A 503032-nucleotide genomic window follows, 5' to 3' on the forward strand; every position below is an offset into this window, starting at 1 on the left:
ACAAAGCAAATGCCTAGTTTCTGTTAGTTTTAGTGGGTACACAATTTTAAGCACCTTTGGAAATCTGGATTCATGTATCTAGATCAAAATGTCTAATCATATACAGTGCTTCTGACTCTGATCATACCAGAGAGGCTTATGGGACCTGATACTGTACTCAGAACCACCTGAGTGATCCAGTAAGAGTCAGTATAGCAGAATATATTTTCCGTTTAGTTGCAATAGTTCCTAGCAGTGATTCTCTACACCGTGAAAAAAATTGAAGTTCCTCCTGTTTGATCAAAATACCCGTGGTCCCAAAAATGATTGTAGTGGTTGTGCTTCTGGTGCTCTGTCAGATTGTTTTTTTATTATAGCCTGCTCCAGCTAAATATTGCAATTTACTTTATACAATGCTGTTCTTCTGCAATCAGACATATTAATATGATGGCAAGAGAGCAAAAAAATAATATCCAGTAGAAACTGCTACACAGTAAAATTTGAGAAGCCCTAGCTGTTCGTCGTATTTTATGCTGAGCACAAAAGTATCCATAAAAAGCTGTATGATTAAAAGAAGCTACTTACTAGAAAGAACCAAAATACGGCTTTCAGCCTGAAGCTTGGCTTTCCCAAAACACTTGGTGGATCTGCCAGATGTGATTTCTCCTTCAGACTTCTATCATCAGTGAAACTCAAGACATTGTTTAAAGTCTGTTTGTATATTTGAGTCTTTCCTCCAGAAATATTTAGAGAAGTCAAACAGGAAAAATGGAAAACATAGGCTATCTGCAGAACAACAAAAAAATATTATTGTTTGTGACTAAAATGTATACAGTCTACAGGTACAATAATGTGTTCCTGATATCTCATTGTGTGGCTATGGGAGACAAAATATGTGCTGGCGAAAGTTTTATGCTGATTCAGTGGCTCACTTTAAATGTGCTATGAGGAAGATAAGGCAAAAATGCTGTTAGCACCAAGGAGTGTTCAAGTTCTATTTCACTGTGTCTTTTGATACCCAATATATGTAAAATGTCTCCTCCCCACAATAATTTCTTTTTGTTGCCTTGCACATTGAGGCTAGAATTTCATAAGGGCAATTTTGTGATTCATCATTACACTGGTTCTGTTTGAGAGGATTGTGAAGAGAGTGTTAACTGTAAATCAGGAAAACAAATGAGATTTTCTGAGGTCATGTAATTGGGACAACTGCTTCAATGTGGCTAGCAGCAGTTGTCATTAAATTATTTCAAGTTTATGTATTTTTCTTTATCAAATTAATTTCTTGGCAACTCAAAATTCTTGCCAAATGTCCTCAAAGCATGGTTGAATTGGTTAGAGTGTCTCAGGTTTTTGTTCATTTTTGTTACATTAATTCAATTAGTTGTCTTGTTTTGCTTCAATATGCTTATTTTTCTAGATACTTAGCAAACAGACTGGAAGTGATAGGATGCTGCACACTCACCATATAAAATACAGTTAATAAAAGAGATAATATTGGAAACAATTTTTAATACAAGGCCACCTGGGAATTCTAGGCAGCACATCTGCACGTACAGAGACGACTCCAGATACACACATGAGTTCATTGAATATGGAATTGTAGAAGGTGCACATACACAATACAGTCAAAACATTTGGGCCACTATTTTCATACAACTTAAAGAAGGTAAAAGGTTCAGTTTTCTGGTAGAGTGAAGAAATTGGTGTGGAGTGAATGAAAACAAACAAACAAATTATTATGCATCATAAACTGCATCTATGATCCATTTACAGTGTATTTCAAATAAGACGTGGCCCATACCCTAACGCTCTGTAGACTTAAAACTCACATCAAGAACAAAGAGGCACTGCAGCAGTGCCAACTTTATAGCATGCGAATTAAGATCCCTCATAGACACAAGGGTATGTGATTTTAATATCCTATATGCAGTTTGGGGCCTTGACTAGAAGGAAGAGCGTGAATGAGAGTGCAGCCCTGTAGGTGATTCTGAATCATGCTCCTGAGCATGATTCCCATAAGCAGTTCCACTTCCCTTCCTTTATTTGCCAAGAGCAAATTGAAGCCTCTGCATACAAGCAGCAGCACCACAGGCAATCCAATCAATACAATTGGCAGCATTTGCTACATTGCTTGAAGATTTTGAAAACCATCTATAATTTAAAAGTCATCTTCCGGTCATTCTGTTCCTGAATTTCTCTACTCTCACAGAGTGTAAGGCCTAGTATTTCTCCCACTCTTACAAGAGTATGAAATTAAGATTAAAACACAAATAGCAATTCTCTCTAGGCTTGAATGCTGCAGCTCTTCTGCCCTCTCTCAGCCTGCACACATGGGAGACTATTGTCTAGTATAGACACTTTTTGAAGAAGTGACTGCTAGGTATTTCTCCCTGCGTTTGTACCATTCGCTGAATTTCATTTAGCATGTATAACAAATATCTAGCACATACCTCATTTTTGATCCCATATGGACTTGCTCTGTGATTTCAGGATACAGAAGTCCTAGTCCTGTTGAGCTAAAACGTGTTTGGAACTTCTGGAACACATTCAACTTGATCTCACTTCTGAAGAAAGGGTGTCTTTTGATTCATGCTCTAGATTGGGGCTTAGAAAATTAGAGGTTAAATATTTTTGTTGTGTTCAGGCAAGCTGCATGACTTCGAGAAAATAGTTTATACTCCTCTGTTCCTAAAAGCATGTATTTTGTAAAAATGTGGGAAACCAGTACTTTCATAGCTGACAAAGCCCTTATCTGGAGGTGCTCAAATACACTGGTGACAGACACCACAGGAAAATGGATTTGTAACTCAGGAATCCTATCCTTTAGAGCACTAAATATCCTGGACATAGTGGAATAAAACATTTTAAGGACAATTGCTCTATGTATAGACATAGAATAGTTAACTGTTCGCACCATTTCAGCCTAAACTATATGTATCTAACTATGTATAATGAATATTTTTCAGTTCCAGAAGCACTTGGAGCCAAACCACAGTGTACAAGTGGGATTAAATAAACAACAAACGTGTATAAATACATTCTTCTCCCTTTTTTAATCTCCAGTGGTATTTTGGATGCTATGTTGCAGGGGTTTTGTGGGGTTTTTTTGTGTGTTTTTTGTTTTGTTTTGCTCTTTTTTTTTTTTTTCTTTGCGGGGGGGGAGTATGTTTTCTTTGTTTGGGGTTTTTTTTAGTGAAAGGTTCTACTGAGTTTTAGTTGTTTAAAGTTGGGATGTTAGAACAGCTTTCTGTTGCTTTCAAGAAGCTTTTCTAGATTTAAAGTTGGATATGATCAGTCCTGATCTGAAATTACAGAATATTGGTTCCTGTAGCACTTTGGAACAACAATCTAATCTTATTTTTCTAGAAATTCTGGGCTGTCAGTTAAAGTTTCAGGTGCATTTAAAAAACAAATGAGGCACAAAGCAATACTAGTTATTCCTAGCAAAAGTTATAGGTGCCAATTCTGATTCAACAACGCTCGTGCTTCACATCAACTTCTACTAGATACATACTGAGGCCACTGGCTTTCTCTTAAACCACTTATAGATACCTGGCATACTGCTATTACAGCACAGGGAGAAAAGGGGTTTGGGTAGTCATGAGATGTAAGAGGTGCGTAACAGCACCTGTAGCTATTTGAGAGTTGAAGCTACTGCTGTACCTGTAAAACCATGCCCTCGCTAACTGAGAGTATAATATTTTGATTGCTAGAAACACTGAGATCTGCAAGCAAGATGTTCTGTCACCATAAAGGAGAAAGCACAGGTTACTAAAATGATAGTTGTGCTTGTAAGGTACAGTACAATGTTGGTAAATGCAAGAGATGGTGGACAAAGTGGTTCTTGGAGCAAGAAAAGAATACAACACAGATTAGATTGACCCCAGGGCTGTTTGAGTTGGCTTTACGCGGCAGTCTTATAAAATTCGAAGAAATTATGTGTCAGTTTCCACTGCTAATGGAGTATATTGCACTTAATATTTTTCAAAGCTGTGTTCTTGCTTTTCCTGAGACACTAGAATTATGCTAATGAAGAATACTTGTCTGTTCAGTCTTGTCTCCACCTCTAGCTTAATCTAGCATGATACCGTTTCAACTAAAGATAATTCAAAGTTCACATGGATCTTTTCTGGGAAGAATATTGGAGAAAATGCGTCAAAATGTTGAATTTGTTTTATCATTGTCAACAAACCACTTCCAAGATCTCAGTAACACTAAAATAATAGAATAAAAGGAAATGGAGTGCAAAGAGGCACAAGGGATATACACATGAAAAGTCAACAGAAAAGAAGCTTGAAAAAATTTATTTAAGGCTATCATTTAATATCCTTACAGCTTAGCCTTTTTATAACAAAGGTTTTAAGAGGGATATTCACTTCTCAGGCATTTGTAACCGCTAGCAATTGGTGATTGAATCCTTTATGTGTAGAAGTCAACTTTTTAGAAAAATAAATTTATCATTAAATATAAATGGAGTTACTTCAGTCCTAATAAATGGAAAATATGAAGATATGGAACTTCATAGTCTTAAAGCTGTTAAGATAACTATCCCTTAGACAATAGGTTTTCCATATATAAACCTTTGGCAACACTAAACTATAATACAATTATTTCCTGGCATGCAAGGTGACATAGCTTTGTTACACCCAATATGAATGACAGAATACAAATTTCAGAATCTCTTAGTAACTGGCAGTTGATGCAATGAAGATCTTCATTTATTCCAGTTTTATTCTGCATTTTTACTGATATCCTCCCAAAAGGTCCCTGGAAAAAAAAAAAAAAAAAAGCAGCAGCAATCAGGACATATTATAAATCTCCAAAGATTTATGAATATGTGTGGAACATATTTTTTCAGTTTAAGAACTTCCAGATGTTAGTTCTACAGACCCCTCAATGCCTCTCGCTAATAACAATTGAAAACAGTAATTCCTAAAGGAAGAGCTTTTTAATAGTTTCTAATAGGTTATTTTCCTATATTGTTTGTTTCAATGTGGAACTGCAAACAAACACAAAAATATTAAAATCTTAATAAAAACTCTATTTTAACTATAGCTTCTAGGGACTTTTTGAGACGATATTGATTGTTTCAGATTTCCAAGATCAACTAGTTATTTTCAGTACTTGAGTAGTCCGAAGACTAAAATTAATTTTTACAGAGTGGACATCAAACATTTTAAAAAATCTACCCACTCACGTGTGCCTTGAGTTGGCATTTCTGTATTTTTGAAATGCTTTGTCAATGTTAACAAATAATTCTTAAATATTAACCTGTTCACAGAGCTCGGAATGAAAATGTTGCTTTGCCAGTGGAATTTGCCTATGTACAAGCAAACTAAAGCAGGATTCTTTAATAATTACCTATCAGGAATGCACATTACACTAACCTATTCCCTAATGACAAGCCACAATTTAAGGCAGTGTTTTATATCATGGTCTTTAAAGAATAATCAATTTGATGTAATTTTACGAATAAATATTTCTGATTTTATAATGCCTATGCAAAGGAGAGTCTTAGTTTCCTATTTGAGAGGAGTTTTGCCAATGAATGTTACCAGAAGTAAGGTCATATTAAATTACTGAAAAATATTAAGTAGGTTCACCACTGATGCAAAACACAAATTATATTTGGGATGAGTTCTGTTTAGTGTCTTGTCCGTGTTCATTACTGTCTGTAGCAAAGTTTGTAACACAGTTGCAGATATGTCAATAGTTAAGAGAAAAATTAGCAGTATTTTCTCTATTTGTGATGAATACATTTAAAATACCAGTATATTAAGAATAACACAATCAAAATTCAGGCACCTTTGGGTAACTTTTGTGTTAATCAGCCATTTTAGGAAATCTTTGGTAGCCATGTCATCAAGGACTTTGTTGATATCACTCGTGAAAGTGCCATCTGCATGTCTTCGGCCCATTTCTTCAGCCACAAGAGCTTCTTCTGGGAAACTTCAGAGGGAAGAAATTATCAAACAATTTGCAGATCAAAATAAACAAACCATTTAAAAGGTCCTCGTTACACAGCACGTTTCCTGTGATTTTTAAGGAGTTAAAGGTTGAGCCCGATGTTATGGCTCAGTGTAGCACAATGTATATCAGAACATCTTTTGAGGCATTATTTGCATGACAGAATAAACCATGGAAGTCTCCCTGTACCAGATGATGACTGTTCCTTCAGGTGAGTCTAAATTTCTCTCCGGCATTTTCAAAAAAGCCATGCGTGCAAAAACATGTCAGTCTGCAATGTCTATGCCAAGGAGACTAGGCATCAATAAAGCTCACAGGAGACTTACTAAGAATCATTATTTAAGAAATATCACTACTAAAACATTATAGTCAATTTTTCATACTTTTTTTCTGTTTTAATTGGATTTAAGTCTTAATTAGATACTTATATTGCATAAGTATCTAGGTATCAAGAGCAGCACCTTATTTGGGATGTAAAATAACTCAGTTAAAACACTTTGCTTTTCTGCTGTACAATAGCATTTTATATTTGGAATCAGATCCTGATTCTTGCTCTATCCTTTTTTGACCACTGGAAAACTTACGCCAAGAGCCTGATTTAGAAAACTTTCCTCCTGTTTCATCTCATCAACTATAGGAAGATTTCAGTGGGTTCCATTAAGGTGGGCTGGTGCTGAAGCACACAGTCCTCTGGGATCAATGACAGGCAGACTGTTTTTTTTCATGCAATAATTTCACGGAAGGCTATATACAAATTTGACTACAAATAATACTAAATATTGGAAACAGAAGAGTATTCTACATTTGATTGTCTATCCAGGTTTCTAAGCTCAGTTAATCACAGCTAGGTTGTATTTCTCTCGTACAGATACTAAAATACCCTATTTCTACTCATGAAAATAAAACACGACAGAAAAACAACGGCAAATCTGAACATCACTGTGAAGTGCCACCAGCCTTTCTTTTCTGTATAGAGCTGACCTTGTTTATTTAACTTGTTGTTGTTGTTGTTTTCAGGAAATCATCATTATTTACAAAATTTACTTTACCTATTTAGTCTTCCTTGACTACAACACACAATCTTGTCTTACAGATTATATTTTATTATTATATTATTTATTATTTTTATATAGTGCGAGAAGCTTACATTTTACTTTACAGCTGGTAGAATATATAATCAGAGGATGGACTTAAATCCCTGCCCCGAAGAGCTTACATTCTAAAGGCACAAATACGTACAGAACAGTCAGCATGTGGGGAATGGCATGTGCATTGTGCAGCTCCTAACTATGGAGAGTTGGAAGTACAATGAGATAGAAGGTGCCTGCAGGAGATTGAAGGTAAGGCCATTCTAAGTGTAGGACTATAATGAAAAAAGATATAAAGTCATGAGTGAATAGATGAAGTGAGAAAGCTTAAGAAATCTGCAATGAATACATAGAGAGCAAGGTATTAATGAAAGAAATCAGAGACATGGGTGGTTGAAACTGTGGAGCACTACATCCAGGAAACTGTGAACCATAGCAAAAGCAGTAGTGGTGTCTTTAGAAGGAAAATAACTCATAGTTGTAGGAAATGATAGTTATTTTGGCAGCAGCAACTTGGGGGGAGTTTGTGGAGCATGGGAAGAGGAAAAAAAAGATCAGTTACTGCTGGGAATGATCACCAGTGCATGGTGATCACCAGCTGATGACACTGGTAAAAATTTAATCTTGGAAATATTGAAGAGAAAAAGGTTGACTGTGAAAGAGAAAAAAAAGAGAAAGTATTTTAAGATGACAATGGTTTGAATCATCTTGATGATAGTTAAGGAGACCATAAGCAATGATATATGAAGGGGGAAAAGTAGTAGTTAGAGGAAGGTTTGGTTTAGTTTTAAATATCTTGACCTTAAATATAACTTGACCTTTTAGAGTGTAACAGCATACTGAACAGGCTTGTTTTAATCTGTATTTGAACTTAATAGTTTAAAGTGGCAGTCTAATACCCACAGAATATCTTCTAGTACAAAATTAAAATATGAAGTACAGCAAGAATGATCAAAAATATGTCAGGGTTTCATCAGACTTGATTTCTAACCCCAAAAGCAAGGCAAAATTTAATAATAGGAATGGATGGATTCTTACTCTCTTCTTCCTCGTCCATTCACTAACCAAGCAATGAACTCTTTGGCAGCTTGGCCTTCCAAATAAGAGGTGATATCACTGGTGTAGGTTCCTTCGGCATGTCTCTCGAATTCAGTATGACGCTTGGAGATCGCATTGCTGAAAGAAGGGCCATATTTTAGGACGAGACTGCATAAGGACATATTTTTTTTCCTAACCTTTATTGGTTTATATTTCTCACCCACCAGACTAGGGGAAGTTTTTTTCCCTTCTCAAATTATTCTTGATTTTTTTTTTTTTTTTTATTTGATATCTTTCAGTTCTAAAGGCATTGCCTATGCTATGCAATACAGTTTTGTGCAGAGATGCCTGAACTAGTTCTGAAAAAGTCAAATCAGGTGCTGAAATCAAATATAGCTGCACTGGAATGGTCTTCTGCTAGATTCATTAGCTATGAGCAACAAACTGTATTGTATTTTACAGACATACTTTTTGTTACCTTTTGTGTTAACCTAGAATTTTCCGTTAAGCCACTCCTCCTGCCTTCATCTTCATTATTTCTTAGCCAAACTGTTCAGACTCAATTCCTTTCAAATTTACATCTTGAATTGTTTTGTGAATACTCCTTTAATTGCCATTCTGACCAAGTGATAATCTTGAAACTATTTCAAACCTGATCACTTGCAGCTTAATAGAGAAATACAATTGCTTACTCTCTTCCTACACCTCACTGCGCTTCTTTCTCACAAAATTATGACACGCTGGCCCTTAGGAAGGCAAGGTGCACTGAGAAGTAGCCATATCATGGAATATTTTCTGTGAATAAGTTCTCTAGCATTTTTATTTCAGAATTCACTAATTTCCACACAATTCTTAGGGCCTCTAGCTCTTTCTATTGTTTTTTATATTCTTGGGATTTCACCATTCCTTCTAATTTAGTACCATCTGCACATTTCATCAGCATGCTAACTAGAGTTGTTTGGAACGTTTTTAATGAAATGTTAATTTTGTTGAGATATGCTGCTTCATTGAAGCTGAAACATTGTTACAGATTTGTTACTGATATTGACAATGTTTTGAACAAAAGGATCTTTGTGGTCTGGGCTATCCTCTTTGGAATGTCTGTCAAAAGGAAGAATTAATATAGGTATTTACTGGATTTTTGTTTTAGTTATTTCAAATCTCTAACCCTCCCAACCCTCTCCCAAAAACAGTGTCAAGAAACAAAACTGGCTTCCAGCAGGTCTTGTGTTCTTTCCTGTAATGAGTGGTTTATGTAACATGGGACTGAGTTCTTAGGGCTGAGCATTGGTATCGTGTTTTATTAGGTCTCTGCAAATTGGTGCCTGGCCATTTTCCTTTTGTTAGTCTTCCCACTGATTTTCTTATCAGATTTTTTTATTTTTTTCTTCAGCCTTTTTCTATATGAAATTTTTCTTCCTGTCTTATTCTGTAACTCTCCCTTATTATTTGAAATATCCTTTCCTGAAATCTGTGCCATTGCATGTCGCTATAGAACACAGGTGCAGGAATAAATAACATGGAGATATTTCCTGTTTCCTTGTGAAAAGCAGGTGTGAGATAATTTCTTTTGATAAGTATTTCTTGGATTATTGTAACATTGTAAAAACTACTAGTTGTTTTCTTTCTTGTTGAACAGAAAATGAGCTCAAACTGTTTTTGAAAAACAAGTTGTGGTAACTAGAATACCTTGAGAGCTGGTCTGGGAATTTGTCCTTTTCTTTGTCCTCCTGTCCTTGTTGGCTGTAGTGGAATTCCACAATCATTAGATCATTATTACCAGTACATTGCAGAGCATGCATGAACTGATAAGATTTTATTGGTTATTATTTAAATATTATTATAAGCAACTATGACTAATAGACAAATATTATAAATAATTTCAGGCTTATGAATTTAAATTAATACAATATCTAGAAATTGTTTCAAGACTTCCACAGGTATTTAAAAGCATTAATATCATAGATTTTTTGATTCTGTAGACACATTGCTAGAACACAGAGCATAGACTTACACTCCTTTATGTTATTCTTGCTCTCAGCTTGTGTTTAATCAAATTATATTTTCAAAAAAACATGCCAACGCATGCCTTAACAGTATACTTACGATACTGGTAGAATATCCAGTGGTCAAGAAAAGTTAAACCTTAGCTCCCTTTTCACAAATGAAACTTCAGGATTAGAGTACCCATAGAAAAAAGTTTTCTTATGGCTCAGAAATTTACATTATATTTCCATATCTTATTCCCATTGAACGTAATTCATTCACTGAAACAATCTGTCCCAAAGAGGTTGAGATTGTCTTTTTGGTAGCATATCAGGTAATGTACTGATACTACACTTGATTTATTCAAATATTTTTAATTGATTTTTCTCATATTCCCTATTTCTAATAACATATTAACATATATACATTTTCCTTAAGAACTTTACTTATTTGAGGATGATATACATGGTCTGTGATGGCAAGCTGGAATCAAGAATCTGAATTCAGGTAGATTTTTGCTTGTTTCTGTATATAGAGATCTATAGCAATGTGACCAAAATGCTTACCCATTTCTTTTAGTGCTCATTAACCATTGCACAAAGTCCTGAGCTCGTCTAGTGTCCAAGTACTTGCTGTAGTCACTAGTGAATGTGCCTTGTGAGTGACGTTTCACTTCATTCAGCTGTCTAGACTCATCTAATGGTTCAGACTGGGAAGCTTTGAATGATCTGTGAAAAGTTTAGAACTCATTAACTGGCAATGGTTATAGTACAGGTGCATTGACTTTTCTTTAAAACCCCACTATTTTATACTCTCAGAAAGAAAAGGCAAGTGGCATATTGATCACTAGCTGGTTAGTGAATAAATCGACATAGCAGATTGGATATGGCACAAGGTCTTCTTGGATAACTAGGTCAGCTATTGTTTGTATTTCCAAAAACTTTCATGCTATACTTTGCAATATAATAAACTTTCGCCAATTCCAATGGTAGATTAAGTACCATGTAACAGTATTTTAAAAAATAAATTTAAGTCACAGTATGTTTTACTTCAAACTATAAGAAAAAAATGTTCAGGTCAAGTGTTTCTAGAACTTTGATCTAAAGAATTTACCTTGTTTTCTCTTCTGTATCCTGAAGAGGATTTTGCCAGCTGCCATGAGCTATCATTAAAAGGAGCCCAGCAACAAAATAAACACTTTTCATTTTCATTTCCTGTCAAAACAGAAATAAGGCAACAAAGAAAAATGTAAACATCTTATGTCTTACATCCAATAGAGACATCCTTAATACTGATCTAAACTTGAAGGTATTGAGACCTCATGAGGATGTGGTCCATGTCCAGTGGATGGAGACTGTAGTGCCTTGGGTAGGCATTAAAAAGTCATAGTCCCTGTTCTTGTCTTTAGGCTCTAGCCTCTGTTCTAGAATGCAAAGTTAGCTGAGAGCACCTGCATCTTCACTTTCTTTTGTAATATGAGGATAAAGGTCTATATCTACTTTGCTCTGTGTTCTGATGATGGAAACCATTAGATATGTTTCTATAATATTGTTTTAATGCAGAACTAGGGTACTGGTGTGACTTTTATTTTTTCCACCTCATTCACTAGAGTAAAAACAAAGCAAATCTTTGTCAAGAATACTGTCACATTAGCAGCTCCCCATTCTTTCCTCCTGGCTCTCCACTTTTCAGATTTTTTTTAATACCAAATGTTGCAGCAGTAGGCCTCTGGAGTTAATAATGACTTAATACATATGACTCCTTAGAAAAAAACCAAAACACTGAACCACACATTGGCTTGTGTTCAATTCATGACACAATATGTCAAATTTTGCTTGAGGCACTATAGACGTAATACTTAATTTCAGCTTAAGGGCTTCCATTATGGGGCTATATATGGTATATAAGATATGGGGCATATACTTCATATTAATGGTAATAAATGAAACCAGAAGATATTGCCTCCCAGTTGTAATTCTTGCTGTTACAGGTCGTTCTATTGGCTTCAACCATGTAACAGAAATGGCTACATTATTATATGTGTCTTCCTCACACACACTGTAATAACTTGAGCAGTCTCACCAACGTTAATGTGAGATAATTCCCTGTAAACTAGAGTATTACAGTCTGTACAAATGCTTTGGTGATCCACAGCCAAGCTGTGATTCCCTTACTTGCATTAGTGAACTGGTTTACTTATGCAAGTAGTACAGTTACAACTTTTAGTGAATAGTCACCAATGGGAATAAGGCATTCTCTAATCCCCTAATTCTATGTGGTACAATTTCCATTATTTAATGTAGTATTATTAGTCTGTTGACACATGATCCCCTAAAGGATAAGCTATGTTGAAGAAAGAAATGCAATTCATTTTAAGCTCACAAAACCCTATGCAAAAGGAACTTTGAGCAGCTAGTGGCTAATATTCTCAAAAGTTATTTGCATAAACAGCAAATGAGAGGAAATCTACTTACAAAATCAACTAGTATTTATTATTTTTAATTATTAATATTCTGGATCACTTAATTTTATGGAATAAAAGTATAAAAAAAGAGAAAGAATTTAAGATTTGGACCGTGACAAAGAAATGGAATAGGCCATTAGTTCAATAGCTAAGTTCTCCTACATGGAATGATGGATAGTAAATGCTCATTCATTCTAACTTTAAAATCAGTATGGATCACAATATTAATCTGCTGTAAAGCAACAGAAGTTGCAATGAGTTCGCATCAGCAAAATGTCACTGGAAAGAATTTCGTCATGTACTTGGACTGATGCTTGTGTATTTGAAAGAGCCCTTCTGCCACCCATGACACGTTCCTATGGAAGTTTATGTTACAGTCTGAAAAACAAAGGGAAATAGGAAAGATGAGTGCACGGAAGTAAAGTGGTAGGTGGCAAAATAAGACCAAGCCAAAAAACACCCTCCCTGCTAAATGTAACCTGCAATGAACTCCTCCAGCTCCACTGCAGGAGTCATATATTGAAATTCAACGATTTAAAAAATAAGTCTGAGTGAAAACATACCTATGCTTTATCATAATTCCTTGTCACAATAAGCTGAATTTAAATATACCATGGCCTGGTGGAAGTCATAAGAAAGTTAGGAAGGAATGATGTGTGGAGAAGGTGCAGACTACTCTGTGTTGAGATTCAGAGTTGGCTCTGTACTGAGCAGTGCAAATTGGGGGACACTATATGAACATTTCTGAACAAGTAAACTGCATCAAAAACCTTACTGCTACAGGAGTTCTACTCTGCTCCAGTGATCTGCCCAACCTCAGAGCAGATCTTTAATGATATCTACCTATTCCATCTATTATGAAATAACTTCTAGTTGGAGATACAAAGCCTGACTGTTGGCAGGTTAGGAAGAATGTATTGCTTCTGGTACATTGTAAGGCTTAATTTTTAAGATAATCTTAATTATTAATATAAATATTTTACTAGAATACCTCAGTGTCAGTATCAAAATATTTAAGTAAATAAAAATCAAATCTCAATCAAACCCAGGAAAATAAATTGATAAATATAAGATTTTTTTTGTGGATTGTACTATTAAGCAATGGAGTTAATTTCCCTTTCCACCAGAAGACACTGCCAATGTTGCTCACTTTTTCATCAGTGTGTACGGAGACTCTTTTCTGCATTTTGTAATGCCTTGATACATGAGACACATATCCAGCTATAGTACCAGCGAATACCATAATAGCCATGCAGTGAGTCCTATTATAACCATAACTAGAGAACTGAACTCCCTTTTCAACGTTTCATTTGGAGCTGTAATTTGGTGGTGCAACACTGACATCCAATGTTTATCCCAAGGAATGCATAATTTCACATTTCATAGGCTTCCAACAATGGAACAAAAGCTCTGCCTGTTCTTTGGGAGAAAACTGCTGTCGTCACAAAAATGGTGTGGATACAATGTAGCGGCCCTCATATTAGCTGATATAGCTGTAAATGCGTTAACTTAGACACGAAATAAAATCATTTTTTGTACCACACATAAGTAAATTTGCCCAGCTTAATGGTATGCTACCAGTTTGGTATACTTTTACTTAATCTGAAAAAAATAAGAAAAATATTTTACAGCTGCTTGTAGCTTTGTTAAACCATGATTCAGATTGGACATAAACCTAAGTCACTCAGGTGGAATGAAAGAAATATTCTAGTCATTAATGCAGCCTCCTTATAGTAATATCGGACACTAAAAGCTATTCTTCTATATAAAACTTATTAAAATAACCTCAAACCAACAAACAAATTAATTCAAAGCCCTTTGCAGTCAGCAAACAGATTTTCAGTCATTTCAATATATCTTGGACCTTTTATGCCTCAGTCCTGTAGAGCTTTCAGATGTGAACAGTCCCACTGGCTACTTTATGCCTTCAGAACAGGCTTAATGTTAAATACTTGTTTAGCATATTTTTCAGAATTAAAATCTGGGGAGATTACTAAAAAGAAAGATACAAAAATGCATTTTTTTGAAATTAATACAATTTTAAACTAAGACAATCCTTATGAATAAATAAACATTTTCAAAAGCTTCTAAACCTCTGTCAGATATGTTTTTTGAACATATCTATGTTCTAGAATCAGTTATATTTGTTCATTGTTTAGTACTTGCTATTGGTAATGCAAACCAGTAACAGCAGTTTTTGGCAAGTTAAAGAAGCTACAGTTTTTAAAGAAGAAATTATTTTATACTTGGAAACACAAACATGTTTTGTAGAAAAAAAGAGATGATCAGCAAAAGAATTTCTTTCCAGTTTATTCCTGCTAATCAATTAATTTCCTGATCAGAAGAAGGGTTTATTTTCTCTATGTTATTTAGGTCACCAATAGATACTGCGAAAACCCATACAATCTTAATTTCTTACACAGAAATTTTTTGTTCCTATGCATATTAGACTAATGGAAATGTTTTAATTTCTTTCTGATTGGAGATGAAAAACTTAACACATCTGAGTTTGAACCACTAGAAAGTGTGCAATGAATTTAACTCTCAAATCTTGATCAGAAACTTATTTGAATATTATTTCCTTGATCAACCTGATTTTGCTAGTTTTCCCAATATATTTTAGTGCAGATGTCTTTAGTGCCCTGTGTGCAATTTTAACTAGCTTAGTGTTTTGATTTTTTTTTTTTTTTTAATACGAGTATTTTGAGAGTCAGTTGTGTATCTATTTCCAGTTTAAAAATACAAATTATGGAGTTACAGTAGTAAAAAAGGGAATATTTTAATATGAAAATATGAATGGATAAATTAGATTTCTACTGACGTGAAACTGTTTGCAAATAGCAATTATTTCTAGTGATAAATAAATTATTTTTTATGGTAGATATGGTTTACATCTAACTTACCTGTCATGCTATAATGCCTGTGGAAAGTTCTGTAAAATATAATGGTTCTAGTCTATGGAAATCCATGGTAGGATGGAAGACTAAATTACAATTTTATACAATAACAAAAATAATTGTTGAAAGGCTTTAATTTTTACTTTTGTGCTATAAAATTTCTTTTTCAGATATTACAGTGATATGAAAATAATAGTTATTTGAGACAAACTAATGTAAAAGTAGGGCAGTGAGTGGTAATCTGTAGGGCTATGGAGTGACACTGCCTTGGACAGTTTTATATCAGCATCTATGTAAACCCACTTAATTTTTTTACATTTTGCTACTTTAATCCCCATTGATGCATATTTAGGCAGTATCTAGGAGTGAATATTTTTAAAGTCATGTTCATTAAATATATCTAGAGAAGATACTAAAGGAGAAAAAAAATATAAAAATCAATGATTATATATTTCACATTTAAATTCTTACTACAGTGCCGGTCTTTCATGTTCTCATGGTTGATGTTCCTTCTTTCAATTGCTCTGCAAGCCAAAGAGCTGATTTCCCTTTTTCAGATAATTCTCTGTTGAACTAATTCAATACATGAAAATATTTAAATGATGATGTCATTAATTCCAAACACCAATGAGTAGAACCACAGAAGAAAACACAGATTTGCTGAAAGATCCTACACCTCTTTTGCAAACTTTGGGCAATACAATTCAGATATGCACTCAGCTTTCTCAAACAAATTGTACTGGTAATTCATATAAATCTTACCTTTTTATACTTTGAAGTGATATGTAGCAGTTACAGAAAGAGCTGCCACACTCTCTTCTGGAACTATGGCAAGCCTTGAGGATGCTGAGATCTGCCTAGCTGCCTCTTTTGCACAGACTTTTATATACAGTGTTCAGCTCTAGTAAGCATTACGGGAGTGCATCATTGCTGACAGTTTCCTTATTCAACTTAACAAAAAAAAGAAGTCATCATATTTGCTATTCATTTCATTTGATAATTTTACAAGCAATTTCACACATTCATTCTGCTTACTTTATGACATCAGTGCTAACATGGATTTGCAGAAGGAGTGAGGTAGCAATGTCTAAAGAAGTAAATATCAAACAGAAGGGCATTAGGATGACAAACAGTGGGCTAAAGGTGCTTGGGATCAAGGTGGCAATTTCTACAAATTCTGACTTGCCACATTTAACATTTAGTATTGAGCAAAATTGCGGTCCTGTTGACATCAATAGCATCAACTTCACCTATCAATTTAAAATAAAGGTTTATAAATGAATACACTGTTAACAATAACCAACACAACTCCCCCAAAACCCTTGAATGATTCTTCAAGTAATCTTGTGGCAATATAATGAACATGAAGAGATGTGAAGTACTGCAGCAATGGCTACCTATTATGCAAAGACTAGCACTGGTCAAATGTGGTCAAACCTTTAGATGTAAAAAGCCAACTTTGTAAATTCTGCTGTATGAAAATTCATACTCACTTGAGAACATCAATTATAAATTGCATTTCATACTGTGACCTACAGATTTATGCAAGACAAGCCTATTGTTCACATGTCTGCATTCCCTACAAGGGAAAAAAAAACCACAACAAACCAGATCTGAGCTTTGTAGCTGTGTATGTTCAATGCAGCTATTGTCAAGGTCCTAAACCATTCAGTAATAGGGCCAATTTCATAGCTGTGTTTTGGCAGGATTGCCAAAGACTATTTTCAGCCATCTGGTGACCATCTATGAAGCAACAAGTGAGATATGCCCCTTCAAGAAATTCCTGGAGAAGTTTTCCTTTACAGACTTTTTTCATACATCATGATAATTCCTTGTAAAAGGCAAAAGGGCATCCAAAATAAAATATGATTATTATGTATGTAAGGGGCCCGGCAGTCCAGGAGAGACATTACACATGAAGGATTGCACCTTGACTTTCAGTTCTGCTCAGCAGGGGGAAGGGTCTGGAATCACAGAGGACATTTCACTGAACACTACTGACAACCTGTGCTCCAGTCTGGAGTGGCCCGTGGTCTAATTTGTGGCACAAAGCACACATATTACAGCAGCCCCTCTTATTCCCCTAACACTGCTCCATGAAGACAGTAAAGAATCTTCCTCAGTGAGGTAATTCTCTGTTGGCTGACCACAGCCAGATTGGCAGAGCCCATGTGATACAATTGAGGCAGTGTATAAACTTAATAACCCTAGTGTCAGGGTGGCAAACCAAATTTAATGGATCCTTCCTACAGCTCTATGCTAAACACCCTGCTGTGATGCCACAGTATAGGGTTTAGTGAAACATTAAATCTCACTACACAGTCCACATAATCAATTTTAAATAATGTTTTTATTTTGTTAGTATAATTTTCCTCTGCTCTCAGAGGAATCTCAGAATTCTTTTTAAATCTACTTTCTACTTAAACGTTATAAGCATCACATAGGGGATGCAAAATCACACTTAAAATGTAAGTCCAGCACCCAGAATGAGAAGGTACTGTCTCTCCCTGAAGGTGGTGGCTGCCCAGGCCTGCAGTATCCCGACAGGACAGCAGGTGGTGATCAAAGGGCCGTTCAGACTTTTTTTACACCAGGATGACACGCGCACACTTGTTGAAATGGTTTGCTACAGATAATTATCTCACTGCATGTTGAGTTGAAGATACATAGCTTTCTAAACAGGCAATACGGAATGTAAGACAATATCATCTCCTCCAGGAAACAGGCAGTTCATTGCTTTCTGTTTACTTTCTTTTGCCATATAAAGTTCCTTGTTTACAGTAGGATGATTTCAGAAAAAAATATACGAGACAGAGCAGCTCAGTGCACCTGGTTGTGCAGGTTGTTACACAGACTATATCATCTAACAGGTCATCAAGCATCTAGAAGGTGACTGATTGATTTCCAAGTGATAGGCAGACAATAAAAATACAGGAAAGAAGTGAACTGCCATCAACAACTGTGTAACCTTCAATTGCCATAACTGAATCTATAGTGACAGATATTTCAGGAGCACAGGAAACAAGAGTTACCAAAGAGAAGCAGAAAATTGTGACTGTACGTATGAAATGTGCATATGTACTCAGTTTTTTTCCTCTGACATTGTAAAATACAATAGTTAGATGGCACCTTTTGGCAAAAGTCAAGGGCAACCTCACTCTCTTCTATATTATGGATCACATATGAGACTGTATTTCAACTGAGTCAGACTAGGAGGCAGAACCTGAAAGTGATCTGCCTTCAGGAAAGTTTCATCTTAATGTTTTTCATCGTTCACTTGGAGTCATTAAAAAATCTGTATCTTGAGTTCACTGTATTTGGAGTGGATAAAAGTTTCCTGAACCATCATTTTAGCACTGGGTAAAGGTTACTATTAAGGACAGTGTACTGCACTCACTGGGCAAAAAATCTCAGGGGAAAGTACAGATGATGAGAAGCAGATTTCTTACCAGCTGCACACTGAACCTGATGCTCTAGCAGTGATAATTCCAGCTGGCATGGCTTTTTAGAAAAATAGGAGCCATGTATTTGTTATAACTGGCTAGCATTCTCTAAATACCATAATTTTCTAGGATGTTTCAATTCTTTAACTGTTGGTACAAGAAAAAAAACCAAACAAGTGAAGTTCTGAACACTTCAATGAATTAGGAAGTTGCTGACTTTTGAAAGTAAAAAAAGTAAAAAAACCCCACCCAAACCAACAAATGCTTTCAAAAAAAGTGAAACTCCCACATTTTTCTGTGTATTTCTTCATTACATATTTATTGTTACTATATTTTTATATCCATTTCTAAAGAACGTGGGTGGGGTATGACTACAGGCCCACACCCTTTTGTCTCTTCTGTCGCACAGAAAGCATTCTTCTCTCCATAACCTTGTCAAGCATGAGTTCAGAGATTTGGCTATGCAGCCCCTTTTATTTTCCTATCCTTACTACATGATAACCAGACAAAAAAGCCCTGTACTTCTCTTCTGGGAATCAGTGCAACATACACAGGAAGAACATATGTGTAAACACATACATAACTGTATGTGCATACATGCATGATGTTACATACATACATGTGTACATCTACACAAAACACACAAATGTGTGCATCTGTATGTATAAAAGTCCATGGCTACACTTTGGAGAGCAAGAATGGCTTTCTGAAATGGTGGATTAGTTTAAGCCTTTTTATAGCATGCAACTCCATGATCACTGCCGTAGATGCCAATGGGTTTGTACCTCAGGAGAGAAGAGCTATTGTAAGTATGCTGTATCCCACACTGTCTACTCACATAAATTGGAATCGCTTCATTTGAAGTCAATGGAGCTGCATCAATTTGCGCAAGCAGAAGAGCTGTCCAAGTATGTACTAGTTACTTTACATTCTGAGAAGACAATGTTCATAATTGAAAGTAATACCAAATGCTCTTAGCAAATACTATGAATTATTCATATTAAATATAGAGTCTTCAAATGACTCTATAAAATGTACTAAACAGCTGTGCCTTCTAATTGGGACTGACTGGCAAACTGGAAAGTATTGAATGTAGTCTGAATTTGACTTGATATCTGAGTAAGATGAGTATAACACTAACCATATTCTGGAGCCTGGTGGGGGTTATACATGATTTGCTAGTAATGCTGTTTTCTCCGTAGGCCTTTTCTTCTTTGCAGCTGCAGTAATTCTAAGTGAAGCAAAGTATGTAGCTACACATTTGACGTATGAGGATTGCATGTTCATTCCTATGTACAGGTCACACATCATGAATGAGGGAGACAATGAAAACAGGTGTTGAAGAATGAATGGTTTGGAATGGAAACAGTGGCTTTCTACTATTTGTCTATACTTCAGTTTCTAGGATAAAACAGTTTTTTGCTTTGCACCTTTAGCTTTACTTTGTAAAAGCTAAATTGCATTCATAGTAGAAACCAACTTGTAATCAGCTATATCTCTAGCTGTTTATCAAGGGCCTGTCTACTTAATTTGGAACAAATATGTTCCATCTTCAGAGGCTTGTACACCTTGTTAAAATGACAGGTATTTGAAGACTAAGTTTCGTTGACTGAATTGGTATTTTTGGGTATCTGAAGTGTGAGATACTAATTCAAACATTTGAAAATGGGAAGCAAAGCTTTGAAGATATTCATTCATCAGCTTAGAAAATCTCATCATAAAAGCTATCATTTCTTAGCACATTCTATGCCTGCAGTATATATACTTTTTATTCATATATAACAGCTTCAGACTGATTCCTCAGGACAAGCCCTTTTATCTTGAACTATGCTGAAGCTCTATTGCAGAAGAGCCTACACTGTAGCCTAGCTTAAAAAGGAATGGGGCAAATAACTCTCCAGTGAATATCTGTGGTGATGGTTATAACATGGATTGTGACTGTAGGCAGCAATGCAGAATGGAGAGTTTCTCTTTCTAAAGAAGAACAGGCTTAGGAAGATCTCATCACAGGATATAAATATTGGAAGGGATGGTGCAAAGAAGATGGAGCCAGGCACTTTGCAGTGGTGCCCAGTGACAGATCAAGAGGCAAAAGGCACAAACTGAAACACTGAAGGTTCTGTCCAAACATAAGGAAACACTTTTGTACTATTAGGTTGACCAAGCACTGGCAGAGGCAGCCCAGAGAGGTTGTGGAGTCTCCATGCTTTTGGACATTCAAAACTAATCTGGACATAGTCCTGGACTACCGGCTGTAGATGGTCCTGCTTGAACAGGGAGGTGGGACATGGCATCCAAAGTTCCCTTCCAACCACAGCCATTCTGTGATTCTGTGATACTGTGACAGTGCGATGGTAGGTTTGAAGTGCTCTGCACCATTTCTAATGAATGACTGCAACATTACCTGTTATTAGCACAGGCCAGCTATTTGATGTTTTGTATGTTTTTAAGAGGCTTTTTTTGACATTCACAGCATCCTAGGACATTTTCCGCCAGGTCACCAAAATACATGATTGCTCAGTCCTAAAGTTTTCAGATTAGACATTATTCCAGGAGCTCAATGTAAATGTCACACTCTGCTAAAGACATATTCTTATTCTCTGGCAAGAATACTAAAGTAAATAAATTATCAACATGAAAAACAATGAAGCAAAACTGACAGCAGCATAATGCACTTATTTTTTCAGGTTTTATCCCCACAACTGCTTCCTACAAGCCAGGGTATATGGTGGACAGTTTGGAAGATGTGCCCTTTGATTGCCTTAGAAAACAAACATAAAGGCAGATTAATAATGAAATGGCTAATGCATCCCTTGGGAAAGAGGTACCTTCTGTTATTTTACTTGATACATTTTCCTGAAATTTCCCTTATTCCAAATACTTCCAGAAGCTTCTGACTACAGACCTGTGGGCAGGGTGTGAAGAAGACATTGCATCACTTTATTACTTATAGTATTCACAAAGGGCCAATTTAGCTGGCCAAATTTCCAGAGCTTCAAGGATTTTCAAAAGTCTAAATAAAAGTAAAGGTGCAGAAATTTAAAGAGAACTTAATATATTGACATTTATATGAGATTGATACCATGCTTTTTTAAAAAAATTGCTCTAGGCTCCTATTGACATATTCAGGTATCTAACGGTATCTATCCTAGCATCTGGCATAAGACCTTGCTTTTTTCTCTTTCACCACAATTTTGCAATGGTTTCTGTGTTGTTGTATCAATATAAGAAATGGAGAGTTAAATCCCAGTAATTTCAACTGAATTGTATTCCTTATTCGTAAAATAACCACATTACTGAGACTACTGTTGTGTGCAGCAAATGCACATAGGACGATATAATCAAAATCTAATTAGCCCCACTTCGTGTTATATTTGCTTAATGTTAACTTTCTTAGAGCTATAATTTTATCCTTTAACCATTATAGCAGTTGAATTTTAATTACATTACCAACAAAAAGCTCATTAACGTCACATAATTGGCAGCGTTTCCAAAAAAACCTGAACTAATTGAGTATTTTCTGAAGAGTTCCCATCAAAGTATAATTTAACCATTACAAACAGCTTGGCAACTACATTTACATAAAGATGTGCCTGAGGAATGTTCTCATGTGTGGAAAATCAGATTTGATATTGCCATTAACAAAATGAAGGAAGCTGTTACATAGCAAATCACTTCCACATTTTAATGATTTTGGCTAAACCCCATGTTTTTGTCAAGAGGGTCAAATGAAACCGTTCACTTTTCCACAAAGAAGCAGCAACAGATTTGAGAGTTTGGAAGCAGTTTGCTTTGCAGTAAGGCCATTCCACACTCTTTTCCAGGTTATTTTGTATTGTAACCAGCTAATAGCAGGGATGGGATACTGTGTTAGATAGACCACAGTTCTTATGCAGTAGGCTAGCAGAATTTTTTAAACACAGGACCAAGGAATAATTTAGTCCACAGTGGATCTCTCGCCAATTATCTTGTTCATACTCTTCTATTATGACAGGACTGATTTAATTTCTACTCGAATACAAGTATTCCAATCATGACTGACCTCTTGCATTTTTAAAAGACACCCTAAAATAGTTTCACTGGAAACAAAACAAAGAAAGCCTGCACAATCCTTTGATCCTTTTCCTCCAATCTGGGATGAATGACATTGAGATTAGTTTGAATGCTGAGGTAATGACTGGAGATTAAAAACACACTAATATGGCTCATGTATTCTGAATACAAGGACAAAACTCACTGAGATAAAATAGCTATCATCAATGTCCTGCTTTCAAATTTAAACATGAACACTGACAGTTTTGCAGAATCAAGGTTTCAGAAAAGAGTTGAATAAAATTTAAGAACAGCATTCAATATTCTGGATAATTATACAGACTTCAGCTTTAAATATTGTGTGTTTCCAACCCTGCTTGGATTCCTTCCAAGAAATTGGAAATAAATTTTGAGAAACCAGTTCTTGTTAGGATGCTAATTAGGTACTTGCACTGCTGGCTTTGTCCTTTCCCATTTTACAGTTGTAGTTAACAAATGCAAGCATATTCATTTGGCAGTGTGCCTTTGCAATGGACCACCTATCTTTGGATTGCAGAATCTAAGTTTAAGCAAGATGGCAATAAATGCACATGGTATTTTACATTCTGATTTTATTTTTTCTATGAAACAGGTCTTAAATGTGCCAAAATATGTATTAGCATAACATTTGCTAATACACAATATCAAAAGTATATGTAAACATCATGTTTAAAACTTCAAAGTTGCTGTTATCAATTCACCTGAGAACTGTATAACCTTGCGTTCTCCCAGAGATACATCAGATGCCTTAGCATGCTCTGAATAGCCTACTTATTCTGACAAAGAAAAACATTGTTTGAGGAAGTGGGTCATATGTGTGTAGAGATGTTTGCTGGAAAGGCCTGGAATTCCATGGTTCTGGTCAGTATACCACTGAAAAGGAAAAAAAAAAAAACATAAACATATTCAATTCTGCAACAGTTAAATAACACAAAAATTTATTTTATTAACATATAGAAGAAAGTTGATGCCTCAAGAAGACGGAGGGACTCGCTAATATATATATGTATTTTCTTAATCAGTTTCCACTATATTCATATTCTTGCTGAAAAAAGTTTCTAAATGTTCTGTAATCTAGGAGTAAGCATTACTGACTCAGTACTGACAAGTCACTTGTATCAAGTCAGGCAAAAGAGCTTTGAGATGCCCTTAGGGATGAAATGCCCTGGACCTGCTACATGGCCTTGGCAATAGGGGTCCCAGTTTTGTGGGCTTTAAGAAACAAACTTTCAGCTAAATATTGTGAAATTCTGTTCAAAACATCCTTCATTACAGCAGAGCCATGAACATTATGAATGGTATACTCCAAATAAAATACACATATGAATTATGCTCTTACAAATAAATAGCTGAACTAGAATTACTATAACTCGATAAAGTATTCTGGAAACTTGAGAAATAACCTGTGTTTGCTAAATATCAGTGAAGGAGGCAGAAAATGCAGAATACACAAAAGGGTCTACAAACCCCAAGTACTGGGGGATTCCTGCGAGGTTGCTTTTTGGGGATTTTATGGCACTCAGAAACTGAACTCAGGCAGAAGGCCAGCATGTTTGATAGCAGGCAAACACTTTGGTCATTAGCCCCAAGAAAAAAGTTTCAAAAGCAGAGCTTAGCATGTAATTCCAAACTACTTTTCCCCTGCTCATTTCTCATTTATACCTTCTAACCTCTTGCCTATGTGTTTCTCTTTTTGCCTGCACCTGCTACTCCAAGCAAGTTTTGTGGCTTTTTTTTTTTTTTTTCTGATACTGGATATATACTACTTGGATATCTTATATCCTTTTATCATTTTTGCTTGTTTCACCTCATGCCCGTGGCAGGCATGTCCAGTTCAAGATAGAATCCATCAGAACAAGAGATGGTTTTGGCTCCAGATGCCAGCGCCTTCATCTTCCTCTCTTTTCCTAGCTACCAGGAACTTTCATAAGGTGGCTAGATTCTCATTCTTCTCCCTGGCTCATTTTAAAAGTCTCTAAATTATTCTTGACAAGAAAGAAATTCTGCTAGAGTCCAAAAGGCAAGAAGGGGAAAAAAAAAAAAAAAGGCAGGCAAATCCTTTGAGGAAGAAGTTCTTTATGAAAAGTAACAAATGCATTAGCAATTGCAAGATTTTGAAGCATGTTCAGTTGAACTGGGTTCTTAAAAAACATTGGCAAAGGTCAGATAAGCTTCTTGATAAAGCCATAAACTGCTGTTAAAAATGAAAATTAGTCTGTTATTTACCATTGCCTGGAAATCCACCTGTGCATTAACCAGAGCTTTTGCAATTTGTGCTGAGTTCTGAAAATGCACATTATCTGAAAAAGGAAAACAAGAGATTGACTATTGAAACATGTAAATACCACAAAGCATAAAGTTACAGTGCATTAAGATGTGTCCACTAATTATCAAGTGATACAGTTGACATTACTAAGAATGAGTACGCATCTTAATATGTTATATGGAAATCTACAAAAGATCCAAGTACTGACCCAAATCAAAAGCATAAAAAGATGCTTAATGTTTTTCAAACAAAGTGATACTGACTCTGTATTTGTACTGCCATTTGCAAACCTCACCATCTGCTGTTCCATGGATGAGAAGATATTCCACGTTTTGGAAATTCTTTGCTCTTGCCATCACAGTTGAATTCTGTTGAGAGGAAAAATGAACAGTTCAGCAGCTTAAATTTAAACCACTCAGTCACAGAGCTGAAAGGCTTTCATTAGCTAGTAGAACAACAATCAAACAGTTGGAAACGCATAATAATGACAGCAGTGACTTCATATCAATCTGAGATTGTAACAGAAGCCATATATATTTAGTGGCTTTTCTAATGGCCAGTGCACGAAAAGTACAGCGCTTGCCATGTTTCATTCCCTGAACACTATAATTCCTGACTATGCTATTGAGCATTTCTGTTCTTTGAGCCATGATGGAGAGTAGGTAATGAGAACATGTCCCAAAATCTTTAATAGGAGTCTTTGCGCTAACTTCTTTGGCTGTTAATTCAGGCCTTTCTATATTCAGAGCTTGTATGTGTGCTGCTAGGGGAAGCTACAGGCTTCCTATCAATGTAAAAAAAAGAAGAAAGGCAACCTGTTCCAGGTAGGGGAAGCTGATCTGACCGTTTAGCATGCTTATGAACTTATTATCAGAGAGCTAAATTTGCATGAAGCAGTTTGCATACCACAGCTAACAGCATCAACATTTTAACCTCTCTCATGTGAGTTCTTTCCTAGGCTGCTGGTTTGAACTGGCAGAACTGTCTGACTTGTCCAAGTGAGAAAATAAAGATCCTTCAATTTACCATATTTAGGATTGATAAATACAAAACCACAAGTAACTATGGAGATATTAATTTTACAGCAGTAGCTTAGCTGCTACAGGACTTCCACTTTGAGATCTGGTGGGTCGTTTTCTTTCTTCACAGTTCTACTTGTCCATGGAAGTGTGATTCAGGTTTAAGGCAGATCAATACAGAAAGAGAATTCTCACCTTGTAGTGCTCAAGATTATCAGATTCTACAGGAAGACCCATAAATCGTTCAGTGTAGATAGATGCTGCAATATTAAAGAAGAAAAAAGCTATAAAGAATGTACAGATATTTTTGTGTCTCCAGTGACATGTAGCAAATTAAATTTTGTTTATTTTAACTATATATCTGTTCTGCTCGGTTTCCTCATAATGCACCAAATGTAAACATATTTTTGAAAAATAAACTATTAAGGGTAATGAATAAATGTCTTCCAAATGGTCCTTATAGAAATAGTGGTTTGATATTCATCTGTGGAACCAACAGAAGGTTTTGTGGATAAAGGTAATTAACTGATGCTGTTTTATGCAATTGGGTTGAACTCCAGAAATGAGCTGAATGAGCCAGTGAGCTAATAAAGGTCCATGGTGGAAAGATGACACAGACTATTTTTGACACTGTAAAAAGAGAAACTGAGCAGAATTCTAACCTGAGATGTGTATGTGTATATACAGCTAATATGGATATATATGTTGCCCCTTTCCTATTGAATGAATATATGCACCAATTAGGGGGAACAGACTTGCACTGAAAAAGTGATGCAATTGCTATTCAGGTGTCTGTTGAATTCCTTTTTCTAACTACAGCAAAGAATGTTAACAGATTTGACAAAACAAATATGAATAACTGAACAGTATCTATCACCAAGAAATTAGTAGGAACAGCCATCTTTGAGCTGCCTGGGTATTTGTGGAAAACTGATGCAGCAGCTGTCACTACCAGACCATTACTTTCTTTATGAACTTGCCTTGAAAGAGTAACTAACACATATTGAGCAGTCAAGCTGCAGTATTACAATAATTCTATTTATTTAACAGAGTCAAAGCTTTCTGACAAAGAAGAGCTGGCATCTTTCCCTTCCATAAGAGAAGTGATGGCCATTGTACTCAGTAAGGAACTGGGATTCTCTACCTTGTTGTTCAGTTTGGTACACTGTATTAGAATAATTTTGTTTAAAAATAGAAATGAGAATCTTCCCAGGAAAGGAAAATTACTCAATATACTTATGTTCCCTTGGTTTACTATGTATTCTTTACACATATTACAACTGAGCGCTAAAGATGTGTACTGTGTCTCAGATCAGCGAGGTAAGGTTCCTGAAGATAATTTGTAATAAGTATCAAAAATATCTAGTAGCCTGCCTTTTATCAAAATCCTTCATCATTCAACAAAAACAGAAAATGTGCAATATCTGTTGTCAACACAGTGTCAAAGAACCATATTGGGCTTAAGTTTTCAATAAAATAGACTCTTTCTGAATGGCTGGCATTTCTACAGCATTCTGAGCCAAATTCTCCACTCTTTTCTACCAGTATAACTACAACATGTCCACAGAGGTCAGGAGAATTGTATTATAATGACTAAGTGGAAGATTTGGCTTGTCAATTACTGAGGAAGAAAAAGGAGATAAATTGCAAATTTTACTAAGACAGTCACAGATCTAATGATTTTAACTACACATTGTCCCTGAATGCAGTTTTCCTTGCCATCTTAGAACTGTTCAGCTGTTATTTACTCTGACACAAAAAGGTGAGTGGGAGGACTTCAGAGTAAAGATTATGGCCCAGACTCTAATCTGTGCATCTAAAAAAGGGTGGGACAAGATTTAGAAGCTCTAGGGGCCAGTACATCCTATGACATACTGGTACTACTTAGAGACTCAAATAGGTAGCATCCTGTAGTTTGGCCCCTAACACAATGCACTCTAATGTTAATCTAATGTTAATCTGTTTGCCAAACCTGATGACTCATGACTTCCTTCTGTTTCCTTCCTTCCTTCCTTCCTTAGTGGAGGTACATTTGCCTGTTTGGATTTTACAATGTGTTTTTAGCAATACCCTTTAACTCCCTCCTGAAAATTCATCTAAAGGAAAGATTGCAATAGTGTGGTTCTAATCTACTTTAATTTAAAAACTTCATTCAATTTTTAATGCTTGGGCAAATGTTTATATCTCTTTTTTATTGAAGGACTTCTGCAAAAATACTGCTTTATGCCTGCATTCTGGAAATAATTTTGCAATCATGAGTGAAAATGTCTTAAAAAAACCTTGATGCTAGTGAAAACATGAAGACTATGCTTCCTGTGTCATACAAATGTTTTCCCCTTTGTTTGCAAAACACCATAAATACAAGGAATGTCTGTGCTAGCAGTCAGGGAAGGAATCTTTTCCATTTAACCAAAAATTTTTCTCATAACCAAGACTTCTTAGCAAAGACCATATGCTAAGTAAATGTGTTCAAAGTGCTATGTTTTGCTCATTGAAAACATGCATACCACGATTCTTTTTTACACTAAGGTTTGTCTACACCATGCCAAAAGCTTAACAGGTCTGCAAGTAAGTATGAGTATGTGCCTGCTTTATTCACACAGTAAGGCCCTGGGAGTATACTCCTGGAGTTGTTTCCTCCTAACAGTTTGGAGCTTCAGTCAATGAACATAAAAATATGTCTAGTAACACAATAACACAGGAGGTGTGGCTGAGAAACATCTAAGGGGAAGAATATTTAATCTAAGAAAAATGTCAGACACAGCTAATCCCTCTCTTTTCCACTGCATTTGGGAAACAACTTTGCAATCATCAGAGATGCTGATTTCTGACAGAGATCATCTGCAGTATCTAAAGTTGAAGTGCACTATGATTCCACTACTGGCAGAAAAATAATTTCAATTGTTTCTGAATTTAGTGGGACTGTTTTAACAGGATTTTTAGGGAGATCATTCCTGGGTATAGCTGATTATCAAGAGGGCTTTACACACTTACTGTTACAGATATGCACATGGCATTATCCAGGTGTATCTTCTTTGGTGTTACAAAGTGTGTTCCGAACTGCCAATTACAGTCAGTTATTTTCAGTAAGGAAAGCTTTAAACTCAAGGTCTTAAGAGTTTCATTGTCTAGGTAACTGCAATGTCTCTAAGTTTCATATTGCCAGTCTCCTGCAATGATTTAATTTAGAAAGTCATTAAATGCTACATCTTGCTTTCCAAGTCAGTATTTATGGCAAGTTTCCATACCATAATACTCCCAGCTGGAAACAGGAGCCACAGCCATTCCACATTTAAATACTCCACTGCCAGATCCAAGTGCCAAAGAAGTCACGTAACCACCATAGGACTAGGGAGAAATCACAGACAGTTTAAAATTATTGGTGAAGTACTGCTTTTTTTTCTGAATCAAACTCATATACATTAATTCCAAAGTAAGTATTTTACTTTGAATGCATGGAGGACAAATCAGCAAAAGCTTTTTATTTTTTATTTTTTAGTTATTTCTTTCAAATGGAATTGATGTGGTTTCTTGTGAGAAAGATCAGACAATTTTATTGAATCACTTCTTTTTTGCTGTTTCTTCAATGCTTATCACTGATACTGCTCTTATTACCACGTGGAATCATAGAAAAATTTAAGTTGGTAGGATCCTTCAAGGTAATCTAGTGCAACCTCAATCCCAAAGATGGGTAACTTCAGATTTAAATGAGGCTGATCAGAGTCACATCCACATTACACAGCCTCTCTACTCAATCTGTTTCAACTCTGATCAATGTCTCTGGAATTTTGTTTTCTTAAAACCCAAACAAGACTTCCCTTGTGGCAACTTGTGTTCATTGCCTCTCATCCTTTTAGTGTACACCTCCAAGAAGAGTTACAGGCTTTTCCTTAACAAACTACTCAGCTTTTGCTAGTGATCAGCATATTGAACTAACACCATCATCACTACTAATAGGCTCAGTTACTTGAGAACTTGAGGTTGGAGCAATTCCTCCCTACTGCCTGCCACTGCAATTTTGTGGCCTGATTCCTCAAACTGGGGCCCAGCATGAAAGAATAAGTTCATAGCTAGAAGTTAGGTAAAGTAGTAAGAAAGACTGGATATCAGACTAGATCTGTGCAACTGTACAGGGCTAGTTGCCAAGATGGGAAAATACTGTAAATAAAAAGCTTTTGGTTTGGCTGTCTATACGATGTGGAACTGGGGTTGGAAAATACGTATAATGTCTTTGGGAAATAATAATTTGATTGGCTATTTGATCTTTTGGAAAATCAGTCCACAAGGCTAAAAAGTAAAGGATTAGTATCAGGCAGAAAAATCTATGCACTGTAACTGGCACAGAGATAGGAGTTCAAAACCTGAATTGCTGTAGTGGTTATTCAAGAGCTTTTGCCATCCAGAAGAGTTTGGTGAGTCTGAAAGTATGATGAGCTGCATAGTTCATGCATACCTGCCAAGCTGCTGGTTATAAATAAGAACACACCTTTCAAAGTTTATAGACCAGGAATTGGTATAATAAATATAAAAAAAATGAAAATAAAAGACGGATAGGTTTGGCAATAGGGCCATTATTTGAATATTATATCTGCTACTGGGATACAATGCTTTAGATGTGTGAAATCTCTTAATTTGTTCTGGAAACACTATGGTGAAATAAAATATGATGTGATTAAAAAATAAAATATTTTCCTGTGGCCTTAACTTAATATCACTTTAGAATTACTCATTTGTAAATGTCTCTGTTACTTAATTTCTCTGTATGGTACCCCATTTTATCCTGGTGTTCTAGCAGTGTCTGACCAATTTAATTTAAATATTAGTTGGTAGAAGCTTCATAGAAAGCTTTTAGCAACTCTGCTCATGTGCTATCTAAGATCAGGCAACTTCTAGTGTTACAGTTGAACTGAATCTTACAAGATCCATCCTCTACAATGTCAGAGGCAAGCCTCTGACAATGACACTGGGCCAATGAAAACAAACAAAACCCAGCAAAAAAATAAAAAACCCCAAACAGTAACAGATCAGAAGAATGCTTCTGGCAAAGACAGACAGTTAAAGAGAATGAAATAAAAGGTCTTTCTGAATGGTGATCAGCGAAAAATCAGTATGTACAAAGAGAAAAATATTGAAAAATGCTAATGAGTGGCTAACATATGAGTTTATTCTGTAAGGTTTTTTAGTCTGGGCAGCCTGTTACTGCTGAGTAGCTGATACTGATTTACTCAGACAAGGAATAAGGACAGGTCTGGTCTCCAACCCCCTTTAGCATTCCTTACACTACTATCCCTAATCCCTGAGAACCTCAGGAGTTGCCTATCAGCTCGTTCTCCTGCATAGCATAATTCTGTTATGCTGAAGCTGGGTAGGATGCAGGGCTTCAGTTCTGTCTATGCATTCTGGATCCAGCCACTCATGATGAACATGAGCAACTGAGTCAGATAACCTAAACATCTTTAAGATCTCTATAAAGGTGCTGTGTGGTGTTTGTGCTGCCACTGAAGTTGGCTTCAGCTTCTCCATTAACACCACTAATAGGTCTGCATCTCATTTCTATGAATGGTCCTACTTTGAAGCTGACAGCACAGGAAAAAGAACTCCAAAAATTCCAATAATTTATTTTTCTCCTATTAGAATGCAGTGCTATCCTAAAATTTGTACTTGAGGTATGCTACGCTATTTCTCAGTGCCTAAGGGTAGTGGAAACTGGCCATTTAATAATGAAGAAATGCAATGCATCTGGCTTTAAGAGGTACTGAGAGTGTTACAAAGCAAAGTACATTAAAAAGTTGAAGATGAAAAACAGACTAGCTAATGATTTGGAATTATTTCTATACTGTCCAATTTTTCCACTTCTTGGTGCAGCTGTCAATGTGGTACACCCCTCAGACCGACATGCATCCCTACTGACCATTTCAAAGCCAACCAAATATAAAGTGATTCAGAATGATGCAAGGGTCACGTTTTCTAATGAGAGATATTCATAGGACTTATCTCATTATTTTAATCTTGGATTAAAAAAGACAATACGTGAATTTTGACACCATGTCAGTAAGCTCCTAAGTAAAAAGTAAAGCCAATTAAAATGTCTCAATTTTGTTTAACTTCAAGTCCAAACAATGTATTAGATATAAGCTTTTCAAAATTCCCTCTTCAGCTGCCAAAGATCGCTTTCTGGGGGCTTGCATTGTTGCAGTTGCATGTATGTAGGCACAAATGGGAACTATTCCCTTTGGCAATACCATCAAACACTGGTAGAAGAAACTTTATACAGATTTAGGACAGAATAAGGAAGAATTTAAAACGTTACATTGCAGGATTGCTTAAAGATAGAGGCAAAAATACTGACTACTCACCCAACCCCATATTGCTATTCGTTTCTCATCAATAAAACCCATTTCTATAAATTTCCTGTGGAAAAGAAAATAATGGAAACAAATGCATTATTAAAAAAATTGCTAATACTGAAACAAATTAACAAAAATAATTTTTCTTTCACTTTTTCCCACACATACGACCAATTTCAGCAAAACAACAATCAGCATAGCATGTCTTATTTCTACAAAGCATTAATTATTCAATTCATAGACATTTCAAAGGAAAAGGAAGAATTTGTCTTGAAAGAATAAAAATGCTTAAATTAATAACTTCTTCATAACGATATTTGTTCCAGTGCGACTCTGCTGAACTGGCTTCTTGGCAAAAAAAGTTGTTTTTTTTTTTCTTTTACTTAGAATCCACCTGGATATTTAGTTTAGGCTAGATTAAACATCATACATTATCCTCATGCTGTTCACATGCGCATATATACATGTATGTATGCATATGTACAGCATACAGACACATGCAGAGAAAAAATTTCAAAAAGTCTACTCCTACTAATAAGCAAATTTCATTTCCCATAGGCCTACCTTATCACAGGCTATTATTGCTTCATTATTTTAATGCTAAAGGTGCTGAATTACCATTAACATTCAGACCTTATCCTGCAAGATGCTCACGATACTAATTTTACAACAAGCTGATACTCTGATCTGTCAAGAGGCACATTATCAACCTCTGAGATTAGGGATTCCCTGGAGCAATAACCTTTCTTTTTCACATGCCTGGAAAGTGAAGAGCGCATACTGCTACTATAATAAAAATAATGAGGAAAATATCTTCCCAATGCTCCAAGTTCGTAATAAGCTTGCAGTGAATGAAAGGTATACCTTGCTTATGTACTCAGCAGTCAAACAGGTCAAAGAGAATCATGAATATTAGGTGTCCTACAAAAATACTGCATCAGAGTCTGAAGGCTGTATTTTCAGAGCTGTATTAGCAACAGCAAAGAAAAGGTGATGAGGCAAAAGACAATGTAGGTTTGAGAGTGTCTGTTAAACAAACCAGGTTCAGATACACCCTAGGACACGTACCAGCAGCTGCTAGCCTTATTTTACTAGGACAAGCAGGAGGGACTGACAACACCCAAAATGGAGGACATTATCTGGGTGGGACAAAGTTAGAAAAGCCAAAAATGATTCAGTTTTGTCACATTTTGAGTTAATCCCTGGAGTTCCTTCTACCCTCCAATAACTTCCCACTAGAGTATAGGATCCTCTCTAAAAATCATGTATCTTAAATCATATGTTACATCATGAAGGTGGAATGCAATATATTTAAATGAATAAAAATTTAGTCTAGGTGCTGACAGAAAACTGGGAAGTGTGAAGTCTGAGGTAATTTCTCCACTGCCTGTCTCAGCAGATTTTGCAACTGCAGAATCAGTTGAAGTTCCCTCTGTCTCTTATATCTTATGTCTGAGTGAGGATGTAGAGTAATTAAGAAACATTCTCTCTCGTGATATTTTGAAGTATGGCATTGCCGCTAAAATTTCAAGGAAGAAAATAAAATAATAGATTAATAGAAAACCCTGACATGATATACAGCTATTCTGATTCATTTATCCCTGAAGAGGATAATGGTGCGTTTATATAATTGAGTACAGAATGAATTACCACAAAGCAGGAAGAGGAAGGAACAGGTACCCTCCTCACACACACTTGTACATACAGACATTCTCAAACAAGTAGAGAAAGCTGTGGAAACCTGGACTGCTACATCCAATTTCTAACTAAGCTTTCCAGAATCTTGTCTATCTACTGTTGCACCTGGAAATCTATCCATGCTCTGATGGGCTGAATTCCAGACCAAAGGCTAGATTAAATTCCTAATTCCTGCCTTGCACTCATCTCTGTGCGATTCAAACACTTCATTAAATGCCCATTTTAGCAGTGCTGCTGCATCTGTAAGCTTAACAGGCAGCCTTTCTTTAGAAAACCTCAGCTTTCAGTCCCTCCAAAACTTCCACTTGGAACACTTCAAGTGTCTCAGTGCTAAGGAGAAACTCTTGGGGAACAACTACCAGAGGACCGCAAACACTTTCTGTTTTTCATAATTACCCTAAAAAAAGCGTGGAAGGCAAGTTTATGACTAGCTGACGTCCACAAGGCTTATGTCAAGATTCAGTTTTGCTACAAACTTCACACTTGACCTTTAGCTAATCACCGTCATACATCACTGTGGATCTTCGGCTAATTGCTGTAATCACTGAGGTAGGTTTCCCCTACAGGGAAAATTTCAGAATAATGGATAAAACATTGGCTTACCTCTCACCACTGGCACTTATATCTCCTCAAGCCTAGGAGCAAAGCACCTGATGATACTCTCATAAAATGGAAGTGGTGAGGTCCAAATGTGGACTTAGACTATGAACTTAACATACCTAACATACCACACCAAACCTCACTGACATCAAGAACCTCAGTAATATTTCTACAAGTTGTCTTATTTCCTGGAGATGGCAGCTCTCCAGAAGAAAGGCTGAGAAGTATATTTAATATTTTTTCACATTACTTCTTGTAGGGATGTAAATACAATAGTTATACAGGGAGATATTCTACTTACTTCACTGCTGAGATTTGATCCTCAACTTCATAGACTCCTAGTCTTCGATATACTGCATGCAAAATCTTGTCACCTTGGTAAGCTGTCCCTCTGCCGTCCACAAGAGCAACAATAATTCCCTCTTTGCTTGCAAGATAGGTTATCCAACTAATACTAAATGTTTCCTTTACATTCTGGCTGCAAGGTCCTCCATACCTGAGGAGGAAAATTCAAACATTTTCATCTCATATTTATAAATTTATAAGTGATTTGCAGATATAGATACTTCCCACATTTTATCCCCAAATATTTTGCTATATAGCTGTGTTTCAGAGAGCTCAGTGGATAAACAGTTCAACTACAATTTTGATGTATTCGTGAGATTTCCCTATCTAAAATGCATTTTAATCCTTTAGGTTTTATGCCTAAGGCAAATCATTAGTTTTAGCTCAGACTAAGGGGTGCAGCGTCAGGTACCTGTCCTAAGGGGAATCCTTGGAAAAATGCCCTACATGCTTTTATCCTTTTTCTTTCTCTGGGGAACTAATCGTTCCCATGCTAAGATTAACATTAAAAACCTCATTGATTTCCATTGGGTTCAATTTCTATTCCAGAAATATATTAAAAAACCCACCACAACAAACAAAACAAAACTAAGTGATTTTCCTTTTGCTTCATAAAATGTTGTAAATGTCCTAGGTTTTGTTAAATTGTAAGAACTATGTTTTCTGTCAAAACAACATTCAAAGAAAGGAAATGTTACATACACCTGTATAAGCAGAGGGTACTTCTTGGATCTATCAAACTGTGGGGGTAGAAGCATTTTGTACCACAAAGCTAGAAAAGACATATTGAAATTATATTGTTAATGGTTAAAATGACTCCTCCAAGCATAATCCAGAGTTTGGTGTAATAGTACATAAAAATGAAACATCAGAAACTACACAATGCGTGAACTGTGAACCACAGAACTGATGCAAGTAACTGTTTATATTGACCTCTTGAAGAAGAGCATTGAAGAAATAAGTGCCTGCTTTTATTCTGATTTAGCTATGCATAAAATTATTATTTCACATAACTCCAGGTTTTCAGTTTTCCAGGTGCCTAAAAAAATACAACTAGGAATATAACTGTTTGTTAACATCATGAGAAATGTGTTTTGGAAATTTTGCACTGATTCACTACCATGGAATGTTTTTGCAGAGTCACTAGTGAAAACAACAATATATGCAAGTCAATATAACCTGTAATACATGAACAGCAGTTTACATTTCACATTTTATTACCACCATACTATAATGTTTTAACATGATATTTAAACACTTTACTAATAGTATTAGAGATTCTTTTTTAATTGCATTGTGAAGCGGAGATGTATTTTAACTACTATTTTACTGAGGTACTCTGAGGCATAGACAAACTGGTAGTTATCAAATAGGGCAGAACCAGGCCTCTTCTTCCCAATGTGACAGGTTAACAAGTTTGTTCTACAGAAAGACGATACTTACTATAACAAAATGAAGGCAAAATATTAAAATGATAGGAATAAAAGTATAATGAAAATTTGTAATTCTTACTTATACCATCCACTTCAAGTTTATTAATTTCTTCTTTTGGCAGCTTGATCTCTTGCAAAGCAGATTGCAATTCCCTATTGTCTTCCAATACTCTGAGTTCTAAGTAAAAGAAATGCCTGAATTATTAACTAATTTTTTGTTAATCCCTCTTCATTAATTGAGATTCCTTTATTTTGCGCTATTAGAACAGAAAGAAAATCCATGGCATTTTACAAGCAGATGTTACGAAGAAATTCCTTTCTCCTGCAGAGCCTTCATCCCAGTTTTGTAATATGGTGGGAGCCAGAAATGCAAAATTCATTCCATCATGCAAAACACAGTCCTGTATCTCCTCTCTTGCTTACCATAGTAACATCAGTTTAACCTCTGAGACGCTTTGGCAGTGTGGTTAAGCATATAAATGTTTGGGAATATCTTGTTTCTGGACTAACACAGGAAATTCATTTTCTTAAGGGGTTGTGGCAAACCCTTGCTTAACCACTGTACAATATATTTCTACACTAAGATACCAGACTTACTGTAACTGTCCTTAGTAATATACTACTGCACACTTAGTGAACCTCTTTTTTTAAATTGAAAAAGTATTTAAAATTTTTGTTTTACTTGCTTTAGACCCAATTTACAGTTATATAATTTTAAAATTGCTATTTAAAATTTAGTTAATTTCCAGCATAGACTGTAGGAATCCACTGGGTGTTACTTGTTTACTCCTGTTTATTTATTTGTTTTCCCATGAGTAGTGATGAAGAATATCAGACATAATGGAAACCAGTGACTTTGAGCTTCACTTTCAAAATGAAAGAAGCTTTTAAGACTGCAGAAGACTTGTCTTTGTTAGTTAAGCTTTTTTTTTTTTTTTAATGGCAACTACTTTCTGTTTCTAGAAATGCTCAAAAATACAAGAAATACTGAGGTTTTTTTACAGGATCATGCTAATTTGCATGGCATTTCAGGACTGAGGGCTTTAAGTTGGAGAAGACTTTTTAGGGAAAAACAAGGGACAGAGAGAGAAAACTCACTGTAGAGTAATTAGTAAGTTCATGGTTAGCAAATTCCTGCTCGGCCTGGTTCCAAACAGTCTTCACTAACAAACTACTTAAAGAATGAGGACTCTAAATGTTTCTTGCTGGAGTTCTCATTTCGTATTAATAATAAAACCTTGTCTGAAACAGTTATTTGAACTGATCATCTGAAAGAGCTTCTGCTCTTCCCTGACATCTCTACCGATAGCTGAAGAGCAAGTCACTGATGCAAATTCTAACTAGTACAATACAATAACTCAAACTGCAAACTCAAAATAGCACACTGTTGCCATTTGTATAGAGTAGGTTTGCTTCATGAAAAACTCAGAAAGTCTTGTGTTCATCCAAATGTGAAAATGAATAGTCTGGAAATCACAATAAGGTTTTCTACAAAGTTCGACTCAATATTTGATAGACAAAGAGTAACCAATGTTCATTGCATCTATAGCACGTAAACAGGAAAAACATCAGAATGCTTTAAAAGTGCTGGACTCAGGAATGAAAAGAAAGGCATGAGTGTATTCATTAATATTTGCATTCTACTAATTAAGACACTAGATATTTTCATAACAAAAAAGATGAGAGGCTTCTTGATCACAATCCTGTATGTTCTATTAGATGTTCTGCATAGTGAAGATCAATGAGAAAAGAAAATTGCTCAGAAATAGGCAGGATCTTTGTAGTACCTCTATCACCACGGTTCTCAAAAAGAGTAGAAATAGGAATCCCAGGACCTGTCATAAGAATGATAAGAAGGTAGCTTATAGTTTGAAGCTGGAATTTTGTGGTGGTGCATATAACATTAACATTGGTAACTGACAGGTGTTACAAGAGCTCAAAGTTGATACACAAATCTGAATCTTCTCTGCTGTATAATCCACTAGTCCCTGCTGCACAAAATACATAATGTGTGTACTTACACTTGTACACATACAGGCATTGCTCAGCATCATAATCGAAGTAACTTTAAATCTCCTAACTCTTTGTCCCTAGAGGTGAAGTGACATCTAGTTAATACCTGAGATGTGATTACATAAGGTGAAAGCAGAATTAACAATGTGAAACATTCTTCTGAGAACATGTCACATCATATTTATGAAGGTGAGTGGCTTTCATATGGTGATGACCTTACTGACTATTTTGTGCAAGAATGATTGAAAGGTGTTATTATTTGCTTCTCTGCTCAACAGAACTTCTAAAGAACTCTTTAGCTGATCAGTCAGTGCAGAATCAGAAGAGCAAACTTTATATGAAATATGCAAAAGGAAAATCTTGGATATTTTTTTCTTTTTTAGATTGTGACTTCACTTGCTCCTGAAACCTCAGATCACTGAAATCACCTAAGTTATTTCAACAGAGCTAAGACTTGATTTAATGCTTCTGTGTTGCAAGTGGTTTCAGCGATAATCCATCTTGATGAACTGTTGTTTTCTTAGTTTCATTATTAAAAATGTTCTCAGGTAGTAAGTATCCAACACTGTGGCTAGCACAGGTTTTTATAATTTCAATTGGGACACATTTGGGATAATCAATACTATCTATGCCTCTGATAAATTTGAAAGAACAACTGATTATATGTCTACTCCCATGCTATACATACCATAACAGATCAAGGCATAATATTTAGAACGTTCACTGAACCTTGCTGTATAATACTGGCATCTCTCTTTCCTTAAATTGCAAGTAATGCATTGTTTTCTGATAGGTTTACTTCCAATAGTGATTCTAGGAGAGAAATAAAGTAAAGCATTATTATTTTGCTACAACGAACTTCACATGTGTCTGCCTCACATTCTAGAACACAGGCACTGTACTTTCAGAATGGTTCCATTTAAAAATAAATATTTCCCCTTTTTATCTTCCCCCCTCCCCACCCGATTATATTTAAAAGTTAGATGCTATTTCTCCTCAATTCTCATGTATAATCTGAGGTCAAGATTTAATTAAAATAGCTTGTGAAATTACACTTTAAACATCTTGAAACTAAATGATTTTATTGACAAATCCAGATCTATCTTTTATCAACCTAGTGTCATTAAGATAATGTTGATAACACTTACTTGTAAATATTCCTTCTTCCTGGATAGCCTTCAAATTCATTGCTTGAATAGAAACTGTAAATTCATGTATATGTTAATAAATAATCCATAAAGTGATGACCTATGAACGAGCATCAACATGAAAAGCCATCTTGGAAGTTAACTTAGACTTTTTGAGATTTCTGCATGTGATGGAAGAGTAAATTAAGCTTGTATACTTTTCATCTTAATAAATCTTTGCTCAAACTCGGATTAGATGAGAAATAAATAATAAAAATAGGAGTTCTATCTTGATTTTATGAGCTAATCACTTCAGTTATGTAAACTGGATGTATCTATAAGTAACCTGAATGTAAACCATAAAACAGAGATGATTGAAGTAATTGCAAATTGTATGAGGGCTAATCACATGCTTAAAGTTAAGTATTTCTAGATAAATCTAAGAGGGATGATTGAAAATAGATAGAAAATTGAGGCCAATTTGAAAAGGATGTCCCATAAGTAAACCAAGTTTGCAAACCTGTGCAGTGCCTTTAAATACAAATTTGTCACGGATGCATTCAGATAAAAAACAAATTATAACTAGTTATAACTTGATGAGTTAACAAATGGTGTTCCAAGGATTAAGTGTTGCTTTTACTGACAACACTCAAAACCTGTTCTCTTGGTCATGATACTTACATTGCATCATTTGTTACTCTGAAAATGTATATTGCCTCCCATTCTCCACTTGTAATTTGAATTGCATTTTCCTGTGAAGCAAGACATATGTTACCGAATATTGTAGAATTATTTTGGGAACTTACAGTACATCAATGTAGAACACTTTGTTTGACTTACCACAGAGCCATTGATGTAATGAATATGCTTATAACCATTTCTGTCACTAAAAATTTTGTAGTATGAAGTGCTGTCTGATGTAAAATATGGTGCAGAAACGAAGAACTGAAACAATGGAAGAAAAATGGTAGGGGAGATGTAAGTAAGAGTGTCCAAGCTGTTTAGTAGATTATAGTGGACATACTAGAAGTAACAAGACTATTCAATCTGTTCATGTGGGACAAAGCACTTCGCACAAGTGTTCACCTGTGATATTCAATCTCCCAGTCAGTACACATTATAGTTTCTAACCTGTCATGTTAGATTTCTTAAGCTGATAACACAGATACCTCAAGTATCCCACAAATGCAAGCTGCTACTTATAAATGGAATAATTTGTTTGTATATTTTGAGTGACCTTTAGCTATTCAAAAATAGGTAGAATTGACTTCTAAAAAATAAGACTCTGAATAAAGCTAATGTTCGCGAATGGTGCTAGACTCATACAATTTCCTTCAAGTTTTGTTTTTACTGTGAGTTCCCAGAGATTGCTGTTATATCTCTTCCATGACAAAGGTTACTGGGTAGAGAAAACTTCTTTTCCTCAGGGGTAACTGCAGAGAAGTATCAACTACTCTTGTAACTGGGGTGTCTTACCTTGAAGGTTCGTTTCTAGCTGAAGCTGTGCACCACTTGGCACTAAAACTGTGTTCTAAATGGAGAGGTTTTATTCTTAAAATGCTATGGTATGGCCAAATCTTATCTCTTGCCCAAGTGACATCAGAGGAATTTTACATCTGTTCTTTGCCTCCAGGATGTTTTTAAGAATTACATCTCAGCATGATTCCCCTCCCTGCAGTATAATGCCTAATAATTTGGTCTAAGATTTGCAAAAGGAGATAGAAAAAGGGGTTTTAAACTCAGAAAGCAGGTAGTCAGACACTATGCCTAACACAGAATTAAAAGTCTCAATCCTACAGTGCAACAGGTTTAAGTAGTAGTGTTGTATGACTCAGAATGGTGTTTCATGTTCCAAAACGCTGCTGTGAAGATGCAGAAAGATGTAGCTTTTCATTAAATCAAAATAGAGTACAGTAAGGAAACCTACTCCGCCTGCCCATCCTGTTTGACTCTCTTCTATGTGTTGTTGATTCTGAAAAACAAAATCAAATGTAAACTCTTTTAACAAGTTCAAGAATGAGTTTACAGAGGTTCAAAGTCTTCAAATAAAAAATGTGTGGCTGTCTGTAAGAGAATTTTACATACCTTCAGGATTGTCTGAGGAAAATCATGCTGTACTAATACCATTCAGTTAGTTAAAATTTTATTATTTAACAGCTGTCACCAAAGCTAAATAAAATCTGAAGTAATTGTTTTAACCTTATGCAACATATTCACTGGAAGCAAGATCCAACAACTACTTAGTGTCATGAATTTTTCAGTTAAAAAAAAAAAGTAAAAAAAATTCAGGAATAATAATATTAAAAATCTGTGTTTGATTCTCAGCTGGTTCATTTGACATATTTCCTTTCATTTCAAAGCTGTGATGTTGCTTTATTACAATGGATAATGTGACAAGTAGGTACATCTTATAAATGTAAATCTTAAAAATAGAAGCCAAATACTTTAACTAAGTAAAGTTCATATTAATAGAAACCAAGGGTCCCTATATTGGGTGTTCAGTGACATATTAAAGGGTCTGATATTCAACACTTAGGTATCACACATAACACATTTAGAAAGAATTAAGTGTTGGCAAAGATAATGTAGGCATCAAAAATCACCCAGATTGTCCTAACCTAAGACTATAAATTTAGCAGGTCTTAAGTCCTGGCAACATTCTTAAAGCTGATTTTAAAAAAGACTTATACTGAACAATTAACCTCCTGCAGCTGAAGGCGCTTTAACTTTTTAATTTTTTTTTTTTTAATGTTTTACTTATAAAGTTTCTAGTGTATTTTCACTATGTTTCTAAGACTTTTTCATTGAAGAGCATAATATCTTGCTTGTTGGATGGAGCAAGGGATTTAATTTTTAACAATTCTGCATTTCGTCAATATATTTCATTTTTTTTAAATCTTGCAAGCTTTTCTTTATGCTGTTCATTTAATAGACTATTTCTTTACACCCTGAAATAAGTTCAACAAATGTGCTTTCTTAAGAAGATGGTTTGTATTTGCTATCCTCAATATAATCTCATTAACATTCAGAATCATGCTTTCTCCCTTTCAACTTAGTCTCTTAGAAGTGACTTGTCTGAGCGAAAGTTGCAGGTATTTGCCTATTAGAAGACTGTTTAGCACTGTGTGAGGGCTCTATCAAGCTATTAAATCAGAAGATGGATTTTATATCTTTTAAGATAAGAAAAATGGGATGTATAATTTTATATCTTCATCACAAGTTTATTTTCCTTTATTTAAATTTAGGCTCAGATCTTGATGATATAGTACATTTAGGATATATTTAACTCCTCTCTTATGCGGAGTCCCATTGACTTATATGGTATTTTTCTGTGTATTAAAGTACTTACAGAACTTAATTAGAGAACTGGCATGTTTATAGGAAATCCCAATTTTACAAATACATGCTCAGCTTTCACTCACATGAATAGTTCCACTGAAGTCATATTGGTTTCTATGGTCTTTTTACATGAGCAAGACTTGAATACATGAACATTTTGGATGAATTAACACTTTAGGAACATCTTGTAGATTATATTTTGTTATTATTTTCAAGTAGATAAATCCTAGCACATTTATTGTACATTAGAGTCTCAGTTTAATCTGAAATCAACAAGAGAATGATTTTTGCCAATGGAAACATACAGAGATATACTTTCTAACTGCAAATAGAGCTAATGCAGCACTCCCATCTGTTCACACTCCTTCAATTGGCCATTTGTGCAAACTTTAATGTGATAAAAGCATTGTATCACTGTATAAATATAGAATTATAGAAACGTCAGTAGTGATTCCATAAATAAGGTTTCATGGAGAAATGCAATTAAGCAAGGATCATGAACAGAGACCTGCAAGATGCTAATTGTTCTGGTCTGGTTCCAGCAAAGCAATTAAGCACATGCTTAATTTAAAACACATAAATAGACCTACAGAAATAAATAAAATTGCTTACATGCTTAAAGTTAAGCTCGTGTTAAACTACTTAGGCAGATTGTTGTAGAAACCTAGAACCCTTGATATTTTTTTTTTGCATTAAAATAATTAGTCATTAAAATGCAGGTTACTTCAAGGTGAGATAGAGATTCAGTGTTAATGTACTTATAAAGCGGAACAATTACTTAGGAGACATATCAAATGCTGCAGTAAATATGTATTTTGTCCAAATAAATTCAAATATTTGTCTGTGGAAATGTACTTACATGATAAAGTTTTAAAAGAACAGAACCTTAAATTCCTTTTAATTTTGTGACACTTGTCATATCATAGAGGAATAAGAATTATTTTCAGCTTCTAAAGGCTGTATTAATAAACTCTGAATTTACAATTTATCAGTTACACAGAACACTTACAAATATTCTTGCCTTTTCTTTTCTATTAGTTCAAGGTATCAGCCTAATGCTAGTTTTTATACATGTTCTGTACCATAGACAAGACATGCAAACAGCATCAATACTAAAAGACAATAGATGAGACTTCTGTACTGGAGTCACTGAAATTCAGGTATCCTTTCCTTCAAGATCTATATGAATTTATCAGTGTCTACAGCCTTAAGCTTTACAGGGACTTTTAAAGAAAACATTATTTTCAGAAAAGTTTCTGTACAGAAGATCTATAACTATCTACATATAGATATAGATAGCTGGGCCATCAAAGCTATCCTTCTGCTCAGCAGAGCACGGTTTCCCCTCCGAACTCTCTTAATGATAGAATGACATTTTAAAACAAAATGTAGAGCTACTGTTGCAATTGGCCTGAAGTTTTATTTTCAGATTTGAAAAGGGGATTGTGTTTCTAAAAACTTGCCTGCTTTCTCCAACTGTATGAGGCAATAAGACAGAAAATTTTCTCCCTCTTGAAAACCTGCTTCTTCATCTAATTTAACATTAATCATAAAGGACATGATTCAGTCAGACTTAGTATGTAATTTAAATGTAGTATAATAAGGTTTTTTTTTTTTAATTTTTAATAAGATTTTATTTAAAAATCAATAAAGATCCTATATGGTCCCAGGAAGCAGGAAGGAACTAAACAACAGTATTGAAAGCTGCTCAGTAACATTTTTCTTATTTTTGTTGCTTTGATTGCTATTTAGGCCTCCCTAAAAAATATTTAGGTGCGATTAAATTTTTTCACCCCTCTCTCAGGAATTAAAATATTGAAAAAGGTATAACTAGTAGATACAAGATGAATGTGATCAAACATTGGAAAATTCAATTATGGCAGGCACAAAATTGTTTTCTTAAAGAATTTAGGGCAAGCTTAAATATATTTGTGCAAGTAAGTCAGAGCAAGCTGTGCATTACCAGTTGGTGTTAAAATAGGCATGCGGATTAGCCAATGTCAACTTCGGCAATGTTAAATTTATATTTCCAACTTTATTACCTCTGGACAGTCCCAAGTATTTGAATTTTCTTTGAAGTCACAAATAGCTAGGACTGAAAAATTCTGGATTCTCCTTAGCCATTGCACACAGATCCGACTATCTGTTACCCAAGTAAGCCAAGTAAAATAGTGATCACTAAAAAATAAAACAAAAAAAGAAGAGAGGGGTTATTAAAGAACAGCAATGTGGAAGCATTGTTACAGACTGTACCCCCTATATTGTTCTGTGTGAGAAAATAGCAAAGCTTCATTGTCTTAGGGATGGTATTTTTGATCTTTCGTAACAACATATCATATGGACAGACAGAATCAAAACACATTTCTGGTTAGCTTCTGATTCATCTAGGAGATGAATATGGCACTCTACTGTTAGAAACAGAAAACAACACAGAGGTTCAAGCACTGAAAACAAATAGACAAAAACTTTTTTAAAAAAGAGAAGACATATTTGCAGGCACACTACCTGGATGCTATGACTGCAGGAACTGGCACCTCCTTAGGACCAAATGCTTCAATGTTAATAGTATCAACAATAAATACTTTAACAGTAGGATTTTTAGCGCCAGCCTTTGAAGGAAATGCATCAAGTTATTCAAACAGGTTCTTTAGATTTCAGATCGTAGAAAATTACAATACTTTTTGCAGAAAAGGAGGTAAATTACAAAGTATGCATTCGGTTGGGTATAACAGGGCAAATGTGGCCATGTAAGTATGCCACTTAGCTCTGTATCATTTCATATATAAAGAAGAAAACCTTTTAAACAGTCAATTTTAGTGCATCTCTATACAGAAAACATGCTTGATGGGAACCAGCACTCTATTTGCAGTGTGGATCTTTGCAGCACACACTAGACTTACTTTGGCATAAAACTCCAGGAATATGTTCACATGATTGTAAATGGTCTTTGACATCCCAGCTGTGAAATAAACTGGTTTAGCTTAAAATGATTTCATGCTTGCTTATTCATTGCATACATTATCAGTTTTTTAATTCTCCTCCATGTGTGGTCTAAACCATTTAGCTTTACATTAGAATTGTAATCCAGCCGACAGGCAACTTCTTAAGACACATTAACATGATCACTTGCAATCATATGAACATGACAGGAGTCAGGAGAGCTTTCTAATACATGCTAAAGAAATGGCAATCCAAAACCTCCATGCCTTAGATCTGGCACTTGAAAGTAGTTAAAATCCAAAGCCCCTTGAGATCAAAAAACACTATGAAGTGTGTAAATAAACTGAAGCTATCATAGCCTTTATTTTTCATAATAAAAAGGTCTCATAATTCGTTTACTGTAATGAAAAATAACAACTGCATAGTTAACACATCACAATAAGCAAACCAAACTGAAAAAAGCAAGGCTTGATCATGCAAGCATGCACTTTTGCACATACTTTTTACTTACAGGAGTAATTCCATTTATTTCACTTATATTATGACATATCTACAGTTTTGAATGTACCTATACCCTTTCAGAACTTGGCCTAAATTTGTTTTCTTGCTTTAATTTAGGCTACAATGGATTTAACCACTGTAATATAACTATTTTTTTAAGCACAGTTACTTTTATCATTGTCATAACTGATTTTTCAACAGAAAGTAAAAAGAATGAGAATACATACCTTTGGGTATGGGATAATTATTTTTCTAGGATACTGGTCCTCACCAAAATATGAATATTCAATCACTGGTATGTCAGAATCATTAAATTGTACGTATGCTAAATATTTTCCACTTGGAGACCACCACAGTGCATATTTTGTCGCTAGCATCTCCTCTGAGGATAAGAAAATAATTCATAATAGTTTATCATTGTAATCTATGTATCTTCTAATCTATTTTAACACTTTACTATTAGCAACCTAGACATGTAAAGAGAGTTGTACTAAATAAATAACACCAAATATAGTGCAAAACATCTCAATTCTGAAAGGCCTTAAGAAGTCTTGAAACAGGCACACAGATCCCATTTCACTCAGTTGGGTTTTTCATATTTGTGTGTGCATTTTTTTTTTTTTTAATGCACAAAAATGCTGAATTTTCACCAAAATAAAAACTTCCATTAAAACTTATTTTCCAACTGCTGCCTGTGCAGCAGCAGGAAGCCCAGTTTGTAAAGTTCTGATATAGTTTCAGTAGCAAAAGACTCAGGATTTTGGTTACACACTATGAATACAAAACACAGTCATTGTATGGCAAATAAAATATGGAAATGAAGTAACCCATAGGGCTCTAAAAATAATGTATCATCACAGGCATTTTAGAATGGATTGTGAGAACCAGGTAATCTAAACGAAGCATTTAACATGTTAGTTGCACTTCAAGATTTACTTGCCTTCATAGACCCAATCAGGAATCCCATTAAATATTTCATTCTGTTTTCCATCACTAGTTATTTTAATTGGTGCCTCTCTTGGACTTTGCTTCAAATAAATGTTATTCTGATACACATACACCTAAAGACAAGGAAGTATTTCTTATGAATATAGGCATCACTAACAGAGGTTAGAGTAAGATCTTCTGCAGTCAATGCTCTTACATTATACCAAATAGAAAATATAATGAATAGAAAATAGAACATAAATGCTACACTAAAAGCCCTTGAAAATTCTGCAACAGTAGGTACCTCAGTAAATAAATTATACATTACAGACCAAATTCTATGTTCAGTTATGTTAGAATAAATCCTGAACAACTCCTTTGATTTTCATAAGCTTCAGAGGATTCTGTGTCTCACTTTGGTGTGGAAAGTCATTAAACAAAAAAAAACTAAAGCTTTGAAACTCACTAAAATTGCTGTGATTTTTTTAAGAGACACTCAGACAAAGTGTTTTGTGACTCTTCCTTCTGGTTCCCCCAAAAGTAGAAGACAAAAACAAGTACAGAAAGACTAAAAAGAAAATTATTTAACTTTTCTAAGCCTGTCTCGGTGATGTGAGATGAGACAAAAAAAAAGTTATACTCTGTCTCGGCTGATTTGTTCCTTTCTAGTAAATTAGTTATCAGAAGAGAGTTCTTGCAAGAAATGCTTGCAGGCCTTCATTATCTCTAAATTTCAATCATGGACATGTGGTTAAGAAACAAGCACCAAAACCATCACTTTCTGAGAAAATAATGCCTTTTGAATCTATAACCATTTGTTAGCAACATCAATGTAACATTTTAACTACTTCGTGCTTTAAATTAAAAACAAAGCAACTCCCAAAACTCTCAGATGAAATACGAGTACTATTGTATAAAAACATCACAGACTATCAGTACTAGGAAGGCTGGAAACCATCTTCATTGTGTTCTGTCTTCAGAATTCTTTGGAATTTGGAACCAAGAATAAAAAAAGTTTATAAGTGTGTTACAATATGCAATAGGTCTGTCATAATTACTGAGAAAAGCATACTTAGCTATCAAGTAGCTATTAAATAAAAAGAAGAAAATAACATATTTTGTAACAAGACTTTGGCAGAAATCTCCTAGAATAAAAATTTTAGAAAATATTTTAAATACTGCATCTCTAAATCTCCATAGTTAACTTATGTGTTATACAGTGTCAAAGAAAATCACATTGGTTTTCAGGCCTGGAAACTACATATAAGTCTATATGCAATTATGTTGGTCAGTTCATGATAAGTGACTGGCTAGTAAACTGAAACACATGTATTTATGTTTATGCACATAACACAATCTAGCTGAGAACATGGATTCTTCTATTGAGACACAGACAAGTTAAACTTTAACAAGTTAAAACTGTTTTCCTTGCCACTCTTGCTTACAACCAAGGCTAGTACAAACAGACCTGTCAAAAATCTGGCCTAACAAAATAACAACAAAGGGTAAATAAATGTCTTCTAGCCACACAAAGCAAAATTATTCTAGCACTTGGTTATCTTTACTGACCAATTTGTGTCCAACGGGTGACCAGGATATATACTGAATTTTATGTGGAAGTTGATTTTCTGTTACAAAACCACTAAAAAAAGGAAAGAAGTTGAGATGGCTTTTTGAGCACAGTGCAAATGGATCATTATACTCTAGATTAATCTAAAATTCATGAAGGGCTATATTTTCTAACAGCTTTTTGTTTCTTGAGCAATGCAAAATTTAGCCAGGCAGTGAGACATGCAGCAATGTGATGGCGTGCACCAGTGCTGGCAAAGACTTGCAACTTGACCTGTTGAAAACATATTCAGCAGCCTAAGACGACAGCCTTATCTCTTCCAAAATGCTGCACAAGCACCTATAGTCATCTACTTGATCTGAAATCTGCATTAGAGTCTCAGCAAATTATTGGGAAATGTGAATTCAGGATATAGCATGCTGAGGCAAGCAGGACAACAGCATTAATACCATTTGTGAAGGATTATGAGCCACATGCAGTACCTCTCTACTCACATTAGCTTGCAGAAATCTTTTCCTTTTGAGCCAACAGCTTTCCAAGAATGGAGCAGCTCAGTGCAGCTTCTGTTGCACAAAACTAAGAAGCACTGGTCATGCTGCTACTTGGCATAAAAAGGTAACTGGGGAGGCAGATGGCCTCCTTCAAATTCGGGTGGAAAGAGAAGTGGTTTGAGGAAGATCTTGGTAAAGAGAGCAAATGCCGTAGGAGAAGCTGTAAACTTTTGAACCACCCAAGATGGACTGTCACAAGATCACTGGAGGGCTAAAGGACATGTGAGAGTTTTAGGAAAGCCAAAGATTAGATCACACATTAAAAGGATGAATTAGACAATAGAAGGGCATGAAAGCTTAAGGTGTGAAACTGAAGTAGACTCAAGCAGCCAAGACAGGGTGGGAGAAAATTATGCAAAGAAGGAAAAAAGATGAGAATTTTGAGCAGTGAAAGTTCAAGGGATGAAATATGAACCAGTCCAGATACCTTGATGAGTAGATGAAAGGCCTGTATGATTTTCTTAGAGGTAATTTTTTGTCAAGCAAATAATTAACCTGACAGATTCAGGCAAAAGCAAAGCAGGGTGTTAGTCACATTACTATACAGTTTTTCAGAGGAAATGCTTGCAAGCACATCACTACAGAGTATTCACCAGAGCTCTCTGTAAGAAATATGAGGCCTTACCCATATATCAGATCATAAATGTGGTATGATGCTGTATAAGAGTATCTCCACAGCTGCAAAAATTAAGCAAGAAAATAGTGTTATTAACTTGAAAAAACATTATATAATTGAAAATAATTAGCTGCCTTTTCATAGCCTATCCCTTTATCAAGAAAGTACCAAGAAACATTTATCCACAGTGAGCACAATCAACAAAATACTAAATGAAACCAAGCGTTTCATTGAGTGATAGATTAAAACAATTACCTTTGAATAATTGCTTTCCAAAGCTATGAAATATTTGTCTGATGACAACACATAATTTGAAGCATTAACTTGTTTCTGAAAGATTAAGAAGTAGATTAGATTATAGCAAAAAAACTTTATATATGGATTTGATGAGTCAGGTTTTAATCCACTCACTTTTAAACAGGTACTTGAACTGCAAATGCATTTCGCTGCCTTTTTATTAATTGAAAATATACATACCATTGTGCTGTTAGTCATGATGGTAGTTGGGTAGTTCATTTCAACATTGTAAAGAATAATATCATCTTCTGCAGACTGATGAAGATATTCATTATCTTTATAAACAAGACAAAAGGGCTGTCACCTTGCACAGAAGATACTATAGAACAGAAATATTTATCAAAATATTCACACTCCTGTCAGTGAATAGATTTTGAGCAAATGTATTTTGGCATCCACATTAAAAATGTTTTTCTTCTAATGATGCCAAGGTACAGACTTATCAACAAACTGTCTTCAGGGTTCTGGAGTATGTTCTCAAGATTACACACTGCACACAGAATCAGCTAGTTAACTGTATAATTAAATGCCAGATTTGATTCTCAGTAATGTCTGATCAAGAATACCAGGGATAGATCTGATCTTTGCTTATAATTTCACCAGAACATTCTCATTTACACAGATTCAGCAGGTAACAGTAGAACCATGTAATTGACCTTACATAAATGATACCACACTTTCTCACACAGGTCCCACGAAGTGAGGGTCAGTGGCCTTCAATGAGAGTGGAATTTAACCCTACCTGTGCTCAAGACCTGAGTCATAGTTTGGTAAAGAATGAAGATCAGAATTTTAGTTTCACATCATTATTTTTACTGCTATAAACAGAGAGAAAGAATTACATACTTGGTGTAGGTAAAGAGAGAGAGACTTCAACAGGTTAAAAGCAGCCTGAAAAATTGTAAAAGGTGTTAATTTTTAGGAAATTAGCTCACTGGTGGATCTTTTGAGCACAATTCTACGATAAGTGTAACAACATTTGTGGTGATCTCAGGCCTTCTAAGGAAGAGATATTAAATTTTAACTCCTTGCTTCAGAAGGAAAGTAGGCATTCAGAATGCTGTAGGCATGGCTATCTATGGAATCTATGGCATGACTTTCGCATGAGTTTTGTGACTGTTAAGAGGAAAGATAACTCTAAGTGAGAAGGATATGAAGGGGAAAGGACAATGCTGGGTTTAGGTGATATGCTGCCTACATACTTCAGACAGAATTCTAACAAATGGTGACCCAAGTTTTAAATCATACAAGTTATGCCAACATACTTCAAATTGTTAATTGTAAAACCTGAACTGCTGCTGGCAATATCCTGGAACACTTCAGTTCAGTTCTAAATTCGTGGGTTGAAATTAACTTGGTAAGACTCCATGTGAACAGTACTATGTTTCTTGTCCCTAGTCAAAGAACATTAATTGCTTGAGGCAGCACATAACAGGAGTGGAAATAGTGCGTGTACTTGAATGCAATCCACTCCAGCTCAAGCCTTCTGGTGCTGCTGCGATTCAATGATAACAAGGCTCGTACTTCAGCCAGCCACAGACACATATTATCAGCAGCAATTAAGTTCATGTCTTTATCTTCTACTTTAAGGAACTTGCTTAGAAACCCAACCTTATTTTCCATGCAATGCATTGGAACTCAGGAATTTCAGTAGTGTCAGCATTTCCTTAAACAAGATAAGAACAGTTGGACTCATTGCAGAGCTAGGTACTACTGAAAACAAAGAAAGGAACCTGTAAGACAGGCTATCTCAATTATTACAAATGGTACATGAAAAAGTTATGTGACAAACAGCAGATTGCTTAAAAAATTACTGGCACATTGACATATTTCTTTCACTTGCTGCAATGAACATGACAGTAAAATAAATAAAACACTGAAGGCCTCTATAAAATTATAGTTTATACTTGACTCAGACATGTCTGTTGAAACATCAAATACCTGGAACTTCTAGAATGATTGACAAAAGTATAAATTTCAACTGTAAATTTTGACTAGCAGGTTGTTTAATTTCATAGTTATCATTCATTCACAGTAGAGCTAGAAGAAAAATACGTTTCTGAGTTGTGTAAACTAGTCTGAAAATACATATTAGCAAGGCCTATGTATGTTTGAAAAAAACTTTACTTACCTGACACCCAATATGGAAAAAATGTTTTATATTGGAAGTTTCCATTCAGATAATCCTCCAATGTAAGAGCTCTGGGACCATCATCTGTGCTGACAACTAAGAATAAGACAGAAAGTTTTTGTTAATGCAATGCTGTTAAATTGGAAAAAAAAAAAAAAAAAAGAAAAGAGAGAGAAAAAGAAGTAATCACTAGTCATAGACTTTCTTTCTTTTTTTTTTTTTTTTTTCCCTTCTCAATATTTAACACCAGGGAACATCAAGGACATCATGATCCTGGAGTTATGCACACAGTAGGTATAGCAGAAAGGAAACTTCTCTGTTACTGGTCTGATAAGGTGCTTCAGCCTCTGAAGGATGCACTTTTAGGAATAAAAAATTAGAAAATAGACTATTTTACCCAGTTATTTATTCATTCAAACATATTTACTTGTAGAATCTGTGAGTGCAAGAAAAGCATTTTCCAAATATTTTTAAAGCAAGGGTTTAATGAACTTGTGCGGTATGGAGAGACAACTATTTTAATAAGAACCTGAACATATTCAGTAGAGAGTCCAAGAACAGGATGTGCATACAAACTCCTTCTGACAAATCTCATAAATGCCTCATCAAACAGTGTTAGAAGGTGGATATAAGGCTTGCTAAATAATCATCCTCCACATATATTTCCTAGTAGCCACATGAAAGGAATAGATGAAGGCATGTTGGTAAAAATAATGCTGAAAAGTAATGAATGAGTGAATGTAAACTTTCACTTTTTAACTTAATGCTGCAAAAGAAAATTGGTAATGATTCTGGAGAGACAACAGGTATTTTGATATTTGATTTCTAAGTAGATCAGATACTTGAACAGAAATAATACACAAAGTCGTGGCTGGTTTTGTGGTTCTCCTCTTACTATTTCTCCCCAAAGTGAAACATCTTAAGCTAGGGCAGAATTTAAAAGAAAATTTAAGGACAACCAGCTGGATGAGGAGAGGGTAATGCTGAAAAGGCTGCCTTGCTAAGTGCATGGAAATTAAAAATTCCATTATAAAAATGTAATAATAATAATTAAAAAAAAAAAAAAAACAAAAAAACAAAAAAAGAAGAATTGTGTAGTTTACAAGAGAAAGAATACTCAAAACATTTAATCCTCGAAAGACACAGGAACATTTGTTAAAGGCCAGTTTTTAATGTTTGGTACCATAATAATAGCAGTGTTTATGTCTAGGCATTCTGGATTCTATGCTTTTCTCCTTAAAATCAAGGGGACTTTTGCCATGGTCTTCAGTGGTAGTAAGGATGTCACTCTGCAGCCTAGTAGCTTTCTGCCACTTCCCGTTTGTTCCTTCAGAGCTCTCAGATAACAGCCAGATAGTCAAGATGACTCATTGCCCTCAGGTTTCATATCATGCTCCATCACTTCTTCATTACGGTCCCTCTCTGTTAAGATCACACTGACTTCCTGAGAAATGTTTCTTCATAGTCTCTTCTATGGTACTTTCTAATGCTAAAATATGTTTTCTTCTGCTAAGCGAGTATTACTTACTGTAGAATACACATGTCCAGCTGACTGTTGACACTAGCCTTGTCTGCACTAATGCAGAAGAAAGCTGTCATGAGAAATAAAACTGAATGCCAATCCATAGGCAAAAGCTTATCAGTATAAACTCTGAGCTAGCAATATGTTCAGAAAATATTAGTATCCAAGAAGTTCAATAAGAAGTTAATTCCTTTTGCTAGTATCACGACTGTGAATTAGAGATCCTTGATACATTAATGATAAGCACAGAAGATGGAAAATGCATAGAAAACAGTTCCTAAAAACACTCCACTTCTGTTTATATTGTGATGATTACTTATCACTAGCTTTCAGTTTAAATTATTTAAGTAAACATGCCTGCTATCAAAAGAAGTCCATGGTTCAGATCTATGACCATGGTTGTGTGTATGGGAAGTCTAAATTTGCAGTCCTGTTTGATACCTTAATCTGGTAAGATTTCCTGGTTTCTTCTCTCAGTTTAAGATGATTTTTCACTAAAAAGACAAGTAATATCACAAATGCCTCATCTGTGGTCTAATTTTCACAGCTCTAATTTAAACCTTTACTCTGTTAGCCATCTCATCCTTACGTACTTAATATTCTGTGATAATTTCTTGTGACCGGTAATTATTTTTAAATGTGTCCACTCCTATCTGAATTTCTACCAGTGGACTGCAAAAAATCTAAACATAACTATTTCTTACTTGATTACTTATAATTTTGAATGCTTGTTTCTAGGCAACAGAAAATATATTTAAATGTTTTAATTAAAAGCAGCATCTTTAATTGTTTTCTATAATTGTTGCTGATTCTTTCTTCTGTAACCAAAGACTGGTTCAATAATAGTATTCAAGATGTTTGCTCACAGAACAGAACCTACCATGAAAATTACTTTACATGTCTGCAGCACTATTTAGATGTTGATTTGGATGGCTGTTGGTAGGCTTGGTTTTTTTTTGTTGTGTTTTATTTCTCTGTGAAATAACAAAGATTTAAAAAGATGCCCAGGGACAAAAAGGAAGCAAATAGCAGAGCCAGCCACAGAAATGAAAGCTTACCAAGTTTTAGCTTTGCTCTTTTCACTTTACCATCCCACTGTCTTAGTTTTAATCCTTTGTGGTCCACTTGCATTCATTTAAAGGGTGCAGTTACTCATTAAAAATAGCAGAAGATTAATTTGGAGCCTAAGCAATACTTTCAGTTAATTTTAACTCTGCTTGTGGTTCCACTGTTGCTTTCGACTGCAGGCAAGTGTTTTCTTTCTTGTCATGCTGCAGAAGAGCAGGACTAGGTACACCAGTGTACAAGTGAAAAAAACCTTGCTGAACTTTTTAGAGTTGGGTTATTATAGCTGAGTTATCATAGTAAGGTAATCTCGGAGCATATTCCTAACTCAAAGAAATATAAAAAAACCCCAATAATTTCTTAGGCATAGAAGTCACTCACTATATTGAAATTGCCTGCCCTGCTCTTCTCAGCCCACAGAAATTGTGTAATAACTGCAACTAAGTATTTCTCCCTTATCCTCTCCAAACATAAAAATATTTTCCAGTATAACTTTTGAAATTTTTTCACATTTTTATACTCTTCCATGTGTAAAATAAAACCAGTTATCATATTTTGAGAAGTTTGAAGAACATTAAATTACTAGAAACTTAGCAGACGAAACCGGAACTAAGTATTTCTTCCAGTTCATTCAGAATTACAGAAGACATTTCTCTTTGCTGATTCCTTAAGCAGAAATTTAGTCTGTCTATGTCTATACATTTTTCATATGCAATTAATTGTCTTTCTAGATTGCCACAACCTTCTAGTTAAGTAGTAGTAAAGGTAGGATACACAAAGAACATTGCATCTCTGTAGCTACTTCCTGCCTGTCTTCAACTTGCAAAATTTGGAACTGCAACATTTATTTATATTTTTTCCTTTTACAACTGATCAGTAGACCACTAAGAACTCAAAAAGGTTTAGGCGTTTAAGGCGATAACTGCAGCACTTGCAGTTCCACCTGAGAATAAGAAGCCATAATCAGAATTATTCAACATAATTGTGTGCTCAAGATAATTGTGTGTTCCACAATTATCTAAAATGCTACTTCAAAAGCATTCTGTAAAGTAAGATAAATTCTTTATCATTCTACTGGATGTAAATGTCATGTCTGATATGACCGGTCACCAAGCATTATTCCAAGAAAACACAGAGATGTGAAAAGAGTTCTTTGTAATGTCTCAGTTACTGAAGAGGCTCAGGCTAACACCAGTGAGCTGGTATGTGATGAATTCAGAAGGGAAAAATACATTCACTTCCTTCTACAGTACCTTCCAAGATTTTTACCAACTTTTTTGGGCTGCCAAACCAGTCCTTGGTCTTCAGCCTCTTTTGTTTCCTCAATGACTCTTTTGTTTCCTCAGTGCTCTTTTTTATTTAAATCCCATAAAAATATTTTGCCTTGTCTTAACAGGCAGACTTGTTATGTGTAAGTCTGACTCGATATCATACATATATCTAGTAATGACAGCTCAGGTTTGACCGTGTTTAAACTAGCCAAAAAATCTGGCACCCCATCATTGACAGTAAAAGTCAAACCTACCTCTCTGAGGTGCTTTCTCTTCCCAGCATTGCCCCTCCCACCTTGATACAATCTATCCTCACATTCACATGCTGCATAACAGAATCAACCACAACTGCTTCAGAAACCTCCAACCCCTCTCCCAATGAAACAGCCCATGATAATCATATTTCACAGAAATATTTGGTAGGAAAGAGATTTCACCTTTCACAAAACACCCATATTAACTACACGACTTAACTTTCACAAGACTTAAGCAGATAGCTGATTTAAAACATTTAGTTGTAAATGCAAAATTGATTTCTTCATCTCAGTCACCCTGCCAACACATGAAAAAAGAATAATAATAGAATCCCTTTAACTAGATACTGTTACTGCTTTTTGTAACTATTTTAATTATTTCAGAGGCATTCAATTCATCTGCTGTAGTGTACTTAAAGTGCCTTTACCACACCTCTCATAGGAAAAAAATTACCATCAATTCAGTGCCACTCATGCTTTAAATTTTAAACCACACTCAATTCGAACTTTACCAGAGGACTCAGCAGACCACACTGTATTGATTTACCTAGAGCTGGCATAATAATACTAGAGCAAACTAGGTATCCCTATTTATACAATGCTGAGTTTAACTTTCACATGCAATCTCAAATATGTTCACAAACAATTCCTTATACCCTAACCTGTAACAAAATGTTTAACTTGTAATTGGGTAGAGAACTTCTGTAATTATTACACAACCATTTAAAACTAAATACAAGCTCACCAAACTAAGAGTTTGTGAGACTCTCCTAAACTCTAATCCACTACCCCCCCCCCCCCGCCCCGCATAATATAAAGAGATCTGAGAATTATTTTTGCAGTCCTGTTTAAGAACATTATATATCATACATAATAAAGTTAATTCAGGTGCTTTTCACTTCAAGGAGTTCCTTGTTTCAACATCTGCTGGCATTTCAGTTGGATCTTTAGGATATTTTAGCTGTCAGTACATTTCTGTAAAGTGATATAGATAAAGCCATAACAATTCTGACAGGACAATCCTAAAGATTATTTCACAAACTTTTGTGATTTTAGAAGCCATAGTGACATATTACGTTTTACACTTCACTAGATTATAAATGCCTTACCTCTTGATGGAAGCAGTATAATACACATAAGTAATAAGGAAAGCAAAAGGCATATAACCACGCCAAATATTATTTTTAGCCGGGTCTGCAAAACAGAAACAAACAATAACTACATTTCTAATATTATCTGAAGCACACTTCCATGGCTTCTAAATAAATAAAGCCTCCCACTCTCTCTAACTGCTGTCCAAGCAACAAACAACAAATGTTCCTGCGGTACATTTGAAAAGACTTCCCTTTCCTTTTTCTTTAAAACAAACACCTTCAGATCAGTGCCCAGCCTTGTGCAATAGCAGACAGTTTAAAACAGCAGATGTAAATTTTACCAAAAGCTGAGTTCAGCAGCATACAAACCTTCATTTTCCTGCTGTATTCTAAAAGAATGTAAATTCTCTTCTGGGTGTTGGTCAGTGAAGAGGAGTTTGAAAAGGCAGTGTCTGTTCTCACAGTTGGAGACCAAACCTCTGGCAGCCTTTTTTTTTTCCCCTACATACTTTTGAAAACTGTGCCAAATTTCAGTGTTTTTCCATAAAATTAGAAACAGGCTTTCAGGGAAGTTCTTCAACGAGAAGTGGGCAGTGGGTGCCTATAGGGGTGGTGATGAAATACTTCGCATGGACGTGAGCTGTAACCAACATCTGCTTACACTAACTTTACGGTTTTATGACTCAACAGTTACTTGATATGTACTGCTTTTCACTGAAAAGTATCTACTGTGTATTTTGGCAATCCTCACATTCTGGGGACACAGTCATGACCTTTTTTCTACTTTCTACAGAAAAAAGAAAATCCAATAGCTTTATAGTTTATATATAATTCATGTATGTTTATATTCTAAAATAATAAACAATGGCGTAAGTATGCAAAACAAGAAGCAGAAAGAGATACCGTTAATGTCTTCCACACGTAAGGAGAATTACATTTTTCTCATAAAACCGAAAACTTCTATAGGCTATGTAACAGAGCTTAGATAAGTAAATATTTACTGGCCCAGTGCAAATTCCAACACAGTGCTTAAACCACCAATTGCACGTTATTTTATTTAGCTCACTGAAATGAGGTCAACTGAAAACAGGGAAAATTTCCCTTGAGACCACGGTGTCAAGTTACATAAGAGATCCCTCAGCAGAGAAAAGAAACCCTCGGAGAAGATGAAGTAAAAGAATGGTGTGCTCATTAGACTAACTTTACCCAAATGGTCTAACTACTAGTCTGCTTCACAGCCCCTCTGTGTTGTGCTAGCGAAGGAGGGCAGCCGCCGGCAGCCCGCACGACGCTCCTTCCCCTCAGCTACGTCTCCACAGCGGCCACCGCCGGTACCGCGCGGGGGGAGGGGAGTAACGGTCGGGCGCGCGGGGGAGGTGGTAACGGTCGGCGGTGAGCAGACACGCTGCCCCCTGGCGGCCGCGCGCCCCGCAGCGCCGCAATCCGGGCTGAACAGAGACAGAAACGTTTAAACGAGGCAGCACATTGTGGGCTGGTAGCGCAGTTTAGCCGGCCGATGCACGGTCCGGTATCCCGCTGGTATCCAGCTTCCCCAGGGGCACCTTGCCTTGTTGCCTCCTTTCTTCGCTGCTCGTTGCTCTTTCCCAGGACCCCCCGTGCTTCCAGGCGTCCCAGCATCACTTGGGGTTGGTTACTCTTTAGAGCATCTCCACATACTCTGCAACGCACAACTGCTTGTTAGCAATGTCGAGGTCTCAGAAAAATGATCTCAAAAAGGAAATCCTTGCAGTGCTTCTACCACAGAGCCAGTAATCATTCTTTCAGATGATTAACCTAAGCATGCGACTGGGCCAGACATTTCCGGTGTTATTAAGGGAAGAAAAAAAAAGTACTCTTGCACCCTTCATAGTCTTCTTCCACCCTTCATAGTCTTCTTCCACACAGGGTACTGGGAGGAAACACCAACCAAGGGCCTGTGCAAATGCTCTGTCCCGCAGACATGGGGTTCAAGGCTCTGATGGCAGCAGCCAAACTGAGCTACAAAACAAAGCCTGTCATCTACTTACAGTCTGTAGCTTCCCAGCTGTTTCACCTGGTGCTCCCGCCAGAGGAGGTGGCAGTGCCTGGCGCTGCTGGGGGACCTTGCTCTGCTTGTCCTTCATAGCCTGCTTGGGCAGCCAGGCCCAGCCACAGCCCCAGCTGCAGCTAGGCTTTCTTCTTGCTGCCACCTTAGCCCGTGTGGTAGATGTCAACTATCAAAGAAGGCCACAAATTGACAGAATATTCACTAGGTTTGACATGAAACTCAGAGGCTGGTGACTGGAAGTTGCAGGCTGGACTTACGTGTGGCTGATTTTGCGTGTGGAGTCTGTTGAATCACCTCATCTTTTTCCCTGCACCAGGCTTGTATTTCTCTCCTGTGCTTAACACTAACAAGGGCAAAAGAAGGGGGTAGGGAAAGGAGTCCAGAATGGTGGTGCCTCTATGTGGAAGTTTGGCACAGGGACTGATTTTTCAGAGGAGGTTAGCAAGGACTGAATACCCAAATCTTACTGAAATTCAGCAGTAGCTGGCTTATTTGAAAATTGAAAGTGTAGTAGATGAGGTACTGTCACACAAAACTGTCCAGCAGACCTTGGGCTAATGTTCTACATGTAACAAACCTGCAGTGTATTACCACCAAAGGTAGTCAAGTGACCACCTTAGCCTAGCAGTATGGGCTGAATTTGAACCCTAACCCTTACACCAGCCTTGGTGAGGCAGCAGCTGATCTGAGCAGTGTTTTGGCAATATTCGTTATGTAAGTCTTGGTGGGGGGATTTTTGAAAAGACATTCAAATTAATTGTCCAGAAAAAAAACTGATATGAAACATGCCTTATTTTCCCATAAACTCAGTTCATCTCTCTCCCTGGTTCTTGTCACAACAGCAAACTACAAGTTACACAAGATACAGTTTCTGAATATCTATCCTGTTGACATCAGCCATGCAGGAAAAAAGGCTGAGAAGGCTAAAATACACTGTTCCTGAAAGGAGGTTGTAGCTAGGTGAGTGTCTCTTTTTTCCCAGGCGACAAGTGACATGATGAGACTAAAGGGCCTCAAGTTGTGCTGGGGAGATTTAGATTGAATATTAGGAAAAACTTCTACACCAAAAAGGTTGTCAAGCACTGGAACAGGCTGCCCAGGTAAGTGGTTGAGTCACCATCCTGGAGGTATTTAAAAGACATGTAGACATGGCACTTAGGGACATAGTTTAGTGGTGGACTTGGCAGGGTTGGGTTAATGGTTGGACTCCATTATCATAAAGGTATTTTCCAACATAAATGATTCTATGATTCTATGATTCCATGACATAAGTCATGCTGGAAAAAAAAAAGGCTGAAAAGGCTAAAACACATTGCTTCTGATCCACTGTAAATGAAGGGCAGAATTGAGCTCAAAACCAAATAGTGTTTCCTAACAAGATAAAACCACAGCTACTCAAAATTTCCAAACCAAAAAAGGATTGTGACAAAAGAATTTTTTCCTCATGTAACTCGTGCTGCTTATTCATAATTCCCAAACTGTTACTTATTTCCCTAACATTCTGTGGTTAATACCGTATGTATTTTCAGTAACACATTTCAGATAAATTAATTATTTTCCTATCAACATCGGTTATTTCTGACAACCAGAATATCGCAAAATTGCAAATGCAGGTTTTTATCAGGCTTGTTTTCATTTCCAAATATGCAGCTCCCTCTAATCAATGCATACTCGTGGAATGTCTTAAAGGAAATGATTCAAACTTACATGATCCAGAAGACTTTGCAAAATAACTTTAAACTGTATACATGTATTTGTCTAATTTGGAAGTCTAATTACTTAGGCATGTGCTGTAGTAAGATTCACAAAAGCTGCAGCATTAGAAGCACAATTAAATTTACTTGGCAGGGAATGATCTTTACAAGCTTTGTAGATCTGTTGCTCCTAACACCTGAACTCCCGTCTCTGGACTGTTTACACTACTGCCAGCAAATAAGCAAACAGCAATTCTTTCAACAGCCAAAACTCTTCCTAATTTCTGCAACATCAGAACCCCATAATGTAAGATACAAGTAAAAGCATAAGGAAGCTATAAAGGGGGTGAATCAGTTGGAGAAATGGACAAATTGTGGAGCAGAAAACATATTCAGTTTGTACTGCAACTACCCAACTGCTTATACAACTACTTTAAGGTTACTGAAGTATTTACATTTCCCTGATAAGGAAATGCAGATTTACAGATGTAGGTTGTGCATGACATCAGACCAAAAGTAGAAGAAAAATGAAAATGCAACTAAAGCCAAACCAGTTCTCAAGCAGCCACATGCATAGCTAGGTAAATCCCCAGTGACTAACAGTTTTTCTTCTTTCCACATTTGTGAACAAATAAAAGCTGTAAGTAGAAAATACAATCAGGATTTGTCACACTCCCTGGAGGACTTTGGGTCTATAAAGGCAATAAATGCAGAAGTAACTAGCAGATAAAATATGGCAATTTAGCTTTTTTTTTTTCTTTTACAACTTCACACTTCCTGGATGAATGATATGGGCACGTTTTACAACCCCATTCAGAGACAATAACTTGAAGTAGAAATTCCTTATCCTACACGCCAGCAGGATTCATTTGAGGTTCATTACACAGTATGCTGAAGTGAGATTGTGCAAACACTTTTTAAGCTTTGGTGACGATGTGGCTGAGTCATGCTAGGAACTGGGAGTATAACAGCAGCACACAGGTGAGCTATGAGAAACCCAGGCATGTTTATGGTATGGCCCTTTCGAACCTAACTGTAAAAGAACAAAGAAATCCAGCTGCATATGCTCTTGTTGCTTCAATAAAGGAAAGTATCAAAAGCTCGGTTTTCAGAAAATTTACTCAGCATGGAAAATTATTTGATTGAGGACCCAGCATCAAGCTATGTAATGATATAATCTTTTTTAAGCAGAAATCCAGAGATGAACTGGATGATGATTATTTACTGAGAAACTAATCTAGTTAATATTTAGTATATTTCATAGCATCTCATCAGATACTGAGCACATGAACAAATACATCTTAAGTTACAATTGTGCGATCTATCAGTCTCCAACATTTTTAAATAGTCAGATTCTCAGATCAATGTGTAAAAAGTGTAAAATTTATTCTGCTCTTAATGCTACGTCAGCAGATTCTAGAAGTAGCCAAAGCTTCAGTATTAAGCAAAATACTACAATACAAGAAAGATAATAACTTCAGAGTTTCTAAGAACCATAGGTTAGGGGAATGGTTTAATATCTCTTAACTAATGAAGTATCTACTGTTAAATAAAGAAATTGGTGAAAATTTCTAACTTGTTTTGCCCTGCACAATACATAGAAGTAAGAATAGCATTATATAAAGATCTACACAAATATAAACCACATACACTACAAACTGTTTACATTCTCTATCTCCCAGTGGCCTTTCCTGGTTTAGTTGTATTAATGTCATTCAAAAATACCTGTGGAATTGCTGTGTCTGAAATATTATTGCATATATAATCTCTTAACATCCAAAACGCCTGAGTTTTATACAGCCCTAAGGTAGTAGCTTATTGGTATAAATCACTGTTGAGGAATAATTTCAACCTATAAATAAAACCACAATTTCTGTAGTTTAAGCACATTCTGATCTACAAATCTGCTATAGTGAAATCTCATCGGTGTGCATATTTATTTCATAATGCTATAATTTGTTCACAAGTAAGTAGCTAATCCCAAAATGGCCTATATCAGTCTGGTGTTATCTGAAATGTGCTGCTCTTCTCAGTCAGAAATTAGATTTTTTCCTCTACCCCTGAAGCAAGGCCAGAAATATGAAAACCAACCAACCAAACAAATCCAAATCCAGTCCTGATGCAAACCTGAAATTTTAAAAAGTGCACAATATTTATATCCCTTTAAAAAATGTAGAGCAATTACAAATCTAGCCATAACAATATTCTTTTTTGCTGGGATATACTTTTCAGCTGTACTGTAACTTAGAAATTTTACTTGGGGTTCCTGGGGTGTTTACATGTCCATGCCAGTAAACATACCACTTTATCCTGAATTTGCAAAGCTGACTGTTACAACAAACAGACCTTCTTTCCACTCTCCAATATCTTACTTGCAAATAGGAGGGAAAAAAATCTGTCAATGACATAAATAATGAGACACATTATGCTATTTTTACAGTCAGAATATCACCATTCTTTAAATTTATAGACTGAAAGTGTGATATTTTTATTGTCAAAATACTCACAGTGAAAGGAAATAAAAAGTATGATAGTTGACAAAGGTTAATCATTATAGTAATTTATTGAAAAAAATCACATACCTCATTATATAGCCAGTTTAAAATCCTATGAAACTAACACACAGAAAGTCACTTGTCATTGTGCTTCTTGGACATTACAATAATCAATTTCAAGTCAGGTTAAGGGCTTGATTCTTCGAAATGTCTTTTAATGTAAACTTAAGTTTAGTCTGTCAAGATGTATGAGCTTACAGCTAAAGATTAGAGGGCAAGAACTCAGTCATGAAAACACTGACAAAGCAAGAATTATTCAGAAAAATACACTCAGCTCATCTTTTTCTTTTCATGGCTCCTCTTTCGAGATACTTTATCTTCAAAAGGTTTATAGTGGGAAAAAAACCAGAAAATAATCACAATGGCATATCTCAAAATGTTGGTCCTATGTTCTGTGCTTGATGACAGGTCACCTAGCACACTTTTGACACTGTTGTCACCCCATGATGGGCTGTAGTGAGTAGACACAGGAATTTGTTCCATGGATACACATGACTGCAATGTGTTGGGTCATCTTCTTTGTTGTGGTGTACCACTGCAAATCTGAGTTCAGACAGTACCCATATGACTTTATCCTTCTCCTTCCTTGGGTTTTTTAATCTTCATCACTTGAAGGGCAATGAGCTGCATAATTAAAATTAGGGAACCTGATGGGCAGTTCTCCCCATTTCTTAAACATTTGCTTTGGTGTTTTCTTGTCTTCAAACACAACCACAAAATTTCTAATTTTAAGACAAGGCAGGTCAAGACCTCTGTGAACCATCATGTTTCCCCAAGCCTGCAAGTGTAAGAAAATTATGTTTCAGATAAAATAGACAAGATCATTAGACAGAAATAAATACAGACAACAACATGAAAGTAAGAAAAGAAGTTGTTCCTCACTTGTCCACAGTCTTTACATATAATTTCCCCATTTGTCTGGTAATCAGCATGCTTATCTTGCAGTGTCTTATTTTCTCTTATATGGTAAAGACTTCTGAAAAACAGACAGCATGCATCAGAATACACTGGCCATACAGTGCTACATACAGGCTAAAACACCATGACTACTATTGCTGAAGTCAGACACGACACCTAAAAGCTCATAAACTCTCTGACTGTTGTACACATTCATGAGCTGGAGAAAATGCAAGGTCATACTTCATGCTCCTATGCAATGGTGAAATACAAGTTTGCTCCATGCCTCCTTTCATAGCATTTCAGGAGCTGCATCCTCCCTCACACATCTTAAAGTAGGAGCAGCACGTTCTCCATTACAATAGGGGATAAATCTAGCTTGTTTTTTACAGCTGCCATGGAGCTGTCAAAAAAATAATACCTGAAAGTTTTATTTTTATTCCTTGTAGTACAACTTACGCCTTAACAGAATCATTTGCTTCTGACTATCCAGACATGCACGGTATGTGCACATTGTTACATCATCTGGTTTAGGGAGTACTTGATCTGGAGGGCTGCTATTAGCCTGTGCAGAGGGACTATAAGAATTATAACCCTGTAGTCTGAACTGATGGATAAGAATATGCTGAGAAGACAATTTTACAGTAAAAGCAGTTCAATATTAAGGACTTAAACTCAATTTTATTTTTTTCAACATAGGGGTACTAATTTTGCAAATTACACCAGTGATATGCATCAAAGAAACAAGAGCTTTGGAGGGCAGTAACTTGGTTGTATGGTGAGGTAGTGAGGTGGACTGTGAACTGGCTGAAGAAAAGAAGCCAGAGAGTTGTGGTCAATAGGGCAGAGCCTAGTTGGAGGCTTGTATCTGGTGAAGTGCCTCAAAGGTTGGTACTGGGACCAGTACCATTCGATATATTCATCAGTGACTTGGATGAGGGAATAGAGTGCATTGTCAGCAAGCTTGCTGTTGACACCAAGCCGAGAGGGGTGGCTGACATGCCAGAAGGCTGTGCTGCCATCCAGAGACCTGGACAGGCTGGAGAGTTGGGCAGGGAAAAATTTAATGAAATATAACAAGGGAAAGTGTAGAGTATTGCATCTGGGCAGGAACAATCCCAGGTTCCAGTATAAGTTGGGGAATGACCTATTAGAGAGCAGTGTAGGGGAAAGGGACCTGGGGTTCCTGGTGGACAGCAGGATGACCATGAGCCAGCACTGTGCCCTTGTGGCCAAGAAGGCCAATGGCATCCTGGGCTGTATCAGAAGGGGGGTGGTTAGTAGGTCGAGAGAGGTTCTCTTGCCCCTCTACTCTGCCCTGGTGAGACCACACCTGGAATATTGTGTCCAGTTCTGGGCCCCTCAGTTCAAGGAGGACAGGGAACTGCTGGAGAGAGTCCAGTGCAGGGCAATAAAGATGATTAAGGGAGCAGAGCATCTCCCTTATGAGGAAAAGCTGAGGGAGCTGGGTCTCTTTAGCTTGGAGAAAAGGAGTCTGAGGGGTGACCTCATTAATGTTTATAAATATGTAAAGGGTGAGTGTCATGAGGATGAAGCCAGGCTCTTCTTGGTGACAACCAATTACAGGACAAGGGGCAGTGGGTTCAAACTGGAACACAGGAGGCTCCACTTAAATATGAGAAGAAACTTCACAGTGAGGTTGACAGAACACTGAAACAGGTTGCCCAGGGAGGCTGTGGAGATATTCAAAACCCACCTGGACACCTCCCTGTGTAACCTCATCTAGGTGTTCCCGCTCCGGCAGGGGGGATTGGACTAGATGATCTTTCGAGGTCCTTTCCAATCCCTAACATTCTGTGATTCTGTGACTGCCGTATAATTAGCAAAGCATGATTGATCTGTCATGTACAATACCCATTACAAATTTACTGTAGTAAGCAAATGCAATTTAAGTTGAATTAAAATATTTTCTTGGACTCTTAATTTCCATTATAAATAGCTAGAGAAAGTCACCTTCTGCTGCCATGAGACTGAAAAGTTAAACACAGTTTAACATAACTGTTTACCAAACTAGATGGCATCTCTTGCAATTGAGATAAGAAGGAGCAAGACACTAGAAGAACTAAAAAGGGTGTGTCACCTGTATGAACATCTTCTAAATACACAATTGTCAAGGCACAGCTCATGGCCAATATATTGTTTGAGTCCCTGCTCATAGCCAAGCTCTTATCCTCGGTCTGTCACTGGTGTAAGTATGGAGGTAACTGGTATTCATCTTTGGTTAGAGTTACACTGTGTAATACATATCACATTATATAATAAGAGACTTAGTTAATATTACCGCAGAAGCTGTATCTTTTTACAAACTTTCAAACTCTGGTCACCTTAAAGTCAGGGGTAAGAACCAACATTTCTTTCAAACTCATTAACTGTCAATTCCATAGAGCCTAGGACTTGACAATATTGGAATAATCTCTGTTTTTCTCCGACGGCCTAGAGGGTTACCGGCCCTGTACAGGCCTGCTGAAAATATAGTCTGTTTCTGCTTGAAATAGATAAAGTAGTTCATAAACACTTACTGGAAATCTTTTTTTACACTGACATGATGCATGTTTCCAATAACTTGTATGTCTTCTCCAGAACATATCAGCTTGTGGCAATTTTTGCATAGGAATGTTATTAGTGAAGGATTTTTCTTGCATGTCTTGCACTGATCTCTCTTTGTCTTCATTTTTTTTTCCACTATACTTTGCAACTGGAAATCCTGAATCTAAAAACAGAGCAGTAAGAGCACTGTAACATTCTGGTTGAATGACAGTAATAGTTTTCTCTTTCAATTATTTTACTGAGTTCACAGACAACATGACTTCTAGTCAATTTTCCCAACTTGGGTCTTTCCCCACTTACCAATAGAAAAGCAGGCTTGTCTAAAGGCACAGAAAACATAGACTATAAAACAAATATTAGCAGAAGAATCCAAGGCCATATGTAGCAACTAATATTAAGTTTTCCTCCCCTAAGTAGATTTCAAATAGAAAGTATTCCTTACAACATAAATCAGCCTTCTTTGAAGGGAATGCACAGAGTTGCAGTAAATACCTTATTTAAATACTCTTCCCGTGGCATCTTCTGGACACGCTGAATGGCCTTATACATCATTTCCTCACGGAAAATATTAACATCTTCACGTTCAACAGCTCCTGAGCCACTTGACACCACAAGTGCATAGGTGCTCTCATCAGCACGAGCTCGACCACGAGCCTACAATTTGCAAGGAATACAACGTAAACAGTACCATGTTCCCTGCAACACTGCACAACATTTTTTCCTAGTTTTGTAATGGAAGACATGTACTGTTCCTTACGCAGTGTCCCCACAGAGCATTTTTTCGCACTTAACTCAGATAAACCAGTGAATAACAGATACTATTTCAGCATTGTCATCAAAGATACCTGTGACAATAGTACTCAGGAGATTTGTGATTAGCGCAACATTTTGCAAAGCAGAAACTGTATTTTGTCATGAAAAAATAAGCATGCATTTAAATATTAGATATATAAATATTTGTGTTCACAAATTAAGTGAAAACATGGACAAACTGGTATTCTGATACGCAATTCTCTCTTTTTAGCTGTTGGTGGTACAAATGTCTTTTTTATCAACCAGTATGCTGACTATATTCTCATAGCTTTTCCAATAAAAGACTCCACTGTTTGTGTAGAGCTTTAAATGGCTATTACACCATTACACATGGAGGCAAATTTTATATTGCATGCAAACTGACGATGGCAACTGGAAATGAACCTTGTTGCAAGAGCATTTTCTCTTTTAGCATGCAACTATTTTCAAAATTATCTCCGAACCCCAGGTATGTGATTCACCATTTGCATATTCCAAACAGAAACATACTTTTAAAAATAAGTTATACATGCAGTAAACTTATACCTGCACCATAGCAATTTCATTGGTGACGAGGCCATAGCGAATAACGATGTTACATTCTTTGATGTCTAGGCCTTCTTCAGCTACAGTAGTAGCAATAAGTAAATTTACATTACCACCTCGGAATTTATCAATAACTTCCCTTTGCTCATTCTGCAAGTCAAAAAAAAAAAAATTTAAAAAATCGGTATACCAATTTTCAGTATTCATTTCTGTCTTCAGTTTCTTCTGATTAAGAAGTTTAAGGAATTACAGTCCAGTCATTTCAGAGTGGAGTGCCAAACATCAAGTGGCTTCAACAAGTGCCTTTAAGCGCCTCTCAAGATCCCAAACAAGGCATTCATATTGAATATAACAGCTGCTTAGTGCCTTTTTTGAGGGAAGAGGGAGCAGAAGCCAATCTTTCTAAGGGAACTGCAGCTGGAACTTCGTAGCCCATTTCAAAGGTGCTAGGAGTTTCCATAGCTGTTCTATCATTTTCAATTAATTTTACGAAGTTATTCAGAGGTTCTGGATTTAAACAATTTAGTAATTTCAGCTTAAGTTATAGACTTCCACACTTCCAAGTTAAGTTCCAAAGCACTTAAATTCCCCATAATAAAAAGGGGACAGTAAATTTAGTGACTTGGGGAGAACCAAGAAGCAAAATGATAAAAAAACATCCAAACCACAGACTTCTGAATTAGCTGGATATTTCAAACAAGCTTGAACAGAGGAACAGAAACTTCCTATTTGCTATATTCAGTTTCAAAATTTAGAGGCTATTTATTTTGTGCATTGCGGTGCACAGATTAAATACCAGATTTTCATGGAAAACAAGCAATTCCTAACTTTTTTTTTTTTTTTTTGTAAACTGAGAGCAGCTGAAGGAAATGGACTCTGCCCAGCAGCAAACCACACAATTTCCGCTTAAATGCTCAAGTGGCAATTTTATGGGGAGTAAAAAGCAGCACAGAAGAGAGGTTTTAGGATACTGAAGTGCTTTGTTTTGAAAATGTTTAATTTGGAAGTATAAATCATCAGAGAGATGTGTATGAAGTCAACACAGTGGTACAAGATGGACTGTTAAGTGATCAGTTGTGGTATTTTCATTGCTAATTTTGGCAAATTCTCTTTCAATGATTATGCGTCAGTGTGAAGTATGTATATAAATTGGTATAAGTTGATTAAACAATGATATCAGAAAAAGGCATAATCAACATTGCATTTTATTTTTCAACTCTGCAAGTAAAATATAATCTGAATTACTGTTGTACCAATAAGTTTAAACTCATTTAACTATTGTGATTTTGCTATTACTGTTTTTGTTCACTTTTTCTTCCTATGTCTCACTACAACCTTTGTCCCTTTTTGACCATATCCTCCCTTTGGAAATGGCTGCCTGTTACTCCTATTGCCATAGAATTCATAACCAAAAAAGCTTGTTTCTTTTCCAAATAAAGTTATTCTGACATTGTTATTCACCTGTCCTGAAGCTTATGAAGGTAAATTGCTGGCAGGTATGAAACCAGAACTCTGGACTCCAAACTTCAGTCCATTGTTCTAGTACTAAAACAAGCTGTTTTCTCAAATCATGAACAAGATTTTAGCACTACAGTGCATAATTCTGTACCTGAGTCATGGGTTTCATTTCACTGTTATGTCCAGCACCAATAAGATAATGGGCCTTAATTCCCACTTCTTCAAATTTTGGGTTATCTTTAATCCACTGGAATAGAGCAAAGGCACTTAGCCGAGTCTTTGTGAAAATAATTCCTCTAGGTTCCTCAGTCTTCGTGAACTCCTCCATTAAAGTGTTTCGCAACTGTATTAGCTTCTCATTTTCATATTCTGGCTTTCTAGCCAACTCTTTCAGCTGCTTCTTTTTTGCTTTAAAAATAGCAGATGTAAATTAAGAAAAAGTAACCCTGTAAAATAACAGCTCTAGGAAAACAAAACAAAACAAAACAAAACAAAACAAAACAAAACAAAAACAAAACAAAAACAAAACAAAACAAAAACAAAACAAAACAAAACAAAACAAAACAAAACAAAGCAAAACAAAGCAAAACAAAGCAAAGAGCAGTTTTCTGCACAATTCTCCCAGCATGGCTAATGCATATCCAGTTTGAAGAGCTGTGGCATACCAACTATTTTTCAAGTGAGTTTACATTCATTTAAAACATCCTAATCAATCAAAATAAATCACCATCAACTTTTTAACATACACTCTGCCTGTATTTCATGGTAAGAATAAGCAAAAGAAAAAAACTGTCTGTACACCAGAAGTGGTACAGAGTTAAGTGCACTGTATTAGGGAGCTAAATCACAGCTTGTAATATTTGCAAATCAGTTTTAAAATAATGGAAGAAGTCTTACATCTGTAGAAACAGATTAATATGCACAGCCCTCAGAGCTGATAATTTTTTAATAAATTTAGACATAAATTGTTGCTGGGACATTCATTAAAGTAGGAATTCTCACTAGAAACATGCAATGTAATGAACACCAGGATGGGTGCATTGTTACTGGTATTGCATCTTTTGAAGGCATTTCAAAATGCTCAGTGAAATGTTAGATGAATTACTCCCTTCACCAGGCACTTCTGACCATGACCAGGGAGGATTCCTCATGTATTTTATTTTTTCAAAAAACTTTTAACATTTAAAAGGCTACATCATTGTCAGATGACCATACAAACACAATAATAACATTTTTAGGTGGGGGCTCTGTATATTAAGGTATTACAATCACTCTGAGGTGATTATAAAGCAGATTATTGCACTGCACCTTGTCCAATGCAATGGTAGTCAGTGTGTCACAGAGTACCACACCACTTACGCAGTGGCTTTCTGACTACAGTCTGATTCATAATTTAGAAGGTAATCAAACACATACAAACATATAAAAAAAAATTAAGTAGATGTAACAAACTCCCACAATTTCCCCCCTTAGTTAAACCTACACTAAGGGCTGCAGTGAGTTTATCATCCAAAGATGAACCCTGCTCTTTAAAGCTGGAAAGAGAAATTTTAGATTTTCTTCCATTACTCTTGGCACATTCAGCAGTAAAATCAAAACAAATTGGAACATAACTTATTTTTCACTAACAGGTTCCTTGAACTTAATTTGCCTGTAGGAATGAAAGCAATCTAGAAAACTCAGTTTCATTTTGTAGTTAGTTTAACGTTTTGTTTCTCAGCAACAGCCCAGTACCGAAATTCTAAACAAGGGGGCATAAAGACAGGTATGAAGAGGCATTAAAAACCACAATGATATTATCTAACTAATCTATTTTTCTAAAAGTTTTTTTAACATTTCCTGCATTACTTAAAAATCGCATTCTATATTCGCAGTTCATAGGATATAGGAAGTTGGCATACAAGCTGCTGTAAAATCTATTTTCATTTGCCTCGCCCATGAGTCATAGGCAAAGGCAGCAAACTCATCTACCTTCTCTTCATTGTAAAGGCAGGAAGGGAAGATGCAAAGATTAGTGTGTCAAGGACTAAATGAATTATAGTTCCAAGGTGAGTGATCAGAATAAAAGGCAACCAATTCTGATCTTTCCAATTTAATCCTCTATTTAATTCTCTCACTAATTGCTCTTTACCTGAAACTTACTCAGGGTCATCACTCCCATCTCTTAGTATACAGACAAACAAACTTTGGTAGAAAGGGCTGGTTAAGAACCTGTCATTTCACGACTTTTGTATTCCATCTGCTCTACTTTTTACCCCTCAAGAGTGTCTACTGGAATACATGTTCTATGTGTCCATCAGTGTCCTCAGGGACACTTTATTGGAGAAAAGCAGAGAACAGTTTTCACGTGCTATCAGCAAAAATCAAGTGTCTTGGGGCCAAAGCTGACAAACTTCTACTACGTATTGGGACATGATCACACTATGGTGTTGTTTAACGTACTCCATACTGTATGAACTAGGACACCCAGATACTGTCATGATAAACGACACAGCAGTCTCTAGGATGGAATAATTCATGGGCATGTTATTGCACAAGCTATGGATTTCAAGTATTAAATATCACAATGTATTTCAAACTTACCATGAAATAAACCTATTAGAAATTCATCTGTTTCATCCTGTTTTGATACTGCTGGTTCATCATCACCATCATCATCATCATCATTCCTTACTGTCTTCTTACTTTTCTCCTCCTTATAAAAGTTCTTTAGGTGATTGTACGCATCCACCATTCGGATGGTGTCATTTATCTGGAGAGCATCGTTATATTTCTTCAGGTGTTCTGCACAGACACGTTCCTTGCGTTTTTCTTCTTTTGCAGCTAAAAGTGGACAAAAAATACAAGAACATGCCTGGATACAGAATGACCCAAAGAATTCCAAAGCTGGGATATTTCTGCTATGCAGTTACCTTTTTTCTCTTCTCTAATCACCCACTGTTCATATGGCTGAGTTCCAAACTCAGATTTTGGATGGAGCTGGCAATAGTTTTGAATATCGGTCATGATCTCAGTAATTCTCTCTCTAAATGGATCCTAGAAATAAATTGATTACCAAAGTAAGTAAGCACCTTTTGGCAACAAAAACATTGGCTAGTACCACACTAAGTAATTTTTTTAAAACATTAAGTTAAAAAACAGGTCAGGTGGCTAAGTGCATTTAGAGTTGTGAAAATAAATAGTTCAGAATATTACAAAAATTACACTGTGAACTAATGTATGGTTTTAGTGAATATAATGTCACTCCAATACAAACATTTCAACGGTGGCTCAGAAGGTCTTTTGACCAGATACCTCAAAAATATAACTAATATAAGTAAAAATCAGTTCTATTTGACTTTACTGATACTCTTCCATACAAAGGAAAGCAGCAGGTAAATACACACATGTTCAAATTAGTGCTATGGGTCACAATAAATCTATAGAAAAAGAGCATTAGCCAAAAGTTCTGGATACCACACAACACACTTTTAAAGGGCCATATAACTTCAATGCTGATTTGTTTGAAAAAACATACCCTTCTTTTGTCATCTGCAATCACAGTCTTCTTATATGGTTCCTTCACTTGATTCTTCAATTGGGAGGCATGCTCTTCAACAGTCATGATTCTACATGCATCAAGATTAGCACAGATCTGGGAGAAGAAAATATGTTATTTCTCTTAACATTTAATGAGTTATTCCACACAAAAAGTGAATTAATGCAACAGAGCTTCTTATTTAGATATTTTATATAATTTTGTTTTCTTGCTATAAAAATTGGATACAGACATCATCAGCATAACAAAGGCCAAATCTTTGAAAAGCATTTGACATAAGCTCAACAAATTACCTTTTAGGCCAGAAGTGATTCTTGCATGCAGGTAAAAACTTGTAGATCAAAGTGCAAAACAGGTATTTTGAAAAAGAAAATCTACCTTCAATACTTTGGAAGAGCAGATTTTAGAGCACAAAAGAAATAAACAAAAACAATGGTGAAATAGAAAAAAGAAAATTATGTTAGGGTGTAATTATAACAAGGTAATGAGAGTAGAAAATAATTTGAAATTATCTTTCTTGGAACAGGGAGAGAGAAAATTTCTGTGCTAACTTCATGACTGGACTTTTCTGCTTTTGATCTCTTCTGAGAAGAAAATACGTACATTTTTGTCACTAAGTCTAAAGTAATAAGGAGAAATCTTAAAATTTGTATGAGCAGAGAAAACAGGAAAAGAAGTCTGGCAGGTAACCTTTTTAATGTCTTCAGCAGCAGTTAACTGCATATTTGGATTACAGTTCTTTAGATACAAACCCCAGCATCTCATTGTTAAGATTTCAGAGCTGATGAAAATGAATTCTCTGCTTTTTCCATTGCCAGAAAATCTTTTCTGTTAAAATACCTTGCAATTCTATCTACTTCAATACAGCATAAAAGCTTCTTGCAGGCCTTGCCTATTCAATACCAGATTCTGGTTTTGTGCAGTTTGCTAGTCAGGAGTTTTCCCTGGACTACTGGGCTAAATTCTACTGTTGTATTGCTAATGTAAATCCATTGAATTTCAAGTATAATGATTTCTTTAAGTATAGAATTTAACCAATTAGCTCCAGTCAGGTATTTATCCAACTACACAATACTTCTATCTCAATAAGTAACTCTGCTCTCAAAAAAACCATTTACATGCTACCTGTATCTCACAAGTGGTTTCTCCTTTTTTAAGCATTCAACTTTGTTTTTCACTTTCTCGGATCCACAAAAAAGACCCGCTTAGTCATTCTAGAAATACAGATATCAATTACCATGATCTCTCTAGGATTTATGAATACACAGCAAATTCTAATCTATCAATGGAAAAGTAAGATTTTTATTAAATACAAAACCTCCCTATTTTGTGGATATCTTGCCTCTGATCTTAACCTGATAATTTTTTCAAATGTGGCAATCTTTTTACTTCCCTTTTCAGTAACCCTGCTTCCCAGTCAAGTAACTTTTATTTTCCATTAATTTGTAGTGGGTCAATTTGGTGAATGGCTTTCAGCTGAAACCCAATCTACACATGAAAATAATAAACCAGATTATATACTTGGAAACTAACACTGACTTTAAAAGTTTTACTTGAACCCATCAATATCCCTTTGATGGTTTGCAAATATGGAGGCTATTTACTTTCAGAATATGTTCTTCAGCCTTTGAGTTGGACGTTGCACCTCCTACACCAGGTGAGGCTGTAAGTCCCAGAATCTGAGGCTGTGGGGTCAGTGGTTTGTTTTCTTTTGCTAGCTTCCTGTTCTTCATCTTTTCTTTTAAGTAACGTCGCATTATATTATTGTAGACACCTTCCTTCTGAGTGTGATGACATTCATCGATAATGATGAGTGAAAAATCTGAAAAAAACCCAAACAAACCATGAAATGATTAATTTTCTTTCAAATGCAGAATTTGTGTGACTAAATGTTCTTACAGGTAAGGATACTTTCGAAGAGAACCAGTCAGTTTGTTTGAGCCCAAACGTATTAGGAAATTTGTAGTGCTGGAGGAAGGTGTGGATGGAAGCTGTGTATGGAATATGGACTTTGGAATCTTTGCTGCAGTCCTCATGTGTCAAGTAGTTTTACATTTCTTGTAGTATAAAAAGCTTTTCTATCTTTGCAATAAAACCAATCTGATGGTATAAAAAATTTCAGTGAGATATTTTTAATAAACTATTATATGTTTTTACCACTGCTTAAGTCAATCTTGCCGTTTATATCCATAACTGTATCTGACAAACTACATACTGTTTGTTTATGAGAAGATACATAACATGTTAGAAGCCTTTTAGACATCCGAGAAAGCCCTGTCCTGATAAAAATTTGCTTCCATTTTACAGCAACACAGAGATTTCCTCCCTATTCCTGTCCAATTAAAAGATTTATGTTACTTTATGGATCTGTCACTGGAAAGAACAAACAGATGGTGGTAGCACTACCAATCATCTCTCTTTTGTAGCAGAGGAAACCGCTGAAGATTCAGACAGGTATTATGTGCTTTTTAGTCAGATCACATTTACATACAACAAGTAAAGTACTATATGATAAGGAAAATTAATATTATTTTTGGTTTGTTTTACATTTGTTTAAATTTGTCACAAACATGGAAAACATCCCTTTAATTTATCTACATATGCAACCAGTGACATGTATTTCAAGATTCTGGTTTGAAAGATTCATGAACATTTCTCCATTTCTCTAACAGCAAAGCTGGTTTATGGAGCTCCCACTCTTCCTGTAGCTGGTCAATAACTCTCTATTTTGACATTGTTTCTTACAATTCGACAAAAGGTTGTGGAAATGTGGTCTTGTTTTCACATTAGTGTGCTCAAACTGATGCATCACTACAATGAGTTTGCAACAACTGGCAGCAGAAGGTGGAAACTAACACAGAGCTAGAACACTCAGTTGGCCTTTCTGCTGGAGAATACATCATGCAGCTTCATTTTTGAAGAACCAAAGAAAGGTGGAGATTGAACAAGGGAAAATTTTATTCAAAGGCTAAACAAAAGACTACTGCTAGTAAAGCAAGCTAGTCACTCGGGAAATCTGATTATCTTCACACAAGTGGTTCAGGAAGCCAGTTTGGACTGGAGTAAAGTGATTTCAAACCTAAATTCCCATTTACTGCTAAGATGTCTATATATTGCAAAACTTCAGAAGCAGTGCTGGCACTTTCTCAGTTATTTTGCCAACATGAAATTACTCCCTCTTATTTTGACCATCTTCTCGGTAACACATATTCCTATCATTACTCAGGAAGAACCTAATCCACCAAAAGAGATGTGCTTCTACTACGGAAGTGACACACAGCTTTTAGAAAGTCCACACAGTCACCTAAGCCCTTGGTAGAGGGGGTAAATGTGGTAAAATGCAATTAAGATAGTCTCCTCTGTTTCACTGAAGCTGAAATTCCATGTTACATGTAATACAGACCTCTGTGAAAACAGATGAAAAAAGTATGAACAGAAATTAGACATAAAAAACTTATAACTAATTAGGATTGTTTAATATAGGCTGTGAGCTAACCAAGTCACAGCCATAAAAATGGAGCTGCCTCCATTCAGGCTTGCTTGGCTTTGGTCCAGCTGAACCTACTATTCATTTCATAGGTGTAATAGCAAGGCCCGCTTTGTAGGGCCACCTCAGTTCTAGAAAAAATACAGCTCCTTAGGAAGGAAACTTTGCAAGGTGTGAAACCCATGAAGAAAACCACTTCTTTACATAAGCTGGCTGGGACTCAGCCCAATTCCAATCCGGTCAGCAGTTCCTGTAGAAATGTTCAGGTGCCTCTATATGGCATTCCCAAATGATTCACATTGGTGAGGGTTTATTAACTTAGCTGCAGTGGAAAGGAAGTAAGTATAAGAAAATGTCTGGTACTGCAATTCTGAGGTATCCAAGTGGTTCTGCAGGAGTTAGTTTGCATCAAGCAGTACTCCAGTCAGCAGCAGGCACTGACACACACACTGACCCCTCAGGTTTCTCTGCTGTCCAGATAACACCCAGACAAGTGCTTCTTTCATCTCAGATCCATTAGTTTGAATATGACAGCTCTGCCATCAGCTACATCCTGCCCCATCCAAAAAAAAGAGTTGACTGCATGCAGATAGAGGGAGAAGTTAACATCTCTCAAAGGAGAGTCACTGCAGCCCAAATCCTGCAGCAGAAGTCACGAGCTGTTCCATTTGTTTTTTAATAGCAGATAATTCCATTTCCTTTCTGATCTCCCATAGTTATCTGCCACTTCAGTATTCTGGGCAAACAATTTTACTGCATCTCATCTTGTATCTTGTTTTCTCCAGCTTCCTTAATCTGTTGTGAGAGGTCATTATATCTGCCAACCTTAGAGAGACAGTTGTAAGTAACCGTTCCTCTGTATGTTAGCAAAATGATGAGAGTTTCAAGAATAAAACCTTGTAACAGATTGATTTTATCTTGTGTTCCATTGTATTTCTCAAACTACCAAATGCATTTAAGTTTTTATATTTTTTTCTCATTCTGTTCATGGCTTCTATGTGATATAACTCAATGCTCTACCAAGCTTGGAAAGTGGAATCAGTATGGCTGCATTTGCATGAAGTTTTGCTTGAGCTAGATAAAATAGGAAGCATAACAAATATTTAGTACAAATGAACCGTAATAGTCTAATTTGGCTTGAAAAAATTGCGTGCTTACTAGGATCTGGTTTTGACTCTCAGCTTGCATTTATAAAACCAGTCAACTGAAAAAAACATTAACTACTGAACATGGCACATTTTTATTCTGCATTTTTCGAAGATAGAGACACACTTTTAGCCCTTGTCTAAAAATTTCAGAATTAAAAACTTGCCTGATAAGTGGACACCTTCTTCATCTTCTTTGGCTGCATCTAACAGTGAATTCTCAAGGATCTGTGCTGTACTGATGATGACATCATTTCTTCTGACAACTTCAGGAAATGAGATTTTCAGCTGAGAATCACCACTTAAACCAATAACCCGATACCAATGCTTCAGGAATGGATTAAACTCCTTTCGTAAATGTTGTTCTACCAATGGTACCTGAATAAAAGTTTCCAAATAATTTACACCAGAGCATACATAGGATTAAAAATACATGCCTGTTTGCCAGAAATGTTGTTAGGTGAAATGCACTTCATACAAAATATACTTTTTAAAAAAACCCAAATATCTCCTTATTCACTGCAGGGTAGGATTAAAAAAACACAACCTACAAAGGAGAAAAAACAAAACCAAACACTAAAAATCCCCAAACCAACCCCTCCCCTCCAATTGCTCCTATGAAATCTTTTTGTCCCAAGAACTTTGCCTTAACTGTATCTTAGAAAGAATGAACAAAACATGGACCCTCTCGCTCTTCAACTGATTTTATAACATGCTATCAATTTTATATATGTCAATATTACATGTGATAAATTTAACTATAAAAAAGAAAACAATTATCAGAAAAATCTGACAGAATATTCCCTATCTAGTGTGAAACTCATTAGGTGGCCTTCATTACCAAATCCAAACACAGAATGTAAAAAGTATTTTAATTTTTAAATAATATGATATTAGTTCTATTCATTCTAACATGCAGTTGTACTTTTTCCAACAATGTGGTTATTCTGGCACACCTAAATTTGTACTTGCGCTGGGGCAATCTAAAATCATTCATGCATGCACCATGATGATGGTGCAATGTAGATGACAGTCTAGAGCTATATGTCTTTAAACATAGATAGAGCTGGAGAAGCCAAGTAATGTGTTTATTTTCATTTTACAAGTTCTATATTAACAGTACATGAGGTTTGAAAAATGCCATTTTGTTTTTTTTTAATGGACCAACATACCTTATTAACAAGTACTATAACTTTTCCAGGCTCTGATGCTTTTTTCTTCTTATCCAAGTGATCTTTGGTAATGTAAACAGCCACTCTGGTTTTACCACTGCCTGTAGGGAGACATATTATAATATTCTCTCCATTCAGTGCTGGTTTTGCAACTTCCATCTGGTAATCTCTCAGGATCAGATCTGGCTCAGGTGAAGATCTGCTCTCCATTTCACCTTCATCTAAGGGTACAAAGAAATTAAAATATCAAACACGAGGCACAGAACATTTATCAGAATATTGAACAAGTGTCAAAGGGAAAAATATTAATTTACTAACAGAAGCATCTCCTGAATAAATAGAAACAAGGCATATTAGCATAGGTAATGGTGCTCTGTGGACCTTTACATCTCTGGATCCGAACTGCTTACATCCAGTCACCAAGAAGGGTAGGTAGAATATAACATAACGTGTCTTTATTCATCTATATTGACATGTCTTTTATTAGGTATGAACTTAAGAGATTCAGGTCAGTAGCGCTGGGACCAACAAAGGTGGTGTTCAGAGCTGCTGTATTTATGATCTAGCCAATCATATGTGACATTCTATTTCATCACTACTGAAATTTATTTGATTACAAGTGAGCTACCTTTGTAGATACTTCCCAGAAGATGGAAAAAAGGATGGAGCCATAGGAAGAAAAAGAGATAGGGACCACTTAAGAAATGATGGAGTTATAAAGTAGGACAGCCAAAGAGATAAGAAAATCCAATTGCCCATACAAGATAGACCTAACTGCAGAATGTATCACACCTATTCATGATAGATTGTGCTGCTTCCAGACTGACTCATACATAATGCAATCAAGTCATTCACTAAAAAGCCATATACATTTGCCACCTGAAGGCCAGATCCTTCCATCCATCATATAAAATACAATGGCAAGGAGTTCAAATCTGGCTCACAGGTGAAATAAACAACATTCAAAAGTTAAAAGTAGAAAAATGCTGTTGCGTTTTTTCAGGCAGTAACAAAATGGTATCAAGTCTTTTGAGTTTTTACATGTATTAGGAAGTAAAAAATTATATATATTAATATCAGAAAGATTTATTTCAATGGAGTTTTGGGCTTTTTTTCCCCCTACAGATATGTTTGAATCACAGTCAAAGCATTAACTGTCCTCAGCGAAGAAAAGGCACAAATCCACCTTACTAGACTAAACATGAGGGCACAACCCCTTTAGTTTTATTTCCTGGTGATATCATTAAATGAAGAATCACAAGGATTTTATTATCACTGATACATTACATACAAAATATTATTCTGGTATCCCTGATTCCATTAAATAAAATTAAACTAACAAAAAGTAATGAAGCTTGCTAAAATACTGCTGATGGAAACATCAGAATGCCATTCGTAAGTGTTTTTTGCTTGTTTTACCTTTCAGTGTGAGTGCAGTACTACCTGGAACACAGGGAAATTCACACCAGAGAGTACTTGCTGTTACTTATCTTGACTTCTACTACTCTCTTTGAGGAAGAACGTTGTTTGCTTTCTGGTTGGCTAAATTCAATAGTTCAATCACATTGAAACTAGCACTTTATCACCCATCTGTTTGGTTAAATTTCAGTTCCTTAACATCCTCACTTAACTGTCCAGGCCTAAAAAATATTTAACTTTGCTCTCTCCTTGGTTCCTCAGCCCCTGTTTTGACAAAGCCTAACACAGGAATCTCTTCATAGGATATGGTTCCATTACAGAATTTTCACTGTGAAAAATGTAACTTTAGGGAAGTTGTCTGCCTTCATACAAGGCTCATAAGAATTGCTGCTCTGAGGTAAAATAAACACGGTAATTATTCTTGTCATCCTAATTCCACCATTTGTCTTAAATGTAAAATGATCCTTGCACAGTAAACTGCTACTAAATCCACATGATTATTTTAATTAAAATGCAAATAATGTCAGTCCTTTAAGGCACTATCCAAATATTCCTGTTAATACAACAGCCTTACTACAAAATTTCAAATGATAAAAATCCATAAATATCACAAAGTCCATCTGTACCTCCTTAGCTTGTTTTCTCATAGTTGCTCTCACTGAACTGACTAGGCATGATGAAAGAGCATGAATGATTTCTGAAACATTTTAACTAGTTGTTTTTAAATCACACATGTAAAAAGAACATAGAGCAAGTAAACATTGGAAAAAAAAAATATTCTGCATTCTTCACATAACTGTAGTGATTTATTTTTTTCTACTTGAGTAGTAGCCAATGCCCAGTTTACTTAATGGCAGATTTTTCGTGAATCTTAAAGGATCAGGTCATATATATATATGTGCTGCCACATACCAGTAGTCTACATCAGCCTGACCAACTAGTGTGACTGTCCACAGAACAGAGAAGTTTCTGTGCCCAGACATTTCATGTGATGCAGTGAGGAAAAAAATACAATGTGACTGATGAGTCACCTCAGTCGACGCAGAAGTGCAAAGTATATTCTTCACAGTTAGGAATACACAGACTAAAATCCTAGCTAAAGGGTAGCAATTTACATCTGAGATATTCTGAATTTTCTGTGTGCTCAAAAAATACATGGATTTTAATATTTAAAAATATTAAAACTATTCTAAAAGCATTTATAGTAAACACTTTGCAGGCATATGATATATAAAATTTAAATTGATTTTACTAATTTAATACTAGCTTTATTAGGCAGAGCTGGCCTGAAAGGTACCAAGATTGTTTCTAGCCCTTGCACAAGACACAGTCCCTGCACAGACTTTGTAAAGGCTAGATTCCAAGGGGCGGCTGGTTTCTGCTGAATTCTGTGTAGGTAAACACAGGCTGTTCACCACGGTAGACAGCTGCAAACTTATTTTGCCTGAGGTCTACGATTAAAAAGAATAATAAAAAAAAATAAAATAAAAAGGTGATGTATTTTACAACAGCAGTGCTTAATTGGGCTCAGAGGCTATATATAGCAAGTTTATATCTGTCTGCAAAGTATTATCTAAACACAGTCCAATATTTAAACTATATTTAGAACTTGCACATATGTTTAAATGTGAGATTTGCAAAGGTCTTCAGATAGTAACCTCCATTGGTTACACTGCTTTTACAAACAGGGCTAAATTACTTAGGTCCAAAGTGGACCTTCATTACTGTTCTGTAGGTACCCGGGGGATGCTTCTTGTCACCTTTAGATGCCTCTAAAACATGTCCGGTTCCCTCTCACATACCCTATGCAGGGGTCACACACAATCTAACTCCTCTCTGAGAGCAAAAGAAGTACATACATACGGCAGCATTATGAATATCTGTACAGGTGACTGCACTGGATGACTTCTGGAAGTCCCTTCCAGCCTATGTGATTCTATCATTCTACATCACTGACCATTTTGTATGATGATGATGTATAGAGAACTATTCAGATGATCTCAGTAAATCAGCTCTTTCGGGGCTTGGACTTAAGTCCAGATCCATGAAAGTGGCATCTGTTTTCCAACAAAATAAGAGGAAGCCTGGCATCTAAATACTGTGAACTAGAGTTCGCAGTGAAAAGCTTCCACTGATCTTTGTTCCAGCCCATTCAAAGAGTGCTTACCCTCCACAGCTTATTTTGCAATTATTAAATAATGGAAGGAAAACATACCTGAATCACTGGTTGTGCAGCTGTGTCCCAAGTTTTCTTTCAAGTTACTGACACTTCCATCTCCTATGGAGACATCTGACTCTATGAAAAACACAAACAAACGTAGCATAGTGTATTTGCTATATATAGCAAAATCATATTGTTTGCTCTCTTGCCAAGTTGTTAAAATAGGCTAGACAAACGTCTGGCAGGGATGGCTGAGGTATAATTTCCTTTATTAGACTTCTTAGGTAAACAAAATACTGGGAACAATATAATTCATTTTCATATGAAAGAAAATACGGAGTTGAAGATGGAAATCTAAATGGCAGAGGTAAGGCAATGTGGATTATGATTTATTGTTGTCAGCTATGTTCTGTTCGCTTGAAAGTAAAGGTGCAGACATGATCGTCTGCATGATCCTCTCTAGCCGTTTTACTGTATCCTTTCAGAGGGGTGAACGGCCAAGAAAGAAAAACATGTTGGTCTACTGGGTACACAGCACTGCTGGCAAACTGAAGAGATTCTCTTTTACTCCCTGTAAGCCATGTGAGTTACATCTGTTGTAGAAAAAAGTAAAAAACAGAACTGTGATTTTTTTTTAAGGGTTTCCTCGCATAACATGAAAAAGAGTAAACATTATTTCCCAGGGAAATAAAAGCAGAGAGGAATTATTAAATCTTCCAAACTGCAAGTAAAAGCAGTGACCGATAATCCTGTTACATTGCGACAGAAATCTGGGAAGCTTACTGTAGATATTCTCATACTAAGCTCTCCCTCTGCTGGGCAATCAACGTATTACACTGACTCTTTTTCAGTCACAAATGTAGCTTATATCGCTAGATTTTCCAAAACTCAGGCCTTTTAATATCTGAAGAGATACACAGTTCTTCTGGAAAAATCTGCTGCAAGCAGCCTCACCCTGCAGTCACCTTACCTGCAGCACTGTGCAACTGAGCTCATAGTGTGCATTAGAAATCAGTCAGAATAACTGAGCTGTTTTTCTTAGTTATCTTGTGAACTTGGGTCCTATCAAGTTTTTAATCCTTTTTTTCCAATGAATATCCCATTATGGTCCATATCTGTATTGTCCTCAACTTATTGTCTCTCAAAATATTTAACAAAGCAAAACAGATGCTGTGAATGAGAGTTTAGAAATGAACAGAAGTTACAGTCTTTTTGAATGGTACTCCTGAAATACACACTACAAAATCTTGGTAAGTGAGGTGGAAATTATACCTAGTCTGTGTTCAGTAAGAACATGAAGCTTTGACTTTCCTTTATGCAAGTTCTGCTTTCCTCGAAAGGTGAATGAATAACACAAACTGCTATTTCTCAGACAAGTTATAATATAGACAACTGAAATGAAGCTACCTTAGCTACCACCAGCAGTCAGGTATTTATGTCTTTATTTCTATTTTTTTCTAACTTAACCATGAAAAGTGATGCAAACATTTGTCTTGCTGTCCTACAGTTTTCATCATTTATTTCATACAGACCTCAGGATGTGATCCAACTAAGAATCACCAGCATCTGTAGGAAGTGTTATGATAGGCAAGGCCATTAAAGACTTTAAGCACCTAGACTCCTAGAAATCACTGCAATCAACAGAAAACAGTTAAAAATATATTCACATCAGAAGGCTGATTCATCTAAAATTTCCCAATTATTTTATAATAGCAAGCATTTAATACCATGTTAAAAGATGGCATTGTCCTTGAAAAAAGAAGGAAACCTCACCAGTTCCACGCTCAAAGACCTGCAACAAACTATTAAGTAGCATTAGTGGGAATTCCAGCTACAAAAATGACACTGCTGTCTCTTGTTTTCACTTTCTAGCAATCCATGCGGATAGTAAAGAGAGGATGAAATTAAAATTCTGTGTATCTATTCCATGTGGTCTCCCATCTAAAATGATCTACTGAAAGATGTATATGCAGCAAAGAATATGCATTCACAAAATACTTTGTACATAACTAGCTGAATTACAATGTGCAGCATACATTACAAAATAATCTGTCAACAGAAAACATCAGTGGTGAAGTGAAATGCAAAATACTCATCTTCCAGATTAAAGGTAAATAGAATAATGTCCTCCTTTTTCAACTGTGGCAACTTCCTTTAATTATTTTAAAATACAATTAAAAAAAAAAAACAAACAACAATCAAACAAACAACACACTGGGTCTTTCCAAAACAATGAAGATAAAAGAGTTGGTATTCTAACCGCTGTTTTCACCACTTACACTAGTTTTCCTTTACAGTGCTACTTGCATATTGTAATGCAGCATATTCCACAGAAACATTTTTAGTAACTTTGCACTGATTAATAAGTATAAATACAGTAGAATGTAATGAAAAAAAAATCTATGAAACATTAATGAAAAAAGTCTTCCTAAAAAGTCTTCCTTTCCTGTCCTGTGCTACATTGTATCATAGAGTAAGTTTCAAACACCTGAACGTATAAATGAGGGACCAAAATATAAACAGGCTATTAGAATTGGTCCTACTTTCATATTAATGGGCGTTTTTTTTCTAATCTGAAGTATTAAGGGACATTTTGTGAGACATTAATGGAATCTCCAGTTACAGTGTAATTATTAGTTCCAATCAACTTTTTTTTTTTTTTTTAATGAAACAGACCTTGAAAAACAGAGCTGCTATTTATTTCAATTCCTGTTTATATAGGTAACTTTAGCCTTAATACCAGTGTTTAACTTCCGACCTTGCAAACTTTCTGCTTTTGTGTTGATTTTTTGCATGTGCAATTTCTCTCTAGTTTTCTCTTTGGCTAAATGATCTATCTCTACTTTTGTCTTTATGACCCTACTGCCCTCATACCAAAGGGTCAGAGGAGGCTTTAGATACAATGCAATTGCAGTAATTTCAAGTGACTTGAAAAAGCTTTTTTCTCCTTGAAATCTGTCCTTCCCAATACATGAAGGAATGGTGGGAGTGTACTGCAAAACTGACAACACTTGACAGAATTAAATTGCAAATTAGGTGGGTTCCCAGCCTACTTAGAAGTAGAATCTGGGCTCCAGTTGTATTTTCAGCTGCCTGGTATAAAAATACAGTTTTTTGAGATCATGAGAAAAGATGAAAATGGAAAAAAGACTTGAGTGCAAGCCTGTGTGTACAAGTACATAGAGATCAAAGCTTCACGATGGCTCAATGTGAGCCAGTTCCTCTACAACCATCTTCATGCAGCACTGTCTCCTGGCAGCTGTTGCTACATTGCATCTACACTGCTGGTTTAGTTCAACTCAGAAGTGCACATTTACAGTAAATCTGTCAATTGTTCCCATTTACACTACTACTACTTATCACAGAGCTGGTTTGGATCACAAGAAATGAAACCAAATGAGCTTCCAGCCACTGTCAGTCCGCATGAGACTGAAGTCAGTCTGAACCCAACTGCCAGAATTCAGGTAGTATGGACACCCGTAGCACCATTTCATTGAATAGATCTGCTCAACTATGCAAAATGGCGATTTCCACTGTCTACTAATTTCGGTACAGTTCAGTGCTGAGGAAACTATAGTTTTCAGGCTGGAATCACCTTGTGGCAGGCTAGTTAATAGCTAATAGATCTAAGTTTTCTATAACCCTCAATCTGATAAAGGGTAAAAGATAAATTAACAGCAATGAAAACCTTCTCTCAGTAAGGCTACAATTAAGACCCTCAGCCTTGCCCTGAAAGGATCCTAACTAAGTGTGAGGATAACTCAGTCTGATCCATTCTGAATCATCATTAAATAGCTGTCACCTCTTATTTATACAGCCAAATTAAGTTCTAATCCAGGAAAACCAAGTTGATATTTTTGTTGTAATTAATAATTCACTACTTGCTACAAAGCATTGCAATATGCTGTTAATATCATGCTAAATGAGAAATAGGCTACTACTGTTGCACACTGAAAGGCTACAGTTTTCAGAGCCAACTTTTTTTTTTTTTTTTTAAACTTATTCATGTTTGATAAAAAAGAGCAGCTTTAGCTGTTTTACTCCTTTGGCTAAGTAAGCCCACTAAAATAATTTCAGGCAGGATTTATCTCAGTTGTAACTATTGTTTGAGCTCCATCTGAACTTGTAACACATATGAATGGTTCCTTAATCATACAGCATATGTTTGAATCATTGGTTTGCAGCTATGTCTGGGAACTGTTGCTGCTAATTGCTGTTGCTCATAATCAACTCCCAAGGCATGTTTTTAAAAGTGGATCCATGTAATCAACAGGCCACAACAATTTCTAAAAATTTCTACTAAAAATGTACTTGTGAGCATGTGATGTGACGAAGGTTTTTTGATGCTCTGTAGATACTAATCTGTAAAATAAACAGAAAAATTACTTGTTGGACAGCACTAAAGAACTTACCAAAACAAAAAATGTTTTCCAATATAGAACTACCAGCCTTCTAGAAAGAAGTACTTAATACAGCTGCAGTTATAACGGTACAGAAACATTCTTGATTGAAACTTTGCCAATACTGGGAGGAGTTAACATTTTCATTGGATTGCATAAACCTACCATGAAGAGGTCTGAAATAAAGTATTCATTTAACAATATTAGTATTTTTAATTAACAATATTAAATATGATACTACAAAGTTGTTAGAAGTGCCATTTAAGAGGAATGGGAGATCGTGAATGTTGCTCAATTATAAGAAAATCAAGCAGCCTATAGTAGATAAAACATCATCACTATAACCAGGATACAGAAAATGTCTACATGAAGGCTACACCATCGGGTACTACAGATAAGCCATACTGTGCTAGCAAATTGGTTTCTGAACCAGCTCTTACCTTTCAGATTAAGAATAGAATCATAGGATCATAGAACAGTTTGGGTTGCAAGGGACCTTCAAAGGTCATCTAGTCCAACCACCCTGCAATGAGCAGGGACATCTTCAATTACATCAGGTTGCTCAGGCCTTGAATATTTCCGGGGATGAGGCACCTACCACCTCTCTGGGGAACCTGTTCCAGTGGTTCACCACCCTCATTGTAAAAAATTTCCTCCCCATGTCTAGCCTGAATTCCTGCTCTTTTAGTTTAAAACCATTACCCCTTTTCTTATTGTAACAGGCCCTGCTAAAAAGTCTGTCCCCATCTTTCTTTAAGTACTGAAAGGCCACAGTAAGTTCTTTCTGGAGCCTTCTCCAGGCTGAACAACTCCAACTGTCTCAGCCTGTCTTCATAGGAGAGGTGTTCCACCCCTCTGATCATCTTGGTGGCCTCCTCTGGACCCTCTCCAACAGGTCCATGTCTTTCCTGTGCTGAAGGCTCCAGAGCTGGACACAGTAGTCCAGGTGGGGTCTCACCAGAGTATAGGGGCAGAATCACCTCCCTCGATGTGCTGGACATGGTCCTTTTGGTGCAGCCCAAGATATGATTTGCCTTCTGGGCTGCAAGTGCACACTGCCGGCTCATGTCCAATCTTTCATCCACCAGTACCCCCAAGTCCTTCATGACAGGGCTGCTCTCAATCCCTCCATCCCCAGCTTGTATTGATACCAGGGGTTGCCCTGACTCAGGTGCAGACCTTGCACTTGGCCTCGTTGAACCTCATGAGGTTCACATGGGCACACTACTCAAGCTTGCCCAGGTCAGGTAGGACAACATATTCTTGTCCTGGAGCAACTCTTTGAACTGAAGTGAACAGATTTGTAGATCTGACCACTAAAATTGCTATTTCTGTTAATTCATAGGAAGAAATGGAATTTACTGCTTCCAAAAAAATCAAGTTTTACTTTTTCCATTCATTCCCATCACCTCAGCAGTACTGTATGTTCCTGAATTTCTGAGCAAGACAGGAGCTAATGCATCAAGAATGTTCTCTCTGTTACTTGCAGTTACTGAAGTTTAACTGGTACCAGCACAAAATACCAGTTAGTGGACATACCAGAAACTACAGAATTCCTTCCAGTAGATGTTTCCAGTACACTGTTCTCACTGCTGAAACTATCATTCACATTTTCTTGCTGTTTCAAATCCTCCACAATGTCATATCCTGGTTGGCTTATAACTTCTCTTACTTCATTTGCACTGTTCTTCATCCCATTCTGTCCATTCTCTGTTCCTAGAAAATAAATAGAAATTCCACAGCAATATAAAACATTCAATCTCTTTAAGTGTGGGGCACAGAAAACATAGAACTAACCTGCATTCATCGTTCACATAACAGCATAATGTATGGCTTTGGTCTTGACTTAAACGTTATAGTTTGGAATTTTGATGTTTTTATAAATATTTATTAAGAAGGTTGTCGGTCACAAATCTCAAATATTTGCAGTGACCATAAAGACCTGAAAATTCAATTTGTGGACTATACCATGTTTCCTACCTTTTCAATTCCATTGGTCCTATAAGCTCATAAATGGACATACCTTACAACAGGACTTCAAAACTTGGTCATAAAACAGACAACCTGAGAGAGCTTTCAGAAAATGTTTTCCCTTCTTCCACTTATTCATCTTGTTTCAAATACAGAAATAATTTCTCTTTGACTTCTCTGTTATTAATATTTTATTTTTATTAGAGTCACATAGAACCAGGCATGCTCCAAAGACAAAACATAATCTTCAATAAATTATAAACATTTTTTAGAAAAACTATGCATCACTGAATTCCAGAGTTTTCCCGATTTGGAACTCAATTACTCTGCAATTAGAAATTGAATTTATAGAAATTAATAGAGTCCATTTATTTCAAGAATTATTCTTTATAAAGTTCTCAATTTCTATGTATAAGTGTCTGATAATAACAACGTATTTTACTGTAACAAATCATTGAGGATGAATCTGGAGTGATAAAATGTAGCACCACTCTTCTTCCAAGGTATCCAAGGAACCTGTTCTTAGTGTTTCCCATCTATGACCTTATATGTGGATGCTTCAGCAATCATACACTTTACATACCTACACATATACAGGACTGTGTACATGGAAAATTTCTTATCCTTTGGTAAAAGCCACAAAATTTATGCTTTATATATTAATCTGTACCATTTTTGTAGGACCTACCTTGCCCAAGATTACTGAGAAACTGTGGAATAAATGCATTCATTCAGTATTGCATCAAACAACTGAATTAAACTTAAGTTTTACCTTGTATGGTCTGCACTACACTGAAATCTCAGAAATGCAAAGTTTGAAAAGAACAGAAAATAAAAATATGAAAATAATTGTAATAATTTGCATATTTGCTAAATATTAATTACTTTGTTTACCTTACTGGTAGTGAGGTAATGAAGTTTAAGTCTGACAAAGCTGCAACACAAGATGGAAATTAGGACCACAATAGCTGCTGAGATCCTCCCAGCACCTGACTTTCATTCAGAACTATCTTCTGAGGCTCTAACTCAGTTGATTTTGTCCTGCAGACTGAAGCAATCAACCACCTTTGAACTGCACACTCAAATATGGCAGCTGCTTATCTGTGTCTGGCAGAAGGCAGTCTGATTCCTTTCCTCAACTGGAAGAGACACTTTCATGCCCCTCTTATACCCATCTTGATGCGTTGTCCCACATGCAGCAAATAGAAGTACAGAGACTCCTCAAGCAAGTACAGTATGCTCCTCAAGCAAGAAGGCTGGAGCTGCTATATGGGAAATCTATTAAAAAACTTCAGTCGCAAAAATCTTATAAAACATATGTGGACCCCAGAAAAAAATGGGAGATTTGGGGGCTGCTTCCTTTTTCATATTTTAGAATCCAGGGGAGGACTGGGATAATTTTATAATACCATAATCATTGTTCAGGAATAAAAAGTAGCAGCCAAAAGCCTATAGCTTTTTTAGTTTCATTTCTGTAAATAATCTCTTTACTAGTTTATTCTATTATTTATAGTAAATTTTATACAATGTCTTGAGACTTAGGAATGTCTTATTCCCAAGGAGACACAGTGTAGTGTTCTTTAAAATGCCATATATATTTGTAAACCATTCTATAAAGGAAACACTAATCCTTGTGTTGAAGGAGAAATCCAGAAAAGGTTTGTTTTGTTAGCTTAATCTTCAGAATATTTTTATGAAACATTACAAAAATATCACATTGAAAACCAATGGGCTATAGAAGTAAGAATTCAGTTTAATTACAACTACATACATATTATTGTATTTCTGACATGGCTTAGTAAGGATTTTTAGGGTTTAAGAATCTATTGAATAAGCTGTTAAACAACTTGATTTTGAAATCCCTGGACAAGTGGAAGCATTAGTGTCAGTGTAACAGCAAAATCAATATGGTAAGAACCCTGCATTGTTTCGTAAGTAACAGTACAAAAGATAGATGTTAAAACCCCACACATAAGTACTAGTGAAATAAGATGATTACCTCCTCTATTTCCACTTAGATCATCTGCAAGGTCTCCATGTTGGGTTTCACGCAGAGCAATCAAAAAAGGAGAGAACCAATCTTTCTTCTGAACTATTCTGCTCAGTAGCTCCCTTGCACCATCTCTGTTCCCATGATTGTCAGTAACAGTGTGGATCTGGTGAAAATTAAAAAAAAAATAAAAATCCTGAGACAGACTTTGGAAATGGTTCAGGGAAGTTAACAAGACTAGTATAGGTACTAAATAATTTTCCTCTGTCATCATTAAAACATACTTAAAAATGCTGCCCAGGGAAGTGGTGGAGTCACCATTCCTGGAGGTGTTTAAAAGGCATTCAGATGAGGTTCTTAGGGACACGGTTTAGTGCTAGAATTGGGCTAGGTTACGGCTGGACTTGATGATCCTGAGTGTCTCTTCCAACTGAAATGATTCTATGATTCTATAAAGTGGGCCTGCCACTCATCAGAAGAGACTTACTACAGTTTTGTCCAACCTCATGTTTATCCCATATGGTTTTGGGTAGGATATACAAAACTTGGGAGACATGAAATTTAATTGGAGACACTGGCAGTACTGGACAATGGTTATAATACATCACTCTATTATTATTGTTATTATTGTTGTTATTATTATTATTATTGAATAATAATTGGTCTTCACACTGGTTTAGGGAATAACCAGCCTTGATTAAGGAGCAGTGATGTTATACAGCTTACTAGAGCTTAATCTGTAGCATGACCTCATACACAAAAGGAACATTTCCCTTCTTAAACTCTGGCTTTATCATAAATGTAGGGGTAGTTGCATTAATACAGTCCTAAAATTACATTTGGCCCTTCGAAGGCAACTGCAAGGCTGATGTGGCCCCCGGTGAAAACGAGTTTGACACCCCTGCTCTAGAAAGTGGCTATTGCCCTCAAAGAAGCTTTGGAAAAATGTCCCAAGGCTGTCACAAGCAGAACTTGACACACGGTCACGTGAGGAACAAAATGACCATCCCAAAAGTAAGAGAGAGGTGTTTAGTCCTCAAAGACAATCTTCTCAAGGCTCGAGAATCACCCATCCTGATATGCAAGAAAATAGGCAGGCATAGCATTGGGAAGCCCTGACTGAGGTGAACACTAAAGGAAGTGCATGGGAAGAGGGAGCAGGGAGAGGCAAACAAAAAGTAATATAGAAATGCATTAAGAAAGCCTTGGCACAGTTGGAGCTGAAACTGGCAGGCTTGTGAAGGGTAATGAGGAGCTCAATGGAAATACCAGCAGCAAAAAGATGACCTGCGGGAACATGTGGACCCATTAGGAATGGAGCCAATAACTTCCTAAAAAGCCCCTACCTCTGCCTGCTGTTACCATGCTTGGCTCCTCATCCATGGGGCGCAGCTGGCCTTTACTGCTACATGCCAGTCACTAGATAAAATTACACATATGATTGTCATTTAACTGAGATACAAAAGCTCAAAAGGCAAATATGATGAAGCTCCACACTCAGTTTGGCAGTTTTCCCCCTATTGATAAGGCAAATATTATTCTAATTTCTTCTTCTAACACCGTTTCATACTATCCATTTTTTGGGCTTCCAAATAAGTTTCACATCAGTCCAGGCAAGTCATTCTTAGCCAAATGGAGTAAACACTGGCCAATGTTTTCAGCAAAGGCTAACACTTCTCTTTTTTGTCAAACCGGTATTTCTGCTCAGCTTCACTGCCTAGTATGATACTCCTTAGTGAACCTATGGCAAAAAAGGAAGGTCTTGCTTTGTTTTAACTCAAGTATTCTCTAGGACTTTATAGGCCATCACTAATTCCTGGTATGGTGCAGGGGCCAGAAGACACTTAGTGATGTTCTGAGCCTAAAGTCTGTGGCAAAATGGTAAGTAACAGTAAAGCCATCCATATTCCTTCCACTTAAACACTGGCTTAGTCTAACCGGCCAGTTCATGGCATTTTCTTTCCCTGGTTCTTAGCAGGCATCCCACCTGCTGGTCTACTGCCAACAGTCTTCGCTGGCTTACTTGGAGTACTATTTCTCTCTTCCCCCAAGTTTGGGTACTGCCCTTTCATTTTTTGCACTTACAAGGCCATTTCTAGTTGTGGCTTCCCATCTGCCCCACAGCTCTTGGGACTGGCCAGTGTCTGGCACTGTCTGGTGCCTGGCCTGACGGGTGGGCCACTTACCCGATCCAGGTCCTCCTCTTGGAAGATGCCCATCTGCAGGCACTTCTCGGCCACCTGCACGGTCTGCATTCTATCCACCAGCGTGCTGTGGAGCAGCTGCACCAAGTGCACGCAGAGGTCATGGTCGGCCTCCTCGGCCGGCGATGGCAGCTGGCTGAGGCTGGGGTTCACGTAGCAGGCAGCCAGGCTGCAGCCACTGTGCTCCAGCGCCTGCAGGAACTCGTGGAACCAGCCGCACCCGCGGGGTCCCCGCTCCACGGCCCGCAGCAGCTCCTCCGCCCCCTCCACCTCGCCCCGCTGACGGGCGGCCGCCCGCACCTTCTCCCTGTCCTCCGCGCTCAGCGAGGGAAGCCGGTCCAGCACCGGCTCCACCCGGATGAACTGCTTCAGCCGCGGCCTGAAGCAGGAGATCATGTACAGGAAGCGTTCGTCTCGGGACTCTTCTCCCATCGCTGCGCTGGCGGCGTCCGCGACACCCCTGCTGCCGCTGGAGAACGACGGCGGGCACGGGGGAATGTGCCCGCAGGGGCGGCCGAGGAAGCCCAGCCGCGCAGCACCCGCAGTCTCCGCAGGCCGGTGTGCGGATGTCCGGGGGTCGGGCCCGGTGTGAGTGAGGAGCGCGTCTCCCGTCCCGCTCCGCGCCGCCTCAGCTGCCGCCGAGCCTTCCCCGCTTCATCCCGGCCCCGGCACCTCTTTCGGTTTCACTTGCGAGTTCGGTGTGTGACGGCATCGGCCAGAACGGGCCGCGCCTGGCACCTGGATCCAAGGGCGCGGCTCTGTGTTACTCGTGAATATCTAAAACGAAACTTTAACAGGAGTCAAGAGCTTAAAAAAACAACCTGAAGCGTATCTTTCACTTTCCAGCTGATGCGTTTCTGGGGCCAGTCAGTAGCCTCTCGGGGTTTTCTGCACCAGTGGCTTTCCAGGTGTGCAGTGACCCACAAACGGGACACTGTGGAGGTGGTAACCCCAGGTGATCAGAGAGGTCTGCCTTCATTTGCAGGATGTGCCTTTTTGCAGAAAACAGACCCACAAAAGGCCATAATGGAAGTAAAGCAGACTTGTATATTGTAATGGTTTACTTTGGGTATAAAAGAGATTTTTTTTTTTCCAGTTTGAAGAATCCCACATTGTATACAGAGCAGGAGGTTGTAACGCATGTGATAATCTTCCTAGAGAAGCTTATTAGATAGTTTCTGAGATTGTTGGGACAGTCTCTTCCTGAGATGCGGTTTCACCCATATGGATGTCACTGAGCTTCAGGAGCACGCTAGGTTTCCATCGTGGCGTTTTATGGAAACTCAGTGTGATTCTGAGATTAGGCAACAGATCCTTGACTCAGTTTCATATTTTGTAGCAAAACGATAGAGTAAATAGAGAGTACCTTGACTACTGTGTTCTGTTTTGGTCGTGGGCAGTTCAAGAGAGAGAGTGAAAAATCGGAGGATCCAGTGAAGGGCCAACACGATGCTTATGGGGTTGGAGAGCTTGGCAAATGTTTGAAGGAACTGGGTCTATTCAGCCTAGAGAAAAGCAAGCTCAGGGGAGATCCAACCACAGTTCTCTAGCTCCTAAAAGTTGGATCCCTCTCCACAGGGGTACACAGGACAAGGGGCAACTGGAACACGTTCTTTCAGGGGAAGTTGTCCCGCTATAAGAAAAAATATTCTCCACTGTAAAAACAATTAGATGCTGGAATATATTGCCCAGAGAAGTAGTGGGAGTTTGCTCAATAGAAATATTCAAGACTTGGCTTGACAGGGCCCTTGATTTAATGCCTTGTTTCTAAAAGGAAGCCAGGTATCTCCAGAGGTCCTTTCCCAGCCTAAAATTTCATGTAATTCAAATCATGTCCTCAACTGCTTGTCATGCTGAGGCATGCTACAGCATTCTGCTCAGTGGAGTTTCTTTCAGTTGGAGGCTTCTTTGCAGAGGAACTTGTTTTGTTTTACTTTAATTTCATTGTGTCCTGTCTGCTTATCTCAGGTTTCACTCTCATTGTCATTACCTTTTAATTACAGCATTACCCTTTTATTTATGCAAATTTCCTTCAAAAGATTTCTGAAGAAAGTCTACTGCTTTCCCCCCCACCCCCCTTTTTCTTCTGTCTTCAGCACCTTATTTGGGTGGTGCATCAGACTTTCTCCTAAGGCCTCAGGAGCCTGCAGGAGTTCCTAGGGTGCAGCATGTATAGACAGATTGTTTGCTTCATTTCCCAAGTTTGTATATGTAGCAGTGGTAAATCAGGCCCAGTGCATTTATACCACAACAACCCTTCACAGGTTCTAAGAGCCTTCAGATATTAAAAGGACACTCGTAACTTACAGAGGGGGGGAATAAAAAAAAATCAATGCTACTCTGTTACTCCAGCTGTCTCCAGGTTGCGTGGATGATGGCCGAGCTCCTACTGTCCATTGATGATGCAAATATGCTGACTCTAGAGCTTACACTCCTCATAAACTCAAGCGATTTTTTTGAGGCCTTTGTCTCTTTCAGATACGGCTGAACTCGTCACAGAGTTCCCAAGCGGCGGCTCTAGCAGGGGCGGAGCACACGGCCTGTTCTGCTGCGCACCGCCGGCTCCCGGCCCCGCCGCGTACCCAACACCCTCCCTCCCCGCACGGTCAAAGTCCGCGCGTACAGCTGGTCGGTCAGGCGCAAGAGCTGAAGCACACGCATTTACACGCCGCGGTCTCCGGTACCCGCGGGCGCTGCCCGCCGCTCCAGCTCCATCGCAGCCGAACTGCCCGGGCGGCGCCGCGCGCGCGCTCAACCCCAACGGTCGCTCTGGGCCCGTGCGCCCAGCGGGTGGGTGGGGTTTCTGCGACCAATAGCAGGGCCGGGGCGGGCGCGGCGTTGCTGGGGTGACGGCGCTGCGGCCCTTGCGGCCCGGCCGCTGCTCCCCGGGATCTCGCCGGGCCGGGGGTTCCTTTGAAATTGCCTCGCGGTGCTATAGCCGCCAATTACTGTTGTTACAAAGCTGGCACAGATGGTACCAGCGGCAGAGATGGCTGGCAGGGCTTTGCGTCTTTCAGGGCTACAGATCTGGGGTTGTTTCTGCAATGTGATGAAGATGCTTTTTTACGTGTGGTCTGCAGGAACCATATGCAGCTATGCTGAGGAGGAACACTGGCATCTTGGGACAAAAAACATTCCGCTTTTTCTGTTTTCCCAGACTTACTGATCTATCCAGTTGCAGTGTTTATTTGCACAAGGTTGCGGGTGTGTGCTCTGTCAGGCCCCTGTTGGTTGCTGTCAGTCGGATGTTCCTCTTGGCTGATTGTGTGCTCAACAAGGTCTGCATTGCTGCACCTGGAAAACTTCACCTGTGTGACTGTATTTTATTTTTCTTAGTAACTTCGATGCTTGGATTAAACATCCGTTGTTTAAGTGTAGGTAAATTAAGTTTACTTTGCTGTTATAAGTAAGGACAACTTGTCAGCACAGTAAAATCTATAAGCTGCTCATAAAATAGTAGCTCTCAGATATTTGAAGCCACTTCAAATATATTTATTCCTGTGGTGTTGTGAATACGATAAATGTCATTAGTTTTTTTTTCCTCAATATTTTTGATATAGAGATCTATTCAACCTTTGTGGATCCCTGTTAATGGTGTTTGCATTACAGTAACTAAATTCAAGTCAGTCACAAACGAAATGTTCACATACTGTTGCTTATGACTGACACAAGTGCATTACATTTATTTGAGCATATTTAGATTTCTTGAAATTAAGTTTTCATGGTGATATAAAATACTGAATATATCTACATTGTACAAGTGCTTTTATTTGTACAGTAAACAATTTTCCAGGAGATCTTTTCTGAAAGTAAAACGATAACTTCTCTTAACTGCATTATACAAAAAACTGTTATACAAGCAGGATTTGCTACAGCTCATAGTAGTGAAATATTTAGCTAGATTAAGTTTTCAAAACTTTCTTTGTATTTCCAACTTTACAATATCATAAAGCTTCATTATAGAAAATAATGCATAAAAGGGACAAATGCCTCTTGTGGGAGGCTTTAATTTAGTCCATCCAATTTCCATTCTAAAGAGAATAACCATATTCTCTATTCATTAATAAGCAAAGAACTTGCCAAGTGGGCATTAAAAAACCCCCAAGAAGCTAGATGGAGAAAAATGTTTCTTCAATAATAATGAAGTTCTATCTACTGCCCATACACAGAGGTACAGTGAAGAAAAGTAAGCTTGCCAGAGTGATGCCTTCATGCAAGTACAAGCTCTGGGACATTCTCCTTTAGAATCACTCATAAAACTCAGTGTTGTCTTGATTTTTCACGTGATCTATTCTGTGTATCTTGTTTTTTCTCCCATTAAGCTATTTGCTGTTTAACTTCTAATATACTCCTTTTCAAGTCTAGAGAAAGAAAAAATATGGATAGAGGAGACGTAGTATGTAAGTGAGACCGGGACTGCTGTATGATATAGGTGTGTATCATTCCTAATAAAACTGAAGGAAATTTTAGCTTCAGAGTAATCACGTTAAAGGACTTTCTGCACGCTTCTTTTATTCCAAGTAAGTAACAAGCTACTTAAAAATTAATTTTGTGTCTGGACAACTGTTGAAAATGTGCTAATGGCTGCATATCAAGTCTGTCCCCAGTCTGAATCAATTTTACCATTTACCAGTGTTTTCATTAAAAATTTGATGCTAAATTTGAAAGGGAGACTAGGTTCTTTGCTATTTGTGCATGGCTGCTAGATACTACAGATCAACATGTCCTGTGTTTTAGGGGGGTGTGTTGCGGTGGTAATGAGGTAAAAGGAGACTAATAGGGAACACTGAGGTTGCATTTTTGCCTGTGTGGAAAAAAGGAGGGAGGAAAAAAACCCCACCCAATTCTGGAAACTTTATTAAATGCGTAATTGCAACCATTTAGAGCAACTGCAAGTAATGATGTGGGTTTGAATAAAGTGTCACAAATTACTCATAGTTTAGAAACAAAATAAAAACCAACCAAACAAAACCTAACCAAAACCGAACCAACAACAAAAACCCACCCCACACAACCAGAAAACCCCAAACCCACAAACCAGTAGCCTCAGCACACAGATCCTGCTTATTAGACCCATTTTAATTCTCTTTTTACTTGCTCCTGTTTGTGAATACAGGTGCCAGGTTAGTGTTCCCTGCTTTTTTGGTCACTGTAATGCCCTTAGTACATTATTGTTGACTCCCACTGAATCTGGAAGCTCTGTTTGTGGAGAAGTGAAGGGCAGCTAACTCTGACTTGAACAGAATTAATGTGTAAATCTGTGCATGTAGATAGACATGCTCATGCAAATGGTGCAAGTTGCTGCACAGCTTAAATATTGGAAAGGTTCACAATCTACTGTTTGCTTTAAACACTGAACTAGAACCATAGCTGGTGGAAGATAATGAACTTCATTAAGAGCTCTGCTGATTTGTACTCTCTCACGTCTCACATTTGGAGCCATTGTCCCAATTGCTTTGATACTTCAGCTACATTAGCTGTTGTTGAATTTCCAGGGTGTTTCTCTGTATTTACAAGTTATAATTTATATGTATTTTTAGCCACAGGTTTTAAATGTAAATAGCCAAGTGTTCGTAAGCTCAAGCAAGACCAAAACTTAGATTTGAACAGGGTTTGCGGTTTCTAATTGGATTTCTAATTGCTATCTGAGGAGAGAGGCTATTTTAGCAGAAGTGAGATGGAGGAGGGGTAGCCATAGCCTCAGTGCATAACAGCTAAACCCCTGGTGGGAGAACTTTCAGCAAGCTTTTGGGGAAATTGTGATTGGTCTAAATACACTGAGATGAAGGTTCCACAGTCCAGAGTCTGCTTCCTAAGCCATCCTGCAGTGTGGCTGGGGCGATTGCCTTGACTGGCCTTGCCACTGCTGCTCCTGCCTCTGAGGCTGAGACAGTGAGCACATTCCCATTAGGAAGGGGAATGGGATTATCTCAGTGTTATCCATGATCTATTCTCAGCCTTTTTTCCCCCCTAAGCATTCCCTAATTTTTTTAAATACTCTTGTAATGGCATCTGACTCTCTTCACTAATACCTGTCTGAAAGGCTCTATGGATATGTTACAGCTGTGTATTGTGATGTGTGGGTATGCAACCCTTACGTTATTCTCAGCTTGATTTGGGTAACACAGACCCATTCCTATCAAGTTAGAAACAGACTGAGCTTAAAGGGAACCCTGCCCAGAGAAGCAAACAAACAAACAGACAAACCACCATCACCAAAATGCACCCCCCCAACAAAAATGACAAAAAATCCACAAAAATAACAGAGACAACATTTGCTGTTTAGAAAATTATCATGTTTCCAAAAGCAGTGGTTTGTACCTGTCTTGAGAAGAAAATTTTCAAGAAGAAAATTTTCTAGAAGAAAATTCTGATCCTGTCAACCTGATCCAAGGTGAACCTGCTTTAGCAGGGAAGTTGGACTAAATGATCTCCAGAGCTCCCTTCCAACCCAGATAATTCTGTGATTCTGTGAAAAAAGCTTGAAGCAGTGGGTCTTCATGTGCTTCAACAAGAAAATAAGGTATCTGAGAAGACAAATCTTTCTCTGGCCCCTGCCAAAAGCGGCAGCTAGAGGATTGCCAGCCAAGTTGTCGTCTATCATGTTGTGTTTCACCATTCATTGGCAAATGTCCAGGGAGCTTAGAATCTCCATAACTTTGTAAAGTCTTCCTTAGTTTGTCCTCATTTGAGATTTTTCTTGATAAATGCAGGCAGAAGAGAAGGAACAAAGCCTCTGAGCCCAGAAAAGGAACAAGGGATGGAGATTTTCCTTCACTTGGACAAACTGAAATATGTAGTTGTCACTTTCTTCTTCTTCAATACTCCTTCCCCAGTCCACTTGTGTTGCTCAGTCTGTTTGCATTCATGTGAAATACCAACTGATTAAACTGGACAAAATATTTTTGTAAAGCAATGCTCATGCATTATATTTTTAAAATTAATTTTACTCTTAATTTATAGCAGACTTTTAAATGTAGCATAACCACAAATACTTTTTTTAGAAAATGTGCTAACTTTTTCTTTGTAATAGACATTAATATTAGTTATTAGATTGAGATAGAGCAGAAGTTGTTAATGCTTGTTATTAAAAAAAAACCCCAAACAACAAAAAAACCCAGTGAAAAAACCCAAACCCCAAACTACCCACCAAATCCCAAAGCAGAAGCTATTTCACTTCGCTATTCAGCACTCCTGTTTCAGTGGAGTATATGCAGGCAGAGGTTCTGACTGGCCCAAAGGTGCTGCCACCTGGGATCTGATCCTGCAGGGCACCAAGCAGTGCAGACCTCCTGTCGTCATGGCAGAAGTAAGAGCAGTCAGCACGTCGTAGCATTTGGATCTTCTAACAATCAAGAGTAGCACAAGGCAGGAGGAAAAATGATCCTGGGTGGGAAGGGCTGGTTTCTCTTTTCACTGATGGAGGTATTCAGTTAATTAATTTTTGTGCAAAGGTAAAGCAGAGCCTTGTTCAGTAGCTCAACACGCACACTAATTTTAAATGAGAAAAGATTCAGCCACTTTGGGTTATTCTACTGACTGTGTATGACTAGAAGTGTTATGCAGCATTCTGACCCAAATGTATAATATATGTGTATATTAATGTGAGGGTTGACCCCTATAGCATTGACTCTATAGCATTGGTTTAGAACAGAGGGTTTAATTTGGCTTTAGTTATAATTTCACTGCTCCCCCAGTAACTGGGTTACATGCTTTTCTGAAACCAGTTCTCTTCCTAGAGGAATTTCGCATTAAAGCTTTAAGATTAGAAAATCATGTGAACATTTAAAAATATTTTAAAACAGTAATAAAAAAGTCAGTTTCTTCTAAAATAAACACAACATTTGAAGCAGAATAATATTTTAATAAAATTAAATCTAAGTATTCACAAAGCATTATGCAGATACAGTACGTACTGTATTTAAAGCCTACAGACCTTAATTAATTTTATTCTAATGTAGTCAGCTTTGGACACAAGCTAAGCTTACTCATTTTGTAATAAGAAAGTTTACAATTGTTCCTGAAAGTGGTTTTACATATATACATATATATATATATCTATATCTATACTCCTACATATAAGTGTAGGTATATACACACACTTGTGTGTATATAAGTATATACACACATATGTACACACATATGTACATATATAAAATACACACATGCACACATACAGGAATGTGTGTGTAGTGTGTGTGTCCACATACATATGTACCCTATCTAGGATTGTGGTAGAGAGGCCAGTCATTAAAAACAGACAATTGCAAACAACCACCCTAATAATTATAAAACAAAAATGTATAAAGTATTTTGTAATTAACCAGATTGTTAATAATTTATATTGAACAAAAGGAACACAGTCTTCTCTATCATTTAGAAATTAGATTTATTGCGTTTGATTATGTTTGAGTGACAGATGAAGAGGGCCTGTCTGCTCATGGCAGCTAATTTCTATAATGTATTTTATTTTCTTTTTTTTTTTTTTTTTTGAGGGGGATGCACTGGAAGCAAATTATTCAATTAATGCAGTTTTGTGGATGTGAGATACTTTCCAGCATGTGGCAGAGTTTTCCTGTCTCCTAAAATACTGCCCTTCTTCAACTGGTTTGGAAGGAGGCTGGTTTCTCTGTCCTAATTGTTTCAAACTCAGAAGACCTGGTTACCTTATTCTTTCTCTAGATTCAGAATCACTCTGATTTATTGTAAAAAGTTCACTATAAGAAAGATAAATCAGTTTTCAAAAGTGAGCTAGAAGTAGTTTTTGCTTGAATTTTAGCTTGGTCAGGTAGGAGTTTTTTCTATTGAATTACTGTTATTGGTCGCCTATTTGCTCTGAAGACATATCCATGATAAAATACTATTTCCATGACAGCAGCAAATGGTAATCTCCATGCAACGTAAACTGTAATTTCAGAACATGCATGTTATTTAAAAAAAATAGAAATATAAGGTGCCTTGAGAATGCTGGCAGTTTTACATTGGGAACATACAGTTAATGTGTATATATATATTTACATCAGATCTGCTCAACTTTACCTTACAAGCTTCAGATTTAGGAAAATATACAGTACTTTTGCATATAATGGTATATTCCTTGTAGCCCCTGAGTCAAGTATAGAGGATTTAAATTAAAAAAAAAAAAAAAAAAGGAAAAACAGCCATTAAAAGCACTTACATTTTTATGTGAAGTAATAGTATAAAAGTATTATTTCCCAGGAAGACCAGGATCGGAAACATGCCTATGAAGACTCAAGATTCCTACAGTGCTTAGTGAAGATTCTGGCAAGGAAGGGTGCCTGACTGGCTGGAGATAAGTTTTACAATGCTGCGAGGGATGCTCTACAGACTGGTCGTGTTCTTGATCTAAAAAAGAAGCCAGGTTGTCTTCTGAGGCTGTGTTAAGATGCACTCCACTTGAGAGGGATTCTTTGGATTTAAGTTTCCCTTTACCAAGGTCTGGAAATTCAGGACACTGGAAAGGAGGAGAAGAAACAAGATGGTATTAATTAAATCAGACTCTTCCAGGCTCTTGTTCTGCTCAAAATTAGCATATTCAATGGTTGCTGGAAAACCATGTTTGAAAATTAAGCAGTATACTGAAATATTTTTGCATGGTATTGCGTTTGATTTAATATAATTGAATGCAATTCTGTTGATTAATTGTAGAAGCCTGGATATCTTGTCCCCTTCTCGTACTTGCTCATGTGACATCAAGATACGGACCTGCACCCATGCAGGCAGGTCTGATGCTTGGAAACTGCTTGCGTTTTGCAGCTGTGTCTGGTATTTGTCATTTTTGCTAACTTCTGTGAAGAGCATGATAATAAAGTGAATCAGTCTGACTATAAGACCATTGCGTTGATTTGTACAATCCTCACAGAAAATTTTCCCTCTGAAACTGTGGAGGCGCTAGGTCAAAATAATAATATCTTATTCCCTAAACTAGTGAACAAGCATCTAGATCGATATGCGCTTCTTCTATCATAAGCTAAAAAGGTTAGTGAACCTCTTTTGATCTTATTGGATATGTACACACCTGAGATGAAGGACTGAAAGTTCTGTCTGTTTTAATTGATGCTGCAGGCTGAAGCTTTTGTATCACACGGATTGCTGGCTGCTGGTACTCTGCACCTGCAGTCACCATGCTGTAGGCGGGCGGGATGAGTGTTGACTGCCTTTGCAGGAGCTGCAGGATGGTTTGGATATCAGCAGTCATTTGGGATTCAAGCCTAGAGAAATAACATCAGTTAACTCATTGTCAGGAATAGGTATATTTTAACCTACTGATAACAGATGCATTAAGGAGAGACCTGCAGCTTATTAATAAAGACAACTATTGCTTGTTATGACAATAACCATGTCTTAAATAGGAAAGAACAGAAGAGGGAGTACTGCGCCCTTCCAAAGCTTCTTGGCTCTCCCTTTCCTTTGCAGAACGCACCTGTGTGCCTGTCTCTGATCTTTTTGCTGCATTCAGAATGAGTTCAATACTGTCCCTTATGTTTGCAACAAAAAGTAACATGGGGCACCAGGTGTTTGGTTGAAATTAACTGGAATAAATGTACTGTCTTCATTGTAACTAAATTGATTTGTGCTGGCTGAGGATGGGGCACTCTTTCTGATGCATTTGACGATTAATTCTGACATGTCCAATGCTAATACAATGCACTGAAATAAGCAGAAAGTCACATTCATGTTTTTCCATAGTTAGACAATGAAAGATGTGTTCAAGATCATTAAAAAACCTAACAGCCCAAGCCTTCTTACTGTGAAAATTTATGCAGACTTATTCAGGCCTCAGAATTAATGTCAACATTTTTGATGTTCAAATTTAGTGGCTTTTTTTCTCTTTTTTTCTCTTTTCATAAGTTTGTATATGACTTCAGAAACACTTGAGCTGCTTATGTTGTTCATACTAAGAATTCTGTAATACTGAAATGATTTTTGAATGGTCTTGCCAAGGTCTGTGACAAACTCAGCAGTAGGTAATGCCTGTAGTGCCTCCCAAGCTGCTGGAAGGCTATGGAAGGTGCTATGACAGACTGTAATATGGATAGGCAGCCTTCTGTATTGCAACTCATCTCCTGACAGAGTAAACAAATCTTCTTCAACAGCCTTTAATGTTGTGAATGTTACCACTTGGGCTTCCTACAGCAGCAGAATTGATCCTATGCTGACAGATTTTTGCTTTCAGCAGGTGCTTCACTGTTTGGTATTATTTTTTATCATGTTGGAGTTGTCCATTGCTCATGTCATTTATTTATAAAAGCATCTATGAAAGAAATCTGAAAGGTATGCCAAAGGATATTTAAGATGCTTGTTTCTTCCTTTATCAGGAGAAGCTGGTTTTGTCACATCAGATCTCATAAAGAAAGGCCCAGACCCAGAGGTAACAGTTAATTATGCCCTACTCACCCTCTTGTTCAGCTCCCTTGGGTACCTTGCCACTTGCAAATGTGCTGATCTTACACAAGCAGGATGCTGAAGCCACGGGGGAAAAAATACCGCAGCAGCAGCAGCATCATGCCACCATCCAGAGAGCTTCCATCTGCTAAACCTGGGCCTTAACATCTCAGCACTGGAGGACTTGCATCAATTATTGTCTTTGGCTTTGAATTAACTTTAAAATTGCTCCCTTCTTTTTGTCAGCACTTGATGGGAGTTTCCTGGTACTTCAAATCAAAGAGTGACTCTGGTAGTCCTTATTCATCATCATTGCACATATATCTTCTCCTTTCTCCAAAATTGTCATGTCACCCAAGGATGAACAATTAGGAGAACCTTAGATGCCTGGCCCACAGCATCCATGAAATTCCAGTTACTCAAAGAGGTGAAACAGAGAAAGCTCTAGGGACATATTCTTCCCAGAATGGTCTTCCAGCCTTCTATATAGATTTATTAATTTGAGTGTTATGCCAAGCCTCTAGCTTGGCATAGAAAAGATCAGAAAGAACTGACTCTGCTTTTTAGTCCAGCAGGTCGGATCTGACATAAGCAGGATAGAATATTGTCTTCTACATTCATAGAAGACCCATCAAGACCCAAAATTCTGAAAGCATGAAAAGCTTTAAAAACATGAGAAGAATTAAAGAATAAAATTATTTAATAAAATCCATACCAATTTAAATCTTACTTTATCAGCAATAGTGATGTTTTCTCTCCTAAAAATACGGAGAACTTGCATAAGAATTTGATGAAACTGTGGGTAAATTTGAGATATAACTTCAGTTCAAGAACTTAAGATTTCAGGAGAAGAAATATAACTGAAAGACTACTCACTGTGGACTGGGAACATGCAGCTGTTTAGTTACGTGACATTTACAGTCACTTAGATTACTCAACTTCAGTGCAATTAGAAATTACAGCAATTTAGGCTTCCGTGTTAAACATTTCTTTTGCTGTACTATATAGTATTCAGAAATGAAAAATATTATGTTTTGATTGGTTTATGGTAGATGAAGGAAGTAATATGGCTTTAAACTGCTTGCTAAAATGTACAGCACAGAATGCCAATGAAGAGCTACTAAAGTATAATTAGGGCTGAGTGCGTGTCATAGCATTTGTCATGGAAAAATATTGAAATTAGTGGAATTGCAGAGTGAAAATCATAAAAAAGCCACAGACCTGAACTTAGGGCAATTTAAAATTAAGTGAAATTACATGGTAAATTATAGTGTAGGATGGATCAAAATTCAGTAACCATATTTTTAAGATGCTATAAACTATGCTGCCTAGCTGCCAGCACAGTAGTATATCAGAGAGCAAAAGACAGAAGGAAGAGACATGTTATTAAGCAAAGGTAATAATAGATTCTGACAAAGAAGGCATCTGTTTTCTGTTGGAACAGCTATAAGTATTTTGCCTTTGCATACTACCATGTCTTATTATAATTACAGTTGCAAAATAAGTCAATGCATCAAAAAGGGAATTTGTCTTTTTAAACAAGACAACTGTTTTACTTTGGGTCTCCAGGAAAGAAAACGTACTTCAGACATTGAAGATACTGAAAACTGTCATTTTGTGGACGTGTAAATATCTAGGAGTTACTGCTAATGGACCAGCATTCTGGGTGAGGTGAGATTTAAATTTAACAAGTTGGGATGACTCACTGCAGTTTCTTTGTTAAAAAGTTGGTGTCCTAAACAGTCAATTGGGGAGAAAGGCTCTTCTGCAAGGCAATTCAGAATAGCTAATGCAGGTACCGACAGGTAAGTGACATGAATATTCTCACAATGGATTAAAAATTTTGTACTGAGCCTTCCCAGAGTAGGTTTTTCCAAGAATCTGGAAGACTGAATTTAGGTGATATTTAGGCTCCTCAGAATACATATAGACAACAAAGTGATATTCCCATCAGGCATATTTTTGTACTTTTGAGCTTCTGACAATCTGAATGCTTTTGTAAACTTCCTGTGCAAATTCATTCCTCCTGTAGTGTCATTAATATCAGTTGCACAATGTACTCTTTCATGCATATCTTTCTTTTGGTCATATCTCTGTTTTTACCTGTTGAGTTGTTCTTGAAGTAAATCTAACCGATTCTCCACTTCCCCATATATAAAGTCACTTTCAGTTTCACAGATGCCCCATGTAACATGGGGTAATGCTGACTGAGTTGGGGAGTCCTGGTACTCCTGGATGTTCTCCTGCTCCCAGTCTCTTTTATCAGCAATATCTGATGAAAAACAAACCATATAAAAATACAGTTTCATATAGATGCTGTTAGAGAGGGCTTGGTACCCCTCAAGCATCCCACTTACAAGTGTTTCTCAGAACCTTGAAAGTCAAATGGTTATGCTGGCACACTGCCTGATCAACTCTGTTTGTGCCAGTTCATTTTGTTTAGTAACTTGTGAATCCTAAAATAATGAAATACGCAGCATAGCTGGGTCAGTCAGAGATCACTTTAATAGTAAATGAAGCTTTGTGGTAATTTTTTTTCTTTTTTTCTTTTTTTTTCTCCTCTTTGAACTACAGGTAAGATTCTGGATTAAGTTAGAGAAAATAATTTTATTTCAAGCTAAAAAGGGCCCAGTTGCATAATTAGGATCTTGCTTCAGAGCTTCAGTTAGCTTGCAGTATTTAGTTCCCCTTCTCATCCATACATATTGCATATACAATTTATAAAGAATATAAAAACATACTCTTTGTATGAGTTACATTTATTTGTTTATCTCCAGCCCTTTGTAAAAAAATGATGACGACTACTCCAGGCCCCATCCTGTACCTGCAGTGGCCGAATTCCATCCCTCTTGTCCCTCCCAATTCTTGGATCTCTGTGATTACACACTGCACTGTATCACCCAAACTGAACTCAGGGACAGTCCTTCTTTTTGCTTGGATCTGTGGTTTAAGCTATTTTTCCTTCCTCTTTCAATTTGCTTAATTTACACCTCTGTGCGCTTGTTAATTACGTTCCTGGCTCTAGGTTGTTTCTTCTGTTCACCAAGCTGGTGGAAGGTTTACAAATAATTTATCGTGGGATTTATTAGTTGCACATACCAGTATCTGATATAGAATGAAGATCTTTCTGTGAGCTTTTCAGAGGCTCTAGGTGACGTATTTAGGGTGAACAGTACTTTTTTCTACATATACCCCCACCTGCCTCGAGCCTTTATTACTTTGAGTGAATCTGTTGTCACGCAGTCAAAAATGGCTCAGTATCACTCAGATTCTCCTCTGCTGTGATAAAAAGGCTGTTAAAACTTTAACATCTGTTCAGTATGGCTCCCATTAGGGTTGTATTTGTAATTACTTAACTACGTGAATTTACAGAATGTATAAAAAGTTCTTACTGCGCTCAGGCTGCGGCTTCAAAATACAGCTGGACAGAATGGTTGACTGCTTATAAGGTGTCAGCCTCTAAGGTATGAACGGTTGGATTTGAATCTCCCCTGAATTGTTTGCTCAGAGCTTCTCCTAACACATCTCTTGACTCTGCATGTTGATAACTCAGCATAGGTTACATTCATTTCACACTCGTGAAATTTTTCTAAGCAACCATAGCTGCAAGAGCAATGTTTCAAAGAGAAAAAAACCCCAAAACAGTGTGGGTGACATGTGAGTGGCTTGTCCAAGTCTGTTATCTAATCCTTTTCAAACACATCTTTGAGCAGTGTTGCTCTAAGTAAAGAAATAATAATAATAGAAAAAAAAACCCAAAACCTTCCTGCTCATGTTTAGTATTTCAAGCATATTTAACCAGGAAGGGGAGCTCTCACTATGTGACTCCAAGTGAAGGAGAGTTGTTTCTCTTTTTTATCAGAGAAAGGCGCGTCCCGCATTACCTGGTCTTTGGTTAGCAGGTGGGAGAAGGTTTCCTGGAGCTGTAGAGAGGTTTGAATTTCATGTGACATGACCTGTAACCGATTTTATGCACTGAGCAGAAGGAAAGGGAAGGAGATTTCATCTTGGCTACACAGAAACCTATTCAGCATCTCATCCACTTAAACCAACAGGATAGGAAAACAGTGTCAGAGAAGCATGTAATTTGGCTTTAGCAGGCACACATGGCACAGTTAGAAAGGTCTCAGCAAAGTGAAGGGAACAGACTATGAAAAATTCAGGAGTAAAATTTTAAACTATGGGTGTAGGTGCAATGGATATTGTAAATCCAGTGAACTTAATTTTACACAGTCAGTTTCAAGAGTAGAAACTAAAAATATGGGCCATACATTTAACTGCTTTGTAACGTCCTTTAAAAAAATAGGTGTTGGTTATTTTACACAAGGAATCATTTAATAAAATAATGTATTTTTCAATGTTGTGGATTATCCCAGGAAAATCAAAGCTGCTTTTGTATTTGTGGACTATGTGTAGCCTACATATAGTAGACTTTCGTATTTGTAGATTATATGTATTTGTAGACTGTTATAATGAACATTTAATTTGTGGCAAAGGAAATGAATTGCCATTCAAATTATAAAATAAATTCCTACACTATAAGCAAGTTAATAAATACACTATAAGATGAGGTATTGTACTCTTCTAAGAATCTTTACAGGTACTTTCACATACACGAGTAACCCAAGAAAAATCCAACAGCAGTTGAAAGTTTATAATCAGCTATGGTCTTCCAGGGCTTGAAGAATCCTAGACTGAGAACTAAATGAATAAATGTGTAACTTGGTTCACTTGAACAATTCAAGAGTCAATCTTATAGTCCAAATAGTGACAAAGTGAAAATAGAGAATACCATTTACCCACAATATGTAGATAGCCAGTTAGAGGAAAATTATCAGGTCTTCTCAAAAGAGCCAGATATTTTAACATTGGGATGCATTTTGATATTATGAGAGAGAAGTTTATGCATTTTCTGCCCACATTATCCAATACATTATTAACAGTTTTTCCATTCATGGAGAGTAATGACCAAAGCTTAAAACAACTAAAGATAATTAAATATGTATCAGCCACAGTGGTAATGAATTTCAATAGCTTTTACAAGTGCATTTGTATTCAAGATTTATAAGGTACCATAATATATGTGGATTATAAACACACATACATACAAGCAGAGTTTATTTCAAAATTTCATTATGTTTGTAACTCCTTTTATGGTAAGTTATAATCAATCTCTAATTAATAACAGGAGTAAGAATTTAGTTTAGAACATATATTAAAGCTGATCTTATTTTATTCACCTTGAAGTTTTCATGAAAGTTGCAAGAAAGATAATGAACTTTTATACACATTACCAGAAGTGCTAGATTACAAAGCAGAAAAAAGAATGTGGTCTTAATCAAAATATATAACCTTCAGACATGCTAAATTTAGCTCAAAATCTGCTACAGGTTGCCTTGGAAAATGTTGCTATAGCTGCAAAGACACATTTCTGGCTAGTGGTAGGGGAAAGGTAAGCTTTCAAATTACAGTATGTATGCAACAAGTTTATGTGGTGCAGATTTATACAGCCTTAACCTGGGGAGACCAGGCTTCACAGATTTGTACCTTGGAAATGTAAAAATTACATTGTTTGGCCTGATTAATCTTCAAGTTCATTTAAAATTATGCTGTAAATCCTAAAGTTTATTGAATGGTGGCTAAATGTTTAAATTGCCCCAATGGAAACAAACTGCTGGGGAAAACAGCATTAAACCGTAAATATGTAATTCTTCCCTTCAGACTGAAAGAATTACAAATGAACATTTAGCAATATTTAAATTGTATATTAATCCAGGGCTTTTCATTGATTTCCCTTCATATCACTGAAAAAAAATACTATATTAGATGTGACTTTAATTATGTGATCTAACTTTATGTAAAATTAAGTAAGATTGCTAGATAGTTTTGATCATTTTTCATATACAAAAGGCCAAATCTTTGTTGTGTTTTACTCATGGAAGTCAGGATTTGGTGTGTGTGATGTAGTGGCACTCCTTTTAACCAACATGTGGAGCAAAATGCGATAGCATCTTTTCAAGCTGTTATGATTTTTTTTTTTTTACTTAAATTTAGTTGTACCTTGTCAATGCAGATTATGAAACTAGTTACCTGAAAACGTTCTTCTTTTTTTTTTGTCCATGTGCAACCATTACTAGGTTTATCTAGCTCTTATTATCTGGGATTTTTTACTGTCACCCAACCCTGGCATATCAAACACCCTTTGAGGGATTCTTTACTGCTTTTGATGCAGTTTTCATCCATCAGCATTCAATGAAATCCAATAGCAGCTGGCATTTTTAAAGAGTTGGTTTAAATGACTTTCCTAAGGCAGTTCAGTTAGAATATGATTTATTAACAAAGCCTGGAATAGTCTTTTGGTGTGTCTGTAATCCAGTCCCACGGCCAGTGTACTAAACTATGTTAGCCCTCATGAGAAGTAATAATTTTTGATCTAAAATATTTTTTCTTGCTAACCTTTCAGGAATCACAATATTAAATATTAGGCAAAGAATTAATAGAACCATTCCGATTTTTTTTTTTTTAAATAATTAGACTAAAGAGATGTCTACTCAAACTTTACAAAATAGCTAGATTACCTTTGCAAGGACTGCTTTTGTCTATTAGAACTTCTTCTGTGGCATGAACCATTTCTTCAAAGTCGACCTCTGTGTTTTTCTCTGTTACAGGTGGGTAATCAGCTATCCCAGAGAACAGGGGCTTTTGCTCATCTTCAGTGGAGGACACAAAAGACGATGACGCGCTTTTTTTCTCCTCAAAGTGTTTCTTAATAGATTGGTAGTATGTGGTGGTGTCCCCTGAGGGTTCAGGATCACTCTGGTCATTCTCTTTGAAATAATCTGTTAAATACAAATAATTGTGGACAGTTCATGAAACTGTATTCGAGTTTATTCTGGTCTGAGGATGGAGATGATAATTATGTCAGTTAGGAAGTTCACTGCCTATTAGAATAAATTAAAGTCTTTTTTGATACCTCTATCAGAGAAGATTTATATTTCTTTTGAAGTCCTAGAAGACATTTGTATGTATGTAGTAAGTACTCAGAGTCCCTAAACCATAACTCATTATGCAAAAAGTTGCTTATATCAAAACAGCAAAGGTTTTGTCCAACACAGTCCTCTTGTTTACTCTATTTTTTTTTCTGGGTGAGATTTGAGAAACCCTTATATTCCATAGTTAAAAACCTCCCAGTTTATTATTTCATTATCTCTTCCAATTTCTCACATTCTTGTACATTTCTCGCAGCCTTGACAGGCTAACAGTCATGGATGTTGGACTCCGTATCAGAACTACCCATTTATGTTTTGCCCACATAAAGAACATCTTTGCTGGTTATTTTTTTCCCAGAAAAGATAAATATATTAATCAACCACTCAACTTCAAAATGTCTGGGCATGCATAAACAGAGGGAATATTCTCCATGCTCATTACTGCGAAACCTATGTTTAGGATTGATAGGGTATAGAGGAACCCTATTGATAAAAAAAGAAGGAAGTTCCTTTCCTGTTTTTGTGGGATGCTCTCAAAACAACTTTCCAAAGTAGCCCAAATTCATTAGCCTTTAGAATTAATTCAAATTCTCTGAACATTCAGTCTTTTGAATAAGTACACAACATGCTGTGATGTATATGGTAGCAGAGTACCAATCAAGCTGAGAATGTATCTTTCGTTAAACACATTCGAGGTCTGTAGTGAGGAACAGCAGACTCAGACCTCTTAAGAAGTGGCTAATAAAACTAGATTTAAAGCAGATGCCTTTAAAAACACATTGTAAAAATGAAATAGGATTTAAACCTAAGAATGATCATTCATTAACATAGAGAACTCCTGATCTCTTTTCAGCATAAACTTGAAGCTAATTTCCAATTTAATATTTGGTCTTACCTATTTTAAACTGAAATGTCAAGATAATTCCAGTTCTGCTATTTATTTAAAACACATTTTAGCAGGGTAGTCTCAACAACATATAAATACTCTAACTGGTTTGCATTAACTTCCTGGGGAGACAGCATGATTTCCCATCTGCTTTGTGCTAATTACTAATCAACACAGCTCTGGAATGTCTGTAGTCTTTACAGCCCACAGCAGTGGTTAACACAACATTTAGTATATTCCCTAGGTTTCTTCTTTGTTTTCTGGTCACTATAAGGAAATGAAACTGTGGCCTCATCTAATCCTCTTTATCTGCAAATAAAGAGAATGCAGTATCTGTACAGAGCACGCTGCAGGAGTCCAGGCATCTGGGAGCAGTGAGGGCAGGTAATGGCCAACAAAATAAAACCATCACTAAAACAGACCTCCTGTAGCTGTACCCTCTAGAATCTTCAAGGGCAGTTAACACAGCCCTGGACTGAAGTGACTTTATTTGGCTCCTGTTAGCAGGATTACCTGCTGTAAGTGATGTGGGTGATACTCTGATACTATGAAGGCATCAACGCAAACACAAATCGCCTGGCACTGTGAAGCTCTTGGGGAATGCTCAGAGTGGAGAGTCAAGTACCATGTTCTCTGCAATCTCTTCTCCAAAGTAGTACAGAAGCAAAAGAAAGCTTAATAAGAAAATTCTGATGTAGATGTCTCGCATGGCTTTTATTGTGGGAATATATAGTGAAATACATACAGTCACACTACAGTAAATTGCCTTAATTACTTACTGCTTGACTGACTTCAACCTGTGAAAAAGACGTTCGAATGAAAGCTTGAAATTACCATTTTTTAGGGTAATTTTTTATGTTCATGGGATTTTGTGCACTAATGGTAGCTGTAATGAGCACCCTGTGGAATACAAATCAATCAGTGGACTAATTTTAAGAGGAAGTCATTGAGACTCTAATGAAAAAAGTTGTATAGGAGATGAAGTATAGCAAGCTATCTTATCTGTCATATTCATAGAATACTAAAATATCTAGAAACAATAAGCCAGGTTCTGCTAACAATTACACTGCTGTAAAACCACAGTAATTCAGTCAATATCCCTGCATTTAGTCTCCATCTATGTCAGAGCGACAGAACATATTGTTTTCCAAATACTATCTGGGTAAAATGAACTCACTAGCATTAGAAGAAAGTGGAGGTCTGTTGAATGCGAGGTCTTGCCTATTGAAATAATGAAAGGTTTGTTCATCAGCTGATCTATTTCAAAGTATGTATCTTTGGCTTTACTGCTGTTGCTTTCTCTGCTAGCCATCTGGTTACATTCAGAGAGTCAAAAGTTGTTTTCCTTTTAAAAGGCTCTTATTTAATGCTAAACATTCTTCTGCCTGGAGAATAATTCAGTGATATTCTGCATCTAGAGTAGGAATTAAAATGGGAACTGCGTTTTTATTTGGCTCTTTGGGACCTGATCATGGTGCAAACTCTGTATCCTGTGCCTTTGTAGCTCAGTAAATATAAATTACAAATAATATCTATGTAGCGCTTCATTCAGACTGTGAATTTTTCCAAAATCTCCTTCCTTTTGTAAGGAAAAACAGTCATTGGTTTGGAATTAATTTTCCAGAAAAGAAGAGTTTCCATCTGTGAATGTATATGTATGGATAAGTTCATTTTCTATCACACAGACCCAATGTTTCAAGAAGTTTCTCTTCTCCTTTCTCTTCTGTTTCCCAAATACATGTAATCATTAAAAAAACCCCCTCATCCTCGTGCTTCCTCCTTCCTTTTCCAGTTAGACAAGTTTTACTTTCTGATTCCGATTGCTAGAAACTATGTTTTGCTGAAGATGAGTATTTCTGCTTTACCAAACATGTACAAACATCATTTAAGTCTTTCTGGGACTTGTTTTAGCCTGTTATGTTATTGCTGTCTGCAAATTCCAAAATCTTCTAGTAATTCTCAGAAGGTTTGTCTCCTGCTTTTTGCACTTTCACTGGCAAAGGAAGGGAAGAAATGAAGTTGTCATGAGGGCAATGAAGTATAGCTATGACATAGACTCACAGAAATACTGGCATAAAATCCAGCTTGGTGAGATGGTTACAAGACATCAAAGAAGTTTCTTTTGTGTGCCACAGTCAGCCTGTAGTATTGAAGATTTGCTTTATTCAGATAGTGGCAGTCTGCATGATCTGGACATTTTTCTCTTAACATATTAGTTTGCTGTAAACAATATTGGTGAAAGTGTAATTAACATACATGGAGCAGCATTGTTTAATATCACTGTAATTTTGTTAATTGGAATTTGTCATACTTAATCAGGCTAGCGTAGTGCTCCAGAAGGTGGCAAATATTTACTCCCTTTTTCAGCCACCCAATAAAAGCCCCATAATATGCCTAGACAAATTCAATTTTGTGCAGGAAATGAGGTGAATGACTTCCTTACCCTCAGAGAAAGCATTTTATATCCCAAACCACAAATGTATCATTCACATGATCTGCATAACTATAAATCTGTTCAGTGGACATGACATCTCCTCTTTCCTTTGAAAAAACCTACCATATTATTTTATGCAACACCAAGTATGTTCCTTGGTAAGGAGAAATGCGCACTGTGCCTTGAAAGGAGGGATGCTTGATTGCTTACAAGGTCTGCAGATCCTCAGATTCCCAGCAAGTATTTTGGTTCAACTATTATTAGCACTTTCTTATGTATTATTCACAAATATTCCTGTGGTGGTCATTCTGTCTTTCCTACACATGAACAAAATATTTGCCAGTCATCTTGACTATTTTTTATCTGTTATTTAATCTAAAAATGTCCATTACCTTCTCAGAGAGCAGAAAAATGCCTTATGTGCCCCACCCATACACCATGGGCAGCAAATATTTGAAACAGAAAGTCAGTGACCAAGGATTTCAGATAGTGTGTTAAATACAATACCATAAACAGGATTGAAAAAGTGTAAAATCTCAAAAACATCAAATAATCAAAAGTCGTTGATGCATAGTTTGAACACTGATGCTTAAACCCCGCCTATGTTTTCTAACATATAGATGGGGAGTAGCATAAAGTCAGACAGGGAAAACGGTAATCCTAATTTCTGAAATCACCGCTTTTCACTTAGTGGTGGAAGAATGATATAATGGATACATAATATTTATGTAATATCAAAAATTACTGGTACTGGGGAGCATGACCTATATATAATGAGTGGTGTTTCCAGAGAAGTCTACTCAATTTGTATGCAGTCTAAACTACTCTCTTGAATGCCAATCAGGGACTTCAGGATTATTAAACTGCTAATTAAAATGCTCTTATTTGTTTTTCCTTGCTGGTTGCTTCATAGTTGAATGCGACTGGTTTGGAGCGCGTTGCTAAATATAACTGAGCACCTTCTGACAGAATAGGTAATGGAAGAATATCAAAAAGGAGGAAGCTGATTGCCCATGAACATGAAAATGAAAAACAACTCAGTTTCTGGTCATTCAGTATGTAACAGTTGCTATGGTGAAGATATACCTTTTTGCCATATTTTTCATATATCTAAGAAGAAAAAAAATAAGTAATAAAGTAAGATATTATAACAATGAAATCCATGGGCAAAGTGTCTGACATTTTTGTACCTGTTGCCATCCTTTCTTTTAATTGGGTCTTTTGGATTGGGTGTCTGAACCCAAACTGTAATTAATATTTTTACTTGAAAACTATGTTTGTACAGGAGCATCCAGTGACAGGTTTTTAAATTTACAAGTTGTATTACATGTTTAATTTTAGTGAATTTAAATTCTTCAGAGAGAAAACTCTACTGATTTGCAAACAGTCTTATGGGAAACAGTAGGAACTTTAGTGGATTTATTTTCTACTGGGACAAAGACATGATCCCCACAGTCTTTACAAATGCATGACAAACAATAGAAAGAATTCTGGACTTCATTTTGTATGCAACATTTCAAAGGAGAGCACCTTTGCTACCAGAAAATTTCTATGAAAACTGATTTTGGTTTTGTCTATAGAGATATTCAAGCCTTCTCAAACATCAGAAAGTACTGTAAATTACCCTGAATTCACTTAAACATACTAAGGCATTTAAAAATCTCGAATTTTAGTGCTTGAGCTCTTATCTCTCAGAATCAACTTGGCCTGCCCTCAGCCTCAGAGCCTTAATGCTGCATTTCATGAACGTCTGGATGTTTGTCAAAACCAGCCTCAACTCATGTCCTGACAAGGAACATGTACCAGGAAAGGTCATCTGAAAGCCCATTCCAGAAGATGAACAACTTGAACAAAGCACTCTACCATTTTTCAGCTGAAGAGAAATTTGTCCGTTGTCAGGACAGTCTTCTATTGCCGTCATGATCATCTCAGGTCATGACTGGTGATCGGGGAAACTGAGAAGTGCTGCCTTCATAAACATTTTTGAGTGCCTGCTGAAAGCATAGCTTGCTCCAACATCTGCACATTACCAATACATCCCTGAGGACAAAATAGTACAGAAAAAAAAGCAAAAAAAATTTAAGGAAAGTTTAATCATAAATTCCTTATAACTAATAACTTGAAAAGATAAGAAAGCATAAATTAGTATCTCTAGACTTTTTCTTGCTCCTTGGTGAAATGTCATTGATGATTATAGCACTGTTCAAGTTAACCGAGTGTCTAGAAAAATTACCTACTTTTTGAATGGGTTTTAATGCATTAAAATTTAATCTGCATGAAAAAAAGAAAAGTAGCTTGAAAGCTGTGAAAAATGTCTACTGGACAGTCTGAGAAGTTAATTTCTAAATATTTTCCAAATTATTTCAACTGAAAAAATCAAAGTTGGTATGGTCAGGAGAAGCAGTTGGTCCTAAATCTCTGAAAACAAACTGTACTGTTGAAATCTGCAGTGCAGTTTGTATAGCAAGGGTCTCTGAACAGAAAAACTATTTATATATCACATACAATATAGTAATAATGCTTAGTACAGTGAGGCAACATAAAAGCTGCCTTTCACATACACTTTATTTTATTTTGTAAATCTAAATGATCACATAGTATTTTGATGGTTAGTTGCACTAGAATTCACTTTTAAAAGTGGAAAGTTACATTTGCAGCTTTTTAGTTACAATTAGAAGTAGTAAAGCACACAATGCCTATTCAGTGATAAAGATATTTTTTCACATTTGAGAACCACAGGATTATAAATTTTAGAAATAAAAAAGAGCAAGGTAATGAACCCTGAAGTTATCACATATTCATTAGTAATTCAATTTAGCAACAGTGCCAGATTTTTATGATAAGACAAGGACTGGCTACATTAGTACAATTTTTCCTTCTGTGAACATCATTTACAGTTATGCCCTTCTACAGCATAATATCCAGCTAAACTTAGGTGAAATAAAGAAGAAGTGAAAATAAATTCTTTTCATCAGAGATTTTTTGGCTTAAAAATAATATTTTGAAACAGATACAGTTCTATCAAAGCTTGGCAATTTTCAGAACATGGCAGAGACAAGAGTTTTAAAAATGTACACACATTTCTTGAGGCATTTCTTAAGTTGTTAGAAAGAATTTATCTGAAGTTCCACCAGGCACAAGGGTTTGTGTATCTGTATGTCCTTGTTCAGCACCTTGGTACAGTAGATGTCTGTAGACCTGTCAGACCTCTAAATCTGAAATAATGCCAAAGACTCACAATGGCCCCGGAAATGTGAGGTTAGGAAATCTCTAGCACACGTTTGTTTTCCTCCTTCTTCCTCACTTCTACTCATTATGTTTCCCTTCGAATTTCCCACCTATCTTTAGGATCCCTTACTTACAAAAAGTACTGTCAGATATGTGTGTGGCATTTGACCAAAACCAAGGAACAATGATGTCTGTCTAGAAACTGAGGCAGGAAGATTCCTGTTCCTAGGAAAAGTAGGTTACTGATCGTAATTTAGAAAAGTTAAAATATTTTCTCCTCTCAGTAGTAAAAAGGTTTAAAGCTTTTATTGTTCTGTGGCTGGTTTTAATGATAGAATAGTCCTTTAACTTCAGTTGCATTCATATTTTGGAAACTCCTAAGTCTTCACTGGGGAATGTAAAGATACACACTAGTGAAATTCCATCATTAGAGCAGGTGCTGGCAACTTTGCTGAAAGGTTCCAATAGATTGGATAGTGATCGTGGAGAAAATGAACTGTACTGAGCTCTTTGATTTACTGTTCTGTCTCAGTGCTGCTTGCCAGAGTTTGGTAAGTTAATGTGTCCTTTGCAGTGTTTAATCTCTGAGATATGAAGGTTTGGATGATTCTGGAAATAGGGAACAGCAGAAGATACTGACACCTCCCATCATGATCCTGCACTAAAGACTGGGTAACTTTTCTATAAAGATCAATGATCCTTTTTTTTTTTTTTTTTTTTTTTGAATGGACTAAGAAGGGAACTAGGTTTGAATAACTACATTTGAAACACTTAAAAAGCCAAGGATTCCAACACTGAAATGGGTATGTGATCCTTCATATATTCCTTTGAGCCATTTTCAGTACAATGAGAAAAGTTAGGGATGGAGTGACAGCCTTATCTCTGAACTTTTTTTGCTCTGTCTGGCCTTGTATCAACTTTAATGCTTATCAGATAATAATGGAAGGACAATTATTGATTTATACTTCAGGAAACAGTATTATACTTAAAAAATCAGAAACAAAGAATTATTAACATACACCTCAGAATGGATTCAGGACAAAGGCCAAAGCAGTTCTCCTATCAAGTCTGGAATTCTCTTATCTTCTACAAGGAATTCAGCTTTAACTGTAGTATTATTTTTATTATTATTATTATTTTTTTTAAAAGGATGACTATGGGTATGTGTGACTGCATACAACATTTTAATCAGATTTGGTCTCTGGAAACAGCCCCTCTAGGAGCAGCACTTGGAAACAAGACTCTTCTATGGAAGCTCCCCAAGGTGGCTCCTGGGCACAGTGGTAACACAATAACAACAATAATAGAAGCAAATGGAAAGCTGCAGTTCTGGGCTCCCTGATGACCATGCAGTTTTTGTTAGGGGTTTCATGCTGAAGGTAAGATTTTGGGAACATGAGGTCTTGTTTTAAGCCATATCCTGCCTGCCAAGATATTAGTTGTTCTCTGGTCACTTAACCACTTGACGCTCTGGCTGAGTGTTAGAAGCTCTAGCCCATTAAGCCCAAGCAAACTTCATCAGCGTAATACTAACAGTTTAACACAGCAAACTTCAATTTTTGTGCAGATTCTTAAACTGCTTCCTTGCTGGGGACATGGCACGGTGCTTGATGAGTCATCTATTCATAAAGTAAGCGTTTAAACAAATGAAGGAGGCAAGAACAGGAGAGAGTGGGAGCAGGAGCGTGTTTCCCCATTCTCTTGGCACTGCTTCACCTCATACTTTTAGGTAGGAGAATCAGTTCCTGAAAAATTTCCTTGTCTTCTATGTTGCCAGCCATGGCCTCTGGATACCCTGTGTAATGAAGCTACGTTCATAAGTTTTGGCTTCTTAGCCTGGATAGTACCTACAAGCACTGCACACTTGAGGTATCTATACGAATCAAGACTCAATTAGAAGTCTACTAGAGCTCTAGCTTCTGTGCTTACTTTGAGAACAGATCAGTAGATAGTTTTGGAAAAGTCTCGTCAAGAAGCATAGATCTTCAAATTAAAATTAAGTACTGTTTAAGTTTTCTTAGTCAACAATATGCTAAAAATAAAATGCTGCAAAACGCATTTTATATACCACTTGACTATTACAGTCTGTGTCAACATAGGCAAGTGCATGCAATAATTGTGTAACAAGATTTTGTAAGAACTTTGTTTTGTGGCCTTTTGAAGTCACGTCCATGGAAATAAAAATTCCTTGTTATGAATTCCCTGGTCCAGCTGACAAAAGTTAAAGATTAAGTATTGGTAGCCACCTGAACCTCTCGTTACTAATTTAGCAATACAACTCCGTTGGAGTTCTTGTCATCCTCACAGCTAGAGTCCCTGGGGTGATGTTATTGGTTTTGGATCACAGCTAAAAATCCAGGATAAGGATTTATTTTGGTGAGGTTACCATTACATTTCCAGTTAGTATGTCCATGCTGGTTTATTTAGCCAATATTTTAAGTATCCTGGATATGATCAGAAGATTTTTAAAGCCCTGTCAAAAGAACAAAGGATGACTATGATTTGGCTATGTAGCAAGTGCAGTTTTAGCCCCAAATCACTTTTCTCCTTGGAAAGGATTTTTATACTGATTACTTTTAGAGCTTCAAGAAAATTATGTGTGAGTGCCCAGAACAGGTCCAGAATTTTGACAGCTTTCAGATAAGGGTTATGTGAGCTAAAGTTAAATGCAAATAATATCTTTAATGAGAATAATTGTACACTGGAACAGGCCCAGGAAGGTTAATGTTTTAGAGCCAGCGATAACAAAAAGTTAAATAAGATGCTAGCAAAAGTAATGATGCTTGAACTCCAGAAAAGTCTTTTCAGAGACTCAAGTTTTTGAACTCTCAGTGAGCTTACCTACACTCTGCCTGTAACTTTTGCATTTTTCACCTGTATGTTTCTATTTCATATTGACGTAACCATCTCTAGTGATGCCCTGTTCAGCATGGGATAATAGATCTGCACTCAGAACTAGCAGAACAAAACACACTTCTTGACCCTATGTATTTCCCTTGAACTCCTACAGAACTACTAGAGGAAAATGAGAAATTGGCAAGAAAGGTTTATATTCTGCTCTGCTGAAAGTGACAACTGAATGCAGATGGATAAACTCATCCCTTGGTTTTCAACTGGAGGCTAACTTCCCAACCCAACTGAGAGATTTGTTTGGAACTGCCAGGCAGGAATATTGCTTATTTTAAGCAGCCATGGAGAGAACTTCTTGGCTGACTGTCAAGCATCTATGGCAACTGGCTAAGGCTGCACCTGCACCTGTGCAAGGAGTATCATTCATTTTTCTGAAAGACCTGCAATGAATTTCTTTCAGATGAGAGCAAGAATAAGCCGCTCTGTAGTGTGTTAATTTTTGCAGGGGACTTCTTGTGGTATTGCAGTCCTTTCTGGAAACCAGAGAACAAGCTGGTCCTGCAAGCAGCCTTTTACTCTTTAAAATCAAATTATGGCAGAGCCCAATGTATGAGCTAAGATCAATTTTTGTTGACACGGGTAAGAAATGGTGGAAATATGTATAGGTGGAGTGAAAAGTTCTTGCATGGAATTGGAAAAGCAGTGGTACTAACTGCAGATGCATAACCCAGAGCTGCGTTGATTTTGTTTAACTCCTGATAAAACTCGTGCAGGAAGAGTTACCACGGCAACAAGGTCCAAATCAGGCTAGCATGAACTAAAGGCTGAGATAACACAATCCCAATTTTAGTACTCCAAAGAGAGAAAATTGCTGATGATCACACTAAAGATGGAAGCAATACCATCTCAAGCATCATAATGTGCTGGTAGGTAACAACTGAAAGTAAAGAATGTCATCAAGAAGACTGTTTCATGAGCAACCTCCCTCACTCCCCAGTTCTTACAAATGAATAAGAATTTAGTGAGATGTAAAATATCAAAATATAAAAGTAAGAATTCTGTGTGTCTCTATCCTGCCCAACGTGTAGTTCTGAAATCAAAATATCATTGTTGAAAGTTGTCATACAGCCAGCTAAATGTTCAGGAACTCTGTCTTTTCTACACTGGTTCTTCTGAGGCTTTCTGCAGGATCATCCCCAAATAGATTATCCTTATAGATTATCCTTATCCTTATCCTTATCCTTATCCTTATCCTTATCCTTATCCTTATCCTTATAGATTATCCTTATAGATTAACTATGCTGGATCAAAACATGAAGCCACTCCCTCTTATGTCTAAAGTGTTGAAATCAATAGAATATTACTTTACAAGCCAGTGGTACTCTACAGCCTCATACAGGATGTAGGATGTGCCACAGAAAAGTGACATTGAAAGTCTATGACTATGAGGTATCTGCTGCAGCCATGGCAGCATATAGACAATCTGAAAAAGGACCAGAGGGGCAGTAAGATAATGGGCCAAAAGTATACTCAGTTCTTGGCAAAGGACTCTTACGGTTGGATCTTCTCCTCAAATGGACTTCCAATATACCACACTTCTGTCTAACTCAGACATTACCAGATACTATACAGTCTTTGCCAGGACTAAAAAACTTGTTGCTTGTCTTGTCTCTTCTTTCTCAATGGTGCAAGTGTTTTTTTTTTTTTTTTTTTTTTCTCTCCAAAGACAAAACTGTGGTAGATTTTATTCTTTCAAAAGAAATGCAAGTAAATATCTCCAAGAGGATGTTGAGTATAATCCACTAGGCAAGAATCATAAAAGCCTATGGGTCTTGATGCCACATCGACACCTGAGAAGCCTGTTTGTAATTCTGCAGCAGGCACAACATGAAAGATCACTTCCATCTTGTCTAGGTGGCAGCATATGTTTTCTCATAAGAAATGTGAAGGTTATTCAGGCAAAGCACCTCTGTCACCAGATTCTTTGTGAAGAGCAGATTGAATATTTCATGGGAACATTTTCCTGACAGATTTGTTGTCAGTCTTGGCTTCCTGCCCTAAAGATGCTTCTCTGATCGAACAGCAATGTCATTGTTCTGAGTAGCCACACTGTATTAAAGTGTCTTCCTTCACTGAGCATTATACCTGCTCTGTATGCTTAAAGTGTTCTCATTTATTATGAAATACTCTGCAACTCTAGAATTGGTATTATGCTGCATTTAGGATTGGGGTTTAACTGTGGAGTATGAGAGACAGGCATACCAGAAATAGTAATTTGTCAAACAAAACACTGGATCATTAAAGTGCATTGTTCAAGGAACCGTGCTTTCCCTACATGAAAATGAAAATCCTGCAAGTATCAGTTTAGATGTCTTCTTGATTGTTGCTGCCTGACCACGGCTACTATCTACAGTTCCTGGTATTTTGCAGTACTAAATAGTGGTGAAATAGTTTAATTTTTCACTGGATTTTCCTTCATTAAGATTACTCCCAAGAGCCTCTAAGGTGAATGTAAGCACAGAAATAGTTACCTGATCTCTTGCCAGGACAATCATTTTCACATTACCATATGATTCAAAACCTATGGTGAACCTATTGTGTCCTGAAAACAAAATATTTTGATCCAGGGAGAAACACTACCTAACATCGAGTTCAACAAAGCACTTTGCTGAGGAAATAAAATCAACACTGCTAATAAATAATCCGATAGACTAGCTTCTCCCACCAGTTTAAAACACAGTGCCTCAGAAAACAGAAATTTTTTAATAGATAACTTACACACATATATGTATATCTCAAGGACAATAAGGTAGCTTAGTGCTTAAACAGCTCTGTACTGACAGGTGTGAAGTTGTGGAAAGGTGAAACTGATATCCTCTAGTCGTATATAACCAGATATAACCAGACAATGCACAAACTTTTTACTGCTCAGCTGCGTTCTCAAGAACTGCTTTAGTAACAGCCAACATGGGACCCTAATGTGCCCAGCATTACCAAGTGAAATACCAATGAATAATGAAGCAGTGCTGTCTAATGTAAGAAATGAAGTTAATTACCTTTCTCTATTTCACTTTGAAAGGACAATTTCCGTCTTCTTAGTTTGCAGTTATCTCCATCCGTATCATTAGTAGTTTGTGATCTTATTACGAGGTCAGACTTGATTAATGAAATATGAAACATAATGACAGATTAGTCCCATCTAAAGAGAGCAAGTTTTCAATAGGTGTTTTACTATTAATCATGTTCAAGCTTTAAGAAAGGTGATATTACACAAGTGAATCTGCATGAACCTCTTCATCCCCAGCAAATGGTATTGCTCAATGCTAACATTAAAAAATACATGCAGATTGAGCAAAACCAACAATGTTGCCACATGATGATGAAGTAAAAGTATAATAATAAGATTATATGGAAAAAACATGTATTCCTGTGTTATCAGCTTCCTAAAGTTGCACGGATGTGGTTTAAGTAATCTTAGATAAATTAATGAAAAAAATAAAATAACCTCTAACAGAGAATGTTTACTATTGCAAGTAGTAATGTGGTAACTGATTATAATTAGATTATAAAGGTTACATTTTACAACAATAGACATAAGGCTGGCAAACACCAGACACTTTACTCCTCATTATTTTATCTTTCTAGGCTCTCCCTCTCTGTCAAATTAATTTCATTCAGATACTTATTTCCATAGGAGAACATGATATTGTCTTTTTCTATCCATCTTATGTAAGATGGATGAGCTTTTTTCTTTTTTTTTTCTTTTTGTCCCCCCCATAATAAATACAAGATGCATTTAACTCTTCTTTCTACTTATTTACAACCAAGAAATTTACAAATAAGCAAATGTAACACCAGTCATGCTCTTTGTGTATACACCCATGGCACTGGCTTCAGCCGCTTCCCTTCCCTGTGCTAGTGAGGTTTCCCATGCCACTCAAGTAAGCATATTTGCATGTGGGAGAAGGGCAGAGGGAAATAAGCATAAAGTATTTAAATATTTCTTTATTTCCTTCATTGTAAACCTGGTGGGTAAGGTGTTCCAGTGGTGGCCCACTGGTAGAAAAACTGCTGGAAGAAGAAGGCACTTTTACATAAATAAGAGAACAGGAGCAGAAGATGAGGCAGAAGCACCTATTATTCAGATAACAACTCTGGATCTGAGTGACGTTTTGAAGATCAGAATGTGCTCATCACATCTTTTGGGGATGATTTTCTGGATTGCAATAGACAGTGGAAGGAAAGGGAAATTGCTAGAGAAAACTAATTTTGCAAGCTCAAAGGCATGAGTGAGCCTGTCCCCCCTTCCCTGTCTCTGTGAAGTCGAGTAGATTTTTTTTTCATGGATGGCACAGCAGTAAGAAATAACAACCAAAAAATTCCTAAAAAACATGAGGAGCAAGGAATTTCTTTGTGTATTCTACACCACAACACAGGAGATGGAATTTTGTTTCAACTGTCTCAGATTTAAGGAAAAAATAATGTTAAAACATCAATGACAATGTAATTGCAGGAAATAATTGTTCAGACTAAAATAATTAATAAGAATTTATCCTTGATGATTTTTTTCAACTATGTGGACTTTCAGTTTTAACTTATATTTATCACTAGACTATAAATTCATGGTATTGTATTTCACTTGTAATTCATAATGATGACCTTTTCAATACACACAAAAGGTTGACTTTGAAAATAAATAGTAGAATTTCTTTTTGGAATGATCTTTTATTAGAAAAAAGGTTCAGCATAAAAATAAGTGACATTTATTGTCAGAAGTTAGATTTGTTTTGATTTTAAAGCTAAAGATCCATATGTGATTAGCAAGGATGTCCCTATTATTTACAGCCCAAAACTTGGCATTTTTTGTCTCCTTGTTTCTCAGAAAGCCTTTGAGGCCAAATTATGCTAGTGTCTCCTCACTGAACCTCTGTTTTTCCTTAAAAGTATGGTCAGAAATCACAAAACGGTGGTATCTCAGAAATAATGAAATGTAGACTAGTCATTCTATGGGTGGCGTAGTCCATGTTTTGTGGCCAGTGCGCACATATCCTGCAACTTTCTAGGGAAAGCTTTTGCCCCTGTAGCATGAGCTAGGCAACAGTCTTCCACTCTCCCCTTTTGACCAAACCTCTCCTTTCTTTCCTAATTCAGACTGACTCCAGCAGTCCAAGGTAAAGAGACACTGGTCATTTTTCTGCTTCCTTGAAGATGCAATCTGTGCAAAAGGGGACACTTAAGAGAGCCACTGTGTGAAAAAGAGGCCAAGAAATCCTGCGAATCTGAAGACTGACAAAAATTTGAAAAGTCTCTTGTATGCTTTTAGTCTCCTAGGAGGCGGAGTGCACTCCAAGATAAGAGAATTAACAATCCATGTTCAAAAGGCAATTAGATATTTTCTTTTGTTAGACACAGAATGAGTCAGGATAATCCAATTTATCTTTATTTTATGGCTGTGACCCAGGCTATAGTCATGTGAAATAAACATATTTACCATGGCTTTAACAAAACATCCAAAATCACCCTGTCTGAAACTTTGATAATCTTAAAATATGGTACCAACTTCTGTTAGATTGACATCATCTGAATAATCTAATTGCGTCCTGCTGAGTTCAACTGACTTTGGTAGGAGCAATCAGCTGAGTATATATTTTTAAAACGAGAATTGGCCTCAGGCTTTTAGCCTTTAATTTTGCTAACCTTGGCGTTTCAATTTTTATTTTCAACTTTTGCTACTGTGGGACAGATTCGGCTCAATATTAAGAAAAAAAAATATTTTATGTACCTTTGTGGTTTCATCTCTCAGATTAAAAGTCAGTTCTAAATTGGTGAGGAAGAGATCAGAAAATTCAGGGTACATGTCCAAAACTTCTAGCAGATCTTCTCGCTGGATCTTATGCAAGTCACAATAAGTTAAAGCTCTCACATCTGCATTTGACTTTCCTGGTTTTGCATAAAGATGTACCATCTCTCCAAAAATATCATTTTTCCCTGCAGAAAGAAAATTAGAGACAGATTATTATTTTAAATCTGAATAAACCGTTACATCGAATTATATATTTCTTTAATGGTGCAGAATACTTGATTTGACCTGAAGTGATACAATCAGATTACCATTGCACATACGTTTTTGTAAATAAAAAGTATTATTATTAAATAGTAAAAGTAGAATTATTAAAATCAATGAAATTACAAAGACATGTAACTGGAGTAGGGGAAAGGAAAATCTAGTTTCACCACAATTTTTCCTCAGTTCCATCCAAATAGCATGACTAGAAGATGTTCCTTTGTACTTTATCATAAAAACATTATTTGCTGATTTAAATCATGTTCTTATGACAAAGATATAAATTCTGTTGTTCAGTAGAGTCCAATACCTATATGGCCTGGAATCTCATTTAGTTAAGAATTACACAAACAAACAGACCATACTTGCAATGTATTTTAGTAGAAAATGGCTTAGTTTTTATATTTTTCAGAGGGAATGGAAAACTTCCAAGATGCAGAAGTTTTTTCAAAGAAGCTTTTTAAACGTAGCTTTTTCCATTTTGATACTCCTACAATTCTTTCCACCAATGCTGACACATTTGCAGTACCTGTGCTGAAATTGTCATCTCTATTCAATTGCTTGTTTCCCCCAAATCTGCACCTAACCTTCATAAATGCAGAGCAGCTGCCGCAACAGCCATGTGCGAAATATGCTCTAAACTACGGGTTGTAGGACTTACCTGCATGAAAACTGGGAAAAAAATTTGTGGGAAAGAATTGTGGTCATAGCAACTGAGAAACAGCAGACTGGCAAAAAAGAATACAGGTATGATTTGACTTTTATATTAGGTTACTGCAAGTTGTTCTGGTTTCTCCATTTTCTAAAAAGGAAGCTGAAAACTGGGTGACCAAACAGCTAAAAGATGTAAAAACTAATTTAAGGTTGATTTACAGTGAGGATTGTAAGAGAAGCCTGTTTAGTTTATCAACAGGAAGATTAAGAGATAACCTGATTATTTTGCAAATATCCTTATAGAGAGGAAAAATTACTTGGTACTAAATGCCTATAGAATATAACAAGGAATGCACAGCAAGAACTAATGGAAAGAAATTGAAGCAAGATGATTTTATACTGGAAATAAAACATACATTTTTAACAATACAAATTATTAATTTGAAATAAACTGCCAAGTAAAATGATCCCTTTTTCATAGTGTTATATCTTAAGGTGAAAAGAGGTTGCTTTTCTTTCATCAAACACAGTTCATTAGGCACAACAGACAGTTAAAGGCAAGAAATGTAGCAGAAGTCAGTGATGAAACAGTAGTTGGCCAGTATAATCTAATAGTCCTTCTGGTCTTAATGTTTATGAATGCAGAGGTCCCTACACCAGGCATATAATACCTTCTCTGCAATATGACTATTGATATGATTGCAGTATTTTTATATCTTGTCTGCAAAGCTTAAAGAGGCAGTAGGTTCTACTAGGTCCACAGCCACTGAATTTTCTAAGGATTTGACACAGCATTGCTGTTTTCAGGGCAGTACCAGACAGTGCTGACAGGTTAAGGAAAACTTGGGGGTAAACCCAACATTTCTCAGAATTCTTTGATTTCTGTAATGAAGTTGCAATACTTATTAAGGATGGAAACTTCATCCCCGCTACCTCTGTTTGACTGAAGTCTTTTCAACTCCAGAGGACAAAGCTTTGAGTGTTTTTTATGTCCATTTCTGTGTGTAGGTTTTTTTCAGAAAGAGGAATTAACTAAAAATGTTTGGCTAGGTACTGATAATCTTTGTTATCCTTCTGTTTGATTTCATTGCAGAATCATGTTAATTTGTATCACATTCTGTTATTTTTTTGGCAGATTCTTCAAGACCCAGTAGACTCATTGACTGGAGCCAGCTGCCAGGCAGGCTCCTGCCTCATGGATGGTGCAGCAGATGTGGGCCCACAGACCAGTTCCTTTTGGCTGAAGTTGTTTACAACTCTCCCTCTTTCTGTCTGGACCACCACGTTCTGAGAGAGTGAGGCTCCAGACTATGACCCGAGTGTGAGGAGCTGTAGGCTGGAAGAGATGCAGTGGCATTGCCCTGCAAATACCCAAGTTTCTGGCTGCAGTGTGAGAGCACAGGGATCCGATGTGCATCCGATGTGTCTACATCTTTGCTCCAGAAGAAATTAATGAGTTCACAAACTTGACAGTTTTTCTTGATTGTGAGTGCCATAGAAATTTAGACTTTTTTTTTTTTATATAAACAGTGAAATCCTTGATGAGCCACAGTGTTAATAATCAGGGGAAGGCACTCACACAGGGAAGTAAAGACATCAGTGTTATACATGTGTGTGCCCTACATTGCTTGTGCCTGAAGCTGGCGCAGCTGATGAGGTGTAACAGCATGAGATGACGAATTATCTTGATAACACCATCTAAACCTAGGGGGGGATTGCTGTAGGCACACCTTTATACTTCTGCTCATGTATCCACCCTGCAAAGTACTAGCAGAATAATTAGTCACAAGTGAATTAATAGCAATATAGTGCTACCAGTCCACATTTTGCTTCATCTAGTTTTCTGGCTGTAAGTTCCTACAGTGGAAGACAAGCAGAAAGGAGAACGTATGAATGATGTTACAGCTAGTGTTGGTTTCTGTACAGCAAAATCCTTACTCATCTACTCAATTACTCTTTGTGTTCTTATTACCTGATAGTAAATTGGAGAAACGAATCAGTGGTCTTGTGTAGGTAGAGTTTTAGTTATTTTACTTTTAAAATTGCTGTAGCTAATTAAGTTTTATTGGTTCCAGAGAAGAGCCATCACCAGCTGCAAGTGAGCTCCCAGCTGGATTGAACATTACTCTGAGACATCTTCATTGGGAAAGAAAACAATCCATGTGATGCAAACAAGAATGTGCTAATAGGAAACATAGGCGGAACACTGGTGTTACTACACTTCGGTATTAACCTAGATCAGATTAATCTGTTACTTTCTTCATTTTCTATATGCTCAGTGGGAAGAACAGACACTTCTGCATGCTGTCGAAGGTGTTTTGAATGCTTAAAGCAGATAAATGACTTCTTTTCCAGTTAGTATATAGGTGGTCTATGTGTCTCAGTACCCTGACACACTGTTCAAGAAAAGGCTATACTTGACTTTGGTTCTTGCAGCATAATCAAAACTGAAGTAATTTGATATCTGTTTGGCTCACCTTGCAGCTTACCACTTAGCCAGGGATAAATCTGACTAACTGCCGCTGTTATATTTTAGATATTCAAGGATGTGGGCAAGAATTATTGCAGTAGTGTAGACTTTGCTCCTTAAACAAATATTTCTCTGCTTGATTATAAATAACGCTAGGTAAAACATTTACAAATTTCCTTCCCCAGGATAAACAAGGCATATTTCTTTTCAATCCCCTGACTTTTTTTTTTTAACATGACTTGTAGTAATCTACTTACCAAGAATGGCTACAACAATGTCACTCTTAAGGATTTCAATGGAGCCTCTTGACACAAAGTAAAGAGCAGTGAGAACATCTCCACAGTGCACTAAAGTGTCTCCAGGAGGTGCATGTGTTGTCTTAAATTTCATAGCCAAAGCTCGAAGACAGCCTTTACTGGCCCCCCGGAAAGCTTTGCAATTCTGAAGCAAATTTTGGTTGAGGTGCAGACAAATGTCAGCTTGTAAGCATTCTGGAAATCCCTTCAGGACCTGGGAAGACAAGCATAAGGATTTCATGTGAATGCTATGAGATTTGCGTCTTATAATTTTTATGTTTTCTTCCTGGACAGAAAGAAAGAAGTGACAAACAAACAGAGGTGGCCTCGAGAGCTGTCGGAGTATTACAATTCAACAAGTGCCTAGTGTAATCTACATTGCAAAGCTTATACAGTCTGAATATTAATGCACATACTAATGTATGTAGCGCTTACAAGATTTGTTATTAAGATTCCTTTCATTGCAAGGAATGGTATCAAGGTATATGAATGAATATACTGCAGTAAAATAACAAATAAGACAGCTAAAGGAAGAGTCTTAACTGAATTTCACCTATTTGGACTAATATGTCTACTTCATTTTAATCAATTATAAAAGTACTACATTTAATATAAGAAAGATTTTTGCTGAAATAAACATGACACCTGTAAAATGAGATCTGTTTGAACAAAGTCAGATATTTTTCAGAGAGAGGCCATTTTAATGGGATATTCATGTTAAATATATTCTGCTTGAAAGTGTAGGACTTAGATTTTTATCAGAAAAAGCGACACATGCCACTGAAACAATGATGTTTTGAAGCTTTACATAGGCAGATGATTAGTTCAGCAAAGCACGGGGCTAGTTGCTAAGGTCCTTGCTCATCTCTTACTCAGAACAATGGGAATTTGCCCAAAGTAGAACCATGGGATTCCTCTTGGGTACCATAGTAACATGTTAATTTTGTTTAGAAGACAGAAAGTCATTCTGTGTGAACTTTAAAAAATTGTCTAGGATCATCTTACCTCTGCTTCTTTTAGAGTCAATAAACATGTCTGCTACTGAGTTCTATGGGAGTACAGCTCACTTCGTGACTCTGCCTGCTGTGTCGAGGACCTGACACATTATCATGTACAACCCTGTCTTTCCATTAAATCTTGTTACCTGTTGACAATGATGTTAATAGGTCATATACTTTCTCTGGGACCAGCTACATCTGTTGCATATTTCTGAGGGCAAAACATGAATTGATGCTACTATTGTTATGAATATATGTGCAGGATCTGTCTTTTTTGTTATTAGAGCAGTCTATTAATTCATTCCTGCTTATGCTCTGAACTGTTTTTCTACAAACATATAAATATTCCTGTAAAGAAAAAAATATACAAAATGCATTCACTTTTTGCTATATTAATTCTTACTTCAGCACAATAAAGGTCTGTGCACTCTTATTCCATAAAGATATTCACAACTCATATCCCTTACTAGCGGAGAAGATGAACACTTTTCTGATATGAAGCTTCTGTCCACACAAGCCAAGCTATGATTTACAAACGACGTATTAGTACCTTTAATTGAGTTGAAATGTTTCTATGATTGCTAATGGAAATCAATGCTGTGAAATAACAAACAATGTTTTTACACACATATATACAAAAGTTTTCCTCAGAAAAAGCCAGCATTCAACAACAATGAGCAAAAGAAAACATGGTAAATGAAAAGCTTCTTTGGTGCCACTCTCTTTTCAGTATCAATCACACCACTGGAAATAGCTTAGTACGCAATTACTCTTTTTAATTGAATCTAATTATATTGAAATAAAAATATTCTGGGTTTTAGCAACTTATTTACTAAATGATACTGAGAATCTGATTGATAGCCAAATATATCCAATTAATTATACAGGTGGACAAAACTTGCAGGTTTTTATTTTGAAATTTTTTCTAGTCATATGAGTAAAAAAGACCTGTGGATGCTTTGCTGTATGACTGTCTGAATAGAATTTAGAAGAGCTCCATTTTTTTATTGGGTGCAAAATAAGAAAAAATATTTTCCATTCAGAGGTACACAAAGGTATTTGAATTGTTAGAAAGTCAAGAGCAGAGCCTTAGGATAAATTGTATTAACTTTTCACATCAGCTTCTGTTTATCTCATTTATGAAGGGATTGTGCTTTACCATTAAGCAAAACCCATGCAGACGACACGTGTTGGTTTATATTTCTGAAGATACTTTGGGGATTTCTTTAAAGAAACAATTATCTTGGTCATTAATTTATACTTAACATGAAACTGCTGTAAAATCATTGCATATTAGTTAATAGTTAGTTATATGCGAATAACATCAGAAAAATACTGTTCAAGTAACTGTGATTTTTAAAGTCCCTGCCCCACAGAGCTTACAGTCTAAAATAGTTGTTCTACATCAGAGGGGAAGAACAGTTGCTCTTTATACCACATTTGTCAAATGTCTGGAAGGAAGACAGGTGCCCAAACAACATTGATTTCCAATGGAGTTTTGGAGATTTCTCACACAGCTTTAGAAATGCAAGAAAGAAGCTGATTTGAAGATCCATTTGTGAAAACATTACTATACACTACAGTACTAGAAGGAGTTTACCGTGTTGTGGACATGTTATGTAGTGAGGTATTTAATCCAAGTCCAGTGACTGACTCTATGCAGAATTTGATGTTTCCAAACTAAGTTTTAAGTTTTGCAGTATGGACAACATCTTGCCAACCCAAGCCTCCATGTACATTTCTGTATTCAGATTTTTCTTACTTTGAGAAAATGTTTCTTATTCATAAATTTTTAGCTTGTGGAAATAAGGAGGTATATGATTCTCACAGATATCTTTGATTATGTAGATCAGGAACAATTGTATTGAAGTTCATGTTCTTATAATGTGGCAATTAACATCAATACACTATGTGTACACTTACTGACAACTCTACATTTTAGAAAATCATCCATGCAGTCTTAAAAATAATGAAATTAGCTTAAAAATAAAAACTTCTAAATATTGCATTTCACTTCTTTGCATTTACTGTGAGCTTTTGGAGTCAAAACACATTAAAGTCACACTCCAATGTGACAACAAAAATTCAAAATACACTTTTCTAAACAACTAAAAGCCAGCATAATCTTGCAATTATATGAATGTGAGACTAGGTAATAAAAAAAAATCCAAAATAAAATTTTGAAAACATTGAAGCTAGAATTGCTCTTTAAATAACATTATTCTCAAAGACAAATTCAAAATTAATAAATCATTTGAATACACATTTGGATTTCAGTTGCTCCATTCTTTCCTGATGTGTATCTATTGTTACACACAATATCTCCTCAACAGCCATTCCACTGAGGCCTGGTGAGAAAAATCTTGGATTCTCATGGTTAGAATAATAGTTAGAATCAGAACTCATACATAATTCAATAGATGGAGATCTTCTAAACAAGAAATGCAACAAGACATAAGATCAGCCTCAACGCTTCCCCCTTTCAAAAAGAAAAAAAAAAAGGGAAAGTAAAACCAGTTATGATGCTGTGACCATAGGCTCCAGTTGTCACTCTTTGATGGTTATCAACTCCAAGTTCAGTCTTCTCTTCCTGTCTGGAATAAAACTTATTCCAGGTTGAATAACATTGGTTTATCTATTTGGCATGCTTAGAGAGGAAGAAAGCATCATTCAGTGAGAAGTTAAACATTTTATGTGGAATAAGCAATTGAAGCTCATGGAGGAGTAAGTGAGGATAGTAGGTACACAATTCAAATTGCCTTGACAAACGTGGTCTTTCATAAGTGGAGAGGGAGTCTGGCTTCATTAACTTATTTTTTCCAAAATTACATTAGGGTATCACTCATACATGTATCAGACACCTTTGTGACCATAGAATTGGAGAAATCCATGTGCTGTAACTTCAAACAAGTAGTAAATGTTTGGGGCAATGATAACTTTGGTTTGTTTGGATGAATGATAAGATTCATGACAATTTTTAGATTTTTTTCGCCTCAGTTCCAGAAGAGGTGTTGATATCTGTCCCACGGAAAATATTTAGAAGCATCCAAGTTGAAGCAAATAATTATATTAGCTATAATAATTCTTATTAAACATGGAAATATCCTCACATTCTATATCAACAGAATCACAGAATGGTTGAGACTGGAAGGGATCTGTGGAAGTCATGTTGTCCAAACTCCCTGCTCAAGCAGGGCTGTCTAGAGTTGGTAGTCCAGGATGATGTCCAGATGGCTTTCAAACACCTCCAAGGCTGGAGATGCCACAACCTCTCCGGGCAACTTGTGCCAGTGCTCAGTCATCCTCACAGTAAAAAAGTGTTTCCTGATGTTTGGATGGAACCTCCTGTTTCAGTTTGTGGCCATTGCCTCTGGTCCTGTCACAGAGCACCACTGAAAAGAGTCTGGTTCCATCTTCTTTACACTCTCCTTTCAAGTTCTTGTTCATATTGATGAGATCCCCTGTAAGCCTTCTCTTCTCCAGGCTGAACAGTCCCAGCTCTCTCAGCCTTTCCTAGTATGAGAGATCCTCCAGTCCCTGCAGTCTGGCAGTCTAAGATATTTCTTGAATTCTGCATATAATCTTCTATCATATGTTTTCTCTATTGAAATATAGGTGAGATAAAGCACTCAATGGCAGGCAGTAGTTAAAGAGAGCACAAGAGAGCTCTTGTGTGTTGTGGATCTGTTTGGGGTGTGTTGAAACTCATTTTGACTAAAGTTTTATTGTCCTAGAATCAGATTCAGACTTATTTATGAGTGGCAAGTATCCAGCATATAGAAGGAAAGATAAAGGTAGACCCTCTAGTTAATCTGACAGTTTACACTGGCATAACATGAAAGAGGAATTCTGGTCCTTCTTCACGCTACCTGTGTATTCCTGCCCTGTCCTGATCTCTCCCTGTGGAATGGTTTAAGAAACTGATACACACAAAAACTAATCCAGCAAAATATCTGAGCAGCTGAAGGTGCAAAGAGACTGGAATAAATAGACTTTGTGTCGTAGACAACACATACTTAATCTTTATTTGGATCTTATCTGTGTAATATAGATCTCAGGATAAATAGACATTGGCATCACTAAATGCTGAATAAAACTTCTCAAACAATTTGAACAACAAATGTTGAACTCATTACGGGGAGTATAACCCATGCCTTGGAGAGTTCACTTTAGTGAACTTTATTTATATTCAAAATTAACTGTCTTAGTTTGTTGTGTAAGAATGAGTCAAATTAGTTCATAGTAAGTCATATATTTTGTGAAATAATTTGTCTTTAATTTTTATTTTTCTGCCACCTAATTTTAGCACTAATCTAATACACTTCAGCTGCACAAATCCCACTGCATAGATTTTGAATTAGGGTTTGTCCCCCACTAGCTGTTCCCTATGATGGTAAGAGTAGTGTGGGATTGAGTTCTGTCACAAACATTTGACTCTTAGATTTCAATAATATCTTAATTCAGGATAAACCTTTCTGTGATTCAGCCTAGTTCCATCTTTAGAAAGAATTTAGAATGTACGATTTATGTGACAGTTAATTACAGAAATTAACTATTGCTATTAGCAGAAGGTCAAAAACATTTCCAAGAGCTTTCACCACTTAGAAAAGAATGAACAAGGTGGTGATAATTCTGCTCCAGCAGCTCTTGAGCTCCATATAGAATAAGGATTATTTGTGATCATTCATCCTTTTCATACAGGAAAATTTTGCAGTCAGATTTGTTCGTTTGGTTGTTTTCCTGTTGTTTGGAGGACATGAAGGAGGTCCTTACAATGGTTGAGAGAGAACAGAAGCAGTGAGTGATGATGAGTTAATTCATCTTTCAATGAGATTTAAAGTCTGACAACCTAATCAAGAAATTAGGATCTTGTTCTTTCAGTCATTGCCATGACACAGATTGTGTGACATTTTAATGTTGAAACTAGTGGAGCTGCAGTGGATAATTCATCATCTATAACCTTATTACAGTTTCCAAGTACATCTGAAAGGTGATCTCTCAGATACGTTACATTGCTGGGTGAGTAGGACAGAAATTATTTTGGTTTCTTGGACTATTTATTGACTTCCTCATCCACAATAAAGTTTGTTGCCTGTAGAAGTTTGAAGCTGACCAGTTCTGTGTCTTTCCAAAAGTATAATGATAATTGGAAAATTGTTAATTACTCTTGTTTTTGAGACGTTAGATTACTACACACAAATCAGTGAGAAACTGATAAAGAATCACTTTGCAATTAGATTGACATTCTTTAAAGTATTTTTTTTTCCTGAGACGTCCTCTTTTCTGTAACTTGATTAAATGTAGACATTTGTGCTTTTTAAGTGGTTTTATTATGGAAAATAAAAGAACAGCTTTACAGCTGATCATATCTGAGGTACTTTCTGATAGGTTTATATGTCTTATGATTTCCATTATGACATACAGACAAACAGCAGTACCAGTTCCCACGATGATTACGTATTCTCTCTCTTCAACCAATTACTACTAGTTTTTCTCCCAAACACTTCTAATTTGGATTACCCTTCTGATGGTATAAGGAACTCGTTGCTATTCTTGAAATTTTAATTTACTTTTCTCATTTTCTGGTTCAAAGAGTATTACTGGCAATAGTTCTATTGATGATAGAAATTTTTTGGTCATAAGAAATCATCACAGCCGAAGGAAGAGCAAGAGTGACAAATGTAGTGGTGTAATCCAGTGACCAGGGCTCAGTTGCTCCAGTTGCTCACAAAAGAAATTTACCAAAGCAATGATGAACCTGGCCTTTATTTGATATAGCAGCATTGCTGGTTCTGCACCTTCAAGTTAGGTGTGCTCTCTGCTCTATTTGCATGATCAGTGTGACCAAGAAAACTTATCGCAGGTGTGAAATCAACAATTTGCTTGAATGCTCACAGGAGAAGGTTCCATAAATTTATATATGAAAATTCTGACTTGCTCTCTTCTTTCATAGTACTGGATAAAACCCAGACTAAAAAGGAATCTATCCCACATCCAAAATTTTAATTAACATGTACAGTTGGCTAAACACTTTCCAAAGCTTGTCCCACTTATCTACTTCTTTAGACTCTTTATTCAGATGCACAGAAGATCCATGGAAAGAAGGGGGGAAGAGGAAGAGGGAGGACAGGGATAGTAAAAAATACATGCATAACTTAAAAAAGGATCTCAAACACTAAATATGTCATCTTCTTAGGTTAAGCATCACAGGCATGCTGTTATCAGTGCTGGACTGATATCATTGAAATGAAGTGTGGAAAAGAAGGCAAAGAGAGTTTAGGAAAAACAGAACAGGATAGTTTTAAAAATACAAATAATATCTTTGAATCTTCAGGACCAGTGACATCTTTCATGAAACAATGTACACTGTAAATATTTTTTCTATAATTTAACTTTGTCAGTGTATACCACAGGGATATGATTTAAATTATGCTTATTCTATAGACTCAAGATTTTTATCCAGATTAAAATAAATCCCAAATCCTGTTTATCCAATCTGTGCATAATTATGTGGAACTATTTATATCAAAATACATTATGCAATGAAACATAATCAAAGACATGTAGAAATGAAGCAAAGGGGAACAAATAAACAATGTTCTCAGCATTTCACCAGCAGATCTTTAAAGCTAATTTTATGTTTAGCCATTTCAGATGAACATAAAGCACTATCTTCTGGTTTTTCATTAAAAGTGTAGGATTTGTTTAGGAAATCAAGTTTATTTCGTCTTAGTGCAGTATTATTCCTGAAGTTAAAATCTTTTTTTTTTATTATTTCACTTTTCCTGAATTCTTAAGTATATTACTTATGATAATTAAAAGCATCTTTTGAAACATTCCCTAATATTCTTTATATATATATATATGTATGAGTGTGTATATATTGCATGTACATATATATATGTAAAATGTAAATTGTTCATGCATTTCATATTTCAAAAGAGAAAGAGGACTGAGTTTTTGAATTTTATTCAGTTTTCAGTCATGAAATTAAAAAGAAAGACATGGGATCATAATCTGCCTTCAGACATTTGCAGAAAACTCCCAGTAAATACTGGCAGGAGTCAAACACATTTGTCTGAGGACAGTATTAGCCCTTTGGTGTGTAAATGCAAATATTTCATGCAAAATTAAGTTAATACTGCATGCAAGTCCATCTCATATGCAGATGGCTTTTAGCCAAGAAAACGGCATTGGTGCTTGTGCTAACATGCATATACGGTTTGAACTAAGAGCATTCACGCAAAGGAAAATGCAGAATGATCAGCATGGCAACTTTGTCAGAGTGACATTCCTGCGGAGCAACTATCTAATGCAAACCAATATGCACATGACCTTTTTTGGGCAGAGAAGCATGATTTGAGTTGTGGGGTAAAACAGTGATTAATAAATGTGGTTAGTTTAGCATTTCTTAATGTCTAATTTTTAGTAACTGTTTTGCCCCACATCTTATTCTACTTGGATTATTTCCCTTTGCTATCTATCCCTTCATCATGCAAAAAGTTGCAATTAAAATTAGAAAGCATTGACCAAGCTCTAAACCCAACAGATAACATGGATATTCTCCACACTTTATATTGGAATTAAATTTGATATAAATACCTCCTGCTCTTACCAGTGGGTGGTGTTATTCCATGTATTAAGGTATGAAGCAGACAGGAAAGAGATAAATCTTTCATAAGTACAACATAAATCACACAATTCTTATATTATCCTTGCACTAAGTGTAATAAACTTGCTTTTAAAGAAAATTAAGCAACTGCCATGAAACTTGAGGGACAGAATTGTGAACTGAATAAGAAATAAAATATAATAAAATGAGATACTAAACTCGGGTTTTTTTTACGTTTTATTTAAAACAAAACCTCCATACTGCCTCACAATCATATCGCAGAATATGGGCTGTTTAATCCATTTAATTAGTATTTCATGTTAATGACAAAACCAAGACTAATTCCAGAGCACCAATTCCTGCATTATGCAAATTTTACCCTGACAATATCCGGTTTTATTTAATATTTTGTGCAAAATAGGTTTCTTAGTACATCCGTTACTGATAATGAATTAGTTAAGGAATACATGGTTTTGTAATATCTTCAGAAATCATTCAATGAGCTACCTTAGGCTTAAGCTGCACCCACCTGCAGCTTAAGGGCCTGATCCTGCAAAGCACTGAGTACCCCACAGTCCCATTGCCATCGGGGGGAGATAGAGCCATTCAGTGCCACGCAGGATGAAGCTGCTGATGCTGGATCCACTGCGGTAATCCCTGGCAGAGGTTTACACAAGTGCCCTTGTCCTGCACTGAGCATAATATCCCTTTGGAGGGGACACTCGTGGAAGAGAGACATAAAGCCCAATATATTTAGTTTGCTGTCTTACTGTTAAGATCTGCTTTACTTAATGGTGACCATAAAGTCAAGCTGTCAGTGATTCAGCATTATACGAGCTTCTAATCAAGACCGTTATTTCTGCTTACTGCATTAAAGTGTACCACTCTGTCAGTCATTCACAAATGTATGTGTAGATACCACATGAAAGCTGTTTGAATTTATGTCAAAATTTTGACAGTTCATTTCCAGTTAAATCGTTACAAAAATGTATAATTTTCTTCTTCTTGCTAACTTTATGGAAAGCTCTGCAAAGTCTCTAATCTATAACTCAGGATAGCTCTGGAAAGCATCCCTTTAGAGACAGATTCACAGATCCTTAAGATGCACAACGCTCTCAGTGTCTTCAAACCTGTGTCAGCTTTTCAGAAAAAACGTTGCGGTCTCCAGACTATAAACCAGAGAGATAGATGCTTACTTTTGCTCATTAGCAGATTGTTATTCCTTGTTAGCTGGCCACGTAATATATTTTTCTATAAGGAACATCTACACTTTATTTGTTTCTTTGCTTTGGATTTTTTTTGTTAGTTTTTTCCCTTTTTTTTTTTTTTTTTTTTAAATCGAAACCAGAAAATATGGGTGTTGTACCTTGCCACCTAGAAATGACATTCTGTGGTTTGCTAAACAGTTAGCAGTACTGGGTTGACTTTCAGTGACGAAATATGTGGTTGTGAATGGAAGTGAACTAATTTTCAGACTATCATATGACTAGAACATTTAATTCTGAAAAGTGCTAATCCACCCTCCTGCTCCTCAATTTACCCACTCCTAGTACAGGATTTTGAAAAAGAATTAATCTCCACAGGTTTCATAGAAGAGTAACTCTGTAGATACCAACAAAGGTACTCTTGTTTGATACTGGAAGTGTGAAATGAGGTGGAGGAGCAAACAAAATTCTGGAACAGCTGTGGCTGAAATAAGAAACCTATGTGTTTTTGTGTGTGGTTTTTTTTTTTTTTTTAATTTTTTATTTATTGATTTGTTTGTTTATTTTTTCTTTGTTGTTGTTGTTTTTGTTTTGTTTTTTACCTTTTCTTTAACTTATAAAAGTCAACTGCAGTTCTCAAGCTTTCCCACGCACAGTGAGAGTTTAGATTTCTGATGTAGCTTCATTAATCTAGGCAGCTGTTTTGATGCCAAGCTTGTAATGGCTTGGTTTTCAATAATTGCTATGTATCCACCTTCTGAATCTTGTTCTTTTACAGATCATAAATAATGAAGATTTTTAATCTCTCATGCATTTATCTATTCCTCCATATCTATGCCTGAAAAATAAAACAACATACCATGTTCATGTCAATGCCATTGGTGTATGTCCATGCATGCTGGAAGTATTCCTCAAGTCTCTGCCGCAGAGGGTTGGGGATTTGATGAAAGCGTATAAACTCCTTTACTCGCAGCATCTGCATGTGATAACGTGCAGTTCCCGAGTAGAGTCTTTGGATTATTGCAGATACGTTTCCAAAAATACTAGCGTACATTAATGCTGGATTAAATAGAAACAAAACTTACTGAAGTCATATCATTAGGTTTTAGGGGTGATACAACTGTTCTTATATTGCACCTTGTATGCAAAAGAGCTAAGATGAGACTAGTAACATCTTCAGAGATATGGTATTGATTTACTTGAAGATTTTTGTTGGTTGATTGTATCAGTATCAACTGATCGTAATCGAGTTGGTAATATTTATCTTTGGAGATTTGTAGTCCTCAATTTAGTGTTGTAAGTTAGGTTCATCTAATTTTATGGGCTTCGGTTGCACTAAGAACTAGGAACTCAGATTAAGTACAAGTTAAGAACAAAGCACAGAGTTAAGAAGGTGCACATACATTTATAGCTTCAGGGTTTAAATCAACAAATAAAATATGATTATCCAAAAATGATGGGCTATAGTTTCCTAAATCCACTCAAAACTCAGCCTCCTGCTCTACACAGGATTTGATTACAGACACTGATACATAATGCAAAACTTCTGACAGTTTGGAAAACAGATTTTGAGTAGTCAAGCAACTTGACTACGTCCTGACACTGCATGAGTCACGACACATTTTTGCATATAACATTGCTTTCTCTGGGAATTTGCCCTTCCAGCTGCATGCTTATAATCTTGCTAGCTTAGACTGTTAAGTCATTTGTTCAAACACTGAGAAAAAAAGAAAAAAATAATCAGATAAGACTACTTACAGCCAATCAACATGACACAGATGGAAAAGATTTTCTCTGAGTTGGTGTTTGGAGACACATTTCCAAATCCTACACTTGTCAGACTGCTGAAGGTAAAATAAAGTGCTGTAACATATTTGTCCTTGATGGATGGTCCAGAGCTTGCATCGCTCTTGTTGTACTGCTTTCCTAATTGCTCTCCTAAAGAATCCAACCAGCCAATCTTGTGAGCCAAGTAAGGTCTTTCTACATTTCCAATGGCATACCAAATGCAAGCAAGCCAGTGTGCAATTAGTGCAAATATGCACATAAGGAGCATCAGAACTGCAGCACCATATTCTGAATATCTGTCCAATTTCCGTGCTACCCTCACCAAACGCAGCAGTCTAGCTGTCTTCAGAAGACCAATTAATGTTGTTGTCTGTAAAAATAAGATATAAAGAGAAATTGATTTTCTCTGTTAGCAAATGTATTTCTTGAATAGCCAGTATAAATAAACCAGTGCAAATTCCACTATTTTGGGGATCCAACAAAACCAGTAGATTAACCCATTTCAATGTAATCTTAATTTCATTTTTTAAAAACTGTCAAATTTATTATGAAAACAGTGAAGAAAACAATAAGAAATGAGCATTTTAAATTAAGATATATTAAAGTTTTCCTCTGCTGAATACTCTTTCATTTTGAATAGTATTCTTGATCTGGACTCTTCAATCCACCCTAATGGGCTTAAACGATCCATTAGATTAATGATGTTTTGGCATGCTTAAGTCTGTAAGTTATTGGAACTACTCGTAATTATGCGACTGGTCTTGTAAGTAATAAGTATTTATGATGTTTGAACAAAGCTGTGTGACTATATTCAATCCTTAGAGACTCTTTGCAGTGCTGTGGCACGTGTTCTAGAAAACAGAAGGAATAGGGCAGAAATACCTCAAAGAGTAAGTATCTTATTCTGCAAATATTTCCACACTTTTTAATGATCAGAATACTCTATACAGCCAAAAGATGTATAGAAAATCATGGGAAAGTTACTGTTACTGTTACCAGATGTGAGATTAATCTTTTTGAATCTTTCAGAAAGAAAAGTACTATACCATTAAAAAAAATATGGGTCAGTTATAAACCAGGAACAAATGTCAAGCTTTTTAGTGCAGACCTGCCCTACGATTCATTGCAGCCTCTTTGAGGCTCTGATCTCTGATTTTTAAAGGAATCTGAAGTTTATTAATGTAAATTTACAATTTTCAATCAGTAAATCATTTTCATACTTGTTAATTCCTTATCAAAGAGACTGACAACATTGTAAATAGTCATGACTCAATTTCAAAAAGAACATAGCTATCTTTTTCCCTCCATTAAGTCTGAACATATATTAAAGCATTCAGTAAACGTCAAGACTGAATAAGATTTAATATTAATAAGTTTTTCTTCCTTTTTTTTTTCTTTCTTTTTAATACGCGTGTATATTATATAACACTTAACTGGAAATGTTTTCTGAGCCTTACAAACCACGCTAATGGTAGTACATGTCACATTAGAGCTTTCTTTCAACAAGTACTGGACTAGTTTTTATGTTTATAGCCTTGCATTTACCATGTTTCTGAGTAAAATCCCAAAGTCCTTCAAACAAAAGAGGAAGCTTTCTTGGCTGCATGTGTCAGCAGACAGCTCAATATGTTGTTCATATTTTCTGAGTAAATGAGCAAGAGGATAACGTAGGGTAACACTGGCTAACACTCCTTGGTTCGACTTAATATCACAGTGAATAATTTCAGGGTGAATTTCTCATTTCCATATAAAGAAGGCTATTTCATTGATTGTGACCTCAACAGTTTGAAAGACCATATCCTCTAAAAAGCTATACTGAGGCTGAGCTTCAGCATGTGAATATTGCCACTGGCTGCTTGCCTTTTTTTTGGTTTTCTTTTTTTTCTTTTTTCTTTTTTCTTTTTTTTGGTTGTTGTTGTTCCTGTTTTGTTTTGTTCGTTGTTGTTGTTCAGTCTTAAATATCTATTTTCCTTCAAGGAAAAGAGCAATCTTCTGAAAAGTTAACGTTTGTTCTTAGTGGGTGTCAGAACCATTCTATTACAGAGTTAGTCATATCTCTACACCATGGAAGAGGCAACATATTCTTACAGTGCCCCTTAAACAGATCAGAAGGTAGATCATGAATTGAAAATATGTCAACAGTGTTCCACCCCATTCCTAAATAGGGCCTGCTTATATTATGCATCTTCAGTGTTGATTCCTTGCTTAGATACTGCATCAGTGTGAGCTCTGGGGTCTGTTGGAGGTGTAGAATACAAACCGACTCCATCTCTTCAGGGTGAAATCAGCATACGTGAGACTAGATATGCTTTAAACCACCAAGAAACACATCCTGAGTTGGAATTTTCTATGACACAATGGAGAGGCTTTGACATTACAATACAGCTGGCAGCAGAGGTGGAAAGCATGATCCCTAGGTTTTGGTGTAGTTTTACATTCTGTCCACCTCTCAGTGTAGATGTGGCCTTCACAGAGTCACAGTCCACCTCCCATGTGTCACTTGGCCAGGGACAGAAGTACTTAGTGTCAGAACTATGCCTCATGCAATGTAATTTCCTTGGTTTGCTGGAATACTTTGGTTAGCACAGCACCCAAGGAGGCAGAGGTCCTACTCTATCAGTTACCCACCTCACCCTATCCGCTGACCATCTGGTTTACTATTAGCCATAATCATTTTGTGTTGAGTCTGCTTAAAAGAAAAAAAATAATTCAAAATTACATTAGTTCCCTATTTTAGAAATTGGAAAGTTAACTGTCTTATTCTGTTGCTTTTCTGTGGCTGACAAAATATGGCTCAAATGGAAACATTCAGATAGTGCTGTATGTGGTATTTGGATTATTATCTCCTGCCTTTTCTAGACTCAGTTTGATATCAAGGTGTTTTAAAGCTGGATGAGCACACATGGAGCTCTCTTTGGAGCTTATGTTGGTTAATAGAAAGTCTCTTCAATACAATCATTTGTAGGGGATCTTATCTAAAGAGTTTCTGGACAACAAAGAAGGGCTATTTCAGAAAAAAGATAACCCTTATGACTTAAAAAAAAATCTATTAAATGAAAAATGCTCCATTCTAACAGTTTTATGATTGCTTCTTCTTGCTAAACTGTCACAAAGGGATCATTGGAGAAATATTATAGTTAGCAATGTAGGAAGCAAACCTGCAGTAAGTACCAGCTTAGTAAAAGTGACTGACACATTCAATACTATGAATGAGAGAGAAAGGTCATGATAGCATGATGAACTGGTCATAATCTATATAGTTTAATTGCTGCCTAGATAAACAAACTAGTTTTTCCAGATAGTGAAACTGTTCAATAAGTTTCAAGAGAATAAAGAATTAATTTAGTTACATCTACAATACTGAAAAAGTCATTACGTGGTCCAGTAATTTCTGTTCCAGGTTCCATGCTTTTGTATATGCGTACTCACCTGCCAGAATGTACTTGTTTGCTAGTAATCTGTAACATTATCTTATGTTAAAGTTATTCCTTTAGCATCACTTTAGCACCTGGCACTTTATTCTTAAGGACGTCTGTAACAGGGAAGGTGTGTAAGAATGGTGTTCAGGGTCAAATACAAAGGGCACTCCTTCAATGAACTTTGGAATTGGTCCCTGTTGTAATTTTTGATGTTCCACATTTCAAATCACTGAACATAATTTTTAGCAGTGACGAGTGCTCAGTGATCAGAAAGGGGTGCAGACCACACCTGAAGGGGAATGATGTGATCCAAGTTAGAAGTAATGCCATTGTCCAAATGTTTGTCTTTCATCTGTCTGTGCTATCAAAACCACAGGAAAAAAAATCTGCAGAAGGACTGAGACCTACAACAGATAATGAATGCAAAAGGTGATCAAAGATTCCTTTTGAACCTCTGAGCTTTTTAGCCACCTACTGAATAGAAAAGTTATCTTTTGGTTAGAGAACTATTAACATGTTCTGTCTGTCCTTTATCTTAATCTCTCTCTTCTTACTGCATTCCTTTAAAACCAATTATTTCTACTGTGTGCTATTACATAACTGTTTCTCTAGATTCCTCATTTACCTTGAGTTTGTACAGTCATCCAAATTAGTAGGAATATCACTATTGATTCGGAATACTACTACTGATTTCTATGACAGCTGAATTAGACAGCATTATTATAATGATTTTTCAGAAGTATGGGAGACATGAAAACATTTTCATCATATGAAGACTAAGAAAATGAGTTTCAGAAAAGTGTGACTGACATTCAACATACTTCTGAAATTTTCAAGACACCCAAGGTGCATGTAGGAGTGTGCCGGCTGTTTTACAATAACCATTAAAGGCATACTTAAATAAGTTTACATTTAATTTGTGAGGATACCCAGAGTATGCTCATATTTCAGATCAGGCTTTTGGAGTGGACATAAAGAAGTTTGCTGACACAACAAATTACTAATAAAAATAAATTAATTTAAAAATGAAAATGTTTTTGCATTTTCTGCATCATGACAGGCAGTCATACAGTAGGATCAGTAACTTTTCATACTAAAGGCTGCTGATTAATTTGTAGTTTTCATCTTTCTCTTCTTAATTAATGAGATGCACATATGGTCAACAAAACTGTCTGCTTCCCTTATGTCAATATGTGCAAAATGTTAATTTTAAGAAATGGATTTGTGTCCTTTGGAAAGTGAAGAGTTCATATTTTGCTTTATTTGCTGTTTTTTAAGCTCTTTTTTTAAACTGCTGTATCCTATGCATCATGAAAAACCCCAATTCTCTACTTATCAGTTCACTTTTCATCAAAAAATATGCTATAACTTTAGACCTTCTTAAATTAAATAAAATTCTCTGTCAGGAGTCAGAACTGGGTCAGACATCCAGAACACAGTGTATGTTTTATACACCTTTGGGCAATTTTTGGATGTATATATTGAACCCTTTTTTAATCTATTGAAAATATAGGGTAAGGGCATTAGTCAAGTTTGGCAAAGTTAACCTCATATAAACTTTTTTCTTTCTTTTAGTAGTCCATATTCTTGATAAAATAGACAACAGCAGTATCTTTTTGTTAACTGGTGTAGTTTACACTACAACTAATCTGGTTTACACTGAGTAAACATCTGATCTAAAGATTTTTAACACAAAAAATGTATATCAATTCTTTGATACCAACACAACACTTATATGTATCATGAGCAGTTTTTATAAAGCAACTAGCAAATCACGGGACCAGTTTTTTTTAAAAAAAGCATTTGAACAAATCCTTCTTACATGATATATTTATTTCATTATTTGTAAAGACAGTATCAAATATGGTATAATTGAAAAATACTAGCTGAATCACAGAATCAGAGAATCACAGAATGTTAGGGATTGGAAGGGACCTTGAAAGATCATCTAGTCCAATCCCCCCGTACAGAGCAGGAACACCTGGATGAGGTTACACAGGAAGGCATCCAGGCGGGCTTTGAATGTCTCCAGAGGAGGAGACTCCACAACCCCCCTGGGTAGCCTGTTCCAGTGTCCTGTTACCCTCACTGAAAAGGAGTTTCTTCTCAAATTTAAGTGGAACCTCTTGTGTTCCAGTTTGAACCCGTTACCCCTTGTCCTACCATTGGTTGTCACCGAAAAGAGCCTGGCTCCATCCTCCTGACACTCATCCTTTATGTATTTGTAAACATTAATAAGGTCACCCCTCAGTCTCCTCCAAGCTAAAGAGCCCCAGCTCCCTCAGTCTTTCCTCATGAGGGAGATGCTCCACTCCCTTAATCATCTTCATTGCCCTGCACTGGACTCTCTCCAGCAGTTCCCTGTCCTTCCAGAACTGAGGGGCCCAGAACTGGACACAATATTCCAGATATGGTCTCACCAGGGCAGAGTAGAGGGGAAGGAGACCCTCTCTCGACCTACTAATCACCCCCCTTCTGATACACCCCAGGATGCCATTGGCCTTCTTGGCCACAAGGGCACAGTGCTGGCTCATGGTCATCCTGCTGTTCACCAGGACCCCCAGGTCCCTTTCCCCTACACTGCTCTCTAATAGGTCGTTCCCCAACTTACACTGGAACCTGGGATTGTTCCTGCCCGGATGCAATACTCTACACTTTCCCTTGTTATATTTCATTAAATTTTTCCCTGCCCAACTCTCCAGCCTGTCCAGGTCCCGCTGGATGGCAGCACAGCCTTCTGGCGTGTCAGCCACTCCTCCCAGCTTGGTGTCATCAGCAGACCTGCTGATAGTACACTCTATTCCCTTGTCCAAATCCTTGACGAATATATTGAATAATATTGGCCCCAGTACTGACCCCTGAGGCACTCCACCAGATACAGGCCTCCAACTGGACTCTGCCCCATTGACCACAACTCTCTGGCTTCTTCCCTTCAGCCAGTTCACAGTCCACCTCATTACCCGATCATCCAGACCACACTCCCTCAGTTTAGCTATAAGGATGTTGTGGGAGACTGTGTCAAATGCCTTACTGAAGTCGAGGTAGAGAATCATTCTATTTGTTCTCCCATCAATCAAAGCTAATATTCTACTTTATTCTACTAAGGAAGATTTAATTTTACTTTAACTTAAAAAGACAGAGTGGAACTACTAAACAGCCAATTAAGTGAGAAGCAAAAAATATACCAGGTTATATAGATTATAGCAGTAAAGATCAAATTTAAGATTTAAGATTTCTTAGTCATTTAAGCTTACCTCTTCAGATCCGGAGCCAAAAATCAGCAGGTCAAAAGGTATTGCAGCTACCATGTCAATTAGGAACCAGCCTTTGAAGTAGTGAATTGCTATTTTTGCTGGATCACTTACCACTTCTTCATTCTGGTTTACGTAAGTTGTTCTGAAGTTTATTAGAATGTCAATGATAAACATAATGTCCACAATTAAGTCTACAACATTCAATGGGCTGCAAGAATATCCACACTCTCTTCTCTTCCGTTCCTCACTATCATTCAGAAGGAAGGCAGCAGAGTAAGGGGTGAATATGGCGGTGTATATTACCAGTAACAAAATGAGCCAGTCCCAGACAGCTTTGAAAGGACTGTAGTGCAATATGGTTAACTTGTTGATGCGAGGTGTTTGGAGTTTATATTCTGGCAAAACATCAGCCCCTAAGGATAAAACCTGGAACAAGAAAAATACCATGTCAATAATCAGGCAGTGTATTCCTACTTTCAGTAAACTTAGAAAATACAGGACAAACTTTGTTGTAACTTTGCTGTAACTTTAAGAATTAAGATTCAATTAGTTGGTCTTTAGGCAAACTAAATTTCTGTGAAATTCAGAATCTCTGCCAGGTCAAATAAATTCCTTGACAATTTCATACAGTAGGTTGATTCTTGTTCCCTATAGCAACCATTAAGTGGCATATCTGGCCCATAAAATCTGCATAATCAAACACATAATCATATTAATTTATCCACCACATGGCAACCTTGCCAGACTGTTCATGGCCAGTGAATGACTTCTATTGCAGTGATATTGTATTCTTCTCCGAAAGTAAATCTATTATCGTCGTCTTAAATTCACTACAAAAGAATCTATGCTAATCAGAAAATATTTAGGCGGTCAGAAATAAGACAGTTAGAGAAGGGCCTGTGAGTGTCCTTGACAGCTATCTGCACTTTGAGTTTTGCGGTGTGGAAAACTTTCATGCACAGACAAATTTCACTGAGGTTGTGTGACAAAGAAGAATACCACTGAAATTTTGCCTTTTGCTCCACTTCTACTTTTGTCAATGCCTAAAGCTTGTTATAATTCTTTTAAAAGAATGGATTTTTTTTTATCTGTTAGTGTTATCTAAGTTGGATTTCAATTTTATTTGGAAGAGATTATGTTTGTATGCACTGCTTGATTTGCTGGCTCTAGAAGCTGTTTGCTTTGTTGCAAAGAAGCAGCATAGTGTGGAATCAGATAAAACAAATTTCCTCCAGTCTGACTGAACTCTGACATGAAGGAACAAAACCTTTAAGGATAAGAAGGTAAATTACATTTTTGTCCTTATTCAGTGGTTGGTGTAGTTATAGAGACTGTCAGCAATGATGTTAATTATTGCCTTCTGTGCTGCAAGTGCTCTCCAAGTCCTGTGAGGCTCAGACCACCGCTTCATTTTACACAGACCAATGAACAAACATCAGATGGTGACAACCTTCAGTTACTACCCATTTGGGCAAGTGACATATTCAAGAAATTTTGTACCCATTTTCCACCAGTTACTTCTACTTATTCTTTATCCTCCCTGCTAATTAAAAACAAAGCTGTTCAGAAAATCAGATCTCTGAAAAGTAATTAAAATGAATAATTATACTGAAATGAAATTATGACTAGAAGGAGAAATATCTTGTCAGCAACATTGTCAGCTTCTGTTTGCTTTTTGTTTAGCAGTAAGTAGTTTGGGATATGAGATTTCATCTTTTCAAGATTGAGGAATTTAATGCTCCTCAAACATAATCTTACAAGATTAGAAGGGTCAGCATGCTCCTTTCTGTTTAACTTTCTAGCAGCAAGTGCAGTGTAAACCTTAGATCCTAACCATAGCAATCTAAGTGGCACTTCTTATTCAGTGTAGTTCTACTCTGAAAATGTTGTGAGAACTCCAGGGTTGATAGCCACTCTTCTCCTTTGGACTGTGAACAAAGAAACTATTAAGCCACCCAAAAGATTATATGGTACCTTCAAGCAGCCATTAAGCACCATGCTGAGGTGATGGTAGAGGCTGTTCATCTCTTTTTTATTTTGTAACTGGGACTTGCACTTAGCTGATGGTGCCAGCTATTTTTTATGCATTGAACACACTAGCTGACAGCAAGCTGAAGCACAGGCATTGCTTAGTCTCTTAAACAGTCTGAATACTTTCAGACCCTCACCTGTGAGTTGACAAGAATGTTTCCTAGTATTTGAGATCAGTGTGAGTATATGTGGCAAGGGACCTACTATTTATAAAATTTATATCAGTGTTCTCCTGCTGGATTTTCAGACAATGAAGAAAATGCATTAGACAACAAGAACAATAAAGCTTACTTGACATGTTTCTTGCAGTTGCTTTAAAATCCAGCCAGTGTGTTTCACTTCAGAACAACACATAATGTTGGACTTGCCTGAAATCTGGCTCCTATTCTCATTTTAGTTACATTTATTCCTGGGTTGGTTTAGACAGTTAGATGAAACTGAAGAGTAGGGGGGAAAAAAAAAAAGCCCAATTGGGCAAAATGAAGGAACAACACTATAAAAGTGATCATAGCGGAAATGGATCCACCTTTCATAGAGACAAACAGGAGAGGCTGACTGACAGTTTCACATTTCTTCATTGCTTACTCCCACGCAACTAGAAGTGAAAAAAACCCACTTATGTAACTATTTTTGTTTGTTGCATCAAGAAAAAGATGTGATTTTGTTGCACAAATAAAAGAATCACAGTTGCATACACCTAAAAAAGAGAAAACACATTATTTGGTTTCATGTTAGCACTTTCAACAGAGGCTGAATATAAGGTGCATTTATCCTTTTGCTGTTGTGTGACATCCTTGCAAGGCTTGGGTTCTGGTGTTGGACAGTCTTGGCCATCTTGGCTAGATGGAAGACTTCAGTGTACTTAGCAATCCACTCTAAAGACCTTTACTATTTCCACTTTCCTAAAATAGATGTTGAAAAATTCACTGTTAGTGAAAAGACATTTCATTAACTTTTCTCTTCTGGACAGTGAAACTTTCCTTATAGTTTGGACTATAAAACAGGTGGTTTAGGGAATGAAATGTTTTTAAGAATAAGGAGCAGCACTGGGAAAAGACAGAAGCATTGCAGTGTTATAAGTCTCTGAACACTGGAACACGACATGATGAGAAAGCCAAACATCCTGGCATCTTACTGAAGAGAAAACTATAATGCTAAGTAGCAAAAGTCGTTCTAGCCACAATGGGTTTTCTCTTAGTAAATGTTAGGGTTATTCAACCTTGATGAAATACCGTCTCACACTGGTTTTCTTGATCAAAGCAGGAACGTATTTTAACTGGTGTGTTTTACAAGCAGTATTACATGGTAAGATTCATTCTATTTATAATGAGGACATTTCAAAATTAAATAAACCGTATTGTATTTTGCCTTTCAGTAAAGAACCCTGATTCAAAATTCAACTTTTCCTGTGTGTTCCTATTTATCCCATTCACTCTTAAACCAGTGCTGCTGCAAGTTAGAAGACTCTCCATTCAAACACAGTTTTTGACTCTGAGAATCTTACTTCAGGTGTTTCACACAGATAGGGGTGGTGAACATCTTTTGCTCTTTTTGGTTCATGTGCTCACTTTCCAAGATCACAAGTTCAAGTTACAATAGAAGGGCTCAATCAGATACCCAGAAAAATATGGAGTGAGATCAACGTACCTGTCATAAACTCATACAGTTTTAGACAGATTTATCTTTCTAAAGTGTTTGGTAGCTTTTAGTTTCTCAAAGATATGAGTAGTTAACTGAAACTGAAAGAAAAGATACTTAAGAAGAATGGAACTTTATTAATGGCTGCTATTCTGCTAAGCAGGAGAAAAGAAGTGCATGTACCAGAGGTGCTATCAAGTGACAATTAATTAAGAAAAGGATTCAGTAAGCCTTTATCACATTAAATTGGGTTACACTGTCTGTGGTGCTACTTTATTTTTGACAGTTCTAACATCTTTCTCCTCAAGAAAACCTGTCTGGTACTGGGTAACATTTCTGCTCTATGTTGTGTTCAAAAGACCTTGTTTTGCATAGTGTTTCTTGGTGGAGTTTCAGAGAGACAAACTGGGCTGATGTGCTTTGCAGCACATTGGCTGTATGCTTCAGTGGATAACTGGTTTGTGGAGGGGACTCTTGTTACAGGCTCTGCAGCACCACGTGCAGGAGAAGTGTTTGACACTTCTTGGAGAGCATGGAATATGTAGGCAAAACACTAGGCAAGATATTGGAGGATCTAGGAATTATACGCTGATCTCTGCCACTGAGTTTCTCAGTGATCTTAGGTGAGCTGACATTTAACCTCTCTAAATTCTGTTAAGTAGAGAGAATAATGTTTACCTACTAAGCTGAAAGCATTTTGCAAAGGATAATGAGTTGAAAGCATTTATAGAAACTGTTACACAATAGCAATGAGTTATCGTCATTCTTACTCCTCTAAATATAGTTGATTGTTTTTATTTTTAAGATTAATTTACACAAATATTTGTCCTCTTCTCCTTTATAGCTTAATGGGGACATTTTCAGTTTATTTTTATTTCTTGCATGAAAACACTTAATTTTTGCTATCTATTATGCAAACTGCAGAGTTTCAAGAGACTCTGAGAGACCAGTATTGCTAGGTAACACATGTATATTCATAAGTTTTGTTCTGAGGCATTTTCAGTCTAAATTTATTAATGAATTCAAATGCATACAGTAAAAGCCGAAGAACTGGAAACAAAGTGAAGACACATCATAGCGTATTAATAAATCGTAACAGAAATAATAAATGATAAGACATCTGTTATGAATACCACCATGAATTGTTAAAGAAATACTTCTGTCAAACCACTGCATGGATTTACAGTCTTTTTTCCCGGCTGTTGTAGCACTGCATGAGAGCACATGCGGGGTAGGGTTACATTCTACACCATGGCCCTTCAAGCAACTGTAGAGCTGTGTAAAGCACATGAACATGGAGAACAACCAGAAAGCATGCCTGATGCTTGCAAGAAGTGCTGGACTCATTCTGCGAGCTTACTGAGATTGCACGGACCAGATTCTAGAAGTAACTTATTTGGAAAGATTGGACTGTTTGCACTGATTTTTGTGCTGCATGTTTCCCAACAAACAGCGGATATGTGATTCATATACACTCACACAAACAATATGTAGCATATTCACAATCTAGGTGAGACCTTTTAGCATGGAAAAAAATACTGCATATCTGGAAAATTTGAACAAAGAACAGTATTTCCTGTTGGAAATATTAGAGATATACAGGGTGTGGAGAAACACAACAGTTGCAAGGTAGATGGATAATCAGCATATCTATGCAAAGGGTAGATGTGGAAGTTTGATGTATGCAAAGCTCAATAAATTAGCTTTCCAGAAAGATACTTTCCTATATTTTATGATGAAGTGCGTCACACATGAACTGTATATTTAAATGTAGTAATACTCAGTACTAAATACTGATTTCTCTCCACTGCTTTTGCCACAGATGAAATAAAGTTTGCACTAACAAGATTAGCTCTTGCATAGCACCTTTCATGTCAAGAGAATTTCACAAACATTTAATAAAGCTAAAACTGTAAATATAATCCCAAATTACTTGGAGATTTTAAAATAAACATTTATCTCACCCATAAAACTTCTTGTGTAAAACTATGGAAGATTCTACCAGTCCTCTCACCGAAATAAAATGTTAAAATGATTTATTTATAGGAAATAGTATCTGACATGTAAAAATATTATTTTTGCCAATATCTTACTGGGCTCAGTCCAACACTAGTTGGGTAGGCCTGACAGATAAATGGATGATCATTCCTGAAACTTTAAGTCAGGGAAGCTGCAGCAAAACTAGCAACATGTCAGGTCCTTGTATGCTGAGAGACTCGAGTATTATGAGTAGAGACTGAAGAAACTTTAAAACTTCTCATTGCATGAAGCGTATTCAGCAGCTAAGATACGTACATGAAAACATAAACTTGATAATGGAATCAGGACAATTCTATTATAGACATTATTGTAGCTGGTAAAAAATAAGGAAGGAATTCATCAGAATGTTTCAAAGTGGAATCAGAAAACCAAAACCTTTCATACTCATTATCTGAGTGTAAAAGTGGAAGGGGACTACACTAATGAAATGTAAAGCACATTCTGTTTTCTCAAAGAACATAGGCAAGTGACATGAGCACATTCATATCTTTCTCATTTTTATAGGAGGTTTCCATAGATTATATAGGCTGAATTAATTGCAGTGACCTCTAATTAATTTCACAAAAAATTGAAAAGCTATTTGGAATAAAGATTTTTTCCAGCAGCATTTTTAACTCTGTGCAAGTTTATTGTTGGTGAGTAGGAAATCAAGGAAGGTAGCATCTCCTAAGTTCAAGTAAAGGTAAATTACTATTCCTATTTGCTCTCTGATGCAGCTCCTGGTGCAGAGTTAACACTGCCAATATTATCCAAGCCCCCTAGAATCTCTTCGTTTTAACACATAGTTTTGAACTCATTTTCAGATCTTTATTAACAAGTCCAATGACAGCACTGAACAAGAAAAACTGGGAAAACAAAAATGAGAAATGTGAAACAGATACAAAAACTAAAGCCAAATTCCTGTAATAATTAAGCCTTTTTATCATGACCATAGACCTTAAATCTGAATGACAGCACAGTTCATAAAAGGAAGTAGTATTACTTCAGCTTTAAAAGAGGGTATGATTTTGCATTGGAGATTTTATTAGATTCGTGGAACTCTGATCTCACGGTATAACCTCTCCTGGCTCTTTTTTTCTCCTGTGTTTTACTTCTACTGAAGCTACCAATGAATAACTAGTAAGGACATCTCTTCCCTTTTGTTCCTTATTCACACCATTACCATGAGACCCCTACAGACTGGACCTCCTAAAGAGATCTCTGAACCTAAACCAACCTAAAAATAAAACAAGTGTTACTGAGCAAATGGAAGTTATATCAATATTTGCTCCCTGATGGTAGGCATTACATAATTCACCAGAAGACTACAACGGTCTTTCATATATCAGACATCTTGATGATCACCTTCTTGATGCTGACAGGAACAACTAATAAGTATTGAAAGAAAGCTGATATGATTTTAATTTAGTGTGCCATCCAAACACATATATTGCTTTCACATATCACCATTAAAAGGTTTTTTTACATGTAAAATATATTTTTACATGTGTTTCAAAGGGTAGTTATTAAAGACCATCTTCTTAACCAATAAATACTAATGGTGTCAATACTTGTCTTCCCACTTTACTCTTGTCTGTATTAAATACTTTAAAATTATATAGTATAATTTGTATATAATGCTGATAATTAACTTTCTGCATCAGACAGTTTTAAGTATACCCATGAGGTCATATAACACAGTGTTTTAATGGCCTCTGTATTTTTAAGTTAAGCTTTCTGTAAACAAAATCTGCTGCTGTGTGAAAATATTACTTGTCCTTATCTGTCCTATATGTTTCCAATTTGGGACTTCAGATACAAGAGGATATAAACCTTACTTATTTAAACAATGGGCTCAATATTTCTTTGTTTGCAGGGTCAGGAATAGTACAGTAGAGTTGTTTCTGGTTTTGTTTTTGCTTTTGCTTTTGTTTCTGTTTTTGATTTGTGAACTGTGTCCACCAAGTGTAATTTTAAGGTAGGCATTGAAACAGCATTTTTGTTATTAATGGCTGAACCTGAAAAACTCAAAGGTTATCTGAGTGTATTCGAATCTTTTTTTTTCTTTTTTTTTTTTTTCCAGAAGTCAATCTGCCACTTTTTGTGTGAGTTGAAGACCGAGTTTGTGGCATTCTCAACCTAACTGAAATGCAGAAACACTGGAAAGGTTTTTGGATATCCAGTAAATGAACATTCTGGTGGAGCTACAATTTGGTAGGCAATGCGATAGTGTGAAAGAAGAAAAAAACGGGTAAGTTTTAAGCAGTATTTGGAACCTATTTCATCTGGAGTTAAGTGATTTTTCTGATAAATGTCAAAAAATCAGTGAAGTTGAACATTATTTCTATTTGATGTTGTTAAAATTGAAGAAAAAGAATAATTCTGAGACATAATCTCTTAATATATCCACAAAGAATAGGGATTGACATTGATTTACAAAGGTCTTTTGCACCTGTGAGAGTAACAATGCTGCTGCGACTGCTGAAGTTACCTTGGCTGAATTTTTCTTTGTCTGCCTTAGGTAGTTTAGTTACAATTCCATCTTTGAGGTTTTTGAAATGGATTCACTGGTACAGGTGAATATTTTGCTGCCTGCATGCCTGCTTTCTGGTGCTTTGATTCCTCTTTAATCTCTTGCACTGTAATGTGTACAATTTACATAGCTGAAGCTGCAAGCCTTTTCAGATGGAAAGATTGTAATCTCAAGCCTACCTCAAAATACCTGCTTCAAATTGCTTGTTCCCTCAATGAGAGGAGAAAAATACTGTTTTCCAGACTTTGCAGGGAAGGCTTGTGAAAAACAACACCGACGAAGTAATATGCTGCCAACAGGGTTTTACATGGCTCTTTACTGTCCCTGTTAGCTGAAGTTTTAACTTTAAAGTCATCTGTAGCTTCCATGTCAACGGCACCATGATAGCAAGTTGCATTTGAGCTGGAAATGGAAAGTATTTTAGAGGACGCTTTTAAAAAATTATACAAATATATGAATCAGAGTGTGTAACTGTAAAACGAAGTATATATATAAGAATCGGCCTGAACAGCAGCAAACCTTCTACTTGATGACTCTCCTGTGTATCAGAGATCTGTATTTTAGTATTTTTAGAGTTAAAAATAATCTCTGCTTATCTCTCTCCTTTATTCTCCATAGTTGCTATTTAGGGCTGTCATTAAAATACATTTCATTATACTCATGAGCATGATGAGAGTAATAATGATATTGTACATCATGTCATCTAAAACATACGATGAAACAAAGAACGAATTTAATATCTGATCCCATGGCTGGACCCTACACCCATATAGTATATGTATCGATCAATGACATGGCTCATCTGCATACAGTGATTGAGTTGATGCCTTGAAATTGTAGCAGCTGGACTGAACAATTACTGAGGTCTCACTAGTGCTTGCACTGTATAAAGGCAATGATATCCATGAACACTGAAACCTCCAGAAATGTAGTGGTACATTGAAGAACTCGACCAATACTGCAATACAAAGCGAAGAGGTAGGCCTTATTATCAAGTAATTTGACCTTCCATATGAAGAGATTTACAAAACTCTTCTTGGTCTTCAAGATTTACAAAGGTTCCTCAAGAAACGTCATCCAATTAGTCTCCATTTGATAGGGCAGCATCCTTCCTTCCTTGGTGGTGATGTAAACTTTCAAATCTCACTTGGATTTGAGAGCACTGGGACTTCCTGGGAGTGCTGACCACCTTACAGGACAGAGGCCATGAAGTGCCACATTTTTATGAGACTATCAAATAATCAGGTAAATCTATTCAGCTAAGGATATTTAAATACACAGTAAACCAAAATCTTCAAATTGTCGAGGAAAATTATGTATGCCATGAGATTAAAGCAGTAGAACAACCTTCGTCTGATGTTTGTTCAGTAAAATTGTGCAGGTTTTATGGAAATAATATTCTGTGGATGTTACTTTCAAACAAAATTGCCTCACCAAACTTCAGTACGTGTAATAATTTAAAACTCACTATCACTAACCTATCATTTATTTCCTTGTGAAGACTGATGTTAAAAGAGAGGAAGTATTTTAATGGTTCATTTCCCAGCCATTATTTTCCATGAAAAAATTGAGAAATGGCTGATAGATCTTAAACCTCAAGAGCGTCTTCCTGCCAGTCAGTATGTAATTAGTTTCATAGTAGTGGGTAATGCATCATCAGAGTAACACTTAGAAGCACACATATTTACTTGAGTGTGCTTTACTGAACTTTAAATCTTAAATTAGTGATATGCAGACTATCAAAGAAGGAGATATTAACAGCTGACTATTTTTAGAAAATGATAATGCCAGAATATGTATTAAAAGTTGTGTAACCCTCTTCTTTAAAAATTCACTAACAGGTATTATTCCAGAAGACAGAAAATGTTATCCCTCAAGATGCTAAAGAGTTTATGAGTTATTCATCGCTCTTCTGGCAACACTGAACTGCTAACAAGCATTTATATGTCTGATAACAATACATCAAGGGTTGCATTTGTAATAAGGGCTTAAATCATTGCTGTTGTTTCCAGTCACCTAAAAGATATTTTCTGTCATTTGTTCATGGCATGACAACAAAGTAAATTTTGTGCTTATTGATGTTATCTTGTCTTCCTCACAATATTTATGAAAAAAGTATCTTTCATTATTATCCATTTAGATTATTTTGTTAGCTGCCAAGCATCTTGATGAAGCTAAAAAAGGGCATAAAGCTGTAAGAGAATATCTGAAGTGCATGGAGTGAAAATGAAGAAACTATGGCCATAGTTTCATTCAATGATTACAGTACGTACTGTCATAAGTGAAGAAGAAAGTGAGAAAATACACTTATGCATTTTTATATTTGTTTAACTGTTACTTTCATGACAAATATTTTTTCCATAATCAGCAAAATAAGCAAACTTTGGTTTCTAGAAAATTTGCATTTTGTAAATAGACCCCTGCTTAAAAAGGTGTGAACTGCAATTTAAACTGCTCTGGTAGCTGAGGAAAAGCTAAATTTAGAAATGCCTTTCTCCCCTGTGGCTCTCCAGTGTTTATGCCTAATGAGCATATGCCAACCCGATTCACTTAAAGGAAACATTAAGTCTTAGCATTTTGCCCAGGTCCTTCTCTTCACACCACTTGTAGGAAAGTTTAGTGCATTGCCCAACCTTCTACCCAAATTGGTCAGTAACATTCCAACCAAAAAATCATTTGGCAAGGGGAGATGGAACAGATTGCATACACGTGTACACACAATGTGATGATACAAATCACATTTCACTAGCAAAACTATTCAATTCATACTGGTTAAGCAGAGACAAAGAGTGGAATTGTGACCGTGGAAAACTGAGAAGAAAAACTTGCCTTTTCTCAATCAGGAGCTGGATCTTACATTAGACATTTATCCTTTTTTTTCCGATGTAAAAATATTTTTTTTTTTTCTGGGAAATTGTGGCAAGACATGGTAGGACCTTCATGGTGATTCTTCACTATCTACTCTGGTACTCTAAGAGAAATGTTGTGATAACACAGCATCACTGAGCCAAAAATAACTTCTTGAGAAGCTCTAGCTCACCTGTGTTCAGGAGAGAATAGGTACAGTTATTTATGGTTTTAACCAGGAACATATGGGAATCTTTTTGATACTATGACTGATCGCATGTATGACTGCAGGCATCAAAAGCTCAATCCAGTGGAAATAATGCCTAGGATAGAAACCTGACTGTAAGTTTTAATGTTCTTAATATTAGTGTTTTCTAGATACATTGACTAATTTATCACACTGTGTAAACTACAGAATAGGTCATTTACCATTGCAGCTTCCTTAACTTACTTTATATTGTAAGTGTAAAGAAGAGAGAAAATAGAGAGCATAATATATCTGGAAATTATGATCCTATAAAAAGCTTACTTTTCAAGCTTTGTTTGAAAACCCGGAAAGAAGCTGCAGTCTGCATGCTATCCTAACAAAATAAATCAAAATAAATTACTTGCCCTCTAACAAGTTCTACAGGATGACCATGAGCTGCAGACACTGATTTCTTGCTCTCTTCCAAACGCAGCGACTAACATCATTAGGGACTAACCTGCAGCAAAAGATGTTACTCTTCTTCAGTTATAGTCTTCTGTTGTTAACCCACCTACAAACCTAGTGAAATTCTGAACAGAACAGATCGGTACAGATGTAAGATCACACCATACAGCAGGTTTTTGTTTCAAAAGAGAGTAGGTTTCTTCATAATTAATAGAATTAATTTAGAAAGTGGAACATTTTCAAAGAAGATGGATACTTAGATTAGAAAAAAAAAAGCAAAGCTGTGAAATGAAGAACTTTTCTTCCCATTTAATAAATGTTTCTCATTTATTAGTAGTAGTATTCTGTACAGGCTGTCTGGAGCTGAACATAGCCTCTCATGCCAGCATCCAAGATACTAAATGAAAAGTAGTTACTGCATTTTTCATGTTTAAAAAGTGATGTCTGAATGTAAAATTGACAACTCTTTGAATAAAAAACTTATGCTTGAAAATACACCGACAGTACCTTAAAGACAATTCCACCATGTACTACAATGAAAGATTTGTTCAACTATGGAACAAAACCAGACTTATATAAGATTAATCTAATACAAAGCCACCCTGATATCAAGAAGAAAACCCTCTTTGAGTTCTCTATGTACTATGAATATCAATTAAATATTCATGCAATTTAGGTACTTTTTTTTTCAGATAGATTTGATTTCTATAATGTGTTTCTACACTCCAGATGGCCTGAACTAGCCACTTCTAGAAAATATTTTCTAGACATTTTTGTTGTGCAATGCTCATTAAAAGTGCTGTGTTAAAAGGGAAAATTGTTATTTGCGAGAAATTAATATTAAATTGTTAGCTTCACATACCTGCAGTTTTTGTCTGATGAAACTGATTCTCAATGGGGCTGAATATGTAATTTCAGATAAATGCCAAGTATTAGCTGCCCAGGTATTTTGTGGCTGGATCCAACATCAGTACTGCAGTGCGTATATGTGAGGTATCTGGCACTAGAACAGAGCTCAGAATTCAGAGCGTTTGAGGGTAAGGGCACTCAGACAGGGAGAAAGGGAGTCCTGAGTCCCTGGTGCTCAGGGCTATTTCTGTGGATTTTTTAACAGATGGTCATTTATGTAAGATAAGTAATGGGCAAAATACTCTGGGACTGCAACCCAGGACTGCCTCTTTCTAAGTTAGTAGCCTAAATGTTAGCCGCACCAGCAGTGCTTTTTGTAAAATGTCAGCTCTTGCTGGCCCATGAGATCCACAGCTTTCTGCCCTCTTCCCTCCCTCTTTCCACACACCAGCTGCTATTGCTGTCTGTTGCTGGGTGTTTTCTCCAGGAAAATACATGCTTATGCTGACTTAAACATAGAAACGGTTTCTTGAGTTAACATGGTAACCACCTGACCCTGATAATACTTGGAAGTTATGCTGTTTTGAGTAGGATGTTGACTAGAAGGCCTCTAGAGGTCTCTTCCACACTACCTTTTTGTATGGTTCTAAGGTTACATAAAAGAGAAGACTCTGACTCCTTCAGTGGCTGTTTTAAGGCAGCTCTAACTGCATGTGTGAAAGGTATTATTTCAGGCTGTGCATGTCAAGTGGATGGGAAGACTCTTGCCAGTTCTCTGGATTTCAGTGGGGCTTGACAGGGGCTAAGCAGGGCCTTGACTTCTTGTAGTTTACGGTGGAACAGTTCTGGTGGGTGTCAAAACTGTTGGTTTTAACTGAGTAACCTACCAAGTTTTGAAACTTCCAAGGTCAATCCACTATGAAGTGGAAGTTTGGGGGGTTAGAGCTCTAGTCTAGATAAATGAGGTTTGCCTCAGTGCCGCCTACCCCTTAGTTTTGATCAGTTTCAGTTTTACTTGTTTGCTAGGGCATTAGTTCTTACACCTTTGACAAATTCATCAGACTAATTATTTTCAGAACAAAATACAATGAAGCCTGAAAGCCTGTGTCTGCCTATTTTCCTGTATATATTAGTATCAAAACAAGAATGTTGCTTTGGAAAAAGATCTAGTATAAAAAAATTTAATATGCTCCATTCCATGTTAGCATCAAAGAACAGATGACTGAGTATTTGGTTCAAAGCTGAAAAAACAAAAAGATCATACAAAACATTGATTAGTCAGAACTGCAACTCATAGAAGAAACTGGATAGTTTTTCCAAACTCAGCAAAATCAGGCAATCCCTTTCTCAGAAAAGTAGATCTTGGGGGAAGGACATGGACTAATTATGGATGCATCCAGGTTATGTGCTTCAAAGCAGATGGGCTTTCCGACTGCTCCATTTCTACCATATGTTTTGAAATGTTCTCAAAACACTGCAACAGTTCAGATGTCTTAGGCCATTCAGCTGCCACAAAGAGAAGAGGCTCTACCGAAGGGAAGGAATATTTTATCTTTCACAGTGGCTGTGAAGCTCTAAGTATATTGGCCAGTTCATTATGTGATGTAACAACAAGCAATTCCAAAGAAAATGCTGTGTCTTCTGAAATTGATGAAAACAGTGGGCTTTTTTTTCCTGCTTCCACATACTTTGTATGACTATTTCCTCTGCTGCAAAAGAGCCCACTCTCCAGTTTTGGTGATATCTTTGCACAGGTATAAATAACGACCCTGAGATTCAGGTATATTTATTGGTTTTGCAGTCACCATGATCTCTACTTCTTTTCACACACAGGTGCGTCACACCTTCTAAATGATGATGAAATTAGACACATTTATACTATTTCTATAATTACATCAATAGCATTTATGAGGCCTAATGAAAAGATGATATTTTCTTGCATGAACGTGCTAAGTATGATTGTAAACAAAGATAACAATTCCTGTATAAGCTGTGTCAATTGATCATTGAGAGCGGGAATAGCAAATAATAGAAGAATCTCACTTCATCAGAAACCAATAGTTTCAACTTTCCATACCATAACTTGGGAATGTTGGCTCTGCTTACCCCCTGATTTCATTTTCAATTGCTTTGCTGTGTAATTGGAAGACCTATCAAAATTGTTTCCCCTTAATTCAGAATTTCCTGCTTTATGTTAGCTTTAATTCCAAAATGAACAGCATTCAAATGTTGTGTGTATGTGAGTTATTGCATGATGTTGTAAACAGCGCAGTGCATCAGCTGAATCAAACTGCTGAAAATGTATAGCTCAATAATTTGGTTTATTTTTAGGCCTTATATTGCCCCTCTCTGTCCTGGATGCTGCTAGTCTTCTCTTAGCCTGAAGGTCAGTTTGAAGTCCGGATCGTATAATGGTTCTTTTTATATCAACATCTGAGATTGCCCTTGGGGGATATTGTTACTTAGTTCCTAATCTTTTGGGGGTGACAGAATAGAATCTGGCCAAATTACAGAAACATGCAGTGAAACTACAAGGTCTCTCACTTCATATGTGACATCCCCTTCAGTGAGAGCTCCGCTGTTAGAAGAGGTGTGGGTGTTCAGCATGTTTGCAAATTGGGTTACAGTCTTCCAATCAAATGTGTAGCCTGTCAAGGCACATATTTATCATTTGATCAGCCATATAACTGGTTTTGGTGTATATATTTCCTACAGGATTATTTATAAAAAGTTTAGAGATCATGGAGTTTTACCTTCCTGTAAGTCAGTTATTGAGACAAATAACAAACAAGAGGTATATATTGGGTCTTTCAACCACATGCTATGTCTCAATGGACTGTTGAATTTCAAGGGGAGCAATAATCTCTGAATATTAATGATCAGTGGCCACAAAACAGTTTTTCTTAGACAACATGATAAAGAGAGGTTTTGTTGCTAGTGTTGATCTATGGGTATTCAGGAATTTTCACTTTTCTTTGAAAATAAGCACAGGTACTGACTATTCTCATCTTCACGCTGCTGAGCCTGTTCACAACAGAGTTCACAGTTTTGGAGCCATATGTGGGAACTGGATATGTAAGAAGATTTAAATGAAATCTGTATTTAAACGAAAAATAAAATCACTTCTTGTTGCATCTCTACATGCTGTAATTTCAAGGCCAGAAGTCTACTTTACAAATTTGTCAAAAATGTTCAGGGGCGGTTGTCAAATATTTTGCCCCATTGCTTTCTTCAATAAAAATCTACTGCTTATGCCTCTGGGAAGACTTGTCGTTTTCTAACAATCAGTGGCAGGGCCCCAACTGAACCTGTCAGTGCAAAAGAGTGCAGAAATTGGACTGTCCATCTGAACAGACTGTAGAAAAAAAAGAGTAAAGAAAAAAAAGTTGAGACTTTTATAGAAGAGAGTCTAGCTTAGTACATCTGGAAATTATAATGTGGAACATTAAAAAAAGAACCTTTAGGAAAGTGGAATGTAAATGTAAATTTAAATGTAGTGACAAATACCTACATGGGGATATGACAATGTCGACATTTCAATAAGGTATATCTGGCAGCTACTACTGGACTATTTCTCTCAGTAAAACTCAATGTTATGTAGAAACAGGCATCCAGAAGAAGTTACGTTGATCTGCATTACATAAGGAGTCTTGTCAGCGAAGACCCAGGTGAAAGGCTGAAAGATTGGGACTTATTCAGGACTATCACATGTGCAGCACTTCACTACAAGCTGTATCTTGAAGTAATATTCATGATAAGTAGTAAGACAATATTTTAAGGGTCTTTGCAGTAGAATTTATAATCTAATTCTTTTTGGAGAGATTAATTTATTTGTATTAGTTAAAAGGCAAGATGCTGAGGATTTGTTTGGTTTTTTAGTAAGTTTTGTACCAAAATCTTGTTTTCTCCACCTGCATTTTGAAGTTCATATTTTGCACTCAAAGTATCAACCACTGTCCCACAAGATTTTATGTTCCTTCTGAAATTATTTTCTAAACTGTATTCTCCTGTCTGCTTCTAGTTTATTCCGCTAGAATCTTATTGCTAAGGCATCTCCTCTTGAAATGATTTCTGAATGTGTATCACTTCCTCTAAACACAATGGCCATTACTTTTTTGTTCTTCCTCCACCTTGTAAAGGCAGACAAACCATCCCCTCCTTTTTTGCTGTCTTCACTACCTGAATTACTTCTCCAGCTTGCGGATCTGGTAGGAGGCATACAAATGTTGTTTCTGGAAAGAAGAACTTGTTCTTGTATCCTATGATGCCGATACTCAGTTTGATATTATTAATGCATGAGAGAGGATCCAGAATGCAGCAATTCAACTGTGAGGCTCACTGATACCTTAGTGTGGCACATATCAGAGTCCATGTCTCTATATTCTGAGCTGCACAGTGAGAGGAGCCACAGTAGTGAAAACGTCAGGTCAAAGCAGCATCAAACTTCTCAGTAAAATTGAGGAAAAGAAAGGGAGACACACAATGAAGACTACAAAGAGAGAAATGGATAGATGTTTGAGTGGTGCAATATGTAACTGGAACTGGCCTTCCATGTCAACAAGTCCTGCAATCCCAGAAAAGCATATCATGTTATCTATCTCTTAAACGCATTTCTCAGGCTCTGTTAAAGATATTTCAAATTGCTGCCCTAACTTATTAGAACACTATTTCAGAATGTCACTACTCTGATTACAGGTGATCTTTTAACTTACCATGGCAATTTTATACTAATTTCCTCATTTACTGTTATTGTCCCATATATTAAATAAGTCACATTGCCCTCTGTACATTTTTGATGTTGTTTCCACAGATTTACGTATCAGAGAATTGTGCCAGCATGAGGGTATCCTAATTATCTTATCTGACATTTCTGCCATACTCTATTCTCAACACTGTGCTCAAACCCCACAAAACCACTTTTCCACTATTCTGCAAGCACAAAAGAGATCTATGGGCCTATGACAAATTTCACAAAGAGATTTAGGTTTTAAAGACACAGGCAGATATGCAGTAGAAACTTAGAAGTGCAGACTCTTATAAAACATATTTAAATCACTGGGTATTAGAAGAATAAACACAAGTAAAACTAGCCACTTTCATCTTCTAAATGTCTATTTCTAATCTAATTCAAGAATAACTAGCTAACTAGTTCTTTGATTATCAAATTCAGTAGACTTACATTTGTTTACAGCTCCCAGGACTTTTTCACTGTACCTAATCCTATAGTTTAGGCTGGAGCAGCAACTAAAAACATCAGTAACTGAATACAGTGAGAGAGAAAGGAACAGTTGTGAGGAATTATTTTCAATTATGATGAACGGTATATTATCAGAGTTTGCTACACAAATTGTAGCCTGCACATTGGTTGAGATACTTCTAGAAGAGGACATAACGAATGTCAAATTAAATTGGAAGTCTTTTGTGAATGGTAAAGTTTTTATACAGCATTTCAAATTTGTTTTTGAATTCAGTTAGTATCAATATTCCTGGAATGTTCAGCTGATCCAAGCCATTTCTATTGGACTTTTTGATAATATCTAAGTTGTTTGGAGAATACACATAGATTTTTTAAATTTTTTACCCCCATAACAGTGTCATTAGTATGAAGAAACTTGGCACTCTCAAACTAATCAGCCAGTCAGAATTTTGAAAAAAAAAAAAAAAATCAAGTTTGTCTGATGCTTACATAACATAATTAGTCTTCTTAACGTAACTTGACTTTTGGTCATATTATCTGTGAAAATATTTCTATGTATAACTACTATGAATAATTTAAAACATATCAAAATGGATCCAGAAGAGATTATATCTTTCACAACTGACGAAGGAAGAAAGTACAATGGTTGCAGATTCAAGTTAGCTATTGAAGACAAAATATATGAAAGACAAAAATCCAATTACTTCTTAGGCACTAACTGATCTCAAGATAGAACTCATAGAACTTTTATCTCTATTTCTCTAGGAGGGTGTACAATACATTCCTTTTTATATCCATCAAAAGGAATAGGAGCACGGAAAATATCTGGCATAGTGTCAAGGTAGAGAAGACACAGTCTGATCTGTGGAAGGCAGGTCAGCAGTAAGTCAAAAACTACTCTTGAGAGGATCTTCCTTATGGTATCTCTATCTGTGTTCTAATACAAAGCATCTCTAACCTCTTTCATTCTCTCAGTGGATGGGCATTCAAGGGCTGAACCTTTGCTTACTAAGACTATAAAAGTTATTTGGCATACTGTCATGTCTTAATACTTTTTTTTTTTTTTAGTATATTGCACATTGACAGCCTGTCCTCACCAATCTCCATATGACATTACAATAAAAATGTAAAATTGATACTGAATTTAGCTGAAAACTTCTTTTGCCTTTGGAGGGCACTGTATCTGTCTTAGAGTGAAAAAATATGATATCTTGAACTGTTTTCACTTATGTTTCAATCGTATCTCTCATTCACAGGTATGAAAGAATATATCATACATCCAGTCCAAAGGTATCTGCTTTTCATTTTGACAGTGTTTTTGATGTACACATGTGGAAAAGCTAACCACAGTAAAGAAAATTATGAAAAACTGGAAGCACTGTAACAAAAACTACAAGATATAACTACGAGACCTATATCAGTGGCACAATCACCTACCATTTGTTATGTTGTACATTGAACTAATCAGCAAGTCATAAAGCTGAGAAAAAGAAAAAAGAATGAAACTAACATTTCTGACTGACAGGAATCACTGAAATTAGCTGAGTTATTTGGGGCACTTGGTGCATACTTGAGCTTTGTTTTTTTTTTTTTTTCCCATGGAAAAATGGAGAGCTGAAAAGTTTTTTTTTTGTTATCAGTATCATCTAATATTGTAAACTACCTCATGTTCAAGTGAATTAGAGGTAAAGTAAGTAATGGCTCAAGCCCTTGAAATTGTTTTGTGTCCAAATCATTCTTTAGAAGAATAACAATCTATTGAATACACTAATAATTAGTTCCACAAAACTGAAAAGAAACTAAAATAATGGGTATTTCCTTACCTGGGTAACCTTCTCTGTTACATTGTGCGTTCGGTCTTTCACCTTAGGAGCAATAATTGCTTTGTCTGAAGAAGGAGGAGATGAAGATTTTTTTTCACTTTTGATATCCGAAAAGTTCAGTGTAAGTTGAGGAATTTTGTTGATTGTACTGTATTTGTTGAGATTTGAATCCGATGTAGATCCCAGAAGACTTGACTTGATATGATTAAAAGGCCCTGAAAAATCAAAACACGTATTCAGTACTTGACAAATGCAGAGAAATAAGTTATCATTAATGTTTAAATGGGATATATTAACAGTGTAGTTAAAAACTGTTTTTCACTGCACCACTTGTTAATACTAAAATTATCTACTTTTAAAATATAACTTTATTGCTAATGAGAATTGAATATAGTATTGGATTTAAATATGAAATTTCCTTTACCTAGAGCCCCCAGTGATTTTTATAGAGTCAATTGATTGCAAAGTACATAATACATCCATCCTTACTTATTTTCATGATACTGGCTATGCTGGTATGCTCCATCATAATTCTGGCTGAATATAAAGACTATACCCTATTTCTTCTTTTATAAACAAATGAGAATACACAGCTATATGTGTCTGGACTGAGCAAAGCCTTTCTTACCACATCCCTACTGTTGCTTGTGCTCACATGGCAGTTAGTTCAAAAATGCCTTTTGGTAAACTGGGAAATTGAGTAGACTCCTGCTCTGCCCCTGTTGACCCATGAAGTAACACCATACTTGACCAACAGAAATATTAACCTAAAATTGTCCTAAAAAACCTTCTGAAGTATCACAAACTCACAAAATGTATTTCTTCAATTGTCATTAGTACAAAAATATTGAAAACCATATGCACAATATTAATGGAGGATTTAATATACCCTTAAACATATTATACAGCTTTAGTACATCATGATTGATAAAAAATATGGAGTTTGAATGCTTCATGAGTTACATGTCCATTATAATTATTCTTTTCAATACTGGACCGATTTCTTTATACAATAACAAAGGACTATAACTGATCAGTATACTTATTTTGCACTATCATCATAAAGTTGGTCCAGACACCAAAAATATTCATAGTAAGGAAAATTTGCTTGTGAGAATATTACTGGAAAAAAAGAACTATAAAGATGTTCAGACAGCAAGCGCTAGATCCAGTTATTCATTTAAGAAAAAACCCACATCTTGCAGTCAGTAACAATGTATCTGAAATATGGAATCGAAGGTTATTTTTCAGATCCACATGAGAACCTTACTGAATCCTAATTCTATTATGGGCAACAATGTGATGTTTTTCCTTCCTCTTCCTAGGAGGGAAACAAGAAGGGATGATGATTCAGAAACAACCACTGGGACAGAATTAGGCCTATGGGATAAATTGCAGAGTCAACAGCAGAACAGCTGCATTGTATTTGCAATGTGTGATGGAGTGAAAGTCAAAAGCAACCAGCAGCCTGAAAATATTTGTGGGGAAATCCTTCAGGCAGTCCTCATTTTTTTCTTAATTTTTAAAAAATTCTTTAAGGAAAGGCCGATCTTCCCTCACACCTGAATTAGAATGCTTGGTGAAGATCTAGACTTCTAATTTGCTTTCTTAGCTTAAGAGGATTTATATACATGCTTTCTACCTCCTAAATTCTTGCTAATTATATGTTAATCTGGGCCAGAGACAGAAATCCTCTACTATTCCATTTTGAATTGTGCCACTGTACAGAAAGGAATTCAAGAGGACAAGGGAGGTCATGGTGCTCCAGACTGACAGTTCAGGTGCTCCCCTGAGAGAGATCAATCCGGTGGTTTTGCTTGCAAGACTTTCTGCATTTTGTCCAATGACTGTTTGATATAAGAGAAACAAAAACTTGTGGGTGAGTGTTCTAACCATTAAACTTCAAATTCACTCTTTTTTTTTTGTTGTCCTTGAAACAATGGACCTAGTATAGTCTTTGTGGAACAGCTTTACTGGGAAAAGGAAGAAGCCACTGCTTTTCTCCCACAAGGAATGTTAAAAAGCCGAGTACTAAGAACACTACCAAGGAATTGAAATATTGTGCTTGAAACACCATTTGACCCAGGTAGGACTTGAATCTATCTTTCACATGATCTACATGAGCCTATTAAAAAGTGGTCTTCAAAAATACATCAGGGTTCACAATTTCCTCAGAAATCAGCGAAGCGTCTAATCTGGCTGGTGTGTGCTACGTATGTAGGGTCAGAATGCCATTTTTCAGCTCTTCTTCTCAACAGAGTTGTAACAATTAACAGGTTTTGAACATTGAGGAGGCTTAGACATGAGTGGGGTATCAAGTTAGGGCCATTTGTTAGATGAACAAGACTCTTGATACCAGAGGAACTCAAAGGTAAAAGGAAACCTCAGGAAAATCCATTATTAGAAAGTAGATAAGGGTGTGGAGTTTTTAAATTTCTTTTTAAGTGGTAATCTTATAGGTGCTTAAATTACGTTGAAGTTTTGCTTTCTGGAATTTAAATCTTTTATTGCTTTTATCCCAAAAGGAATTACACTCTCCTTTGCTATCTAAGACTCATGCCCTCGTGTGTAACATTAGACTGAAGTTAATTGCACTTGAGGATAAAACCTAGCTTTTTAAATCCACCTTCTCTTGCTTTAGAAAGTGGTGAAAGGTAGATATGTACCTCACTGATAATGGTAATTAATTGAAAAACATTACTGCTTAAGTATAGCCCAGGCTGGCAGCAACTGAGCTGATACTTGACAGGTAGTGGACCTTTGCTGTATTCTCATAGCAGGAAGCAGAAAAAGAGGGCCACAGCAAATCACAATCACAATTGACACTAATTGGCACCCTGATTGACAGTTTCAGCAGAGTGGCCAAGAATTGAATAAGCAAGGAGAATGACGTGCTTCTGCCTACCCTACAAATGAGATTCTTTAAGGTTAAGTTTGAGGTTCCCATTTTTATGGTAGGATTCCATTGTCCCTGCTTACACAATGCACTGAGAAATTATTACACTCTCCTGAGCTGTCAATCCATCATCTTTCACCAGCAGTAAATACATTTATAAAAGTTGTTTTACAGTAAAGAGACTATGTTTGTTTTTTTTTTACTCTAATATTTTGCCAGCATACACATAAAGCAAATGCAATGATTTTGTAGTCCTCTAATTGCTTTACAGAATGTAGCTCATGCACTGCATGCAGTTTAGAGAGCAGACTTTACCAGGTACACACACTTTTTGCATCATGCATGAAGTCACAAACCAGTTTTAAGACATAGCTACAAATATTGCAATTAAACTGAACACTTTAGTAATTGTTTCGTAGAAATGGAGGAAGTCGCTTAAGAATTATGTTAAAAATGCTTCTAAAAGATGTAGCTCAGTGCTGGTGAATAGAAACAATTTTGTAACTGCACTAGATATTATTTAAACATGAAATTGGCAATGAAGTTCATGCATGCACATTTTAATACTACAGGAAGTTTAAAACCATACCCCCTGCCATCCAGGAACGTGAAACTAGTTTTAAGGAGACAAAAGAGGAATAAGTGAAGGTACTTCCACAAGGCTCCTGGTTACCAAATATTTTATTTTTGAGATAGTTAACTGAAAACTAAGCACCTGATAACAATAGATTGTTTGTTACTGACTCCCCCTGATTATACATCCTTTCACAGGCAAAACTTCTGGTAGCTTCAATGGAAGTTTTACCTGCTTAAGGACAACAGTACTGAGTTCAATAGCTATGATATGTTCTATCTCCCTCCTTTTCTTCTTTGAAGTAAAAGATAGTTAAGTCAAATGACTGTTTAAATGTGCTTTCACTTTTTCCAGGGATGGGTAGTTAGTGCTTTGAGACAATAGTTAATGGAATAACTACGTGTTTAACAAATATAATATAAGTAATGCACTGGGGCCAGAGAGGTCAGCATGAGAATGTTGCATTTGAACATTTCATACAGCAGGCAAAGTGACATGCCAAAAAGTGTGGCTGTTTGAAACACTGGAAGGTACAGTCTAGATGCATACTTTACCTGTGACATTGCGACCATTGTCTGGTTTTCAGCATAATAAAAGTGAAGAAAAAGAGAGAAAAAAAGACAACTAAAATCTACATCAGGAAAAGCAGAAAATATTGCTTCAAAATATGGATGTGGTTTAAATTCAAGTATTTTTGCACTTCCTTGACTATATTATGTAGACTTTTAATCAAGATGAAGTCACTTTGACGATTGAGAGAGAATCTGTAGAACAGTTTGGAGTAGATCACCAGGTAGTACAACTTGGCTTAACAGTAACATGACAAAATTTTTTCTCCACAACTCCAGCACTGGGTTGAACATCAAAACTGCTAACCCACGGAGTGGTAATTAGTCACATGTGATTAAGTGAGGCTGAGGCACCCATGGCTGCTGGGGCAGGCCAGCTGGCTGTATGGGGTGTGGGGCTGTGCGAGTGCCCTGCACAGACCCCCTGTGCCTGCCCAGGGTTCACATGAGGAGTTTTTACCATGGCAGCAAGCAGAGCAACACCTTTCTGAGCAAACGCTTGAGAAACACTGAGGAGAAAGATATACCTTAAACCTTTCTTTAGCTCTTAGATGCCTTTCCACAAGGTAACAGTGGCAAAACTGCCTGTTCTCACAGGCCCACCTACCCCTTAATCCTCTCATGAGATTGAACATCTTTAGTTAAACCTCTTTAGGGAGAATATTATTATTGTTGTTATTATCTATTATTCTTTCAAAGAAGCCCCACATGTGGATTGGTACACACCAACACTATTCATGCACATATGACAGGCCCCTTTGTGTCATGCCCCCTTGCCTGGCTGCAGCAGCTCAGGGTGGGTGGGTGCAGGTCTGAGGGCAGGCAGGGAGCGAGGGGCCAAGCGCAGGGTGCGCAGCCCCTGTGCACTGCTGCCGTCAGCTTACCCGCTTTCAACGGGGCAGTGAGCTCAAGCTGATATTCACCTGCACTTGTCCCCTGCTGACAGGCCACCTGTGAGGGCTGAGGTGGCTGTGGCCACACTTGTCCCGTGTCAGCCCTGTCCCTACAGTGTGCCCGTTCAGCCCCATGTTGGAAAAAGGCCTCGGATTTCTCCTGTGAGGGGAATCAGAGGTGACGTTGAGCCTTGTCTGTGGCATCGTGGCACACCTGCTGCCTCTCTGGCTTTTCCTCAGCTTCCCGAGGACTGGAGAGCATGGGACACTGAGCTCGGCCTTCTGGACCACAGGTGTGAGAGTGTTTAGTCCCTCTCACCCTGATGCCTCTTCGTGCCAGCAGCAGCCATGCAGACTTTGTAGGCTGGGTTAGGCTCAAAAGCCTGCTGTTTCTTCAAAAGACTGCAGGGATATTACTGTTAAAGTCACTTTTGAAGACAATAAAATTCCTGAAAAGTCCCTGTGGACCTGTATCCACCTGCAGAATCTGGATTGTTGACATTTCAGGTGACAAGGGTTTGGCTGGAGTTTGGGTGGTGGAAGACACAGTTCCTGCCCTGCTGCTTTTGCAGTCAGGCAAATTTAGAAATGAAGTCAATTGAAGACACTTGATTTAAAATCCTAAATTGTCATTTTTATTGTAATATCTTTCAGCACAAAATGGCCACAGCTATGATAATTTTAAAGTGATATGCAACTAGGCTACATGAATTAATTTCACACATGAAATAATTCAAGTTCTCAATTCCATTATCTTCCAAAAAATAAATTTGACTGCAGGTGAATAACTGTAGTTACTATTGAGCTAAATGCTATTATCTTCTGTCAGAATTCTGTTACGCTGATTCAATAATATTATTTGAACTGGAAGCTGTAGAAAATACAAATCTGAATCCTGAACTGTGTTTTCAGACAGAGCAGCAGTCTTCAGGGGATTCAGGAAAATTCAGAATTACTAGGATCAATAAACAAAATAAAAAGAGAATGGGAAATATGTTAAACATTATGCTCCCTTGGGTAATACATTTTGCAACATTGAAGGCCCCGTAATTTAACCCATTGGGACTATACAGGGTATTTCAAAAAAATGGATCCAATTTGAAATCACTATATATTTGAATTTGGTACAACTTTTTGAAACACTCTGTATTTTGCTTTTATGTATTGTACTCTAATTTTACTTAGAGCTTTACATTCTCCAGTACAGCATCTACAGCTTCTGGTCATAATCTGTGAGTCCAGAGAAGATGATTTAGGCTGAATCCTGGTTGCCTAACTTGCATGGATAGTTTTATAGCAACAATACGGTTTTATGGCTCACTGTTGAGTGAGACAAGCTGGACTTGCTGGCTAAATTTAAACATTGTTTCAACATAAGGTGACAAATTCTAATAGGCTTGGAAACAGATGGCATCAAGGGTGGTTACTAATACTAATGCAATTCTGAGACCCATCCTCTATTCTGTTGTACTTTTTTAGAATGTGTATGTATGACCTAAATGTAGGGCCAGATTCTTTTCTGTTTTGTAGCTTATGCAGAGTGAAATCAGTGTGGCAGTGTTTTATCTGTTTATGCTGTAAATTATCACATCACATGAGAGGCCATAGGAATTCAAATGGATTATTGACTCCACATAGTATTTTTTTTCCTTAGTATTTAACATCAGAAAAATATTATTCTGTGCAATGGAGCTAGAAATTTTTGCTCCTCCATGCAGCAAGTATTAAATCATGGTAATTTCTACAGAAGCTTTGTATCATATTAACCAAAGAAATTAAATATTCAAACTTATTTTTACACATTGTTATCATATAACTATATGAAGAATGATCAGTTGGGAAGTGCTTTAATGAGAATAAGTTCTGTACATAGAAATTGACAATGTAGATGTCTTTAAATTGTCTCATTTTAAAGTTTAGATAAAATATCACAGGAAACTGAAACCAAGATAAAGCTTATGCAGTGGTCCAAAAGACATGCCAAGGTTTGGCCTTGGAGATTTTTGCCTCCACATCCTGATCTTGAAATCTTGGCTTGAATGTGAACATGAAATATAGTAAAATAGCATCATTTGGGATGGGTTTAATAGAATTTTCAGGTTCATTTGAACTGAAAAAGAATTACAGTCCAATAAAAACAGAGGTGAGAAACAGGTATTTACCCATCATATTAAGCGTAACTGGAAGGAATAGTTAGTTCTGCGATTTGAGGAGTTAATCTATGTGGCAAAGGAACATTCAGACTTGTGTTTTAGGAGACATACAGAAGCAAAGAGCCCTTGATGTGAACCTTCCAAACGCCAGGAGATCTTAGAGGAATTTTACACTTGTGATCAATGAATGGGAGAAAACCAGACACTCACTGGATATGAGAATTCATTTTCTTGCTAATTTATGAATCTATACACCATCTTCCATGATATATGTTTTTGAATTCTTAAAATACTCCACATACATTCTGTGTCATCTGGCTTGAATAAGAAGTATGCAATTCAAGTCACCAGACCATAGTTGCTGCAAAAGCTTTGTTTATGTGGCACTTTCCCGCACAGGTCAGTTTCAAAGGTACATCTCCATTCACGGGGCTTTCAAACCCCTGTTTGCTAAGCTGTTTCCCAAGTTTCTCAAACTGCCTGTCTCGAACAAGAAATCATGGACCGCACTCCATGAATTTGCATAATGAAGAGAGTCAGTAGAAAAAGAAGGCAGAGAAAAAAGATCTTTGTAAATTTTGCTGGTTGCATGAATATACTAACACAAAAAGAAAATCACACTTACAGGAATTTTACACTACACATTTCAACATTTCACGGAGTACTTCAGTAAGGATTACACAAAGCATTTCAATGGAGTTGCTGAGGATATTTTCTCCAGTGTGAGAGAAAAAGCATGTCTCACTGTTGGATCAGTGAATACACAATGTACACATTACAGTTTTAAAAAAATAAACTGATCAATCTCTGAAGTAGGGTTTCCTACAGTCAAAGATGATCTAATATATGTGAGTATGGGCAGAACTATGCATGCAGTTTTAACTTGATCACCTAATTTTTTTTTCCCTCCCAAACACCAATATTAGTTTTAGGAATGTTGGACATGATTGATTGTGCTATATCCCTATAAAGAAGGCAGATGTTACCCTAAGAGCAACCCCATGATTTCATTGGTCTGCTTAGACAGGAAAAGATGTATTTAGTGTAAATAAGCCTGGCATATTTGGGCCCTTAATATTGTTAGTGTGCTTTTGTGTGTAGACAGCTGATTATATTTAGTTTGGCTTACACAATGATGATAATTACTATGAAAAATTGTAATAATTCCTTTCTTAGTAAATCACAGAATACTCATTGACTTTCTAGCATACCTTCACTTGCGTGACGGTCCCTAAAAATGTTCTTGGGATGGACGTTAAAGCCTTCTATGTCATGTACTGAAGATGCTCTCCGTATACTACAAATGCTTTCCCTTGATCTGGAATGGGTTAGTGGATTGCTTGTCTGTATCATGTCAGGGTAAAGTCTGTCCCATTGCTGTTTAGGTGATGAATGGTCAAGAGGTCCTGATATATTAACCAAAGGCGAGCATTTACTGGGTTGAATCAGTGCTTTTGTGTCATCCACTTCTGATGGACTACAACTTTCTTTTGTAGGTGATTTAAAGTGCTTCATAGCCACTGAGTCATCGCTGTGCTTAGATGAGTCGACTATCACTGCATCAGGATCTTCCTGTGGTAAGGACTGCTTTCTGTACGTTAGAAGTCGCAATCCAGGTAACCGGAACCCAAAAACTCTACCTGCATATAAATACATATAAAGAAGAAAATCTTACATATTAGTTTATTGTAATAAAAATATTTTTAACACACACTGCATAATAATAGCTTTAAATAATTTACCTGTTCCTAATAAATTACAATACTTAGCAATAGAATGTGTAAATACGGAACTATTGTATAGATGCAAGTTTTTTACAGTCATAGTGTTAAAAGACTTTGTGCTTCAGTCAGACCTAAGTTATCAAGCTCAGAATAAGGACAAGAGCATTGATTTTACCATCTATTTTAAAAGAGATAAGATTATACATTCTGATGGTCCTTTCTGAATTAAAAAATCTATACATCTATAAAGGACTGCTAGAACACATTGAACTACTTTGCTTTGTAGCTGTTATCCTGAAATAGGTATTTGTGGATTCTATTACAAGTAGAACTCCATGTGCTTAATAGTGTACTGCTGATTTATTGATTTATTTGCTACAAATTAAACAGGAAGATACCAGTGCTAATCTTTCAGGAAAGAAAAATAAGTTGTGTATAAGTTTTGCCACAATCCTTTCTGATACTTACATATTAAAATTAAATGAAACACTTATGTTGAATGAGTTTAAAATGAAAAGTAAAGGAACACACAAGTAGAAAAAGCAGTGACACAGCTCACAAGCCTCAGTTGTACCCACCCGATGCAATTATGTTTTGTACATTTGTATGGGTATGGTGTATTGAACGGCAGGATGGGATATTCTGAGTGTGTGAAAACCAACAACTTTGTGTGATGGTAAGAAATCTTAGTAGCTGAGAGGAAGTATAAAATATGGTGCAAATAAAGAAAATGTAAAGAAAGGACTGTAAAATCTACAAACTGTCCCTCCAAAACCAGAAACCTAAATAGCAAAGATTTTGATGTATTGTGTAATGCAACTCACAGGTAGAGGCACAGGGACTTCTGATGTACAGAAACCATAGCTAACAGTTTCGAAAAAGAAATGCTAAAAAAAATTAACAAAATTAAGTAACTGAAATAATTGAAACAATTAGATGCTGTTGAATAAATGGTCTGACTTATCCAGTAGTTTCTTGCCAGTCATCACTTTGCTACATAAATATTTTCCACAGTGAATCAATAGCAAAATTATTTCTGAGGACATCTCAAAATGTCTTGTTATTCCCTCTTACTGGGATAAGAAAATCTATTTTGCGATAAGATTTTTTTTTAAGTCAGTTTTAATTGCCAGCATTTGTAGCTAGCTAATATTCATTAATATTTAGCACTGAAATTTATCATACCATTTTGAAATGTTTTGAAATAGTCTTTCATTGATGTCTATGGCCAACAGTAAGTGCAGAGCAATTGATGGCACAGCTTAATCATGTAATGTTTTGAAGTAAATGTCCTATATATTTAGTATTTATTTTATTTTGAATTCTAAATGAATGAAAGTCCCCTGCTCTTCTTCAAGCTGTGTAAGAGCTGAAGTTACCCTAGCAGATGATACCACAAGTCCATCTAGCACACTGTTGGACCCCTGATATTTTCCAGTAGTGGATACATGAAGAAGGAGCTTAAGAACCACTGCAGTGAGGTATTTGTCCCAGTAAATTTACTCAGTTTCTGCCTATCTGCAGTTCAGAAACTTTCTGAGCCAGAGACTATGTTCAAACCACAAACTGAACTTTGGGTGTATCTTTCTTCCATGAATTTGACCAGGGGCTTTTGAAATACAGCTGTACTTTGATCTGCAAAGTATCCTTTATGGAACAGTACCCTAATTTTAGCGTGCCTTTGTGAAGAAGTACTTCCCCTTGCTTGCTACAAACCAATTGCCTCGGAAAGGGTGATAGTTCTTATGATATGAAAAATAGCTAATAATTGTTCCCTTTTTATAGTCTCAATAACGTTTACAGCTTTCATACATTTGTCACATTCCTCTTTGTATACCTCTTTTCCAAGCTGAAGAATACTTGTGTAACTGTATTGTGTACCTCTGATCATCCTTCTCACTCTTCTCAATTTCTTTTCGTTTTTAATATATTCATTTTTGGCAGTGGCCCGAGCCACACTCAGGGATCAATGCAATGACGTAACAGGCTCTTAGTCCCTTTCCTTATAATTCCTAATATTTAGAGTTATCTACCCTTTTAGAGTTATCTACCTAGCCTGTGTTAATTTAAGATTTTTTCCATAACAGCTGAGAGATTTTGTTCTTGATTGGTAACAGATAAAAAAATTTGTTTGCTGTTTTATCACTCGGCCACTCAATACTATAGGTTATGTCTGTAAATCTCATATCATATTCTGAATAATTTTGTGACATCCACAAATAACATCACCTCACTGTTCACAACTTTTTTTATCTAAGTAATTGAAAATGTATTAAAAAACCTGTGAGACTCTACTGATAACATCTCAGTATTTAGAAATCTGGCCTTTTATTTCCACCCTTTTCCCGCATACTTAAACTATAAATTCACACAACGTTTTTCCCTTTTTTTTTTTTTTGGACAGTTTCTGAAAAAGCCTGTTGAATTCCAGATATTTAGCATTGAATCTGTTACTCTAATGCGTATACAGACATGATAGTACAGTAGACAGAAATCTCTATTACATAAAAACAGAGATGCATATTTTAAACAGCAGGTAGAGGTGCCAATTTTCAGGCTGCATAGTGATATTCAGCAGAGTGCACCTTGGGAACATGTGTAGTTCTTCTAACTTACTAAATATACATTTGAAATTAGTGAAATACATAAATAATTTTTTTATTTGTAAATGCATGTAGAATGAAGTTGTAAAGCAGTTTATAAATCAATTTTTAAGCCTATTACATTAAAAATGAAACAAATACTATTATTTATTTTCATCAATTACACTGAACTTCTTAAAAATAACGATCATAGTGTATTCTGGAATTAGACACTGTTAAAGGCTTTTTGCTGGCACTCTATTTTAGTCACATTCATGGTGGTGCAGATGGTCTTTTCTGCTTCACCAAGTTAATATGACCATGTTATCCTGCATTACTGATTTAGCTGTCTAATGGCAGTTCGGCTGGAAAGAATACTCAGTGAGAATTTTGCTTCTTGCTAAGACTCTTGGGCATGAAATAGAAAACTCAATTGAGCAGCTTTTTGCTATTCTTCTATAAACTGTAATAAAAGTCTCAAAGTTAAAGTCCCTATTTCCTGCTTTTTAATTTGAATATTCTTTAGAGGAGGAGCATTTGTATTCCTCTTCAATGAACAGATAATGAGCTCTGTAATGTGTTGGACGTTCAGCTCTCTCCTGCAGCACTGCAGCTAAAGCTATCAGGAGGCCCATTCAGAATTTCTCTAGCTTACATTACACTTGCTTGCTCATCTCAGTAGTAATACAGTTTGTCATGTAGCAAAATTCACGGCCCCCGGCCTGCTGCTGTGGTATAGACTGGAAGAGTCAGTGGAAGCTTTCCTGGCATGCTATTTATGGGGTAAAATCTTTTGTTTGAAAGTGGACAACGCCTTCTTTGTGTAGGTATGATGTCAGAGCAAATTTTTCTTGGCTTACAATACAAAAACATTTTTGAGATGCCACTAGCTATTTACTAGAAACATAGAGACAATGTTGCATTAAAATCCTTATGTTTTATTTGAGATGAAGACTAGGTTGCCAAGTTCTTACTAATGCTGAGTCAGAGATTTTGTTTAAGTGGGTCTTGCTAAGAGCAATTGAGGAAAGCAGTCAAGTCTGAGTCACAGTTCCAGGCTTACATTCCACCTCCTCCTTTCCAACCTTGCTTCGCTGAATAAGTAATGTGCAAATGATTTGATCTGTTAGTTGCATTTGTTCTCTGTGCTATCTCAGCTAACCCTTAGAGTTTCTAAATAGCAGAACTCGGTCAAAAAATACACTACGGACAAGAAGGGACACTTCTAAACTATTTGTGTTATCTCCAAAGTCCCAAATTCGAATTGACTTTTTTTGCCTTCTGAAAGCTTTTTTTAAATTTGTTTCATATTTTTGGAGGTCAAAGGAGAAGATATTTAGAATTCATGGAAATAAAATATTTTGGCTGATAGTTTTGTGAAAAAAGTGTAGGAAAAAATCTTACCTTGATAAGAAAAAATAATAGCCTTGCTTTTCCCTAAATATTGAAATGGGAAATGTTAACATTAATGGAAAATTGCAATTCTTAAACACTAAATACTGTCATATAGAAGTTTGTGGAATTTTGTAGCAGGGAAAAAAAACCTTGCTTCAAAAAAGACCTTATCAACAGTCATAATCATGGTTGCAGATTACCTGCTCAGCAGTACAAATTTCATTTTGAAAATGGGGTATTCCAGCAAGAACATAACTGAATAAGGATTTCTTTAGTAACCCAATACGCTGACATGGCAAGTAATTTCCCTTTCCGTTTCATGCAAGCATTCTGTAACAAGGAATGGAAGTGATACTAAATATTGCCTTGTTACAGGGAATGTTCTCCTCAAAGGTCTAGTGATGAAAATGTACACTTATATACTAGATACAGTGGCAAAGTTAGAGAAACACTTCCACTACAATTCCTTTAGTGGTTTTAAGCTTACTGGTAGTTGCTATGTGCTATCCCAAAGTCTGTTTAGCCCAAGTCAATGCACATGGGATTCCTGGTTTCCTGTCCTGAGCATTGCAGAAGGGTGTCCTTAGGAGACAGCAACTGTAGATCATGACGTCTCCTCAAAGAATTGCTCAGCCAGTTGTAGAATCTCTAGCAACATTGCTGCTTTCACGCTGATGCGGAGAAGTAGTTATCCGAAACCAGTACATGAAGAGTCTTTCAGATGAGTCAACCAAAGGGAAGAACAGTGGTAGCTGCTCTCAGGCTCGCTATCTGGCAACTAGATTTAGTCTTCTCTAGATTTAGAATTTCCAAACTCAAATCAAAGGAGCTCAAATGCATGAAAACTTTGCACAAGATAAATCAAGTGTGGTGTAGAAACTGTCAGAACTGCTTCACGGTATAATGTACCACCTGTCCTAGGCTGAGAGCTAAACCAAACTCTGAGCTGCCTGTGTTCAGATACAACCTGTCAGCTGTGGTAGAGTGATGAAGAAAACAGAGTCTTGGATAGTATTATTGAAGTGGATAATTATCTGGCTATAATATGAAACAGAAGTTACTTTTTCAGCCTATAAAATTAAAGAATACAAAATACATATCCACAAAGTTCAACCTATTCTAAACAGAGAGACTTTTCCATGACAAGGGCAAGTAAAGTAGATAGATTATGACAGACTATCCTCCAGAGCATGGGTTAATTCAACAATACTTTTGTTCTGAAACTTCCCCAAGCAATGAGCAATGTTACTTTCACAAAAAGGAGCACAAGTCAGTTCTTTGCCGAAAGATATTCTGATAATTGAATGCCTACTTTCAAGGAATTTTCAGGATCCACGTTATCAGAAATACAGATATGGGCAGCTGCTGAATTGCTGCTCAAAATCTTGGAAATACCATCTAGCAACTTGTGCAACAGACTGAAGGAAACAATTACTTTTGAGAAATGGAATCCCTGAACTTTGACAGCCTAAAATAGCAGCAGATACTCAAATGTACTCTATGTAAACACTAAGCCACACAACGATGCCTTCTTTTCTGTCTGCACTCAGCAGACAGAGAATTATAGCAAGAGCCAATTATGGTTTTTTTGTAGTTCTTTTCCCCCACATGTAAAGGAGCATACATAAGTGGATCATTTTCTTGCTCTACTCATTAAATAATCTTCATTTCTTTTCAGGCAGGAAAGGGAATCTGACTATTAACTTTAGAATCTTAAACTTATAATTCCCAGATACTGCACAGACACTTTTTTTTTTTTCTTTTAATCCCCTGGTCCACTTAAATTTTGGCACTTTGAGTCTTCTTTTAGTTTTCTCTAAAATTTAAGGTTGTGCTTTAGTTCTGTAAGTATTAGTACCAGCTATCTTCTTTATGTTCCTTTGTAAGTGAGAAAGTTGTTTTATCTCTGTGCTGGTGATGGCACATTTTTATCTTCAGGCTATACTTCTCCTAAAACGTAGTATTGAGAATGTCTAAGAGAATAATAGGGTTCCAGATCTCCCTGTCTACAAATAAGTCTCTGGAGTAGCCTGGAAAAACATGAAAGGAAGGGAATGAAGTCTCTAGCGACACGTAGGGCTGTGCTGTGTGTGGTTGACCAGTGAATTTAGTCTGAAAAACATTCTCAGTGTCTCCCTTAAAAGATGGAATGGTTATATCCTTAAATGTTAATGTGAACCTGTAAATTTACCTGTCTAGTTTTCTTCCCATTTGTTGATAGAGATGTCAGTTTACTAGATCTTATGCATTATGTTAAGATTATAGGAGTTAGAGTGTCTTTGTGAAAAAAACATAAGGAAAAATAATTTTTGGTCCTCTCAGAAAGAGATTTCACTTTTTACATTTTTATTTCTTAGGCATAATTAAAAGCAGAAGAAAGAAAAAAGTAAATATCTGCAATGAAACAAAATAGCAAGCATCACAAAAAATATATGCAAAGAAGTTGTCAACTAGCATAGTATTTTGCTGTCATGCAGAGAATATGGTGGGGTTTTTGGAAGACAGAAAAAAGAATTCATTCCATCTATTAAATCTAATCCTCAAGAAACTCTCAACCCTTCATCATCTTGGTTGCCAGACTTCATAGAAAAAAGAATATTGCTTTTGTCTGAGACAGGAAGGCTGAGGAAGTTCTCAATATGTTTTAGCACGGAATTGTTATAGTGCTAGCAATTTCTGAAGTGTGTTTTGTCTCATGTATTGATTGAAACTTTTTTGAGCTCTGCATACAAGAGCTTTCAGTGATAATAAGCTGAAAAGTATCACTACGTTTGGATTTTATATGTCATATAATTATACTAAATTTAATAGTTTAGCTGTTATATGTATAGTATTGCAGAAATAAGTATTCAGAGAATGGGAGCAAGAGCCTTATTTTGACTTGCACTCTTCTAGAATTATAGAAAATGTAATGAGATTTTGAAATAATATAATCAGAACAAAGCAATAAAAGGACTTTAGTAGATAGAGTTTTAGAAGATAGATTTACCTGAAGAAGAGCCACTCGAAAGGTTGTTACCATCTGAAATACAATTAAACTAGATTTACAAAAAGCTTTAGCTTCAAAAGAAATAGATTCAAAAAATAAACAGACTATTAAGAAAAGAAGGTAGAATATCAAATTTCCACCCATTTTAGAAGCAAATTCAGGTAGCTTGAATTCATATACAATACATTTAATCTGCAGAAGAATTATTCTAAAAGTACATTTCTGTATTTATCTGGAAAATTTAAGAACTATTCCATTAAGAATACTAAGGTAATTACCAAGTTTGTCACGTAGATCAATATATGTTTCCAATTACCAAGTTTTAAAGTTGGCTAATGTTTCAGATAGAAAACTGACGGAGATGTACCCAGACTAATGTGCTATTTCTTATGAGACTGAACCTCTTCTGATCTCAGTGATCATTTATTTGCTAGGAAATGCCAATTTTGTTTGTAAGAAACTTATTGAAAAGTTGAAGAATTCATAATCTCCTTAGGAAGAATAGGCTTTCTCCACTGACACTTGTACAGAATATGAACTTAGAGAAGTTTCATGTTCCTGATAGGGCTTACTCATTTCATGTCTTCATGAGAAGAACTCCTCAGACTATATGGTTTTGCCAATTGCTTTCAGGTCTTTGAAATGCCCAGCTTGCCTGGGCACTCTGCTACTTAATATAGTCAAGTAATAAAGACAGGATTCTATGCCTGAGAAAAAAGACATAGTGGTGGTAAACTCCCTTACTTTTATCTATAGATCTATTTTGTTTGCTTACCTTAAAATAATGTCTACTCCATGTTGAATAATATAAATAACAAAACATATTCCTTATAACCAGTGTCCATCTGAAAGCTTCTCAAATGCATTTAAATATTTTCTCCGCAAAACTAGTAGAGTTCTCTTTGTCTAAGTGTGAGATACCCTGATAGTTTTGAATTCTTCCTCCTCAAGGTTAAAATCTCCAATTTAACAAGTGCACAGATGTGTTAAGTTCTCTCTGCTGGTTCTTATTATGGATAATAGAGACATACGTATCTCTCATCCACCAGAGAATGAAGCAAAACTCATTATCTTTATACTTTCCTGAGGGTATGTATTATAATGTAGGATGACTTCGCAAAATCAGTATCCTAGCCTTCAAGTTACCTCACAGAACCCACTTGTCTTAAATGTCTTGAAAAGAACAAATAGGAGTCCTGTTAAAAATGAATACAACTACATGACTGGAAGAAACTCATGGATCTAGTTTAATCCAAGAATCTCATACATACTTACTATGTATTTATTTAAATAGCAAAAGGAAAATTTGTAGGGTCTCGATATAGCCAGAATATTGTCAGCTTGTGTTCCTTTTCCTGTCCAGTGTGCACAAGTCACCTCCACTGAAAGCCACTGAAAGCCGTGTCATTCCCTCTTTTTGATTTCTAATCTCCTAAGCAGAGATTGCCTTTTTTTTTTTTTTTAAATTTATTGAATATTTGTACAAGATATAGCACAATAGCTCTGTGATCCTAACTGGGAGAGAATGTAATGCAAACAGCTAATTAGAGTGGCTAGAATCCACAGAAGCTTCCTCTCTAATCTGAAAGACAACAGTAATCATCATAAGGAAACAGAAATATAGCCACCCCACTTGTATTTCTCTGTTGGTAAAATAAAACTAAGAAAATGTATTTATTTTAATGGATGTTAATTAGGCAGTTAGGTATTTGTGGAGCACTGAACTTGACAGTATAAGAGGTTCTTCTGTCTTTTACTGGTGATTGCTGTTTGGCTCTATTCCTTTGCTAAGAGTTCAACACTGTCTCAGTTCACCTAACATTGCCTGTAATTTCCCTTTGAAACAAATACACGTATTGACACTGGGGTTATCAGAACTGTGCTGCTGGTTGACTAGACAGGAACCTTTGTCCTCCTGGACACAAATTTTCTTGACTAGCCCTCACTTATGATGAATTTGCTCCCAGGGGTGCAGCAAAAAATAAGATGCTGGGCAAATTTCTCATTACATTTTGGGCAAAGTCAGAGGGTTACTCTTGCTTATATGTGCCATGTTCTATGTGGCAAACTCAGATGCATCAAATGGTGTATAATGTTTCATGATGATGTTGTTCAGATATGTTTAGAAAATATATATGCTTGCTTCTTACTAAACTGCTACGCTTATTCATGTAGCAAAGTGCTCTGCACACAGAAAAATTACTGTTCTCTGAGTTAATTCTTTGACTTAAGGGAAAGGCTTGGTCTGAATTTCAGTTGTGTTTGTTTTCTTTGTAACTTCAGTGGATGTGGTGTTCTCTACTCCTGAGATGTAATGCCATTGTTAGGATCAGGACAGAGCCCAACTTGATGAAGTATGAGCACCTTGAAGAGTCTCCTTGCTTGAAAGATTTTCTGATTATGGTTTTAGCCATTTAAGAATATTATTAGCCTGTTCATTTTGCTTGAACCTTATCCAAAAAGTATGCATTTATTGGATGTATAATAGATTCTCTCATTTCCTTTAGAGGAAGAAGCCCAAGAAATGATTCTAAGGTGTCTTTAATAGGCTTATAGATTTTTAAGCAATAAAATGATAAGACAATCCTCAAATATCCTTCTTCAGCAGAATGCAATTATATACCTAATCAGATAACTTTCTGGGCTTTCTCCCATGAGGTTATGATCACTGTGTTTGGGAACCAATCTCAGTTTATAGGTTGGTACTTCTAGCTAGTCAAAATATTCTCAAGTTGAATGAATCTGACTTCAGCTATTTCAGCCTACATATTAGTAGGAGTTTTGCTTTAGATAGGACTGGATTAGATATTAGAAAAAGCACGTATAGGTCAGTAAAAAAGCAGCATGCTCTGTGTGGGGCAGAAAAAGAAAACTACTCAGAATTACTGTTCTGAAAGGTTTTTCTCATCTTGTGCATGCATGCACATTACAATCCCACAAATGGCCTACTTTGAGTAGAAAAATTGTAGGTACATCTATAGATACATTCATATCAGAGTCCACATCCTCAGATCTGACTTTCTGTCCGTGGGAAATGGCTGCTGTTTTTCACTGTGTTCCATCTGTGTCATGCTTGCTCTTATTATTTTGCAGTTAATAGGTTTACAGATGCAAAGTATTTGATAGCTCTGAAGAACAGAATCAGGTGCCAGAAATATATATTAATTTATGCCACTAGTTCCATAAATTCCTGTAAAAATTCCTCATCCAATTGGTGGCGTGGATGAACATGCCAGATTGGAATGTTTGACAGATTTGGGAATAAAGTCGGATACTTACATTCCATTTCATCGAGATTATTTAGAAGCCATATTTATGTACAGAAGTTAGAGTAGCTTCACACTTTGTAATAAAGAGTTTAATTAAGTCTATATAACACACTTGGCAAGAATTCTTGTGTCATCTTATTTTGGTTAACAACTGCTAGTAGTAGACAAATTTAAATGATAACTTAGTAGTGTTTACAAGTTTTTTTTTACCGAACTGGTATGGAATTACATCTATTCTTTATTTAGTTCATTGCAGAAAATCTAGAGAAAGCACTTTTTGTTTTTTTCCTTTCAGTGAGTATAACAAAAGGAGTTCTCTTTTCTAAAAGTGTCTTGCTAAACATCCATTATTTAAGCATTATTTCACAGATTTGGAAAATTATTAGATTCATGAAAATTTATGAACAACAGTTTTGTAGAATAATTTTTTATTATCATAGTGACAATCAAGCAAATGTTAGTGTCTTATCAGATATGACAGAAAACAGTCCATAAGAATGGTTATAGTGTGGGTAAAATCCATTTTTTGGGCTTATGTAGTTCAAAACTTTCAGTCTTAACACTTCAATATGCTAAACAAATGTCCATTCACTTAAAAAGCAGATATTTATGTCTTCAAGCATTTAATAGATAAAGTGAGGTGGGATGAAGTTATTAAGTGTTTTTATCCTTGCATATAGAAGCTGCTTTCAGGAGTTATAAAACATTTACATGATTTAAGAAAATGCAACACTAAAAGCAAACAAAATTATTAGCAAAGACATGAAGAATGAATAGTGTTCTCATGTCTGGAAGTGAGACAAAACTTAGAAAAGTGATTGGATGATGAATGGACATGTATAGCAGGAATCAGTTTCTGTAAGTCTTCAACTGCACAAGGTACCAATACATCCTCACTGGAGAAGACGATGTTAACCAGCCATGGAAGAAGTGCTTAGAGAAAGAATTTCCTCACCTCTCTGAATATGAAGATGGGACAGATGTAGTATTAAATAAATTTGGTTAAAAGTTTCAACAAAAAAGATCTGACAAAAATTTGGGGGTTCTTTTCCCCCCAAACAGAAAGTTATATATGAACAAAGACTTCCTTCATTTTACCAATGAAATGCCAAATATTGAAAAATAGAATTGTGGCAAAAAAAAGAAAGCAATGAAACAGAAAAGAGTGAAAAATCAGTTTGCTCTGATTTAGTGGCTCTTTACTGATTTTGTGGATGCTAGGATTTTCCAAAATTGAGCTATTTGATTACACAAACACTGGTCAGACTGCCATAGAGAACTTAGGATAAATTCTTGCAAGGAAGAATAAAAGGAACAAAAGGATCAGCTGAAAGGATTTTTATACTGCTATTGTGAAACCAGTATCTTCCCTTTTCACATTACTCCCTGTTTAGCTTTTTGCTGCATATGAGACAGGAGCTCTTGAGCACCAGACTAGAAAGAATTCTATTTATATTCAATTTTGGTCATCAAACCCCTGGCAACATACCAGGGTGTTTTTTTTTTTTTAATAATCTATTGTTATAATAACCTGCCAAACCCAATGCTGAATCAGAACCTAGCTGTGTTAGCCATCACAATGGCGCATCACCAAAGACAGGATCCCTGCCCAAAAGAGCTTACAAATGCTGTTTAAAGTATCTGTCAGTATTAAACTGGTAAATTTTCAGTTTTCTGCCTCTCTGGAACTAAATGTAGTCTCTGAGCTCAACCTAGCAAATGTAAGTTACCTTCTTTAATTTGTTCAGATGTCTCTCAGCTCTTTAACTGATTAGAATCCCTCTTATCAGTTAAAGCCTTTGAAAACAATGTGCTGTGTGTACAGCATGAAATGCTTTTCTCTTATGTTGTGTTAGATATCAGTCAGGAGGAGCATTGTGGTAAGTGGTCTTGTTCAAAACTGTTGGCTGCAGCTAGCAGGATAGATGTTTTTAGAAAAAAGGAAAGGTTTTTCAAAGTTACATTTGATAAATTTGATGTCAACTCTTAATAAATCAATTAGAGGAAGAATGATAGTGTGGAAGAGTTATCTTATTTTCTAAGGTCAGGAAAATAACTGCAATCTTTTTGTTCCCTATTCACTTTTAGTTCTTCTCTGCTGCAACCTGACTTAGTCATTTTTATTTGCTTTCAAGTTGAAAAGACATTCTAATATGAGAAAACTCAATCTAAGGAGCTCTGGAAAGAAATCTCTCATGATCTGTGTACTTCTGGGTAGTAGATGTTAATACAATATGAAATCTTTTGTCATTAGCTGTTGCTTGTCTTGGTTGTTTGTCAGAGGTTTATTACACTTGTTATATGTCTGGTTCCCTCTCTATTTTCATTCTCTAAATTGGTTGCTGGATTTGAAAGAATTTTTTACTTTTTTTTTTTTTGAACCAGTACCATTACTGTCCATTTTGTGTGTGATCCAATGAAAACAGATCATCTGCTTTACCTGTTGATGTATGTTCTAAACAGAGTCAGATGATGAAAAACGAACTTCCTCCTAGAGAATCTACTGTTTGCCTTTCCTATGGTGGGAACATGACTTAAAAAAGATGGTTTTACTGCTAAACAATCCACTTTTTTAATGACTTTTTTGTTGCTTACTGATCTCTCTCTGCCTTTTCTAAATTTTAAGGCTTTTGTTTATTTGTTTTAGTTCAAATCCACTATTGGACTGTACACAATATCTTGCAGTTATTAATATTTCTGGATGTTTTGCATGGGTTGGCCTCTTTCTTAAGAATTCTCTCTGCCAAAATGAATTGTTGGCGATGTAGCATATTTTGTATCAGCATTCTTCCCCTCCTGCCCACACAAAGTCTGCTCTGAAACCACAAGCAACTAGGTAGGAGTAAGAGAGCTGTGTGCCTGCTCTAGTTTCTGCCAGTTCCTGACATCTGGCTGAACTCACTAGCAGGAAAATGCCTCAAATCAAGTCTCTGCCTCCTTTCGCACCTTGATCTTGGTGTATTGTACTGAGTGTGGAGCTCCACCTATTCACTTTTCAAGAACTCTCAGCAGGGAAATCCCTTGTGTAAGTCAGGTGTAAACACTGTAAAACAAGAGAAGGATCATTTGACTAAGTGCACTTTTTTTTTTCTGATGTCCTCTTTAGCGGCTTTTCTCTTTAAAGTATGGCAAGTGACAACACTTGAAAATTTACAGTGATGCATTGCAATAGCAGAACAAAAAGCTCTTTCAGCACATTACGCTCTTAAAAATATATATATATCCCCATAATGGGTATTTTACCTTGTATTTTTTCAATAGAACCACATTAAACATGGACCAACTGAACAATTTTATTTATGTTACAATTTTTTTTTAAACTAAGAAATAAAGTGTTCAAAGTTCACAAGATCATGGAATCCTGAAAATCCTGAATTAGAAACAGAATTTGAGTAGTGTTTACTTGGTGTAAATTATTTTTTTTTTCTGATGCAATTCTATTATTTTTTTTCTGATACCTCTTAAGGGGATTTTTACCATAACATTACTAGAAGAAGAAAAGTGTTTTCCTGATATGTCAAGAAAAATGAAAAATGCTGTTGTACTGATTATTAAAAAAAGAAAACAAAGCAAAACCAAAATGAAACAACACTGCAAAACAGAATAGAAAAGGAAGTATAAAAGCACAATATTTTAAATATGTATTGTACAGAATATTTACAAAGGGTCTTTTAAAAACATGTGATATTTGGTGAACAATAATTGTTTGCAGGCTACTAGTTTCCACTGATGAGAATTTTCCTTTCCACAGCCTTATATCTACTGCCATTGTAGGGTTATGCAGACATAAGTGAAAAGACTCTGGCCTATCTGGAGTGAATCAGTCAGAGCTCTTTCTCCATGCTTAATGAAAATAATATTTTTTAGTATCTCAGTTAGTTATAGAAATAAACTTTAGTCTTTTAAAAATGTGAATGATTTGGCAATATTATGGGGGGACTTTTTGTTTATGTATGTTTCAATAGTCACAAAGCTTTGAGTGAGGTCTGATGTATTTTGTCCAAAAGATACAGTGCAGAAAGTCTTGATTATGAAGAATGGCAAAGACTTTCATCAGAAGGAACCTAGTAATGCTGTTATATGCACAGCTACAGGCCTGTTCCTTACAGTCTTTTCAACATAACTAGCAGAAAACATAATACAACATGTCATCACTTGAAGTAGTGGATAGTACTCACGCTGGGAAAATTCTCCCCTTGCTTCTTGCAGTGAAGACCATACCAGCCTTTGTCTCCTATCTAGAGAAAGCTGAAGTGTTGATGTAACAATCACAAAACTTAGGTTCCAGAGCCCTTTATCGTACTAACATTAACGATTATTACACTGCGAAAAGGTATTTTCCAGCTGTTGCTGAGCCAGCCAGGGGAGAGTGTCAGCGCTCACTGTCAGAGTGTGCTGTGCTTCCCTAAGAACTTGGACAAATGGGGATGTGTGCGGGGAAAGCTTGGAGCAAGAGCAGATTACGTGAGTGCAGATGCAAAGCAGAAGGATCATGTGCTGTTGCTGCAGAGTGAAGGTCAGCAAAAGAGCATATGTTCTGCAGATAGCAGGACAGAAAACTGCACAGTCTAGCTGGATAAGAAGTGGACTTTTGTCTTGTGTAGAGTTTTCTGATTTTGACAACACTTCTGTTCCAGAGTGGAATGAAAACAAAAGCATTCTCTCAATATCTGAAAAACCCCACATCATTCAAGCCAATCTAAATAGTTAAATTTTATAAAATTAAGATGTTTAATTGTTTTAACTTTTTACCCCCACATTTTATATTTTCTAGTCTAACTTAATCAAACCTTCCACCAACTATTTTTTATTTGGAAAGGAAAATAGAAATATTCAATTTTGAATAGGCTAAAATGAAACGCGTTATATAAAAATGCATTTTTTTTAAAGTTTTCTGTTCATAATCAATTTTTTTCAAGGGTAATGCACGTCTGTGAATTGTTTTACTTTTAATGAAGCACCACTCACAAGATCTGTGCTGTTAGTACTACCAAAAAACTGATAGATTATCTTGTCAACTTCATAACAAGTTGACTACATTTAACTTCTTATTTTTTTTTAATTCTGTCTTAAATGACTCAGGCAATGGGGATTACATAATTTCTTTGGTATCATTATTATCCAGGTTAATTACTCTCCCAGCTAAGAGCAGAGGTCAGCAGAGAACTTCCAGTGATTAACTTACGATTTACAATTTTGGACGACAATATTGGCTTGCACTTCTCAGGAGATGCCACATTCTCTTCATCTGTTACATACTCAAAGTTAATAATAAACATCATTGCTACTCCCTCTTGATTTTTCACTGGAATTATGTGGGTGTTGCAAATGAAGGTAGATCCTGCAGATGGAAGAAATAAAAAAAGAAAGAAATACATAAATGAAAGGAAACGTCACTATTTTTTCACTCCAGTAATTCCAGTTACAGCAACAGATAGTGAAGAATATTTATTTGAATTTAATTATTTAACATCCAGCATACAGCTTTTGATAATTTATTAGATTATTACCTCTTCCAAAAGATCTCTCCTTTAAAATGTCTTTTTTTTTTTCTCCCACTGAAATACCTATATAGACAGACTTGTGATATGGAGACATTTAGCACCAAAAGTAGCAATGTGAACACTGTTCCAACCAAAACACTAGCAAAGAAAGCAGAACCCCATTCTTCTAAATGTCAAACATTCTTAAAGCTTTTGCTTCTATTACAACAGCATGAATCATGCATTAAATATTTATAAGTGTAAATATATCACCATTCTTATTTTTGCTCTCAATCTTTTGGAGCTATATAATGTTTAGGTTTGTGTTAAGAAATATATTTGTTATCTGATCCTATGGGGTTTTGCATTCTATTATGAAAAATTTCTAAACTGTGGCAGTAATTTTCAGTGACCTTTAGAAGTATCTGACTTAACCGTCATACACAATTTGAAGTATTCATTTAAAAGTACCCCAGTTTTTGTGTGTATGGAGCATATGCAGCTTATACTGCAGTGAGCAGAAGGTGTGAGTTCTCAACACCTCTGGTACTCAAGGTATCCTCGTTCAAACGCCTAATTACAGATTTAAAGAACTATTTGTGTTATCTCATTCAGTATAACTCTTCAGAAGTTTCACTTGACAAGGCCATTACTTTAATTCCTTCTATTAACTTAACAGAATATAGCTGTTCCAAAAATAATGTGATTACTGTAAGCAATTCATTAATGTGCTAAAAGCCTCATGCAAACACAACTGTGAGATGGTGTGTTTCTATAATAATTAGGGACTGGTTTAATGTACATCATTTGCAATTTATGCATTCAAATGCAGTAATCACTGAAACTTGATGGGCTGTGCAGTTTGATAAAAACAGATCCTGATCTGCCTTACATGAGAATTTTTTCTTTTTTCCATTGAGTAGAGAGATGAGAAAGATTTATATCATTAAAACAAAGATCAGATCCTGGTTCCTCACATTTAATGTAGTACTTGCTATAACGTGGTATATATGACAATTTGAGGTATGTATAAAATTGACAGGCTGGCCTTTCAAGTTTTACAGCTGTATCTTCAATCCATTTAATAAAACAGTTAAGCTGTGGCACTTGCCATGGTTGCCATGGTTACAAGCTCAATGACTTTAGTAAACAGAAAATAAGCAATTTAAGACTGTTCCATTAGAGCTAAAAATAGAAGTGCTGCAGGCCGAGCATTGCAGCAGCGACTGGTTAAACAGAGAGTCTGAAGAGAATTTAGAAATAATCTTTGTGCTTTTAGTTAACTAATAAAAATACATATTGAGTTCAAACAATCAAAATAACCTATATTGATTCACTTGGAGACACTATTTTGTGACATAGACTATGCTCTGACAGGCAGATTTATAGGTTGAGCAAATATGCCCCAGTCAGACACCTTTGACATGAAGGACTGAAGGTGGGGTGAGACTGAGACGTGCAGTTTTGGAAAACAATGAACTCCTGTGGATCAAATGTTTATCAGTTTTTGCAAACAAGGGTATCAAGGAGCCTCAGACTTCTTTAAAAACTTCCCTGCTCTTGGAGGCAAGGGTGTTTCAACTTTTGAAATGCTTCCCAGAGTGCCAAGTAATGACACTATCTCCTGTTTATGTAGAACATTCCGCCCTCAAGCATTTAACAAACCTCATTTGTACTGGAGCTGGGGATTCGCATCTCTGGGGAAATGCAGAAGCTGTTTAACAGTCCACAGCTTAACATCGTGAAAAGAGCACAGGATTGAAAATTTAAGCTGTATGTGGAAATATTTTGGGAATAAAACATGGGAAACATTCATATCTGGTATAATTGAAAGAATTGAATTCCTTTGAATTGCAACAGCAGGCTGAGTCCAGTGTAGTTCATTAGTCTCAAGTTTCTCTAAGACACGTGGGCTTTTCCAGATGCATAGAATATTTACATCATGCAAATGACTGGAACTGGAATTCCACAATTTAACCAAAACACAATGCTTGTTGTAGTCACTGTTAGTGTTTGTCTTTAGTACAGAAACTGTTATCTTCTACACACTTATCAGTATCTGTCCTTATTGAAATGGCAATAGGGAAATACAAAATAACAAGGATGACTCTAGTGTGACTGAAAAGTAAGAGCTGGATGCAAAGAAAGAATACCAGCAAATTAAAAAATAAACTTGGAGTTGTTGGAATTGTTGGCAATAAAGAAATATTAAGAAGTAACTTGTTTATAAACAGTCATTCAGTATTTGCACTCTGGCGTTCTACTGCTCTTCATTGCACTCAGCAAGGTTTCCCTGTTTTGTCTGTATACTGAATATTTCAAGAGTAAGAAATGTTTCTGATGAGCAACAAAAATTGTAACGAAGTTTCTGGAATTTGCATTTCTCATCCATCAGCACAGGGCAATTGGATGATATAATCAGAATAATTATTAAAATTATATCTTTATAATTATAGATTCAATATCCAGCAATATATCTGGATTTTCTAAGGATTACTATTGTGAAATAGTGATGAAATCTAACTGTTGTGCTCTCTTGTTATCATAGTTGGAAATAATAAAAAAAGCTGAATATTTTCTTGTCAGTTTGATTTCCAGGGTTAATATGGGCTTGCTTTCTTTTGTCTATGGCATTTGGAAGCCCACTCTTTCATCTAGTTAAATTAGTGTCAAAATATCCGTATGTGAAAGAAAGATTCTGCTCCCCTATATTCTTGGTGGATATGATGTATAATTCTGCAGTTATGCATTCAACAGTATGATTTTACAGGACAAGACAGGCTGATGTGAAAAAAGTAACTGCCAAAATGTGTACAAAAGTGCCAATAAATATTTAAGAAATTGAGATTTAGGATATGTTAGGATTATATAAGGATATTGCACTATTTGAGCACTTCTGGTAAAGAAAGGCCTGTTTAAATATCTGGCTGCACAGTGTTTAAAGCTGACTTGTTTAATTAGAGCAGTACAAAGCCAGCACATAAAACCAACTAATCTGGTCCATAAAATCTATTTGTCTTTCCACTGATTTTCTATAGAAGATTTTAAGACACATTTTTCTCAGACCGCATCTTCTAGATACAACTGCAGCGATTTATCTGAATTGTAGTAGTTCCATCTATGAGCAACTGAGAGAGGACAGTACAATTAATACAATGGATGAAGCATTCCAGATTACAAGAGCCTCCATTCTCATATGCAAAACTCTGACAAACAATCTTTGAAAAATGACATATCCCAAACAACTATTTTGATTCAACCTTCCTGGGAACAACATTTTCATAGCTCATTACAAATGCCAAGTGCAAAGGATATCTGAAAAATGAGACATTCTGGCATTTAGGTAACTGTCCTAATTCTGCAGAAGCCCCATGTTTCACACAGCAGGGACCCCTGAAAATCCATTGTGGTTCTACAGGGTGTCTCTGCAGCCTGTTGTCCTGAATGACTCTGATAGTTGCTATCTACATTTCACCATTAAAAAATTCAGACTCCTCTATCTCAGTACAAATTTGAGGACTGCCTTCACTGAGGCTGAGACTGTTCCAACATATTTTGGAACCAATCCTGGCTTCCTGTGCCAAGACATTTGTGACTTCTCAGATATTTCTTGTTACTAGAGCTGCTGAGGACAACTGACTAAGGTTATAGAAAGAAAGATGTTGAGTATGTCCTCTGTGTGCATATATAAAGTTCTGGACAGGTTGACCTCATACAAGAACTATGAGAATTTTTTACTCCTGCAACCTACACGTAGTCCAGTAGAGGTATCTGTACAACATAGCCACTTCTGCTCATTTGAAATTGAAGGTGAGAAAGAATAAATCAAAACAGAACAAAGGAAGAGCTAACAACAGTTTGCCTACTAGAACAAGAACAAAAAGAGTTAAAAATTAAGGGCAGGGATACTGTCCTCTTCTCTCTTCGAAGACAGATCTGAACGACAAGATAAAGGAGCTGGGTAATCTTTGCACTTTTTTTCAAGAAACAGAATGTTTATTTTGAAAATAACTATTATCCATTTCCCCTGCTATGATTCACATTTTGTCATCAAAATAAATGTTCAAATTACCTTCTTTTAGAGGCACAAACTTAGAACATATTAGTTGTAAACATACAGTTTATACCTTACATTTTAATTCAAAATCTTTAACTATGAATGATAGTAGAAATGCAACTAAATACATTTAATATTAAATTGTGTACTAAGCTTAATCTGTGAATGGTGCAGAAGAATGAAACCTGAAAATGACTGGTTGTAATTTACTAATGACACCAGTAAAACAAAGCACCTTGAAGGGTTAGAAACAAAGAAAAAAGAAATCAGAAGAAAATCAGTACCCAGTGAATATTTGCTTTGCCTTGTGTGATTTCTGTGACTTATCACTGAAGAAAGTCCTTTTATTTTATACTTAAAATTCAGAATCATATTTACCTCCAATTTGAGGTCCACTTTAAGCAAACAGGGCACTTAGTTGAGCTTTTGTTGACATTAGAGATGATTGCATTGGGGATGTGTATTGAATATTCAAGTGAAAGCCAGTCTGTCAAATATTGAGGGATGATGTGTATTGTGATGTGGGGACTCGCAATGACCAACCGAGGGCTGGCAATCTGCTCCTTTGTGTTTCTATTCAAGCACAAGCCAGGAATAATGTGGCATGTCACAGGCAATGTTGTTTTCAGTGGACTTAGTGGAAAAGTTTGTTTTCTTTCTCAAAACATACAAAGAACTCTATTCCTGTAGTGTGAAGTTGAAAGTAACCACGTGGAGGTTCTGCAGAATTTCACATGATGTTATGTTAGAGGGCTCCTGTTGTCTTTGCAAGAGCATTTCTGTGTCAATTAAATCTAACTATTTATTAACAGACTTCCACAACTTAGTCTGCTTGTTTATGTAAAAAAAATGAGTGGAAGAGTGACTGAATCTGCATGAGGAAAATTGTCCAGTTCTTAGTAATGTAGAATCACATCCCTGGAGACAGATACCGCATAGCTACTTGCTCAATTCGGTAACAACACCATGAAAGAAATATTAGGCAAATATTTCTGTCTGCTTTTACTTGCCGGTCTTTCCATCTTTGTGCTTGATGTAATTTCTTCAGATCTGTGGAGATATCTGAACTGTAAGGACCCTGTTTAAATTTTTTTCAAAACTTTGGCTCTAAAGGAAAGTATCACCCTTGGATATTCCTTCCCTTCCTGCCCCCCATGTGTTATGTAGCTACACACATGAGAAATAGGAAGACTAAAGATTTTATTATTTGCACCCATAAAGGTCATTTATTCCAGGAATCTCAGGCCACATTCCCTGTTGCTGCCCTTCAAAGTGTACAGGTATTATTTTGCTTTCTTCTAAAGGTGGTAGGACTGAAACATAAAAAGAAAAGTGTTTTAACCAAACCTACATCAGATATGAATAAAGAAACTAAGGGGAACACAAAGAAACTCTTGATCCCATTTTCACAACTGAGCTAGTAGGTAACAGCCCCCCACTATCAAGATGTGTCTAGTATATTTGCACATGAACCTTGGGTAATGGGTTGTACCATTTTTTTAATCTTTTAGCTATATCTTACGAGCTGTGTCTTTATGTCACCATTTTCCAATTCCATCTGGCTGAAAATTAGCTACCTTATGTGGCAAGATTGGGGAATTCATAAGCTTCCCATTAAACATGCTGCAGATGTACCTGTATGACTGCCTCTTTTAAAAGACTCATTGCAGAGAACAACCAAAAATAGATAGCAGGTTGAAATGTATTATATCCCTTTTCAATTGAATAGCTATTTTTAAGGAGGATGGGTGCAGATAAGAAGAGTATATTTGCTGATATTTATTAGCAACCTCATAGTAATTAAATTGGACCTGTTTGCTTTAACATTTCACTCCACCCTCCATATCATCAGATATTCATTCTGTCACTGAAATCATTGCTGATACAGTTTTTTATTGGGGAGGGAAGAATTTTTAAACTAACGAACTAAGAAAAACATAACCCTCTGGAGGCCTTAGACAAGTCCATTATTAGACTGGCCCATATAAATACTTCATTTTCTCTCCCTTTATTCCCACTTATAATTCAATAGCTAGATAAATAATGTTCAACTGCTTGCTCCAGCATTTCTTACTCTACTGCACTGACAAAATTATTGCTGACCTAATTATAATATCTACACCTACATTAATAGAGCTATGGTGATTAATTGTAATGCTGAACACATTTTATATGGGAGGGCAGTTTTCTAGTGCTTTGTTGTTTAAGCACATATACACATGTACAGAAGCTATACAGCAATTAAATATTTGGCAAGGAAAGAAATATGAAATTAAAAATAAACGAGCAGTGATGCTGTATGTCTATAAAGTAGAGACCAAGAAGAGTATGGAATGAAACATGTTCAAAACTGTACGTGGAAGAGTGAAGACTTATTTGGGTTCCAGGCAGCACACAGAACAATTTTTAGGAAAGCATAGCTGGCGCAGAAATTGCAAGATAGGCTTTTTTCTTTCTATCTCATCTCATCTTAAAACTCTACTAGAGTTTTGTCAGAGGTGGTTTCTCTAGAGCACAGGCTGAAGTCAGGAGGACCAGTTTCTACCATCAGGCTTGAACACTCTCTCCGATCTTAGTCTCTGAGACAAGCTTTGGTACACGCATCATGGGGTGAAAGCTGAGTATGACACTGAAAGATGGTATGTTCAAACATGAGCATTACTAGGAATCATTTAGGACCTAAACTTTGTCTAAAATATCTATTACACATGGTCTTTTTCTTCCAGAAGAATATAGCAAGTGGTGCTGCTTCTGAAAAGCAATCTCTCTGACTTGTTAATGAGAATATTTCCATCTCTGCATGCGCAGCTAAATATTTTGTGCCTGGTTCCTTGCATTTCTGTAAAGCCTCTGAGTGCACCACACACGGTGTTTAACCAGAGGCTGAGCAGTCAGACACAGAAGGTCAGGGCAGATGGCACAAAGGCCTACACCTATGAAAACAAAATAATTGTTAAGTTTGTAAACTCTTCGCAAGTTGACTGTTGAACAACTGGGAACAACTGGGAAGGATTTCCCATACTTTTGTGTTGTAGATGTTACAGACTATGCGAATAAGGCAAGCAAGATGGCTTTCGTCTGTCTTTTTTTTTTTTTTTAAATATATCTATATATTTTTTAGTATAAATGCTTGTTTTTATGGAAATCTGTAATATAGTAGTGAATACAAGATAGGCTACACTTGATGAATTTCATAACCAAACTTTTTTTACAGGGCAACATTGCAAGCAACAGTGCTATTTTAGAAAAAGAAAAATGGAAGTGTTTCACTCAGACACTTTCAAAATTAAATATATTATTTTTAAAGGACAATATTGAAAAGTGAGTTTTTCTACATGGTACATGACATTCTTGTGAGACAAAGCTGATATTTTGAAATGTTCATTTCACTGAAGATATATTAAAAATGGTTTTAAGGACTGACGAATATAAAATCCGTTGTTTGCTCAGCTGCATGATACACTTCAGTGGAGGATGTATTAAAATAAAAGGTTTTTGTTAGGTACTAAAATGGGGATATACTTCAGCAGAGTTTTATGTCTATTAGAAAATGGGAACCCAGAATAAAATACCATGAAACACAGAGCATCCCAGTGCATGACAGTAGACAATAAAATATGTACGATGTCCCATGTCATTAGGCACAGATCAGTACCACTTGAGAAGGGTCAATAATGAAATCTCAGATTATTTTCTGAGGTTGAAGAAGTGGGTGAAAAAAACGTAATATCTTAGCCCAAGTAATAATTATAAAGCACTATGAAAATTAGTTTGTTATACTATGTTTTCACTTGTATCAACAGGCATTTACATATTAGTGTAAGTAATTTTCTTTCATTTTCCGTCTGTGTCAAAACAGGGAATTTTTAATTAGGAAAGATCATAAGAGTAGGGATTATATTAATGCAGTAGAATTACATGTCATTAGAAGAGTTCTGAAAATAACTGGATTTCATTGTGAAAATGCTTTGACTTTTTTCATTCACGTTTTCAGTAATTTAATTTAAAGCATGGCACTCAACAAATACCAGATGTATAGCTGATGAAAAACAATAGTAAGACTCATTTTCTCCTACATTCTTTAAACAGAAAAATAAAGAACTACAGAACTTTAGTGTTTATTTACAAACACTAGGTGATGATTTTAAGGTTAAATATACCTTAAGCATAAATAATCTTTACAGAAAACAACTGGCTGACAAGTAATGATACTAGTGTTTTTTTTTTTTTTTTTTTTTTTTTTTAGCTAGTTAGGTAATAGTTAGCATGTCTTTAATTGTATGTGCTAAAATTGAAGATGCTTTTTTTCTTTTCTTTTTTCTCTCTTTCTTTCTCTGGTCCTCTTTTTCTTTTTCCCCCCAGCTATTCTTTTCTAAACCCTCATTAGAAGTTATGCACTGCTGGGTATTCAACTGAGAAATGTCTTATTATGTTCATGAGAAAAGGGATCTCAGGTTTGTTGAATATTGTCCATCTTGCAGAAAAAGTGCAAATTCAGACATTTTTGTGAAAGTAACCTCATTTACTTTCCCAAATTAAACTACAGAAACTATTTTAAGAACTAATTGAATAACCTTACAAAGCAGAATGGAAGGGAAAGGAAAAAAAATAAGGAAAAAAAAATCCAGATCTCCATTTCAGTAATTTGTTTCATTTGTCCAAGTTATTGCTCCAGCATATACTATGAAGTAAAGGAATGATCCAGATTCTGTTCTCACACTGTGTCATTTCAGAGAGATGTCTTAATAGACATCAGAAAGAAGGTATTAAATGGCCATACAGTATGAAGGGTGGTATAAAAAAATTAGAACAACAGCAGGTCTCCTGAGCACAAGAGAAATGCCATCATTTCTGCAAACTTTCACAAGTGCAACGTGCATCCAGTTCCGTTGACCAAGTGGAAGGAGTAACATTTTCTAAATATAGACACCTTTCTCATGGAAATCATACCCTTGGAAAATCATACTCATGGAAACATACCCTTGCTGATGCAAGAGTTGATCATCAGTAGTTAGAAATATATAAAGCCCAAACTTTTAGAAAAAAAAAAAGTCATCGTACACAGTGTCAGATGTAAAGTCATAGTGTACACATTATAGCACTTAACTGTAATCCAGCAAAATGTGTCTGAAGGGAGAGAACAGACAGACATAAGAGATTATTGTTGTATGAAATAGCCATCATGTGGTCTTGGTAACAAAGATGATGATCACCATCAGTGAGAAAGCGAATCCTGAAAGCTAATGGCAGAGGGCAAGCTACTGGGATCACAAACCTAGTGGATGTATCCTCCCAGGACAAACAAAGGGGGTACAAAAGACTGGTATTCTGAGTCCTTGATAACACAAAACCATGGGATTTTGAATGCATATTAATAAATGTGGTGGGAGGTCTATGTATTGGGGGTTTGTCAAACACACTAGTGAAATATTTAAGTTTTGTAAAAAGAAAAAAAAAAATCTAATGGAAAGTCTCCATGCCCAACATGACACATCTTAATTTAGGGTCTCATTAGAATTGATAAATATGAATAACTTACAGGACTAAAAGTTCATGACTGCCCTAGGGTGGTTTTCATGACCTGATTGCAATCAGTGCAGAGAAACGAAGAACAATTCTAAGCAGTAAAATGGTGATTCTTCTGAATGGGTAATTTTCTATGGTTGAGAAAAATGTAAGTGGAAATAATTGAGAGCAGATATCAGACAAATATATGAATGAAAAACTGGATTTCTTAATGAAAATGTTAGATAACAAAAGAGTAATGATTCAAAGATGCTGAAAATCTTAGCTGCAAGTCCATCTGCATTGAATGCAAAAGTAAAAGTAGCAAATATGAATTAACAGGCATATAGTGAATGGAGAAAGGAGAAAGTAAATACACATCTGTGGAAATGGAGAGGTATGAAATACAGAAAGTTGATAGAGGAATGTGACAACATCAGAACAAGTCTAAGGAGAGTAAGTAGGCATGCAACTACATCAAGCAAAAAATGATCCCAATAATAGTGAAAGTCCACAAAAATCCCAATAACAACAACGATAAAAATGTTAATAAACGTGTGACAATGAGTATGCAACAAGCAGATAGATCCTTTAAGATATATTTCTGAAATGTGATAATTTCTTGTTAGATCCAAAACATCAGCAAACTTCATAAACATTGTAATCAAAGGTCTGGGTCTACACCTCAGCAGTCTACAACTCTGATGTAACCTCTTAATGAATCTTGCTGGGCAAAGTTCCACAAGGTTGGAACAATGCTAATGTTGTGCCAGCATTCATAAAAGGGATATAGTGGCTGAAATGAGTGTATGGCAGTAAGCCTGACATCAGCTCTAAGCAAGATAATGAAACTTGTGATATTAGATTAATTTAATAAAGAATACCTGAAAGGAATATAATTAATGTCACTCAGTATGGTAATGGCAAGAAATCCGATTTGATTATTATATTCCTTATATAAAAATCCAAGCAAATAGCCATTACAGACATACTTTTGTAATGTATTCTACTGATTGGTATACAATATTCTAATAAAGTAATAGCACTATGCTTATAAAAAGCTCATTACACGGTTTACAAATTGACAGAGGGCTTACAAAAAGTCATTAATGGAAGATCACAATTTAGTGCCAGAGTTTCTAGTGAAAGTCCACTGAAATGACCACAGTGGCATTAATCTGCTTTGAAAAGATCTGGAGAAAATAAAAAATCATGTCTATGAAATGTATGGATGCTTGAAAAACAAGTTGGGAGGAGTCTAATGACATGGTAATGAGTCAAAATAGAAGAATTTGGATTTTTCTGTAAGTGGTACATTAAATGCAAACAAATGCATTCTGAAATGGTAAATTTAATTATAAATTTATAGAACCAGAGCATGTAGGCTGCAACTAAAAAATGGTGTCTATACCCTGGAATGTAGTCTCACAAAATACATAATAGGATAATATGTAAGAATGGCCAGCGTAACCTGAATAAAGAAATAGAGTAAGAAGTCAGCGTTTTCCTATGTATGTAGCACTGGGGATACTAAAACTGGATTACTGCATACATTTTCTGGCACCTGAATTCATAAAGGACATTGAAAAATTGGAGAGGGCATGAAAAGAAGCAGAGGAATAGCATTGTTCAGAAAATTCCTTTGGTGTGAATCTTAAAGATGTCAATCTTTGCTGTTTGGAGAAAAGCAGTTTGAGAAGTGTCTTGCATTGCAATCAGTAATTTTGTGGAAAGACTGCTGAATACTAAGAAGCTGTTGAGTCTAGCAGAAAGAATCTAAATGTCTGGAAGATGAAAACAGATAATTTGAGTCGTATCCTCTGGAATGAACCATCAGAGGAAGCAGTGGTTCTCCCTCTCTTTATGTTTATAGATCAAGACTGGAAGAAAGAGAGAAGTGATTTTAATCAACAAAACCTACGTACTCTTCATCTTTGTAAAGTTCTAATGTTTATTCTGAATATCCAATTTCAATTGAAAGAGAAATTCAGCGCTTCCTGATCCAATTTCACTCTGCATACATAATGCTCCATAAACCAAGATGCTGCCTTTCTCCTGTACCTGGGAATAAAAATTCATGTGCTCTGCTCAGTCAAATGGTAACATTTCAAAAGCCCTTCATGATCTAGTCAGATTTCTACATTTGGACCTTAGTAAGTGGTGGGATCACATTTCGGTGGCAGGCTTTGGCCCATCCTTGGGTTATGGCGGTATAGCAATGAATTAAATTCCCAAGGCATAACTCTTGACCTCTTTCTCCTGCTGATGGACATTGCAGCTGATGGCTGTGGGATACACAATGCCTGCTTTCTGCTCAGGTGCATCAGCAGTGCTAGCTCTGCTCTCTCCAGGGCAATGTGTGTGAAGGTGTTATGTCTCTGTTCTTCTCATTCTCTCCTCATCAGGAAAGGCAGCAGTTCCCAACTCTGGCCTTCCCAGTAGTGGCTGCTGGAGAATGTGCTGGGTGGCATTTGCTGCTCAAATAGCTGTTTCCTGTCTCCTTCAGGGAAAAGGCACAGGCCAGATGGTGATGCAGGGTCAAAGCACTGTCAGTGCAAAATCGTTATCATTAACTACGTCTCCCCACAAATAATATGTTTATCTATCAGAATGAAATCTCCCTTGTGAAATGATGAAACTTTACCTCATAATAATTTTGTGAGAAAAAAGCTCTTTTTAGTCATCAGCAACTCCACCTGATTAAATAAGAGTATAACTGTTACTGGACATGGCAGTGGAATTTATTCTTTATTTTTGAAAGTAAATCCAGCTTAAAATCTCCTTAACCTTCACAGAAAGCTCATGTTCTTAGGTTGGAATCATGCCCTTAGTATCCATACTTGCTGGCTTCACATGATGTCCTGACTACCCATATGTATGTCCATCTGTTAGGCTGGCATGGTGCCCTCCCACAAGTTGCTGGACTTTTGCCCTAGGAGAAGGCTGAGGACTGAATGCTTACTTAATGCTTACTTAATCCTTCATGTGACTTCCTGTCTGTGGGGATGTGTGCATGTGTGTGCTGTAACCCTGCTGTTTGGAATGGACAGGATAGAAGGTATTTGCCCAACACACTTCAGGCAAAATAGTCTAAGCACAATTCAGAACTTCTTTAGGTAGGGGGAGTTCGCTTGAAAAATGTTACACAGTTCCATGGAGTGAGCTGGATTTTCTAAACTGAATATCTAAATCTAAACAGTTTAATAACAAAACATTGCTTTTTTTAAGGAAGAAGTGCAAATACCACTACTACCATTATTACAAAAAAAGGTCAATGCAGAATAATATTAATGAGACAGACTATTGACAGACCCCAGATTAAAGTTTTCATGTACTAAACACTAAATGAAGAAGGCTTGGAAAGGTACCCTACCTAGACCACTGTATTGTAGAAAGTCTTCACATAGTATTCCAGCTTGCTTGGTGTGATTTTATTTTGCGAGCTTGGAACACAATTGCTAATTAAATAGCTAAACAAAATTGTATTATCTTATCAAGTGCTTCTGGGTGGCAACTAGTTCAGAGCATACATCCAGGCTCAATCTGCTTTGTCAGAATGAGCGATTCCCAAGTCCTGTCACTGCAGACCCTACAGCTAGTGACTCAGGCTGTTCCCTGTGAGATACTCTGCCTGCTGCGTCTCCTTTCTATCACTTATGCATGCTTCATCAGAACTCCTGTTAGGCTGTAGATCCCTTAGCACCTCTTGGCAAACATCCCTCTACAGTACACGCTCACACTCTTTGCTTGTGATTTACTCCTTGGGGACAACATAGGGAAGGAAGAAATTTACACAAAGTAGATTAATTTCTAAGGCAAAATCACTTAAAAAACAAATTAATACTTTCGCAAATTGATAAAATTGTTCACAAAGTATCTTTCCTATTGTTTCCTGGAAGATTAAAATTTGGTTGCTGCTCAAAGACTGTGCTCTGGCTCATGTGCTCTTCTGGGAAGCATGTTGACCCCAACATAAACCTTTTTGTAGAAAAACTAGTGAATGAGGCTCTGAGTTTAAGGCCTTTTATTTGCCATCTTGGCTTTCAATTTCCTATAACAGTCCATCAGCCTTCCTTGGACATGTGTTTCAAATGCACTACAGTAACTTATTTGAGACATAACCTGCTACAGGCATAATGCAAAATGGAATTCCTAATATAAAATGATGCAGTATTCACAGCCTACTCTGTCAAACTGCATGTTCCATGTGTAGTTTCTTAAGACAACCTTCATAATTTATTTAGGTGTCTATATGGGAAATGGACTCTGCTTATAATCTTACTCAGTTTGTATGGGGTGAATCGGAATGAAATCCTGGCTCATAGTCAAAAATAAAAAGGGTTGATGCTAAGTCATCAGGTATCCAGTCTTGAAAATATCCTTTAGCAGAAATATAAGTCAAAGTATGTTTCTCTCATAATAGTCTATTTGCTAGTTGATTTTGAAGTTTAATAACTCTAGGCTTTGATTATCTTTCAAACAGCTAAATTGATGACCTTCAGCAACTGAGTAACATCCATCTTATTAGTATTTTCCAAGCATCTGATTTTAGATTTGTTGCTTCTATGTAACATCATAAAAAGTATGGATGTGTGACTTACGTGTAGCTAGTTGATTCATGTAGGATTGGTGACTGGCAATTTTAAGTGCTTTGATATCTTAGTTGTATAGTCCCCTTGAACATACACATACTGAAAATACATGTAGCATACACACACACGTGCATGTATAGATACCCCTAAGTGTTCTATACATGAAACATTGTAATAAATGGTCAAGGTTGTCTGACACCTTTTATTGTTGAACTGTATTTTTTACAGTTAAAATGTTCAGCTTGAATTTTTATATTGGGTATTTTCTTTCAAAGCTATAACTTTATGGGAGTTCTGCAAATAATCTGTAATTTATTAATTAAAATAATACAAGTGGATATTTCTGGCAAGGGACTGGAAATGAGAATTAATTTCAGGTATTGTAAGTTACCTTCTTTTACAGGTTATAGATGGATCTTAGGAAAACTGGTCCTAATGGGCAATAGTTAAGTACCCTATATGGCTTCTCGAAAAATTCATTCATGATATGCAGGGCTGAGCAGTTGAAAAAAATGAAGAATAATAAAATAATAATGGGAAACAAGTGCAGAAAATAACACTCAAAATTTCACACTGTAGTTTCATCATAACAAAGTTTGGTAGATGGGAAAATGAATGAGCAGGCCTAAAACTCCCCTTTCATCTTCTTAAATGCCTGAGATGATATTATTTTTGTGAAATACTTAATGAGTCTTACAGGTTTTATATGCTGATTGAGTCACCTATACTTCAAGAAATCGAAATGTATAAATTGCATTCTATTAATGTCATTTGTGACATTAATGCCACAAATTTTTAAATGGTCTATTTATTTAAAGATAACAATTTTTTTAATATGAACAATATGGATTTTTCTGTGGAGTGTAACCACTTCAGTCCCCTGTAAGCTCATCCTTTTCTAATTGCAGTAGATAAATCTGTGGTAATCTCCTTTGCAAGTATGGCATAGAACATGTTATAAATATCACAAGAAGGGTAAAATTTACTGTGCAATAAAGGTCAAAATGGTAAAGCCCATAAAGAGTATAATGAAGCCCATTGGCTGGGTTTCAATGAGACACTTCAGTAGATGAGATTTTTTTAGCTTTTAAGAAGTCCCATTGACTTAAGTGTCCTGCTGAATACTGTCAGTGATGTGTACTTTGCATATTACATTATTTATTTTTATATTAAGACATTACAGTTAAAACATTATGCTTTGTGCAGATACCTGAAATGACAGTGGATGGACTGAAATATTTATTAAACCGCTTGTGTACAAGAGAAATTAACTAAGACTTACAGAAATATTTAGGAAAAAAATCCATCATATAAACATGTAATTGGAACTCCAATCTGAACTCCTGCCCTGGCTTTTTCCTACTTTTGAAAAAAATTGCTCTTAGGAGCTCTCTCCTCGTATTTCACTTCTATTTACATCAGGCACTGACTTAGAGAGAGCTGAAGCCCCTCACCTCTGTGCTGCAGCACCACAGCCCAGTGGGACACACTCTCAGAGCCAACACCATGGCTGTACCCACTCTGAATGCCACTGTGTCATGTTAACAAAGTACCTGAATTTTGGCATAGTGCTCTATGTACTCACTCTGATCACTTTGCTTATCTTTACAGGATATTCTGCATATCTCTCTAAATCTGGGCGTAAGGAAAGTGTAGTGTTCCCTTAACTCAGAAGCAAATCAAGCTTTGTGCCCCTGGGCATAGACATATCAAACCAAGTCTGCTGCTGTCTATGCAGCAGAAAACTAAATTCGGTTCAAGGTCTTTTGAAATGTATTTCAATATCCAAAATATGAGCTTGATTTTCTTATCACTAACACAGATCTTGAATGAGTTACACTCAATCTGTGTAAATGTGAGAGAGGATTTCATACCCATGCTGTCCATTTTCAAAATAATTTCATAATTGCTTTCTATCTCACCTTTGAGATTCCAAATTGAGCTAAGGACTGATGAAACATTGTTACATAAATACTTTCCTTTGAGAGTTTTGGCTAATGTAGGTTTTTCATAAAATTATCTGGGGAGAAATTTTGACTTTTTCTTGGAGAAAAAGAGAAGCAAATTGCAATATTGGCATTCCTCTGTTCAGTTTTATTGTGTGTTCTGGCTAATATTGTGCTATTACTGCAATGGACTTCTGAAACTCCACCTCAACCCCGTGTTGCTGTTTTACATCTAAGAAAAGCAGAGAGGCTAACCTCACTAAACCACAGCTGGCAAGAAGAGGCAGATGGAAGCAGAAATTAATCTGACATGAGAAAAAAGAGTAGGAACACTACATGTCCTGCAAGACAGCAGTTTTCGGGCTCCAAGGGAAATCAAGCAAGCATTCCAGATTGAGACGTCTGTAAAAGTCAGTAGGAAGGAAAAGAAATTCCTCTCTCTTCCCTGCTAAAGCCTAGTGCCTAAAACAAGGTGAGACTTAATCAAGATTAAAGTATGTCTGAAAAATAAAAAGTTAGTTCCAGTTCAACTATGAATATATTCTGATAATCCATCCATGAGTCATGCTAGCATGCCAGTATGCCCAACTCGCCATTTCTATGCACTGATGGAATTTGCTATTGCAAATTACTGTTACTTTAATGAAGCATTTGTATTTGAGGGGTCGTACAATAGACCATAGTGATGCCTTCATGTTTATTCCTCCCTATAGAATCTGAAAAGCATATTACTTGCCCATGATGCTTTCTTTAAGGTATTAGAAAGCATGTAGTAAAATACTTACTTAGGCACTTGCTGGTGTCCACTTGTTGTTAGATTGTATTTCTAAATAATAATTTTCCTGTTTAATTGCAATTTTGTAATCATCAACACATTAGACTATGTTATATAGTTGTTCTGTTCTGATGGTTTATAATAGAGGTGTTTAAGTGCCTCTTGCCTGATTTTCCTTTTCGCTTTCTTTACTCAGGACCCAAACATCACAACTAGATAGAGGGAAATTCTTCTCTCACCCATAACAGTAGAAATCATAAGTGAAATTAATCTCTGTACAGATACCTCGTATGAGATATCCATGTTTTGAACAGCTGGACAAGGATGAATTTCATGTGTACAAAAGGCAAAGCAAAGGCAAATTTTTAGCATTAAAACTATTATGATTGTGTAGATAGACCCTCAGACCCTATTACAGGAGCGTAGTGGAGTCCCAGCTGGATGGCTCTGCTTTTGCCACCTCAGAGTTTTCACACCAGGTAAGGATACACTTCAAAAGAATATGAAGGTCATTTTAGCAGCTGGGTTATTTTTCGTAATAAAGGCCACATTTGACAAATTGTCCTGAAAAAGCTGCTTAGATTTTTGAGGTGAAATGTGAGTCTTACTCAAATAATTGAAACCAAGCTCATTTAATTTTCTCTGAAGCATTTATATAAGTCTTGTAAGACTCAAGAATTATATAAAAAAAATGTAATCCTTTGCAGGGAAAAGTGTCTGTAACTTAATCTTGTTATAATGTTTAGGAAAGCATTCTTACCAGAGCACACATTCCTGTTTTAGGAAGTGCAGCATGATAGGTGTCAAACAATTAGCAATTTACAAAGAAGGCTCATCATGAAGGAGGATGAAAACTGCTACTTAACCCCTGGCAGGGAGAGAGGATGCTTTCCTTGTCCTTAACGCTAGCGATCTGTCTCTTTTTCTTCTACCCACTAACCTTTGTGGTAGTGATCTGAAGCATAAAGATTTTTTTGTTGTTGTTTAGAGGACTTCAGGCTGTAGTTCACTGGATGGGTCTTCAGTGATTCAACTTTTATGCAAAAAAATTAAATATCCATATGTTGCCCTCAGACAGAAGATTTTATTTTTAACAAATTCTGTCATTTGGTGTCATTAATGATATTATACAAATCTCAGTTCATGTTACTCTCTAAGTTTTGTTACAATATGAAATTTCTGTCTTGTTTTAATTTGTTACCACCACAAGAGATATCTGAAGTGCTAGTCTATGCCAAGCTTTGAGAAAGACTAAAATACTGCTCATGTCAGTGATATTACAGATGGGGAACTACAGCTGAATTCTGCAGGTAATGCCTTCCTAAAACAGGAGACCTTGAGCAGCACAACTATGCAAGCCCTTGAGTGGCAGAAGCTCACAGATAGATACTGGTATGCAAGAAAGCTTCATTCTTTTCACCTGTCTACCTGACTTGATGGGAGTATGTATTTATGTCTTGTAAAGGCAGTAATATATAACATTTGAAGTCAAAGTATGTCAGAAGAGCAAGACCACTGTATGCTGGCTGGAGTTGATACTGGGGAAAAAAAAAAAAAACCAAAACTATTTAGTGAGTTGGTTGGTTTGTTTGTTTTTCTATCTGAACTACACTTACAGTTGAAAGCATACCACAAAATATTGAAGTTGGTTAAAACGTGTGACATAAGGCAAATACTGGTATTAGAAAACTATACATTAGAAAATCAGGAGTTGTGTTGCTAGCACAGTCTAAATTAACATGTAGTCTGAAGTAACAGGCATATATTGTCAGAGCAAATTTGGAAAAATCTGTCAAAAGTTTAAATAAAGGGAATATTTATAAATAAAATAAAGATAGACTAGAAATTACTTTTTATAATCATTTATAAGTTCCTATCAGTGAGATTTATGTACATGATTGATCATTTTAGTACATTACAGATTATTCTATGATTAAGTATTCATAAACTGGAATATATAAGCTTTTTAATGGAGGTAATCTATAGAGCATTCTGTAGCATCTCTGGCAACAATTTATTATTGAATATTGTATTATTTGTAAAACATTTATATAGATTCAGACCTGACCTAGGAGTACAATAACTCTCATATACAGTGCTGTTGCTGTTCAGAAATGCTATAACACTTGAGGATTAATTTTTTGCTGAACTGTGATCTTCAAACTTGTTTCTCCAGAATACCACATGGGTTATGTCTTGATGCAATACTCTAGAAGGTGGAGAAAATAAGGTATGAATACAGAACTTCACTAAAGGGCTTTTACACTCTATCCATCTCACTAATCCTATCCTATTCCCTGGAGGAAAATTCATAAAATTCATAAGTGTTTCGGTTTTGGTTTTTTTTTTTTCCTTCTGTTTTGTTATTGTCTATACTTCCCATCCACATGAAAAGTCAGTATCACTGTTTTTTGGTTATAAAAAAAGTGTTAGTTTCAGAGCTCAAGTCCAGTGTCCATGTTCTGTTCCAGTTTGCAGCTAGAATGCTCTGGACTTGGATCATCTGCTGTACACTTCTTTTCACATTGCAGAGGCAGAGTTCTTTCTAATTTCTTAGAATGCTGGGGGTGCAAAACTAAAATGTTCCCTTGAAATGACACAGGCAGGTACCTAATTTTGTGAGATCTGGCTCAGTGCATAATGCAGAGAAAGACAATTTTACATTTTCATAGTAAATATTCAATTATACATAATTCTTTCTAGTTCTGAGCCCCTCATACATTTGTGCCCGCATTAAAGCAAAATACTTCCTATCTGTGATTGCCATGCAGTAAAATACAAAATGCAGATAACTGTGTACATTCCTTTTCTGAATCACACAGGGCTGTTTTATGTTGTCCAGCACTATTTAGTATATCATTATTTATTATTTTTCCTTTGCAACTCTCATCTGCCAGAAATATTCAACTTTATTCATACCCTCAGGAAACACAAGGAGGCTCTTCTACACAGTCAAGATACATTGAAATTTTGCCTCTTTTATGGACAGAATATTCCCCAAGGGACAGCATAACATCTGTGCTTTCTGCCAAAGTGAGAAAACTGGTTATGCTGCTGAAAAGCAACAATGGTGGCACAGGCAATCTACCTCATCCTCCTATCTTCTTCCTGCTGCTGAACAAAGACATGAAAATTGTCTTGCAAATCAGTTGCACTAATACATTTTCTCATCTGTTAGATGAGATGGAGTTAGGAACGCTTTCCTTGACAGTTCTCCAGCTGTCAGACTAAGTTCTAAACCTTTACTGGAAGGAGAATTTCAGAACAAAAGTGTATACTGGGCTTTCTCACAGAAAAGTGGGAGACTTATTAGGAAAGAAAATATTCATAGAACTAATAACAGTACTTAGCCTCTCAGAATCCTGTATATGCCAGTACAAATAATAGCAAAAGCTTTAAAATTACATCCCTACTACGTCTATAGATAATTTTGAAAGTTTAAAAATATCACCTCAGTGAAAAGGACTCTTGGTATGGTGTCTAGAACTTAGAAATTAATTGGAACTGGTATTTTCATGAATGGTGTAGACAGCTATGGAGAGTTTGCCTGAACACCTCATTTCAATTGAGTAATGACAGTTCAGTGACTGATGGTTAACTGGTAAAATCGTCTGACTGCTCTTGTATCATTCTGTAGTCTTAAACTCTTAAATAAGCTGTGGATTTTTTTTCCTTATTTTTTATACAGCTTGACCCTCTTCTGATGGGTTGGTCTTGAACAGTCAATATCCTGCCCCCAAGAATTTCTGCTGTGATGCAATACTGTATTTAGCAGTTTCCACATACAAACAGCAGATGATTTGAGCTGAATATACATAAGTATACACGGCTGTATGTCACCATCCTTTAGTTCTGTTTAACCCTTCAGCAGCTCTTTGCCTTTGCCACCTAACAGTCTTGTTTGGAATGGGAAGGAATTCGGACTGTGAAAACGTGAATATTTTTTCCTGCTTACAAAATTGACTGGATTTTCTTTTATACTATTGTGACAGCTAAGAATAATCTGCTTGACTGCTCAGTGGGTACGAAAGACTGTTTTGTCTCCAGCTGCTTACAGCTCCTCTGTGTTTAACAGCAGACATGGGAAACTATGGTTTGGTAAAAGTCACAACACATCATTAGTGAGACAGTGCTTCCAGCCACTGCTACCAACCACAATTTTATTCATTTTCAGTATTCTGTCCCACTTTATTATTATTTTCTCATTCTGTTTTATGCAATAACAAGAAAATCTGCTGTTCTGGTTGTTGATAAACTAGATAATTTCTTTTTTTGTGTGTTGAGTCATTTTACTTAGAAATATAGAAATGTTCTATGTTCTTCTTATCAAAATACCTATGTTGAATGGTTTTGACAGTACTTCATGTCTCAGGTAATTATTTTAATTGTCAGAAAAAAACGTCTTGACTTACATGAGCTACACTGAGTGCTTAGCAACAAGAATATGAGTATATATGCACCTGCTTGCAGGAAGCTTGCAGCTGACCAAATTTCCTCCAAAAGATTGTGGTGTGGAAGAGGAGCTGCCTGCCAGCCCTGTAGTTCTTCAGTGGTTGCTGAGGTGCTTCAGAGCAGCACTTCTCATGCCATGTGGGACATGGTGCAGGTTCATCGTAACTTAGGATAGATCTATCTCCTTAACTACAGTATAAACTAGAATGTGCAATGTCGTTTCTTCTCTCCTTGAAATCTAGACATTTAAGCCATATTGGAATTTGGTTTGAAAATATTTCTAAAATGTATTTATTACCACTGCCTTCCTAGGCAGATACTTATCCTGATTGCAACCTACTCCTGTCTTTTGGGATGAGACCCAGACATGGAGTAGCCTGTCCTAACTCTTTACCAATGCTTTGGCTTCCATAGATCAAGAAAGAAACTACTTCTCTTTCAACCCATCACATCACTCAGTCTAGGTGAAAGTTGAGTGCCCTGACTGAATGCCCTGATTAGAGCCTGAATTTAAATAGATGGTAGTGTATTAAATATAGTTTTATGTGGAAAAAGATCCCCTGTTTGAATTGTGTACAAATACAACAGCTCTGACTTGCAATAATTCACTGGAAGACTTGCTTTACACAATTATTTCATATGGTATACATAATGATGTTTTCTGTCCAGTTTTGTACATAAAGTCATTACTTTGCAATATATACTTTTCTGTAACTATATGTTTGTATTAACTGATTTTGTTTACAATATTTGAGGAAGTAATAACTACTCACAAAATATTAGTTTTGCAATATGGTTAAAATATACAAATAGCTTTCATGAAAGCAATCACCTTTAGCTCCTAAAGTACTGATCGTAAATTAAGTGTAGCCAGACAGCAATTTTTTTTCTTTTTAAAAATGAATGATTTTTAATACTAGCATGATTAGCTGTTTCCATCTGGAAGCTGCTGCTTTCAAAAAACGCTTTATGAAGCATTTTATGAAATATACCTGACTCAGTTGAGATATTCATTAACTGTAAAAACCTCTACAGAAAGAGAACAACACTAGAAGAATTTAAAACAAATAAAAATAAACAAACAAAGCAAAACAAACATTCTAGTAGTGTTAGTAAATTAAATGGAATTTATAATCCTTTTAGGCTCTCCATATAATGACTCAGAAGGCACTGGCACTGCATGACAGAAGGAAATCCCCACCTTCATACCTAGCCTACTATCTAAGTATGACTCCAAAGGTATATTGGGGGATGAATTACATGACAGAAATGGCAATTAAGTATCTGATTCTCAATTGTTTTGCTACAGAAGTTGAAGAAAATTAGATATCACACTACTATGTATTTATGGCTCTTCTTGCCTATTAGTATACTACTTCAGTGAAAGCACATGATCAGGATAACAAATTAAATGCTATATTTTCACTGGACTTCCTTTAACGTATACTGGTGTTACAAAGGCTATTGTATAATAATAAGGTTTTATTAACCATAACATTACTTAATTCAATATACAGGCTACTGGTTCAAACATCTTCAAATTAGACTAAAAATATTTTCAACAGCAAGCAATTACAGATATGCTTGGGGGAAGGAAGCTTGCAAAATGCAGCACAATACTGAAGAAATGAATACAGTAGTTTGCCACAAGAAAAATCAATGTATGCGGACTTTATTTTATTCAAGTGTATAAAACTGGGGTAAGAACATTTATTTTCTTGTCAAATGAAGGATAATGAAAAATAACTAACCAACTAAAATATATTAAGTCTTATTTAAAAATAAACACAATGGACATTGCGCAAGAAAGAATAAAGTCACTGAAAGTCATTGAAACTGAAAAAGATTTTTTGTTTAACATAAAGTACACTTATTTCATGTGTGGAATGAAAATGAATGAGTTTTCTGCCAAAGCCTCAAACCAACTCAAGCCACGTAGTTGAGAGAAAGATGTTTCTTAAACTTTTTTCTAACTGTTTAGCCTTTGCTTGAATTCTGGAGCAGCTCCATCAGTGAGATGCTACTGAAGAGCAGCAGCTGGCATCTTATCACTGTGATTTATCTCAATGCTCAGAACTACTCTGTATAGCAAAATGAGAAACGCCGTGGCTACAATTGCTACACCAGCTAAAGCTGACAAGGTGCTGGATTGGTGGGAATTTTCAGAGGAAAACTGATGATTGAGGGAACCACTGCTGAAACTGGTGCTACAGGGCTGAGGGAGAGAGATGTCTGTTAATAAGACAGACGAAACATGCAGACATGCACAAACTGAGATTGTAAGGATTTTTTTTTTTTTTTTTTAAATCTAGACCTTTATCGCATAGCTAACAGGTTTATCTCATAATATTGCCACCACACCTTAACCTAGATTTGCATTTTTTCTACCCAGTGTCATTTTTGCTTTGTTTAAAATATGTTTCGACTTGAATTTTGTACTGTGAAAGTCCAGGGCCACTCTCAGATATCCTGTTTCTCTGCTACAGTTAAGAGTGAAGGGAATATTCCAGATACAGATGGATGAAATCAGTACGCAGGGTCGGCCAGTACAAACTGCAGCCATTCTGGAGTAGGCAGGATGGTGACAGTAAAAGAATGAGGAAACTTCAGGTTGCCTGAACTACCAAACCATTCATATGTACTGACAAAGCATAGGAATACGGTCTTATCAAATTCTCTCACAAATGCATGAGCCTGCTTGTGACACAGAGGCATCCTGGGTTGAAATAATTTATAACTTAATGTAAAAGCTGTACAGATTTGTTTCATTTCAGTGTAAGTTTGAGATATTTTCAAGGGAGTAGCAAATATTTGAAAGTTTGATCAATGCCAGATTTTTTTTTTTTTCCAAGTGTGTTTCCACTCTGAAAAGATGTTAAAAATTGAAAGAGGCCTGAATTGTGTAGGATAAAGAGCCAAGAAAAAGATTTCAAAGAAAGAAGTCATAACAGTTGTAACTTATTCTCAAATAGAGCTCAGGTTCATAGAACTATGTAAGCAATTAGGCACCTAAGACTCACTATAATTATTTAGAGTGACATCTCTAGAACACCCTGGCCCCGTTCATTTCAGTGAGGGGAAAATTCTCTTCCAGATCCCTTCTGGATCAGATCATAAAACGGTTTTTCTGTGATAGCAAGTAGTTACTGTGATAATTTTTTCTGCTCTGAGGGAAGAGGAGCGTACCAAAAATAAAATAGAATGCACCACAAAACCAAAGCAAACCCACTAAAATGTAAGGAAAGAGTTTTGAATAAACTGCTGAAAATTTTGAGGGAGACTTTTATTCCCAGAAAGAATAAGTTTTCCACTCTCTCTCTCTCTCTATCTAGTTATTTTTCCCAGAATAAATCTGCATTCCAAACTTTCACAGTTTTGATTGGAGTAGAATTTCTGTCCCCAGCAGTTCTAGTAATGAGAAAAAGGTTACATACATTTTCCAGGTAAGTATAGCATAAGAGTATTTAACTGACTGTGTTTCCTTTGGGCTAGGAAATGAAGTACCATGTTCTTCAGGCTGCTGCTTATCAGGACGTAAATGATTCTTCCAGTGAAGAAATGTGTATCCCATGCTCTTTCTGGTAGTTGGTAAAGGAGAATTCTTTATACCATATTTATACAGTATTTGTGTTTGATAAAATGCATAAGCTCTGCAAATTTGTGAGGTTTTTGGAAGTTATATAGAAAAAAAACTTCTAAAGTGTTACATAGTATAATTACATGTGAGTACTTGCTTAGATGTTGCTGGTAGTTATTACAGTTTCCCACCTTTGGAAGTATCTTCATTGCTAAGACATTTTCCATAAATAATTTTTTGTCTACTTTACGATTTCACAGATCAGTCACTATCCATATGAACAGCAGTTTGAGGCAGTGCTAACTACAGGCTACATCTTGCAGATGCTTTACAGTAGTGTAAGCCAATGTTTCTGCAAACAGAAGCAGCCCTCGCCTGTCTTGGACTGCTCATTTCCACTCTATGGAACCCGTTCCGTTGTGCAAGTACAGATGACTATGTGTCTATGTGCAACCATAGTGAACTAAAATAAAACTGGATTTTGGCTGGCTGATATTAAGTCCATTCTCCTCCCTATTAGAGATGACTAGAGAGACACACATCCCATTGTGTAAGGGGGTAACACAGGGTCAAGAATAAGCACTCAAAGCAGACTGGAGACAAGACTCATTCTTTCAGCACCAATGACAAGCTGTTTATGGTTATTATGTTTATTCATTTTCAGAAACAGCTAGTCCTAATTACCTTATTAAACAGGATATACAGGGCCAATTTTGCCAGCACTGGGCATTTCTTTGGCAGTACCAAGCAATAGAAAGTTCTGGCTTAAATTTAGCCTCAGCTGTGCATATCTGTTGTGCCTACAATAAGATCACCTTTGTTTTGGCCAAAGCAGTGCTGATTATTCCTTAAATGATACTATTAACAGGTGTCAGAACATTTCAGCTGAAGACCCGAACTGCTTTCCAGGCAAGTGCAAGTCTTTCAGTCTATAACAAAATCATTGACATCAGTCATGTTTCACTATAGGATAAAAATGTATATTTTGAATTACTCTTTGATTGCTTTCATTGATGCCTAGCCTTTAAGGGACAAACAAGTTATTTGGTGAAATCCTGTAGGGTTTATGCAGGTCTGGTTGTAAAACAGTGGTACCTACTGTAATATGACACATTTTTGAAAGAGAGCCATTTAACTATAGACTTAGAAGCAGCTCATACTGTGACACTATTCCAAGATGACTGACTGTGATAGTTACAGATTGCTTGATATGCATTATAAGATATGCATTATATATCAAGACATTATAAATTATGAGAAACTACTGTCGGGCAAGCAATTATGATAGCTCATCTTGCAATACTAATTACAAAATGTCTGGAAAATACCTTATCTACATTTATGAAGCTTCCTGCATTGATCAATGAAGCAGATATGACAGTGTAAAGAGGGGTGCTACAATTACAAAGACCTCAGTTAAATAGATATCTGCATGGCACTGGAGAACTATTCACAAATGCATATTGGTGCAACTTATGGAATGAGTGGTGTTTGGAAGTAGATTTTGCACCCTTAAAACAACTTTTAGATCCATAAAGAATTTTGCTCAGGTCCTCTGGAATCAATAATATCTTTTCAACATAAACTGATTATGGTGATATGCATATCTTGCAGCTAACTAGAAAACAAGCTGTGTAAAAGACAAATGAGATTTAAAATGCATTTCACAAGGTATGTATGAATGCCACTTTACAAGACACTGTTGATACTTCATATGAAACACTGAGTACCATTATTAGTACCTGAATTGAAGAAAATTACACTGAAATCAGCCTAGGTGTAGAGAAGGGTAGCAAAGAGAACGAGACACTTACATTGCTGAGAAAAACTGATACGTAGCCTTGAAAAAGTGAAGGTTAAGAGGATTAGAAAAATCCTGTATGGAAGCATATGTGACAGAAATATTTGAGCCTAAGACAACAACAGGAGTAGAAGAAATGGTTATTAATGGCTCATGTACACATCTCAGCTGGACATTAGATAAAGGTACATTATCATTAAAACAATCAGGTTCTGAAACAGCCTTTCAAACAGTTGATCCAAAAACTCTAGTTATGTTTAAGTTGGAACTTAGTAAGTTTAGTAAACAGATTATTTGGTGTGATTCTCTACAAGTGAAGCTGGTGGGACTCAATGACATCAAAGTTCTTTCAACTTTGACATTCCTGTTGCAACTGAATTACCTTCTGAAATCTGCGTTTCAGTCAGATTTCCCATCCCTTCCAATACTTTTTATAAACTCAAAGGATTATTTTTATCCTTTGCTGTGGTATTAATAGCAAGTCAATGGTTATTTCCATTGACCTCTTCATCAGTGTGTCAATGACGATTAAATGTATCTGCATTGGATTATGCAATATCACTGCTGGTCACACTGGGGTATTCTTTTTTTTTTTTTTTTTGCTGCAACCATTTGATTAAAAAATGAAAATAAATGAAAAATTGAGAAGAAAGTTATTTTCATGTCTACCAGCTTTGAGAGTGCCATGGAAAATCTACTGTTAGTTAGAAGCTACAGGTTATATATGATTAGAAGTGCAGTATCTCCGTCCATAGCTTCCATTTCTACATATAGGAACATAAGTGTAGCTAAAGCCATGGCACCATTTAGAACAGAATAAATAGAAGTGAACTACTCCTAGCACAGACCAGTTATTGATTAATTCCCCTGACACAGAGCAAGGAATGGTCCATTTCCTTCTTGAAGCTTAGAGTGAACTGACGATCTGCAGAACTGCAAGATACCACAGCGGGCAGTTCCTGATTTGTGGGATCTCTAGGGTAGATATACTTAGAAATTTTGGAATATGGAGTGTAATTGTAGATTTTTTAGATTTCTCTTCTCTCAAAATTGTATATTTTAAATTACTATTTATACCTTATGAATTTTTAAATTGCTCGTTTTAGTTCATAAATGATTTCTCAGTCAGATTATCATACCTATGGAATATGCAGAAAATTTAAAAAATAATCTGTGAACAAGTGGGTAATACAGTACTTGATAACTGCTGCAGTCTAAATTATTAACAAATCTGTCACAAACAGTACTGCTATTTTTTTTTTTTTTAAATATTATGTTTCCTTTATATTTTACATTATACAGTGAGGATATTTGCTAGCAGCAGTTGCTACCAGGCAAGGGATAGACAGTCATTAACTGTTAACTGTCTCATATATTGGAAACTTGTCAAGAACTGTAACAGTACCTATGTGTCATTAGAGTCATAGTGTCATATCCTAAATTACCTGTAATGCTAAGCGAAGCTATTAAGGTCGTTCAGCACAGAAATAGGCTCATGGTCCTGTATATGTATTATTTTTATGTTAGTTTGAATGTGTCTGATTGCCACTTTCAGTTAAGCATTTAAATGCAACTATTTTCCAGTAAACACACATGTTGTTCTTTACAGTTAGAATACTAAATATAGATTTATTGATTCGAAGAAAATATCACAAGCTTAGAAGAGATAAATGAGTATCATGATTTAAAATCTTCTCTGTCACTTGCAATGGGTTGTATTTTTAGCCTCGGGAGAAAAGCCAGAAGGTAGTTCAAAGCCTGACCTTTATTCCTCAATAATCAGACTATATATAGTGTTTTACTGCACAGACATTCTTAAAAGAGCTCCAGGTCCTTGGTCTTCCTATTCTGCTCACCAAAGTAAAAGGTTTCAGGTATTGAAAAGGATACTTTGAGTGCAAGTAGATGTGGTAAATGTTATTTTAAAAGGAACTGATTCCTCATCTCATACTTCATACATTTTCTGCATTTAGGAAGAAGGCATCTTTTGCTTGTTCTCTCAAAATGGTATGTGGTCTGCTTGGATGTATACTTTTTTGCATATTCTTTGAACAGTACATGAAAACTATGCAGCTTGTATCTGGCTGTATTTCTGCAGCTACTCCTTTGCTACACCTCTTTTGAAAAGGAAGCACCTTATTCTTACTGGAAGGACCTGAGAAAACAAAAATATATCACTCTCCTTCAGCTATGTAGCATAGTTCTAATTGAGAAAGGCAAGGATCATTAATCATCAAAAAGGCTCCAAACATGTTCACTTTCTTAGATTTAGTACATCATAAACAGTAACACGTACTTCCCTCTAGGGCTGACTTGACCTATGTACTAAGCTTGCTTGCTGTAGATGTGTCATATCTCCATAACCATTTGAAACTTTAGAAGAAACAGAAACAAAGCTCTGTGTTAGAGTGGAATACAAATTTTCAAGCATATTCCTTGCCTAACAGCAGTTTCGTCACATGGTTACCATTTTGTAACAGTCTTTAAAACTTTTAACAGTAAGCCTAAACAGAATATACTTGGTTTGAAAGTATTGCAAAATATTCTGAGTACTATTACCTATCTCCTATCATTGCTCTTTCATCTATGGTTTTGTAAAATGTAGCATTTTTACTGGAATTGGTGATAAAGAAGCACAATAATTCTGAGCCAAATTCTGGATCCAGAGTGTATAAATTTAGAAAAAATAAGTTATAAAATAGAGTTATTAAATTAATTTATATTAGAAATAAATACTTGTCACTTTCAAAGGTTTGAAAACCAATTCCAAATATGTAGTATGTTGTGTCTGTGTATTTTATAAGAATAAAAACATACTTACATTACACAGAGTGTTGCTCAGATACATGTACATGTGGAAAAGTTATGGAAACAGAAAATACAGATTTTCCTACCAAAAAGGATTTGCTCTATCTTCTGAAAATGCTATCTGTTGTCAAAGCAAAATCTCTTTATTACAAAAGATGTTACTTGTAAATAAGATGGACCAACACTGCACTATCCTGACCCCGTACACAAAAGAATTTTGCATTTCCATTAAAAATATATAGCTTGTGGGACTCAGCTGACAAGTATGGCCATCCTTGAAGCCTCAGGATTTGCCTCTATGGCCAACCTGGTTTGTATGTTCTTTGGCAGCTCCTTCTTTCGTTAATAATTTACAGTGGTTCTCAAATGGTTTCAGACAGCTTCAGTACTAAGTTCCAATAGTACCTTAAGGAGAATCATATAACAGTTACAGCACTTACATATGACTAAAAAATTTCATGATCTAACCAAATGTAGATTGGTTTTCAAAGAAATTCCTGTCTGATCACCTTGAAAATTTCACAGGAGATCAATATATATGAGAGCACCATGTAAACAACTGGACTAACACAGAAACACATTTTGGGGCAGGATCTTTTGCTGAAGCTCCTCCAAGAGACAGTGACATCTTCAACAGAAATATCTGTTTCTTTAAGATCCACGCCAACAACAGAGATAAGTCTGACTATTCTGATTGATAATATGAATATTCAGTAACACCCTGCCTCTAGATAATCTTATTTTTAAAAAGAAATTTGTATTAAAGATTTTTCCAATATTTCTAGAGGTTATATCAAGGACTTAATAGGATAGTTCCTTGTTTTAATTACAGGTTCTCCAGCAATGCTGTAGCTAAGACTGAACAGGTAACTCTGCCCAAGTTATCCATAATTCTGATTCACTTCATTTGAAATAAACTCAAAATACTGAGGAAATATTTATCCCAGGAAGAGAGAGCAAGTCTTACTCATTAAGTAATATGATAGTTAATTTTTCTGGAATTTAAAATCTGTTTCTAATATCTGTCACATTCTCATTCATACCTTGATAAGACAGTAATAGAGAACCAGATATGGTTGCTACGTATTTGGAAGCTAAGTTTCAAAAATAGAGTATGCAAGATAGACAAGATTAATTTCTGGCTTCATTCAGGTAAGTAGATGTGTTAATACTTTTCTTCAGTGGGACCAGATTTCTTTTTGCAGTTCTGTTTGGATTTATTTTTGTTTTTGTTTTTTCTTGAATTTAATTTTGCCTGAAGTGGGAGAGTTGAAAAAGATGAGTACCAAATGCCTTCTACATTGGAAATCTTTGAAAAACTGATGACTGTATATGAACCAAATATTCAGGGACATTGTGATATTTCATTGCCGCCTACAATATAAAATTAAATGAATTGTGAGTAAAACTAAATGACAAATGGCATGAAATGAAATTTTGAATTAGGGATTTCTTCAATGATAAATTTTCATGGTAACAGTTATTAGGAGGAAGTATTGTGGTTCAGAAGAAAGTCTTATGTCTGTTTTCTAAGAATTCCTGCTTCAGGGAAGTGACTCAAAATGAACTACAAATCATTGTTGATACTGGAAATTCAGTATATGCATCAGTTACAGCTCAGAAAGAATGATACTTTAGATTTCAAAACATAGTTTCTCCTCTGGGTTGAGTTGATGGTATGTGTAATAGGTAATTCAGACCTAATTAGTATATGGAGTCCCCACGCACAAAGCAGTACGGAAAACCAGTTGTGTGTTGAAAGTCAAATGTACACTTCCCTTGGCAAGTGCAATCAGTTCCATTTGCTCTTGCAATGGTCTGTACATGTGTTTTATTTTGAATTCATGTAGGATGGGTACTTGCCTGGCTTTTATGCTACCAAAGAATTTCTGTTACAAGAGGAAGCTACAGCTTCCCTACTAGCATGATTTATTTCTTGCTGGCTACAAGAGCATAAGAAAGATGTTACTGGCTGAGGATCTGCCCCCAGGAATTCATGATGCAATGTTATGCCAGGATGCACACAAGAGAGATGCAGAAATAGGGAACATAAGAAAGATGGTATGAAATGGCTATAAAATATCACACCACAGTTCAATCTAGACCAGTATATGCATAGCAAGAGTCATTATCTTCAGCAGAATAATAGTTTATATCATATTTTCATCATGTTGGGACACAGGAAGCCGAACAATCTCCTTGGATCCTGGGGACTGACAGTGAGATATCAGAGGTACCGTTGCTCCTAGAGGGTCTCTTTAGGAATGTAACCTCAGTATGTTCCTGTAGGTATTCAGCACTTGGTTCAAATTTAGTTTTATATTGGTTTATAAATCTATTCCTACTCTGATCATTAGTCTTCACGTGCAAGTCAGTCTTGACTAAAATTTTCTTTTCCTACTGCTTCCATTGAAAAATTAGAACTAAATCCTCAAGGATTCTGATCCCCTTTAGACTTCTGAATTTCTTGCAAGTGTTATATAAAATACAAACTCTTCTCTGATATGTCATATATTAATAATCTCCATTCAATGTTTGTATGTAGTAAACTCTAAATTCTGCATCATAGAAAGAAATAATTTGCAATCAGATGTATTCTTTTAGTCCCAGAAGAAAATATAAAACTATAGTACTTCCAAATGCTTTCCATCTTGATGGTAGATAAAAAGACACTATTACATAGTGGTGACCTTTCTGACCAGAAAGGAGGATGAAAAAGATTAATCAAACACACCAAATGCTCTCTTTTAAAATAGACATACTATACTATTTGTATCTCCAGACTAGATGTAAATGACAAGACATTCAGATACTGTTACCATATATCGTCACCTTAAAAAGACAACATTATGAGTAGGTACATGTTAAATAAATGACAAAGATGGTACCAACAGTTTCCAAATTAACTCTCTAAACTACAATTTTTATCCACTTTAAACCTTTTAAATGGGGAACCTTAGTGACTGAAGAAAAAGAAAAGCTACCTTTAAATCCCAACATACTGATTTTATTAATGAATCCTGACTTTTAGATATTTTAAAAGACTTTTTGTAATTGTTATGTTCATTATATTTTGTTGCGACAGTCATGCAGAGCATCAGCTTAATAGAAAGATCCATTTAGATATATATGCAGCATTTTAGCACATCAAACAGAGCCTATGTTTTCTAACTTTATTTTCATAGTTCAATACCTCTTTGACATGCATTAAAGACATCATCACACATTTCAAGATGTTTTGACAAATCTTGTCTCTGTATGTACTTTGTGATAACTTGAATGCAAACCCATTTTGGCACTATTGCCCAATGGAATATAATGGAAATTCTTCAAATTTTTATTCTGGAATGTGAACAACCTGCTCCATCAAAGGCAATTAGAGTAACAAATAGCAGGTTTTATTAGTCCATTTCTGTTCAGCACAATTTCCCCAAATCTGGCAACTTGCTTTGTCCTTCAGGAAAACAAACTCATTATGCCCATTTCCTGCTGGTGTGATGTATGAGCCAATATTAAAAAGCTACTCAAAATTAATGCTCACAATGGACTTCTCTGTATTCTTGCATTGACAGTCAGAATTGGACATATTTTTTGATCATAGCTTATCTGAGTTAGCTTAATGTGATTGAATAAGATTGATCAAAATTCACATTGATAAACCTGATGCTCTCTGTGTTTTAATCTAAGATGATATCTAGCTTTTGTGTAGTTCTCTGTTGTAGTTCTCTTCAATATTGTGTCTTTCTTGCAATATGTACTTGGATGAACAATAACATTTAAATTATCATGACTGGCCTCTGTGTCAGCACCTGTTGAAGTAAATGGGAGTACTTTACTCTCTTGGTTATTGCTCTATTCTTTCTGTGGATTCAGGAAGACATAGCTGCATAATTTACAGTTGGGATATATTAAAAAATTTCCCATAATCCGAAGAGCTAAAGACTAGGGGAAAAAAAAAAAAAGAAAGTAAAAAGAAAAACTGAAAAGAGTGTAAAAGGAGTGTTGTGATTCTGATAAGCAAAGGATGGACCATTCTTTTTGATACTGGTCACCTGTATGGTCCTCTGGTCTTCAAACTTTGAAATTGACATTGCACAAGAAAAAGTTTTCAAAATTTTCTTGTAGATAAATTAACTTCAAAGGGCTCACATAGAAATAAATGATGTTTCTAATTATCACATCCCATGAGTACATAAGGGATCCATTCAACTGCAGCTATATCAAGTACATTGTCAGAATTCAGCTAAATGTGCGTTTATGTTGAAAGTAGGTGTGGGCAACTGATCCAGATTTGCATGTACATGCACTGGCACTGGATGCTAACGGGGACCTACCTTTGGTTCTGTTTTGCCTAAGTGCTAAGGATAATCCATAGTACCTGACCTGTCTGGAGCTGGAGATGATTAAATAAAAATGTCAGAATAGATTTAGTTCATAGGCGTAATATTACACAGAAATTCAACATGATGATATTCTGCAATAAGCTAGTATAACTTGAAAGGGCTATTAACTCTTTACCACTGGCACTAGCTTTTTAAACAGACAGATTGAGTATACCACATTCAAATATGACAAAATAAGTTTCCGTTTTCTTTAACCAAAGTGAAAATTAAAGCAAGAGGATAAAATATTTGATGTTTTATATGGACTAAGAAGTATATGCAGTAATGTAGAAAACTGCTTGTTTTTTTCATATTTTTAATGAAACAGAGGTAGTTTTATGTAATTAAAATGTTTCAGTTAGGATAAACACATTTAAAACAAATTTGGAAGGGCATCTTGCATCATTGTGTTAGTCTTTCTCTGCAGGAAGTCATGGCCTATGATTCTTTTAATTGCTCATGATCACCTTTGTAAATGGAGTTCCAAACTTTTTTCAGAAAAGATTTATTTCTGCAAGAATATTTTGCTTTATGATTGCTCCCTCTTAAATCAGAAAAAAAATATATAAAGGCACAAATGAACTAATATAAGTAATTGTACTCTCAGCCAAAGTTTTCTCTCTACAGTTCTGCTATTCTCTCTGCAGGTCTGCTATTTGAAAGATTTAATGCAATGCTGATTGCCAGAATGTGCCGTGCATTCAGATATTCCATCACAATGGAAGGCTGGATGATCATGACAAACCCAGGACAATCATTTAATTCAATAACATTTCAGAGCTTTCAGTACTTCAGAGACAAGTCACAAGATGCTAAACATTTTATTGGCAGCAATCTCACTGTGAATTACAAGTGCTGACCACCAATTAGAAAATAGCCTAACAGTAGTAGGGGGCAAAAATGTATTTATATTCCCTTGATACACATTTAAAGGTTGGATATAATGTTTTCATAAGATTTCTGTGTTTTGGGGAAAATTCAACCCCAGATCCTCTTTCATTCACAGATTCAATAATCAAATTCTCTAGAAGAAGATAAGCTTATGTAACTAGTTGATCAGTGGTGGGTGCCTGAATCACTGAATCGCTTGTCTGCTACAAGTCTTGGCTAAATCTTAAGATTTTTTATTTCATGCTTAAGAATTAGTATTTTAATTAATGCCCCATTCAGCCTTTCAGTCCAGGTGACATCCACTATACTACTAATGAGAAATATACAAATATAAGAAGCATTTTCTTAAGGCATAAGAACTGTAGAGTCATAGGCTTATAGATCAGTGAATCACAGGACCAGGACACCTATTGCATACTGAGGACTGACTCAATTCCATCTTCTAAAAGATTTTGTTCACCAAAAGCATGCCTCTTTTTCCAGCTATAGTAGTTGGTGTAATACATTATATTTAATTTCCATGCACACCATGATTGGCTTATATCTTTAGATGAAGTTATCTGTGACAACAATTGATAGCAGTCATCCTCAAAACGTGTATTTAGCCAACCTCTTCTCAAAAATAACTAGCAGTGGACTTTCTGCTGTATTTATCCTGGAAGATAACTGAAGAAACATCAATTTCTTGTATGTAGAAAACAGCTATGGAGTAATTTGTCAACTAGCCTAAATGGGAGATTTTTTTCAGTAATTAATAGTCCGGAAGACCCCTCAGCCTTAGGGACACATCCCTGGTTGAAGGAGCTCCATAAGGCCATCCCAAGGTCAGCCTGAATTCCTGAAGCTGCTGCCACATCCCCCAAAACATCCCTTTCCTTCAGCCATGTGTTCAGGATTGGTAACGGAAAGGTTGTTGTCACAGGAACCACTAAGAAGATTTTTAATTGTCCAGAGTTATCCTAAATAATGGGAAACAACACAGTTAAACTCTGAAATGTAGTTCTCATTAGCATTCAGGAAGACCCTTGTTCCAGTGGGGATACATGTGAAAGAGATGTGCAGTGTTAAAATCTCCATAGTCACGTTGAAAGGATGAAGAAAAGCTATTTTTTACTAGGCATCTAAAGCTAATAGAAGAAATATATTTAAGTTCCAACAATGGGAGGTTGTGTTTCTAGAGCAGAAGCTTAAGAACTGATTGACAGGTGTCAGGGCCCATGTTCCACCGAGGCAGCGCAGTGGCTGCTTTGCCTGCCCCTCTGCTATGCCCATTTGTTTCTCAATGTTACAGCACTGCTTTTTGCTCTCAGCAGAATAACCAGAACTGAACAGATGGAGCATCACAAAAGCAAACCAAAGTAGTTGTGTAATTTATCTCTACTTATGGAACTATTATGTACAATCAGTCTTGTCTCCACGCAGGGGATCTCTTCGCTGTTAATTCATAAGGAAAATGCCTGTGGAAGCCATTCAGCACTGGCTGAGTGGCACATGAATACCAGGGAAAATAGATAAAAGTATTTAGTAGGAGTGGTTGAGCAGAAGTTGTGAGAAGACATCTTATTGTTTGTGATTCTTCCCAGTGTATTGGCTTACATTCTGTTTTGCTGAAAAGGACTTGGTATACACAAATGTATGCACGAAATATAGAAGGCTCACTGGGCAGATAGAGTGGGATTTAAAAATATAACTCTATTTTAAATACTTTCAGATGAACATTTCCAGTGCTAGATTTTGTCTGGTGTCTGGAATAGAAGACATCAAATTAAATAATCCTTTTTGTGTTTGTCTTAAAACACAAACCCAAAAACAAAACACCAAAACAAACAAACAAAGAAACCCCACAAAACCCACAGAAAACAAAACCCATTTGGAATGGAGTTTTAACATACTGAGATTCTGTTCTGATTAATTTATTGAAAACAAAATAAAAAAAGTTACAGAATGCCCTACTGCCCCCAAAATGATATTTCTGCCACGGAAAAGATTTTTCAGTGCTTCCTTTTTGTACTTCTACTAACTTGTTTAGGGCAATAATAAAAACATTTCTTATAGTGTTGTTTCCACTGAAGAACTTAAAGATTTCCACTACATACTTTTAATTTTGGCTCCATACCTTCCTGTTGCAATTAATCATTCACATTACAATTTCAATTTACAACCATAACTAAATAAAATTCACACAAAATATTAAGCTGACAACATCAGTATTTTTTCCCCATTAGGCTGTGTGCAGAAATAGTATATAAAACCAATGTTGTCTGCTTCTTATTGGAAGCTTTTAAATCCTTATTATTTCAGAAATTATCTACACAGTAAAGTACCTGTCTACTTCAAATGCAAATACTAGCACAAAATAACTTTACTTTTTTTTTTTTTCAGTGATATTTCTTTTCCTACACATTTGGATGAAAATATTTCTTCTGCTTCTGATGAAAACCTGTACCGTGGAAACATATTGAATTAAATAAGTCAAGTTCTAAGAATGACGGGGTGAGTCTGTATTTTGTTATTAAGTATGGGTAAATAATACCATTCACTGTACTCTGACTTACTCATAAAGCAGAATTACTAACTCTTACAGGAAACATAAAATGGATAACTGTTGTCCAATTGCTGGAAAATGTGTGATTTCAGCTTTCTTAGTTTTAATATGAGAGCTAATTGCCAAAGCACTTGATGTGATTCAGTATTAAAAATCCACAGTAGCACATGGCCTTCAAATGGGACATTTTAAAAATGGAGGGTATTTTCTGCATGTACATTTCAAATTACTGTGAAAAGGTATTTTAATATCAGCTGTTTGGTAATAAGCTTATGACTTATACCCTAATATTTATAAAATGCAAGTGTCGTACTTACTGTCTAATATAACACAGTACTACAACTGGGATATTTACCTAGCAGTGGGAAAAGTCTTATTGTAAGCGGATTGTTTAAACATCTGCCTCGTTGTGTGTGGCTGGGGAGACTGATGAGATGCAAGTGCTAGTTAAGGCTGTGTTATTTCTCCTGAGTTTACAGAGAACAATACTGAAAGATTACTGAATGTTATATAGGAGAAATTTGCACCTTATGCATAACAGATGCCCGTATGTTTTATAAGGCAAAACCAACAGTCCGGGACTATAGAAACTGATACATGGTATGCTAGTGTTTCCCCATGGAACTCCTGCTATTAAGACAGTCTTAAAGCATATGCAAAAAACATTAGAATCAGCTTTGAAAGTTAAAAAGAAACGTTACATTCATTGCTGACATACAAACTACACTACTGTATTCTAGTGAAAATTGGATATTTGTAAGTGCAGAATGGTCAGTTATGATTGTGTATTCAAAAAATGTCATGTGAGCATTAGGGCATAAACTAACAAATTGCTTTAAGTGTAAACCTGTGTTCATGGGCATATTGTTAACAGACTAGATGTTAAAAAACCAGTGTTTACAAAGGACTAGCCATGATTGTTCTAATACAACTCTCTGTAAGAAGTGCTAGGAAATGCTTGTTTTGGGTGATGAAAGTAGCTTTTGTTCAACGTAATCCCAGATCAGGAAATTATCCTTGTTCAGGTTATAAACAGAGGATTAGTTTTATGAATGTCTGATTGATCTGAATGTGATTTATTAAAAATAAGTGCATGTAATTTACGCTATTAGTATGTTTTTATCTATTTAAGTATTTTCTAAAATTTGGCTAGACATAAAAAATACAGTTTTAATAATTCAATTTTGACTATTTTATAGTAAAATTATATCTGTAAATTATCCACTATTACATCATTTATGAGTATAACATAAAGCAGTAGATTGTTCATTATTTCTTTTAAGTTTTGTATATGCATGAACTGTTTAATCACCATTCTGTTTCTAAAAGCATTCTTGGCTAAAAATAAAACATGAAAAGTCTCAGGTCAAAAATTGTGTTAGGATGATAAATGAAGTTAGAACCTTTAAGAAGGAAGCAGCTCCACAGTACTGTCTGCTAACCGATGGTTCTTAGTCCTCTTTCTGATGAAATTCACCCTAGAAGGTTCTGATTTGCTTCCAGTTACATTCAGAACTGAATGGCTTCTGCTTTGTTTAATGTTTAACATCTCAGGACCAGAAAGTGATCTCCAGTTGTTCACAGCTTTACATAATATATTGACAAGTTAACATTTTTGCTTGTTTCCATAGAAACATAACAGATGAACCTGAATTGAGCTGATGTATCTTATTTCAAGAGCATGAAGGTATCTTTATGCAATTGTTTTTGGTGTGTTCAGTTGTGAATTGTGTTTTCTATCATGAAAATCTGATTTTGCTGCCTGACTGTTTTGAATGCACATACTAAACTACACTTTTTTTCCACTTGAAGAAGTCATCATCCACTCACAACAGGCTGTTAGATCAAAGGTTGTTCTAATCTAATTTATTTCCAAATATTGATTTGCTTTATGTTGCAACCTCTTGATACTTCAGGTTTCTAATATGCTTCCTTTGAAATGTGGTTCACTGCATTTCAGTCTGTTTCTCCCCAGTTCTGCTCTTCTGCAAAGGGACATACTTCATGGGCCTTTTGTATGCCAGCTTTTAGTAACAGTTATAATAGTTAGAATATGATAATAATTTTGCAAGTGAATTTGTCCCTCTCAAAGGCCAACATTTTCAACTTTTTAATAGCATGTTTTGTTTTGTTTTGGTTTGGTTTTTTTTTTCATTTTACAGCTTATACTATGGTGTATGTACACCTGTTTCAGTAACCTTTTTTCCCTAACAGGCATTTTCACACATAGTTATGATCCAAACGTAAAACCTTGTTCATTATTTGATTGCACATTATTTTACAAAGCACAAAGAAAAAGCTCCAGCAGAGTCAATTGTGGGTGGAATATTCTCAAAGTCATTAATTGTTATTTATTTTCATCACCGACACTTGTTGTTGCCATTAATAATTAAATGTCTGAAATTTTACAGCGTTGTCCCTTATGGTACCTGAAAACATTAATGACAAAGTTCCTCTTTTAGATTTTGCTTCTCAAATCTTCATGCCAATTTATCATCCTCTAAACTGTAGTTCTGTTTCTTTAAAAAGACAAAATTGCAATATTTTTTACTAAGTAATGACTAGAAATAAAAATTAGAATATCTATAGCCTTAGCGCCTTCAGTTTGGTGTCAGATCATTGGACTATACTGTAGAAATAATGCCATAATCTCCTGCTATTTAAAGGTGAACATAAATTTAAAAACATAGCAAAAATGAGTCTTGCAGTTGCTGTTTTTCTTATCTCTATAATAATAATGACAAGGACCGATAGTCTCCTGTTCTTCATGGTTCAGAACAACATCACAAAGGAACACCTCAGATGAGTGGGAATATTAGCTGCAAAACAATTTCTGCTTAATCATCATTATTCTCAGCTTTCAATCAGTAATTTTTTTTTTTTTTTAGGCTCCCCCCCTCCGTGTTTAAAGGAGTTAGACAGTAAAATTATATTGCAATTAGGTGAAAATTGATCACCTAGGTTCCTACGATTTCTTTCATATTTTTAGTCTGAGCAGTTTCTAAAGTCATACAACACATTGGTTTTAGTGGTAGGATTAGGATCTGTGCTACACACAGAAATATAGTCCCTGTCCTGGATAACTCCAGATCTCTGTAGATTCTACTGTCACTTTTACCCTTTCAGTTAGTCCTGAACACTCAGTTTGAAAACAGTTAACTGCAATTTCTACCACCAGCCCATTCAAGTAGCTGAATGTGACTCACACTTTTTTGGATAATACTGAAATATATTTGTATTGATCTGATGCTTTATTTATAGCATCACCTTTCTTCATCTGATGAAAAGCAACTGAATAGCCCCTGAATGGGTTCCCTGCTCTGCAGTTTTCTTTGTCATGATACCATCAGTGAGAGCTGCGAATTATCACTAGGTCTTATCTTTCTGTTTCTCTTGTGAGAGTATAAAATTTGTTTTTATTTGAGGAAAGTATCCGCTTCTCTTTTCCTTTTTTTTTGTGAGGTCTTCCCTGTTCATCATCTCAGGTCTTTTAACTGCTACATGTATTGACAAATACACATCCTGCTTAGCTATACCTTTAGCCAAATGGGGTGAGTATGTCTGTTTTTATCAGCTGCTGAAGATCTGTTCCATTCCAATTGTATTGTATGTTCTACCTTGACCCAAAGACTGAAGAGCCTATCCTGTGCTGAAGTGACTTTACCAACAGAAGTGTCTGCAGTGGTGCCCCCTGCCCAGTAAGATTCGGAAGCTGGCTGTCATGCTATGAGACACGATCCAGCTACACAGAGGTGGTCAACGCCAAGTGGAAAGCCCTGGCTGTCAAAACCCAGGGCACCTTCCCAGTAGGAAGCATCCACAGTGGGTGTGTTTCACAGACTATTCAGAACCTTAATCTTATTTCCATAGGAGCATGTCGCAGTGTTCACCACATACTGTATGTATTCTTGGCAGCTGACTTGTCAGCTGATTGGATTATGATTTGAAGAGAGAAAGAAATGTCATCCTGGAGTGGATATGCACCAACCAAAAGTATGTAACCACAGCCACTGTGTTCTGCACTGTGTTTAATTCCTTACTCCTGTTACACTGTACAGAGAATCTCAGAGCTTCTGCAGTCATACAGATAGTTTCATCTGTGGGATCTGGAAGCGCTGGAGCTACTCAGTCATGCTTATTCTAGGAAAAGAGATTCTTTGTCTAGTATTTTCAAATATTTAATGCATTAATCTGTTGATGAATAGATCATTATGATGCCATTAATATAAATGGAGCTAGTCTGGTTTATACCAGTGGACTTCCTGATCAGATAAAATTTTCCATTTAACAGTGACAGTAAGGGACAGGACTTCGTTTCTGGCCAGAGTCTCCTTACCTCTTACTAATAGTTACACAGCAAAGATTCAGTGACTCCAAAATGTACTCGTCTACTGTCAAAATAAAATGGTAACACGGTGCATTCTGAAGTTTATTTTCCACCAGCTACAGAATAATTCTGAAATACTCATGGGAAATAAATTGGCAAACCCTTCTATTAGTGCTTTGTTTTCTGTATTTTATTTCTCTCCTGAATTTCTTCTGCTGCCTCCCTGAGAGCAATGGTTGAATCCATTGTTCCACTGTGTCCTGGTTTTGTTAAAAAACAAGTTTCTCTTCTGGTGAATTTGCCTGCCAGCTAAAGCCTTCATATTAATTGCATTTTCCAGGAGAACCAGACACATGTTTTGGTAAACCTAGCGTGGAATGCAAACTTATTGATAAGCATGGATGGACATCTCGCGAGAGGGGCAACGAGAAACAGGTGACCAAGAAACTGACTAACTGTGTGTAACATTCTATTCACGTGAATACTTCATATAAAAGTGGGAGATCACGAGGATCTCATCCCCTTTTCCTTTTTCCTTATGGCCGACATTAGGAGAGGACCTTGCTGGTCGTCCCTGTGAACTGAGGCCTAGTGACAGACTGAATTCAGCTCCTGTTGGCTGCAGAGCCCAATCCAGGACTTTGGGTGCCGGCCCTGCAGTTGCTGAGACTTTCAAGATTGGTTTTGTATATTTTGTGTTGTTTTCTCTATTCTTATTAGTAGCATTAGTAAAACATTTTTAATTCTTCCAACTCTCTCCTCTCTGTCCTTCTTTTCCTCTCGATTGCCTGTCCTTAGTGGGAAGGGGGGAGAGGGAGGGGCAAAAGGGGGAAGTAGGGGGAAAGAAGAGGTTAACAATGCATCTGCCAGGGTTTTATTGTCACCCCGCAATCTAAACCCTCGACACACTGTAGTGCTGAAAATTTAATCTGGATGACACTGTCTGATCGTAGGATATTTGTTGCATCTGCTGCTGAGTGCCTGTCACTTGCAAAGCCACTCGTACGTTGAAGGCTGTTGCCTTCTCTGTTGCTCAGACACTCTACTTGCTCACCCTCCAGTTACTTTTCATAATCTTCATGATATCATACTTTGCTGAGTCTCACATTCCGCCTTCATGGTGTCCAGCTCATAGCTCTTCCATGCACGCTTTGTGCACATCCTGACCTTCCTGCGTGGTATCTAAATGTTACATCTTTTGCTGACTGTTTCACAACTGTTTCATATGTGACGAATGATTGTAACTATCTAGATATCCAGGACACTAGCACACTGAAAACTAGACAAAAGTTTCTATAGGGCAAGGTTACTTAAATTTCTCAAGGAAAAAAAAAAAAAAGGTATTTTCTTTGCCTATGCATCAAAATTTTGATATTTGGTTATTCTGCAGTTTTGTAATCTCATCATTTGCCCACTAGTCTATGAAAGCATACCTTTAAACATTCACTTTTTAAACTAAGGAAGTAAGTCAAAATTACCTACCTCAACTACTGCTTCTTCAGCTAATGCTCACATCAGATGAACCTTGGCCAAAGTAAATTGAACAAGACCATGTAAATCCAGTCCTTCTTAGGCATAATGAAACATAATTTTCGAGCATACATGAAAGTGAGATCCTTCTCACTTTCATTTATTAATGATATGGAATGGGAAAATGGAAAGGAATTGCTACTAGGGTATTTCTGGTTTTAATCTGTAAATTTTTTTAATAATTAAAGCTTTCTTTAAAGGCTTGAAATGAGAAAATGCAGTTTAGTTTTTTCCAACAGTGCTGAAAATATTGTAACCATACTGTATGAATACAGTGAGTGCCTTTCAACACAACATTATCATGCTATTTATAAAGTCACCAATTGACTAGCTGTTTCACCTACTATTAATAGTGTATCATATGCCCTTATATTTGATTTGTCATTTCAATTAACAATCTAGACCACCTGTTTCTTTTCCTGTGAATGACGCTGGATAAGGATAGCAGTGCTGCTGCTTTTGTAGCATTTAGTACCTATTGTGTTATATTTGGTGCATCATTCAAGGAAGGAAAAATTACTTTTACTCATGTTAACATTCTATATGAAATGATATTTTAAATTTACATTAGTGACCCTGTAATTAAGCAACTGTACTTAGTAGACTTCTATTCACCCTAAGGAAAAAAAAAAAAAAAAGAAAACCAAATTGATGTAGAGTTGTATGAATATGTGGTAGCCCTTGAGTTCCTTTGGTTTTGTCTCTGGTTCTGTTTCAAGTGTTTTGTGTTGCTAATGGTCACATTTCAATTTGCTTGTTTTGTTTGTGGCCTTGAAGAAGCTTGCTACTAACTTGATACGAATGTGCTGTGTTACGGTACTGCAGTAGATACAAGCACTGCATGATATATTTTCGACATGGAACACACCTCCAGGGCTCCTAATTCTAGCTAAAGAAAGGTTTGCATTCCACAGTGTCTTCTGATATTAGGAACTCTTACAAGTGCTTCAAAAGCAGTAAGAGACATTGAAAAAAAACTCCTTATTTTTGCATATCATTATTTAAATGGATGGCATGATCTGAGATTATTAAAAGTATTATTTTATGATATTTGCATATGCACATGTACATGTTGTTGACATACAGGTAATATAAAAGCTACAGTAACTGACTGAGGTGTTCGCCTTGGTGTAAATATTAGAGCAGACTACTGATTACTGAGGGTAACAGGTGAAGAATTGTTTCGATAGCAAACTTGTGTAGTCAGCCACGGAAGAGTTTAGCTGTCATGGAAAATTAAACTGAGCCCTGAGATCTCTCTGACTAAGGAGGTGTATAAAGTTTGAACACCTGCTGGTAGAGAATAAAACATTCACTGTAAATTGGGTATCCATAGTCACAGCTGCACTGTTGTAAACCACATGAAATTACTTTTTATATGACAAAGTTGATATAAAAGTTATCATTAGACTATGTCTTCTGAAAGTATTTGATGTGACTGCTTTAAGAGATCCTGGCTCCAGAGATACTTGCGTACTATTAATCCTATCAAAATCAAAGAGAAAATCTGTATATGTAGTAAGATGATGACACATTTGAGGCCTGAAATTAGGCAAAAAATACTTGATTAGGAAATAACAGATTTGTTTTTCTCCTTTGTGATTCTCAGTTAGCCTATTTCTAGACAGATGGGACACTAATGGAATGTTGAGATAAGAAATATCCAATTCAGAGGGAAAACTATTATAGTGATAATAAAAAATATATTTTTGTTTTCATAAAGTTTTGTCTTTTGTAGAGTTCTGTATCACCCATAGAAGCAGTAGAAGAGATTCAAGAGCAGTGATTTTTGTAAAATATATTTCATTAAGCAGCCCTGTTTCATTTATCATCACTATCCCCAAACATTTGGCTGTTTACAGTTAGAAGCATATCTTTTTCAACTTTCTCATGGCATGTACACAACACATGCATTTTTATTCAAAGTAGGTTATATAAGCATATAAGCTATATGAAAATATAGTCATTAATACTTACACAGTGCCTGTCTGTGCCTTAAGAAGACACAACAGCTACAAGAGACTTCCTACTTGATATAGAAAGAGTAAAGGATGAGTACTATCGAGAAATTGCTTTGCCATCATACTTTAGGAGTTTCTGTCTCAACATATCCACTTGCCAGCCCACAAAACTTCGAAGTGTGAATAGTAGGGAGTGAAAGGGCTGTGGGAAGCCTCAACAGAACGAAGACCTACGTTCTGTGCTTGTCTGGAAGGTTTCTAAGTCCTCTGCTAGCTCCAACCTGTAAAGTATTTACAAAGAAAAAGATAGATATACTTTGAAACATTCTGATTTTTCTTCCCCAGTGGGGTTCACCTCTAACAGGACTTCCCTACCAGCTTCTTCTTTGTGCTTCTGTGGAGGTATGCAGCTTCAATGCATATAGCTCGAGCACTTCTCTGGTTCCCCTGGGATTTGCAGAGCTTTATCACAGGAGGAGTGGATTGGCTGTTTGTATCCAAGCAGGGAATTCAAGGAAGCTGCCAAGTCAGCTATTAGCAGACAAATGAATGGCAGTATATACAGAGTTCATGTTTCTGGATGATGGAAATTTCATTAGAGTCTATTTCCACTATCAATTATTAAATAAATTCACTGGAGTCTTTTCCTTTCTTGCCTTACTGAAGAAAAATATGCTCTGAGGAAGTATGTGCTAACCCTTGTTATGCATGAGCAGATTTGGAAATAACAGGGATTATATCCCTTTTGTGCTCTGGGGATTTCCTGGAGTGCCTCACTAAAATTATGTGTCAGATGTTTGTGCTTTTCAGGAATGAGCTGATGTCAAAAAAGTACACAAATCTATTAAACATCTAAAGAAGAGTTGCAAAATGGGTAGCAGGGAGTAGCAAATTCTTAAACCCTTGGGCAGACATCTGAGAGAAGTGCAACTGAGTAGAGAGTATGAAATCTGGGATTTAAAAATATAGCAGTCTCTGATATTGGGTGTTCCAGCAATTTTACTGCCCAATTGAAAGGAGAATATTAATGCTAAAATGAAACTTTCAGATGCTTTCTGTGAAATCTTCTGTCCCCATGTCCTTTTCTTTCAGTCTTCCTTTAGCTAGGTCTATACACAAAGACTTCAGAACTGAGCCTGATATGCTAAGTAAAGTACTGGATAAAAATTTACCCTCAATTGAAATATAATTACCTAGAAATTTTTAGTTGTCATCTTGTATTGTTCCATGTTATTTTCCCATCAAGGCTAGTCATTCTGTTTTGTTTTTTTTTTTTTTTCTGGGTTATTTTGTTGTTGTTGTCGTTGTTTTAGTGCAGTTGTTTTAACATCCCACTCAGCTCTAACCCTTAATGCAGTCAGCTAACACAGCTGTATAGGTAATATAGCTTTAAAAAAAAAAAGGTTGTAAAAGAAAGAAAGGGTACTCCAGGACTCAACCCATTGCCTGCTGAGATAGTAGGAATCTAGGGGAGTTACCTCAAGGCTGTGATTTGGTCAGAACTCATGCTATTCTTTACAACTCTGCAAAAGTAAAGAGTTAGGAAGTTTTCTCACAGTCTGCAAAACAGCTTTGGTTTCCTTTAACATAATAATAAGACAACTTCCGAATAGTACCTAGGGAACAGTATTCTCCTGAGAAGCATCAGCGTAGGTCTTCTGAAGGCTATAGAACCATTCGGTTTTAGACCAGCTTAATTTGTAATTACTGAATAATAGAGATCAGCAGGATTAAAATCATGCAGGCTAAGGGACCAGGCTGGATGGCTGCAGACTTTCCTCCACAGGATGCAATTCTAAGCAATCCTTTTGAAGCCTTTAGCAAGCTGGTACAGAGTTTTAAGTAGGAATACAGGAGAATTTCACTCTGAGAGTACAAGGATTCCAAACATATACTGCTGTCAAAATTATTGTATTCCATGGGGAAAAGGAATATGCACTAATCGGTACAAAAAAAAAAACCCCACAAAACAATATCCAACAAATGAATAGGATGTACATGATCCATATATAAAAGAGATCCCTAGAAATTCCCTTAAATGTTTCAACAATTACTAGAAAAGAAGCTAAGCTAAGAGGGTGCTCATACTTCCTGTGGTCTTATGTGTTAATATGTTAATGCATTCCACAAACACCTAAGAATTTACTCACTTGTTTTTTGCAAACTGAAACAAAAGCCCTTGAAGCCCAGACTCACTCTTGAAGACAAGCAGGCCTAGCACTGTCTGTGGCTAACAAACCAGTCTTGAGACAAATCAACCAATCCTACCATCTGTCAAACACAGCTGTCAGTCAGCTAGAACTGCCCGAATCTGCAGAGTAGCATGAATGCTTTTCTCACTGCAGCCTGCACCAGTTCATGTTCTAGTTTGTTCTAAAAAAATCTCTCAAAGTCCCCTGCTGCTGGTGATACTGCCCACTTTGTGGCTCCGGGTCAATAAGATCCAAATTGTTACACGGAAGCCAGAGAAAATCGATATATCCCCAAAAGATAGAAATACTGTTGTCAAAGGTCTCTAATACTACTGAGACTGTTGCTATTTGGGAATGGAATTCTAAGAGGCAATCTAGAGAAATAGCCATAGATGGGAAATGTCCAGTTTGCTGCTCCTTTTCTGACTTACTGTAGGTAAGCTTATGACAATACATACCTTTCATCAAGGAACTTTTTTTCCTCCCTCTCTCCTCTTAAAACAATAGTTGACTGACACAGTGGCACTGGCTACATTGATAGAGTTGATTTGAGATAAGCAACTGAACACGGTTCTACTCGTACAGTCACCCTTATCCTGCAGGACTATACTTACTTTGTTCTGACTTGCTGGACTAAAAAGATAAAAGATCCTGTAACAGGTATTAGGAAACCCTGTGACTGGGGAATCTTTTGAGATGTTTGTGCTGCTGCAAAAAAAAATGTTTGTGGCAATAGAGGGAGAGCTACATTTACAGAAGGTCACCAGCCACATTAGGGATCTTTTCAGCTGGAAGCAACATGGATGGCACTTCCATTTTAGGATTGCTCTTTATTTCAACATTAATCAAATATTTCTGTCTGAATTGTCTAGACTGATATGTATGCACTATAGAGCCTATGTCCTTTGGAAGAATCCCAATCTAATCCATGCAATAGTTTTCAGTTTCAGTGTGAAACAAGCTGGGAACATGCTGAAGCTTTCTAATGTATGGAGACTATATTGAATTGCTGCGGCTGATCCTCGAGTTGTGATTACTTCATGTGGCAGAGATCTATCTTTTTATATCTTCAGCTGCAAAACTCAATTTCTGTTTTCCAGTTGGGCAAAGCCTTATATTTATTAATAGCATTCCCCCTAGCATTCATCAATTTATAGCCTCATTATGTGTCTACTCTTCACCTTCCACCATCTCACCACCTATTGAAACAACATTATTTTGTGGTGCTAGATTATAGAGGAATGGACTCAAAACTGTCTGAAGTTTGTCTTTATCTCAGCTCTCTTCTACTGGATGGAACACAACAAGCATCAGATATTTCATGACCATAGTCACCTCAGAAGTCAATGGCAGCCTTTTAGCTGATTTGAGTGGATGTGAATTAGCCTGCTCCTTCTCCTATTTCATCATCGTTACCTGTTCTGAGTTTGTTAGTGCCACTTAGCAGAGCACGATTGTCATATGTCAAATCTGTTGTCCTCTTTTGGATTTATTGTCCCTCCAGGTTTCTTTGAGCAAAGAGTCTGTCTTGGAAGAAGCCTGCACTGGCTTTTTGCTGTGGTTTTACTGTAGGATAGTGAGGAAAACTATTCTCTAGCCACTGCTGGAGAGAGATAATAGCACTGTCAAATAAACAGAGCACTCATATAAAAGAGAGTAAGAACAACTGCTCGAGGAAAATTACTTGTAATTGAGCTAGTTTGTACTTTTTAACATTCTTTGTGAAATTTAGTTCACCAGGTTTTGTTAAAAGATAATATTTGTTATCTTTGTCCCCTTGGTTAACCTTAACTACTTATGAAGAAGAGCTGATTTCTGAACTTGTCCCAACAGGTTATGCTAGCTGTTGGAGAAAATAAGGTAATGCAGGTCAAAACGAGGCACTTTTTATTGTACTTTTAATGCAATTGGCTTCAGTTTATAAAGATGACTGCAGAAATAATCTGCTCCCTTATATCAAATTCCTTATATACCAAGAGAAAACAGGAGAATGGCCCCTTAGCCACTGGGCAAAGCTTAGTGATTGCTGTAATCAAGCAAGATACTTAGTTCCTACTTCCATTTTCGCTTCTCCAAGCATTACAGATAAGAAAAATGTAAGTGACTTATTTTCTCTCCTTAAAATGAGTTTTCAAAAGAACTAGAAAATGAGATGATATGATTTTTGTCTCATTTTAAACAATGTGTCAGATGAAAAGCCTGGCAAAGTTATGTTTTGACAGTGAAGATTGCTGATTATTTGGGAAAGATGTATTGTTTCTAAATGATTCATTAAGTTGGAATTAACTCTAATTTTATTCTTCTACAATTCTTTATCCTCATCTTTCTGAGTGCAAATCACAGCTCCAGTTTCTAATAAATGAAAGGCAGTTTTGACTAGCAAGAGTGATTCCTGTGTTCTTTAGGAAAAAGAGGAAAGATCAGATGCTGCACTTCCACAGTTAAGTGGCAAATTATTTGCAAAACTTGAAAAATCTTGAAGACGATTAAAACACCAATTGCCAGAATACAAATTTGAAGCAAATGAAAAGAAAATTATTATGCATATCTGTCAGAGAACCCACTGAGCAAAGCAAATCAAATCATCCAGGTCCTTTCCGACCCAAACTATCCAATGAATCTAAACCTATGAAGCAATTGGAAAGTTCCCTGTAATTATACAAGCACATATGGGAAGAAAAGATTAGAGAAACCAAAAGACCTGAAAGAAAACGCTGAGAATTCTCCTACTTCTGAGATCAAGTAGATGCAAAAAAAAAAAAAAAAAAAAAAAATTGTCCAGTCATCCCCATAATTTTCCTATGTCATTTGAGATTTAGAATTCTGAATCTTTTCATTCTTGATGTATTTTAATCGTCACTGGATAGTGATTTGTGTATGCCTGCTTAGCAAGGACTATGATTTGACTAGAAAAAATGAGCATTCATATTCAAGACATCTGGTCTTTACTGAGGAGTGTCCTGTATTTTATCACTTTAAATTTATAGAGGAACTAATTCTTATAAGCACGTGAAAATTTGAGTATCTCAGTGAAGGATTTTCATGAGATAAGTACTTACTATTTGTGGGATTTAATGACCCTTTATGTTTCTAGAAATTGAATATTGAAAAAATGGAAGGCTCCCAAATTGCTATTTCCTTTAGAGAAAATGTTCCTAACTGGCAAGTTCTTGGCCTTGAGTTTGTAAATATGTGAAGGAGAGGGTTCTCCCTTCAACACTTCCTACATATGCCCATAGAGGTTTCCTATTTTATGTAATTCTCCTGGTAAACCACTGCCTGAATGGTGAATTCTACAAAAAAGCACTGATCACCTAGGAAAGCCACTTCTTACCCAAAGAGAAGGTGGATATTTTTTACACTTCCAATATGTGTGAAATTCTGTTGAACTAAATAAGATCAGTATAGTTATACTGAAGTTTAGCTAACTTTGCTCTAATTGTACTGTCTGCTCAGTTTATCTTTTATGTTTGTATACATCTGAAAATATAATGTCTGTTGCACATAATGTGAATAAGCATCATACAAAGTTTCAAACTTGGTAATGGAATCAGAAGGTTACTGTAAACCATGGAGGTACATGTGATGGTTCCGGAAAGAAACGAACAGCAGGTCCAGAAGGTTTTTTGTACGCAGCATAACAGTACTTTCTTCTCAGTCATGTACATCTCTTCACGTTTCCCAATGAAATGTAATATATGGATATCTTCCTGTTTACATCTAGGTTTTCTATTTTTAGTTCAATGTTATTTTGTAAAAAACTTCCAAAGGTCAGTTATCCAAAATTTATCTCATTATTTAATGAAAACAATTACTTTTATAAGTCCACACTGATAAGATTGAATTCTATAGCTACTTTGTTTTATGGGTTTGTTGTATTTTTTTTCTTAATTTACTTTTAAAGAACACTTTGATGTTAGTCTACTCACGCCAGGAAATCAGCTATAGCTTCTGATTTAGTTTAATTTACATTTTATTTTGAATGGAATGGTCAATTTATTGTTTTGTGTGATGTATGCATTTTGCTATAACCTATTAAAATATTCAGATAGGAATAATTAATCACTGTGTCATATAGAAGACAGATCCTTTCTGTGTACTTCAATTAGAACACTGAGTAAGTATATTATTCAGTGTATGTTTTCCATGCATAATGAGAACAATGAAGTGCTTCTCTTTGTGGGCAGAAAATCTGTATTCATTTGAAAATCAGCATCACTGATCAGAGACAGTCGCTTTTCACTGACAAGGCATATCTTGATTTTTTGGTGTGTGTATATTAATTTTGTGGTGTTCTCATGAATGAAAGGTTAGAAAATCAATATAAATGGATATAAATTTTTCTCTTGTAGCTGAATCTAAAATATTTTTGCTGCCAAAACACTTCTGTGAAAAATAATCAAGCTTCATGACATATTTTTTTTATGTTGAAAAAGATCACATCAGGTTATTTATTTCCTGATCTACTAAACTGCGGTCTCAATATCTCAGAGTACGCGGACTTAATAGGAAATGGAGGACAGACTGTAGACATGTCTGGTTTTCTTTCTTATGTTCTGCTTCTAATTTTGGCAGAAAAAAGAAAAATACTGCTTTTAGGCTTATGTGTTACATGCTGTTTTCTGCCTTGGGTGAAATAAGACAAAGGTTTCTATAACAACATTAAAATAGGCTTTATAGAAGAAATGTAAATTCAATGATAAGGGTAGAGTTACAAATCAAACACAATAATCATCAAATTGTCATCACTTCAGGACACATCATACCCTTCATCTGCATCCTTTGTAATTGAATAGAGCTGCTCATATACTCTGAGGGCAGAATACGGCTGTGAAATGCTGAAATACTTGCATATTTATTCTCTGGAGATTTATGAGCAGTTCAAGAATTTATTTTGCCGTAGTCAAAGTAATGGTTATATTATTAGATTTAAAAAAAAAAAAAAAAAAGAAAAATCTTCTGATCATTTGGCTTGGCTCTTCTTTGGATGTAACACAAAACAAGACACTATTACTGAACCTTATTACTCAGGAAAGTACCCACTTGTTCCCTGTTATTCACCAACTACACCAGTGCACGCGGAGTACGCTAAGCAGGCTATCTGCAATATGTTAAGGTTGATGTTCTCCTGTCCCTTCACTGCTAGAGAGAATAAAGGCTGCCTGAGGAAACTGAGTGGACGGAGTTGCTTGGAAAAGAGCAGCAGGAATGTAATCCACTGTGAGAAATAATGAAGATGATGTAACCAGCTGTTACACATAACAACACAGTATGATTTCCAGAGGCTGGGCAAAAATTCTTCAAATAACGACGATGGACACTAAAACTAAGCAGGTGAACATGAGCTGTCACTCTGCATATTAATTTCGCTTGAAGGAATGCAATCAAGACGATTAGTGACAGTACGTGGGAATGATTCTTACTGCTAGGTAGGTTTGAAGAAACACTTCTGGTTCACCTACCCTTCTTTCCCTGCAGATAAATCAGTCGAAGCTAAACAATTCAGCCGTATTTTGGATGGCCTAAAACATTAGCTTTGTTCAGCATCCAGGCTCTACCTTGAAACTTCATGGACAATGAAGCCAAAAAGTCTCATTTTTTAAACCCTCAGGATTAATCTCAGTCTGAGGTCGTATCAGCAGGGTGCAGTACAAATATTAGGCCATGAGTACTACTGATAATTCTTTGAAATTTTAGATTCTCGTTTAATTTACAAGGAACTAATGTCTAAAAAATATACATTTTATGGTATCTGGCAAAGTCAGCAGCCTGAATATTGGGAGTGAAGGAGAGTCACAGAGTGGTGAAATGGCATTTCACTTACTGCTCTTCTTGAACTTCATCTTATCTAAAGGGGAAGAAATCTTGCTTCCACCAACATCTGAATGATTTTTAGCTCATAATTTCTTTCTGCTGATATAATTTCCAAACCAATAAAAACGTTTTCATGATGTAAGCAGTTGTTTATCCAAATTAACTTTAATTTTGGATCAGATTCTTTTCAAGGTTGAATGGAAATAAATCACTCAAAGTATTCACAGCACTAATTAGTGCTGTGTTTTCTCTGTGGCAAGTTGACCTCTCTTCTAAGATTTCTTGTGGTATTGATTAAGATTTTGTTTGCAAAGTGGCAAGTTCAGTGCAGGAAATAGCTTTAACCCTGAAGAGAACTGATCTTCAGCAGGATTACACTTGCAATAACATTTTCTTCTGAATTACATCCTTGTGGTTAATTGATGTATACTCATGAAATAACAGGGACACTGTAGTTTAAAGAAATAAGAAAGTGCAGTCTTCACTGACATTAAAAGCCATAAAGATTTAGCTATGGTTTTAATTTATCAAATTTTTGCAGTTCATGCTTTTGCTGCAAAACTAGCAATGTAAGCGTTCCAGACAAGGTTACATAGGTTATGTTCATCTGAGTTATTGATTTGTTCTTATCTAATCAGATTGATTTTAACTAGGTTGTAAACAAATGCAGGTTTGGTAGAGTTGGGAAAAAAAAAAAAAGCAGCTTCTGTTTTGAGCATTTTGCTCTGCCACTTTGCAGATTCATGTTCAAATTCTACTTTGCAGAAGCTCAGTTTACCTGCTGGAAAGCTTTGGTTTGTAAGATGCAGGCAGAACAAGAGTTCAGAAAGGTATTTGCCTTATGAAGTAGACAAATCCGTCAGAAGAAAAAATATTGCTTGCCTTTAAAAGGCATCCTACTAGACAAAAGGTAAGGCTCCTGTGAAAAGAAATCTGAGAAGAGATGGAAGGTGATTTTGTAGTTTAGTGCTTTGATGTGGTCCTCTCAGAAAGAGGCTCTTTCCTGCCTTTTAAACCAGTGCCGTTTTCCTCCTAGAGGAAGGAGTCTTAAATTAAAAATTGGAGATTTGGCACTTTTTTTTTTTTTCCCTTGAGGTAGGTTAACTAATGCAAGAATATCCCGAAATCTTGGTTAGACAGTTTCATATGCTTTAGGTGAGATATAATATCCATGTGGTCACTATTGCCATTGCTTACATTATAGAGAAGATTTTCTTCTTAGTTTCATGCAGATATTTTTTCCTTTCACTTTGCAGAAAATGGTATCCTAAGTTGCCCGTCTAATCTCTTTGTTCTAGTAAATTTATTTTAATAGTATAGATGAACTAACCTGGAAAAAAAATAGATCAGTTGAGTGTTAAGTGTATTGTTGAACTTGTCTTCTCTTGTCCTTTTCTAAGTGAAGCTGTAGAAATAGATTCTAATAATTGAACTTCTTGTTAGTTACATTGTGCAGTGTGCATACATGGTGTGTCATCTGTATTCACTACGCGTATCTAACTGCTTGCTATATAAAAGAACATTGGACATTTCTCTCATATAAACTTTGGTAGCAACAATTACATGCTATAGTTTAGGATTATTGCTACGTATCAAATCATGAAGACAACTTTACTCTTCAATTATAGCAAGATTAAACTGTGTTTACATTTTGTCTTCTCAGTCCCAAGTGACACATTACTGATGATGTGGAAGACTGCAGAAAAGCCTACCCTTTCTCTTAGTGGTATAATTGAGATAAAAGTCAGTCATGTTATTTATATTGCAAAGTAAACAGGTTGCCCTTTTTTTCCCACTTTCTGCTACAAATTGACTCAATGCTCTAAAATTAATATAGTTCTTTCTGATTATTTGTCACGGTTTGAGTGATCTGGCATTTCATTTTGCTCGAAAAAAGACAGTCTTGAGAAAGAAAGAACCTGACACAGTCATGACAGTGTATCAACAAAAGAGGAAACTGCTGTGATTGCTCTTTTTCTTCCTAATCTGCATTTTCTAAACTGAGAAAAGGTTACAAAGTGTGTAATGACTGTGCATTTACCTATGCACCGCTGTTGTGCATATAGGGATTGCAGCACTGTGGGAGTATGAGCACAATTCTGATGCATGATTTCATGAAAAAGAACTTAAAATTATTTTCCTTAGGTCTGTTGAAATATCATTATACAACATTAAAAAAAAAAAAAAGTGGTATTGCAGTAGTGTGCTGCATTTGAAACTGGCTTGATGCACTGGTGAAGTGTAAAATATGATCGTAAAATTATTTCAACAGAAATCAAATACTTAGATACCTTTATCCTATCACTTGCATCTGAATTGGATGCCCAAGTTGACTGTGAAAACAAATGTAGAGCTGGAGGTAAACCACGTATGTGATTTGAGGGCAACAGATGATCCAGAATGGGGAAGTCAGTACAAAGATTTTTTTTGACCTTAAATTACTGATATGTTAGCACGTATTACACAGGATAACACCAGGAAGCTAGACAGAAATCATTGGAATAGACATCTGCAATCCTGGAGTTACATGGAGTCCTGGATTGCTCACAGAAGTAGCTCCATTAAATTAATTTCCCGTGGCCAAGGTTATCAATTAAAAAGTAAAACAAATCAAATGACTATATTTGATGCCCTCCCTCCAGAAACACTGTAATATAAGGAATTTTTATGTAACCTACAAAACGTCAAGTGTTAAAATTATATTATATGCATATAATTTATACATAGCATTTAAATAATGCCCATGTAAATATAAAGCAACATTTTTAAATGATAGAAAAGTTTCCTAGTGTTTTATACCACATTGTAGACTTAGAATGAACTTAACTATGGTCACTATAGAAAAAAAAAAAAAAAAAAAGTTCATTAGATGATCTGAACTTAGCAGTGCCTGTGTCCCTGTTTGCGTCATCCCTGGCCAGGAGCGTAGGTGCTACTTTGGAGATCCCCCAGTAGCGAGGTAACTAAACCAAGTTTGCTTTTTGCAATTACATCCGTGGCCTCTGGCTCTTCTTGCCACCTGTCTGTGTTTGTGTACACACAAATATAAAGCCTAGTTTTGCTGTTTCATTAATATGCTCAAATCTGACTTTTCCAGGAGGATTTTCTAGATCTGTAAAGTCACATAAAAATACAGAAGTACTTTTAAAACTGCTGTAAATGTCCAAAACCTCTATCAAACACAAGCAAGGATTACCCTATGAAAACAGAGCCAAGCATTGTTTAGAAAGTATCAGAGAAAGTAAAAAAAAACAAAGACAACAAACAAACAAACCAAAGCCCATTATCTAATTACCCATCACAAGGTTTTTTTGGGTTTTGTTTTTGTTCTTGATTTGTTTTGTTTTGGATTTTTTTTTCTTGTTTAATGCTAGGCACAGTGCAAACCTCTTTCATTATCTGGTGGGGCTGCAGTAAGGATTCTGAAAAGTCTGCCTGTTTCTATCAGACACACATTTTGGTTTTTAAAAAGTTTGCGCAGGGTGAAATTGCATTCTTTGATTTTGAGAGAGAATAAAAATTGTCATCTTCTTTTTTGTTATTCCAAATAACTACTATTCTGGGTCAACATGTTAATTTCAGAATTTCTATATAATTAACCACATTTTGCTTTGTTGTAATATGTTCTAGTGGAAAGACACATTACTTTGGACATTTCAGACCTTTAGATTACCTGTACTTAGGTGTAATTTTTTACATTTTTTGATTCAATCTCCAATAAGTATGTAATAACTTACCAATAAATCTCATCTCTACTCTTAGCACCAGATCAAGTGATCAGAAATCAGAAGTATCCGGCTCCCAGACAGAGTGAGTCTTTTTGAAAACCTGAACATTATTTATGTGTCCAACTGACTCTAAAGTTCTAGTAGTGAATTTTTCCTTTGCCTCTGTATTTTGTCATGGACTATACTGAAATACAGAATTAGCACACAAATCAAGGGGTCACTGAATCCTAAATAGTCAAGGTATGCTGAATCATCTCTGTGGTAAACATGTAAATTCTGAATATGGACTGTCCTGTTCCTGAACTTTCAGCAATCTCAAATAGTATTATACCCTCTTTGCTTATTCTCACAATACATTTAGTGTAATTTAGGATTATTGCAGTAGCCACCTAGGACAACTTAAGAACCATATGTGTACTGAGTAGAGGTTATCATGCTAAATATGTACTTCTGGTTTTCATGACTATTCCCATCCTAATTTTTATAAGTTACATTTACTGGGGTCTATGTAGCCCCTGCTTTGATCCTTACCCAGGGAATGAGAGGTAAAAAAAACCTTTTTTTTCCCTTTCAGTCCTAAGCCTCCTGGTTCAAATCAGCGTTTGGAGAACTGATTAAGATTTATCAAAAAATAGAATTTCTGTACCTATATTCCAGTATTTTGTGGGCAGCCTCAGTGTTTCTGAGCTCTAACTATCAGTTTCACTGCAGTTAGGCTTTATTTTATTAAGGATCAAATATTTCCAAGATGTAAGTATGCTCAGCCAAAGTATTTTTCTTACCCAGAAACTGTCCATGTTTTACATCTATTTTGGGTGTTGGGAAGCTCACAAATGGAATTGAATGTGATCTATTATGAAACACGCTGTTAAAAATAAAACATTAGAAATAGCATGTTTCTATCTAGCAGGGAATGATTGATTATTGCAGTGTATAAAAATCACGATGTTAGCAGAATAACAGTAAAGAATCACATTAGAGTTACTGCATATAAAACCAGAATCTTCCATTACTTAAATGGATGTAGACATTCCAAAACACTGAGGTGGCTGCCTAGAAAATATTTTAAGATGTAAGTGTAAAAATTGAGATTTTTCTTATGGCATTTAAGGTTCATTTGTCTTTTTTTAGACATATTTACAGCAGTCAGTTTTTCAAATACTTATGCTGAAGAATATCTGCTCTGTTATTTATCATCTGCTGTTGTGAAACCTTTTGTCATCTTAGAAACGTCTGATGGCAAAATGTTCAGAAAACAATTTTTAAAAGCCAGCTTTCTTACCCTGGTATTGTACTAAACCTTTCCGTCTTCCTCTCCTCAACTTGAAAGAAAAGAAATAGTACTAAAAACCAGATAGCACCTTTAACTGGTTTAGTTAATGGCTACCTTGCATTTGTGGGGGTAATTAGGTTCTTGATTCCAACTTGTTTCTTTTAATTCTATTCTTGACATCATAACCATATCCCTGGGGCAAAAATCAATACCTGAGCTTGCACCTATTAGATCCTAGTACCACTGAAAACTGAGTTAGGGTATCCTACTTTACTTCTCTTCTAATGGTGTTACTAAGAAGTAGAAAAATGTAATCAGGGTCCATCACCAAATGAAACAAACACACCATCAGACTTGAGAATATCTTATAATTCCTGCCATAAAGCCACCCTGTATCAGCAATGGAACTTCGTTGCCTAGTTAAATATACTGTTGTTAAATATATGTCTCATAAATATCTGTGGAGTATTTAAAAGAAGAACATAAAAACTGGAGAAGATACAAACCCTGACTTTTACAAGATCTGCGTATTTTCTATAATAAGAAAGTACATGAACGGGGAGTTTAGTTTTACCACTAGCACAGATGATCATAAGCTATTGATCTCAGTTTTTCCTCCCATGTCACAAGTGAATTTGACTTTGTATTCAATATGTGACATGTGCAGCCAAATGAATAGTCATGAAATGCATATGGACAGCCACACTGAGATTTTGTTAGAGAACTTTCAAGTTGCCTCACATAGGAAGAGATGGTTATGGGGAACGCTCCTGTGCATACCCACCAGCACTATGGATTTAACAGGACATCTGATACTCTGAACTGAAATTCTCCTTCACATTCATAGACACATTTCAAAGGTGACAGTTCTTTCAACAGTCTCTCATAGGCTTTGTGATGTATTGTATTTCTTTTTGAAATTGAAAAGTAGAAACACGAACCTATACGGGTGCAACCTTTTCATTCAGAGGTTTATGGAACAATTTGAGTCCAAAATGCTGAAGATTCTGCTATTGCTATTTCTAAAATTGAATCTATAATACGCCGTATTGGAAACATATCATCTTGTGACCGATTTCTGTGAGCAAGCACGTGAATGTTAAAGGGAAATGAGAAGTTTGTGCTTTTAAGAAATGTAGAAGCTCTTCACTAATTTATTTATTTGTCCTTAGGAATAATAATTATTAATTAGTATAATTAGAAGGACAATGGTTTCACCAAAGCCTTTCTCTCACAGTGTTTCCTATCATATCTGCATCTTCTGAATCGTTTTTCCCCTTTTGATCACTTCAGCGTGCCCCATTTTTTGTCATTCCATCCTCAACAGAATATAACAATAGTAACTAGAGCTGGATGGAATTTACAGATGCAAACCTTTCATATTTAAATACGTTTTTATTTGGAATGGAAATTTTCTTCAATTAGGATGAGGTAAATTTTGCTAAAATATCCACTAGAAAGTTTCTCATTTCAATATTTTCTAAATTGAGAGATAGATCTGTTATTGTAGAATGACATTTCATCTCAAACTTTTAATGAATTATAGTGAAGAATATGTAAATCAAAAGCTTGAGGTTAAACCAAAACAGATCAAAACTAGCTAAAATCTTTCCACTGATTCACACCCATTTACAATTTGCAGCATTGTGGAGATTTTGGCCTTTTTGTCTGAATTTATACAGGAAAGAGTTTTTTTGGTTGGTTGGTTGGTTTTTTTTGGTGGGTTTTTTTTTTTGTGTGTGTGTGGTTGGTTTATTTTTTTGTTTGTTTGTTTGTTGCTTTTTTTTTTTTTTTTTTAATTTCAAAAGTTTTCCCATATTGGAATAACTGTTTCCAACCTGGGTCTAATAATAGCATTTTGAGTGGGTTGTGCTTTCAAACCTGCTGTGTCTGAGTGCTTTGCCAACAGTTAAATCAGGGTAACCTACCTTAAGTTCTTAAAATGCCTGATTCTTGTATAAGTGCACCAGAAAACCATATGAAGAATAAACTCAGAGCCTGTGAATTGTTCCCTATTGGCCAGAGGGGACTGAAGTCTGCTTTGCCCTTTGGATTGAGTTATGCATTTTCTGAAATGACAGTTAAAGAAAGTAGAAACCTAGCTCAGCCCCTCTCTGAAGTTTTTGGAGTGGCCTGCACACAATGGGGAGCACACAATATTTTCCAAGGTTATATGGTTGAGACACAATGGGGTTCCTATATTACAGTAGCTATTCCTGGGTTTGTGGCTGTGAATATTGAACAGTCGAAAAAAGAGAATGCATGAAACAGAGAATCTTTTTGTTCCTCCAGCTCTGGAAGATGTCAGTCCAGTCCACAGCCAGTGTCACTTCCTAATTCAGAAGGTCAGGGAGGATTTAGTTGTGGCAGAATTAAGAAAGAAAAGAATTTGGTTAGGGAATGTAAAAAATTAAATACAAACTCTGGCTCTTTTGATTGGTGGTATTCATGTATCTGTATGAGAGAGAAAACAAACCTTTCCAATTTCTCTTTTAAACTAACAAAATCTGTTTCCTGGTGGTTGTATCTGAAGCTGGCAAAATCTGTTTCCTGGTAGTTGTAGCTGAAGTATTTAAACATAAAAAAGAAAACTGTTGCTCTCTCTCTTTTTTTTTTTTTCCTAACATTTGAATGTCTGTTTCTTTTTTTGACTCTGTCAAGGACTTGGGGGAAAAAAAAAACCTCTTGCTCATCTAAGCAGGTTTCATGTTTTTATGGGGTGTGTACATTCAAACAAATCTGTTCCTCTCTTTCAGCATGGTGAATTTTCTTGTCAAAATGCTCGAAGATCTGTTGCTCTCTTTAAGCTCAATGAGAAAGCTGCTTAAGAGAATTAAAACTCTGTGTGGTTGTCTATTAGCACATACATTTTTTCTAAGGTACGTGAATCCTATAATTTGGATTCTAAGGCATTCCAAGTTCCCTCATCAGACAAAATCACTTTAAGAAAATTCTTAGAAAAATCTCATCAAAATACATGTGTCTCTGATCATCACACATGTACATTCAGAGTTTGAACAAGATTAATTTTTAAAGTACAAATCACTCAGTGCATTTGTGTGATAATAATCCACTGCAGTAACATTAATATAAAACTTGCTTTTAAGTGCCATGAAGTGATTTTTAACAGGATTGCGGGCTTCTGTTTAATCAGCAGAAACCTCTTAATAATGTATACTTCATAAACACATTAAAGCATCTACAAAAAGATTAATGGCTAGGGCACACAGTAATTTTTTCAGGTTCTAAATTGTTCTCTTTGTAACGAATAAAATGCACGAAGTTACCAGTTCAACTTGTAAAAAAAAAGAAAAAAAATTGTACTGAGAGAAGAACCTTGAAGGTAATTGGGAAATAAAACAAAACCCAATACATCTATATGAAACCCCTGTGAAAGGATGGTGGCCAAACACATACACGTCATGTGACAGCTCTTTCTTTTTCCTGTATTTGTTCCTAATTTCTATTTTAAATTGTGCTTAATTTGGTACCTGACTTCCTCATGTGTGTGTGTGTGATGCACCAGGGAAAGCTAGACTAGATGACTAAAAATGTTCCTTCAGAATATGTTTGATGAGGAATATTGATATCAGAAGAACAGTGGACTAAAGAAATATTTAAGTAACATTTAAATGCCAGTCATGATGAAGTCTGTGAGAAAGTTGACAGTGCTGTACTCTGAAAGTTTTATAATAGGAGACCTAGAAAAGGATGAGGACCTCATTGCCCTGGACACCTCTTCAAGACTGGATTTCATTCTTAGTATTACACAGGCCAGTTGTCAAGCTTTTTTACAAACACTCTAATCAAGGGGTTTGATTATTCCTTTATTTTTATAAGTTTTATTTGTTACTGAGGAAGTAATTATGGGAAAATCCCAGGAGAGGAACTTCAGATATACTCAGATAAGCCCAGTGACACTAAATCTCCAGTATCCTATAGTACTGGACTACTATGAAAAATATACCTTATTCTTTAAAAAATATAACTAAACTTTCATATTTCTTTCTTTTTTTTTTCTTGTCCCAGCTGTGTCTGCCCACTATTGAGAAGGAATTAAGCTTATTTTGGGGGTCAGTGTCATTTTTTATTGAATCCAACCTGTTTGTGGAAGGTGATAATTTTTTGATCTGTTCATCCACTGATGTCACAATGACTTACTGCAAACCATGAAAAGCCCAAAGATTTCTCCTGAAATTATTTAGGATACATTGCTGACAATCATATCCTATGAAATTGAAATTACTTGTGTTATTTACCGTTATAAGCAGTGCTAAGATCCTCCTAGGCTTAAGCTTCATGTTGGTAAGTATTAGTGCTGGAAATTCAAGTATTCTTACTCTATTGGAATGGAGTTAGTCTCTAGTAATCATATTTTTCAAGGTCTCATACCAATAAATTAGCTCTGGATTTGTAGAAAGTTCATTGCTCAGTGTGCCATGTTCTACCAAAATGCAGCTGTTAACATGTTTCTACTAGGAGAAAAATATTTAAAAAAAACTTGCCCTATTCACAGATATACCTATATACTAGACAGGCAGATGTTAGGGAAATGTTTTTATTTGTCCCTGTTTTCCATATGTTATTCATAAAAGCGCAGTCTGAGAGTATTTAAGAGCTTGTCTAGTCTAGCTCCCTGCTGAAGGCAGGATCAGCTGTATCAAATTATTCTTGATAATTATTTATACAACCTGTTTGTGAAATTCTCCAGTGCTGAGGGATTTACAGTGTCTGAAGGAGTTTCTTTCCCAGGGTAATGTATCACAAACTGTATTTTTTGGCTTTTTTTTTTTTTTTTTTAAATGTCTAACCTAGTTCTTTCTTACTACTTTTGAAATCTACTCTATCTTCTATGATTACATCTTCTACTATTTCCAGTCTACATAGATCACAGTTTATTACATTTGTCTTTGTAACAACCTTTTATGTATTTTGAAGACTGTAATAATTGACCTTGAATCAGTGAGAAGAATCTGCCCTCCTTCTCGTTCTCAAAGAGGGCATCAATTTGTTATAATTTAATGGTTTAATTTCAATGTTTGTTTTTCTTGCTGCTTTCATTTTTCCCTTTAGTGAAGCTTCACCACTGACATTTGCCCAAGGTCCTGTAGCCTAGTGTGAACCCAGTGAACACTGACAGAGCTTAAGGAAACACCAGGCTTACTCAACCTTCAGGCACATTCTCCAGGCCTGTCCTGCTCCACAGAAAGGTTTTCTGCTTGGCACATAGTTCCACTGTGACAAGCGTGCTTTGCTGCACGCAGATAGCACACACCAGAAGCACAGCTGATAACATCAAAGATGCTGAAATGTGAAGTCTGACTTTCAAATCAATCCCATTTGTGTTGAGTGTGTTTTCTTAGCATTCTAATTTTACCACATCATGAATACTCCAGCTGGAAGCAATGTCTGACAGTTGATTTGAGGAAATTTTTTTTTTTTTTTTTTAAACTCAGAACAGAATAATTGTAGTCCTGCTCAGCCAAGCTTCTCATAAAAATTTATGGATAAAATTTAGGGAGGGTTTTAAGGCTTAAATAGTTTTGAATCTTGAGATAATATTGTGGTATTTCCTAGGAATGCTGTTTCCTATGACTGCTACAAACATTTGCTGCAGTGTCCACCTATATTGCATGATCTACCCTGCAATTTAAAAACAAACAAACAAGCAAGTTGTATTACAATGCTTTCAAGCTATGAGTGCTATGAATTTCACTTTTTTTTTTTTTCAGCAGTCATACAAATATTCAGCTGTGGAAATACAGACTGGTACATCGATGTGTGGGTCTATGGTTCTGAGCACAGACAATGGTCATTGGTAAGAAATCTTCACACCAAAAGAAGATTCTGAAGTTTGTCTTAGAATGTCTTCAAGTACCAAACACTGGTCTTGGACTTAGTTTACTGGAATAATGAATTATTTGCATACTGTTTGTCCAGGACTACTTTAAAAAGAACATTTACTCTGTTCTCAGACTATGCGTCACCAATAGAGAAGCTGAATTTACTGCCATTTAGGACAGCTGGGATAAGTAAAAATGAATCCCCAAATTAAATGACTTAACTATTAATAATAATCTTTGAGGGAATATGCAAATCAGAGCCCTAGCACAACATTGATATTATCTGAAATTAATGGTTTTTAATGGATAAATTGGGACACTGTCAGTAGTGCAGACAATGAAATTGCAGGGCTTATACCTCCAGAATAACTTGACACAAAACAATTTATGTAGCATGCTTGTCAGGGTCAGTGTATATGGAGCCATTAGACTGCAATGAACCACAGTTTCTATTTTTTTACTTTAAGGCAATCCTGTCTTTTGAAGTTGATCTTAAATGGCAGTCTCTGGTTCATTTCATAATTGTCTTCAAACTCAACAAATTATCTACTTCCCTTGTGTATTTATCACCTATTTGACTAGAGCTGATGATAATGTGTCCATTTATTGTGGCTCATCAGGAAAAGATATTTTCATCTATGGTATCTTATTTTTCAATTCACTTTGCTGATTTCTTGACTTGTAATAGTGAAAATTAAAAAATATAACAACATAGTTGCAGTCAGTTAAATTACACTGGTGTAAACACTAGAAATTAATGGAGAATCCATTTTGGTTCAACATTTTCTTGTAACTACTACAACTTCTGCGTTACAAGCCTGTGATATTTTCTGAGCTGGGCAACATTCTAGTCTGTACTTTGCTTTGCAGCTTGGACCACTACCATCTTGGCTGGAAAGTTTTGTCATTCCTGAAAAAGTAACCTGTCAGCAGACCACAGCTTGGCTGTGGCCTCTGCCGCTTCTGAGAGAAAAAACATGATCCTATCTTGAAGACCCTCACTTTATCTTTCCACTTACCTTTTCATGCAACATTGTTGTGTTCTTTAAATAAGTGGGGGCGCGTTTATGGAGGGACTAGACCAAAGGAGCCCTTAAAAAGCCACAAACTCACAGAGCTAGATGGAAACAAACTGTTCATTGTTGTATAAATCGTAAGAAAAAAACATGGCTCAAAGAGTCTATTGTTCTGTTCCAGCATGGTATCAGACTCTGTGACTTTTATGAAAACTATATTTAACATTAACAGTAAAATAAAATCTTAATATTTGTAATTTCTTTCTCCTTATTCTGTGGAGATAAATTTTCATACTACTCAAGAAGAAGTTTTATTTATGGCTTACTGAAGGAGGACTGGAAGATCAGCACAGTTCTTTCCAGCTGTCACATGAAAACTCTGTTGAAAGCTACGAACAGTTCTACATTTTAGTGTCTAGTCTGTTTTATCTAATTTCATAGACAGCTGGGGAAAAAAAAAACCCTTTCAGTTAAATAAACACTGCAATTTCTGAAGTTTTTAATCAAACCTAAATGAATACTTTACTCCTTGTAGTAAAACTGTCATTAGGGAAACTCCTTCCACATAGGGGTAGAACCCTGATCTACACTTTCTTCTGTGCTAGTCAGTCTCATTTTCTTCTAGCTGTATGCAAGCTGTACTGCCACTACCTTCCTCTGCAGTTGTCATGCTGGGGCATAGATAAAACTTGTTTTCTTTCATATTTGCGATCTCTAGGCACATGTCAAGGAATGGTCACTGTATAGAGGTTTCTCATACTGGTCATCACACCAAGAATACCTCTAAGCTCTCATCTAGAACCCCTTGAAACATCTCATCTACACACCCTAAACAATGGATGTAAAATATCCAATGCCAGGCAAATGTAGAAGAGGGAGAGTCATTCATTTCACAGAGGGAAGAGAATCACATTCTGAAGTCATGAAGATAGGTTTGGGGCCAAATAATAAGAAAAATAGAAAACAGACATGAATTTCAACATGATCGTTTGCAATTTTACATAAAGATTCAGGTTATTGTGCACAGAACCTAACAAAATCTTAATTTGTAAGGATTTGCTGCTGTATGTAAATGAATGTAATTTCCTTAAAACAGACAAATTAAGTGGTAATGGACTTTGGTTAGAAAACTATGAACTTTGTACTCATAGGTACTAAAGATAGGCCAGAAATTAAACACTTGGAGGTGATATGAGAGATGATTTATTCTACATGAATAAAGGTCATAAAACTATAAACTATCACACAGAAAACAAAGATATGAGACATACATGTAGAACAATTACAGAGAAATAATTTGCCAAGGAAGGTTCCTTAGGCAACAATCCTGACATTCTCAAAAATAGGTTAAAGAAAACACCTAAAAGAAAACAATTCTAAAGGCTTTTAAATTTCTATTCTGAAATTGGGTTCTTTGCCACTCCTCTTGTCTGTCCTCTTAATTTAGCCTCTAATCTACAAGGTCTGTTCTAAAGACGGCCTTTAATTGCATCATTATCTATTTCAGAATGCATATTATATGCTTGGATATAAGCATCGTTCCTCTAAATCTCTATTGCAAAATGGAATTGGAGTGACTACTGGGAAAAGTTTAACAGGGGTATAGGGAGGAAAAGAAAACAATTTCCATGTTCTAGTAAAGTTCACCATTCAGTGTCTGAAGAAAGTCTTCACCCATCACCTCTGGATGATATTTAGCCTTGTTAACATTCAGGTCATGTGGCTGGAATTAGGCAAAAAAAAAACAGAAACAAAGCTGCTTCACAAGAGCTCCCCAGAGCTGCCACTGCCTTCTGAATTCTGATATTGATGGAAGTATACAGCGGCAGGCGCTTTTGAAGAGAGCCTCGTGTGCTTTACAGACTCACAGAATTGTTGAGGTTGGAAGGGACTTCATGAGGCCTTTTAGCCCAAGCTCTCTCCTCAAGCAGGGCCAGCTAGAGCAGGTTGCCAAGGATAGTGTCCAGGCGCATTTTGAGTATCTCCATGGATGGAAACTCTGGGCAATCTGTCCAACTACCCTCACAGGAAAACAACAACAACAACAAGAGAAACACAAAAAAACCTCAACCCACAAACAAACAAAAAACAAAAAAAAACCCCAAAACCACCAAAAACCAACCAAACACCAAAACCCACCACAAACAACAACAACAACAAGAAAACCCCCAAACAAACAAAAAACCAAACAAAAATGAAGTACTTTTTCTTCTTTTCAGATGGGAAATAAATGTGTTTAAATTTGTGCCCAATTGCCTTCTCTCCCGTCACTGGGCACCACTGTAAAGAGTCTGAGTAACACTTCTCCAATGAGGTATTTATACACTTCTGTAAGATACACCCAAGCCTTCTCTCTTCAGGGTTAAGAAGTCAACTTTCTCGGCCTCTCCTTGTATGCCAGATGCTCTAGTCCCTTAATTATCTTTGTGACCTTTTGCTGGGCTCACACCAGTAAGGCCGTATCTTCCTTGTGTTGGGGAGCCCAGAACTGAACACGGAACTCCAGATGTGTATCACCAGAGCAGAGTGGAGGGGAAGAATCACCTGCCTCAACCTGTTTGCAATGTTCTTCCTGATGAAGCTGGACTTTTTTGCTGCAAGGATGCATTGCTGGCTCATGTTCAGTTTGTTCTCCACCAAGACCCCAATGTCCTTCTCTGCAGAGCTGCTGTTAAGTTGGTCAGTCCACAGCATGTGCTGGTGGCTGGGGTTATTCCTCCCTAGGTGCTTCAGGGCATACTTACTATTATGAGTACAAGGGCAGGAACAGATCACATATTCCTCACAGAACTGGAAGAGGTTTTGACCAAAACCTCTTTGACAAAGATAAAATACCTTTCAATACAACTTGCCTACAAATGGAACATTCTCTAAGCACTATAGCATTTTTGTTGACTTTGACACTTGTTCAAACTTTTGAAGGAAAGAGGATTATTCTTTTTCCACTGTGCTCTCCATTTGCAAATTTTCCTGATGTCTGCCACACTCTGAGTCCAAGTGCATGCTGAATGGAGACCAGTGTTGACTTACTATATAGCTGCTATTAGAAGTGGAGAAGAAGAGTTTTTGAGGTGACAGTGATACCTTCCCCTTGTCAGACAGTCCCTGCTGAAAAAACCCCACAGATCCTATTTGCTGGTTTGTGAACTACTAGAGAGTCCATGAGTATCTTGAATTATGCCAACCTAGCTTTATTGGCTGGGACTGCTGAGGAATTTGACAGCTGTCAAATGAGTACAGCTCTGTCAGAAAAAGAGGGAAAGGCCTAGGCCAGGGTTCTAACCAGATATTTTTACCACCTAAAACCTCAGAAACTGGTTGCAGGGTTGATCTCTTTGGCATTGAATGAAACAAAGTGAACATACAGTGATTAAAGATTTAGCAGTGGGACTGACATCGATGCGACTACATGGATTCAGTCTGCTGTGGAAGTGAAAAATACACATAGAGGCAGAAGCAGAGTAATTATTGACTTAGCTTTTATATTTGGGAACAGGAAGAACATACTGGAATAGGCTGATTCTTGGATGCCCTATTTGTTAGCTGGTGATAGGTAGACAGGTTGGGTGCGTGATTCGCTTCACACCCTGGGAAAAACAGTGCTCAAATCCAAAATGAGGTCTTAATGCTATGTCCTTTCTCACTGTTCTTTAACCTTGAAGAAATACATGTGTTCAGCTCAGTTCCTCAGCTTGGGATTTGTTAATTATTTGTATTTTTCTAATTAACATTGCAAATCCACAATGTACCTAATATCACACAGACTCTTTAGGATATGATTCCCTGTGGGAGACTTAGCAGCATGCTTGTGAGCATTCATATTATTTAAAAGCAGCAGTTTGTTGCCTAAGTCCATTTTTGCTAACTGACTCAGCAGCTTTGCTTTATCCTGCAGATGAGAACTTTCCCTTCTGTTTTACAAGTACGCTGACCCAGGAAACACAGACAACATGCCCTGAGAACCCAGTCACAGTCCGAGCGAGTCTCATTCAAATAATGGAGTGCAGAATCATAGAATTCTTTTGGTGAGAAGAGACTCTCAAGATCATCAACTCCAACTGTTAACCTAACTCTGGTGCTCAACAGTATCCCTAAGAACATCATCTATATTTTCTAGTGATCTTAGCAACACTGAAGTAGATAGTGCAGGAATATAGTCAGGCAAGTGTCTTCTACATGTCATGGTGAGAGTAATTCCGTGTATAGGGTACTGGATCTGAACTTGCAGATGGTTTAACATCCAGGCAGACCAAGAAGAACATTGCAGAGATCACAGAAAGGTAAAGCAATTAGAGTTGCTTCAGTTTTTCCTACAATTCAGTGCAACCTGAAAACTGAAGAGCACATAGTACCAGGAATAAAACCAGGCTGAAGAAAATAACCTGAGAGAAATAATGGAAGAGCTAAAAACTCCAAGAAGCTATAAATATGGGAGATTAAATTTAAACTCTAGATACGTGAGGCCAATTGAAAGAGATTCAGACAGTCTGTTCATTCTCTGTTTGCAGACAGAACATACCAGAAAAACTGAATGTAGTCTTAGTCTGTAATAGAGTTTAATGAGTTTCCTGTTTTTCAGTTAGCCTAGGCAGGGAAGATAACTGTGAACTTATAGCATTATAAAAACACAGTCTATGTAAAATGAGAATCCATGAGAGACATATACCTCATTATCTTAATTTCCTGAGCATATGAAATGAAAATGAGTTTGTACAAACACTTTGAATAAAAAGCTAACCAAGTCTCTGACAAGACTTTGATTTGGGTCTGGGACTGGAGTGAGAAACTGGTAGATTACTGGGAGATTCTGAGTTGAATCTTTATAATAAAACCGCAATTTTGAATTTTCAGTTTGAAAAAAGATGGTAAAAATATTATTAACAAAACCAAAAAAGAACTAAAGGTAGTGATATCTAGTGATATCTTTAGAATTTGAAAGATATTGTTGGAGTAGATTTATGCATAAATAGGAAACTAGCAGAGGTAGTAACTAGTAAAAAGAGTTGCAGTAGAGCCATGGTAAGAGAGCTTACTAGAGTAAACATATATCCAGCTGTGATTTTATCAGGACCATGCACCCATTCAGTCTTTCAGCAAGATAAATAAGTGTGGGCAGAGAACCACACTAAAACAGTGACCCTACTCCTCATTACAGAAGTGCCTCATTCAGTGATAGTGCATGCATCTGTAACAAATACTTATATACTTGTGGAATGAAAAGATGAATAGGTAATATGGTTACTGGAGAAAAAGATGACACATCCTCTAGGTATGGATGCAAAATAATTAAATAATTATGTTATTAAAAGTACTATTTCCTGCTGTTTCAAAACAGAAATTTTGAAGGCTAAAGAGTGGTGTATATTTAAATACTGCTCTTTCCCTTAAAATCTATTTTAACAGCAATACTGACAGATGTACAGTTTATTCAAAAAGCAAAGCAAACATTTTGATTGAGGGCTTGACTGCACAAAACAGTGATGTTGCAAGTATAAAAAGAATGCTGTGTTTCTCTGATACATTCTTTTTTCAAAGCAACAAACAGAGCAAGTTTCGACCTCCAACTCTCAACTCTCCAACCTTACACTGATGTTACCTTAAAAAAAACAAAGGTCTTTAATGATGGCAGGCTTAGACTGTAAATCTGTATTCAGTACAGCCTCATTACGTTTTTTCTGTTTTATATTCCTCCTGTAATTTTAATCATTCTTGGTATAAAATGTATCATTTCATCAATGCCTGAGCATGTACTAACTTAGCTAGAAGCGAAGTCTGGTGGAATTGAAACATTAACTTGAAAATGGGGGTTCTGTATTGTAAAAGTATGTAGGATCAAGCTCTCTCTTCGTCTGAACCGTGTATATTAGCCATGCTAACAATAATATTAAGAAATGTGCATGATGATCAATAAACAGAAGTTTTCTACTGTACTTCATTGTGCTTTTCAAAAGTAATATTTTATAACATCACAAATTTATGTGTGTTACTGTCGTGTTTTGCTCCTAGCAAGTTCTTTAGGTAAAGCTGAGAAGAGTCAGTATTTTATTGTATAACCCATACGGATAAAAGGAAAATAATTTGGTCTCTCACTGGTAAGTTATTACAGAAAAATAGGCAGATGACCTTGTGGTTACATTTCTGTGATCAGAGATGGGAGTTTCCTGTCATTGCCGTAGCTTTCTTGTGTGAGATTCGATCAATTGCTCGAAATCAAGCCTTGCGCTGTGTTCTGAACAGTGTCCTGAGCAAAGCCAGGCTTCCTACGGAACTCTTCTCTCATTTTATCACCTGACAAGAGCTAGATTTTCAGAACAGTTCAAAAGCCTGAGAGTTAGATTTTTATGAAGCAACATAACAAATACTGGTGATGAAAGACAGTGCCAGTCCTTCTAAAAAAATCAGTTGTTTAAAATAACTATGTCCATATTGACTCCTTTATCTCATTTCTCTACTTCTAAAATAGGGACAATATTTGAAAGTATCTGCATGTAGTATGAAAGGTGTGACTATGAAGTAATTTGACTTTGATGAAATACTTAATTGTTCTGGTGGTAAAAGACTATTTAAAAACTATGTGTAGAATAAATCAAAAATAATAAAGAAAACAGAACTTATTCTTCCTATTTTTTTCCAAGTATCTCTTTATTCCTACTTTAGAGGAATTTTTTTAGAGAGAACTGCCTTTACCACTTGTTGTTTCTGGAAGACTGCAACACAAAGAGGCTGACTTTTGCGTCCGTATTCTCACATATTTGTACAATACCAATACCAGGCATGAATCTTACATTGTTTACTCTTTATTGCATTATATACTGTTATATTGCTATTTTAGTCTTCCCAAGCAACAAATTTTCAGGGATATAAATTAGACATGTATCTTTCTTGCCCTAATTGCAAGCTCCTGGGATCTCTCTGTGAATGAAATATTGTAACCTAAGGCTGTTTTCAGAAAGCAAAATGTTAACTGAGGTATGAAGCTTGTCAGGGATAGTGTGGAACTTTTTCCTGTTTCCTTGTAAAATCTTCAAATGAGGTGAATATGATTATGCTTACTTTCTCATTTATGCCAAAGAAAAAATTCTCTCTAATTTAGAGAACATAAAGGTGCAGTGAAGATTTTTAGAATAGATTTTTCATGACAATTATAGCTAAACACACTTTTGAAAGATAGAAGCAGAATTGTCCAGAGGACATCCATTAACCAAACATTTGCAGGGTTTATTTCTAAATAGGAATCTGTGAGTGAGTCACTTAATAACAAAACATTAAGGAAGTCTACACCTTTTAATTATTTTCTTATTGATATCTGAGCTTGTAGATACATCCTATCTAAATTTGCTTTCTGTGTTCCCCTCTCTATACCAGTTGATGATAAATAATGTTGGCTTATGTAGTCTATTGCAAGGCCATTTATATCATTCTCTGAATTGGTGGATATTTTTAGTCACGTATAAAATACTAAGAGCTGTTAGCTATGGCAAAGATAAGTAAGCAGAGAATACTGTCACTGTAGGGTTTGTTTTGTCTGTTGCTGCTTAGAAAACAGTCAAAAATCATGCACTGATTGACAGGGTCTCACTGCTACTTTTGACAGCTATCAGGAGGGTTGTCATGTAGTTTAGATTACTTGCATAAAAAGAGACAAAATAATGGAAATCTGTTATTCAAAGCACTTTTGCAGCAATCATAACCTTTTGGCTTTTTAGAAAAAATGCATAAGTAAGGCTGTGAAATCTTTTCTGCACTTATCCAAACATAACAAAACTACAGAACAGTGAAGAGGTAACTACTCTAGAAACAGTACTACTGACATTAGAAAAGGGGATCAATAATGGCAGTAGTAGGAGTATGATTATAGGTACTGGTCCAAAGACTAGAAGAGATTATCATGTCCAGTTTTGTGTTTAACCCAACTTCCAATTTAAAATCATATCTAGCCTAGAGCAACTGAAGCTATTGCTTACTCAGGAGTTACGCCTGTATAGAATATTTCCCTTTGTCTTGTAGGGGAAATATGCTTCCTTCAGTGTTCAAAAATAAAACCTAACACTCAGCAGCTTTCTTGGCCACGAGACCTATCCACTCCCACAACTGGCAGCACAAGCTTGCCAGAGGCATATGCTGTTCATTTTTGGAGTGATAGAACAGCATATCCCCTTCTGTCTTAGGTTGTTTCCCCATGGAGCCTAGTTCTGCAGAAGTTGTTTCCAAATCTCCCTGGAAGAACATACTCTAAAAGGAGTGGTGTGCAGGTGATTGTTCACTGATTTGAAGGCTCTTGGTACAGCTATTGTAAGAGGAGGCAGATTACACATCAGCAAATACAATATAATCAAACGGACTCAGAGTTTAAATTGCAACCTACTAGATTGGAAGAAAATTGTAAGAGTTCTTTTTCTTAGTGAAATCAGGAATATCAGGGTTTTCTCAGGATACCACATCTCATGATACTCAACTCATATGTATGAGCTTAGTAGGCTTTGATGGTTGTAGTGAGCTCTAGGTTACTAAGTCAGTGAGGTAATTTACTAAGTAAGTTTAGGATCTAAAATGAGCATCCTTGCATTAGAGAACTACTAATACACACTCTCCTTATAGGCTTTATGTCTTACTGTTAGGCAACTTCTTTTTAGCCCTCACCTCCTATCACCATGATTCCAGAGGTGAAGGGAACCAACGGGCTATGAGATCAGTAAGTTAACGCATGAATAAACTATATGGGTGTCATAAGAAATGACAGAGACTTTTAGGTCAACAGAAGCTATTACACTTATCTTTTTTAATGGTACTATTTTATTTCAGGTTTTTCCTGCCTCATGTACCTAATTCTCCAATATACTTACTTAAAGAGATTTTTATTACTTCCATAATTATATCTTCTATATGTCACAGAGTGACCCTTGAAATAGTAGTGAACTGATTACAAAGGCTGCCTTGCAGAGAGTTTGCCGAATTTCTCACTTCTTATTCTTTTTTTAATATGTACTGAACAGTTTCTGTGGCCATGCATGGTGGCCATTTGCATGCTAGTTATTTTAAAAGATCCTTCTCGTTTCTGCCAACCTTGCTGAAGTCAAAAAAAAAAAAGACAGTGATTTTAGTGGACTTTGGATCAGTGAGTTTTTTGTCAGTAAGAACAGGGAAATAAAGAGTTTGGTTAAAGCCGGTTTACCAAAATGCCTTTCAATCCTTAGGACAACAGGTGCTTATATTCTTGAGGCCATATTTGAGTTGCATATGAGATATTTATATTTATTAAATTTTATCCTATGGATATGAATGTTATTTATTTTGTTGGATGCAGAGCTTTAACTTAGATTTCACAAATGTGCATAGATATGACAAGAAAGGAAAAGACAATGGAATAAATGCATTAATATTAATTTCCAGTCACCCACTATTCTTCTCACTGTTAGAAGGACAGCAGCACACAAGCTGATCTTACACATCAGAGTCTCTGGTACTCCAGTGGACTTACAGCATGACTTGAAATGCCACTAAAAATAGTCACTGTGGAGAACTAGGTCATGCCTGTGTGTATAGTCACTGTGTAAAAAACCTATATGTTTAGAGGAAGAACTTTGATGGTCCATATCTAATTAAACAGGTGTTGATGCTGGGGAAATCTCTACAGAGCCTCTCAGCGTTTGGTGGTACATGATCAGAGAATGACAAAATCACAGAATGGTTAATGTTGGAAGTGAGCACACGAGATCATCTAGTCCAACTCCTCTGCTTCACCAGGCCCAGCAAGAGCAGGTCGCTCAGGATATTGCCCACTTGGGGTTTGAATACCTCCAAAGATGAAAGAAAGTCCACAACATCTCTGGGCTACCTGCTCCTGTGCTTAATTACCCTCCTGGTAAAAAAGTTTAGTCTTCTGTTCAGATGGGATGTATTGTGTTTCAGTTTGTGCCTGTTCCCTTTTTTATCACTGGGCACCACTGGGAACAGCCTGGCTAATTCTCCTTTACTCCACTGGTCAGCTATTTGATAAGAAAAAAAAATATATTTTAACATTATTCCATGCATTTTGTGTAAACTGACGAGTTGAAATAACATAGGAGATCACTAATTTTAACTACTTTGTTTGCTTCTTGATTCATTTTCTAATTCTTTCCTGACTCTCATTCTTAGAGAGCCAATAGTGACTTCTAAATAGTAACTACAGTAGCAACATGAATACATCACTTAACAGAGAGAGCACAAGGGACCAAAAGTCTTAGTAAGTCCTAACAAATGCACCTGGAATGTGCCAATAAATTTGGTTATCAGGACCACCTGGAAAAGAGTTGTGCTTTTGTTTAAAAGGCCACAGAATTGTAGCACTTGATACTGAGGGAGGGAGTAAAAGTTTTGTTTGCAGAAGGAGAGTAGGGTTTGTGGGACCTTCCTGGAAGGATGAGTGTGTAAGGGAGTGAGCTTTGGTATTCTTGAGGAGCGTCAGCAAGTCTGGAAAATATTCAGGCTGAAGACAAAAAGGCAGATCTGCAGCATGTTAAACATCCGTGAGTTAATAGCATTTTCTTTGGATTCTTAACATTGGGAAATCCATTGCAAGTTGTTTCGGGGCGGAGTTTCAAGAGATCATGAAAGATTTCAATGGAAAATGGAATCTAGAATATAGAAAAAGTTTATATTTAAAGTCAGGGTTCAACAATGTTGTTTGGTTGTGGTGTTTGTTTATTTTTTAAATCCTGAGTGCTTTTGCTTGAGACAACATCCACAAACCTCTTGCAGAAGGATGAATTATAAAAAAAAGCAGGTCAATTGAAAACCTGATAGATCTTTGGACTAGTCCTATCCTTGCAGTAGTTATACAGTGCCTAGTTATAGGGCAGCATTATGCCTGCTGTGTTATGTTTCTGTAGCCACCTATTGCTAAACATATTTTATTGCAGAAGCCCATTTTATTGTCTGGAATTCAAGTGAAAAGTCAATTTCATTGAAGTGTTATGTCTGCAGCCCACTAGTGAAATCTTAGGGTGGCAGATTTTCATGTGCTTTTGTAAATCTCTTGCAAATGTCTCTTACTGCTCAAGATTGAAAGATTAAATGTAGAAAAAGAAGGAAAAGCTCAAACTGTAAATACTGTAAGGACCTTAGTTTGCTCCCTGACTCATAAATTGACTTTCATATGGAAAGTTTCAAGTGTGAGGTGAGATGCTATTACATATGTTGTGCCTGAAGAATTAAGCAACTTATGGAAAAACTTCTACCAAGGTCACCTCTCAGTTCTTAGCTGTAGAGATTAAAAGATCACACTTAGATCATTAAACTCTCATTCTTCCTTTGTCTTCTCCACAGTGACTACAAACATTACGTAATAAGAATGTATAGTGTGTTCCGTATGTGAAATATGCCTGTGCCACAATGTTTCAGGAGACTTTTGATTATTGTGATGGTTGGCAATTCAAGGAAAATAAGCTCCAGTTAGGGTCAGACAAATATAAATAAGAATAATGGTATTTGCTTTAGCACTGTGATAATAACACTTTATGATTTCTTCATAATCAAACAATGCCTGATTACCTGCTCCTGCGAACACCTGGCTGCATAACAGTTTCCTATATAACAAATGTGTAATCAAACATCTGTATGCCATGAATTATATAGACCTGCAGCTGGTCAGCCATCTGTAGAGTGGTTGTTCTCACGGAATTGTCTGCCTATTCAGTTAAATATTTGCTTTCCTTAAGCTTTAACATTTGTGATGTGTCTACCTCTTAGTGTGTGCTCAGTTTAATCTTTTTTTGATCCAACTATAACTGAAATCTTCAGATGAGAATTGGGGAATAGGAGGTACTTAGGGCCAAATCTTCAAAGTGGATGGTGTGATCTGCAAACACTAAATGCAGTTGATATTTTGTGCAAGTATTACAGCTGCACTTATAGACACGTCTCTAGTTGGAAGGTTAATGTAACACTGCTGAATATTTGGACTCTGTTATGTGGCAATTATCTTCAATATTACATTTGTTGTTATTTGTGTATAAATCTGATTTCTTTGTATCCTACTACATTTCTGACAGTAATAGAATATTGTAGGGCATGTTGCAATGTTTTCAGTTGTTGAAGAGATGCAAACAACCATTTTAAATATCTGTAGCCTGCATCACTGGCAAAACAATCAAATTGGATAAGACCCCCAACTAGCTATGCTCTGTGAGTCCTCAAAAGCAATTTGAACAGCCATAAACTGGGAGTTAACACTGACATGCATTTTACAGTTTGGTTCCATTCTAGCCTATCATATCAAAACAGTAATTGTTTGGGGTTTTTTGTTGCCCTTCTTTGCAGGTAATATACTTTGGAGTTTAAACAAACTGACAGCATTTCCTTAAACAGGTTAGAAGAAAGATACAAGAGAGAGCAGCTGCAGCAGCATTACAGTTACAGGAAACATTTCTGCTTTCTCTAATATTTCCAAGTTTCATTTTTTTTTTTTCTTGTTGTCCTAATTTTCCCATACTTAGTCATTAAACTCTCCCTAGGTCAGCAGTGCTCCCTTATGAGGCAGTTGTTCTGAATTTCACAACATGTTAATTATCTTGTCTCTTTTGGCAACTCTTCCTTCTACACCTAGCATGCATTTGGGTTTTAAGAGTTTTCATTGTTTCAGCTCCCAATAATGATTTTAATATTTACAAGCACTGCAAACTTTTCTTCTGAATCAACTGACTTTTTTGGGTGTGTGCTGTATAACTTCAGCACATCTAAGATTTATTCTTGGTCTCAATTACTTTTGTTGGCTCTTTACATACATTCTTCTGCATTTTAATTTTCTGCATTTCTTAATTCTGCAGTTCCCTTATGGAAATGTGTGCATTTTATGTTCTTTCAAGTTTTTTAATATACCAAAACTCTACACTGACTTGTGGGTTTTTTTATCTTAATTTTTTGACATATGTACATTTTACACTTGGGGGGCAGGGAGAAATCTGGTTTAGTTCAGCTTGCCATTCAGAAACCCTACATCGAGGATACATGAATGTTCATCTAAATAACTTGAAATAAATCTGAGGCTTGTGGATACTACTCTTGTATTGTCAGTGTAGATTTTTCAAGCTGTCACTCCTACTAGCAGACAGAAGCTGATAAAGCAGCCTAGCTAATCCAGCAGCAAAGCCAGGTCCTTGGCTAAGTGAAAATTGACTAGGTGAAAATTTTCGATCTCATGTTTCTGACCCTATATGGAATGGCCAAATCTGCACTGTCTTGCTTGTCATAAAATTTCCTTAGTAATGGAATCCATAAAGACTCAGCTAGAAATAAGTGTCAGCTGCTCATTTCTCTTCTGTATGCCAAGAACTGGCAAAACCAGTGGTGGAGGCAGTGAATGACAGCTTAGGTCTCTTGCTTGCTTCTCTCATTTGAACCAGAGCTAAGTGGCCCAAGCTTGTGCTGACCAGTCTCATCCACTCCCCCATCTCATGCATGTTTGGGAGAATATGCTGTAATGTATCATGCTAATGATTGTGTGATATGTATATAGAAGAGTTTAGGGTATAACATTTTTTTCCTAAAGTGGCCTCTGTGTGCCAGTTCTGGCTGAGGTTGCGGAACTATTGGAATGTGATCTTCCTTTTTATAGAAACTATAAAACATTGTGCCTTCTGTTCTTGAGAATAGGAACTTGATACTTTTCTTAGGTCAAACCTGTGTTCAAGTTTTGTCAGGAGATTACATAACTCTGTACTGGCAAAAGGCCTAGTATAACTGGGCCTACAGGACCTGAAAAGAGCTTTGCTGTGATAACTTTTGATTACCTATGGCACTGGTTAAGACTAGTTTGAGGGAAACACACCTTGCAAGGAGAAAGGGTATCTGCACTTCAGGATCTAAAGCTATACTTATAGATATCTTCCACTGTGGAGCAGGGTTCTCCTAGTATAGTAACCAGAGTAGAGGAGACATGTTCTACAAGCAGGTGCATCAAAAGCTGGAACAGCTCTAAGTGGTGTGAGTGCATCAAAGATGAATTCACTTCAGTAAATCCATAGTGACTCAGTGACTGTTTAGAAGCTGTAGACTGAGATAAACCACTTATCATTAGCTCTATTGGTGATATATCAGCATATATATGATGATAAGAACCCAAAGGACTTGTAGACTCTGTCTCATTCAGATAGGCAAAACTTGATTTTTACCAGTGCTGCCACTAACTGTTATGACTTCCTAAATTTTGTTTTCCCAGTTTTGATTAACACTATAAGTCAACTGTATGTTTTCAAATTTTGAGACTTTTAGAGTGACATGGAAATCTGAAAGCAAACTTGTTATAAACTTCCATTTATTCCAAGTGCTGATTATAAAATATTTGTCTTTTATATATTGTATGATTTAATATTGAAAACCTATGGCTCAGACTGACCTTCTGCAACTTTTAATAAATACAGAAAAAGGCCTTGGAAGCAAGGAAGCTGTTAAGAAGCAAAGTGATTTATTATGAAAACAGTTGGGCCCAGTAAGCTGGAAAGGTCAAGCTGACAAAAATCAAAACTCAGAAAAGCTGCTACAATGTATGAAGGCATTATTAGGAGGGAAAAAAAATCCAATGAAAGTATTTGTGGCAAAAAACGTAGTTCAGTTAGTGAAGAAAACAAGGTAGCTGTCCTGCAATGTTGTTATTTCAGAAAGCTCCCTGTGGAGGGTCTCTGCTATACAGTGGGAGCTGAAAAGGTGTCGATGCTTCTGAGAGAAAATACAGAGGAAGGATTCACGCAAGATGTGAAATGAAGCAAGAAAAACTAATAACAGTTGTTAAGATATTCACTAGCATAAAATACCATATTCAAGATGTTATTCTAGGCTAGGCATGGCAGAAATTAGACCTTTGGTTTCCCATCTATAAGGTGAGCAGTTTGGCTAATAGGGGAAAAGGGAACTGGGAGGGAGGGGAACTTGAAAATAATTCCTGTTGGATTCCTCAAGGATCTAATGGTCAATAATGGTGCTTGTCAGATTATTTTCAAATGCTTCAGTGAAGATCTTGATTCTTCTGATTTTTGTTTGTTTGTTTTTGTTTTACTCATGTGAATTAGGAATTAATTCTGGAGGAATCAGTGAGATTAATACAAATCAAGGTGAAAAGGAGCTTCAAAATATGTTCTCGTAGGTTTATGTAGATTGTGGGGGGAGCAAGAAGTTAGATTTTATAAATGGTTACTAATTTTGTTTCCACTGTAGTAACTTCACAAGTAGAAGACTTGAGAGCATTTCCATGGAAAACTCTTCTTGTTTGTGAATTGGTTTTGCAGTTTTAAATTTAATATACATTAACTAAAGTTAAGCTTTTCCTTTTGCATTTCACTCAAAGTTCACCACAAATAATTTTCTGTTCAGTAAAACAAACGCACATATTTCCTGATCTTTACAGGACTTAAAGTTAACTCCATTTTATGCTTCTGAAGCTGTCATTCTTCAGTGTTTTCTAAAATACATCATGGATTTTTGCTTGACTAAGGTGTGGAGCATCATGGAAAATCTCTTAAGAGGGATGTACCCTGGTTAGGGGAACAGTGTGGCAGTGTGTCGTGATAGTGTAAATGTCAAAATGACACTACACATCAGGCTTCATGCAAGGATGGTCAAAATATTACTTTTTATTATGGAAAATTAGTTGTCAAAAATAGAGTAAGAAACTGTTTTCGTGTCACTAGTATTTGTACTTGAAGACCTCAATGGAAAACTTCAGCTTTTCACATTTCTTGTCTACTTTTTGTTGAGGTTTTCTGTTTGATTTTAAAATTTTGCCATTTCACATTTCTGTATAGGTTGTAGGTTGAAAACTGTAGGTCAAATACAGTCGAAAATCACTCCATTCTTTAAGCATACAAGGATGCAAGAACATGTGCTTTGACTGGAATAATGTAATTGCCTTTATCATGTAAGGAAATAAAATAAGTGCTCAAATGCTTTGAGCATATGTTTAGATTTGAGATTTGAACAAGTTACCCTGTTTAAGAAAATGCACCAGAGACAAGAAGTAACAACATAAACCAGGAAAATACATGAGAAACTAGGCTGTGTATCTTCCTTTGTTATTTAAACACAAAGGCTTGTCCTTGCATTCACAGTAATGCTAATGATCCCACCAGATATTTGAGTCAAACACATCAAATCTTGCGAAAACAAACTATGATTTGTGTATTATACTTTATCTGACCTTTCCTAGCCTGGCCGTGCACTCATTTATGTGAGCATCTGACTTTCCTGCCTAGAAGACATTTCCATGCTCCTATTCAATTTTGTTTCCAAAAAATCTTCACAGTGGATAACTAGTATCATATATTTTAAATACAAAAGACTGTGCTTTTATTGGATGGAAATGTTAATGTAGCCCTTTATGGTGCTGAAGTTAGGTTTTCAAGTATGAGTTTAACTAGCAGTAGTTGTTTTCAGTGCCTTCTGTGTCTCACTAACACAATATTTTGCTCCTTCCAAGATCAATAGGAACTGTTCTAAGGATATAAAAAATGATCCCAATTCTAGACAAACTAGAGCTCTTGTGTGTGCCAGAACTCAAGCTGTTCTGAAGCACAGATCATGAAGATGACTGATGTGAACTGACTCTGGCTCAGCCTACAAGTGAAACTAAATTACATTAATTTAATGTTATCAGCATATGTTCCTGTTTCTTTTTCTGACAAAGTGTTTAAAGTGAAAATATTCAAATTCAAAACATGGACAGAATTTCCCTTTGAAAAATAATCTGAGTTTGTGTTAATGGTTGGAGAAAAGGAAAAGGAACAAACAAAAGAAAGAAGAAAAGTATCCCTTAATTATGAAAAAAGGCCAGTATTATTTCATAACATTTTATATTTTACTCTGCTTTCTCTGAGGAAAGCAGTGACCCTGTCCCCGCAGGCCCATAGAGATGTGGAATTAGACCTGTCCAGTATTTTCATGGACAGACACAGCCATTCCATGTTAAAAAGATTGTGATATATGAGTGTTACGTACCAAAGATATAAGATCGACTTTCTTTTACTCTGTCACATAATTTTAAGGGCCAAGGAGGTTCATAATCCTTATTGATCTTTTGTCCTTGTGTCATGCAAGCTATGAATTCTTAATATAGGCAACAGTATATTTTTTTTTCTTGGGGATTGCTGTCCATTGGATACTTAAGTCACATTAACAAGCTGGATGATCCACACTATTAGGCAAGCCCAGCTTTTTCATTACCAGCTTCCTGAAAGCCATTTGAACTAATGACTAATCTTTGAGCCAGCCTTCCCTCTGTCCCATGACATTCACATAATCCCACTTGAAACTCATTTCTGGTCCATTCCCAAAAGTAGCTAAAATTACACTCCCACAGCTGTCTTTGGCTTTTCCCATCCTCTCCTCCCCCTTTCAGAATGTCATGTACCTTGATCTAATACCTCAGCTTCATTTTTACAAATCCAGTTCTCCAACAAAGCCCTGTTAAAATGGATTAAGGATGCCTTTATATCTCTGTAATAACTAATACACTGTGCAGTGAAAGCAGTATGTAGGTATATATTACTACAATAATGAAATATATTATCCATGAAAATGCATTACTTAAGGTAAATACATGAATTCTTTTTGCCTTTCACTGGACATATTTACATCTCTCTATGCTACATCTTACTGAAATGATATTTTTAGATCTGCTTTCAATGGAGCAAATGTACTATAAAAATAACATGCGGGCAGAGTTGCACTCTTGCTGTGTTTGATGAGAAAATGTAGTCACAAAGCCTGTTTTGTATTTAAAACATGGTTTCACACATTACTGAACCTGAAATTTTAAGAAAAAATGTACCAGTTTGTGTTGAATATTAAGAAGTACCCAACTGTAGAGACAAGGCTTTTTTTTTTTTTACCTAGCAAAACTGTTAAACACTTCACTTGTCTGTTAATCAACCTCATGACAGGGAAACCCGAAGTACTATTTGCTGGAAAATAACAAATAATTCCTACTTTTCATTGGGTCATGTCTTCTTCATCTGTAAAGAGCTGAAGCTATATTACAGAAAGAACAATGATAATGATATTTCATTAATCTTAATTCTTCCTGGTACATGTTTCTGTTTCCAATATCCAGTATATTTTATCACTTTTCCTCACTCTAGTCTGCTTTTCTCAGCTCTCATGCTTATCTTTTTCCATCACTTTATTCCAGTAGTGCCCATAGATCAAAGTGTTCTTTCACATCTGCTAGACCTCAGAATAACAGCTTTAGGCAAGCTGGATTTCCCATTACTTTAGAAATCTAAAAAGACAAAACAAACAACCAATGTGTATGGAACAGTACCTGTATCAGCAAGCTTTGGACTTGAGAACTTTGAAAATCCTTCTGAACTGCTACTTTTTTGTGTTATTTTTTGAAAGACTGACTTAGCCACTGGACCAGGGTTGTAGCAAAGCGGAAGATTTCACTTTTCTGTTATATCTCTTTTGTGGTTATTTGAGCATTAAACTAGAAGGTAAGCCTAGCTGTTTTTCAAAATAGCTTTGAGGTTTTGCTCAGTACACCTCTGTCCTTACATGTCACTTACTGTCTCTCTGTCAGCAAATATTGAAATACAGAATGGCTAGCTCACCTTTATTGTACAGGGCATGAAATAAAGTAGCTTAACGTGGGACAAAAATTACAATTTAACCCTCAGCCAAAAACCACTTGTTCTGGTACTTATTTAATATATGCCTGAGAGTGTTCTTAGTTTTTTTGTTGTTGTTGTTTTGTGTGGCTTGCTTTTTTTCCTTCTAGATGGTCTGACATTTGCTAAAAAATGGGTCTGTTCCTATACCTGTAAAAGTTAACAAGAGCTTGATCACTCTTACTGAAGTGAGTAGTTGCAAACTAAGGTGTAGGAGAAAAAAAAAAGTGAAATCCTTTATTAAACTTGTCTGGAATGCTAGAGTCTTCTTTTTAACAGTATCATTCTTATGAGTAATGGGAAAAGCACACTTAGAATTCAGGCGTTCCTACTGGGAGACTTTATCTTTGGTCTGTGGTTTGTTGCGTTTTTTTGTTTGCTTGTTTTTAATGTGGTGGGTTTTTTTGTTTGTTTTGTTTTTTGTTGTTTTATTGTTGTTTTGTGTGTGTGTTTGGTTTTGTGTTGGTTGGTTATTTTTTTCCTCTCTCCATTCTGGCCACTTGTTCCAAACTGGGTATGATTTGCATAGTGAAGTAGTAAATGCCCATATTAACCTTTGAATAGTACAAACTTAACCAGATTTGGGTTGTGATAGCTAGAGTAGTATTTTAACTTCCATCTGAGTCTCAAGGCTGGAAGTAGCATGCTTCAGAATAATGACACTTTTTTGGATGAAACTTTCTAAATTACTATATTTTTTAAAAATTAACTACTTGTTCAATTACTAAAGCAGCTACAATACTTTCTAGTATATTAAGGTTTCTTACTCTGAATAGCACAGGTACTATGTTTTAGAGCTAGGGGAAGCTGGCTGAAAGCTACTGTTTGCAAGTCTGAATTCAAAAGCCAAATAGCTGGATGTCTCAGTCATGATATTACACCTCTGGGTTTTGAATATTTTCAATTATTCACCAAAAGACATTTCTTTGTAACAATAGCTAGTCCTTAGGGATTCCCATATTAGTCTCAAATGCGGAATACTTATACAATGATTCAGCAAGCCTTCGTTCATCAGCATTCAGTAATGGTTATTCATTACTTGCCTATTGTCACAGCTGCAGCCACCAAGACAAGCAGCTAAGAGCTTTGCCATGTGACTGACAAAGACCAATCACCTACATCAAGACTAAATAACAAATAAACAAGGAAAACTCTTACATAAATGTTTCTTGATTATTATGTATTTACAGACAATGCACATAGGAAAACACTTAAAATTTATCCAATTGTTTAGCTGTCATTGAAAGTTTGATTATTCTAGAAAATGTATTTTCTTATGGAGGGAAGTATCTGTGTATATAATCTGGGAACTCAAAAGTGCATACTTAAGTGTATAAGTACAGAGGGAAAATGAGCAAATCTCACAAACTTTGCCTAACGTCCAATTATGTGGAAATTCAGCTCAGCTGTCATTTGATCCTAAACTTGTATGGGCATCCAAGGGCTGAAGAAGGAGGGGGAAAAGGCCTTATTATGGTAGATTCTGTCCACATGCAGCTTTTTAAACTGCAACAGAATATTAGAATTCACAAAACCTCAAGGTCATTGAAAATGACACTAATTTTCAAATTAATTACAGTTTGGTTATGTGGATAATGTTCTCTTATCTACTCAGACCAGAAGTTTAAATGCCTTATGGTTAATAATATATGAATAATCTATCCAACTTTACTCATTAATGGTTTGAAAAGTCCACTTCAATTTGCAGATGGTACCAGGCTAGTAGGAGCTGCAGGACAACAGGCTTAGAACTTAAAATTATCCTGGCAAAATAAGATAAAATGGTCTGACAAAATAGGGTGTGGTTCAGTGGGGACCAATACAGAGGCCTATCCCTAGGTAGGGATGTGCAGCTGCACAAAGAGTGACTACAGAGCAGGGCATCTTATGCAGAAGCATCACTGTATAACACAGGGAGATTTGCCTGCTCTGTGAAGGGTTTTTAGGGTCTTTCTTGTAATGCTTTGAGTCTGCTGTGGGAAGCAGTGCTCAAATTCAGGTACTTCAAGAAAGATGTGAATCGGCTGGACAGTCTAGATGAGTCAGGGTAAATATAACTAGGGGTAGAGAAGCATGACTTCTGAAGAAACAAACCAAGTTTGTTGATCTAGAACTAACAGGAAACCCAGTTTACGTATGTGAACTATGATGGAACAAAGGGAAGGAATAAACCAGTCTCTATGTCCAAAACAACAAGAATTAATAGAAAGGATCTGCAACTTGGAAGGTTTAGCTTAGCTGTTTTGAGAAAAAGCTTTTAAAGATTAAGATAACTATATAGGGAGGGAAGGACTGCAGAGAGAATTCATGAAATCACTGTTTTTTCCTCTGAATCACATTCTGTTGTATTTATTCACATTTGAAAGCAAGTGGAGATGATAATGAAAATGAAACAGAAATACAGAAAATTAACATGTATTTGGAATCAAAATATTAGCCTATTGAAATGATTCAAAGAAATGTAAATAAGATGATTTGGAGAAATGTCAGTCAGTCAGCCAGACACATACCTTGGAAACGCAACCTGAGATCACTTTAAAATGGGGTTTGCAGTTTGCCGTGTAACTTATCAGGATGCCCGTACTCTGTAGGTACAGAACTGAGTCCTAGAATAAAGACTATTGACTGTAACAAACTGGTGGGGAGTTCAGATGGCATCAGCTGTAATTGGTAAGATTTTAACTTGAACTCTTGGATATATGTGGGTTGAGAATTAGAAGAAATAGAAGTGTCAGTAACACAGGAAAGTAATCTTTGAAGGAAAACTTTAAGACGCTTTGACTACACATGGGTCCAGATAGTCATAGGCAGAATCGCATTCCTACACGTTTGAGTGTCAGTATAAAGAAAAGGGTATATTTTCTGAGAGTTACTCAGGTGTTTTTTGACTTCTATTTTGTAAGAATTTTTGTATTATATAAAGGGTTCTATATTAATTATTTCCTTTTCCCCCTGTGTACGCTGAGAGTTTTTTTGAGTTGGGTAAGTTTTGAAAGTCTTGATAAGCAGAGACACAATACATTCAGGGGTTAAGGTTCCCTTGGGATAGCATTTAAAAAGCTGATGTTATTTTTCAATACAATGGAAAAAAAATCAGTCTGTAGAAGAAATATTTGAGATGAAAAAAAAGTACAGATCATCATAACACATGATGAGGCAAGCACATATTTTCCCTTTACATCAAAGTTTTTCCCGAAGTAATGGTAACTGCAATATAACCTGAGTACTCTGGTAATGAAAAGAAATGGAAGGGAACACGAAAAAGACACAAAAAATAATTTGTCACCCAGCTATAGTATTAATAATTTGTTTTCTTCTTTTGCTTTTTTAATTAGAGAGAAAAAAAACCTCAATTAATGTTCTGAATATTACTCCTGTTACAGTGCATGGATAGACTTAGCTCTCTTTTCTGTACCTTCCAGGAATACTGAGGTTGAAGCTTCCTGTGAGGATGCCAGCTTGGTCTCAGAAATGCCCAAGAGGGTCCTCTTTCTTTTCAGATATCTTAAAAGAAAAAAAATTCCCAAACTAGGGAGTCCACTGAGTGTAAGAATAATCGGAACAAAATTCTTAGCTGTTTAGGATGATGGGTCTTACAGCATGATTGCTGAGCAGCACAGTCTCAGAGAAAGGAATAAAGTCAGTTTCTGCAGTATTGACTGATATGTTGTTTGGTTTGTTTTTTTTTTTTTTCTGCTGGGATAGTGCAAGAACTCTAAAGAATATTTTGGCTAAAATGCTGGAGCGTTTAGTGCTAGAACAGCTTAGCTGCTGCTCCTTCAGTAAAAAGGGTAAGAGCCTATTGGCTTGGACTGAAAGCAGCATCTGATATGAAGTATATAGTACGTTTATCTGTTCAAAATTGAGTTTGTGTGGTGTGAACATACGATCAACCGAAACACCCTTTCTATAGGTAGTATTAATAAGTTTTTCAGGAACTTTCACTGGCAATCTAGCAAATAACTTCATTTTGTTGTTTATTAAGAGAAGTTAGTATTTGAGCAGGTGAGAAATAATTTGTTTAATGAAGAGGCAACTTCAGTTATTTATCATAGAACCTACAAATAAATAATTTGAGGTATTTGATAGAGTTTTGGGGGAGACCAAATATGCAAACATATATACCTGTAAGAAGATAATCTCGTGAGCATCCACTACCTCAAGCAAAGGTGAGCTCATAACACTCTTTGTAGTGGTTGCTTCATAGATAGCTACAGTTTGGCTTTAAGACCCAGATTAGTTTCCTGTAGAGTATGAGTATGTCTTCTCCCTGTGCTTCTGTTCGTTTTGTTTCAAGTCTGGCATGGTGTCATGTCGTTTGAGAAACAAGTCAAGCAATAGTGGCCAGTTGGCTGAAGTCTGTGCTTTCCTACTCCTGTGCAGGCTAACAGAACCAAAGGCTCATGTGAGAAATGTGCTTAGATTGCTGAAATTGAAAAGAACAATTTACTTCTTTCTAATACAGACAAATATTTTTACTATGAAGTAATGGTTCTTCACACTTCTTCTAAATATAAACTCTATGTTAAAATCACTGCCCAGCTTTAAATTAAGGAATACAGCTCCCTCATCTGTCCAATTCAGTGCATTAAAATATGTCAAAGGCCAAGTAAGTCCATGATCAGTGGTGTATCTTCCCTTTTTTCCCAAAGGCTTTGTCTGCTTGAAGACCTATTTCTAATGTACATTGGTAGAATAATTGAACATCTGTGATGCTCACTGGGTATTCTGAAATTTACTGCAAGATATTCATAATGACAGGGTTAAAGGTGATCATCACTGAGAAAATGTCAGACTGAGGTGAAAGATCCTTTGTGTTTCAGTGTAAAAAGCCAAGAAACTTGAAAAACATAGCGCTTTACTTGCCCTGCTTCATGCGCTTCCTCCTAATTACATATTTGTGTTTTCTTATGTACTTATGAGTCCTACCTGCTGAACTGGTAATGCTTGGCAGCCTTGCCTCTCTATAGAGGAGTTCCAGCCTTAATAGGAGCAGTACAGACTTGTATGTCAATGTCATGTAACTTGGTCCTTGTCCCTCACTATTCATCCATAGGGCTCATTTCATTGGTGTGTGATTAAAAATGGTCAACAATCATGGTAAAAGGTGCCTACTGTGATGTTCTGATGTGTGTATTGAAGGCTTAAATACACACCATCAAAGTCATCTCACAGGCCACCAAAAGTAATTTTGCTGTCATCTGTGTTACTACTCTAATATTTATGACTTTCTATTAGAAACTGCAATGACTTCGTTATGAGCCTTTTATTGGAATATAAATACTGAGAATGTCTACCTCCAGTCATTAATCTATCTAGTATATTGTAAAATACAGCAAGGTGGTGAATATATTATAAAAGTTCTTTGCTTTCACTGAGATGGTCCTGACTGTCAAACCTAACCCTATCATTTCAGTTTTTGTTGGTGTTGCATACCCTGCTCCTGAACAAATACTTCTGTGAAAAATTTTAGCTATATGCCACCCAACAAAACTGAACCATCAGTTAGCACCATGCTAAAGCATACCAGTTGCAAACTTAGTTTCCTTACTCAGCATTGATGTTTAGAGGGAGGAAAAAAAAATCTTATCTTGTGCATTGTATCATGGCAATATCATGAGCGACTTCCATTCTGAAAAGTCAGTATGACATTGTGATAGAGGAGTTTAAACTTTCTTAAATAATGAATACTGTGCCTATGATCTGAACTGTTTGCATTGTTTATGCATTCTACATTTGTCTTCATGTCTAGCTGAAGTAGTATATGAGAGATGATGAGATATATTGATATGCCACATAATGACATTTGGATGACCTAGTGTTCCCAAAACTGTTTACTCAGTTATCAGTGCTGTGATTTTGAGTGCTGGCAGTCACTGCTGTCGTTGCCACTGTAAACACTCTTGCAATACAACTATGACTTAAATGTTGAGTGTCGCTTTGGCCCTTTGTATTTCACTTGTGAACAAATCAAAAGCAGACACACCAGATTTTTTTCTTTGCTTACGTTACTGAAGAAATAAAGCATCAACTATGTGCGATGAATGATCACAGAATAATAAACCACATCCTCTTTCCCTCTGTCTCACTGATGAAGAAAAGGCTCTTTCAAAAGGCCTGGAATAGGGATATGAAGTTAGGAGCAGGTGCATTTGTGACATAAAATATTAATATGAAGATGCACAGCTGTATGTAGTTTACAGCGATCAATATACTATGCTGGTTGATGTTAATGTTTAACAGTTTTCTTCCACTGGGTAAACACAAACTCAACCTGAGCTCGTGGTGGCTATGTGGGCCTTGTTGTTTCATATCTTTTAGATTAAGACAACTCTGTTTTATTTTCACTTTTCCTTTCACTGAAGTGAAAGCTGGGAGGCTGCAACTCCACAAAATCTTGCTGATGTTGTCCGTGGGTTCAGTTTTGTGGCAAACGCTTTTCACCTTGTTTTGTCTTTGTGCTTCCCCCCACCCCAAAATAGTCTCAACAAGATAACAGAAGATCTCAGTATTTGAGTCTAAACATGCTGTGACAGACCATTTGGATGCTCCAGACAACAAATGTAAGAAAGTTGTTTGTTTTGTAGCCACTACAAGTAGGTGTGCCCAGTATGTCTGGCAAATGATAGGTTAACAGGACACCCAAGGTATCCTTCTGAATTTAATCTATAACAAGGAATTAAATTTCTTTTCCAGGCCTTTGGGGTTTAATGGGTCATTACTGTTCCCAAGAGTGAAGGTCCCAAAAGTCTTTCACAGAACACTGGATATAACATTAGGTTATCTGGAGAACAGACTAGTGATATGCTAGCATTTTGCATTTTATGCATGTGTACATTAAGTTCCAACAGTAGAGTCACAGTTGTCTTGCAGGCCACACCAGCTGAATGTCTGTGATTGATTATTTTAGTTACGTTGGACAAAGTATAGTTTCATGACATTTAATGTAGGTGACACGTTGGTGTGTGCCATTGAATAATAAGTTTAAACATAGGTTGCTGAACTAGATTTTGGAGAAGCTTTTAAAAGCTATCATTGACCAGCAAGAACAAACTATGTTGGGAAATAGTCAACTGATACATTCTGAATACTTTCATAATGTAGTACTGGGGCATAAAGAGCTGTTCAAGTATTATCCTTTTATTCTTTCATCCTGCTCCTTTAAATCCTAGTTACAGGATAAATGTTCACGCTCTATTTTGCATAAAACAAAGCTCAGTTTCAATCTTTTAGCCAATTACAACATCTGCCCTACAAGGTTTTTCCCTTTATATACAGGCTTCCCTGAAGATATAAATATGGTCTTCCTAATAAATGTATTTAAAATATCTTCAGACAGAGAAGCTTCCACTGAGGGATTAGCGTGTGGCATTATGTGACTCACTAAAACGTTTGATTTACCTTAACAGGAGAACTGCAGCTCACCATTACTTTAATATGAACCTAGCTCCAAAAGGAATTGCAGAGTGTAAGAGCAGAATGTGGCTCCTCATCTATTCATATTAATATGCATTTAAAACTAGAAATGTGTGAGATATTCTCCCTAATGTAATGAGAGACACACTTGTAAATAATGCTCTCATGAGCCCATAGGAGTGAGTGCAAAGTCAAGCCCTTCTGTCTAACTATCAGTATATCAAGGGGACATCCTGTCTTTTCAGCTGAGGTGTTCCTTTCTGATACTTATCATGGACGTAAAATATGTGAAAGTAAACTGTAAAGAGTACTAGGTCTTCTGGTTTTCAAAAACAAATGTTTCTTTGGTACTGTGATCTGCTGTAGCACAACAGGACACATGTTAAGCAGCTCTCCTGAAGCACAGCTGATCTATCTGATTATAAGACTCTTTATTACTTTCCAGGTTGGAATAATATTAATCTCTTACTTGTTTGTGTGGACACTCAGTAATGTTTTATACTTGATTTTAAGCGAATCCTTGGCCATGGCCAAACTTCCTGGTCCACCCAAAGCACTATCAAAGCATCTGTGACCTGTTTGGTTGGCCAGTTAAAGCGCATGAGGGGAAAACTCTGGTCACCTACCAAATGTAAGTTTAACTGTAAGAAGCTATGTGTATTTTGTGTGGACAAGAAGGTATTAGGATAATGAATAAAAATAAATTACATAATGGTCTATTTGGGGAAAAGTGCAGTTTAGGAGCCATAAGGCCCCTAAATTTGGTACAGTTTACAGCACCCAGAGTAATGTTGCAAAGTTTAAGGTTTTTCCTTTATGCTTATGCTGCTTCTCTAGATGCACTCTAAATTCTGTATTCATGTGTATGTTTGAAATATGTCGTATTTTTAGAGAACTTGCTGATATAGAGTCTAAATTTAGAAACGCATGTCACTGAAAAGCAAGCTTTAATATGTAGCTAGAGATGCCATCACTGATGTCATGCTCAGAAGGGGTGACTGGTGGCTGCATATTCACAGATTCCAAAGCTAAAGCTGCACATATGAATCTTGAAACTGTTTTTGAGGTGTGGGGCTCAGGAGGCTGCATAACCTTAGTGCTCTCTAAAATGACATTTCTGTGACCCATATCTGTTCTAAAGTCAAGATGGTGACAGAAAAGATAATACTGTCTAATTAATAAGGTTATTAAAATAATGGCTTCTCTATATTTTTTCTATATATGTATATATGTTATGAACATATGAGAGATACCTAAGTACAAAGTCAATCTTAATCATTGTATTTCTAGGTGAAGCTACTCTGTGGTAGTCTTTGGCTGAATTACAGAGATAAAATTATCTAAAAAGTTTTAAGAGTGGCAGCTGAAAGCTAAATGCAAACACTAGCTCTGATTTCACTTTGCAATTGTATCCTACTATAAGTGAAAGTTTAGAAGAGTTTTTCAGCATAGAAAGGTTTCTCAAGGAAGAGACTATTGGAAAGCATGAGAATGAAATTAATTTATTCAGATCCCTAACAGTTTTATATACTAAAAGGGTGGTCATGTAGCTCGGGTGAATGGTAATGGAAAATTGTAGTATTCACTTCTAGTTCATTAGTTTACATCTGGTCAGGATGGTAGTAACACATTTTTCTTACAATCTAGTGATTACTTGATGGTCTATGTGAAATAAGTTAAAGGCTTTTCTGTACCTGCAGATCTATTTCATCCGAGTCTTCAAATGCACTGAAAGGATTTGAACTCAGTGTCATTTTCCATAAACACTGTAACTTATTTCTGAAGGAAACAGGTCAATGACCCCTTAGATTAAATCTACTGATGGATAATAAAATGAAATATTTATGGTGCCTCATTTTATTTAGGTAGCCAGGCTGTGTGTTTTCTATCTTGATTTTTAACAACAAACTCTTCAACATAAGGTGGTGTTAGAGCTGAATGCTTTCTTGTGACACAGGGAGACAGGCTAGAATATTGTTTGTTACACAATTGAGAACATTTTGGTTACAGCAGCTCAAATTGCTGAAACTGATCTTGATGGTAAAGATATTTGATTACCTAAATTTTATCTTAATGTGTGTTGAGAAGAAATGTGAAAGGGTTGATGAAAATTTGGATGGCTAAACAGTGTTAAAAATTTAACCATGGAAGCACTAGCTGTTGAACTTAGGTCCAAGTTAAATAAATAGTACTAACTACATTTGAGGATGTATTTTCTAAGTACCACCAAAGGCTGGTACTTAAGCAAGGCATCCATCTACAATTGCCTTTCATTAGAGGTTAGGCATCTAATTTCTAGCTAAAGATATCAGAAACAATGAATGCCTAGAAAAATATCATGACTCACTCCATGAGAAACTCTTGAACAATATTTGTACAGAGAAGGACTCAATACTCAGTTGAGAATATCCATTTTTGTTTGGGAGCTTCCTGATACCCAGAGCTGGTTGTCAGAAATCAGTCCTAAGAAGCATGAAGAAAATATGTACGTTGCCCAGAGTATCGGTTTTCCTATATGCCACATTTTGACATAGTATTAGCATTCTCACTACCAATAGGTCTCTTGTGGGCTAGACAAACTTTTAAATATCAGTAGAAGTGTTACCACCTTTTTCTTAGCTAGTGCAATGCTTCTGTCTTGATATGCTGAAAAAAAATGTTCAGTAAAAGCTGTAATTCCTCCCATGTGCTAGTATAATGAAGTAACATACGGTAAACTCAGATTCTGAATATTTTTACATGAGTTTGTCACTAATAGGAACCATTAATTGAGAGAAAATAATGAATTAAAATTATTCCTTGTCAGAGACAGAAAAAGATTGTCTGTTCACAATTAATTAGTATAATGTGGGATTTCCACTTAGTTGTGAGAATCCAGGTGAGCACAAGAAACTTGCCTCTCTTCCAAATCATCAAAATGAATTATGTTCTTCTGGTTTTTAACATGGCTCATGCAAACACACATTTTTATGTATGAAATACCTAGTGCTAATTATTATAATCTGAATAATGTGATTATAGTCAGTGTAATGGAAAAAGCCCCACCTTTTCTGTGGATCCAAGAGGATCTTTTTTGTTGGTCCTATATGTTTACCACTGATATTAAACAAAATACTTCTCTTTCTGGCTTCTTGCCAGTAAAAGCTGACACAAGTATTGCTATTGTGGATCATGGATGATTGTACTGATAATGTATCTCCACTCACTGAGGAAAGAAACAAGCTTGTGGACAAACCCTCATTTGCAGATGCTGGATTTAAAAAATGGATTAAAATTTGCAGGGTGCTGTTGCCTACAGTCCATCTCCCTTTTTAAAGGGTATTTAGTTTCCTCGAATTTTTTAAACTCTATCACCCAAATAGATGACTGTTTCTCTTACCGGCGCACATGTAACCCGTACACGCCATCGCTGGGTATTCCATAGCGGCCTCCAAGGTACCAGGACCGCTCCCCAACGCGCCGGAGAGCGCGCATCGAACCCGGGCCACGGGGACCGCCGAGCGGCGCGCGCCGGGCCGCCGCGTTGCTGCGGCAACGGGGCCGTTGTTTGTACACAGCGGGAGCAGCTGCCGCCTGTGCCCGGGCTGCGGGGCCAGAAACGCCGAGCTCCCCCAAAGCCCCTGCACTCGCCGCCTTCGCTCCGCGTCCTTTTCGTTGCGGGCTTTTTCCTTTGGCACGTGATTTTTGGAGCGGGAGGTTAGGTCATAAGGATATTTCTGATACTTGGGAGATACCAAGTCCTGCTGAAAGAGATGGAGTGTGGACTGAAACAGGAGCCCTCTGGGTTCGTGCGTTTGTGTACCAGAAGGTTCGGGTTAGTAGCTTCCCCGACTTCAAGGCAAAAGTGTGTAACCAGAATTTATGCTGGAGAAGCGTTCACTCCGTGGGTGTTACTACAGGTGTAGCTCACCTGTTGGTCTTAACAGCAGAATATAATGTGAAATTTCCTTATGCTGTAAATATCTCTGTAGACACAGTATCTCTAATACAGCCCTTTTTACTGTATAACTCACATTGTTTAAGAACAGCTGAACAATAACCAAAAAGCCATGAGCATTTGTTCATAAAAGACAGATATTAATTTAATTTACATTGTGTTGGTGTCTCGGAGCTGTTGTTGAAGGCAGAGTTCAGGCTGGGCATCACAGGGTTGAATGCCCTGTAATGACATGTATACCTACAGCAGTTGCCAGAATGCTCTTTTAAGAAAATTCAAATAGATAAACATACAATTAGAAGGAACAAACCAATACATAGCAAATTAGTTCTTAGCTGAGACTTTTTCCTGTAACAATCTTTCTAAATAAATTGAATATTAGAGTTAGTTCAGCAGCCCTTACAGGGCTGACAATGATACCCATTTTGCTCAACAACCAAGATGAAAATTAGTAGGCTGTTTGCATGTACAATATTTACATGTACAATATTTGCACAACTTTAACCACAGTTTCCCTAGAGACATAACATCCATGTGACCTTCACATATTTTCACCTCTTCTTCACTGTATGAAGCACCAGAAAAAAAAATGATTGCTGATTTTCCTCAGCTTTAAGAGCTGGAGACAGCAGTGGGAAAGTCTGAGCACTTGACACCGAAAGAAATACAGATTATGAGTGTTTCTTTAAATAAAAGCCTTTCAAAGCCATGGTATCTTAGCAGTAAGTGGAAAGCCCAACTAATAGCTTTGGGATTCTTCTCATTTTCAAAAACAAAACTAAGAGCCAAGCTAAAATTACATTAAACGTTCCCTAGTATGATTTCATTATGATCACTTCTGACAGAGAAGGATAGCGTACCACCCTACTGTTCTAGCTATAAAAATGTTTGAGATTTCAAACTTTGAAAGGTAACACTGCAGTGAAAATGATAATTTCGCAAGTTTTCACTGCGAAATCCTAACTTTTGTGAGTAACACATTGACTCAGCCTACTCACAAATGAAATCATTTGAGCCTGGCTGAGGCAGATGCTCAAAATGCTTTGAGGAGCTCACTGAACTCTGTCTCAAGCGGAAGAATTGCAACTCTGAAAGTCAACATTTAGTAAGCTGCCAGAGGAAAAGTTACCACTCAGATGTACCTGGCTCTGTCTTGCTCTCAGTTCTTTGATGGTGTTTGCTGTCACTTTGAGATTATTGGTTTCCCTGAACCTGTCTGACTGACTAGTCTTCTGTTTGCATAGAGGATGTTGGATTTCACTAGTGTAAGATTTATATCTATTTACCTTCACAAAATGAAATTAAAATATGACATTTTAAAAATGAGAATGTTAAAATAGTCTGATTATGCTCTATTTGTTTTATCAACTTGCTCTTACTATAGTTGTGACACATGTCCTACAGTGCCTTTCTAAGGATATAATATGAAAGAGAGCTGATGTCAACATATCTAAAGATGACATTGTCACAAATTTGTTTGTTTCTGTTAAAATACCTTAAAGCATAAGGACTATATAGCAGGGGTTTTGTGACACCAGTGGTGCTTCATCTGTGAGACCAGAAACCCTATTCAATTAATCCAGGCAGAAAGTGGATGGAATCAACAGGTATGCCATTTTATTTAAACAGGGATTTGCTCCTAAGAGACTACCTTTTCCTATAAACATTTAGAGTGAAATATTACTGATAATTTTAATAATATCACAGTCTTTTCCATAGCTGCAGAAAGAAACAAGGAACAGTCAATTGGGAGAAGAAAGATTTGAGGAGAAAAAGCTGTGTTTTACTACCGATATTCTATAGTTTTTAAATAATTTTCCTTAATTACTCCTTTTAATTACTACTATACTTTCTTTTGGTTTTTAGAAATCCTCCTTTAACACTTGTTGACTGTGCCCTTGTATCAAAAACCAGTTAGGAAAGAAAAAAAGCATTACATTTAAAATGCGTTCTACATTAGAATTTCACCAGTTCTTCAGCAGCTCACTTAATTCTTTTGGTGAGAAGAACAAAGAATTCTCAGGGAGAATCTACTGGCCACATCCTACCAAAGAAATTAGCCCAGGACATACATTACAATGAGGTTTCACATGAATAATACCTCATTAGTTTTTACCAAAGCTATCACAGAACAGTTACCTCTATGATCTGCAGTATTCTAAATTATTAAAACCCAACAACAAGTACTACAGTAAGTGAACTAAGTTCACGTCACCATCCATTATTCTTTGTTTTTAATCACACAGGTGAAACTCATTACCCTGGGAAGGGAAACACAAAACTTGCTTCAGTTGCATACAACTGAAATGGAACTTAATCTGTGCATTAGTGGTGGTTTCTTTGGGCCATCACCCTCCATCAAAGTAAACTTGAAATAATTTGCTAATTCATGGTATTCAGTAATTCCTGGGGGAGCAGATTATCCCAGCCAGTTCTAGTGCAAAAAGCTAAATTCTTGCCTTAAAAGCTGTAAAGGGTGTGCTTTAGACTTCAGAGAAACCCCTTCAGTGAAATATAGATTCTGGTTTTCTGCTTTGTTTTTAAACCCTGTTACTTGTATTAATTATTAATTAGCCCTTAAAAGTAGAGAGAACAGTACTAAGTGGATACAGTTATATTTAGATCACAGCTGCCAGTAACCAAACTTGAAGTGAGTGTCTGGTTTTATATATTTGTAGCATAAAATGCTGTACTCAAAAAGATTAAAAAAAAAAAGTGGAAAAAAGAAAAGTAGTTCCCATACTGAAATATTAAAGCAGAAAACTGGTGCAGTGAGCACAGAAAACAGCAGGCAAAGGAATCCCTCTTCACCTCTGGGAGTGAGATGATGGGAAGAAAGGGGAATCCTCAACCCTCTTATGGGAAAAGGGGAAACAAGGAAAAAAAAAATCCCGTTGCTCAAGGGGAGAGAAAAGAAGCATCATCATGAGTAAGAATAGCAAAGGGATTCCCTTCCTGCACAGAGAGAAGACAGAAGGGGAAGGGAATTCCCTCCCTCCATTGGGAAAGAACAGAAGGGAAGGGAATTCCCTTTGTTGCATTTATACTTTGAGCTCTAATTAATCTTGAAGGTTTTGCACTTCTGTTAACATCAAAGCGATTCTGTACATCAGGCAAAACCTGCTTTCCTTGAGCTGTGGGATGTCAGTCCTGAAATTCTGATGGAATTTAGGACTTTTTTATCATCATTGTCATGTGGCCAGATGCAGTCTTTAACTTTCAATGCAATCTACAAGGGGTCTTTGTTGCTTTAGCTGTAGGCTTCAAGAGATTTCTATTACAGCTTAAGATTTGTTTTTCTGTGATTTAATTGTCACTTCAGTTAAACGGTAAGCAGCAGAAGTGCCAGTAGAGCAGCAAAAAGCGCCACGAGCAACATATGGGACTGAAATTCCTTATAAAGGATCACATGAACCCAGCTGGCTGCTGGGCTAAGGTTGCATAAACAAATATTTAACAAGGAAGAACAGTGAGATCTTTGCAATAATCATGCAAAAATTCAGAAATAGATAATGAAGATGTAAAACGAACACTTTCCTGGGTGTGCTGCAGTCGATGTGCATACGCTTGAAATAGCGTGTTGCATTGTGCCTCAGTTGTGAAAATGGTTTGAGTTTTGCAGTTCTAGTGTAGGATGAAGAAGGGGTGGTGCTGGGTACTGTGACCTTTTAGAAATCCACTTGGCTTCTCCACTCATTAACAAGGTTAGGTCTGACCAATTTTCTGATTGGTTTGATGACTGGAAAAAGTGGCAACAGATCAGATGCAGTTGTGGTCATGTCGCAAGGGGAAGGTTACAATGCTCAAAGACTGTTTTATACATATTTCATTGGTTAAAAGGTTGAATTTCTTATCCTGAAGGAACATCGGGACTCTGTTATTTCTCTCGCCTTTATCTCCTTACTTTATGTCCTAAGGTAATGCTAATTAATGCCTGGATGGAAAAATCAGCTAGTGTATCACCATAGATAGCAAAGAAAACTTGCATTGGCAATTTTTCAATTTCCTGCCCAAAGCTGACTTCAAGTATGTGGATACCACAATCACTAATTGATTTTGGACTTGTTACACTTAGCTGGGGACCCAACCGATTTCACGTGTACATAATTTGCTTTAAAATTCCCAAAAGATTGAGACGTTATTTCCACCTGCAGTGAATAATATCTTAAATAACACTTAGCATAGCCAGAAGACAGTTTGTTTTACTCAGCTGGTTGTAGCTAGGTTGTAGTCCTAGCAATCCTTAAGACAGGACAGTAGGGGATGGAGACCTGATGTTTACTTGAAAAAGCAAATTTCTAGTATATGTAGATGTGAGTAGTGTATGTATTTTGACCTATTTTCATTTCTATTGCCTGTGTTTGAAGCAGTGTGGGGAAACCACCTGCTTACAATGCCTTTCTTCAAAGTGCAGACTTCAGATAAGAATGCCAAATATACCACCCTTTGATACTCTGTCAAAACACTTCTATTTTTTTTCCTTCTGCCTGTGGAGCAACCTCTGTCTGAGAAGCTGTTCCCAGGGTAAATAAGGAAATGCATGAAAAAAATTTGGGAAAGGTACCAAGATTGATCTTATCTTTTGTGTCACTATGTTTTAAGGCACTGAAGCTGTGGAGAAGAGAATACTTCAAAATAAAATTAAGTTCTTTTTCTCCCTCTGACATATCCCAGAAACAGTTTTCTTTTTTCAACTTGAAAATTTGCTGTATTTTTATACCTGCTCCTAGTTCCAGAATGTGACAGACATTTGAGAACAAACACAATCATTAAAAGAACTCTCTTGTTTTGTACTTTATCAAACATGAACTGTAATACACAAAAGAAGAAAGAGCATTCTAGAGTTTCATTAAACATTTATAAGTGCTCTGAATTAAATTTATTTTATGCATGGAATTACACTTCACTGCAGTAGTTGTAAATGAAACTACTGGCTCATTGAAAAGATCATGTCTTACATATTTTAAATAAAACTCCTCCTACTCTCCTATTTTCCCTTGGCTCAAAAATAAAATGTATTGAAAACTGAGCAAAAGTAGGGAAACTGCTGACACTGTTACTGCAGGTTCAGGGAAGAATACATGAGAGAGGGACAGAGAAAACAAATAACCTCTGACCAAAAATCACATCCACTAATGCTGAGCTTGGGGATGACTATTTAAAACATTTCTAAATGTTTCCCAAGTGACCCTTGCTAGGTAGTTTAACCACAAACATGATAGGTCAAGAATTCAAGGTTTTCAATTTTGGGAAGATAATATTGAGACCATGGAAGGAATAGCTATGATCCTGCTAAGGCAAAATGGGTGACAGACAAAAAGGAACAATAATGTGGGAACAGCAAACAGATAAGAGAAGTTGTAGGAACAGCAGCATGAAGTGCAATGTATGCATCATAGACAGGAAAGCAATGACAATCAATGAACCATAGGAATAGATCTTCTGCCACTTCTTTTATGAAAAGTCATTTGCTGTGAAGCTGTTGGGATCTGAAAGGTGAAGTTTGCTACACATAGATACTGAAAAGTTGTTTGTAAGGAAACAGTATGGCACAACAGCCTGGAACCAATCTTCTCACGCCCACCCTCAAGTGCTATTTACAAGCAATTCACCCACTGCAATATGGTTATTTTAATGTAACAGAGGACAGGGGAAATGTGTATTTTGCTAGAGAAAAGTGGCATTGCCAGGTTGTACTAAAAATCTGTTAATAGTACATCTAAATAGAAATTAAAGGTCAGCTCTGCAGCTCGGGTAGATCAGAATGGCCTTCTGAAGTTAATGAAAACAGTCTAGTTAAACTCCAAGAAGGATTCAGTCTGCTGGCTCTACCTTGTTCTAAAAGCCAGTAGTAACCATCGGTGCTGGCAAAGCTCAAATCTTTCAGTAACACTGTGGTACCTGTGTCATATGCCAAGTTTTTAGGAAGTTGGACTATGCTGCAAGAGTGCTGTTACTCAGAATGAAAAAGGTACACAGGCTGATTTCATCAGTGTTAAGCTATGCATTATTGCAAAGCTAAACTATCTCATGTAACAATACATGGATGAGATGGAAAGCAGTGCCAATGCAGGCTGTGGTTATCAAAATTCATCAACTCTTACTGAAAAAATGTATTTGGTTAACTTACTCTCCATTAAGTAAATGCTTTTGGAAATAAAAATAGATTTTGCATTTCAGAGTTTTGTTGTACTAAGATTATGGCTTCTCGAAGTCTCTGGCTTGGGCTTATTACCCTTGACACTGGTGCTGAGAGAGTTGTCATGCCTGTTTATTAAAAATGTTCTCAGTAGCTCTAGCAAAGACCACAGGCTGCTATGCCAGTTGTTTAACGTCAACCTCTTTACCCATTTTCAATCATTTATTAAAGATCTGTAATCAAGACAAGAGAGAAAGAGGAAAAAAAGGAGAATCCATCAATGAAAGCACACAAATTTAAGAAAAGATCTTGACTTCACACTTCCTAGAAAGACAGGTTTTTATATGTATGCAACGCTACTGCTAGATAACTGGGGAATATCATTAACACTTGAGTAAGGGCGAAGACTTTGGCAGAGTAAGAATAACTCTGTCATTTTTTCCAGCTTTTTAAGAGAAGTCAGATAAGTCAGAGTCATATACAAAAATCAGTAGAGTTTCTTGTATAACAGGAGGTATCAAGCAAAGTTTAGTAGAGGATGTGCTACAGTTACTCCTTATGCTTCTGGACACTTTCACAAAGAGTTTGTCCTGAGACCCTTTCCATATGAGTTCAAATGTGTTGAACATGGTCAGACTTCTCCCTCTAACTTTTTATTTGTAGCCTCACCATAGCATAGAGGGCCATTGAGCCAAATAATGTACAAGTCTACCACAGTCCTACAATTCTTGCTTTTTTCTTTGATTTTATGAGCCAGCCTCCCAAAATATCAAGAAAATACAAATATGCTTTAATTCTAATTTCTTAACTGATACTTGTGCTTGGCTATGCTGAACCACACAGTGAAGCAAAAGTTTAGAAAAAACTTTCATGTAGTATGGATGCGTTCCTTGCATAGACATAGAAATTATTAGCTTGTAAAAATCATTCAGACGCCTCTTAAACACCCAGCCACAAAAATGCTGGCAACATTGCCTTATTATGAAACATACAATTAGGTAGTAATCTGCTTGCTTTTTATATAATTTCCTGTGTGACACAGAAATGGTAATCCTCTGTCTGTCGTTGAATATTTGGTGTCTCTTGTACTGATGTTTCATAATGTGAAAGGGAAAATATAAAAGACCAGAGATATAGTCAAGGTTAAGGTATGTGAGAATAATGTTGCAATGCCTAGACCTCAAAAAGAGAATGAAAATGAGCTGGTTAGCAAATGAGGAAAAGCAAAGTCTCACATGTAAGTTGGGTAAATAAGTACATTTTCTGGTTTAATGCAGGAAATACTGCTTGAGAGTTCAAGGAATAAAATGTTTCTTTTTAAAATTTCATATGTAAAGAATATTCTCATTTTTCCCCAACTGAAATATTTTCAGTCTCTTTCAAATGGACTAGTGAAGACTGCCAGAGAGAAACAGAAGTAGCCATTAAAGTCTATCAGGAAAGATTCACTTCCTTTATTCAGTCCTCTTTGAGTGGGTTCATGGTGAACAAGAAAAATAATAATAATAAAAAAATCTTAGAAGGACAGGCTAGGATTTAAAGCTTGATACCGTAGTGGATGGCAAGTTTTTAGCCAATGGTACATTCTACAGTTACAGAAACATCTTTGAAATATACCTGGGAATGCTTTTAAAAATTTAGGAGCAGTAAATTAAAAAAAAAAAAATAATTCAAAAGCAAATTTAAGTTTAGAAAGCATAAATGCCCTGAATCATGAATCTGTCAATGCCAAGACAAAAAATCCGTAGATTTCAATAGGGTTTTTAGACAAAGGCTTAAGGAAAAGCATTAATTATGTTCCCTTTTTATTAATGCTCTTGCTAATGATGGTAGTACAGATGAGAAGTTATGTGGTAGTGTCTTTGAAATGAGAGAAAAACATATGACCTTGAAAAAGACTGAATGTCACAAGTAACATCTGGGTGGGGATGATCTGGCACTTATGTCAATACCAAGAAACAAAAAGTGACTAGGCAAATAACTGCATGTTTTATCTTGTGCTTACCCCATGGTTCAGGGATGAGTGCCTCTGCCCCATTACACCATGGCACTACAACTCACTCACAGCTATCTTTAACTTCCCCATCCCATGTGTCAATAACAGCAACTGATATCAGGTCTGTCTGGGACTTCAGCTGTGTTCAATTGCTTAGCTATATTTTTGTTTTTCTAATGGATTTATTTCCTGCCAAATTTGTCAGTGGCTCTAAATGTGAAACGTCCACTGGTACTGTCTATCCAAAAGGCTTTCATGGTGATTTGTGTTTGCTGGCCAGTAACCCATGTGTTCCCTGTAACAGACCCTCACAAGGGTGTTTCTCTCTTTTTTTTTTTCTTGTTTTGTTTTGTTGTTTGTTTGTTTGTTTTCCCGGTAGACACTATAGCTGAGCTTCCTCAACATATTTATTTTAGTTTTGATACTTCAAGTGATGTAAAATTGAACAAAACACAAATTAAGAAAAAAAAAAAAACACTTCAAGTCAGAACAGTAGAAAACTTTGCTCTATATGCACATTCTCATTAAAGTCAAGGAGACTGCACAAGAAGTTCAGAGCAGGCTTTGAACTGTAACTACTGATATTGTGTAAAGGAATTTAAAACTCTTTTAGCTGCTTGGTGTAAAGGCACATGACACTTGCTTCAGTGGGAGATATCTGGTTCATTAAACCAAACAATTAGCCTCAAGAAAATCTATACATTGGATTAGTTAAGTCATCTTTTGTAGATACAGAAGTGCTCGTTAATTAGTAGCAAGAATAATTTGTGCTTTACTGCAATATCAATCAGGATTAAATGTGTTATATAATTCATTCATTAAGCAATACAATTATGCTGCAGTTAAATTAAAAAAAAAGTATTTTTTTTCTGTAACCGAGCAACACAAATAGGGAACACATATAGCTATGCTTAGTATAACAGCACAAGAAACTATTACTGATGATACAACTAGGATCGTATATCATTAAAAGGAAAGGTATGATATGAATTTCTTGCCATGATTTCCTTGAAGTTGTCTTGAATATTTGAATAGAAACATTTTTCTTTTCTTCCATATTTTTAGATGCTTAAAGATTATCATAGCAAATTCTTTCCATTACCCTCCCAATCTTTCACTGCAAAGTAAACCAGAATTCTTTTAAAAATCAGAATATAGGAAAAGTAGTTCAGCAGTGCACTACACCATAAACTTACACAAAGATACAAGTAATAACTAATTTAGTTTAAAATTAACTGGCTACATCAGCAAAGGAAAGCTTAGATATTGTAAGAGTTCAGTTACGTTTCGATTGGTGACACTTCACCTCACTAATAAACAAAAACAAAATTGGCAATTCCAAACCAAAGCATCTCCTTTATTTTTCTAATTCCCAAGTTAAAAACAAACAAGAAATGTGTCAGTCTCAGTTGTGGTAAGCCTTGTCCTGACCCATCTTTCTGACCTTTAAATATCGGTCTGGGTTAACTTAAAATGCACTTGTATGCTGGTTTTAGTCCAGGTTCCAATTCGAATTAAACTGACACACATCTTGAACAATTTGAGTGAAGCAAGTTACTGCAAAGGTACATTCAAATCAGGGAAAAGCTGACTGAAATGGGCCTACACTTGGACATGTTTAGTTTTGGGGTTAGATTGCAGAAGATGATTTAAAATACATTCTATTGTTTGCAGTAAAATAATCTGAAATTTGCAGGTTTGACTGGAACTGATAAAAAGCTCTTTTGAGCTCTTGCTTAAAAGTTTGAAAGGCATTTAAAATTTTATTCTGAGTTTATCCTGTCATAGTGAAAGGCCTCTTGCCTAAGTGGCTTGAATCTATGTCGGATGAGACTAATCTTTTCATAAGCCTAGCAATTAGACTCCAGTTGTGTGTGTTTCTTCACCTAACAATTCTGTTATGAAACAGTTTTTTCCAGGAAATTTGAAAGAAGAAATGTGAAGAAGATTGTTCAAGACAAGTAATTTCAAGCACAGTTGTAGTTAAGAAGTAGGGAACCAAACTTCTACATGGAAGTATTAATAGTTTTGTTGTTATTACTTTGATCTTCCTGACTGCCTGCTGGCATGGCATACCTAACACTTTGCATTTACAATCCTCATATCTAAAGACTTAGTTAAAAAGTCAGTATTAGCAACAAAACGACGACAGTTAAGTCAGGAGTTTAACTATGTGAATTTGTGCATGTGTACAAATGTATTATCCTTACAGATTTCTCCAGAACTGCTTTAATCTTATAGCAGGGTTATGCTAGGGCCTTCTCTGATTCTCAGAGCTGCCACAAGCCTGGTATCCAGCTGTACAGACTCTTTCTGCCTCCCCTTTTTTGGCTAGAACTTTCTATGTGCATAATACAAGGTGCTTATACAGAATCTGGCTACCTGTCTTGTTATAAGGGTTCCTGTCAATTATAATAGCATTACAAATGGCTTTGTAGTTTCAATTTTTGTCAAATACATTGGAGGAGAGGGCTACTGCATTCATTTTTGTTGCACCTAGACCTTCAAAAGCAGGAAGATTATCAAGCTGTTCATTTTAGTATTATTATATATGTATATATAATTATGAACATTGATTATATGTATCACTTAAGCCAAAGATATTTCTAAAGATCAGTGTAAGAAGCTTTTAAATTCACTTTGAGAAATTTATTATTAAAAAAATAGTAAATTTGCAATAAATGCAGAAGCAAACCAGAAACTATCTATGACGTTGGATTGATTTTTGAGAAATTTTCATTCAGAGAGAGTGGATGTGAATAACCATGACTCTCTTAGTTATGACTGGGCTTGAATTGGCTGTGACACCTCCCCGTGGTCACGCCAGATATCCCTGCTGGGGGAACTAAGGGCACAGCTGTTCCAGATACTGATGGTGGCAACTTGTAGTTGCCTCTGCCCTGTCGAAGAATCCTTGCAATATTTGGCAGAAAGGGGAGTTTTGGGTGAAAGTGTCCCAGCCACTGGCTCTATGGAGAGAATTAGTGGGCCTGGTGGTAGTCCTGATGATCATCACCTTTCCTTTTGCTGGCTCTGACCAGAGAGGTGACTGGTCAACCAGAACCTTACTGGATGTGACATGACATGTCTGCCAACTGAGCTGGGCTGGCTTTGCTGGAGCCCTGCCAGTTATTCGAACACTCAACCAGGGGACACCTGTCCAGTGGTCAGTCCCTGAGCCAATGTCTGCTGCTGTGGGCACTGTAGCCGGGTGTGGACCCTTTGAGGTCCTCTGGCCTCATGTGAATCAGTCAGACCAGCATCAGCTCATTAGGGCTCAGTAGCTCAGGCATGGCACTACCCTCACTCAAGGTAGAGTAAATTCTCCACGTGGACGATCTGAGTTGGCCCAGTCTTCTGGAACTGCTGATGCTTACCTTCATCTATACTTTATCCTGACTGCGAGCTGGAGGGATGATAGTGATGATTGCACATCTGTGGGGCATAAGATCCGGCGGCAGTACCATTGGCTGTACACAGCCTCTGGTTCCAAAAATTCCATCTAAACAAGATGTTGCTCTTGTTCTGATTCAGTGTTATTGGATTTGATCTGGTGGACGAGCCACCACTATTTAACTCAGAAAAGGGAGGTGCATGCTTGCATGTATCTTCAAAATTTAGTACATCTTCTTTAGACAGCTTCATGGTGTGACATTGTGAATTGTACCACTGATGAGGTATTTTGTGGACAAAAAGATTTCTCCTGACATGTTCACCTTTTGGATTTTTTTTGTCTCATTCACTTTATTGAACCTCTCCCTCAGCCAATACTCCTGTATATACTATTCTTCACACTCATTCATAATAAAAGGCAAGAGGAAAGCAAGTGCTTGACTCCCTGCATACTCACCAAATGCTTTCCATTGCATGCATGGGTCACAAAAGCAGGCAGGAATGCAAATGAAAGCAAGTTACATCATCTCCTTCTACCTGAGAAAGCTTAGGAAGAGGAGAGAAGGTTTCAAGATAAAAACTCCCCAAGCTCTCTCTACCTGTTCAGCAAATGATTATCAGCCCATTTCTTTTGCTGCTACAATGCTTTTAGCTTGTGACCTTTATTCCATTTGTTTTGAGTGGTTGGCACTTAACTGGTATCCAGTAGACATAGGGTGTTTCTCGGATGTTTTGGTAGCATACTAATCACTTACTAATGCTGTTTGTATCAAGGAGCTTTTGGTTGTGGCTTCAACATTCAAAAAGCAGAGGTGATGAGAGCTGCCAGTGTTAGCTGTTGTGAGAAACTGCATAGTAAGCTGGTGCTAGCTTCTGCTGCTGCTTCATCAGCTGTTCTGGGCCCTACAAGTTCTGAGACCATGATCAAAAAAGCCAGTCTGATATCTATAGCCTTTGTAAAAATTTGCATTCCTCAGATCTATCTCATTTTCATTTAGATGGTGGGATGCAGAGCCAAATTATACCTCCAGATTTAAATAGCTGTTAACAGTCATAACAGCAGCTCTAGAATTCAAAATAGTCACCTTTACTACAAATAGAGCATTATTAGCCACACACTACAGTTGAAATCCTAGGGCAATACATCAGTTACGCTGTTCACATGAACATTTAGCTCTTGAAGCTACTACATTTAAAAAGAAGCATTAAAGTAAATATTAGTAATACAGTTTCAATTACATGATTCGTAACTCTTAAGCCTTATGGGTCTAGTCCTATTTCTGCAATAGGCTGGAAGAAATTGTTATACTGATGTAAAAACAGGATGAATGAGAATCCAGTCCACTGTAATTCAGTATCTATTTATATGGTTGCAGCAATATGAGAAATATTTTTAAGAGAAATAAAATACTTAATGCTGTATATCTTAGTCTTTAAATTGGCTTTCTGTACTATTTAGGTCCTTGATTATTTGTATAACATTCCTATTATTTGTGCTATAACAGTGTTCTGCTGCATAATTCAAAGCACAGTGAATGCCTTTATGGCTGAGTTCACAATAAGTTTCTAAGCTGGCCAGGAAGCCACAAGTTCAAGTCCCACACCAAGACTTGGACAGAAACCCAGAAGTGATACCGCAATGCAGTATTGGAGATAATACCGCACTTGATGTTCATTCTTTAGGATAAAATGTCAAGCGTGTGTTTGCTTCATTAACCTTGAGTAGTGGTTTTGTGGAAGTAGTTGAAAATGATGCTTTCTACAAATAATGTATAATAACCCTATTCCCTGGTCAGCTGTCATTTCTCCTCCTACTCGATATTTTAAAATTCTCTTACAAGTTGTTAGTGAGCACACGGTAGTTGTTCTTTTACACATCTGATAGGTACATCACATGAGCATTAATGTATTGGGTCACATTCTAATTTTGCACTAACAGTCTCTTTGGACTGTGGAATTTTTAAGAAAAAAAGTGAACTGAAGTGACTGTTAGAAGAGTTCTGGTGATCTGGGGCACTGCAGTAAAAGCCCTGCCATCTTTTAAATGGCTATGACATGTAACATTGTGTCAATAAATATGCAAGCTTCTATTACCATCCACCAACTCTTTGCATAAAGGTACGAAGGATAAAGATTCTCAAATTTTCCATCTACTCATTTTACATGAGTGGAAGAGTGGAAAAGCAATTAACATGTATATAGACACCTAGTTAGATTTCGCTCTGATCCCTGATGTATCTGAATTCTTCATACAGACCTTGTTTCTTAATCTGCTCTCTGCTCAACTTCCACCACCTGCTTGTTTGCATAAGTATGAGTTAAATAATTTAAGGCATAATGGGCAACTTAGTTCCTAAGGAAATATATGTTTGAAACTACGATTTACCTCTTTTTTGTTGTTAGTGAAAAGTTGTGCCTGAAATTTTGTAATAAGATGGAATTGTGCAAACATTGGTTATTTTATTTTTTCAAAAAAATGACTGTTTCTTCAAGTTCTGGTGAAAAGCTTCTCTATAGGAATCTGTACTCAGTCTCTGGTTTCTGTGTATAACCTTGAAACAAGTATCACAACTGATCATGACTTAACTGTTAGTCTTGACATATTTGCTTTCCGCAGCTCATAGGTAAAAGCTCTGCAAGGATCAACTGAAGTCTTCAGTATTAATTAAAAAGCCAAGAGATTTGTCCTGAGCTTCTGCTTACCTAACGTACTAATTTACACTGTGCCTGGGAGCATATAGTTAAGAAGCAGTGGCAGAAATATTACTTTAAGCAGTAAAAAATACTTCTGCAATGGGAATTGTAATCCACTTTTCCATGAAACTGCCAAAAATATGACATTTGCCCTGTGCGAGCCTGTAGGGCCATACAGTTAGGAAAACCCTGGTGTTTCTGGCCAGGATTAAAATGAAACACAACTAAAAAATGACAAGAAAAGACCAACTGGAGGGAAGAGCATTAAACAGAGCAGAGGCAACTAGAAGCAGTAGCTGGAAACTGATCTCCCATTTGCAGCACTAACAATGCCTTTAGAAATAGTGAGTATCGGTACCTTCCCTTAGATATAAACAGAAATTTTAAAATACAGCCTAGACATTGAGGAATTATGAAAACAGGATGATATATCTGGGGAAGCAAGGCAGACATTTAAGTTTTCTAAAATTTTAAACAAGTAATTATAAATTTTTTAGAATTAAACCATCAAATAATGATAGATATATGTTGCATTTTCATTTGGCCATCCACTTTTATAAATATGTGTATTAAATGCAAACACCATAGAGTTTTTTTTCTCAATTTTGATGTAATACAAAGGGTACTACAGCATCCTACACTAAGTACATCATAGAATTATTTTTATCGTATAAGTATTTTTAATATTCCTTATAAGATACATTAAAAATCGTATGAAGATGCTATTTACTGCGTAATAAAATACTGGCAAAAAATGCAATTTTTGTCTCTCCTTTGATTCTATATCAGCTGTCATAATTACTGAACTTTAGAGAATCTCAGAGGGTAAACATTAGAATGCCGAAACCTTTTTTTCCCTGTCTGTCACTCTCAAAAACGCTCCAGTAGTTCAGAATGAGCTTTGTAAAAATACAATGCAGATCTAATGGCAAACTCATTTTTAACAATTTTTCAGATTCTGAAACTATTATAAGTTTGAAACTGGAGAATTTTTAAGTAGGCTTTGTTAAGTAAACTCTCTGTCCCTAGTTTTCTTGATTATGGGATGTTTGGGATCAGTATTTGAGTTCAGATATTGTTTATTCTCCTCTTTGCACTTTTCATAAAGCTTTTTTAATTACTGATATTACAGAGAATTATTGAATGGGACTAGTCACATTTTTCCATTAAGTATTAATGAAACTAAAGTCATATTTTAATTCACATATACATCTTTCTCTATTGTTTGTTTGATTGGGTTTTTTTCTCCCCTAGAAGATAAAACACTTTTCAGTAAAAACTGATCTTAGGTCACTTTCAACTTGAGTTTTTAATAATTCAGTCATATTCAATTCTTGTTTTGGCAGTTCGAAGCCAAATGTTTTGGCTTGGTAGATACAGCAGCTTTCTCTGTGTGCTGAAATAATGTTCGCTTTTTTTCCCGGCTTGCATTTTAGCTCCTGTGTTTTCTTTTGGCCTTCTTGCTGTCTTTAGAGATTTTCACAGAGGGCCATACTCTACTTGCAGTGCTTTTGTAGCAGCTCAGTGGGAGGGGGTTTTTGTTTTTTATCCAGGCAGTTGAACTCTTACTGATTTTATTTCATTTCCATAGCAGGGCATGTGCCTCCCTATAGCTCCCTTTGCAGAACCTGCCTTAGGTAGCCTATGGAATTATGTACCTCAATTAGGTAATACCTGTCTTTGAAGGAAGTTTGCAAGTAATGTACGACCAATGAAGCTGTATCATTAACAAACAGGTAGAGATGAGTCTTCTAAATGGCACCAGTCAAAACTCTGTTTTAACAAGTATCTGGAAATAATTTGATTATGTTGGTGATTTTAAGAATAACTGTTTTGCACTTGGGAGTAATCCAAAGGAAGAGATGCTCTTCAATGTGCGTCAAATAGAAATCTCTATTACCTTGATGCATGAGGGATGATAGAAAAATATAGTTCATTTTCAATATGAAGAAATAAAATGGTCTTTCATTGAAAGACCTTTCCCAACCAAATACCCCTGAGATGGGTATGGTGAGAAGGGTTAAAGGTCTTCGGGAGTTTTTCCATGGACTTATTCTCAGGTTGTGCTGATAGTGAAGCAAGACTACTTCTGCTCATAGAAGCAGTGTGAGGCTCTGACCACCTTCTAGTTTTGGGCCCTGAGGTTTAACATTGAGTTTGAGATGCTTGAAATCTCTGAATTTTCTTTGGCCCAGGTTACTGCAAGTTTCTCTTTTCATTGCCACACACTGGAACTCTAATTTTCTAAATAGTGAGTGCTTAGCAGCATTACTGTACTCCTAGCAGCATTAACTAAGACATAGTCCTTCACATTCACATCTATGGATGTGAATCTGTGCTGGGGATCTGAGTCATATTAGCACCTGTGTGCTGTGGATGCAGCTGCACAGCTAAGGGCACCACTCAGAGTAGTTCAGGCTGGTTCACAAAAAACAGCTGTGAAATTTGCAGCTGATTCCCAAACCAGCTGTTGGCACATTCTCCACACCTCACTGTAGCCTGTCCTGGAAGTCCCTACCTTTACCAAAGATGATGAGTGGTGTCCTGCTCATGAAGGAGAAGAAGAAATAGGAGAGAGAAGACCAAGAAGTGTCCTCTGAAGTGAACTGAATTTTCTGGCATTACTCACTACCCTGCTGTTCATTCTTGACCCTAGAAATCCCTGGACCTTGTTTGGTGATTACTTCTTATGACTGGGAGTGCTTGTCCACAGAGACCCTCCTGCACAGCTCCCTGGCTTCCTACAGAAGCATTTGTTATTGTTATGTGATCTTTTCATGTAGCAAGATATGCCTGAGCATTCAACAAAAACTGTATAGACCTGGCAATCTACTGCAGTATAATTTCCAAACTGAGTAAATAAGAGCCCAAATTACAGTATCTCTGCTCTGCATGTGTCATAAATCAGACCTTCAGAAATATGTAATTAGGTAGCATCAAAAAGTCCTGAGTAATTTTTCTCAAGTTATTTTAAACACTTTTTCCAATTGATGGCTTTAGAAAACAGATTAAATACAGTGAAACAAAAGCAGATCAAGAAAACCTAGCATTCAAATAATCTGTATTCAGATAATCTACATACAACTTCTCAGCATATTGCTTTAAATCTTGTAACTTTACTCTGCTACAGAAAAAATCATTAGTCTGACATTTTGCTATCCCATAAATAACCATGCTTTTAGCAAGGTTCAAGAGAAAGAAAAACAGTTTAAAACACTTCCAAGAGGGAGTCTTCACTTTCAGTCCTCCGCTCTGCCTAGTGTGTGCTTGCTTTCGTTGAGGTAATGAGGGAAAGGGGTGTTAGCTCACCTTCCTACTCTTCTTGCAAGCCTAGATAAAAGACAAAAACAGCTCCAACCTGAATTGTGGCATTTGCAACAATTCCCATTGAATCAATGTGTTAATTCTACCATAAGGTCTGGGTTTCCTGTTCATGTGCTCTTCCCACCTGGTGGTACAAGCAATATGAGATCTGCTTGTGAGGCCCTTTGCGTGCTTTCTGCCTGCTTGCTGCTGTTTTGTAAGTTGGTTATAAGCCCTGTATGTTTGGAATAATCATTGTAATGAAGATGCTGTTTACTAGCACCAGCCCAAACCAACCCTGAAAGTTTAATTATGAAGATGTTGGGTATTTGAATTTCCAACAGACCTCAGATCTAATTTTCTCCTAGTAGTGTAAAAATGTCCAAGCTGGTCTTCCTGTTTTTGAATTCAGCTATTTTAAATCTGGGTATAGAGAAATTCAGCATTTGCAGAAATGACTCAGTTGAAAGATGACATGAATAGTAGGGTGGAGCCTGAAAGGAAATATTTCTGTTGTTGCTATCCCACAGTTCTGCCAAGGACTAAAATATTTCATGCAGTCTCATACAGTCATTTATGCACACGCTTTCTTGTTGTGCTTATATATTTCTTAAAGTGCTTATATTTGCTTTCTTTTCTTTTGGAATGGTGTGTAATATAGAGCTTCTCAAGAGGATCCTCACTCATGAAGTCCGAATAGGGCTCCAATTCAAGTGCAACATCAAGTTTTCTGTTTGACTTTTGCACTTCAATTTTATACAGAGCCAAGCCAATTTTATATGGTAATATTGACTATATCCTTGTTTGATAAATAGAGTTAGGCATCCTAATTAATGATAATTATATAATTATGAGTAATCACAACTACCATATTAAATACATCCGACACTATTTACTATATTTCCCATAAACTTATTTTGTTGAGGAGGCTGCGTTTACATTTCTTTTGTTTTAGATAAAGACCCTAAAAAACTGGGAAGTAAACACCATTTCCGAAGTTATGTTAGTCATAAGGGGAAGTTTTTTTATAATGCTTGTTTGTAAAGATAACTAGATTCCGCTGCAAAGCAATCAGAAACAAGGCTTAGAAAAGCCATCTTTTTGGCTCTTGATCACATCCTGACTTCACACGAACCTTGTAGGGACAAATATCTTTAACTGTTCTCTTTGACAAAAACAAGTCTACATTTGCCGTGGGCTATTAACAAGCAATCCAAAAATGAGAGTTCAGTCCAGTTTGAGAATAGGAAATGATTTGTATTTTCTCATTTCTTTAAATTAAAATTAAGTCACATGTCACAGTGCTATGCACACTAAATTAACCCATTGCAGAAATAAAAAAATTGAAATTACTACCCTGAATACTGGACTATATCTGATACATGCAGAAATGACTGCAATTATGCTGTCAGTGTGTGAATCTCGCATTGACTACTGTATCAGTAGCAATGGTTTTGCATCTAAGTTGAAATAAACATACTTAAATTGAAAAAAAAAGATCAAAGCAGAAATCCTTACATAATACTATATTGTGATACATCTGCTGGATATGTTCTCTTCTGCATCATCAAATCAATTGATTGTAGGGACAACTAGCACTGGTAATGTAATGCCAGGAACTGCTGTTGTACACCCCCAAGACGCTTTTGTCTTTTACACAGGAAGAGAGTAAAAGGCAGTTTATTTTAGACAGTCAGTAAAGCAGGTCTTACTGATGAACTTTTAAACATCACATTAGGATGATGAGAAACAAAATCCAGCATGAAACAAACAGATTTGTAAGTGTCAAATATGCAATCAATAGGGAGAAAAATAATTTTAATAAGAAAATTAAAAATATCATCAATGCTGTTTTAGTCAGTGGCAATATTTTTAATGAAGCTTATCAACACCTTCAAACAACCATTGAATTTACCATCAATAATATTAAATAAATGTGCTTTAATTGTCACATTGTGTTTTTTAACACTCCTTGTCTTCATATAAAGAACTGAAAGAAAACACAGAACCAGTTACAGATCTGAACAGGCTGTCAGGCCACCCAGCTGGGGGGGACTTAAAGCAGTGAGATCATGGCTCAGTTCTCTTTTCCAGTGTCCCCAGCTGGAATCACAACCCTAAACTACGGGCATTTGAAAGGGCACTACTTTAAACCATGGACCTGACAGCACTGGGGTGCCACAAAAGCTGCAGAATTCCTGAATGCTCTGCTGCTGACACATTGCACTCCATGTGTCAGAGGCCAGTGGGGTGCTGACTGCCATCACCACGGGCAGCCAGATGTACTGAGCTCCGGTCTGAAGGTAGTGAGCACATTGAAACGCTGATATACTGACTGCGGTGTTTGGCAGGGTAGAGGAAGGGTGCTTGGCATCCTCCTGAAGGAAAAGGGCAGTATTAACCCCTGGAGAAAACAGCAGATTTCTATCTCCCCTAGTCACTAACCTGGAAGGAAGAACATAGGGACAAAATCACAGTATCTATCATTTCTTGAAGAAAATATGAAATAAAAAGTGGCAGAAGAGAAATGGAGGAATGTTGTCTTTTGTCATGACCTATGTAAGAAAATGTTTCTTCTGAGACCATATTTTGATGAAGTTGCCTCACTACTGAAAGCCACTACAAGAATTCCACATGATGTGCGAAATATTTCTCTCTTAGAAGATCTGTTTTCTGCACATTTTTAATGATGGGAATGAAGTGCTGAATAACGTGTACCAGGGATATCCTAGTTGTTTGCCAGTGGCAGTTGCATTTATCTCCCAGAATAAGACAATTGATTAGCTGCTTCTAAAACTCACAAGAAGAACACCATTGTGATTATCTTTAGCATTAAGCTGTTCAGATGACTGTAATCCATGGCAAAATAAGCATTAGAATGTCTGTTTTCTCCTTAACTCCAACACATGGTTGTATAAAAAAATCTTCCAAAGAAAACTGAGCAGATGCCTAACAGGCCAGGCAGATTTGCCTCCAATAGAGGAAAGCACAGAACATATAGTTCCTCATAATAAAATGGCTAGCAACATGGAATTTATACCACATAGCACATAGTAGTGAAATATGGAAAAGATCAAGGTTGCAATTTAAACCATTTAATGTATAATGTTAACAAGATTGTCTAATGCATGTATAAGTCTACCTAAGCTATGTAAAACGTCATGTGTAAAACTGGATTGAACATTCAAGTAAGAGGCATCTATAAAAGTTGTATAGAATGCCAATGAATAAAATAAAAGATGTGCAAAGTACCTGCATATGGGCTGCTGTATTAAGAAAAAAAAAAAAAGAAAAGAGACAGTAAATAACTCTTTGGTTTTCCAAACTTTCCTGAGGGTACAGCTCAAATACCCTCCCTCAAGCACAATATCAGTCGGTCCTAATACTCAGAAAAATGAGTAGATGTATCAGAATACCAGCTGGCTCAGCAGGGACCTCATGAGTGATCTCCAGTGCAAGAAAAAAAATAAAATAGAAAAGAAAAAAATAGGCATATGAAGGAGGTAGGAGGACGGGCAGACTGCAAAGGAGGAATACAGAAACACTGTCCAGACATGCTGCGATGGTCTTAGGAAAGGAAAAGCTGAGCTACACTTGAAACTCTATGGATATCAAGGGCAACAAGTAGAGCTTCTGTTGCTAGCTATGTTAGCAGTAAAAGAATAAAAAAGCATAACATGAACCTGCTGCTGAGTGGGGAGGGAAATCAGTGAGAGTGGATGCAGATAAAGCTGAGGTATTCTATACACTCACTGCCTCAGTCTGGGAGACATTTGAATCTTGAGACAGGGTTTGAGGTAGTGGAAGATGATTGCATCAGGGATCTCTTGAGAAATTTGAGTCCAGCTGTGTCCAGGATAAAGCACACTGCTTTGTATCATCAGGAGCATAGTCAAGAGGAAAGTGATACTTCTTTTCTCAACAGTCATTAGGTGACACCTGGAATAGTGCATCCAGCTTTGGACCCCTAGTACAAGAGACATGTTGATAAACTTCGGTGAGGCCAGCAGAGGCCACCAAGATAGATATGGACTTAGAGCACATGTTCTGTGAGGAAAAGCTGAGGAAACTGGCCTTGTCCAGGAGCACAGAGACAACTTTGAGGGATGTAATAACAGCCTTTCAGTAGCTATGAGGAAATTATTAGGAGATAAAGACAGTTTCCTTACAGAAGTGCATGGCAGAAGAATGATAAACGGTGCTTTAAATTAAAATGGGAGAGGTTCTGACATAGTATTAAGGAGAAACTGGTTTCAATATGAGGGTAACTGAGCACTGGAACAGGTTGCCCAGAGAGGCTGTGTGGTTTCCATTCTAGCACCAAACCACACTAAGCCCTAAGCAACCTGGTCTGAATTCTGTGTTGCTCCTGCTTTCAGCATGATGCCGGACTGGAGGTCCTCCTGAGTCTCCTCCTGACCTAAATTCTTCTTGATTCTATGAAAATACGGTTGCATAAAAAGACCAATCTAAAAAAAATTACTTCTTCGCTATACTGGAGTGGTAAAATGTTATAAATTAGTTAGAATATGTGCCATGCTAACAGAATGTTTTCCAAATGCAAACACGGCTGACTGATTGCTATTTAAAGATTCCTATGTGAAACAAAGCTTCACTTGTTATACAGATTGTGCCAGTTTCTAAAAAACAAGATACAAACGAAGGGTGAAATCCAAGAGAGGAAAAATTTACAATCTAAACTGCTTTATGAGAATATCTCTGGTTAATATATCAAGTTAAGAGATGAGCCAGTTGGATCTCAACAGATGTAAGATATCATCCAGAAATGGCCATTTTCCCATTGGTGAGTTTATATAACTCTCACAAGTATTCAGGATCAGGCAGAACAGACTCCATTATACACACCTAAAAAGCTGAATCAAGCTAGAGTGTGATGAAATTTCAGTTATTTGAATGTCTGGAGAGCAGGAGGTTTCTTTGTTTTGGTATTAAATAAAACCTTTTTCATTATATGATACATGCAGCATCAGTTAAAGACAGATAATGCTCAGATAAGATAAAGTTTTGCTTTCTTTTAAAATATCAGTGTGATTTAAGAATTCATAGGCTCTGTATGACTGATTCATGGTTCTCCTGAATAACTGTTACAACTACACAACAAAGTCCAGTGCGAGCCTTGCAAATGATAAGCTTTTTCTGTTTGGAAAAATTGCGAGCTTAGCAGCCACTGAACTCTTTTAACCACACCTCCTGTATTTTTTCTTTGTAATTTATTTGATAATGCTATTTCCTGTATAGAATTTGGAAACCCTTGAATTTGATATGGGGCGTATATGGGAAAGAGATGAATAGGACTTCATTCCATCTTTGCTTTCTTTAACCATGTGGCAAGTGAAGGAAGTACTTTGGCCCCTTCTGCCATTCAGAATAACCTCAGCTGTCTCTCACCCCGTTGCAGCACTCAAGGAACATTACAGTGCATATTCTCTCTAACAGAAGATGATGTTTCGCTAGAAATTATCCTTTATTACAGACAGGTCAGAGACATGTACACAGCTTCATCATCCTAGGGTGTCTCTTTTCTCAGACCTGTCTGTGGACTGAGATACTCATTTAAGAATAATTCCTATTCGGTGCAATTCTTCTTAAAGACTGTTTTACAGAGTGATTCCCTGTTGAATATAATTTCATATTATCACTCTATTTTCCATTTATTGGACTTTATCATGGTGGGGCTGTGGGTTTTTGTGTAGTTTATTTATATATGCACAATGCTCTTGTCTACACTTGGAAATGTTACAATGCAACCTTAGTGTACTGTCGTAGAAAAGAGAGGAGTACAAAATATGGTAGAGAATGATGGTTTGGAACTGTGAGCTTTTAAAGTATGATCTGTCTTTCAAGGTAAGAGACTCACTGCATTAGTCAATCAGTGCATTTGAAGTCACTTTAATTTGCTGTTCAGTTCAGACACACTGTGACTGAATGTATGTAGTACATGTTGTGGACTATAAAACATCAGTTTGTATTCTATGATGGGGTAGGAGATTACTTTGGCAGTTCCTCAAAGTGTTTTTTTAAATTCTTGAGAGGGTGAAATGCTGTTTTATAATATATGTATATGACACAACAGATAAAATTGAAAATCTAGTACTAAATTTGCTTTTAGATGTAAAAGTTCAGGTCAGGCATATCGCTTAGAGTAACCAAAACTCAGAGTGATCTTTGTAACTACAATACTTTAGTTATGCCTAACATTCTAGTGCCTGTGGTCTACAAGACGCAAAAAAATGTTTGGATAATCTGCTTTCCGGGTAACAATCAAGGTTAAACATGTCTATTTTTTAGTTTGTAGTTTCAAAAACCAGTCAATATATTTTCTGAAATTCCTGAGAAACTAGAAATAAAGTGCTTTATTCACTTATTTTTTTAAAATCCTTTTTATTATTTACAGGAAAATTATCTCAAGGTGAAAGGAAAAGGGGTTAAGACTGATTTATTGCTTAAAAGGGAAACAATTTGTTCATTTCTCATAAAGCAGGAACAAATGCTCTTGCGCATTAAAATGTGAGAGAAATCATGTTAGAAATACAATCAGCCATACAGAATGTTTTTATCTGGCTAAAAATTATGTTTTACTTATTTTGAGTTCTGTAGAGACAGTGTTTGGGTTTTGTGCTGTTTGTTTTTGTTCTGTTGTTTTTGTTTGTTGTTATTTTTTATATATATCATTGAGGTAAAAATACAACCAGAAATGAATGTAAATAGACCTGCATGGTCTTTTGAAAAGCTCCCTCAGCTGTAATAGCCTTGGTTTGTGTAGTCGATTTTATAAAATACAATTGCATACCTGGCAGCTAGGAAGAAGAGTTGTCTGTGGACCCTGTATTCTTCTTTTCCCCTCTTTAAATAAACAGTAACCAGAGAAGGGGGATGCGACCCTGGACCTTGCACCTGATCTAAAAACATCACACGTATCAGACACTAACTCTGCTTGTAGCTGCAGTAACAGTTAAAAGGTTTTAATTAACAATCATTTGGGAGCAGCTCCTCAGACTCCAGTTCTACTCCTCATGCAAGGGAAGTGATTTGCAACTTTTAGGATAAAGAGAAACAATGTGTCAATTCAGTTTTGTGGTCACCATCAAACAGTACTCAAACTCTGCTTTACCGCTCTGCAGAACTTTTATTTGAGACTCCATGGGTAGCAGAACTATAAGCCACCTCATATTATTTTTGCCAGAAGCAATCAGTATAAATTATAGAAGCACTAAAGATGCTCTGAACTGTGGACTAGCACAGATTGGTTCAGGATTGACGTTACCCACAGGCTGTCTTTTACACCAGTTCGTGGGCTGCTCCATTAATCCACAGAGAAGGCTCAGATATTGATTTATAGATACCTGGTTTTGTACTTCAAGGCTGTTATTCTCTCACATAATACGGTATGTTGTCCGTGACTCCAGAAATAGTTCTTTTGGAAAGTGGTGTCATATCTGTTGGATGGACTTTGGTTTTAAATTGATTGCTGGTATATTTTATCATGCAAAAATAATGCTTGGAACTTGTGATGGAAAAAAAGGAACACAGTTTCCTTTTTTGTATTATCATGATTTAAAATATCATGGACTTAATCTTTTCTTTCCTTCTTTCCTTCCTCATTTCTTCTTCTTTCTTTCATTCTTCTTTCCTTCTTCTTCTTTCCCACTTGTGAATTGAAAGGCACTTTTCAAGCAAGTAGACAGAAATGTAACAGTATTTTACCTTAAATACCATGACAATAGGATTTATGGATGATTGAGTTTCATGTTCTTTTGAAACTATAAAAAGAAATGCTTTCTTGTACAACAGCCATAAACATGCAAAATACTAATGAGATTATCTGGCCTTTTTTTTTTTTTAATTTTATTTTTTATTTATTTTTTTTTATTTTTATTTTTCAGATAGGAAGGAGTAAAGCAGCTTGGCACAAATGAGTTTTGAAAGGAGAAAATGTGCGAGCTATTTTCAGATATACACTTGCATTGATTTGAATGAAAATCAGCAGAGAATGCTCTAAGAAATAAATAATCTCAAAAGGGCACAGTCTGCAAAGCCTGCGAACAGCTGGGAAAAGAACTTTAGAACATGTGTGTTAGTGATGGAATGTATTTACATGATGATTAACTGCTTTTCAAACAGCTTAGGTATAAGACAAAGGCAAAAACCCTATCTATCCTTGTTCTGAAGTCATCTCTGCCCCGTGGATTAAAATGGAGGAAGGTTTTGTCTGTGTTTCGTGTGTTTCTTTCATAACTTGTTGTCTTTTTACGTAGGAGCTTAGAAACAGCTAGTACTAGTTAGCAATGGCAAAATATGTCTCTATCAGCAGTGCTCTAATACCTAAAGATCAGGTTTTTTAGTGCTGCAAAAATTAAACTTCACAATTTAATTCTGTAAAAGCGGTGGGTGCACAAGCCAAGTCCTGCATCTGTCAGTGTTGATATCTTGCTCTCAGGCCCTTAGGAGTGCTTCTGGGAGCAGAAACAATGCTACTACATAGTCCCATGCATTTACTTTAAAGAGGCAAACATTTCATAAGCTGATACTCTCTAGGCTTAGTGTATTTGGTTAATAGAATAAGTACTAATTTCCAGTTATTTGAAGTAAACTCTTGTGTTTCTCTGAACTGAACTGACTATTTAGGCAAGACTTTCTGGTTTCCACTGCAGTCTTATGTGCCAAATCAGGGATTTAAATCAGCTCATGGCAAAATGTAAAAGAAAGGATTTTTATTGACTATGGTACTATGGAGACACAGGGACAGGAAAGCAAGAAATTCAGCAGGCAAGAAAGTACTGAAGGTACCTGTGATTTCTGGCCAAAGCTTTCTTTGGTAATTTCCAATCACCCACCAGCAATGAAATAGTTAATGGTGCTGATATTTAAACAGCCTCTTTAGGTTTTGATGATATGGTAGCTCTTTCTTAACAATGAAGCTGGAATATATTCTTTTTGTGGATAACACTTCACTGCTCTAATAGAGGGCATTATCAAAACAAGGTATAAAGAGATCTATAACTAGAATCTGGTTAATGAAACAGAAGAAGTGAACAGGGCATGTACTGCTTCCAGTTCTGGAGTCTTCAGTACAGGAAAGACATGGACCTGCTGGAGAGGGTCCAGAGGAGGCCACAAAAATGATCAGAGGGATGGAACATGTCCTGCATGAGGAAAGGTTGAGAGAGTTGAGGTTCAGCCTAGAGAAAGCTATGGGGAGACCTTATCGTGGCCTTTCAGTGTTTAAATAGGGCCTAGAAGAAAGATGGGGATAGATTTTTTAGCAGGACCTGTTATGATAAGACAAGGGGTGATGGTTTTAAACTAAAAGAGTGGGGATTCAGGCTACACAAGAGGAGGAAATTTTTTGCAGTGGGGGTGGTGGAATACATTGCCCAGAGAGATGGTACGTGCCCCATCCCTTGAAACATTCAAGACTGGGCTGGACGGGGGTCTGAGCAACCTGGTCTAGTTCAAGATGTCCCTGCTCATGGCAGGGAGGGTGGACTACGTGACCTTTGAAAGTCCCCTCCAACCCAAACTATTCTATGATTCTATGACCTTCCCTTTATACTGTTCACTTTTAATTTTTTGCAGATTGAATTTTGGTATCCTTTGTGGTGATCTCTACTGATAAGATGTCACTGTGACTACAGAATTAAAGATTCAAGAAAAATAGAAATGAAAACGCTATGTTGTACAAGAAAGTTGGTGAGGGGAGCTTAAAATGGGGCATCTATGGTAATGCTGGAGGTTCGAAAGTATTTTGTGACTAGTTACAGATAAAATTCTGTTTTCCAAAGGAAATTTTGTTTTAATTTATAAGAAATAATTCAAATATGTATGTTATTTCCTTTAAAACAAAGCCAGTATACTGGACCAAAAATTTCAAGCTGCAAGAAATTATAACACCAATTGTTCTCACCTCAGAGATGTGAACTTTCAGAGATGTAGACTGTGCCAAACCAGCTGTAACTATAGAGCTGCATCACCCCACTGTCATTGTCATGCATATGGTCTCCCTAGATCTGGTTCACAGCTACAGTTTTGATTGCTTTTGAGATATGCAGTTTCCAGAGCGAGACAGTAATTTCCATTCAGCTTGGTCTTGCTCCTCTGAATCCTGTACTACTTGATTAAGCTTTTTCCAAACTTATCGGGGAAGCTGGGAAGAATATGGACTGTCTAGCACATAGACTGAGTCATACACTAAGTCAAATATGTAGGGAACACTTCAAAAACAGACTTGAAACCACTAAAATAAGCCGTAATCCACACCACTATTCTCCTTCCACTGCTTGAAACCAGAGAGAAGAGCACCAATGTCAACATTGGTACTATTTGAAGTGTGATGTTCTCAAGTTTGTATAATACTAGATATGCATAAGGCTGCTATTAAAAAAACAGCTGCCCTTCCACCATGTCACGTGCAAGGTATGGTCTCTGATTTGCTCTCTGCATTTCTTTTTGATACATGGGCCAATTCGATGGAGAAAGAACCAAGCAGTAGTGCAAATTAGGAGTATGGGATAACTTTCTTATCAGAACATAACATTAAAAAGGATGCACGCTGAATATGAAAAGAGGACACAATAAGATCATGTGAAACCATACCAAAAAGTAGACTAACAGCTTCCATTCTTTTTGTCTCATAACCCAAAACCTTAATAGCTTTCACTAAAACTGAAAGAAACATATTCAAAGCAGACAAAAAACTTTGGAAAGCTATGCCTAATTAAAAAGGTGAAACTCTTCTCCATGGGATATTATCATTCTAAACACATTAGAAAACTTAATTTTGAGTACATGTATCATATTGTAACCTTCCAGTGCCATTTGACTTCAGAATGTGACACCTTTCTTACCACTCTGTTTTCAAAAGTTGGCATTTACTGATTCTTTGTAGCTCAAACAAGGGAAATTTGGGTCTCTTGATTACTGTAAGTTGAACCTGTGACTGCTGACTGTACTAGGGAAGTCCAGTGGCAGAAGAGTTCCCTCAGGACACGGTACTGAAATTAAAGATTCCTCCTGATCCACTAGCCTGCAGGTTTTTTATTTGTGCCATGGAGGAACTTAAAACTGTCAGAAGGGATTTTTCTAAGCTGAGTAAGACTTTTTATTTTTTTCTGTCAAAGGTGCAGTAGCTATAACAATAGCAGTTATATTCTTATTTTTTAAAGTTAGGTATATCTAATCATACCTTTCTGACCCTAAACACTGACAAAGAGAATAATTTTAAAGGCAATTTCATTTTTGTTCCTTTTCATTTCAGATACTGGTTCTCATTACCAGAAATACATAAACAGGAAAAAAATGACTTGCTATAAAAGCCCTCTTCTTATTGAAAATAGATTCATCTTAACCTTAGAAGAAAAGAAAGCCAAGGAACTGAAAAATATGATTGAAATTAGCCCATAAATAAACTTGCCTAGTATATCTGAGAGCTGCTTTATCATAATCATATGAAATGTGAATAAGAAGTGACCCACAGTTCTGGGCAGGCATGGGAGCCATAACTGAATGGGGGTGGGTAAACTGGATATTCTGATCATTGAGGTATTGGTACTGATGTTGCTCCCTGTTGCAAAACCAGCAATACTGAATGGGACATCTCTTAGGACAAGTATCAAAACCTAAGGCAGAACCATTGCACAACAGACATAAGACAAGGTCCTCCATTTCCTGAAGGTTCAACACCTTCAGTAGCATTCTGAATTTGATCTAAGTTTTTGTTGTTGTTGTTGTTTTTTGGGGTTTTTTGTTTGTTTTTTTTAATGATGTTTGTAAACAACTTGCATTAAGACAGGTTTTTCAGACTTTTATTGTTGAAGGGTAACACTTTCTTTTATCAAAATGCAGTCAGATATTAATAATATTTCTTAAAGCAAGAACAACTCCACTTGCTGACCCTCATGTGAGAACTATTCTAAAGAGACTTTACATACATGCAAGGGTCTTTTCAGTTCCATTTTGAATTGATTTGTATGTTCACAACATTTATAGAACACCAATAGGTGACAAAACACCTCTGCTTGCTGAAGTCTAGATGATGAACTTCTAAATGATGTCCATATCTTTCTACTTAAGAACACTTAATAACATTTTCACTGTATTTTGTCAGTGTGTTTACACACTTTAAAAAATTTTCTTAACATCAAAAGAGAGCTTAGAAGGCCTTAAAAATATTAGTTTGGAAAGTTAACGTGTTTTGAAAATACAATTATGTTTAGTTCGCAGTCAAATACAGCAAATTAGATTTCTCAAGGGGGTAAGTGGCAAGTAATTTATGACATTTGGAAACACCCCGGAAATAGTTGCTTAATCATATCTTTACTTAAACCTATACTCTTCTGTAGTGCTTCTACACTACACTACATTTTATTCCCTACAATATCTGATGTGTATAGGGTAAGCTTAAGTTATCTCTTTACCTTTCCTTAAGAGGTATACTCTGTAAGCTCAGATATAGTCCACTGTTGTCCACAAAGCACAGAGTAAGAAGTGGAAAAGTATCCAGTGTGATACAATCGTTTCTGATTATCATATATCCATTCTCAATCCCCAAATAATTCTATTTTTTATGTCAAAAGCTTTACAGCTTTACCACCTCAAGCAATATTTTACAGCTGTCAAGAATGATTTATGCAATAATGACTTAAACTGCAAAATGGAGTCCTCAAAGTAAGAGCTGTCAAACATTTTCACCACAAATAACTTTATTAAAATAAGAACTGAAATTCTGTATAAACAATATTTTACTTTCAACTATAATACAGAACATATACCTATATCATTTGTGAAAACGAAGTTGTGAAATGGTGAGGAATATACCATACTACTACTTTGATATCAGAGTATAATTTTTGAATTAAGCAGATGTTAACGCCTAGTGGACAAGGCTTAAAAAAATATCTGTTTCTAAATAATAGTTCTTGTGATTTGTTTGTATTTATCTATTATTCTTTTTAAAAAGGGATATTTACATTAAAAAAAAAAAAGAAGTTTACCAAGTCTAATCCCATGAGTACAACCACTGACATTTGTGGAACTTCTTGTGTGATAAGAACCTATAAATTTGAACCCTTAATTTTGGCATGCATCTGCTCCCATTAATGATTTTCCTCAGTTGCAATTAATTCTTTTGATAACTATGTAATCACCTACTGTGGCACTACTTTAACAGGAGAGAGGAATAGAACTTTGCCTGGATTGTATAAATACCCTTAGAAAAGGAAAAAGGAGTGAGGAGAAATTAAAAACAGATGAAGGCTATACTAACAATCTGATTCTGATACAAATACTGCAAGATGAGTTAATAAGGCTTTTCGCTGCAAATGTTAAAAACTATGAAGACACGGTGCTGGTGTGGTTGGCATGGGGCCTTCTGGGTGCGTAGATAATGCTGGCATCCCACCTCCGTGCCACCTAAACCATTACACAAAGCTATTGCAAGTATTCCCCCTGCTCTCCTCTGCAGCCTCCCCACACTGCACACTGGGAAGGGAAATGTCCCCAGTCTAGGTAAGACATTTATAAAACCATGATACCTTGAATTTGCATTCTTCGGCCGCTCTATCTTCTGTCTGCCTTGTTTAAGGTAGTATAGATACAAATAACTGCCATTTTCCGAAAATCAACCTGCTACAAATTTTTTTCCTTCCGTTCTGTTTTCTTCAAGCATGTGATCTGATCTAAAGATTAAAGCAGTGAACTAGCAGCAGCAGTGTTGCATTATCAAGATGCTTAAAACTCAATAACTTGCACTTTCTTTCATTTAGAAGAGTGAACTATAGACCAGTAGAGAACATCAGAATCCTATTTCCCAGTACACATGCAATACCATTTTTCTAGTGCAAGAATTTCCTTTCAAGTTGAACTTTGAAGCTGTGACATTTTAGAACTGTGTGAGGTGGTATTTAGAACTAAAAAGAAAAAGCATTAGTTATAGAGTGATTCCCTTCCTGATATCTGCATTGCTGGACTTCTCATGACAGATTAGCTTTATAAATGACGGGATATATGATCACACTGACATTTACTTTATTTTGATATATTAAAAGAATTTCTAATATAATCAGTGGCTTATTCAGAAGAAATGATAATATGATATGGAATAAAGTTTTATTTGGAATTCACTAAATATTTCTTCAGGACTGTGTAATATTGTCTTCACAAACTCCCGCCGGTAGAACCTCAAGCAATGCACACCTTCATGAGCTGTCTTCGTCCTCTGCATGCTTAGTATTACGCTAAATATTATACAATGGGTGAGTACGAAATATAATGTCAAATCAAACTTTCAGGCAGTGGGTAGTTCATTGGAATACCTTGAGTTACTCACACGGAGAAAGTTATGTTTCTTGTTGTGCTGGTATTGACCTCTTAAAATATTCTCTTATTTGCTCTGAGCACACAGTACAAAATAAGCCACTAACCAGGCACTAAAATCTCAGATTTTTAGAAAATTCTTTAAACTAATTTTGCTTCAGAATCTGAAGGAAGTCCTTGTTAGGTATCACCATTTTGTATATTGTTATAATACGCGGAGTACATTATATATAGTGTGTATATATACGTATATATACATGCTTCATATATTGCAAAAACAAATTTGCAAATTTGAAAAAGTGAAGAAGTGCATATAAAAAAGGAAGTATATCTTTCCATTAATTCAGAATAGCTATAGAATATTCACTGAAATTTATTATATCTGTCATTTAGGTAATTTGAATTTTATGATACCACATAAACTTCAAATCTTTTAATCACATTTTGTAAAGAAATTGAACATCGTGTGGAATGAAAAAAAAAAATCTGTATAAACAAATGATCAAGCTGTCAGACATTCGTGCATTTGAGTTTCAGACCTATCTTGTATTGTGTCAATTTTTGCCTGTAATCAGTGACTTGATATTTGAAATCATATTTACAATTAAAAATAATTTAACTGTATTTGTTTAAATTTAGGAGTGCATACGGTAACTCCTGTTCACATTTTGACCAGTAAAATTTTGAGGAATTAAATCCTAATTTGTCAGAACTGTTGTCTGCAGCTTTTGAAATTCCTTAACCTTTCAATACATGGTGTAGTAGTTTAATAAAATTATTCACAGAAGTGAAGTCGTTGAGAACTCTTATGCATAAGACTGTTTACACTGAATTATCCATAACTCTTATTTATAACATGCTTCAAAATTCAAAACTACTTACAAAAGATATGGTGATTTTTACAGGCAGTTTTACTTCGGTTTACCTCAAACAGATTATGGTGTGTTGCACGATACCAGAATTCATTATTTTAGAAAAATACATATTTACGGTAATTGACAGATAAGCAATACTTCAGCTAAGCACCCTTCCCTCCCTCCTAATAACTTGGGTGACTGAAGCACTTTTAAATGACCAAATCTCAAAAGAGTGCTGCAGGCGGGTGGCTGTGAAAGTTAGCAATGACATTCTCCTTTTGCAATAAGATTTTCAACACATGCCAAGATAACACAAACACAGGCTAGATGTGTAAAAGACACCCGGTGTCAGGTCTCCTAGGAAATCCAGGTTCAAGGCACAGCTACAACAACAAATCTTGACCAAAATCTGCTCCAGAGCACCAAACCAGATCTAAGAATAAAGGACTCTACTAAAAATGTGCTAAGAAGAATATGCTTATATACTGGTAGCGTGGGTAGAACAATTGGCCCAAGTCCTATCTGAATTATACCAGCCTAAGCTAAAAATAATATTGCTTAAGTCTTTCTGAGGTAACAACAGAATTATTGAGAACAGGCTTTAACTCTGTGACTTTAAAATGCAAGAGCTTCCATTGCATGTGATTCTAAAACTGATGCAAACAACACACTGGCACTTCTCCAGAGCTAATTTAAGCTCAGCATTTGAATATGAATTTCCTTTTCCTTCTCCCAAGAGTGTATACAGCAAGAGACAGAATAAGGTACACCACACTCATCCATTGCTTGGATTTGTTTGAAAGATGTATATTTCTGTAAATAACCCTGGGTAATTGAAAAAGCAAACAAACAAACAAAAAACCCAAAATACAAACACCAAAACCCTACATATAACTGTTCTGTATCATAATTAGTTTTCATGCATATGGATTTTTTAACTCTGCAAACACAGTCATTTATTCATTTTATGCTCTTTACAGAATAAAAGCATCAGAATAGTGGATTTAGGCACTCTTCATATATTGAGTCTTCACTGAATAACAGGGAAACTCTTCATAGTGTAGCCATCCCAGAATTTTTACTCTGACAATGTAATTCTAGGACAACTTCCGTGGTTCATGCACTCCAACTTTACAATATCTCACATCTGAAAAATACTTATCCCTTTCTTTATAAACTAATGCTTTCTTAATGATAGGCCCATTTTTGCTATTTTTAACCTTGTACTTTTTCCATTAAAATATTGAATTTAAACCAAGATACGGTTCCAATTGTGTGAGGCAAGCCCAGTTAGGCACCCTCAAACCGATACACCATTCCTATGTCCTGTGAGATGAAACAGTTCATAAAAATTCACATTCACAGGACATCCCCTCTGTGCTTTTGTCACCGGTTCATTGTTGTAGGGCTGTTTATTTTAAGACATTTAGATCTGCTTTAAATCAACCAAGAGGACAACTTTTGTTCAACAGTTGCAAACACAGTGCAAGCTTCATTCAGCTTATAGAGTCAGTGTACAGTGACATATTCTGAACACCCACTGTTTTCAGGGCAGAACCCTTACTGGTATATGCAAGTGTACTTCGCTGGACTTCAGAGAAATTACAATTTGCTCCAGCAAAGGGCCTGGCCAGCAGATCATACACATCTCTTCAACCAATCAACTGATAACCAAACACATCAAAAGTTTTGAAAATAAAAACAGACTTTACCATCTTTGTGATAATAGGTGACTTCTACTTTCCTCTCCTCTGACCCCAGCAGTGCTTGAGCAATTTGGGCAATATGATGTCTTTTGGTTTCTGGCCCATGAAGAAAGTCACAGGTGCAAGGCTTCTGCATGACATCTGGCCTGGAGAACCCGGTCATCTCACAGAAGCCATCATTGCAGTAGATGATAGCACAATTCTGCACTCTGGCATTCGCTATGATGAATTTTTTATCTGCAATAAAATAAAGTGATGCATTTTTAGTACTCCTTCAACATTTCATAAAGTGTTGATTGCATAGGTGGATGCTAAACAACCCTTATTTTCTCTGGGATGCCTGAAATGCAGAGATTTTCAGTCATTTAATGTAGCTAATTTGACCCACAGCTTTTAAAGAAATTCAAATAAATTTAGGGTACATTAAAGATGAAGATAGGCATCTTTTAAGGCAATAAAACCAGATTATGCAAGCCTTTTGCAAAACTCCTTTGACCTCAAAATGTTGTCTTTTTTAGCTTCACTGAAACCCAGGCAATGAGCATCACCTTGTCAATTGTAACTTCAGGAAAGTCCTTGAAGAGTTGGTAGCTTCTTTTGGGGGAATGTGGGGCCTCAGGATGGGGGCTCTACTCAAGTGAAGGGCTTCCTGGGATAAGGTCCAATCACCTGAGTCTACTCTTTAGGGATTTTCATTGAGGTGAATGACAGCAAGTTTATAGTCAGTATTTAAACAAAATATCTAGAAAAGAGTATGATTTTTTTTTTTTTCCTGTGTGATTGTATTGGAAGTTACATTCACAAAAGAAAGTATTCCTTAGTAAAAAAAGGAATATGAAGGTATATGAAAACCAAAGATTGTGATGTTGAAAACATTTTACACTCTCCGTTGAAGTCCTGTGCCTCAGTACATCATCCTTTACCAAATCCTCAGCTGACAGGAAGGTTCAAAAGTTTTCAACTGTTATTTCACTTTACCACTATAACACACTATTCCTATTGTAATTATAAATGTGTAGCTTTGATACATTTACCATTAATAATATGAATTTCTGCTTACTTAATCACACTATTAGGTCCCTTGCTTTATAGAAGACTTTTTAGGCAGCACCAAGTTAGCAGTACAAGTCTTGAAGATTTAAAAGATATTCTACCTCTGAACACAGTAAAATATTTTGAGAGAAAAATGTAGATTTCATTCTTGCTTTTTTTACTATCTTTTAATTATGCTGAATTTTCACTATCACTTGCCTAGTTATTAGTAGTAGGAAGTGCTTTATTCTCTTCAAAATATATACACTTCACTGCATAAACACTTTACTTGAGTAGCAACACTGACTTAACATTTAGATAAATTAGGACTACAAACACTGTCTTAATTTTTTTTCTCGAATAATTTATTAAATTGGTAATGTGAGTTTAAGTATAATGAAGTACATAAACTGGAGTTAGCTGTAAGGTTTGCACCAGACTGATACTAAAAATATGCTAAATATTTAAATAAATGTACATATATAAAAACTAGTGTTTCTAAATGAAATTCATTTTAAGCATCAAGTGTTCCTCCTTACTGTTAAGAGTAAACCAGAGTTCCAGCCAGGAAAAACAGCTTCAGCCTCCTCGACAGGTAGTAAACTGCTGCATTGGAAAAGATCTCACAGACTGTTCCTGAGGATGCATTTGCACTGGTTTGATAGATATTTTAAGCTTCCATAAACAAAGCAGGAATACTTGACAGCTGTATTAAAATGCAGTCATGACAACAAGGTGAGTATTTTCCCTTTAATAACTCTTTTGCATATTATCTGTTTCTTCTAAATCAAAGTCTGACTGTTCTGCTTTATTTTGAAAATGCAATGATGATTAATGATAATTAATAACCATAACAATAATAACAATAAATCTAGGTGATTTTTTCAGACATTGCACTGGCAGCAAGATTTTACACTCTCCTTTTAGAGCCATCTCACCAGTTCAGAAGAAGGTAAGAGATATAACTTCTATAGCTATACAATATGGATACAGTAAAAAATAAAAACTATTCCTTGAAACCGGGGGAAAAAAAAAAGCCGCATAATTCAAGTCAATAATATCTGCTCCAGATCAAAAACAATGTTACTCCTGCCACGGGTCCCCTCCTTACCTGTGGGCTTTTCTTTACAAGCTACAAACTTAAAACGGTCTGGAGCTGCTGTCCATTTAGACACACGCAGAATCAAACTACTGTAGCAAAATAGATAGAAAGAGAGAACTTACTTTGCCCTTCAAATTTTCGTATGATTGTACCCAAAAATGTATTTTGTGGTGCCACATGACCTCTGCGAACAGGCATGTTTGTACAGGTCTTCGGTTTTCTGTGCACAATGACTTCTCCAAGGATCTCCTACACGGCTCCAGCCCACAGCACCGAGCCAGCTACCCTTTGTGACAAATCATCGTCCTCCGGAGCTCGGAAATCTCTTCCCATTAGCACCACTTCTAGATATACGCTGTTCCTATTGGAGTCAGATCCATTCCCCAGTTTCTTTCTTTTTCTTTCTTTCTTTCCTTGCTTTCTTTGCTATTTTTTTCCAGGAGGAGCTCGGACGCTATTGTCTGGGGAGGGTAGGGGTGGAGTAAGCAGGAGGAGGTGGGGGGAAAGATTACAAGGGTAATCGATCTCTAGCACCGAACATCGCCAATTTTCCAACGCATATGGCTGTGACCCGGCAGTTTCCGACGCTGTAGTGATGGTTAGAGGGCTGGAAGACTAATGTTGCTCCGCTGCCAGAGGGAGTGACGTTCCCCCCCTCCGGGGCTTCACCACGCCGCGCAGCAGCTCGGATTACTCAAGCGTGGTTTAGCAAGCGCCAGCCAATAAATCTCTTCAAAACTCAGCGACAAACAGCGGTATCAGGAATGAGCTACACCCCGGCAGCACCGCGACGTGCCACATCCCCCACCCCCTGCGCCTGCGGGGGGCAGCGGAGATCAAGGGAGCTGGCGGCAGGGGGGACCTGCCACCTCCGGCCGCCCCGGTTTATCCGCCCTCCCTCCACCGCCGGCCCTTTCGCGGCCCCTGAGCGTGGCCCGGTGGGGAGTCCCAGGCGCTGCCAGGGTCGGGGGTGGGAGGGAGCTTTGTACACGCCCCGTCTGGGGGGGGCGAGGGGGGAGGCGCGAGTGGGGTCGATTTTGAGGCATGGGGGGGGCGGGGAGGGAAGGTACCACCGGAGCCCTAGGCATCCTTCCACGCCTCGAGGGAAGGGATCGCCCCCTCCTCTCGCAGCGTGACCCAGACGGGGACTTCCCCTCGCCCCACGCACCCCTCCTGCCGAGGAAGGGGGATTCCCCTGGCGCTGGGCGCTGCTCCCCGGGTGCTAGAGGGTGTGAGGCTCTGCTGGGGGGCCGAGAGGGCGGTGCAGAGGGTGCGCCAAGTCCCTGCGGGCGCGGGGGGCTGAGCTCGGGCAGCCAGCCCTCGCCCGGCCCGGGGCGGGGACCGAGGGGGCACCGAGGCCGCCCCGCGGCGGGAGCTGCATCCAGGACCGGGCTCCGCCCCGCCTCCCGGGCCCGGGTCAGGGCCGTGGGGCAGGGCCGGAGCGCACCGCTCGCTCGGAGCTGGCCGTGGTGCTGAAGCCGACCCACCGGCAGTCACGGAGGCGCCGCCGCCCGAGGCCGGGCCGCGGAAGTGACTGTTCCCCCCTCCCAACCCCGCGTCGCCCCTCTCAGCTTTTCCCACTCTACAGGAATAACTCGTGAAGCTCCCCGGGGAAGCGAGTATTATTTTCAGGCTATAATTAAGGCTTCCTGCACTACTCAGCAGGCAGACCGGTGTGCATTCAGCACGAGCACGGCAAGCACCGAGGGACCTCGGCGAGGTGATACGGGGAGGGAGCTGGGGGCAGCCATGCGATGCTGGAAAGGCATCTCCAGGGTAGTGCAAAGCAGCGGCGGCTTCTTAATAAACTCACAGGGAAAAAAAAAGAGAGGCACCTGCTCACCGTTCTTTGTAATCTCAAGCACAGGATATTGAGCCCGCAAACCACCGCCTCCCACCTGTTCTTCCACAACACAAACAGGTGTTTCCTTATTCCCGTGGGCTTTTCTCAGGTGTGGCCTTTGTTTCACTGTTACCGTGTGTCATCCTCTATATTTATCAGAGGAAGGACACAATCTGTTGAGTATGTGGATACATTTCTGGACTAATTTCATTTAATCTCAGTGCAATCATTCTTGATTTACACAGCTGCAAATGGTGTCTGAAAATATAATTTTTATATACATCAATTGTATTTAGAAGGCTGCACAGTAATTTACTGTATACTAATTGCAAAGCCTCAGCTACATTCAGTGGTAAGCAATCAGGTGCATAATCGATCTTAGGAAGTCAGTGTTACTTATTTACAGAAGCAAATGTATGAATCAAAGGAATAACAGCCATATATTCTTTCTAATCACAATATCTGGAGAAGTACAACACCTTTGTGACTCTGATCAGCACGAGAAAATAAAACTCTTACAATGTTTTTACTCATGTTTCATGTGGTTTGGACAGTGGATGAGGCTGCAGCTTGAATTTTTCTCTTTTGGCTCTTTCTCTTGACTGAGAATACCTATAGATTGCCCAGAAAATGTATTCAAGTTCCCAAAGACAGCAGTAGAACTTGTATACATAAAGTAAGAGGAGCATATTTCTTGTAACACTTGATATAATACGTAACATCTAATCAAGGCATGATGGCCAGCAGTGACTTCACTCTTCATTTTTACCTTAAAAAATTGCACTTTGGGGTTTCTATAGCAGTAACTATTACTGTGTGCAAAACAGTAACTATTTTTAACATAATCACAACAAAATTGTGACCTGTGCTGAACAACCAGTGTTTTAGTATTGAACAGTTAGTAGTAAACAAAATCAACTACAGGCCAGTAAAGTCCATAGTCAAGTGCTTTGGATGCCTGGCAGGATAAAAAAAAAAAAAAAGAAGTAGTAGAGAATTCAGATCTCACTGAAGCCTCTTCTTTTCATGTTATGTTTGTGACACACCATGCTTGCCTGTAAACTGAAATATCAAGGGCCAGAACTTCATGACTCTTGAAGTCCTTTTTTGTTCTGTCTTCCAATGCTAGCTAGAAGCTTGATGTTGATTATGCAAACATACATGAAGCTGAACCCCATTTTTTTTTTTTTGTTTCCACCTTGGTTAGTTTAGAACCTGACCAAGATAACCTCAGTCAAAACAAGATAGCTGCTGCTGAAAGACAGGATCTGAGATGTCTTTTTTATCAGGTGATTAATTCACAAGTCCAATGGGTGACATCAGAAAACCTTTCATCCTGGTGATTTACATCCCTGCACTCTTGTAGGTGATCTGTTGCTCCTGGATTGCTTAATACTCATTGTGCATAATACTTTACAATTTTCTGTAGCAAGCCAATAGTGAGAGAACTGCGAGAGGAAAATATATTAAAACTGGACAATTTGCCACTAACACAGAGAAAGCAATGTGAAAGAATTTGCATTTGATTGGGAAAATATGCATACAATTGAGAAAGTCTGAATTAATCATAAATGTGCCTCTCTACTGTGATGAAAGAAATGGAGAATGCCATGGAGATATATGCTCTATCTGTAAAGTAGTACAGATGCCAGCTCTGCGAGAGACCAAAATACCGAGGGAGGGTGTCTCGGGAGGTAAAATCAATCCCGCACGGCTGGTCCTTTATCCCCTGCCCCTTGTGGCATTGCCCCTCATGGCACCACCCTCGCCAGAGTCCAGCAATAGCTCCCCAGTGGACCCTGCTGCTCCACAGCAAAATTATAGATGGCATTTCCTGGTCTCAAGGATAGCAACTGACTTTGAAATAGTGATTTCAGGTTCTTTGCTGGCATTTTAACTACTTCCTTCTCAAGATCTTAAAGAGAATTTGGAGGAACACGTGCCTGGAGATGTGCTACTGATCTGTTTCAATATCTTGGCATTTATCAATTAAACCTGTTATCATTAGAAAAATATGAGTCTGAGGAAAGGGCTCTAATCATATCTCACATCATATTTTTGGTAAAAAAAATTATAAAGGAGGCAGTCAGTCCAGTGTTCTTATCATACTTGACTATGCCTTTTACTCTTTGGTGCTCCATGGGAGTCTTCCTAAGAGAAGTACCTTTCCTCTTCCAGTTTAAATGATCTTTAATGATATGCTGTTAGTCCTATGTTTTTAATTTCATTATTGTCATGATTCTATGGTTAGCCCTCCTGTAGACTAAAGTTTACTACAGCATTTGCATAAGGATAAGAACTGTTTGTACAGGAGCAATATACTCAATACACTGTTAAGTCAATAGTTTTTAGTGGTTGCTTGGTTTTGTTGTTGTTGTTTTGGTTTTGGTTTTGTCTTTGTTGTTTTGTTTTTTTTTTTTTAATCCCCCATTTTTCCAGCTAGCATGGGGTATCTGTGTTGCTTTTACCATGTGTACCCTGTGTGCTCCCATTTATTCATCCATCTATGCCACATATGCTTCCAATTTTACATAAGGCTGGGAGTGTCTTCAGAGCTCTCAAGTGAAATACCGAAACTTTATTTTGTGCTAAGGTGGCCTTTGTGATTCCTTGACAGATTTATGTTACTTAATCATCACCTTTTGGTTTATATCATTCTATTTTTCTGTTGATTCTCTCTCCAAAATGTCAAGTTACAGCTCTAGATTTGTTTTAATCCTTCACAATAATAATGATCATCAATTAGATAATGACTGGCTGGCATAGGCAAAGTATGCAGTTGCCTAGGACAACAAACTGCCAAATTACCTCTGTTGGAGAAGATAGAAATCAGCTGTTTGAACAACATGAGTAGCCAAACAGTGAATCTCTGCTGATGCTACTGAGAGAGGCATAGGGGGTGTGTGTGGTGACAGCTGCTGTTGCTAGAGCTGGCTCCTTCCAGCGGAAACTGGTCTTTTTTTTCCACTGCATTGATGCCTTGGGACTAGTAAGTCTTTCCTAATCTTTCAGCCACACAGTCACCTACGTAGCAAAATGTGAATACTTCATTATTGCTGTTACAAAATTCACTTTGAATTAGGTCTGATTATGGTTATTTTGTGTCTCATTTTTGCTCTCTAAAAAAAAAAGGCTTCTCTTTCTGGCAAGGCCACTGATGTCAATGAGATTACACAGATGGAATTATTGTATTTGACATTAAGGTTTACCTCTTCATTGTGTCTGTATATAGATCTTATTAGTATTCAGAACTTCAAATATCTCAATGACAGAAAGGATATAAAGATTTTACTATCACCAAAGGACAAAAGAGGTGCCCACACCAAACTATGGTCTAAAAAAGTGATCACAAATTTCTAGTTAATTTTACAGCTAGCTTAATCTCTGAGTAGTACAGAAAAAAAAAGAAAAAGATTATGTTATACTTATTTTCTGTTTTGTTCAATGTGTATTTTGTGTGCAATTCTCTCTGGGGGACTGTAATTTGATGACAAGAATATGAATTATAAATGAAAAATCTATAATAAACGGAAATCCTATGAGCTAAATTTCCTAGGCGGATAAAGGTAACATCACATGTCAAGATGGCAAGACAGCAGGCAACTTAATTTTTGTGGAAGGATTCATAAAAAGTTTAGCTTGGCATTTTGCAGTATCCATTGCTGCTGTTATGTGTTATGTTAGAATGCCTAGGGATTCAAAACCTCATGACTTACAATCATTTTGGAAGCAGTATGTACAGGTCATGAAATCAGAATTACAAAAAGCATCAATGTATCCATCTACCCAGTGCCCTGCCAGTGGATCGTTCCCTTCAGTATATTTGCGTTTGTATTATTCATTTAGGATTTAAATTATTCAAGCAATGAGGTTTCCACTCCTTCCTCTGAGAGACTTTCAATATCTCTCTGTCTCACCACAGGGTTTTGTTCCCTCATGTTAAGCCACAGTTTTGGTGTGGACTCTTGCTTTGGGGTTTACATTATTTAGATGCTCATCTTCTTTCCCTGGGTTCTTGGCCAGTAATGGATGCCTCCTTGCTGACCCCCTCTGGCCAGTTAAGAGTGACAGAAAGGACTCCAGCATGTGCTGTGCCTCTTGAAGATTTTCCAACTAGAATAGAGTGCTAGGTCTATAATTCCAGAAAGAACATTGAATATAATTAGGAAAGATATGAAACATATGAAACATAATTCTATCAATTTATTATTTTCCACATGCTATATACATAGAGGAATTTTGATGGCATACAAAAGCTGTACCCTTCTCCATGTATTTGTGAGTAATTCTGTACCATGGGAAACGTAACTGAGGATAAATTAGTACATTTTCTCTAATTTGTCTTCCACCATAACAGAAATTCAGTGATGATATTTTAGAATAATAGTTCATGTAAGAACTATGATCACTAGATCACATACCTTAAGTTGGGTCTCTTTGGAAGTATATGCTTAACAAGTATAGAGTGAACCAGAAAAAGGAACAAATTCTCATCTGTGTGCATTCATTTCTAGATAATGAAAAATATTGAAGTATTGTCTGTAAGTTATTCATTTCAATACATCCACATATTTCTAAAACTAATTCTCTTTGTACCAAAGTTCCCATTGCCTTCTCCACAGTGTATTCAAACATTCAGTGATAGGACTGCCATCTGTCAGGTGAAGTTCATTTCTTTGCTTCTCTCTTGAGTAAACTGTATAGTTAGGATTTCGTATACATTTGCACATTCTGCGTGTGTTTTTAACAATAATGATGAAAAAGTTCACCTTTTATTTGGAGCATGTTTACCGTAATTCCTGGCTCCTATCTTAATGTCAATGAAAGGTACAGCAGTGGTTTAGAGCTTCCTGAGGTTGCAAGGTTTCTGGTTTTGCTGAAGTTCCTCTTAGTTCAGCTGCAGCAGGGGTCTAGGGTGTGTGTCCTCAGATGAGATGGAGATGAGCTAGTCTGAACTAGGATCTTCAGGGTGTGTGGCTCCAGCACATTCTGTTCTGGCACAATTTATTTTCACAGAGCATTTTGACTGTTTAATTTCTAAGCAATAATAAATAAAAATGTGCCCTATCAAAATCTTGCACAAAATTGAATCACTGTCCCCAGCCAGCTCTGTAGACACAATGCCTCTCTACTGGTGGGGTTACGCTCAGAGAGGTCACAAGATGAAGAAGGTTATTTCTATTCCTCAGGTTGGGCCGTAGCAGCTGCATTCCTGCTCTGATAGAGTTTCCATATGCTGCCACCTTAGCAAGCAAGCAAGCCAGAGCTTCTCTTTTCCTTTTTTCTGCCCTGCAGCATCTGACAATAGGCACCACTCAGCAGCTGTAGGTGCAAAAAGAACAGCAGCTGCTCTGAATGAGCTTGGTTCACATTAGACATTTTTCCTAGGAGTGACCAAAAGGCAGCGAGACCTTTTGTCTCCTATGGACAATATCAGGTTGTAAGTGTTCTCAATGAGTAATCATACATAATTTTTTCCCACACAGATTCATTTCAAGATCAATAAAATGTGGTTTTGAAGTGTATAAAGTTGTTCCTTTTGGTCACCAGCGTCCCTGTAGTATAAAAAAATCTTAGCAGATGTTTATTTTAGTAGATAAATGTGGGTTTTGTTTTGCTTCCTTTCCTTGGGGTGAACTGTTATAATTTTGGATAAATTTCATTCCCTTCTACCTAGAACTCTTTGTACAAATGTTTCCCATCAATTTCAGCTTTCTGTCTTCCTTGCCTGACCCTTATCTACTGGTTACTTATTTGTATTTTTCAGTCTCAAAGACAGAGGGTGAGAGAAAACAGGTAGAAGGAAGTATAAATGGACCAGAAATTAACTGTCTGATATGAAGAAGAGAAGCAGAGAGACATTTTCATAACCCAGGGTCAAAGGCTACAAAAGACGACACTGAAACTGGGCAGAAATTATAAATTACAGTAAACATTAGTAGCCAACATTAGATATAAATTGAAACAGTTTAGAGGAAAGAAAAAAACCAACAAACTTCCACCAACTCTAACTGCAGTTTCAGATGTTTAGTCCAGCTTAAGTGTTTATTGAGAATGTTTCCACTATTCCCAAGAATATTTATTTTACATCCCCAAAGACCTTGTAGACCTCAGTGAGAGAGCAGTAATCTTGATAAATTTGTATATGGTGTCCTAGAACACAGCATAGCAAATAAACTCCTATTTCACTCAAAATAAAAAAAACCCATCGCAATAATATGAACCATTAGTACCAGCGGCTCCATATTGGCTTGATGAAGGTTATTTCTGCCCCCCTCCCCGCCATAGTATCTTACTAGTAGGACATTGTGTTTCTATGTTAATCAGAAAAGCCCAGCAAGCAGAGCATGTTTTTTTCACTTTTAGTGTTCTATACCTTCTTTGCTCTTTCTGCATTCTGTTAACATACTTTACACAGTCACTTCATCTAAATAAGGTAACTCCAGTGTCTACACTGTGCTCACTTAGTCATTAACAATTTTATTATTAGCATATTCTAACAGTTCTGTAGGCGAAGCTTTCTCCACCTGGCATATGTATTTTCTCCCTACTACTGTATTTTTCCACATTTAATTTTTCAGAATTATTCTCACAGTAATATTTCTCTGTAACTCTGTAGAGTCCAGAATTGTATAGAATAATTATTCCTGACACTGTACTTATCAGTGCTGTTGTTCACATTGCTGTCAACAATAATCTGCAAATATCCAGGTCACAGGTTTCTCTTTCAATAGTCCCACTTTTCTTTCATAATATCATGGCATGAGACCATGGCCAATAATATTACAAAAACTGGTGTTTGTCTAATTCATTCAAAGAGATATCCATCCCCCGAACTAGCATTTTTCACCACAAAGGTAGTGTATGACCTGAACTGCTGCCACTGCAGATAAAATACATGTAATATACGGCATATTTTCAAACCCAAGTGCCTGTCTGAAGCTAACATCTCCAGAATTATATTGATGCAGCTGCAAATGAATGGCTAGATTTGTCATCAGTGCTAAGGACTGTATTCAATAACCCTGCTGAAGCCAGTATGAACTGCAGGTACTTGACAAGTGAGAGTTTTGCTCATAATCTGTGATACCAGAAAGAGACACTCAAATGACACGGTATTTTGTGAAAGGCTCTTTTGCTGCCCAAGACTGAATTTATTTAAATGGTCTCTCCTGGATTTCCTGTCTCTGACATCATGTCCTCCTCATTTTTCCAGCACTTGTCTACCCTCCAGTGAAAGTTGTTTGGTAGGATGAATAATAATTTCAAATGAAAGTCAACTTTTCCACCTGTAAAGATAATAAAAGCACTGCTATACCCCCAAATATATTCAGAAATAGCAAGATTTTCTCATCATTACACATTCATTTATTTTGCATCTATTTGTCATTTTTATTAAGTTTTTTAAGACAAATGCATATTAGATCGCATTACAGATATTAATTATGTTAATTTTTACTATTTATACACTACTTATATTCACAGTATAATAGCCAAAGTATTCTGGTACACTTTTTGAAAGAGGTCTTCTGTACACTCTGTAGCACGTAATGCAGTCACTCAGAAACTCTGCTTTAGTTTGGTAAGCAGGCTATTCACAGAGGTTTTGAAAGCCTAGTTTCACAACTCCTGAAAAAAAAGATCAGTGCAAACCTACACTAACTATTTCGTATGCCATTTGAGCTAGATTAATATTCACTTATCCATTTTCCTCATGTGCCATGTCAATAGCTGGGATTTAAAAAACCACCATGTTCTTGTGTCAAGTTAGGACAGTAATGTGCAACTCTGACTGTCTATCCAAACTGGCCTGTAGACTTTCAGAACTTCCACATCCTGGTAAATATATGACCAAGTGCAAAACTCTGCTGCTGAAAACATAGGCCTTGTGTTTATCTACAGTTCCCATTTATCATGAAAAAAACAAAACCACAAATTTACATTGAATATTCATAGGAAATATTTCCCAATGGCAGTTTGAATTTTTCATAGTAAAACTGTGGGGGCTTTGTTTTGCTGTGTTTGGTTTGGTTTGTTTGTTTGTTTTTTTCCACTGGGGAAAACTGACATTTTGAGAAGTGGACATTTTAAATCAAAGGGCTTGTCTGAGGCATAAATTACAATAATCTCAAACAGTGATTTCATTGCGCTTGCTACTCAAGACTGCTGTGATTCACTTGAAAGCGAACATCAATTTTCAGACCATGTCAAAAGTCTCAGTTGGGGTATATACATAATTTAAGGCTAGGGGTGCCAAATATGTCCTATTTAGTGCTGCAGTAGTCCTTTTTCTGCTAATCCCACATAGACATGATTGCCCAGAGAAGCTGTGCTGTCCTCTTCCTTGAAAGTTCTCAAGACCGAACTGGATCAAGCCCTAAATGAGCTGATTTCACACCTCATCACTGACACTACTTTGGTCAGGAAATTGCACTAGATACTTCCTGGGGTCTCTCACAACTGTATTATGGTATGATCCTATGATGGTATGTTTGATATTTTCAGATATATACTGAGACTTGATTTCTGATTATCCAGAATCTGAAGATGAGGTATAAATTCTGCTACTTGTTCTTTCTGCCTGTAATATCTATGTTCTGACCTCATATGGCTCCCTGAAGCATGTGTACCCATTTCTACCATTAACTGAAGTTCTCAATGATATGAATATAATTCCTGGGGCTTGAGATGTTCCATAAGTGATGCATTATTGATTGACATTTTAAAAGACTGTTATACACATGTACACTAGCAGGATACTTGTCTGTGATATCTAAAACCTTTTCAGACTAAACATTAGGTAGAAAAATATAGGCTCTGCCTGTACCCTTTGCACTTCTTTCTTAACTATTACATCTAGACAGAAGTCTCATTTCTCCTGGCTCTCAGAGCTCCTTTGTATCAGCACTGTGTTTCATTAATGAGAGTTAGATATTTTACAGTGCTATGCGTTAATCTGTCATAAAGTATTTCCAGTTCTGTACCAGGGATAAGACTTTTATTTCTTCCATAGCTCCCTTGTGCTAGCATAACACAGTAACTTTGCTGATACTTCCCATAGGTAGAAGTTTGTGGCATCATTGCTTGGTTACCAGACTTCCCTCTTCCTTATTATTGGGTCTCTCTCCTCAGTACTGACATGTTTTCCTTTCCAGTAGTTGTGTGAGCAGGTTAATTTGAATAACCGCTCTAGAGATAAAGACACTAGGAGTTTAATTTAATTTTGTCTTAATTTTATTGTATGAGATGTAATTTAACAGGGAGTATTAGAATCACCATGCAGACAGCAAGTGTTAGGCAGATCTTATTACTTGGAACAGTTGTGCACTGTCTGCCTTCTACAGTTTTAATTGGCCTTCTCCTGTCTTAGAGTAAAAAAAATTGCAATCCTTCTCTTGATTAATTCTGACAAAGGACAACAAACTGACTTATTTCTAGTTCAGGTTCTGTGGCAGCCAGTGAAGTTGGGTGCACCAGCCAATGCTCAAAGGAGACAGGTGTGTGGACAAGTGATAGAATGCACCTCATAATAATTCAATATGGAATAGTCATGTTTAACAGGCTAAATAGTTGTAAGGGAGCAATTTATTCGTATCAGTTCTCATGAACTAACTGAAGATTTACCTTCTGTCATCCAGCACCTGCTGGGATTAATGTCTCATTTGTGTCACTTGCTTTAGACCTGATTAACCTCAGGACTGTGTTTTGTAAGTTTATAGTCTCTACTGTTGGTCTTCTAGTGAATATTTTACTGCCAGAAAGTACCTATGGAAGTGAAAAATTAAAAGAAAAAGGAAAACAAGAATTAGCAATAGTCTGGTTTACAATAATTTTCATAGAATCATAGAATGCTAGGGATTGGAAGGGACCTCAAAAGATCATCTAGTCCAATCCCCCTGCTGGATTGGCTTACAGCTGCTGCTGCTTGAATATACACACTTTCTTGGGTGAATTTCAGACAAGCCAATTAATATGAGTTAGTAGAACATACCTACTCAGGCAAAAACATTATGTGTATTTTTTACCCCACAAGAAATTTGACAGCTGTGGGTCTTGGGAAACTGTATCAATTTATGAATCTAAGCATGGATACAGCCTTGAAATTCTTCCAAAACAGTTCACACTTAAGACAGATCATGGGATATGATAATCCAATGGTGGAGCCCTGGCTATAATACCATCTGCTTTTCCTATGTGAAAATGCCTCAGGAAGGATGGTAGCATTATATTACTACATGGCAATCACTGTCAAACAACATGTCTGGTTCAAGCAAAAAACTTTATTTGAGAACATGAAAGGAAAAGAAGAAGTTAGTTTAGGGGAGAAAATAATTATTTTTGCCTGAAAGTACATTGAATTAAAAATATATAGCATTAATTATTATCAGTTGTGTCAATAATGATATTTTAGTTATTATTTAGTTTTAAATCTTTTAAATGTCTGGATAATTAACAAATTGGCAATCACTTTTCTGTTCAGCAAATAAAAGACATTTTTAACATCTGCCATCTTTAACACTTAGTAGCCAAACAATGTATTTTACCTTCCTTTTCATTGTCTATGCTATTTAATGTGTTTCTATAGTGTCTGTCTTTTCTATGTAAATGGCATTTATTGGCATAGCTGGGATTCAGATACATAGTTTGAGAATATTCTTCAATTGTAGGAAAATTTTGAAAGATATCAAAAGATTCGGTCTTTATTTTTTTTCTTTTGTTTCTGTTAGCTAAATTATTGTGAGACTCATGCACCAAACCAGAAGAAAACTGTAGGACTGGAGGAAAGACAGGTACTTTTTTTCAGGGGATCCTAACATAATATTATATAAATCTATCCAGAACTCAACTTCCCATGAGTAAACATCCCCCTTCTCCCTCTTTTCTCATGGGTTTGACATATCAGTCAGATTCTAACAAGCACCATCCCATTTTTTTCTCTAGCTTGTGTTCATGCAGCCTTTTGCAGACTGTGTTTATTTCTAAATGGGATGTATTTACATTATTTTCTTGATATAATTTTTTTCTTACTGTTTTTCTTAAACACTATCCTTCTTTCTTAATATATATTAGTATAACTTATACTTCCCTAATGACAAAATCCTCAGCAAACATGTGCTTTAGGCAGAATAATGCATCACATGCAGATAAGCATCACATTACAATAAACTTCCCTGCAACATACTGCTAGTAAAACATTTCAATATAATAAATCAGCAACTTTAAAGCCCACATTAGTTTCCCAATTCTAGTAATTTTTAAGGAACCTGATTGTATTATTTCTCTCTAGAGAGCTCTGTGAATTAAAAGTAATTTCACTGAAGTCAGTACTGCCATATAGTATGGAATTAGGACCATAAAGGGGAAGAGTTGTTGCCTGGTCCTCTGGTGAAATGAAAAGGTGCCATAACATTAGAGATTAATTGGTTACAAACACCCAGGTTAGTAAACAGATAACAAAAATATTTTCTTTTAGCCTAAAATAGTAATTAGGCATCTGGGTTTAGACAAAGTAAGGTTTCTGACATCTAACCCAGTTTCCGAAATATTTGCCTTCTAGTAATAAAGAAGCAGCCATTTTTTTTCAAGGATTTTGGTAGCAGTGTTTAGGTACCTATTTGTTAGGTGCTGAACAAATCTAATAAAATCATTCCCTGTTCCAAGGGAATTCTGTTTCTATCTTTAAAATGAGATGGAGAAAAATGCGAATCTCACTGTTATCTTTGCATTTACTTCTGAACTAATCATATTATAGAAGAAAAAAACCTACAAGTTACACAGTAATTAATCCTTGAATGACACAGTACCTATAATTATGATCACAGGTACAAGTAATCTACAAGAATGTAATTACTGTGGGCTGTGTTCATCAGAAGTCATCCATGAAAGCCCATGGCAGCTACTGAAGGTCACGGATCACGGCTCAGCCAGACTATTCATTTGAGCTTGGCCAGCTTTGGATGTTTTCCCTTCACCTTTTGCACACAGTCACATGCTAAGCTTGTACTCCTGACCACAGTGAAGGTTTCTATCCCCCTTCTGAACCTTTGCCTAAGTCAACAGCCCCTCAAGTGTACTACTGACAAAACAATTAATCTGTCTCAAGGACTTCAGTTGACATTATATATACATGTGTACGCATATATACACATATATCTACTGTGTATACTACACACTGTAATTATGTATGTATCTAAATACATAATAATTGCATATACTGTATGATAGTGTAACTGATTGGCCAAGTTTACTTACAACCTTCTCCTCAACATATACGTATTCTTTCTAAAGTGATAGTTCTAGTTTGAGAAGTGGAAGAAATTGATGATTTGTCTTTATTTGCAGAACAGAAAGAGAAAGATTAGAAGCAATATAAATGTTCTCCTGCTCTGTTTTACTACTCTAGCTCAGAACTGATTTATAAGAGCTTCCACTGACCATGAAGGCCTATCGTCTACATCAATTCATCCCTTTGTTGATTTTTTCTTTTTTTCTTTTTTTCTTTTTTTTCTTTTTTTTTTTTTTTTAACTAAAAATAAAGTGTTCATTTTTATTTAAGTCCTACTCACAGATACTTCATGTAGATTACACTGCAAGTTCCCACCAAATCCTACAACCTCCTATACCCAAATTTAACTTTGAATAACCTGGGCCTAAATCAGAACTTGAAGTGCAATATATGCATACATCTTTGCCAATCTGGAACATAAATGCAATTTCTTAGAGTAGTAAAATATAATCTCTAATATCTTAAAATAATATGAAATCTGCATAGTTTAAATACATCAATCAAAATGTTAGGAAACATCATATGAAGATTTATCAGAGAAATTAAATTGCGCTCTACTGCATTTTACTGTAGTAATTGCACTTTGTATTTTATGGTAAGTCTCCATTTAACAATTTAGTAACTGTAGCAGATTTCTGGATTCTGATGCTGAGAAGTGGGAGCAAGCTGGGATTTTTTTAAAAATCATCGTAGTAGTAGTAGTAAAAGTCAATTGCGATGGCTGCATTTTGAGATTCATATAGTCCTTCTTCCCAGAAGGAAAGGAAGTTTCTTTCACTTTCCGTTTTCAGTAGCAACTCACGCTTGACTAATTTACTGCCATACTGTTTACCAGTGCAGGTACAGACATGTATCCATACCTGTTAACCAGCTTAACTGAGCTTTGTTTTTCTAACAGAGAACTCAAGGACAAAGTGGGACAATCAAAAAGTGGGTAAGAAAAGACAGGTGAAAGAAGTGTGATCCCAAGAACACCAGCTTTGCCTTCCGGTGATACCTCAGGCAAGCTGAATGGAGGCAGCAGCTTTATGTGAGTCCTTCTTTTTTAGTCTACTTTAGTTAAATTTTTGTCTTGGAATGATGACTCAACAATGTCATGGAAGATCCTTGTCTTCTAAAGATACAGTGAGGATGGCACTCTCCATCGGTACCAGTTAGACCCACAGTCCTGGCACCAACTGCATTCCTGTAGGCAAGTAACATGGTCAGACAGTAGAGCTGGCTTTAAATGTAGCTTTGGAGCTGTACCTGCACAGCAGCAGAGATTTAATTGAAAAGACTTAGTGACAGGATTTCCTTGAATTTTAAACATGGTCTTACTAAACCACAGAGGTGATGAGTTATGTCCAGGTACACTGACTCCCCTGAGAGAGCATGTACCTTCAATACTGATTTTGAGTCCTCATCTTTAAATAGAAATACTATTGATGACGGGGGAAAGCTGCTATCAGATTGCTATGCTGTTGTCATAATCTATTTACTGTAAAATGGAAAATGACCCAGGGAAATAAATGTGCTGTGCAAGTCTGGGTAAGAAAACTGCAATAGAAAATGTTTATTTAAAGAGAAATGTAGTTTTCCTTCATATGTATCACTGATTTAAAAATATCTAAACAATCAGAGCTGCCAGTTGTCTGTGCTGTCCTCACTAATGTAAAGGGAATCCCAAAGAGCATATTGACTAAACTTCTTGCATGTTTACACCTTGTTTGCTGGATGTTTACATTCTTAAATGGCATGTACCCAGGAACATAAAAAGAAACCAAGCAGTGATAATTTAACATTTTGGAATGAAGTGCACAGGAACTGCACTTTAAAGCAAAGCTATTGCCAATTCAGTCAGTCACCAACCTAATGCATTAAAAATAAACAGGAAAGAATAAATACCGAATGCAAAGAATTCGATTTTTGTCTTCATCTTGCTTGTGAACAGACTCACAAAACAAATAGCAGCATCAAGAGAGGTATTGCTGTGTAGGGTGTGCGTATTTTAGATTTTGTGTTATTATTCTTATTATTTAAATTGTCAAGGAACAAAAATACAAGTTGATAGGGCTAGCCAGGTTATTTCTATCACTTACTAGGATGAGCATAAATTAAATCTTCCAGGTACTTGTCACCATGTATTATGTATGACCCAGATTTATTTGCTTTTTTATATCAGTGCTGCCTTGATCCTTTGTTCATATCAGCATAGAGCAAACGGGAAAATAATTCCTCTCCCTCTCCCTCTCCCTCTCCCTCTCCCTGTCCCTCTCCCTCTCCCTCCCCCTCCCCTCCCCCCTCCCCTCCCCTCTCCCCTCCCCCCTCCCCTCTTCTTTTTCCATTTCTGAATAGAAAAATCATTTGGTATTTAAATAGGTAAGAACTTGAAAATTATTTGTAAGATATTGTTATGCATTACTATGTAAAGAATACAAATATTTGGGCCTATGAATATGCTATTCTGTTGCATTGATCCCATTTTATTCTACACACATTCTTAAAGAAACAGATCAAGTACTCAGTTTTCAATTGGAACACTAAAATGTCACAAGGAGCTTTCAGCTAAGTCATGCTAACTACTATGAAAATGCTACAATAAATAGTGAAGCAGAGTATGAATAAGACACTCCTTATAAATGCACATCATCTGAATTTTATCATAGTGACACAAAATTAAACAGGAAAGTTTGTCTGACCCGTAGAGTTAAATATTAGCTAGCATGAGATTAAAAATACAGGCAAAATAAATAGGCTTCAACTTTAATAATGAAATTAATGTATGGCAATTGAACAAGTGAAAGCCAGACTGTGCAGTTAAAATATCTCACACGACGGAAATGTAGAAACACTAGATGAGAACAGATAATATGGGAATTCCCTGAGTATGTGAAAAGAATATGGGAAACACATGCAAAAAAACAAAAATGCCAGAAGGAACATCATACACATGGGCAGGTAAACAAACCAAGTGACTTTTTGTATCAACCTGGCATAAATTCTAAGCAATTCAGATTTATTCAGTGGTGTCAGATGCCGCTGAAATGTCCAAGACCGTAACAATCAGTTGGAAACTGTGACTGATTAGGGATTTAAAGGGATTATAGCATTATTCATGCTTGTCTCCCTTCTGTGGTCACCCAGTTTGACAGAAAAAACATTTCTTACTACTTTAAATCCCTAAACTTCACAAGATATCTAAGTAATAATTTTATAAAGTGCATCCTTGTCTGGAATAAAAGATAATGTATGTGCTAATTTCAACAGGGCTGTATTGTTCAGATATGTGGCCCAATTCTTTAATCATTATTGAAAAATAAAACTTTGGAAATGTAGCCGCATGAAAACTGAAAAAGTATTGACTCTCACAAAGAGGCTGAAGTTGGTTGCCTAAAATACAATAGCATAGACTTCCCAAATGAAGTGTCAGAAGACAGAAATAATGACTTTGCATTGCCACAGAAACAGAAGTGATTCCAGTTAGATCATTATGACGGTGTCTTTATAATATCCCGTTTTGGATTAAGGAAAAGCAATTTTATATTTTTTGCGTGATGATCAGTTTTGGGAACTATCTAAGAGTACTTAAGTGTCTCATCCTTCATTAAATCAGCATAAATATTTTCTTTCTTATGGTATCAAACGTAGACTAAATTATTGAGTTTGAGTACAGTTTACATAGAAGCTCTAAGAGGGATGATTCCAGGGCACCACTGCCTTGGGGTGCTAACTTTAACATCAAGGCTTCAGAAGCTGGCACTAATTATATTTGCTTCCAAAAAATCCGGCCTTTCCCATCTCTGTCTCCTTGTTTTGCTTCTGTGCCACCTACTCCCATATGCCAGCACAAGTGTTCATGTACTCACAGTCCAGGTTGAAATCAACCTAGAAAAAGAAACGGTGGAGGAAAAAACTTTTTCTTTTATCAGGAATGCCAGGTTATGTCCACTTAAACCAACCACGCTGCTTAAGAAATGTGAGAAAGATGCTGGTGAGTTCTGCTATTTCTAGCCCAAAAGAGGGTGCTTTCTGCTGTGTTTCGAGAGCAGGAAAAGCTTCATCACCCATCCTCCTGTTTCCCTGACAGCTGACCTGAGCTGTTGTAGCTGCTTGGGTTAAGTGTTACAACTAGAAACTCTTGTTTCTTCACCAAATTCCTCAAAAAATAAAGGTTTGTATTCTTTTAGAAGGATTAAATATGCTCATACATTTATGGGAAAGGATGAAGTCTTTCTGCCTTTATCACAACAATACAGCGAAGACATGTTGCCTAGATTAGGCACTGGAAATACAGCACAGAATATCTTGAGCCAAGTCAACATGGCCCTGACTGTCTTAGGCTTGAAAACAGATTGTATGATGCTTCTTTAAAGATCTACATATATGATAACAATAATGATGGCTGGAAAAGACCAATTAAACAACTTTGAGTAGAGAAAGCGAATAACCTGTGAGACAGAAAGCAGTTGAACAGATCAGGTTTAAGGTTGTTTTTTTTTTTTTTTTCCTTGCAAGGTATGCTTACAAGCGGTATTTTTATGGCCGTGATGCTAGAAGAGAACTAACAAAAGAACAAAAATAATAATTTTTTGTTCATGGTTGGAGAAATTTTATTTGGATAAGAACAAAGAAATATGACTGCAGGTCACCTACTCTGAACCACTACCTGACCTCAGGTAAGAAAGTGAGATTAAAATCATGTAACTGTGGCAGACAGGAAAAATTGTGTAACTAGATATTAATTTGCTTAGGAAAGGAGACAGGAATACTTAACATCTGCTCGGAGACATGACAGGTAGTAGAGTTGGTTAATTAAACAAATATTTGTAGATAACTTCTCTGAGATTCTTATAAAAAGAATTTGATTCATTTTTGTTTGATGACTACTATGTACAGCAGATTTATGGAAGAGGGAAAAATTCTGAATAGTTTATTTAGTGATTGATGTGGGCTATAATTACTGATTGTATCAATGGACATTTTTGTTTGACTAACTCTGCGAAATAATGAATAATCTTTCAATGGTCTTGATTATCACTAACATAGAATAAACTATTTGTAGCCATGAAGAAAAAAGTAAAATGGTGTACAGATATAAACCCCAAGATACTTAGCTGCTAACCCAAAGAAGTCTGTGACTTTTTCCTGACTCTTTCTTAACAGGGCACTAGTTCAGGTAGCACATATTTTAGGCAAGATCTTCTATCTGTCATGAGATTTGTCGCGTTACAGTGAACACAAAGCCCTAAGAATTGCCAGAATTCATGCAAACTTGTTGTAATATCGGGAAAACTCACAGAATCATATAATGTTAGGGATTAGAAGGGACCTTGGAAGATCATCCAGTCCAATCCCCCTGCCAGAGCAGAAACACCTAGATGAGGTTACACAGGAAGGCGTCCAGGTGGGTTTTGAATGTCTCCAGAGTAGGAGACTCCACAATCCCCCTGGGCAGCCTGTTCCAGTGCTCTGTTACCCTCACTGAGAAGAAGTTTCTTCTCAAATTTAAGTGGAACCTCTTGTGTTCCAGTTTGAACCCATTGCCCCTTGTCCTATCATTGGTTGTCACCGAGAAGAGCCTGGCTCCATCCTCGTGACACTCACCCTTTATATATCTGTCACCCCTTAGTCTCCTCTTGTCCAGGCTAAAGAGACCCAGCTCCCTCAGCCTTTCCTCATAAGGGAGATGCTCCACTCCCTTAATCATCTTTGTTGCCCTCACTCATTGGGAAACACATTTATTCAACAGTAAAGCAGTATGGACATGTCATGTGCTTATGATTACCACAATCTTCTTGATGAGACAGATTGTTCTCCAGGCAGAAGGTTCTGTTTCCATTGCCTTCTGATTTCTTTAACTCCAGCTGCACTGGCCCCTAGAGCACAGGAGCATCTGAATAGACCTTTTGCAGCCATGGGTGCTCTGGTGCCTCATATCTAGCTGCTTCTTTTTTATTGTGTGTTAAGAAAGAAGGAGGGATAATGAAAAGACAGCTACACCAGGCATTTACTCATCTAATAACTTGTTGGAAAATCTTTATTCCTTAATGGCATGGCAGAGCAGAAAACAGCACTGTTTGTAGGCACAGACCTCAGTCCTCCTCCCATTAATACTGGAAAAGAAATGTGATGAGGTCAAGAAACAGGCGGTGCTCATTCCTTTATATGTAAGTAATCTCCAGTGAGTATTCACTGTGTGGTCTGCCAGTCACGTCTGTGTCATATGCTCATCTGCCTCTAAGGAGAAGATGACTGCTTTTATTGCCTTTAAAAGAAGAAAGATGGGTGAAGAAAATTGTAGCCATCGCACCTGAACTCTTACAGAACACACGCAATGTGTAAGGTGTGGGGAGTGGCTGTGCTGCTGTGCACCCCCCATTCGTATTGCTGATGTGCCCAGGCCTCTTTGGATGCTGGCTGTGGATTTGACAGACCTACAGCTGTCTGTTCACAGCCTGTGAAGCCAAAATCCAGTTAAGTTTCTGTGAGTTTCTATTTTCTATTAGTAAAATGGATGCATTTAGAAAATAAGGAGGCATTCAGACATCCCAGTTAAGAGGGCTAAGCAGATCCTAGAGATTATTATTTTCTTAAAAGTTTGGCAATTAATGGAAAATTAATACAGTATCTTTCAAGTGAAATACTCCCTCTCTGAAAGTCCATGTGTATTGCCCTCAGGAAGTTATTCTGATATCTTTTAGTGTGCTCTACAAAGGAAATACTATCCCTTTTACTGCCTAGTTAACTATTAATATAATAGATGGACAAGGACAGAAAATCAACATTTTTTACTATTATCCAATGGTTTTTAAAGCCTTTACTGTGATGAGAATAAATAAAAAAATTCAAATGCTCCTGTGTAGATTTGTATTCACAAGATTCCTAAGATCTCTTGGAAAGGGAAGGAGTTTTAAATAATTTATTATCAGAGTTGCAGTGAACTCTACATCTAAAATGCAAACTGATTACAGCTTGCAGGTCTCCAAGCATTCAAAAAGATTAAGTCAGGACCCCAAAAAAAGGTAAGTTTAGCTTAAAAAAAAATATAAATCAGGAAAAAAATCATTTTATGTTTCTTTTATTTGCTTGTCTTTTTGGAAGTCTATAAGATGAACTTTTCACTACTGATATAGTTAACTACATTTACCTGTCAAAGTGCATCTGGTGTTCTGACATTTTAAAGCATTTTCCATTTCATGGAGTTCAAGATTGACCCATTTCCCATTTTTCTTTCCATTTTCTATTTTATTAATATAGTTTCCACGTTTTCATTTTTCATTTAATGAAAACCCGTGTATTTCAGTAAAAAGATAAGGCTTTTAATAAATGAAGATTTTAAAAATATGTAAAATATTTTGAAGAAAATGTCAAAAAAGTGAAAAGTGGAAAAGTCTTAATAACATGAGTAACTTCTGAAACTTTTTTTCCCCTAAAAATCCTATTCATTAGGATAGATATTTTGAGTGAAATAGGTCAACCAACTTCGTATATAATGTTTGCCAATTATGTGTTTCCTTACATTCTTGTCAGTCTTTGTATTTAAATATATGAATGCTTCCCTCTACAATTTAATTGCTTTACTGAACAAACTGACTCTAAAAGAACTCCCTCAATTGAAGAAGTTACCCTGAAGAAAATAATATGTATCTCCAGAGAGGCTTTCCCTGTTCACGTGATAATTTTTCTGTCCTGTCTTTGTCACATCTCTTTCCTGGAGTCAGAACCTCCAATCCAGAAGCACTTCTGCTACTTCATCTCACAGAGAAATAAGGAAAATGAAATTCCATACTGAACCAGAGCTCAGTGATTAGCTTTCTATGGGGTGAAACACTGTCCCTGCAGAAAGGACAGAGCTTCCTGAGCTGGGTCGTATGAACTGCTGAGCAAAGAGCAGTGTTGTGCTTGGTGGTCAACCTGCAATACTGTAAACCTTCCCAAGGTATGGACAAATATTTCTTAAGGACACTGGAGCTCCACTTTTCCTTCCCCTTGGACCTCACAGACAGGGTAATGGATGTTCCCTTTTAAAGCATTTGTGTCATTGATTGTCTAGCAGACTATGTCACTGTTTTACAAAAAACTGTTTCTGCATGTGGTTCTGTGTTCATTATTTTATTTCCTTTTGAGAAAAATATGAACTTCAGAAAGTCCCAGGCAGGGATTTAGCATCCTGGATCAAATGAGAAAAACTGATAATTCAGAATTTGTTGGTAAGCAAAAGCAGACCCATGCAAGGCCATGTTTCTACAGGCTTCTCTGGTAATCACTAACTGCTCCAAAATCATATATTCAAACAGAAAAGAAAGTTGATTTCATAGAGTGACATCAATTAGAGGAAGAGATGACACACTGCATCAGCCTGCCCATCAATACCATGTTTCTTCTACTTACCAGTGCCATGTTTATTCAAATTTTAAATGATGGAAATGCTGAAGCTTCTGCCATTTTAGTAAGGAGGGTGTTCCTCACCTGAAACAGTTCACCCTCAAACAGTTCCTACAGACATGAATTTTCTTCTTATTTTTAAACTCTTTTGTACTAGACTAAATCATTTTCCTCCTTGTAATCACCCTTTAATATCTTTAAGCATTTATAATGTGTCCAATTAGTTGTATAATGGCAAGCTATATAAATGCTGGAGGAGGATCTTCTAAATGAAAGTATGGGAGTTAGGCATTGATTTTCTGTAAAAGCAGAGCACTTAACTGCACAACACTCTCGTCTCTCTTCGGCCAGATCCAGAAAAGGATTTAGGAACCTTAGACAACAGTTGGATAATTACAAATTATCTAAATTCATTCAGCCGCTATTTAACCTTTAGGGAACCTAGATATCATAAGGAACTCCTGGTTCCATTTTAAAATCCCTAAGCCTTGTGCTTCTGTGGATGTGCAGACCAGATACGTTTATGAAGGAATTTTATTACTTATTTGCCTTCTAAATATGACTAGAACCTCAGAAGTGGACATCCCTTTGCTTGAATCTCCTTTGAGACTTAGCCTAAGAAGTTTCTGTGTCAGGAGCCAGGAACACAGAAACAGGGTGTCTCTTTCTACAGTCTTCCTTTCTTCAAGTTAAAGGAGAAAATGATGATGTTGTTCACTTTTTCGATTAGATTCTAGAGTTCACCAGCTCACAAAGCAGGGTCTGAGTTCAGTTCCTTCCTCACTCAGAGACCATTAGCCACACAGTTTCTGTCTCAAAGGAAAGTGAGTTCACCACTCTTCAGGCCATCAGTGGCATCATCAAGAGAGAGGACAAACCCTTGCCCCTCTGGTTGCAGTGGGGTCACCTGGTGGCCAGGAGTGTCAAGGCTTCTGGCCAACGAGACACGGCCATGCTGTACCCTGTGGTGTTCCAGACAGAGCATCTACACAACATCTCGACCTCTTACATGCAGAAACCAAAGGAAGGAGTATGTGACTTTGGTGGTCCATTATTAGTTTCAGGTGCTCAAAATGTGTATGTGATATCTGTGTGGTTAGCTTCTGTGCTTGAGTTAGTCCAGCTCCTTACCCATACTCATTCTATTTTTCCTCTGGAAATATCTGAGATTTTAACAGGGTGACTGGAAGGTTGTGGGAAATTCATATGAGAAACATTTTATTTCTTTTAAAGTTCTAATCTGGATTTATATATATATATACACATATATATGCACATACATATAATTTTTTTTTTTCTTGAACATTTCAGCTGGTATTACACATCAGTTATTTCTTTTTGAGCCTTTGATCATGTTTAGATATCTTTTTCTGGGGTGTTTCTTGCCTTTGTACGTCTATTCAGTATTGAGTGTTAACAGAAATTGAGCAGTATGTACCTGTTTATTTTATCCCTCTATTACACTAAATACTTATGTTTGAATCATTACTCAGTCTTGTCACAAATGTCTGTCTTCACAGATTTCTCCTTTTTCTGACATATATATTTTTGAAACTCTTTTACTTCAGACTATCACTTATAATTTTTAAATATAATCATAATTGTTTTATTAATAAGTGTTTTCTCTTCCTGTAAAAGCTCTCACACTATTCTGGTGGATTTACAAATACTAGTAACCTTCACTTACATCTTTAGTCTGTCAGAATGCTTTCATGCAAGCCACTTCAGGTCATTTTGCATGTAACACATGATGAGGTGTTTTTAAAGAAGTCTCAGTTCAAGCATTTATTGTTACTCATGATACATGCTTATTTTCATAAAGCGGGAGGCTTTTTCTTTTTCCTTATGTAGATAACTTCAGAAGTTAAGCTTAATGCCAGCAAATACCAACATTGTATTATAATGTCTGTTTCCTTTAGACTGCCTTTATGTCCGACATTCTGGTAAGCGGTTTGTGTTTCACAAACACTTGCAAAGGAGCTGAGGATCAGCTGTGCACTTTCAGACTGCAGATAGTGTGGTTTTGCTTAAGAACTGCTATTATGGTGAGAATGAGTTGATGGAAGTTTTGTTCTTTATAACAAAAACCCCTGTGGTGACTTCTAGTTAAATTATTATTTTTCAGTAGATAACAGCAAATTGAAATCTCTATTCCAACATACGCAGAAATTCTGCCTGTAATGGGGGAAGAATAATTTATTTATCATCTCTGTTTTTCGTACTGAATCCCTCACTACTTGTTCTATTATAATTTTTTGTTCTTTTTCAGTCATTTTTGTTGCCATCTTAAGAGGTCTGATCCTCCCCCAGCAGGGGTCAACGAAATCTTGCTATTAACCATGAAGGAAATGAAAAACCATCCCCTCAGCAATCATTACAAGCCATTCTTTTTTTCTCCCGCTGCTTCAGTCTATAGTTTTGGTCTTTCATAAATCTTCTGTTTATTGTTTCAGTTTGCAGCTGTTCCCTCATGTTTTGGCTCATTGATTTTGCTTCCTTGGTGCTCACAGTAGCTTTACTACTCACTCTGTTTTCCATTCTACAAAGGAAATAGGTATTTTGCTGTACAAATAGGTTGTTTGTTGGATTTGATGCAACAGCAATCATCACCCCTCCATTCAGTAAGGTTAATATCCTGTGAACTCCAGCTTTATCATACCACCGTTCTCTCTCATGTCCATGGCTTATGAGGGGATCTCATTTTATTTGCTGGACTTATCGGTGTTTTCTTCTTCTGGTAATTGCCTGAGCTGCTAAGATGGTTGTTTACAGTATTTACTGACTCACAGATCTTTCTGTCTACTTTATCTTTGCTCCTTCTTATCAGCAAAGGCTCACTGACATTTTGTTTGGTCAGTGCCCACACACAGACTTCGCAGTAACAGTTCCCATATTCTAATGATTGGCACTGTGATCTCTGTAAGGTTTTCTGGTTTGTATAGCGTTCAGGGGGAAAAATACCTCTAAAATGAATGGTATGTGTTATGTGATAATGTACTGGTTTTTACTACACATTTAAACCAGAAAACATTATTTTCTTTTATACCCATGACAGTCATATGTTTTTGATACAAAACCAAAATTGAGCCAATTTTACAACATAAAAAATTAACAAAATTTACTTGGAATACCCCCCCCGCCCTTTAGTTTTGTTTTCAATATGTTTTTATTTATTCTTGTGCTGCAAAATGTGAAGCAAATGCCATTAGTGACTTTACACACTGTGCTGTGTACAATTTATGCTGAACAGCAACAGACTCAGCAATAAGTGGCCACATAGTGAGATGAACAGTTACATAACCACAGCCAGTAATTGGATACTATTAATGAGAATTTGGGATAACTCCATTTTTCAACCACAGCTGTAGTTAGCTTTTTATAATCTCAATTAATTCCACATAAAGTCTTTTTACAATATATAATTATTTCCCTAATCTGAAGTTGTGCTGTGCAGAGTCACTGAAACAAGGACCTCTCCGTGTTGCCCTGATTTGTTCAAGTGCCTCAGATTATGTAACACAAGTATGGGTTTTTAGATGGTGCCTCTGCGTACAGATAGGTGATAAGTTGTCACCTTGTAGGCAGCTCTGAGAAGAAATTGTGCTTTTCAGAGCCCCAATTCTTTTACCTTTTTCCTTTCATTCCCCCTGTTCCTGTGAATAAGTGTCCATGCCCCTAGAAAGGGGTGGCTGCTTGTATTACATCTGTTCAGATTGTCTGGCCAGAAGCCAGAGCTGGGCAGAAACAAGCATCTGTTCCTATTTTGTTTTTCTGTGCTAACAGCTTACAGAGGGAAATAAATGGGGAGCTGGGGTTAGGCCCTACACCATACCCCTATTTTTAAGGTCCTTTCCAGCATGATGATCCTCATTCTTCTCTTAACTAGGTGAGCTCAGGAACTGATCTGGGATTTTGGCAGTTTAAAAGGACACAGCTCCAGGAGCTGCTGTGGACAAATAGACACTTCTTGGCAGAAGGTGTAGCAAAGTGAAAAACAGCCTAGTCTTAAAAATGTAGAGTTTTCCACTGAAAACGGTGGCCCTGCCACGTGAGCACGAGCGTGATCTGACCTGATTTCCCAGGTAACTGTGGTTACTGCAAATGAAGCCTGTGGGAGCTGCAGGTGCTCAGCACTTTGGAAAATCGGGTATCAAGTAACAAAGCTGACTTGCAAAGAACGGTTTTTGAAAGAGTACCAGTTGATCAATGTTCAGTTAAACACTACAAATTAGTGCTGTATGTGATCATACTTAGAGGATTTCATACCTATAGCATTCTAATACAGCACTACAATTGAAAGAATTACAATAAATGCAAGGTGGTTTTCTTACTGTGTTTTATTTCTTATTTTTTACTTAGGTTCACTGAGTTTTGTTTGATTGGCTGATCTTTTCTCTTTAACCAAAGTCTGTGTCTATAGAAACTGGTTTTAACAGGAAGATTTTTGCTAGGTGAAAAGCCTGGAATTTTGGATAAAGCACTTTGTATTAGCAGCTAGTATTGAAGATACCTTCTTGTTGATCTTTTGAAGACTCTGAAAGTGTCTTTTTTAACCTAGCTTACTGTTACTGGTGCTTTCTAGCCTAGAACACCTTCTCTATGGAAGCATCTTTACTTTCCCTATTCTTCAGCACGTTTCGTATCAAAAAGGTTGTCAAGTTCACTAGCACTCCACCTCCATGAGCCCTTTAAATGAAGGAGGAATTTGAATGAAACAATTTAAAATATGGCTACAAACCTGCCTCTTTGCAGATTATTCTCCATCCCTGGAGGTTGTCAAGACTGTACTGGATAAAGCCCTGAGCAACCTGGCCTGATCACACAGTTGACCCTTCAGGAGATTCAAATAAAGACCTCCTGAGGTCCATCTTGACCTGAATTCTGTGACTCAAGATTCTTGCTTTTAAAAATGCTTGTGCATCTGAAATGACATTAAGATTTGATTGGAAGTGCTTGTCTTGTTTCATTCTTCCCAGTGTGCCAGGAAGGGCTGGTTTTGGAAGCTCATGCTTTTCAAGAGGAAAGATTGAACTTATTAAAGGCTGGAAGCCAGGCAAGATGCAAGACCTAAACTATAAGAAGTTACATAAGACTTTCAGTTTTATTAATATGCTAAAACTAAACTTTCCTTATATTTCATTTCTCTGTAAGATATGTCAATGATCAATGTTGATGCTATATTTATTTCTCAAGAGAACAGTCTCATCTTGTTACTTCTGAGCATCAGTATTATTCCTATTTGTTATTTTATATCAGAACTACCTGGAAAGTTTGTAATTCAGTTTATGGGGGAAGACAATACAGAAGAAGTACATTCCATTTTTCAAAAGACTAAACACTTTATGAACTAAGAGTCTCAGAAAAAAAAATAGAAAATCTGAATGTTTCTCTAAATGAAAAGTTACCATAAACAAAAAAGTTCAAAGTGTGAATTTAAAGCTCATAAACTATTTCATGCTAACTCCTTTTTCAGATTCTCTTGGCTAGTAATAAACATGAAGTAATTTACTCCACTTCTCAAAATCATCTGTAAGTTCACAGCTCAGCGTTTGACACGGAGGAGGTTATCTCACATTCACTGTGCATTGAGTGCCTACATGAGTAACTAGTGTGTTGCAAATTCACAAACTCTGATCAAAGTTGCTCTGTGAAAACCACTCATTTTGTAGTATTCAGGCATGTTTGGGGAAGAAAACCTATGTGAATCACGTAAAGGAACGACCACTCACCTTAAATGTATTCCAGTGGTTGCTCCTGAGGCTTCCATTGCTTCTGCTCCAGGTCAGCAGTGAACCTGGAACACTATGTTTGGAGAAACAACAGGAAAGTGTCAAATACTGAACTGAATTGAACATCCAGCTCTAGTCCTCTAGTGCTTCTAGTACATGCTTTTATTCCATTCTATGTCTCTGTTAAACAAAGTGTTCTGGTGTTACAGATTGCTTCCTTGTGCCATGCTATACAAGGTGTGGCAAATCCAGCCCGCCAGATCTGATCCTTTGTTGGACACAGTGAAACCTGGCCACAGTGACAGCCTCTGCCTCCCCAAGAGCCACACAAAGACCCTGGAGCTCCTGCTCTGCATGAGAAACATCCCTAACTTCTGTCACTTTTCTCTGTAACTTCAGGAGTTGCTTGACAAGCTAAATATATCAATAGCAATGATGGCAATGACAGGATTCACTCATCAATAAGCATATTTTCTGCATGTCCATAATCACTCAACAGCAGAGGTCACCGAGAATAGCTTTAGGCTTCAGGCTATCCCATTCTAAATATACATGAAGCCCTTCCAAAATATTAAAATTGATTGCACATGAGACAGTATTCCATCAGTTTACTATATCAGCAAAATTCAGCAGGTTTGTAGTATCAGTTCAGTTTGAAAAACTTCCCCAAACCCCCAGTACTTGAGCAGCCTTTTTGGTCTGAAAGCTGAGTGGGAATTCTCACTGTAGCTTTTTTTTCTTACAAAATTTTCAGCACTTTCTATTTCTCACTTAGCCAAAAATACTGAGGAAACAGTCATCTTTGCAGCATTTTGGCACTTGCAATCCGGAGTGGAACCATGATGTGCAAAAAACTTAAAAACTCCAGAGGAAAGCTGGCTATACGTTATGAATCTGTAAAGAAAAGTTCTTTTTCAGGTGAGATGATGATTGTCTTCATAAAACAATTTGTCTGTTCAAATTTCAAAATCGTATGATGGCTTGGCTAGAAGAAAACAGATAAGCTATAACATTTCAAAACGGATTATCAAAAAACTCATTCTTGAGGATTTAATGTTTGAAAGACACTTTTGCAATTTATGCCTATGCTTAGAATGTATGAATAAAAAATGATCTTTGCAATAAGTTTACAAGCTAAGAAAGCAGTGTGCTTCAAGTCAATAAAGTGCTGTAGTAGAGCTAACAGCTGTAAAATGTCAAGAACAAGGTATCCAAAAACCATTAGAATGGCTAAAAAATCAGGAAAAAATTAAGAGCAAAAAAAGAGTTCTCTGTATATGAATTCATATTTTGAAGATTCTTCTTTAAAGGTTAAAGAGTTTCTCTTTAAATGAAAACTGGAACACACACATAATCCCACAACTTCAGGACTGAGAACTTTAAAAAGATGGCCATTACCCACAGTAAAATTCAAAGAGATAAAGCATCGCATATCCTTAATAGTCAGGTAAATGCACACCTAAGACTTTCCAAGCTGGCGATCTACAGCAGACTAACTCTGGCTGTGTCTGTACTGCACCAGTGAAACAGTGGAGATACCAAATTAGTTGTGAGTGGTGGTAGATCTGGAGCTGGAAACTGTCCCTCCGAGCTCATAGGCAGCTGAGACACAGTGTTTACTAGCTGAGATGTAGCAAATTTGGGACTCCAGCTGCAATAGCACTGTATTATCTGAGTTTTCTAATCCATTATCATGACAATTCTGTGTACCATGTCCATTACATTATGTTCTGTATGACTCAAATATAGATGGTCAAATATCAAGTGAAATGCTTCATATGTTTTAGGAGTTGTTTAATTCTCAGATATTTTATCTTTGAATATAATTTTGCTGTTTCCTTTAGCAGAAAGAGATTCCTGTAAAACAAAATCAGAGGAGGAACTGGAGGGTTCTGGGTCTGAGAAGCCCCATAAAGGAAGGCAAGAAAATCAGAATGGAAGGAGGATGCTTCAGGAAACATCCAGAGGGACAAGTGAGGAAGGCACTGTAAATATTCAAGTACATAATGAAAGTTATGACACAAATCAGAATGCTGCACTAAGTATAATAGCAAATATATATGGACATCAAAAGGTTTACAGTAGAATATTTTTATTAATGTTACTGTTATTAATTGTACTTACTTGTATTACACCTATACCAAATAATATAACATTTATAGACGAAGGTGAGAGGCATATACTCAACAGCTGGGGAGGGTACGAGCAAACAGTAAGAGCAATGCTGGTTAGTATGATAGGCAGCAGTCTTAAGACATGAGCTACTTAACCTTTGTCAATATTTTGCAGATGTCACTGTGGCAAATTTTGAAGGTGACTACTGAGTGAGTTTTACAGGTATGTATGAGCGGGTTACACTGCAAGTGAGAACAGAATGTTTGACTGTGCTAGGTGGAAGGGTTCAGTGAGAAGGATGATTGCATGTACAGTAGGAAAGGGAGATGTGTGCACTGTGCAACTCGAGAGGAGAGTGGCAGACAGGTTTTTGCTGTCAGTTCCAGAGACTTACAACCCTTGGCCAATGCGTCTCAAATGTACAAAAGCACTAGGCATCCTTCTCAGGTTAGCCCATGTGATTGGTACTCAGGCTGAACACCCATGTTAACCCCATTTACAGCATCTTGCTGGTAAGCAGCACTCAAATTATGGCATCACTACTAATTTCATAGCCACCACAGATTATCTCTGGGAATATCTCTTGATTTTTTATAGTATGTCACACTATTTTTCCCCCCTCCTCTCTGCGACCCGCACTTTCAAGAGAGCTATTTGGTCCCTATGGGAATGTAGGATGGATCACTATAGCAGATGGGTTAATTTCTGTGCTGATTCAGGTGGGTTGCCAGTTCTACGAATAGCGGGGTCAATATATCATTAAAACTTTTTTGTGTGGAGTATAAAAAGGCTTGGGCTAAAACCAAGAGAAGGCACTGACTTAACTGAGAAGTACCCTTACAGGCAAAAAGGATTTTCTCTTTTCTTATGCTCCCCTGCTGGTTTGTAGCCCTTTTACTTATTTCTTTCTTTTTTTCAAGCTGAATCTTTTCCTTCTTCATGGCTCTTCCCTGATTTCTCCTTCCCAGGAAGCCACCAGGCCTTTCCATTGCCCCCAACAAGGTATCAGCCTTCAGCTCCTTACTACGACCTCTGCTGACAGTTTCCCCTCCCTGTCACCCTATGCCACCTGCTCTGGTAGGTGCCCAGTGTTTAACCTCTCACCATAACCTGTGTTCCCATAGGCTTTCACCCTGGAGGGAAGCTTGGGAGCCTGTGAGTACCAGCTAGTGATGTTTGGACAGTCTGGGAAGATGTCAAGTGTGAAAAATGTTAAGTACAGCAAAAGACTCTGCATGCACAGTATGGCCACTGAGGTCTGCATAAAAGGGGGTTCCCAAAAGATTTTTGTTAATTTACCCTTAACATTAAAAAAAAAAAAAAAGGGTCAAAATAATTTACAATGAAGGGAACTTAATTGTCTTTATTGTTTGATTCTTAAACTATTGAATCTGTATTGAAAATAGAAAATACTTCAAACTGAAAGCTCCTTTTATCTGTGATGGTAATATGGACACATTGTACACTTCAAGTTTTTTCCATTCATTCACTCCTAGATAAGCAGCACACTATTACTCTCTAGTGGTGCTGTCTTCAGGGACTATTTCTGTCCAGCACTTTGGAGAATGCATTTAGAGATGTCAGCATGTGTGAGCAGAGATAGTATGGCTTGTCATGTACAGATAGGCCATATTCTGCTATAAAATGATGGCTTTGTCTTTTATCACTGCCCAGCCTTACTTAACAAGCTGTGACTCTGTGGTTTGTCACAAAGAAAACTGTCATCCCTAGATATGTGCCTTGAATGCCCTTTCATCTTCTGTGCAGGTAGGATCTGCCATGTGACATCAAGCAGAACAGTAACTCCAGACGAGCTCTGCTAGTGCAGCAGTATATTAACAAAGGGTTTTACTGGCACAAATCCAGGCTTTGCACCTTAGATTAGATTACAGGGATGAGGAAAACATATGTAAGCTTTTAAATGAAGCAAGACCTAGTAATATGTCATAAATATAATTAGAAAAGGAAATGTTAGCAATCTATTGTGTTTAAGTGATAATTTATTTATCGCGGTGTTATACTGAGCAACAGATAAATCAATTAGAGTTGCATTTGAAAGCAAATAAATAGTGTTGGTTCAACAGAGTGATGACAGACAACGTGTTTTGAGGAACTCAAAAGTTCTGTAGTTGGATTTCTCCACATAATTTCATTTAGGTTGAAAACTGGAGACTTGCTGGCCTTCACTAAAGACTGTGATGCTGCTAGCAATTTTTCTGGATTCTGGTACTTCTATTTATAAGGTCACTGAACAAAGAAACAGTGTCCATTTCTAGAATCAGACCTAAGGAGAAAAACTTTCAGCATTTTCAGAGGGCACATATATTAAATAGTTATACATGGTGTTTAGTGAGTGCTTTGCACCAGAGCGTGCAGGTCAGAATTTTTCTGGCAGAAGAATATAGTATTCTACTCACGTCAGCATTTTGTACGGCCATGGGACGTATTATACTGCCAGAGTTGTGATTCTGCAGATCAGATTAAACTACTTTGCGGACATTAAAGTATGAATATTTCATGTGAGCATTTACAGGGTTGAATTTAAACTAAGGTTCTGAAGTACATCTCCACATTCCTCTTTCCCGGGATTTTGTATTTTTAAACTAGTCTTTCCTTGCATAAAGTTGTTCTTCCATGGAACTACTTTTCAACTGTGTAAGTAGGAAAATCAGAAATATTAACCCTCATGAGGCGCAGGCTTCCAATCCCAGTACAGTAAATGGAAGGAGAAGAAGAAAGAGACATCTGTCAGTCAACAAAAGTGTCTTCTGAGGGTGCAATATTACATGGAGTGGAAACAGAATAGTTTGTCCATTGATGGAAAAGTGCAGCATTCACATATAATACTACTGCCAGGATTTGAGGGATACCAAGGAAACCTGTGTGGACATGTTGCCAGTAAAAGTGCCTGCCTGGCTGGTGCTTAAAAATAGAAAAGAGGGTGTTGAGTACATAGAAACTGATGTTGAAGAATTTCTGGTCTCTATTTTTAAAAAGTGTCATCTCCCCCTGTTTCATTATGAGTGTTCTCACCCCCACCAGTGCTTAAAGATTTGAAACAAAATATAACTCCCTGGAAGTGAGGTTACAGATAGTCTCTACTTGGATAATGTTTCTTCATTGAGTCTGAATGCAAGCCTCCCACTGGTGACTGCTTTTAGCTTTACTGAAGATTGGCATCACTACACACAAATATGGATCAGACAGATCACTTGGGTTCCTTATCTGGGAGGGAAGGAAACAAACCCACTGTTTTTGTTTCACTTTAAATTCCATGTTCAAGTGAGTGTGAATGGGCATTGAATTCATTTTTTCTGTCCCTGGTATGTTGCCAGAGGGGATACCCACCTCTAAGGTTCCCATTCAATTTGCTTTATGCTTAAGTTAAGCCCCACTATAACTTATAGATGACTTGTTTGCCTCTCCCTGTCCAAAAACCCCTGTGTTATGTATGTGCACCAGGAGTTAGACTCTGAGACTAAGCCCCCATTCACCTCTAGGCAAAACACATATATGTACTAAGATTAGGGAGCATTAAAAAAAAAAAAAAAAAGTTATTTTTTCACTTGCCACATGGTAAGATCAATTTCTCATGGCAGCTCCATCCCCTTGGGTCTTACTAAAGGTCCTAGCTCTCGGACTTACCTCTTACTGAAAATAGATTCGGTTTTCATTCTGTAAGTAATCCTTCTCCCATGGAGATTAAAATAATGAAAGTATATGGTGGTCAAAGTCCCACTGAAGTGACCAAAGGCTGAAAACTCCTGTGCCTTCCTGATGAAAGGCTCGAGTAATGCCAACTGAAGATTATGTTTTCATCTGTTACAGCTGGATCACTGTGGGAGCTGCAGAGTTTATGGTATGTGTAAGTCGTGTAGCCAACACTGTCTGATGTGAAAGTCTGCTACTACGTAAGGTTGGGCCACTAGTGAATTTTGCAACAGTGAGGTTAGATACTGAAGCTTCCTTTACACAGCAAAGAACGGACAGGGATCCACAGAAGCTGTCATAGTGAGGAATCCCCTTGAGGTAGTTCATGAGAAGGAAAGACTGAACTCTTTCCCAGAGCTTAATGGACACCTTGATGCTGTTAGCCCCAAGTTTCTCCCAGAAGGAGACATTCACCTCTTTTCCCAAACACCAGCTAGTGGTACTACAGCCCATTTTTGTAACAAGCCGGTGAAAGCCTAATGACTGGGGTGCTTGTCAGATGTACTAAGTGTCATGCTTCATTTTTCTATCACAGAGTGGATTGCATTTCTCTGTGTGTATAGGTATGCAATGAGCAAAATATTAGTGCTGTTGCAATAAATCCTGTGTGTGTGTGCAGGTGCACACATTTGTTCTATCTGATTCAACGCTGCACACATTTTGTAGCACTTGCTGGATATCTTTGGAATCAAAAATGATATGCAACAGTTACCATTTTTCTGCCCTCCTTTTCATATGTTGCAGTAAGTCAGTGTACATAATGGCTTTAGGCTATGATAATTCAGGCAGAAAAATGTTGATTTAGAAAAATCGTTAATTATGACACTGATGGGATGAAGACCTGTCTTCACAGTATAAGAATTCTACCTGAAAATGATGGTGCTACAATGTCATTTACCATGCTGTCCTTTGTTTTTCAGTTTGAATTAAAGATGTTTTGTTCTGTCTCTATGAAATCAAATGATGCATTGCTTTTTCTTTAGAAAAGAAAATGATATACCTCTATGTGCCAATTTTTCACTTCAACACATTATGTAATAGTTCAAATGAGAGCACAAAACAACACAAAAACAGCTGCTGGGAAACTTTACTCAGCATTAAGCACTTTCAAGCCTGAACAGTGTGATGTGCATGGCTTAATGCATCATATGTCTTTACTAATTTAAGCCTGATTGTGCAAAAAGGGCTGTGTAGGGACACTGGTGGACAGCTTCTGTTATGGAGTTATGCTGAAGTTAAAGGTCTGCCTACATTTGCTGCATAATGGAGCCAGAGTTATTTTTACTTCCCATTTCGTGTTGTTTAAAAAATAATGCTAAAAACATAGAGGTGGAAAACTGGTTCATATTCACAAAATGTCTGTGCAAATAGAAGCATTGGAGAAGAGTATTATTCTCTTGGGTAGTATTCTGAATTTAGATAGCAACATCAACTTTTTCAGTTTTTGTACTGTCAGAGTTTGAAGGGACAAGTATCAAGAGATTTGTGGTTGTAATTAGAATTTTTTTCTTTATTGTGCCCTTTTTCAGCCCATTTATGTCTCTGATAATGCTGCCGTTATGATACATTTACATTTTCAAGGTTGCTGAATAAGGAGTTACTAAAAAATTTGGCAAAGATGCTTCAAAATATTGTTTAAATGTTCAAGAAAAAGCCTTGATATTGATTCTTATTTTCATTTTGTGTACCATTTAATAGAATGCCAGCAGAACTAGATTCAAACATAAATACAATAGTGTATAAACTATAGTTTTAAAAGGAGAAGCAGTATTCTATTCAAAAGGTGAAGTCTTGAATGTAATTACGTGTAACAAATACAATTAAAAATACTGGTGAGGTGTAGTTTTTATGAAATTATACTTATTTACTTGGAATAAGAAAGCCCATTTCAGTAAAATAAAGTCAAGTAATTTACTTTCTTCAAATGCCTGCAATATATTTATTGAAGTATTTCAAATTACATCAGTAACCATGACTTCCATGAGAAATCCAATCTCCGTTCAACCTTTATAGCATCATCCATACTTTCATCTGGCCGTAGAGTCACCTGAGTCCCTGCCTTCATCTGCAGCAGACCCTGTACATCGGACATGGGACAGATCTGCAGAGGTGTTGTGGTTGTAATAATTGGTTCCCCCAGTTCCTATGAGTTTCCATGGGCAGTTGTCTTGGAGAAATGCACCCCATGGCATAGTGGATGCTTTCTGAAACTTCATGCAGCTTTTTGGTTAAATTCTTAGCTACTCTTCATATCCTGGAAAGGCAATAGAGTGCTCTGGGCACCTCTGTTATGCACTGCATGTATTTTCTCAGACTGTAACCTCCCTGAGAGACTGTCTTTTTCTATGTCTTTATTAATTCTCTAGGGCAGTAAAAATCCCACAACTCAGCTGAGCTCTGTAGGCACAAGTAGACAAGTAAGTAAAAACCTGTCATATACAAATGCTGAACACCACATATTGAAGTTCTTGGGGTACAGTTCCATTTAATTGAATTAATGATTAAATCTCATTTATAATTTATGTTTTTTTAATTTTGTTTCTATTTATGTTTTATATAAATATCTATTCAAAATGTATTTCTTTTTAAACAGAAGACAATTTTGGATCAGTACAAACATAATAAAACTGTGTTATATGGTCCTTATAACCAACAGGAAAAGGTAAGCAGTAAAATTCTCACTTCCAAAAAGAACTTTTTTTGTTGCAGCACAACAGTGAAAAAACATTTCAAAGTCCTGATGGACCACTCTTCTTCTAGTTGTTGTAGTGTTTAGCAGGCTGTCCATTATCTGAATAATAGATAAGACTGCTGCTTCCAGCCCTAGAACAGCTGCGGCAGAGTGATCTCTGAGCCATGTTCCCCACTCACCCAGGCACAGGGACACCCCCCAACAGTGGGGTGAAGCACAGAGTCAACTCGGGAGAGTCGAGGTTGTTTGCCAGCTCTGAGCTGTGCCGCTGGCCCTTGCTGCCCCATACTGATGGCCAGCTCTGCATCTACCAGGGACTTCACCTGCATCCACGCCATTCTCCTTTCCCTATCCCCGATGATGCAGAGCTGAGCAACTTATTTGCTACTGATTGGATTGATTTATTTGGTTCCCAGAAAGTTGTTCCATAGCATTCGAGAAGACTTGACCAAATGCATGGCTTTTGTACATTATGTGAAAGAGATTAACCTGCTTTGGACATGAGAATAAAGTAATTTCTGAGGCAGGATTTTGGTGTGTTTTTTTTCAATTTTTATTAAACCACTGACAGGCATTGGTTTATTTAATGGAACTCTACTTCCTGTAATCACGAGGAATTTCTTCTACTAAAGAAAGCTACTTTCTTCAGCCTCCAAACCTATATCTTTTTAGCAAGGCAATGTAAACAATTTTTAGCGTTTTCTTTTCCTGAACATGACACTCTTTGTTGAAAACCTACATGTTCTATGCCTTTCCTCATGTTCTTCACATGAATTTTCAAACCAGCTTAGCAGCCCTGGGAAGTAGGTCAAGGCCATGTTCAATGCTGTGCCACTACTCAGGTGTTAGCATTTGCAGGGAGAAGAAAATCTGATATAAAGCAGCGGTTTAACCAGGAGGTGAAGGACATGGGCCTTATTAGCTGTAACCTCAGTGTCAAAGTCTTTCTGTGTGTGTCTCAGGCAGAGAAGCCTTAGGGACAAGGCAATCTCCAGAGAAAGCATGGGCCAAGGTTTCTATTTTGTCATTAGAGTAAGCAATAAATGGGTCAGTTCTTCTGCATAGCAAAACCTCCTGGAATACTCAAAATCTCCTCCTCTAAACCTTTAAGGTTAATATTCAGTCTGGGGCAATTAAGCTTAGTGAAGTTTTTATGGAATATTTTGAGAAGTTAAACTTTTGGTTTCCAACTTTTCCTTCCCCTTTCTTATTTAGGCTACTAAATGTAGCAGATTTGTATACAATTTTGTTCCTTGCTTGGTCTGAAATGCTATAGTATTTCTACAAGTGGCAAAACTGTATTATTTTTTCTTTTGTGGTATTCTAACATAATCAGATTTTTTTTTGTAGAAGAAAGTGAACAGATCTATGGAAATAAAATGAAAATAATTTAAGCTGTCATTGTAATCACATTTATTGGTAATGAGGAAGGTACAAAATTTTTAAAAAATCTTTCAAATATTTCAGTTTCCAAATAATGAAATTGTTTCTTTCCTTTCAGATAGGCAGAATTTTTGTTTTAACTTCTGCAGCTGCACTGTGGTTATTCTCCTTTAAGGGGAGGTTGGGGTGGTGCTGGAGAACAGGTCCTATAGGGCCAGGAGCAGCCAGGGACCGGGAACTGCCTTGCAGGTGGTGCAGGGTGGAGCTAGAGTCTCAGGTGTGATGGGGAGGAATCCAACTCTCTTCCCTAAAAAGGCCTCCTGGAGCCACAGCAAGGCTTGCTTAGATCCCAGAGGGCACTGGAGCTGGAACACAGCTGGGAAGTGAGAACAGTCTGAGAGGGAGTGTGAGACAGGTGCTTATAATTTTGTGATTTCTTGATAGTTCCTCTTCCTCATGATGAAGTAATTGTCAGAGCTCCCACTTTGAGGAACCTGATTTTTGTTTGTTCGATTGATTTTAAGATTCTTGATCTTACTTGAGGAGTCCCTTATTAATGAGGTCAAGACAGATCCTTTGCAACACTGCTGATTAATTTGTAGTCCTCTTTCACTGCCAGAAAAATTGTATAGAAGTATAGGGTTTTTTAGCAGCTGTAAATACAAATTACATATTTTGTTTCAAAAGCTGCTAAAATTTAAATATCTGATTTTGTCTGGAATATTTTACAGGTGAAAAACTGCTGATGAATGCCACTTTTTTCCACTGAGTACTGCCTTACAAGGAAGCATGAGGTAAGGGGCAACGTTTAAATCTCTTTTTGAGACAAGCTGTTGCATTTTTCTGTTTTACATAATGACTTTTTTGTGTCTTAAGTGAAAGAAGATCTATGTGTATGGCTTGCTACTTTAATCAACTTAACAACAAACACTATATGTGAACAGGACAAAGTTCTTCCAGGTTTTCTGCAGTTTCTGTACTTGTAAAGAGTCCATGAGGAACACTTCAAAATCTTAGTTTTAATGTGATGTTTCTATTTTAATGTCAGAATGTTGTTTTAGCAGAATTCTGTGGGTTCATAGATTAAGGAGAAAATTGACTCAGGCAAGTAAAAGAAAATAGGAAAGTAAGAAAGTAAAAGCAAAAAAAAAAAAACAGATGGATGATACTATAAATGGATGAAACTGTAAATGATGATGAACACAATTGCCAGCTATTTACAGACTTGGATCAGTTAAAATCAATAGAAGAAAATGATGCTTCAATACCAACAAATATAGAACAAGGAGTACTTTTACAGACACAAGCATTTGGCAGTGCTTGTTTGGGAAATGGTGGAAAAAAGAGAAAGGATAAATATTCTGGGACAGATACAAAGCTGGTGTAGGAGGGCAAGGTGCAGATTTTCCTGGTTATTTAGCTTACTTACCAAGTAAACACACTTAAAAAAACAACATGTTCAGGTGCAGTTACTTGCTGTAAGCCAGCAAGTATCTATTAAAGAAATGAAGTATTAAGAAATAATACTTGGTGGAATGAAAAAAAGCACAGTTGAAATGAATTGAATTAGAACTTTCATTTCTTTTTGGCTCTTCTGATGGAGAAGGTCTGCCCTGCAGTGTGAACTGGTTATATTTGTCTAAATCTGGCCAGATCTCAGCCTTCAAATTTTGGATTCCTTGCTGCGGGGGAAGCTGAAAATCTGACTTACTGAGCTTGATGTGGATTTTGGTGAGGGGAAATACCATGATAGTGCAGGCTATCAGAGTTGCATGGTGGAGGCAAGTACAGAGTGTCACCTGTAACATCTCTCACATTCAACAGTCCTGAAGTCCTGGCCTTACTTAGAAAGTCATGGTGTGCTAGAGTTAACAAGAATTTTAGTGTGTTTTCAGTGTTGCACCTTTTTGTCTTTCTGCTTAAAAAGCACGATAAAAACTTTCATCCGCCCATCCCTTTATTCCAGCACCTAACAATAAAGGCTTATAAATGCTGCCATTTTCGTGGAATAACATTTTATACTCAAGTGAGAAAGATCACAGAAGATTGGGGGTACTGAAGGAAAGCTCAATATCCAAAAGGATTATGAAAGGGAGAAATGAAAGAGCAACAAGTAATGCATTTAGGAGAAAGAAACAATACCTTATGAGAGCACGCTCTGTTTAGAGCAACTTTCTGCTGCTGCAGCAGCTGAGCTCAGCAGGAAGGGAGCTGCTTTCCATCTCCAACCCTGAACTCACAGGGAGACTCTTTCCCCCTCATCCACATCAACTCTCCACGATGGGACACAAACAGCCCCTGTGTTTTGCTGGGCCACATCTTTAGGAGGTGACTGAATCTTATGTCTTCATTTTAAAGGTATTTTTCACCCTGTGTTTGCATTTATGGATGGGAATATCAGTGATCTCTTGTCTCCATGTCATCTGCCATAATAATTTGGTGGAGTTCTGGCAAAGAATGGTGCTTTGTTGTTGTCCTGTTGTTTCTGCTTTGTGATCAACTGCACCTGTTTCATGACTGGATGGGCTGTGCCAGGCTCTGCTCTGTTGGACTCTACTTCTTGAAGGAAAGAGGGAGCTCAGCCATTCACTGGAGACTTTTTAACATTGTGGCTCTCAGAAGCCTTCAAACATTAAAGATATGTTACTGTCAATATTCTAAAAAAAATTTTAAATATTTCAACTTTGCAGTAGAGTCAGACTGTTCATTACCATTGATTGAATAGCACTGTTGAGTCCAATTCCTCAAACACTGCTTAGTATCTTCCAAACTGACACTGAAATTGCTTCCTGCAAAAATATGAAATGATTTCTGCTATTGCCTTGTGGATTTGAGAAGCAATTCTATATAGGAAATATTAGCTGTAAATTAACATAAGTATGTGTCAGACTTCATTCTAACAGGAGATCAGTGAATCTGGCCACATGGGTAGGTCATGGATAATACCAAGCTCAAAAGACTGAGCATTGTAAGGTATCCCCATGGTATGTACTTGAGTATAGGTGGATACCAACATGTATCATGGGTGTGTGACAAGTGAGTACCTCTGAAGAGAAACCCATGTTTTCACAGATAAAAACATACAGGGGGAGAGCACCTGAATGGGATTAAGAAGAAACAGTTAGATCACAGAAACCCATTTAAGAAACCAAAGAACTAGAGAATTAATTTAAATTCAGTGATCTGTCCTTGTGGTTCCCCTGGTGATATTCCCCCAAACCACTGGTTTCATGTGGCCTCTGTGCCAGAAATAATGTATCAGAATGCAGAAGAACTCATCTCCTGACAGTCCTTGGGGCAAGCTCTCTGATTGAAGAGGGGGACAAACCCTCTTGCAAGTGACAGCCCAAGCAAACAGTAATGGATGACTTAGAAGAAGCAAGAAAAAGTGATGCCAGACCCAGAGACTACCTAGTCCAGTAGCTAAGTCTGGTATCTAAAAATGCATCACAGAATTGGTTAAGTGAGAATAATCTGCTATCAACAAATAGTAGGAATAAAATTTGTTTCAGCTGACTGCAATTTCTGTCAATCTTCTTCGTCCATTAGCAGCATAAATAGTGCACAGACTGATAGGAGCCATCATAAATATATATTCTCTCCCACTGGGAGGTTTAATAAATATTTGTATCTCCTGAAAATGGCTATAATGTTTATTGATTTAAGCCTCTGAAATTCTATTAAGGAATGATCGGTGGGTTTCATAGTGTAAATCATATGGATGTCTATATAGATTTTTAAAACACAAAGTCACTACTGTAAGTCTAGATGCATTATTTGTATGTGTTTCTATTTGAGGTAGAGGTTGATGCCTGTAGTTAGGATTGTGTGTTTTTTGTGTAGGTCTTTTGTAGGATGAAACTTCTATTCACTTTCATGTTTAGTTTCTTCCAAGTTTGTTTATAACCTGCCACCTCTATTGATAAAAATTAAGGAGCCCTAGGTTTGAAATTTAAGGTTGTCTTTATAACATGATCTTTACTCAAAGTGTTAGTGTTTCTGGCTAGTGGTGTGTGTGTTGAGGGGGGTGTGATTGTTTGGGTTGCTTTGTTTATGTTTTGAGAATAAACCTAGAAATGTGATTTTTCTCAGATTGAAACTCTTCTCTGGGGATTAAGGTTCCTCTGGAAAGCCAGGATAAACTGCCTAATTCTGTAGCCAAACCAGTATTTGGATAGTATATCCTCAGTAACACGTAAAGCCAGTGATAGAACTGAAAAAAAAATCGTGGAAACAGATGAGCTGATTGAAGCACTCCCTACTGCAAAAACAGCTATCACTCAGTTAAAGACTGTGTCATAAAGAATAGTGAAAAACGACTGAATTAAGGTTACACTGGCAACCATGGATTTACCAGTCTGTCCTTCAGGGGACTGAGTCTCAGTATATTTTGGTTTCAATGTTCTTTACACATGATATTTGAATAAATTATTTTAATATCTGCATAGTTATAAATTCACCTGTAGTTTATATGTAGATCTATGAAAAGGTTAATATGTAGGAGAAATACAAATATTATGATAGAATAGTTGGAATTCTTTTAGTATTTAAAAACTACCATTTGAAAAATCAAGTAGTTACAGTTTCTATAGCTGCCAGGAAAAATTCAGTTCCAGCCTGAACAAATGACCTATACTACTGTGCCACCCAACGTGGTGACATGCTGTGTAGCTGATGAGAGGAGTGGTGGAGAGCTCAACCCTCTTAGCTCTTCACTCTCATGCTTCAGCAAATCCATACAAGGTAATCTTAGGCCTTTCCTCTTAATCTGACTTACTTTTATCTTCAGCTACATCCAGGCAGACCTTGCGAAAATCCATTATAGCTTGGCAGGTCCATCTGGGAGCAGACTGTATGGGTTAAGACCCCTAAGGAGTCACCCGAGGTTGCTTTCTGCTTGTTACTCTACAAAAATGAAATCGATGGGAGGCATGTGTAACCTCAAAATAGGAATAACATCCTTTTTTAGAATGAAGTAAAAAGGGGACAAAACAGAAGATACAACAGGTTGCACAAAAACCCTAAATTACCAGAGTGGGAGAAATCACTCCAAGAGCTGCATCTGTGTGTGTGACAGCTAATACCCAGAGGGTGGTGGGGTTTGTCCCCAACAGAACTTTATAAAGGTCTCTCACATACTTCTGTGCTTTTCTCTTAGCAGTGTCATGCAGTGGCAAACAGCAATGCTGTTCACCTCTGCTGTACCACATGTACCCCTGCTGAACTACAAACCTCCTACAAACTTAGGACAATGTAGTAGGTTTCTATAGTTTTGTTTGTTTGGTTTTTTGTTTTTTGTTTTCGTTTGTTTTTCTTTATTATTTTTATTTTAGTGGAGTTTCTGGAAATCATGCCAGAGACTCTGGTTCGGGATACCTAGGGTGAAGTAACTTCCTTAACTGTTACCTCATGAAAGTTTAAATGACTTTGAGTCCTTGTGCAACTGTGCCCGTGTGCTGTAGCCCTGAGCAGGGATTTAGCTGTCACTCCCAGCCTCACAGAAAAGGGCAAATGGCAGCTCAGGCTGATTCTGAAGTGGGGGGACACGTAGGAGAATGTTAAAGGTAACAAGGAAAAGACTATTTTTCCTCTTCTCATAAATATAACAACTATGGGTGAGAGTCATGCTCATTGCAATCATTGCATCTTAACACTGCAATGATTGCAGAGATTGCATAGATTGCATAGAATGTCTTGACAAATTAAACTGTAAATAGTAGAAACACTGTTGAATCTTAATCACTAGTAACAAATTGAAGTGTGTGTCTGACTATAGAACAACTGAATAATCACACCTCTTAGCCTTACCATGAAGTTGCCATCTGGGATAGGAATAGTGGGTGTGCTGGCAAGACCAGATGGTTTTCACATGCAGAAGGAACCTGCTTTTCATCAGTATCATGACTAAACTGCTCATTAGAGAAGAATAAACAAGGCATAGATCAATTTCCAAATCTAGATTAGGTTTAAGAGAGATCTATTAAGATTATTCAAGGGCTAGGATTTGAAATCATATTTACTAATGCTGAAAACCTGTGAGTACTTCATAATGATGTAATAGTCTGAAAGGGACATAGACCTTTAAAACAAGATACAAATGGACATTAGGTGCCTAATTAAAAATTTTAATGAGAGAACTCTTGGCTCTTATTGTCTTCCTCATGCTGGAAGCTCCTCAAGTTCATGGTGTTCACATTCCTACTACATGCAACCCTGATCCCCACATTTCTGAGTAAGCTCCAAAGTTGAAAAAAATCTTGAAATGGTGCCTTAAAAGGTAGTGAGTGCCTCTCTGTAAGAGAAGTGCTATTACTCTTGATGAACAATAAAGTGGATATCTGCAGATACAGGAGTATTGATCACAAAATAAAACTTTGTCTCAACTCCATTTCCTTCTGCCTCAAAGTGGAGAAGGGGAAAAACATTATCAACAACAACAAAATGCAGCAAAAGCCCCACACCCAACCAATCAAGCAAAAAGCCACCATCGAAGGAGAAAGTAGAGATGGGTTTACTTAGGAAATGGGTATTAATGCTTAGTTCTACAAGCTTCCTACTGAGTGAAGATATTTTGGTGGATTGTCTTCCTGATGGAATGTTAATCTCACTGGGTCCTTTTACCACCAGAATTATTCTTCAGGCGTAAAATAGAAGACTTGGTCCATTTATTTGGTACCTCAGAAATCTGTAGCACAAAAAAAATATCTGCTGCTACAGGTGGCTTTTGTGGGTGATTTGTGGTCTGCATGGTCTGTCATTGTGTAGATGTGGTGTACTGTGTAGAGTTGTTCTACTACTGCAGGTCATTGTCTTGGATCTTGAAGAGAAACACACATTTCCCTTGACTAACTCCAGATCTTTGGGTTCTAGTCTAGAAGGCAAGAAGTTGAAAGCAAAGATTTCAATACCTGATGAGCATCTCTCTCACTCTTCAATGTCTGTGGTTTTTTTTAAATCTTTATGATATTTAAACCCTTTGAGTTTTCAGACAAAATCATGAGGAAACAGATGTTTTCCAAGGTTCCTTCTGTAATGCGCTCAAACATATTGTCCTGAAAATCCTGAAGATTCAAACTAGAGTATGAATCATGTAAGTTCTGAAAGAGATTAGGTTTTTCAAAATGGAGGCTTGTGATCCAGCTAAACTAATGTTCTTCAGATATATGTATCTTATCTTTTTTATAGGTCTTTAGAAAAAATTAAATAACTGCCAGTATTGGAGAGTTAAAAAGTGCTATCTAATAACTCCCTTCTGAGAATGTTTAACTTGTTTTGTAGAATGGTTTGGTGCCAGTCACTCTCACAGACTTAAGGGGAAATAACTAATTTTTTTTTTCCTAAAAAACCAATTTGTACCTTAAAAAAAGAAAGGTTAATATCCCTTATGAATCTTACATTTTTCTAAGACTTATTAATAATTCTTTACTTATGCCAGCACCTATCCATTCTTTAATTCTAAAACTCCATTACTTTGGAAATTAATTCCATGTGTTGGGTTTTATTTATTTACAAACAGTATGAGTAATGTTCTAAGCTTGGTATGTTCCAATTTTGTACAATATTAACAAACAGCACTGTGAGTATTTAACATAAGACATGTAAGCCTCAGTGCCTGATTCTGTTATTCTTTAATGCAAATGCTGTTGCTATTTAATGCAAGTGTACTTTTCCTAAACAGATTTGCATTGTTCAAACCTTATAAGCTCCAGGACACATTTACTGAGTCTCACCCTTACCCTTCTGGCCCTAGAATAGAAAGTAGACAAAGGAACAGCTAAGGATAAAATATCAGAAGTGAAAAGTGGTCTTGACTAAGAAATAAGAAGCAAAATGCTGGCAAACACTAAGGGTTTTCTTTTTACTAACTCTTTCTTATAGAGAAGCTAATAGAATGCAGATCCTTATGCAGATCTACTGGCAAATGGATTGACTTGCAAAATTGATGCAATATAGATGATTTGTACAGACCCTATAAAAGGAATCTTTGATTTGTTTGAAATTGTCAGTCTTATTCATAACTTTGACACTGAGGTCTGAGAGTGTAATGTATTATGGGCAAGAGATAATACTGACTAATACTCCTAGAAAAAAATGGTATGTCTTTTAGTTTGTCAGAGAGAAGACTGAGATGGGAAAATTATAACAAAATAAAAATTTAAAATATATTTCTTTCCAATTGCTGAATTTCACTCAATAACGGAACAACTTTGAAACTGGAGATGCTTTCAACACATTGACAAAGCTAATAGTAACATTATTTATCAGCAAGATTTACTGAGCTTCTGTGAAGCTGGGGTCTATATAGCCTGTTAACACTGGGACATGAATTGATCTCTTTCTGCCTCCATTGTGTTGTCCAGCATACATCAGAAGAGGCTGCACAGGAAAGTAATCTCTGATGTTTTCCATCTTTGTGTTCTGAAAAGTGTCACTAATTTTATGGATTAGGAAGGGTTCATGATTTAAAAGCATGGATGGAGAGCTTTGTCAGAGAGTATAATTTTTTTATATTTTTGGTTTCTGTTGTTTCAAATATGGCTTCAAGGATGTTGGGGATAAAAACCACCTTTCAGTCTGAAAGCATAAAAATGGTGGGTTCTGTTCTACTCTCTCTGAAGGCGAGAGAAAGTGTTCCTATGTGAGTATGTATTTAACAGCATACAAGCATGCACACGCACATAACTTTTATTCAAAGAACATTCGTAAGAATGCAAAGCTGACCCCTGGAAATTTCCTGTGCTGTTTTGATCTGGCCTCTAATTCCATGGGTTTCCCACATTAGCCAGGCCCCAGGCAGCTGTGCCTGTGAAGGCAGCTGCTGGATAGGAATTTTTCTCCCCCACTGTCCACCATGTGTGCCCACTCCTTCATGAATTCAAGCCCTGCTCTGATGATTTATTCAGTAGTTTTTAAATACTAGCTAGTGTTGTCTTCATCCACTCTCACGCCTTGCCTAGATGTACTTTTCAGTCTTTTTTTCTGTCTTTGCTGGCTCCTAAATTAAATTCCCCTGGGACTGTCCTGCAGCCCAAGGGACTCTGGTCCTTTATCTGGTGCCATCTTTTTCCCCCAGTAACTCACAGTTCTTCCTTTTCATGCTAATGCCTTATCAGACGTATCTCTTCTCATACTTCATGCCTTTTGCATTCTTCAGTGTTTTTTCCTTATCTCTTTTTTTTTGTTTGGTTGTTTTGTTTTTTTCCCCTTTTCCCAGGTCTGGCCCCAGTCTGTGTGCTGAACATCAGCCCCTCTTTTTCTTTTAATGGATTCTAATCCATTTTCCCTGTACTCTCATCTTCTTTCCCCTTTTTCTTGTCTTTTCTGCATTTCAATATGGCAATGGCTCACCGAGATCCATGCAGACACAGGGCACATGCTCTTGAATTCCTACCTCTGGCCTTAGTGTCACAGGAGACATCCTCCTTGAGCAACTTCTGCTGAAACCTAAGAAATCTTCACTAAATAGGAGTAGAATTTATCAAGCCCTTTCCTTATGAAATTTCACATCTTTGTTCAACATCTTGGAGACACTAACGTGTTTCTGAGACAAGTACATCAAGTCGGGGGATGGCGAGTTCATTTTTTTTAAACATGGAAAAAAGAGTGTACCTCACTTTTTGAGGCAGTCAAATTGTTATGATATTCTGAAGAATACTTAGGGTGGAAAATACGAGCAACTAAACAAATAAAACAAAGGTCTCAAAATAGGAACTATTAAGCAATCTTACTATTATAATAGCTGGTATCGCCAGCCCCACCTATATAAAATATAAGCATTGCTGTTCTAATAGCCTAAATGCACTAAATACCACTAATGTAATCTTGGTAATTGCTACCAGAAAGATGTGACTGCTGTTTTCTTGGCTTTATTGATCTGCCAAAATTATAAAGTGGCAATAATTTCCAAGTTTTATTTAAAAGTGTAACTGGAGAGTGATGACATAACAGTTTTATGCTATAATGTGGTAAATATAGCTGAACTCTGTTCAATATGCCAAGGAAGGAACAAGCCACTAAAAATGCTATTTATTCACTACAATTAAAGAAAAAGCTGAGGGTTTTGATGGGATTTTGTTTCTAACTTTTAAATTGGGTCCCTAAATGAAGTAATCTATATATAAGGACCCAGAAGCATGAACAAAGTACTTTACTGATCGATCCACAGAAAGTTTTGAAGGCACTCAGATTAGCCCATGGTGCAGCAAAAGCGGGCCAAGAACTATGTTTGCTGTTTGTTTTTCAAAGAGCTGCAAGCATTCACTTGAACATCATTTAACTTTTAATAATTCGTTATATCTTAGTAATTTCCTTTGTCTAAGCTTTGGTTAGCACCAAGACTACAGTCTTAAAGCACCTCAGACATAAGACCACAAGAGAAACATATGTGTTAGCGCAATTGCCAGTTCAGCTGATTCTATCGTCTTGGTGAATTTCTTTGCAATAAGGTTAATAACCTTGTCAAGGTATGTTTTCATACTGCACCTCAGAGTTCATATTTGTATCTCCTTTCCCTGCCTCTCATTTAGCACAGAAGCCTCCTAGCTGCTATCATAAGAGAAATGAGAGGAAAAAAAGATAGGTCACAGTTCTGCTGAAGTTCAACGCTTTGTGGCATTTATTTGTTGCTTTTGGTTTGTGGAGTTTGTTGTTCATAGCAGAGCTGCTGTTTCAGAGTAGTTGTATTTCTGCTTTCCTTTGCTTTGTAAATGGTGTGTATTCTCTACGCTTTTGAAAATTACTAAAGAGTAGAGAAAGCTGTAAGACTTGAACCTGTGAGACATAACAGATAATCTTAAACACAATGTCCTGTTCCTTGTTATCTAGAATACACAAAAAGAGAGAATTTCACTGATAAGGAATCTTGATATAGGGCAAAACATTCCAGAGATATTGGAGAACCCACTGAAATGTGAATATGTTAAGCAACACCTTACATCATCAGTAGTTAGAGGTGTGCTTATGCCCATTTTCATTCTTCTATATAGTGATAAGTGGCTCGGAGACTTGCAAGTTATTGGAGGCCCAAAGAAAGAAAACCATATTGATTAGTGCAGCGGACACTAAATTTAATTGGGTATGCAGGGCAGTAAAGTTCCATTTTCACTTGCATCCTATGCTGGTGGGCTGAGGTGTGCAAAGCATTTTCATTTGCAAGAGAAACATGCCAAGATGTTTTCTGGATAATGTTGAGGAGCGTTGGACTCCTAGCCCACATGTAATGAGCCTATAAAGATGTCGTGAATGACAATGATTCCAAGCACCGTTGTCTTTTTTCCCATTCCAGTTATCTGTACGACTTCTAATGACCCCAGTAAGCCTGCCTTAGCTCTCCTGCTAGCACAACACTAGTGAAGAATTTGCATTTCAGAACGAAATTGGCATAATTCCTTGTGATTTAATTAAGGAATTTTTGTGTGAAATCAGCTCCTGTTAATGTCCTAATCAGTTGCTTTGTAGGTCATCTGGTCAAAATGACATGCACAGATTTGGTAAAAACAGGCTGTTCAGGCAATTAAACTGTCATGGGATAAGAGGGAAGATCCTTTTGTGGATTAATACTCAGTTAAGAGCTAGAAGATTGAGAGTGAGAATAAATGGTCGGTTTTTGTCTAAAAGAAAGATTACATGTGTGATCCTATTGCTATTTGTGTTGCGTGTTCAATGTTTTCGTACTTTCCTTTTATAATACGAAAAGAAAAAGCAGAAGTCTAATAGGAGAGTCTAATTGTTACTGTAAAGAATTGCAAAAAGTTCCCATAATTAGATGATAAGCTGGTGGGTGGAGATAAATTTCGATAAATGTAAAAAAATACACTTGGAAAATAACATAATACATATAAATGATGGGCTCTAACCTAATGTTACAGAAAATATTTTGGTGTCAATGCAGATAGTCTCAGTAAACATCAGATCGTTGCTTACAGCAGAAAAAAAAAAAAAAGACAAATTGAATGCTAAGAATTATTAGGAACAGGATTGTTAACAGAATAGAAAATCACCATTATGCAACAGAATGAATCTATGGTGCTCCCACATCTTGATAACTACAAAGGATTTTGATCATCTCAGCTGAAATAGAATGCAATAGAGCAGGATTAAAAAAAAAAAAAAACACAAGGTTGATAAGAAAATGTGGAATGAAACCTCTCCTGAAGGAGAGGCTAAATAAGCCTTTCAGCTTTGGAAAGAGATGATTGAAGGAAGGCAGTGGTCTACAAAACTGTGAGGGTTGCAGGGAAGATGCAGAGGGCAGTAAATGACAGATACAGAATAAAAATGTCCAGCAGCAACTTTACAAAAAAAAAAAAAAGTACTTGTTATGTGACATGGAATTGGAATACCCTTTGACAGGAAGTTTTGATGGTGAAAAGTGTAAATAGGTTGAGAAAAAATTTGGAGAAATTCATGAAGGTTAAATCCATTAGTGGCTCTTAAAATTAGTATTTAGGTGCGGTCCTTGTGTTCAATGTACTGAAACACTAATTGACTACTTTTCCATTATTTTACACTCCTTCTTGGACATCTGCTTCTGGCCAACAGAAGCAAATATATTCTGAGCTAGATGGACCATAAGTCTGACACAGCCTGATCACTGCCCTGAAGCTTATGGTCTTCCTCTGGGGATGGCAAATCTTGGGGGGATACACTTCTTTGATGAAGACAGTTTGTAAAGATTTTGTGCATCGCTTTACTTTTACTGTCCTCTGATAGTTAAAGAGATAACTAATGATTTGCATATTGTTTTAATAAATAATTGTTTCACATAACATAGAACAGAGTGAGAATAAAACCAATTTTGAGATGTTTCCACCACAGCTGACTGCAGATCTATTTAAGCAGTTTTTAATTCTAACAAGTGCAGATATAGACCATGCTCCACTTTCAATATATGCTCTTGAAGAGTAAAATACCATGTCTGCATGGGAATTGATCACTCCTTTAGGCACAACTGCTGTCTTTATTTATTTGCCTGGCATGACAGCCAAAAATCTTTAAGATGATGTTCCATTGTAGTACTCTACCAGCACTATATTCTCATCTCTGTCTGCAGTGAGGGGAAATAGATATTCACCCTTCTTCTGTTCCTGTACTATAATGATAAATCTAGTATTATCCCCAAAGACCATCCACTGTGTGACAGGTATTTGAAAGTGAACATAATCATTGAGCAGGTGCTAGAAAGACTTCAGAAGCTGTAAATTTTTGGGGAGGGGAGAGGAAACATTTGCACTAAGGAATCCCCTGTGCTCTTCAAGAAGAGAAATATTTTCAGGCTTTATATTGCTATAATCTGTGATGTCTGGAACATCTTTCAGCAGGTGCAGAGATAGTGCTGTTGTAAATGTTAATGGTATGTTGGGCTTTTTGGCCTTCCTAGCTCTATATATCAACTGGAGTTAGGATGTTTATATAAAAGATCTTCTCTCTCTGTTTATGTATACTTTTTACACAGTTGGAGAAAGTAACCCATGACTAATTAGATACTGGATTTTAACCTAGTATTTTATTTAAATAGTTTTGTATTTCATTGGTGTGAGCATTTCCATGATGAAATGTTGGTCAGGAAGCTTTTCTATAAAAGCTCTTTAATCTTGTAGGAAGAGAAGTTATGAAGGATGCAAACTCATAAATCGCATACTGTGGGAGGTTTCATAAAGTATGTGGGGTGAATCAGGGTATGACAGTGCAGTCTGGCCCAGACAGAGCTCCCCTGCTATGCTTGGTTTAGGAGAGATCAGTACCCTGTGTCTGAACTATTGCCATATTGCTGCTGACAGACTATATTATCTCAAGCATAGCCCACAACAACTGCCTTGCATCCAGCTTGGCAGTTTGCAAGGACAGGGGATTTTTAGATAACCCTCTGCCTGTATGAAGGAATAGCCCATACCTAGAAGTGAAACTTGAAAATCCTTACCATGGGAGGCAGGAGGCAGGCAGTGCTGGCCAGTATAAAGCTTTGGGTGTGTGCAAATATCTTGAATCGTATCCTGCTATCCAGCTGAGCTATGCCTTGCTCAGGGCCAGAGTGAAAGATGCTGTGAATATGATCTTTATCTACATTTCTGAAAAGAGCCCCTTACAGCTTTCTACCCAGGATGCACAGTGTGAGCTGGGGGCAGCAACAGCTTCTCTCAGTTGTTGAAGACCTCAAACGAGCACGGGCACTCCTAGTGCATGCAGTAGTGGGTGGCTGAGCTCAGCACATCATTAACACTCATGAGCCACACTCGTGATGCTGAAGAGTAGGTCAAGCTTGTTAGGATGCTTAACTGAGTCTAAACAGCTTAATTGAAAAGCACAAATGCAGAAAATCTGATGCATCTAAATGCAATCTGAATGTTATGTACAGTAGCCATGGGGATCCCACCTCTGGGGTTTGCAGATGAGTGTGCTCTATGTAGCTGTTCACAAGGGGTGGACTAAAATTTTCACAGATTCCGGAAATCTGTGTCTGGATCGTTCTTAGACACTTTTCGGATGAAGAAGTGCTAATAACCTCAGGTATAAAATGAGAAGATTTTAATTCCTAGGCATTTGGAAAATGAATGCTTTACCAACAAAGCTTAAAATGTGTTTAACTTAGTAGAAGATAAGCCTTTGGGATATCCACATTAACCCTCTTAATGAACATCTCTGTCTAAACCATTAAATGTAGGAGGCCTTCTACCCGGGAAGCACTAGCCTCTGTTGGTTCATCTTGAAAGAGTACTCCTTGTGTTTACACAGCCCGTTTAATTGCAGGATCTTGATGTGCTTTTACAAACTGGACTTATGCTCTAGGAGGCAAATACTTTGCTGCAGATAACTGCAGACAATGATATAACAGCTACTTTGTGTAGTCCCTATAGACATGAATGGACATCACTTCAGGGTACCTTAGGTCAGGATTCTATGGCTGTCTACAGCTTGACCATTGGGAACATGGTGCACCTAAGCTGCTGCTGTTGCATCAAATGAAGTTCTAATTTCAGAGCTCGGGTATGCAAAGAGCTTATGGTCCGTGTAACTTGGGGAATGAACAAGGTTTAGGCTCCTTAGTTACATGGAGCACTGTCACTGAGCCCCAAAGTCAGTATTGCCTTACACTTTGACACTTTAAGCGCCTGTACAAGCAAATAAAGTTATAAATGCAAGACAGAGTAGCTAAGCTCTTTTGTGAACAGGGATGAAACAGACATTTTTAAGTGTCAGAAGCATCAAGCAAAATCCCTGTGTATGCCCGTGCCCACTGGTGTTTTCAAACAGTAAGTACAGGAGAATGGAGAATAATTTGCTTCTACCTTCTTTATCATAGCACGGTGGTCAGAGCATGTGCTCAGAAAGCAGGAAGCCTTCTTTGAATTGCCCTGACCTATGACTTTTTGGCAATAAGAATGGGGGAATTTGCACATGGAAAAACAGTCGAAGTGCACCAGAGAGGAAAGAGAGAGGGAGGGAGATAATGTGCGCACCCATGGCTTTGTAGCCTATTATTTGAAATGGTCTTAATTCATAGGCAGGAATGTCTCTCTTCCAAAGTCATCTCCTGGTTTTTTGTGTGTTGAATGTTTACTGCAAAATATATGTAAAATTAAATGTTTCCAAAGCCTGCAGATGTTCATTGAATCAGAAATAAGCACTTATCAATGTAGGATGCAGCCCATCTGAATGGCAGAAGAGGGAAAATAGGAATCTGCTGACTTGGAACCAAAGCACAATCAAATTTGTAGGATTCATTGCAGTGGGAACTGAACCTTAAGAAAATGAGTGTCATTTATGTATTCCTGATTGCAAGTTGGTTAATGGAAGACAGAGAGGAAAAGTGAATTGTGCTCTGTAAATCATAAAAGAGACCTGTAGACTTCAATGAAAGTTGGTAGCAGACTTTCTGACTGGCTCTAATCAATGCTAGATGCACACATCATAGATTTAAGGGATTTGGGACAAACTTGGAAAAATGAGCATGTATTAACTAGGTCTATGATCCACACTGTACGTGACTTTGGTTGTGTTTAGAAAGGTTTTGGAGCAGACAGAGAAGTACAGCTCAACACATCGTGCCAACTGCACCCAGGCTGGAAAGGTATCTCATTCCTGTGTATTGTAGCAAATTATTTGCACCAAGTAGTCTGCTAGAATCACTGCAATGCAGTGAGATGGTTTCCAAGCTGTGGCAGGCCTGTTTTGACTGGCTGCATTGCTGCACGATGTCAGTTTTTGTGACACCTCTCATGAAGATGCATCTTGTTTGTTCTGTCCTTAAAAGATACGTGCCTGTAATTTTGAACACGAAAACCATCTATTTGTCTCCCTGCTTACATGGAAATGCTCTCAGCCCTAAGGCCTCCCTGGGTCAGGTTGCCAGGGCTTTTTATTTGACTGTAAATTTACACAATTTCTTTCATGTATTCAACAAATTATTGGAAAGCTATTTCAGGGACCAGAGGCTTCTGGATGGGTTGCAGCCAGACTGTGACTACTGAGTGCTGAAGAACACTTTTCTAACGATCCTTGGGCTCCTCTATACCAGCATGCAAACTGCCATTATCATGGTGATCTGAGTAGTATTATAGAATGGCTTAAAGGGTCTAGGCCAACAATTCTGACCTGCAGCTGGTAAAAGGAGAGAAACATGATTAGTTATGAAAGTTGATATGCAAAATAATGTAGTTTGCATCCCAAACAAATAACTTCTTTAGAATATTTAACTGTCAATTCTATGATGCTCCAGTATTTACTTGTTGGTTTGTTGGTTGATTTGAGGACTGCCCTTCCCACTTGTAGTCTATTATTTATTTGCTGATAAATCAAAAGCAACTGAATTGTACTCACCAAGTGGGAGACATTTACATTTGGTTTTAGGTGGTTGAATCCGTATTCTAGAAAAAGTAAAATTCCAGTGAAATCAAAGGTATCATCAGTAAGGTCTATCCATAGGACAGTTTCAATGGGAAAGATTTTCTTATTTTCTCCAAGTGAAAAGAGTTAGCCAAAGGCACCACTTTAACTACAATTGTATTAATGCAAACACAGTAAAAACTGTGCTCTGAGGTAACTTGTGGACTATATAAAAGTCTAACTCTAGGATTAACTTTGAAGAAATGGTGGATAGGGTTACCATTCTACCTGAAGAATTATTGTACCTGCTACATTATTCTTGCACCTGTGCAGCTCGATGACACAAGGCAGTGTACTTGTTTCCCTTGTGATGCTCTTTCCCTGTATGCAGCTTTTGGTTATACCAGCTTGCTGTTTTCCCAAGCATTGCCTCCAACATAGTTCCACTTCTGAGGAGCAGAAGTGAGAACAAATGCTAGAGCTGTTGCCTGAGGATTGATGTTATATCTAGCAGTGTTTATCCAGGGCTTCCCCCAGCTAGTGAGCAGCCAGCATATTGTACATATCCCAGAGAAGAACCCCACCTGATCAGCCTAAGCTTGTCCCAAATTCCGCACAAAACTGTACTAGAGGGGGTTGGATCCTCAACACCTAGCAGGAGACACTCCCAGGACCATCTCTTCCATGAGGAAATGAGAAATGAAACAATCAGCTTCAAACCTTTGCTGTTTACCCTGCTCACCCTGAAGGACTGAGATAACGTATGCCAATATTTTCAGCAAAGGTATTTCTTAGATACACGGCAGTGATTGGGTTCTGTTTGATTTGGGGATTCATGGCATTCATGGTTATTTTAGAGGTAGTCGAGAGTGAAATCAGGGTGCCTTTCTGAAGAGGCAATAGAAAGGACAGTGAGTGAAGAGGCAAAAGTGAAGGGCTGAAGGAGAGAGGTCCCTCATGGAAAATACACAGAAAGGACAAGTAACAAGACATGAGAACAGATACTGGGGGAGAAGTGCTCAGCTACACAATGGAGTTCAGTGCCAACTCTACACTGGACATCAGTTACTAAGCATGTAAAAGTGCAAATAACCAGCTGTTAATTTGCTTCAGGAAATCTGCAGAAACAAAGTGGAAAAAAGTCTAACTTTAAAGATCAGAGTAGGGAAGTCTTGAATTAGTTTTTCCCTCCTTGAGGCAATGCACACACCATGAACTGTTGCCTGGGCTAAGCTAAAGATTCCTTTAAATCACAGACCTGCCTGCTCCCTTCTGTGATGAAATTCTGCCTTCAGTCTCTTGCTACCCCTATCAAAGTCCTTTTCTGTGAAAACTGGGACTGACTCTGGCCTGAAATGTAAAATTTCCAACTCCTGCTTTACACACAGTACATAACATCAATTATATGTAACATTTACTGATGATTATTATAAATTACTTAGGCTAAGAGCTGCAGATTCCATTACAAATGAAGTTTTGGACTGTCATGCGATGTGTATTAAATTTATAGCATGGCTGCTCAGTTCAATAAGGTACGGATTATGAATTAAAAATCAATAATGAGATTATAAGCATTCAGTTACAGGGTTCTTTTTCTAATTATCTGCAATCTGTCATCCAGAAAGTCTGTGATAACTCATATGAGCATAACAGCAATGTATCTGCTGTTCACCACAGAAATAAGGCTTACCCTTCCCTTTCATTTTAATGTTCTATTGCTTACGTGCTCCTGTCTCTTTTCCACTGACTGAAGGAAAAAAAAATAATCTCTTGAGATATATAGACCTGGTTTTACCTTTGGCATGAAAATAGCTCTCTTGGAGATACTGTACCTGAAAACAGGCTGAAATAGACTGTCCCTATTGTTTAGTTCAACTCCTCAGCCAAGAGGGAAGGAAATGAGATCTGCATTATGTTCCCAGTTCTTCTACTGACTCTATTTCTGTCTGAATCTTATTCTGTGTTGTGGCAGTTGCACATTGCCAGTGAGATCTGGAGCCTTCAATGGGGCAGTTAATGACTCTTTTAGCACCTTAATGGGACCCTGAGTCAGTTGACAGGGTTGTTAGCAGAGGAGGTGCCCAGAGTAGCTGAGAAGCTTCTGGACCATGTTGTAATGCCCACAGCCAGATCTGACCAGACTATAAAACGCGGTTCCTGCCAAAGGCCCCCTTTGTAGTGGTCTTCTTGGAGCAGCGGGTCTGTGAACTGGAGCCCTCCCCCTAGACTGGGGTGCCGTCTAAGGAGACTTCCTGGGATTGAGAGTGCCTCACCTCCTCGTCCAGGTGAGTGGCAATTTACTGGATATATCCTTGAATAAGTCCTTGCCTAACTCAGGCGAGTGGCAATTTCTTGTGGGTACCCTGAAGTCAGAGGGCTCTGATTTGTTTCCTGTGTGTGCATGCATGCTGTGGATCCTCATTATTCTTATTTTGCTGCACCCCAATAATCTCCTCAATGGATATCCAAACCTGTATTTTATGTTGTTGGAGTGCTAACTAATTGTATAAACCCTGTTTTGATTGGTTTATTGGCTGCACTTTTCCGGGCAGAATAAAGTCTGTTTTGGAACTTCTTGTCCACCTAAAACTGACTTTGGAGTGCCTCCATGACATGTATGTATGCACCTATAAAATGGGCACACTACTAGCTGAAAGAAACTTTGAGAAACACTATGATATTCAGTACTTCTGCTTAGTTCATTGTGTGGAGTGACCATCTCTGGGGACCAAATGAAAAAGCAAGGACTGGAGATGAGGAAAAAGGATGGTGGTCATCTTACCTCCGGGGTGTATTTTGGAGGTCTCAAGGAGCACTGAGTGGTCAAGGCAAACAACTGATAAAAATCATCTGTCAAAATAAACTTGCAGCTAAAGCAAAAATGTCAGAGAGAGGTTGAGAAGGGAAAGTTGAGTGTCAGGAACAATTTTTGTCACTGCATGTTGTGGCCTTAGACGTTAGACATGGGCCAGTTGCTAACCTCTTGGTTGATATTGGAAGAATCCAACTATTTTCCCAAGCTTTTTGTTAGGAAGCAGACTGAGTGATTGTGACTGGGTTCAAAAGGTGGGATTCTTTTCTTGGAAGGGTTAGGGTCAGGGTTCTGGGAAGGTTTTTTATCATGACCATTGGGTTAGCTGGAATTTTGTGTGTAATTTTAAATTATCTGTATATTTTCCCTAGATCTTCGGAGAGATGCATTTTAGAATATAAAGGAATACATATAATAAATAATAGAATATATGTTGAGTTCTTTGACTGGAGGTTTTTTGAAAACCCACCTAACCTATTTTGGTCTTGAAACAGTGACTAAAGGTTAAAATATCTTGTAACTTTACTACTGGGTTTTGTTGGATATTTTTTAAGATCATCGTTCACATGTCATCTGTGGTGTATCTGTCTTGTTGTATCTCTGTGGCTTGTGGCTGAAATTTTGGGGTGATAGTTAATTTCTTACTGGCATTTCTATTTATTGTGCCACTATTGACTATTTACCAACAGCTATTTGTCCACTTCAAAACATGTCATTTTGATCCCATTGATCCACTCCTTTGTGTTTCAGTTTGTCCCCTGTGTCACCTCTGTGATACGGACGCATCCATCAGTTTCATGTCATGTGGAAGTCATGACGTTGCTTCCTCATAGATAGGATTTTCCATGTTAGACTCCTGAATATGATATCTAGGTACTCGGATGCTAAGACTGTGTTTATAGCATCAGGACTCAAATGGAACAAAGTAAACCTGTTTTTAATGATAGTTACAAATGCTCATTAATTTTGCTTTTGCTTGATTTTTTATTATGCTTCTCAAAGATTTCCAAGTGCTGTTAGTGATATATTTTTTTCCCAGTTAAACACATATTTTGGCTGATATGAGTTCTACCTAATTCACTTATGACAATGTCTTTACCATGCTTCCAAACTGCTGCTACAAACACAAGCCAGCATTGTGCCAAGCTTTGTAAAACCAGATTTTGCCTGCAACAATAAGAGCATCTTGAGTCATGTGCCTAAGGTACCATGAAGAAGGTACTGTGAATTTGTGTCTGGGAGATTCTCATTTGTGTGAACAGCTTTAAGATTTGCCAGTGAAGACTTTGGGACAGATTTGAATTGTTGACATGGCTGCGGCAGGGATCAGTTAAATGCTGTTCATCGCTGTCTGTGTTGCACGCATCTGTGTTTAAGCCTGGTACTGGTAAAGAACAGTTGCAAAGCCCAAATAAGCTTTTCCTGAATAAGCTGGCTCAGAAAGCTTTTGTAGGTTTGTGGGGTTTTTGCATGTGTGTTTGGTGCTTGTGGTTGTTTGTTTTGTTTTGTTTTTCTCTCTCCAAAGACTAATGCACGTTTTCCCTTGTCTAAGTCTGTCACATTACAAAATTTCAAAGGCAAACAACTGTATGTACTTCCCTTCTATTTCTCTGTTTACTTTTGACAAACCACAGTAATGTTTGTCATCTCAGTGCTATATTTTTCTCTACTCTAAAGATTACTATGTTTTCTAGAGACTCGGTGAAGACTAGCATGGCAACATTTGAGAGAGATGGAAGATAGGAAGTAAAGTAACATCACCCACCAAGTAAAATCCCCAACAAAATCACAAATAGGCCCTTGATTAAAGTCTGCTTTAAAAAAAAAGATCAGACTTTTAAAAACATGGCCTTCCATTTTGCACCTGTAACTTACTGGCACAGCTGATGTCATTTAGGCTCCAATTCAGCAAAGCACTTAACCATGCTACTTAGTCCCGTTGACTTTAATGGGAAGTAATTACATGTTCCAACAAAGCACATACAGAAGTGCTTGGCTGAATCAAGGTTTTAGATGACATAATGGGAACCTGATTGGGAGGGAGGGGGAAGCTGAATTAATGTTGTGCTCAAAATCAAGCCTATACTCTCTGAAAATATAATGTAGGAAGTCATTTGTGGCAGTGCTCTCCCTATGTTGTGGCACATATGGATCTCATTGCTATACAAAAATCATGAAAATAAAATTCTAATGACTGTATCCATGTTATCACACACAGAGTCCACATGCAGATTGTCACACACAGTAATCATTGCATACTGATTTAACTCCAAATCATACTGGTTCATTCTTTCTTTAGCATTATTTCTCCATTTCACCATTCCATTTCTCTTGCTTTATTTTTAATTTTCAAGGGAGGATGGTGTTACTATCTTGTACTTGAATGGACTGCCATTTTGATTATGTTTGCCAGTGCTGCTGTTTATGTGAGCTGTATTAAAATAGCAATTTGAAGTAACACTGGCACCAGACAGTCACCATTCGTTAACATCATCTCCAGTAAAATCTTACAACAGGGCTGTAACACTACCTGCTTTGTAATTCTCGAATCACAGTATGGTACAGACTGTCCACATAGTCCCACTGCAGCTTCCAGTCACTCCTGTTATGTTACACTGGGTCTGATTTCATCTCCTTGAGAAGGTTTTATTACTGAGCATGGAGTGAATTCTGCTCACTTTATATCCCTGCTGGCATTAATGGTTCTACTCACATAACAGATTTGGCTCAGGGGATATATGGGTAGTAGTATTGCTTTTCTTAAAATTCTTATGGAAAGATGCTGCTCAAAATCTTGTGGTTGAATTTCCATAGCTGCTTTTTTTCTTTTAATGCAATGCTATCTGTCTGTGATAAACAAGGAAAAAAGATTTCTTGCTTTGGTGTGTGTCTGTGTGTGTAGATGATGCAGCTTATTATGAGCTAATATTCAAACTGACTAATTCTTCTGTAGTGGCTTTAAACAGGCTGTGGGGGTTCATGGGATTACTTGGGTCTTGATTTCTGAGAAACATCGCCAAAATTCAATGGAAGAGTTCAGTATGGTTCCTGTCCATCTACCGAGTGGTGAGGAGCTGAGTGGCCAGATAAGTAGGGATTCTGCCTGCACTTATGTTGCTTTGGAATTACAAAATATGATCGGAGTCTCTCTTAATCAGTGATCTTTTCTGTTAGACCATCCTGTTGAGATAGCCCTGGTCTTCCTGCAAGACTTGCAAAAAAATGTAGACTGCCTGAAGAAAAAACTGGGTTACAGCCTGGTCCCTGCCTTCCCAGCACTTCAGCACAGAAACAATTTCTGTCACCCTGTTGGCCAGCAACCAGCGAGAGTAGCCCTGGCCATAGCTGGTGGTCCTGTCCCTGCTGTGTCCGGGGGGGAGCGGCATGGGCGCTGCTCCTGCTGGCGCTGCTGCCAGTGCAGGTGATGGGAACAGCTTGGGAGTGGGAGGTGTTTGTAGCTGTGATGCCCTCCTGCAAGGTGTGTTAGTTCAGGTGGAGCTTGGCCCAGTAAAGGGACTTAGTGGTGCAGTGAGACACTACCCAGCCTTCCTGGCTGCCGCTCGGGTGAGTGGCACAGTCTGGCCCTTTCTTTGCCTCTCCTGTCAATACATTTACCTTCTAAGGTTCCACATGTTCTTTTGTATTCCTCTACAATACTTTTTGAAGCCTTACAGTAATTATTTTGTGGGAGAGCTATGGACTCGCTGGTTTTCACTTAGAATAAAGCTTAATGCAAGTTCCACTAGATCTGGTAGCTCACAAAAGTTTTTCCAAAAGTTTGGATCTGGGGACCCACCAGGAATCCCTTTTCTGTCAGTGCAGCAACGACATCTTCATCTTGCTGTAGCCAGGATCGTTACAGTACTGCACTCATTTTTCTCAGAGAAAATGTCCTTCTGGTTCAGCCTCAGCAGGGCTCAGTGTTCTCGTCTACTGACTATACTGACTACTTGACAAGTGCTTTCTTGAGGGAAAAGTATAGGAGAGGGACTCGTTGATTTAATTGGTGGAATGGAAAACAAAACAAAACACCCTCCACCCTCCACTTTTTTTTTTTTTCATAAGGATAAAACACTTTGGGAGAAAGTGCTAATTTCAAACTGATGCTGTTAACAGTTCTCCACTGGTTTCCAGAAACTCTGGAGTTTGGCTGCCTTCCTTCCACAACTTCCAGGGCTGAGCTGTGTCCTGCTCTGCTCAGTCAGGCTGGAGTTTGCAAGGAGCTGTGGGCAACCCCCTGAAGACAGAGGGAATTTCCAGAAGGATAAAGTGACAAAGAGATGTAAGAGAGAAAAATAAATCCCGGTGACATTGAAAGAATGACTCTATCAGCATATTCAGACAATCACATAAGGCCATCTGTGCTGGGCTATAGGTCCTTAGGCAATGTGTGCATGATGGGGAAACACAGGGAATGGGCACAGGGTGTCTGTGCCCTTGTGCAGTTATGGTCTGTTTGTTTTTATTCTTTCTTCACCCTAAAGTTACTGAGTTCTTGTACCACTGCCAATGAGACAGCTATGCAAGTTTTTTTCTTCATTCCATCAGAAAATATTTTATTTAATGAAGGGTTCTGTGTGCAGCTTTTGTACGATGCTCAAGATAACACAGAAGTTACTGGTTTGCTAAATGGGCAATGGTTCATGTTTCTGTTTCTTCCCTAGCAGCTATGGCTGTGCACACACTAATAACACTAAAGGCTTACTATGGATATAACCTTCTAGAAAAATGTTAGCCAAGGATGATGACTCTTAATCATATTTTTAAAGCTCTTAAACTCAGTATATTCAATTAAATTCAGTATATCTTAGATCTTGTGACACATGAAGATAAATGAAGTGACGTGTTAGCAGTCATATGTAAAACATCATTCTTTTCCTGATTTAATTGAAGTCATGCTTTTGACATTACTGTTGCTGTTTTTATAACTGGTGCAAAGCTTGAATCCTAATCTTGATGGGTGTTTGCTGTGGTGTGTGTGAGCTTTGGGTTTTCCCTTTCTGTCAGAGATTATTGCCTCTCTGCTGTAATAGATCAAAATGAGAGGACAGGCAGCTGGTGCCCTTCCCTGACTGCTCTGGCTGACATTCCTGAAAGTTGAATTAGGGACAGTGTTATTTACTCTATCTTTTTGCTGCATGGAGAGAATAAATCCCAGCGTCCCTACCGTCTGTGTTGTCTTCACACACTGGCAAAAGAGGCTGCATTCCCTCTGAGGCAGATTCTTTACCATTGATGGAAAATTGATGATAGCGAGTAAAATATTGCTTGTTAGCATTCAGGCTTTGACAATTTTAGTTAATTCTCTTCGCTCCCATACTTTCTGTCTGCTATGAGCCCCTGGATGGTCTTAAGCAAGTAAGTTCTTTTTACTTCTAGAGATCATTTTACAAGGGGAAAACGGTATCACACTGCACTGCAAAGTACTCTCTGTGACCTATTGATAAAAAGTGCCATTTCAGGATCTTTTTTTTTAATTTCAATTTTTTTATTTTTTGAGACAATTAAAATTTGTGACTTGAGGAAAAATGAAAAGCAAGCTCTGTCCTTGTACACCATTATTTTCCCAGTAATTTAGCACTAAAATCCTTCAATGTCAAATGGCAAAATCTCAGCTTTACTGTATGGTAACTCTTACGGACACGCAAAATTCCCACTTAATTAAATGATTTTTTTATGTAAGCACTGGGCATGACAAGATCTGATGGTTTTTAAAATGTTCATATAAGAACTGAGCCTGCTCCACTGCCCATCAGCAGGAGGAGGAACACATATACTAACAAGGCAAAAAATAAACCACACTTTAATGAGTTGCAAAAAGGCCTGGTCTCCATGCTCACTTAAGTAGTCTACTTTAGAACAGCTGTTGGCATCGTCAGGAGGGTACAGTGCAGGAGACTTATATGGTTAAATTTTATAGTAGTCTAATAATGAAAAAAACATGTGTAAGGCCTCTTGGCAAACAGCCCAGAGTCGTGGCAGTATTCCTACAAGTAAAGCTGCAAAAGTGGGGGGAGAGAGAGATAATTAATGGGCACCTGCTTTATTTGCCAGGAGAGATTATTCTTAGGCTAGGAGCAAAGGGTACGTGCCTGAGAAAAATGTAGAGAAAATAGAGTTGTTTTGTGGTGCCCTAAAATACAGTTTAATGAAAATGAGAAAATAATGGGAGGAAAGTCACTTCTGTAGTCTCTGGCCAGCTGCCCAAATATGAGCAGGGATGCACCAGCCCTGGGCTGTGCTTCCAGCACAACTCGCAAAAAGCTAATTGTTCTTACACACACTTGTTCTATTTTCAGACATATGCTATTTGAACCACATTTTCTCTTACTCTTGCTCCCTCCTTGCTGCTAGCTGGTGGAGAATTTCCACCTCAATGTTATTTCTTGAGATGTTTTCTCCTTACAGAGCAGTTTCTGTTGTTTCCATCCTCACAGGGGTGACGGTAGGAGTCTGATAAAGCTTGAAGATACCTGGAGTTATCTCTGATTTCCTAATCTTCAGGCAAACCAGTTTGGCAGGGCTTGTCTGGGCTGCAGGGATCCAGCTCTCAGCTGTGTCTCAAGCAACCAAATCATGTCAAGCCTCATTTCATTTCTTTGTAGCTAGAAAATGTTTGATTCCTACATCTGGTATATTAAACTCAAGAACCCCTGGTTGTCCACATTACTACTTCTCCTGTTTTCTCGCTCTTTCATTTCTGCCCCCTCAATATTTTTACAAAGGTGGAGGAGAGCACTCTGAGATAAGGTAAATCAGTGATATCAGTGGGACTTTATTAATTTACTCCATTAGCAGAACAAGCCCATACATCTGAGGTTTTTGTCCAGGTGTAATGTTTTTTTTTTTTGGGGACTATCATAATTAAAATGATATTATGCAAGTGAATGATGGAATGAGTTAATATATTTTGGGATATAAAATAATAAAGAGAATTCTCCATCTAAAGCAAACTGGAGCTCAGAAAAAGAAGAGTGATTTCTAATCAAAACATTGAATTATGTTCCTTCAGATTTATACCAGAGTCTGTGAGAGCAGAACAGGATCCCTTAAATTTCACATGTACTTGTGTCTTCCATTTGGCTTCATATTTCTGTCAGCTGAAATTTTCCTCTACCTTATCCTATTTTCTGTGGATAGAGATTTAATGTCAATGTTACTTTGAACGATGGGTCAATACTAAACCTAGAGGGAATCAGTGAAACAATTCCCACTAACATGTGTGCAGCACAGAAATCAAGGGATTGGTGATAGAGAACAAAGCCAGCGCTGCCCCAGACTGGGAATGTGTGTGCACCCGGTGGGCTATGATACACTTCGTGAGTCACTTTTTGGAATCTGGAAGGGGTAGTATTAATAGATACTCACATTATATCTCTGCCTTCCACTCAACCCTCCGCACCATGCATAGTCATTATCCAAGAATTAGCTCAGTGCAAGTGGTCTTCCTTATTATTCTATGAACATCAGTTTCTGGAAAGCTATTTCAGATAACTTCTGGGTTTTTCTCTTTCAGAATTTGATCTACCTCTGTCTTTTCCAAAGAATGTGGCTGTTGTCTGCAATCAAATTTGTTATTAATTAACATGTTTCAGTGTATTAAAGTAGGAAATAGTGCAAAGCTCTTAGTTTGGTTTTTTTTTTTTTTCTGGTTACATGGTTAGCTGTACTTTAATATCAAGGTTTTCAAGACATTTATTACTGAGACTTTGAATTCACTTGCTTTATAGCTTCTTTGGCTGTATTGTTCAAGCCAAAAACTATCAATCCTTTTGATTTAACAACAGAGAAATCCCTCCTAATGTTATTACCCGAACAATACTGCCTTAATTGGTTCCAGGAGAAATAGCTGTGAAAATATTATGAAGTATCATTGATAAATGTAATAAGTTAATTTTTGCTTAATGTTTTTCTTGCTGGGGATTCTACTGAAATCCCTCTTCATTTTTGCAATGTTCTTTATAGAAAAGATGGGTAACTTCAGTGCAAATTCTAAAAAGGAAGTAAAGCTGATGAAAAATATAGGACAGAATTGTGTCAAAAATATTCAGTTAGGTATTCTTGATCTGTGTGTGGTGAACATGCTATGTGTTTGAAGAAGTGAGCTCTTCAAATGGCAGAGTCACAGCAGGCATATCTGTATCAGCTCATACTTCTCCTTGCTGCTTCCCCACATGGTACTTCCATGATGGGCAAAATATTAAATATGATCTAAAGTAGTTGTAAATGTACATAGCTAACTATTTTATACTGTAAAAGCAGAGATGCGGAAGATCTGTTCAGTCATCTAACCAATCCAACTACCACCACAGAATTGTTTTCTTGATTCTTCGGGAGGTTGTCTGGCACCACTTCTTCTGGGATTTGGTCTCACTGCAAACTGTTGAGGCAGCAAGCTACTTTGTGCAGATGAACAGTAGTAAATATCTGGTTTTGAAGAGTATATGCATGCACATGTAGAGATTCTCTAAATGTAATTTATCCTGACTGAGATATATGTTCTTGTGTCTGTGAATCACTTCTCAGATGAAGCTTTTCTGTTTTTTCATGCACATTTATTTGTAAGAGATTTGTGTCAGTTCTCTGAAGGACCCAATAGCCTGGTCTGAGTTCAGTCTCATCACAAAAAAACTGTTCTAGGAAACAAGATCAGAAGGCTAATGGACGACATCCAAGAATAATGTAACTGTGGGCTGAGAAAGCCTCATTTAAAGCAATTTATATATATATAGAATACAGCTTGACCGAAAAGGGGCTTTATCAAGGTATCTGGGACTTTGACTTTAAAAACAGTTACAGCAGACTTCAGCTTAACTGTGGAGCCATTCTCACATTATTCTATTTCTGTACATGTTAACAGAGATGTGGAAAGATTGTTTGGTATTGCCACTGTTTTGTTTAGGTTTTTTTATGGTTTTCTGCTTTGTGCCATATCGACCTGCTGTTCAAAATTGTCAACTTAAGTTTTGATCTGATGTAGTTACGCCAAAGTGCAATCCGCACAAGACGACATTTTCTTTTTATATCCTCTAGCTGGGTCATTATGCGTGCTTGTTCTAGTTGTTCCTCTAAGAGCTTACAGTTTACCATACCTTATCTTTGTGTATCAAAAATTATTGAAAAAGAATATATGGTCTAGATAGATCTGGGTTAGATTCTGTTGCAAAGTCATTTGATCTCTGAATGTCACTCTTAACTATAAAATTGAATTACAACAGTTTCTTAAACCAGAATTCACAAGCACTTGCAATCTGTACCAGCATTAAAGTAATGAAGGACATAAACACTTCAATGGGTAGATGCAAATTGAACAAGAATATTTACTTCCGAGTTGTTTTATATTTGTTTAATTAAAGTGCCTTCAAAGCCTATGAGGCAGTAAGTGGCCCTCTTGCTGATTCTGTTGTCAAAATTGCTGGGATCCCTTCAGCCTACCTGCTAAATAAATAGATATAGAGATTAAAATACTCTATCCTGAGAGCTATGTTTTTTTTTCTTGAAGGTTTGGCCTCTTTACTGCACTCTAACAGCTCTCTAGTTTGTCGTAGCCATGACATACCACTGAATGGAGCACTGCACTTCATATTATCCTCAGCAGAGATTGTCTAAGAAATAACAGTTTGATTTTTGCAATAATTACGATCAATTGCTTTCTGCTCCTGCACACATCAATGAAAAAAATTGGGACCTATATTCTATGCTTTGATATTTGATATTCACTGTACTGGACATTTTGGAGAGCTTATTTAATAATGCATGTTAAGCAGTCACATCATAGCATATGAGTCATTTGAATTCCTACTGTATATCAGCTTGCTATCTTGGGTAAATGGAGGCCATATGTTTGGCAAATGTCATTAATATTTGGAAATATTTGAATGACAAAGCAAATAATGAATTGTCTCTTTCTGAGTTAGCTGTTTACTGTTCTCTGGTATGTTCTCCCAGTTTGGCTCGTGTTTTATGAGACATTTTTGTTCTTGATCATATGCTAATATTGTCATAGATACTACTATTATTATTTGAACTGTATGCCACAGCTGAGATCATCATTGTACTTGGTGCTGTACTCACGGCAATAAGTGTCAGTGAGTCTTTAGTTCATTGAAGGGAGAAAATATACTGGAAAAGATGAGAGGAAATAGTGTATGTTTTACTGACAGTTGAAATTGAATCAAAACCCATAAAATTATGCAGAAAGTCTGTATATTCTGAGTTCCCTCATCTAATTAAAAAATGGTCAGCCAGGAGGGGCCTTCATATTTAAGCATATTTCATTAACCAGGTGTTTTGAATAGAAGACACAGATCCTTAATCTTTGCATTGTAGTGGATTTCCAAAAGAGGCTTTTCACAAAATGAGAAAAAAACGCCTAACAGTTCCCTTATTGGGACACAGATTTTTTTCGTGGCTCAGAATTCATTTTGTTTTGGTCAAAACTTTGGAATGGAGAGCAAGTTCAAAAGTGAAAAGAAAAAAAAAAAGCACGTCAAACCTCATCTGCTTCTGTTCTTGGTTTTGAATTTGGCTGTTTGCAGAAAGAAATTTAAATCCAGTTGTATTCTATTTCTACATTCAGTGCTGCACAGATATAGGATGCTGATCTGAAATGAGGTATGATTAAACTTTAACTACTTTAATGATACCTGCTTTTTAGGTGTGATTCTATGACTTGTGATACATTTTTCCTCTGACACTTTTCTGCTGCTTTTTGTATGTGTATGAGTTTATGCTAAGCGTATCTTTCAAGCAAACAGTGGAAATAAGTCATTTGTATTTGCAAAAGGATAAAGAATGCCACAAGAGGTCAGAGGGCCAGAGGCAGCCAACAATAAATCTATCCTTCTGAAGAAAATAATATATTTCAAAAGAGAACCTACAAAGAAAAGGCGGTTAAAAATATAAATAATAACAAACCAACCAACTAAAAAAACAACCTGGAAATGAGACTGCAAAACTGAAAGGGCAAAGGTACTTGCATGTGATGAAAGAAACTGCAAAAGCAAATAAACTAATGAGGCCAGGCAGGAAGTATGCATTCTGGAAGTGGAGCAGAATACTAGCGGCAAGTGAGCTGAACAAAAATTACTGTTGAATTGGTAGATGTCAGAAGAGGGAAGACACATCTTCTGAAGTACCAGGTACTTGAAAAAAAATCATAAGATTTTAAGGGTGAAAGTGAGTGTTTCTAGGCCATGGACTCATCATCCACATTGGCTGAAATGAGGCAATTAAAAAAACCAGAAGTGTTTGTACATCTATATATAATAATGTTATCTTGACAACGCTTTTCTGGACAATAAGGCAGAGGATACAGCTTGTCAGTTGGTTCTGATAGAATATTCTAAAGCTGAAAATGGAAGAACATCATTATTAATTCCTTATTCTGGAAATAATTACTCTCTTCCCGAGTGATTGGAAGTTGATAAGTGTTATCTTTTACATGCTGCCATAGCTGGGGAATAATTCTAGATAAGAGTTCAACATCTGTAGCTAGATATCATTTGTTCCACTGACTAAAAAAAAAAAAGTGTACATATTTTGAAGGGAAAACCTAGTCTTAAGGGAGTGACAGTATCAGTTTGATATCCTACTATGAAAAACACAAGAGAACATTAAACCAGGAGGTTACCACAGTTTTTCCAAGTTGCAGGGCTAAGTTCTAGAAAAATTTATGGGGGAATGATTTATGAAAAAAACAGTAATGGTTTCTTCTGATAGTGGAATGATAACAAAAGGTAGCACAAGTGCAATTGTAACTTAGGCATACTTTGGTATTAGGAGACTTTATAGGGAAAATATTTGCCTATTAAGTTCCCAACCTAGAAAAATATGTTTTCTTTCAAGACAATAATAAACTAGAAGACATATGGAAAAATACGAAGATCAGAGTTGCAAGAAAAAGCCAGCTACAAATACAGCAAAGAACAAAAAAGAATATATGCGGCTGAAAGGGAAAGCCACGAAGTGGAGCACTGTGATTAAGGCAAACGATTTCAGATAGAGGTAGAAGTTGCAGTTGTACAAAATGTTGCCCTCATTGGAAACACCAGGTATAGGTCTGGCTGTGCATGCTCAAGAGAGATGAAGTAATGCTGGGAGAGATATAGAAAAGAATTGCAGGATAACTGGGGAAAAAGAATCTACTGCAAGGGAAAATGCTTAGACCTTGACTCTAAGCCTCATAGTATATAGGTAGAAAGAGCACATTTTCTCTATTGTGGTATTTAGGTTTATATATAATGGCAAATTATCCAGATTATCATGTCCATGTGGGATTTCCATGGTATTTTCTGATGAAAATGTTCTGAATAGGATAATCAAGGAGCAGTGGCTTTGTCAAGTTTTTCTCTTAAGCATTATCCAAGCTGAAATGTTTCCATCCACTTAATGTTTCGACATAACTTCTAAAATCATATCAGGTTCCAAACTATCAATACTCTGAAAGACACCCTACTCATGATAATCTAGTATGCCAATGTTAAATTCAATAAACCTCAACTAAACTGACTTCTAGGGCAGGATCATGAAATCTCCATATAAGATGCTTAGTTAGAACATGAGCCTTCATGACTTTTTTCTGACCTGTGAGTCCAGATTTCCTTCCTGAGTGGCTCAAAGAGCAAAGCAAATAGGTATTTGGGCAGCCTTGTTAGACTGACACAGAGCCAGAATGCCACCAGCCTGAGGGCATTAATCAGAGACCAGTGTTTCCAACCTCTCATCTTTGAGAGAAGCATTGCTTCCCATTTGCAGTATCTCACTGTTTTGAACCATCAGCTCATTGTGACCCTGACTGAAGTCCTGTCTGAGGTGACTGTCAAATGTCATTGGTCAATGTGGTCTCCCCTGGCAATTCTGTCACAATCCTGATTCTGGTGGGAATAGAAAGGAATGAGAGAAGTGGTCTTTATCACTGTATGAATCTCTCCAAGTTTTCCTCTTGTATAGACTGGTGTTTGTCATGGCCTCACCTAACGCAGGACAAAAACTCTTTTGACTTAGGCACTTAAAAGGAAGTTTTCAAATCTGCTCTTGATTAAGCTTACATGTACAGTCTATAGTAGAATCAAACTTTGTAAAATAGTTTATTTCTTTACCAACTAAATGGGAAGGGGACACAGAAATTATTTTTATTGGCAAATGAGTTTTGGGGAGCACTTGAGTGTTGACACGGTAAGGATCATATCTATCCAGATTAAATAGAGAAGGGATGAGAACTTTTATCAGAGTAATAGGAGGACGGACTTGTGTTCAGATGGAGTCAGCTCTGCATGATACATGGTCAAAGTCCCCAGGTTAGAGAATACAGAATGGATTAACCCTACCAAGGTATAGAGCTTCCTTCACAGGGGCTATACAGCCCCACTCAGGTCAGCTTTGATCAGTTGTTTGCAGGAACAGCTTCTGTCCAGAACAATATAGGTGTGCTCACATAGGATCCTCTCTTAAACTCTGAGACCTCCTGCAGCCTAGATGATGCTGGAGGTCTCCAGCCAGTTCTGAACATCTCTTACATTTAGAAAAGATAGCATTTGTTCAAACTTCTTTTTTTTTTTGAATAGTTAGCTCCATCAGTTATGATGGTTAAGGTCCTGAGTTTCTCTAGAGACTATTAGGACAGATGCTTCCAGTTTACCAAATTCATAGACTCCCAGGGTGTAGTACCTTCTCCCAAACAAGCTACATCTGAAACCGCAAGCCTTAAGGCTGCAATAGCAGGGATAACCAAACCAAAGGCAATGTGCTGAAACATGGCTCTTCTGCTTTGGAGACTCAAGCTGATGGCATGGTGGTGTTGCTCTGCTACACCACCTTCATGTACTGATGTATCCAAAGGGTGTTTTTGTTATCCTTGGCACTTAGTCCATTTCGCAGTGTAGACATACCCCTCTACCTAATGACAGAAAAGCCCAATTACATGAGATTGCTAAGTATTGGGGTTTTTAAAATGTAATATATGTGTTTGAGATTTCTTTGTTTACTCATTGTTTGCTTATTTTCACTGTTATAAATTCCTGGACCTCTAGTGACTTAACTGATTTTTTTTTTTTTTTTTTTTACCTCCTTTGGATTTACCCTAGGAAAATTGGTGTGCTTTTAGTGCATGTATTTTGTTAATCAGGGTGACCAAATACATAAATATTAGTGGAGAGAGCAGATACTTTAAAGACAGTTTATTTTAAGGAACTTCTTGACATTTTTGTTATAGCAGAGTTGTATTCTGAAATTGTTCCAGAAGTAAATATGGGGGTAAATGTAATTTGTTCAGTGCCCTGGTATTTATTTGGAGTAGTGGGGATCTGTTCCTTTTTTAAGGATTTGAGAATTCTCAGAAGTTGTATGAATTGAAAAACAACCACTGTGCTGAGCACAGTACATAAAACATGAGGGGAATTAGGGGATAACTGAAAAACAAACAAGCAAACAAACATAACCCCAACTAACAACAGCAACAAAACCCAAACAACAAACTTTTCCAGCTAAGAGGTAACACGTAAAACCTACATGGCAAAATATTATAATAAAATTAAATAGCTTAAAACCTAAATTTAAAACCGTTACTGTGGTCGAATGAGCAACGACCTTGCATTGCACAAGAAATGTAAACAGCATTTGTACAAAATAAAAGTATATTTGGTGCCATCTAGTGGCAGTTTCGGAAAGCCGACTGCAATTTTGAAAAAAGTACCAGAACCTCTTTTTGCAAGTGCAAGAATATGTATGTACTCTGCCCTTAATCCTCCTGCCCTTCACTGAGATGAATGTAGAAATCTAAATGAAGCAGTATAATCTAGGAAATTGTACAGTTTAGTTTCCTAAAGACTCTGACTGTATACATATATTATTCTTTCAGTACTTTTACGTTCTTGGCCACTTTGCCACAGAGCTGCCACATACAGTAATGCTTCCAAGTTAAACAACCATCTAAACCAGGCAACCTGACATATTTTTGGATTTAAGATTTACATAAAATATCTGACATAAGAGGGCAAAAGTGCCAAGCAATTTGAAAGTAGGGAATTACTTCTTTAGCCACATTTGCCGAAAGATTAAATCTATTACATTTAAACAAATTAAACTCATTAAGTATTAAACATATATAATTATGCTTTTCAGGATATATATTGCATTAATAATGTAATAGGTGATATTTCCAATAATATCTATGTGATTTAAAGATATGAGCCTATTGACAATCTATGCTCATAAATCATATAGGTTCCTTAGAACAAAAATAACATCCAATTTTATAGTTTCTGTGCAAATTAAGCAGTAGGTTGTTCTGCAGCCAGTTGTGAAGGCACCATATGCAAAGACTGAACACTACTGACAAACCACATGTGTGTGTAGCGGGGAAAAGTGTTAAGAATAGAGTGAGAATCAGAATAAGAATTATTACACTTTATTATGTGCCAGTTTAGGGTCTTTTGTACTGAATTGTCTTTCTAATGTGCCACAGTCCAGTTTCAAAATAACATCACTCTGTTATTCCCTATGAAATTACCCATCTGGATACTGCACTGTCGAAGCGACGGGTGCTAATTCAAACAATGACTTTCAATAGTGGCTGCAGTGTTTCCTCTTGCTGAAATGTGCCAAATTCCAATTAGTTTTAGTCTGACCAGCTAGAAGTCAAATTTTACAAAAAACTACATGAAGTTTTTTTTCACCGCAAATTTCAGCTGACATTTTAAAAAAACAGAGTCTTAGTGTCTCCTAGAGTGAGAGGCAAATTAGGAAATCTTTCCATTCTGGGGCCGATGGTCTTGGGTGTAACTTTCTGCTTTCCAGTTCTCTGTGTGAAAGTTTTAGCATAGAAAATGCCAGCAAATGAGTACCGAAGGAGCATTTTGCTGAATTAGCTTTTTACAGACAGTGTGATGTGAACTTTCCCTGCAGTAGGAAATGTATGAAGCAGCTGCTAATGAAGCCTCCAGCTGAGCAACTACAAATCGTTGGAAGCTTTCCCTAGGATGGCCCAGATATTGTGTGCAAGTCCAGAAAGAAAAAAATAAATACCCTGGCAAGCTGTAAACCAAACAAATTTATATGCCTGCAGTACAAGTGAAACTGTGAAAGGTACATGATTGGTTTAGCTTACTGAGTACTTCTGATGCTTATTATCATTGCTTGGACAAACATGCAAAGTATTTGTCCAAGTTCAGGCTTTGCTGTCTTTGGCTGTGCATTGGGGCCACAGACGTAATTAAACAACTCCTGGTCACTCTTCCTGTGGGTACCTCTTCTATGAGGTGGTTGATCACAGGACAGGTAAACTCTTTGGTGAGGCTGCCCATTGCCACCTCCTTTGCTGAACCCTTGTTCTGCACGTCTTCCTCTACCATGGGACCAGATGTGGCTGTGATATCTCCGAAGTGCCAGAGAACCTCTCGCTGACAAAAACTTCGCTATGCTTTAGGTCACTTAGGTAATGTGCAAGGGCGGAGGGAAACCTGCCAGGGTGGGATATCTGAACCTGTGTCCTATGACAATAGCAGACTACTTATTTATTAAGTGACAAGACACTTCTGGTTTGCTCAGCCTGTAAGTGCCTGTGTGTTTGAACCATCGGAAATATCCTTGTCCTGAGAAATTTACAGGTTGTAGAACCAAAGTAGATACCAAATTCTGTTCTTATTTCCAGATAGAGAATGGAGTTAAAAATAAATGAGTGATTAGTTCAATACAGCACAGGAAACTACTAACAAAGCTGAGAACTGGGCCTGGAACTTGACAGTAAGGGTTGAGAGCATCTACTGCATGACTGTGTTTCATCCAGTCATTTAGATATTTATCACATATTCACGAACACTTCATCTAACAACCGTCTGCAGCAATTCACGGCAGACAGCCCTCTTCCCCCGGACACATATGAAGGGAAACAAAACCTTTCACTCACATACTGCAGCTTGCAGGTCAGATCTGTAGTGACAACAAGTAACAATAATGGAAAAAAGTTTGAAAACACACACACACATGCACAGGTGATACATGAATGTAAAGGTAAATACTGCTGCTTATCAAGAAAAGGTTACCTGAGGGTAACTTTTATTGACTTCAAGAGGGTGGCTAACCTGCTATGCTTTCCCTGAATCTGAACCTAAGTTAGCAGAAAGAAACTTACTGATTTGTTAGTTTTTCAGTGTGATTTGAGATTGATAAAATCACCGAAATGTGGTTGAACTACTAGCGTCAGGTCAGCCATGGTTCCTCTACATGGGCGCGAGAACATAATGTATTTTCTTGTTTTTCTAGTATAGATTTTTCCTGCTGATTTCTAAAAAAAAAAATGGATCCCTTTTGCCTTTTATCTATCAGGTAGGATACCTCTCTTTATCTGCTATTGTTACTGCTGCAGCTGAGTACTAACTCACTGAAATCAACCTTTTTCTGACAACTTCCAGATGCGTCCTAACCTTCAGACTTATTTTCTTCTATTCAGGCCTATTTTTATTGCAGAAAAATCAGAGTGGGCTTAACTGAATCTATGTTTGTTAGATCTAGCTGAGATGTGAGTGCTAGTAAACCATGGTACTTAACCACTCGGAGTTTCTTGTGGTGTTGCCTGTGGCTGTGAGAAAGACTGACAAGATCTCAATACCCACAGTGAAAAATACTTTTCTAAAACAGGAAACTGGAAAACTTCCCAGCTTCCACATCTGCCTCTTATTTACACCTCTCAGTGCTCAGATGAGCAAGGAAAATATGAGAAGGATTAATGGACTACTCTGTGCAACTACTGTGGGAGATTACGCTTCCAGTTGCAGAAATTTAGCAGTGACTGGTTAGTTACAAATCAAGCAACTGAAGAGTACCTGCTTTTGAGCTAGAGATTCCTTATGTCCAACCCGATCCACCTGGAGGAGATGCTACTTGTCCAGAAAAGGACCAGGAAGCAGGTGCTTAGTACCTGCTTCTGCATGCAATAAGAAACAAAAGATCCTCAGTTGAATTTAAAAAAATCTCAAAATGAAACTTGAATAGAGTAAGAGCTTACTTATCCCAAACTTAATTTTCTTTTAATTTCAGTCCAGGTCCCAATAAATTGAGTACACATGTAACTCTATGCAGGTTAGCATGACACTGAGGCCAGTATAAATGTTGGATGAAGTTACAATATCAGGCTTAGCAACAGAATAGAGGACACAATTAAGCTTAGCTCTAACAGGAAACCAGCCTGACAGGAATCCTGTAACTAGTGTGACTTACAGGTGCCTTTTCAGTGCAGTGCATGGTTACAAGCTGTACTACGAGAGGTTATAACATGAGCTGGCATAAGATGGGAACTAGTCCCTGCAGTACTAGTCACTGGAGTAACCATTGATACAGAGACTTCCATTCAACTGCATTGCTCTGTGCCTGGTTTTGATAATACCCTGACTCATGTTTGAGTTGCACAGACTTATTCTGGAAATGGTGGAGGATGGCAAAGAAATCAAGCTGGCTGGATCCCTGTTCATCAGGGCAAGGAATTTTGAGTCTCTCTCCCCTGTGCTGCAGAAAACCATTTACTGCAAAACATAGGTACTGCAGACTTGAACAGGGGTGTGAAACCAGGTCTGCACAGAGCTGTGCACATATAGGGATGCAGTTTTTGTTCATATTCTGAAAGAAGGAAGGAACTTATGAGCTAAAATAATGAGTAATGTCAACTAACATGCTGAGATTCCTTGCCAAAAATGGGATGAGAAATATGCATTCTTAGTGTTGGGCTTAGAGGTAGAAATGTAGCAGACACAACAATCCAACAGCTTCATGCATGGGCAAAAATTGTTTCTTCCTGCATCCCCAAATGGGGCCGAAATTCTTTGTTGCAAGCATATGCACGTCCAAACCAAAGCAGAATGCTTTAAAAAAATAAAGTGAAATGCCTTTGACATACAGATAAAGTACAGGACTGAGTGCACTCTTTTCATGTGATGTTTAGTAAGCTATTTTAAATCCCATATATAGGACACACAGCTTATTCATCCATTTAAAAATAGTTAAACTGTGTTTAGGAAGCAGGATGCTGAGACTAACTTGAGCAGTACATGTTTGAAGCTAGGGTGTACGTTGCCTCTCATTTTGGGTAGCCTAAAATATTCTTCAGTTAAAGAGATTTTTCTTCATTATGTTTCAGTGGAATAACAATGACATCCAGTGGCTGGCTACTTTAATAATACATATGTATCTGCTGCAGGTACAATAGGCAATGATAAGATTTCTCTGGGATCTTTTTTTGCGGTAGCTGAGAGTTCTTTCTACCAAATTTATCAGTGGGGATTTTGGGGTGGGGGAACCTGAGGGACAGAGGCTGAGTGTTAAAAGTCCCCATGCTTTAATGAGGCCCTACAGTAAGAAATTCAATTCCGCTTTACTGGTATCTAAATGCTAGTTTAGCTTCAGGGAAAAACAAGATATTGTAGTTTGGTCATTCTCCACTCTTCTAAATAGACTTAAAGTCAGATTTCTTTCCTAACAACTGAAACCCACAGTGGCCTAGGCAGCAACTGTATCCTATTCTCTTTTCTCTTACCTGAAAATGTTACTCTAAAATAGACGTGTTTTGGTTCTTAATACCATCATACTTCACCTGGTTTCAGTTTTTAAATACATTTTGCTGTCCCATCGATGTTCATTAGGCTGCCCTGAGGCATCCTTAACTTACATACCAGCAAAGTGTATTTTTTTGTGTGTTTTTTTTTATTCTACTTAATAAGAATAAGTTACCATAGCAACTACTACTCACATGGTACTTATTGCTGTGGAATTTAGTTACATTTCCTTTTAATAACAAGAACCTTAAAACAGTAGCACATCACACATATTTTTTGCATTTTACTTCATAGTGGAAAATTATGTATCTTTATATTTTTCTTCTAGGGGCCGCTTGCTGTGTACATAAAAATTTATTTTCCCTTCTTCCTTTTAAATAAAATCTTCCAAGAAATCTCAACAGGGTAAAGATATGGGATGCAAAGTAATTTATCTGAGAAAAAGGCTTATGTGTGTAATTGACAAAAGAAAATTAGATGTCTGAGGAGCAGGAACACATTTGAATAATGAGCAGGGGTACTTGGGCATTGATATAAGGCACATTCTCTTTGCTCCCACTGCTTTCCTTTGACTTCCCTGGGATAATGACATGACTCCACTACAGCAGAACCTAAAAGACCATCTCTTTTGTGACAGGCTGGATAGTCTTGTTTTTAGGAACAGTTTCAGAATATGGATATAGGTGTAAGCTGAAAGATGGCAAATTAATCTTCTAAGCCATCTTCAATACGTTATTTTGCTTACTAATTAGGCGATGTAAAAAGAACGGCAGTTTATGTAGCATAATAAAGCATTTTGAGACAAGTACATAAGATGATGTCTACTTCAGAGCAAAAATGTTTTTGCCTATTTTTAGTTCATTCCTTGTCTCATGGATTTACTATTGCTTGAGTACGGACTGTAAGGAAAAAAATAGACAAACAAAACCCCAACCAAATAAACAACAAACACCACAAAACTGGTATGAACTTAGGGCCAGAACCTTCAGCTTTTGCTCATTTGACAAACATCAGTCTTACTGCAGTCAGAAGTAACGATAGAGCTTTTTGCTTGAACAGCTCTAGCTGCTAAGTGAGATGCTGTTATACTTACATAGACATTGCTTGTTTGTTCTGCTTTGTTCTCCAATATGAGTGCAATTCATTGCATGTAATATGACATGCAATAACCAGTAAAAGGTAGTGGGCTGAAAATAATCACAAAGAAAGTTGCTTTAAAGTAAACAGTAGATGTGAGCTAATCTATGCTCTGCTTGAAATGAGCTAGAGTACTCGTGGATCATTGCTCACAGATAATTTTCTAACATATTTATACACCTCCTGTAACTAGGATGCTAAAAACAGTTTGCTCATTTCTGTGTAAGCATAATTTAATGTTTGCACAATAACTAATAGATCTGCAAATTAAGCCCATTAAGCCATCATTCTCATCTTAAGAGTACTTTGTTTACCTGAAGATGGCTGTTACATGCCCTTACATCACACCTTGAGTAAACAAAGCTGATTCTTTCACCTGTTTTTCTAAACAACATATTTGTATTGATTTCTTGTGGATTCTCTGTACTGTCTCTGTGTTTTCCTTCAAGTGCAGTGTCCAAAACTGGGCAGAGGATTCCAGCTGTGACCTCCCTGTGCTGAATAGATTTGAATAATCACCTCCTCTGTCTTGCTCTGGCAGTCTGGCTAATCTTTCCACAAATTTTATTTTCTTTCTTGGCTTCTATCCAGTTTGTGGTTTGCTGTAGTCCTGCCATTTATTTTTCTTCAGTGTAGCATTTTGCATCATTCTTTATGGAATAATCTTATGGATTTCAAATTATTTCTTCAATTTATCAAGATGACTTTTAATTCTAGTCACATCCACCAAAGTACTCACAACCCCTCCTGTTGGTGTTTCCTTCAGTGATTATTTTCTGAGTGTTATTTGTAAGGATACCATGCGTTGGTAGAGACAGGATAGATTGCAGTGATGATAATGTTTTGATTGAAGCTGTTTCAACCAGCTGAGAACCCACATTACACTAATTTCAGCAAGACAGAGTTTCCTTGGCTTGTCAGGGTGTATTGCAGAACATTTTTCAATTAGAGCACACTGACTTGATCAAATAATAAATTTATGTCAGCTTAGTTTCAAACCTTTGGAAAGTAAGCAGGAACCATCCAGGCTCTGCAACCCTGTAGCCATTTGGGAGTTCACTGATTCTCATAGTGGCTTTTTCTTTAGACCTGGCAACCCAGGCAACTTAGAAGCCTAAAGAGCTGGGTTTGATTTTTTTTTTTTTAATTTTTTTTTTTAATTTATTAAAAAAAAAATAAAAATCAAATGAACTGGAATGGATTTTTGTTAAGATGGAAAATGTAGGAATTTTTTAATTCCAAGAACAAATTAAGTAATTTTAAAGAAATGAAGAACTTCCTAGAGACAGGATTCCAGTTTTTACTACTTTATTAATTAGTATTAAATGAGAACAAGGCCTACTAAAAATTTCATTTTATGAAATCTGCTAGTCCAGTGAAGGGGTGAGTCCTTTCATCAAAAGGAAATGTTCTTCTAATCCCCTATTAAGGCTCAGTCTTTCACATCAGTTTTTGACTTGTAGATGTCTGAACTGGTTTGTTGGTTGGTTTGTTTGTTTTCCATTTTGAAAAGTAATTATATTTATTCTCTTCCTCCTTCTCTGCTGCCCTCACACACCCATATTATATCTATCACTGACCTCTGAAGGAAGGTAGAAATAGTAGTTTAAGAGATGCCACAATATGGTGGAAGTGACAATGATACATCTCTTTTATTGTGTTTGGAGGGAAATGACAATAGACATGCAATTTCACGATGGTCTAGAGGATGCTTGTGGTTATTTTGTGGATCACAAAATACAGGATAAATCTGAGGCTTGGACAAATAATTTGGGAAGTCCGAAAAGGAAAAGAAATGTAGAAAATTACTGAAAATACGTCTAGGACTTCATTTGAGTAGGAAGAATGAAAAAAATTATTCATATTTGTCCTCGTAGTAAGACCAGCGTTAAGTACCCTTACTGCAACCTTTTTTGGTGGATTAATAAAAGAATGAGAGAGCTGGACACCAGACACTAGGAGATGTGGAGGTTCTTACCCTTAGAGGAATAAGATGTGTACCAGTTCTGTTGTTGCTTTGGAGACAGAGTGCTGAATGAAACTTTCAGACCCAAATAATTTTTTGGCCAAGCATTTTGTGTTTCTTTTTGTGTCATGTTTTTTGTTGTTGTTGTTGTTTTTTGTTTGTTTGTTTTGGGTTTTTTTTGTGTGTTTTACCAGTGCCTAACCATGTTATAGGTATATAGGTTTTGTTTCACTACAGTTTAGGGGGGAAAAAAATTCCGAAAATATGAGAAATGTATGTCTTATTTTCAAAACTTTCAGCTATGGTTTTCTTTATAAATCAATTTTCATGGTCAAAACAAAGCATTTGTATAGAACTGTTTTTGGATTCATTTAGAGCCATTCAAAACCATTCCACTTAAAAAAAATTAAAGTAGTTAAATAAACATATAGATATAATCAGAAACAAAAAGTAACTAGGAATAGTTTGCATATTCCATTACAAAAGTGGAAATATAGAGTAAATTAATTGACCATTGAACAATGTATTCTTGAGGCAATCACCAAGTGCAGGATTTCTGTTAGCTTAAGAAAACCCTCCAGGCCATTCAACAGGTGCTTGCAGGAGCAGTTTTACAGTTACGTGAGCCAGGGTCTCCCAGGTACATATCCTGATCCATGGGGTTTGAGGGTTACATCACCTTTTTTATTTCCAGCAAGGCTCTTTCTGGGAAGGGGGACATTTGGGACACTCTCTCCTTTGGCTTTTGCTGTGCCAGCAATGACTTTGTTTGCTACAGGGGACATCATACACCATTGTGCACAGCAGATAGAAAGAGGAAGGAGCAACGTGACATCTGTGCATGAAAGTCCGATAATTTGCTGTGTTTTGTTTTCTGCTTGTGGCTTTTCTATTTACTGGATTAAACAATGTTTGACACAGAAGTTTCAGTGATGATGACAACATTAATTTACTATTAGAAATTTGGTACCGTGTTCTTGCTCTTGCTCTCTTCCTACTTTTCATGATTTTTTTAAATTCCATTACATGGTTACCATAGCAATTGTTCCTTCTCCCTTCAGCTTTCTCAGTTGCATTTTAGAGCATGTATTTTACAGAATGAATTCTAGTTCTCTTTAACTCTCCAGGGAGACCTAAACGAAGTTAAAATGTTGATGATTAATTCACCTTCTGATATTTCTTGCAAATTATATCGTAATAATGTCTGAGGTATATACATGATAGGATGAAAAACCGACTTTAATGTGGAGACATAGAGCCTCCTATAGATGTCACCGTACTCCATGCTTTTAATTGAGAGCAAATATGACTTATGTAGAGCGTGATTTTTTTTTTTTTTAATTGACAAACTATTATACAAAAGAAACCAGTGAGAACTTGTTTCTCTTACTCATCATAATTGCTAGTACATCTTACAGAGCAAACTATCTTGCTGAAACCAGGATTTCACTCTTGAGCAAGCTGGTCCTCATCATGAATGAGGGGACCAGAACTAGGCATCTGGTAGGAGGCACATTGTTAGTATCAAAACAGCCCCAAGATGATAAATGTATATGATAATCAATCTTCAGGCTTGCTTTGGTAGTCTTTGGTTTTGCTTTTATAAAGCAAAACTCCTGAGAATTTCAGTAGGCCTTTTTTGTTTGACTTGAGGAACACAGAATGGAATCCTTTATTAATAATTTGCATTGTTCCTTTGACCTCCAGTCTAAAATTCTGCAAAAATAGACTGTTCATTAGAGGAGAAAGCAGTGTCTTTGGTAAATAGCATCTTTTCATCTTTGAAAAATGCAGTTTAGGAGAATAAAAATTTATTCACGTATTTTATGAAGGTTCCACAAATATATTTCAGCATAAACAGGAAGACTGACATTTTCAGAATGCTTCATTGAATCTTTTCTCTTTCAAATTGTTTGTTTGTTTCAAAAGACATCTATTTTAAAAAGTTTAGGGAGGGTTAAAAAGCAACCCTTAAAACCCAAACTTTTCACATCAGGTCCACATTAACACTGTAAGTCAATCTGAGTTGTGTTTTGGAGGTTTTTATTTTACTGTTAGTAATAACAATTCTCCATCTTTGTTCAACCCGAAGAATTTTTTTTAGTTGATCAGGCTGGCCACCAACTTTTAAATACTATTGGTTCCACAATTGTGCATCAAGAGCATGCCTCTGAATAAAATGTTTTGTCTGGAACATTAGTTGTTGTTGTTATTATTATTATTATTATTATTATTATTATTATTATTATTATTATTATTATTATTATTATTATTATTATTATTATTATTATTATTGTGATATTATTTTCTCCATCCAAAGACTGTGAAATCCTAGTCATCTGGAATCAGATAACGAATAGCATAAAAAGTTATTGTGTAGAAACTTTCTGAAAGATGGTCTTGTCTCCTTCAGGCTCTTCACAGATCTAGCCAAGAATAACTTCTCCATTTGGTTAGGGATCACCTGGATTCATTTTTTAGAAGGAAATAAGCTATTCTGTACCATATTTATTGGAAACCTTCATTTTTTTCCAATGTTGACATGTCCATTTTCATTTGGAAACCTGCACTCAAGATGAGCTATACATGCAAATTAGGTAATTTCTGAGGAAAAAGAGCACCAAGGCTTAAGGGCAAGAGTTTTCTGTGACTTGCACCATACTAAATCTCTAGCCAGTTCTGGTCCACTGCAAACAAAGTCATCTGCTTTGCATATGCAAGTCTACAACTATGTATATTAATTAGACTCTTTGTCTTACCAACATGTTTCCTTGCTTAAGCATTTAAATTTGAGCCTAAATAGTTTATGGACCTAAAGAAGGAAAAAGGAGGACAGTGACGTCAGCGCGCAAGGGAGTATTATTATAAATTATGTAGATATTTATATCAACACTTCCTTCATATGTAGCAAGGTGATGAGAATTAAAGATTTAAATCTTTTTTTCTTTGCTTAAATAGCACCTGAAAATGGCCATGATCTCCTATTGTGTCTTGGACACAGCTGCTGTACTGATTTTTCCTCTCTGTTGTAAAAAGAGAGCTGTTTTCCTCACAAGCTGATAATGCGCTGCCGTTGCATATGCCTATAACCTTTCCCTGAACCCAAGCCCTCTGCAGCAGGTTGCAGAGGCCCAGAGCAGCCAGGTGACATACAGTGCCATCTGCACTGCTATACTGGTCATCTGGCCAGAGTTCTGACCTTTCTGAACATGATACAGCGAAATCTAACTCCTGAAAGCTGCTCGGAGGCAAAATCTGTTCTTCAACGTCAGTTGCACTACTCAGTCACTTAATTGTCCACTGCAACTGATAAAGTAACCATTAGACTCAGGTCATGAACTACAGTTTATCATTCACATGCAATAATACACCCTTGAACCGCATTGTTTTCTAAATTATAGCAACACAGACTTATTCAATAAAAGAAATTTAAAATACCTGGAACTTAGTCCTGTGCTATAAAACAATGGCTGAAAATAGATTGTTTTGTGCAGGTGAAGCTGCTGTGATCGATGCACTCTGTGGTTTGTGCTATGTGCTAGATAAAGACTGATACCACTAAAAACACTAAAAATGTTTTAGCCTGACAATAAGGCCTGATTTTGCTCACGGTCTCACTGCTGTCATCCAGAGTTGCTCTGCGGCAGATGCTGAGTGCGTGGGCAGAAGGATGATGGTGGGAGCAGGCTGGGAATGGGCCTTCGGAAAACAGACAGGCATCGGCCAAAATGTATTTTCCTGTCTAGTTGTAAATAGGAAAAGAAGCTATTCCAGGATCAACTTCTGACCTCTAATTTTAGAGCTGGTATTATAGAAACACAAGCTTATCTTACTCTGTGAGTTATACAAATCCTTTGTCATTTTGAAAAGTCTTTCATTTGTAGATGATAGTTAGGTTCATAAACATTAATTCATTAATTAAGACTTGCATGAGGTCAAGGTTACTGTCCCCAAGATATAGGCAGTCAATCTGAACTGTAAAGGAGTACAAACGACCCTGGGTTGCTCCTAAGCACGCTCCCTGTCCCTCTGCTCTCCCTTCCCCTTTCCTCCAGCCTCATCCTGCCCTGGTCCTTCCAGTACAGGAGTCACCTATGATGTTCATCCTTCGCAGCCATGGGGCTGGGAATGCCAGAGAGGCTGCTCTTTGGCTAATGGGCTGGATGGGCCCTTTTAAAGGGTTCAGAAGTATAATAGCTCCCTGGCTGCAGTGAGGATAATGCTGTCCCCGTTGAAGTTGATCCGAGCTTTCTACTAATTTATGTGAAAGTAAGGTCTCACCTACTGCTTTGGGGAGGTTTGAGTGAGCAGTGTTTCCTCATTGTCCTGATGTAGGCTAGGGCTTGAAGGATGGAGTATATACTTTATTGTTATGATGACTGTCACAGCCTATGTAGAACCACAACGATGTTTATTTGTCCTTAAATTCAGTCTCATACTTTGTAGCACTGGAGTTTCTTCTCTTTGCAGACATTTAGAGAAAACAAATTATATTCATAGGAACTATTGGCACTTCCTTTATAAATTTGTCCCTTCGTAAGAAGTTCACCATGACAAATGGAATTTCAGTTAAAATAAATAGCAATATAAAAATATAGGTAAAGAAGGATTACGTAGAGTAACAGGAAAGTCTTAAGAATAACTTCATGAAAAGAGGTTGAATAAATAATTTCCTGTTGAAGTAACAGAAAAAAAAAATCACAATAACAGGAAAAAAAAATCTATTTCTAGTAGATTAAAAAAAATTGTCATGGAGTAATAAAACTTCAAAACCTTCCAAGCCACCAGAAAAATCAGACCAAACAGTTCTGAAGGTGCCTCATTCCTCATTTTCTGCCATCTAAGGGAGAGTTCCCATCTCTGGTATCCACTGCAATAAGCAATAGAAACCTTTAGAAGTAAATGTCTTAAATGTAAGTTCTTTTTAAGGTGCTCATGAAGTCTTCCTCTTTATGATATCTTGGCCAATTTTTTTGTGCATCTGTGTATAAAAACATATGTGTGGTTGCTCAGAGAATGCAAAGCAGACTGAACCTTCAAATAAATGAATTTCACATGAGTGAAAACTCATATATAATTTGTGATCTTCATGAATTGATCAGTTATTATAAACCACTCAGATTTCTCTTATTTTAATTTGGAACTTCTGTCACTAATCTCGTATATCCTTTGAAAAACATATTTCTACAAGTTATTGTTGTACTATTACTAAAATCTAAGAAAAGTAGAAGTGAGCTTTGACACTATCAGTGTAAGTTAGCTGATCAGGAGTTGTCCTGTTGTGATCCCTTTCTGTAAGGTCTGCACTTTGTAAAGACAACGGATCATACAAACACACAAGCCTGCATTTAACTTCGTAAGCTGTTGCTTTGTAGCATTGGACGCTGAGTGGAAATCTATTGTGCAATCAGTGAAATGTGAGTTTTTTGAGGGCATCTTCAGGAGTCTTTTGCATCCCTTTCAGATGAAACTTCTTGTAACCATTTTTCAGATGCCTATATGGCTACATCAAATTTTTACATGTAAATCAGGTTTAGATTATTTTTTTTTTTTTACTTGAGCAATTTGATGTTTCCCAATTGTTCTGCTAATCTAATCTGTTAATCATACTTCTCTATATGATCATGAGCAATTCAAACTTCTTTCTGAGGTCTTGCTGAATAGGATGGTTTGAGCTCCCACAACAGTCCTTTTTTAAAAACAAGAGAAACCAAAACAGACTTAAGAACTAATTTAGAACATAAATAACTTACAGAAAAATCAACATGTCTTCCAAAATGATGTTAAATCACTGATAACTTCTTTTATAAATGCATTGACCAAAAAGGGACAATTTTCATTGTGAAGTGTCAAGAGACCATGGTAATAAGTTACACTCTGGTAACCCGGGGTTATCACCAAATATCTTACACCTTTGCTTTGTCCTACACAGAATTCAACTAAATTCAGCAAGAAATATACATGGGAATAAAGTCTAGGTACTCTCATGTTATTAAGAAAGCAGATGAGAAGATGGAGGTGATGGAAAGGTCACAGAGAAGCAAAAGTGGGTTCAGCAGAGAAATCCTACAAAAGGCAAACCAGCCAGAAATTCAAATTTGTATTTGCATTCACATCAAAGTAGTAATAAAGTTTAAAATGTTTTGTTTTGCTACAAAATCAGGTGATGGTTTGATTTCTCTCCATGTTTTTTTTTTTTTGGCAGTGCTTGAGGAACAGTGTGTGATTGATTGTATTCCATCTATGCGCTCTAAAAGGCCTTGCCTTACGTCTATGTATTCATCAATATAGCACAAATAAAGCAAGAGCCTCATCTCCTCCATGTGAGATGCAGTTAGAAAACAAGACAACATGCTAGGACAAATAGCTAAATCTACATTCCCAGATTCATGCAATACTGATTTATTTGTAGTCTTTTGGCAAATAATTCTTTAAAATACTTAACTACTTAAACTTCTGACCTTAGGCATTTTATTCACTGCATAGAAGTCTGTATCAACCCAGAAGATTATTTTTATGTTCAGCAGCCTCTCTGGAAGTTGCTCAATTTGGTTTCTGTGTCAGGCATCTGTGGTTAAAATCATTACCCTTCATTGTGCAAATTAAGCTGTGATTCACACAGACAGAATTTCCAACGTGATGGGGCTGCACCCAGGCTGGGTAATTCATAGAGAGGGTTAAAAAAACAGAATCAAATGCTGGCTGTGAGTTAAAGAGAATAGGGGATAAGAGCTTAGGCTTAACCTATAGGGGGACCTAAGGAATAAAGCAAACCAGAGTCCAGTGTGGGGAAGAAAGGAGAAAAAGCAAAAAGGCTAAAAGAGATCAGGCCTAATGAGCCTTTTGAGGAAAATGGGAGACTGGAGCCTCAGAACGAAAGAGTGGCCCAGAAAGCAAGGATAAAATGGATCAGCCACAATGTCACCAAATTGATCCAGAGTTCAAAAACCATCAAATCACCGTATACAATAAAATAAATTAAAAAAAAAAAAAAGTTCAAACAGTGTCAGACTCCTTAAAGCTCACTTGCTGACATCAAACATAATAAGAAAAAGACCTGTTTGTAACATAATGTGACTCTTTTCTAAACAGAGCCTTTGAAATGTATGTGCTGGTCTGTCATTTTCTGTTGTACAGTTCTCACATCATATACCTATAGGTCTGGCAGAATTTTTATACTATATGAAAAAGATAAATAATCACAGAAGAATTAGAGAGATATATTTAGACTAAATGGTTTTTACCCCGCTGTGTTAAGGATCTGTGCTACCATCTAGACTGATGGCTTGAGAAATGAGCCAGAGAGGGGAACAGAGGGGAATTCTGGAGTGCAAATTAAACCAAACAAATTCTGTGTGCAAGACCACAGTAAATAGCTTTAATAATTGCATGCTAAAGGAGCAGAAGGTATTAATTCCTATCAAGAGCATTTCTAATGTACCTATTACTCTAATGTGTAAGTGACAAGACAAAGAAAATATCATGTGTGTCAAAGCCCATATATCTCTTCATGACGTAAAGAGGTGGTGCTACCCATATTTAGAAGGTTTTATTTAGCCACCTACGCACCTCTGACTTGGTAGACTTATTTTTGATAAGTGGTGCTTAAAAGTGTTGGTATGAAGCATAAGTAGCTAATGCAAATATGTTACCGACCCCTACCAGAGCTAGCAATTATGTAAATTTTCAAAGCCTTCATCTTTTATAATTAGATGTGGCTGGCTTAGAGTGAAGGACTTCCATTGCTGGCCAGTTCAGTCCTTATTCCAGTATTTCACCAGAATTTTATATTTGAAATCAGAGGAATGTTATATTCTTGAAAGTGATTTAAGGTATAGCTTGGAATATTTGAAAGACCTTTAGTAATTAATTTCTTGTTTGCCATGCTTGAAAGATCAATAAACACATGGAAACACTTGGTGAATAGCATCTTGTGACTGATTATAATTAAGTGTACTTTCAGTTCCTCCTGAGTGTACAAAATGCTAATTATTTTTTATAAAATCCAAAATGAGGGTTTTCTTAGATTGGATAGAGGAGAAAAACACAAGCTACAGGTCTGCCTATATGTAAATCCTAACCATCTTCTCGATTAAAAAGATGATTCCCCTATATGCTAATTAACACTGGATACCTTCAGGGGCTGATCCAAAACCCACTGAGGCAAACAGAGGGATTCCAATGATTTCAGTCTGTTTTGTATCAGGGCTCCCCAGGCACAGGAATGAAAATGCTGTATGTATCACCCTACTGCACATTTCATTGTCATACAAGGGATAGTTGTTTCTCAGAACTTTGTGGCTAAGGATAGCGTTAGGGTATGTGTATGTCCCTGTGTACATGTCTTTGCATATTTGTGGTTGAAATGTGAGAAATGTAGGCTGCTGTGGATCTGATGTTTTTTCCTGCTGGTGTTAAAGTAGCTTGAAATTGGTATTGATGCCAGCCCCAGGACAGGGATTGTATGTATTTGCATCCCACCCTTCACTTGCCAAACTACTGGTGGTGCTACACTCCTGGAGTATTCAAACCCCTCCAAATATACCCCAACTTGGGGCCAGAGGAGCAGCAGCTGCCTGTCAGGGCAGTCGTGCCCGGACTGGGAGCTCTCCCCTCAGGGCTGTCCTCTCTCCCTCTGCTCAGCTGCCCACCTTGTGGGGTTAGGATGTATTTTGGGAGGCTGCAGCAATTCCTCTGATTTGTGCACATAAACAATATGAACAGAAGGGGGGAAAAACAACCCTCTCTGATATTTCCACTGTTTTGCCCTTTTATCTAGTAATTTTTGTCCTTGCAGAGTATGAAATCCTGCCATTCAGGATCAGTAGTGATTTACACCCATTTTGTAGTGGTTTAAATAACCCCCAAAGGTGTAGGACAGTGAAGAATTGGGCCACTGGGATGCACTAGCCACAAGGGTGCACTTACTGCCACGTATGGCAATGAGATTGTGAAGAATGACTCTTCACATTCAGTCCTACCTGCACTTAAGTGTGTACGTGTATGAAACAGCTTAAGAAGTGCATAGTAAAGAGCCTGGAAAACTAAGGAATAATTCAGGAAACTTCTGTAGGTTAAGATGCTGAAATTTGCTAGATATAGCCTCACAAAAAGAAAACATGAGAAAATCTAAGTGAAAAACAGGGTGGATGTGGTGTGAAGTTGTTCACCTCAGACACTACAGTTATGAACAGATAAGTGCCTGTAGTAGAACAAAGCTGCAGGTGTCGGCTCTGCAGAGGGGCCCAGGTGCATTCTCTCCCTGAGAACTGATGATGGAAATAAACGGTGGGGGGGGTTAGGAGGGGGCAAGAAATAAAATAAGGCCGAACACCCATATTTTCTCCCAGCATTAAGGGAGAATGCAATATATTAAACAATATATTAAATCCTGGGGGTGGTGCATGGGTGGTTATGAACTGAATTATATTTGTTGTATTCCAAAGCATCATTCCGAGGTATTATTTGGCTCTGATTTTCTATACCAAAGACACCGACGTTTGAACAGGTACCTTCTCTGGTTGGCACTAACCTAACTACAGGTGAGGTAGTATAAGGACTTATTTATTCAATTGATGCATGTATTGCACTTGTCCTTTCAATAAACAGAGGACTTTAGTTTCCTGCACTATCAATCTAACACCTTACATGAATGGTAAATGTGATTAAAAATAAAGCAATGTAACAAAATTACAGGTGAGCCACAGCTAGACACTGAAAAAGGAGAAAAACAGGGTTAATAACTGATGCAGTGAGAAGAGGTGAAGCATGCTCGCAGGGAGTAGAAGTAGGAAATGTTATAGATGGTACTATATACTAAGAATGAACATCAAAAACCTTGGAGGCTGGGTTCAGAAGCTTATCAGAAGTTACCTTGGCCTATTTGATTCAGAATTCATGCTGGTAATTTCCAAAGATTGGATTTCCTTGTGAGATCTTTAGTAGTTTGTTGTCTGGGTCAGATTAAAGGACAAGAAGAACAGCTCTGCTGGCACTACAGTATTTCTGCTTGCTAGCCTAGTTAAAACTAGGAAGTATACAGATATTAGAAATATGTAGAAGTAAAATACTCAATGTCAGGTTTATTTTTTTTTTTTTTTACAGTATAAACCCTTCAAGTACAAAAAGAAAATCTGAACATGCTCTTTCATCTTTTCCCTGGTTCCTAAATGGGTCAGGCAGAGGCTCCTTTACGTGGAAAGCTCTATGCCTTAAAAAGCATGTGGCCAAAATTAGGTAGTAAAATTCATGACACCTAAATAAGTTCCCTGGGATGATTTTTTTTTTTTTTTTTAATTTTAGTATTAAGGCACTCAGAATGCACACAGTAAACACTCAGCACCTTTAAAACCAAACAAATTAGATGATTCACTTTTAAATACATAAAATTTCAAGTGATTGGTAGGTACATGACATTGATTCTTTTTATTTGTGCTGTGTATTTTTGTTATAGAAAAGATGCATACAGGTTGTCACCTGTATTAATTAGTGATGAGCTCTCAAATCTTGCCATCTAAACAGCTTCAAAGCAAAATCGTAAGAATTCAGGAGCCTAGTGACACATGGAAAGGAATTCTACGAATTTGGGGCTTGTGATGTCACTCGAGTAATTTAGGCAAAATGTTGTCTCATTTGAAGTAAAAAAAGAGCCGCATCTTTTGGGAACCCTTGAACTCAGCGGTGATACCGCTAGGGCAGTGGCAGCAGAGATGTGCTCTGCAGCAATTAGTTGGTGTTGACGGCCCCAGAGCCGCAGGCAGGGTGTTTTTTCCCGAGGCGGGAAGCCGGGCTGCAGCGGGGCCCGCGCTCCGCCACCGCCTCTCACCGGCGGGGAGGAATCCGATCTCGACACAAGATGGCACCAGGGACCAGCCTCTCAGGGAAGCCCTCCAAACCTTTAGCCTTGTGGCCTGCAGCAAGCGCAGGTGCTACAAATCCGTTGTTTTCTTTGAGTTGCCGAAAATAGTTAGTGAGACATTTTCAGACAAACAAAATTTCTCTTTCAGCAGCATTGCTGGTGCTGGTCGTACTTTGAAGCACACGCCACTGAAAAGGGTCACTTGTGTGGCAGCACAGCACAGCACAGCGCTCTCTCCATCGAGGAAGGCTCTTGGAGGAAATCATACATGTTACAACCTCTTTGAGCATCTTTCCTTAAGCGCTAAAGTGCAAATCATTAAATCTCATGGACTTTTTAGCAAAGGAAACATCATTTGTTTTTTCTGCCTAAAACTGAAGTTAGGATGTGTAATTTCCAAGGCAGAGTTTGCAGCTAAACGTCTGGGATGGCTGGAAGTATATTTTACTTAAATACGTACTGTAATGAAGTTATTATGAGGCTGATAAGTGTGAAAATACACAACAGTATATAATAAGACATTCCTGTAAAAATAATTTACGTTTCTGTTACTGGCCATTTAGAAATTAAATGAACTAAAATTGGAAATGTGAACACTCTAGCATGAAAGGTACACATATTTTTTAGAAGCTCTTTTCATATTTATTCCACTCTGTACCAAAAAAAAAAAAGGTGTACACTGGGGGAAAAAAAAAATGAGTATGGTTCAGCTTCTTACCTGTTAAATTCATTACATAAACAGTATTTAAAATCCATGGTTTCCCTAATTCATTTCTTCCATGTGAGTAAGTGTTGGAGTTGCCACACTGAGTGAATGTGAATGAGAAGGAGAACAGTTTAAAAATGTTTGTTTTGTTAGTACTTAGCTTGCAGACTGGGGGTGCCTGGGGATCCCCATTCCGCTCGCTGGCAGTGTAACCTCTCCGAGCCTGGCTGTACAGCCGGTGCTGAGTGTGCTGCAGGGCTGTGCATTCTGCAGCAATCACACAATTAAGCAGCAATGACTGGCAACACTATTGCTCAATTAGTCTCATACAGTATGTCAAACTAGAAGATATTTCACAAATAGATCTTCCAGAGACACTTGCCTCAGTGAATTCACTGCAGGATGAGGCAGCATAAAGACTTCTTTTTAACCAAAATGCATTACCTTATAGCATCTTTTTTTTTTTTGGTGACTAAAAGCAATGGGTCAAATTCTGTGAGTTAAACTGATAAAGACTGTAGAAGTCAGTACATTTGGATAGCTAAGACTGTGAGAAGCATTGAGTTCTGTCTCACAGTCAGTGTTTATAATAATCTGCAGACGTGGACCATGCAAGGAGGACTATCACCCTACTAGCAGCTTGTCATGAATTGTCATTTGAAATGATAACATAATTTTGCGCATGTACCGTCATGAGGTGGCCTGAAGCCAGAGCCTGAAGCAGCCAGATGAGCTGTTAAAGGGAGGTGATGTCTTCCAAGTCTGAGCAGGTGGAAACAAGATACACAACTCGCTCTCCCTCACCCATAAACATGCTACTGCTTTTCTAGGTGCCCTTTAGGGGTCAGCACTTGGGATGAAAAGAGGCCTGGCTGGTCTGTCCTGAGTGTCAGACTGTTGGGAGATTAGAGGTTGCCACAATCTGAGCATCCACAAGGCAAACAAATAAGCACAAGGCACTCATGCAGCTCTGCTATTATTCCAAAGACGTCCTGTGACAGGGACACAGAACTGGGTCAATGCAGTGACTCTTCATTGGGACCCGGCTCCTCTGTGCTGCACTATGCAGGCATAGACACCACTGCATGTTCTCACTGCAGCTCTTTATTTCAATATCTTTGGTATCTTTATCATTTATGCTCTAAATATAGAGAGGCTGTGAGAGTGGATTGGGAAATCAGCACAAATTTTAGCTAAAAAAGGTGTGAGAGCCGATCCTCACAATTTTCTGAGAAGGTATGGGAAGTACTTCTAGGACATCGTTTTCCAGGAAAAGGTCAGGAACTCAGCCCTATTACTCACCTTCCTACCAGGGTGTTACAATTTTGCCATAACACATTACTGCTTTGGGCATGATCCACTACATTAGACTCCAATGTGTGTCATCCTGCCACCTGCTGACTATTGCGTTTGTCAGCAGACTATCGCCCTCTGTCCTTGCTCCCATTACCACTGTATTTGCCCCATTTCCTAAGACTAAGAGTGGATTTCTCTCTGTGAATGTCTTATCTAATCTGTGTGGCTATGAGAAACTACACAAGTGCTCTGTGCTGTGATCTGTGGCCTGAGGACTAGTTGAGTAAATTCTGAGCCATGCCCATCCTTGGCTGTGTGCTTGGCTTTACTGGCAATGTCAGTGATGTGCACTGAAACTAGTCCTACATGCACATTTTTCTGGATTTTGGACTTTTCTGTTCAAAGGAAGAGCTGACCATGACTGGTTACTCCTTTTTCAAAAAAATGCGACTTTGGAGAATTGTGATAAACACACCGAGATAGCTAGTAGGAAAGCTGCAGCTGAGAGAAGGCTGTGCCTTCATACATTTGAACACCCTTTGGTAATGTAACAGGACTGTGTTTAATCTTCAATAGAAGTCTGAACTCCAATTTTTAAACTTTCATTTCATTGCAGCATTTCAGCTGTAATATGTTATTAACCCACTTTCATGCATATAATCTAAAAAAACCATTCTATATTCAGGAAAAGAGAGGTGGTCTAACGTGTTAATTGAACCAGCTAAATCCTCCTCATGCATTCCTCACCCATTTTGCATGATCTATGCTCTGTGTAGTAACCAGACAAATATAAAATCTGCACATACATTAAAGAGAAGTATACCTAGGTAGAACCATTTAAAGTAGGGAGCCAGCTCTATTTAGAATGCATTAACATCGATCTTGTGTATTCACTAAATGACAGCAAAGTATGGTCCAGAGCACCTAATTTACCCATTTCCTTACTTTTATCCATCTGGCCTAATGCTCTGTTTCAAAACAAAGCAATTGAATTTGGTCTTTGGTAAACAAGGTCCTCCAGACTCATGGCATGGTAGTTCATGTACCACTTATGGTTTGCCCATTAGGCTTGACAGAACTAAAAATGGCCTGTGCCATATAAATAATGCTAATCACTCTAATATTACACCTCAGATCCACAATACATTAGATATGTATGGGAGCCAGTGGAGTGATGGAAATATGCCAAAGTTCACTTGTGTTTTTGTCATGAGTGGGGGTTTATATCTATTTACAAGCCCAAAACAGACTGCATAACTCAGCCAAACAGAGAGATCTACAGGCTGACTGAGTCAGTAGCCAAATAAGGGATGGTGGGTTTGTGTCGTATCTTTTTATACAATCAATTAAGCTCTGAGGACTTGATTAATCACTTCAACTTATAAACTGGACCCAAGAGAAAGTCACATGAGTTAGAGAGAAATGCTACTACTCCCCCAAGACAGCATGCAGTAGCCCTGTCTAGCTGAGGAACTGTCCCAAAGGAGGTCAGACTCCCTTGATAAGCCCTTAAGAATAACTAAAAATACAAGGCCAAAGAACACCCTTTTTGCACTAAAAAAATAGAGAATTACTTCTAGGTACAGGTACTGTTGTACCTAGTAGAAACCTGTGGCCCTGTTGCTGTAATAGGTGTGTTTCCATGATGATGGCTGTGAGGAGATACATGTGACTGTGATAGAATTTATTCATAGCTCATCCATTTAAATGGTTCTTTTCACCTTCAACTTTGCTGCCCACATTTCCTGACCACAGCATTTGATCAGATATTTATAGATAAATTAACACCACCGACAGCCATTCCACTGCGTGCCTTGCTGTCATTAAGTGGCAGCTACATGTCAAGACTTTAGGATCAGGGAGAACAGCATGGTGGGACAAAGGAAAAAAAAAAGCCTATTCAGTGTTACCTCACTAAAGTTAAATATTCGAGGCTCAAATGTGGCAATAAAATGGGGGGAGTGTAAAACAACGCATGATGTTGGTCTTTGTTAGAGAGATCTTTACATCAATCATTTGAAGGGTTTACCCAAAGAGGTTCTTGTAATTCATTGGAACTTCCTGTTTGCTTTGTCTCTCATTGATTGTGTGAAGAAACAGAGGTGGAACAGACCCATGCAGGAATCATGCAATGCTGAACCCTACCAGCTAATGGATGTTCCTCACAATATCTTCTCAATACTTGGTCCAGATTCAGAAATCAGTTATCTCAAAATTATCTTTAGCCACCCAAAGTAGGTTGTCTCCTTCTTTTGGTGTTTATCTAGTTTATCTGATTGCGGTTAACCAGCCAGCCCACATTAACCAACCTCTTTCATACACGCCAAATATGACCTTAGCCCCCTTAGATTCAAAGAGGAAGACCTAAAATGTTTCTAATCTTCACTCAGCTCAGAAGAAAATTTGAGCTCAGCTCTCAACATCTCCTCCTTTCACTGCACCAGAACAATGCCTGAAAAGTCTGAGTTATTTCATGTAACTTAGAAATGTGAATGTGTTACGAGTCAGCTTTGAATATGGCCTCGATTCCAAAAGGTGTTATCATCAAATCAAAATTATTCACACATGTCAAGTTAACATTTTATTTTTATTCCTTACTCAATTTTTGGCAAGCTTACAGAAGCTGTCAGTGTTTCAGTATTTTGAGAAGAATATTTTAATAAAACAGTGATGTGCTGAAAGGGGTTCACAAGAACTCACTAGAGGCCCTTGTTAAAATTCTGCCACCCTTCAAAAAATTATTCCCTTGCCTCTCAAGGAGTTCACCCCCTCTCTGGATACTGCTAAATCATTTCTGCCAGGGATGAGTTTCATCCCTTGGGGCTCATAAAGATACTTCTGAAGAGCAAATTGTTTGCCTTTGAAATAGACCAGATTGCATGAAATAGCAGACACTTTAAAAATAAATTCCTGGGGTAGCAACACTTCCTCACTCCCCCCGCCCAAGCATCCGATCCGATCCGATCTCCACCACCCCTACCTCTCATTGTGTTATACTATCAAGTACTCAATCTATTTCTCAGGAACAAAGTATAAACAGTTCCAGCAAGTGCACTTAATATAACTTTTTTTGCCAAGTGGCATTGCCTCCCTGCTAGGCTGTGGTTATAGGAAAGCATTTATATTTAAATGTAAAAAACCCAAAAAAATCAGGTTCTCCCTGTGAGCAGACAGGCTTTGGTTTATTTCAGTTTTAAAGAGGAAATTTTTGTAGGGCTCTGGCGTTAAAGTATTTCAACATATGACTGTAATAAAAGACATATTAGGTACAGTGAAAAAATTTGATACTTCGAATACAAATGAGAAGTCTGGTGATCTTGCCCAGACTGGTTATTTCTTTATTTTTGATACTTATTTTGTTGTGTTTTTAGGTCTAAATTTTGACCTAGATGAGGCTAGCCCCAAAGAGCTGACATGCTAGTAGCCAGATATGCCAGAATTTCTTTTTTAAATACTGAATTGAGAGAAAATATTGAGGTTGAAGTCTTCTTTCTCCTAAGTGCAATCTTACCAATCACTGAAAAGCGGGGTCTTGTCTGTATAGAATATGTATGGTCCACATTTTACTATCATAACAATTTGTTCTAAGTTGATCTTAATTTTAAAAGAGAAGTAAACCCTTGCCTATGTGATCCAAATGTAAATTAATACTGTTGTATTTCATTAGCCAAAAGAAAACCTGGAACTCTGAACGACACTTTTTCCTCATTGGCTTGTTAATCCTGGAACTCAAAAATGGCTATTTAAATTAGAATATTATTAACTCTTTTCACAGTAAAATTTAAATTACCCATCTGACACATTGTCTAGCTTCACTTGGTTTGCTTCTGACAATTCCATGTCTGTGGCAACTGAAAGGAGAATACAGACCACCATAACTAGATCTTAATAAAACAGCCAAACAGCCAACAAGTATAGCAGCTATTCCACTGTTGTATTGTTTGTTTTCATATCTAAAAGATTTTTTTTTTTGGAAGTAAGCTTGTCATTGACTTAAGGAGCTGCAATTCTGGTGGAATCTTGATCTTACTCCTGAGCAAGATTTAGGTTCATCAAGTATTCATGTTCACTGGCTTGCTGATGTTTGTCCTGCTTCTCGTGCCAGTGTTGGAAAATCGTACTATAGCACACAAATGTGCCTTGTGTGATCTACTGTCATCATAAGAAAAATAAACTGACCAAGCAACCTGTTAATAGGGACTACTAGCTAAAATATGCTTCAAGAAAGTATTAGTTATCTCTGAAGTTATGATGTCATTGCGGTTTTACTGGTTTCTTTGCGAAGAGTAAGGCATGACTATCAACTTGTAGCAATGTTTGGACAGAGCATCAAGAAGCCTAAGCTGTACTACTGCTACTCATCCACTGAAAGACTTTGGGGAAGCTACTCAGCCTCCGTATATCTTGATTTCTCTCTCTCTTACATATTATATTTACCTCCTCTATGAAGTGTTCTCACATGAGTTTTGATGAAAAATGTTAAAGGAAAGATAGTACCAATAGTATTTCAATGGACTTGCAGGAGGAAAAGTGGCTGAATATCCAGGAAAACAAATGTGCTCCTTAGTAGTTCACAGTCAGAGTAGCCTTTGCTGACTGGCGAAAGCCTGTAATTTCTGGCTTATTCTAAAGATGTGAAATGTGTAATTACTCCCTTAGAAGAGTTAGAGTTGAAGGGAAACGTATATACATAAACACACATCAGAAGATGCAGCTTCATATGTAGTTTAGAGTAAGACGAAAAACATTTTCCAAAGGAAAGTAACTGAATGTGCTGATACCTGTAAACTCATAGGTCATGCAATTCTGTGGACCAAAACATTAAAATATAATCTCTGGGGGTTTTGTACAAATATTTTTTTGTTTGTTTTTGTTGTTGTTAAGACCATCTTCAAAGCTATAACTGAAAGCCTGTACCTACCACTTCTTTTATATCCAAGTCTGCAGTTGTATCCAAAGCAGGATTCAGGGTTGTGTGCACTGCCTTGCTGGGAGAAAAATAAATAAAGAAATAAATAAAAGGACATTTTTATTATCCATTATAGTGGCTTATTCAGTGTGTGATTATTGCAAACAAATTTTTCAAGCACTACTTTTAATCTTCAATTAATCAAGAGTTGCACTGATTTTGCAGTGGTAGCAGTAGAACTTGAAGTGTGAAAATTAGTACAACATCCAAGCAGGCACCCAAAATCCTAGAAAATCCCTGAAGTGCTGGTTTCCTTGAATTTTAGTAGCTGGAAATATTTGAAACGGTGTAATAGTCTGACACAGAGCTGATCACTGAAAACAAATGCAGCATCTCACCCTGGTGAGCAAACCTTCTTTCTGGGAGGATGTGTAAAAGTAGGAGTTAGGAAGAGGATGCAGGCAGTTGCAGATGTTGCAGACAGTCCCAATATGAGAATCAAGGCAAGTTCTGACTGAGGATATCTAAACATCCATTTCAACAGAATATTTAGTTATTCAAGCCAGAAGAAACTGCTGAGAAAAAGAGCTGCCTGTGCTGAGGATCTCTATGGAGCATTCAGCTTGGTGGCAGTTACAGATAAAGAGATCTTTTTTTTTTTTTTTAAACAATAATTCTATTGAATTAACTTTATCCTGACTTTCCATGCTTCCTAGGACATACCAAACAGAACTAGCTTTAGATCTGTCCTCTGAGTCAGTTGAGTTTTTAAGGAAAATTAAAAGGTATTGTTAATTTGGATTGTTGCACAAAATCTCTAAAATACAAAAAAAGAGTATAAAAAGTGTCAACATAAAAAAATTATACTTTCCCATTGAGGATTTCACCGACCAGCTGTCCAGATTACAGCATTTATTTTGAAAAAACAGTTTGTCGTCAATACTAGCTGATTCGGAGTGTATTTCTTCAAAATATAGCTGTGTGTGCATTTAATTTTGCATATATATTATCTTTTTTATTTTTCATTTGTGATCTGCATTTAAAATCCCTTGCAGAAACGTTTGGCTCGGCTATAGTTGGTTAAAAATACATATGCTGCTGGTGCGGAGTGGCAATGATTTATGCTGGTATGTGGTATAAGTGCGATGGAGGTACGCATTACAATGTTAGATGAAGATTGTTACACTGATGATGCAGAGCATACATTTACCAGCTTTTCAGGTGATGGAAAGACAGAGCATGTTACCAGGACTCTAATAACAAAGGTAGAGACAGGTTTTTTCCTTTAATACTACATATCACATAGCAGCCTATGTACAGTCTCGGTCTGAAGACAGATATGGGAGTAGTTACATGTATTTCGCTAGTGTTTAGAGGATGTGTTCATGAAGAGTCATTTTACACTAGAAAATTGAAGGAATTCATTTTCATAAAAAAAGAGAGAGAAACATGAGTACATTTTTGTTTTTATTTTAATTGTTGCTGTTTTGCATAAGGCTCTGTTGTTAGCATCCCATAGCACTGTGCCTCTACACCTCGGTGAGGGATTTATTGACTTCATTCTGACTCCACAGTTGCAGCGGTTTAGGTGTGAAGTAGCTGTAGGAAATCCAGAGTTTTATACAACAATTTATGTTGCCAAGAAAATGAAGTGACTCTAGTAGCCTTTAGCAGAGTCTGGTATTTTCTGAAAGCACAGGAAGAAACTATAAGGAAAGTATAAAATAATAAGTAATTATTCGTTGTAAAGTATGGCCATCCAAGATTGCATAATGGAGTAATTTAGCCACAAACAATTAATTTATAATTGGAAGAGGATGTGGGAATTCCAGCCTGATAGGCTCTAACTACAGTGCAAGTAGAGCATGTGACTTCTAATGCAAGGAGAAAAGACTGAGATACCACCCTGCACTGAGGCACAGCTAAAATACCTGTCTTACTCTGCTGCATGAGGAAGGTCCTTAGGCAAAGATCATGTTTTCTTATCTGTTCTGTGTGATGCTTTACTCTCTTCTGCTTTCTTTTTATGCCCTGAAATGCTTTCCGTTACAGGTTTAAAGTAATTGATTTCTTGTAACTGCATGCTCTCTTTTAAAACCACATCTTTTGTGAAATAGGCTGTTAATTCTAAAAAAAAAAATAAATTTTGCAGTGCTGTGGATTATGTTACTATCTACTGCCCAACATTTCCAGTCTTTCAGCCATGCTTAATTCCAAGAAGAAACACAGAACCTGGCATTCCTGCCATGCTTTGGCTGTACTAACTGAAATGGGGGCCAGGCATGGACTCAAGCACAGGACCGCTGGTTGCACTGTATAATTGCCAGCCCAGTTATGGTCCACGCTGATTTAATGTTCCAAGACCATGTCTGAGCAAGATTTGAGGGACTCCATTTGTCAGAAATCATTCCCAACAAGAAGCATAGGGAAGACTCATCAGATTTGTGTCCCTGCTCTGTAACTGTCCTCCAGCCACACACTAGATAGAGACAAGGAAATGTACAACCATGAAGTTACCCTTCCATTAGCAACAGCTTGATCAAGGAAATGTCTTTTAGACACTGATGATACATACCCCCCTACAGCCAACTGAGTATGGCTGAAGAAAGAAATGACTAATAGTCAACAGGTAAAGAGATATTGCAAATGTAGCTACAGCTGTCTGGGAGACTGTGTTGATGGGAGTTCTTAGGAGTCAGGAGCTGAAATCAGCATTATTCAATAGATTTGTTAATGACCTTGAGAATAAAATTAATTCCATGCTGATTAAAATTTTTAGACAACAGACCTGAGAGGAAGAGTAAATAGAGAAGATGGTAAATTAAAAATCTAAAGGGGTTTGAATGCTTTGAGGCACTGGGTGGGTCAAAAAGAGATTAAGTTTATGTAAAGAAAAGCAACGTGATACATCAGAAGAATAATTTGAAGTTCTTCATTGTTGTAAGCAACTGTGAGTTTTGGTGGATTGTTCTTTCATTTTTTGTCACAAGACCATTATTGTCTTTGAGTTCTCTCTAACTGCACATGTAGATCAACAGTACAATATGATGCAATGACATCATTAAAAGGTCTGAGTACCTTAGGTTAGGTACCTTTGTTATATATGGACTTTTAGTCCCAGATCCATCCCATCTAACTCCAAGAACTTACCTGAAGTACTTAAGATGAGGCATACAGTTATGAAAGTTAGCCAGGATGAATCCAGGCCTCAGAGGCAGGTGATCATTAGAAGAACACAGACAAGATTACTTTCATCCTCACCTTCTCTCTGAACAGCACCTTGGCCCCAGCAGCCATCTTGGTGGAACATGTTTTATTAGCGGGGAGAAATAAAAAAGGAAGGAGCCTCAGGTCCACAGAAGAAATTGCAAGGAGCTGGAGCACTGTTCCCGCTTCATAATAAGGAACAGATGCAATAGCACAAATTTCTCTTGTGATCCAAGTGTCCAAATGAATTGAATCATCAAAGGTTACACTGAATAAGTGTTAGGCAGAATATGGTTTGAAAGAAATTAGTATCTTGTAATAACTCCAAGGATAAAAGAGTCTAAAATATCCAACTATATATAATATCTATGAAATTAAGTTGCATAATGTAATGACATGTTATGCTACCATTAACACATTATAACTATGTAATTTGGAAGGCTAATTTTTTTTTTTGTAAAACCACTTAACTACATAAAATTGAAAATAATGATTATTGTAACTACTTCCATTTTTTGTCTTTAGAAGTTCAAAATTAAATATGCCATATACAGTTATTTTATGGTGATGTGTAATTTTATGAGGTGGTCGTATAACATGTACCGTAATTATTGACATAAAAATCCTAAATACATAAATCATCATGTATAAAATCTGTTATAACACATTAACTTTACCAGCAGCCAAGGTAAGTCACTCAGCATCTCATTGACTTAACACCCAGAATTGACCAAGGAGACCAGATAAGATGACAGGAAATTGCAAATATCAGCTAAGATATAAAACAATCATATCAAGGCAGTCCTGGATCTGAAACTTCTCACTCTGTTTTCTACTGACTTTCTAGTACCTATTTATTTCAAATCTTTGAAGACAACACAGAAAACAGGAAAACCTGGCAGTTCACTCAGATGGCCCTCTTAGTCTAGTTGTAAATGTCTCTTGTGGTTGGGTTCCCATCAGTCCTTTGGAGACCATTCAGCTGCCTAATTCAGATCACTTTCAGGAATTTTTTTTTCTGATATTCAGCCTAATTTTTTTCTCTATCGTTCTTGCTAATATGCTCTAAAAATTTAGACTGTTATCATTCTCCCCATATGTCTTACTTATGGCTGTGTGAAATTATATGTATACATGTCTTCCAGCCTCATAACCATTTCTATTAGTCTTCTCGGAACTCTCTGTAAATTGTTGCTATCAATTAGAGAGGTCCTCTGCTCTGAGTCATAAATCCATATATATTTCGGCTACTTTGGGGAAATCAACCTTTCCTGTTAATGAATCAAAGTTATTAAAAGGAATATTTATTTCATGTCAGGATTATGTGAGAAGGAAAACTAAGTTGTCAAACCACCATCAAAAGTGTGAACTCATGATAAAGCAGAGCTGATCAAAAAATGTCAATTCTCACATTTTAAAATTTGCCTTCATTATGAAAAAAGATTTTTTTAATCTTCCACGTAGTTAAAAAGTTACAGAGACAAAATAAATATTTAGAAAGGTAATCTGTTGTAGTAACATACTCTGTTCTGAGTTTGCAATGTTATATTTTTGTATTCAAATAAACCAAACAATCAAAAATATTTGCAAAAATATAATTATGAATTTCAATTCATTAACACACTTTGGAACTTTCCATTTGAAATTCTGGCAAACTTTTGCATTAACGGGGAAAATGTTTCACGGAAATTTTTTGGTCAACTAATTTTTGAGGAGATAGAACTGGTAAAGCTACATTCTCTCACATATCTCCTTCATTGCACAGATTGAAAGATGATCACCTGTTTCAAAGCACTTCTAATTCTGTTACACTGTATCCTTAGAGAATAGGGCTGATGCACTAATGGGCACAGAGGATTTTACAGAAAAATACAGAAATAAAAGTTTATGTGAGTCATCTCATGTGCAAACTAGACTTTGCAATCTCACAAGAGGGGTTGATTTTACATGTTCTTGATAATCTAATGTTTCAAGGAAAAGTAGTGAGTTAAGTATGGGCACTTTGTTTGTCCTGAGGGTCTAGAAGAACAGAGGAGGACTGAAGAAGAACAGAGAAGTAGGAATATCCCTCTTTTCTCTGGAGCCTCTCCTGAAGGTGTGTGTTGCCGTAAGCTGTTTTCTGCTGCCACCTTACAATGCTAGGAACTCATCAGAGCAAACTTATTGCAGGACAGGGAAGAGGTTGACAAAATAGCCCATACTCCATGGTTGAATCAATGGTGACAAAAAGATTATAGGCCTCCTGTGGGTATCTTATAGTGGGAGTTTCCTGGAAGGATGGAGAACGAAGGGATTTGTGCACCCCATTTCCTTTGTGTACCCGAGGTCCCTTCCAATCCCTAACATTCTGCGATTTCTTTCCACTGGCTCATTCTGGTCTGTGAGCTGTATCCAACCACAGAGCAGATGTATCTCAGCCTCATCCATTTTGCATTGCTGAATGATACAAAAGTGTTAAAAGAGCTTCCCAACAAGTGTGAATGATGGCACAAAGCCAACATAACCAGCTCAGCATAACAAGGTCACTGTTTCCCACTAAGAGGTATTTGTAGTATGGTGGAAACATGAAGGACAAGAGTGCTATGCTGCAAGAATTCTTTAGCATCTAGAGAGTGTTTACAGAAATACTGGTGAGCCCAGCATTCTCCTCTAGGTGTTGGTTATTTGCTGCTCGGGAGCCTCCATCAGTAGTTTTTTCTTCCATAAATCTGGTTGCTCTCTCCAGCATGTTTAGAGGGTCCTTAGATTGCTGTACCATGTACCATTTAGGTATTTACTGAAGCCAAGTATCAAGACAACAGTGAAGTATTTATATGATATCTTTCATTAAATACAGTGCAAGTATTCAGAAAAAATCTGACCCAAGCAGTTTTACAGGCATTCTCAAACTTCTGTACACCTGAATAATTTATTTCATCATGCACGAGCTTTACTCTCAACATTTATTTTCTCAAGATTGTCTATTCAACATGCTCCTGTAAATTCAGCTGAAATTATGGAAATCATGCAAGTTTTTTAAACTGTTAAGTACTCTTTTCAACAAAGAAGTACCAAGTATTTAAAAATCTTCTAAGTATGGAAAGCCAAGGTGTTAGCTAGGAAAAAAAAAAAAAAAAAAAAGTATATATATATATAGCTAAAAGAAGAAGCAGAAGTTATTGAACTGAAAATTAATGCTGTCACTCAGAATGACTAACCTACAAGTGTGGAGGTGACAGTGTGCTGATAATAATCACTAGTATTTTAATACTAGATTTTGTGAGTATTAGTCCTGGACATCAATGGTTTGTTTTCTTTTCCCTATGCAGTGTGCGCACACAAGTCCCATTAATGTCAGTGAGAATTAGTATCAAGGAGATACTATAGATCCCTAAGATATTTTTTAATAATATTGAAGGGTTGAAGAAACTATAGGAGATCAATAATGCACTGAGGACACATTTTCTTCCTAGTGTGACATACTACATGTTTTTTAATGTTAGAAGTCAGATAGGAAACAGTGGTAACAAGAAGTGGAAATACCAAATGATTTGACTGCTTTATTTGAACTGAATAGCTTTTTCCAATGCCAATGTGGAGCATAATACAAGTAATTATTACTGATTCCTGTTACTACATTTTAATGGCTCTTTCAGAGTAAATGTGACATCCTACTGCTAACTGGCAATGTTATATAGTGTCTGTTCTGCAAGCCTGTCTCTTTGGCTAACAAAATATTAACTGGCAGGGTAACCTCAAGAAAAGCCCAAAGGGAGCTAGGTATCATCATGATGTGTTATGTGAACAGCTTGGAGTTGAAAGGTATCCTGCAGTAACTATTCAATTTATACAGAATTTCTGCAAACAGAGTTAAGTAAATGTTTTATACCAGTATCCTGCTGGCTTTTGACTGTAGATAAAGATGTTGAGTGTGGCACCTTTGAAATATGGGCTCTAATTTATACAATTTGCTCTGGTTTTAGTGCCAGACAGCTGTTATATCTGGGTTTTTTTTTTTTTTGTCTTCAAATACAGGACATTTGGGTGGTTTGTTTTTTTTTTTTTTAAAGTTGTTTATACTAGTTTACCATGCTTTTGTAATATCAACCTCAGGATGCATGATTACACTTAAAGAGGAATAAGCTTGACATTCTGGAGAGATATAATGTACTACAATGGCACTGTTTTCCTTAAATTAAATTATAATTATGAGGGGAAAACAGGTTTTTGAAACTTGTTACCTTCTTCCAAAGAGAGGGATAGTTGCTACTGAGAGTAAGGTCAATTCAAAAAAAAAAAAAAAAGAAAAAAAAAGAAAAAAAAAGGGGGGGGGAAGGGAAGAAAATCAATAAATACATACATTATTTAAGAACAAAATACAACAGGGTGTCTTACTGTCATGCACCATACCCTGCACTGGTGAGCAGACAGGTGGATTGTCTCTAGCCAGTGCTGGGTTGGACACTCTCTCCAGCATGCTCATTAGTAGCGCTGTGCCTGGGCTCCCTGTTAGTAGAAAGGCAGGGATCACAGCAGGGAAGTTAGATCTCAGGCTTCTCACATTCCTGCTCTATCTTAGCAAAGCTTTGCAAAGCCTTTTCTGGCAGCTCATTAGTAGGTGCACTGATGCATAAGAGAAAGTCATTAGAAGTGTTTTTCAACATTGGCTTTTGATCAGGTGACTAGTAGCTTCGTAGAGACATTTACTCACATTGTTTTCTATAAGAGATTCTGTTGCTATATTGAGAATGACATACATATAAAATGTGGAAAACTAGCTTGACCTTTCTACGACAAAAGAAAAAAAGCTCCATTAGTTCCCTAAATCTTGTCTTTATATTGTCAGCTATGACGTAATAGAAGCACAGAGTACTCACTCTTTTAGCTTTAATAATCTATGCCAAGTTCAACGATACTGTTTGATTTAAGGTTATGACAAGAAGGACACCAGTGAACAAGAATACAGCTGGCATGCCTTAGACTTTATGAGTTACTTTTAACAAAAAGCATTAGCTACTTTCTTTCTCCACACAGACTGGCATTTTCAGCATTTTAAGACTAAATCTATCTATAGGGCAAAGTGAAATACACTAAAATTTTATTGGATCAGATAGAGCGGGCTGCTTAAGTGCCCTGAAGTAGTATCTCCACTGGAAGTATTCCTTGTTGCATGAGAATATTTTTGCTAAACCCTGAGAAAACTATGCAAGTTTAATTGGAAATAGTTCTAACACAAAATATACCTAACATCTTATTTTTTAAAACCTGCATAAATGGGCTGTAGAAAATGAACTTGTTCACGCAAGGCAAAGAAGTATGGTGTAAAAAGTTATGCTTCGATAATGAACATGCTTCTTTTGTTATTGGCTTTTTCCAGAGTCTTGGTTTTTATGTAATATTTCACATATCAGTGTGGCAATACTTTTCCAATCGAAAATGCCTGTGATGACTGTCTAATGCCTTTGCTCCCAAGAAAAATGTCAAGTTAAGCACATGTGATGACGTGCAACCAAAATAAGAGGAGGTAAAGCTGCTTTTGTGAAAGTTTACTGAAACAAAATACATCAGCTTAATCAGGCCTGCTTCTGACTATGTACGAACATGACATGCCAATTACATAAAGTTCCAGCTCAGCTAAGACTCCTGCTGACTAATTCAGTGTTGATTGTTTTCCGCTACATGGCTTTGAGTGCTTGTTAAGGCTAAAAAAAAAAAAAAAAGGGAGAGGGGCAACAATTGTAGGAATTCTTTGCTTCCATCAAACTGTCTTATGATTGCCAGCAATTAGTTAAGCTCCTTGGCAGTAAAATGACAAGATGGGACTTGACCAAATACAATGTGTGGAGCACATAGGCATCTGCCCCAGCTGAAAGACATTACAATGTTTGTTAACCTTAAGGGTCATTCCTGATTCACTTCTGCAGACAGAAAACAAGATTTATATAACACAGATCAATACAGCCCTAAGACTTTCGCCATTGAGGATGCTAGATTGAGGCACTTCTCTTTATCAGTTTACCATGACACTAATGTATTTTGCCTGTTTTGCCTGGGCAGTGATGAATCTGTTGGCAAGAGAAAACAAATAAGTTCTGTTGTTGAGAGACATGTTGTCTATGATTTGTCTCAGCAGACATGCCAACTTGCTGGCCAATTCATTTCCTATTTAATTTAAGTGGCATATCTGTCTTCCCCTTTCTGGTATGTCTTTTGTCTGCTGCACACCCATACTGGCATGGCAAGAGACGCCTGCAGTAGATCTTTTCAGGTAAGACTGAAATAACCACAGCTGAAGCAAGGTAAAGAATCAGAATCCCTAATTTTTAATACAGGATTTTTCATAAATGGTTCTGTTCTCTCTATTTGCAGTCTTGAGTAATCACTTCATTTATTTCAGACAAATCACAGGGATTTGTTTTGCATACTCATAACATAATGCCCTTTTAAAATATGCCCTGTAATGTGTTGTACTGACGTGTGGTTTAAGATACGGTGAAAGTTAACAGTATTTTTCTATTTATAAGAGGAACTCTTAAAAAAAATTTATTTGCTTGGAAGATAAAATGTGCATTTAAGGGTCAGTCTTGCCTTTGCTGGGCAGGGAGAAACTGAATGCTTAAGACTTCAAAATGAGGCCTCTTAGTAGTGAGAACAAATTTTACTTACACCAAAAAGTCCTTTCTCTTGCTTCAGAATGAAAAATGGGATTCTGAAGCTGTTATTTCCTGTCCCTCCCAGGTTTGTATTTCCTTCCTTTAAGCAATTAGTTATAAAGGCAGCTCATAGTTTCTGTAAATAAGACATATAAATTATATATAAAAAGAATGTGTCATCTTATCAAACCTACTAAAGCGGATGTTGAATGACCATTTCCCCGAAGAGGTCCTACATCTGGAGGGGTGGGAGCTTGTATCAGAGAGAACCTTCTCAGCTGAATCCCCTTCAGCCTTGGAGTTTTCTTACCCAGCATATTAACCTCCAGGGCAGGGTGCAGAGACCATGTGCTCATTCAGGGCCAGATCCTGCCACTCTTATTTATTTTGAGTGGTAGCATACTCCAAATGCAGTTAGATCAGCTCCAATGGGACCATATGGTTCTACTCAAGGCAAGGAATGGTGGCAGAATCAGGGCCTTGGGCTTTTTCCAAAAATGCATTAGATGTAACAGATAGGCATTTTGTTTTGAGAACAATAATCTTCTTACAAATCCATCCTTGTTATTGCTGTGATAATAGATTTTAGCATTCTGCATTCCATTGGCAACATGACCTTTTCTGAGTCAGAAGACTATGGCTTTGGGCATAAGTTATCATAAAGTGAATTATAAAATAAATAGAATATTTTAATTGCTAAAAGAAAGAGGGATAGGAAAAGTAATATTAAAATGGTTCAAGCCTGAAAACTTTTGCTATCAGGTTTAATACACACTACCAAGTACAGCCTTGTCTACATCAGCACATCCATCTACCACTGCACTACTGTAACCTTCTAATTTTTACAAGACCATACTCTAGATTAAGAAAATCTCACTGAAGACTAGAAAGCAGTGTAACGTAAACCCATCAAAAAGTACCACCATTTAGAAAGGACAGAATTCAAGCAGTGGAATAGTTAACATAAACCACACTTCTCAAATGTGCCAGCTAAATCTCTGTGGCAGAACACATTAATTATAGCAGTCAGTTTACCTTTATCCTTCACAACATTTCTGATTAAAATTTCACACATTACAATGATATGTGTCTTTTCTACAAGCTATGAAATTTACTCAACGTCAATAAGTTCTTATTTTGTTATTGGAAGAGTTGATGTATTTATAAAAAAAATGACTTTTGATCTCTGACAGTGAAATAAAAAACTTCACTTCTGTTTTGGGTATAGTCATGCTACCTGCATGTATTATGTGCCTGTGCAAAGTAGTCATTAGCAGTGCTGGGTAAAAAGGAATAAAAAAATCCCTAACTTTGCTGCCAATAGAGGGTATGTGGTTTCAAATTTTATATTTGCTAAGCTTAATTAAGCCATAGATTATCTTTTGAAAGGTATGTTCAATTAACTGAATCCCTCATGAGGAATTATATACAGGAAGAGATAATCACAACATTTATCTGGTTTGCAAACGTATATGCTTAGGTTAAAAATGTTCTGGATTTTTATTCCACAGAGATAAAAAGATTGATAGAAAAATAATGTAAACCAATAATTGCAAATACTTACACATTAATGTGTACAAAAATTCCCAATTATATTCATTATTAAGCATATAAAACTATTTTTATTGGTAGATAATTATGGATGAAAATCTCTTATTTAAAATTTTATTTTTATCTTATTCAGGAATTCATATTTTAAATAAAGTTGCATGTTTACAACAAGGAGATCCAGTGAGGCATGTAAAGTATCTAAATCACCCTGCAGAAATGTACGCCTGTGGAAAGGGAATGCACAGAGTGTAGGCCCAGTGTAAACCTTTATAATTAAAGCATAAGCAGGGTTTGAATTTTGTTCATGTTTATTCTCCAAGCCAGACAGATAAACCTAAAAATACATTAAGCCAATCTAAAGGCAAATATGTGCTGTAGTATACAGGTATCTCCTGCATTGTTATATATTCGTTGAAAATGGGTGTGTAATTCCATGTATAACAGGGGAAGTGAAAACAGAAAACAGTTTGACAAGGGCCCAAACTTGTGTACTGTCAAAACAAGTGTCTGGACTTTGCCTACACATGTATTTTTTGTTAATATCCTTTTTTCCAAAGTGACACTTATTTAGAAGAGCAGCACCACTCTCTCCAGGCAACTCATTGATTATTTTGATTTCCGTGAGAAAAGTTTTTACTGGGAACATTATATTTCACTTAGAACATTGTTCATTGATGTAAATGGGATCTGATAGCCAAGGCAGGCTCTCGGCTTGGCAACAGGACACTGTCTTGATTGTTGGCAAGTTAGAAGAAAATGTTACAGAAGCAGTCCAGTAGAGATAAATTCCTTCTCTGTCAATGGCACCCTCCAAGGAGTGACTTCAAGTACCCCCACTGGGCACGTCCCTCCCTCTCTGGCTGTCTGGGGAGCAGTGCGAAACACTGCGCTTGGGGTGTACTCCTCTCTGGAGAACACGTCCAGAGAAATGATAACTCTTCTGACAAAGGGCTCAGAACATGGGACTGGCACTGCTGACAGAGAAGATGCAACCTACCACCCAAAGCTTAAAAACGCAGTAATTGAGGAACCCTCCCAGTACATGGAAGTCTTAGGTTTTACAGCTCTATTGGGGTAAGAATGTCTAAGACCAAGTATGCACATATTTCAGTATGAATGTCTAAACTCCTGCATCATAGGCAACTGTCTGGCCTCATGCTGTACCTGGGCCACTGTATAATACAAAATTTGGGAATTACAAGATAAAAGAAATAACATAGAACAAGCCCGAGTTCCTAACATCATGTAAAGGCAGCTTTGGGATGTGAAAGGATAAGTGTTCTGCTCAGGGACTGATTACATTTTCCATTGAGTTTCATGGTCTTCACAGTGAGGAAATGAAGGCTGAACCTTTGTCAGAACAGCTGGAGGATACCCTGATCTAGTAATTACCAATATAGCAACTCCATATCTGTCTCATGGACAGCCAGAGTGTTATTCCAGCTGATAAATAAGCAAGGTAACTCTTAGTCTTGCTGAAAGGTAAATGTTATTGTCCTCTGTTCTACTGTAGTCTGCACTCACTGATTGCTTCTGAGAAAATGCACAGGTTTTTGACAGTGCTATTTATAATGAGCTGAAGGAGGCCAATGGTATGAACTTTCTTGTTCAAAGGATTCTTACATAAAAATAGTTTAGATAGAGCTCTTCATTCAGATCTCCTGAGAATAATGTGTACAAAGTAAATACCCAAATGGCCTCCCTTCTACTAAGCTCACAATCTATATTATCCTCTCTCCATAAAGCATTGATTTTCTAAATGTTTATGAGTTTCGGATTAGAAATTTCATACGGTAAATTAATAAAGATTTTAGCTATAGGGCAATCTCTGTCTCCCTGTCTAAATAAGCTCAACCAGCTGAATAAGATCCTTTTTGAGTTCTAGTAGATTAACCAATGCATTTAAAAATCTGTGCTGATATGAACCCATGAAAAACAGTACTAGAGAAAGACTTAATGAAACTTGGCCATATCAGCCCACAAAACCAAGATGAGCACTTCTCTTTGATCTTTTCAGAATAGGAAAGGATTTCCTGACTGATAAATGAAGCCATAGAATCACAACTCTGCCCAGTGAATGTTGTCATAATATGTAAGAGCATGAGCCATAAAGAGATACAAATTTCATACACAAAGATGAGTATTTTATGATGATAATACTTTTTTTCCCAAATAAATGTCTGTACATTCCCAACACTGACCCTGCGAGTTTTGCATGAGTTGGAGATAGGCTGAACTAATTTAAAAGAGGAATACAAAATTTAATTTCTCAGCAAGTACTACTCTTCCCAAATTACTCGAGTGCATTACATAACCCATTGCAAAAATAGTTATAAGCATTAACTGCTATTCTGCACAGCATGACACCATTCAAGCTTTCAAGATGTGTTTATACTTAGCAACAATCTATACATTTTCAAGTTACAAAACACATTGGCTAGGTTTTTGTAAAATATTCATAGTCTTTATGAACATACAAAGCTCTGAGTGAACATTTGGAGCTCCAACACAAGTTGTTTTGGGGCCTTCCCTTCTTACCTCCCTCCAGGGTACATCCCCTTCCTGAGACCCCAGCCCTGATGGAGCTTTCCCCATGTACCTGGGAGCCAGAGCAGAACTCAAAACTGGACTTGGTACGTTAATGTCTCAAATGCTATTTATATTTACCTCATCTCAGAATGCATGTGTTTGTTTTTACAAGTAGAAAAGATGATAATGAAATAGGGGTCTGAAAATTTAGCTAGCAGCTGATTAGTTTTAGTAAGACTGTTAGGGAGTATAATGGATTTTCAGCTTTCTCTATTCTTTATCCTCTGACTTAAGGCGATCAGTTAACAGTTCTGGTGGAACAAGTTATTGTTCATGGTTTCACAACATAGACTGCATGCTTAAGCCCACAACAATTAATTGAATTTATATGAAAATGTTTATTCAGTTTCAATTGGATTGAGCTATGTTGTGAACAGTATTGAATTAAATTAAGTAATGGCTTCTCAGTTTCATTTTTTTATTACAAACACGGTATAAGTTGCTGTGCATTTCCCCCACTTCTTACAAAGGAGAACAACATGCCTTATGCTCCAGATAGCTTATAATCAACTTGCAGGCCAGATTGATTTGGTTTAATGTGGGTGATACTGGAGGAGAATGTGGAAGTAATATTCAGTATTCTCCACACTGGGTTAAGCTGGAGAGGAAGGAACAGTCCCTGAAATCTCCATCCCACTGAAAAATTACTCTTAGTGCAGCTCAGCTGCAGCAATGCCACTTTTCTTGTTTATGCTGATCCGTGGATCTATGTAATGTCTTCTCACATAGGGACTCCCAAGTCATTCCCTTCTTCTGCCTCCCAGCAGAGGGTTGCTCTGGCAATGGTACCTAAAGTGTACTTGCAGCAACTGTCTAAATGTTATAAGGAAAGTCTTATTCTGATCTGGGAAAGCCATATGCAGGAAGGAAGTTTCTGCAAGGTGTAATGTGCAGGGGATTGCATTAGGTGCCAGGGTAGATCAAGGCATCATGAATAACAGGAGTCTAATTGGAAAGGAATTATCTCCAAAAAATAAAATTCTCCAACACAGTTGTGTGTTCTTCAAAACCTTTTTTTACTCTCCATTTGAATTTAGGATGTTGCAGTACATTCTTTAGCTAGTGAAAATTTTTCTTTAACTAGTAAAAAAATCAAGATCCACCTTTCTTCAACTCTTGCTCAAAGTTCCCACTTTTATGGGGAAGAGATCTATTGCAATCTGTTATGCTGATTAGATTTACTGTCAAGGCTACTAAAAGGCACAATTGTTTATTTGTTTGTTCTTTTAGTGTAAACATCGACTGGCTGGATATCTCTGTTTATTATTAAGGTTTCCCAGCAAGTCCCTTCCTAAAACTCTGTTTCCTAAGTGTTTGTCAAATTTGAACCATCTGAGGTGCATTTTCTATGACAACGTCTCAGAAGATTCAGATGTTCCAAGAATATGGTTAGGTTTAAAAAAGAAAAAAAAATGCTGGTGAAATCTGGCAATTTCCTTTCCTAGTAGATCCACTGGCCTTGGATTTTAGAAAAGCAATGTGAGGCAGCCTTTCCTATCCATTTGAAAATCTGACTGTGCTATAAGCTTTGCAGAGTTGCAGTTACACATGGTGAGAGGCTTCTTCCATTTTAGCAGCTAGAAGTCCTCGAGGGTCCCGTCACATCGCGCACATTTTCCGTGCATGTGCAGATCCCACCTGTGTGGTCTGTGCAGCCTGACACAGCCTGGGGCTGGCAGAGAAGAGCTGGACCCTCCCCGGGAAGGCAGTTCCCAGCATGGGGAGTCGGGCTGGGGGCACAGGAGCTGACAGCAACAAGCCTGTCAACGCTGTGTTCACACACCATGACGCGCGTTGCCGAGTGGCACCCGGGCAGCATGGAGGAAGTCATCTAATTAAAATTCAAAGGTAACAAAACCAAACCAGAGAAGGAGATAAAGTATGAGACTGGGACAAGGAATCTGGTGAAACTGGGAGTGACTGGGCAAGGAAATTATGTTCATGGATGGTGATTTAGATTTAATTAGCTGACTCCCCCCCTCCAATTCCAATTCCCAGCACCTCCTGTCAGTTATAAAAACAAGTCCATTTGGTTCATTAAAAATGTGTGTTTCTGTACATTGAGGCATTTGGGATTTCTTAGAATAAAAGAGCATGGAGAATATTTTGAATTTTTAATAATGGGATCCCTTTCAACATGTACAGTGATGGACTGAAACAGTTCTAAAGTTGAAATTAAATGAGAAGGCAGGGGGGCTACGATTTGTATTTTATTTAGCTAACATTGCACTTCTGGTTGGGTATCATTTCACTTGAGAAACATCTTTTGGTTACTACAGTGCTCCAGAAATTTTGAATTTTATTTACCAATTTAGTGCAAGGCATGAATTGCTTTTACCTCTGAGAGGAGTTTCTGTTTCTTCTATCAAAACAGGGTTTCCTACCTCTGAGTAATATGAAAAAACAGCCTTTAATTTTCCATGGGTAGCTCTGCAAAACTCCTGGGTTTTGGTTCTCAGAAAGAAAGAACCTTAAAATGCCACATATATTAATCAGTATAAAATCGTGCTACAGCATGTCATTCAGATTCACTAACTTCAGTCTGATTTAACAGTGCTTGAATAGCATGAATTTCACTTCAACTTAATTAAACAGAGGCATAAGCATTTCAGGAATGATTTTGATGCAGTCTAGATACTTGAAGCCTCATTGTAATCTTACACACAAATGAGCATGCAAAATGTCACTTGAAAGGCAGAGATTTAGGTACCTAAGTTGTAGAGGCAATTATCCATTTTTGTACATCAGTGTTGTGTTTAAGAATACAAAATATTTGTGTGTATCCACTGGAGACCCATTTGGAGAAAAGGGCTCTTCAAAGTAATTTCCAAGCCTTTATTTGAAACACAGAACAATGAATTTAAAACTCAGGAATATGAAATGTTGATATCAGATCAACACTTTCTCTTTTTACTAATTAAACAGGAGAATATGAATCTGAAAATCAGAAGGCAGCATTGCATGTATGTGTACGAGATTTTTAAACTTATTTATTCAGTTTGAAATTAAAAGGAAAAATGGTGTCAGATAACATGCAGAATTTTATTGTAAAGAAGTTTTCATCATATGATTTTCTCAGCTCATTAAGGCTCTTTGGGTTCATTTTACCCCTGCTGTTAACACAGCTAGCAGAGATAAAAATGGAAAATGTTTCCATTATACAGCATGCAATGAAGCTATTTTTGCAAATGCATTTCCCCCAGCCACACTTTCAGCCCCACCTGGGGAAGACGTGACATGATAGGGCCGGGCCAGTGACAAACTCAGTTATGTTAAAGACACTTGAAAATTACACTGTCTTTTCCCATGTATTACCATGTAGCACTGCCTCTGTTATCTGGACCAGAAATATTTCGTTTCACTAGATCCCAATCTTGTAAGACAGCCCTGTCATTTTAATTTGTCACTCTTTGTGTACTGCATCGTGCAGGAGTCTTTTCTCCCCAGCAAAGTGCCATAGGCTACTGCTCAGAAGAGAAAACTGTCACGGGGGATAGCAAAGGTAAACACCACAAAACAGAAAAGTTTATGGGTGAAATCAACACCCAGAGCTCCAGTCCCACAGGCTTCACAGGTGGTATAATCACCCAGGGCTGAATTGGGATGATGGGTCATTTTGGCTGCAATAGGTAGGCACACGTCTCTCCTGCTGTTCCCTGCCTGTGTCACTGTCCCTGAGCAGCAGTGTTGCTCTTGGGAGGTAGCAGGATGAGACAAAGGATGAAATGAAAGAATCAGTGGTAGGAAGAGAAGTTGTGATTGGCTTGAGGTTGGAGCCTGAAAACAGCTCCAGGAACTCTGTAGCAGAATTAACAGCAAAAGAAAATTCTGGGGAAAAATAAAATAAGACTAGGGATGATCAAACATTGCCAAAACAACCCAGAGATCCCAGATCACTGGTGCCAGCAGTTCCAAGCCTTTCTCTGAAGAAGGAACTGGTTGCACAAAGCTTACATGACCAAGGATCTGCAGGATTTTTTGCATCACTCTTACCAGTATGATGAATCTTCCTTGCAAAGTGTGAGAGAGTCAAAGGGAGCGAAGAAAGCAAAGCTTTATAGCTTGTTTACTTCTTAAACACAGAGACAGCATAGCACAGTTCTGCCTTCCCTGATGTAGATTTTTGGCTTCCCCTTTGGTCCACCCCCAGTGAAGCAATTAATCAAAATAAATGAGGCAGCAAACATCTGATACTAGCTGACTTCAGACCGCAGCACATTAACTGTCTTCAGGAATTTCATTTACCACACTGCAGAATGTGCTGTGGGCTGTACTCCAATAGGTTCACTCTTGATCAGTGTTTTGAAGTATGTGTTACTGGTCAGCTGCTGACTAGAATAAGGGAATAGCTGATCTTTGGCTTTATTGTTTATGAATTGAGGAATCTCTAGATATTTATGCAACTGTAAATCAAGGGTGGTGTTACCCATTACCAACCGTACCAAGCCTTCCTTTACATTTTTGTGACAGAAGAGAAGGCACTAAAGTAAATGAGAGTCAGCCCTCCTGTAAACAGACATAAATCAACAAATCAGAGAGAAAACACCTCAAGCCTAAGCATTAGTAAATCCCTTATGATAAAAAAAAAAATTGGGAATTTACTGTAAACCACATGAGAGACCAAACATCTTACATCAGGGATGCAAAACCAGGCATATTCCAACAGATAAAACAAAGCAGCTTATTAAAGGCAATAGGTAATGCAACTCTGGAAAGAAAAAACTTAGGCGAAAAAAGGTTCTGTTTAGTAGATAATAATAATAGAATAATAATAGAAATGTTATGCTGGTTTGGCATGACCATGTAATTCTGGGGTTATTTTTTTGATTTGAGTAAAACACTTCATCGCTAAAGGGTGCAGGTGGAGTTGTGTCCTACCTGTCATCCCATCACGTGATGTTCTCAGGTCGATATAAGCAGAGGATACTACGAAATGTCCACACCTACAATGTCTTCAGCAGTCAGAGAGATGATCTCGGCCTCTTCAGAAAGCCTAGGTAATGAGCACAGGCTATTTTCTCTTGCCCATTCCCAGATGGGCTTTGTTGGGGAAAAAAAAAAAAAAAAGAGACATCAAACAAACTAAACAATCTAGAGTCTTTGTTTCTCCTCCAAAACTGATCCCTGGATTTTTCTTGTAACCTTTGTCATCCAGAAGAGCCTTCAAATCTCTAGTGCAGCTAAGAAGACCTACCTGCTAATATGGCTTAAAAGTAATTAAAGAGCACTATGCAAGGTTTAAGTGCCTGATATAAGAATGACTCAACAGTGTCCTTACGCAGATTATGCAGATCACCGTCCTTTTACAGCAAATTGTAATTGAGAAGTTTCTGAGTTTATCTGACTATTTAGGAGTTTTTAGTATCAATTCAATGAGGTGATTTGGCAAATTTTGCTAGGGGTTATTCTAAGCATAAGGAAAAGCATGAAAATAAAGTTAAGAACAGGTAAGAGTCAAGTTTGGAGAGGGCACAAGTAGATGGGGAAGATGAGAATGGCAGCTCCTATTGTACAAATGGGAGAACAGAAGCAAATAGTTCTAGTAATTGCATCAAGGCGACCAATGGAGTCACTGGCAGAATGAAGATTTGGAGCTGAAGTGTTACAAGCTGGAATGATCCACACAGTCAGGGGGAATTTGGCATGAAATGACAGTTCATTTCAATATGATTTGGCTAATTAATTACCCCTCAGCGCCTTTGAAAATATCCACCCAGTGCTTGAAGGATCAGACCGTGCCTTCCTCTGATTTAGTTTGCATTTTGATTCTGACAGCAAGATTTAGAATTATACACAAGAAACAAACCACCTTCTCCTTTCAAAGAGGGTTGCTGCATCCCTGATCCCTTTCCAACAGATCTGTGCCCATTGCCCAAGTAGCTATGGCTGGAGGTATCCTGTGCTGCTGGCACCCAGCCCTGACAGCACCTTGGGCAGAAATACTACCTCCTACCAGAGGTATAATAACTTTCTTGCTGGAAAGAAAGCAATAGAAATACACCATTTTCATTTCCGTTCCCACTACCTAACGTCCATTTGAAAAGCAGCCTAAGAGTTGTACTAAGCACCGAGGGCTACCAAGGGTTGAGCAACTTGTCGGTTTCCACCTGTGTTTGCCTCTCTTACACTTCATGCTTTATAATTATTCTGACAGGTATGCTGCTTTTTTTTTTCAACTGAGAACTATATTGTATACATATAATGTGCATGTTAAAATATTAAATGCTTTACTGTTTGTTTGTACATCTATGAAATGCTCCCTAACAGGATTACTCTGGATCCCTAAAGAATCATTAATTTCATTATACTGAAGTATTTAGTATTGTAGCATATGTAATGGATAATATTTGTTTACATTTTTAATTACTCACGTTTTGAGCCAAGAAAATCTCCAAGGATAATGTCTCATTTACAAGCGTCCTGGCAAAAGACAGCATAATGTAATCACACATTACCAATAATTCCATGACAACCATGCAATGGTTTAAATATTAATTTCAAGCAAAGACATAATTATGGTAAATTATTAAAAAAAAAAATACACATGATACTGTGTATCTGTGTATAAAGAAGCCTGCAAAACTGAAATGAAAGAAACTTTTCTCTACCTGCTCTGGATTTTGAGCTTGTTCCACAGCACAGCTAAGTCAAGAGAAAAAAACCACAACAAACCAACAAACAAACAAAGGCAAAAAACCAAACCCACATTTTAATCAACAGTCTCTAAGCTGACACTGCAAATAACATTGCAAGCAAATGGCAATTTGTATCTTCAGAACTTCCCAACATATTGAGTCCTATGATTAGGGTGGGGAAACTTTTTTTTTTTCCTCCCAGGAAGTGAATAAAGTAAATATAAGTGAACAAATAAATTAAAAGAACTTAAATTTAATTAATTGAAAAGCTTCACTTTTGCAGGGTTTCTGCAACAAAAGAGCTTGCAGTAGACTCTGCTTGGATGATTATCTCTTTGTATTAGAATCAGCCAAGGAATGAGCTATATTATCCCACAGACTTAACCATGATGCATTTTTTGGCAAGTTTCTCAGAAATATTCTTTGCAGAGCTTAATGTCAGCTAGAGAATTGACCCAGCAGTACTCAATAGCCCGTTGTCTCAGTCCTTGTTTACTGTAATTCCAGTTTGTCTAATTTCAATAGTTTGTAAACAGACTTTTGGTCATAATATGTAAAAAACCAAAACACAACAGCAACAAACAAACAAAAAACCCAAACAACTTTGGAGTATTAGATAGAAAATAATTATTTGTAGCTTTCACAGAGACCCACCAATGGTGTGACAGAGAGTTTCATCCTAAAAATAAGAATTATATATATATGTATGTTTTAGTAGAAGCATCATGAGGAATGGAATTTTGGAAAACATCCTGAAAGCGAGCTGAGCAACATAGAGACTTTTGTAAACTGTACCAAAACTCGCATGCCTGAATTTGCAAAAACATATCTCTTGTGCTTGCTATAGGTACCTTTCCTTGTCCTTTTCTTACCTCTCTTCTTCACTCCTTCTTGGTAGTTCTTCCTAGACTTTGTGGGAGATTCAACCACACTGATATTATTCTGCCTGAGGGATGGTACCAGACAAATGAGCACATACACCCCAATGTCAGGAGGATGGACAGCATGCCCTGGGTCCAAAGTCCACTGCAGCACAGCAGGGAGTAAACACTGGTAGGAGGTGAGTCTTGAGGGTCCTGAACACTTCACCTATGAGACATGACTTATGGCCAAAACAACCAACCAACCAACCAAAAAAAGAGTAAATGGCAGCACAAAATAAAGTATTTTCTATACAACTCTAAGAACCTTGTAAAAGTCAATTCACTTTGGATTTTGCATTCATTTCACTCTTTTGCTTGTGTTACCATAAAATAAAAATACAAATCTTCCATCTGAATGGGCAGATAAAATAGCCACTTTTCTTTTTAGGTAGATGTCATTTTTTCGTCCTGTGGCATAATGTATCTTGGTATTAATCTGGACTACCAATATTGGTTATTTAGCATTTTTGTGATGCATTTTTGATCCTTCGGTAGAGAGGGGAACCTATGCAACTAAAATATCTTTGCAGGAAACTGTCCCCTCTTTAGCTGATTGCAATTATTGAAAAAAAACAGCCCAGCAGAACAAAGCATAAAGCGTTCCTATCACAGTTTAAATAAAAAGATCCATACATTAAGTCCAGATCATAGTTGCTGCAGTGAGAAGTCTATGCCATGCTATTTAATGTCTTTGAAATCACAGTAATTCTAAAAAGAGTGTGTAGTTCTGTTAGTAATTAATTGTAACAGAATTAGTTTGCCCACTGAGAGGAGCCTAAAGCTTGTAATTGTTATATTTTAGAAGTCTCCAAGTCCCCAGCCATCAATAACCATTTGATGCATATATCATGTAAAATGTAATGCTTCAAAATCGGTTTGATTAAAACAACATATAGGTAATGAATTGCCAAAAAAAAGTTTTCTTTAGAAGGCACAGTTTTAAAAAATGTCTGTTTTAATCTTTGTAATATAACTGTCTTTGGTATTTCTGTCATTTGGTAATACTTCCAGACGCATTCATGGTGGTCATCTTTGATCATACAAATCCAAGAGATTCCAAGGCTTTTTCTATTTGCATAAAAAACAAGGAAAGCATTGTCAGAAATCCCCAAATATGCATTTTGAATCAAGTTTCACCTAAATGCTATACAAAGACTCAGTGTTTTGGTGCTAATTTATTGAAAATGCCTTGGCCTTTAGGAATTTCCCATTGCCCCTTAGTAGAGCTGAACTCCAAGTGGCAATGGCAACAGGCAGCCATTGAATCTGTGTTCATGCTGACATCTAAGCCCTAGTGCTCAAATTATGAGTGCCCTGAAACAAAATACTGTAGAAGTAAAAACAAAACATAAAAAATGCTTTAGGTGCCAAGATTTTGTTTGAAAGGGGTGGAGGAAAAAATAAGGTTTTTTTGGTTTGTATGGGTTGATTTTTTTTTAATTGAAATCTAATGTGCTAAAGGCTTAGCACAAAGAAAGAGTTTAATGAAAGATGTAAAAGGTTTGATGTTTAATGCACAACTCTGAATTCAATGTTATATTTCAATCTATAATTTCTACATATCCATAACCATATTTAGATTTCGACATATGGTCTGTAAATAACATATGTAAAATGAAACATTGAGTGAGATGATATTTTTCCTCCTGAATGTATGTGTTTATTTTATGAGCAGAGACGTGAAAAGTTCATTCATGTCAAAACGTGTTGCTAAGTATAAACATGCTGCTTCACTTTAGGCAGGATCAGGAAAGACCCTGGATGTGTAATCTGTGAATTGACTCTATGCTGATGTTGCCCAGGTTTTGTATTACTAAACTATGGCTCACAACAACAACAAAAATTTAACCTTTAAATAGAGGCACCAAAATAATTTAAAACAGATTGAAGGGTTTAAAGGGCTCCAAGAATAAGCAGCTCATATTTCAGTTCCTCCCCTCTAGGGCCTACCTATTTGGTGTTCAGAGTTCATCTCATATTGCAGCTGCTTATGTTCACATTTTCTGCAGTGTGTGGATGAAATGTCCAAGAAAATTAAAAAAAGGCAAAACAAAACAAAAAACAAAATATACAACATTAAAAATATCTTCCCTAAAACAATGGTTCAGCTGTTATTGGGCAGGGAATAGAACAAATCACCCAGAGGCTTTTAAGTTAGAGCAGGGGAAAGAAAAAACAAAGAAAAGAGAGAAAGTGTGGATATTTTAAAGGTACTTTCAGTTTCAGGGGACATTTTTTATTCAAAGTTCTTTCAGGTTATGGAGCCCATTATTTTTTTTTTGTTTGTTCTTTTATTAAAAATTTCTCTGTAATTCATTTGGACTTCCTTGCCACTGGGCACAGACAGATAGCAACAACAAACAATTATACTCTCTATTTATCACTTTATTCTGTTTTACAGCGTATCTCTGATTATGGAAACAATACATTTTTTGCACCTTGCTTTGGTTACTATTTGTCAAGGGTAGCCTTTATAAACAATATATTTTCCCATTTTAATAAAAGACTAGGGCTGCAGTAAGCGCGTAGGATGGGATTTGAAACAAAAACCCATCAGACTGCCGGACTAAGGTTACAAGTCTTTCTTTTACACGACACCGTCTTATGAGTTTAGAAAGCCTTCCATCTATTACATTTTCTAACCTTACTATTCAAATGTAACAGACATGTATCTCTTTAATCAATGAACTAATTTCACTCCTTTCACTAGAGTATCTTGCTATGTGGTCTTGCAACGAAAGCGATTGCTGTCATAAACAGCCCATTCACACCAAGCATTATGTACTAAATATCAAGGCTCTGAGAACATTTTCTTCCTTACATATAATCTATTCCATTTTTCTTTAGCCTGTACTTATGCATATGTAAAGGTATTATTATGAAGGACCCAACATCCTTTGATGACTGAGGAAAATCTGTCCACTTTGAAGTCTATGTGAATTTTGCTTTCAGCTGCAGCTGGGGACGTTTCACCCCATCTGCCTAAGTCTTCCTAAGTAATTCACATCTCATGGGTCCAAAAATAGGTGAATACTGTGTTCACCAGAGAATGGCAACCTCACTGGTTACTACAACTAGATCCAAGTGTAAAACCTGAAAGGCTATAGCAGATGTAGTAGATACATTCTCATACAGTCCTTTCCTCCAGCCCATCTACAGCTATCTGTATTTCCTTTCTCTCACACCTCCCCATGCCCTTATTCTCACAGTAGGGAAGAATTCATATTATTTGGGGTAGCAATCCTTTTGACTCCTTTCAAGGCTAGCCTGGCCAGCCATAGCTGTCATTCCTGAGGTGCTCAGAACTAGACCCATGGATTTGACAGAGATAATGCTGAGGACTTGCTGCTTTCCTTTGCAACTCCCCTACTCATTTCTTCAGATATCTCTTCCTTCTGCCTTGCATTAACAGAGTGGAATGTATATGCCAGGGAAACTAATCTACTGTAGTAATATCTTAATTAATAATTAGATAAAGCTTGTTCTCTCAAGGTTAAAATATTTCAATTATGACTAAGTCTTTATTCTAGAAAAAGGGTAAAATATCATGAATTGTGTTCTGAACCATCACTCAAGAGAGTAAAAAAGATCAGGTGTTTAACAGAGTGAATCTTCCAACAAAACAAAAGTATACTTTCACAGCATGTCAGTGGACAGTGAGTACAAGTTCCCATGAACCACAATAAAGCCAGGATTCCACCTCAGCTGTTCCAGATCCTGTTCCAAGGCCAAGTATCTCCAGATGAAAACAGCTTCTTTACGTATTCCCCTGAAACTTGTAGGAGGATCATCCTCTTCTGTATGAATGAGGAAGATAAGGAATATGTATGTGCTTGCCTAAAAAAAAAAAAAAATGTTCTACCAGAACTCAGTTTCTGTTGCAGATTGACTTTGTACCTGTCTGGGTGGTTGTATGGAATTGTATGTAGTGTGTTTTATTATTTCTTTCCCAGATCATGTCTATATTATTGCAGCTATTAACATCTGACTGCAAGTAGAGTTGCTACCGTACAAAACCAAGCTTTGCGTCTGACTTTAAATTCAGTTCTAGTTTAAGTACAGTATCATACCAGAGTCAGCTAATCTCATTTCACTTTCACAGTGTTTCTAGATGTCTAGCTAAAGATTAAAGCACTCACAAAAGCAGCTACAGAACTTAGCAATCAAGATACCACTAAGCAAGTTTATTTTTGATCTGCAATATCATTAGAAAATTTGGAGGATTAGTGTATGTTACATGTGGTATACATTTGTCTTTATTTTCTACATATTTATCTGAAAGGTTAATGAAAATGCAGATGCAACGGTTCCTTTATATGGGTTTACCTTCCATGAGTGCCAGTTTTCAGGCTAATTGATTATGTCAGAAGCTCTATAAATATCAATAGCATATGGAAAGGTTAAGCTGAGGTCTCCACATAACTGGATTCATACCTTTATTGATGGTACAACCATTATCCAGCCATAATGGAACTGCTTTAAGTGTGAAATAGAGTAGAACGTTAGCTAATTTTCACCAGTGACTGACTGGAGAACTCAGACTGAATGACTAACTTCTGCACCCTAAAGAACAAATGTATGGTGTGTAATGTGTAAACTAAAATTAGTATTTTAAAAAATCAAGGAAAACGTATGATGAAAGTTATGTAATCAGTATTTTGCCGGTTTTGGTTTAGTATTATTTAGGATGGTCTTTAATTTCCTCTTAAATAAACAGTAGTAGGCTGAGTTAGAATAACGAATACAAATAAGGGAGTCGACGTCGTGCTATTCAGCTTTCCCTGACAAATATAAATATACTTTCTTCCGTAGAAGGATATTTGGAGTCAGTTCTAAAACATAATTTGACTGTTTTGTCCTTTTTTGAGCATGTTAACCGCAATTTTCAGAATGCCTTTATTTTTCTCTGTTAGTTTTTCTTCTTTATTACCTCTTTTTTAGTAGGACACAGAGAAGTAAATCCAGCCCTTAAGTTGGTAGCTCTGGGTAGCAAGTTTTTGTTATGTGAGAGCAATGTAGCAATCCCGTCGCCACCGCTCCCTGGCAGATACGGTGGTGGTGCAGGAGTGGGTGGGGTGGCTTTGCCAATTGGGGCAAAGCAAAGTAGATTTATTAAAAGTCTACTAAGTTACTAATGTATGTTTCACATGCTGTGGAATAATTGGGGAGGCATATTCAGATTGCCACATGGAGTCATAACGCTATTTTCAAACTCACGGCTGGATTGTACTTGTGATGGTATGCCCGCCACTCTGTGCTTTCCTCTTTTTAAAATGATATGTTTTTCTAACAGGTTTTGCAAGAAGAGCAAGCCCTGTGCTTTGCTACAGGTAATAAGTTAGAAACTATAGAGTAGTGCTTTGAAAATAAAATCATTGCAGATGCGCCGAAGCTTTCTAGCCAGCTGGCAAATATAGCTAAATATCCTGTACGTTTTCAGCTTAGTAGTCAATATAGTCCTTATTTCAGTAAGTGGTATGGCTGTTGTCACTAGAAATGAAATGTAGTCACTGTATTTCCTTTGCACAGAGAAAATAGATAGGAACTAATTGCAATTCATTACGCTACATTTTGCTTTGATAATAAGTATGCTTAGGCCTCAGAGTGTATCTGTGTTTTGCAAGATAAATTTTCCTTAAATGTAACATAAAACAGCAATTAGACAATACTGCCTTCTTTTGGTTTAGAAAAATTACTAGTGAGAATTTAGGAGAAAACCAGATATAATCAATTCCATCTGTAACATCTGTTTCTAACTGCGTGAAGCTTCATGTGAGAACAAAATTCCCGCATCAGTGAAGTCAACGGCAAAATTCCTATTGAGTTTATCCCAATTGATCAAGCTATTCCCTCAGGGCCAGACTTCTGCACCCTCACTTGCACATTCCACATGATCTTACCCAAATCAGTGTGCAGGAAGATATACTTCACTGTGACCTCTGATTCTCAAAAAACTACTGTGTCATCCAACTGATCCAGAGTTTACACCTATCTTAGAGAGACTGGTTTCTCCTACAGTTGAGAAGTCATGAGTGACTTTATGCCAGATTTACTTTTATTATTTGCTAAGTACTGTCTGCAGCAGCCTTTGAACCTCAGCAGCTAACCACAAATGAGGTGACCCTGGTTAGACTATTTGCATGAGAAGGATAAACTGCTGCAAGCTGTGACACGTGCAGCCTTTCTGGTCCACCAGCCTGAAGCGGAGGTGACCCGCATCATCCTACTTGTGACCAGCTTTGGTCACACTGTTGAGTGGAAACAGTGGCTGATAGGCCAGTTCCAATAGTGGAAATGCAGGAAAATCTTGATTAAGTGTATGGCTACAAATGCTTCCACATTCCTTCTGACCAAATTTTCATTGACCCTTTACAGCTGAAAAGTGGAGAATTTACAGTGGACCCACAGGGAAAAATAGGAAAAGAGCTGTCCTGCCTTCTACTAAGAGTGGGGGAATAAAATATTTTAGCTTTTGACATGAATATAATATGATATGCTTGATGATTGTCATCCAGACCAGTGGAAAATGAAAGGTCAAATCCAACTCATTTTAGTCATGTAAAGAACTCTACAAAGTCAGTTTGACTAATGTTCTTCAGGGAGAGAAATTTAGCTTTGAGCATTATCTGGAGAGAAAATGTAACATCATTGCTTTCTCGGAATTGCAGTTAAGAGCACTAAAAAAAGATTTACTAATGGCTTTGAATTCCTTCAGTTAAAAAAAGCGCTAGAGTTTGACTGAAGTAGCTGAAGAGTATGTTAAAGTCCAGATTTTCCTGGGGTCCAGCACAGCTTTAGTCCCAGTAGTAACACCATGTACTCTCAAGGCAAATGGCACTGTGTAGACTGGGGCTTCATCCACCCCCTAAATGAAAGAAAGTTGCTGGAAAGCACATCTAAGAAACAAGACTACACAAATTATCTCTAAAAATAGTGGCATTAATAAAATGCTGTCTTATTAAATGCACTGCTGTTTTCCATTGAGAAATGTGAAGGTCATGAGAAAAGTCACTGCTTTTTCAAATTTTGGAAATAACAAAGAGATTGCTATGACATGAATCCCGTGATATCTGGAAGCATCCCAAAATCCTTGTGAATAGCTAATACAATGCCTACACTATTGTGAGGATGCCCCTGCTTAGGAATTATGCTTAAATAACCTTTTACTATCCCAATTAGATTCACAACATACCTATATTGCAAAGGACCATTTTCTCTCTCAATTAACTGAAAAGGATTAGACACACTGATAGATAGTGCTAAATGCTAATGGGCCAGATCCTAAAGCCATTATACTGTTTTCATGCTGTCATTGTGCAGGCATTGATTTCACTGGAGTGACGAGGAAAACACGTATATGAACATCAGTATGCAGCTCAATATTTTATGGGTTTTCTTGTCTTGGCTTTTAAAAATATTCTTCCTTAGCTATTCTTTAGCCAGAAGAGCAAATAGAGCAAGGTCCAGCTCTGACTTCAAAAAAAGGCTGAGTGACAGTACAGAGGCTTGAGGAAATACAAGTTTATATGTGTGATTTTTTATCATCTCTAATGGCAAAATTAAAATTAGTTCCCAATTAAAAGAGAAAAGCACAAGTACAATCTGAGAACAGCAGATAAAGGGTGGCATGAAGGGAAGATTATTAAGCAGCATAGTATAACAGGACCCCAGGTGCAGAAGGGCCTCATTATACTCACATTCTTGTGCTGCAACATACAGACGTACAGTAAACCAAAAAAAAATATTCAAAAGAACAGTTTTACACAGTGGCTACACTTGAGATGAGTACATGTTTTTTGAAGACAGACTATAACAACTTGGTTTTTGCTTCCAAAATACAGTGGCACATTAATTGCTTGATCAGCCAAATGAAACTAAATGTAATTAAGACTAGTGTGGGGTTAATTTGATCCATAATTATGTTATATAAAGTAAATGAAAATTGTTTCTTTCCTAAATTGCAATTCATTAAAATTACAGATATTAAAATAAGATACTATAAAATTACATGAAGCATGTACACATTAATAGCCATTAGTAATAGCTTGATATTTCTATCTAAGCAACAGTTTATTAGAATGCCAAAAGGTTATATTTGACAACTCACATGACTGATTTTTTCCTCATCCTTTCTGCTCCTATAAGAAATTCAGTCTTACTACACACATAACATATGCCATGTCATATTTAAGCACATTAGGCATATTAGTTTTAGTTTTAGATTTGTTTTAACAATAATATTTACTGTTCATTAAAATACTCAAGGTTGATGGCTTTATCTCTAGAATGAAGCACACCAATCCCAAAGCTTCCAGAGGAAGTCGATGCCACCTCTTCCAGCACAATACTTAGTGCTTAGTTTTAGGCACAAGAAGTTCTTGGTAGCAGGCAAATGCAGGCTTAGGTCCTCTTGCCTTCAATTTAACTTAAGCATAAATTTAAAGCTAAGCTCATGCTTAATGGTTTCGCTATGTTTTAGTAGCTTTTTACAAGGACTTGAGTATTTTGTAGAATTGGAGCCATTGGCTCTATATACTGAAATCAATGGGTATGATCGTGGTGTGCAGGGTCTGACCTGTACCTCTTATGAGACAAAATATCCCTAGGTACTTTTACAAAGACTTACGAACTTCAGGGTATCACATTTTGACCACTCTTCTGAATTGATTTCCCACTGTTTCTTTTTCTGATTTTTTTTTCTTTCGGGAACAGAAAATATCCAGTGACAACATCTTAATATCATACACAAAGAGTGATGAATCAACACTTTAGAAATCATAGCATCAGGTAACAAGCTACAAGCACAATACTCATTTTCCACGCACCTAGGATTCTCACTGAAGTCAAGGAGGGAATAGAAAATGCAGGATGAGACTTGTTATTAGGGTCCTATTTCTTCAGCTTCAATATGACCCAATATAGTGTCAAAGATGTGAAAACTCTAGCTGCATTGCACAGCTGGATGTCATATTTAACCACAAAGATTAGGACGTAATCCTGTGATTTCTGAGCATCCTGTGTTTCTGAAGTACTCGGTACTTGTAGACTCAGGATCTTGTTATGTTCTTTGAAAAGCTGTGAGCAAGTGAGTTTTATTCAAATATCCTGCAATCATTTTCTTATTTACATGAAATAGTAAGACACCCTTTGTTAAAGGAAGAAACCACCGCTACGGTGGTGTCTTGATATATGCCTTTTTAAAATTACTTTTGTATGTACTGCTCCTAGATTTGCAAACTTAAAATTTATTTTAAAAATAAGCTTAGTATCTCTCTGATGTTTGTAGTAACTCAGATTCAGAATGTTTAGCTGCTAGAATCATGTTCTTGCCAGCAACAGTAAATATATTTGTGTCTTAACCATTAATTGTGGTAATTGAGCATTTCATAAAAGTGGTTTATAAACTGATGATAAAAGATCGGCACCCTACAGTGTTGGTTATATTTGTACAAAACATTAAAACATTTTCGTTTAATAAGCTGACCAATAATAACATTAGGTAGAATATCTTAATAATGATATCTTATTTTCAACAAACTAAGAGATATGTTTTGCAATATTTAAATGAGCAAATCTCCCAGTGGCTTCACTGAAAGTTGTGCTTGATTAAGGACTACAGAATTTTGACTTAATGATATTTTATCATTTATGCACGGAAATGTAGGGTGATAACAGTTATTAGCATTCCAGGTAAAGTAGCTCATGCAAATTATTCTGCTATTAAATAGTGAGTCACATTGTATTTAATACCCCCAAATAGTTATGTATATTTAACAGGGAAATGACAATAGAAAAAACTAGATTCAGTTCAGATGTTGAGCTGCTATGTAAACCAATTATCTATCCTGAGGGAAACAGCTCTGTCTACAACTACTTAGGCTCTAGGGCCTATTACATATCCTGGAGTGGGCTGTTGTTTCAGTTCTCAAGGGAATCTGCCACGTCACACTGGAAATAGTTGACAATAATTAGAAAGCCTGCTTCTGCCAGTACTGCACACATTTTTAATACCTTTCAAAATGTTATGGGAGATAATATATAAGGATTTTAGAATTCCAGTCAGGCTAAGGTGAACCATGGAAAGGACAACTACACAATAGCCCCAAACTGGACTGTGACAGGCTAATTATTGTGGCTTCATTATTAAACCTCTTTTTGCATAGGTCAGCTGGGAAGTGTAATTAAAAATGCATTATTAGTGTCTATTTGTATTGAAGCAATTAAATTAAAAAGCAAAAAAAAAATAATTATTTGACGAGCAAATAATAATGTTGGTCAACAGTGTTTATCTAAGAAAGAGAGAACACGTTACTGGTTCATTAGCAGTAAATGTGTTAACTGGAATGCTGTTTGAAAAATGAGCTATAGAACAGCTTTTAAATACTCAGATTAAAGGATTTATAATGTCAAGTTTAACACAGAAATTATAGATAGTATTACATTGCCATGAGTAATAGCACCTTTAATCTGACTTAGTAAAATGATTTACTACGCACGGTGTGCTTTTCACAATTAGGCGGTTATATATATCTATCTAATATCGAACATCTCTATTAGCCATATAGAGCGATATCAACACACACATATGCACATGTATGTGGACATGCACACATACATGTAGGATTATGAGTATTCTGTAAAACTGTCCAGCACCTGCTGCAGAAAAGCCTTTTACCAATGCTGACCTCAGCCTTGCAGATCCCAGGGAGTCCTCTTCAGCAGCTGTTTAGGTCTTCCTGCCATGGAGCCATAGGGGTGCCCTAGAAGCATGAGAAGATGTGAGGGTACACCTCTGGGAAGGTGTTAGGACCACCATGCTCACAGTGTAGGTTTCCTGGACAGCAGTGTGTAGATATACACTGCCTGGCAAAGCGTTGCTGTGCTTACACAAACCACCTGTATAACACAGACATAGTAAAGCCAACTCTTTCCAGAAATGCTTGGTTGACAGAGCACACAGCTGACAGTGATTTCTCGTGTGATGAGGTAAGTCCTGTGCGGATTGTGTTGTCTGAGCTGCTCAGACTCTCTATAGAATGTATGCAGTAGGATGGATAGATGCTTTTATACTAGACTTGGTTTGTGGGCTATGAGGTTGTCAGCAGATGCACAAAGAACATATCTGAGTCTCTCAAAGGCATGTTCAGTCTTTCTCATACAGAAACAATTTGATATTCGTCAGCATTGTTCACCACAGTTGCATACACTGCTCAAGGTATGGATGTACCAGGGACTTAGAAGCAGAATGACATGTTCTGTCTTCTATTCTGATAATTCTTAACTTTCCCTTTGCATTGTGGCTGTCAATAGTCTTGCGTGGCATTGCCAAAGGACTCATAAACCTCTAAGATCTCTCCCCTGAGACAAGGACCTCTTTGGAAGGCTGTTTTCCTCCAAGTTTTTACCATTCATTTCATCTGTTATTTTATTGTTGAGTTATCCATAAGACCTTTCTGTAGCACTTTATAGATAGATTTAAGCCTGAATAATTCTTGTCACCTGTAAACTTTGCTAACTCACTATTTAACATTTTCCAGCTGAGATCTCCAGAGGATTCTGCCAGTAATCATACTTCTCTGTGAAAATTGCCCACTTACTGCTCCCCTTTGTTTCCCTTCTTTTCGCAAGTTGCTAATCCTTAGGAATACCTTCCCTTTAGCCCATGACTAATCTTCAAGTTTTTGTTTTCTCTAAGAGTCTTCGGTGAGGGATTTTGTTGAAAGTCTGTTGAAAATCCAGTCACACTGGATCAACTGACTGTGTTATCCATACGCACACTGATGTGATCTAACGACTATAAATGATTTTGGGGCATGACTGCTGTACAAAAGTTAATCTTGATTCTCTTCCCATACAACTACTGATGTTATTTTATGCTCTCTACTTATTTACCTGATGCAGAAATAAACTTCTAAGACTACAGTTACTAGGATCATTTGCAAAGACTTTAGTGAAGATCAATGTCACATTAGTCTCATTTTGTTTCTCTGCCCCCTTGGCTGCTTTAAACCAAAGCACCATTACTGTTTGATGTCGTATGAGTTCTTGGACAGCTTGGGTGAATACCGTCTCACCTTGGCAATTACTTCTTGTCCCCGTCTTCTAAAATGTCCTAACATTTTGTCGTATTTATTCCACAATTTGCCACAGTTCCCCAATTCCTTGCCTCTCCAGACTGACGTTGATGTAAGAGCCTTCTGATGTGTTTTTAGAGAGTAAAAATCAAAAGAATATGAGGTTGTGTTTTTTGTTTGTTTGTTTTCTTTGGGTTTTTTTTGTTTGTTTCTTTGTTTTTTAATGGATTTTTCTTCAAGTTCTCTTTTTAGATCATTTTTGCTTTTTTTCTCCTCCTCCCTCAATTAAACTTTCAGATTTGGTACTGTAATATCTTTCCCTTGGCCTGGTAAAACGTTGAGAACTTAAGGGTTACCGTAGTTTTGGCAATGAATTCAGTGTTTTGTGAGAAGCTTGGTTATTACTAATCACAGACACAGACTTAAGCAAGCCACGTTTTTTACTGAAAATATTCTTCCTTATGACCATGTTGATCTCTTTCTTCAGGTAGATTTTATCCCACCCTAAATACCGTCACTTTTTTACAATAGAAAATTTACAGGCAAGTAAACATCTACAAAAAAGACCATTCTGTGCTCAGCAGTGTAAATACGAATGTATTATGCAGTGACCTTCAAAACAGCAAGGCCTGATCCTCCCCTCCGCGAAGCCAAGGGGGTTTGCTGAGGGCTCTCCTCACAATAGGACCCTGTTACAGCCAAGCGCTGAAGCGTTCTCATCAATAAACAAGAAGTGACTCTTTTGTTACTGCATTTGATTTGAAGACTTTTTCAACAATAACAAAGTATGTCTAATGGTTATATCCTTTCTAAAAATAATCTCTTCCAGACATTTCTCTCCCTCTTTCTCACTCCATGTTTTATATGTATGTATGCAGGAATCTATGACTATACTGAAACCAAAGATAAGTTTCTGCCCTTTTTTATAATTTTCATTCCTAACACGAGAGCAGAACTTATGCCCCAATTTAAAAAAATGCCTAAACCTAAAAATGAATTAAACACATATAAAGTTCTGCTAGTGGTCAGACCAAAACCCTAAGGGTTGCATTCTGTATTCAATTACACAAGTGTTACTCCCATTGGAGTCAGGACTGGAGGGCAGAATTCAGCCTGAAACTGTAAACAAGAAAAATCTGAACTGAGCCTGTGCTTTCCTTAATATGCTCTAGTATGTATCAAGATATTGTTGAATATAAGGTCTCTTATTTGGCAAAAAGGGGCAAGAAGAAAAAGATCAGTGAGCAACAGGGGAAAGACTTCTCCAGGATAGAATTTGCTGTCTAGACGCTTTGGCACAAAAGACTTTGTTGAAGTGAGGAAACTTGTGTTTTGAAACTCCCAAATTGAGGTTGTTTTGACTTATGCCTCTCCACTGGTCTTTCTCAGCTATGTGTCTCTGCAGCTGCACATCTTGTGCTGCTCTGCAGTTTCCTCACCCTTTCCTGACACCAAATCCAGACCCACTTCTTCCTCGACACCCACAAGAAGCAAGACAGCAAATAACTGTGATTCTCTTGCACTTGTTTCAAGGTTTGAAGGTTGCTTGCGCTTTCCTCATGGAATTTGTTGCTTTTTCTTTTGAAAGTGCTATTCTTTCTGAGATGTCACCTTCTGTGTGTCCTGACCCAAGCTTGCGGTCTGAAGGACTATTTTTTCTTTTTCATGACAGCCTTATCACATTTTTGAGTACTGCAGAAATTTGAGCAGGGGATGCACACAAAATACAGGTGTGGTGGGAAGAGTTGCATTTTCACAGTGGACCAAGATATCAGTCTGATCTCTGCATGTCTCCACCACTTGGGAAGCTTCTATACTTAAATAGACAAATGAGCCAGGCAAGTCTATATGAGGCATCAACTGCTCTTCCCTCTTGAACAGCCTGATGTGTAAGTCATGTCTTGGTGTTAAAAGGGGGTACAAAACTGGAGGCAGAAGAATGTTACATTTCAAAGAGTGGTATGTATAGCTAAGGTAAAATTTAAAATAAAGCAGAAATTATATGAAAAACAGAGCCTAAGACAAGGCTGACATTCATTTAGTTGCCACAGAGGATGCTGAACAGACAGTTGCCATTTTGGTGTATGAGTGGTCTTCCTGTCTCATAGAATGGAGTCATTGTTGGCAGCAGCAGTCCCTGGCAGCTGGGCAAAGGGCAGCATCGGGGTGTGAGCCACCAAAGACAGCGCTGTGCAGAATGGGCGCTTGCTGGGGAAGGTTGCGCAAACTATCTAATCCATGCTGCCATGAAGAGTCAGTGCTGCAGAAGAAGTTCTTGTGAGTTGCAATGTAATGTATTTTTCCATCTTTTGTCATCTCACATGTGAACAGGCATAGCTGATATTGGTTTTCCAAAACAGAATTTTATCGGAAGCTTAGTAGGGTTATTAACAATGTTCAAGTGTGGTGATGAAAATGACTTTGGTTTGTCTGCAAACACATTTGGAGTTGCAGTACGATTTAATATTGCTGATTTTAAAAGCCACCTCTGGTAGAACTGATGTGTCTTGTGATCACTGCTGCCTCCCATGAGAGAAGCTTGAGAGACCTTGCAGCATGATATACTGCCTGGTTTACTTGGGCTTAGGATTCCTCACAGAAAACACCATCCTCTCTCCCAGTGAAACTGTGACCTACTGGCCCGAATACCTCATCTGATCTCACTGCTATGATATCTTAGAAATAAATAGGACTTGTGCTAGCCATGCAGTGATCCTAATCTTTGAAATCTTTATACACCCAGCTTCATTCTGACATTAGAGAGGGTCTGGTAGTCATGCAGAAAATGTTGGCTATCACTAATATGTGATAAAATGTAGAATATGTGATAAATGTAGAAATTTATGAAATGAGGAGCAGATGATTATGGGCATTGTTAGGCAATGCAGAGGTTCAGGGAAGATGAACTTTACTTTTTCAAAAGTTCTAAAACTACTCCTAAAAGTTTAGCTGGCAGCAAGTCTGAGCAGGCTCTGGTTCTGAGCTTTTCTTCCTGGAAATAACTGGAAGAAAAAGTGCTTCAAATAAGAAGTAACTATTAAACTGCAAGTCAAGGGTTAATTTTTCTTTTCTTAGGGAAGCAATAAGGCTGACTTTTTCCATTCTGCACTATATGTGGCATTATATGTGGCAGCTGCAACCTATTTCTAAACCTAAATTCTGATAGTTTATTGCCATTGTGGGAGATGAAGGATTTGGTCCCTGGTCTAGAATTCCAGGTGCCTGAGAGATTTGCAAGAGCTGTGAAAAAGGGGAAAATGATGCAAAGAATACATTTCTGGAAATATCATTTAGATGTTGGTCATCAGAGAGGAGGAATGGGTGATTTAGATCATCTGCTGAACTGGCATTTCAGTGCTTGGGCAAGCAGAGAATAGAGCAGACAGACTTGCCAGAGCCACGGGTTAACTTATTATTTTGAAGTGTGGCACTACCATAGAACTTACAGGTCTAAGTAGGCACTTAGTTCTCTCCAGGCTACCTAAGCCTGCAGTTTTCATTCTCAGTTATTTTGTGTCATATTGACAACCTTGGAGACAACAGACAAGTTTGTCTTCTTTTAGGCTTAAGGAAGTACAATGGATCACACAGAATCACAGAATGTTAGGGATTGGAAGGGAAGCTGAACTGGAGGTACTATCTTCCAGCTCCCGAACAAATCAGCTGGTCTGTACTGATGCAAGTCTGCTCAAGAGTCTGAGCAGCACAAAAGAGAGAGAAGCACATACACACAATAGAATTTCTGTGTCTACTTAATTGAGCTATCATTTCCACAAATCTTCTGCATTTTCTCTTTTCAAATTCACAAGTATGCAGATTTTAAGGCAAAATTGAATACTATGATTATCTATTCTAATCTCCTCCTTTTCCACATAACATAAGCCAAAGAATTAATTTCTGCTTCTAGCCCTACAGCTATGGTTGAACTGAATATATCTTTTAGAGAAATACCCGATCTTAATATTTTCTGGTGATGAAAAGTCCATTGCAGTCCTGACTTACTAGTTCACAATGCCTAATTGCCCACATTGTTAAAAATACAAGCCTTATGTCTAGTCTGAATTGTTCTCATTTCTATGTTCACATGTTGGATCTTATAATATCTTTCTGCTAGACTGAAGAACTGTGCGTTTTTCAGAGTACTCGTCTCCGTGTAGATAACTATGGATTTGAGAAAATCTGCTCTTTTGACCTCTCTGATAAGTTCAAAGTCTTACCTCTACTGCCTTCGTAGAAATGCCCAGATTCAGATTTGAGCAAGTAGCTCAGGCCAAGCTTGTGTTTCGGTACTATGGGTCTTTCCTTGCCTCAGACCCTCATCAAATAACTCTGTACTTCATTGTGGCAGAGATAAACACAAGTGTCCTGGATATTCAGCTGGCCTTTCTCACACCAGGGATGTTTGTACAGAGACAGACCTTGGGCATAGATGTGCTTCTGAAGTCAAGGGGGAAATTCTCACGTTTTTCACTCTTTAACATGTGTATAAAACCCAGAAACTTCCAAACTCTAATTACAGAGGTTAATTTACTAGTCCAGGTGACATTTTGCAACTTTTATCTGCACCTATGTCTTGGGGTTACTCTTTTGCTAGTTTTGTCACAGGAATATTGAGAGGGAACAAATTACAATTATACAGTCATTAGTGGTGAAGCTCAAGAACATCAGATCTAAAACATCCTAAGAAGAAGTTTTTGCATTAGAATGAGTAGCAGATTCATCCCAAGCTAGACACAGAGACTGAGTCAATAGAAATATGGCACGAATGATAAAGGTGTGAACTCATCAAATTAATAATATAACATTAGCACCAGCATTTCTAGTCTTTACATTCATGTTTTGAAGCCTTTCAGTCTTGCTCCTAGCTCTTTTTTAAACACTTTCTGATTTTTTTCAGCAGCTTCCTTAAAGTACGGACAGCAGTGTTGGATTCCAACGGCAGATGCTCCAATATCAGGGCAATAAAACCTTCAACTATTTTCCTTTTTATTATTTCACTGAATCATATTCTTATACATAGCAGCCACAATGGCTACTCAAAACCAACATATATTCAGCTGTCTGCCATTAAAATTATTTCTTCTTTTTCTTTTGAAATACTGCCTTAAAATCTTGCAGTTCAGAATTCTCTTCTTCTAAATATGGCATGTATTTTCTTCTAAACGAACAGCCTTTCCTTGTTGGGCATTGAAGCATGTATTTGACTGTGCTAGCTCTCTATACAGTGCAGATCCTTTTATATCAGTGATCTGCTTTTATCCTTATTATCACTTCTTAGTCATTCCTTTATATGAAAATTTTATTAGAAGTGATGTGACTAGGTGCTTTCTACAGATTATTAATAAAAATATGACAATGTTGGAAAAATTTCATTGAGATCCCACTAGAAAGATACCTGGTCAATGATAATTTCCCACTTACAAGTAGACTTCAAGAGCCATCAGCTGATGGTTAAATTACATAATATGTAAAACAGTTATTTTATATAGCTCTATACCCCCAATTAAAATCTTCAAAAAAGCACATCAAATGCTTCATAGATCTTGCTATATCAACAATGTTGTCTATATCAAGAAAATTTCTGGTTTCATCAGATAGTCTGATAAGATCTTTCTGTCATTAACTGCAGTTGATCAACATTCATTAAATTATCTTGTTTAATTATTCAAAACAAGAGGAGTTTCACCCCACTACTGCTTGATATAAGCAAGACTGTAGCTTGTAGTATTTTTGTGTATGACTTTTCATCGTAGTATTGTCAAGTTTTATTAGCACTTATTGAAGTCTAGGCTAGGACTTATTGAGATCTTCTGCAATCAGGCTGAGAAGAAGTTCCTATATGGTCTGATCTCTTGTTAAACACTTGTTAATAACCTGACACAGAGAGGACATTGAGGTTTGTATGGCTTCCTCCAATATAGCGAAAGTAGTGTATCTTTTAAATAAAATGGATTCATTCCTTATCCTTTACTGAGATTTTCTTAGTGACTTGAAGGCTGAACTCGCAAGGTTGAAGTCCTGCAGTATTTGTTTAGAGACTATGGGTAATATTCACAGTTTCTAGGCATTTAATTGTGCATCTTTGTGCTAAGCAAATAAAACTATGGCCTTTGTTTCCTTTGAGTAATAGCATGATAATAAGATAATGAAAAGTAACATGGAGAAGGATGTGAGGGAATATTAATGACAGGTACATATTTGCATGTACAGAATATTTATGTAGTATAAAACCATATATACATATGGAGAGACTTTGTGCATATGTTTGAGCAAGACCAAGCAGGAAAGCAGGGGGTGTAAGCCAAAGCAGAAGGTAAAGCAAATTGAGGTGCCCAACCTGGATGGGGGAGCTGGGTCACCCTTTACCAGTAAGACCATGTCTCTGGGAAATGCCAGTCTCTGGCACAGAAGAGTAGGGTATGTGGTATCCTGGATTCAAACAGCTGGAACTTCAATATGTGTGGCCTTCCAGGAAAAAGGTACTACAAACAGCACGTGCAGTGTGTCCTTTTTTGCTGGGGAGCAGGAAAGGTGGTAGCTCCCACATGAGGGTCTCAGGCCAGGTAGGGGAAAGGCAAGTGATGAGAAGGTAACTCTGACCATTCATTCTCATCTTCTGAATCCTTCATTGTCTGTGAATGCTTGATCTCTGAAGTTGAGAAACATTGAGATAATGCCTCAGGGGTGCCAATGCTGGACTATTTCCTACTCCATTCCCATTGCTAGCTCTTGTGGTGAGTTTTTATTCTACTTTTTAGCAGTGACCTCAGTCTGGTACTGACTGGTTTGCCCAGTCCTAGGTTTCTCATCCATCTCTGGTGGTTTGCCCAGTGATGCTGTAGTACAGAAGCTGTACCACACTTGGCAAATCAAACTCCACCACCACAGTCAGGCCTAGCTGAACTACCAGATTTCAAGAAAGGGCAAATAATAGCTATTCTTGCTGTTACTTATTATTCTCATTACATGGACCTTTCATATCTAGTCCTGAGTCAAATCTGACACAGGTTGTGAGAAGCTGATGCCATTAATATCTGATGCATCTCCATGTCCAACTGATAGGTTCATGGAGCTGTGGCTAGAGGGGTCTACTGCGTATCGTTAGCTTTGACCTTTTGCCTCAGGTCAATATAATCCGACATACTATAGGTACATCAGAAGCCATTAAATTTATTCCACACAGTTACCTCTGTGGTAAAACCAATAGCTTCTGCTTGACTCGAGTATAACTTCCTGAAAGTATCTAGTTTTGATGTGAATATACTAAAATCTAGTATTGGAGGATAGTTAAGTTTTTTTGTTTTATAGTTTCTTACACAGTTGAATTTATCCAACTTCCACTTGCAGTCACAGCTTCTTGTTTGGTCTGTCTACAGTACACTGAAGAGCTCTTTAGTGTCTGGTTTTCTCCCTATAATCAAATTTGTCACCTCAAACTATTGCATCCAGAGCAAAATCCATCAATAGAGGTAGGAGATTATCAACACCTTTGTTGTCACTCTCATCAGAGAACAAAAGAGAAAATGAACATGGAGATTCAAATAATAAAATCTGTTGAACATGTGGATTTCTGCAATGAGATGAGGGCTGATGTCCTGCTCTTGGAAAGCCTGAAGCAACATTATCATGCTGAAAATTACTGGTACTGAAACAAAGCACTTCACTTTCAAGAGCAGGCTGCCTCCTAACTCTTGCATGCACAGAAGTGCCATACATATATTGTGTAAAATAATTCAGCTCTATCTCATATGGCTGGTATAATTTTAATTGCATGGTAAAACATGACAGTATTTCTAGAAGAAAAAGATAGCTGAGGACACCTGCTTCCTTATGTTCAGTGTATAAATTTGTTCATTTTAAATATGAACGGCTTGTTGAGGAATCTTAGCTATACAGGTCTAAGAACTGCCTTTACAATCTGATGAACCTATAGAGTTAATTCACTTATTTATGTATATCTTTGTTTATTTTCAGAGTTCTCATGAACCCTAACAAAAGTCATTAAAAAGTACCATCCCACAGTTTTGCAAGGGAAACTGGTTTCAGAACCTTTCTAAAAGATGACAAAGTCATCACTGCAGTTTGCGCTGTTTAAACCAGTTGTACATAACACTTGAGAATGTGCTGTAGAAAATAATCCTGTATGTTCATGAGAAAGAGCAGAGAATACAGCCAAGCTCTTGCTTTTATAGTTTTTCAATATCATCCTGAGGTCACACAGGTCTGTGGAATGTCTTTCATACTGTAAATCAGGAAAAGTGGAAAAAAAAAAAAGAAAAAAAAAAAAGAAAAAAAAAATAATGTCTCAGATACTTATTTATAATGAAGCGCTGGCCATCACCTGTAAATATACAGTGCTGGAAACTCCTGAGGGCTTCTGCAGTCCCTGAGATGGGGCTGAACCCTCAGCACTGGTCACCTCTTTGCCAACAAAAAACAGCCACAAGTCCCATTTTTCTAGGATTCCTACGTCATTCAAACGCCACCACAATACTGACCTCAGCAGGGGCAGGGAACCTGCAGGGGAATATGACTGCAGCATCAGGTGTGCTGGAGGATGAAGGGTTAACCTGATCAGGGACTTCAGGTGTTACAATATATTCTTGTTCACAGTTTAGCCAGGATGACTGGAATATTCACCACTATAAATACACAATAAATACATACATATATATACATTTATATGCACAAATAAGTGTGCAACTTGTTCTTGCAATATGTACAGGACAAATTGTTAAATGCACTAAGACTATCTAGAATACATAAAAATGCATTATTTAGCCTACAAAGAGGAAAATGAATAGTAGTTGTTTTTATTCCCCACTGGTTTCAGAACTTTTCACAATCAAATCTGCAGCTCCACATACTGCAGACCTGCATTTTCTCAATCTGATCACTTTGTATAGAAAATAAAACCCAGAAACTCCTAAGTCACTTCGGGTCTTAGTTGAACAATACAAGCTCATTAAAAATGAAAATAGTCCTGCTGAGAAATGCCGAGCAAAAGGCACACAAGGAATGCTCAGCAGCTCACTGAGGGCTGGGCTGTGTGCAGCAAGCAGCTCTAACACGAAGGAGGAGTGCTACTTCCCACGGGAGCAAGTCCTGACTTGGACACCTTCCTGCATCCCAGAGGAATTTACTCTGCTGTAGAAGAGTGGCTACAGCATTAATTACATCTGCCTATCTTCCCCAGACCATGCACCCCACCAGCTCCATGGGCGGGACAGCTTCTCTCTGTGTTCTAACTGTTGGAGCTTTATACTTGGGTGCAAGTGTAAAACTTGCCTGCACATTAGGCAAGTTCACAGGTGGTCTTGAGAAATATGTCTCTCAGAATGCCAAAACAGACATCACAGGCAGAGAAACAAATGGGCAACAGCAAGCTGCACAAAGGAAGAACCCACATTGCCAGCAGAAAAAAAATGATTTCCATTCACCACTGGATTTACTTTTGTCTCATCTCTTTCCTTATGTAGGACGATCATATTTCTAGTAGCTTTCAAGTCAAACTACTTACAGCCTGAAAAGCAATACAACGAAGTATCAAATTCTTCCTTTCTGTCAGTCTCTGGGTGGGTTTTTACTCGCTGCATGTAGATTCTCTCTGTAGTACAGCTCCTTGGACAGTAGAGGGCACTTAAAATATGGACAAAACAAAGAAATGCCTTCTGAAACTTCCCTCAGAAAGCTTTTGTTTAGCTATGTGAAGGCTTCAATACTGTCAGATGTTCTCCAGTTTAAAATAAGGAGATTTTTAACAGTGTTTGACTTTGTAGATTATTTAATATCTCTGCTTTAAACAAAATTTCTGTTTCAGGCAGGTTTTAGCATTGCAAGTAGTCTCTTTAGGTCTGTTTTTTTGTCTGGTGTGCTATCAGCAAAGCAACAGTATTTTATTATTTTGCTGACACTAGGAGTAAAGGAAATCTTTTTTTCCTTAGGAAATGGTCGAAATAATTTTAGTAATATTTTAGGTTATTCTGGGGTCAAGCAAACCCATTCCAAAATAAGGAAACTCGATTATACAAGTGGTGCGGAAGAAAGATACTTCAGTGAAAATCTAAGAAGTGGAAGAATGTGTCCCCTTACTACATTTGGGTTCTTCTAGAACAAATATGAAGCTTTCATGGCTGCTGATAGAAGGACCAGTTCTGCAGGCTGCTGTGCTCTCTTCTCTCCCCTGAAGTACATAGAAAGATTTGGACGTTCAGTGGACATAGGATGTCATTGATATTTGAATGTGAATGTTACAGCTTTGCTCATAGTCAAATGATATGTTTCAGTTGCCCGCATTAATAAATTTACTGTTGAAGAAGACTGTACTTCACACCTGTACAAACTTCAACAATAATCCTATAAACTTAACCTCAGTTGAATTGTCCTTAAAAGTCAGTGGCATTTATTCATTTGAGGATCAGGCTTGCATGGCGTATTTTCTGCCACTTATGTAATCTAATAATTGTCACAGTAATTGATGAGAAAATTATGTCATATCTCACACTGTTATATGAGAAAACATAGCAGATACTGTAAGACAGGACAAAATAGGCAGAAATCATCTCCTCCTGTAGCTATTTGAAGGTGTTGGATCAGGTCCATAAGTGGAATAAACTGATGTAGCTCCAGTGACTGAAATGAAACTCTGTGGATTTACAGGAACTGAGGAACTGGTAAATTGTCTGTCAAAACACAGGAGTCAAACAGTGTGGGTGGGTTCTGGTTATATTAAATTACTGTCAGTGTTCACAGAGCTTTGAGAACAGGCTAAGGAGAGGACCTTCTTTTCTAAACTTTCTTTCATATATAGTAACACAACATTTGAGTGGCTCATTATTTTGTTTGGCCTAATTTGTGGTATCACTTGTAGTACTTCTACAACTTGAACAAAACCAACAGATTAATATTTTTGCAAGCATAAACTGGTGTAGATGCACTGATTTACATAAAAAAATTACATCAACAGAGAACTTGATTTAACAAGGCCAGACATACATCCATCAGCTAAGTTTTCTCACTTAGCTTATTAAATTCTTCTAATGAGGCACCTTCAATGACTTTTGGCAGGGATGGTGTCTCTGCTTACCAAAATCCCATCTTGTCCTCTGTCTGAACTACCAATAGGCTTCTGCATAGAGAGTGGTTAGCAGATATTCATCAGTTCAGCGGCAGCACACCTACAATTCATGTAACCATCCTATAAGAGGATATTACCGATATCATATACCTGGATGCAGGATTTGTGTGCTCCTACTGATGTAGCTAGCAAGAAAACAGACTAAGAGGAGACATGTGGTTCATCACCAGTAGGAGAGGGAGATCTCAAGAAGATTAAAGTCTTGGTTGCTCCCTACCCTGTTTGGGTGAGAGGGATAAGAGGTGTTGGAAAGTCTGCCACACCTGCTGTTACCTGTGTGCACATGCGTTTGCAGTTCATGCCCACAGGGCTCTTGTACCTTGTGCATGGAGGCCCCTTCCTTCTAGCACATTGTTTCTACCAAAAAAGTAACACAAGCTTTCTCTCTTCTGTACATCCTGCAAATCAAGGGCACTATATGAGGCAGAAGTAATTGTCATACATACAGCAGAAACCAAACACTTATTTTCATCTCCATTTCCAAAGGCTGAAGGAACACGGTAATTACCTAAGAACTTTCCATTTGAATACTAGAACAACAGGAGAAAGCAATCAGATATCAAACCCATACAGTGGTTCTCAAAGGTTCCCCCAGATGCTTATTACTACTCCCTTTTACTCAGTCTGAATGCTGCTTATCACATGGTTAAGATTCAACTCATAAAAACATGTCTCAGCAACTGGAATTTACCCTTTGACCTCTGTCTCCCCCCCTTTATCCCCCTGCTGTGATGCACAAGCTTTGTCTTCACCAAGCATCACTGTTACACTGGTGAAAACTGCTTTTTGCACAAGTTTGAAAACTAAGCAGACAGCAGGGGAGGAAGCATATATAGATATAAAAATATATGTGTAATTGTTGTCTCCTTACTGCACCCAGAGAAACATCAGAATTTTTTGAGTTTTGCCATTTTACATGCAAATATTTTTGTGCAGTAATGCACCCAGTGAAGACAGACCTAGGGGAGGTGAATTATTCAGTATGCTGAAATATTTCTTTCGTTTAAACAGTTTCTTGCACTGTGCATAAGCACATGCATGCCCGTGTGGGGCCAAGAATAGGTATCACCCTGCTCCTGGTCTCTAAACTTCAGTGTGGGGTCACCATGGAGAAACAGCACATCTGCTTATGCTGGTTATTTGATGACATATGGTAATAGCTGCAGTGTTACGGCTGAATGTGACACACCACCACAAGTTAAGAAAAATAAACCTTCTAGCCTTTCCCCATATCCCTCCATAAAAAAAAGAAAAAAAAAAAAAAGGTGTTTCTCTTTTTCTTGTACATTGAAGAGCCATTATAAGCTGTGGAAAAAAGATACAGCTGAGTGTTTCCAGTGCTTGGTTTCTGCATATCTGTGCATATGTGTATAAAAGCTAACCAGATAGTCAGATCTGCATTGATAAACAAGGCACTACATACACACAAAAACACATGTGCATAAACACGCGTTCAACAATATTCAACCAACTTTTAAGTAAAACTAATATCCTCAGACTAGAAGCTGAGCCCAGTGTTAATCTATCAGGCGTGCAAGAATGGTCTGTGGTGCAATCTGAGGATAGCTCTACTGCACAATTATGAGATTATATCCTCTTTAGAGGGTATAATTATGCCTCCTCTATATATGTTGTTTAGAAAGCATAATGCATCCCCCCTTGAAGTGGAAAAACTAGTACACAGAGTTGCAGTGTTTTTTTGCTTGTAGCACACAAAAGGCCGTAAACATCCAGAAAGCTTTTGTGTGCAGGAGCTTTGGTCTGCAAAGGACAAGGCTGGACTTCTGATAATTGCTTGAAAAAAAAGAAAAAAAAAGCTACAACTTTTGTGACTGTTGGTGAGAGGAAGCCATGTCTTGTAAAGAGTTTCTCCAAATTCATTTTCACAGATGTCTTAGTAATGACTGTTTGGCAGCTTAAATTAAACATGCCAGTCAGTAGCATCAGGATTTTTCCTAGCCATAATAAAATTGAAGAAATATTTTAAGCAAAACTTATTTTGCATTTAGCACCATTAGGTACCAATAGAAATGGGTTCAGGTGTTACAGGCTTGCGAGGTGTAGCAGAGGTGGTATTAAGGCAGTAGAACATTTTACCCAGAAGGTGTTTGACAATTTAGATTTTTTTTTTCCTGTTTTGGTGCACTGTTTAATCTTTCCAAGCTCAGATAAAACGATTGCTCATTTTGGATGATAAAGCATATTACTACTGTCTGGTATGTATGATGACCACTTAATAATATGCACCATCATAAGGCAATAGCTCTTTTTTAGTTTGTTTTCGAAAGTGGTGAGGAGTCTCATCACTATACTCTTTTTCATAGAGCTGAAGTTGCTACAAACCTAAAGATAAATCTGCAAATCTATGTGGCTATTCTTTATCATTGTCACTAGCTTAGTGGTGGTCTGCCATTTTTCTTGAAAGCCGGGCACCAACTGCTGGCCAGAAGTATTTTTCACAGAATTCTTTGTACTTTAAATAAACTACTGCTTCAAGAACTGCCAAGTGTTCCTCATTCATCTTCAGGACACAGAGCTTCATGTATATCTTTGCAAGCCTTGACTCTGTGAAATGTTTGTCTCATCTCTTTGCCATCTATAGCAGTCTTTGAACTCACTTCAGGTTTATTGATGGCCTTGACTAAATTAATGCAGATGTATTTTTTTTTTTTTAAGGTTTACACTATGAGTAGTCATATGCAAAATAAATCCTCATTTAGAGAAACTCATCGTATATTCTCCTCCTCTTGTTCTAAAAGGTCTTTCTGGATTCATACAGTAAATGTTGCTGGGAGCATAGGGAGGGGGAGATTGTTGTTTCCTTTGGCATTTCTCGTCTTAAAGTGGTAGAAGAATATGCATCTGCTTTTCCCTGTGGAGGGGGGGATAATATGATAACCTTCTGATTATATACATAAGCGGGAACTGATCATCTTCTCTTGTGGTTCGTTTTTAAGGGCAAGTTCCAGTTGGATTGTGCTAATGCACATATTCATGAATCTCTCCAAACAGGATTCACTGCTCTCCAGGGAACTGTTGAAGTATGCATCATTGTTTCAATGAAGTATCTTCATTATAAAACATAGGGACTATAAAAGGTGAATACCATTTGCCTTGGCCTAATATAATCTCTAGTTTGACTTTTTCCCACTATAGTGATTTTTTAACAGAATCAGAGAGAATAAAATGAGACAATTTCAAATGAAATATTATATGAAATTAGGTACATGTGCCTTGATGAACAGAGTATTTTATTTTCCATTGTTTTATTGAAATAGGGAAAAATTAATATCAGTGGAATAAAAAAGATCTCTAGCATCACATAGCTGATTCAAAGCAGCTCAGTGGGGATTTTCGGTCTCCAGAGATGCAGTTTCCTATGTTAGTGCATTAAAAAAAGGGTATAATAGGCTACAATGCTGAGTAAATAAACATGTTTAAGATTTGGGTAAGAAGGCAGGTGTTAGAATCTTTACTGGAATCAATCACAAGAAAGATTTTGCTCATTGCAAAGAACAGGGTGACATAAACATCTTTATAGACTTCAAATTATTAGTCAAGTTTCATGGTTTTTTTCACTCTACAATTATTTTAAAGGGCCCTACACTTTTGTTTATTATAAGACACACATTACAAATAGCAGTTAGTATTGCATTTAAATATGCTGAGGGAAAAAAGAATATTGCAATATTATCTGAAGAGACTTATTAAGGCATGGAGCATTACAGTGAAGAAACACAATCCTATAAAGAAATACTTATATGTTTATATTTATATATTGTTTGCACAGAAGAAATGTTTTTATGTAGCTTGCAGCACTCTAAGCAATGTATAAACAAAGAGATGGGCATGATCCTTATTCAAGGAGCTTGTGATCTGAGAAGGGTATAGACAACTCTGTTCAGATAAATATAATATAGCATGTAGGTTGAAGGTCCAATGTTTAATGTATTAAAATCATATTGGACTGTTTTATTGTTTTGCTTTGTGTTCTAGAAAAGATAACATGGTATTCAAGGTAAAATACTGGCAAAGATATCTAGCTCTGAATGGCCTTGTGACTTCAGGTAGCTCTGTGTTCCATTAGAAAATGCCTTATATTTTAGTTTATTTTCACAGTGTAAAATTCATGTCCAAGTGTAGGAGCAAAACATAGCCTATGGCCCACTTAAATTCCACTCAAGCTGTATTTGGAAAGCTTAAGTGGGACTTATACAGTGAATAGGACTTCTCCTGGCACTTTGATCCATGATGGATTTCTCTTGTTGTACCAGTGGTGACACAAGTCATGTGCTCTATAATGACACCAGATTTATGAAAACCTGTCATGGTCAAAAGCAGTCACATGCACACAAGCACGCACACACACACACACACACACAGAAATCTGGTGCTACATCATCAGCAATGTTAGAAGAATTAGACATATTTCACAGTTTGGTTCAACGTCACCAGGTCTCTGACAACAGATAGCTGACATTCGTAATATGACTGGGAGTTTCCAGCCATCTCCCTCCTCCTTCTCCTCCTCCAAATTCTGTTTAATTGAGTATGTTGGCAACCAGACCTTGAAATATGCTTTGCTGTCAGTTACTTCCTTTTAAAAGGCAAAACATCAATATGAGATTCTATACCACTTTGTTCCATGATTAGCGTGTTTGCTGGCAAACTGGTGCCTGCAGAATATACCCATGCTAGCACCATGTAATAATATCCTAGTAATCCTGCCTGGGGGATACAGTGTATCATTCATTAGGGAATATGTGAATATATTACATAAATTAATATAATATATTCACATATATAGAATTATATACAATAGTTTTATGTAGTCTATATAATATATTCTGTAATATATGTATATAAATGAATAATTACATATCTATATCGTATCAACTATAGTAAATGTATAATTATAATATGTAGTAATGTATGTATGCATTTGTATACTTGATATTAATATATAAAAATTAATACATTCAAAAATACTTGAATTTGTTTCCAATTCTAAGTTTTCCAGAAGTATTTCAACTTAATCATTTAAATTTTAAGTTACTCACTTTTTACTAACAGAAATCAGATAAAATTGTATTTCTTTCTCTTTCTGGCTGAATAAGTCATATGTGAAGAAACCTCTCTAGTTTTGCATATCACAAAAAAAGGAAATGGCTTTGCATAAAGGATCATGTCTGAGAATATACCCATTTATGGCATACTTGGAGCACCATGTCAGTATAAAACCCAATGACAGGGTCATGCATAGCATATGACATTGCTTTGGGAAAGGTGTGCTTGGAACTTTGTCTTCTATAGTTTTAACTGGGTTGGGTATTATTTTGTGATTTTTAGAAATTTATTTCCATACACTTCCTAGTACTCTGTCCTATCCCATCCTCAATATCTGGAGTAGGAACATAGGTGTAGGTATTTAGAATTTGTTTTTAAGTTGTCTCCTAAGTAAATAAAATTTCCTGCCTGACAGAAAAAGAGTCAAATCAGAATAAGCACAATTTGTTACATATAGTTGTCATATAGTGAGGCAGACACATATCAGTGCTTCACTGCCATTACTACAGGACAGAGGGGTCTAGTTCCCAGCTTTTTTGGAAAGAATCCAATCTATTTGGATCAAGTGATTGGTAGAAAACGATGCCTAGAGACAAAAAAAGGAGGAGTTACAAAGGCAGATGATTCATCTACCTCAGAAGATGGCTGGTAATGGAAATGTCGTTTGAAGGAACTTTAAGGGAGGAAACTGAATGACAAAAGTTATTCAGAAGTACTTAGGGAAATCCAAGGATAATCTTCTGTGACTACCATAAGCATCTATGTTATTTGCCCCTGTGCCTGTAACACAGCTGCCTGATGTTTTTACTCTTTTTTTTTTTTTTTTTTTTTGATACGTTGTATTCATCTTGTTCAGTAAAAAATAACTTACAAGTAAAGGCTTTCATTACCAAAGGAATGACAGAACAATATAATTATCATGTCAGGCGACAGAGCATTTTGTAGTAACCCAGTAAATAATTTATGTCATTGTTGTATGTTTCTTGATAAAAACTACTATTTTTAAATGCACATTAGTGTCATGAAGACATCATAGTAGTTTGCGAGATACATTTTACATAATAATATGATGGGCATCACAGAAGGATTCACATGCCTTCAGATGCAGGTAGGACCCAAACACCGTCAGCTGGGTTTGCTGGGTGAAACCCCAGTTCCATCGAAAGCAATTCTCCCTTTGGCTTCAGTAAGGTGTGACTTTCACCCATGGTTTTCGCGTTGGATCATGGAACTTTGCTAACACAAGTCATCAAAAAATGACTTCTGGTTAATCAGGGTTTTAGTACAGATCTGATGGTCTGAGAGATAAAGTAAATCAGTGTGGATCAAACCTGTTCTGAAGGGATCTTAAAGGTCAGGTTGATGGTTAAGTCTTTGTGATTGCTTAACTCTTCAACTCTGTGTAGAGACTTGCTGATTATAGCGCTGGGTTTGGAGAGGTGAGTAGGACTGGGCTGAGTCCACCAGATTAATCCACAGAGGTGAGTTCTCAGTGCTCAGGTATTAACTTCTCATATAGAATCTAAACTGTATGGAAGGGTCCTCATATCTCAGTCTTAAAGCCGGTCCTTCAACAGTTAGAAAGCTTTATTGGAAAAATAGAGATGGAATCAATTGCGGTGACATATTGAATGTATTTACAACATCAGGTACAAAAGCCTCCTCTTACAATTCTTTCAGCTCATTAGCATGAGATTCCAGTAACATCCCACATTATAAGACAAATATCAGATCTTATTCAAAAGTTGCTTTCCGAGAAGCAAAATCTTTTTTCATAGAGTAGCTCTGATACATTTGTATGCTAAAAGAAACTGAGTAGAGTATTATTTTGGATTGCCTATTTTCACTTAGCAGAGAAGACAGGGACTACCACTGTAAAAACAAAAACAACAACAACCAAAACCTAAACAAAACAAAAAAAGAATTTACAGGAGAGAGAGAGAAGAGACATTTAGGAAAACAGAACAAAACAAAACAGCAGTTTAAATTAGAGTTGTTTTCCTTTATATATATTCTCTACCTCTCCCCATCTCTCTAGAGGGCCAAAGCGAGTCATAGCTGTAAGGCTTTTTCATAAGTCATTATTCATACAAAAAAAGTGACACATTTTGGCTATTTATCCGTCTCCTTCTTTTTGTCTCTCTCTAACTACAGGCAGGATTCAACACAGTATATACAAATGTATATGAAACCGATTTGAGATAGATGCAGGCAAAGCTACACAACATATTCTTGCAAAGAAATAGAGAAAAGAAACATGCTAATATAGCAATTCAATCAAGAATAATTAATAAGTAATATTTGCACAGATAAATAGAAATGCTCTGAAATTTTTTTTGGTACAGGAAGATGAAGGAACCATTCATGCTACCTCCTGTACCAGTAGAAAGCATCAAGCAAATCCCTTCCAGCTGGAGCTGGGTAATGTAATATGCTGTTTGCACATCATCTATTTGTGCTGTTAGGTCAAATAATAAGGTGTGAGTTCCTAATTGCTCCCTTTTTTGTCTGGGAGCAGATCTTTTTTCTTACATTGTCCTATTAAAAGTTGCGTTGGTGACAAATAGGTCACAGATATCAAAAATAAATACAGTTTGTTGCTTGAAAGCTCCATCTGGTTTATTTGGCATGAAGTCCATTTGATGATTATGACACAAGCTTCAGTAACATCAAAGTATGCATCTTCTTTAAACTCCCTAAAAACAGAAAGCAGTATGTATGTATCATATATGCAACCACACAATGCTTGTTGGGTTTTTTGTTTGGTTGGTTTTTGTTGTTGCTGTTGTGTTGTTTCTTGTTTTGCTTTTCTTTTTTTTCCATTTCAATAACAAATTGGACTGTGGTAACTATGAAGTCAAAAAAAAGCATCAAGTAAGGAGTTCATTTGACACTGTTTGCAGGCATCAGCTCACATGGACCGAGCTCTAAAGCTTTGCATAATCTTTTAGATTTTCAGAAACATCATTTAACCTACAGAAATGGCTGAGAATTGGTCAAAACCTTGTCTAAAGTGTCCTTTTAATTGTGGTGACACACCTAGAATGTGGAAGTCCAGAACATTAAGAAAACAATAAGGGAAAATAATAAATGACAGGTTTTGAAATCACAGGCAAGGTTAATTCCAAGATTTTTAATTACAGAAAATTTACATATGAAGAATAAAACCTCTTTTTTCTCCTCTTCTTTTTCTGTTTATCCCAGCTTCTGCTTTCATCCTGTAGAAAATTTTCATCAGTGGTAGGTCAGGTTAATTTATCTGCAGGTAAACAGGTGAGAGAAAAGAAGTCTTTGGCAGACTTTTTTCCTTCTTCCACTGCTATACACTTTTCTAGAGGAAAGAAAAAAGCAAAAAGCAAAAACCAAACCAACAAACAAACAAACAAAAGAAGTGAAAACAAGTTAACAGGCAACTCTTTATCCGGAGGAAGAGATATGGATGAGAAGTTCTGCTCATCCTGATGCTTCCAGTCCCCATGTTGCAGTGCATTCCCTGCAGTCTCAACTGGAAAAGTTGCTTTCTACTCTGCATTGTCACAGTTCAAAGTGATGAAAGCTTTCAGGTCTGTAAAGCACATTGAGGATGAAAATGGTCAGGAAAAAAGTTTCCCATGCCAATATAGGTAATTATTTTAGTGACTCCAAGAGTCACTTCGACACACGCTAGGCTCCTGTATATTTCTGTCCCACTCTAGCATAATGAAAACCTGTAAATAAGAACTGAGTAGTGACATAATTAATGCAAAAGGAGGAGGGGAACCCTACACTTCTTACTGCACTTTCCAGAAACAAGCTGAATATGTATTTTCTTATTCAACCAAACCACAACTATTACCTGAGTTTGACAAGTGTTTCAAAACAGGGAGTCCAAGGTAAACTGCATTGCTTATCTCCACTTGCCCTTGCTCTCTGCCTTTATGTTCTCCTGGAATCCTTGTGAGAAGGAGGAATTTTGTCTGCATTAGACAGAAGCTGCACAAAATAGGGAGAACTTAGCCCTCACCACAGGGAGTGTGACATCCTGCAGAATAAGCATGGCCAGTGCAGAAATTCAGCTTTCGTGGAATCCCTTGTAGTCTGAATCTGAATGCAAAACTACTTCCCACAGGATAAAGCCGAAGAGAAGAGAAACGGCTGACAGAGGGACCGTATGCTTACTTCAGTGCAGTTTCCACTGCAAGCCCGTGTATGCAGACAACTCTCTTACACGCACCCTTTGACAGAAGCTTGGCATCTCAACTGAAGACTTCATAATTAAAATAACCCTGTGCTGAAATTTGAAAGCTTTACAGACTTGGTTTTGTTCTGTTAACAGCATGGTTACTAACAAGGATATGAAGCTCTTTGTTACAGATGGGAGGCTGGGAATGGTATGAAATTGTCTTTATCAGGTTTTCCAGATTGAATGATTTTAGACTGGGTGCATGTCCTGAACATTTGTCTAGATTCCCACTTCCTGTTCTGAGCTAAATTATTAGAAGCTGAAGATCATTACATAAAAGCTGAGAAACCAAAACAACCAGTGCTAGACATGTTTCAGCCTTACCTTGGGCTCCTCTTTGGTCTGGTTAGAGGAGTGGATGAAGGTTTCAACCAGCTCTCACTTCATTCACACTAGTTGGCCCATCTCTAATTATATTATAATGCAACAAACTACTGTGGCCGCTCTCACAACCAAGCTATCACATATTCTTTGCTCCCCCGCCCCTGGCCCCCCGCCATGCTGGTGTACCATATCACACTAAAATCTCATCTCTGGAGCCTACTGCCATAGGCTACTAATCTGTAAGACAGCTCACTCTGAGAAATGTCAAGCAGGATGAAAAAGGTAAAATTCAGAGAAGAGAAACTTCAGTTGGCCACCTCCTCTCCCATGAAACTCTCTCTCACCTGCTCCTCACTTTGCACTGCACTCCAGTCCAGCCCTGAGGCAGCAGGGTATGGCTTTGCCCCTTACCTGAGTGACCTGCAGAGAAAAACAGACAGTTACAGGGGATCTAAACATGAGAGAAATAAATGAACTGAAATTTAAAAAAAAAAAAAAAAATCCCTCTTTTTCTGCCATGAAAAACAAGAGCAGTTCACAGGTTTATTTTTCTAAAATCCCCTTATCCTCATTTTCTCTTCCTTCCACCTAATCTGTTCCCATTGCCTGAAAATACCAAAGCCTTACAGATTTCTCCATCTTCTTATCTTCACTATGACAGCAACGCTCATGCAAACCGGGACAAATATTTAATGCAAATACTTCAACAAATTATTTCTGATCACTCCATTTTAAGGTAACTAAAGAATCACAAAGAATATTCGTTTGAACAATTAGTGAATGAACAGAACTAATTATTTGCTTACAGGTGTTTTATATTCAGGAAATAAATAAGAAACTAAATTTATCTGAACAATCGTTTTTAATTATTTGCTCAGTTTCAGCCGTATGTACTCCAAGTCAGTGGTTAGAACAAGTTTCCAGGTCTCCTGATCCAGCTTCTCCAAACAAAATCTGCCAGAAAAGTGATGATGTATACTAAATAGTTTTTCTAAAACTCAGACTGTGATCCATTTGGAGAGCTGAGGATCTACTTATGCCCAGAGCCTCCAATTTTCTAACCAATCTCATTTCAGTGGAAGCCAGGTATTTAAGGATGATAACTCTGCATACAGAGCATGTTTTATACACGAAATAAACTTTATCAGTGACTTCCTACATTGCAGAAAGAAACTTCTGGTTTATGTCTGTCCATTATTCTGAAAGGCAAGAAATCTTCATCTCCTGTGGGTGTAAGAAAATACAGCTTGCTAAAGCGCCGGATCAGACGTGTGTTTTCATCTCTGTCCATTTTCTCTCACATGAAAGACTCCTGGAGCAAGCAAAGCATGCTTTTGTTGACCAGTAAAGATCAAAAAGGCAGCTTATTTTTGTCCTTCGGCCACTAGACTGATACTCTCAGTTCTGTTAACATTCTGCCCCCATTTGAACTGGACACTTTGGAAGTATCAATAATGCAAGTTGGAGGGCTGCACTATCACTCATCCTGTATTTGCCTCCTCTTGTACAAAATTAAATCAAGTTGAAATCAAAGGAGACACAATCTCAGTCATACAGGCAGAAAATCTCCTGTAGCTTTGCAGCAATTCTCAGTGAAATTTGAAAATATTTATGTTGGCAGCAGTGACTGATCCACATTGAGAGTGCAGAGTTAACAAAATACTTCCACCCCTGGAGACATAAACAAAGTGTTGGAAGCCACCCATCATGCCATCCACCTTCTGTCCGCTTCCTTGACAGGCACATCTCCTGAAACAGAAAGTTGTTTTACAGGAACATCAGAAAGTGCAAAAGTAACTAATAAAAGAGTGACAATCCCACTGTAACCACAAGGACTAGGAGGAGTAAACAGTGCACACCTATTATTTATGAGTGAAGAGAATATATGTAGCTATCAGAGCCCTTTCTTAACATCGCAGATTAGGTCAAGAATAGATTCTGTAGGAGAGCTCAGACTATTTTTCTGTCTCAGACTATTTCCATGATGAATGTTCTTGCAGGATTCAGATGATTCAGTGGATCAAGAACAGAAATGTCAGCTGTGACCAGCTATGTCAAAAATTGTTCCCTACCTCAGCTCACTGCTGTATACTTGGAGTTCAACTACAGCACTCCAGGTAGCTTTGTAATTGGCAGAAGAATTATCCTCAATGCATTTGTTGTTGAGTGTTTCCCTACACAAATATGCATGCAAGAATATTCACAGGTGAGATGCACATACACATAAGAGGATTGTGTTGAAAACACTGTAAGAAGCAGTAAGTATTTAGCCACAGCTGAGTTCTCTCTAATTTACTCTAAACCAGAGAAGAGTAACAGCATCTCTCCATGCTGAGATACATTTGATTACAGGATTTCTAAGCTGGTGAGCAGCCACATTGCACAACAGATGCCACACTGACTCAAAGCTGCTGCCCTACCTTGACATCCCAAGCAGGTGTCTGTAATGAGGGAAGCCTTCCACAGCCAGCCTGGACTGGTCTGCAAGGTCCTGTCGATTGGCGGGTCAACATGGCTCGAGAGACCTGTGTCCCCTGTGTACCTCCTGACAGAGCTACCACCAGAATCCCCGTCCCTGCCCCCAAGACAGGTTGTAACTAGATCTGACTGTCGAGGGAGTCTCTTGCACAGCATCCCTCTCCCCTGCAAAGGCTGTCAATAGTTGTATTTTCAGAAGCCTCCTTGGTCCACTTGTGCAGATGTAATTGCTGATCACTGTGGAGAAAAGCTAGAAGGGATTTTCAAGGTACTTGATAAAAACTTTTGCCTGATTTCAATCAAAATTCTGAAATTGTAACTTTTAAAGCCTAAAATTTAGCTCCATTTCCAGCTTTTATACATCCTTCCAAGAATGGATTTTCTTGCTGTTTCTTTCTTTTTTTTTTTTTTGTTTTGTTTTGTTTTGTTTTGTTTTTGTTTTTAATTTTTTCTGCCCCTCAGGTCGGTTTCTTTCTTTCAATAAGAAGGAATCTAAGAATTATGAGACATTTGGTGATATTTTTATCCCAATAATAAAACCCTGCATCACTCTTTCATAGCTCTCAAGTGATGCTCACATACATTTCAGTATCTTCTCATCATTTGTGGTTAGTTTCCCTCTTTGGATAGATCATGCGCAGTAATTCTTTCCAAACATTTTTTTGTAATATTCAATGGCACTGCATGCCTCCATTTGTTTGCTTTCTTTTCTAAGGCAGTGGATGGTTCTCCATAGTGAAGATTCTATAGACAAGCAAAGTAAAACAAGCTTCTTTTCTCCTTGCCTCTCTTCACTCTAACGAGTGAATAGCTCAGATGTACGGTAAGTATTTGAAGGAATAATATAATTTAACCAATGTACACTGTGCAGTGACCTAAATCACCTGCTTTCATAGACAGTTGACATTATTTACATTCAGGCTTTTTTGTAGAGAGGCATTTTGAATGACCCTTCAGAATGAATATGCGCAATAGGAACACTCTACCCTCTGTATCTGCACCTACCACTTACAGTGTGTCTCTGGTTATTCTGCGTTTTTCAACCAGGTGTTTATAGCTCAGAAGAAAAAAGATGTCTTTTTTATTTTATTTTATTTTTTTGTCATTGAAATCACTGACTTTAAGACCGTGCTCTGTACACAAACGGAACTTGATTCCTTTCACTGATGAAACACATCTAACATACCCTAAGCCTGACTGTCAGCTTCTGTACAGGGAGCCAGCACTTGACAAGGGTGAAGCCAACGCTGCGTAATTTCAAGACAGACAAGAATAAGCCTTCTCTTTTTTTGTGGTATCTGATGTGGCTGCAGACATAAAACATTCAGACTTAGTTGGTATTTTTTCAGAGAAAAATATTTAAAAATGAAGCTATAGTTCAGACAGCTGAGTTGACAACAGCTTACAGAAAGTGAACACAGTAAACAATTGCAGAAGTCTCCAGACACTGCAAGACAAGATGAGCAAATATTTTCTTCCTCTGAAATGCAACTTGTTTTACTAATTTTTTTTTTTTTTTTTTTTTTTTACTGTATCCTATTGGTATCAGATAACACATGGAAAAAAAACACTGTAAGACTGTGGAGTTTTGCCAGTCTGGATTTAAATTAGATATATCATTATAACATGGTGACTTTTAAAATTATTATTATTTTAGTGGTCTTTTCTTTGGGTCTTACAAATTTCCAGTTTGAGTATTGTTAGATTATATTGTCTTGTCTATATACAGTTGTGAATATTATTCTATGTCACTGGACATAAAACGATAGAAAATATATATCATCTAAGCACCTTTATTTCCCAGTTCATCCTTGCTACAAATCCATTGTATCCAAGTGTTTACTCTGTGCTTCCTTAAACGGTTAAATGTGATGAACTTACCTATCAAAAATGTTTCAATAAACCAAACAAGAGCTAAGATGATAAGAAGCCCTGAAATGAAAGGAGCTTGGAGGCACTGCGTACCAGAGCTGTGACCCTGTTGGGAACCTCTGCCTCTGAATGTCAGTCTCAAATCTGACAACTAAAGCACTAGTCTTAACCAGCAGAAAGTGCTATCTAACCATGGACAGCTTAGGACTTCAGAGCTGATGATCTTGAACTACCCATCAGGATATGATAAAAGTTTACAAAGGACTGCAGGCACCAAGATCATGTCTGATCGTGTCTCTTCTACCGTCCTCTTTACAATAAAATACTCGACCATAGCAGGTATTGCATGACTTCATTTTGGTACTCAAAGTATTAACTGCAGGAGTTATTTAGTATTTTATGGCATATCACTTTGTCACATTCTGAGAGAACCATTTTCTTTGTAATGACCGTTAACCCCCCCCCCCCAAAAAAAAAAAAACAAACAAAAAAAACCCCAAACAAACAAAAAACAAACAAACAAACAAAAAAAACCACAACCAACCAACCAAAAAAAACCCTGACAAAATAAGTTATTCCAGGCCTATAATTATGCTTATAACTTTTTCTAGTCCAAGTACAGGTAACATGGAAAATTTCAAATCTAATTGACTTACCTGAAGAAACCTCATGCTGACTCCTGCCCAAGGGGTGCAAAGCTCCCATGAAGACGGAGGTTAAAATTGAGGGGTGGGGATACTATGTTTATGATCCTTAAATATGCCTTAAGCAAAGATTTGCAAAACTCAACCTGATGCTGTCTGTCTTCTGAAGATATACATCTCCCAAGAAACCTGGGCTTTTAGTTTACAGATCTCAGAAGAGTGTGAGAATATGATAGTCTGCATCTCTGTGGGGACCAATTATTGCTAGATGTGTTTTTTGCACAAGTAGAAATGGCTCAGCTTCAGCATGTGGAAAACCTAGGAAACTAATTTGTGTGCTGTACCGATTCTGCTCTCAAACACAAGAACACACACAGTTTCTGTATGCATTCTGTAATGACCGCCAGTATGACACAGAAATGTAGAGGTGGCTTTTACAAGACATCCAGCAATGCGAGGCTGCTACATAACGTATAAGATACAAACCCTTGCTGTGTAACCTCCACAGCCTTAATGACGTTCTTAATGGATATGTGGGCTGAAATTTATAGCTTCAAGATGAGAGTTGAGGTTTGTGGTGGGTTTTTTATTATTTTTTTGTAATTAAATGAAGAAATAAATAATATTCTGGAGTTATTCAAAGAATCACAGAATGTTAGGGATTTGAAGGAACCTCAAAAGATCATCTAGTCCAATCCCCCTGCCGGAGCAGGAACACCTAGATGAGGCCACACAGGCATGTGTCCAGGTGGGTTTTGAATGTCTCCAGAGTAGGAGACTCCACAGCCTCCCTGGGCAGCCTGTTCCAGTGCTCTGTCACCCTCACTGAGAAGTTTCTTCTCAAATTTAAGTGGAACCTCTTGTGATCCAGTTTGAACCCATTACCCCTTGTCCTATCATTGGTCGTCACCGAGAAGAGCCTGGCTCCATCCTCGTGACACTCACCCTTTATGTATTTGTAAGCATTAATAAGGTCACCCCTCAGTCTCCTCCAAACTAAAAACACTCAGCTCCCTCAGACTTCTTTCCTCATAAGGGAGATGCTCCACTCCCTTAATCGTCTTCATTGCCCTGTGCTGGACTCTCTCAAGCAGTTCCCTGTCCTTGAACTGAGAGGCCCAGAACTGGACACAATATTCCATATGGGGTCTCACCAGGGCAGAGTAGAGGGGCAGGAGAACCTCTCTCAACCTACTAACCACCCCCCATCTAATACACCCCAGGATGCCATTGGCCTTCTTGATCACAAGGGCACAGTGCTGGCTCATGGTCATCCTGCTGTCCACGAGGACCCCCAGGTCCCTTTCCCCTACACTGCTCTCTGATAGGTCATTCCCCAACTTATACTTATTCCAGAGGCAGCAGATATAGCTTTTTTCATTTTTACAACACTAAGGTAGTCTACCCTGTTTTCTCTTACAACATCCCATTAAAGCTGTAAGCCAGACTCTGAGTCCCAGATAAACTAGCTTTGTTTTAGGAGTATTGGGGGAGAGAGAGAGATTACAGAAATCAGACATAGCTTACCTTGAACTTCAGTGTCCTATCTGGAAAATGAGGATAATGTTCCTTTACTGTACAAGTCTTAATGCGCTACATAAAAATAGCTTTCAGGACAGGCCTAAGTTGTACTGTCTTTTTTAACAGGTGTGTTTAAAAGTATGTATTAACCTCTCTCACTTTACTGTTGCTGGATACATATAACAAACTGCTGGATGTAATCTGCGAACAAAGCTAAAGAGAAAGATTAAAAGAAACATTTTAAGATCAGACTAGTTTATAGATGATGCTTGACCCTTCCTGCTTGGTATACACTGTGAAGAAAAGTGTATGTAAAATGTATTTCCTTCTCACATTATCAAGTCTGTATTATTAAGGGTAACCAAATTAAGATATTGTTAAAATTCTCTAATCACAAATTAAAATTATTAACAAGTAAAAACAATTCCTTGGATCCTTTTGGAAAAACAGTGGTTCAAATTTTTTAACGCTCACCATAACATCTATTTATAGGTGCTTTGGGAATTTCACACTTACTGCCAGGAAACAGACCAGAGCAGGCAATATGGCCACACAAAAGGAAACATTTTCATTGACAACATTTGAACTATCTTGCAACAGAGCTTCATCAGGTGTCAGGTTACAACTTAGTTCATTAGTTTCAGGTGGTTTAATTTTTTCAACTTCCACTTTTAAAAGTATTTTACATCATTTCACTCTAATGATAGGGTTTTATTTTAACTACTGGATATATCAATTTCACCACAGATTTTCTTCTTTTCCTTTTAACAACTTGAGGACTCAAATCACAATTCAAATGTCTCTTTGTTCTCTCAGCCTGATTTAAAGCAAATTGCCCTATGTACTACAGTAGTTTTGAATGTATTAAAAGTTTTTAAAATTGTGAATTATATGAAATATTCTAACAGTTTAAGTTTAAATGATGCAATTAGCCAGTTACAACTGGAACTACCAGGCCTTATTTAAAATAATGAGGTCTGACAGTTATGGAGCCTGAATTATTCATTGATAACTAGCTTTTCCTCTTTTGCAAACCACGGCTAACATTAATAACAGAGGTGTAAGTGTGATAACAAAAGAGTTTAACATTGGGAATACAAATACAAATACAAAAGCGCTAAATTCTTCCTTAATTAAAATTACTATATTAGTAATATTTTCCGAAGAAAAATCATTAGGACTAATATTTTAGCATACATTTTAGCATTTGTTTCTGTGGCAAGTCACTGATTATAGTAACAGCACTTGATGATTCATCATCCAAGAGATGATGACTTTTAAAATGCAGTTTATTTCTGTAAATGCATTATTTTAAGGATGCTAGTTTAAAAATAAAATGCAGCATTTTCTAGTGTGATTGCTGCAGTTACCACACTTTTGAAAATACATACTGATGGCATGAAGCCCTCCCTGTGCTCAAAAGTGTTCTGTTTCCTAGTATTCTTTGTCTTCCACTGATCCATGCTACTTCCTCCATGGTCACTCCATCAGCCTCTGCTCTTTGTAGCAGACATGAACACAAATAAAATGTTATTCTTTTAACAGAAATACTAAGGATTTCATCTAGTGTCTAATATTTTTATGAAAGCCGTAATTCTCATGAGCTAATTGCTTCCTGTAAGCCTATTTTTTTTTTTTCATTAGAATTACTAAAACCAAAACCAGAATCTCACATAAAACAATCTAACAATAATGTACGTGTCTGACTCCTGATTACTCAAATGTTCATGTGTATCTGGACTGTCTTTTATGAGAGAAAACAGAGTTTATACAATTGAAGTAACTACCGGTATGTCCTCATTCTCTCTCAAAGCAAAGCAAACCAAAGCAAAAAAAAAATAATCTGGAAGTAGGACATACTAAAATAGTGATTCATCTGCTAGTAGGAGTGACTGATCTTTGTGTAGAACTCTTGGTTACGGTAACAGATAGCATTAGATTATCTGTGGTATCAAAAAATAAGGATCTTAAACAAGCAGAAGTGTAGACTCAGTTTTGGATGACCTGTTGAGTTACTGCAATTACACAACACATCAACAAGTGCTGTTCAGAAGACAATTATGCAACTGACTTTCAGTTTGACATGCGTAGTTGGCATTTTATGTGAAGCCTAAAGAGGCTCAACCTCCAGATGAATGCAATGTTTCCTGTGCACCTAACTTTGGAGCTTCCGAAGATTGTAGCCTAAATGTGTATTTTAATAAAGTATGCTTCTATTATATTGTATTGCTGTACAGTTTCCCTGTTCAGAGAGAACAGAGAGACGAAGGTCAAAATAAATGCTATATAGATATCGAAGTCTGTTCAACGAGACTTTGAAAAGGAGGATTTGAAAGATGACCATTTTTATTAGTGTAGATGCATACAATATAACCTGATTTTTTTTTGTGCAAATGTCAATTACAGTATACATATTGTTCACTGAAGATTATGTCATTGGTCAAGAGGGAGGAGAGTCCCCAAATGAATGATTAATAATCAATGTGTCTGGGTTCTTATTTTATTCCTCAGAAAGGAAGAATGAATTAATGGTGTCTCTCCCCAAAATGGAAAAAAAACTCCCAGAAATAGGTCACACCACCTACATCTGTACACAGAAGGGGCCCCTCTGTAAGTGGATTTCCCTGGTTTGAGCATGGAGCCTCAGCCCCCCCTGTTATATCATTGCTTCACCTTCCTACACTCTGATGCAATTAGGGAGAAAAGGCAATACAGCTCAGAGTCCTATTAATTTTTCATACAATCATGAAAAGCCCAGAGAAAAGGTGGAGTAATACTTAGGGAAAAGGGTTTTGAAGGAGGCCCAAGATAATACCTATAGGCGACCCAAAGTCTTCCACCTAGTCTGGGCCAACAGCAGAGCTGTGTCCCAGGATGAAGGAAGATCAGAATGTGATTCCAGGTGAGTAAGAGAGACAGTGAGCAGCTTCTGGAGAAATCTGTATTCTCTGACATTTGGTGATAAGCTCTCTCCATGTAGGTACAGCATGCATTAAATGTCTGCATGTATCTGTATGTATTTATGTATGTTATCATGGGGCATAGTTCCTTTTGGAAAAATAACATTACTTTGCAAAAATAAACATTAGGTGGAATCAGTAGGAATGTTTGTTAGGACTGTGTGGTACCTTGTTTGGTGTTTTTGCCCCAAAGGGAGAAGTCATGAGGTAGGAAAAATAGTTTTGTAATTATTCAGTCTCTGTTAGTAGCAGAGTAGAGAATTACTTTAGCTTACTCCCATGTTATGTTGTAGGTGCCAGCTAGATATGCCTTCAGGCAAGCTTAACTTGTGCACTCTTGTTTTTGTCAGATTCCCTGTGTTTTTTCCTTAAGGAAACCTGCTAATTTTAACAGCTGTGTCATTCTCTCTCTTTCTTTTTTTCACTCTCAGTGTGTCTCTCCCTTCTTCTTTATCCCTCTGCTGCTGCTGCTTCTTAGATACAATCACAAAAATAACCAGACCTGAGACATTGAAGTGCTGGTATTCAAAAGCACTGATTATTTTATGCTAATGAATGAACCATCCAGTAATACAATATTTCACTTGTTGTGCCCTCCTGGTGGTTGCACAAGATAAATCCAACGGTGTCTTTAATTAACTAAAGAAAGCAGAAACAAATCTCTGTAGGTTAATAATATTTATGGCCTAAAAATGAACAAACTAAGGAAAGGGAGAAAATAATGTGGTACAATTCAGAGAAAAATGCAATTAAAGTGAAATTCTCATGTATTCTGGAAAGTGTATCCATAAAGACGTGCAAGCAAGGCACATACCTGTGTGAGATGAAACACTGAAATTAAAGTAATCACTGAGTAACTGGAAAGAATATGTTTCAGTTTATAAAAAAGAATGAAGTCAAACTTAGGAAGAAATGTTAGATCTTGTTGTCTACAAAAGAATTAAGTCTTTTTTCAATCCATAAAATACACAGTATCATATGGTGCCTGAACCTTGATACAAGTAGCTCAACAACATGAATAAGAAAATGCCAGGTCCATTTAACTGTGTCCTTTGTCAAATGCCAATAGATGTGGTGACTTTTTATAAATATCCAGTAGTTAAAAATATAAAACACTGTAAGTAGATAAGGAGATAAGGCTACATGGGTTGTATTAACATGAGGTCATTTCACCCGTTTATGATTCCTATTCTTTGGCTAGAGACACGCATTTTGTCCTATCCCTTAAAATAGCCTGTTGGTCTGGAGATTTCTCAGAAAGAAATCAGCACAGATCTACATCAAAGGAGATCCCAGAAAAAGCGTCAGAGCTCCACATTGCTGGGCTAGCTCCAAGGAGGCCTCAGAAAGTTAACTCTACGGGATGTAGAGATACACTCTCAATAGTATACCCAAGTTGTTGACTGTTTCACAGTTTTCCCATGAAAACATGTACAGTTTGGGGTGCATCTAAGCAAAAAATCCATGTACAGCTTTAAGCCTCAGCCATGCGCTCTTCCAGTGGAAAACCCTTCTCCAGCAATAAATAGATGAGGCTGTGGTTACTGAAACCTTTATTTGTGCCTGTGAGACTTGTTCTTTTATCAAATTACTGTACTTTAATTGAGAAATCTATATCCACACAGGTGACATTAACATATTGGGATTAAAATGACGAGCCTTTCCACAGGCCTATCTATGTATATGATGCACTGAAGACTGAATTTTCTCACAGTTGTGCAACTAAATATAGAAGGATAACAATAGAGAGTATTTGAAATTTGCCTTGACCAAACATGCACACCCTGTGTAGCGCAAAGCAGTTCTGACTCTTTGTAGCCTGTCCCCTTTCTGCTCTTGAATGTTTTATGCCACCTTTAGATTGCTGGGTCTTAATATTACTGCAACGTTGTCTGATTTAGGATTTACAACATTTATTGACAGCAGGAAAACACACTCCACTTCATATCTCTATAACTCTTCAGATCCTAATGCTGACCATGATCTCATTACCCATTGCTCAATGTCTAAACCTTGCTGTTTAAGTCGAATAGACATTTCAGGATGATATGTAAAAAGATTTGTTAACATTATGAGATCGATTCACTGTAATTAATTTAAAATAGAGAATACTTACTGACGTGTGTCACTACATCACACTCACACTGTTGTTTATAAAACCTACAAGGTTTTACAAGGTCCATCATAAGACAGCCTCTAAATAGAAAAGCAATGAATTGTGCCTATGCGGGAGGAAAAAAAAAAAATATTTGTGAAAACACACAAGGAATTATGAGAAGTATTTTAACAGTCGTCAGTCCAGGTTCAATTTTTCTGACACACCTCATTAGTGTACTCATTGCCTTAAACTCTGATTACCGACCTCAGGCGTGAGAGGTATGGCACTGTCTAAGGACACATCTCTACTGAGGAGTGGGAGTGGGAGTTTACCCTTTGAAGATCTCATGTCTGGCCAAGAGGCGGGTGAGTGGGACCTGCCTGGAGAGGTGCAAATGCCCAGAGATGCCTCCAGAAGGCAAACGCCATGGGCAGCAGCTTGGCAACTCCCTCTGTCACAACTGCAATGGGCTCTGTGGGGCTGTCCCATAACTGCACTGTTTCCACACTGCCAGCATCTCTTCCTGCATGGAGAACCCCTCTGCGATCTTCAGCTTGACAATCAAGTGCTTGAGGGATGCTTTTGTTGACAACCTTTATTTTTGAGAGCCGCTACTGTGACTTGCAGGCAGGTCCCTAGCCAATTCCATAACCCATATTTGTCTCTCCTTCCTGCACCATGTATATCAAGGACAGAGCTTAGTAGAGAAGGAGGCAGATAAATGGGGGAAACAGACCAAACTCTATGCACATTGATAGCCTACCAATCCTCATCCCTGCCCCACCCTGAAGATACAGCGGACCAGAAACATGAGATTCTTTGTGTTTTTATAACACAAACCATGGTTTTTTGGGTAAAAAAACAAAACCAAAACTTCAGCTAAGTGTCATAATTTATCTACGTGTATAACATGGATGAGACAGCACACTAGCTTTGCTCACATTACTTTTTATGTACCTGGAAACCAGGGACAAATTCACATATATAGAAGTGATAAATGTAGAAGCTCCTCTACTTTAAATGTCTCTCTGAATTTTCCACTGCTCATGCAAAATTATTTCTGTCAATATTTTAATTTCGGTTGGGAAAGGTGGAATCAAAGAAAGAGTGACACCCAGGAAAATTGTTGTCAGCAATCTGATGACTGCATACCATAATTAAGAAATAATGTAAAGAATGTAGAAGCTTGATAAAAATGCTGTTGCATTTTTGTGGGTTTAGCACTAAAGAGTCAAGGAAGATAAGACATATTAAGAGATAAATATTACAATATTCATCATTGTATACTATTGTAAGATGCATTACATACATAAATGGCCATTTCTGTAATCATAGGAATATTAATGCAGCAGCTAATAAATAAAGTAAGCACCAAAGGACAAGAATATGACCTTAAAATCCTTACTCAGCTGCCCTAGTAACTTTCTGAACACCACTGAAAGTGTGTGTCAGCTGCTTAAATTAAAGGGAGAGTAATTAAAATTACACAAATAATAGGTGACTGGGGTCAGTCTCCATCACCCTATCTCCTATATTTCAGAGTATTTTACATTTTTTCCATCAATATGCAATCTTAATTTTCCTTACACATCTCTCAGGTACTCTTGGTTTAAAAACAACTCACCATAAGAAGCAGAGCTGATGGTCAGAGCACAGGTGTTGGGGCCACACTCTTAAATCCCTTCCCATAGTGTGTCAGGTGAGTCGATTTCTCAGTATCTTTGAGTATCACTGTGCTTTGTCATCTTTCTTTTTAAACAAACACTTTTAGTAGGAATAAAAGGACAAGAAGAAAGAAAAAAACGGATCTACATTTTAGATCTATATCTAAGATCCCATTTTCCATGCAGATGGCTTACATACAGCAGGTGAGCAATAAAGTTGTAGTCTTATACTCTTCTCTGGAACATTAAGTCACAGGCAGAATAGAGAGTGCCTTGATAGTAATCTAGACTTCTGTATTTTACTGTAAAAAGAGTAATAATAGTAATAATCGTAATAATAAAAGATTTGAAAAAGTGAGACTGGGAATTGAACCAGACAATACAAGAGAAACCCAAATGGCAGCAGTATCTCCCCATAGGGTCCTGACCAGAGATAGTTCTTTCCTCAGGAAAAGTTCAGTGGCTTCTCTTAATGCCAAAACATTTTAGAGTCTTTGCTGGAAATCATTACACAGGTACAAACTATTTAATAATAACCATGCTGGCAAGTTATAGGTGTTCTAGTATTGTCCATGAAAAAGGATTTTGAGGACATGGTCTAAGCACAACATCTAATGCACGTCTTCAGCAACTCTTGGAGTGCAAGAAATAAGTGATATTACTTTGTGCTGTTAATTCTATGTATTGGTAAGGTAAAGGGAGAAAGGTCCAATGTAGATATCTGCCTCTTTGAAAGGTGCATTCTGCAGACTGCCAAGGCAGGAGAAGGAGAGGGAAGGGCCTTTCAGTGCACAGACAGGTTTCACAGGTGCTCACATTAGTTCTGTGCCTTTTGAGTTGCAAGGGCAGTACTGCCCAAAGCATAACTGCAAGAACTGTGTGGGTGCACAGAAAGCATAAGGAGGGAATAAACAAACACTAGGATATCAAGCTATTATTATTGTTCATGGTATAAATAAGTATTTTAAGCGTTTGCAGTCTCATATATTGTCTTGTTATAACTCACAATGGATATTTGCCTAATTTTACTGACCTCAGTCCTACTAAAACTACTCCATAGCCCCTTCTGCATGATGAAGTCCCTTAACATCTTATAAAATCCACTTTTCGTTCAAAAAATCATCATTATTTTTCCAAATTATTTAGCAGATTTGAAAGTATTCAGTTTTCTTCCTCTGTAGTCCCACCTGTACAGGTCAACGTTTTTTTTGTTGAGGGGGTGCTATGCTCTGGCTTAGATTTGTATGTGCTCATTAAGTTCTCAGTGAGAACTCCAGAGACTAGTAGTGAAGTCCTGCTGTTACAGCTATTAGTGTTGTAGTCCTGGAGAGCCATACAGGACATTTTGTGCATTAAGCCTGAGGGTGAGCCCAACTCTCTCATCTGGAAGAGGTATTCTGATCAATGGATTAACATGAATGATTCATAAAATGAGCCCTGAATAAGTAGAAAAGGATTTCTTCCATAATGCTGGCATAGGAGTCGGAGAAATATAATGAACACAAGTAGAGGTTGGCAGAACAGGTTTTAGAAGTCTCATTATCTGCTCTCACTGACTACAGCTCTTGGCTTGTCTTTCTTCCTTGAGTTGCATCAGGCACAAGCTCATCCAAACTGCAAGTTTTGTCTCAGAAGGTACACAGCAGTAAATCAGAGGATACAACAAACAAACAAACAAAACCCACAAAAAACAAACAAAACAGAATAAAACACAAGTTGTTCCATTATATAACTACTTTATACTTAATAGCTACTAAGTGGTCACAAATATCTCTAGCTCTGGCAAAATACAAGGGAGCATGGTGTACATATATTTAACAGACTGGTGTTATTTACTGTGCTTCCAAGATTTCAGAGTTATGGAAAATTCTACTCTGACTGAAAATCCCCAACAGAGAGCACTGATGCACTTGGTACAAAATAAGATTAGATTAAATCAAACCAAATAGTTTAAGCCATTCTGCATCCCTGTCCCCTCATTTCTGGCTCTGAAATTCTCCTTTACAAGCAGCTCTGCAGAAATCTTACTCTGCATGATATTGAATTCAGATAAGATTCAGCTATGCCAGTTAGCCAGCTATTAGAGATGATGTGGGGGGTCACTCTCTTTTGAGAAAACTCAGAAATGTACAATTCCACCTCATGACAGAAGAACACAGCAGTGGCTAGACACTCCTCTTGCCAGAGAAAAGTAAACCTCCCTCCAAATCATGCCTTCTCCTCAGGAAAGAAGTGAGAGGCTAAAAAACATTCCCTCCCAATACCTCTTACCTTGCATGATGAGAAGAATTCAGTATAGACTTGCTGCTGTGTCAGGTGGCTTCTTGAGAGTTGGGCCTTGGATGTGCGTGCTTGGAGGTCATGTAGGACCATCAGCATCCAGCTACCTTCTGCACAGCTGTTCTGGGTATGGAAAGCCAGCAGCTCAATGGTAGGGCACTGGCTGTTTAGATTTTTGCTCTACAGGTGAACTTTGGAGGCTTTCTTGAGTGCTTAATTTCTTTCTTCATGTGGTTAAGGAGATGTAGCCAATTTATTCTTCAAATATACGCGAAAACTAAGAAATACGTCTGTCTGTCTGTCTGTCTATCTATCTGTCTCCTGACTTTTTCTTTATCCATATGTTTTCCTTGTATTCTTGTCATTTTTCAGTAAAACTGAAGACATGGGAAATGTAGTCTCTTACAAAGTCATTGCTAGTTAGAATGTCACTGAACTCAAGAAGACTTTATTGCAGTCCTCCTAGAAAATGTCTCTCTTCAATATTTTCCTAACCACCACCTTTTTGTGGTGGCTGAATTTAGGAAGGAAATTCTCATTTTAAACAGTCTATTTTTACAGCAACTTATCAAACACTGGCCTTTAGCTGTTGTTCTGTGACAGCCACTCTATTAAAATCCTGATGTAAACAAGTGGAGAAGGTGAACTAGAAGTGCAGATATTTGCACAGCATTACTGTCAGGTAAAATTTTAAAGATAGGTTTTATGAACCCATTATTTGCAGTCAAGGCTTTTGACTACAGCATCTGAAATCATTTAAGTAGACAAAGTGTTTTGTCAAAACATACTGCTGGGAGTCAGTATGTAGCTTCTTTTTATGTAATTCAATTTGCTTCTGTTGTTTGCATGAAAGTGGGATATCTAGCTGGGCAGCAATAGTGGTGCTGTGCATGATCACAATACGGTGACTTCCCAGTGTAATTAACATTAAATGCCTTTTGTTTCCGTTTAGCACTTAATGCATGCATAATTGCAGTGTACATACAGACCTACCAAGGAAGATGCTTGAGAGTTTTAAATACGAGCAACAAAACCCAAAGACTTTATAGTTCTTGGGAATGGGAGAAGAACAAGAAAGTGTGCCCACTTTAAAAGTGTGAATTTGTGTTCTGTAAAGCTCTGCTTGACATAGAATTTGAAAGAGATGAGCACTTTGAAGAGGCAGAGCTCTTGTCTTTCAGCCCTGAGCCCCCTGACCAAGGTGACGCTGAACAGGACTGCCCTGTGACAGGCCAGCATGCCATGGCCCTCTGAGCAGTTGTATAAACGCAGTATTTTTCGAGCACGGTATGTGCTACCAAACTTTCCTCCACCCCAAATCACCACCCTGAGTGTGCTGAGATTGTCCAAATGTTCACCAAATATTTGCTCACTCACTTAAGAGACTTTCTGGTCTGCACATTTCCAGCTCCTCTACTTCACCTGGAGCAACAGCAAGCACAGAATGTGACCCAGGGAGTTAAGAGGAAATTCAGTAAACTTCATCCCATTGACTGGGGTTTTCCTGAGGTGCCAAGCAGTACTAAGGAGTTAATGTGATTTGGCATTGTTTCATATGAGATCAGCATTTTGGCCAAGCCATACTCTACAGTATTTTTCATCTTCGTTTTTGAATGGAATCAACAGTTCCCAAATGTACTTTGAGAAAGTTGGGAAAAGATTGAATTGTAACAGTTCCAAGTGTAATTTCCAAACATATTTTGCTTAGCTACTACTGTCAACAGAAACAGTGATGACAGGAGGAGGAGAAGGCATCTAGCTCCTCACACACTGTTAACATACCACTATGATATAGCTTGTGTACTATTGTGTTTATGCTATAATTTGGGAACGTTGAACCAAATAAACACATAGTGGACAGTAAGCTATAGTAAGAAATCTGCAAGATGTGGGGCCAGATCTCCTCCATTAGCATATTGACAGAACAGTAGCAGATAGATGGAGAAATTCAAGGAGATATGAGAAAAAAAGAAAAAAGCATTTACAATGGTGAGTGTAAGGGGAGAAAGATAAGCAAGAAAAGTTGTCAGATAAAAGGACAATAACTTGGTGCAGTAAGATTATAAGTATTTTAGTAGATACTTCCCATCCATTTCTTCTTTTAAGAACTTCATTTTGATCTGCTACACATCAAAGCCAGATGAATTGTGTAAAATGATCAGGCATCCTTTGCCTAGACATAATCCTACATCTCTGCACATAAATCAGATTATTAAATTACTTATTACTTACTATAGGGATTGAGAAAGCTAACAGAAGAAAGAAATCCACAATCACTAATATATGTTATTAAGAGCTTGCCTACACAACCATGTAATACCACTACAGCTGCATCAGTTAAGAAAGTGATTAGAACAGTCTTCTGCTGTGTACACTGTGTTATTTGAAGATAATTCCTACCTTAGTGTAACATCTTACTGCAACACTGGTTCTTTTATAGCAGTACAGCCCAGACTAATATTGTGATAGGACTCCAAAAACCTCTTCCAAGCAACACTTGAGCCACACAGCTCTAATTTTCACTTATTAGTAGTTCCACATTTCAGTCCAGCACTCCCTTCCTTTCAAAATTAGTGCTGGTTGTCCCATTTAATCTACACTGTTTTCTAAGTGAATTACTTGGAGCAGTATGACTGCTAGTGGTATACCAGCCTCAAGTGCTGTTCTGCCACAGCTAAAAAAGGGGCATTGAAATGGCATGATACCAGCTCTGCTTGGCCCTGATCCAGCAAAGCACTTAAACACCTGTTCAACTTAAAGTATATGAGTAATCCCATAGAAGACAAGATGATAAATACTTTGAACCAGTACCTGCTTAGATTCATAGACTCTGAAAACAGAATGGAACACCCAAACATCTTGTCTGACCTCCTGTATAGCACAGGATTTCTTTGAATTCAGTCTTGCTCAGTCTTTCTTTCATGAAAGAAACATCCAGCTCTAATGTTTAAATTTTCAGTGGTGGAGAAGCTGCCACAGTTTTACATAAATTGTTTCAGTGATGAACAATCCCCACCAGGACAAATTTATACCCTTTTTCCAGTTAGGAGTCTATGAGGTCCTTTGGATTCACTGAATATTGTTTTGGCTTTATTCATTAGACTGAAGATGCATGTATTATCACATTTCTTTTTCATATATGTGCTTATAGACTGCAATTAAATCCGCCCTTAATTTTTACTTTGACAAAATGATAGGCAGTGCTCTTGGAGCTTCTCAATGTACAGCATATTATTTGGCCGTTAATCATACTCCTGTCTCAGACTCCTCTTGTATTGTCCTACATCTCTACAAGTCTGGTTTCTGGAATAAGACACAGTGTTTCAGGAGAGGTCATTGCTTACCAGAGAAGCAGTAAAGATTCCTACATATAATGCCTTTTTTCCTCACTAGGGTAAGACAAGACCTTTTGGCTTCATGGCAACACTGAAATTTGACACAGAACCATTCTTCACCTGCCAATCTGTTCAGTGTAATTGTTTTCTGGGTCAAGTGTAACCTCCTTTAAGTGCCCACACATATCCTTTGTCGTTCATCAGTAAATGATTTTACCATAGTTTGTTTGTGCCCAAAGTAGTCTATAAAACTTTTAATTATTCATTCATCTCTTATTTATATGCTCTATTCATAATCTTAGTTTTTTCTACAACTTATTGTGGCTCTTTTCTTCCACATTATGAATTGTTACCAAATATAACAACAACACACTAGAAATGTCCATAGTCACTGGATGATCCAGCATTTTCAACTACAATTTGAAACCAAATTCATGTTTAACCCATTTAATGTGTGCCACATTGATTTTGTAATATTCAGGTTTTGTAATAAAATGCTGGTAGATATCAAATCAAAGCACTTCACATAAAAACTATAATTTTTCTCTACATATGTTTAACATCCTAAAGTTTTCATCAAAAGATATGAAGTTATTCTGATGAAATCTAGGTTTCATTAACCCTTATTGATTGGCTTGAATTATGTCACCACCTTTGCATAATGTTGCAATTTAAATATCACTCAATTTTTTTTGCTTGTAATTTCTGTAAAAAAATAATCCACATAGACTTCCAAAGCTTGATAAAATATTTTTTTCAAGTTTTTATTATTATTTAAACAGTTCATGGCAGAACTTTGGAGAACAAAGAAGGTGGATCCACTGTTATGAAGAGTGAGCCCATGGGGTGAAGATCCACCTCAAGAAGGTCAACTTCTCAGAGGTAAGCAAAGGTCAAAAAATAAAATAAATAATAAGAAGCTGTTTGTAAGGCAGAAAAGAAATTATATAAAAGGTAGTTTTAATGAAGAAGGAAAAGCGGAGAAGAGATGGAAAAAAGCCAGCTACAAGAGATGCTTGGGAAGACTATAGTACAAAGCAGAGGGAGCCTGCTAGAGATGTGAGAAGTATATTAAAGGTACTCGAAATGCTAAATAAAAGATTCCAGGTTGAAGGATGAGTGACAGAAAGTAGCACATGAGAGCAAGGCACTGCTCCTATGTAACTAGATAGTAATGATAGTTAATCACGGATTTACACAGGAAGAGCAGAAGCCTTAGCACATGCAGAGACTGATGTCATTAAATCTATCTAGGTACACAAGTTATTTCAACAAGCATTTCGGTTTCTTTTCACGCACTCCACCTAAAGACAGATAGGAAGCAATGGCACAACTGACTGGTGCCATTGGCAAACACAGGAAAATGCTGGAAGTTGTCATGAAAGAGGGCATATTCAGCTAAACCTGGTTTTTCCTTTTCCTAGAGAAGAGTATTTAAAAAAGAAGAAGGAAAGAAAAAAAGTAGTCTTTGCAGAAGGACATTTTTAACAAGGTCTTTTCTGTTTGCTCCATCCCCCTGTGAGGGTTCAGAGCACTGGAATTTCTGTAGGCCTCTGCTTGAAAATAAGGGGCTAATGAAAAGGTATGTGCATGCCTTGCTACCCTAAACTAGTCCTCCTAGAATATCTTGGGATTTGCCAAAGCACTAAATGATTTTGGCATAGAACACTTTAAGGTAAAAGTCACCTTTTATTCTTTGCTTTTCAGTATTTAGAAATGTAGCTTCGGTTTCCTTTGTGTTTTTTGTATAAAGGAAATTCGTTTTGAATAGAGATGGGTCCATTTCTTTAGGTTTGATCTCAATGGATATTGAAGCTGGACTGCTGCGCCTTCCAACTCTTGCAATTTCTGGGGGAAGAGAGGGCAGCCAGGTTTAGATGAAGAGGACAGAGGAATAGCAAAAAAAAAGAAATATTTAACATGGAGATTCTCAATTGCAGAGAAAAGCAGAGTTAATGTAAGGCCTAACTATTTCTGTGAGGAGTAGGTACAATTAGAACTTTTGCTAACATGCTACACTGTCTAATTTATTTTCAAGACAACCAAATTCTATGGTGTAGTAAAATTTCCTCATGGCCATTTTAACCCATGGATCTATTCTGTGCTCCATGAAGGTCAAATCATTCAGATGTCCAGATTCAGGCAGGACATTGCAGACACACCGTTCCAAGGAATGCATGCTGCTCAGTGGAGAGCTGGGTCCTCAGAGACCACAGGTAAGCCTCATTTTGCATATATCAGCGCTACCTTTGGATTTTATTATTTTTTTTTGTCATAATAGTTTTTCAAATACGTGGTAGAAGCACAAAAAGCCACTGCTCTTCAGGGAAGTTCTGCATGCACTCAGACACCTTTTTCTCTGCTTTGGATCTATTCCTTCCCCAGTGGTAAAGCATAGTGGGGAATCCTGTGATGATAGAAGCAGTCGATACCTTTGTAAGAACAGAGAGCTGTCTTTAGCACATGTATGCCTTTAGTTCAATAAACAACCTAGCTCTGCACCTAATTTTCCACTGAAGGATCTAATACCAGCAGAGAACATTTGCAACATTGTACAACGCTAGTCTTTTTAGCTAGACATTTCCTTGACTATAGTGAGGCTTTTTCTTCCTTCCAGCATGGAAGGGGGGGGATTCTATCATCTGTGACTGAAACTGAGTGATACTTTTTTATAATGTAAATAATTTTCTACTAGGCTTGAATATTGGATACCTAAATAAAGAAAATAATTTAACCCACATTTAAAAAAAAAAAGAAAGAAAAGGAAAGGAAAGGAAAGGAAAGGAAAGGAAAGGAAAGGAAAGAAAAGAAAAGAAAAGAAAAGAAAAGAAAAGAAAAGAAAAGAAAAGAAAAGAAAAGAAAAGAAAAGAAAAGAAAAGAAAAGAAAAGAAAAGAAAAGAAAAGAAAAGAAAAGAAAAGAAAAGAAGAAAAGGAACAAATGAAAACTTTGGGGATCAGATTCTTGGCATTAGTAACTCAGCATAATCAGCAATTTCTGGATACTCTCAGTCTAGTAGGTAATTTGCTGAGAAATTGCAACACATTCTGACATTGTTCCCCGTGTCCCTGAGAAATTAAGATATGCTCAACATTTTTTAAAACGGACAGACTGTTTCTGACTTTTTCTGTGCAACTGTATAAGTTGGGAAGAGAGCTATTATTTTGTACCTAATGTTGAAATTCATCCTAAATGTCTTTCACTGTTATTACCTATTGACTGTGGTGAAGGAAAAGACATTTTAAGAAAATATGTTTCAATGACAGAGCAAAATAAACAGTGGAACATGTAACTGGTAACTCATTAAATAAGAAGTCCGTGCTTTTATCTGGCTCTTCAAACACATTTTAGGCACTTCAACAAGATTAGAAAAACACTTTTATGCCAAAAAAGAAACTCCTTTAATCACTTCTCTTCTAAGAAGGTACCTGCATGAAATGAGGAGAATTAACCTCTCTGCTGCCATTACTCTTTTTAGTGCAAAAAAGCATTTGTAACATTTCTAATACATTTGGTTCTGTTAGATGGAAAGAAGCTATGTTTTCAGAAGCATTAGTAATATGGGAAGATATTTTCAAGCCTGTATCTTACTGGGAAATTATTAGTATACACTAGACCATCATTAGTTTACTCTAATGGAACAGCAAGAGCCCCAGTTTTCTCAAGTGCTAGAAACAAGGTCAGTCTATCATGTTCTTTATGGTCCAAGACTACTTTTGCTTTTGTAGTTTTATTTGCACTATTACATTACAAAGAAGGAAAAAAACACTCAAAAACTTCTAGTCATAACAATTTAGAGATTAAATGAAAGCCAATATGGAGAGAAGTGGTGAACAAATAAGAGTTATCATCAGATGTGTGCATCCCACTGAACTCAGTACAAAATTGCTGCTGCAGTGTAAGACGACAAAATAATTAAATGATGATGTGAAAACCAGAAACACACAAACAGTCTACATATATATATATGCATATATATATATATACACACGCATATATATACATATATATATATATAAACATGTTGCAGCATTGGACACAACTCCTAAGGCTACATTGTCCCCACGAGTACTTCAGTAAAAGGAATGAGATCATGCAGCTCTTGGGTGGTTTTGCTGGGACTCTCTTTGGGATCAGTCGAAAGCTTGAACATCAAGCAGGGGGACAACCCTTTCACAGACTGGATCTCTCAGACCCTTCCCCAGCCTTGAGCCTGGCCAAGGCCCATCACTTGGAGATGGAAAACTCAGCTGTTTTGCTGCCTCTTTTCATTGCTCAATGGAAAAAGGAAGGGTGGTGTTGGGGAAATGTGACTTCCTATTTCAGCACAGAGAATTCTGTTACAACCTTGGCTCTCCCACCAGGTGGTCTTAATGTGGTCTTGGAAGATAAAGTGCCTGCATCTCTCATTTTCAATTTTTTTTAAGTCTTGTTTGTGGAAATTGGTATAGATGAAATAAATAATGACCTCAGGACTATACCACAGCTTTTCCGAAAGGTAAAAGCTCTTTTGAATTTTTCTCATCCTTTTGAAACTACTCTTGCTTTTCTTGCTTGCAAAGTGCAGCGAAGTAAGTCTACATTTCAGTTTGCTCAGCCCCATCAGCACTGCCTTCACATCCCAGCAGGTATCCTGCTCATTTTTGGATTTCTCCAGACAGTAGCTAAACTTCTGGATAGTTCTCTGACTTATAACAGGTGTGCTTTTAATGTTTGCCTATAGGAACCTTAATCTTGGAGTCCTCCTATTATTATGTCCAACAAGGCAAGGCATTGCAGTCAAGGGAGATGTTATTGTGGAAGTGACAGAATACGTTCAAGGGCAGTGAATATGCTCCCTTTCAATAAAAGCACACATTATGTCCAAGGATAGTCAAAAGGGTTAAAATACAATCTTTCCAGATAAGTTTCTAGCCATAGCAGGCTCAAAAAGTCAAAAGATTTGAAAGCTATTAGTACTTCTGTAGATCATCCTCTTCCAGACACTCTTTTTTCTTTTTTTTTTTTTTCCTTTAACTGACAGGTTGCTGTTCAAAATTAAAGCAAAAAGAGGCCCTCTTTTTGCTACATACTTTTAATGGAACTGAAGCCAAAATAAGTCAGACTAAATTATGGGAGTAAATGACCTCCCGGGAAGTATAATACCAAATTCCAAAGAACTGTAAAGAGTTTCCTTTGATCTTTTTAGCTTCACAGCCTGAAATTCAAAATCTGTATTTAATTTTAGATTGCATATGCTAGCTTTTAAGTTTCCTTTCTAACATGATATATCATTTTAAATGATAGGACACCTTTAACTTGTATGTCTTGAAAATGCTGACTATTCTTTCTTTATTCTTTCACACTATAAAAACAGATATAAATATTACTAATTGCAAAAATAATTTGGGGTTGGGTGCTGTAATGGATAAACCATTGACCTTCACTTAAGAGACTGTGCCTTCAAGCTCAACCTGAGCTTCTAAGTGAAATGACTTTGATCTGAGACACAAGTAACTTCAGTTCAATGCCCTAGAGAATATAGATCTAGAAAAAAGGACAAGCTGAGCACTTCACTATATATTCCTGCTACAATTTAGGAGGTAGACAAAAAGATGCTATTTTTCAAATGTGGTATAAAGGGCCTATTTCTTTCTATGGCCACAGAGTCACATTGCAAGAACAGTGTTCCTAAACCAGAAATCTCAGAAGGCACAACAAGCTGTATTAGCTCTTGGCCAAAGAATTCTCTGACCTCTGCACTTGAGCACAGATTTTAGATATAGGCAGCTGGAATAATCTCCCTCTTGAGTCCAGAAGTGAGCCACAAAAGTCTTTATGCCTTATGCATTATGAAAGAAGCCACCTTTCTTGAGGAATAGTAGGTTGTAAGAGGTTGGCTGGAAGCACAACATGCCAGAGCAGCTGCTAACCATTGAAGTTATGCTGGAAAAGCCCTAGGAAAAGTGCTTACACACAATGTGTTGTTATGTGTCTGAGTGATGATTGGCCAAATAAAGGTATAAATACAGCCAGAATTTTGTGATACGATAGCATTCTGAATTATTCCTGGGGGAATAATTTGTAATGCATAATTTATCCACTGAATTTAGTTTCTTCTTCTACTAACAAAATATCCATAAACTAGACATGATTGTCTCACACATTACATTTTCAACAGAGGGACTGATTGATAAAATTTCTCTCAGATTATTTTGAACTATTTGAGCTATATATAGTTCCATCTGACTGGTTAAATTACATTTTTTTTTCACTTTCCTGATTATGAAAACCAACCAGTCAACTAAGGCACCCCTGTCCCACAGCACTTCCTATGTGGGAACACCTGGTGTGAATGCATTAATAGCATTTTCTTTTCCGCAAATACACAAATGCAACACGGTGCTTTGCATTTTCTGCAGTTCTGAAAGGGTGGAGCCTTTTCTGACTGTTTAAAATAAATGGTCTTGAAGCAAGAAGCTGAACTTTCTGGGGTCAGTCACTACAGATTTGAATCCAACCCTTCTTATCAGAGCCCA

General features: G+C 36.9%; 4 protein-coding genes and 1 long non-coding RNA gene across 14 annotated transcripts; 1 reads left to right on the forward strand and 4 right to left on the reverse strand.

Moving 5' to 3' along the window:
- Positions 1 to 4270: 4270 nt before the first annotated feature.
- Positions 4271 to 11272, reverse strand: GCG (glucagon). Its single transcript, XM_065841353.2, has 6 exons — positions 11175 to 11272; positions 10628 to 10789; positions 9765 to 9818; positions 8076 to 8213; positions 5788 to 5931; positions 4271 to 4749 (listed from the first exon to the last, which is right to left on the reverse strand). Exons 1-6 carry the CDS (start codon positions 11270 to 11272, stop codon positions 4725 to 4727), a joined length of 621 nt encoding a protein of 206 aa, XP_065697425.1. The 3' UTR covers positions 4271 to 4724.
- LOC139828421 (uncharacterized) lies at positions 7192 to 41383 on the forward strand. Its single transcript, XR_011739984.1, has 3 exons — positions 7192 to 7289; positions 38739 to 38846; positions 39041 to 41383. It is a non-coding gene; the product is annotated as an uncharacterized lncRNA (long non-coding RNA).
- Positions 23492 to 58549, reverse strand: LOC136103074 (prolyl endopeptidase FAP). Of its 5 annotated transcripts, none has more exons than XM_071810974.1 (26): positions 58232 to 58549; positions 57878 to 57962; positions 52657 to 52752; positions 50706 to 50800; positions 50484 to 50558; positions 50238 to 50290; positions 49061 to 49133; positions 47505 to 47625; positions 46792 to 46946; positions 45629 to 45732; positions 45166 to 45301; positions 41712 to 41756; positions 40625 to 40729; positions 40466 to 40536; positions 39806 to 39859; positions 39346 to 39470; positions 38432 to 38479; positions 36724 to 36822; positions 35914 to 35983; positions 35168 to 35362; positions 32578 to 32632; positions 29470 to 29569; positions 26417 to 26481; positions 25466 to 25570; positions 25163 to 25236; positions 23492 to 23809 (listed from the first exon to the last, which is right to left on the reverse strand). In XM_071810974.1, the coding sequence occupies exons 1-26, from the start codon at positions 58235 to 58237 to the stop codon at positions 23746 to 23748; spliced, it is 2274 nt and encodes a 757-aa protein (XP_071667075.1). In that variant the 5' UTR covers positions 58238 to 58549; the 3' UTR covers positions 23492 to 23745. The 5 variants fall into 5 exon arrangements, with proteins under 5 accessions (XP_071667075.1, XP_065696947.1, XP_065696946.1 ...); XM_065840875.2 differs by having other exon boundaries at positions 25498 to 25570; positions 58232 to 58546; XM_065840874.2 differs by having other exon boundaries at positions 25498 to 25570; positions 50484 to 50800.
- Positions 58550 to 64147: 5598 nt separating this feature from the next.
- On the reverse strand, positions 64148 to 94553 carry IFIH1 (interferon induced with helicase C domain 1). Of its 5 annotated transcripts, none has more exons than XM_065840842.2 (16): positions 93889 to 94553; positions 91712 to 91868; positions 89281 to 89457; positions 83396 to 83476; positions 79762 to 79982; positions 78757 to 78967; positions 75562 to 75779; positions 73937 to 74053; positions 73332 to 73455; positions 73003 to 73242; positions 70571 to 70827; positions 68962 to 69111; positions 68116 to 68277; positions 67596 to 67786; positions 65041 to 65134; positions 64148 to 64936 (listed from the first exon to the last, which is right to left on the reverse strand). In XM_065840842.2, the coding sequence occupies exons 1-16, from the start codon at positions 94336 to 94338 to the stop codon at positions 64754 to 64756; spliced, it is 3033 nt and encodes a 1010-aa protein (XP_065696914.1). In that variant the 5' UTR covers positions 94339 to 94553; the 3' UTR covers positions 64148 to 64753. The 5 variants fall into 5 exon arrangements, with proteins under 5 accessions (XP_065696914.1, XP_071667080.1, XP_065696912.1 ...); XM_071810979.1 differs by having other exon boundaries at positions 94207 to 94465; XM_065840840.2 differs by having other exon boundaries at positions 65041 to 65131; positions 93889 to 94465.
- A 7784-nt stretch (positions 94554 to 102337) lies between these two features.
- On the reverse strand, positions 102338 to 326085 carry KCNH7 (potassium voltage-gated channel subfamily H member 7). Of its 2 annotated transcripts, XM_071810980.1 has the most exons (17): positions 325254 to 326085; positions 323004 to 323234; positions 193278 to 193433; positions 184824 to 184856; positions 177345 to 177773; positions 173073 to 173093; positions 169049 to 169263; positions 149460 to 149885; positions 142757 to 143156; positions 141858 to 142057; positions 131145 to 131397; positions 127482 to 127687; positions 124756 to 124855; positions 111891 to 112151; positions 107416 to 107584; positions 103946 to 104138; positions 102338 to 103381 (listed from the first exon to the last, which is right to left on the reverse strand). In XM_071810980.1, exons 1-17 carry the CDS (start codon positions 325327 to 325329, stop codon positions 103115 to 103117), a joined length of 3636 nt encoding a protein of 1211 aa, XP_071667081.1. In that variant the 5' UTR covers positions 325330 to 326085; the 3' UTR covers positions 102338 to 103114. The 2 variants fall into 2 exon arrangements, with proteins under 2 accessions (XP_071667081.1, XP_071667082.1); XM_071810981.1 differs by lacking the exon at positions 173073 to 173093.
- Positions 326086 to 503032: the final 176947 nt, after the last annotated feature.

The sequence above is a fragment of the Patagioenas fasciata genome, chromosome 7 (assembly GCF_037038585.1).
Source record: "Patagioenas fasciata isolate bPatFas1 chromosome 7, bPatFas1.hap1, whole genome shotgun sequence".
Lineage (NCBI taxonomy): Eukaryota > Metazoa > Chordata > Aves > Columbiformes > Columbidae > Patagioenas > Patagioenas fasciata.

Excerpts from the sequence above, each read along its gene's own strand:
- IFIH1 (XM_065840842.2), bottom strand. The coding sequence starts at position 94,338 with ATGGGAGAAGAGTCCCGAGACGAACGCTTCCTGTACATGATCTCCTGC. Across the intron at positions 70,828-73,002 it reads TCTAATAGGTTTATTTCATG|CAAAAAAGAAGCAGCTGAAA; the intron begins GTAAGTTTGAAA and ends CTATTTTTAAAG. Across the intron at positions 67,787-68,115 it reads GGGAAGAGTATTTAAATAAG|ATTCAGGATTTCCAGTTGCA; the intron begins GTATTTACTGCA and ends CTCTGTTTTTAG.
- GCG (XM_065841353.2), bottom strand. The coding sequence starts at position 11,272 with ATGAAAATGAAAAGTGTTTATTTTGTTGCTGGGCTCCTTTTAATGATA. Across the intron at positions 8,214-9,764 it reads TTCCCAGACCAGCTCTCAAG|CAATGCGATCTCCAAGCGTC; the intron begins GTATTCTAGTTA and ends CCCTTCTTTCAG. Across the intron at positions 5,932-8,075 it reads AATGGACGAGGAAGAAGAGA|TTTCCCAGAAGAAGCTCTTG; the intron begins GTAAGAATCCAT and ends TTCCCTCTGAAG.
- KCNH7 (XM_071810980.1), bottom strand. The coding sequence starts at position 325,329 with ATGCCTGTTCGCAGAGGTCATGTGGCACCACAAAATACATTTTTGGGT. Across the intron at positions 173,094-177,344 it reads GGACCGTCACGCAAGTGAAG|ACAATGGTCGCAATGTCACA; the intron begins GTATGCTAGAAA and ends GCTGAAAACCAG. Across the intron at positions 103,382-103,945 it reads CTTTCAGTCCTTCATCTCAG|TGTCCTGAATTTCCAGACCT; the intron begins GTGTGTACATAT and ends CCTCCTTTCCAG.
- LOC136103074 (XM_065840874.2), bottom strand. Across the intron at positions 50,291-50,483 it reads TGGAAAGCAATTATTCAAAG|CTGTGGAGATACTCTTATAC; the intron begins GTAATTGTTTTA and ends TAATTTTTGCAG. Across the intron at positions 26,482-29,469 it reads TTCCAGCTGGGAGTATTATG|CATCTATCTACACTGAACGA; the intron begins GTATGGAAACTT and ends TTAATATTGCAG.